The following is a 490572-nucleotide window of genomic DNA, read 5'->3' as shown; positions in this document are numbered from 1 at the left end:
AGACGTCCCTACAGCTGCGTGCTCTGCTCCCCATGCCTGCCTGCTTTGGCTCCTGGTGCCCATGACCTTCCCACCAGTAGGAGGCTCTGTTTTTAACCATTGCTCTGAAAGCTCTGGGCAGAAGCTGGGGCTCCTAGCCCCTGGGGACCCAGCTGACTTACCCTGCTGGAGCTGGCTGCCTGCACTCCTTGCTGCTTCGTGCAGAGACCCTCCTGCCCTGGGCAGCCCAGATTCCCCTGCCAGCCTTCTGGCTGGCTAGGAAGATGGCTGTATGGACCAACTGACCTGTTAGCAGAAAGTAACTGTAAGGGACCCCATGCTTATAGAAGCAGGGACCCAGTGCTTCCAGAAGCCAGAGGAAAGAAAGCCAATGGTAATGAAGGCAAGGATGACTGTAGCTGAGGTCTCTGCCCGCAGGTCATATACCTGCAAAGCACAACAGCAGGAGGGCACACGGTCACCAAGTGCTTACCCCGTGCCAGGTACCATTAGAAGCAGTGTCTACAGAAAATGCAACAGAGTCCTTGCTCTCAAATAACTGTTGGGACAGGTGTGGTTCACCTTCCTCCAGAGAGAGGGAAAACCAGACTCTCCCTCCCGGAGGCAGTGGGATGGAGCTTATGCAAGCTTCATTTAGGAGGGGCTGACCCACCTGGAAGCGGAGCAGTTGGGAACAGGCCCGGATAGCCTAGACTCCACCCTGGTAGTTGCCTCCGCAACCCACGCCTGATGCCCTCATCCCTGGCACCTTGACCTGCCCCATCTCCAACCTCAGCTACCCAGGTTACCTCAGTTAGCAAACACCCTCCAGAAGCCTAGTGGAGTGAGTCAGAGCCCTGGGTCCCTCACCAACCCTGGGTTCCCACACCCAGGTATTCAGGCCCAACATGCAGGTCTGGGTGCTTCAGGCAGGGAGTGAGGAAACAGACCAACCGGCCTCTCCACCAAGAGAGACAACCATAAGCCAGGCTTCTAGAAACTAAAGAGGCAGGTAACTGGGGGCCCCTGTAAGACCAAGGGACCTGCCTGTGCTCACAGTTCAGGCTGGGCAGGGCAGCTTGTTAGCCAAACACTCAAACCTCAACTCCTGGGAACTGACGTTCTCCTAGTCACCTGTCCCGCTTTTCCTCCCTTGAAGCTTTTCCGGTTTACCCCAGATCCTGCGAATGCCTCCTCTTCCCCAGCCCCCATCTCCAGCGAGGTGGGGAATAGTGCTGGGGCGGCCCTGGCTGCACTCCCAGGATGAGTCTGACAGAGCCGGGATGGGCCCCAGAGAAATGTGCTGCGTGTCCGAGCCTGTGCCAGGGTGCTGGGCTCCCCCACTTACCTCCCAGCATGGGGTTCCCCAGCAGCTCCTCCCCGAGTACGAAAGGAGAGTGCACCCATGCGGCCTGGACTTGGCCAGGTCCCGGGGGGGCTGATGCCGCAGCCTCTGACATCGCCCTTTTAAGATCCCTCCCCGGCCAGGCACTGTGGCCCACTCCTGTAATCCCTACATTTTGGGAGACCGAGGCAGGCAGATTGCCTGAGGTCAGGAGTAGGTCGAGACCATCCTGGCTAACGTGAGGAAACTGTTTCTATTAAAAATAAAAAAAAATTAGTGGAGCATAGTGGTGCCTGACTAATCCTACCTACTTGGGAGGCTGGGGCAGGAGAATCACTTGAACCCAGGAGCTGGAGATTGCAGTAAACCGAGATCATGCCATTGTACTCCAGTTTAGCCAACAAAAGAGAAATTCCGTCTCAAAAAAAAAAAAAAGCCCTCCCCATCGGGGCGGGCTGGGGGTGCACCCAGCAATGTGCAGCTAGCTGCCGGGAAAGAAGCCCTAAACTCCAGGTCTTGACCTCTCTGAAACCTTCAGGTGGAAGTAGGGTTTCCCAGCAACCTTCGAGAGAACCTCTTGTTCTGGAGGGCAGGTCCTCTCCTGCTGCTTTGACTGGCTGGTTCACAAGCCCTGCATTTGGGAGACTGGTCCCCGTCCCTCCATAGGACTTGGTTTCCTTCCCCAGCCTACACAAGCCTGCTGTCAAAATGGTCTGGGAGTTTATTTTCATTGAGGTGTAAATTGCTGTGTGACCTTCTGGGACAAGTGGTTTTTCAACCCTGAAGAAACTGAAGAATGAAGCTCCCATTTGGAATAGCCTTCATCCTTGCCTCCTTCCATCTTGTCTCAGAGAAAACCTTTTTTTTTTTTTACTTGTTCTCCAAACCAGGTCTTGTCTTCTGTCCCACTTGCCCTCAGTCCCAACCTGCTTACATATTCCCCATCTGAAAACAGCCCTCCTGCAGTCTTGCCGCTCCTGTCAAATTGCGATCCCATCTGGCTCCTCTCCCTCAAAGATTAATGAACAGTGGACACTTGCAGGCTCTGCTACCTCATTAACATTCCTGGCCCTCCTTCGCCCCACCCCCCTCAGAGGGAAGGTGGAATGTTCCAGAGGGGACAGGAAGAAGGCCTGAATGGCTGGAGCACAGAGTAAGGGTGATCCTGACTGGAGGCTGGAGACGTGGACAGGATCAGGAGCTGGTGCCTGACCCTAAATGCTGGCCTCCACCTACGCTTTCTCTGCTGCTCTGTGACCTCCACAGGCAGGGCTCTCAAATCCATCATCTCTCATCTAAGCATCTCCAGCCACCCCCAGCATACATGTTGAGCATCTCCTCTTAGTATTCAGGCACCCCAACACACAACTGAGACTCACCCTGGACAACTCCCCGCGCTTCATCCCCAGGGGCCAGTCTGTTTCGCAGCGCCATTGAGTCTTCATCACTCGGGTCTGCCCCCTTGACAGCCTGCTCCCTGGCCCTAGCACAGGCCCTCCTCCTGGACTATAACAGCCGCCTCCTTGCTGGTCTGCTGGACCTCAGCCCCTTCTTCCGGCGCAGCCTCCTCACTGTGCCAGAGTAGCCTGCCAGATGGCACAGCCACGATCATCATCCCTCCCCTGCCAAAACACTTCAGATGGTTCCCCTCAACTTATAAGGTCCAGACTTCTCAGCTGGAGTCTCAGCTCATCAAAATGTGGACCCAGTTCAGATTAGCGGCTCTCTGCTCCTGGTCCGCACTGCCCTCTCGGTTGCTTCCGTCCCGGCACTGACCATGCGTTGCACTTCTCCACACTTGCTCACACTGTACCCTCTGCCCCGATGCCTTTTCCTCTGCCTACTTGTGGAATTCTTCCTTCCTCTTCAAGACAGCCAAATGCCGCCTTCTTTAAAAAGCCGTCCCTAACACCTTCACCCCCACAAAAAATATTAGCGACTAGAGCTCTGTGACAGCTTTTGGTTCTATCCAAGGGACTGGCTGTTCCTTGAGGCTCTAGCTCATCTGTGCACCTCTCACACTTAGCCACCTATCCCCATGGCTGGAGCCTGGCTCGGGCCAGACAGGGCCTCCCTCCTCTGCCTGCTCTGACATCCTGAACAGCCATGTTATTCAGAGGGTACTTGGGGATTTGCCGCTCAGAGCTCAGCCCCGGGTTCCGTCTCTTCCCGTCCTGTCCTCAGAGGCTGAAAGTATGCTCGGCTGGATCGCAGATGGCTCTACATCCTTATGGAATGGTGGGCGTATTAAACCACCCTCGACAAATAACACTGACACTGTGGGTTAAACCTATCAGTAGGATAAGCCATCCAATATCACCTTTTAACAAGTCCCAAAGAAGGTCTATCTCACAGGGCTGGGACATCAAAACCTCTCCCCCTGGCTGCAGCAGGCATGGGGAATGCAGTTTTGTGGTTAAAGTGAATGAGTTCAGTGCTGCCCTTAAAACAGCCTAGAGACCCAGCTGGCCTACCAGATGGTGGCTCCAGGCATAAAGGGACACCTGGTCGCCCCTCTCTGCCGTCCACCCATCCATCCATCCATCCTCCATGTATGTATTCATTTTTTCTTTCTTTCTTTCTCTCTCTCTCTCTTTTTTTTTTTGAGATGGAGTCTTTCTCTGTCATCCAGTCTGGAGTCCAGTGGCATGATCTTGGCTCACTGCAACCTCCACCTCCTGGATTCAAGCGATTCTCATGTCTCAGTCCCCTGAGTAGCTGGAATTACAGGCACATACCAACACACCCAGCTAATTTTTTATTTTTTGTAGAGACAGAGTTTTGCCATGTTAGCCAGGTTAGTCTCAAACTCCTGACCTCAAGTGATCTGCCTGCCTTGGCCTCCCAAAGTGCTGGGATGCAGGCATGAGCCACTGCGCCCAGCCCATGTATTCATTTTTTGACCAATATTTTTCACGTGCCTACTGTGTGTGTCAGTCCTGAGCTAGGTGCTGGGTACTCAAGACATATGTGTTCTTGCTGGTCCTGGAGCTCAATGCCAGTGAGTAAGACAGATGTGAGCCAAGTAAATACTTCATGTAATTACAAGTTGTCATATATGCCAGGAAAGTGGGGGCATTTAAGACTGCCATGTTCAACAGCTGGAAGGGAGCCAGCATGTCCAGAACAGAGTGAAAGGGGAGGAGTGAGAAGAGGCTGGGCCACTCCACACTGGACTTTGTGGATAAATAGAGGGAAGTTGGATTTTATTCAAGGTATAGCAGAGGCCCAGGGCAGGGTTTTCAGAAGGAGAGTGATGTGCTCAGATCTAAGGCTATGCAATAGTACCCTGTCCTTTAATCAAATAAATCCAGAATGTGGTATTTCAACAAGAAAACTGACCTGGAATCTTCAGTCAATGTCACCAAAAAAGAAAGAAAGAGAGAGAGAGAGAGGGAGAGAGATTTAAAAAAATAAAGAAAACAAAAGTGACATATGACTGAATGTAATCCACAAACTTGAAGGCAGTAGCTGTCTAAGACCTTTGGGAAACAGTAAGGAATTTGGATGGGACTGCATATTAGATGATACCATGTATTCCCTTTCAGGTTCCTAGTTGAAGCAGCAGTCCTGTGGGTGTGCAAGAAAGGGAAGAAAGGGAGGCAATTGGAAAATATTAGTCAAAAAGGGAATACATGAAAGGAGGAAAGCTGGATGGATGGATGGATGGTTGGATAAATGGATGGATGGGTAGATGCAAGGATGGACAGATGGATAGATGGATGGATGGATGGATACATTCATAGATGGATGCATGGATGAGTAGATGAATGGATGGATGAGATAGATGGATGGAAGGCTGGCTGGCTGGCTGGCTGGCTGGATGGATGGATGGATGGATGGATGGATGGCAGAGAGGGCTGACCAGGTATCCCTTTATGCCTGGAGCCACCATCTGGCAGGTCAGCAGGATCTCTAGGCTACTCTAAGGGCAGCTCTAAATTCATTCACTTTTAACCAGAAAACTGCATTCCCTGACTCTCAGAAGCTGCCTGTGGAGGGGCCCACGGCTCAGGCACCTCATTTTCTTCTCATTCTTCAAAAATTGAGAGAGAGAAAGCAGAGTGTCAACAATTATTGAATCCAGATGCCAGACATAGTCGCTCACACATGTAATCCCACTTGAGACCAGGAGTTTGAGAACAGCCTACGCAACACAGTAAGTTCCTATCTCTAAGAAAATATAATAAGGCAGGGCACGGTGGCTCACACCTGTAATCCCAGGACTTTGGGAGGCCGAGGTGGGCAGATCAGCTGAGGTTGGGAGTTTGAGACCAGGCTGACCAACATGGAGAAACCTCACCTCTACTAAAAATACAAAAATTAGCCAGGCATGGTGGTGCATGCCTATGATCCCAGCTACTGGGGAGACAAAGGCAGGAGAATCACTTGAACCCAGGAGGCGGAGGTTGCCGTAAGCCAAGATCACACCATTGCACTCCAGCCTGGGCAACAAGAGCAAAAAACCATCTTAAAAAAAAAAAAAAGAAAGAAAGAAAAAAGATGGGCATGGTGGCCTGAGCCTGTAGTCCCAGCTAGCTACTCAGGAAGCTGAGGTGGGAGGACGGCCTGGGGCTGCTCTCAAGTGGTGGAGGCTGCAGTGAGCTATGATCACACCATTGCACTCCAGCCGGGGCGACAGAGTGAGACCCTGTCTGAAAAATAAAAATAAAATTGTTGAATCTAGCAGGTATTCATTATACCATTATACCATTCTTTCAATTTTTCTGAATGCTTGAAATTTTCCCAAATAAAAAACTTGGGGAGATTTTTAAAACTTAAGAACATGTTTATTAGTTTTTTTAAAAAATCACTTTGGCTGCTGCACAGAGACTGGTTTGGAGGGGAAGTGACCACATGAAGAATCCGTAAAACCCTGACTGGGTATCTGTGACAGACCTAAAGTGGGGGGCTGAGAAACAACAGAGCCCCCTAAAAGGAGTGCACCCTCCAGCCTTGAAGAAAGTGGGGGGGCAGTGGGCGGGAGATGGCAGGCAAGTGTGGACCAATGGATGCTGAGTCTTCTGGCCGCCCCCAACCTCCAAGTCTGCTGGCCCAGTGTCCAGGAGCCCCCCATGGCCAGGTTCTTTCTGGGCCCTTTCTTTCTTTCTTTTTTTTTTTTTTTCCTTTATTTTGAGAAGGAGTCTCGCTCTCTGAGACTCTCTGCCAGGCTGGAGTGTGGTGGCGCAATCTCAGCTTACTGCAACCTCCACAACCCAGGTTCAAATGATTCTGCTGCCTCAGCCTCCTGAGTGGCTGGGAGTACAGGCACGCCCCACAATGCCAGGCTGATTTTTTTTTTTTTTTTTTTTTTTTTTTTTTTTTTTAGTAGACATGGTGCTTCACTGTGTTAGCCAGGATGGTCTCAATCTCCTAACCTCATGATCTGCCCGCCTCGGCCTCCCAAAGTACTGGAATTACAGGCATGAGCCACTGCGCCTGGCCTTCTGTGCCCTTTCTAAAGGAGCATGGAGCCCAGAAATGAGATCAGGTGCCAGGACCTCTTCCTCATCCTCTCCTTCCAGAGAAGGTGCCCTGACCACCCACAGAAGGTCACCATGACCTTACCCATCAGCAGCCTCCCTCCCCACCCCTCCTTCCCTGCCGGCCATTGGCTTTAGAATTTCAGCCCACAAGAATCTGCCCAAGGCAGAGCTCACCTTGTTCTTCCCAATGTCGCCCCTGTCTGCCCCTCATCTGCTGGGCCACAGCAGAGCCACCCCAATCTCAGCTCCAGCCAAGCTGATGCTTGCATTTCATTCATTCCTTTCATTCATTCATAGTAAACTGCTTAAGAGTGTGGCTCTTGGGCCAGATTGCCTGGGTCCAAATCCTAGCTCTTCCCTTACTAGCTATATAATCATGGAGAAGATACTTAATTTGTAGGTTAAGTGACTTAACTGATGAATTCGTCTTCCAGGAATGCTGTTCCTGATTCTTCAAGATGCAGCCCAAGTCCCATCTCCTCCAGAAGGCCCTCAGAGATTTCCTCTACCCTCACTGCCCTCTCCTCTGAATTTCCTTTAGCCTTTTCTGTCTCGGTTGCTCCTGGAGCACTTCATCCATGCAACCCTGTTGAGTTGAGAGCCAGGACCATACTTTATCCAGGGGACCCTCAGGAAGCAGCCTGAGTGAGGAAATCCCATGAGAGCTAAAAGACAGCCCCAAAGCTAGCCAAGCAGCTCTCCTTCCTTCCCAGAGCCTCCACTGTGAAGCGGAAGGTTTGGACTAGAACAGTAAGTTCTCTTTTAATGGACCCAAAGCCCTTGCTGCCCTTTGAGAGCACCTAGAAGCTATGCAGAAGGGAGACCCTTACACGTAGGAGGGAGGTCCATAGGTTCTTTACAACTGGAAAACTCCATAAAGCAGGCAGCCCTTCCCTGGGGATCAGGGAGGCTGCCACCAGGGCAACCCCTCCCTCATTTGAGACTCCCAGTGATGCGTATGAAACTTGCAAGTTTCCCTCCTGCTTTTGGAAGCTGGAAGTATCTGAGGAAGTGATGGGGAGAGAGCTCTGTCCTGTGCCCCTGGAGGGAGGGCCGGGGAGGATTAAGGACTACTTGGCAAACATGCTCGGGGATGAAGGGAAGGGTTCCTTGGGTCCCCCAACCTATCTGCCCTTGGGTGGAGAGGCCACCCACCTGAAGGGGGCTCCTGTGCTCATGTTTTCCCTGGCAACCCCTGCCTGAGCTCGAGGCTCCAGAACCACATTCCGAGATCCAGAGCAGGGCTACTCTTCCCTCCCACCCAGAAAGCTTATTTTAGCAACAAAGGGAGAGAGATGAATGGAGAGCTGCAGCTTCTCCATGGGTTGGCTTGGGCCTTCACCAGAAATGAGAGTCTCATTACCCAATCCCAATTCAAAGGATAATTAACAGATGGTATAATTTCCAAGCATTCTCTGCACCACATGGCTATTAGGTGAAGAACAAAATGCCCACGCAGCCCCTAGATCCTCCCCAGCTCCAGAGGAGTCAGAGGAAGTCTAGAGAGGCAGAACCTGCGGAGCTGCCCTTGGCCTTGCTGGGAGGAAGCAAGCTCCTGTTTGGTCAATGGGAGGGCATTTCTCTGAGCCATAGGTCCTCCTCCTCCCTACTTCTCTCCATCCTGCCGGGAGCACAGTCTAACCCTAATCTTTCTTGCTGTAGCCAAGGCCCATCTCCTTTCCTGTTTCCCCAAGGAAAAAGAGAAAAGCTGATTTCTCATCCTTGGCCTCACTGTGTGGTCACACAGACACTCCTTGGGCCTGGTGCTGTGGGGTGCTCTGCTGTGACCCACTGAGAGTGGCACCACTGTGACCAGGGGGCAGTGTGAGACGGGAGCACCCGATCCAGTGTTTTTCAGATGGCCTCCTCCAGGCCCTCAAGTTCCGCAGAGCAGCCCACGGGTTTCTTGGTTGAGGGAGTGGTGGAGAGGGGCAAGGCCCCGACAGGCTGGAGTACAATGGCGTGATCTCAGCTCACTGCAACCTCCACCTCCCGGGTTCAAGCAATTCTCCTGCCTCAGCCTCTCAAGTAGCTGGATTACAGGCATGCGCCGCCACATCTGGCTAATTTTGTATTTTTAATAGAGATGGGGTTTCTCCATGTTGGTCAGGCTGGTCTCGAACTCCCGATCTTAGGTGATCTGCCCGCCTCAGCCTTCCCAAGTGTTGGGATTACAGGCATGAGTCACCGCACCCAGTCCACTTCAGATTTCTTTCAAAGAAAAGGATTCTACTGCTAAATAAACATTTGAGAATCATTCACCTTATTCAATCTCCTCATTTTACGAAAAGGGCCACTGAGGCACAGAATTTGAGCAAGGTCACACAGCTGTGGGGTTGAAGGCTGGGACCCAGGCCCAGGCCTCCCTTCAGGCCAGCTCTCTACCACCTCACTGGGCCCCTGGCTGCCCCAGGGTGTGGGGTAGCTTTTTCTGGGCCGCCTGCATGGTTCCTACCTGGCTCTCGTGGTCCAGCTTCGTGTCTGGACCTCTCCGAGGACCCCTGGAATCCCGCACAGCCTCTCAAGTGAAGCTGTGGTGAAGAGGGTCAGGAGCCCGTGTACGTGGCAGGTCTGCTCGTTGGACACAAAGCTGTGCTAGAAGAAGCGGGTAACTGCTGGACACCGACAGGGAGGCGGAACGGGGTGAGAGGCCACCTCTCTAGACAGGACCTCAGAGGACAGTGTAAGCCCCTTGTCTAGGACCCAGGAAGCCTGTGTTAAAGCTAGGCTCCACCGCAGCCAGCCTCCGAATGTGGCGATAGAGTGTTTACACCTGGTGGCTTCCACCTGCTCTGACCCTTCTAATTTACCTCCCTGGAAAAGCCCCAAATGGTGTTCAAGATGAGGCTGGGGTCATTCTTCCAGCAGGTGGACCCCAAGGGGCGTGCTGGTCAGACCACAGCCTCGGTTGGTGGGGATGGGGGGGTGGGGGCACGGTAGGGAGGGGGCGGGCTCCGTAGCTCATGGTTGGTGCTTCTGGGGGATTTTGGAGGCTTTGTAGTATTGCTCGGGGCCCTTTTAGCTCAGGCTGGCCCGGGACCTATGGGAGGGGACAGCAATGTGGGCTCTCAGGATTGGCAAGAAGTGGGAACTTGGCCTCTGAGAGCCCTTAAAATGTTTTGGAAACCTCTAGGCATACTTAGGGTACTGCCACCATGACTATCATTGGCTGTGTGGCTTCCGATCGCTAATTCTCACCGGGCATCTGGCGGGGCCGGCTTGGGAGAATCGGGACGGAGGGTCCTGCTGGCGGGAATCCTGGCGCGTTGGCGCGGAGTGCGCTGGGTGGGGCCCACCTCCTCCGGCGCGGCCGGCGTCGCCGCTTTAAGGCGGCCGCGGCGCGAGCAGGTCTATGGTAATGAGCCGCCGCCGCCGCCGCGCTGCAGAGCTCGGCCGCCCGCCGGGGAGGCGAGGGAGGGAGCGCGGGGCTGGGCCCGGGGCCGCGGCGACAGGCAGCAGCCGCGGCGGCGACGCGGGGCGCGAGCGGGCGGCGCGGGACCGTCCGGGGCGGCCGGGGCCGGGCCGGGGTCGGGGCGCGCGGCGACGCGGGCGCAGGTGGGCGATCCCAGCGGGGCGGAGGGGGCACCCCGGCTCCGGAACCCGGCAAGGCCAGGGGCGCCGCGGGGCCCGCGGGCGCAGGTGGTGAGTGCCCGGCGCGCAGGTGGAGGCGCGGCGGCGGCCCGCGGTGCTCAGGGTGACCCGGGAGCGGGTCCGGCTCCGGGGGCGGTGGGAGCCCGGGGGCGTCGGAGGGCGCGGCGCGGGGCCCCTCCGAGCCATCCAGGCGCAGGCCCCGCGGGGCGCGAGGGGGGCCCCCGGGGACTGGCGCCCAGGCCCGGGCATGAGGCCCGGCGGGGCCGGCAGGAGCCGGAGGAGGAGCCGCTGCCGCCGTTGACCCGGCCGGCCGGGAGCGGGGAGAGATGCGGAGCCCGGCCACCGGCGTCCCCCTCCCAACGCCGCCGCCGCCGCTGCTGCTGTTGCTGCTGCTGCTGCCACTGCCGCCGCTATTGGGAGACCAAGTGGGGCCCTGTCGTTCCTTGGGGTCCAGGGGTCGCGGCTCCTCGGGGGCCTGCGCCCCCATGGGCTGGCTCTGTCCAGGCTCAGCGTCGAACCTCTGGCTCTACACCAGCCGCTGCAGGGATGCGGGCACTGAGCTGACTGGCCACCTGGTACCCCACCACGATGGCCTGAGGGTTTGGTGTCCAGAATCCGGGGCCCATATTCCCCTGCCACCAGCCCCTGAAGACTGCCCCTGGAGCTGTCGCCTCCTGGGCATTGGAGGCCACCTTTCCCCACAAGGCAAGCTCACGCTGCCCCAGGAGCACCCGTGCTTAAAGGCCCCACGGCTCAGATGCCAGTCCTGCAAGCTGGCACAGGCCGCAGGGCTTATGGCAGGGGAAGGGTCCCCAGAAGAGTCCATGGGTGGGCGTCGGAAAAGGAATGTAAATACAGCTCCCCAGTTCCAGCCCCCCAGCTACCAGGCCACAGTGCCAGAGAACCAGCCAGCAGGCACCCCTGTTGCATCCCTGCGGGCCATCGACCCAGATGAGGGTGAGGCAGGTCGACTTGAGTACACCATGGATGCCCTCTTTGATAGCCGCTCCAACCAGTTCTTCTCCCTGGACCCAATCACTGGTGCAGTAACCACAGCCGAGGAGCTGGATCGTGAGACCAAGAGCACCCACGTCTTCAGGGTCACAGCACAGGACCACGGCATGCCCCGACGAAGTGCCCTAGCCACACTCACCATCTTGGTTACTGACACCAATGATCATGACCCTGTGTTCGAGCAGCAGGAGTATAAGGAGAGCCTCAGGGAGAACCTGGAGGTTGGCTATGAGGTGCTCACTGTCAGGGCCACGGATGGGGATGCCCCTCCCAATGCCAATATTCTGTACCGCCTGCTGGAGGGGCCTGGGGGAAGCCCCTCTGAAGTCTTTGAGATCGACCCTCGCTCTGGGGTGATCCGAACCCGTGGCCCTGTGGATCGGGAAGAGGTGGAATCTTACCAGCTGACGGTGGAGGCAAGTGACCAGGGTCGGGACCCGGGTCCTCGGAGTACCACAGCCGCTGTTTTCCTTTCTGTGGAGGATGACAATGACAATGCCCCCCAGTTTAGTGAGAAGCGCTATGTGGTCCAGGTGAGGGAGGATGTGACTCCCGGGGCCCCAGTACTCCGGGTCACAGCCTCAGATCGAGACAAGGGCAGCAATGCCCTGGTGCACTATAGCATCATGAGTGGCAACGCTCGGGGACAGTTTTATCTGGATGCCCAGACTGGAGCTCTGGATGTGGTGAGCCCTCTTGACTATGAGACGACCAAGGAGTACACCCTACGGGTGCGAGCACAGGATGGTGGCCGTCCCCCACTCTCTAATGTCTCTGGCTTGGTGACAGTGCAGGTCCTGGATATCAACGACAATGCCCCCATCTTCGTTAGCACCCCATTCCAAGCTACTGTCCTGGAGAGCGTCCCCTTAGGCTACCTGGTTCTCCACGTCCAGGCTATCGATGCTGATGCTGGTGACAATGCCCGCCTGGAATACCACCTTGCTGGGGTGGGACACGACTTCCCTTTCACCATCAACAACGGCACAGGCTGGATCTCTGTGGCTGCTGAACTGGACCGGGAGGAAGTTGATTTCTACAGCTTTGGGGTAGAAGCCCGAGACCATGGCACTCCAGCGCTCACTGCCTCAGCCAGTGTCAGCGTGACTGTCCTGGATGTCAATGACAATAATCCAACCTTTACCCAACCAGAGTACACAGTGCGGCTCAATGAGGATGCAGCTGTGGGCACCAGCGTGGTGACGGTGTCAGCTGTGGACCGTGATGCCCATAGTGTCATCACCTACCAGATCACCAGTGGCAATACCCGAAACCGCTTCTCCATCACCAGCCAAAGTGGTGGTGGGCTGGTATCCCTTGCCCTTCCACTGGACTACAAACTTGAGCGGCAGTATGTGTTGGCTGTTACTGCCTCCGATGGCACGAGGCAGGACACAGCACAGATTGTGGTGAATGTCACCGACGCCAACACCCACCGCCCCGTGTTTCAGAGCTCCCACTATACAGTGAATGTTAATGAGGACCGGCCCGCAGGCACCACGGTGGTGCTGATCAGTGCCACAGACGAGGACACAGGTGAGAATGCCCGCATCACCTACTTCATGGAGGACAGCATCCCCCAGTTCCGCATTGACGCAGACACAGGGGCTGTCACAACCCAGGCTGAGCTGGACTACGAAGACCAAGTATCTTACACCCTGGCCATTACCGCTCGGGACAATGGCATTCCCCAGAAGTCTGACACCACCTACCTGGAGATCCTGGTGAACGATGTGAATGACAATGCTCCTCAGTTCCTGCGTGACTCCTACCAGGGCAGTGTCTATGAGGATGTGCCACCCTTCACCAGTGTCCTGCAGATTTCAGCCACTGATCGTGATTCTGGCCTTAATGGCAGGGTATTTTACACCTTCCAAGGAGGTGATGATGGAGATGGTGACTTTATTGTTGAGTCCACGTCAGGCATCGTGCGAACACTACGGAGGCTGGATCGGGAGAATGTGGCCCAGTATGTCTTGCGGGCATATGCAGTGGACAAGGGGATGCCTCCAGCCCGCACACCCATGGAAGTGACAGTCACTGTGTTGGATGTGAATGACAATCCCCCTGTCTTTGAGCAGGATGAGTTCGATGTGTTTGTGGAAGAGAACAGCCCCATTGGGCTAGCCGTGGCCCGCGTCACAGCCACTGACCCCGATGAAGGCACTAATGCCCAGATCATGTACCAGATTGTGGAGGGCAACATCCCTGAGGTCTTCCAGCTGGACATCTTCTCTGGAGAGCTGACAGCCCTGGTAGACTTAGACTACGAGGACCGGCCTGAGTATGTCCTGGTCATCCAGGCCACGTCAGCTCCTCTGGTGAGCCGGGCTACAGTCCACGTCCGCCTCCTTGACCGCAATGACAACCCACCAGTGCTGGGCAACTTTGAGATCCTTTTCAACAACTATGTCACCAACCGCTCAAGCAGCTTCCCTGGGGGTGCCATTGGCCGAGTACCTGCCCATGATCCTGACATCTCAGATAGCCTGACTTACAGCTTTGAGCGGGGAAATGAACTCAGCCTGGTCCTGCTCAATGCCTCTACGGGTGAGCTGAGGCTGAGCCGTGCACTGGACAACAACCGGCCTTTGGAGGCCATCATGAGTGTGCTGGTGTCAGGTAAGGAAGGGCCCAGGTGGCACTAGGGGTAGCTTGTGGGGAGGGTCTGGGCAGCCACTGGAGGTAGGGCATGATCCAGGAAGCAGCTATGGACCCATGTCCCTGCCTGGTGCCTGGCAGAGAGAGGGAGGGGGCAAGAGCCAGCTTGGGAAGAAGCCCCAGGAATCCTGGCAGCTGGTGCAGGCCCCGCCTTCCGCCGGAGCTGGGCTGGGCTGCTTCGGTTGGCTGCCCCCACCGTCTACCAGCCTGTGACGTGGTCGGGGAAGTGTTGTGAGGCTGCCCCAGCTATGGCTGCCAAGAATTGTGAAAAAAGGCGCGTGGAAGCCTGGGGGACCAGGAGAGCTGGGGGAAGGGTAGAGAGGACTGTGGCCCAAGAGACGAGATGAGGCCAGGGCCCCCTCATCCCTATCGAGATATTCCTGCAGTCTCATACAGAGCTGAGGGCCATGGGCGCACAGGGCTGCCGCCACCCAGGGGTCAGGACCCTGCAGTCCTCTTCTGGCCCCTTCTGACTCCTGGCTGAGCTGCAGAATCGGCTGACACGGACTTTGTCTAGTGCATTCTTTTCCCTCCAGGCGGAAGGAGCCTGGCCTGGCTCCCCCTTCAGAGCTCCCGCAGGAAGTGAGGCCACAGCTCATTGTCTGTCCAAACAGACCCCACTTTCAGAGTCCTTGATTCGGGTCTGGCTTGGAGGAGGGGCTGCAATGAAGCTGGGGGGCAGACTGAGGCCTCCTGGGTCCCCTTACCACCCCACGGGCCGTTCTTAGGGTGCCAGGCCTTCCTTTGCTGCTGGCTGTGACCAGCGCGGCCTCCGGGAATGGGGTGTAGGGAGCAGGTCAGGCCAGGGGACTGATGGGCTTTGAGAGCAGAGACCCCAAGGTACCTGATCTGAGGAGAGAACAGAGTTCCAGGGCGTGGGAGCCTGGCGGGAACCTAGGCCGGGGCATTCCTGCTGCTTGGCCAAGCGCTCAGCCTACAGACTCCCTGGACAGCAGGGCTGGGGGAGGAGAGTTGCAGGGGGTTGGTGACAGTATTCTGTCTTTTTTTATCAGCTGTGGGGAGCCAGAGGTAGCAGCTGGGAGAGAACCATAGCCAAGTTGCTGGGTACCTCCCCCAAGCCTGGGAACGACTGAGACCCTCTTGAGGAGCTGCTGTTAGCTACACCCCAGGGGTGGGTCGGGTCACGCCCCCTTTCGGCAGCCTTCAGGCCCCTCTGGGAAGGGAGAAAAAGAAGAGGCTGGCAGGCCCCTACTCCCACCCCAGGAAGTCTGGCCCGAAGGAGAGGGAGGGGCATGCAAGAGTCAGGGTGTGGCCTCACTCAGGGTCCCTGCTGGACAGATGCCTCCCTGCCCCAACCCTCAAGGTGGTCACAGGAACCAGGAAGCAGGGGCTTTTCAGGGGCTGTGGCTGAGGTTCTGAGGCTCCTGAGGCTTCAGTTTCTCCTCCAGGGGAGGAAGTTGGAGGCTGGAGCTCCTGTGTCCTGATATGTGCCTGGGCACTCGAGACAGTGGGAAGGAGGGCCTCTGCCTCTGGTTTCCACACCCAGCCTGCCCTTCTTGAGCGTGGCCAGACACTGAGTGATGGGGGCAGAGACACGCCCCCACCCAGCCTTCAGTCTCCGACCTGGGCAGAGCCCCAGACCTTGGTTCCCTTGTCTAGAAGAGAGGGCAGGGGCGACACTCAGACGACCCCTCCTGGCCCGGCAGTGCTGGCCCCGCCTTCTCCCCGGCCCTGACCCTTGGAGGCAGTCACCACGGCAACCCCAAAGTTCAGGGAGGCCGGGGTGAGGGGGTTCGACTCCCACTGCCCCTTTGTTTTCCTCCTCTTGTTCTTTGTCTCTCCTTTCTTTCCCGCCCCTGCCCATGCGGGGCCTGCAGCACTGCCTCTCTCCCACACCCTCTCCCTGCTCTGCGGCTCTCTGCTCTCGCCCATTGCGGGCTGTTCTCCTGGGACTTTGTCTCCTCCTATTTGATCTCCGTGTTTCTGTCTCCCCTCTCTTCCCTGTGGCTCAGCCTACACTGGATGGCTTCCTGGAGTCTGTTCCCCTCACCTCTTTCTTCCTCTGCTCAGACACACAGCAGCTCCTGTCCGTGGTCTGGGCAGCTCCCAGAATAGCAGAGCCCTCCTGGCCTCCAGCCTCCACTGGCACATCTGCCAGGGGAAGAGAAGCTGGGAGGCTGACCAGGACCTGGTGCGTTTCCAGGTGTGTCTAGCTAAGCTGGAGGCACAGGTGGCATTTCCTGGGGTCAGAGGCCATCCCAGCTCTTTCTTTTCAGTCCAGGAAGACAGCTCAGGCAGTGCACCCCCCACCCCCGTTCCCAGTCTGCCTTTGCACCTGAGGGGTGACCTGGACCGAGGCAGGGGAGGGTGACATAGAAAGGAGAGAGCAATGGGTTGACTGTTGGGGACAGGGGACAATAGCAGAGGGGGCAGGTGGCCGCAGACGGTGGACCAGATGGGAAGCAACAGAGGCATGCTGGGAGGGGGCCTAGGCGGAGCCTAAGACGATGGTGGTGGGGAGCACAGGGAGGAGTTTGTTCCCAGGGCTGAGGAGTGGCAAAGTTTCTGCCCCTCCGTGGCCTTGGCTGCCTCCTGTCCTCTCTTGATCAGTTATGGGCACTGTGTGTGGAGTCTCGGGCTGCTTTCCGCCTGGAGGAAATATCCCGTCAAGGAATCATTAGGCAGATGCGCCAGGTACACAAGAGCCCTGTGCCAGCTGAGTTTGGGGAAGTCTGAAACAGAAAGGGAAGTAGAGCCTCATGCCATAAATCTGGGCAGACTTCCTGGAGCAGGTGAGATCAGGGCAGGTTAGAAGAGTCGGAGGACTGTGGGCTGGTGTCTGGGTGGGAAGGAACAGCCTGTGCAGCAGCTTTGAGATGAGAGCGGGAGGAACGGAAGTGGGTGATGACAAGCAGGCTTGCTGGTGAGAGCAGCTGAGAAGAAGCAAGGGAAGCGGCTGGAGGGTAGGTGGGCAGTGGGCTGGGGACACGGCTGAGATGAGGGTCTGCCTTCAGCCTTCCTGGCTTCAGCTGAGCCACGGCTGTCACAGTCCGCCCCCGCAAGTAGGTACAACACAGATGAGGAATCTGTTCCCATGCCCCTCGCCTACTCCCACCCCACCCCAGGAACATGGGTTCCTGCCCCATTACTGCTAGGGTAAGCATTCACTTTTTATATCTAGCTGGGCTCCACCTGCTTTTTTTTGTTTTTGTTTTTGTTTTTGAGATGGACTCTCTATCACCCAGGCTGGAGTACAATGGGATGATCTCGGCTCACTGCAACCTCCACCTCCCGGGTTCAAGCGATTCTTCTGCCTTAGTCTCCTGAGTAGCTCGGGTTACAGGTGCCCACCACCACGCCCGGCTAATTGTTGTATTTTCAGTAAAAACGGGGTTTCACCGTGTTGGTCAGGCTGGTCTCGAACTCCTGATCTCGTGATCTGCCCATCTCAGCCTCCCAAAGTGCTGGGATTACGGGTGTGAGCCACTGCGCCCCGCCTCCTGCTATGTTTTAAAGACCATTTTTTCTTTATGAAGACTGAATAGATTGTCATCCACGTTTTGGTGTTTACTGAACACCTACTATGTGTAAGGCATTGTAATAAATGAAAATATGGGTAACGTGGTAGCTCATGCCTGTAATCCTAGTGTCCTAGAAGGCTGAGATGGAGGATAACTTGAGGCCAGGGATTTGAGACCAGCCCGCACAACAAAGCAAGACCTCATCTCTACACACAAACAAAAATTAGCTGGGCATAGTTGTAAGCACCTGTGGTCTCAGCTATTTGGGAGGCTGAGCCCAGGAGTTGGAGGCCACAGTGAGCTATGATCATGCCACTGCACTCCAGCATAGGCGACAGAGTGAGAGCGTATCTCAAAAAAATAAAAAGACTAGGCCGGGCATGGTGGCTCACTCCTGTAATCCAAGCACTTTGGAGGCTAAGGCGGGTGGATCACCTGAGGTTGGGAGTTCAAGACCAGCCAGACCAACATGGTGAAACCCCATCTTTTAATAAAAAATAAATAAATAAATAAAAAGACTATCTCCCTTACAGCCGTGCAAAGCCATTTCCTCCTCCAAGCCCTCAGCTTTCATTTTTGAGCTAAATAAAAATCCATTCCCATGTGTATGTGCATTCAGGTGTGTGTGGTATTTCTGGGCTTAGGGTGTGTGGGTGGAGTGAGACACCAGCAAGTATGTGTTAGTACTTAGCTGTTTAGAAGTGAGTGTGTTGCCTGGAGGTATGGCAGGCATTTGGATGTAATGTGATAGCCAAGTGGGCATGAGTAGCTAGAGGCCCTAGGGCCAGAGAAGTGACTGGCCCAGTGGGGCTCTGGGGTCTCGGAGTGGAGAGCTGCCCAGGCCCTTCTATCTCTGACCCTCCGGTCCCCCACCCCCACTCACCCTGTCGCCGGCATGGGGCAGTGGGTGATGTTGTCACTGGTTAACGCGGCTCAGCTGTATTTACTGGGGTGAGGCTCCCCAGGCTACCCACAGCAGCCCAGGGAGTTGGGCGGGAATGCTTTGTGTTGGGTGTTGCCATGGGGATAGCAAGTCTGAGCCCAAGCAGCCACAGGGCTCAGTGGGAGGGGAACAAGGTGGCCCACTGACCCAGTTTACCCCCCTACTCTCCGCTGCAGTGGGGGAGTCTGGAACACAGCCGTGGTTGTGATTATTGTGGTGTTGAGGTGTAGAGGCTGAGGGGGCAGGGGGATGATTTTTGTGGATCTCGGGATACTCTGGACCCTGTAGAAAAGTATGAAAAAGACAACGTAGGGTCCCTGCGCGAGGCAGTGCAGAAGCTGGTGGAAGGGAGTAGGAGCGTGGCTTGGGCAGTGAAAGGTGCACGAACATCAAGAGGTGTGCCCTGCATCCACCACGGAAGGTTTTGGGAAAGGATGCAAAGAGAACTTCTGCAAATTTCACCCCGTGATCCCTGAAGGAGTGACCGGCCCACAGGTGACATACCTGGCTCAGCACCCTTATGCCAGTTGGAGAGGAGAGCCTTTCCTGGAGGGTGATGCAGAAATATGCAGGCTGACTTTCAGCCCCGGCTCCTGTGCAGGGCCTTCCCCACGCACCTGCACGGGTCTGTGACTTGGCCCCCCACCCCAGGCTGAGTCCTGACCCGGTGTCCCTCTCCACAGATGGCGTGCACAGCGTGACGGCCCAGTGCGCCCTGCGTGTGACCATCATCACGGATGAGATGCTCACCCACAGCATCACGCTGCGCCTGGAGGACATGTCACCCGAGCGCTTCCTGTCACCACTGCTGGGCCTCTTCATCCAGGCGGTGGCCGCCACGCTGGCCACACCACCAGACCACGTGGTGGTCTTCAACGTGCAGCGAGACACGGACGCCCCCGGCAGCCACATCCTCAACGTGAGCCTGTCGGTGGGCCAGCCTCCAGGGCCCGGGGGCGGGCCGCCCTTTGTGCCCTCCGAGGACCTGCAGGAGCGCCTGTACCTCAACCGCAGCCTGCTGACGGCCATCTCGGCGCAGCGCGTGCTGCCCTTCGACGACAACATCTGCCTGCGGGAGCCCTGCGAGAACTACATGCGCTGCGTGTCGGTGCTTCGCTTCGACTCCTCCGCGCCCTTCATCGCCTCCTCCTCCGTGCTCTTCCGGCCCATCCACCCCGTCGGGGGGCTGCGCTGCCGCTGCCCGCCCGGCTTCACGGGTGACTACTGCGAGACCGAGGTGGACCTCTGCTACTCGCGGCCCTGTGGCCCCCACGGGCGCTGCCGCAGCCGTGAGGGCGGCTACACCTGCCTCTGTCGTGATGGCTACACGGGTAAGCCAAGGGAGGGGACCCATGGGGCAGCCCCAGAAGGCTGACTCATTCCCTTCCCCAGTGAGGTGCAGTGACACTGGGCGATCATAAATCCCACCTACTCCCTGACCGCAGCCCACTGAGGAAGGCAGTGCAAGGTGTGCTTCTCCCTGCTGTATACAGGACGCACAGGCAGAGTCACTGCGGGCAGAGCTGTGTCCAGAGCCAGTCGGCCTGGCTTCAGGTCTCAGCTTTGCCACTATTAGTAGCTGTGTGACCTTGAACAAGTTACTTAACCTCTCTGGCCCTAAGTAATTTGAAATGGAGGTAATGAATGTACTTAGGTCATAAGTTAGTTGTGAGGATTAATGTAATTAGATACTTGGAAAGAGCTGGTGCATGGAAGGTGTTGGCTTTGATTTAAGGGAACACTGAGATTGGGTGATTTGCTCCTGGTCTCAAGTCACAGCTGGTTTCGAGGTGAGGCTGGGGCTAGAACCTGGCCTCCCCACCACTAAGCCAGTTCCCTTTCTGAGCTACAGCAAATACTTGTCTCCCCAGGCATTAAGGGGAAGACTTAGAAGGGCTGAGGGAACTAGAGGGGCTTGGGTTCTGAGATGGGGTGCTCCAGAAGATCACTACATCTGGGTGGGCCGGGCAGGATGGCTCCACCTCTGCCCAGGTGCGGGTAAAAGAGGGTCCTGGCTAGACGGCTTCCCTGTTGGCCTGTCAGCAGAAGTCTACACACCCTCCTCCCTGGGATGCTCACTGTCTCTGCTCTGTGCTCCTGACCCCTCCCTTCAGGCTCCTGCTGCTTCTCAGGACACGCCTTGCTCCTCTTCCCGTGGGCCTTCCTTCCTAGGTGCCGAAGCCCTGCTCCCTGTCCTCCAGGGCCATGCCCACTGGCTCTGCCAGTGGCCATAGGCAGGCCCCACTCCCTTCCCTGCTGCGTCTTCCTGCCCAGAACTTGCCAGACTTGACTTCTCTCTATGCCGCTGCTAGGGGTGGGGGGAAGGGGAGGGGCGGGCTTGGGGGAGGGGAGAGGAGTCTTTGTCCAGGAGGATGGTGGGGGGGTTGGGGGGGTTTAGAGTAGGCGAACAAGTTTCCATGGAAACAAGGGCCAGTCACTAGGCACAGGAGCTGAGAACCTATCTCTAGAATCTGGGAATGGGGAGGGAGAGAAAGGGGTGGTTCCCATCTGATGTTGGAGTTTTCAGCTGCATTGTTGAATCCTTGTCTGCTCCCAGGGCTCAGTTTCCCACTCTCAGCATCTCCCACATGCAGAGAGGCCCTCAGTCTGGACCCCAGGGCTCAAGGTGGGAGTCCTCTGTCCCATTCCTGGGGACTCCCCAGCTTCTCTTTCCTACTCCCCCATAACCCAGACACATCTAAGTGGAAGCCTGGTCCCATCCCCAGGGAGGAAAACTGATCTCAGTGCGGAAGAGGGACAAAAGCACCAGTGGGAGGGATGGAGGGAGGAAGGAGGGTGAAGGGAGGGAGGAGGGAGGGAGGAAGGAGGGAGGGAGGAGGGAGGAGGGTGGCTCCCAGCCCTCTCGCCGTCCTGCAGGCTCATGCATTTACCCTCTTGGGGGCCAGGACACCCCAGGCGTGCTTGGTGGGGTGACATCAAAGGCCCCCAGGATCCTGGCCTTGCAACTAGGGGCCCCAGCAGGCCTGTGCTTATGAAACCTAAATAGGTGTAGGGAAGGGGCTGGGAACTCCGAGGACCTTGCACGGGGGCCACGTGTGGAGCTGTGGTGGGAGTGGCTCAGTGAACCAAACAGGGTGCCCAGGAAGGGCTGGGGACTGTAGGTCCCAGAGAAGATGGCACCAAGAGGAAGTGGGGATGCCTGGGAAGTTTGGGGAGTATGACGAGGGTCATGGGAGGCCATGGGAGCTATCACTGGGTTCGGGGGTCTCAGTTCCCCTCCCGTCCTCAGGTCCTGGGTACTCACCTGCCTTTCCTCTTGTCCAGGTGAGCACTGTGAGGTGAGTGCTCGCTCAGGCCGTTGCACCCCAGGTGTCTGCAAGAATGGGGGCACCTGTGTCAATCTGCTGGTGGGCGGTTTCAAGTGCGATTGCCCATCTGGAGACTTCGAGAAGCCCTATTGCCAGGTGACCACGCGCAGCTTCCCCGCCCGTTCCTTCATCACCTTTCGTGGCCTGCGCCAGCGTTTCCACTTCACCCTGGCCCTCTCGTGAGTGGCTGGGCGCTGGAGGGTGGGGATCGGGCCTGGTGGGCGTCTGAGGAGCCTCCTATTCTGTGAGTGAAGTGAGAGGTCAGGCAGCCAAAGAGCGTGGAGCAGGCTGCCGGCAGAGCCAGGTCTGCTCTTAGAGTTGCCTGTGGTTCTGCCCACAGATCTCCTTCCCCTGTGCTGGTTAGGTGGCTGGGGTGCTGGCATCCAGGTGGGTGCCCCATTCCCTGCCCCCATCCCCGACTCCTGTTCAGGTTTGCCACAAAAGAGCGCGACGGGTTGCTGTTGTACAATGGGCGTTTCAACGAGAAGCATGACTTCGTGGCCCTTGAGGTGATTCAGGAGCAGGTCCAGCTCACCTTCTCTGCAGGTGATTGCAGTTGTCCCCCAGCCGTGCCCATCTTCCAGAGGCCCCAAGTCTCCCAGCCCTTGACCCCACGCCACATACTCTCTCAGCCAAAGCTGGGCCCAGCCTCAGCCATTGGCACCCCCAACGCCACCATTCCCAGTGCTCATCTAGCATCCGAACTCACCTAGTCCCTTCCCCAGGGGAGTCAACCACCACCGTGTCCCCATTCATACCTGGAGGAGTCAGTGACGGCCAGTGGCACACGGTGCAGCTGAAATACTACAATAAGGTAGGGCACAGAGGGTGGGGGGGTTCTATTTTTGGCTCAGGTGCTTACCCAGCCCTGAGTGGCACTGCCTCCAGGCTTGGGTGGGCTGGTCAGGGCATTTCTGGCTGAGAGGAAGGGAGTGGCTGGGAAGGTGCCACCTTGCTGGGCATTCCCACCCCAGCTCCTCAGGGAGCTCCATGCTCCCTGTTCCACTAGGCGGGTGCAGACTCAGACACTGAGGAGAGTAGTTACATGCATAAACCACTTGAACACACATGTGTGTATATGCATGTGTGTGCATGTGTCTGGGTGTGTGGGTGCGCAGAGGTGCCCGGTGTGTGCTGGCCGTGAACCTAGTGGGCCCCGTGCCCAGTGTCTCCCTTCTCTGCTCTTTTTGTCCACAGCCACTGTTGGGTCAGACAGGGCTCCCGCAGGGCCCATCTGAGCAGAAGGTGGCCGTGGTGACCGTGGATGGCTGTGACACAGGGGTGGCCCTGCGCTTTGGATCTGTGCTGGGCAACTACTCCTGTGCTGCCCAGGGCACCCAGGGTGGCAGCAAGAAGTGAGCAGGGGAAAGGGCCAGGGATGGGGTGAAGCAAGGGCAGGGCCACGCAGGGAGGGAAGGTGGAGAGGGTGGGCTTTTGGGGGCTCCCTCCCTTTACCTCCCTTAGCCCCTGTTCAGCCCTGGAGATAGGGGTCAAGATGGGGAAATCAGAGCAAGACCCTGTGGGGCAGTCTGGGGAGGGGCGAGGTGTTCAAGAGCAGTTCCAGGTGGGGGTGACCCCTTTCCTGAGCGCTGCGCTGCAGGGCCCCTTGGACACATGCTAGGCCCTTCCTGTCTCCCGCCTGGCGACAGGGTGAGTGGAGGACCGGAAGCTCCCAGCCCTCCCTTTTGCTGCCACTGTCTTTGCTCCCCCAGGTCTCTGGATCTGACGGGTCCTCTGCTGCTAGGTGGGGTGCCTGACCTGCCTGAGAGCTTCCCAGTCCGAATGCGGCACTTCGTGGGCTGCATGCGGAACCTACAGGTGGACAGCCGGCACATAGACATGGCTGACTTCATTGCCAACAATGGCACTGTGCCTGGTATGGGGGCCCAGGGTGGAGCCAGGCTGGGATCCCAGTGCAGAGAGGAGGGGCCATGCCTGGTGTGAGGATGCTGGAATGGAGGGTCTCAGAGGACTCTCTAGCCACTGCCACAGGCTTCCTCTTGAGAGCCCCATTCTCAAAAGCTTCCTCTTGAGAACCCCACAGGCTTCCTCTCGAGGTCCTCAGTTCGGGACCACTGAGCCACCTTCTTTCCATTCCAGGCTGCCCTGCCAAGAAGAACGTGTGTGACAGCAACACTTGCCACAATGGGGGCACCTGTGTGAACCAGTGGGATGCATTCAGCTGCGAGTGCCCCCTGGGCTTCGGGGGCAAGAGCTGCGCTCAGGGTAGGAGGGCTGGCTGGCAGAGGCCGAGGCCTGGGTGCCATCAACAGTCTGGGAACTGGCAGGGTGGGGGCAGGAACTGGGTAGGGCTCTGGTGAGCCCGGCTGTGGGTGGAAAAGCGTGTCTAGGCAGAGCCCTGAGAGGGCAGCAATGGAGACAAAGGGGCCAGTCAGAGGCAGGCTTGGGCACAGCGTGGGGCGGGCCCAGGGCAGGTACGCACTCTGGAGGGCGGGGCTGATGAGGGCAGTGGGTGCTGCCTCCATACAGTCACCACCACCGCTAACCATCACACCCCCAGGGCCCTCCGTGGCTCCGCCCATCACAGGCTGCCTTTTTCTGCCTCTCCAGAAATGGCCAATCCACAGCACTTCCTGGGCAGCAGCCTGGTGGCCTGGCATGGCCTCTCACTGCCCATCTCCCAGCCCTGGCACCTCAGCCTCATGTTCCGCACGCGCCAGGCCGACGGTGTCCTGCTGCAGGCCGTCACCAGGGGGCGCAGCACCATCACCCTACAGGTGATGCAGGGAGGGGCGGGCCGGCCCTGGCCTGGCTATAAGGCCCTGCTAGCCTCTGGGGGCTGGACAGAAATGGCTGGGCAGGTCCTGGGCAGGGGTGGGGATATACAGAGGCCGCTGGATTCGTTGGGTCAGTACTGCCACCTATTGGGCCTGACGGAAATAAATACGCTTTCCTCTCAACGGTCTCAGCCAGGCAGCAGGATGGGTTTGGTGGTCCAGAAAGGGGAACGGTGGGCTGGAGAAGAGTGATTACGGCCGTCTGCTGACCCTGCTTTCTTTCCTCCTGGTGTCAGCTGTGGGAGGGCCATGTGGTGCTGAGCGTGGAGGGCACAGGGCTCCAGGCCTCCTCTCTCCGTCTGGAGCCAGGCCGGGCCAATGACGGTGACTGGCACCATGCACAGCTGGCACTGGGAGCCAGTGGGGGACCCGGCCATGCCATTCTGTCCTTCGACTATGGGCAGCAGAGAGCAGAGGGCAACCTGGGCCCCCGGCTGCATGGTCTGCACCTGAGCAACATAACAGTGGGCGGAGTACCTGGGCCAGCCGGTGGTGTGGCCCGTGGCTTTCGGGGCTGTTTGCAGGTAAGTGTCCTGCCCTGCCCTCCCTGCCCCACACCCCCACTACCTGCAGCCCCACTCCACTGAGGGCAACGCTGCTTCTGTCCCTCCCAGGGTGTGCGGGTGAGCGACACACCGGAGGGGGTTAACAGCCTGGACCCCAGCCATGGGGAGAGCATCAACGTGGAGCAAGGCTGCAGCCTCCCTGACCCCTGTGACTCAAACCCGTGTCCTGCCAACAGCTATTGCAGCAACGACTGGGACAGCTTCTCCTGCAGCTGTGATCCAGGTGTGCTAAGGTTCCAAGGCAGTGGGCAGGTTATCGGGTGCCTGGGGCCACATGCTGGCTGCTGTGTGACCTGGGGCATCACATTGCCCCTCTGAGCCTTAGTCACTTACACAACAAAGCCATAGCCAGCCAATAGGATGCTCAGAGTGGGAAGAAACAGATGAAGGTGGGTGTGATGGAAGGTGGTGCCAGGGGAGGGTGGGGAATGAGCCTCTCTGGTCCTTCTGGTGCCAGGTTACTATGGTGACAACTGTACTAATGTGTGTGACCTGAACCCGTGTGAGCACCAGTCCGTGTGTACCCGCAAGCCCAGTGCCCCCCATGGCTATACCTGCGAGTGTCCCCCAAATTACCTTGGGCCATACTGTGAGACCAGGTAAGTGGACCAGGGCATGGGGCAGCAGGTCACAGTGTCTGCTCCTCGTCTCTGGTGTATCCCTCAGAGCCCTGAAAGCCTGGCTGACCCGCAGCCAGGGTCAGAAGGACCACACGGGGCTCACCTAGGTTGGGTGGGAGTGGCAGGGGGAGCTCATGCCTGCCTGGGTCCCTCTCTGCAGGATTGACCAGCCTTGTCCCCGTGGCTGGTGGGGACATCCCACGTGTGGCCCATGCAGCTGTGACGTCAGCAAAGGCTTTGACCCAGATTGCAACAAGACCAGCGGCGAGTGCCACTGCAAGGTGACAGCCCCAAGCGAGCCTCCACTGAGGCCACTTGGGCCTCTGTCCACATCTCTGGGCCCCTCGAGGGGAGGCTATAGAGATGGGTCTTCCTGCAGAGCTGAGCACCACGTGCCTTTGCTCTCAAGGGCAGGGTTGTTGGCTGCTTAAACCTTTATGTGTCAGAGACACAGGGGACCCTGGGCCGACGTGTAACCCGTGAGCTCTGGGCCTGGTGTGGTGGTGGTTTGCAGCCTATTCTGATTGTATGACATCTTGCCAATGGGCTCAACTCCAAGCACTGCCTGTGTTAATTATTTTGAATACTACTCCTGAGGGGACCTGAGGTTGGGACCCTCTCCAGAGGGGCCACAGCTGGGCATCCTGGGAAGAGAGCCCGGCCAGTGATGCCTTTCCTCCCTCTTTTCTCAGGAGAACCACTACCGGCCCCTGGGCAGCCCCACCTGCCTCTTGTGTGACTGCTACCCCACAGGCTCTTTGTCTCGAGTCTGTGACCCTGAGGACGGCCAGTGTCCATGCAAGCCAGGCGTCATCGGGCGTCAGTGTGACCGCTGTGACAACCCTTTTGCTGAGGTCACCACCAATGGCTGTGAAGGTGGGACTCCCAGGATGGGTGGGCAGCCCTCCTCACAGTGTGCCAGGCACCTGCACCCCAGGGAAGCCAGGAAGGGGCTGGTTGCAGACCTGAGGAGGCCGAGGGAGGGCTGGGGTGCCGGGGCAGGACAGCAGAAGGAGAGCTGCTCCTGGGTGACCATATGCTCTTCCCCGCAGTGAATTACAGCAGCTGCTCATGGGCGAGGGAGGGCTGGGGAGGCCAAGGGAGGGCTGGGGTGCCGGGGGCAGGACTGCAGAGGGAGGGCTGTCCTGGGTGACCGTGTGCTCTCCTCTGCAGTGAATTACGACAGCTGCCCACGGGCGATTGAGGCTGGGATCTGGTGGCCCCGTACCCGCTTCGGGCTGCCCGCTGCTGCTCCCTGCCCCAAAGGCTCCTTTGGTAGGTGTTGGAGGCCCCAGTGTGATATTGAGGACATGGTCTTTGCCAGCAGTGGGATGAGGGCAGGAAGCTCCTGGCTGAAGATCTGGGGACCCCACTTTCTGGCCTCCAGGTCCTGGGATTTCATTTCCCATCTTCCTTGGCTCACTGTCCCCTCCCCAATGTTGCCCAGGCGTGCCTACATCTTGGACTTTTTAAAAAAATTTTCAAACAAAGTCTCACACTGTCACTTGGGCTGGCGTGCAGTGGCACAATCTTGGCTCACTGCAACCTCTGCCTCCCAGGTTCAAGCAATTTTCCTGCCTCAGCCTTCTGAGTAGCTAGGATTACAGGCACCCACCACCACACCCAGCATTTTTTTTTTTTTTTTTTTTTGTATTTTTAGTAGAAACGGTTTCACTATGTTAGCCAGGCTGGTCCCAAACTCCTGACCTCACGATCGGCCCGCCTCAGCCTTCCAAAGTGCTGGGATTACAGGTGTGAGCCACTGCACCTGGCCACATCTTGGACTCTTAACAAAAATGCTGAAAAACCTGCACTGTGCTCAGCATAGGGCTGTGCTAGAGATTCCAAGATGAATCATGCAGGGTTCCTGTCGTCTGCTCACCACCGAGTCCTGGAGTTACGCCACCACAAAGGCAGACAGTCTGGGGAGTAGGGGTGTTGGCCGCTGATCCAGGAGACCCAGCCCAGGATGGGGGCTGGCACTGGTCCTGGACTGGCGTTGAGCAGGTTCATAGGCAGGACGTGGCCGAGAGCACAAAGTGGTGGCTGGAGACAGATGGGAGCTCAATGAGGTTGTATGCCCTGTTCCCCCAGAGCCCCCGTGTGGACCGATCTTGCGGAGGTTTTTTGGCCCTGGTGTTCTATGTACCTGTCTTCCTGTTTCGCCAGGGCCCTTGTTCGCTTGTCATTGTCCCTGGCCCATGAGGTGCTGGCCTCCAGCAGAACCTCTCAGCCATTCTCAGGGGCTTCCTGTGTGTCTCCCTGAGGCAGCCCTCTTGGCTTCCTTCCCCCAGGGACTGCTGTGCGCCACTGTGACGAGCACAGGGGGTGGCTCCCCCCAAACCTCTTCAACTGCACGTCCGTCACCTTCTCAGAGCTCAAGGGCTTCGTAAGTGAACCCTCTCATCGCCATCTTTTCCCTCTCCTTTGTCCTGAGTCTCACTTGCCCCCACTCCCATCTTTGAGAAAGGAGATTCTGGAATTCCAGCCCCTGTGTTCCTAGGCTCCCAGCTAGAGAGGCCATCTTTCCCCTCTCCTGAGATTCTTTTGCTCCAGAGTTCTGCCCTCACTCCTGCCCCTCTGCTCCCTCCCATCTAGGCTGAGCGGCTGCAGCGGAATGAGTCAGGCCTGGATTCGGGGCGCTCCCAGCGGCTGGCCCTGCTTCTGCGCAATGCCACGCAGCACACTGCTGGCTACTTTGGCAGCGACGTCAAGGTGGCCTACCAGCTGGCCACGCGACTTCTGGCTCACGAGAGCACCCAGCGAGGCTTCGGGCTGTCCGCCACGCAGGATGTGCACTTCACTGAGGTGGGGCTAGAGGATGCAGGGCTGGCTGGTTAGATGGGGTCATGGTAAGCGAGCCTGCTCCTGGCAACCTGGGGGCCAGAGGGGACCTCCCACCCACCTATGGGGAGCTAGCTGGCTGCTGGCAAGAGGCCTCCATGAAATCCTGTGAGCCCTGGCCCAGCCCTCTTCCCAGCCCTTCTCATTATATTGTGTGCGTCTGACCCAGAGCGGAGGCCAGTCTGTGGTACCACAGGCTGGGAGGAAGCAGTATCTCAGGACATCTGTGTGGGTCCAGGCACAGGGCTGCGAAGCTGTTATGTAGAGAATGAGGAGGAGGGCTTAGGGGCAGAGCATCCGGTGACCTGAGTGGGCAGTGCGATCCAGGAGCGTTTCCGGGGGAGGCAACGGCGAGCTCAGAGGGAGGGGCCTGGTGGAGAGCGGGGACTGGCCCAGGCACAGGCCGGGGCTCCCTGGTGGATGTCAGGTGTGGGCCATGAGCACACCCGCTGTGACCCTGCCCACCCCAGAATCTGCTGCGGGTGGGCAGCGCCCTCCTGGACGCAGCCAACAAGCGGCACTGGGAGCTGATCCAGCAGACGGAGGGTGGCACCGCCTGGCTGCTCCAGCACTATGAGGCGTACGCCAGCGCCCTGGCCCAGAACATGCGGCACACCTACCTAAGCCCCTTCACCATCGTCACACCCAACATTGGTGAGGCTGGTGCCTGGGTTGGGGAGGGGTGCATGGAGGGAGTCCCCCCCGACCGCAGCCATGCTGGGGGCCCGCCTGCCTCCCAGGTCCGATCTGTGACCATCCGCTTCCCTAGTCATCTCCGTAGTGCGCTTGGACAAGGGGAACTTCGCCGGGGCCAAGCTGCCCCGCTACGAGGCACTGCGTGGGGAGCGACCCCCGGACCTTGAGACAACGGTCATTCTGCCTGAGTCTGTCTTCAGAGGTCAGTGGTGACCACAGATTGGGTTGGGAGCTGGATCCTGGTGTCTGTGGAGACTCCACCGAGGGCAGGGCCCAGCTAAGTGTGACAGTGTCCCTTCTCAGAGACGCCCCCCGTGGTCAGGCCCGCAGGCCCTGGAGAGGCCCAGGAGTCGGAGGAGCTGGCACGGCGGCAGCGACGGCATCCGGAGTTGAGCCAGGGTGAGGCTGTGGCCAGCGTCATCATCTACCGCACCCTGGCCGGGCTACTGCCCCATAACTATGACCCCGACAAGCGCAGCCTGAGGTCAGCGACCAGGGGACAGGGGTGGGTTGGGGTGTGGGTCGGGCGGTGAGTGCTGAGGCAGGAGGGGGTCGGGGGTGTCCCCCCAGTCATGTGACTGCTGTGGTGACTGTGCACCTGCCCGCCCCACATCAGGGTCCCCAAACGCCCGATCATCAACACGCCCGTGGTGAGCATCAGCGTTCATGACGATGAGGAGCTTCTGCCCCGGGCCCTGGACAAGCCTGTGACGGTGCAGTTCCGCCTGCTGGAGACAGAGGAGCGGACCAAACCCATCTGTGTCTTCTGGAACCATTCGATCCTGTGAGCCTGTGCTGCCCTCATCCCCAAGGCCTTGGGCCAAAAGCCCAGGCCCCTGGATGCCCCACCCTCCTTGTCTCCCTGACCCTGCCTTCCTCACACAGGGTCAGTGGCACAGGTGGCTGGTCGGCCAGAGGCTGTGAAGTCGTCTTCCGCAATGAGAGCCATGTCAGCTGCCAGTGCAACCACATGACAAGCTTCGCCGTGCTCATGGACGTGTCCCGGCGGGAGGTCGGGCCCACAGGGGCAGCTGCAGACCTGTGGGTGGGCACCCAGGGCACAGGGCTGGGTGCTCAGGCCCTGTCCTTCCTAATTCCCTGGCCCCCTGCCACCCACTCTGCAGAATGGGGAGATCCTGCCACTGAAGACACTGACATATGTGGCTCTAGGTATCACCTTGGCCGCCCTTCTGCTCACCTTCTTCTTCCTCACTCTCCTGCGTGTCCTGCGCTCCAACCAACACGGCATCCGGCGGAACCTGACAGCTGCCCTGGGCCTGGCGCAGCTGGTCTTCCTCCTGGGAATCAATCAGGCCGACCTCCCTGTAAGATGCTCCTACTGCCCAGAGACTGTCCCTACCTTCTCAGGCGCCCTCCCCAGCCCCCACTGGCAATCCCTGCTCCTGGACCGTGAGCTCTGATAAGGTGCCTAGCGCAGTGCCTGGCCCAAGGTTTCCTCTTCTCCAGCTCCCCGGGGATCCCCCAGCATCCTACAGGCACCTGCCTTTGGCCCAGACTTCCCCCGAAGCAGTTCCCAATACCCAGGCCCTCCTCCCGGCCTGACCCGAAGCAGAGCTCGTGCTCTGGGTGGGCCCCGGTCACTGACCCGGCCTGGCCTGGTCCCTCAGTTTGCCTGCACAGTCATCGCCATCCTGCTGCACTTCCTGTACCTCTGCACCTTTTCCTGGGCTCTTCTGGAGGCCTTGCACCTGTACCGGGCGCTCACTGAGGTGCGCGACGTCAACGCAGGCCCCATGCGCTTCTACTACATGCTGGGCTGGGGCGTGCCCGCCTTCATCACAGGTACCCCCACCCATTCCCGGCCTTGGGGTCCACATCCCTAGGCCCCAGGTCCACCTTCGTTCCATGTTCTCCCCACCCACATACAGGCCCTGAGGCCCCAGCTACATGCCTCAGGCCAGCTTATTCACAGGTGTCCCTCTAGTTTAACCCAGACTCTGAGGCCGCCACCCAGGGGTCGCTCCCCTATCCTGGGGAGGACGGCAAGGACTGACAGTGGGCAGAACCCTTTTCCAGGCTTCATCCCTGGCCCTGTGAGCCCACCTGTCTGCAGCCCTACTTCCCAGGCCCCTCACCGCCCTTCGCCTCCTGCCATCTGTTTCCATGCTCCAGGGCTGGCCGTGGGCCTGGACCCCGAGGGCTATGGGAACCCTGACTTCTGCTGGCTCTCCATCTATGACACACTCATCTGGAGCTTTGCTGGCCCAGTGGCCTTTGCCGTCTCGGTGAGTGCTAGCAGATGGGTTGGGTGTCACCCGCGACCTTCCTTTGCTGTCCTCAGGACTCCCTTTAGGAACAGTTGAGGCTCTGGGGATCTGTGGGCTGGGTGGAAGCCGTCTGTCCCCACTGAGGACCTCTGTAGACCACCCTCTACCCCTGCCTAGATGAGTGTTTTCCTGTACATCCTGGCGGCCCGGGCCTCCTGTGCTGCCCAGCGGCAGGGCTTTGAGAAGAAAGGTCCTGTGTGAGTATTGGGTTGGGGTGCCTGGGCTCTGGGTGGGCACCAGCATGGGAGCCTCATGGCCGGACTCACGGCCTGTCCCTCACCCAGCTCGGGGCTGCAGCCCTCTTTCGCCGTCCTCTTGCTGCTGAGTGCCACGTGGCTGCTGGCACTGCTCTCTGTCAACAGCGACACCCTCCTCTTCCACTACCTCTTTGCTGCCTGCAATTGCATCCAGGTACCTGGCCCAGCCTGTGGAGAGGGGAGGCACCTGGGCTGTGGGGGTCGGAATACGCACAGACGTTGCCGCCTCTTGCCTGCCAGGGCCCCTTCATCTTCCTCTCCTACGTGGTGCTCAGCAAGGAGGTCCGGAAAGCACTGAAGCTTGCGTGCAGCCGCAAGCCCAGCCCTGACCCTGCTCTGACCACCAAGTCCACCCTGACCTCGGTGAGGGAGCCAGGGGTCCTCGGCGGGTGGCGAAGGGAGGAGGAGGTGGGAGGCCCCGCAAGCTGCACTTTTGGCCCCGCTCCCCTTTCCCTTTTCTCCATCCCTCTCTGAAAGGTGGACGGGGAGGTGAAATGGTGGGTTTGGCGTGGGGAGGAGATGCTGGAAAGGGTGTGTAGGATTTTGACTTGAGGGAGATGGATCAGGTAATGAGTACCTTGCCCCTAAGAATCTCTCGTGAACGTTAGTAAATTTTCTGTTTTCCAAGATGCTCTCAGGAGACAGTTTCTGGTCCCATCTTTTACAGAGCCATTATATAGTGAGTCTGGGGTCCCTGGGGGTGTGCAGGGGTGGCACAGCTGTATTAGAACTATGACCACTGCCAGGCCTCAATATGGGGGCAGCAGAGAAGTAGGCCCCCCTCTTTCAGCCCTGAGCATGAAACTTAGGCTAAGCTCCCTCCACCCTCCTACTTCCCGGGCTGGGGCCCCCCCATTCCACTCCCCCGCTTACTGACCTCTCTTTTCCCCGCCTAGTCCTACAACTGCCCCAGCCCCTATGCAGATGGACGGCTGTACCAGCCCTACGGAGACTCGGCCGGCTCTCTGCACAGCGCCAGCCGCTCAGGCAAGAGTCAGCCCAGCTACATCCCCTTCTTGCTGAGGTGAATCCCAGGAGATGGGAGGGTGGAGGAGGGGAGGAGGGACCCATGCATGCAGGACCCAGGCCAGCCAGCCATTGAGAGTTGCAGTGCACGTACCGTGGTTGACATGGGGGCCAGCTTGGATTAGAAGCTGTAAGGGACCCAAAGCAGGAACCAGGATTCCAGGAGAGAGGAGAGACTGGGACCCTGGGCAAGGGGCCAGACTGACCCTTGCGGCATTGTCTTGTCTTCCTAGGGAGGAGTCCACACTGAACCCTGGCCAAGGGCCCCCTGGCCTGGGGGATCCAGGCAGCCTGTTCCTGGAAGGTCAAGACCAGCAGCATGGTGAGGACTGAAGGCTCTGGCTGCCCACCAGGGCAGCTGGCTGGCTTTTACTGAAGGGAGGTGGAGGTGGCTGGACTGGCTGTGATCTCTCCCCGTCCTCCTAGATCCTGACACAGACTCCGATAGTGACCTGTCCTTAGAAGATGACCAGAGTGGCTCTTATGCCTCTACCCACTCATCAGACAGTGAGGAAGAAGAGGAGGAGGAAGAAGAGGCCGCCTTCCCTGGAGAGCAGGGCTGGGACAGCCTGCTGGGGCCGGGAGCCGAGAGATTGCCTCTGCACAGTACTCCCAAGGGTGGGCCAGCATGGGGCTGTGGCCTTTGGGGCCAGTGGGAGGAAGTGGGCCTGAGGTTCTTTTGAAGCAAGATTGGGGTGGTGGCCTCCTGGCTGTCTCCCCTCTGTGGGCCTCATCTACTTCCTTTCCCTACCAGATGGGGGACCAGGGGCTGGGAAGGCCCCCTGGCCAGGAGACTTTGGGACCACAGCAAAGGAGAGTAGTGGCAACGGAGCCCCTGAGGAGCGGCTGCGGGAGAATGGAGATGCCCTGTCTCGAGAGGGGTCCCTAGGCCCCCTTCCAGGCTCTTCCGCCCAGCCTCACAAAGGTGAGTGGGGCACCCCCAGCTGCCACGCTCCCCGCCGTCAGCAGCCTCACTCCTCACATTCCCCTGTGGCTGCACCTCACGGCCCTGCCCCGGCCCGCAGGCATCCTTAAGAAGAAATGTCTGCCCACCATCAGCGAGAAGAGCAGCCTCCTGCGGCTCCCGCTGGAGCAGTGCACAGGGTCTTCCCGGGGCTCCTCTGCCAGTGAGGGCAGCCGGGGTGGCCCCCCTCCCCGCCCACCGCCCCGGCAGAGCCTCCAGGAGCAGCTGAATGGGGTCATGCCCATCGCTATGAGCATCAAGGCAGGCACAGTGGATGAGGACTCGTCAGGCTCCGAGTGAGTGTGGCCGGGTGGGTGGGATGCGGTGCAGCCCCACCGAGGCCCCTGCTGGGCCCAGAGCTGCCTCCAGGCCTCACTGGGCGACTCTGGTTGGCATTCAGAGGACAAATGGGCAGAGCTGGCCCAGCTCCCTTACTATGCCGTGCCCACAAACCATGGTGCCTTGTGGGGTGGGCCACCCCTCGGGCTCTGCAGGGCTCAGCCTAGGGCAGAGTGCGGGAGGATGGGGAGCTGGGGATGCTTTCCTGTTTCCTTCGTCTGGTGAAACCTTTCACTCTCTCCTCTGTTCTAACTAACCCTCTGTCTGCCTTTTCTGCCACTTTCCTTTCCTGCCTCTCCAGATTTCTCTTCTTTAACTTCCTGCATTAACCCTGGGCCGTGGTTCCTACGCCCGAGGCTCCCTTCCCTTCCCCAGCCGCACTCATGCCCTGCTCCTGTCTTGTGCTTTATCCTGCCCCGCTCCCCATCGCCTGCCCGCAGCAGCGACGAAACGTCCATCTGAGGAGCCTGGGCCTTGCCAGGAGGGGTACCCACCCCACCTAAGGCCATCTAGTGCCAACTCCCCCCCCACCATTTCCCTCACTGCACTTTGGACCCCTGGGGCCAACATCTCCAAGACAAAGTTTTTCAGAAAAGAGGAAAAAAAGAATTTTAAAAAGGATCTCCACTCTTCATGACTTCAGGGATTCATTTTTTTTATACGCTGGAATTTGACTCCCCTTTCCCTTCCCAAAGAGGATAGGACCTCCCAGGATGCTTCCCGGCCTCTCCTCAGTTTCCCATCTGCTGTGCCTCTGGAAGGAGAGGGACTCTTGGGGGGCCTGCCCCTCATTCGCCATCACCAAAAGGAAAGGACAAAGCCACATGCACCCAGGGTGTCACACCCTTCGGGCTGCACCCGGGCAGGCCTCAGAGTGGCGAGGGGCCAGGGCAAAGGGCACGCCTTGCCCTGCCTGTGCCGCCTCTCCCAGGAACTGGAAAAGCCCTGTCTGGCGAGGGGGCAGAAGGACTCAGCGCCCCCGGACCCCCAAATGCTGCATGAACACATTTTGAGGGGAGCCTGTGCCCCCAGGCGGGGGTCAGGCCGCCCCAGCCCCTCTCCTTTTCCTGGACTCTGGCCGTGCGCGGCAGCCCAGGTGTTTGCTCAGTTGCTGACCCAAAAGTGCTTCATTTTTCCTGCCCGCCCCGCACCTGGGGCAGGCCAGTCACGTGTTAAGTTGCGCTTCTTTGCTGTGGTGTGGGTGGGGGCGGGATGAAGAGTGAACACCTCGCTGGCTCCGCCGCCCTGAGGGTGCTCACGCGCAGGTTTCAAGTCTGGGTTCTGGTGTCCACTCACCCACCCCCACCCCCCAAAATCAGACAAACACTACTTTGTCTGACCTGCTGTGGCCTCTGAGACATGTTCTATTTTTAACCCCTTCTTGGAATTGGCTCTCTTCTTCAAAGGACCACGTCCTGTTTCTCTTTCTCCTCGACTCCACCCCAGCTCCCTGTGAAGAGAGAGTTAATATATTTGTTTTATTTATTTTCTTTTTGTGTTGGGATCGGTTCGTGTCCAGTCCCGGGGGTCTGATGTGGCCATCACAGGCTGGGTGATCCCAGCAGCCCTTCCCCTTGCCCCAGGCCGTCATCTCCCCACCTCACCCCTCTCCTCCGTTTTGCTGACTGCTTTTCATCTGAGTCACCATTTACTCCAAGCATGTATTCCAGACTTGTCACTGACTTTCCTTCTGGAGCAGGTCGCTAGAAAGAGGCTGTGGGCAGGAAAGAGAGGCTCCTGTTTCTCATTTGTGAGGCCGGGCTCTGGCTTTTCTGCCCTGGATTCTCCCCCTGCCCTCTCCCCTCAGCAATTCCTGCAAAGGGTTAAAAATTTAACTGGTTTTTACTACTGATGACTTGACTTAAAAAAATACAAAGATGCTGGATGCTAACTTGATACTAACCATCCGATTGTACAGTTTGGTTGTTGCTGTAAATATGGTAGCGTTTTGTTGTTGTTTTTTCATGCCCCATACTACTGAATAAACTAGTTCTGTGCGGGTACAGCACTGTCACTGCCTGCTTCTGTGTGGCACCCTCTCCTCCCACAGGCAGGAAGGCCTGGTCTCTGGAAGGCAAAAGAGCTGGCAGGGCCCAGAAGGCCCCACCAGGTCAGGGGGACTCAGACCCACTGGCTGATAAGCCTGTTCCTTGACCTGTGTCCACGACATCACTCCCAAATGGCAGGTCATGAACAGAACACAGAGCCCATGGCCCGGCATTTCCAAGGAAGACATGGGTGGGCTGGAAAGCGTCCTTTTCACCAGGACGGAAAGGACTTCCGTGGCGGGAGAGGCTCCGCAGGGCAGGCGGGCTTCCAGCCCCGCCCCTCAGGGCTGAGTTCTAGACAGGGATGAGTTTTCTGGGGCAGAATTCAAGAAGCAGGGAGGGCTGAGTGGAGAGGCTGGTGGGAATTGAATGGTGCTAAGTGACTCTGCCTCCTAACTACACTGCTCGGGTTGTTTTTTGTTTTTCCCAATGGAAAAGGAAGCACCTACTCATAATGAAGCCAAGTATGTGCTTTGCAACTTACTTCTTGTCCTAAGTTTTGGTTTTGTATATATATGATATATATTTATAAGTATATATGCTTTTTAAATTTAATAGAGACAGGGGTCTCACTATGTTGATCAGGCTGGTCTTGACTTCCTAGGCTCAAGTGATTCTCCCACCTTGGCTTCCCAAAGTGCTGGGGTCACAGATGTGAGCTACCGCATCTGGTCTAGTTCCAAGTTTTGCGTTTGCCAAAGCTCCATTCAATAAGCTAGAAAGGCAGGTGGGCACGGTGGCTCACGCCTGTAATCCCAGCACTTTGGGAGGCCGAGAAGGGCAGATCACCTGAGCTCAGGAGTTTGAGACCCACCTGGCCAACATGGTGAAACTCTTGTCTCTACTAAAAATACAAAAAAAAAAAAAAGCCGAATATGGTGGCTTATGCCTATAGTCCCAGCTACTCCGGAGGCTGAGACAGGAGAATTGCTTGAACCTGGGAGGTAGAGGTTGCAGCAAGCCAAGATCGAGCCACTGTACTCCAGCCTGAGTGACAGAGCGAGACTCCATCTCAAAAAAAAAAAAAAAAAAAAAAAAAAAAAGGCCTAGAAAGGGAGTTAACCTGGGGACAATATAGGGCGATAATTAAGAACACAAACCCTGCTGGGCACAGTGGCTCATGCCTGTAATCCCAGCACTTTGGGAGGCCAAGGTGGGTAGATCACTTGAGGCCAAGGTGAAACCCCATCTTTACAAAAAAATACAAAAAAAAAGTTAGCTAGCTGTGGTGGTACGTGCCTGTAGTCCCAGCTATAAGGGAGGCTGAGGTGGGAGGATGTCGTGAGCCCAGATGGCAGAGGCTGCAGTGAGCCAAGATCAAACCACTGCACCCAGCCTCGGTAATACAGCCAGACCTGTCTCAAAACAAACAAACAAACAAACAAAAAAAAAACCCTGGAACCAGACTGAGTGACTTAATCTTTCTAAGCTTTAAGTTTCTCTGCCTGCAAAATAAAGATGATGATAAAAGCGTCCACTTTATTGAACTTTTATGCGGATTAAGTGAGTTAACACATGTAGTGCTTAGAACAGTTCATAGTACATAGCAAGAGGCCGGTAAACACTGGCTTTCGGTGTTGTTGCTACTGGGTGCGGTGGAAGAGTGCATAGAAAAAGTAGAAAGCCAGGCCCAAAGGGAAGTAGACAGGCAGGTGGCTGAACAAGAAGCGCAGCCGTGGCAGGAGGGGCTCCTCCCTGACTGGCACTGCCTACTGAAAGTGCTGCTGAAGCAGGTTTGGCATGGGAGGGAGTGGGGTAGGGACAAAACTCAAGGCTGACCAAGAGGGCAAACAGGACGCGCCTTGCCCTCTCCAGCCACCAGGTGGCAACAACACATGGTCTGCAGCTTGTTTTGCCTCTAACGACCCACCCAGGGTCACACATGGCTCACACCCAACGCACACAAACGTGTCACCTTCCAGCTTCGCCCAGGTGTGTACCTAAGCCTGCTGACCTTCCAGTGCTTCTACTGGGCCAGGAGCCACAAACAGGCCCTGCTCACTAGACACCACTGCAGGACACAGCTGGGAAGCACATCTGAAGTTCCTTGCCTTACACCAAATTCCTCCAGAGCCCAGTATTCCGTGTCTGTCTGCATACCCCTTCCCTCCCACCAATTCCTGGAATCCGGAGCTGCAGGCGTTGCTGCAGAGCTCAGGGAAAAGTGTCTAGGCACTGTCGCTCAAGTTGGCAAATGTGCTAGGTGAACTTTGGGATCAGCCACAAAAGGGAGAAAGCAGCGGCGGGCCCCTGGCTCCAGGGACAGGGCAAGGACACTTTGGTGCCTCAGCCAGGCATTTATGGCTATATAGGCATGGGTGGGGCACCAGCTGGCAGTCCTACTTCTCTTTGCCCACTTACCTTCTGCTTTTCTTGAGTCTTGGCCTGGCTTTCAAGGAGGGAGGAGGGAAGTTTCCTCAAAACTCAGAAGGAATTGAACTGGTTCTGATTACCAGAGTTAAAGGCTGCAAAAAAAGGGAAGCCCTACACCAAATGTGTTAAACACGTCTTTGTCATTCCTTCAGCAAACACTCACCGTCTTGCACTCAAATATTTTCTGAATAAATAAACCAAATGCTCTGTGAGCAGTGCTACACACAGGTCACAACACTAGAGCACAGCAGAGGCTTCCAGATCCTGATGCTCACCAGTCTAACGGGAGATGAGGAGAGCGCAGACAACCCCAGTGATGTAAGCTGGAGCATGACAAGGTGTTCCGGCTGCTCTGGCTGAGGTGACTGGGGGAGATGAACACCACTAAAGGGCCTTCATGTCTCACAGGGAGAGCAAATAAGAAGCTGGTGTGGGCCGGGCATGGTGGCTCACGTCTATGATCCCAGCACTTTGGGAGGCCAAAGTGGGTGGATCACCTGAGGTCAAGAGTCTGAGACCAGCCTGGCCAACATGGTGAAACCCTGTCTCTACTAAAAATACAAAAAGTAAGCCAGCGTGGTGGCATGCACCTGTGGTCCCAGCTACTCAGGAGGCTGAGGCAGGAGAATTGTTTGAACCTGGGAGGCGGAGGTTGCAGGAAGCTGAGATCGTGCCACTGAACTCCAGCCTTGGCAAAAGAGTGAGACTCTGCCTTGAAAAAAAAAAAAGAATAAAAAAAAGAAGCTGTTGGTTTCTAGGAGGCCCCATTCCTTTGCCAGTAAAGGACATTCAAGTTTAAATAAAGAATCTACCTAGCCTAGCTTAATAGCCTCACATACTGTGAATTAGCCACACTTAACTTTCATCTGGACCTTCCAATGATACAAGAGACCTGGGGAAAGGCAGCCTGTCCTTGTCTAATGCCAACAAGGGGAGTAGTCACAGCCTGATGAGCCAGAATCTCAAGGCCCTAGGGCCTATTCAGGCCCCTGTCTAGGAGGCCCATCCTGGCCCCCTCCCTGGAATTATGGAGATTTACTCCAAGCTTGTTAGAAATTGGAGCAGGGGCTGGGCGCAGTGGCTCACATCTGTAATCTCAGCACTCCAGAAGGTGGAGGTGGGTGGATCACCTGAGGTCAGGAGTTTGAGACCAGCCTGGCCAACATGGTGAAACCCTGTCTCTACTAAAGATACAAAAAATTAGCCAGGCGTGGTGGCGGGCGCCTGTAATCTCAGCTACTCAGGGGGCTGAGGCAGGAGAATTGCTTGAACCCAGGAGGTGGAGGTTGCAGTGAGCCAAGATTGCGCCACTGCATTTCAGCCTGGGTGACAAAGCGAGACTGTCTAAAAAAAGAAATCGGAGCATGATCGACTTCCAGATATACAGAGAATATAAAAATGCCTTCACTTTATTTTAGAAAAATGAAGACTGAGAGAGTAAGCTTATCACAAACTGGCCTATTAGGAGTCACGGAATTCACAGGAAACAATTTCTGAAGACCAGGTGCCTGTTGCCGCCTCTCCAAGCAGGCCGGAGTCCAGTAGAGTATGAGATTCAGGAAGACAGCTCCTCAGAGAGCAGGAAGGTTAGCTACAGAGACCACTCACATGGAAATGTCCAGTGAACCAATGCCCGGGAAGAAGATCAAATTCTCTGGGGCTGACCACAGAGTGGGGGTGGATAAAGACAAACCACTTGACTGTACCTCTCATTTCTGTTTGTTCATTTCACTGCTGGAAGGTGACCTCTTTTCCCCTAATCTTCTTTCAACCCAGAGAGTTTAAGTCTTCTCCAGCTCAATCCTAATCCACCCCATTTCCCATGGTCTCTATCCTGGGGGACCAGCCCTGGTGGCATCTCTTCCTCCTGTCCCTGTGCCAGAATCTGCTGGAGTCAGGGTCTGCTGGGTAGAGGCAAGTCCAGGAACTGATTGTAGTGGTTTGCTACTGAAGTCTTGCTTGCCGTCCTGACCTCTTTACCTAAAGAGATAGAAGGAAGAACTGCTTTAAAATGCCATCTTTCCTCAAGCCCATTTGTCACCCAGCAGAGTTCAAGCTCCTCAGGGTGGGAAGAAATGGGACCCCCCCCCTTCCCCTGCTCCCAGCTCCCCTCCTCTCTCAATCTTTCCACGCAAAATTCAGGGCTAATGTGCCTAACAGTTTAGAATCCCAGATGATGGCAGGGTAGGGAGACGGGACGGACAAGGAAGGACCAGACTGACCTGGTAAGTCCTGGGACTGCCACTTTCCTGGGGGGCTGCACATTGCTGCGAGTGGTACCCATGACAGGAAGATTTAGTCGCTGGGAAACAGGAACTTCATGGGAGTTAACAAAGGAAATGAGTTAGCAGCAAGTTTAACTGACCTCAAAAAGAAATACTGGATGCAGGGAGTGAGTGTGGGATTAGTGCTCTCCCCTCAGCCATGATGTATTTGGAAACTAAGACTTAGGCTCTGTCCAGCCCCATATCCTCTCTGCAACTCAGCCTCCCCATCTTCCAATTGAATTGCAATGAGGATGGCAAAAGTGGTCCCCGTTGTCAGCTCTGGGAGAGTGAGGACGTGCCGGGCAAGGGCAGGTATTCCTCCTTCTGATCTCTTACCCTTGTGTCCACTTTCCTTCACTCTGTGTCCTGCAGCGCTTGGTCTTGGAAGCCCTTTCCGAGTTGACAGAGAATCCGGAGGGAGGGCACCTCTGCCAGGTGGTACACTCCGGCTGGTGAGTGGCATTCGGCTGGCAGGCCTGGGGATGGCCGAGGGAAGGGGCAGCTGACTGGAAGATTTCGCAGCTGCTCCCTGTGGCCGGGGCAGGCGTTGAGAGTTACTGGTCGAAGGCTGTGGGGCCAGGACAGGTCTGATGGGGGTAGGTGGACCTGGTGGAGAGCAGTAGAGAAATTTCAGAGTCAGTGCCACAAACTCCCCACTCCCACTCACCCGCAACTTGGCTGCTCAGGTCTCCTCACTGGCTGCTGCTCTCCCACTGGGCCCAGCTTTCCCTCGGACTGGGGGCGTCGATCGGGTAAGAGGAGAAGATGCTGGGCTTTTGGATGCAGGGAACAGACTGCAAGTGGGTGACTCCTGAAACACAGAGAGGGAAAAAAGACTAGAGTGGAGAAAATATTCTGTGGCTTAAGGAATTAAGAACTAGAGGTGGAGCGTTGTTTAGATCCCAGTAAAGAAGGGTAGATGTTTGCTGCTAACATCCCCATCACCATCACTATTGCCAATACCATTTATGGAGTTTATTATAGACATTACAGAGCTTATACTCAGACACTATGGTAAGAGTTTTTGTTCTCTTTGTTTATGGTTCTCATTTAATTCCAACAATTCTAGATGAAGAAATACTATCCCCGTTTTACCAATAAGGAAACCACTCTCTGCCTGCATCATGGCATGCGCTCTGTCTGGGGCGCACTTCCAAATCGGTCCTCTCAACTCACCCTCTTCATGTTGGAGGGCCTCTTTCCAGGCGATGCCCGAAGAGTCCTGACTGACCCCTTCCTGTCACTGCTCCGGAGTCGGGGCGTCAGGCTGCTTGGGGAGGGGGTGCTCCGAGCCAAAGAGTTCACAGTAGGCAGCAGGTCTCGGACAGGACTGTCCTTGAGCACAAAGGTCTCTCGCCGAGGGCTGGGCTTCACTCGGTGAGGCCCCAGGCCCTCGCCCGTGCTCTCCCGCTCCTGCAGGGCACACCGCTCCAGCTGGGCGGCCAGCCGGTTGGCCTCATCGAGGATCTCCTCCAGCTTCTCCGGGCTGAGGGGGCCTAGGCTGAACCTCAGATCCTGGGGAGCAGGAGCCACTGCATTTGGGTCACTTCGGTGGGAGAGGCCCCGTCGAAGTGGTTTCTCTGGAGTCACCAACACTGTTATGTCTTCTTCCTCACGGCTGAGACAGGAAACAAACCAGGCATCATGCCCATGCAAAAGACAACAGAAGACTATGCAAGGGAGACTGGGCAAAAGCCCCACAATGGAGCCAGGGACACAACCCCAGGCCCTGATGATGTCTGCGCTGGCTGTGAGATGTGGCCTCTGGGTGATGAGATACCTGGTTCTATGGGGCCTAATAGGCCTTTAGCATTTACTGACATCAGAAATGATGCCAGGATGCAGATGCAGCAAATCCACTTACCCTTCTTCTTAACACCCAGCTTCCCGCTTCTCTCCCTACTACCAATAGTGTCATAGAGGCCCGAGTCAACCAGCCACCCAGCAGCCCCGAGTGCACCGAACCTTGCTAAATTACCAACCCAAGTCCCGGAGGCCAATAATTCAGCAGTAAGGGGTTCGAGACAAAGAGGTGCTATTAGAGGAAAGTACGTGGGATAAAGAGGCTGGTACCTGTCAGATGGCGACAGCCCCCCAAAGTCCAAGGTCTCATCCACAATAAATTTTACATCTGAAGGGGAAAGAAGAATGAAGGCCAGTCACGGGTCCCTGATGCAGCTCTCCATTGCTGGGTCTCATTCCTCCCTCCCTCCTTTCCTTACCTTCCTCCAAATTCTCCATGTCCAGCCAGCAGGAGCGAGAGTCCACCTAGACCTGAGCTGGAGAGAAAAACATACCTTTCCTGAGGTATCCATCCTGCCCAGGGATCGCAGCCATATTCAGGCCAGGGGCGCGGGTCATGCTGGAGGCAAAGCAAGCGCCCAGGAGTGGCACCTGCCGCGTTACTACCCCTGCTATCTCCGGGAAAAGTGCGGAGGGCTCCTCCCACCGCCAGACCGCCCTGGAGCCGCCCCTCATGCCGGTCTCTCCTCACTGGGGGGTTCTGAACGCCCCATCTTCCTCCCCGCCACTATCCTCAGGGCTCTTCACCCCCCAAGCCACGTTTCCACTTCCCTGACACCACACGCAAAGCACGCCTCCAGCCCACCCTGTTTCCACTTCCCGCGCCGCCTTGTCTTCCACGCAAGTCTTCCCCCGGCAACCTAGCCCCGGGAATCTGCTCCGAGGGGGCGGGGCTCCTTTCGAATCTCTCAGGCCCCACCCACTCAAGCCACACACGCACCGTGATTGGTGAATCTTCAGGGGGCGGGGCTGCGGAGCTGCCGGCAGGAAGTCCGCCGGTGGGGGCCGGAGGAGAACCGTTCCCGGAAGCCTCCAATCCGGGAGGCTGAGGCGGAGCCCAGCGTCGAGGCCGGGAGTGCGCGTGCTGGCGTGCCTGGAGACCCTCTTTGCCGCTGGCAGATGGGAGCGGACCGCGGCTGGCTGGGAGGGAAAAAACGGACCCCCGAGTGTGGCCCTCGCGCCCCGCCCTCCTCCTGCTGCTGGGCCACGGAGCCTGCAGTCTCCAGAGCGATTGTGCTGCTTAAACCGACGCCCCGCGGGAGGAAATTCGTTTTCTTGGGCGCAGTCAATATGCAGGCTCCGCGTTGGCCGGGGGTCCTCAGGTGTGGTTTTTTCCAAGTTAAGGAAGCACCTGAACACTTACATTGTAGGCATTTGAGGTTCTCTAAGAAGTACATCTTCCATTGCCTCTTTAAGAACCTGACGCAGGTGTAAAGAAGGCAAGGGGCGGCCGGGCGCGGTGGCTCAAGCCTGTAATCCCAGCACTTGGGGAGGCCGAGGCGGGTGGATCACAAGGTCAAGAGATCAAGACCCCATCTTGGTCAACAAGATGAAACCCCGTCTATACTAAAAATACAAAAATTAGCCGGGCTTGGTGGTGCATGCCTGTAGTCCCAGCTACTTGGGAGGCTGAGGCAGGAGAATTGCTTGAACCCAGGAGGCGGGGGTTGCGGTGAGCCAAGATCGTGCCATTGCACTTCCAGCCTGGGTAACAAGAGCGAAAACTCCGTCTAAAACAAACAAACAAACAAAAAGGCAAGGGGCTTTTCACCCAGGCAGGCTTGGGTTCAAATTCAACCCAAGTTTAACGGACCTCAAAACCCCAGTTTCGCTTTAGAGAGTCTGCCTTGAGTATATATCTGCCCTTTTCGTGAAAAGAGGATGGTGGTCCTCGCAGTTAATGATGTTAGGATGATCATGAAGGCGTTTTCTACTGTGTGCCCTTAGGGGATTTAGAGGGGGCGTTTGTAAGTAGCCCCCTCTGAAATAACAGCTGTGTTTGTAAAATGCTTAAGCCAACTTGTTAGGAGGGTTGTCTCTGTTGTTGCTAAAAGGGGCCTGTGCCACCAGTGAACGTGTCAGAGGCTTCGAACCAGAGCTACTCCATCTTGAATAGGGGCTGGGTAAAATAAGGCTGAGACCTACTGGGCTGCATTCCCAGGAGGTTAGGCATTCTCAGTCACAGGATAAGATAGGAGGTTGGCACAAGATACAGGTCACAAAGTCTCTGCTGATGAAACGGGTTGCAGTAAAGAAGCTGACTAAAACCCACCAAAACCAAGATGGCGATGAGAGTGACCTCTGGTCATTCTCACTGTTGCACTCCCACTGGCGCCATCACAGTTTACAAATGCCATGACAACGTCTGGATATTACCCTATAAAGTCTAAAAAAGAGAAGGCATGAATAAACCATCCCTTATTTAGCATATGATCAAGAAATAACCATAAAAATGGGCAACCAGCCGCCCTCGAAGCTTCTCTGCCTAGGGAGTAGATATTATTTTCTTTCTTAATAAACTTGCTTTCACTTGATGGACTTGCCCTGAATTATTTCTTGTGCAAGGGCCAAGAACCCTCTCTTGGGGTCTGGATCCTGACCCTTTCTGGTAACAGTGAGATAGCAGGTCCACACAAGATACAGGTCACAAAGACCCCTCTAATAAAACAGTGTGCAGTAAAGAAGCTGGCCAAAATCTGCCAGAAACCAAGATGGTAAAGCAAGTGAACCCTGCTCATCCTCACTACTTATGATACACTAGTTAAAATTCATTAGCATGCTAAAAGACACTCCTGCCAGGCGCCATGAAAGTTTACAAAAATGCTATGGCAACATCTACATGGTATAAAAGGAAGAGGAGCCTTCAGTTCCAGGAAATCATTCTCCTTGCCCAGAAAACCTATAAATAATCCACCCCTTGTTTAGCATATAATCAAGAAATAACCATAAAAACATCCTACCAGCAACCCTTAGGGCTGCTCATTCTTTAATTCCTTTATTTCCACCCCCCCCCCCCCACATACCTTTTTTTTTAGTCTTGCTCTGTTGCCCAGGCTGGAATGCAGTGGCACCATCTCTGCTCACTATAACCTTCACCTCCCAGGTTCTAGTGATTCTCCTGCCTCAGCCTCCTGAGTAGCTGAGATTACAGGCGTGTGCCACCACAACCGGCCAATTTTATATTTTTAGTAGAGACAGGTTCACCATGTTGGTCAGGCTGGTCCCCAACTCCTGACCTTGTGATCTGCCCGCCTCAGCCTCCCGAAGTGCTGGGATTACAGACATGAGCCACCGTTCCTGGCTTCCTTTACTTTCTCAATAAATTCACTTTCACTTTACTCTTTAGACCTGCCCTGAATCCTTTCTTGCAAGAGATTCAAGAATCCTCACTTGGGGTCTGAATGAATCAAAACCCCTTTCCGGTAACAAACTGAGCTTCCTAGAAAGGTTCTGAATATTTAAAGTGAAAAGGTCCTAAGAGAGTGGTTGAGGGGCTTGCCAGTAAACAGAGCCTGAGCTTTAGTCCCCAGGGTTCATGCCCATTATTTTGGCCATTTATAGGCTTTGTTGTTTACTTTTTAGTTTTTGGCTGAGATGTTGAGGTGGTGAGATCTGCTGGAGTGACATGTCACTGTGGTAAATACCACCAGAAGCCAAGGAGCTGGAAACCAAAAACAAAATTCTAAGCTCCTCAGCCAACTGAATGGATCCCTTCTCTCTGCCAACAGCATTCCAGATTTAACCTGGAAAACTAGTTTGGGCCATAATGGAGAATGGGGGTTGGACATGCCTCATTATACTCTCCTCACGCTGGGATTCAGGCACAGCTGACCAACATTAACATTAAAACAGAGACCTTGCCGGGCGGCTCACACCTGTAATCCCAGCACAGCACTTTGGGAGGCCAAGGCGGGCAGATCATCTGAGGTCAGGAGTTTGGACTAGCCTGGCCAACATGGCGAAACCCCATCTCTACTAAAAATACAAAAAAATTAGCTGGGCGTGGTGGCAGTCACCTGTAATACCAGCTACTTGGGAGGGTGAGATAGGAGAATTCCTTGAACCTGAGAGGTAGAGGTTGCAAGGTTGCAGTGAGCTGAGATCGTGCCACTGCACTCCAGCCTGGGCGTCAGAGCAAGACTCTGTCTTAAAAAAACAACAACAGAGACCTTAACTTCAGGAAACAGACTTTGTCGCCCCGCAGGCTGGAGTTCAGTGGTGCAATCCCAGCTCACTGCAACCTTGCAACCTCCACCTCCCGGGTTCAGGGGATCTCCTGCCTCAGCCTCTCCTCACTGCAACCTCTGCCTTCTGGGTTCAAGTGATTCTCCTGAATTCAAGTGATTCTCCTGTCTCAGCCTCCCGAGTAGCTGGGATTACAGGTGTGTGCCACCATGCCCAGCTGATTTTTGTATGTTTGGTAAAAATGGGGTTTCACCATGTTGGCTAGGCTGGTCTGGAAACCCTGACCTCAAGTGATCTGCCTGCCTTGGCCTCCTCCCAAAGTGCTGGGATTACAGGCATGAGCCACTGCGCCCAGCCAGAAACAGACTTTTTGTAGCAATAATGTTACTAGAAAGGGGTCCAAATCCAGACCCCAAAAGAGGGTTCTTGGATCTCACACAAGAAAGAACTCAAGGTGAGTCCATAAAATGAAAGTAAGTTTATTAAGAAAATAAAGAAAGAATGGCTATTCCCTAGGCAGAGCGGTCCTGAGGGCTGCTGGTTGCCCATTTTTATGGTTATTTCTTTATCATATGCTAAACAAGGGGTGGATTATTCATGCCTCCTCTTTTTAGACCAGATAGGGTAACTTCTGGATGTTGCCATGACTTTTGTAAACCGTGATGGCGCTAGTGGGAGCGCAGCAGTGAGAATGACCAGAGGTCACTCTCATCGCCATCTTGGTTTTGGTGGGTTTTGGCCAGCTTCTTTACGGCAACCTGTTTCATCAGCAGAATCTTTGTGACTTGTATCCTGTGCTGATCTCCTATGTCATCTTGTTATTTAGAATTCCTTTTTTTTTCTTGAGACAGAGTTTCACTCTTGTTACCCAGGTTGGAGTGCAATGGTGCGATCTCGGCTCACCGCAACCTCCATCTCCTGAGTTCAAGCAATTCTCCTGCCTCAGCCTCCCGAGTAGCTGGGACTATGGGACTACAGATGTGCGCCACCATGCCCAGCTGATTTTTGTATTTTTAGTAGAGACGGGGGTTTCACCTTGTTGACCAGGATGGTCTTGATCTCTTGACCTTGTGATCCACCTGCCTCGGCCTCCCAAAGTGCTGGGATTATAGACGTGAGCCACCATGCCCCGCCGTTACTTAGAATTCCTAACTGTCTGGGAATGCAGCCCAATAGGTCTCAGCCTTATTTCACCCAGCCCCTATTCCAGATGGAATTGCTCTGGTCCAAACGTCTCTGACAATAAGTCATCAAATTCCAGCACAACTCTAGTATAGTATCACATGACAGACAGCAGGCCCTGAAAGAAACTGAAGTATTTTACCCCAAAATATATTTCTTTCTTCTTTTTTTTTTTTTAGAAGCAAATGAAGCACAAAATTTATTTTAAAAGATGCTGCGAATTCGCTCATCTGCTCTAATTAACTCCTGTCCTTTGGGATCAGGTTATGGGCAATGTACACGAGCGTTTACCAGTGCAATATATATATTCTTCAATAGGTCTTTAAGGAACAGGTGGTATTTGGTTACATGAATAGGTTCTCCTGTGGTGATTTCTGAGATTTTGGTGCACCCATCACCCAAGCGGTGTACATTGCACCCAATATGTAGTCTTTTACCCATCACCCCACCCCACCCTATTCCCTGAGTCCTCAAAGTCCATTTTATCATTCTTAAGTCTTTGCGTCCTCATAACTAAGCTCTCACCAAAATATATTTCTTTGACATACTTTGAAATTGCTCTGCAGAGCTGTCTCTTATGGGGAAAATCTACATTCTGTAGAGAATCCCTGTTCCTTTCCAGGTCTTTTCCCTGATCCAGAAGAGAACTAGGAGTCTGACACCTTTTTAGGTCTGATAAGAGCTCTGCAGCCTGCTACCTGCAGGCTTCACCTTGGTCTCCATAACCTTTTATCTCAACCCAGACATTCCTTTCTATTGGTTCCAGGTCTTGGACAATAACTCTTTTTTTTTTTTTTTTTTTTTTTTGAGACGGAGTTTCGCTCTTGTTACCCAGGCTGGAGTGCAATGGCGCGATCTCGGCTCACCGCAACCTCCGCCTCCTGGGTTCAAGCAAGTCTCCTGCCTCAGCCTCCTGAGTAGCTGGGATCACAGGCACGTGCCACCATGCCCAGCTAATTTTTTGTATTTTTAGTAGAGATGGGGGTTTCACCATGTTGACCAGGACGGTCTCGATCTCTTGACCTCGTGATCCACCCGCCTCAGCCTCCCAAAGTGCTGGGATTACAGGCGTGAGCCACCGGGATAATAACTCTTTAACCAATTACCAATCAGAAAATTGTAAAGTCTCTTAGGCTGACTGATGGCACCATGGTAACCTCTGTGACCTGCAGGGACACTCCAGATGAGTTCCTGGAACTAGAAAGTCTGAAGTAACTGGAAAACCACAAAAAGGGGAAGAATGATCAACCACTGCTGGGTTAAGACATTATTCTATTGCTTCTTATTTCCACCTCAACTGATAAGGCAATTGGACTTTGTAACCAACCTTGATCAACCTCTTGATTCCAGACCCTACGACCCCCTCCCAGCTTGCAAAAACCTCCCCAAACTGTAACTTCTGTAACTGTCCACCACCTACGCCAAACCTATAAAACCAACTCTTATCCCGCGGCCCTCTGCCGACTCTCTTTTTGGACTCAGCCTGCCTGCAACTGGGAGAATAAACAGCCACGTTACTCACATAAAGCCTGTTTGGTGTGGGGGTGGGGGGAGGGTCTCTTCATTCAGAGTGCCCTTTTTTTTTTTTTTTTTTTTTTTTGAGACGGAGTTTCGCTCTTGTTACCCAGGCTGGAGTGCAATGGTGCGATCTCGGCTCACCGCAACCTCTGCTTCCTGGGTTCAGGCAATTCTCCTGCCTCAGCCTCCTGAGTAGTTGGGATTACAGGCACGCGCCACCATGCCCAGCTGATTTTTTGTATTTTTTTTTAGTAGAGACGGGGTTTCACCATGTTGACCAGGATGGTCTTGATCTCTTGACCTCGTGATCCACCCGCCTCAGCCTCCCAAAGTGCTGGGATTACAGGCTTGAGCCACCGCGCCCGGCTCAGAGTGCCCATTTTAACAAAAATCTTTCAATCTGCCTATGACCTGGAAGCTCCTCCACCCCTGCTTCAAGTTGCCTGGCGTTTTGGACTGAACCAATGTACATCTTACATGTATTGATTGATGTCTTATGTCTCCCTGAAATGTTTAAAACCGAGCTGTAGCTCAGCCACCTTGGGCACCTGTTGTCAGGATCTTCTGGGGCTGTGTCAGGGGACCTTGGTCACTTATATTTGGCTCAGAAGAAATCTCTTCAAATATTTTACAAAATTTAACTCTTTTCATTGACAGAACCTTAGAATTTAGGGTGGGAAGACACAGAACTTGCAAGTGTATGTGAGGAAGAGCAGAGAAGAGGATTGCCGCTCTCTGCTACTGAAGATGGAATGCCTGTTGCTTGCAGGGCTTAGGGGGCATGGAGTGTGGGAAGACCAGAGCCAGCAGGGCTTCCCTCTCTCTAGGAAAGTAGCAAAGTGGAGATCAGAGCGGAAGAAGCTGTTAATTAACTGCATTCCTTCTTCCCCCTAGGAGCAGCGGGAGTAGAGAAACTACACTTCATTCATCTTTAGATGAGCAGAGGGGGAAGTTTTAGCAAACTGGAAGGTAATTTCTCCTACAGAAACTCCAAATTATCATTCTGAAGGCTGTTGCAGTACCAGGAAAAAAAAAAAAAAAAAAAAAAAAAAGCAACAGAAATACTTTCACCTCCATTAGAAAGACAGCAAAGTTAGAAAGTTTAGTTTTCAGGCACAAAAATTCTTCGCCCAACCAGTAATCTGGGAAACATTTGATATTTGTTTTCCTCACCTCAACCCCAAAATGATGTGTAGGAACAGTGTTTAAGATTTTGGATAAATAATGAATTAATGGAGAAATTCCACATCTCCCAGCCACAGAGTAGGTCTGAACTCAGAAGTGCTCCTTAAGTGTCACACGCATAAATGAGAACAGTAAGGACTCCAGCGTGCTTCTCCTTCAACGCAGAATGTGGCTGAAGGTCTTGGGCAGTGTCATTTTATTTCTTCACCATGAAGGGTGGGAATATATCATCTTTAAGGGGTGGCCCGTGAGTCATCCGGGGAACAGCAGAGGCATGGGGCTGTGGTCTGAGGCCAAAGGTCTGACTTATTCTTAGGGCATCGTAACTGGGGGTGTTTCACCCCTTCCTGACCTAGGTCCTGCTTCCACTGGAGGGAGGCCTCTTTGCCATCGTGTTCATGGCTGGCTGGCACTGGACTCTGGTCCCTCCCATGACATTGTCAAGCAGGGGTACCCTGAAAATGACTTGCATGACTATTGCCTCAATTTTCAAAGGGATAGTATATAATTAGTAACATTCTAATTGCATAGAAATAATTTATGATTCAAAGAATGCTTTATGGCATGGAGGCTTAATTCTTGTGAAACTCTGGTTGAGGACTGGAATACTTTACCTCAACTGAAAATAGACCTTTGGTCTGAACAAAAAGGTCCTTCACATTCTGCTCAGCCAAATCACTTCCCCAACCTCCTCAAAACCTTTCCAAATATTTATTGCCTCCTGGAAATATTTTCTTTCTTAAATGCATGATTCCAACCCAGACCCTCTACAGGGGGACTTGCCGGATGAAAGAGATGAGAGAAGACAGAAAGCCTTGCAGTCAAACAGACCTGGATTAAATCCTAGCTCTGCTGCTTACCAGCTGCATGACTTGGGACAACTTATGAGCTTCAACTTCCTCATTTGTAAAATGAAGATTAAAAGAGATAAAGCACAGATAGTTCCATGCCTGTTGCATAGATGGCTGTTTCAGTAATCTATGAGTAACAAACCATTTCTTTTCTTTTCTTTTCTTTTTTTTTTTTTTTTGAGAAAGAGTCTCGCTCTGTTGCCAGGCGCCAGGCTGGAGTGCAGTGGCACAATCTCAGCTCACTGCAACCTCCGCCTCCTGGGTTCAAGCAATTCTCCTGCCTCAGCCTCCCAAGTAGCTGGGACTACAGGCACATGCCACCACACCCAGCTAATTTTTGTATTTTTAGTAGAGACAGGGTTTCACCATGTTGGCCAGGATGGTCTCCATCTCTTGACCTGGTGATCCGCCCGCCTCGGCCTCCCAAAGTGCTGGGATTACAGGCTTGAGCCACCACGCCCGGCTGAGTAACAAACCATTTCAAAATTTAGTGGCTTGATACAACAGCCCCTATTGATTTGCTCATGATTTTACAATTTGGACAGGGCTCTGCAGGGATGACTTGTCTCTACTCTACAAGGTGTTGATTGGGCTTAACTGGGGCTGTAGGGTCCAAGGTGGCCACATGTGTCCAGGGCCATGGTGTTGGCTCTCAGCTGGGATGCTTGGTTGTCCTCCAAGTGGCCTCTCATAATTTAGTAATCTAGCCTGAGATCCTTTAAATGGGAGCTAACTTCTTTTTTTTTTTTTTTTAAACGGAATCTCGCACTGTCGCCCAGTCTGTAGTTCAGTGGTGCGATCATGGTTCACTGCAATCTCTGCCCCCTGGGTTCAAGCAATTCTCCTGCTTCAGCCTCCCAAGTAGCTGGGATTACAGGCATGCGCCATCACGCCCAGCTAATTTTTTTTTGTATTTTTAGTAGAAACAGGGTTTCACCATGTTCGCCCAGATGGTCTTGATCTCCTGACCTCGTGATCCGCCCACCTCAGCCTCCCAAAGTGCTGATTACAAGCATGAGTCACTGTGCCGGCCGGGAGCTGTCTTCTAAGAGGAAAAGCAGAAACTCTGGTACCTCTTCAGGCCCCGGCTAGGACCAGCGCCACATCACTTCTGCTACATTCTTTGGTCAAAGCCAGTCACATGATTCAAGGGCAGGGGAAATAGTCTCTAACTCTTGATGAGAGGAGCACCGCGCTCATGCAAAATAGGAGGAACGGTTATCATCTTCTGCAGATTCTATTACAGAACACCTTCAACATCTTATTTGTCATCAGAACGAAAACAAAGCTAATCAAGGGAACCTCACCTTTATTCTTTCCCCAGGGCTTAATGTGGCTCTGCTCCAATTTCTTTTCGTTTCTTTTTTTTTTTTTTTTTTTTTTTTTTTTTTTGAGACAGAGTCTCATTATGTTGCCCAAGCTGGAGTGCAGAGGCATGATCTCGGCTCACTGTAACCTCTGCCTCCTGGGTTCAAGGGATTCTCCTGCCTCAGCCTCCCAAGTAGCTGGGATTACAAGCATCTGCCACCATGCTTGTTCACTTTTTTTGTATTTTTAATAGAGACAGGGTTTCACCATGTTGGCCAGGCTGGGTTTGAACTCTTGACCTCAAGTGATTTGCCCACCTTGGCCTCCCAAAGTGCTGGGATTACAAGTGTGAGCCACTGCGCCCAGCCTAATTTTTGTATTTTTTTTTTTTTTTTTTTTTTTTGAGAAGGAGTTTCGCTCTTGTTACCCAGGCTGGAGTGCAATGGCACGATCTCGGCTCACCGCAACCTCCGCCTCCTGGGTTCAGGCAATTCTCCTGCCTCAGCCTCCTGAGTAGCTGGGATTACAGGCACGCACCACCATGCCCAGCTAATTTTTTATATTTTTAGTAGAGACGGGGTTTCACCATGTTGACCAGGATGGTCTCGATCTCTCGACCTCGTGATCCACCCGCCTTGGCCTCCCAAAGTGCTGGGATTACAGGCTTGAGCCACCGCGCCCAGCTTAATTTTTGTATTTTTAGTAGACACAGGGTTTCACCACATTGGCCGGGCTGGTCTTGAACTCCTGACCTCAAGTGGTCTACTCACCTTAGCCTCCCAAAGTGCTGGGATTACAGGTGTGAGCCACAGTGCCCAGCCCTCCAATTTCTTGAGTATCAGTACGGCCCTCAGATCTTGGGGCTCTGTCTTTAGTTAGCTATATGCATATTAGTGTTCCGCTGTTTGCCTCTCTGCAGTGGATGTGCGTCCTGTCATCCCTACTTAAATTGGAAAGCCCATAGAGGCAGAGAGTAAGTCACCTTTGGCATCTCTTTCCAGCACTTGGTACTGTGGAGAGTTGAATTCGGTTCTGTCATAGATGTCTAGGGAAAAGGACAGCATTAGAAACTTCTGTGGAAGCGAATGTGGATGTGGGAAGAATAGATAGGGAAGCCTTAGGGTGGGGTTCTTTACAGCCTGGCTAAAGGACGGCAGCTTTCCAAATGTTTCATAGAAAGCGTGAAATACAGGAACACTTAGGCACTGGGGAGTCACACATTTATTTAGATGAATCCAAACCAGACAGGGCGCCGAAGCTCCTGGAGGGCAGAATCTCACCCCGGGCAGGCTTCCTGGAGGCACTGGAACGAGAGAGCACTTTGTAGCCATGACAGCAAATGGCCAGAGCACACCAGGCTGCTGAGGGCATCCTCCTCACGGTCCCTGGCTCCTGTGCCATGAATTCACTTCATTGCTGGGCACTGGCTGTGAGAGAGGGAAAGGGGCAACTAGCTTGAATACAAATAACATTAACACAGAGAGGGAGGTGAGGGAGGGAGAGCTGTCTCTGCAAGCGGACTGTGGGAGAGCGCTTTCCTGAGAAGTTTGTACTTGTAACGCATCCCTTAGGGCTTTCATCTGCTACATACCAGTGAGAGCCTTAAATAAATGTCTTCTGGGATCAAATTCATTTTCAATTTCCATCAGCCAGCAGCTACGAGTCAGAGGGGACACTGGGAGCTTGTTCTCTTTTGTTCTGTCTCAAGCTTCTTTTTCACCTTATGCCTCAGTTTGTACACAACATACCTACTGTGAATGATGGAACATCTAAAGGAGCTGTCAAGTTCTAAATGATGAGCTGAGTTGCCTTTTGCCAGTAATGTGCTGCTTGGGACCACACACCTAAAGGTTAAATTATAATTGACATAAATGAGAAGGAGGATTTTCTTCTCTTGGAAGGGAAGGAATCCACAAGCTTCAAAGTAAAAGACAAATGTATTAATCCGTTTTTTTTTTTTTTTTTTTTTTGAGACGGAGTGTCGCTCTTGTTACTCAGGCTGGAGTGCAATGGCGCGATCTCGGCTCACCGCAACCTCCGCCTCCTGGGTTCAGGCAATTCTGCCTCAGCCTCCTGAGTAGCTGGGATTACAGGCACCCGCCACCACGCCCAGCTAATTTTTTGTATTTTTAGTAGAGACGGGGTTTCACCATGTTGACCAGGATGGTCTCGATCTCTTGACCTTGTGATCCACCCGCCTCGGCCTCCCAAAGTGCTGGGATTACAGGCTTGAGCCACCGCGCCCGGCCTAATCCGTTTTTTACCATGCTTATGATCCTGAGGTGTTTACTCAATCCAGGAGCAGCTTCCTTGTCCTTACCCACCCACCCCACAGGCATATAGCGCTGTGACTCCTGTGGGTTCCTTGACATCTTTTCCTACAATACCTGCCCAGCTCCCTCCCACAGAACCTCCTTATGACTAGGTGGATGCTATCACTCTTCTTCAGAGGACCAATAGGTTTAATTCCTACCATCGACTTGAGGAGTGCAGACATAGAGAGGATATGACAAAAGCAGACTGCAGCTAGTATAAATTCTCTCCACAGGGATGATGGTATTCGCTTTTAAAAATGGTTACAACAGCTGGGCGTGGTGGCTCACACCTGTAATCCCAGTACTTTGGGAGGCCGAGGCAGGCAGATCACTTGAGGTCAGGAGTTTAAGACCAGCCTGGCCAACATGGTGAAACTCCATCACTACTAAAAATACAAAAATTAGCCGGGCATGGTGGTACGTGCCTGTAATCCCAGCTACTCGGGAGGCTGAGGCAGGAGAATTGCCTGAACCCAAGAGGTGGAGGTTGCAGTGAGCTGAGATGGCGCCATTGCACTCCAGCCTGGGTAACAGAGCAAGACTTCACCTCAAAAAAAAAAAAAAAAAAAAAAAAAAAAAAATGGTTACAACAAAAGTGGTCACCAGTGGATACGTGACTGAAAGGCTCAGGAATGCACCTCTGTCCCTGACTCAACAAAACTAGCCATAGCCGGGCGCGGTGGCTCACACCTGTAATCCCAGCACTTTGGGAGGCCGAGGTGGGCAGATCACGAGGTCAAGAGATCAAGACCATTCTGGTTGGGGGCCGGGCGCGGTGGCTCAAGCCTGTAATCCCAGCACTTTGGGAGGCCGAGGCGGGTGGATCACGAGGTCAAGAGATCGAGACCATGCTGGTCAACATGGTGAAACCCCGTCTCTACTAAAAATACAAAAAATTAGCTGGGCGCCGGGCGCGGTGGCTCAAGCCTGTAATCCCAGCACTTTGGGAGGCCGAGGCGGGTGGATCACAAGGTCGAGAGATCGAGACCATCCTGGTCAACATGGTGAAACCCCGTCTCTACTAAAAGTGCAAAAAATTAGCTGGGCATGGTGGCACGTGCCTGTAATCCCAGCTACTCAGGAGGCTGAGGCAGGAGAATTGCCTGAGCCCAGGAGGCGGAGGTTGCGGTGAGCTGAGATCGCGCCATTGCACTCCAGCCTGGGTAACAAGGGCGAAACTCCGTCTCAAAAAAAAAAAAAAAAAAAAATTAGCTGGGCATGGTGGCGCGTGCCTGTAATCCCAGCTACTCAGGAGGCTGAGGCAGGAGAATTGCCTGAACCCGGGAGGCGGAGGTTGCGGTGAGCCGAGATCGCGCCATTGTACCCCAGCCTGGGTGACAAGAGTGAAACTCCGTCTCAAAAAAAAAAAAAAAAAAAAGACCATTCTGGCAACATGGTGAAACCCCATTTCTACTAAAAATACAAAAAAAAAATTAGCCGGGCATGGTGGCGCATGCCTGTAGTCCCAGCTACTGGGAAGGCTGAGGCAGGAGAATTGCTTGAACCTGGGAGGTGGAGGTTGCAGTGAGCCGAGGTCACGCCACTGCACTCCAGCCTGGCACCTGGTGACGGAGTGAGACTCTGTCTCAAAAAAAAAAAAAAAAAAAAAAAAAAACTAGCCATAAACATGAACTAATCCATTGAGACACCTTGCCTCTCTTTACTTACCTTTACCAGAGTACCATATCCTCTTAGGTGTCCTCAATTAGGAACTGCAATAATTCAGACATTTCTCAGTGTTAACATCTCAGAAATCTGAGAAACCTTCTTTCAGAGCATTGGAAAAGAATATTTTATTTCAGGTTTTTGGGGTGTCAATGGTGCTAATTAAGTAGTTTATACATAGAGAATAACTGGACATGTAAGGGCTCATTCATTCTTGTTTCATGCAACAAACATTTAGAGTGCCCACTGTGTGTCAGAAAATGGGCTAGACACTGCAGGGACAAAGTCGATTAAGACACCGTCCCTGCTGGGCGCGGTGGCTCACGCCTGTAATCCCAGCACTTTGGGAGGCCTAGGCGGGTGGATCACGAGGTCAAGAGATCGAGACCATCCTGGTCAAAATGGTGAAACCCCGTCTCTACTAAAAATACAAAAAATTAGCTGGGCATGGTGGTGCGTGCCTGTAATCCCAGCTACTCAGGAGGCTGAGGCAGGAGAATTGCCTGAACCCAGGAGGCGGAGGTTGCGGTGAGCTGAGATCGCGCCATTGCACTCCAGCCTGGGCAACAAGAGCGAAACTCCGTCTCAAAAGAAAAAGAAAAAAGAAAAAAAAGGAAAAGAAAAAAAAGAAAAAGAAAAAAAAAAGAAAAAGAAAAAAAGAAAAAGCAGAAAAAGAAAAAGAAAAGAAAAAAAAAAAAAAAAAGACACCGTCCCTGCCATCGAAGTGCTTATAATTTAATAGGGAATCAGATCTATAAATAGATAATTATAAAACAATATGTTAAACACAATGATAGAGGTCTGAACAAGGTGACAGGTATAGATAAGTGACTAAATACTTTAAGGAAGTAGAGAGGATCTGCAATATTACCTTTAAACAAACCAAAGGGGAAAGTGGAATAAAGCCCGACAAACAGCTGCAGCTTTCCTAGGCTGAGTCAGAAGATTGCATGGCATAAAGAAAACCATCTGAGTGAGGACCGAGAGACCTGGGCTCTTTCCACCAGTGCCAGGTGGTCAATTAACTGACACTGGAACTCTTGGGCAAACCAGTTCCTTCCTTATACTTTTGTTTTCTCCTTTGCAAAATGGAAATAATAACTCTTCCTATATTATTAAATTATGATGGAGAGACATGAGATAGTAGATAATGAAAGTATCTCCTCCAGGCCAGGAGTGGTGGCTCACACCCGTAATCCCAGCACTTTGGGAGGCCGAGACAAGCGGATCACAAGGTCAAGAGTTCGAGGCCAGCCTCACCAACATGGTGAAACCCTGTCTCTACTAAAAATACAAAACTTAGCTGGGCGAGGCAGCATGTGCCTGTAATCCCAGATACTCAGGAGGCTGAGGCAGGAGAACCACTTGAACCTGGGAAGTGGAGGTTGCAGTGAGCCGAGAGTGCTCCACTGAACTCCAGCTTGGGTGACAGAGCGACATTCTATCTCAAAAAACAAAAAAATAAGCCGGGCATGGTGGCTCACGCCTATAATCCAGCACTTTGGGAGGTCGAAGCAGGTGGATCACGAGGTCAAGAGATCGAGACCATCCTGGTCAACAAGGTGAAACCCCGTCTGTACTAAAAATACAAAAATTAGCTGGGCATAGTGGCGCGTGCCTGTAGTCCCAGCTCCTCGGCAGGCTGAGGCAGAAGAATGGCTTGAACCCAGGAGGCGGAGGTTGCGGTGAGCCGAGATCGCGCCATTGCACTCCAGCCTGGGTAACAAGAGCGAAACTTCGTCTCAAAAAATAAATAAATAAAACTAATAAATAAATAAATAAAGTAAAATATCTCCTCCAATACATCCTAATGATGACAGTGATGAGAGTGTCCAGCAAGGAAATCCCTTCTCTACCTAGACTAGCATCTCTGGCCCTTGACTCTTCCACAGTGGAGAGAGGTGACCAGTAGCCTAAGGCGCTAATTCTCCTCTTGCCTTTACCTTTCACATCCACCCGACAGTCCACAGATGCCTCCCCTAAGGGGTTCACTGCCTTGCAGGTATAGATGCCTCCATCAAAGGGACCAGGCTTGCGGATCTCTAGGGAGCAGATCCCCAGGTGAGTCAGGGCTCTGTACTTAGGGTTGCCTTGGATATCCATCTTGTTCTTCAGCCAGATGATCTTGGGCTGGAAGACAAAGATGAGGGAGGCAGCAAGGAGGAGATGTTATCTCCATGTAGTCTGGCCCAGACTCAAAGAACCAATGGTCTTTCTGCGCTCAGTCTCTGGGACTCTGTCCATGTATAGATAATGGCTTTCTAGAGAGCTTCCTGTTCCTTACATTGTGGAGAGGGGTTCCCCTTCCTGTACCTCGCAGTCCCTTAAGCTCCTTCTCTTGGTTGAAAATGCACCAGAAACCTCACTTTCTTCCCCAATATTTCTGACTGGAAGAAAACTGCTAATTTCTGTTCCATGCTCTCAGGCAGCCCCTTCAGGGCTCAGAAGCACTGAGCATCGGGCTCTCCTCTTGTGAATCATTTGTATTCTATCCCCACTGCTCACTTATGAGTTGCCTCTGTCGCCTCTGGTCAGAGAATAGTTTCTAGAGTGGGCTATTGATATACCCCTTCTGAGATGTTATCTCCATATAGTCTGGCCCAGACTCAAAACTCAGAAGGTTCTTGGTACAGGTTGTTAATGGTGTTTAAGTCTGTGTGCGGAGCATGATGACTAGATTGTAAACAGAGAGGTCTTGCTCAGGGTTGTTGCCAAAGGCTGAACTCTAGGCAGTTTGCATGTGCACAGCCCTGATTGGATGAGGTACAGATAGGTAAGGAGAAAGCACCAGGACACCGTCACTCCCACCAGAGAAACAACTTGAAGCGCATGCCTAATTGCCAGCAGGTCAGTAAGCAACATCTTCATATATGAGGAACAAACACTCGAAAGGAAATGTCATTCTCATCAGTCCGTCTTGGACTCTAGCTACCCCAACTGTTCCTAAATACCGTGCTGTTGAAGAGGCAGATGGCGGTGATGGTAACAGATGTTATGTTACAATGCTCTGCAACTCAGCTTAGGTTAGGACAGGCAGGAACAGGAAGCAGCTCAGCACAGCACCCCCTAGAACCCCCACTCACCCGAGGAGAGGCACGGACACAGCAGAAGAGCTGGGTGTTATAGCCAGTGACTGTAGTGCAGTCGGCCAGAGGCTGGGTAAACTTTGGGGCTTCAGAAAAGTCTCGCTGGGCAAACCCCTTGGTCTTGTAAACAGTAGCTGAGGGCACCAAGAGGGGCCAGGATGTAGCTTCTGCGATCCCAGCCCTCGTCGACTCTTTACTCGTAAGTCTTTTTTTTTTTTTTTTTTTTTTTTTCTGAGATGGAGTCTCACTCTATTGCCCAGGCTGGAGTGCAGTGGTGTGATCTTGGCTCACTGCAACCTCCACCTCTCTAATTCAAGCAATTCTCCTGCCTCAGCCTCCTGAGGAGCTGGGATTACAGGCATGCACCATCATGCCTGGCTAATTTTTCTATTTTTAGTAGAGATGAGGTTTCACTATGTTGGCCAGGCTGCTCTTGAACTCCTGACCTCAGGTGATCCGCCCGCCTCAGCCTCCCAAAGTGCTGGGATTATCGTGAGCCACTGTGCCCGGCCTATCCTTAAGTCTTCCCAGCTCACAGTCCCCATGCCCTCCTTACCTGCTTTCTGGATGTGGGCGAGGTCAGTGGTGATGGGGGCTGTTTCACTGAGTCCGCACTGGTTTTCAGCAAAGACACGGAAGGCATAGGAGTTGCCGATGATGAGGTCAGAGACAATGCAGCTGGTGCGGTGATAGTGCTCCAGCACTGTGAACCACAGCTGCGGGGCCCCGACATGATGCCACAAATCAGCCACCCGACATGGAGCTGGCACAGGCCCTTTCCAGCATGCCCTCTTCCACCCTCCTTCCTTCCCAGCTGGCCTCACCCCAGATTTTGTGTCAGCCTTCTGCACCGTGTATCCCAGGAGTGCTGTGTTGCCTGTATCTTGGGGCGGTGTCCATTCCAGGGTAGCGTTGAAGCCCCAGACGTCCACTAGCTTAATACTCTGAGGAGGACCTGGCCTCTCTGAAAGGGCAAAGCTATGGCAGTGGGTGCGGAACAGCCCACATGCATTAAAGTCACCTCAGGAGTGCCCCGGCCCCTTTTCCTGCTAGCTACCCCTTCTGCACCAACCCTGTGTCCCAGATACAAGGTGGGGGCCTTGTCCCAGCTTCCCCAGCTCTCTCAGCTGGCTCCTCTTCAGCCTGGAGAGGGAGTTCCTGAGGACCGCCCCCCAATGTCCCACTCCCCTCACCGTACCAATCACCAGGATGTCAATGGTGGCTGTGGCCTCCAGCCCGCCTAGCTGGACACGGAGTTGGTAGCGACCTGAGTCAGCACGTTGGGCTTCTCGGATGAAGAGGATGGAGTCTCGCTCCCCATTCCGCACGCTCACTCGGCTGGTGTCCAAGGCACAGCCATTGTGTGTCCAGGTGGCTTGAGGTTTGGGCTTGCCCTGAGGAACGAGAGTAACGCTTTGAGCAGCCCCGAGAGGCTTCTTGACTTTCCCTGCTGCTGTAGGGGTCCCGTCCACCCCAGGTTCACAGGGAGGCTTGACTTGGAGCTGCACATTCCTTGAGTTAGAAGTTGGTGGACCCTCCTGGGGGCTTCCTCCTTTCAGCAACAGCCTAAGGATCTTGGGAAAGAGAGATGGTGTTGAGTCTCCCAACCTCTGAGAGCTTACATCATGGACACCCGAGGCAGCGGGGACCGACTCAACAGCTACTCAAACTCCTAAGAACTCTCCTAATCTCAAGCTCCCAGGCCTCTGCAGACTAAAGGGCATGGATTCACCTCACACCATCTCATGGGGCACACCTAGTCCTATGCAAACCCACCCTCTGGAGTGCAGAGGTCATTTGGCCTCAGACTTCTGGTGGCGTGACCCGTTCTATCCAAGGGTGGGAAGATTGCCCCTCTGCTAGTAGGACTCTTAGTATCTGTTTCCAAATCCAAAGCCTGGGCTGGCCTCAGACATAGACCGAGTGTGGGGCTGGCATGATCACCTGGAATGGGATTAGTAGGTTCACTGTGTCCCCAACCTTCCGGATGTAGGTCTGCCTCAGGGCCCGAGGTAGCCAGATCTTGGGGTGCTCTGAATGATGGAAAGAGAGAGAAAAGGAAATGTATACCCAGAGAAAGCAAATCCTGCATCCAGCTGCCTGCTGTGGGTGGGTGATCCAGGAGTCAGTCACCAAATTAAGCCCTTCTCAGAGGGAAAGGGAAGAGTGCTCCCATCATCCTGCTGGGATTTGGGGATGAGGGGTTGGCTTAAGGAACGACAGACACTTCTTTTAATTTGTAACTCACAAATGCTGACTTTCCATCATCTGGAGGCATTCCATCCTGATGGAGGCATTTTTATTTTTCTGCTTGTGTACAGACCAGCCTCGTCGGTGGGGTTCGCCTTTCCACCCCTTTTCTACACTTGCCCTTACCTTTCCTTTCGTCACGGCCACTTTTCATGTTAATCCTGACCTCCCAGTTAGGTAGGAGGCTTGGGAGAATGCGCTGCATTCTGCACGCAGAGTCAACACCCTGGCCTGCCCGGCCGCCCACAGAGACACCACTGACATCACTGCAGAGGGAGCGCGTCTAGGTCCCTCACCCTGCATGGCCACTCTGCTCCCGGGCACCTTTGCAGTCTTCTCTCAGTCTGCGGAGGATCACTCTGTACAAACAGATTCTGGCACAGACCAGGTCCACTGCCCATTTCGCCTCGATCTCACGGGCCTGTCCCGGTGAGAAGTGGAGCTCAGACGGCGTGCATGGGCTTCCAGGATGAAGACAGGAGATGCTGGAAAAGTGCTGAGTGTAGGTTTGGAGAATGACCAGGTGTCATTTCTTTCCTCTCGGGATGCCTCACACTGTCTTGGCTGCCAAAGCACAAATATTCCCTCTAGGTTCCCTGGGGGCCTGGCTGAGATGGACGCCATTTTCTAGCCTTTTCCTGACTGCTGCCTCCCGCTTTCTCAGGCAGAGGCAGCTGCCTGGCTGTTGTCTTCAGTAGAATGTGACAGTGCTTCAGTTCCCAACAACCCAGACTCCCTGTGACAGTTCATTCTTGGCAGCTGGAAGAACTTCACCCCTGGTACATTCCTGTGGCAAACAGCATGACTGCTTGATAGTGGATTCCAGACTCTTTGATAAGGCACACTTCTGTGAAAATACTTCCCTGAGCATTCACTACGACATATGTATGCTCACTTATGGATGAACCGTTTAAATATGTATATTACGTAACACATACACGTAAGCGATGCAACCGAAACAGAGGTTCTACCGTGTTCTTCCTCCAGCTCAATCGTCAGAGTGTTGTCCGGAGAACTTCACTCCCAGAATCTTCCCATGATAATCTCAAGGTCGCGAGACTTTTGCAGATGAAGATCAATAGCAATATACAGCGCACATAGTCCGTTTTATTTCTGCAGTTTCCTTTTCTGCTGTGTGGCTTACATTTTCGCCTGGGCTGTGCTTGTCTTAGACCGCACCTAGGAATACATGATGAGAGGCCTTGACAGGCCTGTGTGCCATCCTCTGTGCCCTGCTCGGGCCTTGACTGCCTCAGCACAGATACAGCAGCCCCAGGGAGCTGAGTGACCCTGCTGCGGCTGCCCCCGGTTGGGCTCTGGCGGCTTGGGAGGGGCGGGGCATAAGGAACAGAAGCAGCGTTTGTGTGATGGGCTCCTCTCCTGTGGCCATCTTGGCAAGCAACCAAGGAGTTGAAAACAGGCAGATATGACCTTAAGTCATAAGTGTTTTGAAAAAGAGGGCCGTGCTTGGAAAGGAGGGTCAAAACCTCATCTTGTTGGGCTTGGTTCCCCACTGCTGGGGGAGGAAAGAACCCTTCTTACATTTGCCAGGGAGAGGGCTGGAGAGAAGGTGGCTCTGCTGTCCCTTCGTTGCCTGCCTACAGAAAGTCGGCGTTGGGAAGGGCCTACAAGCACCAGAAGAAGGACGCTGGAGCAAGAGGGCTCTGAGAGAGAAGCCAGTGTTCTGGAGACCTCCCGGCTAGCAGCGACGATGTGCCTGGCACCTGAGACTCCTGCTTCCCCATTTAGGATTGTGTGTCTGAAGGACCCATTCTCAAAGCATGACCTGTGTCCTGCCTGCCAGCGTCCACCCAGCACTGAGCACCAAATCAGGGCTCAGACAGTGGCCTGCCCCCGGAGGGAGGAGGCTCAGAGGGAAGGCAGGGCTAGACATACCCAAGGACCGCAAAGGGTTGAGGTGGGGAGAGGAGCCCAGGCCTTCACGCCTGGCAGAGGTGCCCACTGAACCCTGCCCTGCCAAGACCTCAGGTAGGGAATGGGCTCTTATGGGTAGCTGTGAGCTGATGTATGTGTCTTCACCTAGCGTTTGTTTCTTAGAAAAACACCTTGGGGCTGGGTATGTAATCCCAGCACTTTGGGAGGCCGAGGCGGGCAGATCACTTGAGGTTGGGAGTTTGAGACCAGCCTGACCAACATAGTGAAACTCCGTCTCTACTAAAAATACAAAGTAGCTGGGCATGGTGGCGCATGCCTGTAATCCCAGCTACTCAGGAGGCCGAGGCAGGAGAATCGCTTGACTGGGTGGTGGAGGTTGCAGTGAGCCGAGATCGCATCATTGCACTCCAGCCTGGGCAACAAGAGCAAAAAACTCCATCTCAAAAAAAAAAAAAAAAAAAAAAAGAAAAGAAAAACACCTTGGAAAATGTTGGCATTCTTACACCTGAAATAAAGAGAAAAATGAAAGAAATGGGGTTATGTGGAACATAAGCTAAGGTGGGGGAGTTAGGGGAAGAGGAGCAGACTGGCCCTTGAGATCCAGAGGGGATCCTAGCTGGGCAGAGAGAGTGAGGAAAGAGGCTGCCGGCGGAGACGGCGGTCTCTCCCTCCCTGGACGGGTCCAATGCTGGTTCTCTGCTCATCAGTGGGTTTCCTGATGAGATGATGAAACTTAAGTCTCTAGAATGAGGCTGGGTGCAGTGGCTCACGCCTGTAATCCTAGCACTTTGGGAGGCCGAGGTGGGTGGATCACCTGAGGTCAAGAGTTCGAGACCAGCCTGGTCATCATGGTAAAACCCAATCTTTAAAAAAAAAAAAAAAAGTCTGGGCGCGGTGGCTCAAGCCTGTAATCCCAGCACTTTGGGAGGCCGAGGCGGGTGGATCACGAGGTCAAGAGATTGAGACCATCCTGGTCAACATGGTGAAACCCCGTCTCTACTAAAAATACAAAAAAAAAAAAAAATTAGCTGGGCATGGTGGCACATGCCTGTAATCCCAGCTACTCAGGAGGCTGAGGCAGGAGAATTGCCTGAACCCAGGAGGCGGAGGTTGCGGTGAGCTGAGATCGCGCCATTGCACTCCAGCCTGGGTAACAAGAGTGAAACTCCGTCTCAAAAAAACAAAAAACAAAAAAACAAAACAAAACAAAACAAAAGTCTCTAGAATGGACTTAGAGGATGAGTAGGTGAGCCCTCTGCTCCCAGCAGGCTCCTGGCTCCCTGTGGGAGGGCAGAGGATGGGCGTGAGGCTAACGAAGCTGACTATGTGCAGAGGTGGCAGGAGAGAGTGTGATAGCTTCAGATGCCCGGTCAGCAGGTCAGCAGCGCGCTCTCCAATCGCCTCCCAAACCAACCCAGGCGCAATCTGACTCTTTGCTAAGAAAGTTAATGCCGGGGGAGGCATCTCTTTTCACACATCCGCAGTCAAGTGAGGTGTAAATTGTCCTGACCTTGGGGAGGCATGGCTTCCCCTGATGCCCGAGGTCTTTCTCCTCCTTGGATGCCAGGAGGGATGTGAACCAAAGCCTAGAGCCTTTAAGAGCCTAGGTTTTCTAAGAGCAGGTCTGTCACAGTCACAGTTTGGTTTTCTTCCTTCATAGGGTCTTAGAGAAAAGGCATCTTGAAAAGTCCTTTGAGGGCCTTTGGTTGTGACCCGCCTGCTCCCAGCATGACATGTCTCTTAGACACACTGCTAATTCTTTCTCAAAAATTATCAGAGAAAACTACTTCAAGTCCAGTGATCTTGACTTCTGATTAGAAAATTCCTCCTAATACCTACCCTGCTTTTATCCTGCTAATGTTTACGCCCGTTTTCTTATTCTATAACTGTTCATATCCTTTCATAATTCCCATTTATGGGATCAGAGTCTTTCTCCAGAGGCTTACCTTCTCCATCGTTTGGACCGATGTTACTAGCTATGGCCTGGAGCGCCAAGAATCAAGATGGAAGCATTGGAGGAGTGGGGAGGGTGTGTGTGTGTGTGTGTGTGTGTGTGTGTGTATTTGTGTGTGAATGGTGTGTGTGTGTGTTTGAGTGTGTATGTATATGCATGTGTGTGTGTGTGTATGACTGTGTATGTGTATGTGTACATGTGTGTGTATGTATGTGTGTGTGAATGTGTTTACGTGTATGTGTGTGTGAATGGTGTATGTGTGTGTATGAGTGTGTGTGTATGTATATGCATGTGTGTGTGTGTGTGTGTGAACGTATGAATGTGTTTACATGTATATGTGTGAATGGTGTGTGTGTGTGTGTGAGAGAGAGTGAGTGCCTACGTGGGTGAAGGGTCACTAAAAGAGGGTAAATTCAGGAGGCTAGCTATAACTTTTAAACTATCTAGAGGTTTCCAGGAATCTAAGAAGTACCAGGATTTCTTAGAGAAACATTAGCAGACGCCGAGGATGTGGCCTTGGCCTACTCAGAAACCCGTCTGGAGGCGTGCAATGGCAAAGGAGTGGGGCGAGAGTGTCACTTTCTTGAAGACCATAAAACTAAGGTCAGAAAAAATAAAAGGACATAGGAACAGGAAACACTTCTCTGAGGAAGCGACTCTACTCCCCCTCCCTGCCTTACCGTCGTCCCCCTAGTGCTTGATGGTGTTAGCCCTGGCTCATCGCCTCTCCAACACTGCTACAGGCATAACTCCTGCTGGTGTCAACACCTATGTTTCCAGTCCCTATGGGGCACCTCACATCCAGCCCACCATTCCTCTAATAACTTTGTCCTCTCCTAATTCAGCCACTGGTCCTCGTGGTCATTCTCTAGACCAAGAGCTACAGTCCTTCTATGATCAGAATTATAAGCATCCCATTGTCTCATCACCACCTCTATAACAGAGATGGCTAACTGGTCACCAGAACATTCCGTAGTGTCACTACCTCTGAGACATGGCGGCCCAGCTGCCTTGCTGGATGTCCATGAGACTAGTTCTTGCCAATGACATGTGAGTGGCAATGGTGAGAATCACCTCTGGTCCCAGGCTCTGAAGAAGCTGCATTTTTATTTTCCTCTTCTGCTAGCCATACGCAGATGATCATGGGGCCCTAAGGAATGGCAGAGCCCAAGATGAAAGCGGCCTGGGTCCCTGAATTACCGCATGGAGGAGAACTATCTGTGCAATATAATTGTTTTTAGTTCTTATGCTAGTGAGAAATAGACATCTGTCATTCCCGAGACCTATTTGATTAAGAGCTACAATCCTTCTATGATCAGAATTACAAGCATCCCACTGTCTCATCACCACCTCTGTAACAGATGGCTAACTGGCCACCAAAATGTGACATCTGTCATTCCTGACATATATTTGAAGAAATGTAACTTCTGGGACCAGAAGTGAGTCTCACCATTGCCACTCATGTGTTGTTAGCAAGAACTAGTCTCATGGCCATCCGGCAAGCTGTCCAGGCAGCCACATCTCAGAGATAGCTACACTACAGAAGGGGTGACATACATTTTGGTGGCTAGCTAGCCACCTCTGTTCGAGGTGGTGATGAGATAGTGAGATGCTTGTAATTCTGGTCATAGAAGGATTGTAGCTCTTGGTCTAGAGAATGGCCACGAGGACCAGTGGCTGAACTAGGAGAGGACAAGTATCCATTAGTATACCTAGCTAATACAATCTTTATCCCTTTAGCTCACTTCCTCTCATGCTCCAACACCAGCAATTCTTTGGCATCACTGAGGTCTGTGATCATTATCCTACCACCCTCTCACTACCTAGCACCTTTTCATGTTAGCACTTTCTTCTTCACCACCCAACTTAGATTACACAGTCGTTATTATATCTCTCTCTTGCACTGACTCAAATCCCTTAATCTGCTTTGACTTCATTGCACTCTTCTGGCAATACCTAACCCTGGTTAAATAAACTTCCCACCCACTCAGTGCCTGTATCTGCACAGAATAGCAGGACTGGGAGGAAATACAAAATTCTGTGGACTTTAACTTGAGGGCCATTAATAGTGACTACCACCTCCAAGTGGACCCTGGCAGTTCTACTAGACTTCCTGAGTTCACTCAGTCTCTCATTCTCCTGGGTGGCCATTGCACTCCTTCCTCTTCCAAAACCTCCCTACCTTCTCCCTCATTCTCATTCCCAGTTGTTGATCTTGCTGTGTCTAAGGCCCGCCTACAGTCTATTCCAACACAGCCAGCTGGAAAAATCCTTAACATCTACACTTTGGGCTGAGCACAGTGGCTCATGCCTGTAGTCCCGGCACTTTGGGAGGCTGAGGTGGGCAGATGGCGATGTCAGGAGATTGAGACTATCCTGGCCAACATGGTGAAACCCCGCCTCCACTAAAAATACAAAAATTAGTTGGGCGTGGTGGCACGCCTCTAGTCCCAGCTGCTCAGGAGGCTGAGGCAGGATAATCACTTGAACCTGGGAGGTAGAGGTTGTAGTGAGCTGAGAGCGTGCCACTGCGCTCCAGCCTGGCAACACAGCGAGACTGCAACTTAAAAAAAAAAAAATAAATCTACACTTGGTCCTGTCAGTCCTTACTCCCAGTCCCTGCACTGGCTGGCCGTCCGTCTCATAGGCAACTACCTGCTACTTCTTGCCTTGCTACCTCTTGGACCAAAATACTGCCATTGTCTCCCTCTCTGTGCTACAGCCACAATGGCCCCAACCCATAAGGCACACTCTTGCCCCAGGGGCTTTGCGGTTATTCTCTCTGCGTGGAAGATTTTCCCCCAAATATCTGCATGCATTGCTCTCTCACTTCCTTTAAGCTGCTGCTCAAATATCTTATGAGTGAGGTGCTCACTGAATATTCTATTTGAAGCAAGAGGCTTGCATGCTTCCTCCCTGCAGCACGTGCCATCTCCTTCCTTGCTCTAGTTTGGCACAGCATTTCTCACCATCTGACATATTAGCTATTTTACCTATTTATTGGCTAGCTCCCTCTGCTAGAATCTAACTTCCATGAGGGCAGTTATTTTTACTTATTTTGTTCATTTCTGTAATGTTGGCACCTAGAAGGGCACCTGGCACATCACAGGCACAACCTACATATTTGCGGAAAGGAGGAGGAGGAAAGGAAGGTCACTCCTAGGCATGAGATTCAGCTTTTCATGCCTGAAAGACACAGAACAGTTCAGATTAAAAGAGAACACACAGTCAGTTGGAGCGACTATGCTGAAGTCAGGGAGAGATGGGCTCTCCCTCCTCCACCTCAGGGTCTTGGTCTCACCTTCTCCATGGGAGGGATGCAGCTTGTTCGCCAGCCTCTCCCTGTTTTGGAAGCTCTCCTCTAGCCCCTGCCAAGCTTTGTCTCCAGGACACAGTGCCTCAGTGTAGTGCTGAGGACAGACATCGAGCTGTTTACCAGTGCTGGCCACCTACTCCTGCTTATTTAGCCATGTAGCAGGCTTGCCAAACTAAAAGCTCATTGTTGGCCATTTGTAGTTTGTTTTGATCTTGCAAATTAATTTCTATTTCTGATGCCTGCTCTAGTTCCCATGTTTTCACATGCCCACTGCAATACTCCCTCAGTCCAGAGCTCTCTTAAGAAAGAGGAGTTAGGAGGAAGAAAGGCTTTGGAGCTCTCAGGGGGCTCAGGAGTCATCTTGTCCAGGCCATGGCACCCTGCAGGATCTTTGTAGGGGGTTTGGGGCTCTGTAGACTCTCTGAACTTTTTTTGTGTGTATTTTTCCCAGGTCAAGAGTCCATAGCTCTCATTAGATTTTCCTAGGGGTTCATATCCACCAAAAGGTTAAGACCCTGATTTAGTTAAAGTCCTCAATTTACAGATGAGAAAATGGGAGTGGACTGCCTTGCCTAGAGCCACAGAACAGAGCTAATATTTGAACTCATGACTTCTTTTTTCCAAGTAGTTAACAGATGCACATATATTTTGCAAAGTATTCAAAGGTGTTCTTACTGCCGGTGACATCTGGGATACCACTAGGTTGAGCCACTGGGGCTAGTGGCCCTGAGGCCTGCAGTGTCCAGAGCTGCCGCACACAAGGGGCTTTGGGCTGCATTTGTGGGACCGTGGCTGGGGGCTGTCGGGAGCTGGCTGCAGCCAGAGGGGAAAAGCATGAGGGAGATGAATGCCCTCCTTTAGGGTTTTGGGGAGACCAGTACAGGGAGTCAAGGCTTTAGCAGTCCTGGCTCTCATTCTCCTGCTGCCTGTCCCTTATTCTCTGGGCCTTTTGAGGGAAGAAACCGGTTTTCTGCCTCAGTCTCCTCAGCTTAATATATTCACACTAACGTCTGCTCCCTTCATCTTCAATAAGACAAACTTGGCCAGCTCTCTGCCCTTGACATTCAAACAGTTTCTGAAAACCCTCCTCTCTCATGGGATAAGAGGCAAAGAGCCTCCGCTGCACAACGTTATGGAAGTAGAACTCAGCCTTCACCCCTCACTTGGAAATATTTGATCACATATTTACATCTTAGTTTGGCCTCTTCCAAGGCACTTTGGATCATCTCAGCAATCCTTTCAACTACCCTGATAGGTAGAGGTTATTAATCACCATTTTACAGAGCGAAGATTGAAACTGATTAGTTCAGTGCCTTGTCCAAGGTCACAGGGCTGTTAGAGGCAGCACTAGGAACCGAGTCTAGAGCTTTGCCTCCAAGTCTAGTACATCTTTCCCCCTACTGCTTCCCACCCTGGGAGTCCATGTGTTTCTTGTTTGAGATTTTTTCACCCTCTTCACTTAAGATTCCAGGTGAGCGCCACGAAGTGGTTAGCTACAGAGGCCTCAGCCAGGGCATTCGGGGATGGGCAGCAGGAAGCCCAAGGCTGGAACGCGTGCCAACCACCTCCTCACTTGGGAACACCTCTTCGCTGAGAGGTACACAGAGACCATCACGAAGGGGAAACGGAATGCTTCTCTCAGGAGGGCTCCACTTCTGTGGAGCTCAGACTGTGAGGGGTCAGGCTCTCCCATGGGAGCAGTGGAGGTTGGAGGAGGTCCTGACCCCATGGCCCAGCCAAGCAGGAGACCAAGTGTCACTGTGCCGCACCACCGTTAGCCTCCCCGTTGCCACAGCTTTTGATTTCCCTGTTCCCTGCTGACAGCCACTCTCTCACCCCTCAGTCCCTTCCTGACTGGCCATTAGTATGTCAGGTCCTCCCAGTCCCTGCGAACAAGTTTTTAAAAGGCAGAAATATAAACAGATCATTTTTAGTGACTGTAAAGTGCCACCAACACCATCACTGACTTCTCAGCTAAAACACAAAAACCTAACAGGGACCTTTAAGCCACAAGTCAGACTCCATCAAGGACGGGGGATAGGGCTCCCACAAATTATCTCCATCCTAAGCACCAATCCCATAAAGTCTTTAGTTCTGCAAAAAACCTGAGGTACTGTAAGGAAGGTGGCGACATCCTCCCCAACCCCCACCACGCGGCCTCCCACCCTCCCCACACGCCATGGGTCACCTTCTATAGGGGGCAGGAGCTGGGGAGTGGGGCTGCCAACGCCCTGTCCAGGTGAAGCCTGGGGTCCTTCAGCATCCACTGGGCTGGCTTCTTTCACCTTCAGCTTGGATCCCGCAGCCACCTCCGGAGCTGTGGCTGCCTCCATGCTGGGCCTTCCCAGAGGCTGGGCTCCAGCTAAAGATTTTCACTGCTGGTGATGAGGGAGGGGCTGAGCACCTGCTCCCCAGGCTGGCCTCCCGGGTCCCAGCCACAGGGTTATGTAACTGGGCTGGCTTTCCCCAGTCAGCTACGCCCAGCAGAAGGGCTGAAGAAGGGGCTGGGGGAGAGAGGAGGATCAGAGAGCAGCCCAGAATAGCTCTAGGAGGAGGACTGAGGTGGCGCTGTTATCTTGGGAGAGAGATGACACCCCCGACAGCACCAGGGAGGGAGGGAGAGCTTGAACACAGACCATCCATCCAAAAGGGGCCTCTGATTTCTGTTGCGAGGGTTGAGTGACATCTCTGCTCCTGACCTCCAGTTCATCCCACAGGGCATTCACGTCCCAAAGAAGGGACCCAGGATTAGCTGACTCACAGCAAAGCCCGAACTGCTCTTTCTCCCTCTGCTCCCACATTCAATGAGTTGTAAAGTCTTATCAACCCGACCTTTACAGGGCCTGTGTCATCCTCCCCCACTCCCTGGGGGCAGCGGGCACAGCACAGTGGTAGGTGGAGACTGCACTCGCACTGACTGCGGTGCCACTTGGGCTCTGTCACCAGCTAGCCGTGTGGCTCACACCACATCACAGTCTCTCTTCAGTCTGTTTCCTCATCTGTAAAATGGAGATAATTATAACCATAGGGTCGTTGTGAGGATTAAAGAGGTAATCTCTGTAAAGTGCTTAGCAGAGTGTAGCCGACTAAGTGCTTGATAAATGTAAGCTATTTTTAGGTCAGGCCAGCACTTCTCCCTTTGAGAGCTGTCAATGGCTGCCTTGCCTATGAGGTGAAGTACAAATAAAAGGAGAGGCAGCAGTGGTGGAGGGAGGCGAGCTCAGAGGACCTGCGTGTGACTCCTGGCTGTACCACTCGCTCACCAGCTGGGACTCTGGGCAAATCTCTGACTCGGGCTCAGGTCCCGGTCTATGAAACAAGGGATGCCATCATCCCTTGTGTTGAGGATGAAATAAAAAGTATAGGAAAGCGGCCAGCTCACAGCAGGTGCTAGTCACATACTACAGGTCCTACATGATTTCCAGGCTTAGCAAACCATCTTTCTACACGCGTTGTACATGCTGCCGACACTGCTGCTTTCCCATCGTACTCCTTACCTTCTTCTTTTTTTTTTGAGACAGAGTTTTGCTCTCGTTACCCAGGCTGGAGTGCAATGGCACGATCTTGGCTCACTGCAACCTCCGCCTCCTGGGTTCAGGCAATTCTCCTGCCTCAGCCTCCTGAGTAGCTGGGATTACAGGCATGAGCCACCATGCCCAGCTAATTTTTTGTATTTTTAGTAGAGATGGGGTTTCACCATATTGACCGGGATGGTCTCGATCTCTTGACCTCGTGATCCACCCGCCTCGGCCTCCCAAAGTGCTGGGATTACAGGCGTGAGCCACCGCGCCCGGCTGACTTCTACCTTCTTATCTCCAGAAGCCACCATCCCTTCTGCATTGTAAAATGCTTGAATTTTAGAGCAGTTTTACAGTCACGTTAAAGTTAAGTGCAAAGCGCAGGGTTCCCATAGCTCCCTTTCCACATTGGTATTTTTATCATGGAAAACAAACAAACAAACAAAAAACCCCCAAAAACGGGTGCAATTGAAGGAATGGGCTTCTTACTCACTTTTGCCCCCTGAATTTTGCGGTAATTGATAAGATCCCAGGAGCCTGTGTTATCTTGGGGTCACAGCTCAGCCTCTTTGTAGCTGGTATAGGGGTTGAGGTTTAGGAGAATCTGTTTAATGGGGCCTTGGATGGCCTATGGGGCTAGTTTGATTGAAGACTGTTTTTACCATATCAGAACTGGTTTGAAGGTCTTTCTGAACTATTTCTCTTGCTTGACCTCAGCCAAGACCCCGTTAAGTGTGGACAGCTCCCTGGCCAGGAGACCCCAAATACACCCCCTTTTACACAACACTTGTAACCCATCTTTTGGAGAGAAAATTGGCTCAGGCTGAGTCTTAGCCCTTTGTTGAAACGAAGGTGTAAAGAATCAACTTTAAGATGCAGATTCCTAAGGTTTGCATTTCAGAAAGTCTAATTCCATAAGTCTGGGGTGGAATTCAGAAATGTGCATTTAAGAAAACCAATCCAGTGATTCTGGCACAGGACATCTTAAGAATACCATGTTAAATAGAATTCCTTCAAACAAAACAACCACCTTAGATAATGTCCTGGGTAGGAACTCTCCCATCAGATGGTGGCCTCAAGAACAAGGACTCTGCCCTGTCATCTTCAGACCAAGATGCCAGAGTGCTACATGGAATATTGCCCCAGGCTGGCAGGGTAGGATGGCTAAAGGCTCCAGACAGGTAGGCAGCAATGTCTCTTAAACGCTTTGCAAGAGAGGAAGGCTGCAACTCTCCAAAGGTCCTTAAATGAAATGGAGGAGATAGGGCCCATAAGAGCAGCAAGACAAACGTAAGAGGGGCAGATGGGAAATTACAAGGCTGAACTTCTTTCTCAGTGCGGCCAGGTGTCAAACCTGCTCAAAAGAACACAGAATTCAAGGAGTAATTATCTGTTGCTGTGTCCAGAAGGAACAGTATAGCAACTGAAACCTGTGAAGGTATGTCGGATGCGTACCTAGACATCCTAGGAGGCAGAACAAGAAAGCTAGTCGTACACACACGGAGAGGAGGAGGATGTGTACGAGTACAAAGAGCAAGAAAATGAAGAACGATAAAATTAGGTAATTTATGGGGAAAACAGCTCACAAAAATGTGAGCTATTCTCCTCATAGATGATCCAATACATTTCACGCTATGAATGTACAGTCTTGGCCTTTTTTTTTTTTTTTGAGACAGAGTTTCGCTCGTGTTACCCAGGCTGGAGTGCAATGGCGTGATCTCGGCTCACCGCAACCTCCATCTCCTGGGTTCAAGCAATTCTCCTGCGTAAGCCTCCCGAGTAGCTGGGACTACAGGCATGCGCCACCATGCCCAGCTAATTTTTGTATTTTGAGTAGAGACGGGGTTTCACCATGTTGACCAGGATGGTTTCGATCTCTTGACCTCGTGATCCACCTGTTTCGGCCTCCCAAAGTGCTGGGATTATAGGCGTGAGCCACCGCGCCCGGCCTAGTCCTGGCTCTTTAACTGGCCTATTCTCTGGTTGCTGGAGTCTGATTCTGAAGCTGGAAAACTGAAAAAAGTATATTAACAAACTGTAGCTTAGTCATTTCAGTAGGTCAGATAACAAAGTCCAGTCTGTTTTATTTTTAACCCAAATATTGCAAATATACAGAAAATTACCAGTACAAAGTTAAACACATTTGGATTTATTTACACAATGCTAAAGAAATTTGAGTTTTATTTCCATTTTGTGGAATTATGGGGTCTGGCTTTAATGTGTAACCGACGTGGATCACTGAAACTTGATTATCCCACCTCACATGCAATTTTCTGTCCCAAGGGAATAGAAAACTTGGGTTTTTAGGGCACATGCAGTAATGATCTTAATACTGCTTCACACTTTCGTAGGAAGGCAGCTGTCCCACAGCTTGGGGAAGGACCACATGCTCAGAAAGGGAACGAGAGAGGAGAGGGTTGAACAACAGGCACATGGGGACCCTGAGCATTTCTGTGCACGAAGATAAGGAGAGTATGACTAAAACCCTCCTCTCTAGAGGTCCAAACACAGGAGGTGGGCCAAATCAAGGAAGAGTCAGTCATCCGCTCGTGGCTGAGGGCATGCGGAGGATGAGAACTACATTAAGGATCTGGGGCATAGCAATAAATCATTACCATGTACACTATACAGTTTATACATGTATATATGTACACACACACATATATATAAAGGTACAGATTAGTTTATGTTATTCCTTATAAACAAGTACACTTAAGAATGTACTGGTGTGAAGAAATGCATACTGCAAGTTGTTTTGAATTAATGTTCTGACTTATTGTTATTATAATGCAACATAACCCAGAAATTAACATGCTCCTGCTATATCAATGATGCTTCGTGAGGGCAAGGCCTGGGCTCTGCTAGGGCAGGATGGTGCTCCTAGAGCTGCTACCCAAGCTGGACAAACCCATGGCAGATGGAACAGAAAGTCTGGCACCTGCTGACTCTGGCCCTCTCTGTCACTTCATCACACAGCAAATCTTAAAACTTTGGTTTTGTTCAAAGGACGTTTAAGTCCATGTTCATCTTCCTGCTTCAGGGAAGATGGCAGCAAAGCTGAAAGACGAATCCCTTCCTGTTTTAGCAGTTCCAAGTATCCTGGATGAATATGGGGGCACGGGGCTACACTGACAGTGAGCAGGATGCGCTCTAGGTCACTGTGGACAGGTGCGGGGCTCTTGAGAGTGCTGCTGAACGGAAACGGGGAACCTCTACCTGGATGGTTGGCCTGGAAACTAAATAATGACTAAACACCAGGCAAGCTCTTTACCATGGGGTGGGTGTGGATGGCCCCCTGGGCTCCTCTCCGTATCCTGGTATTGTGACAAAGGCCATGAGAGAACTAGCTCTGGTTTACAGACCTGACGCAGGAGCTGGAGGAGGCCAGCACATGACCAGCCTCTCAGGGATGAAAGGCCAGCTTGGGCATGAGAGGAAGTGAGAAGTCCATTCAAAGGCAGACGTAAATTCTAAGTTCCAGTTATACCTGATCTATGCACGCTTCTGAGCCTACCCCCAGAACTGCCGCAACTCTTTGAAGGCTTTTATTCTTCGAAATAGGTTCCCACTGAATTAACAGCCTACAGGAGAGATCAGCCTGGTCTCTGGTCTCACTAAAGTCCAATGCCCCCTTACGTCCAGAGCAAAAAGAAGAGTGAATTCCTCATCTGGATTTAAGAACTCAGACCACTTTGGACTGGTATGTCCAATCTCTCATTTTGTTTTGTTGTTTTTTCCCTGAGACAGAGTTTCACTCTGTTGCCCAAGCTGGAGTGCAGTGGCGCGATCACGGCTCACTGCAACATCTACCTTCCTGGTTCGAGTGATTCTCCTGCCTCAGCCTCCTGAGTAGCTGGGATTACAGGTGCCCACTAACACACCCAGCTAAGTTTTGTATTTTTAGTAGAGATGGGGTTTCTCTGTGTTGGCCAGGCTGGTCTTGAACTCCTGACCTCAGGTGATCCACCTGCCTCAGCCTCCCAAAGTGCTGGGATTACAGGTGTGAGACGCTGTCCAATCTCTCTTATAATGCTAAATTCCATTGCTGAAGCCTCCAGAAACGATCTCTTCTGCTACATCAAGCCTGGGGGTTTACACAATGATATACTATGTTTTACCTTCAAAGATAATGTTCCTAACATGAGTAGGACAAATTAGAAATCTATATTTTTAGAAGCTGTAACGGATTTGGGCTGTCTAACTCTCTGGCTGAGGGCATATATTTGTGAGTGAGCAGGTTGATAAAGAAAGCTAACTAGTCAATAATGAGAATGTGCCAAGCTGGCTGGCTGTCTTCAAACCAACGGAGCTAGCCAGTCTGGAGTGGAGACCAGGATGGGGAGGGAGACCCATCAGTGGAGAGTCCACTCCCGCACTCTTGAGCAGTGACTCTTAATGAGGGGAGGGGCGGTTTCTAAAAACATATTCAAAATTCCCATTACTTTTGTTTCAGCCATGAAAGACAGGAAAATAGAATCTTCTGTTCACCAAGGTGGCAAAAAGGTGCTAAATACTGCTCGGAAAGAAATGCCACTGATCCTTTCCTAAAGAACAGCAAGTCATCTACAAGAAGGCAGCCCTGCTCAAAGAGATCAGCACTCGCATGCGTATAAAGATTTCCAAGAGTTTTGAAGAGAGCCAGCCAGCACTGCTTATCACACACACACGGCGACCCTGAACAACTGACTCCATCCCAAGAACACTGTGAGGTTCAAATGACATTAAGTGAGTGAAGGTGCTCTGAAAATTTGCCAAGTTCCACAGAAATCCCAGATATCATTTAAAAGCAAAGAGCCCAAATTTTATATGGTTAGAGAATATTAAGTTTTCTACATCTACTCACAGTGAGTACATGCTGGGAGAAGGGTGAGTGGTGTAAACAGTTCTTTTCTGGGCACCAAATTTACTTTAGGCAGGAGGGAGGGTGGGACGGAGGCTGATGCTTTATCATTTGTGAGTTGGTGTATCTTTGGAATTATTTTTAATTTAAAACCATGCAATATGAATGAGCAAAACGACCAGTATACTCCAGCCCTAACCGTATTAATTAATTATCTTCACAAAATCTGCTTTAACTTTGTTTTCTAAGTGAAGCTCCCTGACTCATTTAATTCGGCTGCAGTTTCAACGTCTCTAAAATTCTCCATCCACTCTCTCCCCTACTTTCCACGCAGCTGTTAATCCATTCTGAGGAGGAGAGAACTTAGCCATCTGCTCACATTCTGACAAAAGTTAATTTGGCACTTAAAAAAAAAAACCACAAAAAACTGACTTTCTAGCTACAAAATAAACTAGCAGCAAATGGTATCTACCAAAGAATGTCCCAATCGTAATCGCTGGGAGAAACTATGACCCGCACAGTAGCTACATTAAGACCAAAAACTTTCCATACTATATTCCTATATAGCAAATATTCAAGCTGTATTAAAGCAAATTACTGCAACTTTCCATTAGTATATGGCCACTCCAAAATTCACCCAACCACATTCTATAATTTGTTTTAGAGAAATATCAAATGGACAACTTCTTTCAATCCAAAATAAGAACTTAATGTATCACACAAAGCATCATCTAGACTGGAAGTGTGTTTTCACAACTGGTTCCTCCAAAATTTTCATGCCAACAAATTACTTGGCAAAACCAGAAAAAAGGGGTGAGGAGGAGAGCCTGGTAATAAAATTCTAATTTTTTAAGATATAAATCTGAAAACATCTCTAGTCCTGGTTCCATGTACAACAGCAACCTAAGAAGTAGCAGATATGCAGCCACTGTCATGATTCAGTAATGAGCCACACGACAGGTGAAAAAGGAACACGGAAGACTGTGAGGTTCCATCTTGAGGGGGCCACACTGCGCACCCGACAATCAACTCTAGGGAAGAGATCATTCAGCCTGGGCAGACTTTCAGCCCAGTCTGTACCCTGTCCTTGGGTAAGTCCACTGGCACACACACAAAGCACAGCTTGAAAGATCTCAGAAGAAACGAGAGTTTCTCTTTTAATAGGTGCTAAATCTAGTCAATTCTCTGCTGTTCCCTTCTTCCGGTCCCAAGTTAAAAATATTGCCCTGTAAGTTTTCCTGATTTACTATGTGGGAATCACATGGTTAAGTTAGTTGCCAAAGGGCAATTAACAAGAGTATTGCCTAATTGAAAAGGGGAAAAGAAAAATCACTGTGGTCTGTGGTCTCCGGCAAAAAAAAAAAAGGAAGTGGGAGCTGTGTGAGGAGCTGGTGTGCAATGTTCTTGGAGTAGGGCTGTCCCCAGATGGAGAAAAGCCAGCCAGGCTGTGCCAGCCTCTGCAGCCTCTGTTTACATCTCTATAGCTGCTTCGTGTCACCAGCAGAGCCCAGGGATGGTACCAAGTACATTGTGAGAGCTGATGCCGGAGTTGGCAGATGCCCTGTGGCAGGCACCATGCAGAACACACAGAAGTGGGGTAAGTGAAAAGGTCCCTTCGAATTCCATTTCATTTCCCTTAAAAAACAATACAAAAGCCCATACTTCGCAAAGACACAGGACAGGAAACAAGAAGTTAAAGAATTTAAAATGTACCCCCTATTCTCAGAGCCAATTGTAAAAAAGTGCTCAGGGTTCCCCACCCCCACCCTGCATTTCTTTAATGTAGGTCCTTTTGGCTTTGATGGAAGCAGCAGAAACAGAGCTGGTTTCCTCGAAATGGGAAATTTATTTCCCCGAAGTTGGAGCCACAGGGAGTTTAAGAGGTACTGTGGTTCCACCATCCACGCTGGGTCCAGCTCCTCTGAAGAGCTATTCCAAGAGGTCCTGAAAAAGACATGCACCGTATTACCAACAGACCACAACACTCTTACTTCAAAAGCAATCATCTAGTTTCTGGGCTTGCCAAATCTTAGGGTTATTAAATTGCCTTGGCCCTGGCATATCTTGATCATGAATAGAAGACAGGTTTTTTTTTTCAGGTGTTGGGGAGTCGGGGGACTACCATTCAAGAAGAAATAGCCTCACCTCATCTGAGTCATCATGATAACCACTTTTATTAATTTGGGAGGCTGTGTCCAAAGCATCCACACCATCCATGCCATTGGCCTCTGCATGCTGCTGCAGCACAGAGTATCGATGCACCAGGAACCTGTGAACAGAAATCTCCTTAACACTTGTGTGCCCCACAGGGGTGTTTCTTACAGGACTGTGGACTTTCTCAGTTTTATACACTCAGGAATGCATCACAGACACAGAAAGCACAGTCCATGGTTGACAAATGAAAATGTAAGACATGAGAAGATTTGGGCCTGATTTTTCAGAAACAGTATTTGCAAGTACCTAGTTTTTGCCAAGAGCAGACTCAGCCATATGCTCTAGACTGGCTTTCTGGCTTGAACTCAGTACCTTGGATTGACTTCTGTGTTCCTTACCTTCCCCCACAGACATATTTCTTCACAATGAGCACTCCTGCTACAACTGTGACTAGCATCAATCCCACGATGGCCAGGATAATTGGAACAGAACTTGACTTGGAATTCTTGAGAAATTAAAACACAAACACAAAAGCTTTTAGGCATGCATATCCTAGGACTGAGGTCAAAGCAGCCACTCATTCCTCTCATCTCTTTATGAATGATCTGCAGTCCTGATGCAGTTAATGATGGCTTTTTTCCAACCCCCCAAGATGAACCATCTCAGTGTTACCAGAAGAATATTATAGCTGGCATAGAGTCTTCTGAATTCTACCTGCCTTGAACCTTCAAATTTGGTGGCTTAAATGTCAAACCTACACTGGAAGCCTTGGCAACTGCCTAGACCGGGTATGACTCCTCTGCAGTACCACTGTTCACAAGTCTTGGGACTTAAGGATGGAGCAGGAAAGGGAGACTACTATAACAGTGGGCTGAATGACTCTAGAACAGGGCCATTATCTGGGAAGAAGCTGTGTCAATGCTATACCAGGTAGGCCATTATATGACACCAAGATTTATTTTTTTACTTAATTTTTGTTATGTTATTACAAATAAGCCTTGTCATATCATTGTTTGCATGTGACCTACCTGCTGGAATATGTGTTTTCAATGTATGCCATTGGAGGCAGAGCTGGATTCTGGAACAAGCTGTGTCCCTGTGGGTGGGAGTCCTGTGCAATCCCACACACAAACATTCTGATGACAGACACCAGGAGCCCAAGACAGGGGTGCACGGAAGGAGGAATTCGCCCCCTTACAAATACGCACACCCACACGCTCCTCTCCCACCATCTCCTTAATCCCACCCCTTGTCAGTCCCTCATCCCTTAGGATGGCAGTGCGCAGGGGCTGCAGGTTGTCTAGCTGGACCTCTCCTGTTATGGATTAGGAAACGGGCCTGCTGTTTAGCATCTGAAGTCATGCTGCTGGCCTAGTGCTTCTTTATCAAGAGGTTTCTTCTTTACACATCTCCAAATCCACAGGTAGTTGGATTTGGATGCAGTCTCATAACTTTTTTTTTTTTTTAATTGACACAGGATCTCGGTCTGTCACCCAGGCTGGAGTGCAGTGGTAAGACCACAACCCACTGCAGCCTTGACCTCCCAGGCTCAGGTGACTCTCCTGCCTCAGCCTCCTGAGTAGCTGGGACTACAGGCATGCACCACCACATCCAGCTACTATTTTTTTTAAAGATGGGGTTTCTCCATGTTGCCCAGGCTGGTCTCAAACTACTGGCCTCAACTGATCTGCCCACCTCAGCCTCCCAAAGTGCTGGAACTATAGAGGTGTAAGCCACTGCGCCTGACAGGTAACTTGTTCTAAATCAAAACCAGCCCATCACCATAGCTCAATTTTTCACTTTGAAGATACTTAACATGACTTGGTCAAAGATCACCCTACCTATTGCCCAGTGCTCTTCTCTTCCACACATGCACACCTCCAGGTCATGGCCCTTCACAGTCTCTTTTTTTGGATATGGAATCTTGCTCTGTGGCCCAGGCTGGAGTGTAGTGGTGGGATCTTGACTCACTGCAACTCCCACCTCTTGGGTTCACATGATTCTCCTGCTTCAGCCTCCTGAGTGACTGGGATTACAGGTGTGCACCACTACAGCCAACTAATGTTTTTAAATTTAATTTTTGTATTTTTAGTAGAGACAGGGTTTTACTCTGTTGGCCAGGCTGGTCTCGAACTCCTGACCTCAGTAATCTGCCCACGTCAGACTCCCAAAGTGCTGGTATTACAGGTGTGAGCCACTGCACCTGGCCCACAGACAAACTTTTTGGGCTTTTCTAAATGACTTTCAGCCTCAGAATTTTACACAACTGTATGATTTTAAGAATTTTATAACTTTACAGAATTCCATCCCACCACCCTCAGTAAGAAAAGAACTTTCAGTAGGGTGAGCTTATCACTGGGTTACGTGACCCATCCTTCATGCTAACAGCCACCTATATATAGGGAAGCCTGACCACTTTGTATCATTAACAAAACTCTCAATGCTTTAACTTTGATTTTTCTTGGCAGAAGACAAAATCCTATTTGTACCTGAAAACTAGACCAACTTTAACATACCTGCTTTTCCGGACTCAAAAAGTTGCTTGTACATTTCTTTTTCAAGTCTTTTACTTCTCGAACTGGATTTACCCCACCCTGGCATTTGTCACCTGGAATTTTCCGGTACCTACCAGGCAGAGAAGATTTGATAACATAAGATAAGGATGTATTCCTGGGTCCCTATTTCTTGGAAACATGACTTGAAAAGCTGCCAGAAAACTTCCCATCCTTATGTCGTCTTTCAGGTCTAGGGGGATGTCCACATGGATGTTTTGGGCGATATTCTGTGTAGTCTCAGGCCTTGAGCAAACTAAGCATCTCTGTCCCCTGCTGCCAGGAACATGCCTGTTCTTTCTACCTAAGAGGCTGTGCCAAACAAATGTGACCCCAAGAAAGCTCGTTAACATTTGGCACAAAATGGGAGGGGAGCAGCTATCAGGGGAGGGAGGTAATGAGGCCCCTTTAGAGCAGCATGTTCAATATGATAGCTACTGAAACTAAAATTGATTAAAATGAAATTTTCACTTCCTCAGTTACAACAGTGACCACAGCCATGTGTGGCTAGTGACTACCACATTGGACACAGCAAATTACATACCACTTCCATCACCAAAGAAAGTCCTATCAGACAGAGCTCTCCCTGCCTGTGTCTAAACTGCCAGATGAGCAAGCACACCCAGGCAGGGGTGCAGGACCTGGCCAAGCTTGTTCTCCCGCCCTCTGCCTCATGGTGTTGGTGGGGCTGAGTCCTCCGACACCAAGCACCTGTGGCTTACCTCTTGTAGCTGCCCCTTGAGGGAGGCCTTCATATCCTGCTGCGCCCCCACCCCCCCCAACCCCTCCAAAAAGAGTGCTCTGAAGTAGGGCTTGGATCTCAGCAGTTTTCATTCTGAACAAGGATACCTCATCTGTCATGACAAGGGAGAAAAGGCCACCTCACCCATTTGTTGTTAGGTGTTCTTCTCTTCCGTACAGACAAAACTCCAGGTCGTGGCCCTTCAGTTCTGGCTGCTCCACACAATTGGAGTCATTTTCTGGACGGTAGTAGCCAAAATCACTGCAAGAGTCAGCAAATAAAGTACCTTTCAAAGCAGCTGGAAGACAGTAAGTGACTAGCAATGAAGGGTTATGTGGGGCAGTAGATGCTTAACATTCCAGTCTTGGGTTGTTAGAAAGTGGCTCAGGAAGGCCTGTGACATCTCTGAAGGAGGTTCACTTAGGAAAACAGACAAGGAAAGGGCTTCTTTTTTTGAGATGGAGTCTCGCTCTGTCGTCCAGGCTGGAGTACAGTGGTGCCATCTCGGCTCACTGCAACCTCCACCTCTGGGGTTCAAGTGACCTTGCCTCAGCCTCCCGAGTAGATGGGATTACAGGCACGTGCCACCACACCCAGCTAATTTTTTTATTTTTAGTAGAGACGGGGTTTCACCATGTCGGTCAGGCTGGTCTCAAACTCCTGAGTTTGTGATACGCCCATCTTGGCCTCCCAAAGTGCTGGGATTACAGACACAAGCCACCGTGCCCGGCTAGAGAGAGCTTTATTGGGAAAAGCAGCTTATGGGTCTGACCTGGTGGGTGTAGGACTATCTAGGGTCCCAAGGCTGTGCACTACAGGCAGCTCAGGCACAAGGCAGGGACAGTTGCAACCTGCAGTGGGGTGGGGACCCACACAGAAACCTCAGCATCAGCAGCAGCTCTCTATTCAGGGATAGTTGGCAATTCTTTTCTCTTTTTTTGTTTTGAGACAGGGTCTCGCTCTCTTGTCCAGGCTGGAGCATAGTGGCATGAACACTGTAGTCTCAATCACCTGGGCTCAAGTGATCTTCCCACTTCAGCCTCCTAAGTAGCTGGAACCACAGGCATGCACCACCATGCTAAGCTAATTTTTTGTAAAGATGAGGTCCTGCCATATTGCTCAGGCTGGTGCTGAACTACTGGGCTCAAGTGATCTGTCCACCTCAGACTCCCAAAGTGCTGGCATCACAGGCATGAACTACTGTGCTTGGCTAATTTTTGTATTTTTTGTAAAGACAGGGTTTCACCATATTGCTCGGCCTCATCTCAAACTCCTGAGCTCAAGGGATCCACCTGCCTCAGCCTCCCAATATTTTGGCATTACAGGCATGAGTCACTGTGCCCAGCCCGAAATTCTTTTTTTTTTTTTTTTTGAGATGGAGTTTTGCTCTTGTTTCCCAGGCTGGAGTGCAATGGCGCGATCTCGGCTCACCGCAACCTCCGCCTCCCGGGTTCAGGCAATTCTCCTGCCTCAGCCTCCTGAGTAGCTGGGATTACAGGCACGTGCCACCATGCCCAGCTAATTTTTTGTATTTTTAGTAGAGACGGGGTTTCACCACGTTGACCAGGATGGTCTCGATCTCTCGACCTCGTGATCCACCCGCCTCGGCCTCCCAAAGTGCTGGGATTACAGGCTTGAGCCACCGCGCCCAGCCCCGAAATTCTTTTCTTTACCTCCAAATGTCATTATGATGTTGCCCTTGTGGTACATCACAATTTTTTTATCTTCCCCCGACTTCTGTTCCTGTTAGCATTTTTTCTTTTTTTTTTTTTTTTTTTTTGAGACGGAGTTTCGTTTCGCCCTTGTTACCCAGGCTGGAGTGCAATGGCGCGATCTTGGCTCACCGCAACCTCCGCCTCCTGGGTTCAAGCAATTCTCCTGCCTCAGCCTCCCGAGTAGCTGGGACTACAGGCGTGCGCCACCATGCCCAGCTAATTTTTTGTATTTTTAGTAGAGACGGGGTTTCACCATGTTGACTGGGATGGTCTCGATCTCTTGACCTCGTAATCCACCTGCTTCAGCCTCCCAAAGTGCTGGGATTACAGGTGTGAGCCACCGTGCCCGGCCCTGTTAGCTTCTTATATAGTCTTTGCCTCCCATTCTACTCCATCTCTCCATAGTGCCATCCACTGCTCTCCTTTTCCTGCTTTCCCCAAAGAAACAATGTCTGCTGACAATCTCCAGGCTGACTTCCCATGAGCATCCTTGCTCCCACTCCTCCAGCCTGCCCTGGGGCCTTGCTTCCCTGAGTATGAGGGGAACAATCAATCTCTCCCACTCAGCTGACAGCTTCTCCTTAGCCTGTATATGTCTTGACCTTAGAAATTATTTCCTTAACCCACCCCTCCCTTACTACCTACATTTGTCAAAAGAGTATTTTTCTACTTGTCCTATTTTATGCATTTGTTTTTTCCTCCATGCATTTTGGCTTTGACTCCCTCTGCAACTTTGAAAATGAGTGTCTGGGCTGGGTGTTGTGGCTCACACCTATAATATTAGCACTTTGGGAGGCTGAGGCAGGCAGATTACCTGAGGTCAGGAGTTCAAGACCAGCCTGGCCAAGACAGTGAAACACCGTCTGTACTAAAAATACAAACAATTAGCCGGGTGCAGTGGCATGCGCCTGTAATCCCAGCTACTTGGGAGGCTGAGGCAGGAGAATCGCTTGGACATGGGAGGCGGAGGTTGCGGTGAGCCGAGATCACACCACTGTACTCCAGCCTGGGTGACAGAGCGAGACTTCATCTCCAAGAAAAAAAAAAAAAAAAGAAAAAGAAAAGAAAAAAGAAAATGAGTGTTTGCAATGCCCCCAAGGCTCAACAATCATCAAATTCAGTGGAGTTGTCTGTGGTCACATTCCCCCAGACGACCCATTCTGCAGCATTTGACACACCGCTGTGCCCCTGCCCACCTTGGCAATGGCAAAGCTGCACTCATCTGTTTTTCTGGCCACTGCATGCTCTTCTTTTTTCATAACCCATAAATGTAGTCTTTTGCCAGGAGGTGGGGGGGAGGTAGAATGCATTCTCTTGCTTTTTCTCTCTGTTCTCCCTTAGTGATCACAATGATTTTGGGGTTCCAACTAAAATTTCCAGGTTTTACCTCTCTCAAGTTCTAATCCTATATTTCAAATACATGCTGGATATCACCACCTAAATACGCTGACGAAACCTCAAAGAAACAAGACATTTCTCCTTTGTGCCAGACTCTTCTTATCCCTTCCGTATTTGCCCATGACACTACTTCCTTCCTTAGCCTGAGCATCCTCCTTTCGGACCCTTACTTCTTTATCATGGCTACTATGACTTCCCCAGTGGCCTATCTTCCAGAACACCTTTCCTTGATCATGCTGTTGGTGTCTCTGCTTACGGCAGTCCACTGGCGTTGATGACCTGCTTCTTCCCAGATGCTCATGTTTGAATCCTACCATTTGTCAATGCTCAGCTCATACCACCTCCTCAAGAAGGCCCTCTTTGACCCACTTCCTTTCAGCTCTAGATTAAATATTCTCTTCGTTTTCTAAATCCCCGTGGCACCTGCCACCTTCTGTTTTGCAACAAATTTTCCATTATCATTTTTTTCATTGCCTGTGCACATCGGGTATTCAATGAGTATTTGGGGAATATATAGATGCCGCTTGTATTTCAAGGTTTTCCTGTTAAGTATTTAGGAGAGTGGGTATAGAGAACAAAAGATGCTGAAGATATCACCCCTCCTATAACAGGAGGAAATTCAGGTGAGAGTTTTAGGTACTCAATCCAAAAATTCTGGATTTTTGTGAGTACCCTTCTCACTCATAAAGGACCTGATTTCTAAACATGTGGGGTCTGGAGGTGAGAGGCCACCTTCACATCCCAGCTCTTCCAATTCCCATGAGCAAGTCAGTCACGTCCTCTGTGTTGTGAGGTTAAATGTAAATTGCCTAGGATAGTGCCTAGCACAGAGTTAGTGCTCAATAAATGTTAGTTGCTATCATGCTTACTACATTATTATCAAATATAATATGCTCCCCAGAAATCTGGGGCTTAAAGGAAGCAAACCTATAAATAGTAATTAAAGGGCCAGGAGTGGTAGCTCACACCTCTAATCCCAGCACTTTGGGAGGTCAAGGTGGGTGGATCACCTGAGGTCGTGAATTCGAGACCAGCCTGACCAACATGGAGAACCCTATCACTACTTAAAATACAGAATTAGCCAGGTGTGGTGGTGCATGTCTGTAATTCCAGCTACTCGGGAGGCTGAGGGAGGAGAATCACTTGAACTCGGGAGGCAGAGACTGCAGTGAGCTGAGATTCAGCCTGGGCAACAAGAGTGAAACTCCATCTTTAAAAAAAAAAAGTAATTAAAATATAGTAAGTGCTGTAATAGAACTCTGGGGGTCTAGATGAAGGAAAGCCCATCTAGTGGTGATACCTGAGCTAAGTACGAAAGGCTAAGTGGGAAGTTGCCAGACTTGGGGGTAAAGCAGGGACTGTGGAGAGACTTTGGAGCATCATGTGCAACGGCATGGAGCTCTGAAGAACCATGGCATAGCTGGAGAAGAGCAGAAGCACAGGTGAAGAGCCTGGCATACATGGAGTCCAAGATGGGAGAGAATCCTTTAGAGTATTACAGGTTCATTGATGACCTCCAGCCCTACTGGAACACCAAAGGTGATCCTTATGGAAATAGAGAAGGGAAGACCGTTGAGCAAGCCACACACAGGTGTGAGCCATGCAGGAAGAATCACACTGTGTCAGACCTGCATTTTGGTTCAACCTGTATTCTATTGTCACCTGTGGTTTGAGAGAACATCATGCGCAGGGTCATGGCTACTGTCTGCCTGCCTTCTTTGTATAAATCCTTTAGGATCTACTTTTATTTTGTGTCAGTATTTTCGTAGGTAACAAGTTCCACAGATTATATCTGTGATGTGAAGCAGTTCCACTCATTTGCCTGAAAATTACCTCATTTAAGCTATACAGGGACTCCTTGCCCTTACATAATCAAGTAACCCTATGCCAGCCAAGTAACTAATCCTTAAGCCTGGATGGTCCTGAACTCTAGGGAGTCCAATTTGATGGTCTTTAAACCTTGATGGAACCATGACTGATGTCACCTCTAGTCTTAGGACCAACCACCATCTCTCTGTCTTTATCCTTGGAGAGGATGCAAAACCTAGTGTCCCACCTGCTGAGCTCATGCTGTCAGGCTGTTTTCTTTCCTTTTTGTTTGAGATGGGGTCTTGTCATATTGCTCAGGCTGGTCTCGAACTCCTGACCTCAGGTGATGCACCCACCTAGGGCTCCCAAAGTGCTGGGTTTACAGGCATGAGCCACCGTGCCAGGTCTCAGGCTGTTTTCTCAAGTCCAATTTCCTCTTTGCTCCTCTACCACTTTTTCTGGTGTTTTTGTCTTTTCATTTTCTACAGATTTTTGCTTGTATTATTCTCTTCTTTCTTATATCACTTCTCTCCTTCCTACCACTGTCAACTCAGGATTTCTGGGGTTTGTTGCTGGTTCTGCACAATAATGAACTGTCTAATGTGATTATATTATCTGTCCAATTATTAACAATTTTGGTTTCCTTTCTCTGTGCCTCAGTTTCCTTGATAAGAAGCAGCAGTTCTATACTCATGGGGAAAAGAGTTTCAATTTTTTTGAGACAACAGTCTTGGCTGGGTGCGGTGGCTCATGCCTGTAATCCCAGCACTTTGAAAGGCCAAAGTGAGGGGATCACAAGGTCAGAAGTTCGAGACCAGCCTGGCCAATATGGTGAAACCCTGTCTCTACCAAAAATATAAAAATTACCCAGGTGCGGTGGCAGGTGCCTGTAGTCCCAGCTACTTAGGAGGCTGAGGCAGGAGAATTCCTTGAACTCGGGAGGTGGAAGTAGCAGTGAGCCGAGATCACACCACTGCACTCTAGCCTAGGTGACAGAGCAAGACTCCATCTCACAAAAAAAAAAACACAAAAAGAGTCTTGCTCTGTTGCCCAGGCTAGAGTGCAGTAACACAATCTTGGCTTATTGCAATGTTTGCCTCCCAGGTTCAAGTGATTCTTGTGTCTTAGCCACCTGAGCAGCTAGGATTACAGGCATGCATCACCATGCCTGGCTAATTTTTTTCTTTTTTTTCTTTTTTCTTTTTTTTTTTTTTTTTGTAGGGATGGGGTTTCACCATGTTGGCCAGGCTGGTCTTGAACTCCTAGCCTCAAGTGATCCATCCACCTCGGCCTCCCAAAGTGCTGGGATTACAGGTGTGAGCCACTGCACCCGGCTGGATTTTAATATTTGTTAGCCATATAAAGAAACTGTCTTTCACCTCCTCCAACAGGGAAAGGGGGACAGAGCAATCTGAGGAATGCTGATACCAGAGGAAGTCCTCCAGGGAACAGAGGCAGATGGAGGGCTGCTTGGTCACAACATAGTCTCGACCATTCTGACACACGGATGACTTGCGTAGCCGCAAAAACTGTTCTTTATAGCCCAAAATGCAGCCATCTTCATAATCTTCAGGGTCTGTGGAGTGTGCTAGCCATATGGTATAGTCTTTCTCTTCACCTAAAGGAGAGACAGACTGTTCAGGAAAGTGCACAGCACAGAACCCACCCACGGGAGGCAGCTGCCAGGCTATAGGAAGAACAAGGAGAGGGAAAGTGGGAATGTCTGACTCAACCTATTGCTTCATTTTGGAATTGCAAACGAAAAGTTACATTAGTCTAGAGCCTACTAGCAATTGCATTTCCTCCTGCCCAAAGAGTATTCTTTCCATCTCAACATCCATCTGAGGACTAGGAAAAACCCTATTTGTTTTGAAGTGGGAAGATAGATAGAAAATCTCTGAAGTTTCTTCCAAACTAAGAGGCTGCTGTCTGTGTGTCTTGCACACCTACGTCCTCAGTCAGCAGGAGCTGTCATAGGTAAGCAACCAGATATTCTCCACTCAGGGCCAGAGAGCTCTTTGTTTGGGACAAGATACTAATTAGCCAAGAGCACAGGTTCAATTTCACCATGTGTTCATCGGGGCTTAAAGCAGAAGGGAAAACATCCTCTTCTTAGACTTCTAGCTCTAGTTGACCAGTTCTCAAATGCAGATTGTTGATAAACATGGTTTCTGGCTTAGTATAGCGTATCATCTACTGGATAAACGACTCAAAGCCTGTGACCTAAAGACAGTGGATTAGGTTTTTATCCTTTGGGATATGAAGACCAGCATAGAGCCTGATAAAAAGCAGGTGCTTAACAAATCTTTTAATGACGTTAAACTTTAGGGGTAACTGGAGAAGTGCCTGCTGAGGGGAGAACTCCTAAGCCAGCTTCTGTAAAGCCTACTGAATGGATTTAGATGACAGCGACCCTCAGGCATTAAATCGATTTGAACGTCTTATGAAAAAGTAAGGTTCAAACCAAGGGTCTGCTCCCTCAGAAGTCACTGAATCAACATGCTGAGGAAATGAGCCCAGGACACAGTCTCAAAGGACCAAATTGAACTGAAGTTGAATTTGGAACTTAATGTCTGCAAACGTTAAGTCTTTTATTGCATTATGCCAACTCACAACTACAGGACATCCTTTCTCCAGTGTTTTCCTTCATCCTACTTATTTCTTAGTATAATGCCAGCACCTTTGTTTGGCACTGTCAGGGTTTGCTTGTGACACTTCGGGAACACTGTGCAATGAACACTGTGAATCCTTTTCTGAAGCTATTTTCTGGGCCTTTAATATTGCTTAATGTTGAAATGATGATATTTTGGATATATTAAGCTTATTTTATTACTATCACCTTCCTTTTCACTTTTATAATGTAGCTGACAGAATAATTTTCAGTGACATATGTGGCCCTCATATTTCTCCTGGACAGTGTTGGCACCAAGGAGGAGGCTGTTCTTCTGATGCCATTCCATTACTTAATCGCCCACACAAAACATCTGTCAATCCTTTTTCATATGCATATGTATCTGCTGATTTCAGCCAAAATAAGTCAAACCACATTGATTCTTTAGGAAAATGGGCTTACAAGTTTTTGGTAGAAAAGGTCAAAGGAGATACTCACAGTTCCTTTCCAGGATATCTTTAAAATCAATGGTGTAGGAGACCCACTGGCTGCTCAGGAAAGATTCTGTGAAGCCCCATATGCTGATATTCATGGACCTAGCTCCAGGTTCTGAAGCTAGGCCAGTGAAATAGATAGGGTCCCTGGTGAATGTGTAGGTTTGCCAGCATTGACCTTCGTCTGTGGAGAACCTGAAACCACAATTAGAGAAAGATCGTGACAGAGGATCAACGTGTACTGGGAATTCAGGAAACCACTCTGGCTGTGTGATCCCAAACCAGACAAAACCCCTTATATTTAGGTGATGGCTTATTGGCTGACAACTATTTTAACTTTTTTTTTTTTTTGAGATGGAGTCTGCTCTGTCACTAGGCTGGAGTGTAGTGGCTGCAATCTCAGCTCACTGCAACCTCCACCTCCTGGGTTCAAGCGATTCTTGTGCCTCAGCCTCCTGAGTAGCTGGGATTACAGGCACATGCCACCATATCCAGCTAATTTTTGTATTTTTAGTAGAGACAGGGTTTCACCATGTTGGCCAGGATGGTCTTGATCTCCTGACCTCGTGATCCACCTGCCAATGGAATTACAGGTGTGAGCCACTGCTCCCGGCCAACTCTTTTAACTCTTAGTGTCTGTGGTTAACAGGCTAGGGAAAAGAGATTAATTCAGAGTATGAAAGTAAATACCTTTACAGAAATTATTTCAAAGGAAAGAGAGGAGAGTGACCCAGGTAAGAACTGGGTTTTAAATTAATAAATTCAAGGCTGGATGTGGTGCATGGCCTTGAAATAAATAATAATCAATTATTCCAATTAACATTGAAATAATATTAGAGACAAGGTCTTGCTATGTTGCCCAGGCTGGTCTTGAACTCCTGGGCTCAGGTAATCCTCCTGCTTTGGCCTCCCAAAGTGATGGAATTATAGGCACTGCACCCAACCCAGAAAGAATGTTTTTGAGAAGTGACAAATTTGTTAGCTAGAGGCAATCAGAGGAAAAAGCAATGCCATTTAATCTGTGCTGCCAACTAAAATCAATCCTTTCTAGAATCTTACCTACAGCTCTGTTGAATGCAAAAATTTGAATCATGATCTGTAACATCCCCCAAGTAAACTGAAGAACATTCCCCAAATTGCCCTCTATGCAGACAGTGTGTGTGAGATGAGCTCATGCATACTTAATCACATTGATAGGACGGCTGCTGTGCTCAATGGCCACAATGATGCCTCCAGAATCCAGGATGGTGTAATAGTGGGGTCCTTCCAGCATCTTTGTCCAGGAGTAACCCCCATCATCTGAGATGTACACATCTGGAACCATCACTGAGATAGCATCCCCCACGCTACCTGCAACATAATCCGCCATCTCATCAGCACAAATAGGCAATGAAACAGAGAGGATTTACTCATGAGAGAATAATTTTGAATGAATTTATTCTGATTATTTCCCATCAAGCCTCTTTTAGTAGGAAAGAAGGCTCCCCAAAACTTGGGAGAAATTGTGTTGCTCTTTCCGATGGGAGTTGATGAAAAACCCAAAGTATTGTTATAATGTAAGAAATTCTACCAAAGGAATGTAAAAACATCCACAGTGTTTTTCTCAGAGGGTCAGAGCCTGTGGCTAAGTTTCGGTGTGCTCAGCCACTGTTCCAGCTGGAGGTGGTGAGTGTGGGAGCTCCTTACCATGAGCAATGACAATGCCTACGGCATTCGGCTCTGAGAGCGGGGCCATTGGAACATTCAGTTTCTGGGAGATGCTGTATGAAGCATGAATATGAAGGCTGCACTGTGAAGAAACAAAAGCTTGGATTAAAACCAGAGACAATTTCTTTAATCATCTTACAGAGCCCTTCCAATAAAACTTTAAGTTAACTCAGACCTAGGTAAATGTACCATCTTAACTATTTATTTCATATTTAGGTATATAGTTCAGTAGTGTTAAGTATATTCACACTGTTGTACAACAAAATCTCTAAAACTTTTTTATCTTACAAAATTCAATCACCAATTAAGCAACAGTTCCCCACTTCTTCCTCCTGCCAGCTCCTGGAAACTACCATTTTACTTTGTGTTTCTATGAATTTGGCTACTCTAGGTACCTCATATAAGTAGAATAATACAATATTTATCATTTTGTGTCTGGCTTATTGCACTTGGCATAATGTGCTCAAGGCTCATCCATGTTGTATTAATAGCTATGTCAGAATTTCTTCCTTTTAAAGGCTAGGTATTATTTATTTGTGTATGTGTGTATCTGTATTCACATACACCCCACATTTTATTTACTCATTTATCTGTCAATAGACACAAGCTGCTTCTACCTTTGGGCTACTGTGAATAATGTTGCTATGTACATGGGTGTATAAATATCTTTTTGAGACCCTGCTTTCAATTATTTTGGGTATATACCCAGAAGTGGAATTGCTAGGTATGAAAATTCTATTTTTAATTTTTTAAGGAACGACTATACTTCTTTCTGTAGCAGCTGTGCCATTTTACATTTTCTCCAACAGTGCACCAGGGATCCAATTTCCCCATATCCTTGCCAACACTTTTTAAAATAGTAGCCACCCTAAAACCACTCATTGTGGTTTTGACTTGCATTTTACTAATGATTAGTGATGCTGAGACTCTTTTTATATGCTTGTTAGTCACTTCTATATCTTTTTTGGAGAAATGTCTGTTCAAGTTCTTTGCCTATTTTTTTATTCAGGCTATTTATTTGTTGTTGAGTTGTAGCTCAGTGGCATACTCTTGATTCTGAAATGTACTAGAATATTTGGAAGCAAATATACAATTATTTCCTTACGTGTAACCTGTCTCAGTTTATTTTGGCATTACTTCAAAGCCTCTGACAAATGTTTAAAGCATGACGCTACATAAATAAACCTGATAACCACCTGATATACCTCAGACACTGTACGAGATGTGGTGGTGGTTTGAAATATCTAGTCTTGTCTTTAAGAAACCGGTGTCTTAGGCTCCAGGCCTACTCTCACAGACCCAGGCTCTAAGCCTGCCCCCAAGGTGCCATGCCCCAGGGCCCAGCCAAGTGGACCCCTGCATCAGGCCGGCCCCTGTAGGCTCTGGGTAGGGCCCATCCCTGCACCAGGTTGGCTCCTGTATATCTACTGGTGTTCTACCTACAGATCCAGATGTTCCACCCGAAGATCCACTTAAAAGGTCCACCTAGTAGATCCTACTGCCAGGCCTACCTCAGTGGACCCAGCCTCCAAGCTACCCCCAAAGACCAAGGCACCAGGCCCACCTACCTGCAGAACCTGTCAGCTGCCCCCCAAGAATCTCTGAATGAGCTACCTGGTAAGGGCTTCCCCTGCTGAAGCCATCTGTAAAGGACTATGTGTGTAAGGGGGCACACAAGCTCAAAGTAGAGATCAAAAAAAGATATTGCATACAAATGGTAGCCAAAAGAGAGCAGTGGCTGTATTTGTATCAGACAAAATAGACTTTTTTTTTTTTGAGACAGAGTTTCGCTCTTGTTACCCAGGCTGGAGTGCAATGGTGCGATCTCGGCTCACTGCAACCTCCGCCTCCTGGGTTCTGGCAATTCTCCTGCCTCAGCCTCCTGAGTAGCTGGGACTACAGGCACGCGCCAGCATGCCCAGCTAATGTTTTGTATTTTTAGTAGAGATGGGGTTTCACCATATTGACCAGGATGGTCTCGATCTCTTGACCTCGTAATCCACCTGCCTCAGCCTCCCAAAGTGCTGGGATTACAGGCTTGAGCCACCGCGCCCGGCTCAAAATAGACTTTAAGTCAAAAACTATCATAAGACATAAAGTTACTACTCAATGATAAAGGTGTCAATTCATTAAGAGCATATAACAATGGTAAATATAAATGCACTCAACATTAGAGCACCTACATGTATAAATCAAACATTAACAGAACTGAAGGAAGAGGTAGACAACAATGCAATAATAGTAAGGGACTTCAATACTGTACTTTCAACAATGGATAAATCATCCAGACAGAAAACAAATAAGGAAAGAGCAAACGTGAACAACACCATACAAAGGGACCTAACAGACATACACAGAACATTCCATACAACAGCAGCAGAACATACATTCTTGTCAAGTGCACACAGAATATTCTCCAGGATATGTTAGGCCACAAAACAAGCCTTAATAAATAGAAGACTGAAATCACCTCAAGTATCTTTTCAACTACCACATTATGAAACTAGAAATCAAAAACAGGAGGAAAATTCACATGAATATGGAAATCGAACAACATATTCTTGAACAACCAATGGGTCAAAGAAAAGGGAAATCAAAAAAAATCTTGAGACAAATGAAAAGAGAAACACAACATACCAAAACTTAAGGGATGAAGCAAAAGCAGTTCTAAGAAGAAAGTTTACGGTGATGAATTAAGAAAAAAAACATTTCAAAAATCCTAACTTTATACCCCAAGGAACTAGAAAAAGAAGAACAAACTAAGCCCAAAGTTAAGAGAAGGCAGGAAATAATAACAGAACAGAAATAAGTGAAATAGAAGTTAGAAAAATAATAGGAAAGATCAATGAAATTTGTTTTTTTTTGACAAGATAAAAAAGTGACAAACTTAATTAGAATAAGAAAAAAGAGAAGACTCAACTAAAATCAGAAATGTGAGAAGAGACATTACAACTGATAATACAGAAAAACAAAGGATCACAAAAGTCTACTATGAACAATTATACATCAACAAATTGGATAATCTAGAATATGAATGACTTTCTAGACACATACAGCCTACCAAGACTGTATCATGAAGAAGAAATAGAAGATCTGAACATACTATTAAGAGTAAGGAGGCTCCATCAGTAATCAAAAATCTCCCAACAAGAAAAGCTTAGGACCTGATGGATTCAATGGTGAATTCTAGCAAACATTTTTCAAAGAAGAATTAATACCAATCCTTCTCAAACTCTTCTAAAAATTGAAGAGAATGGAAGACTTCCAAACTCATTTTATAGGGCTGGTATTACACTGCTATCCAAACCAGACAAGGACAGTAGAAGAAAACAAAGTTACAGGTCAATATTTCAATCAGGAACAAGACAAAGATGCCCACTCTCACCACTTCTGTTCATTATAGCAACAGAAGTCCTAGCCAGAGCAATTAGGCAAGAAAAAGAAATAAAAGACATCCAAACCAGAAAGGAAGAAGTAAAATTGTCTGTCTGCAGGCAAAATAAACTTATATATAAAAATTCTTAATCTTTAAAGACTCCACCAAAAATCTGTTAAAACTAATAAACAAATTCAAAAAGTTAGATTATAAAATCAGCATATAAAAATACAATATATACTAAAAACAAACTATCCAAAAAACAAATCAAGAAAATTCCATCTACAACAGCATAAGACAAAAACTTAAAAAAAAAAACAACTTGGCCGGGCGCAGTGGCTCACGTCTGTAATCCCAGCACTTTGGGAGGCCAAGACGGGTGGATCACGAGGTCAAGAAATTGAGACCATCCTGGTCAACAAGGTGAAACCCCGTCTCTACTAAAAATACAAAAAATTAGCTGGGCATGATGGCGCGTGCCTGTAATCCCAGCTACTCCGGAGGCTGAGGCAGGAGAATTGCCTGAACCCAGGGGGCGGAGGTTGTGGTGAGCTGGGATCGAGCCATTGCACTCCAGCCTGGGTAACAAGAGCGAAACTCCATCACACACACACACACACACACACACACACACACACACACACACACACAAAACCAAACAACTTAGGAATAAATTTAACCAAGGAGGTGAAAGATTTGTATACTAAAAACTATAAAACATTGATGAAAGAAACTGAAGATGACAAAAAAAAAAAAAAAAAAAAAAGGAAATACATCCTGTGTTCCTGGATTGGAATAATTAATATTGTTAAAATGTCCATACCACCCAAAGTGATCTACAGATTCGGTGCAATGCCTACTATTTTGACTGTCTTTTTCACTATTATTTGGTTATAAATAACCCTCTTTCTGTGACAACACAGAACAATACAAAAACATATTAATTAATCAATCAGATGTTTACTGAGTACCTACTATATTTCAGGCACTGTTTTAGGTACTTGAGGTACATTAAGAACAAAACAACCAGGTGTGGTGGCTCACATCTAATCCCAGCTGGGAGGCTAAGGTGAGAGGATCATTTGAGGCCAGGAGTTCGAGACCAGTTTGGGCAACACGGCAAAAACCCATCTCTACCAAAAAATACCAAAATTAGACAGGTGTGGTGGTACATGCCTGTAGTCCTAGCTACTCCAGAGGGTGAGATGGGAGGACTGAGTGAGCCCAGGGAATTTGAGGCTGCAGTAATCTATGATTATGCCACTGGACTCCAGCCTGGGTGACAGAGTAAGACCCTGCCTCTTAAAAAAAATTTCAATGGTATTTTTCACAGAAATAGGAAAAACAATCCTAAATCTTATATGGAACCACAAAAGACCCTGAATAATCAAAGCAATCGCGAGCAAAAAGAACAAAGCTGGAGACATCATGCTACCTAATTTCAAAATATACTATAGAGCAATAGTAATCAAAATAGCATGGTACTGGCATTAAAAACACATATAGACCAATGGAACAGAATAGAGAGCACAGAAATAAATCTATGTATTGTCAACTTATCTTTGACAAAGGTGCCAAGAACACACAATGTGAAAAAGACAGGCTCTTAAATAAATGGTGCTGGGAAAACGGAATATCTATATGTAGAAGAATGAATTTCAACCCTTATTTCCTGTCTTATGCAAAAATCAACTCAAAATGTATTAGAGACATAAATGTAAGACTTGAAACTGAAAAATACTAAAAGGAAACATAGGGAAAAAAGCTTTCTTGACATTAATCTGGGCAATGGCTTTTTGGATATGACCCTAAAAGCACAGGCATCAAAAAACAAAAACAGACAAATGAGATTGCATCAAACTAAAAAGCTTCTGCAAAGCAAAGGAAACCACCAAAAGAGAGAAGAGAGACAACATATGGAATGGGAGAAGATATCTGCAAACCAAACATTTTATAAGGGGTTAATATCCAAACAAATCAATAGCAAGAAAACAAATAATCCAACTAAAAAATGGGCAAAGGATCTGCATAGCCATTTCTCAAACAAAGACATACAAATATAGCCAACAGGTATATGAAAAAATGCCCAACGTCACTAATCATGAGGGAAATACAAATAAAAATCACAACGAGATGCCATCTAACCCGAGTTAGAATGGCTATTAGCAGAGAGATAAAAGGTAAGTATTGGCAAGGACATGGAAGGAAGGGAACCCTTCTTTCCCACTGTTGGTGGGAATGTAACCTGATATAGCTACTATACTATGTAATACAGTAAGAAATTTCCCTAAAAAATGAAGGACAACAGGGCAGGACACAGTCGCTCATGCCTGTAATCCCAGCACTTTGGGAGGTGAAGGCAGGCAGATCATGAGGTCAGGAGTTTTGAGACCAGCCTGGTCAATATGGTGAAACTTCATCTCTACTAAAGACACAAAAAATTAGCTGGGTGTGGTGATGCACACTTTTAATCCCAGCTACTCCGGAGGCTAAGGCAGGAGAATCACTTGAACCCGGGAGGCTGAGGTTTCAGTGGGCTGAGATCGCTACACTGCATTCCAGCCAGCCTGGGCGAAAGGGTGAGACTGCATCTCAAAAAAAAAAAAAAAAAAAGAAAGAAATAAAGAAAAGAAAATGAAGGACAGAACTAGCAGCAATCCCACGTCTGGGTGTATATTCAAGAGAAATGAAACTGGTATGTCCAAAAGATATCTGTGCTCCCATGTCCACTGCAGAATTGTTCATAGTAGCCGAGATACAGAATCAACCTAAGTGTCCATTGATGGATGAATGGATAAAGAAAATGGAATATTATTCAGCCTTAAAAAAGAAGGAAATCCTGCCGAGCATGGTGGCTCATGCCCGTAATCCCAGCACTTCGGGAGGCCGAGGTGGGCGGATCACCTGAAGTCAGAAGTTTGAGACCAGCCTGACCAACATGGTGAAACCTTGTCTCTACTAAAAATACAAAAATTAGCTGGGCGTGGTGGCACATGCCTGTAAATCCCAACTACTCAGGATGCTGAGGCAGGAGAATCGTTTGAACTGGGGAGGCGGAGGTTGCAGTGAGCCAAGATCGCTCCACTGTACTCCAGCCTCAGTGGCAGAGTGAGACTCTGTCTCAAAAAATGAGAAGGAAATCCTATCATCTGTAAAATCACGGTGAAACTGAGAGGCATTATGTTATGTTAAGTAAAATGAGCCCAGCATAGAAAGGCAAAGACTCCATGATCTCACTTAAAAGTGGAATGTAAAACTGTCAAACTCACAGAAGCAGGGAGAATTATGCCTTCCAGGAGCTTGGGGTAGGGGGAGATGAAGGCCAAAGGGTACATAGTTTCAGTTATGCAGGATGAATAAGCTTTAGAGAGGAAATATACATTGTGACTACAGTCTAGAATACTGTACTGTTACTTGAAATTTGCCATGAGATTAGATCTGAAATGTTCTCACCATACACACACCCACAATATAATTTCGAGGTGACGCATATGTTAATTAGCTTGACTGTGGTAATCATTTCACAATGTATACATATATCAAAACATCAGTGTACACTGTAAATATATGTACAATTTTTATTTGTTAATTATGTCTCCATAAAGCTGGGGAAAAAAGAAAATATGTCAGAAACGAGTTGAGGTATGCAGCCAAATGAAAGTTAGTGCTCTAAAAGAGGTTCAAAATAGCTAAAATGGTGGATATTATATTATGTATATTTTATTACAATTTTTTTTAAAAAGAACAGGTTCAAAACTATTAATGAAATAAACAGGAATGATTAGTTCTAACTGGATGGTCACTGAGGATGGTTAGGATTTCCATTAATCCAAGTCCACTGGGGTTGGGAAAGACAGGCACAACTTCCCCCAGGAATAGTGTGGGTGTTCAGGGAAAGGCAGTGGCTTACAAGGGGTGTGTCAGGGATAAGGTGGGCAATGGCAATGAAAAGGCGACGGACGGCCCACCAGGAGAGAACCTTCACTCACCAGGTCAGGGCCAGGGGCCATCCACAGGCCAAGGGAGCCACATTGAGTGCTGGGCAGGCAGGGGCGTGGGGAGCCTGCAGGCGGCAAGGCAAACACAGAGGCCATTGAAGCTGCCCAGGCTTAAGATGAGGAGGCGGCAGAGATGGGAAACGGGTCAGGGGTCAGAGGGTTGCGTAGACGCAATGGCGCTTGAGAGTGTAAAGGAGGAGAGTACGTTGGGGTGATGTAGGGACGCACACTTTCTCTCACCATCTGAGGCTCTTAAAACAAAACAGAAAACCCTGCCTAGAAGAGCAAAGTGTATGTCAGTGACAGGGATCCTGAGGAGAGCTCAGGAATTATCGGTATTTCCATTTCTGAAGGAAACTCCAGGTGTCCCCGCAAGCTCCTCTCACATTCTGTGAGAGCCAGATAAAAAGTTTGTTTTCCTCCCTTTTTTCCTTGCCTGCCAAGGCCCGTCACTCCTGGCTTTGGCTCTCCTGGAGTGACACCTCTGTAGTTCTGGCTCCCAATTTCTCGGCAAGGAGGCCTCCAGTGGCCATGGGAGCCTAGGCAGAGGGAAAGGAAGAGTGGATCCTCTTCCTCCTGCTTCTGATGAGTAAGGCTGTGCACTGCTTATGAAAGGTGGAGCTGTGGCTTCTTGCAGAATTTCTAAAGTCTTCCAACTGCTATAGTAACCCCTAACTAATCACCAGGCCCTCTGGCCATTGTTTTCACTCAGCAGTTTAGTGAATCACAAATTGTTAGCCCTCAGTTTTGTTTGTCTTTAAAAGACAGATAATCCATAGTTTTTTGACCTTTCCTCAGTTCTTACTTCCCAAATTCTAAGTTAATTTCATTACTCTCATCTCCAAACTTTCCATCTTATGCTGAGGACCCTAATCAAGCATGAAACTTCATCATCCAAAAGCCTGGCGCTGATCAGAGCACAAGGGAAAGACTGCTGTGCTCTGCACACACTCGAGTAAACAAACCTCATTCTTGTTTTTTGCTGTGGCATCACATTCACTGTTTTCAGGCTTCCTCAGGTGCTTCCACCTTCCTCCTTGGTCAAAAGTAATCATGGTCTGGATAGAATTATCTAAATGGGAAGAGAATGGCATTAAGTCTGATACATTGGAAGCACCTAGTTAGATTCAGTTTATCATTGCATAACTCCTGAGACTGTATAGCACCTGGAGTCCGACAAGCTTGTAACACCGAACAAAACTGCTCAGTGTTGGTGGGGAATGCTTTAAATATGGAGCAGCGCTTTAAATATGATATTTGAGGCTGGGTGCAGGGGCTCACGTCTATAATCCCAGCACTTTGGGAGGCCGAGGCAGGTGGATCACCTGAGGTCAGGAGTTTGAGACCAGCCTGGCCAACACGGTGAAACCCCAACTCTACCAAAAATACAAAAAATTAGCTGGGTGTGGTGGTGGGCTGTAACACCAGCAACTTGGGAGGCTAGGACAGGGGAATTGCTTGAACCTGCGAGGTGGAGGTTGCAGGGAGCCAAGATTGCTCCACTGTACTCCAGCCTGGGCGACAAGAGTGAAACTCTGCCTCAAAAAAAACCAAAAACCAAAAAAAAAAAAAAAACCCAAAAAGATATTTGAAGAAGATGTCCCACCTGAACAGGACCCAATTAATTTCACAAGTTATCTAGGACTGATACTCTTTGAAAAAGATACCTTTTAACTCCTTATCAACATGAGCAGGCTGATGTTCGTTCTCCTTCCTTGCTTGCTTGCCTGGGAAGCAAAATCTACCACAGGAAGGCATCCTAATCTTTATTCAGACAAGGCTATGACACTAGGCTTTTTTTAGGGACTCCTGAGATTGAATAAGTGTGCACAGTTCTGGATTAATAACTGAATTATTGTCTCTCTCCTACTCCATATCCTATCTTTCTTATACCCAGAGATATCCTTTGAGTTTTCTTTTATTTGTATTTATTTATTTATTTTTGAGATGGAGTTTTGTTCTTGTTGCCCAGGCTGGAGTGCAATGACACAATCTCGGCTCACTGTAATCTCTGCCTCCTGGGTTCAAGTGATTCTCCTGCCTCAGCCTCCTGAGCAGCTAGGATTATAGGCATGTGTCACCATGCCCGGCTAATGTTTTGTATTTTTAGTAGAGATGGGGTTTCACCATGTTGGTCAGGCTGGTCTTGAACTTCTGACCTCAGGTGATCTACCCATCTCAGCCTCCCAAAGTGCTAAGAGTACAGGTGTGAGCCACTGTGCCTGGCCTTGAGTTTTCTAAGAAAAAGCAAACAAGAAAGCAAATAAAGGAAAATTCACTTACTCAACAAACATTTACTGAGTGCCTACTATGTGAAAACTTTTTTTTTTTTTTGAGACAGTCTTGCTCTATCATCCAGGCTTGACTGCAGTGGCGCCATCTTGGCTCACTGCAACCTCCACCTCCCAAGTTCAAGAGATTTTCATGCCTCAGCCTCCTGAGTAGCTGGGACTACAGCTGCGTGCCACGAGGCCCGGCTAATTTGTATTTTTAGTAGAGACAGGGTTTCACTATGTTGGCCAGGCTGGTCTCAAACTCCTGACCTCAAGTGTTCTGCCCACTTCGACATCCCAAAGTGCTGGGATTACAGGCATGAGCCTCTGTGCCTGGTATGAAAACTTTTTGTAAGCCTTTGGGAATATATCAGTGAACAAAACAGACAAAAAAAAAATACTGTGAAAAATACATTCCAGTAGGGTGAGACAAGCACTAGACACAGTAAATAAGTAAATTATGTAGTATGGTAGAAAATAAGTACTATGGAAAAACTTGTGCAGCTAAAGGTGGATTGAGAGTGTATGCGTGAGAAGGGGAGGGCAAACTGGAATTTAAAATAGCATAGTCAGGGCGGGTGTCATTCAAAAAGTAATACATGAGCACAGACGTATCAGCCTTGCTGCTATCTGGAGAAGCAGAGGGAACTGTGGTGCAGATCTCTAACCCATGCACGTGCACGTGTACCTGGTGTGTTAAGAACTGGCAGGTAGACAGTGTGATGAGAGTAGGGCAGATGGAAAGAGAAGAGCTGGAGATGAGTCAGGGAGGAAACCAGGAGCCACATCTCCAGGACCTTGTAGGCCACTGCCAGAACTTTACAAAATAAAAACAGGCCCTACCTCCTGCCGAAAAATAAATATGTAAATAAAATGACACTTTAAGAGTCTTCGTACTGGATATTAATGTGTCTATTTGTATAAAGGGGCCTAAGGAAAGGTGAGCTCTGTATAGCCACTGAGTAGAACACAAGAACCACCTTGGCTGGCTATTGCTCTGCCCTTAACCAGAAGAACAGGAAGTGGGTCAAATTCAGGCTTATTCTCATAGGCCTACATCTCCCAATAACGAAGATTCATTTTATAACCTAAACAACATAGACTCAAACCATCTTTCTTTCTACTTGCTGTTGCTCTGCTCACTCCTAGTTCTATTTACCATAACTTATTTAAAATTGGGAGCCAGAATTTGCATGGGTTTGGTCTGTCCCTGCGGGACTCTCCTCCTAATCCCTTCTCCCCCAACATCACCAATATCTCACCACAACCACCAGCCCAAACCCTCTGTGGCTTTGATACTCTGCATGTGTAGTTCCTTCAGCTGAAAATGCCCTTCCCTCCCCAGTCCTGCCTATCATAGTTCAGGCTCAGTCTTAAATGTTTCTAGGGTGCGTTCATTGTCTGGTTTTGAGTGTAAGGCTGTTCAGCCGTTTATTCACAGACTCATTCAGCAAATATTACTGAGCATCTACTATGTGCCAAAATTGTCATAAGCACCAGAGAAGCATCAGTGAACACAAGTTTAAAAATCTCTTCTATCTACAGAACTTGAATGGAAGCTTCTTCAAAGAAGATATTCGCATGGCCAACGAGAACATAAAAAGTTGTTCAACAACATCAGTCATTACAGAAATGCAAATCAAAGCTATAAACGAGAGACTACTTTACTCCCATTAGGATAGCTGTTATAAAAATAACAGAATATAATGTGTTAGCAATGAAGTAGAGAAATTGGAATACTTTTGTATTGCATGTAAAATGGTACAATCATGTGAAAAACCCATTGGTATTTCCTGCAAAATGGAAACATGGAATTATCATGTGATCCTCCTACTTGACTCCTACATATATCCCGAAAGGAACTGAAAGCAACAACTTAAACAGTTACATGTATACCATGTTCATGGCAGCATTCGTTATTGGTAAGAGTAAAAAATGGAAACAGCCTAACTGTCCATCAATGGATGAATGAAAAATAGGCCAGGCACGGTGGCTCACATCTGTAATCCCAGCACTTTGGCAGGCCGAGGCAGACAGATCACCTGAAGTCAGGAATTCGAGACCAGCCTGGCCAGCATGGCGAAACCCCGTTTCTACTAAAAATACAAAAACTAGCCAGGTGTGGTGGGGCATACCTGTAATCCCAGCTATTTAGGAGGCTAAGGCAGGAGAATTGCCTGAACTCAGGAGACGGAGGTTGCAGTCAGCCAAGACTGTGCCACTGCACTCCAGCCTGGACAACAGAGAAAGACTCAATCTCCAAAAAAGAAAAAAAAAAAAAACAGTAAAAGGTACTATAGTCAAACAAAGGAATATATTCCATCCTTAAAAAGGAATAAGTGAAATTCTAAAACATGCTACAATATAGTTGAACTTTGAAACAATATGCAAAGTGAAAGAAGCCAGACATACAAAAACCAAGAGTGTCTGATTCTGCTTGCATTAGCCACCTATAATAGGCAAATTCATTGAGACAAAATAGAATGTTGGTTACCAGAGCTGTGGACTGGGTGGGCATGAGGAGTGGTTGTACACCTGGTGCAGTTTCTATTTGGGATGATGAAAAAGCTCTAGAAATAGAGGTGATGGTTGCACAACATTGTGACTGTGCTTAATGCTACTGAATTGTACCCTACACAATGTTAAAAACTGCAAATTTTGTTAGATATATTTTGCCACAACAAAAAAACAGAAACAGGCCAGGCACAATGGCTCATGCCTGTAGTCCCAGCACTTGGGAGGCCGAGGCAGGTGGATCACCTGAGGTCAGGAGTTTGAGACCAGCCTGACCAACAGGGCAAAACACTGCCTCTACTAAAAATACAAAAGCCAGGCATGGTGGTGCATACCTAGAATCCCAGCTATTTGGGAGAGGCTGAGGCAGGAGAATTGATTGAACCTAGGAGGTGGAGGTTGCAGTGAGCCAAGATTGCACCACTGCACTCCAGCCTGGGCAACAAGAGTGAAACTGTGCCTCAAAAAAAAAAAAAAAAAACACAAAAAAAAGACAAGTAAAAAATGTACACGGGTAGGCTTGGCTTGGTAAGCAACATTACGGGGGGACACGTTCCCCCAAAGCCTCAAATCCTACCACACGCAGCTGAAGGTGCAGTGCAGCACTGTGATGCCCAGACTCACCTTCAGAGAGCACGCTTGTTATGTAGACGCCTCGGAGGGAGGTCACGTTGGTAAAGTCCGTCTCTCCACCTGTCGTAGTATACAGATGTCGATCCAAAGACTTGGAATAGACAATGCCTCGATCATCTGAGGTAAAGATTGTGCCAAACCCAGTGTCTGAAATAAGCAAACAAACAAAAATAGTAAGTCTTGGGTGGAACCAAAGAGAAAAACAATAGTCTAACCACACACAATTGTCTGCCCGACCAAACACAGTAGCCAACTGTGTCTCTTCATTATGAAGACTCAGACCTGAGAATTAATCAAGGTTTGATACTCAAGATCTTTATGCCCATCTTTAATTCTAGTACCCAGCTTAGTGCCTGGAATATGCGAGATGTTGAGTTTGTTGAATAAATTAATCAGATGCTACAGAAAGCTCTTCCCAGATATATTTTGGTGGGAGAGTTTCTGTGTTTAGTTCACACATCTCTAAATCTTTACACTCTAGAACAATGCTTTTTAAACTATCTATAGAGAAGGATCAATTTGTAAGACTTCCAGCCAGTTCAGTGGCTCATGCCTGTAATCCCAGCACTTTGGGAGGCCAAGGCGGGAGGATCACAAGGTCAGGAGTTTGAGACCAGCCTGGCCAACATGGTGAAACCCTGTCTCTACTAAAGATATAAAAAATGAGCTAGGCGTGGTGGTGCACGCCTGTAATCCAAGCTACTCAGGAGGTTGAGGCAGGAGAATCACTTGAACCCAGGAGGCGGAGGTTGTAGTGAGCCGAGATCGCGCCAGATTTCCAATATGTCACAAACCGACGCTTTTGTAAAACATAGTAAAAAAGTAATCATTAGAAAATGAAAAGGCAGACAAAATACAGACCCCTGATTTTTTTATCATTAGATCCAACAGACATAAAATTGCTTTGTTGAAGGGCCAGAAGAGTTTCTAAACTCTTGCTCTGAATCTCTGTACTTATCTGGTAACAGAGAGTCTGCCCATCAGTACCAGTCTGCTGACCATTTTGAGCAGCTCTGCTTTAGAACACCTGAACATACACACAAGCTACCTTACAGGACCAAAACAAGCGCCATTTTTAAGAGGGGCCACAGATGATTTCTAGGACAATAATCAATATGACACTAATAAATTTCTAGGGGTAAGAGGAAACCTCAGCATGTAAAAAGGAAAGCTGCTCAAAGTTTACATCTCTATGCTTTCAAGGGTGAGCCACCAAAAAGCTCTTACCTCCAGGTTCATCTACATGCATGAATACCATGTCATCATTCGCTGCCAGAATAGAATAGAACTGTTCCTGTCCCACAGAGGGGAGTTGGGCCATACTCCACGTGTCCCCTTGATCTGTTGAAACGTGGATCCTTCTTGTTGTATCCTAGAACAGAGGCCAATATTTATCTTTCTAATTTTCTGCCAAGATGCCACGTGCAGGGACACGAACAAGAATGTTTTTCTTTCTTTGGAGACTGAGTCTCACTCGGTAGCCCAGGCTAGAGTGCAGCAGTGGCACAACCTTGGTTCACTGCAAATTCCATCTCCTGGGTCCCGGTTCCAGCAATTCTCCTGCCTCAGCCTCCCAAATAGCTGGAATTATATGCATGCGCCACCATGCCCAACTAACTTTTATATTTTTAGTAGAGACAGGGTTTCACCATGTTGACTAGGCTGGTCTCGAACTCCTGACCTTGTGATCTGCCTGTCCTGGCCTCCCAAAGTGCTGGAACAACAGGCATGAGCCACTGTGCAGGCCCAATAATATTTTAAATTACTATTATCAATTTCTCCACTGGGTACAACTGCTATAAATAAAAGGTCATAGTACCAATTACCAAAGCAATTTCTAGCCACGAGCAAAGTTTTAGGTAATGGAACAATCCATTCTATTCTAAGTAAGGCTATCTTGGCTCTCTCTTTGAATTCTTCACTCTGATCCAGCCCTGTAAGATACTATATGTCCTGATCTCTGATAGTCCATCTCCTTCAGCAGAGGTAAGGATGTGATGGGAACATTACTAGGCTGTCTTTACAGTCATTTGCATACACTCACTCCGATAATTCTTAAAATGATGACTGCTGCATAAAAGTTTGGTCCCTTTCAGACAGTCCTTGCATAATTTAAATCATTATGCAAGTCTAGAAAATAGAGATCAAACCCATGTTTGGGAGATCACAAGAAAAGTCAAGATGTAACACACCTCCTCTCTAAGGAAGTCTCTCAGAATGGCCAGGAGGAAGGGAATAGGCATGGGCTGGAAAGAGGCCACCTAACTCAATAGTCCTGATTTCCTTCTCCCTCCCAGTCTTCTTTGTTGGATTCTTCTCTTTCCAACCTTTCAGTTGTGGGTGCTTCAGGGATTGCTCAATCCTCCCACCGTTTTGCTACCTATTTACTCCTCCACAAGGTATCATCTAGTCACATGGCTTCAAATACCATAGCAGTTAGGGAGTTTCATATACCCAAATGCTCACTTAACATCTCCATTCAGATATCTAATACATGTCTCATATCCAGAACTGAATTGTTGTTGTTGTTGTTGTTTTTGAGACAAGTGTCACTCGGAGTGCAGTGGCATGATCTTGGCCACTGCAACCTCCTATTCCAGAGTTCAAGTGATTCTCATGTCTCAGCCTCCCAAGCAGCTGGGATTGTAGGCGCGTGCCACCATGCCCAGCTAATTTTTTGTATTTTTTTAGTAAAAACAGGGTTTCACCATGTTGGCAAGGCTGGTCTCAAACTCCTGACATCAAGTGATCTGCCTGCCTTGGCCTTCCAAAGAGCTGGGATTACAGGCCCAAAACTGAATTCCTGATTTTTCTCCCACAACCTGCTCCTTCTGCAGTCTTTGCCATCCCAAGAAATGGCACCACTATTCAGGGGCTCAGGATGAAGACTCTGAAGGTACCCTTGAATCTGCTGATTCTCTCACAACCGACATCAAATCCATCAGCAAGTCCTATTAGCAATATGCTCATAAATATATCCACAGTCTCGTCCACTGCCAAGGGCCTGGCCCAGCTATCACTTCCCTGACTTGGACTCCTGAGACAGCTCCTGGCACTCCTGCTGCTTCTGCGCGTGCCCATCAGGCTGTTCCGCGCACACCTATTCTTCAAAGAGAAGCCAAATCTCAGCATCCCCCTGCTCACAACCCTCCCACAGCTCCCAACACAGGAAGAGTAAGGCCCACATTCTAATTGTGACCTAGAAAGGCCATGTAGGGTCTGGCCAGGCCTGCTGCGGTCCCACTTTGGACTACCCTTCTCTGTGCTCTCCTCATACTACCCTTTTCCCCTTTGCTTAGATTGATTAAGCATGCTCCAGGCTGAGGGTCTCCGCATTGGTTGTGCCTTGTCCTACTCTCCTCCCAGATGGCTGCACGGTCATGCTCTCAGTACACTTAGGTCCCAGAGAGCCCATCCTAAACACCCTGTCTAAAAGAGCACTGACTCCTGACACTTTCTGTTTCCTTACTCTACTTTAGATTTCTTCACGGCTGTTGTATTTTCAGTAGAGATGGGGTTTCACCCCATTTTAATTACCAGACACACACACACACACACACACACACACACACACACACACACACTCTCTCTCTCTCTCTCTCTCTCTCTCTCTTATATTTTTTTATGAGAAAGGATCTTGTGCTGTCACCCAGGCGTGATCACAGCTCACTGCAGCCACTGCACTATAGTGCAGTAGCATGATCACAGCTCACTGTAGCCTCAACCTCCCAGGCTCAGGCGACCCCCCCCACCCACCTTCACCTCCCAAGTAGGTGAGACTATGGGCACATGCTACCATGTCTATTATGCCCAGCTTATTTTTCTATTTTTTGTAGAGATAGGGTTTTGTCATGTTGTCCAGGCTGGTCTTGAACTCCTGGGCTCAAGGGATCCACCTGTCTCAGCCTCTCAAAGTGCTGAGATTACAGGTGTGAGCCACCACCCCCAGCCTTCATATTTATTTTTTGAGTATTTATTTTCCCCCTTAAATATAAGTTCTGAGAACAAGAAATTTACCTGTTTTGTTCACTGCCACATTCCTGGGACATAGAATAGTACCTGGCATGTAGTAGGCACTCAGTTAATGTTATCGAATTGTATTTTTATTCTTGGATAATGAGCAAGAGTTTGCTTTCTACAGATGTCCATGTCTGAGTAATGCCCAAACACTGGATCAAAACATCCTGGCTAGATGTAGTGGCTCATGCCTATAATTCCAGCACTTTGGTAGGCGAGGCAAACAGATCACCTGAGGTCAGGAGTTCAAGACCAGCCCAGCCAACATGGTGAAACCTCATCTCTACTAAAAATACAAAAATTAGCAGGGTGTGGTAGTGCACACCTGTGGTAGTAGCTACCTGGGAGGGTGAGGCAGATGAATACCTTGAATCTGGGAAGTGGAAGCTGCAGTGAGACGAGATTGCATCACTGCACTCCAGCAACAGAGCAAGACACTGTCTCAAAAAAAAAAAAAAAAAAAAAAAATCCCAAAAAGGATACCAGAATTCACACGGTGGCAGGAGGCCAAAGGGCACAGTAGCCTATCAGAGTTAATCATCCTCTGCAAAAAGAATCAGCCCCAACACTTACAGTGGTATTAAATACAGCAAATAGACAAGAAACTCCGTCAGTGCCAAGTAATAAAGATAATCTACGTGAGAGATATTTGCAGAAATATCAGACCCCAAAGAGAAGAGGGAAATACCCACCTTATCAGCCATCACAGAGGCAAAAAGGAAACGTCCCCCAAGACCAAATGAGTAGATTTTCACGCCAATAGTTTTGAAGCTTTTTCCCAAGTCTGAAGTTCTCCATAATTCCAGAGCCCCAAGGTCAGCTTCTTAAACAAGACAAAATATTAATTAAAATTTCACTTACTGGTTAGCCTAGTTCAAAGCAATTGTTTTAGAATTAGTCTTAATTTTACAGCTAAGCATTTAAAATCCTATGCATGTTAATCAAGTGACAACATAAAATGTAATACAGTATCAGATATAGGAAATTCATATTTGGGATTGACTGATTGGTTGACTGACTGACTGAGACAGAGTTTCGTTTTTGCTGCCAGGCTGGAGTGCAACTGGGTGGTCTTAGCTCACTGCAACCTCCGCCTCCCAGGTTCAAGCAATTCTCCTGCCTCAACCTCCTGAGTAGCTGAGATTATGGGCATGCGCCACCATGCCCGGCTAATTTTGTATTTTTAGTAGAGATGGGGTTTCTCCATGTTGCTCAGGCTTGGCCTCCCAAAGTGCTGGGTTTACAGGCGTGGGCTATCGCGCCTGGCTTGGGTTTTATTTTATACGTTTGAGATTTTATGCTTGATGGAAAGGTAAGAGATTACTTAATTCCAATACAGTGTTTCATAAAAACATCAAAGTGACAGTATGCTGCTTTACTTTCTTCATGGCACAGTTTGGAATGATCTTATCCTATTTTAAATTGTCTTGAGTTTTCTTTTCTTTTCTTTTAAGAGCTGGGGGTCTTGCCACATTGCCCAAGCTGTCTTTGAATTTCTGGGCTCAAGCAATCCTGCCGTCTCAGCCTCCCAAGTAGCTGGGACTACAGGCATGCAACCATCATGCCCAGCTTGAGCTCTGGTTTTCTTGTTTATCATCCAACACCCCTACTTGAATTTACATTCCATGAGGGCAGGCCTTGGGTGTTTTGTTCTCTCCATCCTTAGAATAGTGTTTAGCATATGAGCAGGTGCTCAAATACCTGTTGAATGAGTAAATGAAAGATTTTGCTTTCTGCTTTGAAACTGAGGATCACAGGGCTGGGCGTGGTGGCTCACACCTGTAATTCCAGCACTTTGGGAGGCAGAGGTGGGTGGATCATGGGTCAGGCATTCAAGACCAGCCTGACTAACATAGCGAAACCCTGTCTCTACTAAAAATACAAAAATTAGCTGAGTGTGGTGGCAGGTGCCTGTAAACCCAGTTACTCAGGAGGCTGAAGCAGGAGAATCGCTTGAACCTGGGAGGTGGAGGTTGTGGTGAGTCAAGATCCTGCTACCGCACTCCACCCTGGGCAACAGTGCGAGCCTCCTTCACAAAAGAAAAAGAAAAGAAATTGTCTCATAGTTTGGGAAGCCAGTCGCTTCTGCCAACACAAACAACCCATGCTTTTCTGCAGAAATCACTATGCATTTCAATTTGCTATTGTCTGTAGCATGATATTTGCTTTATATAAATACAATGCTAAGATTAAATACTGCTTCTATGTAGAGCCTATATTTTTACTTGATTTGGGTAGTGCAGTAATTTGGTTTTACTTTCAAGATTTTAATAATCACTATCAGCTATCTTTAGCTATTACAATTTCAGGAGAATGGAAGGATCTTTTATGTTTCTACCTCGCACAACGCAGAAAATTTTACCACGAATGGACAACGGAACACTATTTCCTCGGACTAAAATATACTTACTGCAGGAGCCATTTGCATAGGTGGTAAAGAAGATGGTGCTGTCTGATCCCCTACAATGAGGCAAAAATGGGGAGAGGAAATGGTTTAAGACTGCTGAAGAACTCTGTCGACCTTACTCACCAACCTCCTAGCAGGTCTAACAAGCTTCATTCACAGGCACCAACAATCACCACTTCTCAGGTGCTGAGCCCTGGTCCTTCACAGCTGACCGTCAAGCTCCCCACTGCCCAGCCCACGTGTTCCCCGCAGACTACCGCTTCTTCACGTGAACTCTTTCAGCTAGTCATCCTGGTCTACTTACCCTCTCCACATCTGCCTCTGACATTTTTGATGGTCACAACTGGGGGGTAGGTGAATGGGGCAGTTGTTACTGGCATCTAGTGGGTAGAGGCCAGGGATGTTGCTACACCTTTTATGATGCACAGGACAGCCCTTCACGATAAAGAATTCTTTGACCCAAACTGTCCTTAGTGCTGAGGTTGAGAAACTCTGTTTTACAGCACTATACTGTCTGCACAGCCACTTGGCGTGCATTTGCCTCCTGTTTTTAAATTTTAATTGCACAGTATATGCCTTGCCTTTCCTACTATATAAATTAGCTTCTTCAGGGCAGGTACTATGCTTTGCTGTTACCTTTCAGAATCTAGTTCAATGCTTTGTATAAGCTAAATAATTTAGTTCTTCCATCTCAAACAGACAACTAGGTCAGAGGTTGAATTATTTAAAATGTAACCTGGAAAGGGAGTTTGCAGGGAACTAGATTTAGACCCTGCTGGGACTTATTAGATTACAACCAAAAAAAGGTGTTGGTTTTGAGTGTGTTCTTTCAGAACTTTAGGTTGTAAATTCCTAGAAACTAAAGATCTAAAAGCATGAGTAAACAGTTAGCAGCAGCCTGGTTATCCATACTTAGACACTAAACAAAGAAACATGTTACAGAAGTAAAATACTTGCATAGGATACAAAACAAAATACTGTTTTAAAAATCACTTTTTAATTTTAAAGATAAGTTTTTGTTTAAGAGATGGAGGCTTGCTCTGTCACCCAGGTTGGAGTGCAGTGGAGCAATCACAGCTCCCTGCAGCCTCAAACTCCCCAGCTCAAACAATCCTCCCACCTCATTTTCTTGAGTAGCGAGGACTACAGGTGTGCATCATCATGCTTTTCTTTTTTTTTCTTTTTATTAATTTTTTGTAGAGATGGGGTCTCACTATGTTGCTCTGGCTGGTTTTGAATTCGTGGTCTCAAGTGATCCTTCCATTTCAGCCTTTCAAAGTGTTTGGATTATGGGTATGAGCCACTGCACCTGGCTAAAGATGAGTTTTAATGATTAAAAATTAACAAAAATCAGCCAGGTGTATGCCTGTAGTCCCAACTACTGGAGAGACTGAAGTGGGAGGATCACTTGAGCCCAGGAGGCAGAAGCTGCAGTGATCAAAGATCGTGCCACCACATCTTAGCTTGGGTGACAGAGCCAGACCTTATCTCAAAAAAAAAAAAAAAAAAAAAAAAAAAAACCCAAAAAAAATTAAGTCTTACTTACACATGACCTACATGTTTTAGGACCATTAGGAGTGGAACAATTTAACTTAGTTATCTTAAAAATTACTTTCATCTAGTGTGGTTGCTTACAGCCTGTAATCCCAGCACTTTGGGAGGCAGAGGTGGGTAGATCACGAGGTCAGGAGTTCAAGACCAGCGTGGCCAACATGGTGAAACCCCATCTCTAGTAAAAATACAAAAATGAGTTGGGTGTGGTGGCTTGTGCTTGAAATCCCAGCTACTCAGGAGGCTGAGGCAGGAGAATCACTTGAACCTGGGAGGCGGAGATTGCAGTGAGCCAAGACCATGCCATTGCAGTACAGCCTGGGTGACAGAGCAACACTCTGTCTCAAAAAAAAAAAAAAAAAAAAAAAAAATTACTTCCTTCCTGATAAAATGGTGTAAGAAAGATACAAACACAATTCATTAAAATACATAAAATGAAAGCAAATGTGGCATGTGTACCAGAGTAGTGCTGTAAAAATCTCATAAAAAAACATTTCTGGGGCTAGGCATGGTGGTCCACACCTATAATCTCCATACTTTGGGAGGCTAGGAGGAAGGATTGCTTGAGCCCAAGAGTTTGAGACCAGCCTGGGCAACATAGTGACACCCCTCATCTCTAAAAAATAAAAATACAAAAATTAGCTAGACATGGTGACATGTGCTTATAGTTCTGGCTACTCTGGAGGCTGAGGCAGGAGGAGGACTGCTTAAGTTCAGGAGGTCAAGGCTGCAGTGAGCCATGACTGTGCCACTGTACTCTAGCCTGGACAAAAGAGCAATACTCTATCTCAAACACAAGAAACATTTCTAGAAAAGGCCCACTTTGTTTAAGCAACATATTTAATATTTTAATCAATCTTGGTAGACATATTCTACACTTTCCTGATTCCCAGAGTACAGGAAACTCTTGGGATTGTGGGTCATCATCATGAACATCAATTTTATCAAACTATAACACAGTGTTCCCATTAGAAGTTACTAACATAAGTGTACTTTCTTGATCTAGCACTAAATAATTTCATACTGTTATATTCTCAAAGTTTTTGTCTGCTCTTTCATAGTAATTCCATCTCCTTCCAGCTCTCAGGCTGCAATTCTAATGCTGCCACGTGCTTATTGCAGCAGCTACATATCCCACCTCTGGAACCAATCTGCTGTAAACTGGGATTCACAAATAAGCTGAAATTAGTCAAAGGGGAGGGAGAAAGAGGCTCTAAACAACATTCTGAGCCTAATCAGATTTTGGAGACATGAAGTCTCTCAATTCAATTCTTGCTTAGCCATCCCCATATTCTCCAAATAAATCTCTCTTCACAAAAGGAAAAAACTAAAGCCCAGAAAGGTTGAGCCCCTGAGTAGCAGCAGAGTGAGGATGGAACAAAGGTAATGAGACTCCCAAGTAAGAGCTCCCTCCACTCCATCCTGTTTTAAGCAGGCACCCAGAGAGGCAGGGCATCTCTCTGAGAGAAGTGAATGAGTTTTAGTGCGCAGCGTGAATTGGGAGTCTAGAAGCTCTTTCGCTTTCTTCCTGATTCCTTGTCATGTTCTACATGACTGAAATGGAACTCTAGACAACAGAGTGTAAATCTGGGCACAGAGAAGTATTTAAATCCCTGAATTAAAGCTATATTTTACTTATTCCAATTGATGTCACCATTCATAGATAATAAACCCTGGGCAGGCAGCAGCAACTCAGTCACATGCCTTGTTTTAACTTTATGTTCCAATGTTTAAGTGAGACTAAGTCTTCTATTGCAGCAGAATGAGAAGCTCCTCCAGGTCAAGGCCTGTGTCATACCCCTCTCTGATATCCCTTATGGCATCCTAAAGAGTACTTGGCACACAGTTAAGTGCTCAATATTCATTCATGTGATTTTTGGCAGCACTATCAGGAAGGGTTTAGGGCTCCGCACAGATGGAGTCTTCTGTTACTCACCATTTGGCCAAACATACTGCTTTGTGGATTTCTTCCCATTTTCCCCCAAAATTCTTGGACACCCACAGGCCATTCTGAAAGATTATAAATGACTTATCAAAATTCTAGCTTTATTCTGTGCAGTTGCTTGTATGACCTTTAATAATTCATATCCAATCATTCAGGACAGTAAAAACAAACACAGAAGCTCCATCAGAGCTGCCCAAGCTCCACAGATGCACACATGGCTTATCCGGACCCTTTTGGGGTCTTGCAAGTTCAGAATAACAAATGTGTATGAAGTGCCTACTATGTGCAAGGCACTGTACAGATGTTGCACTGTGGATACAAAGATGAATAAGACACTCCCTGCTCTCAAGGGGCTCAGAGTTTAACAAGGGGCATAGATAAGAAGAAAGTTCAACACTATGCAAAGTTATAAAATGTGGTCTAGTGTAGAAGTGGGGAGAGGAGGGAGGCTGCATCAGAGACAGTTTCCTGAAGAAGACAGCTGCACTGAGTTTTAAATGATGAGCAGTGGTACCAAAAGAAGGCAAACTGGGAGATGAGGTGTTGCTGCACAAATAGAGACTAGTATTAGCAAAGGCAAGGAGGTTACAAACCCTGCAGTGTGTGCAGGGAGCTAAAAGCCATCAGATGTTACTAGAGTGCAAATTCCAAAGTAAGCAAATGAGAAACTAATGCTAGGGAGAAAGGTGAGGCCAGCTCACAGAGAGCCTTCTTTCTGTGCCATGCTAAGGGCTCCCGGGTTTATTGCATATGAGGTGCTCTCAGGAGGAATGTGTGCTAAGCAGAGGATGATACAATCTGTTTCACTTTTTTAGGTGGAGTACTTGGATGAGAATGGGAAAGATGGATTTCAGAGGGTCCAGACTAGAGGCAGGAAAAGCAGTGAATGACTGCCGCATTAGTTCAGTAAAAGCTAATGAGGTTTGAACACTGGCCACGAGGAACAGGCTCTGTAAGAATTTAGAAGCAAGCATAGTAGAAATGGACGACTTTTCCTGCAGGGCAGGATAAAAGGTAGGGATGTGTGTGCGCACATGTGTGTGTAAGTTGGTCACTCTGGTTTTCTGGTTGGGGTATAGGATGTGTTGTGATATCATTAACTAGTATAAGGATTAAGGGAAGAAGATCATGTCTGAGAAGAGTAGGGAGGAAGCACAGTTTTAAATTGATTTAAGGTGCTTGTGGGACATCCAACCAGAGATATGCAGGGGGCAGCAAGATAGAAATATGATGCATTGGGGGAAAGCCAGGGCTAGAGATAAGGATTTGAAAATCTCAAAAATTATAGCTGGTGATAGTTAAATGGTAAGAGTGGAAGAGACTGCTCAATGAAATGAGCAGTAGGCATTTAAGGGTACGTTGAAAGGAGGTTAAGGAAATACTAAGAAGGAATAGCAAGAAGGGTAGAAGCACTAAAAGGAATGAAGGTCACAGAAGTCAAACAATTAGCATTCTCAAAAGGAGGGACTGGCCAATAGTTTGAAATGTTGCAGAAACCTGACAAAACGATGACTGACAACATGACACTGGCAATATGAGCTTACTGAGCTCGGCCTCAGTGGAGACGGGACAGAGATGTCCTAGTCTAACTGAAATTAAATGTAACTTATCTCGGCCTCAGTGGAGACGGGACAGAGATGTCCTAGTCTAGCTGAAATTAAATGTAACTTATTTAGGCACAATTTACCTTCGGTATTCCTGTACTCTCACCCACCACTCTCCTTTAACTTTTTCTCGCCTGGTAGTATTCACATCCCAGTATTTCTAATTTACCTAATTCTACTTATGGAGACAAGACAGAATCTGATACCATTGATCCGCACTTTAGTACAAATTGGTCCCTCTTCTCCACCCCAATTATATGTACTTCAGATGGACCCTTAAATAAAAGAGATTTCAGGAACAGAAGTGGACTGTACCTGTCTCTTCCTGAGGACATTGCTGTTTTAATAAACCTGAGACATTTGATAAAGGAGATGCCGTGGTCAAAGGGCACATCTATGGGTCTGTTCATTCCTAGGGAGGGCTTCTTACTCCCTTGTAGTGCTTTCAGCTTAAGCTGCTGGAGGCCAATATCCAGGAATTGTTGTTCTAACATCTGAAGCTTACTCCCCAGCAAGCTAGTTTCCTTCCTCTGGCCTCCACTGCTAAGCAAAACTCTGGCCCTTCTGGAGCACCCACCCATCTGTGCTCAAAAAATCTCCCTACGTGGTGGTGCGTGCCTGTAGTCCCAGCTACTCAGGAGGCTGAGGCAGAAGAATTGTCTGAACCCGGGAGGCAGAAGTTGCAGTGAGCCGAGGTGGTGCCAATGCACTTCAGCCTGGCGCCTGGTGATGGAGCGAGACTCTGTCTCAAAAAAAAAGAAAAGAAAAATCTCCCTACAGAAAGCCCCGAACCCCGACCTCTCTTCCAGTGCCCTTCATCCTCCCTATATCACCTTTGCTCAGCCTGACTAGTTCACAATGGATGATCTTGTTTCTGATCCCAAAGCAGTCAGCACAGCAATGACTCTCAAACTTTGGTGCTCAGGCTCGGCTGGGGAGCCTGTTAAAAATATTAGCCACCCCACAACAGAAGTCACTGATTTATCATATCTGGATTTGGGCAAAGGGATGTGCCTCTTGAACTCGTTCCTCAGGTGTTTCTACATGATGAGAAAAGGCTATAAAAATGTAAAGTATAATTCTGATTACAGTCTAGCAACTCAGACACTTTGGGCCCTTAACCACAGTAAAGGAGACTGGTCCTCCGGGAAAGGAGAAGCTGAATGTGTTCATCAGAGAACTTTCAGAAGAGAAGTGGGAGGGTCAGGGAGACACACTGGTTTCTGCGGAAAGTACAGGAATGTGGTGGGGAGTGCAGGGATTTAAGACTCTGGACATTTAATATATGAGTGTCAAAGACTGAAATCCGTATGTTTTATAAACTGAGAACCTAACAAAAAAGAAAAAAAAATTAGAAAGATGTTTTATCACAGGAAAGGAACAATGATAACATCAGAGGTTTGACAATTTATGCTTGTCCCTTGTAGCACGAGAATGATTAAACTGTTTTCTATTTCATTACTCCAATACCATATAGTTGCTTAAAAAAATTACAGTGATGACTAGGCATCATACTTACCTGGAATAGATAGCACATAGAAATCATGTCCTTTACCAAAAAGGAAAAAAATGTTAAAAAAATACATACTTCATGCCATAAGGAGATTCTAGAAAGAAGTCCAATATAAAAGCATTTCCTACAGAGTCCTTATAAGACAGTATATTTGAGACTATAAAATGCAAAAGGCAAGCCATGTTCCTCATCTGGACTTACTTCAGTGCTGAGAGCTAAAAGATAGTCAGAATTCTGAGGGCTATACATCATCTGAGTGAGAGGATGAAAAGGGAGATCTGTTTGCACAAAATTCTTCGCAAAATCTGATGATCTGAAGATTCTTCCTCCACGACTTCCTCCAGATACTTCTGCTGTTAATACCACCTGACAGGAAGAGGAAAGATCTGATTCAGGGTATGATACTCTTTATGTAAGCACAATCTATGCAAGCACAAAAGTTCTTACACCATTTTCACCAGACATTGGTTAAGAAATTTTAGCTCTAAAAGTAAGAAGAGTTATAAAAACAGATTAGTTGCTTCCATTCTACTCCTTTGGTCTTATTCTTATCAAAAAATAACATCCTGAACTGAGTGGGGCATCATATCTGTGAATTTAAGCCTAGGCTTGAGAGAGATTAGTTTTCCAAAAGATTAAAATGTTGTCACAGGGAATATATATTTTAATGTTAAGCAAGTGCTGCATAATTATTAAGAGTTTTGGTGTACCTTGGGCAGGGAACAAAAAAAGAAATCTGTGTGCTCGAGTTCCATTCGAATATGATCAGTATTAAATTGTGTTTAAGGCAGGCACAGTGGCTCATGCCTGTAATCCTAGCACTTTACAGGTTGAGATGGGTGGATCGCTTGAGCCCAGGAGTTCAAGACCAGCCTGGGCAACATGGCAAGACCCTGTCTCTACAAAAAAATACAAAAATTACCCAGGAGAGGTGGCAAGTGCCTGTAGTCCCAGCTACTCAAGTGACTGAGGTGGGAGGATCCCTTGAGCCTGGAAGATCAAGCTAAAGTGAGCTATGATGGTACTACTGTAGTCCAACCTGGGGGACAGAGTGAGACGCTGTCTTAAAAAAATTGTTTTGAATTTAAAAATATAAATATAGCAATACTAAACTAAAATACATTAGTGTTTTTCATTGGACCATGCCAATACTAACATCTGACAGCCCTGCATGTGGTATCAAGCACAAGCTTTATGTATCCAAGAATGAGTCTCACCTTTCCAGAGTTCTCAGGACCAATAGCCATGCCAAATTCAGTCCGAATAAAGGTGTTATTGATGAGATTTGTAATATCCTTAAAGTTCTTTCCATAATCCTCACTGAGAGGAAGAAAAAAAAGGGCAAATTTAGGGTGCAGTGGTCATGGATATTACTGAGTTCCTACCCAGCTTTTGTTCCCCTTTCCACCCACCATGCCAAGAGACTCAGCTCACCCTGAACAGTCACATTCTTAGCTCCAGAGGTACCCTGATGAGTCTGAAGAACATTCCACCCCCCTCACCGGTGATGGGGGTTCGGGAATCAGGGAGTAACTCAGGACGGACCAATGAAACAAAAGGGGGTTAATTTGGGGTCTGCCTCCCACTTATGATAGCCACCTGATGAAATGGTCTATATTCCTTCAGACCAGCAGTTCTCAATCAGGGTATTTTTGTCCCCCAAGAAATATTTGGCAATGTCTGAAGACCTTTTTTCTGAGACTATCACCCAGGCTGGAGTGCAGTAGTGCAATCTCAGCTCAGTGGTGCAATTCCCAGGCTCAAGCGATTCTCCAGCCTCAGCCTCCTGAGAATCTGGAATTACAGGTGTATGCCACCACACCTGGCTAATTTTTGTATTTTAAGTAGAGACAGGGTTTTACCACGTTGCTCAGGCTGGTCTTGAACTCCTGAGCTCAAAGTGATCTGCCTGCCTCAGCCTCCCAAAGTGCTGGGATTACAGGCATGAGCCACCACGCCCAATCCTGGAAACATTTTTGATTATCACAATGCAGGGCTGAGGTGCTATTGGCATTAAGTGAGTAGTGGCTGGTGATATTGCCAAACATCCTACAATGAACAGTACACTCCCACAACACCAAAGAATCACCTGGTCCCAAATGCCAAGAGTACTAAGGTTGAGAAACCCCAATGATGTAGTATGTTAACACGAAGTAAAAAAGATTCGCTATCATCATTCTGTCACAGTGAGAGCACAGAGAAGGTAATTCCAGAATTCCTGAGAAGCAGAGCCTATGAAACTGAATTAAATTGACCCTGAAGCCTGCCATTTCTCTGTACTTATTTACAGAATCAACCATTCCCTTATTATTCAAGTTAGTTAAGGTGGGATCTATGCAAAGTGTAGCCAAAGGCTTCCTAACTAATCTATTAATACACAGTATTTATGATAAAACTGTAAGTAGGTCTTGAAGCTATAACGTCTTAAAGTCTTTCCCCCTAGAAGCTACCATCCCTAGGCACAAGTCTCTAAGGCATTCAGTACACGAAATACTGCTAGGAAAAACAATCAAACTCAACTCTCAGGGTTTCAAAGCTTTTTCCAAAAGTTCATTCCAACATTATCTTTGAGAAGTATTTGAATCAATGTTTAGATTCTGGGAAATAAGAGCAAAAATTCCATAGCTGTCTAATCTTGACAAGTTTAATACTATGTATATCTCTCTTACACAACACACAATGCTAAATCTTAATGTTCATTAAAGTATCCATCAATGGAGACAACCGTGCACTGCAAATTTCTGCCCACAGATAAATGTAATCTGCAGTGGTGTTCAATGATAGAATACAGGCATGTGTTGCATGAAGATGCTTTGGGTCACCAACAGACTGTTTATATGATGGCGAGTCCAGAGGATTACAGTACTATATTGTTACCATGCCTTTTCTATGTTTAGATATACAAATAGCACTGTGTTACAGCTGCCTACAGTATTCACATTTGCTGTACGGGTTTGTAGCCTAGGAACAACAGGTTACATCACATATCTGCAGTGTGTAGTAGGCTATACCATTTAGGTGTAAGTAGGTACACTCTGATGCTTGCATGATAATGAAATCACCTAATGATGCGCTTCTCAGAATGTATCCCCAACAATAAATGAAGCTTTAATGTACATAATGTAAATGGATGTTGCAGGTTTTGGTAACGGCCTCAACAAATAAGGAATCGCAGAACCCTGAGTGATGTAAGGGACTGAAGTGAACATCTTATCCAACTCCCTCATTTCACAGATGAGGAGTTGCAAGGGAAGGTGATTTATCAAAAGTCAAATAGTTCATTAAAGGCAAAACTGAAACTATAGATCAAGTCTCTGAACTCTTAGCCCTAGACTAGAGACAACTCTTAATTATCTGTGAGGATTTTTTCCCTTACAAACTGGGGTCTTCCTCTATCTTGCTGGGGGCTTATGACCTGGCAGAAGAGATAAGCTAAAAGAAAGCTGAAGAGAGGAGGGAAGTATACATGCAGGTGTGTCGGGGTCCCTGATAATATGTTAAAGCAAACTACATATGTCTAAGTTGTCCGAATGACTCGATCTTTCCTTAAGTACATATATACACACAGAAAATTCCTAGATAAATGAAACAGGCATTGGACACTAACCAACAGAATCCTGTATTATTACCCTTCCTTTGGCTTTAGAGTAGAAGATCAGCTCTTATCTTCCTGATAGCTGGCTAAGAGATGTGCATAAACAAGTCCCAGCTCTAGAGTGCATATATCATCAACAGCCCCATAAACCTTCCAAAGGGGTTGAAGCAGCCTGATTATCACTAGTTTACAAATCTGTCCTCCTCCATGACATCCCCCAGGGATCTCTACAAACCTGTTGGCAAGCCTGGTTGCTCTTTAAGAACTTGGCACAACAAACACATCCCTGCCCTTCAGAAAAAGAAATCAGCATGAGCAAAAGAAAAAATCACCTGCTACAGCACTCTGGTACTTTAGTCGGTTAAACAAATAGAGAAAATGAACTAGTATCAACCTGCTGGGACTTAAGTAGGGTTCCAGCAAGGCCACTTTGGGGTCAAGCATATATTTTTAACATAATACTTTATTTAAATATAGGTTTATTTTCTATCAGCATACGTATCAGCATATAACATACATCATGAAGAGGAAATCAATGAAGCAACTTTAATAAATCTACTTTTCAAATTCCGTATGATAATATGAACAGCTGTCAAATGGTAAGTAAATGATTAAAACGCTGTGAAATCATCTGCTTTAGAAATAAGTCTTTTTGGCTAGGTGCAGTGGCTCATGCCTGTGATCCTAGCACTTTGGGAGGCTGAGGCGGGTGGATCACAAGGTCAGGAGCTCAAGGCCAGCCTGGCTAAGGTGGTGAAACCCCATCTCTACTAAAAATACAAAAGTTAGCCAAGCGTGGTGGCGTGTGCCCGTAATCCCAGCTATTCAGGAGGCTGAGGCAGAGAACTGCTTGAACTCGAAAGGTGGAGGTTGCAGTGAGCCAAGACTGTACCACTGCACTACAGCCTGGGTGACAGAGTGAGACTCTGTTTCAAAAAAAAAAAAAAAAAAGAAAGAAAAGAAAAAAACCAAGTCTTTTTAATAACAATTCTATGCATCAACACTAATATCCACTCTTTCTGGTTACCAAAAATAAATGATCACTTTTGCATGTATCCACGGTGTAAACATGCACATGTTTATAACTCAAGAAAATAATGCTAAAATACAAATGTATTTGGAACAGAGCTCATCTTAGCTTGGGCTGCTGTAAGAGAATATCCTAAACTGGGTGGCTTATAAACAGCAAACATTCATTTCTCACAGTTCTGGAGGTTGAGAAGTCCAAGATGAAGGTACCAGCAGATGTGCTGTCTAGTGAGGGTCTGCTTCCTGCTTCATAGATTGCCCTCTTGTCACTGTAACTGTACATGACAGAAGGGGCAAGGGAGCTCTTGGGGGCTCTCTCTTATATGGGGACTTATCCCACGGGTGAAGGTTCTTGCCCTTATGACTTAATCACTTCCCAAAGGTCCCACCTTTGCAATACCGTAGCACTGGGGGTTAAAATTTCAACATGAGTTCAGAGGGAACACATTCAGTATATGGCATCCTGACCCCTGCCCCTCCACTCCACTACTCCAAACTCATGTACTTTTCACATGTAAAATACATTCATTACATACCAACATCTCAAGTCTTTTTTTTTTTTTTTTTTTTTGAGACAGAGTTTTGCTCTTGTTGCCCAGGCTGGAGTGCAGTGGCACGATCTCAGCTCACTGCAACCTCTGCCTCCCAGGTTCAAGTGATTCTCCTGCCTCAGCCTTCTAAGTAGCTAGGATTACAGGCATGTGCCACCAAACCCAGCTAATTTTTGTATTTTTAGTAGGGACAGGGTTTCACCATGTTGGCCAGGCTGGTCTCAAACTCCTGACCTCAGGTGATCCACCCTCCTTAGCCTCACAAAGTGCTGGGATTACAAGCGTGAGCCACCGTGCCCAGCCTAAAAGTCTTAACTTGTTTCAGCATCAACTGTAAAGTCTAAAATCCAAAGTGTTATCTCAATGTCATTTACATCAGATAAAGGTGAGACTCAAGAAGGTATGATTCATCCTGAAGCAAACTGCTCTTCAGTTGTGTACCTGTAAAACCAACCTAGTTATGCACTTCCAAAATACAATGGTGGGACAGGCACAGTATAGACATTTCCATTCCAAAAAAGGGAAATGGGAAAAATGAAAAGGGATTTGACGTCTAAAATACAGGCAAACTTCATGAGATAATATTTATCTCAATACTTTTAAAGAGTAGTCTTAAGGCCGGGCATGGTGGCTCACTCCTGTAATCCTAGCACTTTGGGAGGCCAAGGTGGGAGGGCTGCTTGAGGCCAAGAGTTTCACACTAGCCTGGGCAACACGGCGAAATACCACCTCGACAAAATATACAAAAATTAGCCAGGATGGTGATTTCCAGCCTGTAGTCCCAGCCACTCAGGAGGCTGAGGCAGGAGGATCACTTAAGCCCAGGAAGTCGAGGCTACAGTGAGCAAAGATCATAAGCCACTGCATTCCAGCCTGGGCAATAGTGCGAGACCCTGTCTCAAAAATAAGTAAATAAAGAGTGGGTCTTGCTCTGCCACCCAGGCTGGGGTACAATGATGTGATCATAGCCCACTGTAGCCTAGAACTCCCAGCCTCAAGCAATTCTTCTGCCTTAGCCTCCCAAGCAGCTGGGACTACAGTCATGTGTCACCACACTCAATTTATTTTTTCTTTGGTAGAAATGGGTCTCACCTGTTGCCCAGGCTGGTCTCAAACTCCTGGCCTCAAGCAATACTCCCATCTCAGCCTCCCAAAGTGCTGGGATTGCAAGTGTGAGCCACTGCACCTGGCCTAGATATTAAAGCTTGAAAATAATTCTCTTTGGCTCTCTATGCTCTGTCTTACAGGTCCAATGTTGGGGAGGGGGGATCCCTCCTCTTCCCAGACACACTGGCAGCGTGGTCTTGCTCTGCAGCCTTGATGGATCCTTGCTCTGCAGCCAAGGATCTGGGTGGCCCGGCACCCATGGCTTTGGGTGATGGTCCCTTCTTTTGAAATTGAGGAGGCAGCCTTGGTGATCCCTGAATTGCCTTGTCTTAAAGAACAGCGCACATTCGCAACTGAATAGCTCTGTGGTCCTTGAAATCTGAAAGCTTTCCCTCACTGGGTTTAAACTGGCAGTTTTCCTGCTGGGGTAGCTGATTAAGTTCTCAGTTCACATTCATGCTAATCTCTTTAACAAATGGCCACATCCTAATTATTCTCAGTTTGTGCAATATAGACTGAGAATTTTCTAAATCTTTAAGTACTGCTTCCTTCTTGCTTAACAATTCTGTCTTTAAGTCATTTCTCTCTTCCCACATTTTACTATCAGCAGTCAGGAGGAACTGAGCTGCAACTTCGATACTTCACTTAGATACTGTTTCAGCTAAATATCCAATGCCCTTGCTTGCCAGTTCTACTTTCCACAAAACACTAGAACATAAATACAATTCAGCCGAGTTCTCTGCCATTTTATAACAAAGATTGTCTTTTCTGTGTTGTCCAATAACATGTTCCTCATTTCTGCCAGAAATCCCATCATAATGGCCTTTATGCTCAACATCATTACTAATATTCTACCATTGATTACTTAGGTATTCTCTAAGATGGAAGTTTTCTCCACAGCCCTCCTCTTTCCTTTCTGAGCCTTCACCAGAATCATCTTTAAGTCTCATTAACAGCTATGTAGGCTTTTTTAAGCATGCACCTCAAAATTCTTTCTGCTTCTATCCATTTTCTTTTGTGCACTTTGCCAAGATTAAGCCACTATAAATTATAACGTAAAAGAAACAAGGATGATGGCAAACTCTTAAAATACTGTTTTGCAGTTTTTACTAATTGAGAAAGTTTATACAATCTTCATTATTCATCATGGATTCTGTATTTGTACATCTGTCTACCTTCTTAAATTTATTTGTAACCCCCAAATCAATACTCATGCTGCCTTGCCAGTCATTTACAGACATTACAGAGCAGCAAAACTTTGACTCACCCAGTGTACATTCCCAGCTGAGGTCAAACAAGGTGATGCTTTGCCTTTGTGTTCAGGTCTAATACTATAAACCAGTGTCCTTTTCACAGTCTATTTAGTGCTGTCTTTTTGTATGTTTATGCTTTTTTTTGGGGTAGGTTTTCTGTTTAAATGGCCTCCAAGTGCAGGGTCAACATGCTGTTTAGTGTTCCTAAACACAAGAAGACTTTGATGTGCCTCATGGAGGAAATACGGGTATGTGAGACAAGCTTTGTTTGGGCAAGAGTTGTACTATTGTTGGCCATGAGTTCGGTGTTAAAGAATCAATAATACGTGGTAAATAAGGTATCTTTAAACAGAAACACTCATAAAGTTATGTATTGATTATCTGATGAAAACTGAGTGCTGTGACAAGAGGTTTGCAGAAACCTAACCCTGTATTTCCCCGTAGGAGCAATGGTTCACTATTAACTAATTCAGTATTCATGGCAACTTTACAGAACATAACTATCATTAATGACAACCCGCTGTACTGAGATTTCCAGTTAAAAGATCAATAGGGAGAATGTAGTTTATTAAAATGTATCAAAAGAATTATGGACTTGGAAATATGGCTGGGTAAAACTGGCAAGATTTGAATTCATAATACACTTAATTCCCAATATTTCCGTCTCTTTTTTCCCCACTGTCTGATGCTACCTTGTGTTTTTATTTAAATATTTTGTGTTTTATCATTATTGGGACAGGATACATGTTTTCTATAGAAATTTTGAAACTACAAGCGGGAAAATAAAGAGAGTAAGATATTGCAAATAAAACCACAGAACTTTTCATAGGAAGGAACATGAATATGCATTTGGGGGTCTTCATCTTACTCTGATTGACAACTTTACGTGTATAAAAGTGAAGCTGTATTAAAGGTAAAATGTAATCATATTTTAATACACTTTTTCTTCAAAAAAAAAAAGGAAGGAAAATCTATATTGTAAATGGAATTTATGCCAACTTGGGAATTGAAATATGCAGTCATTAATAATCTACTATAGTGAAAACTGAACTAAGCATATCATTAAAAAGGCTGCTACACAAGACGTCTTTAAGAAGCTGGTTTACTGCTCTAGCAGCACTCTACATTGTATACCTTTAAGTTGGCCTTTAAAAAAAAAAACTCAAGTAACATCCTGAAAAACTTACATTGACTATGTAATGCATTTTAATGTAAAACCTCTTATAGATTTCCTTATTAATTTCCAAAATTTGAGCAACTCTCAATAGGAAATAAAAACCAGAAATAAAATAGCCCAGCAGCCTTTGTGGTATTAATAATTATATATACAATACTGATATAGAATAATGCTTACATTTCCTTCACTAAGTAAATCATAGAAGGAAAAGGTGGATTCAAGACATCATAAAACAAAAAGATGAAAAATATCTTTTTGTTGCCAAAAATCAAATTATCATCTTAATTGTAGCTAGTTTATTTCTTTAGCTTCATATGTACATGGGAGAGACAAAATCCATTATGGAAACAAATATTCCTTATAAGAAAATCAAAATTTATACTATACAAACATGATTCCTTTAAATGGAAAATATGTATATACATGTGTGTGATATATATATATATACACACATACACACAGAAACATATGTATATATAAACATATGTATACACACACACACGCACACACACACACACACACACACACACACACAAAATCTCCCAAATCCTTCAGTAATTCTTTTTCACAGCCTAAGGACAGAAGTATACTCCTTCTAACTCCGTGTATCAACAGAGACAACTTCCTTCTATGCTTGTGAGACTTCATGCTGTAATACACAGAGCAGGTGGCATGTGATTTGCTGTTTTCTATTTGAAATCCAAATGAACCTTTAACCATATAAGATTTAGTACACAAAGATAGTCTAATGAATAATATAATCATCAATGCTGTGAAAAACAGACAAGTCTTCAGAGTGGGGTCAATGGGCTTTTATTTGTAATTGGGAAACTTCAGCATATTTAGAACCCATTTTGATCAAACTGCTTCTTCCCTTTCTCATTTCTGAAACAACATTTGCCTCTTGATTGACATGTTCAACATAAGTCACTTTAGGCCAGCCCAGCTGGAAAGGCAACAAGGCATATTTGCAGTTTCTGCCTGAACTCTGGAAGTGGGGACAGAGTCAGCTTCTACTTCATGACAGGGAAGAGATAATTAATATTGAAAGTCAATGTTGTTAAAAAAAAAAAAAAAAGGAAACGAAACACTGCTGGGCAACATGGAAAAAAAAAGTACCTTGGTAACATTACAGTGAATCAGAAATAAATAGAATTGCACTCTAGTAAAGTATATGTCAGGAAAGCAGGGTTTCTCACAAGAGTAGACAAAAATAGGCTGAAAAAAGGTTTGAGTCTGATGGTGGTGGTATTTAAATAGTGACATGGCAGTATTGGTTCTTGTTTTTGTTTTTAATGTCTTAAGTTGTTGAGGCATTAGGCATAGAAGATAATTCAACCTGGTGAAAGAGGCATTTAACAAATAGCCTTTAAAACATGTTGACATCCATCAGAGAGAGGTTTTCCTTTACTACTAAAAAATAAGCATCCCTTATGGCACAAATGTGTATATTTATCACAGTAGCATTAGTTACTGTGGAAAAAAATAGCTACAACCTAACTATCCAATTGAATGATGATTAAGTAAATTATGTCAACCTGTAAAAATGGGGAGTTACTAGCAGGGTGAAGGTATGAGTACTGACCGATCAGCATAGATGTAGGTCATAATGCCAAGTGTTAGTAACATTTGCATCTTGGCAGGGGCTAGGGGGTGCAGTGTGTATTTGTAGAAGTGGAGGCATCTGGGGGCAGACAATCACTTTTTAGCAACTAGTGTGGAAGGCTTCAAATTCATTTTAACAACTAGTACGGCAATGCCAGCAGCTAACAGCATCAAGTTTTTCCTCCATGCCAGGCACTGCAGAGCATACCTCACAACAGCTCTGAGGTAGGCATTATTATTGTCCTTTTACAGATGACAAAAGACTTAGGAGGTTGAATGACTTTCCCAAGTTCATTCTGTTTGCAATGACAGTGCTGCAATTCAATCCTAAACCTACTTGGCAACAAAGCTTGGCAACATTTTGCTATTCCACACTGCTTCCCAATACTCTACAGCTGTATCATACAGCATTAAAGGAGAAGGCCAGGATAATAAACTGCAAATAAATTAAGATTATACTTGGCTGTATGGTGAACTTATTTCTTTCCATTAAAATTTTCAAACGTCCTATATGATTATACTGCTTTTATAATGAAACTCAGGTTGGTAAGAAAACTATCATGAGAAGAGATTTTATTTTTTTGAGAAAGGATAGCGCTCTGTCACCCAGACTGGAGTGCAGTGATGTGATCATAGCTACTGCAGCCTCAACCTCCCAGACCCAAGAGATGCTCCTACCTCAACTTCCCATGTAGCTGGGACCACAGATGTGTGACACCTTGCCCTGCTACTTTTGTGAGGAGAGATTTTATAATAGCAAAGATTCTGCCGGGCGCGGTGGCTCAAGCCTGTAATCCCAGCACTTTGGGAGGCCGAGGCGGGTGGATCATGAGGTCAAGAGATCGAGACCATCCTGGTCAACATGATGAAACTCCGTCTCTACTAAAAATACAAAACATTAGCTGGACATGGTGGCGCGTGCCTGTAATTCCAGCTACTCAGGAGGCTGAGGCAGGAGAATTGCCTGAACCCAGGAAGCAGAGGTTGCAGTGAGCCGAGATCGCGCCATTGCACTCCAGCCTGGGTAACAAGAGTGAAACTCCATCTCAAAAAAAAAAAAAAAAAAGATTCTTAACACTGGAAAGAGTTACTAAAGTAAAGTTACACATTTCAAATGCATTTTTCTCTTCCCCAATAGGATGCTTTTCATCTGTCTAAAATGGTTCAACTACTGTTCTGATTGAATAAACAAAGTCACCTATTTTTTTTTCCCCCTGAGATGGGAGTCTTGCTCTGTTGCCCAGGCTGGAGTGCAGTGGCACAATCTCGGCTCACTGCAACCTCTGCCTCCCGGGTTCAAGCAATTCTCCTGCCTCAGCCTCTTGAGCAGCTGGGATTACAGGCATGTGCCACCATGCCTGGATTTTTTTTTTTTTTTTTGTATTTTTAGTAGAGACAGGGTTTTACCATGTTGGCCAGACTGGCCTCAAACTCCTGACCTTGTGATGTGCCCACCTCAGATTCCCAAAGTACTAGGATTACAGGTGTGAGCCACCATGTCCACCCCTAACTAGCTCTTTCTAGCACCAAGATTCTACAATATAGTCAATCCTATATCAATTTTTTTTTTAAATTATCCATCTAAAAATTATAGAGAAGCCAAGGCATTCATTCATTTATTCAATTATTGTTTACTGTCTACCTACTACGTGGCAGGCATTTGGCTAGATTCTGGAGAACCCAAAGTTAGTCAAAAACTTTGACTCCATGGACTTTACACTGTAGTTCTAAGATGGCAATCCCTTCTTGGCCTAAAGGTATCTGCTGCCTCTCTGGGGCCAACATCAATGTATTGAAGGGCAGAGAGTCTGGCTCCATGCCCAGGAGACACAGTCAAAGTTCATACCTCTTGGGGAAGAGAGGTTAGGCTAGTCCATTTCAGAGCTTGAACGTGGGTTCACTCCCACTTGAGCCAAGCATAACGGTCAAATAAAGAACCTTGAGAAAGTACCATGACTCCCAGGAGATACCCTGACACTGGGGTAGTTTCTATACCATCTGCTGGGATGTCATTATTTCTTTAGGTCCCTAGGGGGAAATGAGATAGACGTAAACGACTGAAAAGACACAATCACTCAGCAATCTCTAGGAGTTAGCTGTCTTGAATCTTACTGTTAAGGAAAGGAACCTACTTTTTAACCTAGTCACACCTTTGAGAAGACAACTCTAAAACTTTATCAATGTCCCAGTATACTTTATGGTTCTAGAACACCATGTTTCCATCATCATCACCAGTGTGAACACTACAAAGCATTTTGGGAGGTCTGACCTCAGAGCCTCCTTCTTACCTAAAAATAATCTGCTTAGGCCTCAAAATGCTATATAAATAATATTTTCTGGGAAAATACAATGAAGATTTTCATTTCAGAAATATAAAAAACCATTTTGTGCTCATACTAAATAGACTTTTTAAACTCCATACTACCTTCCCACAAATATCCGTTTAAATGAACATAACACACAGCACTATAGACTCTTTCTTCATCTTCCTTTATTGTTTTTTTTGAGCCTCCCTCCTCACCCTCTTCCATCTTCCTTTATTGTTCTGCCCCTCAGTCAGGTCGAACCAACCTCCTTAGAACCAGGTCCCTTTTCATATTTCTTTTAGTTGCTAATTAGATGTTAAGGCCAGGCATAGTGGCTCACACTTGTAATCCTAGCACTTTGGGAGGCTGAGGTGGGCAGACCACTTGAGCCCAGTAGCTCAGTACTAACCTGGGCAACATGGTGAAACCCTGTCTATCCAAAATACAAAAATTAGCCAGGCATGGAGGCGCATGCCTGTAATCCTAGCCACTGGGGAGGCTAAGGTGGGAGGATGGCTTGAGCCTGCGAGGGAGAGGCTGCAATGAGCTGTGTCTGCACCACTGCTCTCCAGCCTGAGTGACAGAGCCAGACCTTGTCTCAAAAAAAAAAAAAAAAAAAAAAGTTCATGTTAAAAAGTGTTCTCAGGGCCAGGTATTGTGGCTCACGCCTGTAATCCCAACACTTTTGGAGGCTGAGGCAGGTCGATCACTCAAGCCCAGGAGCTTGGTACAAGCCTGAGCAACAAAGGGAAACATCATCTCTACAAAAAATTAGCTGGGTGTGGTAGCATGTGCCTGTAGTTCCAGCAACTTGGGGGCTGAGGTGGGAGGATGGCTTGAGCCTGGGAAGCCGAGGTTGCAGTGAGCCACTGTACTCCAGCCTGGGTGACAGAGTGAGACCCTATCTCAAAAACAACAACAAAAATTGTGCTGAGTGGACAGTCTGGTGAAAACTTACGATGGCTGGATCTTTTAAATCAACTGTTACAGGCCACCATGTCTAGAAAAGTAAGAATCTACATTCTTAATGTGTTACTTAGTCAAATGTCCCAATGTGTGTTATTGATCTCACCTTCGATATAGCTTGGACTGTCCAAAAGTCATAATTACCAGTGGTACATGGAAGGTAGTCAAGACTAGAATGACCTGGAGAGAGAAAAAAGCATTCTGTAAATAAAAAAGATATTCCAATTAAGTGCTGATATGTGTTCAAAATTAAGCCAACACCAAAAAGACTTTTGATATTCCTGCTTTGTAGTATTCCCCAAAACCTAGAAGGATCTAGTTACTAGGGCTGAGAATGACGAAAAAGTCCTCAGCTCATTTTGTTGGTATGCTCCCCATCGCCTACAGTGAAGCAATGAGGCTGACTATTCAAATACACATTCAGATAAAAGAAGGCTTTGACTATTTTGTATCCGTATTATTGTAAGATATTCTCAGGCAAGAACTCTCTCCCTTTTCTCCTTACAGAGGCCAGAATAGCATGGATGTTCTCACAGAGGTCACTGTGTCATGTACGTCTGTCTTTTTCTTCACCTTTCTGTTAGTTCTTCATGAAATTAATTTTTTCAGTACTTTATCTACCAAAAACTGCATGAGGAAATGATTCTGGATGTATTACTGTAAGAGTCTAGGGAGTCTCAGAAAGCCACATGAGAAATCTTGGAGATGTCAGGGCACGGTGGTGCACGCCTGTGATCCCATCACTTTGGGAGGCCAAGATGGACGGATCACCTGAGATCAGGAGTTCGAGACCAGTCTGGCCAACATGGTGAAACCCCGTCTCTACTAAAAATACAAAAAATTAGCCGGGCACGGTGGCTCAAGCCTGTAATCCCAGCACTTTGGGAGGCCGAGGTGGGTGGATCACGAGGTCAAGAGATCGAGACCATCCCGGTCAACATAGTGAAACCCCGTCTCTACTAAAAATACAAAAAATTAGCTGGGCATGGTGGCACGTGCCTGTAATCCCAGCTACTCAGGAGGCTGAGGCAGGAGAATTGCCTGAACCCAGGAGGCAGAGGTTGCGGTGAGCCAAGATCGTGCCATTGCACTCCAGCCTGGGTAACAAGAGCGACACTCCGTCTCAAAAAAAAAAAAAAAAAAAAAAAAAGAAAAAAAAAATTAGCCAGGCATGGTGGTGGGTGCCTGTAATCCCAGCTACTTGGGAGGCCAAGGCAGGAGAATTGCTTGAACCCAGGAGGTGGAGTTTTCAGTAAGATCATGCCATTGCACTCCAGTCTGGGCAACAAGAGCAAAACTCAGTCTCAAAAAAAAAAAAAAAAAAAAAAAAGAAAGAGAAGATATTCCCAATTCTAAAGCAAAACCAATACAACTACAACTTACTGAAAGTCTGTCTTGCAAACATGCTTTTTCTGTAATTTAAGCTAAAGACAGTTTCAGGAAGAAATGATATTAGGTGCTTAAACCCCCCAAATCTATATCACGTTCTTGTTAGGCCGAAATAATAGACTCAAAATATGACTTACCCCAGTGCTATCTCCAACCCAGGACAAGGATACTGAGCCTCTGAGATCATCAAACACATGCTATAAGGGGGAAAAAATTAATTTAGAAATGACATCTATTCTCCTTCAATCTCTGGCTTCTTTAAATATTTGAACTTTATTACTGTTCAGAGTAATTAAGTTCACAATTATAAAGGGGATATGGATTCCCAGTACGAAATTTGGGAGAGATGGAATTTAACTACTTAATGTGAATCACAAATAACTTGGAAATTTAAATTCTCTCTCAAAGTAAGTCAAGCAGATGAGTTTTCTTTACTGCACCAGATGGGGAGATGGGATAATCTAACTGCTTTCTCCAACAGAACTAAATATAAAGTTATAGCAAAGTATTTTTAGGATGCTTTAAAACAAAAGATCACGGCCCACACTGGCAGGCACAATTGTAACCAAATCAGCATAATTTAAATGGTTCTGGGCATCCTTTACAGTATAGTTGAGTAGTTCGTAGCTGGATTCCTTTTACTTCTAGGCTAGCTCACTCGAAATGACAAGGAGCAGAAGCAGCAAATGCCTTTGTTTCACCTTTTTAATTTAATAACAACAGTAATAATGACAATAATAAAACAGCCTTAGTAGAGTTGCAGTGAGAGTATGAGGTAAAAAAGGAAAAGCTGGTCTATATAAATATAGTAAGCATGTTAAAATATAGTTATAATAACCATGGTAGGTGGTTTTGGGTTTTGTTTTACAACTACTTCCTTTTTCTACTTAAACAATTATATCTATCCATTAAAGAAGATGTAGACAATTATAACAATATATAACATAAAATCTAAGTCATTCATAATCCTACCACATAAAGATATTCAGGTTAATATTATGTGTACTAATACAACCTTCTGCTCTCTATCATTTTTGTAACTGATAAAAAAATAAAAATTCCAAAGAGGCAATACTGCACTTAGAAAATTCAAACTACATAGAAATTATATACCATATAGTCTATATAGCAAAAAGTGAAGATACTTCTCTTTTCCAGGCCACATGTTCACCACCTAAGCCCCATTTCTTAGACAGTTTAATAGTTCAGTACATATTTCTACTAAATGTTGATGATTATGTTTTTTTCTTAAGACGTATCTTATTAAGATTTAAAAATCTTAAATATGCTTTGCCCTCTCAAATATGAGAAGCTCCTTAGAAGCTGGGAAATGTAACTTTATACTTCTTGGTACTCCCTGTGCCTACCACAGGGATACTTTGCATACTCAATAAGCATTTGTTGAAAATGATTACACATCCTTCCCAAACCACAAACTCAACCTCAAAATAGAACATGTCTATAAATGGTTGGGATGCCAGCTACTTGGTCACTGAAGCCACCAATCCCAACACAGAAATCTAAAGAAACAGAACTCAAAACATGAACTGTTTTGCTTATCTTTAAATTTTCTTATAGTCCTCCTGAATGGGCCTCTGAATTCACCTATGCGATTTCCCCTCTGGACCTAAGTACCTTTGATGTCAAAAGAATCTCTTACACAATTTCTGTAAGTTAGTACAATCAAGGATTCAGGCAGGTCTTGCTCTTGAAATAATGGTTAACTCTTAAATGCTCAGCAGAGCGTCTCACAGCCTCTGGAGGACAGAAGGGCTATTCAGACATACAGGCTTGACAGGCATCTCAGAAAAAGCTGGGCTGCTACAGCTTCTGAAATTGGAAGCTTAAACACTGACACAGCAGTGTGTCTTATAAGACATTTCACACAGAGCAAGACCACAAGTTCTCTTGAGTGAGGACAGAGTGTCTGAAATGACATCAATGAGATCTTCAGGAAAAACAGGAACATTTAGAGCTACCACAAGACCAGGCAGATCATGTAAGGCTAACAGTCGTCTAAACATAGGTTATCTTTCCAAAGAAGGTCCTCATCATAACTAAGAGAAAAATAACGTCCATTAACTGTGGCAGTGGACTTCATGGTTTTATTCATCAGGCTGTAAGATATCACTCTTGAGCCAATCAGGACTGAAACTTTTACTTTTCAGGCAATGTTCTACGCAGCTGACCCAGTCAATGCAGACTGGCATTACCCACATTTTCCTATTGCTCAACTACAGAACGAGGAGGACTATCACATGTCACTGGCAACTCTCAGCTTCACTGAAACAACTGAAATGGTAATGGACCTCATTCACCATCCAAAGAAATGTTGGCCAGATTTACTAGCTAAAACTGTGGTTTTCTAATACCCTTAAGCTTTCCTCCCACCCCTCCAAATACCCGATGAAGATTTGCTTTTGAAAATGTTCACACTCACTGAAAAACTCATCTACCTATAGCAAATACAACTAATTTTTAAATATTTCAGTCTCTAACATTTTTATACTGGGTGAAAGTTAAAAAAGAAAAATGAAATGAGATGTTACAGCAGGTTCAAAGGTTAAGCAGAAAGAAAATGTCATACGGAAAAAAGATAAATCCAGGAGAGCTAGGGACCCAAGAGTACAGATTCAATACTGCCCCTTCAATGGGAAAAAGAATACGGATGTCCAGGAAAGGGCGGACAACCTGGTCATGAGTAGGAAACAGAATTCACAAGTTAGCACAAAGGCATCAATCCTAATCCAGAGTCATTTTTAATATTCAAGACAACGTACATGTCATTCTACAACTGCAGTGACAGCTTATCTTTCAAAATATGTATTATAGCACTTTTAAGTATAGCTGCAAGAATGTTGCTTGTTCTCCCCACTAGACCTGAGGCCCATCTGGTAAAGGAATCAAGCCTATACATTTCAGCAGCTAACACAGCACAGTGCATAGTGGGCATGCAATAAATACTGCAATAAATATTTCTTGAAGAACTGCTTATGAAGTTCTGAAAAAGAGGATGACAAAGTAAAAAGATAAGGCCAGACCTGCTTAATTTCCCCATGACAGACAAAAGAATTAAATGTAAAACTTCATTTCTTTCTTTCTTTTTTTTTTTTTTGGAGACAAAGTCCCATTCAGGTGCACAGGCTGGAGTGCAGTGGTGCAATATTGGCTCACTGCAACCTCCGCCTCCCAGGCTCAAGCTATTCTCCTGCCTTAGCCTCCTTAATAGCTGGGATTACAGGCTATTAAGGATTACAGGCGGCCGCTACCATGCCTGGCTAATTTTTATATTTTTAGTAGAGACAAGGTTACATGATGTTGGCCAGGATGGTCTCGAACTCTTGACCTCAACTCATCCACCTGCCTCTGTCTCCCAAAGTGCTGAGATTACAGGCGTGAGCCAACGCGCCCAGCAAAAGTTCATTTCTGAGTGGACTTCTGCTTCTGGTCAAGATAGGGTGACAGGTATCACATTTACCTTCCTACCAGAAACAACTAAAACAAAAAAAACCAACAACAACAGAATATATGAAATGACTGTTTCCAAGATACTGGACATCAGGCACAAAGGACGAAATTCCTGAAAGACAGGAACTGAACAAGGAGGGACCCAACCCTACAGTTTCCCTCACTTACCACCTGGAGAAAATTTCAGGCACAGTGCAGCGAAGGGGCACACAGGCAGAGCCCAGAGTTCTGTCTAAACTGAAGAGAGGAAGCTGGTAGTCTGGGGAGGCCACAGAGACCAGAGTTCACAGGGCAAAAGATCAGAGAAGAAAGACTTACACAGAAAAATAAATTCTGGAAATCTGAGGAGGTGGCCTCCCCAGTCACCCCACCAAGTCTACAGCTGAACACGATCAACACATGGATGTGAAGACACTACCTGAGGCCAGGGAAATAATTACCTGAAAGGATGGCAGAGAACAATATTCAGACCTCACACAGGACCAGGAATAATTCCTATTCCCGGAAACCACAATAGAAAACCTCGTTTTTCAAGGAAGTTGGGTAGGGTACTCAGAAACACTTATGCCTCTGTGGCAAAGAAAAATAACCCCAGACTAAATGTTGTGCTGGTCCTGCCGAAACAAGCTTAAAAGCAAGACCTAAAAGGATCAAACTGTTTCCAAGTAACCAGTGTTCCAGAACAAAGTTCAACGATATTTAGAAGAATATAAAAATTGCACCCAACAAGATAAAACTCACAATATCCAACTGAAAAATCATCAGGTGGCTAGGTGCTGTAGCTCATGTCTATAATCCCAGAGCTTTGGGAGGCTGAGGTGGGAGAATCACCTGAGACCAGGAATTCTAAGCCAGCTTGGGCAATGTAGCAAGACTCCCATTTCCACAAAAACAATTTTTTAAAAAAATCAGCTAGGCATGGTGGTATATGTTTGTAGCCCTAGCAACTTGGGAGGCTGAGGCAGGAGGATCGCTTGAGCTCAGGAGTTTGAGGCTACAGTGAGCTATGATCACACCACTGCACTCCAGCCTGAGCAACAGAGCAAGATCCTGTCTCTTAAAATAAATTTTTAAAAATCACCAGGTATGCAAAGAAGAAATCAGGACCCATAAGGAAGAGAAAAATCAAACTGACTCAGAAATAACAAAGATAAGTAGTAGATAAGGACATTGAAACAGTTATAACTGTACTCCACATGTTTAAGAAATTAGAGAATAGATTGAGGATGTTAAAGAAAAAAAAATTTTTTTAATACTTAAATCAGGCAGGACACGGTGGCTCACACCTGTAATTTCAGAATTTTGGGAGGCAAAGGAGGACAGATCACTTGAGGTCAGGAGTTTGAGACCAGCCTGGCCAACATGGTGAAATCCCATCTCTACAAAAATAGAAAAATTAGCTGGGTGTGGTGGCGGGCGCCTGTAATCCCAGCTACTCAGGAGGCTGAGGCAGGAGAATCACTTGAACCCAGGAGGCAGAAGTTGCAGTGAGCCAAGATCGTGCCATTGTACTCCAGCTTGGGTGACGAGAGTAAAACTCAGTCTCCAAAAAACAAACAAACAAACAAACAAACAAAAAATTCACTGGATAAGGCACTGTGGCTCATGCCTGTAATCCCAGCACTTTGGGAGGCTGAGGCAGGCAGATCACCTGAGGTGAGGCGTTCAAGACGAGCCTGGCCAACATGGTGAAACCGTCTCTACTAAAAATACAAAAATTAGGAGGCTGAGGCAGAATTGCCTGAACCTGGGAGGTGGAGGTTGTAGTGAGCCGAGATTGTTCCAGGCTGACAGAGTGAGACTCTATCTTCAAAAAAAAAAAAAAAAAAACACTGAATAGGTTGAACAGATTAGACATTGTAGAAGAGATGAGTGACTGTAAAACCATACCAACAGCAACTATCCAAAGTGAAACACAGAAATTAAAAAAAAAAAAAGACAAAAATTGAACAAAATCATCAATTCTACAGTTCTACAAATGTTCTTGAAGTTATTCTGCAGCTCAGTGATGGCTCTGTTCATTCTTTTTGAATTGGAACAACTTCAAGCAGCTAATTATATATGCAATCGGGGCATTTAGAGGAGGGTGGGCTGGGGACAGAAAAAAATTTAAGATATAATAGCCAAAATTTCCCCAAATTTGATGAAAAAGATAAACCTAGAGATCCAACAAGCTCAGAAATTCTAATCTCAAGAAACACGATGAAAACAACACCAAAGCACATCATATTCAAATGACCTAAAATCAGCAATAGAGACAAATCTTAAAAGCCTCCAGAAAACCAAATGACATTACATACGGATAAACAAAGAATGATAGCAGACTTTTCCTCAGAAACAACACAAGCCAGATAGTGAAGTAACATATTTAAAGTACAGGGGAAAAAAAGTGTCGAGCTGTAATTCTACAGCAAGTGAAACTATTTTTCAAAAATGCAGGTTTCACAATGAGATACCATCTCACACTAGGGAGAATGACTATTATTAAAAAAACAAACCAACAGATACTGGTGAGGCTGTGGAGTAAAGGGAATGTTTATACACTGTTGGAGGGAACATTCAGCTACTGTGAAAAGCAATTTGGAGATTTCTCAAAGAACTTAGAACTATGATCTAACCCACTGGTTATATATCCAGAAGAAAACAAATCATTCTACCAAAAAGACACATGTACTATGTTAATTATAGCTCTATTTACAATAGCAAAGACGTAGAATCAACCAAGGTGCCCATCAGTAGTGGACTGGATAAAGAAAATGTGGTCCATATGCACCATGGAATACTATGGAGCCATAAAAGGAATGACATATGTCTTTTGCAGCAACATGGATGCAGATGGAGGCCATTATCCTAAGTAAATTAACACAGAAACAGAAAACCAAATACCACATGCTCTCACTTATACTAGAAGGTAAACGCTGGGTACTCATGGACATAAAGATGGCAACAACAGAAATGGGATTATTAGAGGAGGGATAGAGGTAAATATTGAAAAACTAACTATTGGGTACACTATGCCCATGACCCGAGTGATGGGATCATTTGTACCCCAGCACCACACAATATACACAGGTAACAAACCTGCACATGTACCCGTAACTCTAAAAGTTGAAAAAAATGCACGTTTCAAAAAAGAAAAGTTCTGTGTTTCTGCACTTGACCATTGCTCCTCAACATTCTATGGCAGATGTTTCTTCTTGACAGCCACAGGGGACAGATTACACCAGTGCGAAAGATGTGAAAGACAGCTGAAGTCCCATCTTTCCCTGTAAAACCAACCATTCTGGTCTGCAATTATCACAGCTCAAAGTGATCTCCTCTTCCTAAGCATTATCCTCACAGCATGTATGGACACTCCTTGTACTATAACTATTTATATTTACATATAAATGTAAACTATACATGCAATGTAAACTATACATGTAGAACTATCTACATATTTGTCTACCTCTCAAATTATGCTATAAATTCTTCATGGCAGACACTATAATTTGGTATTACCCATCAGGCCCAGCACAAGGTCTTATACATATTAGATGCTCCACAAGCATCTCCATAAAAGTCTATTCACAAATTCCTGCTACTAACATTATTTCTTTTTTTCTTAGTATTTTTTTTTAACCCATGATAGCTGTTTGTCCTCAACTAACATTATTGATCTGTATATAATTTTCCTAACACAGTTTCTGTTGTCTTAGTAAATAATGGCTACAGAGGCTGGGTGCAGTGGCTTATGCTTGTAATCCCAGGACTTTGGGAGACCAAGGCAGGTGGATCACCAGGTTGAGAGATGGAGACCATCCTGGCCAACATGGTGAAACCCTGTCTCTACTAAAAACACAAAAATCAGCTGGGCGTGGTGGTGCATGCCTATAGTCCCAGCTGCTGAGGAGGCTGAGGTAGGAGAATCGCTAGAACCCAGGAGGCGGGGGTTGCAGTGAGCTGAGATCATGCCACTGCACTGCACTCCAGCCTGGCTGACAGAGTGAGAATCCATCTCAAAATAGTAATAACAATAATAATAATGGTAGAATAGAGTTTATTCCTACGCTCTTCTAGTCAGCCAAGATACTATTATAAACTGCTATGTGTTCTTAGCTGTTCACACACAATGGTGACCTTACTCCTCTCCTTCCTGTGGTAGTTACCATTAACTTCATGTAGCTAAACAAAGATGCCCCGAACACATTCAAGTGTTTAGAGGCACTGAGCAGGGGTAGTCTATATAGAAGAGAAATTCAAGTTTCAAGTGAAGAAATAAAGGTCTGCACACTGAGATTTAAGCAGAGTTTACAGAGTGGGGAGGCAGATATAAGCAAGAGTAAGGCAATGAGGGAAAGCAGCTATGCAGGTAGAACACACAGGAGGATATATACAAGTATCTTGAAAATTTTCAAAGAGCAACCCAAATAAAATCTATTAATATCACCAAGTAGTAAAATGCTGAGTATACAGTAAATGCTATTAAGACTTATTAAAATAAAAAAGGATTTCAGGCTGGGTAAAGTGGCTCATGCCTGTAATCCCAGCACATTGGGAGGCTAAGGTGGGAGGATCATTTAAGTCCACGTGTTCAAGATCAGCCTGGCAATATAGTGAGACCCCATCTCTACAAAAAATTAAAAAATTGGGCGGGCATGTTGGTGCACACCTGTAGTCCTAGCTACTCAGGAGACTGAGGCAGGAGAATCACTTGAGCCCAGGAATTCGAGCTACAGTAAGCTATGATCATGCCACTGCACTCCAGTCTGGACAACAGAGAGAGATCTATCTGTATTTAAAAAATAAAAATAAATTAAAAAAGAATCTCAAGATCAGAATAAAGTAAGTTCAGGTTGAAATAGAAGGAAAATAAAAATAGCGAAAAGGAAATATGTTTAAGAAGACACTTTAGAAATAGTACTTCTGCTCGAAAAGCCCAAAGAAAGCTGAGATAGGCTACTGGATCACTTAGGAACAGTGTCTGATGATACAAGAGCTGAACATAATGAACCAATAAGTTATGGCTCAATTGCTCTAATCAAGACAAAGTAAAAAGACTAAAAGAAATATAAACAGAGGATAAAGCTTTGTTGCTAGAAAGAACTGAAAGGCAGAACAATCCCTATAGGAAGTGAAACCCAAAACCTCTGACACAATATTACCAAAGAATGTTCTAATATTAAAATAATGAACCACAAGAAAACATCTAGTACTATGTTGGAGAGTCCAGCCAATAGAAGGCAGAGTGAATGTTATTTTAAAAAATATATATATATATGTTATGTGTTAGCTGTGTAAATGACAATTCAAATATGGGGAAAGTTGAAGCCTGTTTTGTTTCTGGTAAACAATAGCTGTGCTGCTCTAATGTAGCATGCCTAAGAGGCAGATTATTTAGCACAGGGGTGTCCAGTCTTTTGGCTTCCCTGGGCCACACTGGCAGAAGAACTGTCTTGGGCCACACATAAAATACACTAATGATAGCTGATGAGCTAAAAAAAAAACAAACTCATGTTTTAAGAAAGCTTACAAATTTGTATTGGGCCGTATTCAAAGCCGTCCTGGGCTGCATGCGGCCCACGGGTTGTGGGTTGGACAAGCTTCATTTGGCACAAAGAGAACATGATCTGGTCACTACATATTGCTAAGGAGTTAGCTAAATATATGATCTAGAAACAGGTCAAAATTAAGGAAAACTATGTAAATATGCTGTTTCTCTGCTTAACAGTCCAAAAGCCAGTACCCAGAGGAGCCAGAGCAAATACAGTAATTTGGATAACCCAATCATACCCTAGAATAAGAAACTCAGAAGCCAAGAATTTTGAATCGTTGGGTAAAATGTCAGCTTGATTCTGCTAGGAGCAGATGAGCATAAAATTACTGCCACTTTTGGAAAAATTTATTAATCCCATGGCAGAGTTACTAGTGCAGGAATAGACAAGACAAATCAATAGAGCGAAACAGATCCAGGAATGGATAAGGTTTCTTTTAGCACATGATAAAGCTAGCACTTCAAGTTAGTGGTATAAAAACAATGGAAAAACTGGCTATTTGGAAACAAAATAAAAAGCTGAATTCCTAACTCCTTTCTTAAAATGCCCAAATAAATTGCACATAGGGCAAAGATTTAATGTAAAAAAATTAAATTTAAAAAATACTAGAAATAGCCAGGCACAATGGCTCATGCCTATAATCCTAGCACTTTGGGAGGACAAGGTGGGTGGACTGCTTAAGTCCAGGAGTTTGAGACCAACCTGGGCAACATAGTGAGACCCTGTCTCTACCAAAAACAAATAAACGAAAATAGCCAGGTGTGGTGGCATGGCATGCGTTGGTGGTCCCAGCTACTCAGGAGATTGAGGTGTGGAGTTGCTTGAGCCTGGGAGTTCGAGGCTGTGGTGATCTGTGATGGCACCACTGTACTGCAGCCTGGGTGACAGAATGAGACCCTGTCTCAAAAAATGATACTAGAAGTATATGTGAATATTTTTATAACCTTGGAATGGAAGACCTTTACAAAAATGATACAAAAATCAGAATCCATATTTAAGGATTTACTTTGACTATCTGAAAAGTTCAAATTGCAAAATGCCAAAGAGAAAGCTGAATAAAATTGGGAAAAATTATTCGTGACATGACAAAGTTTTTGTTTTCTTTTGTTTTTGAGACGGAGTCTCGCTCTGTCGCACAGGCTGGAGTGCAGTGGCATGATCTCGGCTCACTGAAACCTCTGTCTTTCAGGTTCAAGCAATTCTCCTGCCTCAGCCTCCCAAGTAGCTGGTATTACAGGCGCATGCCACCATGCCCGGCTAATTTTTGTATTTTTAGTAGAGACGGGGTTTCACTGTGTTGGTCGGGATGGTCCTAACTCCTGACCTTGTGATCCACCTGCCTCGGCCTCCCAAAGTGTTTGGATTACAGGCATGAGCTACTGTGCTTGGCCTGTAACAAAGTATTAATATAGGAAGGGTTTGAATTTATATAAAAAATATTTGTAACATGACAAAGTATTAATATAGAAAGGGTTTTCAAATCAATAAGAAATAGGCCAAAACCTCAAATAGGCTTTTGGAAAATAGGGAAAGAACTAAGTACCCAATTGACAGAAGAACCAAGAAATGCCCAATAAACATGAAAAGCTTTTAATCTCTTAAAAAAAAAAAAAAAAAAAAATGGCCAGTGCAGTGGTTCACGCCGTAAGCCAAGGTGGGAGGACTTCTTGAGCCCAGGAGTTTGAGACCAGCCTGGGCAACATGGCGAAACCCTGTCTCCACAACAAATTTTTAAAAATTAGCCAGGTGTGGTAGTGGGCACCTGTAGTCCCAGCTACTGAGGAAGCTGAGATGGGAGGATGGCTTGAGCCCAGGAGGTAGAGGTTAGGGTAAACCAAAAAAGAAAAAAGTAGTATGACATTTTTGCTTTTCAGACTGTCAAAGATAAAAGACTTGACAAAATGTATCCAGTGAGGGCACAGAGACCAGAACACTTTTTTGATAGTGGGTGGGAGTACATAAATTGCTGCAACGTTTCTGGAGAGCTATTTGGTGATGCAAATAAAAACTGAGAACATCCATATGATGTGACCTAGCAAATCCTATTTTTAGGAATTCGTCATTAGGGTATAATCATACACCTTTATAAAAGATGTCATACATTGGGGTGATTACTGTAGCCAACAACTACTGAACATTCTCTACATGTCATCTTCTGTGTTAGGTATCTTATACACATTATTATTTAATCCACATAACAACCCTATGAGATATTACTATACCCATATATTATAAACAAAGAACTGGAGATTTGTTAAGTAAATTATGTTATGTCATAAAACAATATATCAGGTACTAGTAAAATGTTTCAGGAACAAGGAAAAAAGAAAAATTTAAAAAATTTAAAAAACCCAAAACAAAAATGTTTCAGGTATTTACTGACATTGAAAGATACTCATAGCATATTAGCTAAAAGCAGGCTACAAAACCGCATGTGACATCATATATGCATATTTATGGTTAAAATGGTATCTGGGGCCAGGCACAGTGGCTCACACCTGTAATCCTAGCACTCTGGGAGGCTGAGGCAGGATGACTGCTGGAGCTCAGGAGTTTGAGACCAGCCTGGGCAACATAGTGAGACTCTGCCTCAACAACAGAACAACAACAACAACAACAACAACAACTAGCCAGGCATGGCGGCAAGCACCTGTAGTGCCAGCTACATTGTCTGAGCCCAGGAGGTCAAGGCTATAGTGAGGCATGATTGTGCCACTGCACTCTCGCCTGGATGACAGAGCAAGAGTGCCTCTTAAAAAACAAAAAAATAGACATCTGAAATGATACCCTTCAAAATATCAATAGCGACTGTCTTTAAGTGGTATTACAGAATTGATAGAGCTGCACTTTTTTTTATAGTTTTTCTAGAGTCCACGAATCACTCTCATCCCACCTTCAATTGGCAGGAATAATTTTTTAATAAAACTATATAAGTAAGCTATTTTTAGCTTAAAAAGAAAGAAAGAAAAGAAAACGTATAAAGGAAAGGGTACTACAAAAAGTACACATAGACCATGTTAGTTTATTATTATTTTTTTGAGATAGAGTTCAAAAAAACATTTCTTTTTGAGACAGGTTCAAGCGATTCTTGTGCCTCAGCCTCCCCAGTGGCTAAAATTACAGGTGCACTCCCATGCCTGGCTAATTTTTGTAATTTTAGTAGAGACGGGGTTTCACCATGTTGGCCAGGCTGGTTTCAAACTCCTGAACTCAAGTGATCCCCTGCTACATTGAGGAAAAGGATCATAGGTGGTCTTGATTTAAGGTAGACCTCCTAATATCATTACTCACTGATATATTAAACTACCTTTTCAGAGTCACATTCAGAGCCTTTTGTCCATTACTTACTGAATAGTGATTTCTGGTGTCCCAGATGGTACCAACAGCCATCTACTGCCCTCAGTCGGGGAGGTCTGGGCAGCAAGAAGTCACTGGCTGGCATTTATAGTTGCCATCTGACTGTCAAATAGGTTTTCAGGAATTCATTATGTTAGAAAGCAGGGGACAGCTTGTACTACCTTCTCTAAAATGCATCTACCTTGAGAGCTGATGATACAAGATTCATCCAAGCATTTACTGCCTACCGTCTTAAAGCAGGAGGCCCCCATACTTTAGAGTTCATGAATTAGCACAATGTCCATTTCTATGATCATCTGAATATGCCCTAGGATCTGTTCAGAAATGAAGAAAGGCAACAAAACACAAGATTCTTCACAGAAACAATCATCTTCACATCTAATTAAACTAGAAGCTGAATTACAAGCTTAGAAAATTTAAAGTTGGTCCCAAGAGTCACTGTAGCTTGGAAAAAAATTCAGTCATGAGAAACTTCTGTCTATCTTTAGTTACACACATGATCAAAAATAAAACACTGAAAAAACTAACACTGGCACAACTGGGTGTAGGTCAGTTTTCCCAAGGCAAGGCCCAGCTAAAAAGCTACTTGCTGATTGCCTGACCACATCCCCATCAGGAGCAGCCTTTCTGACAAGCAAAGAAGGAAGTGAGTTCAATGATGGTAACCTTCATATACGTGCCCTCTTTCAACAATTGTCTGCATGCCTACCATGTTCTGTGATAATACTTGCTCTGAGCTACTGAAGATTATACTCTATCAACAGGCATCTTATGTACAGAAATCTAAACATGAAGGTCGAACATGCTAGACTTTCAATCTACAGATGTCAGCCTGTCATGATGAATATAAAACTGCAGAAAAATGTTAAGCCTAGTCCAGTAACTGATTGGGAAGGTAGGCACAAATCACCTTCTCTGTTGGGAATCCATTTCCTCAGGAGTAAAACCAAGAATTACAAAAGAAAGGCAATGGTGATCCCATAAAGACTGGGAATCTAGAGTTAGGCATCCAAACCCCAGTGAGGCCTAGAACACAACCCGAGTGATGCTCTTGCAGGCAGGAAGAAAATCCTAACAGAATATAGTTCTGTTAAATAAGGCACTGCTAGAATCATAAAACATGAGCCAGAAATAAGATCACAAATGTTCCAGCTCTCATGAAGTCTATTCTTAGAAATGACAAAAATTAACCACAAAATAATGTACAAGCTTTCAAATCTATTTAATTATTCAGAGTTTTCTGAGGCAGCATGATACAGAGGGGAGTACCAAGCTAATAATCAGTCAACCCAAATTTTATTTCCAGCTCTGCAAAAAAGCTGTGTGAAATTGGGCAGCCCAACCTAACATCATTACCAAAGTGAGGGGGCTGGAATGACCATCTTTCTAGTCCCTCTAAGCTTTAAAATTCTATGAGTCATCAATAATTTAGCTACTCAGTTTGCTTTTCCACTGCTATGTATCTGGGTTTTTGTTGTTTTAGAGATCAGCTCCCTGCTCTACAACCGGCCAGTGTTCAAAGGAGAGGGGCAACAGCAACCTCCATGATCTAAATACCTCAGAAACACAGATACTCACTGAAAAGAAGCAGGGAGACCCCTAATGCCACTATCATGCATTAAATATCTGTGCATTCAACCTCTGAAAGAAATTTGCAGACCATCACTCTAATTCAATTTATTAAACTGGTTAGAATTGTCTAATATCAGAAATCTGCTTTCTTAGCATAGAGAGGAAGCAAATCAGAGACAGGGACAACAGCAAGAGGAAGAGGATATTACAAAAGTAATTACAAAGGGAATACCATTTCTGCAGGAAAAAAGCAAACAGGAATACCATTTCTGCAGAAAACAAATACCACTGCCAGGCAGACAATGGCATTACCCTTATAATCTAGGACATTTGAAATGCGAGAAGATAGCCCCACATATCTCAATAGCCCCTGTGGGTATTAAATGTCATATCACATTAAAATACTGTGTTGTTGTCTTAGACCATTTTCAGTCGCTATAAGACAATATCCAAGACTGGGCAATTTATAAAGAAAAGATGCTTATTTAGCTCACAGTTCTGGAGGCTGTGACATCCAAGCGCATGGCACAAGCATCTGATGAGGATCATCCCATGGCAGAAAGCAGAAGCAAGCACAGGAGATACAGAAAATAAATAGGGCCAGGCACGGTGGCTCATGCCTGTAATCCTAGCACTCTGGGAGACCAAGATAAGTAGTTCACTTGAGGTCAGGAGTTTGAGACCAGCCTGACCAACATGGTGAAACCCCGTCTCTACTAAAAATACAAAAATTAGCTGGGCATGGTAGCACACACCTGTAATCCCAGCTACTTGGGAGGCAGAGGCACAAGAATCTCTTGAACCTGTAATCCCAGCTACTTGGGAGACAGAGGTTGCAGTGAGCTGAGATCGCAGCACAGTACTCCGGGCTGGGAAATAGAGTGAGACTGTCTCAAAGAAAAGGACAGAACTCTCCCCCTTCTATAATTAACCCACTCATGGAATAAAGGCCTGAATCCATTCATGAGTTGGTGCCCTCATGATATAGTTATCTCTTAAAGACCCACCACTTAATTCTGTTGCATTGATGATTAAGTTCCTAAAACACGAATTTGGGGGAGGCACATTCAAACCACAGTAGTCCTGGTATAGCGTGATTTATTCTCTTCTTAGTGACCTAGACTCATACTGTTGGCTAAGAAGTCAGAGAAGTATATTAGGAAGATTTCCATTAAAAAAGCGAGCAAACAAAACCTTTGGCACTTATAAAGGGTAGGCTTAGTTTTTGAAAAAGTCACTTCCATGCAACAATTCATTTCTCAATAAATGAGCTACATTTCAAAATTTTTTGCCTTTGTTATATCTTAGTTCATTTTAAAGAAAAGAAAGTGACAAAGAGATACGGTCCAGCTGCCAGCTGACTGAGCCGACGGAACCATAAAGGCTTGCTGCTTATCCCCTGGGTGTGGACGCTGACCCCTCCCCCCATTCCCTCTGTTACAACCACACTGGCCTTCTTCCAGGTCCTGGAGTATGCCAAGCTCTTTCTAGATCCAGGCCTTATGAACATGTTGTTCTCTCTGCCTGAGATACTGTTCCTGGCAAAATCCTATCCAACTATCAGTTTAAATAATTTCTCAACGAATCTTTCCTAATGCCCCAGACTAAAAAAGACCTCTGTCAATTATTCTCCTGTGGTTACTATTTTTCTTCTTGGTAGTTACCACATATATAATTACATATTGTTTAGTGCCATTTTCTCTATTGGTCCATAAAGCTCCATCAAAACAGAGGGCTCATCTGTTGTGTTCTATACCAGTTCCCAGGACCTGATGCGGTGCCTCATGTGTGTAGGTGCTCAATAAACAACTGCTGAATTAAAGAAAAACAATGATATGTAACTTTCACTGAACACTTACTATATTAGTATTATAGATACTAATGTACTCGCCGTTAATTTATAAAGAAAGCAGCAGGTTCAGAGAGGTTAAGTAATTTGCTCAAAGTCAAAAAGTTGGTAAGTGGCAGAACAAGGTTTCAAACTCATGTCTGTCTGACTCCAGACTACACATTTCATGACTACTCTTTCTTCAGCACCGTGGGAGGCAAAAGTGATGAAGGACTCATAGTACAAGCTGGGCCCTACCTTTAAGGAGTTTATCATTTAGGGAATAAACCGTTTATAAATGAAACTGAACACAAAACAGAACACTAAGTGTTATATTACATGGCATACTCAAAAGTTATAGGAGAGAACAGGAAAAACTAACCAGGGCTAGAAGGGCATTCAGACAGGAAGAACGCCATGAAAACAAAGACAGAGAAGAAACAGCACATGGGGAGCTGAAGGGACTGCTTAGAAGGTCACTTTAACTGGAACAGAGGGTTAACATAGGTCAGGAAGTGGTGAATTTGTAGGTTAAAGAAATATGCACATAGGCCGGGTGTGGTAGCTCACACCTGTAATCCTAGCACTTTGGGAGGCCCAGGCGGAAGGATCATTTTAGCCTAGGAATTCGAGACCAGCCTAGGCAGCATAGTAAGACCTCGTCTCTATTTTTAAATAATTGTTAAAAGTTTAAAAAAGCAATATGCACATAATAAAAAATAATTTCACCTACATTCTCTTCTGCTATTCTTTAAAGCAAAGTTTCTAAGAAGTACCAATCACATCTCACTAATATTTCTTGAAACTTCACAGAGGGCTGTAGAGTACAAAGCTAACAGTAGCTGCTCAGTTAAAGGGGTGAAATATGCAAGGCGCTATTTCAGAGCTATCAACTTAAACCATAGTCATTAACTCTAACAAATTAAAGCTTAATGAAAGGGAAGAAAAATTGTTATTAAATTATAGTCTTAAAAAAATAATTTGGCCAGGTGCAGTGGCTCATGCCTGTAATCCTAGCACTTTGGGAAGCTGAGGCAGGTGGATCATCTGAGTTCAGGAGTTCAACACCAGCTTGGACAACATGGTGAAACGCCATCCCTACTAAAAATACAAAAATTAGCCAGGTGTGGTGGTGCACACCTATAGTCCCAGCTACTTCTAAGGCTGAGGCAAGAGGATCACTTGAGCCCACGAGGCAGAAGTTGCAGTGAGCTGAGATCATGCCACTGGACTCCATCCAGTCTGGGCAACAGTGAGATTCTGTCTAAAATAATAATAATAATAATAATAATAATAATAAATAATGTTAAGTCATTTAAACCTATTTACTAGCCAGGCACAAGGAAATGTGCCTGTAGTCCTAGCTACTGCAGAGGCTGAGGCAGGAGGATCACTTGGGCCCAGGAATTCAAGTCCATGCTGACACAGTAAAGATCATGTCTCTTAATTTTTTTTTTTTTTTTTTTTTGAGACGGAGTTTCGCTCTTGTTACCCAGGCTGGAGTGCAATGGCGCGATCTCGGCTCACCGCAACCTCCGCCTCCTGGGTTCAGGCAATTCTCCTGCCTCAGCCTCCTGAGTAGCTGGGATTACAGGCACGTGCCACCATGCCCAGCTAATTTTTTGTATTTTTAGTAGAGACGGGGTTTCACCATGTTGACCAGGATGGTCTTGATCTCTCGACCTCGTGATCCACCCGCCTCGGCCTCCCAAAGTGCTGGGATTACAGGCTTGAGCCACCACGCCCGGCGCCTCTTAAATTTTTAAATTTTGTTTTAAAACAAAACAAAAACTATTTAACCATATATGCTTGAAGCTATTATAACCAGATGACCAGGTATCTGATTATTGTTTTCAGATTATTAATCTGATTATTTTCTTTTCCATCTCCCACAGCTTCAAGAAAGGCATTTTGAATAGATGATTTTCCCTAACCCTAGCTCCCACCCTCCTCTTTTTTTAATCTGAGTCCAGTTATGTAAATAGCACATTTTTTTACCTTTTAGATATGGGATCTCACTATGCTGCCCAGGCTGGCGTACGGTGGTTATTTACAGATACAATCATAGTGCCTTACGGCCTTGAACTCCTGGGCTCAAGCTATTCTCCTACCTCAGCCTTCCAAATAGCTGGAACTATAGGTGGGCACCACCACCTCCCCCTAAGACATATATATATATATTTTTTTGAAGACAGTATCTCGCTCTGTTTCCCAGGCTGGAATGCAGTGGTGCAATCATAGCTCACGACAGCCTCAAACTCCTGGGCTCAACTGATCCCCTCAACTCAGACTCCTGCATGGCTAGGGCTGCAGGTATAAGCTACCACACCAGGCTAACTAAAAAAATTTTTTTAATACAGATGAGGTCTCACTATGTTGTCCAGGAGGGTTTCAAACTCATGAGCTCAAATGATCCTCTCGCCTCAGACTCCAAAACTCTTGTGATTGTAGGTGTAAGCCACCCTGCTTAGCCAGGGCTGATATATCTTAATCCACATGCAGTTCTTGTGAGTACCTCTAATAATTCTCTAGAAATATTAGAGATATAAAAAATAAGCACATGTACAAATACTTAAGCATCTAACTGGTAATGTGTCAGAAGCTTTGTAGAGAAAATCATTACTCAACAAAAGAGTATACATTAAATTCCACACCATCTCTTAATCTTCACAATGACCCTAAGAGGAAGATATTAGTACTCCCATTTCACAGATGAAAAATCTAAGGTTCAGAGAGGTTAATTTGTCCACGGTCAGCACTGAAGTTTGAATCCAGGTCTAATACCTGAGATCCTGTTCTGCAAACCACTGCCTCAAACCACCATCAATCATATTAACAGAAGTCTGACATAATCGCAAAGGTTTAAAAAGGAAGAAAACCACTACATACACGTCTTACATTTCTGCCAATCTTGACTCACTTTCATTCTTGCCACCCCCACCCAAGCCTGCCATCCAACTCTGCCAAATGATAAACCAAATGCATTTATGCCTCATCCGCCTGCTTTAATACATGTGCTGCTGAGGGTTTGGCTGGGGGCTGAAGCTATCAGGATCACCTGGCTGACAGGCGGGCCCCATGGAGGCTGTGACACATCAACAGATTTGTTAAGGAATTATGCAGATCATACTCAGACACAAGGTTTCAAAACATTTTCACATGTATCTTCTCTTCAAAACTTCATGATAATCCTCCATTTTATGTGATGGGAAACTGAGGCTTAGAAAGGCTAGCTGAACTCTGTCGAGGGTACTATGATCTTGAGGAGCAGAGCAGAATTCACAACTATAATTACTTATAACTAGGGTCCCGTAACTGCCTTATCCGGAAGCAAATGCATTGATTTCAACACTCATATGAAATACTTCCAAATGCAACACCATGTTAGGACATCTGTGTTCTATTCCCAGCCCTTGGCCTGTAGGCAAGTCAGCCAACCGCATCAGCAAAAGGGCTCTGACCAGCTAATCAGCCCAATAATCCATGATTCAAATGGTTAACCACATTATCAGCAAGAGTTCAACCTTATCCTTGTTCACAAATGTTCAGAAAAATCTGTTCATAGGCAACACTGTCTTACAGCTCCTGGCTTCCTCATGCCTTGCCTCACATTTTTCTTCAACCAGGTCCAGAAGTTTAGCGGTGTCTTTTGGAAACATTAGCATTCCAAGTATAAAGGACAGTCTGCCCTGCCCTCTGTTCTGCTTTCCTCTGGAACCTACGCGTCCGAGGCCACAGCAATGGCCAGCCTCTGAAAGGGGAGCTCTTCTTGGCTCCCGATTTCTACCTCTGGTTCCTCCAGCTTTAGCCTCGTGTCTAGCACTATCTGTTAAAACTCTTTCACAAGTGAGTCCTTTTGCCAAACTCACCACGCACATCTCTTTTCTCTTTCCATCCCCCACAAAAGAGCTTTTTTTTTTTTTTTTTAAACTTCCTTATATGTTTTCCTGGAAACCTCAGTCATACTCCCTATCAATTACGTCACGCTAAAATAAAGCTTCTATTGACCATGCCCTGAGCATATCTTGGATTTTCCTACTTCCTTTGTGCCTTTACAGAGCTCCCTAAAAATCACCTCCACTTTGATTCTTCAGCCAGAAGGCCTTCCCGGAACACTGCACTGTACTGGTCAAGCCTTCTTCTAAACTCCTAGTGAGATATCTCTGAACACCTAACCTAAATCCTTAGGATAGCCCCAGTGCTTCGCTTTGTTTATACACAGGTGGGGACTCCACTCAGGATATGGCAGGCAGCTCAGTAAGTGCCTAAATGAATGACATCTATATAGCACTTTAACAAAACACATTGATTAAACTCATTTGATCCTCCAAACAATCCTAAGAGCTGCTGTTCTAGTTTTAAAAACAACTGTAAAGATCAGAGAAGTCAAGTGATTTTTCCATAATCACACAGCCATGAAGCAACAGAGCCAGGACCCAAATCTGGGTATTGAGACATCTCTTTGGAATTTTGTATACAACATATCTATGTTTTGTATCCTTTGTGACAAATAGCAAGTAAAAGATAAACATGATTTAAACTAACTTGTTTCTGGGAATTATTGAAGTTAATACAAATTTTCCTCCTCAGTTCAATTTCTCCTGGTCCTTTAGGGCAAGTGTATTGTGGAATGAGACTTGCAAACAGGCTTAAGTACATTATTAGAAAGTGTGTGTGTGTGTGTGTGTGTGTGTGTGTGTGTGTGTGGACATACATAAAGAACAAAACTCTTATCAAAAGCAAACATAAGAGAGAAGAGATAGTATTCATAGGCCAGAGAAGAAACATACATGTATTTTCTTCTGATGAAAACAAATCAAGCCAATTAATCCCATGTAAGTTTCTACAAGTGAACATATTTATGGGGGATCCGATCATCTCTTTTCAAACACACAGGCAGCCAGGATGAAGAAAAGCCCCAGTTTTGGCAGAGTATTATAGGAAAGGGAAAAAGAAAAAATGAATTTGTTGCTATCTATTGGGTTTGGACTATTCAAGCTAGTAGCTTTTATTACCATTAGATTTTTTTTAGCCAACAAGGAATAAACGATGAAGTATTACCCCAAAAATAAAAGAGACAGATGTCTTTCATAACTATATGAAAAAAAGTACTCCTGCTATCTTTAAGAACACTCATATTTCACTGAAGCGAGTTCTGGAGGTGGTAGTAAATCACCCCAGATGTGAAATCCATGCTATGTTCAAGTTTGACTGGGAGTCAAACAGCCACGGTTTGCTTCTAAATTTGGAATCAGGCAGTAAACATTTGTGATCCCAAACTCTGGCCTCTATTCTTCCCTATAAATCACAGAATTTTTAAAAGAAATTTTAAGGCTACCCCAAAACTTCTCATGTTGCAGATGAGGAATGGAGGGCCAGAGACTAAAACACAAAATAGAAAATAAATTACATTCACAGAAAACTTCCTTAGCAGAACACGAAAGGTTCTGAATGGAAGGATTTTGTTTTTACTGTGGTTTCCTGAAACTGGGTTTGGGGACAGAGAAGGAAAAATAAAAATAGCCTCAATCTTTCATCTAATAACCTTCATAGGTATGAGGAATCTGTCATGAAGATTCATTCAACCAAACTATCTCAAAACCACACATTACTAATCCCACTTTGACTATAGTCACCATTGAAACAAGAAGAAAGCTGCCGATAAATGACTGAAATTGATCAGCTTGTTCTTCAAGCCCCATTAATCCTCAAATCCACCTACATACAAATCACTGAGATCACACAGTGGGAAGAACAAGTTTTCACCAAGTTTCTAAAAACAGGAGTAAAAATGCAATAGAAACACTGATTACAAAAGGGGAGAAAGGGAACTGAAACTTGTAGAAATTTACAAATGCATTACTTAGTTCATAGTATTGTCAGAACCACTGCCATAGTTTTTTTTTCTAGAAAAGCTGTATTTTTAATTACATGTCAAATGTGATGGCTTTGTTTGTCTTAATATTAGCTCCTAATTATATAAAACATCTGAGCCTCATTTCTCCAGCCTCAAAACACAGTTCACTTTCTGTAAAAGAAATTAAGGGGTAGGATTAGGTAGGAAGGAGGGGGAAGAACAAATGTGACTCTCCTGTTCTGACCACTACAACTTGGTGCTAAGCACTGCCCACCATGTGATGGTCACACAAGGTAACAGGCCAACTGGGACAAAGTTGGGGAGCACAGACTCTGCCGTCACCCACTGAGAAGCCAATGCCTGTTGACAAGAGTTGATTGGAAACTGGCAGAGTGCAGAAGAAACTGTTAATAGTATCTGTAACCCTGACATGAAAGATCTGATCAAAACAGCAGGATGGAGAGACTATTACTGTTATTGATACCACAAAAAGAAAACAGCCATTATAAATTGACCAGAACATAAGCCTTCTTCCAAGTACTTCCACAAGCAGACATGAGACTCAGATTTCTAATTAAAAATCACTGTGCACAGAGCCAAATATTTGAGTCAGCAGTGAACTTACCTAATTGTTACACTGCATTCCCTTGGAGCCATCTGTCATACCTGGCTAGCTTTCTACTCTCATCCCAACCAAACTTCAGATGAAGATGAACCTTTTCCCAAATAAATTACACTTCATCAAATCTGCTGATACTTTTTATTGAAATCTCCAATGCATAAGTCAATATCGCTCTAGGGGCTAAAGGTCTGACTACACATTGCATGGGAGAGGACTGATTCTTCATGAGGGTTTCACTCACTCTGCTCGACCAGTACCAAGAAGGAGATCCTACAGAGTTCCTACTCCTTGATCCAAAAATGAATGGAAGAAACACAGTTCAAGAGATTATTAAATAAGTTAGATGGTTGGGGGTGCTGGAGAAGGTAGTATTAAGAGAGGCCAAGTATTGGAATAAATGAGGCAGTTAAGAAGTTCCGGGGCATTAAAGGACTGACCTTCAGACTTCCGGGTGTTACAAAGGTCTGGCAATCCACAACAACAGACAGAGGGCCTCAGCGGCAGCTCCCTAAAGCCTCTGACAGGCACACTCAGTCCTGTCAGCTTGGATTCAGCCCTGCCAATGCCAGCAAACAAACACATGCATTCTTCCCAGAGCTGATACCCCATACAACACGGCCTCTCTACAGGGCCTGTTTATTTAAGAAGCCAGATGCTTTGATGTTGGAGTAGAAGTTGGGAAGTTATGTTTAAAGAAGTAGTTAGTGACAGGAGCAGAGGGAGGACAGAAAATAAGCAACAGTTCCTGGCTTTATTCACCATAAGTTTAAAAAGTTTTAAGGAAATTGTCAAATGGGCTGTACAAAGGAATGAGAAGTAAGAAAATTATGTCAGTCACCACCACAACTCTGGCCAAGGCATTTCCTCAGTTCCTTTAAGACAGTTTCATGCCTCCCCTCAAAGGGGTGCTTACAGCAGAAATGTTTTGAAGCAACCCAGCTTAGCAACCAACATTAATAAAGTCTTCTGGGCCTGCTCAGTTTCACTCATGTACAAAGGTTATAAATGTCATGAATACTCCAAGCAGTTGAAGGAAAGAATCAGTTAAAAATGTGGCATGAAAGCAGTTTTCAGTTCAATGCAAAAGGAAGACTATTGAGTCTAAGAAAAGAGCATTTATAAATGATTCTTAATAATAGCTTAGTGAGTGCTAATAATGTGCCATTGTCCTAATGAGTTATTTCATAAGGTATGTATATATTATATAACACAATGTGATATGTTGTATTACATACTATAACTCATTACGGCATAATACAATGTAATGTAACATTACATTATATATGTATATATTAATATGTAATACAAATATGCATTATGTAATATAATATACGTATATGTATATATAATTTAACACACATGAATTTAATTCTATCACTCTATGAATTAAGTACTCTTATCTTCACTTTACAGATTAGGAACTGAGACACAGAAAGCTTAAGTAACTTACCCAAGATCACACAGTGATATGGCCAGGGTTTGAATGCAGGCAGTCCAGACAAGGCAGTGGTATACTGCCTTCCCATGATATGTCAAACCCTTAGCACAAAATTAGACAGAATAATTTCTGGAAAGGTATAACTATTTATCCTTCTCCTTTGTTTTCTTACCATCCCTTTTGCTTTTTTAATAATAACCAATATTTTTTTATTTCCACTTTTTATTTCCATGAGTCTATCACAGCTAATTTATAGTATTATAACCAGAAAGGAAAATGTTTTCCTCTCTGCCTCAACTCCTAAAATAGAGCACTTACTCATTAGAACTTCTATGTGGAAAATATATACTGCATGTAATAAACCCAATACACTTGAAATATACTTTAAATTAACAGATTGAAAAGAAATGATATGGGAGAAAAACCTTAGAGATAAAAAGGGAGGCTTGGGCAAAGAGAAAAACCTGTTAGATTTCATGGACAAAGAAGCCTTAGTGGTCTTCAGGACACCAGTCTCCTAAAACCATAATGTAAATGCGCTATCACATTTTAGCTTTACCACGCTTTCTTAAGAAGACAGGTTAAATGCTAATACAAACATAAGCCACAAAAACAGGCCTAGTAGTTTGCTACAACCTTCTGAGGCTTTTCATTCTCCAGTCTAAATGATCTTTTCTTTGCATCTTGGCACCCCCAGCATCTAGCACAGATCTAGGCATTTGGAGGGCATTCACATACATGGATGATATGAATTAATGTGGCTTGAAATGAACAGCACCAAGTTAAAAGAAATAAGAGAACCATGAACTTTTGATTTTTCTTGGGACACAAATCTTGTCATATTATATAGGAAAAATGATTCTAAGAGCACTTTCCTCCCCCAGTTGTACAAAGTATACAGTATCTCCGATAAAAAGTTGTTTTGTCATGCTGATACTTTTATTTCACAGTTTTATGAAGAGTCCCAAAATACTAGATCTCTTTAATACAGGTCAGGATTCTTTATGACTTCTAAAAACAAATAAATAAATAGAACAGGCTACTACATAACAATTCTTGGTTAAGGAAGTGGTACTTTACTTAACCATTTTTAAGGTTAAGGATATTAAACAAAGGCTCCACCTTTTTTCTTTTTTAAACCAGCTACAGAAAGGATGAGATCTCTGAAGAAGGGATCACAGACGATCAACAAGTGCAATTTTTTTTTTTTTTTTTTTTTCTGAGACAGAGTCTTGCTCTTTCACCCAGACTGGAGTGCAGTGTTGTGATCTAGGCTCACTGCAACCTCTGCCTCCTGGGTTCAAGTGATCCTCATGCCTCAGCCTCCAGAGTAGCTGGGATTACAGGTGCATGCCACTGAACCTGGCTAATTTTTGTATTTTTAGTAGAAACAGGGTTTCACCATGTTAGCCAGGCTAGTCTCGAACTCTTGACCTCAAGTGATCCACCTGCCTTGACCTCCCACAGTGCTGAGATTACAGATATGAGCCATGGTACCTGGCAAAAATAGCTATTTTAAATAAGGTGACTGAAAAATGACTGGGAGAGAAAAGCTAAAAAAAACAAAAACAAAAACATTAGAAACAGCTAAATGAAAGAAATAAAAGAAAATTTCTTAAAGAAGGAGTGGTTTTAGTTTGGCTCGTCCATAGATTTGGCCTTAGAACCCCTGAGCTAGTTTTCTTAACCTCTTGCTTTGGAATCAATATATTACAAATGACATATCAATTCAAACTAACCAGGAAGACTCTGACTCAAGGAATAAACCAAGGCAGGGCATAGTAGCTCAGGCCTCTAATCCCAGCTCTGTGGAAGGCTAAGGTGGGCGCACCACTTGAGCCCAGGAGTTCAAGACCAGCCTGGGCAACTGGGCAAAACCCTGTCTCTAAAAAAGAAAAAAAGAAAAAAGAAAAGAACAATTAGCTAGATGCATGTGCCTGTAGTCCCAGCTACTTGGGAGGCTGAGGTGGGAGGATCACTTGCACCCAGGAGGTCAGGGCTGCAGTGAGATGTGATCACACCAATGCATTCCAGCCTGGGCAAAACAGTGAGACCCCATCTCAAAAAAATAGTAATTAAACAAAAATTAGCTAGGCATAGTGGTGCACACCTGCAGTCCCAGCTACTCAGAAGGCTGAGGTAAGACCCTGAAAAAAAAAAAAAAAGGAGTAAATCTAAATCCAGGAGTAGCAGCAGACCTAAAGTTAGGTCAACCAGCAAGAGAAGAATTTCAAATATGGAATAAGAAAGTTGTGTCCAGCTGGCTCAAGGAAGTGGTCCAGCATAAATTAAGCATCAGTGTTGTAAAGCCTTTCTCAACCCCCCACTGTGAGAAGGCCGTCTATTCGATTATTTTTATTCTTTCTCATCAAGTAGGAAGACTTCCTAGTACTCATTCTACCCAATCTGTCCCACCCTTCAGCACTAGCTTGGCCTCCTTTATACAGCTGCTGCTCCAGCTGCACTAAGCACACTTATTCCTGAATACTTGTGTCTTGTGTCCCCAGATCAGAGAATTCTATCACAGGTAACAAGTATGGTCCAGATGACCAAGCAGTCCAAGGGGAAACTGAGGCTTAGCTGATATTGAAATGTGGTTACAGAAGGACAAGTGCAGACACAGAGCCTTGGCCACCCATCCCTGCCCCCAAGTGCAATTCATTCTCTTTGAAAGAGGAAAACAAGCCAGCAAAAAAAATATAGAATTGAAAATGCATTATGCAAATGTAGCTAGCAAGGATTAAATTGTTAATTACAGAGAAAAAGGAGAAAGATGCCCAAGTTGTGCAGAAGCAAGAAACCAGGACTTTTAAAATAACTGGTTTTGTCAATCCAGTAGTGTGCAAAGGTTGAGGTTGCTTGTCCCCAGGGACAGAAATACCACAATTCTGAAAGTCTTTTGACCGAGAACTGGTGCAAAGCAGAATGTATGCAATTCCTTTCTTAAGTATTGAAAATCTTATCACCACAGGATGTAGACATGCTAGTCAGGGTTCCGTACCACGACAGAAGGTCAAATCTGGAGTAAGAGAGATCACGTAAATAGTGCCACCTCATTTCCAAGCTAGTCCCCTTAACTATCAAAACACACACGGTGACCCGACCGCTGCTTCTGGCCTCCTGAACTCCCGCCTCTCCACCCCGAAAGTACTGATCCAGAGAGGACACACCTTTGCTTCTGCGCAGCCCAACTTCTGCAACCGCTCAGAGTTAATTACTCCTTCAGCTTCCTGGGGCCTAACAGCTTTACTGGGTCCTGATTATTTATACAGACGGAAAACAATGACGCTCAAGAGATTTTGACAACTTAAAAAAAAAAAAAAAAAAAAAAAAAAAAGAATGCGGTGGAAGTCTAAGATTGCCTCTCCTGTGACGAAACACAGCCCCGCCGGCCGCCCGGGCCCGACTCCGCCCGCCGGGCCGCCGCAGTTTCGGAGCTGCGGCCCGGGGGGCGCGAGCGCGGTGGGGCCGGGGTCTCCTTCGGGAGTCGCGGGGCGCGCGGGCCGGGAGGGGAGCGCGGGCGGCACCTCGAAACCGTGCGGCGCCCGGCCCTGGCGCCCGCTCACCTGGTGCGTGTTGTTGGCCAGCTTGGCGACGAAATCCCGGACCCGGCCGCATTCCTCGTCCTCGCCGGGCGCGCTGCGACGCCAACGGCCGCCGCGGGGAAACGCGCCCCCAGCCGCCGCCGCCGCCCGCAGCCCCCAGCTCACCCCGATGGGGCCGGACCAGCGCGGCAGCGGCGCAGCAGGCGGCGGCGGCGCGTCCAGCCGGTCCTGGCCGAAGGTCGCAGGCGGCAGCAGCTGCAGGAGGAGAAAGAGGCCGAGGCCGTGGGGCCGGCGCAGGAGGACGGCCGCAGCTCCTCGGGGTCGCTCCATCGCCGCCGAATGCCGACGCCGCCGACACCTGCCGCCCGGCGCGCCCGCCCACCCCCGCCGGCGCGCGCCACACCCCCGAGCCGAGCGCGGCGCTCCTTGGATACGCGCGGCCGGGCCTCTCCGCCCCATAGGCTGGCCGCCTGTCCCTCTTTCCCGGCCCACTCCTCATTGGCTCGCGTCGCCTCCGGCTTCGGGGGTCCTGGATTCGGATGCCAAGATGCGGGACTGATTGGCTGGAACGTGGCAGAGACTGCTGAGGTCAACCCCGCCTCGCCCAGCGTCTCCCGGCCCGGCCGGCGGAGTTCACGTAAGAGCTTTTCCCACCTTCCCGCCGAGCCCCGGGCTCCTGGCGCCGCGACCCCTCGTCGCACCTCTAGCGCCCTCAAGCTGGTGCTGTGTTACTTCCCTCCTGCTCCCCAGAGACACCCCTAAATTCCTTCGGTGAGGCAGAGCCTGGAAAATCTCCCCCAGGGAATCCCTGAGCTCGCTCAGCTGGAAAAAGGAGCTCCATCATGAACCGGGGCTTCAGGTTTTTATAAACCCCGCTCATTGGAGCGCCCATTGTCTGCTAAGCAGCCCCCTTCCTGCCAAGAAGGTGAATGCGAACTGATGTGGGTCACATCCTGCGGAGACAGACATCAGGACATCCGAGACTCCTGCAAGCCTGAAGAATATAATGGTCTTTCCACACGTTTGGCCTCTCGCCTTCCTCTTCTTCGGGGAGTAGGCCAAAGGCGGAATTACAGGTTTTCCAAGACTTCGAATGTAGCTTAGGCATTAGGGGAAGGTAGAAGGGGGCAAATGACCCAATGCCTACTGTTACATGATCATTTCCTAGATGCACATTTACTTTACCGGAATGCCTTAGCTCTGCAGTGAGAGCTTCGCACAAATTTGGTTCCAGTATGATGTCCTCTAAATTAACACCCTAATCCATCTCTAATGAATAAAATAAAACCCCTACGCTGTTCCCTTTACTGCAGAAGCTGCACACACAACTTCTACAACACGTAGTACAGGTAAAACCAGTTCCGAATCCTTAAACTGACTCCGTCCCTTTAGAAAGCTAGAAATTGTTGAGTAGAAGAAGTAGCAAATAGAAAACTACCAAATATGCAAATCGTTACTCTCAAAAAAGTAAAGATGACTTTTTAACTATACACTGGCCATAAACCCAAATGAGGGTAGTCATTGTATAGCAAAATGATACAATGCACCAACCCAATATTTACATTAAAATACTTCTAGTCACGTTAACTGTCAAACGAAAAGACTTAAGAATTTATAAATTTTTCCAAAACAACCATAGTAAGACGTGAGACGTGAAAAATGTTTTTGAATGCCGTCTGAGCAGGAGAGTAAAAACACAAGAATAGTCCTTTAAGTTATCAGTTACTGGACTGACAAGATAAAGCTGACGAAAACTGGTGAATAATTTGTTCCTTTCATAACTATCAGATTAATTTAAAAAATAAATTATTTAAAAATCTATGCGAACTATGGGAGTAGATCACAAGACAGTCAGTTGCAGTAGCATGTGATTAGGTGGGGGGAGGAAAGGGGATTATAAAGGAATATTTCTTTGTTTAGGTGACACAAAGATGAATGGTCTATTGTCTTACTGTCTGAAAAGACAAAAACAACTCAACAGTGCCATCTCCTGGAGAAATTACCAAATACACTTACGGTACTTACATATTTCCTTCCTCAAATTGTATCAGCTTCGGGGGACATGGTAACTTGCATATGGCACTGAGAAAATGTTTGAGTGAATACATTTAATATTTCACTTTTCTTTTTTAAAATCAGAAACCTTAGGAACTATATTTCATTTTTGTCTGAGACTGGCATTAAAGTCGCATTGTTAGTTTTCCTTTGTAAAAGGACTAAAATAGATAAATTTATCTTATTACTAAAAACCATACCTTTCAGGATACAATCTAATAGCAGAAAGATAACATAAAACAATTACACACCATGAAACCATTGCTTTTCCTAGTAAGATCACTTCTTTGACCTAAGAAAGCTTGTTTTAATATTCTACCAAAAAAAAAAAAAAAAAAATCAAAGTTCTACCTCTTTGAAGAATGCCAATTATAATTATAGAAGGTAAGAAATTTACTGTTTTACCAGGTAAAACACAAATACATTGCCTAGCCAGTGGGAAGGAAAACAATTTAAGGTGAGGCAAACAGAGAGAGGTTAAGAGCTGTTCCTTAGTATTTGGGCTTTTTTTTTTTCCCCCTGTGAAATACATGTGATTCAGAGACACAACTCACCTCTCCCAAAAGCAACAAGGGCTTTATCCATTTCTGCATTAACCTTGAGTTAAAAGGGAATATTGTTTGCTGTTTGGCACTCCCCACAAGAGGTTTCACAAGAGTACAGATTCTATCATTTTAACAGCTCTCTGCCTGACGTCTGATATACTTCTTGGCATATAGTAGGTAGATGCTCAATAAATTTGTTACATGAATAAATATAAACTGAGATAGGATTTTCAGTGGCATTTTCTATTAGGATTTAATAAAACAACGTGATCTTGAGAGAAACAAATGTCCCAATCAACATGCTATATTTAATAAGAGCATTAAAATCACTAGAAGTCTGTGGAACATTGAGTAGCAATATACTATAGTTCTCTACTTTCCTTATGTGTTATTCTAGGGCAAAATCCCTTTCTTCCAAATGTTTCCTGTCATTGCATTATTGAAATGTATATAAATACAAGTTGTTTTTTGCTGAATGAACTCAGCCTACTCAAATAGTCATAATTTATTAACATTATAAAGTACAACTTCCTACACATCAATACACCCAGAGCCCAGCAAATAATTATGGGGTCCCCATTAGTGAATTAAATCAATTCTGCGTGGATTAGCCATGTTATAGACAGTGCAAGTACTTTTCAAATCTCCAGATTTCCCTATTACTCAAGAGTTGGTGATCTGAAACAAGAAAATCTGAGCTGTTCGAGTCCCAACAGAACAGCTTCATTTTGTGTGTCCATGGGCACACAGCCTTAGATTTTTCATCTGTAAGTAGTGATACTGATACCATCTTCCCATGGTCATTTTTGAGGCTGAGATAGAATGATTCTTTAAACAATCTTAACCAATCATAAAATGGAAGCTCTAATGGGGGAAGTTCATAATTCATCCCAAAGTCTAATGTAAACTGCTTCTGAATTTTAAAATTCTCTTACTGATATGGCTGAGATTTGTAATTGATTGCCAGTGAGGCCAAGGTCATTAATTTATTTTTTAGGCCTTCACTTCATAAACAGGGAAATCTGTTTCCAAGTGTCTATCAAAACCCGAGAATTGGAACAACACTATTGATGGCTTATTCCAACCCATCAATGTTTTGAAAAGGACTTCAAAACATGTTGACGGTCAATTAGTAGCATCTCCTTATAAGAAAATCAGCAAAAATACATGTTTGCTCAAGAAATTACAGAACGAAATGGATTTACAATGCTGTTAACATCTATTAACCACTGGGAAGAACTGGACTAGTACATTTAACAACACTAAGGGATTAATGGATATAGTTTATTCTGTTATAGACCATCACTAAAAGTTTTAGAACAGATATCTTCATAGAACAGGGATATTAGTCCAGGTGTGGTGGCTCATGCCTGTAATCTCAGCACTTTGGGAGGCTGAGGTGAGTGGAACATGATATCAGGAGTATCAAGACCAGCCTGACCAATATGGTGAAACCACGTTTCTACTAAAAATACAAAAATTAGCTGGGTATGGTGGTGCAAGCATGTAGTCCCAGCTACCTGGGAGGCTGAGGCAGAATTGCTTGAACCAGGGAGGTGGAGGTTGCAGTGGGCCGAGATCGCACCACTGCACTCCAGCCTGGGTGACAGAGCTAGACTCTGTCTCACCAAAAAAAAAAAAAAAAAAAAAGAATAGGGATATTAATAACACTGTCCTTTTGGCCCACTAACATACGCATTTCAAACAAAAGACTGTATTACAATGGCTGGGAGCAATGGCTCACCCCTACAATCCCAGCACTTTAGGAGCTGGAGGCGGGAGGACCACTTGAGTCCAGGAGTTCAATACCAGCCTGGGCAATATAGTGAGACCTCATCTCTTTAAAAAGACTATTAGAAGAGAACAGACATGGCCGGGCGTGGTGGCTCACGCCTGTAATCCCAGCACTTTGGGAGGCCGAGGCGGGTGGATCACGAGGTCAAGAGATCGAGACCATCCTGGTCATCCTGGTGAAACCCCGTCTCTACTAAAAATACAAAAAGTTAGCTGGGCATGGTTGTGCGTGCCTGTAATCCCAGCTACTCAGGAGGCTGAGGCAGGAGAATTGCTTGAACCCAGGAGGCAGAGGTTGCGGTGAGCCGAGATCGCGCCATTGCACTCCAGCCTGGGTAACAAGAGCGAAACTCCGTCTCAAAAAAAAAAAAAAAAAAAAAAAAAAGAAGAGAACAGACAGTCTATAAACAAATATTTTTAAATTTTCTTTATTTCAGAACTGCCTTTATGTACAGACATCATTAAAAAAATGCACATACAATGGAAAATTTCCAAGGAACAGGAGCTGGAAATAAAATTTACGGACATTATTAGAACTGAAATTGTCCCAGAGAAGTTCTGAGGATCAGGCTTCCTTAAATGTCCTTGATAACCTCTTCAAGTTCTTCCTTTGTGAACATGTGGAAATTCTGGCCAGGCTGCACTGTGGCTAGCTGGAAAAAAAACAGAAGGTTTAATAAGCTGGGTTCATTTACCCTGCGGATGGTCCTACCATGGTCAGCAGAAGCTGTGTTGGTGATGCAGCTATTCATTAGGAACTAAGGGATCTGCTGTCCCAAGGATATCCTTTCCAGGCAGTAGGTCCCTAAAATAGCTCTCTGCCTCCAAAATAAAAATGCTTATTGACCAAATTTTCTATTTTAAGGTTAACTCACCACATCATACTTAACCAAATGCCTGGCATCACTGTCATTTATTGAAGCCACTTCAACACGGATCACAAAAGCAGCAACAAAGTGCATGAAGTCAGTACTTTTTTCTGTTAAAGACTCCTTTAGAAATATATTTAAAGTATATTTAAATACTTAAAAGTTGAGCTTGTGTGTGTGACCTCAGGTTACTCGGCCACTCTGTGCCTCTATTTCTTCATCTGCACAAATGGGGACAATAATAATAGCTAATTCATAGAGTAATTGTGAGGATTAAATGTTAACATATATATAAAGTACTTATAGCACTGTTTAGAACATAATGCACCAAATAATCCTTAACTATTATTGTTAGACATTTTCTCTAAAATTGTTCATGTGGCAAAACGTAACAAAAAAAAGTTTGTTTTGTTTTTTAAAAGGACTGACCAAGAAAAGATTTCATGAACACTGGCATAGGAAATTCATTGTGACTACTGAAGATACCAGTAATAACTGGAAGTCCAGATTATATTTACATTTATGCAACAAAAAAAACCTAGGGTCAGAAGATGGTTTTCCATTCTCTCTGCTGATCACATTCCACAGTTTTAGGCAATACTGAGCAATAGGTGCCACGTCACATTTGCCTCAAAAGATTTGTGTTTTACATGTCATATCCTCATAGTGTCTTTTTTTCCCCCTTCAATTTTAAAATGAAACATATGGCTGGAAATAGCAGCTCGTGCCTGTAACCCCAACACTTTGGGAGGCTGAGGCAGGAGGATCACCTGAGTCTGAGAGTCAAAAACCAGCCTGGACAACATGGGGAGATTCTGTGTCTACCAAACTCCCTCCCCCCGGCCCCTCGCAAAAAACTAGCAGGGGTGTAGCAAAAATCGGTGTCCCACGTACTCAAGAGGCTGAGGTGGGAGAACTGCTTGAGCCTGGGAGGTTGTGGCTGCAGTGGGTCGTGATCATGCCACTGCACTGCAACAGGGATGACAGAAGGAGGGCCTGTCTAAAACAATTAATAATAATTTAAAAACAATTAAATATACTAGCATTTCAAAGTAATTTTCAGTACTGATATTTAATATAACTTGAAGTTGCTAGACAGACTTAGCATAATCCAGTTATGTGATGTTTAGTTTTTTTTAGTTTTTTTTTTTTTTTGGTTTTTTTGAGACGGAGTTTCGCTCTTGTTACCCAGGCTGGAGTGCAATGGTGCAATCTCGGCTCACCACAACCTCCGCCTCCTGGGTTCAGGCAATTCTCCTGCCTCAGCCTCCTGAGTAGCTGGGATTACAGGCACGTGCCACCATGCCCAGCTAATTTTTTGTATTTTTAGTAGAGACGGGGTTTCACCATGTTGGCCAGCATGGTCTCAATCTCTTCACCTTGTGATCCACCCGCCTCGGCCTCCCAAAGTGCTGGGATTACAGGCTTGAGCCACCGCGCCCAGCCTTATGTGATGTTTAGTATCTTCTGCCTCATCTATAAGTAAAATTCAGAAAGACTGCTGCACATCTTAAGATATCTGATATCTGGGAACAGACTTAAAAAAAAAAATGTTCTCTTCTCAAAGCCTGTACTCTCCTTTAGATTCTCCCAAAAGATTTATCTCCAATTACATGAAAGGTCAGAAAAGTCCCAAATACATTTGCAAAATATATGTAAACAGTTAGTTTACCATATAGACCATGAGTTCCATTCTGAGGATATTTAAACATACAAATATTGTTATTACTGCCTCTTTTGGCCAGGCGTCGTAGCTCACGCCTATAATTCCGGCGCTTTGGAAGGCTGAAGCAGGAGGATCACTTGGGGCCAGGAGTTTGAGACTAGCCTGGCCAACATGGTGAAACCCCGTCTCTACTAAACATACAAAAACTAGCTGGGCATGGTGGCGCATGCCTGTAGTCCCTGCTGAGGCACAAGAAACACTTAAACCTGGGAAGTGGAGGTTGCAGTGAGCCGAGATTGCCCCACTGCACTCCAGCCCGGGCAACAAAGTGAGATCCTGTCTCAAATAAATAAATAAATAAAAATGTTACTACTGCTTCTCTTAACATATATCTTTACATGATGATCAATGACGTGAGGAAAGAGAAATACAAGGGCGATAATCTAAAGAGTGAGGGCCTAAAGAATTTCACTCATGACTCAGGCTAGCCTTCTCAAAACATTACAGGAGCCAAAAAACAGAAACTGGAAAAAACTGAGTAGAACAGTCCTACAGAAGAACTGGAATGCAAATAATACTATTAATAATACAGTTTGAGCCAAGGACTGCCTTCAGGAAGTTGCTCATCACTAGATAAGTAAAATAATCCCTTACTTTTGTGTAATATTAAAAATGTATTTGCATAATGAGAAAGTTTTCTATTTATTATCTCACTTTCAAAAAACATCTCCACGAGGCAGGTAGAACGGACATTTTCTTTCAATGTATTTCACCAATAATTAAATACTAAGCACCTGTGTATTAGTTACATGTACTTGTGACTAAGGATCCAAAGACGAAGAAAGTCTGTCTTATTTACTAAGCGCTACATGCCAAATGCATTCAATGTCAGGTAAGTGTTTATAATAGAGCTAAGCATATGTCTAAGAGTGATCTGGGGGAACCCAGGAAGGCTTCAAGGAGAAGCAACTTTTGAGTTGTATATTTAAGCATGGCAAGAATGGGTCAGACAGGAAAGCCAGACAATATGCAAATGCACAGAACCACAAAAGAACATGACGTATTTGCAAAATTGAAAGTAATTTTGGAGGGTCGCCAAGATGGCCAGGAGAAGACAACACCAGAATGCAGCTCCCAGCAAATGAGGTGCAGAGGGCCAGAGGACTTCCCGATTCCAAAAGACGTGCCGGGTTTGTTTCTGTGGGACTGATAGAGTACTGAAAATAGGCCCAGGGAAGGAGTCGCCGGTGCGAGAGCTGCCCAGGGGGCAAATCAAGATGGCGGGGGTGCGTCCCCACCTGAAACGTGCAGCTGGCTCAGAGGATCGGGGGACTTAACCCCCTCAGTGCTCCAATTTGGATCCTGCACTTACCTCATCCCTTCTGCAAGCCAGGGTCCACTAGAGCCCTGCCGGACGGTGGGGCGCCGTGGGTAGTCGATGCAAATCTGAGCGGTGGCTACCGTAGGGTGCGGCAAGTTATCGCTGGGACTTGGATGGGAGTTTGGATTAACGCCAGCGGGACAGGCTGTCCCACAGTGGGAGGCAGAGTTGAAAGCAAGGAAGCAGACCATAAGGCCCGCAGGTCCCACCTCCAAAGAACTGAAACTGAAGCTCTCACTAGAGAGCTTGTTAGCAAATACACAAGCTTGACCCCAACCAGGAAGGCATCCAGCTGGGGAAGCAGAGAGCGCCATTGGGAAGGCAGGGCCAATCTCACCTGCAAACAAACTCCAGGGAAGGACCACCCACCCAAAAACCTGACTGAACCTGAAAGAGCTCAGCAACGCCTTCTATAGGCCAAAAAAGATACAGCTCTAACTTCAACAGAAAAAACATCCACTTAGAGACTCCTGAAATCACCAACTTCAAAGATCAAAGGGAGATCAATCCACAATGATAGAAAAAAAAAAAAAAAAAAAAAAAACAGTGCAAAAAGGATGAAACCATCAAAGAACAGAACACCTCTTCGCCTCCCAGGGATCACAACTCCTCACCATCGAGGGAACAAAAAAAGAGAACGAATTTGATGAATTGACAGAAGCAGGCTTCAGAAGGTGGGTAATAACAAACTTCTCGACCTTGTTCTAACCCAATACAAAGATACTAAGAACCTTGAAAAAAGGTTAAACGAAATGCTAACTAGAATAACCAGCTTAGGGAAGAACATAAACCACTTGATGGAACTGAAAAACAGAGCAAGAGAACTTCGTGAGGCATACACAAGTTTCAACAGCCAAATCGATCAAGCAGAAGAAAGGTTATCAGAGATAGAAGACCAAATCAAATAAAACAAGAAGGCAAGATTAGAGAAAAAAGTGTGAAAAAAATGAACAAAGCCTCCAAGTACCATGGGATTATGTGAAAAGACCTAATCTATGCTTGATCGGCATACCTGAGTGTGATGGGGAGAATGAATCCAAGTTGGAAAATACTCTTCAAGATATTATCCAAGAGAACTTTCCCAACCTAACAAGGCAGGCCAACATTCAGATCCAAGAAATACAGAGAACACCATAAAGATATTCCTCAAGAAGAGCAACCCCAAGGCACATAATTGTCAGATTCACCAGGGTTGCAATGAAGGAAAAAATCCTAAAGGCAGTCAGAGAGAAAGGTCGAGTCACCCACAAAAGGAAGACCATCACACTCACAGTGGACCTCTCGGCAGAAACCCTGCAAGCTAGAAGGGAGTAGGGGCCAATATTCAACATCCTTAAAGAAAAGAACTTTCAACCCAGAATTTCTTATCTGGCCAAACTAAGCTTCATAAGTGAAGGAAAAATAAAATCCTTTATGGACAAGCAATTGCTGAGAGATTTCGTCACTACAAGACCTGCCTTAAAAGAGCTACTGAAGGACGTACTAAACCATGACAGGAACAACCAGTATCAGCCACTACAAAAACGTACCAAATGGTAAAGAACAACGACGCAATGAAGAAACATCAATTAACAGGCAAAACAACCAGCCAGTAACAAAATGGCAGGAACAAATTCAAACATAACAATATTAACATTGAATGTAAATGGCCTAAATGCCCCAATCAAAAGACAAAGACTGGCAAATTGGATAAAAAGTCAAGACCCATCAGTGTGTTGTATTCAGGAGACCCATCTCACATGCAAAGACTCACAAAGACTCAAAATAAAGGGATGGAAGAAGATTTACCATGCAAATGGAGAGCAAAAAAAAAAAGCAGGGGTAGCAATCCTAGTCTCTCATAAAACAGACTTTAAACCAACAAAGATCAAAAGAGACAAGGGCATTACATAATGGTAAAAGGATCAATGCAACAAGAAGAGCTAAGGATCCTAAATATATATGTGCCCAGTGCAGGAGCACCCAGATACATAAAGCAAGTTCTTAAAGACCTACAAAGAGACTTAGACTCCCGCACAATAATAGTGGGACACTTTTAACACTCCACTGATAATACTGGACAGATCAACAAGACAGAACGTCAACAAGGATATACAGGACTTGAATGCAGATTTGGACCAAGCAGACCTAATAGATATTTACAGGACACTCCACCCCAAATCCACAGAATACACATTCTTCTCAGCACCACATTGCACTTACTCCAAAATTGACCACATAATTGGAAGCAAATCACTCCTCAGCAAATGCAAAAGAACAGAAATCATAACAAACAGTCTCTCAGACCACAGTGCAATCAAATTAGAACTAAGATTGAGAAAAGAACTCAAAACCACACAATCATGTGGAAACTGAACAACTTACTCCTGAATGACGGATAGATAAACAATGAAATGAAGGCAGAAATAAAAATGTTCTTTGAAACTAATGAGAATGAAGACACAACATACCAGATCCTATGGGACACATTTAAAGCAGTGTCTAGAGGGAAATTTATAGCAATAAATGCCCACATGAGAAACAAGGAAAGATATAAAATTGACACCCTATTGTCAAAATTCAAAGAGCTAGAGGATCAAGATCAAAAAACCTCAAAAGCAAGCAAAAGACAAGATGGCCTGGATGGTCTTGAACTCCTGGCCTCAAGTGATCTACCTATCTTAGCTTCCCAAAGTGGTGGGATTATAAGCATTACACCATGTCTGGCCAGAAAATATTTTTTAAGTGAAGAACAATTAAGATTAGATATGGCTTAGAAAATCCACTGTAGTAGTACAATGAGGAAAAACTAGACTGAAATGGAGGAGGCAAAGACTAATTAGGAGATCTCTGAAAATATACAGGTAGGGGAAAAATGGGGACCTGAACAAAAGAAGGCATTGGAAGTAGGGATGAAGAAGGGACATTGATTTGGAAGTTATTTATAAGGAGGCAAAGAAATGATCAAGTAAAATGGAAGGGAAGTTTAAGTCTTCCAGGTTTCTAGTGTGAATGAGTGCACTGCCGGTGTCATCAACCAAGATTAGAAATATAGGAAGATGAAATGGTTTTTAGGAAAGATAATGATTTTAATTTTAGAACCATCAAATTTTAGGTGAATGCTTCAAAAAGGTCAAATGATAGTTCCAAAGAGTGCCATGAAATCTGACAAACAGGAGTCATCTTAGCAAGGAGGAGTCTCATGGACATAAAAGCTGAAACAAATAGTAATGATTGAGGAGTAAACGAGAGGTGAAGCAGTGGAGATAATACAGGTTCTGTTTGGAGGAGACTTGGCAAAAAGGTTAAAAAATAGGATGGATAAAATAGCACTCAGCAATAAAATATAACAGAATCGATACAACATGGGTGAAATTAAAAAAAAAAAACAGGTGAAATAATGTCAAGTATGTATGACTCCATGTATATGAAATTCTAGAACACAAAACAATCAATAGTGACGAAAAGTAGATCAATGGTGGGTGAAGAGACTACAAAGGGACATGAGGAAACTTTCTGTTAACATTTGCTGAATTGTAAACTTAAAATAGGTATATTTTACTATATGTAAATTATATCTCAAAAAAGCTTATTAAAAAAAGATAGGTAGGATACTAGATAGAATGAGGTATACATAAAGATTTTCTTAAAAAGAAAGATGTAACTTGGATATTTTCCTTTTCTTAGGGGAAGCAGTTCATGGAGGGAGGCTGGAGATCCAAGGAACAACTAAAGGCCTAAGAACGTAAAGCAGATGGGCTCTAGAGCAGTGGCTCCCAAATGTCAGTCCTTCTTACACTGACCTTTCATGGCAGCCTATGAAAGCTGGTTCTACAGGTGAGATATTCTCCAGTACTCTCTAATCTTACCGTGCTTAACTAGTCAATCCCCTACCACGGATCAATCCAACCATCCATTTTCTCATGAGTATAGTCAACAAATATCCTGGTAAGTACTGGTACTGATTGGTTTAATTACTGATTTATAACTGCAGCCTTGGTTGGCCTTTAAATTTTATTTATTAATTTTTTCGAGACAGAGTCTCATGCTGTTGCCCAGGCCAGCGTGCAGCTAGAGTACAATCTCAGCTCACTGCAACCTCTACCTCCCAGGTTCAAGCAATTCTTATGCCTCAGTCTCCCAAGTAGCTGAGATTACAGGCACACACCATGACACCCAGCTAATTTTTTGTATTTTTTTTTAGTAGAGACGGGGTTTCACTATGTTGACCAGGCTGATCTTGAACTTCTGGCCTCATGTGATCTTCCTGCACATGTTGTCTCCTCTTCCTGGAATAACTTTCTGCCTCCCAAAGTGCTGGGATTACAGGTATGAGCCACTTTGCCTGGCCTCAACATACACCCCACACCTCAGCAGTCAGAAAAAACCTCAAAAGTTTCCTTTTACCTACAATGTTATTTTTACATCTTGGAGCCTTTGCACATGCTGTCCCCTCTTCCTGGAATACCTTTCTGCTCCCTTTTCCAGACATCACCTCTTCCAAGAACCTTCCCTAGTGCTTTAGGCTTAAGTTACACGTACTCACAGGAATCTGTTCTCTATGTGTTCCCTGCACTACACAGTATAATACTTGAATAGGAATAGGATTTTCTATGTCTGTATCCCTGGCAACTAGCATAATGCCTGCTGTATAATGGGTACTCAATATAATGCTGAATGAATTTTACTTTTCAAAACCAACTCCTTCATTTGTACCATGCCTTACCTCTTCTATAACTTTTCCATCACTATTCTAATCTCTCCTTTTATTTCTTTCCACATTTTTCTTTTTCTTTCTTTCTTTTTTTTTTTTTGAGATGGAGTCTTGTTCTGTTGCCCAGGCTGGAGTGCAACGGTGCAATCTCAGCTCACTGCAACCTTCACCTCCTGGGTTCAAACAATTCTCATATCTCAGCTTCCCAAGTAGCTGGGATTACAGGTGTCCACCACCATGCCTGGCTAATTTTTGTATTTTTAGTAAAGATGGAGTTTCATTATGCTGGGTAGGCTGTTCTTGAACTCCTGGCCTCAAGTGACCCATCTGCCTCAGCCTCCCAAAGTGCTTGGATTATAAGCGTGAGCCACTGCACCTGGCTCTTTAAACATTTTTCTATATACTAGTTTCATCTCCGTTTATGTTTTCAAGACTTTTCCCTTAAAAAGACATACTCCTTTTCTTTAATGCTATCTTCTGCTGACACTAATCAAACTTCTTGAAAAGCAAGATACTCTTGTTTTCTCCACTCATCACCTCCCTTTCATTCTTTTTATTTTATCTTATTTTTGAGACAGAGTCTCATTTGATCACTCAGGTTGGAGTGTAGTAGCACAATCTCAGCTCACTGTAACCTCCAAATCCCAGGTTTGAGCAATTCTCATGCCTCAGCCTCCCAAGTAACTGGGACTACATGCACACACCACCACACCTGGCTAATTTTTGTATTTTTGGTAGAGATAGGGTTTTACCATGCTGGCCAGGCTGGTCTCCAACTCCTGGCCTCAAGTGATTTGTCTGCCTTGGCCTCTCAAAGTGCTGGATTACAGGGGTAAGCTACCTTGCCAGGCCTCATTCTTTAACTCACTGAATTCTGGCTTCTGCCAGCACCACTTTACTAAAGCTGCTTATTATTCAAAGACTATCAATAATTTCTTAAGAACTAAACATACAAGGATGTCATTTCTATGATCTATGTAGTCTTCGGCAATGCAAGCTATAATATCTGAACAAAAAAACAGTAAAACAGCCAGGTGTATTGGCTCTCACCTATAGTCCCAGCTACTCAGGAGGCTGAGGCGGGAGAACTGCTTGAGACCAGGAGTTTAAGACTAGTCTGGGAAACATAGCAAGACCCCATCTCTAAAAAATTAAAAAACATTAGCCCCACATGGTGTGTGTACTTGTGGTCCCAGTTACTTGAGGGGCTTGGGTGCAGCCTAGGCAATATAGCCAGACCTCATCTCTTAAACAACAAAACAACAACAATGACGAAACAGAAAAATACCTCAATGTTCGTTGCATTCAGCTTCTCCTCCATTACTTGTTTGAGGATGATGAGTGAAGACTTGATGGCTTCTTTCAGAGTCATAGACTTGAAACAAAGAAGGCAAGAAGATGCCTATTAATTATACACAATCCCTCCTTCCTTCAAAGATTTTCCCTTCATCTCACTGAAGAAATTATTTAATAAGTATGTCAAACATCTTACTTAGTATGGTGCATTACAAGTATCTCCAGAACTCAAGTAAATGGCAAATAAGTGGAATACTTTTTCAGGAAAACCCCCAAAACCTTATTGTGAGCCACAGTAAAGTCACCAACCTTCATATAGTAAGTAGTCTTTGAAGAAGGGGAAAGGGACATACTTCTCTTGCATACGTTTGAATTCCTCTTTAAATTTAGAATATAATATTATTGGTGATATCCTATGAATAATAATGCCCAAATGATCTAACAAGGTAGCCCAATGGTTTAGAAAATTTACTTTTTACCCCATTTTGTATCCAATTTCCTCCACATGTAAAATTAATACCATCAGCAGCTGATGTGAGCGGGCATCCCTGTATGAACCACCTGAATGATACAACAGCCTTCAATCACACCAATGAGTTACCCAAAAGCAAATCTTCCTATCTCACAAAGAAAATATCAAATGCCCACTTGCTTCAAGAGCCAATTATAAAGTGCTAAGATAGAGTTATAAACGTATTATGGTACCATGGTATACTACTTAGCCATCAAAATAAAATATTGGTACAAGATGAATGGATCTCAAAAACAGTCTGTTAAACAAGAGATAAAAACTGACAAATTCTTTAATTCCTTTTATAAAAAAGCGCAAGAACAGACAAAACTAATGGACAGTGGTAAACATGGTTGCAAGGGAGGGAAAAAGATTGACTGGAATGTGGATGAGCATTTTTATTTTTTTGGTGGTGGAAAGTGTTTTTATTTTGAGACGGAGTCTTGCCCTGTTGGAATCCAATGGCGTGATTTCGGCTTACTGCAACCTCCGCCTCCTGGGTTCAAGCAATTCTCTTGCCTTAGCCTCCCAAGCAGCTGGGACTACAGGCATGTGCCACCATGCCCAGCTAATTTTTGTATTTTTAGTAGAGACGAGGTTTCACCATGTTAGAACCAGGATGGTCTCAAACTCCTGATCTCATGATCCACCCGCCTTGGCCTCCCAAAGTGCTGGTATTACAGGGATTACAGGTGTGAGCCACTGTGCCCGGCTTCTTGTTTTGCAATTGTCAAAACTCATAGAACTGAACTCTTAAGGTCTGTACATTTTATTATATGTAAATTATACTGTGATTTTCAAAAAAATAGTACAAGTTGTGAGAATACTTAATTACCTTGTGGTAAACTTCTTGCAAGGAGCTCTGGGCACCCTCTGAAGCAGAGCCAATTGCTCGAGCATCACACTGTACAAAAGTCCCAGATGGGTCCATATGAAACCTGCAAAACCCCCAAAATGAGGACTAAAATGCTTAAGCGTGGTGGCACTTTATGTAACAAACATCTCACCAAAACAAAGTATAAATGCTTGGCCCTGCAGCCGGGAAACACCACTGAAATATTGAGGCACAGATATAAAAGATGTTCTATGTCTGGAGAAACCAGACATTTCAAAAAGTGTTTAAGAAAATTAGTAACTTCCTTAGGGATTTAGAATTATAGTATAGTATGTATAAATATGGTACTTGTTTATGCCTATCTTAGTAATATTTGAAGATGAGGATCAGATCAACATTCCAGAGCAAAGCTCTAAAACATACCCTGACTATAGTAACAAAGTTACATCTAATTCCTTCCAGAATGAACGCTGGTTCTAATAGGAGAATTCTTCACGGAATCCCCAAATTTGTGTAAACAGCATAGAATCACTAAACTTTAGTATTAGAAGCCACATGTGTGTAGCCCTTCTACAATAATTTTTTCTTTTTTTAATTTTAATTTTTTAACAAGACAGGGTTCTGCTATCCAAGCTGGAGTACAGTGGCACGATCACAGCTTACTACAGCCTCAAACTCCTGGGCTCAGGAGATCTTCCTGCCTTGGCCTTCAAGTAGCTGGGACTACAGGTGCATGCTAATACCTGGCTAATACTCTACAGTAATCTTCTCAGTCCCCATCCCAAATTAAAATAACTCCCTACAAAAGCATGAAGGAAAATTACAAAATGGTACTTACAGCTGGGGTCCTTTCTCATCAACTCCTCCAAACAACAATGCTACTCCAAAGGGACGAGACTAGAACCAAAAAGTAAGAGATATTAAGATAAACAGCTACAAAGTAAGGAGGTGAGAGGGGCTGGGAATGTTTATGTTCATAGGACAAATGTCCTAAGTCCCATATAACAACAGGAAAACTCGACACAAGCATCATGCTCACCATGGCACCTGGATCTGCATCTTCTTCTCCAAACTGGAGAGCTAGATTGGACACAGCTTGGGTCACACTCTCCACCGTCATCGTCTCATTGTAGGTGAACCAGTGGTTCTAGAAGAAGAGCAAAGCATGGAACAACCTTCTAATAAGGACATTAAAGCAGCCCACCATCTCACTACACACATTCCCTTGGGATTGGAAACTGAAGGCTCAAACGTGGTTTTCTTAATTAACATTAACTCTGAGTACTTGGGAGTACATGAGGGGAAGAGAAATAGCTCTGGAAATAAACATATCACAAGGACTCTAAGCAACGATGGACAAGAAAATTACTGCCTTGAAAAAAAGGGTTATGCCCTCAAAACACGAAGTTTACTCTTTTCAAAAACTAAAAGTGCCTCTTTCCGTCAGACTCTAGCTTATTCTTGATGTTTAAGTTAAATGACTTATTCTTACAGAAGTACAGACAGCAAACTTGCAAATAAGTGCAAAAAATTTTACCATGTGATATATTTTTCTTACTAGCCTATCTCCAAGCAGCAGCTACAAAGTTAAAACAAACAAAAAAACAGTATCCCTGACCAGTATTTGTCAGCTGCTACAAGTTATTACTCACCAAAGGAGGACTGTTACTTGCAAGCCTGGCAGCAAAGGCAGTTGAGGGGAGAATATCCTTTAACTATGTCCACCTCCTGCCGTGGTGCTCCCACAGAAAGTCAATTAGGAAACAATGCATTGCAATGCATGCTTTATATAAGCAAAGCCAAAAAAAGCAAGACACTGTCAGCACTACTGACTAGAGCTTCTTTAAAACTGCAATGGTTGGATGGCTAAACTCCAAGCCCCAGAAAGTTCTAACTGGAAATTCTACCCAAAATTACTCCCAAGAGCCATATCTAATATTGACACAGATATCTGCAGTATAGCTCAGGCAGCTGTGTAATAACTAAACAAGGAACTCAAGCATCCTGGTAAAAAGGAGATGATGCCAATTTTACCTGTGTCTCCACTCTGGCTTTATCAATTAAAGTCTTAGCATCAGCAATTAGCCCACTCATGGCACAACCTGCAATGTAAAATTGACAGTGACCCAGTGGCCAAATCCTTGTAGAAGTCTTTCATCCACTCAGGAAATCCTGAAATTCTGGAGTGGAACTATGGCAGCCATTCAGCTATCCCATAGTATTTTATACCCTAAAGATTAGATAGGAAATGATCTGCACTGAACCCAAGTATTGATGATAGAAACAAAAAAACCATCCACAATGACACAGAAGTCCAGGCAGTAAAAATAAGTCCAGAGAAAAACAGCTAACCAAACATCAATTTCCACATATTATATCCCTAGGCATCCCTTTAGCACTCTTTGTAGACCATAATACATTTTCAAACTAAGCAAACACTAATGCCCCAACCTGAGAAACAAGGAAAAGAAGATCACCTCACTATGAACTACAGTGGAGGACCCTCGAATAAATCAAAAGCCTTTTGCCTCTCTGTTCCAAACACAAAGCAACTAATTATATCCGAGAGAGTGTGCCTGACGGCCCAAGCCACCACGATTATAATTATAACTGTTATTATTTTTTTTTTCCCCAGACAGAATCTCACTCTGTCACCCAGGCTGGAGTGTAGTGGCTCAATCTCAGCTCACTGCAACCTCTGCCTCCCGGGTTCAAGTGATTCTTCTGCCTCAGCCTCCTGAGCAGCTGGGACTACAAGCAGGTACACGCCACTACGCCAGCTAATTTTTTTATTTTTTTTAAGAGATAGGGTTTCACCACACTGGCCAGGCTGGTCTGGATCTCCTGACCCTGTGATTCGCCTACCTCGGCCTCCCAAAGTGCTGGGATTACAGGCTTGAGCCACCATGCCCGGCTATAACTGTTATTTTACATGCCATAATTCAAATGTAAATCTCCAGCCTAAGTTTCTCTCCCAAGTTTCAGACATATAAAGCCAAATAACTTCCTTAATATATCTACTTGGATATATCACACACCCATTTCCTTTCTAGATCCCATCATCTTCTTTGGCCCTCATAACCAATCAGATCACGAGTTCTGTCAATCTCTACCTTCCTCTCCATTCTCTGGCTACTGTGTTGGTTAAAACCTTCATCATCTCTTTATTTGGACTATTACAAAAATTTCTTAACTGGCCTCCCTGCCTCCAGTCTCAGCCCTTTTTAGTCTACCTTTAATACCATTATCAGAATGGCCTTTCTAAAATTCTTAGCTTCTGGGCGGAGGCACTTTCAGGCTGCTTGGTGCCAGGGGGCTGTCTGACCTTTCTAAAATTCTAATGGAATCATATTACTTCATTGCGTAAAACCTTTCCCATCCATGCAAAAGGATTACATTGAAGCACTTTAGTGTGGTAAAAAAGGAATTCCACTCTCTGACCCCAGACTCATCTCTTGCTGTAGTTAATGTCACAGTCCTACGAAACTGCTTATGCCATGGTATTTTATATTTTACACTACAATGGCTTCAGTCATTTCTATTCCTTCTGACTAGAAAGCTCTCCCTTGCTAAACCCAGACACTTGTTTGCCTTGTGTACACTTCCTTATCTTTCAGAATTAAACTCAGCTCAAAATCACTTTCATGGAATCCTTTTCTGAAAGCCCCACTATCACTGACTGCAGGCAAAATGAATTATTTCCTCCTTTGTACCCCTTCTGAGAACACACTATTGTCTCTCTTAATACTTTTGTCACTTAATTGCATTTACTTATTTACCACCACAATTAGATTGTATGCTCCTAGAAAACAAGTCTTATTCCTTTCTACATCCTGGTATCTAGTATAATGTCTGGCACGCTGTAGGCTCTCAATTTGTAGAATGAAGTGACACTGAACTACCTTCAAAAGACAAGACTCGAGTTAAAGAAGACACAATGTTCCAATCTTAAAATATAAAATCTCAGTTTCTATGTATATATCTATGAAAGAGATAATATCAAGCTCCCAGAGTCACCACAGTATTTGGTTCTGATGCCTTTAAGCAATTAATTATTTTGCCAATGTTTCATTAATTAGCTGACTAACTAGGTTAAGAAAATTTGGAGAGCCAAATAAAATGCCATTCTATAAGTAAGTAGAACGACTTACCCTGTAATTAAAGCAGGGGAATTAAAGACCAAAAAAGGGGGTAGAGGGAACACGGAATACAAAGACAAATCTGAAAACAAAGGAGGAAGATTTATCTACTCAAGTCTATATTATTCTTATAATTCATAGTCACTCCAAAGATCTTTGAGAATTCCTCTTTTCTCAATGGACACTCCAGCTTCTCACACATAATCCTGTGCTCTGGTGGCCTCTTACTAGGGCAAATATTGTGCATCAGTAAAGATTCAACCATCATAAGGAGCTGGCCTATGATTCAACCTTTGCATATTTCAACAACCATCACATTTACCAAGTCTAAATTTGAGGGGAAAGGAACTTCTGGGAATAGGTTAAACATAAATGAGTCCTGCAAGAGCCTCCTACGCCTACATTTACACATTCTGGACTACTGCCTGGAAAATAATAGCTAACAAGGGGATAACGTGTTTATTTCATAAACCTCCCTTGGAACCTCATAGAGGACTAATTAACCTAAACCAGATCCTACAGAAGAGCTTTCCTCCACTCCTTACCTATATGAGCATCAATTTCTACAATTTTCTCAATGCTGCTGGGCTCCATCAGTGGGGAGGTAATTCTCTTCTCCACAGCTAGGCACACACCCTCTGATGTTTGGATCCCAATGGCTGTAGAACCAAGCTAAAAAGAAACATGTTATGATTACCATATACAGGTCACATACTCACCAGATAGCTCTCTGTAAATCTTCATGATAGAAACTTCAATTGACCACATCTTATAGGCAGAGAGAAGGAGCACCCTCATATACTGTAAATAATTAATATACTATTCTTTTTAATAGCAAGAACACTGATTTACAGAATTTTGTATTTCTAAAAAGTTCTTTTTTTCTCCATTAAATTCAAAAAAAAAATTTAATGTTTTTAAAATAATTTACCCAGGTAATTTCCAGAACCCCAAAAGAATAAGTTCAACAAAGTCTTGAACACATTGGAAAAATCCATTCTCTAATGCCAATATTTGGAGGAAGGAAGACTCAAAAGTTCTAAACATAGTGGGCAAGAAAGTAATAAAACTCTAATTTGGTCTTTTCTGGACCTGGTCTCTTTTCACCTCTGCCATCTATCTTGGTCTGTCCCAAGAGCTGATAGTCCCCAAACCTCCCCGACTTCCAGAAAAGTAATAAAGGAAGGTAGGGAGGGATGAAAAGAACCACCACCACCATCACCACCACCAACATAAAATGATTAATTATTTAAGGTGGCTAGAAGTCCACAATATACCTGGAACCTATCTTTTTATCTCTATGTAACACCCAGTCATCTACTTCTCTATGCCCATTTCTTGCAAAATTAGTATGACAATAATAATACCTACATCAAGAAGGGTAAATACATTATGTATTATAAAATGCTTAAAATGGTGCCTACCACATAGGAACAAATGTTATTCTTATTATATACATAGATTACTTCAATAGTCTCTCTCATCTTTAATCTCTCTCCCAATGTATCTCTCATGTTACAGCCTGACTGATCTAATAAAATGTTATTATCGTTATATTTCTTCTTCTCTCAAGAACTAACATTACCTTATACTGCTTATAACATAATATCCAAAATAAGCTTCCAGAGCCTTCTTATCCTGATGCCACTTTTCCCTTCCAACTTCATTACTCATTATTCTCCAACAAAATCCCTCAGGTACAGCCTAACCCACTTGCTCAAGCCACATTATGTCCTACCCTTGCACCCCTGCTCATGCTGTCTTCCCTGGAATACATTCTTCCTTCTCCCTACCCAAATTCCACTTATGAAAGCCTTCCGTGACTATGCTTTGTGCTTTGAATTCCCATTATATTTAATTACTTCTACAAAGTAATCACTGCCAAGTGTGAGCATTGCAAAGGGTTCCAAACAATTCCAAGAATTTTTATGTATAACTTGCCTGTAGACTGATTGTTTCACAGACAATATATTATTTTTCAAATGTGTTGTGACTTTATTTAGAAGTGTTATTAAATACACACCAGCTTTTTGTCATGTATTTTCTTAATCAGTAGACATATGCATAACTACAGAAGATGAACTGTCAAAAATTTTTATGTAAAAAAAAGAGTGCTTAAGTTGGGCATGGTGGCTCACGCCTGTAATCCCAGCACTTTGGGAGGCTGAGGCAGGCAGTCTGCATGAGTCCAGCAGTTTGAGCCCAACCCTGTTTCTATAAAAAATACAAAAAGTAGCCAGGCATGGTGGTGTATGCCTGTACTCCCAGCTACATGGGAGGCTGAAATGGGAGACTGCTTGAGACCGGGAGGCAGAGGTTGTAGTGAACTGAGATTGCACCACTGCACTCCAGCCTGGGCAACAGAGTGAGACCCCATCTCAAAAAATAAATAAATAAAAATGAGTGCTCATATTTCTAGTTAAAGGTACAGACTAAAGACATACATTAGCTCTACTACTTCCTTAAGTCTATCACTGTATGATTAAAGGACTTTTAAAAAGGCATAAATCCACTGTAACAGAGAGTGGGGGAAGACATAGTAACAAAACCTTGAAGCTAAAAAGAAGATGGGTTAGTGATACCTGGGTAATCCAAATCCTAAACCAGCAGTAAAGAAAGTAAAGAAACAACCAGATTTTATCACAGGACCTCAAAAAAGAAAATGGTGGTAACAAGGACCTCTGGAAATGGAAATGACCAAGGAGCTAATTCAATGTTTAAGAAACAGATTCTGGGCCGGGCGCGGTGGCTCAAGCCTGTAATCCCAGCACTTTGGGAGGCCGAGGCGGGTGGATCACGAGGTCGAACGATCGAGACCATCCTGGTCAACAGGGTGAAACCCCGTCTCTACTAAAAATACAAAACAACTAGCTGGGCATGGTGGCGCGTCCCTGTAATCCCAGCTACTTAGGAGGCTGAGGCAGGAGAATTGCCTGAGCCCAGGAGGCGGAGGTTGCGGTGAGCCGAGATCGCGCCATTGCACTCCAGCCTGGGTAACAAGAGCGAAACTCTGTCTCAAAAAAAAAAAAAAAAAAAAAAAAAAGAAACAGATTCTGTTGCCGGGCGCGATGGCTCAAGCCTGTAATCTCAGCACTTTGGGAGGCCAAGGCGGGTGGATCATGAGGTCAAGAGATCGAGACCATCCTGGTCAACATTGTGAAACCCCATCTCTACTAAAAATACAAAAAATTAGCTGGGCATGGTGGTGTGTGCCTGTAATCCCAGCTACTCAGGAGGCTGAGACAGGAGAATTGCCTGAACCCAGGAGGCGGAGGTTGCGGTGAGCCAAGATCGCGCCATTGCACTCCAGCCTGGGTAACAAGAGTGAAACTCCGCCTCAAAAAAAAAAAAAAAGAAAGAAACAGATTCTCAGATCCTCTCTCCTATGCTGTAGAGCTAAATGACTGCACCACTCCCTCTCCTGCAGAAGACTCCAGGCTTACTCTCTGGAGACCATAAAACAGAGGGTCTTTGTTTTGGGGACACTAAGCACAGTCTAAGGCCAGAATAATATACTGAAATGGGATAAATACATACAAATTTACAAACATAATGTTAAGAACCTCAGCCTTCTTTCCCTACTCAGCTCTCAGAAGCCAGTAGCCAGAAATACCCTCCCATAATGAAATCAGAAAAAGGCAGTTTTCGCCTGAGCAGTGGTTTTCAAACTTTTTGACCAAAAGCCACAGTAACGAATACCTTTTATTTTATTTTATCTTATTATTATTATTATTTTTTGAGACAGAGTCTCACTCTATTGCCCAGGCTAGAGTGCAATGGCACGATCTCGGCTCACTGCAACCTCCACCTCCTGGGTTCAAGCAATTCTCTTGCTTCAGCCTCCTATGTAGCTGGAATTACAGGCACACACCACCATGCCTGGCTAATAAGGAATACATTTGATTTCATAACTAAAACCCACAAATAAATACAAATACCTAACAAAAACAAAATTTCATGAAAAAAACCCCCTCACCACTACTATTGGCAAGGCATTCCGATATCTACTGCTCTGTCCCACTTAAAAAAAGAAATGTGAGCCAGGACTGGTGGCTCATGCCTATAATCCCAGCATTTTGGGAGGCTGATGCAGAAAGATCACTTGAGCCCAGGAGTTTGAGACCAGCCTGGGCAACATGGCAAAACTTCACCTCCACAAAAAATAAAAATTATCTGGGCGTGGTGGCATGTGCCGATAGTCCCAGCTACTCTGGGGCTGAGGTGGGAAGGTCACTTGAGCCTGGGAGGTTGTGGCTGCAATGAGTTGTGATCGTACCACTGCACTCCAGCCTAGGTGACTGAGTGACACCATCTAAAAAGAAATGCTCCTCATGACCACCAAATTTATTTTAGTATCTCCTAACAGGTCTAGCCCTGCAGTTTGAAAAACATAGCTCTGAAGAATATGACCAGTTCAAAATAGAAAAAAAAATTTTTTTAAACAGGGTCTCAATCTTGTCACCCAGGATGAAGTGCAGTGGCACAATCACGTCTTATGGAGCCCCAACCTCCCAGGCTCATGAGATCCTCCCACATAAGCCTCCAGAATAGCAAAGACTACAGGTGTACACTACCACACCAAGCTAATTTTTTCAATTTTTTGTGAAGACAAGGTCTCATTGTGTTGCTCAGACTGGTCTTGAACTCCTGGACTCAAGCAATCCTCCTGCCTTGGCCTCTGAAAGTGCTAGGATTACAGGTGTGAGCCTTGCCAGTCTAATGTTTTGATTTTTTTCTAGGCATGGGTTATGCTGCCCAGGCTAGTCTTGTGATCCTCCTAAGCTCAAGTGATCCTCCTGCCTCAGCCACCCAAAGTGCTAGGTTATAGGCATGAGCCACAATGTCCCATTGGGAAAAAAAAATTTAAAGAAAAATTGGAAAATTGTTGAAGAAAAGTTAAGATATTTTATCCATAAAACAGTAACAGGATGCTAATAAGAAAAAAGAAAAGAAACAAAAGAACTTGGAAATTAAAAATAGTTTCTGGCCAGGCACAGTGGCTCACGCCTATAATCCCAGCACTTTGGGAGGCCGAGGTGGGCAGATCACCTGTGGTCGGATCACCTGAGGCTGGGAGTTTGAGACCAGCCTGACCAACATGGAGAAATCCCATCTCTACTAAAAATACAAAATTCTGGGCGTGGTAGTGCATGCCTATAGTCCCAGCTACTCGGGAGGCTGAGGCAGGAGAAGCGCTTGACCCCAGAAAGCGGAGTTGTGGAGTGAACTCCATCTTAAAAAAACAAAAATAGTTTTTTGTTTTTTTTTTTTTGAGACGGAGTTTCGCTCTTGTTACCCAGGCTGGAGTGCAATGGCGTGATCTTGACTCACTGCAACCTCCGCCTCCCGGGTTCAGGCAATTCTCCTGCCTCAGCCTCCCAAATAGCTGGAATTACAGGCATGCACCACCATGCCCAGCTAATTTTTTGTATTTTCAGTAGAGACGGGGGTTTCACCATGTTGACCAGGATGGTCTCGATCTCTTGACCTTGTGATCCACTCGCCTCAGCATCCCAAAGTGCTGGGATTACAGGCTTCAGCCACCGCGCCCGGCCAAAAATAGTTTTTATGATACTACTGGAAAATGGGTTCTACCTAATTTAGCAAATAAATCAAAAAACGATGACATGGGGTCCAACACAAGAGGGAGTTAAAGGGAATGCCTAGAATGATGTGACAGAAAATGAAGTCCACAGCTATGCAGGAGGCACAGAGAATAACCAGTCCAGACTGGGGCAGGTCAGAAGACTCCAAGATTTCATTAAGAATCCTTAATGGGGTACAGTGGCTCATATCTGTAATCCTAGCACTTTGGGAGGCCTAGGTGGGCGTATTACTTGAGCTCAAGAGCTCAAGACCAGCCTGTGCAACATGGCGAAAGCCCGTCTCTACAAAAAATACAAAAGTTAGATGGGCATAGTGGTGCGTGCCTGCAGTCCCCACTACACTGGGGGCTGACGCTGGAGGATCACTTGAGCCTGGGAGCTTGAGGCTGCAGTGAGCTGAGATGGGCACGCATCTCAAGGCAAAAAAAAAAAAAAGGAATCCTGAATAGGACACTTAATTTGGCTGAATGTTTTGAGAGGATACATGTAACCTGCAGAGACTTTGGAATGCATTATTGATCATCCTAAATTAAGCAAATATTTTTAAAAAGAGAATTATTAACTCCAAGAAAAATATTGTGCAGAAACAGAAAAACAATTATAAAACACAAAATGGCTCAGCTGTGAAAAGCATTTACAGTCATACTAATGTAACTGTTGACTAATGGTCTAACAAAATGATGATATTCAAGATATATTTGGAAACGGTCATCCATCCCCACCTCAAAAGACAACTGTGTGTGATGGGGAGTAGGGATGTGGGGTCGGGGCAAAAATCTTCATCTTTCATAATAAAAAGTCCATGGATAATGCCTAACAAAAAAACCCACAAATCTGTGTTGTAGAGATATGGAGGTACATGCCTAGAACATTACCAGCTGAAAGAATTTAAAGGGTTGCCTCTGAAAAGCTAAACACAGATGATGCAGGGCTCAAGAGTTGCTGTTTTTTGTTACAAGGTTTATAGAACTACTTTGCCTTCTGACTCTGAAACTACATGCATGTATACCTTAAAAGTCAAACCAATATATAATCAGAAACCATTGCCAAAAAATGTCATTTAGCACTTAGTTGTTCTCTGATTGTTTTTACGTATAGTATACTGATCCTGAATCCCCAACTGAAGAGAGTAAGACAAAATTTATATATACTTTTAAATTTTATTTAGAAGAGTGACTCTCAATTGGGGGCCCTTTTGTCCCCACCAGACAGTTGGCAAAGTCTGGAGACATTTCTGGTTGCCACAACTGAAAGAGTAAGTGCTACTGGTATCTAATGGGTAGTATCCAGGAATATTTATAAACATCCCAAAATGCACAAGATGGCCCTCCACAACAAATAATTATCCAGGCCAGGCCATGTGTGGTGGTTGACACCTGTAAATCTCAACTGTTTGGGAGGCTGAGGCAGGAGGATTGCTTGAGCCCAAGAGTTTAAGGCCAACTTGGGCCACATCTCTATAATAAATAAATAAATAAATAAATAAATTAGCCAGGCATGGTGCACACATCTGTATCCTAGCTGCTAGGGAGATTAAGGTGGGAGGAAAGCTTAAGCCCAGGAGTTGGAAGCTGCTGTGAGTTAAGATAGCGTCACTGTACTCAACTGTGGGTGATAGAGTGAGACCCTGTCTCTAAAAAAACTAAAAAATATCTCTTATTTAGTCCCTTACGTGTCTTTACCAACAAATCAAAGGTGGTCAGAGTCATGATTTGCTCAAGAAAACAAAACATAAAAAATAAATACAGGTGCTAATTCTGGACTTCTGCATTCTTCTTTATAGCTAAGAGGATCTACAGCACAAATATGTCCCACCACCCCCACTGAGAAAAAGCTATTTAGGTAATTATGAAGCAGTTAACTGCTCAAAAAGTTTAAAAATAGATATTAGGACTAGGATTCAAACTGTTATAAAAATAGTTAATAGTGGTTGCTTAAAGGGATATAAGAAAATTTTCTAAAGGCATGGTTAAACCACATTTACTCCAAGGTAGGTTCTGCCAGCATGAAATTTCAGGAACTATGCTACTTGCTACTATACCTTGATAGCCTCAATGGCATATTCCACTTGAAATAATCTTCCTTCAGGAGAAAAAGTATTCACACCCCTATAATGTAAAAAAAATTATTAATTATTCTCATAAAAGCTAGTCACATAGACCTGAATTCAAGCTAAGATAGCTACAGAATATGCATGCTGTCATTCTCTATTTCGCCCACAACAATCTGTAGCTTTTTTTGTACATTAGTTTTTCAAGGGAATGGAACCTATATATAGAACACTTCTGCCCCACTCCCAGAAAGTCTTCTCAAACTGATGAAATGAGAGCAAGTGACTTTTCTGCCTCAATCCTGAATCAACCTGGATCAATGCTGCATCGACTTACCAATTCCCTTGGTAAGTTCATGCCCCAAAACTATCAGCCAATTTCCAAGAAAATGTGCATTTTTTCTTATCCTCTTCCCATAACATGTATGTGATGTTAATATTTGGGGTTATCACTCTTCCTTCCATTCTCAATGCCCTCATTACCTTTCACTTAACTATTATAATAGTCTCCTAATAGGTATTGTCTTTTGGAGCAGGTTGTGTTTTTCCCCTAATTCAAACAATCTCTATAAAACACAATTATTACTTTTTAGTAGAAGTCGGCCACAGGTACATTTCTCTACTTATTTGTGTGAATTACTATTATTATCTTAACAACAGACTGAGATAAATGTAGTTCCTATGTCTAACCTAGTTCATCACTCGATATTTATATAAATTACATGCCAGACTGCTTTTCTCTCTAAAACACTTCCCCTTAACACTTTCCACCTTTCCTTGCTCAAGTGTGCTGGAAATCCCTATGGAGAAGAGGCACCAATCATGGTCTCAGCTAGCTATAAAAGCTTTGAGCACACAATGGATACAAAAAAATGTGTGAATAAATGAATGAGATGGTTGCAATCCTTGCTTTATGGAGTCTGGATTTTGTAACAGGTAACATGACATGTAGCAGTGCTCTAGGCTGGCTGCAGTGGCTCACACCTGTAATCCCACCACTTTGGGAAGCTGAGGAGGACAGATCACCTGAGGTCAGGAATTCAAGACCAGGCTGGCCAATATGGTGAAACCCTGTCTCTACTAAAAATACAAAAATTAGCTGGGGTGTGGTGGCAGGTGCCTATAATCCCAGCTACTTGGGAGGCTGAGGCATGAGAATCACTTGAATCCAGGAGGCGGAGGTTGCTAGTGAGCCAAGATGGCACCACTGCACTCTAGCCTGGGCTACAGAGTGCTAAGCACCAGTTACTTCCAAATTTCTATTACCAGTTTTACCTCTTTCCTAACAATTTAAATGCTTGCTGAACATTTCCACTTGGATATTCCATTAGCACTTAACACGCAACATTTTCCAATTTGAAATACTATCTCTTTATATCCAGCCACCTTGCAAAACTGACTGCATCTCCTGCCATTCCTATTTCAGTTTTATTTTAAAATACCTCCAATCTTCCAGTTTTCTCAAGATAGGAATTTCTGAATGATCTGACTCATTCCTCCCCACCTTTTCCCATATCCAACTATATGCTAAGTCATACTAATTCATATCAATTCCTCCTCCACAGTAACACATCACTCTTCCTTCTCAATGCCCTCATTACCTTTCACCTACTATTGTAATAGCCTCCTAGCCTCCTAACAGGTATTGACTCACTTTCCCCTAATTCAGACAATTAATCTCTGTGAGACACAAGTATTATTTAACAGCAAGCAGCTGCCTACAGAAATAGGACCCAAACTCCTTAACCTCGTATTAAAACCATTCAATATCTAGCAGCATGTTGTTTTTCCCATTAACTCCCGCTGTTCCCATACATGTATCATATGTGCCAGTCAGACTGGACTTTTCCAAAACATGCATATTTTTCCATTGCCCCTCCTTCATTTATCCCATATTCTCCAACTCACAACTATTGATCTCACTGTCTTCATTAAATTCCTACTCTTTCAAGAGACCCAGTTCTTTTTTGTGTTTTTTTTTGTTTTTGTTTATTTTTTTTTTTGTTTGAGACGGAGTCTCGCTCTGTCAGAGGCTAGAGTGCAGTGACGCAATCTTGGCTGACTGCAACTTCTGCCTCCCGGGTTCAAGCGATTCTTCTGATCAGCGTTCCGAGTAGCTGGGACTACAGGTGCGCGCCATCGCGCCGTTAAAGACCCAGTTTAAATGTCAGCTCCTTTGTGAAGTTTTCCATGATCCTCTCATATTGAATGCAATCTCTCATCAAAACTTCCATGGTACTGATTTGAATTTCTCTAATGGCATTAATATATTTCTGACTCACACTACAGTTACTTCCGTAAATAATTCTGTTTTGTTTTTTTTGAGACAAGGTCAGCGCCACCATGCCCGGCTGATTTTTTAATGTTTAGTAGAGACAAGGTCTCGCTATGTTGCCCAGGCTGGTCTCCAACTCCTGAGCTCAGGCAATCCTACCTCGGCTTCCCAAAGTGCTGGGATTACAGGCATCAACCACTGTGCCTGTAAACAATTCTTTAAGAGAGTCTCCTATACGAGAGCAAGGAGCTTGATTTTGTCCATTGCTGTAGCACCAGCACCTAGAACAGTGCCCTGTTCACAGCAAGCACTCAAGCACATTAACTAAGAGAACAAAAAGGGATGTATTTTAGGCGGTCTTGGGAAGACAGAAAAATGAGTAACAAAGCAGTCAATACATATGTTAAATAAACGGCCACTAAATTTAATAAATGCTTTCTGATAAAAATAACAATTTCCATCATACACACCCTTACTCAAAATTATGTCACCCGAAGATGATTCTCTTCAATATTCTGGAAGTTAAATATCGACCAACAAAGTCACTTTATAGACAGTGGGAAAATATGTCAAAACATATGTCAATACACCTATGAGTCAGTAAAAAAGATGAAAAAGAGGTAACTGCAGGTGGTAAAACTTTGACAGGATCAGCATATACTTGACAAGAAATGCAGCTTCTCACGCTACTTAGTACAAAGAAAATGTCTGCCTTCCCTGGCTTTAAAAAAAAACTTAACAGCTATGTGAAAACTTAACTGATGAAAACGGAAACTGAAAGTAAAAATGTCTACAGCATAAATATGCACAACTTTATATTGTGAGCATTTCTAAGCCACAAGTTTTTTGCAACTTGCTTTAAACTTTTAAAAAGTCAGAAAAATTTAGGCCGATTGGAATCAACATGGTAAGAAATCTCTTGAAAACCATTCTAAATTCCAGTTCCTATAAAATCAGACTCTAGACAATATATCCGGCCAAAGCTACGACTGCCTTCGTGCTTCACACACCGCAGCATACACTACTACAAACCAGTTGCTTTTTCTTCCAGGAGGCACGTTTAACTTTCTTTTTTTTTTTAAGGTAGTCATACTAAGCACGAAAAGATGAATGAGGCAAGGGGTGACCCCTGGCCTTCTCCTGGTTCAAGTCAGGAGTTTCGGCTCCTAAAGCCTTCTTTATCAAGCACAAACCGAAGCTTCTCGCTTCCGCACCGAGTTAGGACCCAGGGGGAGACTCAGTGGCAGGACAAGTGCCGCCGATGTGCCCAAGTCCAGCTTGGGGAACCACGGCGGGCGCCTGGGTAGGGCAAGAAATCCCCAGGTCCGGCCAATCTCGGGTTCCTGGGACGCCCCATGACTGGGCAGAACCCAGGCCGCGCCGCCAGGTGCCCGGCCTGCCCACCATAATTCCGCCCCGACGTCCCCCCCACGCCGCACGGACCTGTCGTACTCAGACCGAGTGAGAAACATTGCGAGGGAAGGAGGAGGCAGAAGCTACGCGGGGATTCTGAGGACCAGCACGACTCCACCGGCACCCAAGTCACCCACACCGCCACAGCACCAAGGACCAACCGCGCGTGCGCCCGCGACCTCTTTAGCCCGCCCTCCTGTGCCTGCTCCTTATTGGCTGATAGTAGTTCCCGCAGAGGTGACTGGGCTAACGCGCTTCCTCGCCAGGGCGTGGTTGGTCGGGAGGAGGAGGAGGACCAGCGAGGTACTTCCGCTTTAAATCGCGGGTGGTTGCTAAGGAAGATCGGAACCCAAGGTGAGTGGTGAGTTCGCATTTTAGAGAAGGTGTGAGCCCGCCCCAAGACGGGCAATTGGAAGAGCTTGCACGCCGAGCTGAGTTGTCTGAACCCTGACTTGATACGTCCCTCGCCGGCTCCCGTAATCTCAGCTAGCGGATGTTGGTCCCGTTTCCTGCACGGCGTCCACCGGCCGGCTCTTCTCAGGATTCCTTCTTAGGGCTCTCGCGCGGTCTTCTACGTGCCGGGTCGAGGGCTCCAGGACTTTGGGCGGTAATGGGTCCGCTACTGTGGGTCTCAGCCAGTGCCGCGGGCGAGTCCCTTTAGCTTCAGCCAGTTTGGCTCGTTTATTGAGAAAAGCGGGGGGCGAGGGGTTAGTATGTAAGAAAGTCTTCAAGTTTCCATATGGTTAAGGTAATTTTACCAACTCTTTCTTGCATCCCTCCCCTTAGCACAGGTTTCAAAGCTAAATAGCCTAGAGTTCACGATCCCGACTTCAAAACATTCTCTACTTTTTCTGTTATTTGTGAAAAATAAGCTTTTGTGAGCCCAGATCGTGCTATTGCACTCCAGCCTGGGCAATAGCCAAACCCTATCCAAACAAAAACAAAAACAACAAAAAAAAAACGCTCTTTTTCGGCGCTACTTGCTTCCCTTCAATAAGGGTAGAGGAGCAACTTCACAGCTTTATAATAACAATGTAATTGAAGTATTTGTTCAAGAAAGGCAAGAAGTCTTGGCGCGGAGGTGGGGGACATAGGGAAATTGTTGGTCAAATTATACAAAGTTTCCGTTTGACAAGGTGAATGAGTTCTATAGTTAATCATGTATGGTGAACTTGAAATTGCGAAGAGGGTACACCTTAAATGTACTTACCACAGGAAAGTAAGTATGTGAGATGATGGATATGTTGATTAGTTTGATTTAATTATTTGCAGTGTGTTTGTATATATAAATGTATGTCAAAACGTCACGTTGTATACCATAAACATGACCAATTTATATTTGTCACTTATACCTTAATAAAGCTGGAAATAAGTCATTTGTCAGGCAGTATATGCCTGAAAGGGAAATGGCAGCATCTCATTTCCAGTTATTAACGTGATACTATTAGTCAAGTCCTTAACCTCGCAAGGCCTGTATCTCTCCAGTAAAGTTTATTCTTGGTCCTAGATTAGGTTTGTAAGTCACCCAGGCATTTCAAAAGTACAGGAAATGTAAACATATGCCTTTTGGGTATTAACCAACATCTGTTTTCCCACCTTTTATTTTCTGACTTCCTTCATGAATTCAGTAGGAACTTAGTTTGGTCATCCCTGGCCAATCAAGTGTTTAGCACTAATAAAACAGAGGAAAAATTCCAAGTAGCAATCCTCAGGCATCTGTTAGATTTCTGAGAAAAGAATCGTAATCTTTAGCTTTCTTGTCAGCTCCCTCCTCCTCCCTCCCCCCTCCCCCGCCCTCCCCCCTCCTCCGCCCCCTCCTCCGCCCCTCCCCCTCCTCCGCCCCTCCCCCCATCCTCCGCCCCTCCGCCGCCTGTCAGTTGCTTTTTATTGAAAAGTTTTGGTCATAAATTCACTACAGCTGCTCTTTAGAAGTTCTTTTACTACGTAGGTACTTGAGTATAATATTTCCTGAGCACCTAGGGATGCACGGTGCTCTGCAGCCCAATATCAGAGACAGTAATGAATGGCTTACAAAATGTTCCTGAATGTAGAATCTCCTCTGGGTAAATGTGTTTGTGCTATATATAATGTAAATGAAGGGGCGCCACAGGTAATTGTGGGCAGGAAGGAAAATCTTTTCTCCCAAGAGAGTGCATTGTTGTAAAAATCTAGCAGCGAGCTTAATGTCTCTTTGAAAGAAAGAAAATGAGAAATTAGCTATCTAAAAGTAATTGAAATTAAACAAAATGTGTATATATGCAAAGGAATATTGTTCACCCTTTAAAAAGGCAATTCTGATTCATGCTACACCTTTGATGAGACTTGAAGCCCTTATGCTAAGCGAAATCTCAGACACACAAATATTGTATGATTCTACTTATGTAAGGTACCTAGAATAGTCAAATTCACAGAGACAGAAAGTAGAATAGTTGTTATCTAGGGCTGGAGGAAGAAGGGAATGAGGAGTTAATGGGTTTAATGGGTACAGCATTTCAGTTTGAGATGATGAAGAAGTTCTGGAGATGGATTGTGGTGATGGTTACACAACAGTGTGAATGTACACACTTAAAAATGGTTAAATGTTAGCCAGGCACAGTGGCTTACTCCTGTAATCCCAGCACTTTGGAAGACCAAGGTGGGCGGATCACGAGGTCAGGAGTTTGAGACCAGCCTGGCCAATATGGTGAAACCCTGTCTCTACTAAAAATACAAAAATTAGCCGGGCATAGTGGTGGGCACCTGTGGGCCCAGCTACTCAGAAGGCTGAGGCAGGAGAATCACTTGAACCTGGGAGGTGGAGGTTGCAGTGAGCCAAGATTGCACCACTGCACTCTAGCTTGGGTGACAGAGCAAAACTCTGTCTCAAAAAAAAAAAAAAGTAAAAATGGTAACTTTTATGTCAGGATATTTTACCACAATAGAAATACTTTTTTAAGTTAAAGGGGAGAAAGGAAGATAATGGAAATGTAAATTCTTTGAGGGTCAGTACTCTGTCTTGTTTAGCCTAGCACCCGGTATACAGTAGATGTTCTAGATACATTTGTTTAGTAAATAAGTATTTATTTATTTAACTTTTATTTTAAGTTCAGGGTACATGTGCAGGATGTGCAGATTTATTACATAGCTAATTGTGTGCCATGAGGATCTGCTGTACAGACCATTTCATCACCCAGGTATCAGGCTTAGTATCCACCAGTCATTTCTCCTGATCCCCTCCCTTTTCCCATCCTCTGCCTTCCAGTAGACCCCAGTATTCATTGTTTCCCTACATGTGTCCATGTATTCTCATCATTCAGTTCCCAGTTATAAGTGAGAACATTTGGTATTTGGTTTTCTGTTTCTACATTAGTTTGTTAAGGATAATGACCTCCAGATAAGTATTTATTGCTGTAAATGTAGTAGTTCCATAGACATTAATATATGTGTGACTTGGAAAAGTAAAGTAAGTAGAAAATTCAGAATTTCAAATAGCCACTTTAAAATGTTTTTAAGTACTTTTTAAAAATTTTTAAAGAAAATAGAAGTTTGTTGGTCACACCTTTTTCGGTGAAATATTAATACTGAGAGATGAGAAGGACTGTTCCTCATTGGAGAAACATAAGTTATTTAGACATTAATAAAAGTTCTAGCCGGGCGCGGTGGCTCAAGCCTGTAATCCCAGCACTTTGGGAGGCTGAGGCGGGTGGATCACGAGGTCGAGAGATGGAGACCATCCTGGTCAACATGGTGAAACCCCGTCTCTACTAAAAATACAAAAAACTAACTGGGCGTGGTGGCGCATGCCTGTAATCCCAGCTACTTAGGAGGCTGAGGGAGGAGAATTGCCTGAGCCCAGGAGGCGGAGGTTGCAGTGAGCCGAGATTGCGCCATTGCACTCCAGCCTGGGTAACAAGAGCGAAACTCCGTCTCAAAAATAAAATAAAATAAAATAAAATAAAAGTTCTACATTCACCCATAGAGTGAGAGTTCTCAAATATTTTGGTACTATTCTGCACATTTTTTCCAAAGAAAGGAAAATGATCCCTTAATTGAAAGCTGCCATAATTATTTTACAGATGAAATAAATTATACTGCAATAAAGATTCTTCTTCAACTATAGATTAGAAGCTTTGTTATTCTACTGGAAGTAAATGAAGTAGTTTGGTAGAGTTGGTAGCCAACATTTATTTAGCAAATTTACCAATAAATGTTGAAAATATATTTGTTAGCAAACATCATGTATGAATACATTGTGTCAGACATTCCTGGGTAAGGGAGAAAATATGTGGAGAATTTAAAAAGTGATTCCAGGGGCCGGGCGCGGTGGCTCAAGCCTTTGGGAGGTTGAGGCGGGTGGATCACGAGGTCAAGAAATCGAGACCATCCTGGTAAACAAGGTGAAACCCCGTCTCTACTAAAAATACAAAACATTAGCTGGGCATGGTGGTGCATGCCTGTAGTCCCAGCTACTCGGGAGGCTGAGGCAGGAGAATTACCTGAACCCAGGAGGCAGAGGTTGCCGTGAGCCGAGATCGTTCCATTGCACTCCAGCCTGGGTAATAAGAGTAAAACTCCGTCTCAAAAAAAATAAAAAATAAAAAACATAAAAAGTGATTCCAAATAAATTTAGGATTCTTTGCTCTTTCTAAATATTATGTTCCCCAAATCCATTTATCCACATTTATCTCTAGTGACTACAATTTGTTTACATAATTGATTTGGCTGCTTCCCTGTGTATTATTTTTTACTTCAGTAATTTTGTAGAATATTTTTAAATAACAAAAGTTTTTGCCTCGAGGATATAGAGAGGTTTAGCTAGCTTTGATTCTTGCAAGACCTTGAAGAAGTAGAAATTGAAGAGTTCTGGCCAGTGACTGAGCATGGCAAGAGTACTAATGCAGGCCCATTGCTGCATAATTTGCGACTACTGTAATGGGAAACTTTGGCTTATAGACTACCCATCAGACTAGTTGAAACTTTCTTAGAACTGTGCTGCAGTCTGAGACCCTGCCTGTGCAATCCTTTCTTTTCTGTCTCCTTCATAGGTGCCAGACTTATATTACAGTCTGGAGCATCTCCCACCTCCTTCTGCTCTCATCCCTTTTATCCTTCATAGACGTTTCTTCCCATTAATTTCTTACATGTTGTCATGGGCTGAATTGTGTCTTCCCCCAAATTCAGTTGTTAAAGCCTTAACCCCCAGTATCTCAGAATGTGATTGTAGCTAGGACCTTTAAGGACGTGCTCAAGTTCAGTGAGACTGTTAGGGTGGGCCCTAATCCAGTCCTGACAGGTGGCATTATAAGAAGAGGAAATTTGGATACACAGAGAGACATTGGGCAGGTGCTCACAAGAGAAAAGGCCATGTGAAGACACAACAAGAAGGTGGCCATCTACAAACCAAGGAGAGAGACTTCAGAAGAAGCCAGACCTGCTGACACGTTGATCTTGGACTACTGGCCTCCAAAACTAAGAGGAAATAAATTTCTGTTGTTTAAGCCACTCAGTCTGTGGTATTTTGTTATGGCAGCCCTAGGAAACGAATACAAATGTCAAACCTCACTTTGGCTTTTGCTTCTCAGAGGACCCAAACTAGCACAGATGGCGCTAGGGGAGATCCAGGAAGACATAAGATGGTGTTTCAAGACCGACTCACTCGTTACTTGCTGGGCAAAGAAGATGCCATCCTGCACAGTATAGGAGCATGGTATAGGTAGTTCCTAGCACAAGGTGGTGACGCAGTTGCTAAAGATTTTCGTCAATGGTCACCTGGGAAAATATCCCAGTGAAGTTAAGTTAAAGACCCTGCTGATTCAATTTCAGGCATTTGAAATATATAGGGGAACAATGCCTACAAGGACAGTGAAGATGCCTGGATGCTGCTAAGTTATAGTGACACTCAGAAGAGGGATGAGAAAACAAAGGTTCCACTGGGTTAATAGCCAAATATGAAAGACAGAGGAGGATCTCTTTAGTAGCCTACAAAGAATCACTTATTTTCTGCAGTGGAAAAGCTAACACAGATGAGTGACAGACTTCAGACATGATAGAGTCACAGAGTTTCAGACACATTTAAATGTGCAGCCAAAGCAGGTCAGGATCCTTGTTTGGAAAGCCCAAGACTGAAAGAAGGATGGAACATCTGAATAGACATCCATATGGATGTTTGCTCTGCAGACCTCTGTGTACTTTCAAAACTTGCAGAGGTGGTCTGCTTCTCCATATTAAGAGGTACTACTTCCCCCAAACTGAAAGACACTGTAGAGCTACTCTCCCACAAAGAAAAACAGGAGTTGTCCCAACTTCCTCTCATATCGTCTCCAGGCCAATAGATAGAGGTAAATACTAGCATAACCCAGCTGGGAACATGCTGGGCCTGACAAAGGAGGAAAGACACTAAGAATTAATTAGCATATGCAGACAAGCCAGGGGAGTACTCAAGGATTGGATTTTGAGGTTGCTTGATCAAGGGGACTGAAATATAAAACAACAATCAAGATTTATGGACTTAGGGGCACTTCTTGAGAGACAGGATTTAACACCCTAGCAAAATGTCAGAAATGAAACAAAGTCACTTTTGAGGAATTCTTAGAAATCTGGAGCAAGTGATGGCCAATGCTGAGCAGAGTAAAAATGAGTTACCCTGGCATATGGTAGAATGAATTTAAAAATTCATTCTTCTACCAGATGGGCGAACTGAGTATTTACAATTGATGTATTATGTGAGAGCAGAAGACCCTTTAGAGGATTATGTTCCACAGGAGGGTCCAGAAGCACCATTCACCAAGGCCATCAAATGTGCTCAGTTAAGAGGAAAAATAGCATTACCAGAGTTTTCTGCAGTCCTGGGCTGGTAGTTGGAGAAGCTGTCACAGAATTGGGACTTATTAATAACTATGACAATTATATCACACCAGCTCCCGAGTAATGGAGGTCAGATGCTGGTGCTTAGTCATCAGAATCCAGACGGTTCAATTACCAGTAAGAGCAGCAAGATCTGGAAGAGTAGCAAAGTAGAAATGTCTGAATTTTTGTGATGGATTGTAGGGGCTATTCCCTACTTTAGTTATATATTTCAGTAGGCTCTATTGTATTGTAGCTGTCAGGCATGGAAAGATGCAGTCTGGAGTTTGTGATGATTAATTTTTTATCAACTCCACTATAGGGTACCCAGATATTTGATTGTGAGGGTGTTTCTGGATAAGGTTAACATTTGAGTTGGTAGACTGGGCAAAACAGATTGCCCTCCCAAATGTGAGTGAGCCTCAACTAATCAATTGAAGACCTGAATAGAATAAAAAAGCTAAGAAAGAGGGAACTCCTGCTACCTGACTACTTGAGCTGAGACATTGGTCTTTTCTGGCCTTTGGACTGGGACTGGAACATGAGCTCTTCTTGGATCTCAAGCCTACTAACTTTCAGACTTTAATTGGGCAGAAGTCAATGGTCTGGCCCTCTGATAGGGGGTCTGGAAGGCAAAGGACTGGAAAATCAAAGACAAGGAGGTCTGAGATAGAGTCATGTGAATGAATATGCAGAAGTAGGCATAAGGTGTGAAGTTTTTATAGCATGTATCTACAAGAGAAGAGGCATTAAACAAGTAGGCAAAATGAGTCAGTTGACATTACTAGGCTTAATCATTGGCCACCTTGAAACCAGCATGATGGGCACTGTTATGGGCTAAATTGCTGTATTACTGTGTTCACACACTGTTTATTAGACATACCTGAGACTGGGTAATTTATAAAGAAAAGAGGTTTAATGGACTCACAGTTCCACATGGCTGGGGAGGCCTCATAACCATGGTGGAAGGCAAAGGAGGAGCAAAAGCATGTCTTACATGGTGGCAGGCAAGAGAGTGTGTGCAGGGCAACTAAACCATCAGACCTTGTGAGACTTATTCACTGTCACAAGACTTACTATCATGGGAAAGACCCACCCCCATGAATCAATTATCTGCCACTGGGTGCCTTCCACAACACATGGGAATTATGGGAGCAAAATTCAAGATGAGATTTGGGTGGGTTCACAGCCAAACCATATCATTCTGCCCCAGCCCCTCCAAAATTTTATGTCCTCACATTTCAAAACCAATCATGCCTTCCCAGTAGTCCTCCAAAGTCTTAACTCATTTCAGCATTTACTCAGAAGTCCACTGTCCAAAGTCTCATCTGAGACAAGGCAAGTCCCTTCCACCTATAAGCCTGTAAAATCAAAAGCAAGTTAGTTACTTCCTAGATACAATGGGAGTAGAGGCATTGGGTAAATACACCAGTTCCAAGTGGGAGAAATTGGCCAAAACAAAGGGGCTACAGCCCCCATGCAAGTCAGAAATCCAGCAGGGCAGTCAAATCTTAAAACTCCAAAATGATCTCCTTTGGCTCCTTATCTCATATCCAGGGCATGATGATGCAAGAGGTAGGCTCCCACAGCCTTGGGCAGCTCTGCTCCTGGTGCTTTGCAGGGTACAGCCCTGCTCCTGGCTGTGTTCATGGGCTGACATTGAGTGTCTGTGACTTTTCCAGGCACACAGTGCAAGCTGTCAGTAGATCTACCATTCCAGGATCTGGAGGATGGTGGTCTTCTCACAACTCCACTAGGCAGTGCCCCCAGTGGAGACTCTGTGTGGGTGCTCTGACTCCACATTTCCCTTCTGCACTGCCCTAGCAGAGGTTCTCCATGAGGGCCCTGTCCCTGCAGCAGACTTCTGCCTAAATATCCAGGAGTTTCCATATATCTGAAATCTACGCAGATCAGGCTTAACACCATGTGGAAGCTGCCAAGGATTGGGGCTTGCACTCCCTGAAGCAATGGCCTGAGCTCTATGTTGGCCCCTTTTAGCCATGGCTGGGACACAAGATACAAAGTACCAAGACTGCACAAAGCAGCAAGAGCTTGGACCTGGCCCATGAAACCATTTTTTCCTCCTAGGCCTCCAGGCCTGTGATGAGAGGAACTGAGAGAAGACCTCTGATATTCTCTGGAGACATTTTCCTCATTGTCTTGGTGATTAACATTAGGCTCCTTGTTACTTACGCAGATTTCTGCAGCCAGATTGAATTTCTCCTCAGAAAATGCGTTTTTCTTTTCTATTGCATCATCAGGCTGTACATTTTCTGAACTTTCGTGTTCTGTTTCCTCTTGAAGACAGAGCATGAAAGTTCAGAAAATGTTAGAAATTTGTTCTGCCAGATACCTAGACCATCTCTCTCAAGTTCAAAGTTCCACAGCTCTCTGGGGCAGGGGCAAAATACTGTCAGTCTCTTTGCATAGCAAGAGTGACCTTTAATCCAGTTCCCAACAAGTTTTGCCATCTGAGACCACCTCATCCTGGACTTTATTGTCCATATCATTGTCAACATTTGGTTGATAATTCTACAAGTTTCTAGGAAGTTCCAAACTTTCCCACATCTTCCTGTCATCTGAGCCCTCCAAGTCTCTAGGAAGTTCCAAACTTTCCCACATTTTCCTGTATTCTAAGCCCTCCAAACTGTTCAACCCTCTGCCTGCTACCCAGTTCCAAAGTCAATTCCACATTTTTTAGTATCTACAGCAACACCCCACTCTACCAGTACCAATTTACTGTGTTAGTCTGTTCTCATGTTGCTAATAAAGACATACCATATGTCTTAGGTAATTTATAAAGGAAAGATTTAATAAGAAGTTTAATGGATTCACAGTTCCACATGGCTGGGGAAGCCTGCCAATTATGGCAAAAGGCAAAGGAGAAGCAAAATCATGTCTTACTTGGCAGCAGGCAGGAGGGCATATGCAGGGGAACTCCCCTTTATAAAACCATCAGACCTCATGAGACATTCACTATCACGGGAAAGACCCACCCCCATAATTCAATTACCTCCCATCAGGGCCTTCCCACCACACATGGGAATTATGGGAGCGACAATTCAAGATGAGATTTGGGTGGAGACACAACCAAATCATTATCAGTTTCCCCTACTCAATTCAGGCATTGAAGACCTAAACTCCAATAGCTCAGATTGACATTCAGAAACTGGATTGTTGCACATATAATTAATTAGTAAAGATGAGTTTGTACTGGAGGGGGTAGACCCCTAATTCACTCTGACTGGTGTTCTTATGAGCAGGTGGCCATGTGAAGACAGAGATACACAGTGTGGACACCACGTGAAAATGAAGGCAGAGCTGGCACGGTGGCTCACGCCTGTAATCCCAGCACTTTGGGAGGCTGAGGTGGGTGGATCACCTGAGGTCAGGAGTTTGAGACCACCCTGACCAACATGGAGAAACCCTGTCTTTACTAAAAATACAAAAATTAGCTGGGTGTGATGGTGCATGCCTGTAATCCCAGCTACTCGGGAAGCTGAGGAAGGAGAACTGCTTGTACCCAGGAGGCAGAGGTTGAGGTTAGCCAAGATCACACCACTGCACTCCAGCCTGAGCAATAACAGCGAAACTCCATCACAAACAAACAAACAAACAAACAAACAAACAAACGTGAAGACAGAGATCAGGGTGATGCAGCAGAATCTAAGAGGCATGGAACAGATTCTCCTTCATAACCCTCAGAGGGAACCAACCTTGCTGACACCATGATCTCAGACTTCTAGCCTCAGAACTATGAGACAATACATTTCTGTTGTTTAAGCCACCACATTTGTGGTACTTTGTTATGGCAGCTCTAGGTAACTAATACCATCACATAAATGGACTGGCCACAGTGGCAGGGATAGAGGCTCTCTATGGGCTCCAACTTTCCAAGGCTGATCTAGCTACTGATGATCTTTACTGTTAGCATCAAAGACTAATGCAGAGTCCCCAGTACGTCACTAATACTCAAGGAGATCAACTGGCTGCTTGGTGACAAGTTGACAACATTAGGTCTCTTCTACTTCTGAGGGGCTTAACAGTTCATTCTCACAGTGATGGATATCTAATCTGGGTATGGGTTTTCTTTTCCTTCCCACAGGTCCTCAGGCAGGGTTTAAAATATGGAGTTTAAAATACGGGTTTAAATTATGGATGTTTACAGAATGAATGCCTGATCCACAAGCATAAAATCTTACGTAACATAGCATCCAACAAGGCGACTTGCTTCATGGTAAAAGAGGAGTGAGAGTGGGCTTGTGGCCATGGCATCCCCGATCATAGCATACCATCCAGAAAAATCTGGTATTTTAAAGGGCTGGATGACCTTTTTTTTTTTTGAAGCAGGCTCACACTCACCCAGGCTGGAGTGCAGTGGTACAATCTCAGCTCACTGTAGCCTTGACCTCTCAGGCTCAAGCCATCTTCCCACTTCAGCCTCATGAGTAGCTGGGACTATGAGCATGTGCCACCACACCCAGCTAATTTTTTAAAAAATTTGTAGAGACAAGCCCTCACCACGTTGTGCAGGCTGGTCTTTACACTCAGGGGTTCAAATGATCCTCCTACCTCAGCCTCCCAAAATGCTGTGATTACGGGCATGAGCCATCGCACCCAGCCTGGAGTGACTTTTTAAAGGCACAGGTGACATTCCACTCAGAGGCAACACAGAATTGTATGCTATCATTCTGGATTTGTTATACATGTTAAATCAGAGGCCTTGTGATTCTGCCATAGTTTGTTTTCTGTTGCTGTAACAGAAAACCACAGACTAGGTAGTTCAAAAAGAAAAGAGCATGATTTCTTATAGTCTAGAGGTCAGGAAGTCAAAGAATATGGTGCTGCCATCTGGTGAGGGCCTTCTTGTTGTGTCATAACATGACGGAGAGCATCTCATGATGAGAGGGCAAGAGCATGTGTGTCAACTCGGGTCTCTACCTCTTCTTTTAAAGCCACCAGTCCCATTATGGGGGCTCCATCCTGTTAACTTTATCTAATTTTAATTACCTCCCCAAAGCCTCAGCTCCAGATGCCATCAACATATGGAATTTAGAAATTAAGTTTTTAATACATGAAATTTGGAGGACACATTCAAACCACAGCAGGTCCTAATAAGAAAAATACTTGGGTCCACTAGCCAAAGAGTAGATGTAGGAATAGCCCCACTTCTCTTTACTACCAATTACCCAGTAGAAGACTTTGTGCTTTCCATACTCACAAATGTGGGATCTGTAGGGCAGGAGGTCCTAGTCCCCAAGAGGTCCTAGTCCCCAAAGGGAGCACAGCAAGGGTCCCATTGAACTACAAGCTATAGCTGCTGCTGGGCATTTTGGACTCCTTATGTCCAGAGACTAGAAAGCAAAAAGAGGAGTCACCATCATAGAGTAATTGACCCTGATCAGTAAGAGGAAGCAGTGCTGCTTTTTACAGAGCCCATGTGATCCCACTTGAGCATCTTCTGATACTTCCTTGCTCTATGTAGCTGAATGAACACATGTAGCAAATCTGGCCTGAGAAGAGTATGGTTACTAGAAATCCAGACCACCATATAAGCCACCAAGATCTGCTAAGGTGATAATGGATGGTGAGGGGCATTTGGAGTAGATAGTGGAGGAGAGGATCAGGATCAACTGTGGCCCCCAAACAGGTTGCTGTAGTTTATCACATTAATCTTCCTCTTCAAGTTTTCCTTTAGCAAGAAAGGCCCATGGGAACCATAGAAAAGTTTCTTCCCAAACCTGTTTGAAAAAGATCTGTTTTCTCAAAAAGTGGGCTGTGGTGCTTGTGAAAGTGGGCCTCTCAGATTTCCTGCTATGGGAGAATAGTTAATTGATGACCCCTACTGCTGACCTTCTGGATCAACCAATGTGTTTGCTGCTAAGGCCATGCTTCTTAGGAACTGTTCTTAGCCAGTGACTAAGCATGGTGGGGCACTAATACAGGCTCATTGGGACTTCTCTGATGAGTCACTTTGGTTCAAAGCTCAGAGGGAAATTCAGAGAAACAGCAAATTTAATGCAAAGAAAACAAAGGAAAGGAAATAAAGATAATATCAGAAATCAATGAAATAGAATGCAGGTATCCAAGAGAGAAAATGAAGCCAAAACTTAATAATTTTCTAAAAGAATAATAAAAGTACATCAACTCCTAGCAAGATTAATCAAGAAGCACAAAGTCTTCTACTGGGTAACACATTACCAATATCAGCAATTAAAGGGGGACATCACTATAGGTCCTATAGATATTAACAAATACAGGAGGATAATATAAACAATCGTATACCATTAGAGTTGACAATTAAGATGAAATGGAAAATTGTAGTGAAAAACAAAACTTACGAAGACCAAAACCAGAATAAATAAAAAATTTTATATTTTAGAAGGATTGAATTCATAATTCAAACCTTTCTACAAAAAAAACTCCAGATGGTTTCACTAGTGAATTCTTTCCAAGATATATACTGCTTTTAGAAAGGCATAAAAGACATATTCATACTTTCTAATGCTTGTATATTACATACTCTATTTGTGGCTTCACTTCCCCCTGCTTCCATGCATCATTCATTGAGCACCTACTGTGTTTCAGGGTGTGATGGTAAGTGTTATAAATACGAAGATGATAAAGGATTTTTTGATTGGGAGAGGGACTTTTAGGTTGATGGAAGAAGTAGATATAATAATGTAAATGCAGCGAAATACATGCTAATGATGGTATGTATAAAGTGCTGTGAGAGATGGTGATGAATCCAGGGAAGGGGAGGCTTTCCAGGCATGAGGGGTGAAACAATATGGCATGTGGTATGGGCATAAAATAACTAGAAAATAAACAACATTCCTTCTCAGTCTTCCTTACTGAATCTTCTCTTGATACTCCCTTAATTTTTTTTTTTTTTTTTTTTGAGTCTTCAAGTCCTGTCCTTGGTTTCTGTTTTGACTTTCCCCAAGCAGTTTTATCTATTCTCACATTTGCCCCTTTCGTATACAAATTAATCATTCCAAAATCTATATCTCCAGCCCCCACCTCTCTACTGAGCTCCAGGCCCACATGTCCAAATGTCTGTAGAACTCACCTACTCAAGATTATTTTGCCCTCACACTATGCCATCTCCTGCATCACCAACTTCCCTCCCTTGAAAAATCCTTCCCTTGATTGCATCTGTCTCTCCAGCTACTACATCATTTCTCTGCTCCTCTTTGTGTAGTGAAACTTCTCACATTCTTTGTTTCTTTGTTAAAAGTGAGGCTTTTATCCCTATTACTTTTTTTTTTTTTTTTTGAGACGGAGTTTCGCTCTTGTTACCCAGGCTGGAGTGCAATGGCACGATCTCAGCTCACCACAACCTCCACCTCCTGGGTTCAGGCAATTCTCCTGCCTCAGCCTCCTGAATAGCTGGGATTACAGGAATGTGCCACCACGCCCAGCTAATTTTTTGTATTTTTAGTAGAGACGGGGTTTCACTATGTTGACCAGGATGGTCTCAATCTCTTGACCTCGTGATCCACCCGCCTCAGCCTCCCAAAGTGCTGGGATTACAGGTGTGAGTCACCGCGCCCGGCTTCCCTATTACTTTTCTGAGACTGTGCTTATCAAGGTCACCAATAATCTTCATGTTGCCTAATTCAGTTCTTAACCTACTTGACTAAACAGCAGCATTTGACAAGTTGATCATTTTCTCTTTCTTGAAGGACTGTCTCTCCCTGGCTTCCACCCTATACCAATTTTCTTCTCATCTCAGTGTCCACTCCCGAATCTCTTCATTGGATCCTCTTTCTTTTCTCAACCTTTAATTATTATGATTCTAGTGTTCCATCCCCAGACTTCTACCAAATTTTTTCTTATACTCATTTCTTAGAAAATCTTAACAAAGTCTTTCATTTTAAATATCATCTGTATGCTAGTGATTCCAAAAAAATGTGTATCTCCAACCTCTCCCCTGAAATCCAATACTCATATCTTCACTGGCTACTCCACTTGGATGTCTAATAGTATTCCAAACTAAATGTGTCCAAACCAAGCCTTTGATTCCTTGCTGCCCAAACCTTCAGTCTTCGCCATACCAGTAAATAGTTCTACCATCCACCCTGTTGCTCAGGCCAGAAATGTTGGGATCTTCATTGACTCCTCTCTGTTTCTAATACCTTCATTCGATTCACTAGCACATCCATCATCCTGCCTTCAAAATATATTCCAAATCTGATTGACTACTTCTTACTACCTTGATCACAACTACTCTCATCCAAACCACCACCATCTCTCACCTAGATCTCTTCCTCCTAACTGGCTATCCTACTTCCAGTCTTCCCCAACTATATTCTGCATGATTCTTTTACAGTGTAAGTTAGGATATGCCACTCGTCTGTTCAGAACTCTCCAGTGATTCATGTCACATTTAAAATACAATCTAAAATTCTTTCCACAATCTGCAAGGCCTTCATGATCTGGCCTCTTGCTACATTCTGACCTTATATCCTTCCTTTCTCCCCTCCCTTTTTTTGTACGTCAGCCATACTGGCTTCATTGATGTTTCTCAAACATATGCCAAGCACATTGCTGCCTCTGGACCTTAATACTTGTTTACTTTAAAAATACTGGTTCCACAGATACTCTTATGCCCCATTTCCTCACATCATTCAGGTCTCTGTTCAAATGTTACCTCCTCAGGGGGACCACCCTATCTAAAATAATTCTTTGATTTGCTGTGCTTTTACTCTATTTTTTCCCCAGCTTATAACTCAGCAGGAGTTATTTCAGGTATGCATCTGAATACCTCCCATATTAGAATGTAAGTTCCATAAAGGCAAGGAATTTATCCATTTTGTTCAGTTACCAAGTCCTGTCTATTCTGCTGCTTTAAAATATCTTCAAGCTGGATATGGTATTATCCCAACACTTTGGGAGGCTGAGGTGGAGGATCACTTGAGCCCAGGAGTTTGAGACCAGCCTGGGCACATAGTGAGACCCTGTCTCTACAAAAAAATGAAATTAAAAAAAATCTTCATTTCATCTTCTTTCCATTCCTACTACCTCTGTCTTAATTCCGTTGCCATCACCACTTGCTTGCACTATTAACGTATTCTTCTACTTGACTTTGTACCTTTGCTTTCTTCTATCCTGGCCATTCTCCCACACTGCTACAAATTTGATAGCACTATAGTTGATCTCTGTTCATGCCTCTACCCTACATAAAACCCTTTTAAGGGATACCCTCCTTGAATATTAAAGTCAGTCCTTTAACACAGCATCCAAGGCATTTCTAGCCACTTATTCTGCCACCTTCTAGCCTTTCCTCTCTAGCAGTCCAAAATGCTTACACCTCATGTGTTTCTTGCCTCTGTCTTTGTAACATGCTGGTTCTTTTGTATTTAAATGCCCTTTCCTGACTCTCACAAAGATAAATATACCTCCTTTGACCATCCTTCTATTGCATTTATTATACTGAGCTTGATTAAAAAAATACTTACATGAATGTCCCATATTACACTGTGAGCTTCTTAAAGGGAGATGATTGTGTCTTATTTAGGGCACAGCTCCTGTCACACAGTCAGGGACAGATGGAGATGGGAGTAAGGCACAGGAAGTGTTCAAAGTAGAAGGAACTGTATGTATCAACACTCTGAAGCATGAAGGAACTTGCTTCATCTTTAGGAAAGAGAGGAGGTGAGTGTGACTGGAGACCAGTGAATGAGGGGCAGAGTAACAGGAGAGCAAACTAGAAAGACTGTGGGAATTAGATCATGCAAGGCCTTTTTAGCCATGCTAAGGATCTTGAACATTATCCCAAGAGAAATGGGAAGCATTTGAAAGGTTTTAAGTAGAAGAATGACAAAATAAGATTTGCATTAAAAAGTCAAGATGGCTGCTCTGTAAAGAATGGATGGAAAGGATACAAGAATTAATTCAGAGACCAGATAGAGACTGTTGCAGTAGTCTAGGCAAAAGGTGATGGTGGGTTGAACTAGAGTGGTAGCATTGGGGATGGTGAGAAATAAATAGATTCAAAATGTATCTCAGAGGTAGTAGACTGAATAGGGCTTAGTCACAAAGTGAGGCGTGAAGGAGATAGATTTGCACAACTGAAAGCCTGGTGGAGTCATTTACTAAAATGCAAATATGTCAGAGTAAGGGTCAAAAGAGCATCAGTTAAGTTTTGAGAGGTTAAGTTTGAGACATCTGAGTGTGAGGCATGTAGAAGAATAACACAGTTGAATATACGACTGTAGATTTCAGAAGAGAGGTCTGGACTGGAAAAATAATTGGGAGCCATGAGCATACAGGTTTTATGTAAAGTCTTAAGAGTCAATGCCAGAACCTAGAGAGAGATTGTAGCAAAGAGGGCATGGCTTATGTGGAATTGAATATAAATTCATTGGATTAGAGGTAATGAGAACATGAAACTGAGAGGCCACAGGGACCTGGAAGTTGCCGAGGAAAATGTTAGAAGTTGAGGGTTAGTAAGGCTGTGAGCAAGGTACTTGCAGATTTTCAGAAAATGAGGGAAAATCACCAACAGTTTGGAAGATAATTGCATTGGGAGGGGAGAAAAGATGAATAGATAGATGACACAAACCAAAAAAACCCAAAAAAACAAACAAAAAAAAAACAACAACAGATTTTCCAAGATGTAGAAGGAGCAATGGGGAAAGACAACCTAAATTTCCCCCTTAAATATATTTTCTGTTTCAGATAACGAGGATCTTCAATAGTATCTTTGGATGTTGCAGTTTAAATAGATTGAAATAAATTCCATCTCTGCTGTTGCAGACCAAGCCAGTCCCTGGGTCTTAATCAAGGCAGAAAATCTGGTAGAGTGATGCCAAAACAGCAGGAACCTGGCACAGAAAAGAGTGAGAAATAACAAGCTATACCGAGTTCAAGTGAGAGGTAGTGAGGGATTGAACCAATGCGGGAGCAGAGGGAATAAACAGAGGGAGGTCTTGAGGAAATACCTCTGACATATCTGGAGACTGAGTTCAATTACATGGCTACTGATTCAATCATTCATTCCTACGTAAGGAAATCCCTGTAAAAACTCTGAACACCAAAGCTGAAAGGAGCTTCCTGGTTGGTGAACACATCAGGGTATTGGGAAAGTGATGCATCCTGTCACCATGGGGAGAGGGGAGGGACAATCTGAACTCAGGAGCTTCCGAGATTTTGCTTTATGTGTCTCTTCATTTGACTTGCTCTGTTTTGTATACTTCATAATAAAACTATAATCACAAGTATAGCACTTTCCTGAGTTCTGTGGATCATTTTTGGGAATTATTGAACCTGAGGGCATTGTGGGAATCTCCGATTTTAGTCAGTTGGTCAGTAGTTTGGGATCCCCGAACTGTGGCTGGCATCTCAAATAAGGCCAGTCTTTCTGGGGACTGTGCCCCTAAACCTGTGAAGTCTGACACTAACTCCAGGTGGTTAGCATCAGAATTGTATAGCAATTGGAGAGTTGGTTCTGAATAAAAGGTAACAGAAGGTCCTATTCAAACTGACTTTAAAAACTAAAGGGAATTTATTCGTGTATATTACTGAAAAATCCAAAGTATAAGACTTCAGGGAATGGCTTGATCTAGCAGCTCAAATAACATTACTAGGACCTGGTTTTTTTTTGTATCAGATTTTCTTCTTTGCTTCCTTGAAACTGGCTTCATTCTCAGCAAACTCTTCCCGTTGCAGGACCGCTTGTGGATTTACACCCAATTGAGAAGACAGGGAGGGAGAGAGACAGAAAACAAGAGGGGGGGGGGGAGGAAGAGAAGAGGGGGAGGGGGAGGGGAAAGGGGAGGGAGAATCTTGATGCCTTAAATGTCCAAGAATTGAGTATAGTTAGCCTAAATTGGGTCATGTGACCACGCTTGAAGAAACTACCATGCCCAGGTGTATTGCCATAAGCCATTCAGAGCCTACCCTAAAACCAGAAGTAGTGTCTCTAACCAAAATCATTTTGCCAAAAATGGCTTGCCTTAAGCAAAATCTGGGTACTGTTGTTAGGAAAATGGGGAAATGAATATTGGGGATTCAGTCAGTCATGCCCACTGCAGTGTTAAATTGATACTTATTTAATTGACTCTTCATTTAAAAAATTAACTGCATTTTGGAAAGAACCTCCGAATCCCTTTAGTTTTTAATTTTACACTTAAAAGAGTTTTGTATCTGAACTCTAGTTGGCTTAAGTATTTTGTGAGATTCTCTTTGCAATCTAGTGATTTGCTAGTGCAATTCAGTAAAAGAGAAATACTGGTTTCCAGACTATGGTAAAAACTCACCTTCTCTAGATATCATGTGTGTCTAATTTAATTATTCATAGACTAAAACCCTAAGAAATACCAACACAAAAAGTGACAGAGTCAGATGATTCTGCAAAAGAACATTTCTATGCCCTCAGCTCTGCAAGACCACTTGGAACTACCAAAACAGATACCACAAAGCTTATACAACAAAGCTCATGGACTTTATTCATGGGAAACATTCTCACATCTTCATTTAGAGCCAGTTTGCCATGATTCTAGATATAATTCTAACAGATTAAGTTATCCAGTATAGTGAACCTCTATTGTTCACTATTCTCTTTTTTGGGTAATAGTATTCTGATTTTTCCTTTGGGTTCACTAGCTCTCTCACTTTCAGTTTAATGGGTTTTATAGAGCTGATCCCACCCATAAGGTTGAGGAATTGTACAGGACCAAGATCCAGTAAGTCCCTTGTCCACAGTAGTTAATGCTGAAATGGGCAAGTGGCCCAATCTGGGCCACCTTGAGCCCTACCCAGAACTTTGCCTACAACTCTGGTGGGGTTGCTAGATTGTTAAGATGTAAGCCCAAATCCATATGGGATACCCTAAAGGAAGCGCCTGCTGGAAAATTATGCCAATGTAGAGAAAAGAAGAGCAGAAAGATAGATATAGAAATAGAGATTCAGCTGGGTGAGGTGGCTCATGCCTGTAATCTCAGCATTTTGGGAGGCCGAGGCAGGCAGATTGCTTGAACCCAGGAGTTCAAGACCAGCCTGTCTCTACACAAAAAATACAAAAATTAGCCAGGAGTAGTGGCTCATACCTATGGTTCCAGCTACTCGGGAGGCTGAGGTGGGAGGATCACCTGAGCCCAGGAGGTCAAGGCTGCAGTGAGCCATGATGGCCTGCTACCTCACTCTGGCCTGGATGACCAGAGTGAGACTCTGTTCTCAAAGTAGAATGTCAGAATTGGGTTCTCTCTTTCTCACTCTTTCTCTGCTCAGAGAAACAGAAAACTGAGCAGAGAAAGAGTGAGAAAGAGAGAACCCAATTCTGACGTTCTACTTTGAGCCCCTGGAACCAGCCACAACTAAAAAAAAATTGGACTTTTCAGTTATGGAACATTTTTGAATTGGGTATATGTGCTGAAATAATTTTAATGAATTCATCTGGTTTTCTGGCTCAAGCAGATTTGATGAGAAGTAATAACAAGAGGAGTTTTGCTTGAAGGCATGTAAATAAGCAGCAATTTCACTTTTGTGTGTGAGTGTGCCAATCTCTGTCTGTTGCCCAGGCTGGAGTGCAGTGGCTTAATCACAGCTCACAGCAGCCTTGACCTCCTGGGCTCAACTGATTCTCCTACCTCAGCCTTCTGAGCAGTGATTTTTAAAAATGTTATAAATCCTGAACACTTAATGAAATAAAATACAGTGTTTTGGTATCTGGTGCTGACACCAAAAGAAGGCAGAATAAAACTACAAAATCTCTCTCTTTTTCTTTCTATTTCATTAAACAGTTTGGGACCCTAATTATGACATCATATCTTATAGTTCATTATCTTACAATACAGGAAAATGATGGTCCTAATCTATTTTTATAATTGCCTTCACATACAAAACATTTTTTTTTTTTTTTTTTGAGACAGAGTCTTGCTCTGTCGCCCAGGCTGGAGTGCAGTGGTGGAATCTTGGCTTGCTGCAATCTCCGCCTCCCGGGTTCAAGCAGTTCACCTGCCTCGGCCTCCCGAGTAGCTGAGACTACAGGTGTGCACCACCACACCTGGCTAATTTTTGTATTTTTAGTAGAGATGGGATTTCACCATGTTAGTCAGGCTGGTCTTGAACTTCTGACCTCAGGCAATCTGCCTGCCTTGGCCTCTCAAAGTGTTGGGATTACAGGCATGAGCCATTGCACTCGGCCCATAAAACTGTTTTTGATTTCTCCTTCAGTAAGTAGTTACTATACTGAAGCAAAATTTATTATTAGTGTTTCTGCCTTATTTTTTGTTTTTGTTTTTTGTTTGTTTGTTTTTGAGACTCTGTCACCTAGGCTGGAGTGCAGTGGCGCAGTTTCAGCTCACTGCAACCTCTGCCTCCTGGGTTCAAGCGATTCTCCTGCCTCAGCCTCCCTAGTAGCTGGGACTATAGGTGTTTGCCACCACGCCCAGCTAATTTTTGTATTTTTAGTAGAGATGGGTTTTCACCATGTTGGCCAGGATGGTCTCAATCTCTTGACCTCATGATCATCCTGCTTCGGTCTCCCAAAAGCAAAGAGTTTAATTTAGACAGGATGCCAAAAGCATGATCTGTCAGAATAAAAATTGATAAAATAGAGTTCACCAAAACGACAGTGTTAGAAGAATTAATAGACACTATAGGAGGAAATATTTGCAAATCATATATCCAGCAATGGACTTGCATCCAGAATATATAAAGAATTCTCAAAATTCAATAGTAAGAAACAAACAATCCAAATTAAAAATAGGCTAAAGATTTGAACAGAGACTTCACCAAAGAAAATATATGAGTGAGAATTAGCTAGGTGTGGTAGCACATGCATGTAATCCCAGCTACTCAGGTGTCTGAGGCACGAGAATCCCCAGAACCTGTGAGGTGGAGGTTGCAGTGAGCCGAGATGGCGGCACTGCACTTCAGCCGGGACGACAGAGCAAGACTGTCTGTGTGTGTGTGTGTGTGTGTGCGTGCGTGCGTGCGTGTGTGTGTGTGTGAGAGAGAGAGAGAGAGAGAGAAGTACAGTAAAAGATGTTTAATATTATCAGCTACTGGGGAAATGCATATTAAAACCACAATGAGGTATCATAACATGCCTTTTAGAATGGCTAAAAACTAAACTAAACTAATAATACCAAGTTATGGGGAAGATGCAAAACAACTGGAGTACCTTATTGATGAAAAACAATGCAATGAAAAATGGTATGGCCACTCTGGAAAAATGTTTGGTAGTTTCATATAAAATTGAAATAAGTTATGTATAACTTACATAAAGTTAAACATATATGTACCTATAACCTAGAAATTGTTTCTGGGTATTTAACCTAGAAATTAGCAAAACACATCCACACAAAAACCTATATAAGAATGTTTATAGGCCGAGCACTGTGGTTCACACCTGTAATCCAGGACTTTGGGAGGCCAAGGTAGGCAGATCATGAGGTCAGGAGTTCGAGACCATCCTGACCAATGTGGTAAAACTCCCATCTCCAAAAAAATTTAAAAAAAGAAAAAAAGGAAAAAGAATGTTTATAGCAGTTGTACTCATAATGGCAAAAAAAAAAAAAAAAAAGGAAACAACTCAAATGTACTTCTGCTGGTGAATTGATAAACAAAATGTGATGGATATTTCCTGTGAGGGAGTACTACTCATCAACAAAAAGGAGCACAAGCAACAGTGTGGATGAATCTCAGAAATATTATGCTAGGTGAGAGAAACCAGACACAAAAGACTGCACACTGTATGATCTCATTTATCTGAAATTCTAGAAAAAACAAAACTGATTTATAATGACCAAAAGGAGATCAAGTGGTTGCCTACAAATGGATTGCGAAAGAGCAGGAAGGGGCTCTTGCAAATGGTTGGAATGTTCTATATCTTAATCGCAGTGGTGGTTATAGGGTGTATACATTTGTCAAAGCTCAAAGTTGAAAATGTATACATCTTATGACTGAGGTGGCTCACTTTTAGGTATAGAGCAATGTTTATCAAGCTGCTGGTAGAATCCTGCTATTAGTAAATCATCAAATTAATTAGAGAAGTATTTATCCTGAAACTAAGGAAGCTGAAGCTTCAGCCTCCCACTCTTAGAAAGTGTCTTCCAAGTCCTGGTTATTAATTTTATATTCAAAATTTTGTATTTTTTCTTTTTCTTATTTATTTATTTATTTATTTATTTTTGAGACAGAGTTTTGCTCTTGTTACCCAGGCTGGAGTGCAATGGCGCGATCCCGGCTCACCACAACCTCCGCCTCCTGGGTTCAGGCAATTCTCCTGCCTCAGCCTCCTGAGTAGCTGGGATTACAGGCACGCGCCATCATGCCCAGCTAATTTTTTGTATTTTTAGTAGAGACGGGGTTTCACCATGTTGACCAGGATGGTCTCGATCTCTCGACCTTGTGATCCACCCGCCTCGGCCTCCCAAAGTGCTGGGATTATAGGCTTGAGCCACTGTGCCCAGCCTTATTTATTTTTTTGACAGAGTCTCCCTCTGTCTCACAGGCCGAAGTGCAGTGGCACGGTCTCGGTTCACTGCAATCTCCACCTCCTGGGTTCAAGCAATTCTCCTGCCTCAGCCTCTCCAATAGCTGGGATTACGCCACCACGCCTGACTAATTTTTTAGATGGGGTTTCACCATGTTGGCCAGCATAGTCTCGAACTCCCGGCCTTAAGCAGTCCACCTGTCTTGGCCTCCCAAAGTGCTGGGATTATAAGCATGAGTCACCACATGTAGCCAAAATTTTGTACTCCTTCTAAAGGGGGCCCTCAAATTGTATTAACTTTAGGCTCCGTAAAACGTCTGCCTCTGGGTTACCAGAATTTTTTTTAAGGAAATTGAATAGAAAATGTGAGGGTGTTTTGCAAAACTGTTGTTCCAATTTATATAATGGGTCAGGTTGTAAAATTTTCTTACCAGTGTTTGTGGTTTAGCGTATGTGCTTGCGGGCGCGCGCGCGCACACACACACACACACACACACACACACACACACAGAGATACACAAAGTTTGAAATTCAGTGCTGTGTAGAAATCTGTGAAAATGTGCACAAGGAGATCTGTATACAGTCGGTGCAGCACTATTTGTAAGAGAGAATCTTTGGAAACAACCTAAATGCCCATTAATAAGAAAATAAATAGACTATATTTATTTTGCATATTCTGTATGCATATCGTTGAAGACATTAGCAATATGTATTAATTTGTGTTTGTATAGTGTGGCATTTACATACATCACACTGCTAAATCCTTATGACAGCCTCAAGAAGTGAGTGGAACATAAATTATTATCCCTATTCCACAGAACAGAAACCTAAGACGGCAGAACAATTTAAGAGGTGGACTGGGGACTGGGCTAAGCTGTTTCTTGCTTAGCCTAGATTTGCATGGAAATCCACTGGTAAAGTTTCCTTCAAATCCATTTGGCCTGATCCAGCAAGAGCTGCCTTCTTCACCTTCTCTCCCTTCAACCCCAAGGCTTTGGGAAGGCACTTACTCAATGGCAGAACGACTTGTATAGATAATAGCCAAAAGTTTGTTCAAAAAGCATTCATTCTGATGTGCAGGGCGGGGCAAGGGGTGGACCTGCAAGAATGACTTGGATGAGATGGATATGTGTGTGGAATATTCACGACTACTCACCTCTGCCAAATGCTTTTTGAAAGTTAGAGAGCGAGTTACAGTCATCAAAATGCAACGACGTTAACTTTTCTTTCTTTCCCTTCCTTCCTTCCTTCTTTCCTTCCTTTCTTTTCTTTCTTTTCCTTCCTTCCTTCCTTCCTTCCTTCCTTCCTTCCTTCCTTCCTTTCGTTGTTTGTTTTTGAGACGGAGTCTCTGTTGCCCAGGCTGGAGTGCAGTGGTGCGATCTCGCCTCACTGCAACCTCTGCGGCCCGAGTTCAGGCGATTCTCCCGCCTCAGCCTCCCGAGTAGCTAGGATTACAGGCGCCTGCCACCACACTTGGCTAATTTTTGTAGTTTTAGTAGAGATGGGAATTTTTGTAGTTTTAGTAGAGAAGGAATTTCACTATCTTGGCCAGGCTGGTCTTGAATTCCTGACTTCGTGATCCACTCGCCTCAGCCTCCCAAAGTCAGTCTCTCTCTCTCTCTCTCTCTTTCTCTCTCTCTCTCTCTCTCTCTCTCCCCCCAACCCACCCCTTTTTTTCTTTTTCTTTTTTGACGCAGCCTCTCGCTCTGTCGCCCAGGCTGGAGTGCAGTGGCGCGATCTCGGCTCACTGCAACCTCCGCCTCCCGGGTTCAAGTGATTTTCCGGCCTCAGCCTCCTGAGTAGCTGGGATTACAGGCGCGCCACCACGCCCGGATAATTTTTGTATTTTTAGTAGAGAGGGGGTTTCAGCATGTTGGCCAGGCTGGTCTCAAACGCCTGGCTTCCAGTGATACACCCGCCTCCGTCTCCCAAAGTGCTGGGATTAGAGGCTTGAGCCACCGCGCCTGGACAGACGTCAACTTTTCAGTACCTTTAAATACATTATTTGTGCCCCATTCCTCAAAGACCCTTTTTTCACTCTCATTTAAATGGTAATGACCATTTTAAAGGAGATACAGTTTATGCTTGTTAAAGATTAATAACTTTTAAATCACTAACATACAAATGTCTTTAAAAAAATAAAATAACTAACTAGACAGAGTGAAAAATCAGCTGCTTATATTCTATCGCGCTTTTGTCGGTACTGCGGTATATTAACCATGAGGCTTAGAACCTTGTTTCACAGCCCTAATCCTGCCTTATGAGAATCTTTTAGGTTCTGGGTATTCTGGTATGGAAGAGGAGAGAAACCGGCGCTGGGCAGCTCGCAATCCAGGAAAACAGGGAAAGACAACCTGGAGCCCGTGCGTCCCGGCGCGCCGGGCTAGCGTTTCCGACCGCCACGGTGTCTCGGTGGGGACCGGTCCCGGGGGCTTCGGCAAGGACCTGGAGTCCCCCACCCCGCCGCCCCGCGGCGGAGCTAACCACGGAGGCCGCAGGTCCCTTTAAGGTGTCCGGAGAGCTGAGAAGGGGAGCGGAGGGGGCGGGAGGAGGGTTTGGGAGCGCACGCCACGTGATTCGGCGGCCAAGTTCGCTGTGAGTTTGACAGAAGTTTGAATCCGACTCGGGGGCTTTCTGCTGCCGGCGGGGCACCGCGGCGGCCGCAGCCTCGGAGAGGGCGGACAGCAGTGCCCCCGCGACCCAGCCAGCCAGCCTGTACCCCGGCCCGCCGACGGCCGCTCTCGCTCCGGCCGCGCTCGCCTGCCCTGTCCGGGGCCCGCAGCTCCCCGCCTCCCCGCGGTGTTCGCCGCCTCCCGGCCAGGGAGCCCCCACGCCGCGCCCCGCGCCCACTGCGCCAGCATGTCCTCGACCGAGAGCACCGGCCGCACGGCGGACAAGTCGCCGCGCCAGCAGGTAGTCCCTGCGCGCCCCGGGCTCTCTCACCCGCCCCTCTCCACCGAGATGTCGGCTGGACCCTTATCCCACCCCCGGACCCCGTGTGAGTGGGGCAAGGGAACCAGCGACTTCCCGGAGCTCCCCATCGCCCTGACCCCCGGCCGGCTGTGTCTCCGCAGGTGGACCGCCTGCTCGTAGGGCTGCGCTGGCGGCGGCTGGAGGAGCCGCTGGGCTTCATCAAAGTTCTCCAGTGGGTGAGTCGCTGCCCTGGCCCTGGGCTATTTCGGGAGCCTGGACTGTGACGCTGACCCGAAGCAATGGAGCCAGGGTGGGGGCTGGGGAGGTGCTGCGACCGGGCCACGGCGGAAGGGTGGGGGGCGGCGACAGGTGGGCGGGGGAGGGGCGGGCTGGGGCTGCCTCTCCGGACTTGGTGGCAGGAGGGTGAAGAGCGAGGCATGCAGAGTCCCGGATTCGGTCCTTCTATGTGCAAGGAGCCTTTGCCCAGGGCGCTCACATTTCACTCGGGCGAGAGGACCCGGGTGTAACCTTTCCAGAATTCTGATCCTGCACATACCACTCCTTGGTGACGGGAGCGGGGGGAGAAGGACGAGGGGGACGAGGTCCGCTCTTCACCAAGAGAGAAGCCGCGGAGGGCAAAGAAGGGAAGGAAGCAGGTGATAGAAACCATCCTGTCCCCAAACCCACCAAGGCCTGGATGATCCTGCAGGTACTGGACTCAGGGGACAGGCTCTTGGCTCGCAGTTCCCTGTTACGGTAACCAGTAATCTGGGTTCCTGTAAATGAGTGAGGGAATGGATGGATGAATGAACGGAGCTTATGACTCTATGATTAAATAAAACAAAAAATTAAGACAATAAAAATCGCGGCATGGCTAAAATGTAGCATACAGAATAAGATGGAACACATCTGAGAAGCTGGGGCACTGGGATCCATACCTAGACCAGCCTTTTCCAGCTATGTCACCTTGGGCAACTCATTTCTCTGGACTTCAATTTCCAGCGCTACTCAGATGTTGATCAGAATCTTCCTAGGGTCTCCTTATGCTCTAAATATGTTGGTGTGTTAGACTTTCTTTGTGACCTTGAAAAAGTCACTTGCTCAGGTCCTCAGTTTCCCCTGCTATGATCTAGTGGAAATACTATCTTGCTTCACTAGGCTACTGCCCAAAGCCTCCTGGGTATAAATTAGGAATGCGGACAGGTGCGGTCACTTTCTCAAATCATAAAGACTTGTAGGGGGCATTTGGTGCACTATTGCGGAAGAGATTTTAAGTTAGACAATCCACATACCAAATGGTGTGTGAATAACTTAATTAATGTGCTCTCAGTACAGAATTCAGCTAGGGAATCAATTACCATTACTATTGAGGAGGATTGAGTTCTACAGGGCTTTGGAGACAAGAATTAGCATGGTGTCACCAATTCCTAAATCGTGGTTCGGATAAGAATAATCAAATCTGGAATCCAGGGACAATAATGCATTTGGATTGTCAGGCCAACCCAAGAGCTCCCAAGTGCAAACTTTGGGACCTGATGGGGACTTTCCACCTTTCTCACTGCCTCAAGAGTGGTTGGACCAATTGCTGATGGAACTCTTTTGCCTTTGGCCCCTTGCCTGTTCTGACCCACCACTCAAGTGCCAGAGGGAGCCATAAAAGAATGATATTAAGGCTCTGAGTGACTGGCATCCAGAACTGGAAGAGCCATTATGATCAATCCAGAGGAGCAGAACCTGAAATGTAAGAGACCAATTTTACCATTAAATTAGACATATGGATCCAACAGAATTTGAAACAGGCTGTTAAAGGATAAGGGAAACAATGAGGTATTAGACCATGGAACCATGGACTCCTCTCCCCTGGAGGGATTCTGAAAAGCTTCCTTCTTCAATCCTGCCACCCTTTCCTCCGCCCCTGCACCTCAAATACCCACAACATTTCTGAAAAGGCTGTAGAAAGCAATGCCCAGGGAAATGATCCAGTCTTGGGGTCAGCACTAAGGCTCTAGGAATTAAGATCTGATTGACTTTTATGATCTTCAAGTTCTTAGAAAGAGGGTTATGCAAAACAGAGACCTGTTTTTCTCAGAATGCTAAAGCCTGGGCCTGGGGCTAGACTCTGAATTCAGACTTCGTTCACAGGGTAGCATCACAAAGAAATGTGCTTTGCTTTTACTGCTATCCCAGGTAGCCTGAATTCAGGGTGCCACTTTCACTTGCTTTGAAGTTCTGCAGATGAGGTAACATAAAAAGTACACAGGCACCAGCACCAGAAAAGACAGTGGAAATGACATTTGAGTTTTTCACTCATTTCCTCTTTGGAGGAATCAAATGCTCCTGACTGGGAAAGGAAAAAGAAAATGCAACACTTGCAGTTATCATAATGGTAACTGAAAACCTTTGTTGTCATTATTACAAAAAGCAGAGGTTTTACTGGAATCTTTGTGAAAAGAAAATAATGTTATTCTTTTATTTGTCAGGAGCTTAGCTTAGAGTTTTTTTTTTTTTTTTTAATTGAGAAATCAACTAATCTCACCTCGATTCCAATTCTGGAGTCTCACTAAGTCTACACTAAGTTAGCAAAAATAACCTGGACATAGACCAATTATTGAAGAACTAGTTTTTTGTTGTGGTTTGTTTTGTTTTTGTTTTTATTTTTGTTTTCTGAGATGGAGTCTCGCTCTTATTGCCCAGGCTGGAGTGCAATGGCTCGATCTTGGCTCACTGCAATCTCTGCTTCCTGGGTTCAAGTGATTCTCCTGCCTCAGCCTCCTGAGTAGCTGGGATTACAGGCATGCACCACCACACTTGACTAATTTTGTATTTTTAGTAGAGACGGGGTTTCTTCATGTTGATCAGGCTGTTCTCAAACTTCTGACCTCAGGTGATCCGCCCACCTCAGCCTCCCAAAGTGCTGGGATTACAAGCATGGGCCACCGCACCCGGCCTGAAAACTAGTTTTTTTAAAAAAGAAAAAGACATCAAATTGTGGGAACTCAAGATAAAAAAGTATCTTAAAAATTTGTTTTAAAGAAAAAAACACACTTTGGGAGGCTGAGGTGGGAGGATTGCTTGAGCCCAGGAGTTTGACACAAGCCTGGGCAACAAGGGGCGATCTCATCTCTATAAAAAAAATAAAATTAGCTGGGTGTAATGGCACATGCTTGTGGTTCCAGCCCCTTGGGAGGCTGAGGCTGGAGAATTGCTTGAGTCCAGGAGGTCGAGGCTGCAGTGAGCAATGCACTGCAGCCTGAGTGATAGAACTAGACTTTGTCTCAAAAAAAGACAGAAAGAAAGGAAAGAAGGAAAGAAGGAAGGAAGAAAACAAAAGAAAAAGAAAGAGGTCGGGCCGGGCACGGTGGCTCATGCCTGTAATCCCAGCACTTTGGGAGGCCGAGGCGGGTGGATCACAGGGTCAAGAGATCGAGACCATCCTGGTCAACATAGTGAAACCCCGTATCTACTAAAAATACAAAAAATTAGCTGGGCATGGTGGCACGTGCCTGTAATCCCAGCTACTCAGGAGGCTGAGGCAGGAGAATTGCCTGAACCCAGGAGGCGGAGGTTGCCGTGAGCCAAGATCGTGCCATTGCACTCCAGCCTGGGTAACAAGAGCGAAACTCCGTCTCAAAAAAAAAAGAAAAAGAAAAAGAAAGAGGCAGATTTTTGAGGTCAGATAGGCTTTGGTTTAAATTGAGTCCCCTCTGCTTTCTTGCTTCTAGCTCTGAAACCTTGAGTAAGTAAATATCAATTTTTTTTTCTTTTTTTCTTTTTTTTTAGACAAGCTCTAAGACAGAGTCTAAGATAGAGACTGGCTCTATCACCGAGGCTGGAGTGCAGTGGTAGGAACACATCTCACTGCAGCCTCAACTTTCCAAGCTCAGGCAGTACCCCCACCTCAGCCTCTCGAGCATCTGGGACCAAAGGCACATGTGACCATACCTGAGTTGTAAGGAATTTTTGTAAAAATGCGGTCTTGCCATGCTGCGCAGTCTGGTTTCGAATTCCTGGGCTCAGGTGATATTCCCACCTCAGGCTCCAAAAGTGCTGAGATCACGAGCCTGAGCCACCTCACCCAGTGACAGAGTCTTTATGGGCCTGCTTTCTTATCTGTAAATGGAGGTAAGACTTATTTTATGGGCTCATTAGGAGGATTACAGGAGATAATATCTGTAAAGTGTAGAGCATTCTGGAAGCCTATGGTGAGCCTAGCACTCCAGGGGGCATTAAGTAAGTGTTGGTTCGCTCCCTATTCCTGAACTTCCCCTTTACCCCATCTATCCCCCATTCTGCAGACTATCTAGCTAGGCTAGTCCTTTGGTTGGATTATTCAAATGTCACTGTGAAATCCTCCATTTGATGATAAGGTACAAAAAAAATATCTGGGTGACTCAGTCACTGTTCCATTTGCTTACAAATAAGTCATATAACCTTTATCTGGGTATGCCCTGACCAACAATTCACATTTGGGGTACCAAAGGCACTTATTTGGATCTGAGGTCTCTGTAATAAAAGTAAGTTATTTCAATATATGTGGAGAATTTGAAAGAACACCATCGGAGTCCATAAAACCAATGAGATATGTAATCCCAGTATTTTGGGAGGCTGAAGCAGGTGGATTGCTTGAGCTCAGGAGTTTAAGACCAGCCTGGGCAACATGGTGAAACTCTGTCTTTATGAAAAAATAAAATAAATTATCTGGAAGTGGCGGTGCACGCCTGGAGTCTCAGCTACACAGGAGACTAAGGCAGGAGGATTGTTTGAGTCCAGAAGTTCCAGGTTGCTGTGATCGTGCCACTGCACTACAGCCTGGGTGAAGAGCAAGAGTCTGTGTCAAACAAACAAAAAACAGGTGAGATCAGTGTGGGAGTAGAAGCTGGGGAGAGAACTTGTCTTCCCTGTGCTGTGTACTAACTGGTCATGTTAGTGTCCTCTGGACCGACCAGCGAGTGTGTCAGCGCCAAAGGGGAGCCTCATCCTTAAACTGGAAAGGTTATTCTGACATTATTGTAAAAAAGATGCAGAAGCAGGAGGCGGCAGAGGGTAGAAAATGACCATCGCTGTCCCAGCAGTGCAGGTCCAGGAGGAGGAAGGCTGCTTGGCACCAGAATGCTAGAACTCTACCTTGTCTCAAGGCCTCTACCTCTGCTTGGCTGCTCTTCATTATAACCAGTTTGCTCATGACAGAGCCTTGTGCTTGGCGACGGGGTGGTTTCAGTTCTTTCTCTCTCTTCCTGTGTCTCGGTCATTTGGCACACTTAGGGAAGAAAGCAAATCTGGAGTGGAAAGATGGAGGATTAGGAGACATGGAGAGGGTTGGGAGGTGTATTTCTGAGCTTCTGCACCCCAAGGCACAGAGCTACTCCTAAGACACAGAGCTACTCCTTCTCTCCTTGTAACTCCTCAATGCACATGGTAGAGATCTATTCTTTAGGCTTAATAACTCTGTGATGCAGTTTGTTTTTATTTTTCGTTTGTTTGTTTTAATATGGCACTCCTTTCTTGTGGTGAATTCTTGAGAGCAAGAGCTGAGCCTTCTTCATCTTCATATCTCCAGTACCTGGCACAAGGTAGATGCTTAATCAGTGTTGAGTTCATGAGCAAATGAAATGGAAAGAGCACTGGACGGGGAATCAGGAGATGTGAATTCTAAGCCTGGCTCTCACGTCAGCTAAATGTGACTTCGGGAAAGTGACTTCATCTTTTGGGGCTTCAAATTCCACCTCTGTGAAATGAGATGATTGGGTCTGAGAATCTTTGAGATCCCTTTTGTTCTGCTGCTCTGTGAACCTGTGATTCCCCTCAGATGTCTCCATTTTGCTCTAGTACCATCCGACTGTATAGTCTTCAGTTTTAAACATATATTTTGGTAAATAAAAAAATCATTATGTAAGATTCCTGACTTGAAAAAAATCAGAATACAATAAATACTAAAGTGATTATGGGTATGTTTTGCCCTCTGAGGAATCCAAAAGCAGGATTCAGGATTGTCAGAACCTCAGGACCGTCATTTAGACATAGCAGAACTTTTGGTAATAATGGAAAAGTTTTAGAATCTGTGCTCTCTAAGGTAGTACCTGCTCCCCACATGAGGCTATCGGGCCCTTGAAATGTGCCTAGTGTGACTGAATCGATTTTTTTTTTTTTTAAGTAGAGACAGGATTTTGCCATGTTGGCCAGACTAGTCTTAAACTCCTGATCTCAAGTAATTCACTTGCCCGGCCTCCTAAAGTGCTGGGATTACAGGCATGAGCCACCGTGCTTGGCCTGAATTTCTTTGTTGTTGTTTGATACAGTCTCACTCTGTCACCCAGGCTGGAGTGCAATGATGTGATCATAGCTCATTGCAGCTTTGAAATCCTGGGCTCAAGTGATCCACCCACTTCAGCCTCACAAGCCCCTAGGACCACAGGCATGCACCACCATGCCTGGCTATTTTTTTTTTTTTTTTTTGGTAGAAATGGGGTCTTGTTATGTTACTCAGGCTGGCCTTGAGTGATCCTCCCACCTTACTTCCCAAAGTGTTGGGATTATAGGTGTGAGACACTGCACCCAGCTTGAATTTCTTATTTAATTTAATTTTAATTAACTTAAATGTAAATAATCAAGCTTGGCTAGTGGCTACGGTTTTAGATAGTGCAGCTCTAGAGTGATGCAGAGGCTTCTAGAGTATAAGCCCCATGAGGACAGAAATTTTCTCTTTTTTTTTTTTTGAGATAGGGTCTCGCTCTGTCACCTAGGCTGGAGTGCAGTGGTGCGATCATGTATCTTTGACCTCCTGGACTCAAGAGATCTTCCCACATCAGTCTCCAGAGTGGCTGGGACCACAGATGTGCACCACTACACCTGGCTAATTTTTCTTGGCTAAATAAAAAGTTGGCTAATCTTAAACTCCCGAGCTCAAGTGATCCTCTCACCTCAGCCTCCCAAAGTGCTGAGATTACAGGCATGAACCACCATGCTCAGCCTTTTTCCTCTTTTGCTCACTACTAGATAATGGTGCCTGTAACAGTGCATGGTAGGCACTGTACATGCTAGGCATAGCACACGCTCAATACATGTTGTCTTTCTGTAGATGCTCAGGCATGCCTTTCAAGAGAGTGCTGGTGAAAAGAAGGTTGCATAACTGACCATTCACTGCCCCTAAGTTTTGAGTACCTACTTTCTTTTTCTTTCCTTTTTGTTTGAGATGGGGTCTTGCTCTGTTGCCCAGCTTGGAGCGCAGTGGCATGATCATAGCTCACTGTAGCCTTGAACTCCTGGGCTCAAGTGATTCCTCCACATCAGCCTCCTGAGTAGCTGGGACTACTAGCAGGCACCACCATGCCCGACTAATCTTTTGTTTGTAGTTTCTCTAGAGACAGAGTCTTGCTATGTTACCCATATGTTGCTGGTCTCAAACTCCTGGGCTCAAGCCATTCTCCTGCCTTGGCCTCCCAAACTGCTGGGATTACAGGTGTGAGCCACCGTGCCTGGTCCCTGTTTTCTTAAGAAACCCATACGGAGCCATTCACTGACTAACTGCCAATGGGTAAAAATATTTCCAACTGTGCTCCCCTTCCTAGAATGTGATACCCTAATCATGTCCAGTCTGGACACCAGAAGCTAACAGGAATAAAGAAACTTCTAAGAGGAATCAGATGGCCACAGAACTGACAAAAGATTAGAGAATTCCTAAGAGGAAGAGCTAGAGAAGTTCCACTACTATACTGGTGAGGCCACTTTGAGTATGTACAGGGTAGTGATGCAGAGGCTTTGGGTGATTCCTCTCTACTTCTGTGAAAAAGGTGGGCAGACGGGGCTCTACTGCAGCCTCCATCATTTAATTCAGGAGAGGAAGTCATTTAGGCATTGAAGGGAGGTCTTACTGTCTTCTTTCCCAGATACCTTTAAATGTGGAGACAATTCTCATTTATCTGGAATAAACCTCCTGGAAACAGAGAGGTGCTCATTATGACCTTTGGAGAGAGGTCAATGGCTCCAGCATGGAGCTCTGCGAGGCCAGGCACTGCAAGCCAGGACAGTGGCACTGGACACCTCCCAGGGGCAGAGTACAGCTGTTGGCAAGCCCAGCCAAGAATACACCGACGGTGTTACTCTCAGAGAGTAAGAGAATTCCGGGACTAGAAAGGGCCTCTAGATTATCTACTCCAAACCCTCCATTTAAGATGAGGAAATAGACTGAGAGAGCAGAGTGACTTATCAGAGCTCACCGGCTAGTGACAGGACCAGGTCGGGACCTAGGTTTCCATACGCGTAGTTCAGGTGTCCTTTCGCTCCATAACGCTAACAAGCATTAGCAAAATAACGTGCATATAGCTTCTGTTCTAGACTCTGGATGCAGGGCTGAGATGTAGATCAGCTGTCTTTCAAGTCATTAATGTCCAAGACACTGAACCTCAGAGAAACATACAGAAGGTGAACAATTAAGAGAATAAGCTCATTGCTTAATAAGCATAATGACATTGTATACAAGTCAAAGGTAAGTGCACAGGAAACTCAGTCTGAACAGACGATGTGGAGAATAAGACATTTCCAGTTCTCACCTCCTTTCTTTTTTTTTCTTTTCTTTTTTCTTTTCTTTTCTTTTTTTTTTTTTTTTTTTTTTTTTGGTGGTGGGGACAGGGTCTCACTCAGTCACTGAGGCTGGAGTGCAGTGGCATGATCTCGGCTCACTGCACCCTCTGCCTCCCAGGTTCAATGATTCTCCTGCCTCAGTCTCCCAAGTAGCTGGGATTACAGGTGTGTGCCACTACCACCCGACTAATTTTTGTATTTTTAGTAGAGATTGTGTTTCACCATGTTGGCCAGGCTGGTCTTGAACTCCTGACCTCAAATGGTCCACCCGCCTTGGCCTCCCAAAGTGCTGGGATTACAGGCGTGAGCCACTGCACCTGGCTTCTCACCTCTTTTTCTAACCAAAATGTGTTTCCCAGAAAGAAATTTGAAAATCATAGGATGAGAAAATGTTATTTCACTTGAGAGAGAAGGTATAGTAAAATGTGAGAAAAGGTGGAGAAGAATACAGTTTGAATGACCAGGGACACTTCTGGATCTTAACACTGAGAAATGGCAGCATCAGCAGATGACAAAGGGAAACACCAGCAGGGAAACAGTGGAGACTGATAAGTCAAGTGGAGGGTACTTTTCCCTGGGCTTAGGCAAGATTGTCATGTTGGCCCAGCCAGCACTATTGCTGGAAGGCCATGTGCCTTTTGGGGAAGAGGAATTAGGCTGTCAGTACCCTGGAACAGCAGCATGGCCCCTCTGGGGAGGCCTGGTAGAAGCTGTCCCCTCCAGCTATACCTCCACTGAGGCAGGCAGCTACTGGAAGTTAGCAACCAGGAAACAAGGTTAGACCACTAGATCAAAGGAGAAATGAAAACCATTCTAGGCATGTCTAATCTAGGTTGGTGCAGGGGAATCTATTTCTGAGTGTGCCTCTCCCTTGGGAAGGAAATTCAAGTCTATCTGTAAGCTACAAGTTTCCTAAAGCCTGACTTGCAGAGGTTTTGTGTTCGTCATCTTAAGAAGGCTACCTATGGTCCCTAGTCATAACCAATGGAGAGAGCTCACAACTGTCCATTTCTTGTGTCTTCACGTCCCTCTCACACACCACTCAGTCAAGCTTATTCATCTGGGTATTTGGTCCAGCAGCCTGAGGCTGGAAGACAAATGGAAGCCCTGGGTTTCTCCCCAGAAGAAGTTGATTAAAGGGGGTCCTCACTCTCCCCAGCTCCCACATTTAATGTCTGCACCTGCGGGGAGTCATAGTTAGTTACTGACCTTGGCAAGTTGAGGCCTTCTGACTCTCAAAGAGGCTTCACTCTCTCTCAGCTCTTTGCTATTTTCGCCTTCGGGGCCTGCGGCTCCTACAGCGGGGAGACAGGAGCAATGGTTCGCTGCAACAACGAAGCCAAGGACGTGAGCTCCATCATCGTTGCATTCGGCTATCCCTTCAGGTGAGCAAGAATTGGTTCCATCCCAGCACAGCTTCTCTCACTGGATTGGCAGAACCTGCTTGGTCTCTTCCTCTTCCAGGAACCTAAAAACGATTTGTTGTGTGACACTCCAGATTCAAATAGAATGATGAGACTTGGATCCTTTCTGCTCTTTAGCAATTTCAGACACACTGACCAGAGCAAAACGTAAGGGAAACACAGATTAATCACTGGTAGAATAATGTTCCAGTCCATGGACAACCCAGGGCAGGTCACACCAGCTCATACAGAAAGAGCCCATGTAATTTGGGATGGAGGCTTACGGGAGCCTGAGCAAGTTGGACAGGTCTCTCCGATCCTCAGCAGCCTCCTCTCTGCCTTGAAGGTGGGGAAGCTTATTAGTAGTTATATCCTAAAGAGTTGATGCGGGGTCCTCAACTGGTACCACCTGAATACAAGTGAGCACACCTTGACAGGGAGGTAGAAGCAAACTCTTTTCTGGGTATTTGGGAGCTTAGGAAGTAGGGAGCCCAAGTGTTCAGAGGAGAAAGCGGATGATAGGGTTTACCTTTTCAGAAATTTCTAGTATCAGCACCCAAGTTATTTTAACTGTCTCTTGTATATAATAGGCTGTGTCTTTCTCTTTAATTTGTCCATTGTCTCATTGGAAAGCCCAATAAGGCCTGAGAGTGGGTGATTCCAACCTTAGCCACTCCGGGCCTGCACTTTCAGAAGCAGAATGCAGCTGATCTACCTAGTGGTTTGGCTACCAGAAACAGAAGAACTGCATATATTGCTGTTGTGAACTAAAGGGCCCTGGAGATACTTGGGAATACATGGTCCCCATGTCTGGGCAGGGTAGATGAGTGGTGTTGTGGGGGGCAGCTGAGGGGAAGGTAGTTTTACTGGAAATTTCAGGGAAGTTCCCGTCTTGACTGTAAGGTTCCCTCCAGAAACATTCCTCCCTACATGAGCCCTTTCTTGGCTCTGTAAGAGTCTCCTGCTGCGAACTAGCACAGGACTCCTTCTGGGCCAGGGAGAGAGAGGACTGCCTGAGCTCGGGATGGCCTCCCCTGCCACCTGCAGGTTGCACCGGATCCAGTATGAGATGCCCCTGTGTGACGAAGAGTCCACCTCCAAAACCATGCACCTCATGGGGGACTTCTCCGCACCCGCCGAGTTCTTCGTGACCCTTGGCATCTTTTCCTTCTTCTATACTATGGCTGCCCTAGTTCTCTACCTGCGCTTCCACAACCTCTACACAGAGAACAAACGCTTTCCGCTGGTGGTGAGTGAGCATAGGCCAGAAGGAATGGGGTGGAGAAACCGAGGAGATGTTTGCGAGGGGCCTGAGGTCAGACCTGGAGGAAAAGACAGACGTGGCGTCTTCCACCCCCACGGTGGAACCTCCACCTCCATCAACCTCCTGTCGCTTGCTCCTGTTCACAGGAGGCACAGTAATAGCAGCATACACAAGCAGGCTCTGGAGTTAGACGGCCTGGGTTCGAATCCCAGCATGGTCACATTGCTGTGTAATCTTGGACACACAGCAAATGTGTCCGATCTTGGACAAGTTAAATAACCTCTCTAAATCTCAGTTTCCTTAACTATAAAATGGGGATAAAATAATACCTGCCTCATAGTTGTGTGTGTGTGTGTGTGTGTGAGATAAAATGAGAATGCATGTAAGGTATCTTGTACGTAGTTAGTCTCAATAAACATTAGTGACTATTAATATTATTCCCCTTTACTCTCTTCCTGTGCCAGGCATGCAAGACCCCTGGGTGATTCCAACCTTCTCTTGGCCACTCTGGGCCTGCACTTTCCAGAGGCAGAGTGAAGCTGGCCTACCTAGTGGTTTGGCTACAAGAAATAGAAGAACTCTATATATTGCAGTCGTGACCTAAAGGGTCCTGGAGATACTTGGGAATACATGGTCCCCATGTCTGGGCAGGGTAGATGAGGGCTGGGGGGCAGCTGAGGGGAAGGTAGTTTTACTGGAAATTTTGGGGAAGTTCCCATCTCGACTGCAAGGTTCCCTCCAGAAACATTCCTCCCTACATGAGCCCTTTCTTGGCTTCGTGAGAGTGCAATCCTCCCTCTCCCTGGCCCAGAAGGAGTCCTGTGCTAGTTCTCAGCAGGAGACTCTTACAGAGCCAAGAAAGGGCTCATGTAGGGAGGAATGTTTCTGGAGGAAACCTTGCAGTCGAGATGGGAACTTCCCCAAAATTTCCAGTAAAACTACCTTCCCCTCAGCTGCCCCCCAGCCCTCATCTACCCTGCCCAGACATGGGGACCATGTATTCCCAAGTATCTCCAGGGCCCTTTAGGTCACAACTGCAATACATAGAGTTCTTCTATTTCTTGTAGCCAAACCACTAGGTAGGTCAGCTTCACTCTGCTTCTGGAAAGTGCAGGCCCAGAGTGGCCAAGAGAAGGTTGGAATCACCCAGGGGTGCCTTAAGGGACCCCATTTGCCTCCTGCAGTCTGCCACTTGTAGCTGAGCAATGGTGATAAATGGAAAAGCTGGGAGGGAAAAGTGGGGAGTTTAGGTTCCACTTGGGATGAGTGGGTTTGGGGTGAGGCTGACCAACAGATGCCTTGGTACATGCAGCCAGACCTTAGATCTGAGGGCATTAGTAGGGGCAGCCTGAGTGGCAGGACTCCTTTGGGGGCAGTGAACAGATGCCTCAGGACCACCTGGGCTTTAGGCATTGGGTAGGATGGGAAAAGACAGCTGTCCTGGCACCCTGGGATTGCCAGTATCATGGCAAGAGGAAAAGAAGCGAGGTAATTACTGGGCCTTTCTGAATGTGTTTCCCATCCCTCCGCTCTTCCCAGGACTTCTGTGTGACTGTCTCCTTCACCTTCTTCTGGCTGGTAGCTGCAGCTGCCTGGGGCAAGGGCCTGACCGATGTCAAGGGGGCCACACGGCCATCCAGCCTGACAGCAGCCATGTCTGTGTGCCATGGAGAGGAAGCAGTGTGCAGTGGCGGGGCCACGCCCTCCATGGGCCTGGCCAACATCTCTGTGGTGAGACCTGTGGCCACTGTGGGAGGCAGCACCATCCCTGCTGCCCAGGCCTGTCCCAGCTAGCAGGTCCTGAAAGGAAAGAGAGGGTGTCCCAGAGCTGGTGTCCCTGCACCTGGAGCTGGTGCCCTCGCTGTGCTTCTTGCTGGCTGCTGGCTCCTGGCTGACCCTGAGAAGACATTTTGGGATGAGGGGAACCCAAGGGCCACTTAGCCTTCTGTTCCTGCCTCCTTCTACACTCTGCCTCCAATTCCCTTCTCGTCTCCCCAGCTCTAGGCACACTCTCTGTGATACCTCCCTCCTCTTGGCTGTTTTACACAATGTGTGTGAGCATCTAAAGGGGAGCCTGGGGCTGTGGCTGAGCTTGAAGCTGGGAGCAGACCCAGCATGAGTGGGAAGGGGCTTAGACTCGCTCAGCCCTCCAGCCTGGAAAGGAGCTTTGGGCCAGTGGTGGGTCAGCTGAATATGTATAGATTTGGCCATTCCAGTTGTTAGAATGTTGGTATGTCCATATTCATTGGTAAAGAGCTGAAGTCTAGAGCTTCTCAAATGCTGCCCGTCATCCCAGCCACCTCAGCCCTGTTCTGAAAATGACTTGTTACCACAGCTGAAATGTTTAATGGCTGGCACACCAAGAACACCCTTCTGGAACTTGCTGGAACCCTGCTGATAGGTTTCTCCCCCCAAAATTTTATTGTAAAAATGTTCACACATATAACAAAGTTGAAAGAATTTTAACAACCACATACTCACCACCTAGACTGTGCCATTAACTTTTTACTAGGCTTGTTTTATCACGTACTTATTCACTTCATCCATCAATCCACGGATCAATCCAATCTTGTTTTTAATGCATTTCAAAGATAATTTGAGACATCAGTACACTCCCCTCTAAGTACTTCCTGCTGTGAGGTTTTTAAAATATTTTGAATAAATATTCGAATATAGCCCTGGCTGGGTGCCTCATCACTGGGAAGGAGCACCTTGGACAGCTCCTGCCACACCCACCGGGCAGAAGGTGCTTGGAACAGGGCCTCACGTGTGCTGCGGGAAGCGTCCTAGCTCTGACTTTTGGCTCCTGGCTGTGCTTTGCACGATGCTCAACTAAAGGGCCAGATTCTGCTAGTGGCCAAGCTACATCTTGGGTGCATGCTATGGTCAGAGTTAGACACTTTCACCTGGGTTCCCCAAACAGGTGAAGGCCCGGAGCCCTACCTCTATACCTCTATACTCATATATAACTTATATATATATATGAGTTCTCTGTCTTAATTTAGTCTTTCTAGCCCTCTGTGCTTCTTCCCTGCATAACCCCCCACCCCGACTGCAAGAGGAACTCCCCCTCACTGCTCCCACAATGACCCCCGACTATTCTCACAAATTCCCCTGTTGTCTTTTCAGCTCTTCGGCTTTATCAACTTCTTCCTATGGGCCGGGAACTGTTGGTTTGTGTTCAAGGAGACCCCGTGGCATGGACAGGGCCAGGGCCAGGACCAGGCCCAGGGTCCCAGCCAGGAGAGTGCAGCTGAGCAGGGAGCAGTGGAGAAGCAGTAAGCAGCCCCCTACCTGGCTACTCCCGAACTGGACAGCACCTCTTCAACCACCTCCGGCTTCCAGGACCTCCCTCTTCCTACTCCTCCAGGTCCCCTTCCCCATCATTCTGGTCTTTGAGCTTTGAGACGATGGGCAGGCATCTGCTGTTGGAAACCTGGGCAGCCCTCCCAGTGGCTTCCTGTCCTTCTTCTTGCTGGAGCCATGAATGGCAGGAGCTCAGTGCTTCTTGTCCAGTGCCTGGGCCCAGGGATCTTACTTGGGGTCTTACTTGTACTCTCACAGTCTCTGAGAATCAGCCTCTGCTGCAGGTGAGGGGCAGGAAATCAGTGCCCTGAGACTGGTTCCTAGCAGCCATCTTTCTGTCAACCTCCAGCTTCAACAGTAGTAGGGGAAAGGGAAATCAGCTAGTAGCCTTCCCTTCTGGTCCCTTGTGTGGAGGTCCCAACAGTGGTTTGGTGACCCCTCCTCATTGGCTGTCATCTAGTCCCTGTGTCTGATCTCCAGTCACCCCAGGACTCAGTGTGCCTCCCACTGTCTTCTTTGGCCTCTGCTCGCCCACAGAGTCCATCATGTGTGAACCAGAGAGGCCCACTAACCTAGAAAATAGCCCTGTGGAGGGTCCTGATGAGGCCTAGACTCAGCTGGGAGCAAGGTAAATTGCAACTGAGTTTCAGCTTCAAGAAAGTAAAGCCAGTAAAGGTGCTGGCATAATCAATTTCTTCTAACCCCTCAATCCTCCCACCCACCAGGCTGGGGCACTTTCCACCAACACTCTAAACTCTACTTTAGAAACTCCCTATCTTCCTCCCTGTCCTCCGTCTTGGTCTCACACTCGGGACTCAAAATATGGAGTCTAGGACCTGCCCCCAGTTCCTTTACTTCTCTGTTTATCTCCCTTCCCCAGCCTCTTGCATCCGAGGCATTTGAGATCCTTTTTGAAGTCTGTCCAGGCCTTTCTTTTATTCCTATGGGGCCAGAAAGGGGCTTAGGAAGGGCCAAAGGACTATCATGAGGCTAAATTGCCCCTGAGCCCCAGGATGGATGGGCCCATTTTTTCCTTATTCCTTGCTCAGTTTTTCCCCCTGCTCCTTCTCTAGTCCTTCCTTCATATTTCTCCTTCTCATCTTTTAAACAAGATGTTCCCCCTCCCCATTCCCCTCCATTCCTCTCCTGTGTCCTTATTTCTCCGTCTCTATCCCCTCCCCAGTCCATGGCAGGCCAATGCTATTGGTGCTTCTTCACTTTGGGACCCAGATCCATATTTGTCTTTAGTGTATATCCTCTTCCCGATACCTCCTTCAGTCCCTCTCTGGGCCCCAAGGCTGAGAGTCAGTTAACTGGGTGAGGACCATTTGCTTCCTGCCCAGCTCAATCTTCCCTGGCCATAGGGCTTCCCAGGGAAGGAAGAAGAGGGAAGAATCCAACCACTTTCCAATCCAGTGCCAATTGGCCCACTAAGCATCCCAAGGGTGAATGTGCTCTGTGCCAATTTCTCCTCAGAACTGAGTCAACCCCCTTCAACCTCCTCACCTCTTTAAACACCGTCCATAGAAACAGGTACATTACTGGGGTACCTAGGAGTCAGGACTTTTGACTTCAGGCCCGTCATTTCCTCTTGATGGGGAAAGGGTGAGATTTACGTCCCCAAATGCTCCAGAGTCCTTCAGTGAAAGAATCATTTTTGTTTGTTTGTTTAAGATTTGGGGGAAGATATTTGAGGAGGAAAGAAAGGAGATGATATGACAGGGTTTCTAAGTCTGAAACTCTCTCTGTCATGAGCTGTCCCCATGGTTACTCAAGGACAAGGGGGGACAGTTTTGCCTACAGCTCCAGAGACACAGAGAACAAAGGGTCGACCTTCATTTTTCTTCAAACCAGCCTCTGTGGGGGTCTGTGAGCAGCTTCTACTGGGTCTTGTTTGGATTCTGTGTCTGTATTTATAATTTATTTGAAATGTGCTGGATAGTGTTCTCATTTGGGGGCGCAAGTTAGCAACTGGCCCTTCAGCTACAGAAAGCGGTTGCAAGTGGGGGTGGGGAGGGAGATTATATTCACTCCTGCCAAGGACTCCCAGCCCAGAACTCTCTTTAAAGCAAGGAAGGCTTGTTCTCTTTCTTCTTAACAGGCTCTCTTGTTCTCTGTCAGGAGAGTCTTTTTTTTTTTTTTTTTTTTTTTTTTTTTTTTTTAATTCATGTGGAAATCCTATGGAGAGTCTTGATTTAGGCTATGGCCTCACTCTCCATGGCCACCCTAAGAGGAAAGGCTACTTCACCTCATTACCTCCAGAGGGCTCGGCGGGGCCAAGTACCTCATAGGACTTAACGTTCTTTCCAGCCAGGGCTGGCATTACTGCTTTGCCCAGTGGGGCCTGAGGTAGAAGAAGGTATCTGGTTTGGGCAAGACACTTGTCCTTTGTCCCACCAGACTAACTCAGCACCAGGGTGCCCACCTAGGACCTTTCCTGGACATGAGTTTCCTTCCCTGTTGTGGTCATGAGTCTCTTACTTCTAGGATTGCAGATCAGGGGTAGGGGGGAGAATGTTGCATGTTGTTTTCTGGTGCTTGTTATTAAACATTTGAATAAACAGTGCTGCAAGTACTTGCTATGAAGGATCTGCGACTGGAGTCCTTCTGGGGATTTGTTTTTCTTCCTTTCTCTTGTTTTTAGCTCTTGGACAAATATCAGGACTTTCTGATAAGTTAGACAGTTTATTGGGGTGCAGAGAGGAGAGCAGTTGTTCCTAGCAGGCTCTGGTCTAGTGACATCTCCTCTTTTGGTGGCACCCAATTAGACCAAAGTAACTGGGACTCATTAACAATTCTGGAGCAAATTCAAAAGGTGAGAGATAGTGGCTTCCACAAAGCTGTTTCCATGTGCTGTCCTACCATCTGTGACCCAAACGGGCTTCCTGTCAGGAGTTGAGGGCCATATGCTTCGGTTTCTTAACTATTAGCTTCCTGTTGAACAAACTTGCACCTCTATCCCCCTTCACACAGTCACCCACTACATTTACATCCCCTAGAAAAATACACTTGGGCACAATTGAACAATTCAATTTTTACCAGATTCCTGGACACCCTAGGGATCATCTGTGGGTCGCGGGTTGATTCCCTGCCCTCAGAGATTATTCTTGAAGTACTTACACCTTCCCTGCCTGAAAAGGAGAAGAAAATCTGAGGTCTTCCTCCCAAACTTGTTTTCCTCTTAACTAAAGGGTCAAGAGTGGGGGTTGGGGTGGGGATGAGGTGCGAGAGGTTGAGGAAAAAGGATTAGTATTTCTTTTCTAATGTGCTGGGGGGGGGGGAGAATGGAGGAGGCAGACTTTTGTCTCTTGATTGTGTGAGGGTGGGAAGAAATGTTATCAGCTGAGAAGAAGAAATGGATGATTAAGGTACTTTCCAGACCTTAGCAAGGAAGATGACAGCTCTGATGAGAAATCTCCCTATGCCGAGGCTTCAGAAGCAGCCCTTCCAGCAGAGAAAGTATTCATTAGAAAAAGAAGGCAAAGTGATGGATGAAGTCAGGGTCCAGCCAGGGTTTGGGAAGAGGCGGTACAGGGTATCGATCGCAGTTCTCAGGAGAAGAGAGACGGATCAGCATAGATGCTGCAAACACCAGCCGCCTCGGGGCCACCCCAGTTCCGGGGCTGGCTCTGGCTCGGAGACAGCCTTCTGTCATCGTGACAGGTGATCTTGGTCAGCTTAGCCAGGTCCTCTCAAACCCAGACAACGCCACTCCAACCCTCTGCTCTGCATCAGGGCAGCGTGGGCTTCCCACAGAGGAAGCACGACACGGGAGCCGAGGCCCTCCCCACCTCCAACCCCTGTGTCCTTCAGCACATCCTACAGACTCCCTCCCCTTGCCCTTCTGATTCACAGCGCCCACCTCCCTGCACCTACCCTATTCGATCTACAGGGGAGCGGAGTCGCTTCGTGGCCGCCAACCGGGGAAGGGGCGCCAGCCAGCTGGCGGACGCACGGCTTAGAGGGGCGTCTGGGCAAATAAAGGTTTTGGGCTGGAAGGGGTATAGTGAGCCTGGGAGAGTGGACTGGTAGCACAAAGAATGTGTGCGTAAGGGTTAGAAGAGGAGATCCTGGAGCTTTGGTCTTCTCTTTCCCCCCTGCAATTGTGCATTTCGGAGGGACTCTGGCGGCAAGCTCGGTAGGCAAATAGCATCCGCTCCACGACTACACTTCCCAGAAGGCTGTGCAGAAGGGAGGGGGCGGGGAGCAGGCAACCTGTGTTGCGCTTGCGCAAAGAGTGATCTGGAAAGGCAGGTTGGGGGGAAAGGGGAAGCGTGCCCGCGACGAGGGCGAGGGGGAGGGGGCCGAGCGGCGGCGGCGCCAGGGCGGGCGCGCGTCCGCGGCGGTGATGGCGGTGCGTGAACGCGCGGCGGCAGCAATGGCCGCTCTGGAGCGGCGGGTGCCGAGTCTCGATGACTTCGCGGGACAGAGCTGGAGCTCGTGGGTGGAGCGGGCCGACGTGCCCGCGGCTGACGGTGAGTGAAGCCACCCTAAAGTCCGGGGACCCCATCACTATCTCCCCTCCCCCCTTCCGGGCCCCCGCCAGCTGAGGGGAGCCGCCGACTGGAGCCGCCGTCCGGCTCCCCGGCCCCCCAAACAAAGGACCCGCCGGGTCCTAGTGCCCGCCCGCTCCGTCACCTTCGCGCCTCCGGGTCCTAGCGCCGGCTCACCGCTCACAGCCCACCCAGCCCACCTCTGCCTCTGCCAGTCCCCAATACCTGCCCCCACATAGGCTTGCCTTTATCTTTCTCCTTGCCTGCTGGTCCCCAACTCGCGCCTCTCCGGCACCTGCCTCTGGCTTTCCCTGTCCGCAACAGTCCTCTCCACGTGTTTCCCACGCACCCCACTTCTGTGCCCCCTTCCTCACCCCCCTTGTTCTTTCCCCTTTTGCCCCACACCTCCTGCTCCTTTTCGGCGTTTGCCTGCAGCTGCAGTGCTTTTAGACCCCCGCCCCCTCCACGTTAGTTCCTCCGTCCATCCATCTATCCTCCCTCTCTCCCTCCATCCTTCAGTCCATCCATCCATGCCTCCAACCCTCTGTCCTTTCCCAGGCCTCTTGCCCTGCCTCTTGGCTTTCTCCTCTGACTCCCACCTTCTCCAGGCCCCTGAGTGCCTTAGTGAGCGGGCCTGCAGCTTCTTCTTCTGATCTTTGTCTTCGGGGCCCCAGGGAGCACCTGGCCTCGTGGCCTTTCGGGGTGACAGCAGGCATCACGCCCCTGAAGAAGTTTACAAGTGAGAAGAGGTGGAGGAGGAGACGGCATGGAGGGGTCTCTAATGACACTTGTTCTCCTCTGAGACATCTGACTCTCAGTTTCGTTCTGTCCGTCATTCCCCGCACTTGCATTTCACGGACTTAGAAGGGGAGCTGCCCCTTGTCTCTTGCATGCCTAACCCACCACCCCTCATATCTGGATATTATATAAGATTGTCAACAATCTTCTCATCCTAGACGGGAGCATATCTGTTAATGGGCATCAGAGAGCAGACCTAAGTGGGAGCCTAGGCCACCCCGGGGCTGCCCCATGCTGGGTGGGCAAGGATGGGGCCATTGTCAGGGTCTGGGTGCATTGAGAACCGGAAATGGTGACTCAGAATTGATTTTTTTTTTTCCAAGGGACAGGGAGGGGGCGTAGAGGAGGGGGGGGAGCAGAGAGGTAGGGGGATGGGGGAAAAGCTGCTTTGCACAGCTAAGATGTTTTTGTCATTAACCCAGAAACTGAGGTACAAGGGCAACCCCTGCCCAAAGCCCCTCTAAGAAGGGGAGGGACTTGCATAGCTGACCAAGGAGACTTTGAAGATGCCCAAGGACCAAAGACAGCAGTTTCTCTGCTCTGTGACCATGCTATCAGTGCAGGACCTGAGAAGCTGGGTGTAACTTTGACAATGCTATGGTAACCCAGGTGGAGCAAAATGGAATTCATGGGGGTGGGGACCTGTGAGAGTATCTATTTGGGATGCCACAGAGTAGCAGAAGGGACCCATCTGAGAAATCTCAAGAAGAGACTCAAGGATTTATGGAAAAATTGGTTAAGGATTGTTTCCCCTTTAAATGGGGAAGCAGGCCCAGAAAAGAGATGATATTGACCACAATCACCCAACGAGTTAGCAGTGGAACCCTGAACTGCGCCTTGAAGTGAGGGGTCCCATAAGAAACGTGGATAGATTCTTCTTAGTGGGGCAATCTTGGTGCAGATGCAGCAGGTGAAGGAAGATGGGCATTTGAGAATGACCCTCTGAAAGGTTCATAGGTCCTAGCACCAGGAGCTTGTCACGGAGTGGGGGCTTCATACTGTTGTGTTGCAGGCCCTGATTGGGGCTTCTGGAAAGGGGACAACCTCTGGCTTGTCTTCTGGGAAGAACAGTCTCTGGTAAGGAGAGGCTGGAGAGTCCCTAAGACTGGCCCTGACCCTTCTGAGCTGTGTTTCTCCTCTAGGGGCTGAGCTGGAGGAGAGTAGCAAAAACACGAAGAAGTTGGATGCCATGACCCTCATTAAAGAAGGTGGGAGTCGACACACATTAGGGCTGGGACCCAGGGCAGACAGGACCACGCTCCACTTTTCCACCACACTACAGAAGGAGGTGGCTGCTTGAAGCAGCTGTCGGGGACCCTCATTTTGATAGGTCTGAGTCGGCCGGTTGCTCTGGCTCCTGTGACCTGTTGTTGGAGATCCTAATCATAGGTGATTGCCCACACACCTGAAAGCGCATACCCTTTGGGACTGCTTAGATTGAACTCTGGAAGCTGGGAGCATTCAGCATGGAGCCTGTCATGTCAGCGGGGAGGTGAAGTGCCCTCTGAGTGGTGGGGTGGGAGTGCTGTCTGATCGTTCAGGGAAACCCTGGGATCCTCAGCCCCAGTGACCTGGGCTTCTGTCATTGCAGACATGTCCATCTTCGGGCACTGCCCTGCCCATGACGACTTCTATTTGGTTGTGTGTAACCACTGCAGCCAAGTGGTGAAACCTCAAGCTTTCCAGAAGCACTGCGGTGAGGGGAGCCCTAGGGCAGAGATAGAGGGACAGGGGAAAGTAGAGCAGGGAACTCTGAGGACAGGGTCAGTGGGGAGGTCTCGTGGGGTAAGGGAGGGTGGTGTTGAGGATAGGAAGTTCCTGGGGGTGGCTTCAGAGCACTGTGGGGGTTGGATTATTGTAATTCTAGCATCCTGTGGAGTTAAGGCAGGTGTTAAGAGGTTCAGGAAGCTAGGTCTTGAATTTTGAGTCTTGAAGGCTCAGATTCAAATGGGAAGGAGGTATGTTTTCAATCTAATTTAAGGAAACTTAAAGATTCTCTCATGTGAGTCTATAGACAGGGTTAGGTTGGGGAAGGAAGCGGTGATACCACTCACCTTGATTATTCTTTCCACCTCCTGGTGACAGAAAGAAGACATGGGCCCCTCAGCAAGCTTTATGCCCGGGCCCCACCCCCACCTCCAGCCCCTGCCAGCTCTCAGAAATGCCATGTAGTGAATGGGCAGGGCCCAGCTTGTAGGGCCCCAGCTTCCACAAAAACCTCCTCCCGGGAGAAGGGCCATGGGTCCCGGAGCCGTGGCCACCAGCCTCCTGAGAAGACCCAGAAAGACAACCTCTGGTAAGGAGAGGCTGGAGATAATTTCTAAGACTGGCCCTGACCCTGACCCAGGGAGGGGTTGACACCAATAGAGGCAGCCCTGGTCGAGGCATACTCCTCACAGCAGGAGGCAGTGCCTGTCTGCAGCTTCCTTCCGTGTGCTCCAGGGAAGATGGGGTCCCTTCTCCCCACGTTTCATACCCCTCCTGGAGCCCACCCAAGTTCCAGGGCTGGGAAGGAGATGGCGCTGGGCTAGAGTCCAGGCCCCAGGCCTCCCCTCCCCTTCCCCAGCTAACCCCCTCTCTCCATGTGTAGCCTTTTCGTGCCTGTGGTGAACCTGGAGAAGATGTCCAGTCTCCCGAAGCCCGACGGACACGGAATCAGGGTGGCCCCACCCTCTGCTTTTCTCAGCCAGCCAGGGGGCCTCACCAAGGACTCCCCTGGAAAACCTCCCATGGCTCCCCCTTCTAAAGAACCTCCTGGCAGAGAGAGGATCGAGATCATCCCCAGCGAGGGGTCCAGTCACCGGGCTGAAGGCAGCCCTCCTGAAAAGGAGCCCAGTGGGGCCAGGCTGCCCCCCAAAACCCACCGGAAGATGGCTCGTGAGTAGTCGTGGTCTTGGGGGTGTGGAAGGTGGAGTGGGGACTCCTTTGGGCGGCTTTGTCCTTGGGCTGGATGGGGAGGAGGTCAGGTTTATGAGCCTGGCCGTCACAGGTTGTAGGGTACAGGAGCCCCTGTCACGTCTTGACTTGCTGGCTTCTTAGGAAGCTTCTCTCCAGCCTGTGTCTCCGGATGCAGCCCATGCCCAGGAGGTGAAGTTCTTTCTCACTCTTTCTCACCTAGATCCCGGGCGCCAGACACATGTCACAACTGGCTTCTCTGGCATCCCAAATGCCCACGGCTGCTTGTGTTTCTTGATATGCGTTGCCCTGCTTTGGGCTTGAAGTCCCAAAAGGAGCACCTGGCATCAGGATAGGGATGGTTCTCACACTCAGCAAAGAGGTGTTGATGTCTAGAAGTTTCTCTGGAAGGTACAGCCCCAGGCTGAGGGCTGTAGGTGCTTCTGCCGTAATCCCAGTTCTTCTCAGGCCCTTGGCAGGAAGCGGCCAGATCCTCTTGTAGAACTCCTGGAAATGGTCTTGAGCAGGCATCCCCAAACTATGGCCCGCGGGCCGCATGCGGCCCCCTGAGGCCATTTATCCGGCCCCCCACCACACTTCAGGAAGGGGCACCTCTTTCACTGGTGGTCAGTGAGAGGAGCACAGTATGTGGCGGCCCTGCAGCGGTCTGAGGGACCGGTGTAAAGTTTGGGGACGCCTGGTCTTGAGGTTCATTGAAACTGCTTTCCCCACAGGGAAGGAGTGCGACCTCAACAGGCAGTGTGGGGTAATAAATCCAGAGACCAAAAAGATCTGTACCCGCCTGCTGACCTGCAAGGTAACCCCCTTCCCACTGCGCAGTGAGAGGACAGCACAGGGCTTGCCTGCTCCTTCCCTGGCAAGGAGAGGAATGTTGATGTGACTAAAGATCCAGCTTCAGGGAGGGCGGTTAGGCCCACCTTAGGGAAGGGGAGATGGAGATGCCCCTCCTGAGCGGAAGATGGGAGCAGTGGGCAGGGGTGGTTTCCGGCTTCCCCCATCCTGAGGGAGGGTTTTGGCCCCACGGAGGAGGGAAACAAAGACATGTGAACACACCTGCAAATATGCCCCCCCTGCTGTCCCTCACCCCTGCCGAGTTCATACCTGCTCCCCGGCTCTCCACCCTGCTGTGTTCTAGATCCACTCAGTACACCAGCGTCGGGAAGTCCAGGGCCGAGCCAAGGACTTTGACGTGCTGGTGGCAGAGCTGAAGGCCAGCTCCCGCAAAGGGGAGTCTCCCAAGGAGAAGAGCCCAGGGCGCAAGGAGCAAGCTCTCGAGCGCCCCTCCCAGGAGCTCCCTTCCGCAGTCCAGGTTGTGGCAGCAGTGGCTGCTCCCAGCAGCACTTTCTCTGTCCGTGCCAAGCAGACCTACCCATACTGTGCACTGCCCAGGTATGTCTAGCATCCAACCCCTACCTCACCTGGGGGTTCTTGGCCCCTCAGCCAGCAGGGGCCCCTGGAAACAGGCTCATGGAGTGTCCTGGAAGATGCACTCACTCCACCCTGAGTGTGGGGGGACTCCTGGGGCTCCTGACAGTAGTGTGGAAGCAGGAGATGCCCCTGTTCCCAACCAAGCATACCACAGCACCCCAGCCTCTCAGCCGCATGCCAGATCCAACACTTGGGATACGAACATTTTCCCAGCGGCCTCCGACAGGCCGAATCTTGTCACTGGGGAGCCGAAAGGGTCACAGTCCTGGGCAAGGCAGCCCTACGTGTATTCACTCACTGGCTCCTTCGTGTGCAGAGGCTACGCCGGACCCCGGGGAGAGCCTGCCTTGCTGAAGGAGACACACGTGCATCTCTGCCTGTCACACAAGGGGCAGACACGAAACAGGTTCAGCTCACAGACAGGCTCACAGGAATATGTGATGCAAGAAGGGGGTTGAGCAAGTTGACTGGGCTGACCAGAGCTGGGTGCAGTTTAACTGTGAAGATTTTCTGGAGGAGGCGGATCTGGAGCAGATGATCCCCTGAGGAGGAAGGGGCTGGGAGGTGAAGGGGCTGGGGAGAGAACTCCTTGGGAGCGGTCTCTCTGTCTCTTACTCTGTGAGCTCTGTGGTTCCCTCCTGCCCTTCCCTTCCCTCTGCCCTCTTCTGATTGCCCTGCAGGGTGTCTGCCCCTGGGCCCTGCTCTCTGAGCTTGGCGGGTTCAAGGACGCCCCTACTCTGACCCCACAACAGTCACATTCCCCTCACATCCCCTTTGGCCCTTTCAGGTCCCGGGGCTCCTCTGAGAGTGAATTGGATGATGAAGGCCCCTGTGGTGGTGATGGGGACCCAGGCCTGTTCCCCTTCCCCATGCCCCGGGGTGGGGCCCAGGCCTCCAGCGAGGACAGTGAGGAGGAGGGGACATCTGACGACCTCCACCTCCCCCCTGACTGCCATTATGCAACCCGGCCCCCGAGGCCACAGGCGGTAAGGACCTGGGGCAGGGGCCTAGGGTGGGGGTGGCCCAGCAACAGCACTCCTGGCCCACAGTATGTGGAGGAGGTCCGATCCTGTGTGCAGATGCCCTCTGTGCACCTCAACCCTGCCAACCATGCACCTTCCTTCTGCCTTTAGTTCTGCACCTTTGGGAGCCGGCTGGTGAGCCCAGGATGCTATGTATTTAGTCGCCGGCTGGACCGGTTCTGCTCGGCACTCAGCTCCATGCTGGAACGCCACCTCAGCTCACACATGTGGAAGTAAGTCTCTTGGGCCCAGAATGGAAGTTCTAGAACGGACATTCCCAGGTTCCAGACATACCTGGGCTTCAGAAGCCCTGATCTTTCCTGTACACCCATAGGTGCACCTTGGCTGTTTGCCAGCAGGACCCCAGATAGGGAATGCCGTGAAAAGGGGATGGGAAAACTTGGCAGCCTAGGGCTTGCCTAAGGCAGGGCATGGAAGGGTGGTCTGGGGGTGAATCCAGACTCTCCTCCATCACTTCCAGTACCTTTTGGGTGACTGGAGATAGGGGATGCCCCAACTAAGATTTAAAATGAAGTTCCCAGTGGGTCTACCTCCTAATTCGTATATACGAGCTAATTCCTCTCCACAGGCACATCCCTGTGCCATCTTCCTAACCCTCAGTTCCAGCATCTCCCAGCAGATGGCAGCAACTCTGGGGCTCTGCTGGCCATTTCTAGGTGGGGCAGAGAGACTGGAGTGTGTCTTGTGTTGGGGGAAGCTCTCTTGTTTGCTTGGCAGTCACAGCGGGCTCTCTCTTCGCTGCAGGAAGATTCCACCGGCGACCGAACCTCCATCTCACCTTGTCAACTCCCCCTTATCTGCTCCCCTGAGCCCATCCTCTACGGGCAGCTGCCCCCGCCTTCCAGGTCCACCCCCCAGACCTGCCTGCCCAGCCTCCACACCCTCTACCAAGGACAGCCTTGTCCCCAGCTACCCTGCAGGCTCCCCCAGCGTGGCGGCCGCCTGTAGCCAGGCAGAGTGCATGGGCGGGAGCCAGGCTATCACCTCACCACTGCCTGCCAACACGCCGTCCCCGTCCTTCAGCAAGCTGCCGCCTTCCAAGGCCAGCAAGTCATCCAAAGGCAAGGACGGGGTGGAGATGGAGGCCCCTTCTCGAAAGCGGAAGTTATCCCCTGGCCCCACCACTTTTAAACGGACCTGCATCCTGGAGCCCACTGGAAAAGGCAAACCCTCTGGCTGCCGGGGCCTCTCGGCCAAGACTAAAACAGCCCTGACCGTGGGGCTTAATGGGACAATGGGGCCAAGAGTGAAGCGGGCAGGGCCCCTGGACTGTCGTGGCTCCCCTCATCAGCTCCCCACACCAGTCAAGGCTTCTCAGCTGGAGAACCGGGGAGCAGCCGGACACCCAGGCAAGGCCCTGTCAACCAACTGCCTCTCTGAGGAGGAGGTGGCCAAGAAGCGGAAAAACCTGGCCACTTACTGCCGGCCGGTGAAGGCCAAGCACTGTCAGGCCGGTGCCCCTGCTGATGTGGCCTGTTCTGTGCGCCGCAAGAAGCCAGGCCCGGCCCTGGCCTTTGAGGAGAAGTGCTCTACACTGAAGGTACCAGCCAGGCTCCCTGAAGATTGACGAGGGTGGGGTGCACAGTGGGTACCTGATACGGAGAAGATGCTACATTGGTGTTTGTGCCGGGAAAGGGAGGCAGGGGAAGTTGAGAGAGAGTTCCTGGACTGTTTTCTTTAGGAAGAGGTAGGTCAGCTCTTAGCAAAGTGACTCCAGCATTTGCCTGGTGAACCTTCCCCTATCCCTAACCCTTGTCCTCCGGCTAAGGAGATACTGCAGCCCTCCACCCCTGCTTTTGCCGTAACCAAAGGGCCAGTTGTGTCTGAATTGGCTGTGACCCTCATTCCAGGTACTGGAGCTACCTCTGTTCCCTGAAGGAAAGGGAGTTTGAGTCCTTGGGTCACAGCCTAACATGCCGAGCAGCAAGGTGGGTGGGCTGGTCTTGCTCACTGGTTTTTCCTCTGGGCATCAGGGCCTTGAAGTGCAGGCACACGACCCCATGGCCACTTCTGCACGTGTGCCCACCTTGCACATGTGCTCACCTCCAGCCGTGTGGGTGACAGACAGGTTCTCCAGGATCACTAGTAAAGCCTGTAGCCGGTTTTACTTGCCTGTTCTGGTGGGATCCCTGGCATAGCATGCCATGTGCTCTCTATATAATCTCTGCCAGGAGGGACTTACCGGAGGTGGGATGGGGTTGCTCTCCTGGGTTAGATGTGGGCCCATAAGCCCTGTGTGTCCTCCAACTTCACTACCCAAACTGGCTCTAGTGAGCTGACATTCATCTTCCCCCTTGCTCAGCTTTACTCCCCAGGCCAGCAGAAGGGAATCAAGATTTAGCCCCTGTAGTCCACACAGTTCACCGGGAAGGACCGCAGGCAGGCCCCCACCCTGACCCTTTCTCTTGCCTCTTGTCTTCCTGCAGTCAAAAGCCCATTAATGAGAAAGTGCCTGCCCACTGCAACGGAGCCGCCAGCACCTCCTCCCCTCCAGATCCGGGCCCCAGGCTGCTGCCGCTTTTTATAACTTTATATTATTTTTTTTAAGAAAAAAATCTCTTTAAAATACCTCAAGACTGTCTCCCTGTTCTGTTGCTGCTATGAAAATATAAAAACAGAAACGTAGAAAAGGAAGGGAAAAAAAAAAAAAAAAATGAGTGTCCTTACTGTCCCCAGCCCTACCCTGGGTGACTGAGATGATAGGCAGCCAGACTCCAGCTCCCATAGCTTGCCTGCAAAAATCTGTTATGCTCATTGTTCCTGTTGTCATCTTGTCGTTTTCAGTAGTGTGAAAATGCATGGAGTTTGTGTCAGTGGGAGAGTGTTCTTTCCAGACAGGATGATGAGGTGTGTGGCTCTGAATGGGCAAGGCTTCCTGAGTCTTGAGCCCAGAGATGACTATGGTCCCATTGGTAAGAGAAACTTGAGAGGGAGAGCTGCACCTCTGGCTCTTCGCTAGGATCCTTGCCCTGAGGGTCTGGGAATCGGCTTGTGGAATGGGCTGAGGTCCTCCAGCAACCCTGGGCGTCCATCCCTCCCTGAATTATTGCCTGTTTTTCTTCAGCTGTTCCTGCTTTTCCCACCTCTTACCAGCAGCCTCATTTTCTCAACCACTTAGGGAGCTTGAGCTGGGCTGGTCATTGCTGTTGGAAGTTCCTGCTTTCTGTTGGACAGCCTTTCTTCCCGGCCTGCGGGTTTGCCTTTAAGGAAGGGGTAGAACCTTTCCCAGGGAGGCCTCCTTGGGCTGAACCACACCTTTTTCGGAGGAAGGAAGGGAAAAGGCATCATCACTTGCAGAACTGGTGGTGTGGGAGGCCCTGGTCCCTCAGGATCACCTGGCTCCTCAGGGCTGAGCAGCTGCTGAGGAGGCGGCAGGGCTGGGAGTGCCCTAGTTATTCCATTTATCTCGCTGGGGACAACTGTGCAGAAAGGAGATGAGACTTGCATCTCCCTCCTTTGGTCAACCAGGTTCAAGGCACTATATTTTAGCCCCGTCCTTTCCTATTTGCCTTGCTTTTAGGCAGGGAGGAAGCTGGTTCCCTGAACAAAACAAAAGGAGGCGACAGGAGACAGTGCACAGCCAGGGAAATCCAGGACTACTAGAAATCGGCTCCAAACACTGGTTTCACACTCTTGGTTCAGCATACTAAGTGTGTGATTTGGGGTTTCACTGAAATCGTTTGCCACAAGTGTAATATCCACAGGCTGCTTGGGATTTAGGCCCTTGTAGACAGACACGCAGATACAAATGAAGGTGGGCCGGGAGCTGTCCGGTCCCCTTCTGCCTCCGGGCTCTCGCGGGAGCGGGCCTCTCCGGAGCACTCGCGCTTCCCCCCCGGCCCCCAGAGGGCGCTGTGGGCCGCTCCGCCGCACTGTCGGAGGCGTCCCCGGGGAGGAGCCTCTGCTGCAGCCGCCTCCGCCTCCGCGATCGCAAACCCGGAAGACGTGCTCGGGCAGCTGGAGTGTGCGGGCCCGCCGGGCACGGCCATGCAGCCCCTGGAGGTAGGTCTGGTTCCCGCTCCAGCTGGGGAGCCGAGACTGAGCCGCTGGCTGCGGCGAGGCAGTGGGATCTTGGCGCACCTGGTAGCTTTGGGCTTCACCATCTTTCTGACAGCGCTGTCCCGGCCAGGAACCAGTGAGTGTGCGGGGCGGGGCGGGGCGGGGCGGGGCGGGGCTGCGGAAGAGGGCGGAGCGGAGATGCTGGAGGGGCAGCGCTTGGGAGCGCCCAGAGTCTTGGAGGAGGGACCCCGGCTGTAAAGGGGAGACAGAGACAGTGGAGGGGTTTTGAGGGCCTGGTGGGGCGGGGGCGGGGGCGGGGGCGGGGCCCCAGGGGTCCTGGAAGAATGGGGCTTTGGGTGCTGTGGGGGAAGGAGACAATTGAACAGACCGAACATCGTCCTCAGAAACAGGTCCCTGATGGAGGATAGAAGTGAAGGAGGCCGGGCTCGGTGGGTCAAGCCTGAAATCCCAGCACTTTGGGAGGCCGACTCGGGTGGATCACTTGAGGTCAGGAGTTCGAGACCAGGCTGGCCAACATGGTGAAACCCGGCCTCTACTAAGAATACAGAAATTAGCCGGGTGTGGTGGCGCGCCTGTAGTCCCAGCTACTGTGGAGGCTGAGGCAGGCGAATCGCTGGAACCCGGGAGGTGAAGGTTGCAGTGAGCCAAAATCGTACCACTGCACTCCAGCCTGTGCGACAGAAGGAGACTCCGTCTCAAAAAAAAGACAGAGATCTATTCTCTATTCTAGGACTGAGCTGCCAGCTGAGAGGTGCTGAACCGGGAACCCAGACCAAACTGTTTGTGTGCATAGGGAGGCCCTCTTGGTTGCTTACCTTGGGGCCCCTTAGCTGCTCCACTTTGTCCTTAGTTCCTGTTCCCGATTAGGGTTGGGGATGCTACTTTTCTCCTGTGGCTGGATTCTTTGGGATCCTCCTAACTACAGGGGCCGGAACAATGGTATGGAGCCCTCAGCCCTCTTCTCTTTGATTCTTAGGTCTTTTCTCCTGGCACCCTGTATTTATGGCCTTGGCGGTGAGTTTGGGTTTCTATCTGATTTGTTTGGGTATGTCCCACCTCACTCCCAGGGAAGCACCCAGCCTTCAGAAAGCTCAGCCTTTCTAAGGCTAAGACGGGTGGAGGAAACATCTAGGGCTCATCTTTCCCTGCAGCCTATGGGATTTGGAAAGCGGAGGGCTGGGCCATAGGCAAATGTCAGGTGGTTCAAAAGGGTGGCAGGGCATGGAAGATACTTCTTTCTCCATTGGGGTCTGAAAGAGAAGGGGGGGTGAGGTGATATCCAGTCATCTCCCTACTTGTCCCCAAATTTCAGGAGGAAGTTTAACATTTGCTGTTCCACTGGTCAAGAAACGGGAGTCATTGTAGAGGTTGGGGTGGGGAGATGTCAACCTGAACGAGGAGACTTTATTGCCAGAAATATTGAGCTGTGAGGCTGGTAGGCCTGGTGGAACTTATTTAAACCCTATCCCCTGTCCTCTTTGTTAGGACGTATGAGAGGACCTTTTTTTTCTCAGGCCTCCAAGCCAGACATGAGGCTTACTGCTCTCTCCTATGTTCACAGTTCTGCCTCTGCATGGCCGAAGCCATCCTACTCTTCTCACCTGAACACTCCCCGTTCTTTTTCTGCTCCCGAAAAGCTCGGATCTGGCTCCACTGGGCAGGGCAGACCCTAGCCATCCTCTGTGCAGCTCTGGGCCTGGGCTTCATCATCTCCAGCAGGACCCGCAGTGAACTGCCTCATCTGGTGTCCTGGCACAGCTGGGTAGGAGCCCTGACACTGCTGGCCACTGGTGGCCAGGCACTGTGTGGGCTCTGCCTCCTCTGTCCTCGGGCAGCCAGGGTCTCAAGGGTGGCTCGCCTCAAGCTCTACCATCTGACATGTGGACTGGTGGTCTACCTGATGGCTACGGTAACGGTGCTTCTGGGCATGTACTCAGTATGGTTCCAGGCCCAGATCAAAGGGGCAGCATGGTACCTGTGCCTGGCACTGCCTGTGTATCCAGCCCTCGTGATCATGCACCAGATCTCCAGATCCTACTTACCAAGGAAGAAAATGGAAATGTGAGTTCCTGCAAACTCTGAATCTAGGTGGGACATTTGCCTTGGACTTCATGGTTCCTTTGGTCGTCTACAAGGGACCTGTTTAAGAAGTGGTCAGGGTTTTGCACTTCTTGGCTGGTCCAGGGACTGCAGAAACCAAAGCTGCTATTGCTGAGGAATAATTCAGTGGGCCAAAATGGGGAAATGTACTGGGTACGAGTGGAAGGTGATGGAGAGCCTGATCCTGAAGCCACTACTTGATGAGAGTCAGTTTTGGGTGGTGCTAGTGATGTGCTGGTGGTCATTTCTTGCTTGTGTGCCTGATGAAAAATTGTAAGTTATGAATGGCATCCATGGATATTTGGCTTACTTTTAAGAAAGCAGTGTGATGTAGTGGAGAGAGCCCGTGGGCCATGTTTATGGGATATGGTACTCTTAGGCTCTGTTGTACAACCTTAGGTACATTCCATACCTTAAGACCTCTGTTTCTTCATCTGTGAAATGTTTCTAAGCAGCCTCTAAGTCCCTTCCGTCTTAATATTCAACATCTGTCAGGTCCATGTCTCAGAACACCCTCCCGGCTGTGAACCATGTGGACCACTTAGCAGACTCGGGGTAGTTCTTTCCTCTACCTTTATTCCCCTGGAGGGACAGCTCTGCCCTTGAGGCCCTTCAGAAATTTGTGCTGATTTGGTCCCTGCACCAGGGCGTAGGGGGTCAGACACTGTGGAGAGAAGGGACTCAGATGAGGGTCTTCCGGACTCCAAGACAGTGAAGGCACTAAAGTCACTTTAAAGCTTTTGGCAGAGTAGGAGGGCATTGGCAACTTCCTTCAGCCCACCTTAGGATCTGGGCTTGAGGGCTGCAAGGCCTGTGTGTGCTCCCTCCCCTGAAATTGCTTCTCAGGGCAAAGGAGCCCTGGGCATCTCATGCTTTGCCCTTCTTAGGGCTCAGTTTCTTGCCTTAGCACATAGCTACTTGGAGCTTTGAAAGCTTTTCATAAGGGCCAAGGAAGTGGGGAAGGGCTTTTCTGATCCAAAGGAAACAAAGTGTTTCTGGTTCCCTCTCTTCCTTTTTTTGTTATCTAAGCTTTCCTCAGTTGTCATCTCTTGCCAGCTCTTTGGTCCAAGAGAGGACTGAGTTTGGTGCCAGCTGGCAAATGAGGGCTGGGCTCTCTTCCCCACAGAGAACCCCCTTCCTCGTTGCAGCTGAAAGTAGTTCCCCAGACTGCCCTTGGTGGTGAGGACTGGATGCCAGACTGCTTAGCTGCGGTCTGGCTCAGTCGGGAAGATGGGACCCCCTTAAATCATGGCAAGGACTGACAACAGCGAAGCCAGGAAAGTGCTGCTGAGGAAGGTACACGTAGCTCACAGGGAACTCTGGGAAGCCTGGGGCGTAGGCGCTGGAGCTCCAGTTCCTGGGAGCAGGGGCAGGTGTTCTTAGATGTTGATGTTGTGGATGACCCGGGTCTTCTGAAGATTCAGGTCCTCCTCTCCGTGTAGCTCAGAAGAAAGGAGGTTGGTGTGATTCGATAGTACAAGAATGGGGACAGCAAGGGCAGAAGTGTCCTCTCCGTGTACCTCATTATGCCTCTCCTGGGGGAGACTGCATCTTTCAGGACAAGCATCTAAAGGAGGCCCCTGCTGTGCAGAGGGGTGATTGTTCCTGTCTCTCTCATTGTCCTCCCTCCTCTCAAACTATCCAGTGTGGTGTGAACTCAGAAGAAACAGTTACTGGGGCTGCATGGAGAATCTCACCTGTGGTGATTTTGATCCAGGGACTGCATCTCCTCTTCCCTCATCACAGCCAATGCTGAGGGGCTCACCCTACCTACAGCAGGGTAGGAGGGCCAGGCAGAGTTCACCAGCTTGCTCTGAGAGCAAGCAGGCAATGCCGTAAAGCCTGAGCCTGCCTGAGGTGCTGCCTCCTCCCAGGTGGTGCGGGGGCTGATGGGCGGGCGGGCAGGCGTGCTGACAGCCGGCAGTTTGCGTGGGCTGTGCCATCTGATGTCTATTCCCAGCCCTGGGAGGAAGGGGGAGTCATTTATATTCTGCAGGAGGAAGGGGCCCCAGCTGTCGCCTTTCTGACCAGCGGGCCTGGAGGACAGGGGCACAGAGCAGAGAGGAGGGCACAGGTGGTCTCCTGCTTAGCCTGATCTGACTGCAGTATAGGGAACAGGTCACCAGGAGGAGCCCTTCATCCTGGCAGGCCGGATTGTGGAGTGACTTCCCTCCCCCGCTTTCCATTTCTCCATCACCACCTGCCCTCACATCCTGGGGCAGCAGCTGGACAGCCATTAGACCTCAGTGCCAGGGCACTCTTCCTCCAGCTGGCATCTCAGTGGCTCCCAGCTTCATGGCCTCCTGCTTGTGCGTTCCCTCCTCCTCCCTCCTCTGTTCTGAGCACCTCCCCTTTTCTCCTCATGTCTGGGGTATTCACTTGGCTCCTCGGCAAGGAAGCCAACGCCTTGGAGGAGAAGCGCATGGTTGCCCTTTTGTCCTTGCTCCCTGGCTAGGGAAAGCTGCTAGTGGTCAGCCTGTTTTGCCTTAAAAAAAAATAAAATTAAATTAAAAAGCCAGGGCAGGGTGCTTAGATTTTTAAAATTTGTGTGTCATTTGCACAAATTTTCATATCAAGCTAAGTCCTGATTCCATCTGATTATATTCCAAATTTGATCATATTCCAAGTTTGATTATATTCAGATTCAACCTCGAGGACATTAGAAATACAGATGGCTTCTGTATCCAAATCTGAACGGAAATGGGATTACCTTTCTGGGATCAGCCACCCCTCCCAAACCCCCATCTTTCCTGTAACTACCCCTCTTCTGACCCCCATCACGGCTGGAGGTGGTATGGAATGAGAGAAGCTCTGTGTCAGGGGAAGTCCTCCAGCCTCACCTTGGCTCTTAAGTGGTAGGCTGTTAGCATTTGCCAGGCTGGGCCTCCTCTTCCCCAACACTTTCACAAGGCAGACTGCCCTTCCCCACTCACTGGCCTGTCCTTTCTTTCTCATTATCCCACCTTTTTCCACCCCGGTGCATGGATGCTGTAGACATTTTTTTTTTTTTTTTTTTTTTTTTTTTTTTTTTTTGAGGTGGAGTCTCTCTCTGTCCCCAGGCTGGAGTGCAGTGGCACGATCTCGGCTCACTGCAACCTTTGCCTTTCAGGTTCAAACAATTCTCCTGCCTCAGCCTCCTGAGTAGCTGGGACTACAGGCACCTGCCCACCATATATTTGTATTTTTAGTAGAGACGGGGTTTCACCATGTTGGACAGGATGGTCTTGATCTCTTAACCTCGATCTGCCCGCCTCCGCCTCCCAAAGTGTTGGGATTACAGGCGTGAGCCACCACGCCTGGCCAGGTCTTGTTTTTAAAATCTCACCGTGGGAGATTCAGGCATTCTCCCTGAGCCAGCTGGCTGCTGTGCCAAGGCCTGTTCAGAGTTAATAATCATAATTAACTGAATGGTGCTGGGGCCTTTCAGCTTCAGATCTCTAAGCACTTGCAAGATGAGTCAGCCAGCCCTGACCTTAGCCCTCTTCCTGGGTTGCAGAGTGTCACAGAATGGGGAGGCACTGTGGGAAGGAAGTCAGGAATCTTGCTGCTAGCCACGCCTTGCAGTGTCTCTCTTCTGGGAGTGGGCAGAGAGTCCTCTCAGTAAACTTGCAAAAATAAGACTTGCACCTGACAAAGGTCAAGATATGTAGGGAACACAGTGTAGGCCAGTGGTGGTGGCAGGGGTGGCTGTTGAGCCTCAACTTCTAGTACTCCTGCCCTTCCTTCTGTTTACCTGTCTTGGCCTCCAGGGTGCACTCCTGGTCTCGATGCCTCAAGCCCAGCATTTCTGGGGCTCCTCTGCAAGCTTAAGAGCAGGGAGGCTTCTGTTAGTGCTCCTGATGCTCCTGTGTCTGGTGGGCACAAATCCTGCGTAACATGAAATGAAAGGTGCATCGGCCTGGGGGCTGGGAAATCTGCAGTATGAATTTACTCCGTTCCTATCACTGGTGTGGCCGTGGGCAAACCACTTAATGCTTGACCTACCTCACAGGGATGTTGTGAGGGTTAGATGAGAGAATGAATGTTAATAGGAATTGGAAAGTTCAAAGCATTAAACTAAACGCATGTAAACAGGTGGTATGATGTTCTTGTCTTTCTCTTTCACTGAGCCAGGCTTTGGGCTTTATGCTTCTTAGGCAATACAGTTATGGATAATGACAGGGGATCTAAGTCTCAGAGAGTTGTTTTTACCATCGTAAGAAAACATGGACACATTTCTTTCCTCCAGATGCAAGGCCAGCTCTTACTCCTGCCAGAAATGTCACCAAGGCCATGACTAGAGACATTTGCCTTAAGTGCTGCCTACCTGGTGTTCTCAAATCACAGGGCAGACTGCAGAGCTCGGAGTCAGCACAATTGCTCCCTAGATCCAGCCTGAACTTCCTGGAGCTGGTCTTCGTCGGGAGCTGCAGGTCACAAGTCTATCTAAATCTCTCCTAATTCTGCCCTTCTGAGGGAAAAGTGGGGCAGACAAGCTAGGAAGGGAGGAGCAACTGTAACAAACAGCAGTACCACTGACCCTCTGGTTTCCTGAAGCCGCAGAATAAGCAACACCTGCCTCAAGCATTGGTGATGCAGAGCTATGACCCCTGGCTTCCAGGGGTCCACAGCCTGGTTTTCCTTTTCCTATTTCAGGCTTTTGGAGTAGGATCAGTCCCCTCCTCCTCAAAGTGCTTTATTGGCATTCACACACACACACACACACACACACACACACACACACACACACTGAAAGCAGCATTCACTCACAGAGAGAGAGAGAGAGAGCGCAGTTCTGTTTAAATTTTAAATTGGGGAAGGATACTTTCCATTCCATTTGTCTGAGACCAGCCAGCAGTCTGCCTGGAGTGGATGCAAAGAAGCAGGAACAACAGCAGTGCAGAGGCTTGAATATTCGTTTTTTATCTTAATTGTTTTTTCTGTCCTGGGATCCAGGAATGACACACTAGTCCGGCATTGTGTGCAGAGCCTCAGCAGTTCTCGCCAGCACTGCACAGAGAAGACAAGCTGAAAGGCAGCACTGCCCTGGACGGTGGTTTGAGGTAGCCTGTCTCCAGCATGGGCTGGGCTTAATGTAGGCAGAAGTTACCTCCAGTGAGGAAACCTTCTCCCTACCCACCGGCTCAGGGGACTTGGCTAGTCACCAGATGTATAACAGAATAACAATCTCAGTTTTTAATCCGCCTCCTATTGTTAGAATTTCCCAGATGAGTTTTTAAACTCTGTTGGAAGCAGATTAAGGAGAGACTTCAGGCTACTCCGTGGTATCTGAGAAGCCAACTCTGTCTTACTGAGTATACATGAGTGGCCCCCTAGCATTCCTATCTTAAAAGCAGATTCCCAGTTATCTCACGGTACTTTCTAAGGATGCTCAGTTCTGCTCAGGACCCCCAAAAGCAAACTACCACCAAGTGAGGAAGCAGTAGGAGGTGAGAGAAAGCAAGCACGAAGTACAATCCAGCTCCAGTACTCCCCAACCCGTATGTGCACACAGGCAGCACACACACCGGCTTTGGGGGCTACGACTCCTGCCTAATGTATGCCAGTGCCAAAGGGCACCCAGAAGGCTCCACGTCCTGGCTCACTGCAGGTTAGTTCTCTCAGGCCATGGTTCCAACCAGGGAGAGTAAACAAGCTGACTAGATTGGAGGCCTCAGGGCAGGGCTAAGTGTCTTCACTTCACTTTTGCATTTTCCACCTGAGAGTGTAGAAGCTTGATGAAGGGGCTTGACTGGCAGCTGCTTTAGCCTGCCTTTCTCAAGCCTCAGGAGAGGAGGCATCCAGCACAGGCTTACTGTGGCTAGACCAGAAAAGCCAACCGTCCCACTGCAGGGCCTGAGCCTTTTCTGCTCTGTGGGTGGGGAAAGTGAAGCATCCCCACTGGTTTCCTGGGAGACACAAGATAAGTGGTGCAAGAAGTGCAAATACAGAAAGGGAAGGAGAGACTAGGGGGAAGACAGGCTAGGCTAGCCAATGCACTGAACTCTTTCATCTGTTCTAAAAGAAAACTGTCACGTTAGCCTCTTTCCTCCCCGCAACTGCTACCTAGGAGGAGCCAGGAGTGCTACAAGGCATGGCAGACAAAATTGCACACCTTGGTCAGAATCTAAGGAACTTCTTGTGTTATGGGGGAGATGGTGGGGATGTGATTGGTGGGGGGGGGGGGGCGATGTGTGTGGGAGAGAGGCAGCCATGGACTTCCCTGGGCCGGACACAGGCCAAAACAGGAGCCAACTCCAAGTCGTCTTCGTCAGACTTGCTCTCCTTATCAGCGTCATCCTGTCAGCCATAGCAAAAACTGCTTTGCAGATAAAACAACTGTATAAATGCAGAGTATGGGAGTGCTCTGACATCAACAGCTGTCATTTCACTGACTGCTACGGTTGACTTGTTTGATGTGGCTGATTGTGCAGTAGCTCCACCCCTCATTACCTTGGTTGTTACTGAAGTGAAAAACAACTTTCCAGATAGAGGAGGGCTGCCCTTCGGTCAAGACTTTAGGTATTCAAATTTGGTTTTTAATTTTTTTCCTTATATCATTTCCTCTCCCCCTTTGGAATCTGCCATGGCAATCCCCTTCCGGAATCACCAAGGGAGTAGCCAAAGAATCTGCATGGTTAGAGTTTAGAATCCAGTCCAATTTCTGGTAGGCCGAGTCTGCACCAAAAAGTAGAGACTGCATTTTTCCGTTCCATGCAATGCCTAGGACACACTAGACTGTCAAGGAAGATTAACCTGGCCATTAGATGAATGTACTTTTAGCCTAAGATGGCTACTATTTACAACATGAAAATACTAATTTAAAAAATTCTGTGAAAGCGAGCTGTTCCCTACCATTTTCTAAGACGCAATCCAAACATTTTTTCCATGGTATGGTCAGTAAGCTTGATCCAGACTTTTAAGAGAACTCTGCAGGGAGGCAACCCTCCACCCTAGGGTCCAGGAAGACTTCATTATCTACAAGCCTCAGCGCCAAGTCATGGCATTTCTAAACTCTAAAGCTTCAGTGACATTTCTTTTGAGAATCTTATCTCAGAGGTCAGCAAACTATGGTCTGTTGGTCAAACCAGCCCTTGCCTGGTTTTATGTGGTCTGTGAGCTAATAATAGTTTACATGTTTTTTAATGGTTGGAAAAACTCAAAAGCCATGATAAAATTATACGAAATTCAAATTTCAATGTCCATAAGTCAAATCTGATTTGGACCAGAGCCACAGTCATTCGTTTCTGTCCTGTCTGTGGCTACACTCAGGCTATAGCAGCACAGTTGAGTTGTTACAGAGACTGTATGGTCTGCAGAGCCTAAAGTCTTTACTGTCTGGCTCGTTAGAGAAAATGTTTGCTGACCCCTGGTCCATCTTAATGCCTAGATGTGTATTTTACCCATGTCCTTATAACAGCACTTAAAGATTTTCTTCCTAGATAGGCCACACCCTTCTGAGGTACAGCGAACCCCACCCACAGGCTGAAAATATAAATAAACCAGTCAGATTGTGCCAGAACAGAGACTCAAGCCAGGTTTAATGATCATTGTCTAGTTTTCAGAGCCCAGAGGCTCCAAGATTTGCCAGCCTAGGTATACACAAGTGGGAGGAATGGGGTCTTGGACACGGGAGGCCTGCTTGGTCAGCAGAGCTACAAGGAAGTACAGAGGTAAGAACACACAGAAAACTGGATCTGTCTGCTTTCCTCTCCGCAGTTGGGGTGTACCCTCTCTTGGCCCCTTCCCTGGGCTCCATAAATACAGACAAAAACAAAATAAAGATCACAAATAATTACACAGACAGATTGTAGAGCCCTGTCATACTGTCTCCAGGGACACCTGCTTCCTGGGAGACATGTCAGGTTTATGGGTGCAGGGTAGGGTGAAAGGAGGTGGTGATTTCTTGGCCTTTTCTTATACCCACACCTGGCAGTTTTCAATACAGGGTTCTAGTGAACTTGCATATGCTGATTACTCAATTCTCCAGTTAAAAAGCTGCCTTTGGGTTCTATCACCTGAAACCACAGGAATAAGCGAATCAGTTACATCTCTTGGTAGGGCAGCCAGGTACATCTACCAGGTGTCTCAAACTCAAGGCCAAACTAGTGGATATAATCGGGAGACTTAAGAACTGCAGGGCTTTTTCTCATTCCCTAAACTGGGAAGGAATTATGAAGAAAACGGCCCTCCTAGTCCTCAGGAGCTCCACCAGGATGCCCCAGAAGGCCTGCTTCATTTAACGCTCACTTTAAAGATCTTCAGAGCCCTAGATGGTGCCAAGCGGGGAAACTGCAGCATGGAGATGAGATTTTCCCAGATTTCCTGATGAGTCTGAGGAGGGAGTCCTGGTTCCTATAGCTCCAGTAACAAAATTCTCAGGAGTCTCTTGAATAAATCAAGACACTTTTCTCTCCTGAGTAGTTAACAGGCAGAGCAGCTCACAGCTGCTTAGCCCCTTGCCAGTTTCCTTCAGAGTCCTTCAATGACCTAGTTGTATCTTAATTGCTCATATATATAGTCTTTAAGGGAGGTTTTTGAGGAGTCTGAAGAACCAGGTAGCTCCTCACCACCCCTTCTCCCAAGGTTTTCAACCCATGGTTCTTCTACTCCAGCCTGGGCAGAAAAGTGATGCAGTGCCATGGAGATGTGGGTGAAGCTTCAGGGAGTTCAGAAATTAAAATACAGGAGTATTTGAAGAGCCTGGCATGGTCACTGTCTCTCCTAAAGGGGAATAAAATTGTGTGCATGAAGTTGTGCACATTGGTGGAGACCAGTCTGAGAGTGGCATTAGTGGGGACTACAGATTTACTGTCCTGGTGGAAGTCAAGGTGCTGGTGTGCATGCATACCTATATAAGCATGCATACCTATGAGCATGCAGGTACTTGAGGGAAATGCTGCACCTCTCTCTCAACAAAACTAGGTTACTAATAAAGGATGGACAGCAGTCTTGAGTTCCCAGGACCAGACAAGGGGAAGATGTTGAGTCCCCTTCCCCAATCTTAATAGGAAGTTTAAGAGTCCGGCCCTCCAAGCCCCTCACCCACAGGTAAATGACACCTCTTAGAATGTCAAAAGCAGGTCAGAAGTCTAGAGATCTGGATAACTTCCAATGAACCGGAAATGTGGGAGAGAAAAGACTCTAAGAAAAACCAACATCAGAGAACATTTTCAACTCCGCCCTGCTCATAAAGCTCAGAGCAGCCACTCCCAGGGCATGCAGTATAGTCAAAGGGAAAAGTTAAGGGATCAGTCATCTCCATACCCAAAGTATGCTGCAACCTTGGATGGAATGGAATGTTGAGCTCATTCTTAAGTTCCTCTGGCCTGACAACCACAATGGCAAAGACCTCTCGATGGAGGAATGGGGTGGCAGAACTTTCCTTCTGAAAGTTCAGTACTACTGATTATCTCTGCTACAGGATTGCCTGGAATCTGTGGAGAGGGCAGAACTCTAGGCCACACTCCAAATTGCCATTCTGGGGTAGAGACCACCCAATTCCAACCCTTCCAATGACAAAACCCCAAGTTTTGACTTTGCAGCAGAGAAGATATCTCAGAGAGGAGCAAGGCAACCTTGTCCACACAGAGGAGATATATACTGGACTTTCTCTATCTCCAAGCCTACACTAAGCCAGCTGGGGCCAGAGTTTCTTGGACTCCTCCCTTTACAGAGCAGCATATTAGGGAAAATTCAGAATCCCACCTGAGCTTGATAAGGAGACTGGATGAAGAGATGGCATACACTGAGAATCAGGTAGGTCCAGCTGGATGCTACATAATAGAGGCTGATTTACCTTCATCCTTATAGTGTAGAGTGGGCCCATGTACCACGTCTGTGGCAGGCATCCATAAAAGCTCTGCCTTTAGCAGCCCCCACTCTGGCCTGACACACAGATGCTGGGAATCAAATACTAACCAAGGGTTTCACCAACCAGGGAATTAGCTTATCTGGAGTTCACGCCCCATCTACAAGTCTTGTGCTGGCACCTATGCTGTGACATGGGACTCTTCAGTTCATGCTACACCCCTCTGTGCCACTGGTCCCAGGACAAGGCACAGATACCACATCCCACATTGCTGTCATAACTAACAGGCAGCAGGCCAGCCTCCTGTAAAGATCCATCCACTGAGGGCTCATCAGGAAAGAGGAAGGGTTTAATGGAAAGTCTTGCAACAGCTCTGGGGAAGTGTTACCAATTGAGGTCTCAGCCTTTTCCTGACTCATTTTCCAAAGGTTTCCAACTTCCCCAGGTGTGAAGTTTGACTTCCTAAGCCAAAGAGGATACTACAGCTTTTCCCTAATGTGGCTCCTGTGGAAGCTCCCCCAGCACACACAACATCACAGGTGTGGGTGGGTAGAGATAGAAAAAAAAAATTTTTTTTTTCCAAATGTTTTTCTCTTAAGGAGCTAGGGATGACCTCATGAAAGTTTAGGGAATCTGCTCTTCCCCTCACTCCTTCCTCATTCCCATCCAACTCAGACATGCCTCTTTTCCTCTACCACACTGAGAATTGGCAGGGCTTTGGGTAGGGGTGTAGCATTTGCCTGAGGATTAATATATCCACATTTGAAAATCGTGGTAGCCACACCCTGTTTGGGGTCTTGCTCTCTGTTGTACCTGGGACCAATTCCCTTGAGGTCAGGAGGAACCCATTCCCTTGGGCAGCCAGCCCTTCTTCCATCCCCTCATATCCTTCAGGGGTGCATTACCTCTCCTGGGGCAGAATCTCCCCACCAACCCATCCTGCTCACACCACAATGGGCGTATCAGAGAAGACTGAGCTGACTGATTCTGGATCGGACATCCTCCGTTGGCCCTTGCCTGTGGCCTCAGGCACCGGCAGGGTGTTGCCTGGCTTGAGTTTGCCGTTTTGACCCTGCCCAGGTCCAGCAGGTTCCAGGAAAGCCACCCGCCGGTCAAAACCATCATCTTTGTCCCCACCAGCCATAGGATCATGGTTGGGTGTGGTACTAAGCATGGAAGAGCTGAGGCTGTCTCCTTGATGGCTGGAAGGCTTCTCTACACCCCGGCACCAGCAGCGGCAAGGGGTGAGGTATAGGTATATGAGGACCAGGACCACACTAAGGATACAGCCCACTAAGGTGGTATAGGCTGTGTTGAGGGTGTCATGGTGTCCGTGCAAGGTGAAATTGTACACTTTCAACTCCACAGACAGTGTCTCATTGAAAGTCTCACCCATGGCATAGCAGGTATACACACCACCATCCTCGACCTGCACCTTCTTGAAATGAAGACTGCCATCCTCAGTCACTCTCACCGTGCCATTGGTCACCTCATCTAGCACCCGTTCATTACTTGGTGTCACCCACACCTTGGTCATCCCTTGATGCTTGGTGTCACACTTGATGACCAAGTTGTCACCCAGGTGGGCCTCCCAGGCACGCTCCTGGTACTCGCCACAGTTGAGGAAACTCAGGTTGAAGACGTTGTGCAGCCTCTTGGAGTTCATGCAGTACAGATCCTCTTGAAAGTCCATCACGGAGCTCAGCTGCCGATACTGCCAGTGTGAAAAAAGCTGGTAGAGCTCACAGTCGCAGTTCAGGGGGTTGTTATGTAGGTACAGCCCATTCTTGATCCAGGCTGGCAGCTTTTGCAGGTCAGGCAGTGGCAAGTTCTTCAGCTTGTTAGAGGAGAGATCGAGGAGCGTTAGTTTGGGTAGCTTGGCTCCTTCCTTGACCAGTTCCAGAGGGAAGCGAGAGATCTGGTTCTGGCTCAAGTAGAGTTTCTGCAGCTGGGCCATGTCGTCGAAGGCGCACCGGTCCACCGCCATGATGTGGTTATTGTAGAGCAGCAGTACCTCCAGGACTTGCAGGTCACTGAACAGGAACTCATCCAGTGTGCGCAGCTGGTTCGAGGAGAGGTCCAGGTAGCGCAGGTTGGGTACCGGGGAAAAGGCCTCAGAGGAGATGAAGTTCAGGTGGTTGTGGCTCAGCAGCAGGGAGTGCAGTTGGGTGAGGCGCGTGGGGGTCCACTCGGCCCGCAGGCGGCTCAGGTTGTTGTGGCTGAGGTCCAGCAGTGCTGTGTAACTGGGCAAGGAATGGGGCACATTGGGCAGCTGCTGCTTGGAGCAGCTGAGGATGTTGCTGGCGCACAAGCAGGCGGCAGGACAGCTAACCACGGCTCGGCCAGCTCTGGCCACCTCAAAAAGCAGCAGGGACAAGGACGGCAGCAGGAGCCAGAGGCCTCTCGGGTCACGGTGGGGGTGCATAGTGTCACTGGAGTGGGCGAGGAAGGCCACAAGGAAGATCTGGGAGGAAGTCACCCGGGCATGTTCTTGTGGGGTACGGAAGGGTCACTTGAGAGAAAGAGGATGGGTTTGTGGTCACCAAGGACTCCAGAGGGAAGGACACCCTCTCCCACTTCCCCTCCCACCCCTACCTCCACCCACTTTGGGCTAGGAAAGAGATGCTGGGTAGTTCCCAGGCACTGTGCAGGCAGTGGGCTGTAAATACCAGGCTGAAGAGGAGGTGGCCCGAGGGCCTACTGGGCTGAGGTCACAGGGGTGCAGGCTGCAGGTATGCACAGGATGGCAGGGACTGTTGGGAGTCACAGGGATGACACGGGCCGGGTTTGCAGATGGGGTCGGCGGGCCTTTTGGGAGGAGGAGCTGAGGGAAGGTCAACAGGGCACCGGGGTGGGTAGGACGCATCCTGTCGGGGTTGAGGGTCCCCGGGGCCTGTAGGGGCGGGCTCCCCCCGGGACGTCTGGTCACTGCACCTGCTCGGCGAGGACGCGTCTCAGCCCATGGCGGGTCCGGGAGCTCCGTCGCGGCCTCCCCCGGCGGCGCCTCACCGGCCGGCCTGTCACTGCGCCCGCCGTACGCGGGGGCCCGCGCCCGGCACCGTCGCCTCCCGGGGACTTGCGGGGCCCGGCTCCGCTCACCCGCGCCGCCGCCTCGACCGCTGAGCCCGCCGGAGCCCACCGACCACGGCCGCCGCCTCCAGGTCCGCAGGCCTGGCGTGGAGCGTTGCGGGGAGCCGGAGGCGCCGCGATCCAAGCCGAGGGAGCGGCGTGGGGGCAGCGAGCACCGCGCGCGCGCCCGTCGCCGCCGCCGGAGCCTCGGGGCGCGTGCGCGCGGCGGGGGCGGGGCGCACGTGCGTGTGTTTGTGTCGGAGCCGGCCGGGCGGACGCGCGCAGGGTCGTTCCCTCCGCGAGCGAGCTCGGGACGCCAAGCTGAAGACGAAAATCGTCAGGAAGTGCGGCACGGAGGCTCCGCGGTAACTTCCTGCATCCCCCATTCCCCCACACCCCCATCCCACAGCATCCTTCTCGCTACACAGACCCGCTCTCAGGAAAAGTCTGGCTAACTAAAGTGGATTCGCTGCACCTGACTCTAGCAAGAAGCGTCACATGCCTTTTAATTTCGCAAATTAAAGAAATCTGGCTCAGCTCCCGCCTGTCAATGTTGGCGGGAAATTCATTAGTCATATTCTGAGGCTCCCCCTCCTTTCTCTCTCTGGCTGTGAAGTCTCAAAAACTGGGGGAAGGTGTCCACCCTACCCCACCCCATCCCCATCTTGATGCTGCTAGTTCGTGACCCTTGAGGTACCACTGAAGGGCACAGCTCCTCAGCCTGCAAGCCAGCTTCGCAGGCGTGGTGGGGAAGGGGGTGTTTGGTGAGCCCAGGCCCCAGAATACCCTTTTACAGACACCTCATGCACCTCTCCTCACTCCACCTGCTACACACACACAGGGAGTGCATACAAGCCAGGGACAATTTTCATTCCTGGAAACTCTGAAACCCTTCCTAGCCCGAGGGAAATCATTCAGTCCTTACGTCTGGCCACTTGCCTTCTTTCTAAACCAGCGCCAGCTCCCCACTCCCTTCCTGGAGCAATTCCAACTTAGTTTCTCTGTTACCTAATCCTCGATATGAAGGCCAATGGTGGAGGTGGAGGGGTGTCTTATATAGGGTGATCCCTGCAACAAGAAGAAGCCATTATTAGTGTATGTTGTTTGGGCTTGGGGGTGAGGAAAGAGAGATGCAGGAAGAGCCTAGACCTTATCATTCAAGATGTTAGCTGTTCTTGAGACGGTGGACAGTAAGGGAGAAATTACCTTTTTATTCTTTCTAGTCTCTTACCACAGCAAAATCAAGACTGAAATTAATGTCTCAATAGATTAGCTTGCTAAGAGTTTTAAAAAGAAAGAATTTATATCTGTCACATATGTTTTACCATGAATTTCAGTGAATATATTATCTCTTCAAGGAGTATTAGCATGTTAACCTCATGCATAGTGTGAAAAGGTCTTTCTGCCAGGTGCAGTGGCTCACACCTGTAAACCCCAGCACTTTGGGAGGCTGAGGCAGGAGGATTGCTTGAGCCCAGGAGTTCAAGAACAGCCTGGGCAACAGAGTGAGATTCTGTCTCTAAAAAAAGAAATAGGTATGGTGGTAGGCACTTGTGCCAACTACTTGAGAGGCTGGGGTGAAAGGATCACTTGAGTCCTGGAGGTTGAGGCTGCAGTGAGTCATCTTTGTGTCACTGTATTCCAGCCCGAGTGACAGAGCAAGACACTGTCTCAAAAAAAAAAAAAAAAAAAAAAAAAAAGAGAGAGAGAGAGACAGGTCTTTCTGTTCATTTTAGGCATCACTGAAAAGATGAAGAGGGGATTCTTTTTGGAGGACCAGGAGTGAAGGATCTTGAAATCACATTGCATCAGTTCTCTATTGCTGCATAATCATGTTACCAGCAAAACTTAGCAGCTTCCTACAACAATATACATTTGTTGCCTTTCACAGTGTCTGTTGGTCAGAGATTCAAGGGCAGTTTGGTGGACAGTTCTGGCTTGGCAGTTTCTCATGCAGTTATACGTTAGATAGACAGTCATTAGAAGGCTTCACTTCCATGGAGGCTCGCTTAAATTCATTTGGCTGGCCATTGGCAGGAAACCTCGATTCCTCTCCATAAAGGTCTCTTCACAAGATGGCTCGAGTATCCTCACAATATGGCAGCTGACTTCCCTCAGAGCAGGAAATCCAAGAGACAGCAAGACAGAAGTCACAGTGATCTGGCTCTTTGAAGTTATGGGTAACACCTCTGCTTTGGTCACATATGCAATCCCTGATTCAATATGGAAGAACTACATACACAAGGACACAAATACCAGGAAGAGGGGATCATTGGGACCATCTTGGAGGCTGGCTATCACACACCATCTCTGAAGTTACGTCTATTTTTTAATTTTGAAAATTTTCAAACATACACAAAAGTAGAGAAAATAGTACAATGAACTCACATATACTCATCACCCATATTCAATGATTATGAATTATTATTATAAAGAAATGCCATTATTTTATTTTGTATAAATATTCCTGAGAAACACATGCTCCTCCCAGCCTACCCCTCATCTTCACATTGCATACTTTCTTTTGACCACAGTGTTCCAGGCTCTCTCCTCTCCCTCCCCCGACTCTTTTTTTTTTTGAGGCCGAGTTTTGCTGTTGTTGCCCAGGCTGGAGTGCAGTAGCATAATCTTGGCTCACTGCAACCTCTGCCTCCTGGGTTCAAGCGATTTTCCTGCCTCAGCTTCCTGAGTAGCTGGGATTACAGGCACCCACTACCATGCCCAGTTAATTTTTGTATTTTTAGCGGAGATGGGGTTTCACCATGTTGGCCAGGCTATTCTTGAACTCCTGACCTCAGGTGATCTGCCCGCCTCAGCCTCCCAAAGTGCTGGGATTACAGGCATGAGCCACTGTGCCTGGCCTCCCTTTCTTCTTTCTGCTGTGTTTAAGGGGTGGGACAGAGACAGATACAAAGAAAGAGAAAGGCCCCTGATGATGGATACCAGTTTCAAGAGTGAGTGTCTACAATTTGGAAGGGTCACCACAGATATGTTCCTCAATCAATCTGTATTTTCAGCAAATCCATATCCTTTTAAAAATAATCATTTCGGCCGGGTGCGGTGGCTGATGCCTGTAATCTCAGCACTTTGGGAGGCTGAGGCGGGCAGATCACATGAAGCAGGAGCTCAAGACCAGCCTGGCCAACAACGCAAAACTCATGTCTACTAAAAATCAAAAAATCAGCCAGGTGTGGTGGTACATGCCTGTAGTCCCAGCTACTTGGGTAACTGAGGCATGAGAATCACTTGAACCTGGGAGGCAGAGGTTGAAGTGAGCCAAGATCATGCCACTGCACTCCAGCCTGGGTGACAGAGTGAGACCCTGTCTCAGAAAAAAAAATAAAACCCAAAAAGTAACCATATCCTTTAAAAATTTTAATGTGCAGACAAATCAGCAGGGTATCTTATAATCATGGAGATTCTGAATCACCAGGGCTGGAATGTGGCCTGAGATTTTGCATTTCTAACAAGCTAACAAGATGATGCCAATTCTTCTTTGAGACCACACTTTAAGCAGCAAGGATCTAGGATCAGTTGTGCTGCCTAATTGGTAGCCAGCAACCATTTGTGGCCACTTAAATTGATTAAATATAAATCACTTCTCAGTTTCCCTCCCCGAATTTCAAATGCCTATGGCCATATGTGGCCAGCTCCCCTTGTTGAACAATGTATTGTCACAGAAAGTTTCATGATGACACTTGTTTAGGATGCATAACTTTTCCACAGCTGCTTTTTAGACCAGAATAACTATTCACAACAAAAGAAGACCTGAGCAATATAAATAGCAGCAAGTTGTTTAGTGAGTGTGTATTTCCATTCACTGGAATGGACCAACTCAGTATTCCTAAATCCAACTTGAAAGGCCGTTTGGTTAGCTTAGCACCTGAGCAAAAGCAGTTGGACATGTCTCCCAGTTTATGAGACTTGATCAATTCCTTTTCCCCACACTACAAGTATTTTTTGCTTTCTTTCTTTCTTTTTTTTTTTTTTGAGATGGAGTTTCGCTCTTGTTTCCCAGGCTGGAGTGCAATGGCGCAATCTCGGCTCACCGCAACCTCCGCCTCCTGGATTCAGGCGATTCTCCTGCCTCAGCCTCCTGAGTAGCTGGGATTACAGGCACGCACCACTGTGCCCAGCTAATTTTTTGTATCTTTAGTAGAGACGGGGTTTCACCATGTTGACCAGGATGGTCTCGATCTCTTGACCTTGTGATCCACCCGCCTCGGCCTCCCAAAGTGCTGGGATTACAGGCTCGAGCCACCGCGCCCGGCTTTTTTTGCTTTCTTAATAACTAATACTGGCCATTAGAATCAGAGTGGATTCCTAATATTTTTTGCTTTCTTAATAACTAATACTGGCCATGAGAATTGGAGAAGGCTGGACACGGTGGCTTATGCCTGTGATCCCAGCACTTTGTGAGGCCAAGGTGGGTGGATCACTTAAGCTCAGGAGTTTGAGACTAGCCTGGGAAACATGGAGAAACCCTGTCTCTATTTAAAATACCAAAATTGGTCAGGCATGGTGGTGTTTGTCTGTAGTCCCAACTACTTGGGAGGCTGAGGTGGGAAGATGGCTTGAGCTCGGGTGGAAATTGTAATGAGCCAAGATCAGGTCACTGCACTCCAGCCTGGGAAATAGAGCCTCTCCCAAAAAAGAAGAAAAAAAGAAAAGAAAAGAAAAAAGAATCAGAGCGGAGAATGCCAAGGAAAGACACCCTATTAAGAAGCTACCTTTTGGCGGGGTGCAGTAGCTCACGCCTGGAATCCCAGCACTTTGGGAGGCCAAGTAGGGCAGATTGCTTGAGGCCAGGAGTTCGAGACCAGCCTGGCCAACCTGATGAAACCCCATTTCTACTAAAAATGCAAAACTTAGCCGGGCATGGGGGCATGCCTGTAATCCCAGCTACTCGGGAGGCTGAGGCATGAGAATTGCTGGAACCTGGGAGACAGAGGTTTCAGTGAGCTGAGATCATGCCACCGTACTACTCCAGCCTGGGCAAAAGAGCAAGACTTTGTCTAAAAAAAAAAAAAAAAAAAAAAAAAAATTAAATATTTTAAGCATTCTTTTATTTTGTGGAATTCCCAATAGTGTTACTGGTATCAGCAACTTTGTATTTTTGGGGACGTCTCCAGAAAGAGGGGGCCTCTAAAATTAGGCTATTTTGGAAGTGAGTAGCAATAAAGCTGAGTCTGTTATGAATTGCTTAAATGACTAACATTTTAGCCCTCACCACTGGGTTGAGCCCTTTCTATATCTAGCAGTTCACTCACGGTTCCATGTTCAGTTTGTTCCTGAAAGTGCTCACTCTGGAGGATTCCTTTTGCCATCCTCCTGCCCCCACCTCCATAAACCATCAGTCATTTCACAGATCCTTTTAACTTTTTAACTTGCCCCTTAACATGCTCAAACATTGATTTACTTACTGTCCAGGAGGGAAACACTCTCTCTGTTTAGACAACCGGCATCGGAGTCCCTTTTTCCAGTCTTTTTTCTTTCCAGCCCAGCTGGGCACACTTCTTGGAAGCTCCACTGGATCTGCAGAAACCACAAGAATGTGCATACTGACTAGGGGCAGCTGGGGCCTCACCTGATGTAGGTGGAGTGACCTATCCATGTCCCAGGCTCTTCGGGTTTGTCAAACAAATCTGAAGGCATCTGTTTACTCTATAGCTTATGCACTCAGTAAGGACTATCCTGCCGCCAAAGTGGTGATCATTCTAGATGGCTAAGTCATGAACATTCTCTTGACTTTTAACACTTACATGTAGACATCTCAAAATAATTCTGCACTGGGTTATCAGATAGATGTGTCTTTGAAGTATGGCTGAACAATAAATTCATGGTTCAAAATGTTATTTTAGCCCTTAGGGATGGAATTCACCACCACAGTCCACCTGCAGCTGAACCAACATCCCAAAGGTGGAAGACTGTAGTTCCAAGGCCTTGTTACAAATAAGAGTACCTTGGAGCTCCTGCCATGGGGGCCCAGATAACCAGGAAGTCCTCCAAAAGGAATCTTATATTTTTTTCATTAAGAAGTTTTGTCGCCAGGCGCAGTGGCTCACGCCTGTAATCCCAGCACTTTGGGAGGCCGAGGCCGGTGGATCACGAGGTCAAGAGATCGAGACCATCTTGGTCAGCAAGGTGAAACCCCGTCTCTACTAAAAATACAAAAATTAGCCGGGCATGGTGTTGCGCATCTGTAATCCCAGCTACTCGGGAGGCTGAGGCAGGAGAATTGCCTGAACCCAGGAGGCGGAGGTTGCAGTGAGCCAAGATTGTGCCATTGCACTCCAGTCTGGGTAACAACAGTGAAACTCCGTCTCAAAAAAAAAAAAAAAAAGAAGAAGTTTTGTCATAAGTCTGAAAACATTTTCTTTTCCTGTACATGCAACCCTCTCTTTTGATTTCTTTTTTTTTTTTTTTGAGACGGAGTTTTGCTCTTGTTACCCAGGCTGGAGTGCAATGGCGCGATCTGGGCTCACCGCAACCTCCGCCTCCTGGGTTCAGGCAATTCTCCTGCCTCAGCCTCCTGAGTAGCTGGGATTACAGGCACGCGCCACCATGCCCAGCTAATTTTTTGTAGTTTTAGTAGAGACGGGGTTTCACCATGTTGACCAGGATGGTCTCGATCTCTTGACCTCGTGATCCACCCGCCTCGGCCTCCCAAAGTGCTGGGATTACAGGCGTGAGCCACCACGTCCGTCCTCTTTTGATTTCTAAAGGCTTTATATCTAAAATTAAATCCTCGCTAATGTTAAGACTTCTAAACTCATTTTCGTATGTGAATTTTTTTTTTTAGACGAAGTCTCACTCTGTCACACAGGTTGGAGTGTAGTGTTGTAATCACAGCTCACTGCAGCCTTGACCTCCTAGGCTTAGGTGATCCTCCCACTTCCACCTCCCAAAGAATTGGGACAACAGGCGTGTGCCACCATGCCCGGCTAATTTTTTTTTTTTTTTTTTTTTTTTTTTGTGGAGACAAAGTTTTCCTATGTTGCCCAGGCTGGTCTCAAACTCCTGGGCTCAAGTGATCCACCCACCTCGGCCTCCCAAAGTGCTGGGATTACAGGCCTGAGTCACTACACCCGGCCCATATATAAATCTTTGACTGGTTTGTCTTACATTTGGAAAGTTAATATTCCAGTTTAGGAATTCAGTGCTTTTGTGATTTGGGGAAGGATTATAGTTAAATTCAATGTTTAGCTTATAGTTAAAAGTTTCTTTCCATGATCTGCAACCATTTGATTACTATCTGAGTTTATATATTTATCTCCTCTAATCATGCTTTCTGAGCCTATATCTACACATTTGTCTTTGAAGTTTCTACTCTTCATACTGACAGTATTCTTAGAAAATTCTCAGAGTAATCATAGTATTAGCTTATCTAGCCCTTACCTATAATGAGAAAACTTTAGACTATCCACCTGTGCTGGAAGAGGCCATCGCAGTCAAGTTCACAAGCTGGTTCATGGCAGAACTGAGTTAGGAGCCTACGGAAAGACTGTAGCTTTGTGGTTAAGAGAATAATCTCTGGAGCTAGGCTCCTTGGGATCCTATCCTCGCTCTGCCATTCACTGTGTGACTTGGGCTAGTTACTTAACCTGCAAAATGGGAATAAGAATACCTGCCTCATGGGGATTTACTGAGTTCAGGCATCTAGCAGATTCTCTAACACCAAGTAGGCTTCCTATAAATGTGAGGATGTACGAGTTGGCTATCTCCTGCATCCTTGATCAAGGTTCTTTTCAATGTATCTTTTTTTTTTTTTTTTTTTTTTTTTGAGACGGAGTTTCGCTCTTGTTACCCAGGCTGGAGTGCAATGGCGCGATCTCGGCTCACCGCAACCTCCGCCTCCTGGGCTCAGGCAATTCTCCTGCCTCAGCTTCCTGAGTAGCTGGGATTACAGGCACGCGCCACCACGCCCAGCTAGTTTTTTTGTATTTTTAGTAGAGACAGGGTTTCACCATGTTGACCAGGATGGTCTCGATCTCTCGACCTCGTGATCCACCCGCCTCGGCCTCCCAAAGTGCTGGGATTACAGGCTTGAGCCACCGCGCCCGGCCTTTTTTCAATGTATCTTAACATTTTCAGGGATAATGCAAGGCAGAACAGAGGAACAGTTCTATCTGTAGTCTATGCTTTCCAGAGCCTGCCTTCTGGGGCTCCAGGCCAAGGTTAGGGTCAGAGCTAAGTACTAAGTGTTGACGAATGGGAAGCTAGGATTAAGAAGTCATTAGGAAGCCACAGTAGGGGCTGAAGGGGTGAGGAGGACCCAGGATCAGTAACGGAGCAGTCAGTTCCTGTGAGGGCACACGCCAGACCAGCAGGAAGGGCAAGGTCTGGCTCCCCAGAAGAGGCAGCAGTTCTTTTAAAACCACAGGCAAAGGTGCTCCAGCTGTACTTTGTTTGGGTCAGAGCATAATAGCTGGAGTATTAAATTCAGCTCTGGGCAGCTCATTTATAGTCTGGAGCACAGCCAGAGGTAGTTGATGGAGTGATACACAGTCTAGTAATCATTCATGTGCATTCACTCACACATGTCTGTTGAGCCCCTAGGGCAAAATATTGTGTTACATGCCTCAGGGTGAGGCTGGGTGAAGCAGGATGCAAATATGCTTTAGAAACAGTTTCTTCCTTCTAGGACTTACAAGGTAAGATATGTGGATTCTATACAGTTTAGCAAATGTCTGTCACTTGCTCGTTATGTTAAGGACTCTATGTAGGGTATGATCTTTGTGGCCAGTAGAAAGAGAACTGGACTGAGTGTCAAGAAAGCTGGATTCCAGTCTTACCCCTTGTATTAGGTCATTATTTCCTTGCTATAAAGAAATATCTGAGACTGGATAATTTATAAAGAAAATGTTCAATTGGCTCACAGTTCTGCAGGCTATACTGGAAGCACAGTGGCATCTGCTTCCAGGGAGGCCTCAGGGAGCTTTTACTCATGGAGCAGGCACTTCCCATGGTGAAAGCAGGAGCAAGGGGTTGGGGGAGGTGCCACACACTTTTAAATGACCAGATCTCAGGAGAAGTCATTATCACAAAGATAGTACCAAGCCGTGTGGGATCTGCCCCGATGATCCAACCTCCAGCATTGAGGATTACAATTCAACATGAGATTTGGGTAGGGACAAATATACAAACTATATGATCCCTATCATCATTTGGCTGTGTAACTGTGGAGAAGTTACAGTGGGCCTCAGTTTTCTCACATATAACATGGAAGTTATAATACCTGCCCTATTAAAAGTACAAATTCTAGAGCTCCTGACCCACTGAATTGGAATCTTCATGGAAGGATCCTGGGGAGCGTTTTGAGCATCAGGACACTTGGGAAACACCACCCCTCAGGGCCATGTTCTCCATATTTAGGCCTCAAACTGTCTACATCAGAATCTCTGAGGAACTTAAAAAGAGGATTCCAAAGCCCACTCCAGACTTGGAGACAGTGGCCTAAAACTCTGGAGACAGTGGCCTGAAAATCTGTATTCTTTATACCTCCAGCTTTAAGCAGCACTATTATAGAATTTTGGTGAGGATTAAATGAGAACAGATGTGAACGCTTTGATAGCTCACATATGAGAGATGACCGAGCAATGGGAGATTTTTACTTTGAGAGGAAGTCATCATAACCATTTCTGAAAGTTGAAGCATTGTGCATTGGTCTGAATCTTTGGAACTGCAAAGAAGAATGATACCTAACAGGATTTAGGAAGAAAGGTTTACTGCAGGACCCCACAGGGTAGTTGCTGGGTCACCTTACTAGCTGTAGTCACTGTGGTCCAAGTGCTTTCAAGACTTGGAGAAGTGAAATAGTGTTTTGAAATGGCAGAAAAACGCCCACAACCAAAAGTCACCACTGTTTTTTGTTTCCATCAGGATGTCTACTTCCTCAAAAAAGATGCTTTGAATTAGTCAAATTGCCACCATCTAATATTGAGCACTCTTTTGGGTCAGAATTCTTATCAAGCCCTTTCCCTTGCCTCCTCTGTCCCCCACCCATACATGGTTAATTTCAGTATGTAGACTAATCCCCATTCCATCATCTGTGGTAAGAGTAGCAGTTAGTTTTGCTCAAGATACATAACGCCTTGGGGATCTGTTTTCCTTAGAAAAGTAAGCAGGGAATATATTAAAAAGTAAGCATTTTGAGGCCTATTTGTCTAGTATAGATTTCCATGAAAAGAGGGAATAAACAAAGTATGGTTTTTTAAAATTTGGTAATATACATCTCTTTGTGAAACACACAGATTTCCTCCCAGAAGCACATGGGCAAAGCACATAGAATTTTATGCACATCTCCTGGGGGCATGGACTTCATAAAAACTCATCCATGGACACCTAGGTTGAGAATCTGTGCTCTTCTAGGCCTTTAAAGGGCAGAACTACACAACTGGGTGGAAGTGTCAGAGACACAGATTTCCATTTCACGTACAGAAACATCTTCTGACATTTCAATTGTCCAATAATGAATCTTTTCTATCTTGAGGTAGTGAACTCCCATCACACGAAGCATTCAAGTAGGAGCTGGATAACCACTTTGCACAGATGTCCATTCATATATTCATTATTATTATTATTATTGAGACAGAGTCTCACTCTATTGCCCAGGCTGGAGTGCAGTTTCCTATGTGTCTACCTTTGGGAGTTTTTTGTTTGTTTGTTTGCTTGAGACAGTCTCCCTGTCGCCCAGGCTGGAGTGCAGTGGCACAATCTCAGCTCACTGCAACCTCCACCACCTGGGTTCAAGCAATTCTCATGCCTCAGCATCATGTGGCAAACAAACCAACAAAATCCCCAAAGATGGACCCATAGGAAATTGTCTCTGTCCTCAAGTGCCGTGGGGTAGTAAAGGAAACCAAGACCCAGATGGCCACAATGCCTGGTGACAGGTGATATAAGAGTCCATGTGTAGAGAGCTTAGGAAGCCAGAGAAGAGAAGGGAACAAGCTTGTGAAGGAGTCCTGCAGAGGGCCGGGTTGACCAGATGACCGTTTCCAACTCTAGTACCGCATGCAGCAGCAGGACCAAGGGGTGGCTGGGAACATGAGGTGGGTTTTAGCCATGCCACTCCAAACAGATGTATGATACATGTTTTTAAAAGAATGTACTTAATACACAAACAAAGCTTCAGGAGGAGTCTTCCAGCTCCGCCCACTTCCTCCTGCCTTCTGCCTTTCGACCAAATGGCAGCTTCTTAGACTGTCCTATATGGACATTCTAGAACTGCTACTGATCTAACTTTTTGTTTTGTTTAGTTTTTAGAGACAGGGTCTCACTATGTTGCCCAGACCAGACTTGAACTCCTAGGCTCAAGCAATCCTCCCGCTTCAGTCTCCTAAGTAGCTGGGACTATATAGGCATGCTCTACCATGCTGGGCCTACAGGTCTGTATTTCAGGAAGTTCTCAAATAATTGGTCTGAGGCCTTCCCAGGCATTGTTATCTGAATGGGGCACCTTCAGTCTACTGGAAAACCAGTGTCTGCCGGTGAGAGATGTTGGTGAAGATCAGGAAGGGGACAGGCGGGAGTGCAGTTGAGCGTGGAGTGGCTGTCCCAAACCTGGAGTCATCTCCCCATGATTGTTCTAACAACTTTGAGAGTTGAAAGCATTTCCCTCCCTGCAGCTTTTCCTCATTTTCTTTGCCTGCTTCCACAGGCAGTACACCCGCCCTTTCTCCCTCCCACCAAGGTCACCACTCAGCAGGCTTTGATAAATGTCATCTTTTTTTGAAAGTCGCCTTGGAAAAAGACAATTTGACTGCAGTGAGGCAGAACAGGGAGCTGAATGCCAGCCGCCCTTTATTGACCACAGCTGAACCCCAAGAACAAAATGAAGAGGAGTGCAGCGCTGCCCTGAGCCCCAGGTGATCCACAACTGCCTCTCCCAAGGGATCTGTGCACGGTACAGAAGCCTACAGCACTGGGCCTTGGGGTCTGGGTCTCCTGCTCCCTCTCTGTCCCTCTTCGCAGCCCTTTGTCTTCTGCTACTTGTTTCCTGGCTGGTAACTAAAGGTCCCTGAGAACCCCCGTGGCTCTGGGGGCAGGAGCCCTCTCCGCTGCGCAAGCAGTGGGCTGCTGATTAGCACAGGGAATAAATAACAGCAAGCTAATTACCTCCCTGATTGCGGCTTGCCTCACTAACATGGCTAGGCTGGCGTGGTGATGCAGCAGTTGATACTATTCCAAGCATGCTTCTGGGTTCAGGGAAATTTCCATGCGTTTCCAGCCTGGAGACACTTTCCCTTCCCAGATGCTCTGGAGTTCTAAGTGGAGATATTCCCACTCCTGCTTCACCTTGGAATTGAGAGACTCACCCCAGACAGACTGTTTTGTGTCTGTCCCTAGAGGATAATGGGAGCTGGCTTCTCAGAGAAACAGGGAAAGGCTTTCAGAGATGACAGGGCATGGAGAGATGAATCCTCAGGGACCACATACTCCAGCACTTAGTTTCCTAATTACATCTGTTACTCTGACTCCTTGAACTGAGTGCTTCCCATCAGACCTGCAAGCAGGAGCAGAAAATACAAAGAGCACTGGAGAGCACGGGTCCAGGACTCTAGCCCTACCATGACCACCTCTGTGACTTTGGGCATAGTCCTTAGTCACTCAGGTCCTCTGTTCCCTCCTTATGAAATGAGAGTTAGGCATCATGACCTTGGAGCTTTGCCCAGCTCTAGAACCAGCTCTAGAGTCAGCTTTGTGACTCTAGCTCTGAAACTGGACTGTAGTGTTCTCTTGGAGTCCCAGGCTTGGAAGGCGTCTGATACCTCTTGTGGCCACATCTTCAGGTTTTCCTTTCCCCCATATTATTGCATTTTTTCCCATCTTTCCTCCCACTTTACCTGACTTTTCTACTCTCTTGGTCTTGATAACTTGTCTTGCCTGGAGTGAGAAGGGTGAAGGACATCCTCTTCAGGAAGATGTTAGTTTCCAGCAGCCTGGGCTGTGCTAAATTACTGAACAAGCAGTTATTCGCCTCTGAAAAGATAAGATGTGAAGGTGTCTTTTCCCGGAAGTAGTAACTGTTGCTGGTCTACCGAGTATAGAGGAAGAAATCTACTTGCCTCCTCAGCATTTTGGCCCATCCACAGACTATGGGCCCTGCCATCACCTGCATGTCAATTGCAGAGTCCACTTGTAGGAAATTGAAGAGCTATCTCCTTTTGCTGGTGAGACTCATCTCTACAGTGTGGGTAAGCCACCTGCTGCTGGAGGTCAGATGTTAGACCAACCAGATGTTCTCATCTGACAAAGATGAATCCATGAAAAAGCAAACCTTCATAGTTCCCTTAGGAAAGGGAAAGGGAGAAAATATAGGGCTAATATTATACGTGGGCTAAAGAGGAAAATATTGCTTGTGGAAAGATAGGGTGACAGCCTCCCAAAGAACTAAGTTCATGCTACCTGGTCTAATCTGATGCAAAGAATCAGAAGGGCACATTCAACATTATGCTTTATAGCTTCCAAGGGGTAATCTTGGGCAATTCATTGACTTTTTGCATTGGTTAGGGTAAGCTGACTAATGTGATGAATAACCCCCAAGTCTCTGACTTACATCAATGGAAGTTAACGTCTCCCTCATAAAACAGTTTAATGCAGGCGTTCACTTGATGGCCTCCCACCGGATGATTCAGAGGTCCAGAGCTATCCACCCTGTGGCTCTGGTCACTGTTACAGGTTTTGGAATCCTCTACTGGAGGATTCTGTATTCCTTGTTTCCAGTTAGCAGATGGGGTAGAGACAGGAAGCATGCAGGATTGTGGGGAAGGTTTTATGGACCAGCTCTGGAAGTGGCATTCATCATTTCTGCCATATTCCACTGGCCAGAACTCTGTCATATGACCACACCTGACTCCAAAAGAGGCTAGGAAATGTAGTCAGGCTATGCACCCAGGAGGTAAAAGGAAATGGTTTTATAAAAACCAATCAATCAGTCTGTGACACATATTATTTGAAGTTTTTGTTCCTAAACTTATCCACAGGGCAAAGGGCCTCTACTTAGTCATTCTAAGTTAGTGTGAATATGTCAGGAAAACAGATTTTGAGAGAGCTTAAAAAATTTATAATGAATACACACACACACACACACAACGTGTTTCTTAGATTAATCTAGAATTAAATTCATAAATACTGGCTCTCTTACTCTATTAGAAACACTAAATGTTTGGGAGGCCGAGGCGGGTGGATCACAAGGTCAAGAGATCGAGACCATCCTGGTCAACATGGTGAAACCCCGTCTCTACTAAAAATACAAAAAAAATTAGCTGGGCATGGTGGCGCATGCCTGTAATCCCAGCTACTCAGGAGGCTGAGGCAGGAGAATCACCTGAACCCAGGAAGCAGAGGTTGCAGTGAGCCGAGATCGCGCCATTGCACTCCAGCCTGGGAAACAAGAGCGAAACTCCGTCTCAAAAAAAGAAAAAAAAAAAGAAACACTAAATGTTCTGTTATTGAAACAAATGTTTGGGTTATATGACAAGTGTCTAAATGACAGTTGGAGTTGAATTCAGTGTGTGAATAAATACTCTGCAGTAAATTAAATCCTTAAAAAATTATATAATATGTCCTTTTTCTCCCCTTCCCTTTGATCTGGATTAAGGATTCAGCCAGCACAGATGGCGTGGTCAGTGAGTCTGGGGCCAGGATTTGGCTGGTTCAACCAGCATGTGTGGTGAGTCTGAGGCAGAGAGGGTGACCTGTGTGATTAGGAGATTGATTACAAACAGAGGAACTGAGCACATGCATAGTAGGTTGCGGATGATGGGAGCCATATTTCTCATGGTTAGCGACAGGAAAAGAGAATAAAGTTTTATCACTTGGCTAAGATAATGTCAGCTAAGTTTTTCCACTGTAAAGTCAATTAATAGTATTGTGTGGAAAGAGAATAAACCCTGTGGTATTCAATCAGAATTGGGGTAATTACTTTGAACTCATGTTTTTAATATATGTAAATGACATAACAGTGTGTGTAAGTGTGTGTGTGTGTGTGTGTGTGTGTGTGTGTGTGTGTGTGTGTATACATATCTATTTCTAGTCCTATGTATACAAATAAGGGAACTCATTCGTGTGCCCTCTCTGAAAGATGCTAGAAGCAATGATGCCCCACTGGCAGTGAGCACACCAAGTACCCAGATTTTGGCTTCTAAATGTGATTTTCCATTAAAAAAAAAATCTCCACCAATACTGATCAGCCTAGAAATTACTAGATGAGCCTGGAACATCTTGTGCTAGAAAGTAAGGACATGCTCAAATAATGACAGAAACACATGAAAAGTATGGGGAATCCAACTTGAAGGGGCATGCACAGGCCAAATCTGGGACAAGGTAGGCATCAAAATAAATAATTTTGGTATTAGGTTACAACCAAAATATGGTACAATAGGAATGGATGAATTAATATATACATAAATAAATAAATGGGGAGAGAGAAGGCTTTACCTTATGTTAGAATGCCAATGATGTATTTGGGAAAAAAAGCTGAATTTAGAAAATTGTCATTTGGCAACCATCTCAGTAATAAATGATGTAGGCAAGAGTCATGAGTGGATGTTATAATTAGTGGGTGAACTTCTGATGAGGAACATGACATTTACACAATCTCAGTGTCTCCTCACAAATACTTGATTGATGAGTACACAATACTATTAATTGACTTTACAGTGGAAAAACTTAGCTGACATTATCTTAGCCAAGTGATAAAAGTTAACATCTCCAGGTCAGGCACGATGGCTCACCTCTGTAATCCAGCACTTTGGGAGGCCAAGGTGGGCAGATCACCTGAGATCAGGAGTTCAAGACCAACCTGGCCAACATAGTGAAACCTTGTCTCTACTAAAAATACAAAAATTAGCCGGGCATGGTAGTATGCACCTATAGTCCCAGCTACTTGGGAGGTTGAGGAAGGAGAATTGCTTGAACCTGGGAGGCGGAAGTTGCAGGGAGCCGAGATGGTGCTACTGCACTCTAGCCTGAGACAGAGTGAGACTCCATCTCAAAAAAAAAAAAAAGTTAACATCTCCAGTAATAGGACAGGACAACTGGACATTGTGTAACTCTTGTTGAGATGAACTGAGAACATGGCCTCACTTCTGCAGTATTCCTGACCAAATGCATAACCAGAAACTGTTCATAAGGAACATCAGCCAAACCCCAATTGAGGGACATTCTACAAAGTTACAGGGCCAGATTCTTCAAAACTATTTAGTTCATGACAAGGAAAGATAGGAACTGTTCCAAACTGAGAAGACTAAAGAGACATGACAACTAAATAGAACACATGATCCTGGATTATTGTCTAGGCCTATAAACAATGTTATTAGAATAATCAGTGAGCCCAGCATGGTGGCTCATGCCTGTAATCTCAGCACTTTGGGAGGCCGAGGTGGGTGGATCACTTGAGGCCAGGAGTTTGAGACTGGCCTGAGTAACATAGTGAGATCTCATCTCTACAAAAAAAAAAAAAAAATTAAAAAAATTAAAAAAAACTAGCCAGGCCTGGTGGTGTGCACCTATAGTGACAGCTACTCAGGAGGTTGATTGATGTGGGAGGATCGCTTGAGCCCAGGAGGTCGAGGCTGTAGTGAGCCGTGATCATGTCACTGCACTCCAGCATGGGCAACAGAGTAAGACCCTGTCTCAAAAAAAGAAAAAAAAAGAAGAAGAAGAAGAAGGAGAATGAGTGAAATTTGAATGTTTGCATGGGGGTCTCTGGATTAGCCGGAAGTTCTGTGTCGGTGATACTTTTCTGATTGGGATGTCGTACTTTGGTATATAGGAGAATGTCCTTGTCTTTAGTAAATACACACTGAAGTGTTAAGGGATAATAGGGCATCATGTCTGTAATATACTCTCCAATGGATCAGAAATTACATATATAGGATGTGTATATATATATATATATATATATATATATATATATATGAGAAAGAGAGAGAGAGAACACATATAAAACAAATTGAGGGCCGGGCACCGTGGCCTACAACTGTAATCCAGCACTTTGGGAGGCTGAGGTGGGTGGATTGCTTGAGTCCAGGAGTTTGAGACCAGGCTGGGCAACATAACGAACCCCTATCTGTACAAAAAAAATACAAAAATTAGCCTGGCATGATGGCACATGCCTGTATTCCCAGCTCCTTGGGAGGCTGAGGCGGAAGGATTGCTTGATCCTGGGAGGTGGAGGTTGTAGTGAGCCCAGATCGCACCACCGCACTCCAGCCTGGGCAACAGAGTGAGAGCCCATCTCAAACAAAACAAAACAAAACAAAAAGTTGAGGAATTGGGTGGAAGGGATGCAGGAGTAGGGGTTCTTTGTATCCTTCTTGCAACTTTTTTGTCAATTTGAAATAATTTCAAAATAAAAAATGAAAGAAACCTCACAGCATACAAAACACCTGTGCCTTTGGACTCCTACAGGAAGACATTTGATAAGAGTTGGAAGTTAACAAGAGATCAGAAGCAGCAAAGGATCTTGTTACCTATTAGCTGAATGATCCTCAAGAAGCTGTTTCACCTCTCTGAGCCTGATGATAGTAATGATCTCACAAAAGTGCCTGTGGCTTAAATGATAATATATGTGGTGGTACTTTGTAAAAACATGATTGCAAACATAAACCATTAGTAGTATCTTCCTTCTCCCAGAAAACTACAACTAATGAATGTAAAACTGTCCCTTCAGTCCCCACATGTCTTTCAGTTCTTCATTCAGCCGCTGTCTGAGACAGATGTAAGAACTCGCTTACAGACTGAGAACAGAGAAGGCCGGCACCTAGGAAGAGGCGCAGTTGACGGCAAAGCCACCAGGGATGGCGACGGTGCATGCGTCTATGTCCGTGTGTGCTTGTGTGTGTGCACACATGCATCCTGGAAGCCTTGGTTTCAGGCGCCTTCTCTGTGAGCAGAGACCCTGTGGGGATGGATGCATGCTGTTATAGATTCATAAACATCTGCTCGTGTGGCCTGGGTAGTCCCTTCTAGAAGGAAAGCCCCTTTGCTTCTGTCACCCCTGACAAAAATACTTGTGTACACAGCGTTATGATACATACCATTCTCTAGCAATTCAGGAATCAGGGTCCTAACGCCACACACTGCAGATGAGCTGATAGGCAGCAGCGTGGGGTGATGAGAACCAGAGCTGCTTGTGCACTTTCCAAAGCCTTTCATCCACATTCCCTCATGTGAGCCTTAGAGCGACAACAGCCTGTAAGGCAAATATTGCTCTCAGTATTGCTCACAGATCAGGACTTGCCCCGCCCTCAGAGCTAACAAATGGCACCCACGCGACGTCAAGTCAGGACGCTCACGATGACCCTCCACCTCATGGACATTTTGACACACGATACGGCTTGTCGTGGCACCTGCCTCGCCTCCCTTTCTGGGCCCTTTGGGTCCTGTTTCCTGTGTCCTGGGCTCCACAGAACTCTCCTCTCCTATGTCAGCCACACTGATCTCCACCCCCAGATCTCCGGACCGTGAAGCACCCTATGCTAGGGTTGCCTCTGTAGACTGTTCAATAACTCCTTCCCCGACCCCCACATTCTAGCTGGAGCCACAAGGGTTCAGCATCTTACCACCTGTTTTGGAGCAAACAGAGAAGAAAACAAGAAAGAGGCTCCCCTGCCCATGGCCTCGGGAAGCTGGCCGTGGGAACTCACTTGAGCTCCCTCTCTGTTCCCAGTCCAGTTACCATGTCACCTAGCCCAAGCGCACGTTTCCTTTCCTCACACTGCCAGCAACAAGAGCAGTACTTGGTTTCTTCTAACTTACTCTACCCCTGTGAATCAGGCCGGAGGAACTTCCAGCAATGCCAAGTTATCATTAGGCTCCTTCTGCTCTAGGAAACTCTTGGATTCAGAGAGACGAATGGATCAACATAAGGCACCGCAGAGCCCAGGGGTCTCTGCTCCATCCTTTGGGTAACAGCTGCTCCTAAACTGACAGATTCACCTGAGAGGAGCCTCCTTCTAGCGGCAGAGATGTGACCCATGTGCACTGATGGCCCCAGCTGCTATCACTGAGAGTCCTGAGGAAGAGAGTGCACCCTGGGCCTGTGAGGAGTGTTTGTTGGGTTTGCTGAGCATGTTAAACAGGTCAGGAGTGATCCACTAGATCTTAATCCATGGCTTTCAGGACTTAGAGCTGAAGCCCTGTGGTATGGAACCAACGCTGACTATATGGGATTTCAGAAACCTGATCTGAAACCTGCCTCTAACCAGCTGGGTGTCCTTGAGCAAACCCTTCTCCCCCAGACACAGCTTCGTCATCTGCAACATGAGGAATACACTGTAAGGGCCCTTCTGCCCTCTGTACATCTCTGGTTGTATCAGTCTACCAGATCTTCAGGGCGGGACATGGGCCTGGGCTTAGAAGAAACTCACATCTGGAATTCAGGCCTTCCGATTTCTGTGTTCTATTCACTGCTGATTCTGGAAATGGAGGCCAAGGCAGGATGTCTGGGGAGCGGCAGGTGGTATGCATAGCCTGGCCTCTGTAGAGTGGGTAGGAAACTGCCCAGGAATCCAGCAGCTGGACCCAATAGGACTTCCAGTGATTGGTGCTGTTCCCATGGTGGTGCCGTGGGCTGGGGGTGCAGGGCTGGAGAGTGAAGGTAGGATGGAAGGGAGCCGAGCAGTCCCCCCACCTATCCTGGAGAGTGAAACCTCCAGCAGCAGCCTGAGGATGTGTGCCCAGAACACTTTGGAGCTGCACTAGAACTCAATGTGGGGCCAGGCACGGTGGCTCACACCTGTAATCCCAGCACTTTGGGAGGCTGAGGCGGGTGGATCGCATGAGGTCAGGAGTTCGAGACCAGCCTGGGCAACATGGCAAAACCCCATCTCTACTAAAAATATTAAAATTAGCAGGGAGTGGTGCCAGCTACTTGGGAGGCTGAGGCACAAGAATCGCTTAAACTCGGGAGGTGGAGATTGCAGTGAGCCATGATTGCGCCACTGTACTCCAGTCTGGGCAGCAGAACAAACAAACAACCACCCCCCAACCCCACCAAAAAAACCCTCAGTGTGGAACAAATGGGAGACACACAGAGAGAACGAAAATGAAGCACTTGATAGAATCATCCAGGCATAGTGGAGCTTAAGGCTTATTAGACAGCACTTGCCTTCTCCCTCTGTAAAACAAGTGTGGCTCGAGATATTTTGGAGGTCTCTTCTAGCCTTCACCCTTTATAACCCTGTCAGGAGGACGTCAGCTCATTAGGTACCACTGAACTCCCCTCCAACAGCAGGCCTCTCCACCGTCCTCCAGCTCAGGGCATGCGGACAGCCGCGCTGCTGCCTTGGGTGCTGCCCAGCTGAGCTTTGCTTGCCCAGGCCTGGGAGAGGGAGTGGGAGAAAGAGAACTATTGTCTCTTCCCTCCCTCCTTCCAGTACCCCCCATTCCCCAAGGGCCGAAGGATCCCCTGCCATCTCTCCACCCCACAGGAAACCAGACCGGGCAGAGCCCAGGGGCACAGAGAGGTGGGCCCAGGGCCAACAGAAACAGCTGCCTTAGGTGTCATCTTGCTGTTGGGGGTGGAGACGAGCTGCACTTTTGAGGTTCCCGCTGAGACCAGCTAGGTTATCTGAGCCTCTTTCCTGCCCTTCTTAATCCTCTGAGAGAAGGCTCCGAGGGTCCCCTCCAGCCAGGTCAGGGCCAGCCCAGAAGCCATGAGTCCATCTCTCCAGGCTCCAGGATGGAAGGAGTGGAGCTTTTGTGTGTGAACTCCAAGGAGCTCAGCTGTGAAGTAGCACTGGAGAGCAGCAAAGCCAGAGTGCCAGAGGAGGCAGCCACCGGGCTGCTTTCCCCCAGACAGACGGGGTATTGATCCTGCTCAAACGCCGCCTCTCTTCCCCCAGCACTCTCCACTTCATGGCGCAGCTAATGGCCTGGAAAAAACTGGCCAGCTGTTCCCCAGCTGTGACATAATGAGCTCAGGGACGATCAATGCCGTTCCGGTCTCTAATTAGGCCGGGGAGCTGGCTGGAGCAAGAGTGCGGCCTGTTTCCTGAGGGTACCACTTCTACTCCAGTCCCCAGCTGCTGTCTGCTGGCAGCCACCTGGGCCCAGGCATCTAGGTCCCTGCGGAGCAGGCAGGGCCCTCCAGCGGCCCTCGGGAGGGTCTTTTGATCCAGAGCTCCTTCTCCAGCGGCAGAAGTAGCGATTTTATACCCACGTTAGGTGGGGAGCCTAGCCTGTGCGTGAAGCTCAGGACTCCCCTAGTTTGCAGTGGGCCCCTCACTCTGCCTGGGTCTGTCACTCATACAGTGGCCTTCCACGGCAACCCTCGAACTCCCTACCCCTGAGGCCCTGCCCAGGACCCTTCCTACTCCTGATCCTGAATGCCCAAGCCCAGGGCTGCAAGGAAGAGGCTGGTAGCAAAATTGGCTTCTAGCTCAGCCTCCCTCTGCTATTTATACCCTCAGTCCAGGGAGAGAGATGGATCAGATACTCTGTGTACGCACTGCAGAGGAGGAAGTGAGGGTGGAGAGAGAGATGGGAAGGGAAGGGGCAAAGGTGTACACTGAGGCAAAGAAACAGAGAGGTCAGGGAGCAGAGGCCCATGGCCAAGAGGCTCCAGGACTTGGAGAGTTCTGAGAATAGGAGGCAGAGAGCAGAGGACAGATCAAAGAAGATAAGCCAAATAAGGGAGACAGGAAGAGTGAGAAAATGGGGCCATGAAGGAAGAAGGAGGAGGATGAGATGGAAGAACCAGGACACATCCTGCGCTTGTGGGGGTCAGGCCCCAGGTGCTGGATCAGATGCCTGCTCAGGGAAGCAGAGGTGCTGGACACACAATATCCGGGGTCTGGTGTGAAATTACAAGAGTCGGGAGAGAACGCCTGAGAGGCCCAGGAGCAGCCTCTGTAAGAAGAGGCTGGTCTGGAGGGACAGGGCTGGGCGAGGCAGGCTAGGGATAGGAAGGCCAGGCAAGGATCCCCTTCTAGGACTGTGGCTGTGGGCTCTGCTCTCTGCGGGCGGAGGCTCCATTCAGGCAAGGAGTTGGGAGCAGGTGTCAGCAACGTGGTGACTGTTGTGGGGATCTGGGAGTAAGGAGGCCCGGAACGGAGGAACGTCTAGGCCTTCTGCAACCTCTACTTCAGGGAAGCTCAACATAGCTCCAGGGCCTGGGATGGGACATTCTTCAGCCAGCCTCCAGCCATCCTGCCATTCCCACAGTCACACCAATCAGTCAGATGGAGCTCCTTAGAGGGGTCTTCCTGGGATCCAGCTGACCCTGCTCATCCCTCTGTCAGCCTTTTTCCCAGTCCTAGGACCGCACCTCTTCATGCCTGTGGTTTCCAGAAGAATGGCCTGGTTTGTAGAGATCAGAAATGCCTGCTGCTGGTTCCTGCGTCCCTTCGCCCACCCAGGGGCTTGGAGAGAGAAGCCACTCAAAGACAGCAGCTGCTGCCTCAGACGCTCCAATTCTAGGCTGGAAGAGGACCTTAGAGCACGCCTAGAATCCTGACCCAACCCCTCACTGGAAGCGGAGGCTCGGAAAAGCTTACTGCCCCCCTAACGCGGGTGCACGCCCACCGGGGCTCGGGCCTCCTGCGACACCAGTCTGCCCATCTCTGCCTCACAAGCTCTTAGGAGTAGGAGGGATTTTCTCTAAGGAGCCATGGCCCTCCCAGCCGACTGTGATGGTGTAAAAGGTTAGGGCCCACAGGACCACGGTCCCCGGGTGGGAGAAGGCCGGGAGGGAGCGGTCGGGCGGGGAGAAGCCTGTCACCAGGGACTGCGGGCGCCTCTTTGCAGCTCTGTGGTCAACACTGCCGCCCTGTGGCTGCTGGCTGTCAGGGCGGTCCAGGGCCGGAAATGGAGCGGCTTCAGTCCTTTCTCCCACCCAGAACTTCACTCGCTAGGAACCCCTGCCGTAGTGCGAGGCTGATTGACATCCTCCAGGGAGACCCCTTCAGGAGAGGCCGCCCAGGAGACTGAGCTTCCACATGCCATTCTGCAGTACGGTCTCCAGGCATGTGGGTGAGGGCTGACCACCTCCCCGGCCCCCACAAACCGAGGGGCCACTCACAAGCCATCTCTGCATCCCCAAGGAGTCCCTGAGACTACGTCTGGAAGTCTGACCCTCCCTTGTGACTCTTATGACCAATGGGCCTAAGAGTCGAAGGAGGGGGTGGTGCCTTTTTAGGTGGGGCAGGAATGCAGGCGGAGGACTTTGGAGGGAAGGAGAATGGCTGGGAATGAGGTCACAGGACCAGTATCATCATGCCCAGTGGTGTCCAGCCTGGACAGGGAAGAGTCAGGTTGCCTTAGGGCTCAGCAGGGGTTGGCTTGGCTGAGGTTGAGATTAGGGGCGATTGCCCCAGAGACAGAGCAGGGGCGCCCCCCAGAGTCAAAGACCAGGCACTGCAAGTGAGTGCTCCGTGGGTGCTTGGGAAACCCAGCCCAGCCCATTGTTTTCAGGCCAGGGCCAAAGAAGTAGGCCTTGAGCTGGGCGTTCCAGGCTGGAGGGACCAGCCGATAGTCCAGATGCCATGTCCCCTCAGGACAGGCTGGACAGCTTCTTATGACATCATGACTCTATAGGGAGAATTTCCAGGCACTCAAATTACCACTCCACCCTTTCCCCTTCTCTCCAAAGAATGGATACACAGGTCACTCATAAATACCTGAGCCAAAGCTCCTTCGAGCCCCACCTGGGAAACATGAGAGTCATTTGATCTCCATAGCACTTCATCTATGACCTCCCCTTTCTTCGGAGTGCATGTTGTCACGCATTCACATACACCATCTCCTTGATGGGCTACATGGATTTTCGTTTCTCCCTCTGGGCCTGAATGACAAGGAAAATCCCTCATCTCTGATTCAGCCGCTTGCTCTGGAACTTGTAGGTTCAGTAAACATTTATCAAAGGACCCACCAAAAGACAAGAGGATGGGCCTGGAATCCCAGCATTTTGGGAGTACAAGGTGGGAGGATTCCTCGAGCCCAGGAGTTCGAGACTAGCCTGGGCAACATGGCAAGACTCCCATCTCTATAAAAAATAAAAAATTATCTGGGTGTGGTGGCACACCTGCGGTCCCAGCTACTTGGGAGGCTGATGCAGTAGGATCACTTGGGCCTCGGAGGTCAAGACTGCAGTGAGCTATGTTTGCGCTACTACACACTCCAGCCCGGGTCACAGAAAGAGACTCTATCTCAAAAAAAAAAAAAGAGATGGACACATCTGTGGCCTTATGTTTCCATGCTCAAAACATTTTGCTATGTTGACTTCTCAGTCTGGCTTCTCAGCCTGGCTTGCAAGGGCCACAGTCCCGCAAATCTACCTTTCTATTCTCACTTCTTCCCTACATCCAGATTATTTTTTGGTCAAATTGGAGAACTCACAGTGCTCTAATATTTCCTAAACTTGCTGTTTCCATGTTTTTGGTAAGCCTTCATTTTCTATCTAGGCTACTGTCCTCCTCAACCGCCTTCAATTACTCCCGGTTAAAATCCTACTCCTCCTTTAAGACCCATGCCACTTCCTTCATGAAGTCTTCCTAGATTTTCTAAGGGAGTACGTTCACTTTTTCCTTTGAATCTCCCCAGCAGTTTCACCATCCCTTGACCCTTACAACCTGCATGTCCCCATCCTAGACATAAGTACCAAGAGGGCAAGTTTGTATTTGTTTCATCTTTGTATCCCTCTCCCTCACTTTCTATACAGAGCTTTGCATATAGTAGTTGCTCAACAAACATGTCTTGAATTGAGTGACAAAAAGCCTGCAGTTTGGGCAGCTAGGAGCTGAAGGAGGTGGGAATGGGTTGCTCCCAGGCTCCAGGAGACTATAGAAATGTGCTCAAAATGGGGGTGTCTGGGCCTTCTCAGAAACTTACTGGGGAGGAGGAGCTGAAGAAAACAGCTGGCAGGTTCTGGGGATATGGTGGGTTGAGGAAGGGTCCCAGGAACCCAACTGTGCTCTGCTAATGACAGGCTGAAAAAGGAGCAGGACTCTGGGGGCTCGGGTTCTGGTTGCACCTCCTTCACCTTCTAGCTGCGTAGCCTCGCCCTGGCAAGTCACCTCTCCTCTCTGGGCCTGTTCACTTGTAAATCAGGAGTTAGACACCTGACCTCCTGTGATTCTTTCAGCTCTGCGACTCTGGCTCCACGTTGAGCTTCTGAAGCAGGTCTGTGCTGAGCAGGGGGGATTTGTGTCTGCCTCCCTAGGCCTCAGCACCAGGGATGACCCCACCCACGTCCTGGACAGTGTTTCCCAGAGGAGGGGACAGAGCCCAAAGCCATGGGAAGGAGGCCTGTGGTCTGGGTAAGCTGTGTCCTGGCTTGGAGGAAGTTTAAGAAGTTCCAGGGGGAGATAACACCCCTCTAACTCAGAGCAACGAACATGCCAAGTTTTCAGGCCCCAGGGAGGGTTTCTGGGGACGCCCCTTTCCTTACCTGTGCTTCCCTGTCTTCTTCCTTGTCTCATCCCCATAGTATAGGCCTGGGGTTTGAACCCCAATTGTACAACTGTATGGCTCTGAGAAAGTCAGTTAACCTCTCTAAGCCCCAGTTTCCATATCCGTTAATGGAATCATTGAGACGAACACAAAAGACTGCGTAAGACTACTCACACGAGCGCAGGAGAATTGCCTGAACCCAGGAGGCGGAGGTTGCGGTGAGCCGAGATCGCGCCATTGCACTCCAGCCTGGGTAACAAGAGCGAAACTCCGTCTCAAAAAAAAAAAAAAAAAAAAAGACTACTCACACGAATATGCCTAGTGCTGTGTCTACGGCCAGAGCTTCCTTCCCATGTCTAGAAAAGGACTGTTTAGGACAGGTCGGTCCCCAGGCCACAGGGCAAATGACTAATGCTGCTTTGCCCAAGCACTGGGTGTGGGGCGGGGCCTGTGGAGGGACAGGCTGATGATGGGAAGAACATGCAGAGGGTATTACCCTGATTGCTAGTGAGGAAGGGCCACTCAGCCTGCGGACCTGTTTATTGTGTTATTAATAAATAGGAGACCCAGGAGCTCTCTGGGCCTTTTCTGTGGGGTTCCAGCATTGAGCCCCTGCTGATGGACAGGAGGTGGGCAGCATGGGAAGGCCCCTGGCCCATAGCAGGCCTGGCCTAAACATGCACTGTGGGTGTTCCTGCCGCTCTTTTGAGCCTGGTTCATCCGAGGCCCCCAGTTTCTAATCTGGTTGGGAAGGATTTATTTTTGGGTCCCTGTAACCTAGCAATGGGCTCACATGACCAGTGGCAGCTGCAGGCTGAATATACCGTTGGATCTCGGCTCCTGGCAGGGGGTGTGGGCCAGACTGTGGGGGAATAAAGAGAATGGAAAGGCTCTCACCTCTGCTTTCCTCTGCCTCCCTCCTTGGCCCCTCGGCCTGATCCCCAGATGGTGGGCAGGGTGAGGGGGGTGCCTGGGAAGCAGGCATGGCTGGTGCTGGCACAGGGGGGGCTCCAGACAGCCAGGACTGAGCTGCGGTGGGGAGGTCCCAGCTGTGAGCCTGCTGTCTGGGTGGGGGTGGGGGCTGGGTGCCCATGCAGATGGAGGTGGATGCCGAGAGGACACAATGCCAGCAGCTTGGCAGGGGAGGCCAGGCTAGGGAGTAGGCGGCTGACAGGCAGTCTATGTTTTGGGATCTCAGGGACATCCCTGGTCGATGCTGGAATCCCAACATTCTGCTTCTTCTCTTTGTTCCCTGTTAAATTGTTAATATTCCTGGGAGAGAAGACACATTAAGCTGCTATCAGTGCGAATGGATTTATCAACCTCTTTCCTGAGAGCAGAGTCTGACACAAGGCAGAGAAGGCAGAGGAGGGCAGTGGGTGCCACTGAACAGGCGAGGGGCTCTAGGGAGGGGGCGGTGGCAACATAAGAGGCCTTCAAGGTTTATTGAAGAAATGGATGGATGATTGAAAGATTGACTTGGTCGGCTTCCGGGTCTCATCCTGGGGCAGAGAAGGGTGCACGGGCAGACACGACTCTGTCATGAGGTGCTGGTGGGCCAGGGTTGCGTGAGACTGTACCAGGGAGCAAGTCTGGGATGGAAAAATCAGTCCTCAGCACCAAGGGCCCTGCAGCGATAGCCAAGGGAGGGGTGCCACTGTCGGCAGCAGGGCCTGGTCCCCGGCCTGCAGCAGGATTCCCTTCCTGGTGTGCGCACAGCACAGTGGGCCGTGGATCTCTGATTTGGTTTAGGAGCTCACACCCAGTTTCTCCATCTTGGTCTTCTTGCCCTCTCCATCGTGCTAAGCTTTACTAAAAGGAGGGTCTGGCAGGTGGGGTGGGGGTGCCCTGTCAGTAGCTACTTCACACCCTCACTGAGATCATTTAATGAGACACAGCATAAGAAGTGCCTCCCAGAGTGGGCTTTCAAGAACCAGTAGCATTATTATTATTGTTATTGTTATTGTTATTGTTATTTGAGACAGAATCTCCCTCCTGTCTCCCAGGCTGGAGTGCAATGACGCGATTTCAGCTCACTGTAACCTCCGCCTCCCGGGTTCAAGCAATTCTCCTGTCTCAACCTCCTGAGTAGCTGGGACTACAGGCAACCACACCTGGCTAATTTTTATATTTTTAGTAGAGACAGGGTTTTGCCATGTTAGCCAGGCTAGTCTCAAACTCCTGACCTCAGGTGATCCACCCACCTCGGCCTCCCAAAGTGCTGAGATTACAGGCTTGAGCTGCCGCAGCCGGCCAGCATGTTGATGATGATGATGATGATGATGATGATCATTATTATTATTTATTTACCCCCAGGCTAGGATAAGCAGATCCCCCACCCCCACCAGCCTGTGCCAAGATGGTCCAGCAGCTGGAATAGGCTGCCTCTTTGGTACTGCCTTTCCCAGTAGCTCTCTGTGAGGGGCCTCAGGACACAGGGGCCTTGTCTGCTGGCCACCACACGAGCTGTGATGACCTGTACTAGCTTCCTGGAGCTGGAGAGGCAGGCTGTGTCTGTACTGCAGTTTCCCCATCCCTATTAGATAAGCTTGGAAGTGAAGAATTTTGCCCATTTTACAGACAGAGAAACTAAAGCACAGAGCCTACTCACAGGTCAAGGTCTTACCACCAACCCATAGAGTGGCGCCAGACTGGACCAGGGTCTACTGACTACAGGCTAGCAGTCTTTCTACAATCCTGTTCCAATGAGCCCAGGTCTGAATGTGGGTGCTGAGCAGGGACAGGCTTGACCTAATCCCAGAGACTCTGCCTGATGCCAAATTAATCTTGCATAGGGCTTGGTAAAAATCACTTTGCTGTCTACAAGTTTTCACTTTGGTATTTCCATCTGATTTTCTTATACTCAGGTATGCCGCATTTTGGTGTCTGTTTTGGACTTTCTGGAAGGCGATGGCTACTTTTATGAAGATAGCTGTTAGGGCTGTAGCCCAGAGTCTTATGTCAGGCCACTGGAGAGGCCACGGAACCAAGGGAGAAGGAGGAAATACTTGGACTTCAAACAGATCTGAGTCCAAATATTGGCTCTGATACTTACGAGCTGTTTGATCTGGGGAAAGTCACTTTTCCTCTCTGGCACTGTTTCCTCACTTATAAAATAGGGCAAGTCATAGCTGCCTTGAAGATTGGTGTGAGGACTGAAGAAACTATGTAAAGGGCCTGGCACTCATAAGAGCTCAAAAAGGGGTGGCTGGTGACAGTGGCACTTGCTGCATTGGCTCTTGGTGGGTCAGTGGCCTCTTTATGGTTGACCTGGGGCCCCGGGCAGCCAACCTGTCCTAGTGAGGGCCTTGGTAACTCATTGTTCTTATGGCTCTCTGGGTAGGTCTGGTAAATAATTCCAGAATTCTTTTCCTTCTTAGAGGCAGAAGAAGTCCCTGGATAGGCAAGTCTCAGGAGAGAAGGCTCTGGAGTAGGGTATCATGCCTGAATTGCCTGTTTAGGCTCATGGCTCTGCCACGTGGAGCTGCGTGGCTTTGAGCAATCTCTTTATCTCTCTGGGTCTGGGAAACATGGATACCTTGGCCTGTAGGATGTCCTACAGCTCTGCTATGTTAGGATTCTATCCTTGGGTATCAGTCATCTACCAGGGAAGTGATCGTTTTCTTCATAGCTAAAGGGAGGCCATGCCCCTTCATTGTGTCTCCAAAGGCCCATCATGCCACAGATGGGCAATGCCCAGTGGCTGATGCTCCCCAGCTTTCCAGTCCTACGTATCCAGACCAGTGCGAGCATTCCTGAGTCCCTGGCTCCCACTCTGCCTCCTTCAGGGAGCAGGGCTGTGGTGGCCTCGGGGGATGTTAGATCCTCCCGCCCCCTCCCTGCCAATCTCCATCAGCCTTCACAGCGCCACTCCAATAAACATACAATCTAAGCAAATAATAATAACGTGCTTTTTGCGGGGCAAGGGCAGCGTTAAGACAAGGTCTTCAGCTGCCCTTCAAACCTGAGTGCTGCTCCCAAGCCTGTCCCTCATACACATTAGGCAGCCTCTAAAGGGGCCAAACCTTGGACCATCACCTGGGGCCTCAGCCCCTCCCTGGCTTAAGCCTTGGGGCCCCAGGTCTGCACCAGCTTGCCTGCATCAGCACCTTGGTTCTGATGTCACACAGAACCATGCATCTCTCCTGTCTTCTCTTTGAACTGCTAAGAAACCAAGGCCAGATGTAACTTGCCCGAGGTCACGCAGCTAGTAAGTGCCATAGCCAGGCCTTAAACCTGGATTTTCTGACTCCATGTACTTTTTTTTTTTTAACTTTATCAGGCTGATCAGGAGGGTCTCCCTGCCTATCATTACCTGGCCCCACGAAACTTTTGCAATGCAGTCCGGCAGCCTGAGAGAAGTGAGAGGAGTTGAGCTCACTGTTGGGCACCTCGCCTGGGACATTGGTGCCCATCTTTTTGCTCCAGAAGTGACTCCAAGGGGCTGGGTGGGAAGCAGGAGGCCATTAGGACCCAGAGGCTCTCGGAGCACTCTGCTTTGCCGGCTGCCTCTCACCGCTCACTGCAGTGCTTCAGGCTTCAGCAGCCTTGGAGAAGCATCAGCTGAGAGGAGCTATCACATGGGAGCCGGGACTGCTCAGCAAAGGTAGGAGTTGCCGACTAGGCCAGGAATGGGGGCCAGACCCAGGGCCTGGTGGTGAGTGCCGAGGTATTCCCACAGAAGGGTGGGTTTCCAAGGACCAGCCCTGCCTACCTTCTGGTGAGCAGTCTGATCAGGAGATGGGCTCTCAGGTATCCCAAAGGCAGTATTGGGGTGTGGGCATCTCTGAAGCCCAGAGCTTCATCTCCTGCCGGCAGGAGTACCCATATCCCGCAGACAAACAGCGTTCTCCGTCTGTTTTGCTCCATGTCATAGAGATGGGTCTCCCACATTCTAGGAAAGGGCCCTTCAGCATCCAGGCTGATGGGCAACTGTGGGCAACTCTGCTGAGGAGAGGTGTTGTGGCTCCCTGGAAATCTCCCCTCGCTTAAGGAGGGGCATGTGGTTGTCTGAAGGAAGGGCAGGCTCAGGTCTTTGGGATGAAGCTCTGTATCTGGGAAACAGGGGCATGTGAATCCCGACATCTCTGTGGCCTTGGGCTGGGCACTTATGTACATCTTGCACACTGTAACTTGATCATGCCCCTGCTAGAGGCCCAGACCTCAGGCCCTAGTGGAAAAGCCTTCTAGGGACTGAAGGTCCTGGAGGTAAGAGGGGTGCTGTTGGAAGGAAGTAGTGGAGAAAGGAAAGCATCTATTGGAGTAGGCATAACGATATGACCTGGGAGAGGAGTGAGGCTCCCTGGGTTTCGCCTATGAAACAGTTACACCACAGCCCTCCCCTCCATAACCCCAGTCTATCGGTGAGGGAATGCTAACTAGCCAGATACGCTGATCTGTCTGTTAAGAGGCAAATTGGAATCCTGGCACCTAGGATTTGTCGTGGAGATGCTGGCAAGCTTGAGGGGCTATGAAAAAGAGCAATGCCCAGTGCCTTCTTGCTCAGGGCTCCATCATGGCTGCATGGCATCCCTCCAGCTCCACGTGGAAACCATGTCTGCTTTCCCCAGTCGGGGATTCTTGATGTCCATCCGGACATGGTGGGCCTCTCCTCCTTCAGCCGTCAGGGAAGGTCTCTGACCCACATCACCTGGGTCTCACACATTGGCAGAAGGGATAGGTGAATTGCCGCATGGAGAGTAAGAGGGAAGGATGCTTCTCCTAGTATTTCTTTCAGGCATTTTTCCTGGCAGACTCTTATGAGAAGCTGATGTCTCACTTTTGTGCCCACTCTTCATCTTCTCTGCAGACCCCGAGTCTCTGTGGGCATCCTAACTGTGAAATGAGCCTTCTGTATCCCTAGAGAGAGGCATGTCTCTAGGCAGTCGCCCAAAGTTAGGGCTTCCTCAAGTCCGGGAGCCCCAGCAACCCTTTCCACCAGAGAGTCTTTTGGCTGGCGCACAGCTGGCTGACGGAGTGTTCTTGGAGTTTGTCCTGGGGGCAGGGATTCAACTATCAATTCGAGTTTGATTCAATTCACAAAATTGTATCGAGCACCTATTGCAGGCATAGCATGTTAGAAGTTGGATCGGTGTGAGGTTCATGGAAACACCGAAAACCAAATGTGACTGTAAGGCTCTAACGTGGAGGAGAGGGGGGCTCGTCTTGCCATGTGGTCCTCTTTATTGCAACCGTAGAAATGATGAGTTTTCTAATTGAGCAACTTCAGTGCCCCCCCCCCCCAACTTCTTGTTCTGTGACTGTAGTAACAGTCCAGAGCCAAGGGGGTTCTGGGTCAGGGTTCCTCCAAGGGTCAGCTCCAGGGACCAGAGATTTGGGGATCTGTGGAGCAGGAGGTTGGGAGCAGCTCCTTTCCCACAGGAGGGGCACAGTGGCCTTGAGGAATGCATGAGTGGGCGGAGAAGGGCAGCCTGAAACCAACCTCTGCCCTCTGTAGCCCAGGAACTCACAGAGTAATCCAATGTTATCCTGTATAGGAACCTCAGAGGCTGTCCAGTCCAACCCTCCCATTTCACAGATGAGAAAACTGTGTCCTTGTAACTTGTGACTTGCCTACAGAAAGGCCATCAGACTTGGCATGTCTGCGCTTTGCTTCAAATTTGCAGAACTCAGCACACTATCCTGAGGGAATCTGGACTGCAAGAATAGTATATGTAAATGAAAAAAAAATGGTTAATTACATCGGGCAACCTATTTCAATTATATGCAAACTCAACATGGATTATGAGACACAGAAAATAGATTTGGTCTGCCATTTGATCAGGAGAAATGAGGAACTGAAACCACAGGCTTCCTCCTCTCCAGCCTCTTCCAGTTTTCTTTTCTGCTCTGTGCTCACCCACTTCCACCATCACAGTCCACCACCCACCCTCACTCCTAGCCACCGTCCTACCCAGGCGCCTCCTCCCTGCTCTTTGTTCTGTGACTGTGGTACCAGTCCAGAATCAAGATGGCTTTGAGTCCAGGATCCTCTGCGGGTCAGCTCCAGTGACCAGAGGCTTGAGGATCTGGGGAGCGGGAGGTTGGGAGCAGCTCCTTCCCCATGGGAGGGGCACAGTGGCCTTGAAGAGTTCATGAATGGGTGGAGGAGGGCAGCTTTCAAGCGACTTCTGGTTTTGGGAACAGTGCAGGTTGGATGAGCTGGCTTCTCAATTTTCTTCCAGGTGGGACATGTTGTTTCCACTGCTCCTTCTCAACGTTCCCAGAGTGGCAGCTCTTTGTCCTGGGAGAAGTGATGTCAAAAGAGCCTAAAGCACAGCTCCCCTTTTCAGGTGATAGGAGTGCAGCAAGAGACATTTTTAGAGACAGCTGAAACTCAGCAACTATACTGGATGCCTATTACAGTCCAGCTGGCACAGAGGGCACCTTCACATATGGCATGGCACAGTGGGCAAGAGTACTGGCCGTGGGGCCAGACTGCCTGGGTAGGTGCCTAGCCCTTGCTGCTTACTAGCTGTGTGACCTTGGGTAAGTTACTTAACCTCTCTAGGCCTCAGTTTCATCCCTTGCAAAATGGAGATAAAAATCATGTCTACCTCACAGGGTGGTGTGAGGAATAAAATGAGTTAATATAGGCAGAGTGCTGAGAACAGGGCCTGGCATGTGGGAAACACTGTATCGACACCACTGCTTGTCAGTATTATTAACAGATCAGGCAGGATCCAGAAACACAGTTGTGAAGCACGTGTTCTTCCTTTCATTTTACAGATGGCTTTATGAGGAAACTGAAGTTCAGAAGATTCATAGAGTTAGTAATGCCCAGAACTGGGACTAGAAACTAAATGTTGTGCTCCTTCTACTCCCCAGCAGCTCCTGCCATTCTGAGGAGACAAGAAATCGGGAAATTTACATAAGCAACCCTAAAACGGAGGCACTATCCCAGAGACCAGCAGGACCCTGGGAAAGAGAGACAGAGGATTTAGAATCCCTGGCTACCAGTTCTGGAAAGGTTAGAAGGGTATGGAGAACAAGAACGGCAGAAAGGAGATGCGAAAGGAAGAGGTGAAGGCCATTCCGAAGGCGGAGTGCGGAGTGGGCCAGGCTCCCACACCTCTCACGTCTCCTGCTTCTTAGCAGTCACCAAGGAAGACCCTGGAGCTACCTCCGGCCAGAAAGGGATATGAGCTTCTGACACTTCAGCTGCCTGGCCTGGTGCTCTGTACACAGACAAGCCTGCCCAAGAGGCTCAGTAGGAGGTGCCCCCTACGAAATCGGGAAGCCTGAGCCTGGGCTCGCCATCCCAGGATCGCTGGACTAGGATGGGGGATGGGCCTGTGACAGGAGGTACCCTGGGTGTCCTCTTTCGGCCCCATGGAGTCCTCTTCCATTCCCCAGTCATCAGGGAACTCTTCCACTTTGGGGAGGGTTCCTCAAACCCCAGGTCCCTCTACTGCCAGTGGGGTCCCGGAGGTGGGGCTGCGGGACGTAGCTTCGGAATCCGTGGCCCTCTTCTTCATGCTCCTGCTGGACTTGACTGCTGTGGCTGGCAATGCCGCTGTGATGGCCGTGATCGCCAAGACGCCCGCCCTCCGAAAATTTGTCTTCGTCTTCCACCTCTGCCTGGTGGACCTGCTGGCTGCCCTGACCCTCATGCCCCTGGCCATGCTCTCCAGCTCCGCCCTCTTTGACCACGCCCTCTTCGGGGAGGTGGCCTGCCGCCTCTACTTGTTCCTGAGCGTGTGCTTTGTCAGCCTGGCCATCCTCTCGGTGTCGGCCATCAATGTGGAGCGCTACTATTACGTGGTCCACCCCATGCGCTACGAGGTGCGCATGACGCTGGGGCTGGTGGCCTCTGTGCTGGTGGGTGTGTGGGTGAAGGCCTTGGCCATGGCTTCTGTGCCAGTGTTGGGAAGGGTCTCCTGGGAGGAAGGAGCTCCCAGTGTCCCCCCAGGCTGTTCACTCCAGTGGAGCCACAGTGCCTACTGCCAGCTTTTTGTGGTGGTCTTTGCTGTCCTTTACTTCCTGCTGCCCCTGCTCCTCATCCTTGTGGTCTACTGCAGCATGTTTCGAGTGGCCCGCGTGGCTGCCATGCAGCACGGGCCACTGCCCACGTGGATGGAGACACCCCGGCAACGCTCCGAATCTCTCAGCAGCCGCTCCACGATGGTCACCAGCTCGGGGGCCCCCCAGACCACCCCACACCGGACGTTTGGGGGAGGGAAAGCAGCAGTGGTTCTCCTGGCTGTGGGGGGACAGTTCCTGCTCTGTTGGTTGCCCTACTTCTCTTTCCACCTCTATGTGGCCCTGAGTGCTCAGCCCATTTCACCTGGGCAGGTGGAGAGTGTGGTGACCTGGATCGGCTACTTTTGCTTCACTTCCAACCCTTTCTTCTATGGATGTCTCAACCGACAGATCCGGGGGGAGCTCAGCAAGCAGTTTGTCTGCTTCTTCAAGCCAGCTCCAGAGGAGGAGCTGAGGCTGCCTAGCCGGGAGGGCTCCATTGAGGAGAACTTCCTGCAGTTCCTTCAGGGGACTGGCTGTCCCTCTGAGTCCTGGGTTTCCCGGCCCCTACCCAGCCCCAAGCAGGAACCACCTGCTGTTGACTTTCGAATCCCAGGCCAGATAGCTGAGGAGACCTCTGAGTTCCTGGAGCAGCAACTCACCAGCGACATCATCATGTCAGACAGCTACCTCCGTCCTGCCCCCTCACCCCGGCTGGAGTCATGATGGGCCGCTGGACACTTGGAGGATATGGGGCTGGGACCAGTTATGATCGCAAGGACCACCTTGTGGGATCACCTTTTCCCAGCTGGCTAGGGCTGAGGCTGGGGTCTCTGCACATGGCGTTTGCTTAGTGTTTCCTGGGTCAGAAACAGAGCCAACAGGATGAACGTGTGCAAAAGTCTTGGACTTGGCTGTGATCTTGGACTGCCGGGGGAGGGAACCTGGGTATGGTGAGACGGTGATGAGAGAAAAGGGTCACAAAGGTGAGGTAAAGGCTCTCATCCAGTAAACTTTCCATGCCACCAGAGGCAGGGAAGTCTCTAAGGGTAGGAGTTGGAGGATACAAGGCAGCAGACCAGGTTTGGAGTTATTCTAGGGGCCATTTAGGATATTTTATTTTTCAGTGTGATTGTCCAGGGCAGTAATTGCACCCAAGCAAGGTAAGAAAATGACCCACGTTTTCTCATTTCCTTGCTAGGTTTAAAAAGAACTAAATTACAGCCAAGTGTTTCCATTTGAGTTAATAGATCTTTTTTTTCTGGCTTTATACCTGAGATTTCCTTAAAGCGAGAGGACCAGTAGGGTATATTCCTTCACTGAGTTTGGCCAGAAACAAGACAAAATAGCAATTAGGATACATGGAGTAGAAGACAGTAAAGTCTTTTCTCCCACTCTTCAGAAAAGCCTTTCTGTTCTATTTTTCTGTCTCTCTTCTGCACACAGGAGATCAAGGATGGAGCCTGATCTCAGCAGAGACAAGAATAAGGCAGGATGGCTTTTCCTCCCTTTTAGGAGGAAGTACTAGAATGACTGGGGGTCAGATGGGTGAGGGTGGGGGTTGGCATTTGAATTGGTAAAATGGCTAGATACAGAGAGGCCAGGTAATCAGCCTGATCAATAATACCTTGAATCTTTTCTTTCCAGGACTGGCCTCCCTGATCTCTCTCCTCATGGCAGTGACCCACCTCCAGCCCCCTGGACAATCGGGTGCAAGAGACTAAGGTTGGGCATGGGAAGGGTGGGGTTTCCATGATCCATTAAATGCCTCCCTACCCCCATTCATCGCTCTCAAAATTAGCTTCAGTGACAAAGACTTAAATCTCTCTCCTATCTGCAGCACTGGGTTGGAGAGAGGGCACAGGAATTGGTCTTGGCTGTTCACTGATTGAGACTGTAGGAACTGTGTTGGTTGGTATTGGTGGTGGTATTTTCAACAAAGAGGGAATAATTGCAAACTGGACAGGACACCCATCTGGGACCACCTGTCCATCCTACTTCCCTGAATTGAATCAGGTAACACTAAAGGGTCAAGGCAGGGCCAGAGGGTGGTGTGGTCTGTATTTGATCAAATTCCTGGCTCACTGAGGATCAAACGGGGAAATGGGCTGGTAGGAGTGGGATAGTCTCCCCTTTAAACAGCTAATAAATAATTTTTATGATAAAAGGTTATACTGATATCAACATTGACTCCTTTAGTTCAATTCAGTGCATAATAGTTGGATACCCACCAGTCCCTGGGAGCCGCACAGTGTGTGGTCACTGCTTTTAAGGAGTTCATAGTCTAATTTGATCAGATACCTTGTATTTTTACAGAGCACTTAGATCTGATAAAGCACTACAGAATGTGCCTGAGAAATATATTGGAGAATATATCCATGGCTCCGACTTCTGAGAGTTCAGTCCATGGCAGCAAGTTGCATACCTGCAAGCTTCCTGCAGACTGTAGAAAGCATGGGCAGTATAAATGAAACTCTCTAATGAAGCAAAAAAGTTAAATGAAACTGGGCAAACAGCTTTCCCCCTTGTGTTCTAGGAATATTTCTAGGATTTCTAGGTTTGTCTTCCTATCACTAGGCTATTATACCAGTCTAGTGCCTATTACATTGAGGAAATCCCCTAAAAACATAGTATATAGCGGGAGGAGAGTCCTTTGTGATTGAAAAACATGTTCACCTCTTCTCTCTATTAAAATAAATGCATACTGAGGAATCAATCATTCCTAGACAGGAAAAAAAACTTCTGGCAAACACCACTGATCAGCTAGTAGATCCAAAGCATTGCCAGCAGGTGGCAGTGTGAGGCCGATGGAAGGACGAAAGGCGATTGCATGTGGTGAAAGGGGGAAGAGGAGGGCATTAAACATTGCCTGGCAGCCATTTTGTTAATTTATTTTGCCTTTTCCTTTGACTTTGCCCTCCAACCCTTCCTTCACATACATCAAAGAAGAAAGTTTTAAGAGCAAGAGTATCTTTAATTCAGGCTGAAATTTCCTGACACTGTGATCTCACTGGTGTTTATTACAGAGTGTGACATACATGGGTTCATTTGCCATTTATTTTTCCCTGTAGGAGTGGATCATGAAGGAAATAAAAATTTCTCTCTTATTATGCTGAGAACTTTCCCAGCAATTTCTGCTGTGTTCACCTTCCAGGAGTTTTCTAGTCACCAGGATGCCTTGGTAAAGTTCAGTACGTAATCTTTGGCTCTGAAAGCTGTTCCTGGACAAAATCTGACCTCTCTAACTCACTGAAGAATCAACAGATTGAGGCAACCATCCGGTCAGTTACTTTTTCCTGCATCCTGCTGGTGTTGGGGTAACTCCCAATCCTAGATGAAAACCATAGGCTTTCTGTTGTCAGGTGTCTCCAGGCAATATCCTACAGGGGCATGATAGAAAGGGGCAACTCTGGAGTCAGACAGATCTACTTACTTACTGTGTGAAGTTGGGAAAGCTGCTTAATTTCTCTGAGCCTACTTCCTCACCTGTAAAAATGGGGATCATTATTACCTACCTCACAGGGTTGTTGTGAGGATTAAGAGATGGGATGTGGAAGCACCTTAGCCATACCTGGCAAATAGGTACTCAATAAATACTGGTTTTACTTCCCTTTCCTCTTGCCCTTTTTCCCCAAAAGTATTGATAAGGAAAAAGCAGTCCCTTTCACTCTAACAGTCATTTGGGAATGACTGGGGGACTTTTCGAACCTTGAAGAATTGGCATTGGTAAGAGTTATGGTGGATAAGGCTGTTTTAAGATGGCTCAAATCCTCTAATTAAATCCTTCTAATTAATGAATCATCACTATATATAGACCTCTCTGTTGGAACCTTACATTCTAAAGTTCAGATTCTGTTAGAGAAAGAAAGTAATTTACAATCACAGAGAAAGGTTTTAAAGACTGAGTTCCCTTCGGTAGACTGTATGGTAAATGTGGACTTATTTGGCTGAGAAGTTAATTTAGGACTACCTTCATGCAGTATCCAGGGTTACTAGTGAAAGAAGCTATCAGCCTGGCTTTCACAGTGGACTTAAGTGTCAGGTGATACTAGGGCTGAGAGGCAAATTTTATTAGAGCTTCTCCTTTTGTATGTTACCGCAACCGGAAATCTTAGTAGAAGATTCACAGGGATGCACTTGTTTGTTTTGGGGTGTGGAATTGAAGTTGACGTATCTTGGTTTTAGTTCTAATAAGACTCTAAGGTAGTAAGATCTGGCTTATACTGAAGAGAAGGGCAGCGGGGAAATTTTATGGAGGAACTACAGGCTTAACCCTTTGAAGTTACCGAGTATCTGCCAGCGATTTCAAGCGGCCTTTTGCCAGCATAGGAGTTAAGCAGATCTCAAGACCACAGAAATACGTCCATAATAGCATAAGGACCAGCGGACATTTTGAGAGGAGTTAGTGGGCCAGAGAGGGCAGAAAGGTCCTAGGCACAGTCGATGTTACAATCTCAGAGGTGAGATGTGAACGGGGCCCAGGCCAAGCAGTTTGTTCCCATTCCATTGATCTGACATAACCCCAACGGAGGCAGTGTCCCACATCTGGGTAGGGGTCCCGGGTCTCCACAGCCAGAGATCAAAGGGGTTTTCCGGCAGGCGAGAAATTCCCACGCGGGATGTAGGCTTAAATTCAGAAATCTCCGCCCCAAAACTGGCATTACGAGTTGGGAGGCCCCGCTTTTCCTCCATTTTACCAAATCAGGTAGCCGAAAGGTAAACGAGGCTTCAAGTTGGGCGGCGGGCAGCGAACTTCACAGAATCTCGAAGCTCCACTGATCCGCCGCCCAGCCCAGTCGCCCGATCCCCGTGACTTCCGCTTTCGGTCTCAATTTCTCTCCCAGAGGAGAGTGGCTTAAAGTGTAAAGGCCGCGGGGCGTCGCCGGAAATGTCGTAAACGCCGGATATCCGGTTCTTCTGGGCGCTAAGGGAGTTGACGGAGAGGGCCGCCGCCCAGCAGTAGACGCTGCCTCAGCCTGCCGAGTGGCAGTTCCCGCGGTGTGTGAGTGAGCCCGGGCCCGTGTCCCCTCTCCCGCCGCCGCCATGGGCTGCACGTTGAGCGCCGAAGACAAGGCGGCAGTGGAGCGAAGCAAGATGATCGACCGCAACTTACGGGAGGACGGGGAGAAAGCGGCCAAAGAAGTGAAGCTGCTGCTACTCGGTGAGGGGCTGGAGGCGGGCACGGAGTGGTAGTCGGGAGAGCCAAGGCGTTTTGGAAGGCCTCAACGGGGTCTGGTCGGGCCGACGGAAAGGACCTTAAAGGGATCTGGAGGGCGTGGCGGGTGTGGGGCGGGGTGTTGGGGTTCATAGCTGAGGCCCCAGAGGGTGTGATGAGGGGGGTGGGGTTTTGGGGTTGCAGGAATTCGGCTGTGGAGGGCGTGACTCCGGGCTGGAATTGCGTTTAGCTGAGAGAGCTTGGGAGTATGGGGCCGTAGGATATTGAGGCAGTAGGAATATGGTAGAAGTTCGTAAACGAAGAGTTGATGTTAGGGAAGGTTTTACATTGGGTTGCAGCGTGTCGGTAACGAGGACAGGATAGAGTATATTTTGGGCTCGTGTAATGGTTTGAAGCGTCGTCGTTCTTTGGCAGAATAAAGCTAGGAAGCTTGAATGGATGGTATAGAGGCTGGAACAGAATGGTCACATAAGGAGTCTCTTGATCTGTTAGAGGAACTTTGTATTATCCAGGAACATGAAGGTAGGTAGGTGAGTTAAACAGCAAGTTATCAGGTATAAAGGAAAAGAGCTTGGGTGCAGAGGCCATCGCTTACTTTTCCACCGTTTTCTGTCATTTTCATTTTAAAGGTTTTATAATTCCTTTCTGTGTTTTCATAAAAGGTTGGGAAATGGTGTGAGCTGAAGAAATTTAAAGAATGATTTATTAGAGGTTTGTAGCAGAAAATCTAGTGGATGGGATTACACGTTGGAAGGTGCTGAACAGTTGCTATAGTTATCTTGGACAGTTGGAATAGTTATCTTGGACATATTTACTGTAAAGAGTAGACCTCTGGTGGCTGTGTTATCCTTTTTGGCCTCTTCAAAGCAAAACCAGTGGCTTAAGGAATTACTGTTTATGTTACCTCGTAGTCGTTTTAAGTGGTTTTTTTGTACAGTCCGGATGTATTTTACTTAGCATGAGTTTTAAAATTTTTGAGAGGTTCAGTAAATCATACAAAGACTTTTGGCATTAGCTTACTAATAAATCACTATTATTATTTTCTAGGGTAGTATTTCTGTTAGAGAAGAATAAGTAGGAGTAGTGGTTTCTGTAAGCAATAAAACTTTACTTTTTAAAACAATTGATTTTCGAGAACAAGGAGTCACTTTAGGGGAAGTACTAAATTTTTGTGGTATAAAGCTCCAGAGGACAGAATGTGCCACTGTAACCCAAGACTTATTTTGTACTCCAGGACATTCTAAGTGCCCCTGCTAGTCTCTTCGTGTTAACGTATTTGGTTAGTAGTAGATTGCAGAAGCTCTGGTAATAGCTTTTTTGGATATACTATAAAGGGAAAGTTATGTATTGGAGCTTAAGCTTCTGGTTTGTATACTTGACCTTTCAGAAGATGCAAGTTCAGATTGTAGTTCTAGACTGCCACTGTCTGTATAGCAGGTGGATAAGCATGGTCCCTGGTGCATAATATGTACTCCTTAACTGTTTACTTTTAACCAGCCTGAGCCAGCTAATATTGAACATTGGTTCGTGGTGCCTTTGCGAAATTTGATATAAACTGTGACATTCAGGGTGTTAACAATTTATTTCTTGATTATGAAATTAAAGATGTATTCTCATTTTCTGCGAGTGATTTGATTTACATTGAACAATAGAGATACCCTCAGGACATCAGCCTATTGTAATGTACTTGGAAACTTTGAGACTTTCTTCCAAAAGGCAGGATTAGGCAGACAGAATTTGGACAGGCGTAACTTGTCCAAATGTCTAGAAGAATTTTTATTCAGGATTTTATACGTAGTGCATTTAGTTAGAAACAAAATTAAACACTTGATGACTTAGGAAACTTGAAAAGCAGTAAGTAAAAATCAAAGTACTGAACATACTTGCTTTTAATTTTTACCAACTTCATTCTTTTTTAAGAAAGATTTTAAAAAATATTCTTGAGCAAGTTTAATCCACAAATTCAAAAAGGTTGCAGAAACAGATGTTCTTGCTTGAGCCATATCATAACACACATAGAAAATTAAAATCTTCTCTTTCTATAAGCAAAATATACTCAAAACAGTATGCAATTTTTTTCCTGGATAATATCTCCTTTGCTGTAAATGCAAGTCATTTTTACTTCATCACTATGGAACTTAGTTTAAGCTGAGATCTATCTACTTATCCTTGTGTCTCCTGGCACATGATATGGGGGTGTAGTTTAACATGGTGATTAATGCATGGGTCCTGAAGTCAGAGTGCTTCAAATCCTAATTCCCGTTTACTAGTTATAACCTTGGGAAAGTTAATTTCTCTCGGCCTCAGTGTTCTTATCTTTAAAATGGAGAAAATAGAGCTACTTCTGGGATTGCTGTGAGGATTAAATATGCCAAAAATGTAAAGCAGAACACAGCTTGGCACATAGTGTAGTACTAGCTATGAAGATTAGCTATTATTATTAAGTCAAAATGAATGTTACAGATTATAGGTATTATGGAAATTATACCAAATTAAGAAGCTAGTATGGGCCAGATTATTAACAGAAACTTCAGTATTGTAATTCTTCCTTTGATAACCTTTAGTTTGAATTTCCTTTAGATGTTCTTGGAAAGGGCTGGGCTTGGTGGCTCATGCCAGTAATCCCAGCACTTTTTGAGGCTGAGGCTAGTGGATCACCTGAGATCAGGAGTTCAAGACCAGCCTGGCCAACATGGAGAAACTGCATCTCTGCTAAAAAATACAAAAATTAGCTGGGTATAGTGGAAGCTACTCAGGAGGCTGAGGCAGGAGAATCACTTGAACCTAGGAGGTGGAGGTTGGAATGAGCAGAGGCGGCACCACTGCACTCCAGCCTGGGTGACAAAGTGAGACTCTGTCTCAAAAAAAAAAGATGTTCCTAGAAAGATCTTGATATGTCAAATTAGTGTTTAATTATTATATTACATTGAAAAAATACACAGAGCTTCGCAACCAATGTTCAGTGTTTAGGATGGCTTATAGGTGTGCTGTTTACAATTTTTTTTTATAGCATTGAAGTTTTAAGTCATTTTTATAAATTCAGACTTTTACAACAGTTGAAATTACATTTGAACATCTTCGGTTTCCTTTAAAATTCCCGAATTTGGTAGCTTGGTTATTTATTATTTTTAAAAAGAGAGATGGGGTCTCATTATGTTTCCCAGGCTGGTCTCAAATGCTTGGCCTCATGTGATCCTCCTACCCCAGCCTCCCAAAGTGCTGGGATTACCAGTTCGAGCCACTGTGCATATCCTACCATCAATTTGGTAATTTGAAAAAATTTTATTTAGTATAAATACTAAATTTATACCAATTTAGTATTTAATATCATCTGTAATACTTTGTATTTTTTTCATGCCACAATTTCATAATATAGAGAAATTTCGTAGGTGTGCTTTTTTTTTTTTTTTATTCCTGGGGCAAGAAGAAACATTTTTTTTTTTCACCAAGCTCTTTCAGCTCACCGCAGTGAGCCTTATAAATATCTTTTTTTTTTTTTTTTTTTTTTTTTTTTGAGACAGAGTCTTGCTCTGTCACCAGGCTGGAGTGCAGTGGTGCGATCTGGGCTCATTGCAACCTCCACCTCCTGGGTTCAAGTGATTCTCCTGCCTCAGCCTCCTGAGTAGGTGGGACTACAGGCAAGTACCACCATATCCAGCTAATTTTTGTATTTTTAGTAGAGATGGGGGTTTCACCATGTTGGCCAGGATGGTCTCGAACTCCTGACCTCGTAATCCGCCCTCCTTGACCTCCCAAAGTGCTGGGATTACAGGCGTGAGCCACTGCTCCCAGCACACATATCATTTTTAATGTGTGATTAAGAGTGATATTTTATCATTTGACATCATGTGACAAAGGTTGGGAAGCACTGGTATAAAAGATAAGAGCACTGCTTTTGGATTCACACAAATTTAAGTTCCACCTCCATTTGTTAGCTCTGAGACCCAGAGCAAGTAACTTAACCATATGAATCATTTTTACATATGTAAAGCAAGGATGATGATATTTCATAATATGAAATGAGATAATGGATGTAAAATGCTTCACATTAGGGCCTAGCAAAAAAATTCAGTTCTATCAGTGATGATGATTGTGAGACTTACCATTTTAGCTACTTTTTTCAGAGGTTTTTCAGACAGCTATTTGATTGTTTTTTATATTAATATATTCTTTTCAAAGATCTTCAAAGAATTTTAATAAATATCCTTTTGTGGTGAAAGAAATTAAATGTTATTTCTTTTTTTTTTTTACTCACCACTATACTAATGAGGATTTATTATTTAGTTTTGTAAGTTATTGAATGGTGTACTCTCTGAATTTCCATTTCTTGATAGTTTCTTTTAGTAGGTTCTGAGAAAACATAAAAAAAATGAGATTAATACTTTATTCTTTGGGATTTGCTAGTGGAAGTATGGCAAAAGAGAACTGGAATCATCTAATTTACTTAAACTCTATGTTATACAATTGATTATATTTAAATCTCTGCACATTATTGGCTGAATATGTTTATTACTGAGAATAAGACTGTCCTTTGGTAGACATGCCATTACATTACATCCTCCTATAGGATTATATCCTTTGTAATGTTTGCCGTTTACTTGGGATAAGGTTCATAGCCAGTTACATTTCGTGTGAGGATGCATCTTGCATCTCAGGAAAAAAAAAAAAAAAAAAACAACTTTGTGTTTTATAAGCACTTACTATTCTTTGTGTCTTTTATTTAAATGAATGAGTCACTTCTCTTTTCAAATGTTTCAGTAATTTTGGGGGAACAGGTTGTTTTTGATTACATGAATAAGTTTAGTGGTGATTTCTGAGATTTTGGTGTACCCATCGCCTGAGCAGTGTATGCTCTACCCAGTGTGTAGTCTTTTATCCCTCACCCCGCTCCCACTCTTTCCCCTGAGTCCCCAAAGTCCATTGTATCATTTTTATGCCTTTGCATCCTCATGGCTTGGCTCCCGCTTATGAGTGCGAATATACAACGTTTGGTTTTCCATTCCTGAGTTAATTCAGTTAGAGGAATGGTCTCCAGTTCCATCCAGGTTGCTGCAAATGCCATTATTTCATTCCTTTTTATGGCTAAGTAGTATTCCGTGTGTGTGTGTGTGTGTGTGTGTGTGTGTGTGAGAGAGAGAGAGAGAGACAGAGAGAGAGATTTTCTTTATCTACTCATTGATTGATGGGCATTTGGGCTGGATCCATATTTTTTCAATTGTGAATTGTGCTGCTTATTATAAATGTGTGTGCAAGTATCTTTTTTGTATAATAGCTTCTTTCCTCAGGGTAGATACCCAGGAGTGGGATTGCTGCATCAAATGATAGGTATACTTTTAGTTCTTTAAGGAATCTCCACGCTGTTTTCCATAGTGGTCGTGCTAGTTTACATTCCCACCAACAGTGTGAAAGTGTTCCCTTTTCACCACATCCACGCCAACATCTATTATATTTTGATTTTTTGATTCTTGCAGAAGTAAGATGGTATCACATTGTGGTTTTGATTTGCATTTCCCTGATAATTAGTGATGTTGAGCATTTTTTCATACTTTGTTGGCCATTTGCATATCTTCTTGTGATAATTGTCTATTCATGTCCTTAGCCTACTTTTTGATGGGATTGTTCATTTTTTTTTCATGTTGATTTGAGTTCCTTGTAGATTCTGGATACTAGTCCTTTGTCAGATGCATAGATTGTGAAGATTTTCTCCCACTCTGTGGGTTGTCTGTACTCTACTGATTTCTTTTGTTGTTTAGAAGTTTTTTAGTTTAGCTAAGTCCCAGCTGTTTATCTTTATTTTTATCTTTGCATTTGCTTTTGGGTTCTTGGTTGTGAAGTCTTTGCCTAAGCCAGTGAATAGAAGGGTTTTTCCAATGGTGTCTTCTAGAATTTTTATGGTTTTGGGTCTTATTAAGTCAGTAGCCTTATACACCAACAGTGACCAAGCTGAGAATCAAATCAGGGACTCAACCCTTTTTACAATAGCTGCAAAAACAAATAAATAACCACCTTAGGAATATACTTGACCAAGAAGGTGAAAGACCTCTACGAGAAAAACTACAAAACACTGCTGAAAGAAATCATAGATGACACAAACAAATGGAAACACATCCCATGCTCATGGATGAGTTGAATCAGTATTGTGAAAATGACCATACTGCCAAAAGCAGTCTACAAATTCAATGCAATTCCCAATAAAGTACCACCATCATTCTTCACAGAACTAGAAAAAACAATTCTAAAATTCGTGTGGAACCAAAAAAGAGCCCACGTTGCCAAAGCAATACTAAGCAAAAAGAAGAAATCTGGAGGCATTATATTACCCAACTTCAAACTATGTATGTATACTGTAAGGCCGTAGTCACCAAAACAGCATGGTGCTGCTGGTATAAAAACATGCATATAGACCAGTGGAGCAGAATAGAGAACCCAGAAATAAAGCCAAATACTTCCAGTCAACTGATCTTTGACAAAGCAAACAAAAATATAAAGTGGGAAAGGATACCCTATTCAGCAAATGGTGCTGGGATAGTTGGCCAGCCACATGTAGAAGCATTAATCACTTTTGCAGTCTGAAAATATGGTCTTTTTCAGGAATTAAAATAATGTAATCTTCCCTGACTATGCTATTCCTGTAGTTACACTGATGGCCATAGGCTAGAGTGCTTAATACTAGATTTACGGAGCATGTAAGGTTCTAATAAGGGCTGCTACTACATTTCTTTCTTTCTTTCTTTCTTTTGAGACAGCGTTTCGCTCTTGTTACCCAGGCTGGAGTGCAGTGGTGCAATCTCGGCTCACTACAACCTCTGCCTCCTGGGTTCAGGCAATTCTCCTGCCTTAGCCTCCTGCGTAGCTGGGATTACAGGCACGCGCCACCATGCCCAGCTAATTTTTTGTATTTTTAGTAGAGACGGGGTTTCACCATGTTGACCAGGATGGTCTCGATCTCTTGACCTTGTGATCCACCCGCCTTGGCCTCCCAAAGTGCTGGGATTACAGGCGTGAGCCACCGCGCCTGGCTACATTTCTTTAAAAAATAATTTTAAGCATATTAAACTTACATGCACTATTACAAAAAAAGTTTTTAGGCAGTTGTCTCTGATAAAAGTGATTCCTGGTCTAGAGATCTTTTAGAGATGGTTAGTAAAACCTGAAGCACTATGCTATTCGTCCCCCATGGTGCTGAGCTTCTTCATCCTCTACCTTCTTGGGAAGGAAAAGGAAGATGTTTTGCCTCTGCAGATATTTCCTTTTTTCCAATCCTGTCTCTCTTCCTTTCCTGGTTTCTCCTACAGCATACTTTGGGGAAAGGAGAGAGAAAGAGAGAGTGCATGCAAAGTCTCTCTCTCTCTCTCTCTCTCTCTGTGTGTGTGTGTGTGTGTGTGTGTGTGTGTGTGTGTGTGTGTGTATGTGTGTGTGTGTTGTTTCATCAGGTTCTTCCACTAACTTCCATCCTTTTTTTTTTTTTTTGAGACAGAGTCTTGCCCTGTCACCCAGGCTGGAGTGCAGTCCTGGGCCCAAATGATCCTCCCATCTCGGCCTCTTGAGTAGCTTGGACTACAGGCTAATGTGACCACCCCTCACTAATTTTTTGCAGAGACTGGGTTTCGCTGTGTTGCTCAGGCTGGCCTTGAACTCCTGGGTTCAAGTGATTTGCCCACCTCAGCCTCTCAAAGTGTTGAGATTATAGGCTTGAGCCACTGTGCTCAGCCTCTAACTTCCGTTCTTAAAAGTCCCTCATCTGTAATCAGGAATAAACAATATTGGAGAGATAGATGCAGGAAAATCAACTGTGCAAAAATGGAATGTTCAAAACACGGAAGAAAAAACAGACATTATGAAGAGTGTTGGTTCCTTTTTTAGAGGACAATTTTTTACTTGGAATTTAAAAAAAATCTGTTTTCTCTGCTTGAGATGGCTTCTCTTTCTGCTCCTCCCACAGTGTATTAATGAAGTACATCCTGCTACTTACCTCAAGTCAGTTTATCCAGTACAGAACTTGCCTTCACTCTTCACCCCCAATCCACTTCTTGTGAACTTTCCTGTTTTAGTACCAGCATTCTCAACATCATGTAGGCTGAAAAGCGCACTTGTTTTTAACTCCTCTGTTACTCTAATCTCTTATAACCAGTCATTTGTGAAGTCTTATGACTCAGTCATTACTAGATTCCAGATTGTTTAATTTTATGGACCAGAAAAGTTTTTTTTTTTTTTTTTTTTTTTTTGAGACGGAGTTTCGCTCTTGTTACCCAGGCTGGAGTGCAATGGCGCGATCTCGGCTCACCGCAACCTCCGCCTCCTGGGTTCAGGCAATTCTCCTGCCTCAGCCTCCTGAGTAGCTGGGATTACAGGCACACGCCACCATGCCCAGCTGATTTTTTGTATTTTTAGTAGAGATGGGGTTTCACCATGTCGACCAGGATGGTCTCGAACTCTCGACCTTGTGATCCACCCACCTCGGCCTCCCAAAGTGCTGGGATTACAGGCTTGAGCCACCGTGCCCGGCAGAAAAGTTTTTTAAAAATTGTTTTTGGTAGACCAGGATTTTAATTTTTCTTAGTATAAATACATTTTAAAAGTCTCACACTACTGTCTATTATGATTACTTTTAGTTCTCTTTCCTCCATGATACTTTTGAGACAGTTTCACTCTGTTGCCCAGACTGGAGCGTAATGGCGCAATCTTGGATCACTGCAACCTTTGCCTCCCAGGTTCAAGCAGTTCTCATGCCTCAGCCTCCCGAGTAACTGAGATTACAGGTGTGCACCACCATGCCCAGGTAATTTTTGTATTTTCAGTAGAGATGGGGTGTCACCACGTTGGCTAGGCTGGTCTCGAACTTCTGGCCTAAAGTGATCACCCACCTTGACCTTCCAAAGTGCTGGGATTACAGGTGTGAGTCACCATGCCTGGCCATTGGTTAAACTTTGGGTGTTCTGAAATGGATATGATCTGACCCTCTCTTTTTGAAACCTGATAGTACTTTTTATGCCACTTACAGTCTGCCTTATATATGGTTATTTATATACTTAGCTGTATGGGCTTTTAGGGCAGGAGGACTAAGTATTTCTCATCATCGTATCTATTGCAGGACCTAATATATTGCTAAAGTGTTTTGCCCGTAAGGAATAGGAACACCACTGATACAAGTCACAAGTAAAAGAGGTTTATTGAAAGGACACAGTAGGCAACTTCATAGGTGTTAGACATTCGAGGATAGGTAAGAAATGAAATACAGGTAGGTTGCCTGTACATGGATTCTGATATCCCCTCCCCCCACCCTCTCCTCTATTTCTCCTAGAGCAGAATGGACACTTGCTCTTCTTTGCTGGTAAGTCACCTCTTTATATCAACTTTTTCTCTGCACCATTGTGACTTCTTTGCCTGCCTGCCTTCTGCCTCCCCCGAGTCTTCAACTTTGGCTTTTTCTGACATCTTCTGTGGCTCACACACTGTCTGACCTGGTAGTTCAAGTGCTTCATGTTCTCTGATGCAGGCTCTCAGGATCCCATTCCAGGTTCCTGGGAAAGACTTATCAGGTTGGCCCAGCCTTGTCAAGTGCCCACCAGAGTACAGTCATGTGTGGTTGGGGTATAGCAGGGTTGATGGGATAGCATGAGTTTTGTAAGGTGATCCTGTCAAGGACTGAAGTAGGTCAAATTCTCTGTTAAAGGCATGACCAGAGTTAATGTTTAATAAAGAGATGACAGTGCTTAACACCTAGCAGACACTCAGTAAATATATCTTGAACATAATGGAATAACATGGGAATATGGAGGAACTAAACATAACACTGCTTTACTTTCACATTAATGAGAACTTGCCTGTTCATTCTTAATATTATCATTTTGTAAAGTTGGGAGAGAGAATGTAAATTCAGATTTAAAATTAGGCTGGGCATGGTGGCTCATGTTTGTAATCCCAGCACTTAGGGAAGGCGAGGTGGGTGGATCACCTGAGGTCAGGAGTTTGAGACCAGCCTGGCTAACATGGTGAAACCCCATTTCTACTAAAAATACAAAAATTAGCCAGGAGTGGTGGCACACACCTGTAATCCCAGTTACTTGGGAAGCTGAGGCATGAGAATCACTTGAACCTGGGAAGCGGATGTTGCATGAGCTGAGATGGCACCAGTGTACTCCAGCCTGAGCAACTGAGTGAGACTGTCTCAAAAAACAAAAAACATAAAAACCAAATTTAGAATTACATTGAAGTAGTGTACTGGATTTTAAAGTCCCATTATCAACACATTCAACTCAGAATAGTTAATGTGACCTGAATTTAATTAATTTTAATTTAGGAATTTGTTTTTAATGCATATAACCAGCTCAGTCTGTGCTTCATCATTATCACCCCAGCTTTTTCTGTGCTAATTTTTCTTCTTACTACTTTTTTGAGTAGCAGAAAATTGTCCAAAGGTACAGGAAGAAATAAAACACCATTTTGCTCCTTATAAATAATTTTGCCTCTTAAGTTTTTGTTAGAGAGTAGGTACAAACATTTGACAAAGTAGATTGCTCATAGATTTTAGCTATTCGTGGTCTATCTTAACCTTTAGTTTTATGGTGGTGGCATAGGGCTTGTTGGAGGGAGTGGGGAAGGAGGAAGGGATGCAGGTCCCGTAATAAGAAATGTTGGCCGGGCACAGTGGCTTGTGCTGGGAGGCTCACGCAGGAGGATCATGAGGTCAGGAATTCGAGACCAGCCTGGCCAGCAGGTGAAACCCCATCTCTACTAAAAACACAAAAAATTAGCCAGACGTGGTGGCGTGCGCCTGTAATCCTAGCTACTCAGGAGGTTGAGGCAGGAGAATTGCTTGAACTTGGGAGGTGGAGGTTGCAGTGAACCGTGATTGTGCCACTGCACTCCAGCCTGGGTGACAGAGCAGGAATATTTTAGCAGGTTATAAAGAGAACTATCTTTGTGTTATGTCTCTTACTCTTGAGTTTGATTGAAATTAGTTTAACATCATAAAGCTGGTTAGGAAGATAGTTAAAAACTGAAGTTAAAAACCTGAAAAACATAAATTCATGAAGTACCCCAATGTAAATGTTCAAAAGAAAATACAAAGAAAAGAAATCACTCTAGTATTTGACTTCCCCTCCAATTTTAATTGTCTTTTGGTATAATTGTTTTTTGGTGTTTAGCAAGTTAAAGTTATCTTTAAGCCTTTGTCTATCCAGGTGATCCTGTTACCTGCTTAGTAATCAGCTGTATCATTTCTGTAATTCAAGCTGCTTGAACTGAATAACACGGTGTTAGGATCACTGTTTAATTGTTCTAGTTTTGATAGATACAATGCTTTATGTAAGTGAAATACCCTATTTTTCATGGCTTTCTGTTAAGTTGTAACAGAAATTCATATATCTGATGTGAGCTAAGTAAAGAAGAAAGATACCTGAAAGACCAAATTTGTTTGACTTGTACCTGAATAATGGTCTAGTGATCTTAGAAGCAAGTTTCAGGAAGAGCTAGTCTTCAGATCTGAAATTCCTTTGATTTCCAAATTAGACTTAGATACCTGAAAGTTTAAAGAAGATGGCTAAGGATTAGCTGAGATGTTATTGTGTTTGTTGATCCATTACTAATTGCTATGAGGGCCTCTTTTTGTTGCCAAGTCATGTTTTCAGATGGATAAATGTTTTTAATATTAATACAAAACATCTGTTTTTTGAATGATGTTAGTGTTTTACATCTCAAAGAATTCTTGTTGCTTAACTTGGAAGTAGGTAGTATTTTAAATAATAATTATTATTATTTTGCTGCTCAGTATAAGAGTCTGAATTTTTTTTTTTTTTTTTTTTTTTTTTGAGACGGAGTTTCGCCCTTGTTACCCAGGCTGGAGTGCAATGGCGCGATCTCGGCTCACCGCAACCTCCGCCTCCTGGGTTCAGGCAATTCTCCTGCCTCAGCCTCCTGAGTAGCTGGGATTATAGGCACGCGCCACCATGCCCAGCTAATTTTTTGTATTTTTAGTAGAGACGGGGTTTCACCATGTTGATCAGGTTGGTCTCGATCTCTCGACCTTGTGATCCACCCGCCTCGGCCTCCCAAAGTGCTGGGATTACAGGCTTGAGCCACCGCGCCCGGCCTAAGATTCTGAATTTTTTCTAGTTGTGGCAGCTGTTGACTGAGGCATGCCTTGCTGTGATCAAAACATACGCTCTCTTTGTATATTTAAATCGTACTGGCTGGGCATGGTGGCTCATGTCTGTAGTCCCAGGACTTTGGAAAGCTGAGACTGGAGGACTATCCTGGGCAGGATGGCAAGACCTTGTCTCTACAAAAAAATTTGACAGAGTAAGACCCTGTCTCTTTAAAAAAAAAAAAAAAAAAAGTCCTTTGAGAAACAGCAAAAGTCCTCTCTATTCAGTGCTGTTGTGATCCTCCTGCTTCAGCCTCCTGAGTAGCTGGGACTACAGGCATGCACCACTATGCTAGGCTAATTTTTTAAATTTTTGGTAGACATGGGGTTTCTCCACAGTGCTCAGGCTGGTCTTTAATTCCTGGGCTCAAGTGATCCTCTCAACTCAGCCACCAAAGTGGCGGGATTACAGGTGTGAGCCACGGCATCTGACCTGATTCACTGCTCTTGAAGAGCTGATGTGAAAGTGGGTTTTGCCCAAGACCTTGTAAGTTACTGAAGGGTTGTTTTAAAGTGACATATCTTTAACAGAACATTTTCCCCTGTGTTTCCGGAAGTTAGAACTTGGGAATCATTAACTTCAAAACAAGGCTTTGTTTGATACAGTGATAAAACTACTACCATGACTTAGGTAAGTAATGTAATTCTGAGGTATGTGATAGGATAGTGCAGTCTTAATTTTGGTTCATTCCAGGGTATTGAAAATAATTTGCTTCTTTTCTCCTTTTGCTTCTAAGAAGAAAAGAATATTTCTTTTTTTCTTAAAAAATATATATTTTTCTTTTTTTTTATAAGACGGGGTTTCACCATGATGGCCAGGCTGGTCTTGAACTCCTGACCTCAGGTGATCCACCCACCTTGGCCTTCCAAAGTGCTAGGATTACAGGCCTGAGCCACCGCGCCCGGCCGAAAAGTATATTTCTTACTCTGTTTTTACTGTGATTGTAATTTAAAATCCACATTTGTGTTCTCAGCAGAAGTTGAAATAGTTCCTTCAACTTTTTCTAGACTACTCAAATTTTTAAAAATAAACTTTTAGTTCGGGCATGGTGGCTCACACCTGTAATCCCAGCACTTTGGGAGGCCGAGGTGGGCGGATCACAAGGTCAGGAGATGGAGACCATCCTGGCCAACAGGGTGAAACCTTGTCTTCACTAAAAATACAAAAAAATTAGCTGGGCGTGGTGGTGCATGCCTGTAGTCCCAACTACTCGGAGGCTGAGGCTGGAGAATTGCTTGAACCCAGGAGGCAGAGATCGCAGTGAGCCAAGATCGCATCACTGCCCTACAGCCTGGACAACAGTGCAAGACTCTGTTTCAAAAAAAAAATTAAAAAATAAACTTTTAATTTTGGGATAATTTTAGATTTACAGAAGAGTTGCAGATAGTGCAGAGTCCCTATATACTTTACACCTGTTTTTCCTTAGTGTTGATACCTTGCATAGCTATGGTACATTTGTAAATACTCAGAGGTTAATATTGGTGCCTTAATGTTAGTTAAACTTCACATTTTATTTAGATTACAGCAGTTTTCCTGCTAATTGTCTGCTGTAGGATCCAATCCACGTTACACCATTGTATTTAGTTATGGCTACTTTTTACTGAGCTTTTTGGTTTTCAGTGTTGCACTGTTCAGTGGGAGGATTAACTTACTTATGGTTATAGATCTGATTGTCTTATATATGAGCAGGTACTTTTCTAGCCTGGAGATATAAATGAGAAATAGAACTCTTAAGCAGTTCAAGTAGGGGAGATGTGCAAGTAAACAATGGTAATAAAATGTGATTACAGAAGGAATAGCCAATTTTGTAAGGAGGAGGAGGAGGAGGAAGAGAGAAAGAGATTTATATCAGGGAAGTCCTCCCAGAGGAGGTAACATTTGAAATGGGCTTTGAAAATTAAATAGCAACTTTTTTTTTTCTTTCCTTAAAAATATTTTACCAAGCAAGCAGCAGAGATGAAAGTTAAATAGGAACTCTTAAGACAGAGGCTGGAGAGAAGCATATCCAGAAAAAGGGAAAAGTAAACACAAAGACTCAGAATGTGAGTGAGCAAATAGATTTGATTGGAATGAAGAGTTGGTACAAGAGGGATGTAGAAGGTGAGCCTGGGGCCGGGCACGGTGGCTCACGCCTGTAATCCCAACACTTTGGGAGGCCAAGGCGGGTGGATCACGAGGTCAAGAGATCCATCCTGGTCAACTTGGTGAAACCCCATCTCTACTAAAAATACAAAAAAATTAGCTGGGCATGGTGGCGCGTGCCTGTAATCCCAGCTACGCAGGAGGCTGAGGCAGGAGAATTGCCTGAACCCAGGAGGCGGAGGTTGCAGTGAGCTGAGATTGCACCATTGCACTCCAGCCTGGGTAACAAGAGTGGAACTCCGTCTCAAAAAAAAAAGAAGGTGAGCCTGAAAAGTTCTGCAGAGGATTTGGAGAGTGTTTATTTGAATTTTTTTTGGTAGCTGTATTTTAAGCCATATTACGTATATATGAATGTATGTGTGTATATATACATACAAATGTATGCACACATGGAGTGGGTCCTGCATCTGGATTTAACCAGTGCCATGCAAAAACGTTGGGAAAAATGTCAAAGATACAAAAGGTACAGTGTAACAACTATTTACATAGCATTTACATTTTATTAGGTATAAGTAATCTAGAGAGGATTTTAACTGTACAGCAGAATATGGGTAGGTTATATGCAAATACTACACTGTTTTTTGTAAGAGACTTGTGCATCGGTAGATTTTGGTATCCTGGTGGTGGCGGCCAGGGGTGGGGGTGCCGGGGGGTGGGGGTGGGTCCTGGAACCAATCCCCTGTGGATTCCAAGGGGGGTGTGTGTGTGTGTGTGTGTGTGTGTGTGTGTGTAAAATTTAGGGAAACTCATCCAGAGACTGTATTGTTCACTTTCTTATTTCCTGCCTTTTTTTGCCATTCCACCACTAATTCATGCTGTAACAAAAGGTTTTGTAACAAAAGTGAAGTAAATACATATGTGAAATCCAGACTGTTTTGGGTTTTGGCTTAACAGCTTTGGTGAGCATTTATTATAGTAAAGGAAATTGAAATTGTAGGCATCTTTATCTGGCAGCTCAATCTGTAGTGTTTGCCGTTGGTGAATTTTATGAGTGTAGTTTGATTTATATTTGGTTAAATATACCTGTAGAAAAATGCAGTATGCTGCTCTCAATGTTTGAGGACCCTAGTTAGGGAGGGATATGATTTCAACATTTTTGAATCCCAATATTGTAAAATTTGGGGATATAAGTGTTTTGATGAACGATTTAACATTGCAATTAACTTTGGAGGATATCTGCGGTATAATGAATAATTATTTGTATGGATTAAAATGAAATATTTGGATTATTGGCGCATTGTAGTTGCTTATGTCATTTGTTTCCTTTTACTCTAAATAAAAGATAGTTTTCAGTCATGTCTTACATAAATACTGTATAATTTAATATTAGCATCAAAATGGCTTTTTGCTGCCCTGCTTTCAAAGAAGTAAAGGGAAACTTAACCAAAGGCCGAAGTTAGAACACTGAGGCTGGGCACAGTGGCTCACGCCTGTAATCCCAGTACCTTGGGATCGCTTGAGCTCAGGAATTTGAGACTAGATGGGCAACATGGTGAAACCCCGTCTCTACTAAAAATACAAAATTAGCCGGTGTAGTGAGATGTGCCTGTGGTTCCACTTACTCCAGAGGCTTAGGTGGAAGGATCGCTTGAGGTTCTGCCCCCCCCGGGGGCGGGGCAGAGGTTGCAGTGAGCCAGTGTCATGCCACTGCTCTTCAGCCTGGGTGACAGAGGAAGACAGTGTCTCAAAAAACAAACAAAACCAGGCAGCCAGAGGATGATCCCTGTCCTTGCTCACAAATGACTGCTCCCTTAAGCGTTCAAAGGGAAGGAAGGAACTCGACTTACTTCTCCCCCTTTAAGTGATAACATTTTGAGGAGAGCTGCTAGCTGAGTGAGCTGCCTTTTAAAAAAAAAACAAAAAACAACAAAACTTCAAACCAATACTTCCTTAGATGATTGATGAATGTAAAATGCCTAATTAACTTTCTACTTTATGGTTTATGATGCTTGTAAAATGATAGGATTATGTCCATGTGTGTAATTGGTGAAGAATGTGAAACTCAGAACAAACCATATAGTGCAATGTAAGTTATGGACATATCTTGGTTGTGAGGGCTCTTAAAATATATCTCCCCCTCTGTCATTACATGGTTTACCCTCTAGAAATATTTAATGAAATAATAATTGATACTGGGAGGAACACATAGGTTGCTTCAGGTATAAGTGATGTTTCATTTTCATTTTTTATGCTGGACAATAGGTGCACAGATTTTGTTTTGTTATCCATATGCTATAAGTATTCCCTTTTATGTATCCAATATTTAATATAAAACTAAAGTTTTAAAGGCAAAAAAAAGGTAATTATCATGTCCTTAAAACCAATTCCGTTAAGTTTTTTTGTGGGGTTTTTTGGTGACAAGGAAGAGAAAACTCATTCAAACTAGCACCAAAAGTTGGTGGGTGGATAGGTTATTAACAGGATAGAAAGGCTTTTGTGGGAATACAGGAAGAGCTAGAGAATCAGGCCGCAGGAACTGAAGCAGCCCTGAGACTGGCCAGACTGTTGTCTCTTTTTTTTCTCTGTTTCTGCCTCTTGCTGGCTTCACTATTTCTGCCGTTTTAAATTTTATTTATTTATTTATTTTTGCTTTCTTACCTTTGCTTGTTCCACTCTGTCTCTTTCTCTCTCTTTTGTTGTTTCCTTGGTCTCATGCATCCATTCTTTTTTAAAAAAAAAAAAAAAAAAAAGCTAAGGAGACAACCTTTATTGTTAAACAAAGATGCCCTTCCCCCATTCATTCTTTGTTTCCTCGATTACTCTATGTCTCTTTTTTTTTTTGTAAGCTCTCTTCTTTAAGTCTCACTGCACATTTGTCTGTTCTTTTCCATCCAGACCAGGCTTCCTCTGAATCTTTTCCTTTGTGACCTTGTTGTGCCTGAAGCTCTATAATGATAGCCTAGGTTTTTTTTTCACTTGTATCTCCTAGTGTAGATTCCTCAGATAATTCAATTGGTCTTGCTCATCTTTTGGAGCTGGGTCATATAGGCCCCCAACAGCCTGTGACTGGGTGACTCCCATGTTAGGTATTTACTCTCGATTTGGTCACAGGAAAGGATGTGGCCTAGATTGTGTGGGCTATTCCCCACTAAGGAGAAGTAGGGATTTTTATAGAAGAGATTATGGGCAGGCAGGTGTTCTGAATCTAATATCGCAATTAAGTTTTATCAAAATTTTCTCATATACCCTTTAAGCCTTTTTGGTAATTGGTATATGATGGCTTCCTAGAAAGAATCTTTTTCAGAGAAAAAACCCATTAGCTCTTTTCCAGTTGCAGCTCACTGCTTTCTTTTATCCTTATGATATTCATTCATGGCCGGGTGTGTGGATCACAAGGTCAGGAGTTCAAGACCAGCCTGGCCAAGATGGTGAAACCCCATGTCTACAAAAACTACAAAAAATAAAAAAAAGCTGGGCGTGATGACAGGCATCTGTAATCCCAGCTACTTGGGAGGCAGGAGATTCCCTTGAACCTGGGCACAGAGGTTGCAGTGAGCTGAGATCACGCCACTGCCCTCCAGACTGGGCGACAGAGTGAGACTCTGTCTCAAAAAAAAAAAAAGATATTCATACACTCACTGAACAAATAATAAGTGAGCGCTCATTATGTTTTATATATTCTCCTAGGTGTTAGGGGTAGAATGAGATGGTAAGTGCAAGGGAGCTAGGACAAGGGTTTGAGAGTAAGCTTAGAAAGGAGTGAGGCTAGTGAGTCCAAATTTATTGTCAGTATAATCATGGGATGAGAGTTGAAGGACCAAGAGTGGGTGTGAGGCTGAATAAAGATAGCACAGGAATGGGAATCTGCTGTTTCTGTTAACTGCCCACATTGAAGATTCCATCCATTGCAGCTGGCATTGTGATTAATGTGATTAAGCAACCACTGAATATTATAAGAGACTCAAGCCATTCATCTCACAGATAGTTATTAAGTGCCTACTGTGTCCTAGATTTTGCTCTAGATTGGGTGGGGGGGCGGTGCACAAAAAGAAATCATGATTTTGTGCTTTCAAGGACTGTGCTTTGAGCTTAGGGCTAGTGGAGTCCTAAATAGGGACAAACCCAAATAATTACAATAATTTGACTAAGTACTAAGGTAAAAGTGTTTGATGTTACCCTGTAAAGCCAGGTTGAGCCTGGTCAGGGTGCCCTTGAGGGATAATTACATAGACATGGAAGGGTTTTCAGGTTGTGGCAGAAAGGGTTTCATTACTATTTTAATCAAAATCAAGCAGACCAATTAGCAGCTTGTGAGAAGCAAGGAGATTAGAAGCTAGGAAAATAGTCAAATAGTTTTTTTTTTTTTTTTAGTTGTGAGCATCTGTCTTTAGCCAGAGCTGGCTCTTAGAGATAAAATGAGGTGAGGTGGCTGGGAAGGACAGTTAGTTTGGGAGTTAGTTTTGGAAATGAACCTCTTGAACTGATGATCAAAGGGAATAATCTATGCCAGCCATGAGGGTGGAAGTGCTGTTGAGGAAGAATGAGGAGGGCTTAAGCAAGGAGTTGAAGTCTGAGTTGAATAGGGGTTTCACAGATGTTTATAATATATATAGAGGCTTGTCATGTTTAGAGGGATAGTGGGCTGGGTGAAAAAGTATTTTGATATTGTAGGCTAAGGGAACTTGATAATTTCACAAGAAAAATAGATCTCTTAACTTCTCTCACCAGACCATAAAGTCCATTAACTTATTTGTATTTGAAGTCACAATATCAAATACAAATAAGTTAATGGACTTTATGATCTGTATCACACATGTAGGAAACATGTTTGTTGAAAAACAATTCTTAAAATTTGCTTGGTGACATTTTTTCTGTTATTCTTTTAGCCATTTCTTTTATTGAACTAAGAAGCAACTGGTTTTTTAAATAAGGACCTCGAAAAGCAGTTTGAATGAAGTGTTATTTTCTGTTTGTTTGTTTGAGATGGAGTTTTGCTCTTGTTCCCAGGCTGGAATGCAATAGAGTGGTATTGGCTTACTGCAACCTCTGCCTCCCAGCCTCAAGCAGTTCTCCTGCCTCAGCCTCCTGGAGTAGCTGAGATTATAGGCACACATCACTGCACCCAGCTAATTTTTGTATTTTTGGTAGAGACAGGGTTTCACCATGTTGGCTAGGCTGGTCTTGAACTCTTGACCTCAGCTGATCCACCCACCTCAGCATCTCGAAGTGCTGGGATTATGGGCATGAGCCACTGCACCCAGCCTGAAATGTCATTTTTAACCTTACTTTGAATTTTTAGAGTTATATACTTATACCTGTTAATAGAAGGAATTAAGTGGGGTCAGTAGGTACTCCTACTGAAATAGCAAGGACTATTCTCCTGTGATGTTTAGTTACAGATACTCACAATTCTCTTTTCTGTTGTAAATAAAAGGTGAGAACAAGTTAGCAAAAAAATCAATTTTATTTGCTGATTATGCTTTAAGCCTGCCGTGAGAGAGGGACTGTCTGTGCCACTTCTAGTCTTGTGTTCCTATATATCTGATAATGGGGGCCCATAGAAGAGAGATCTTGGTCTAGCACTGACTCGAAGGTTATCTAAAAATAGTGCCATACTGAGACTTCAGACTTCTGGAAGAGGACTATGCTCTAGTTATAATCCTGTTATTAAAAATTTTGAGGTTTCTCTATAGAAACTTCCTCTATAAAAGTAAGAGGAAATGTTTCTGGTACCTCTAGAATAACCACTATCTCAGGTAGAGACCTGTGAGGAAGCTTTAAGGAAAAGCCATAGAGGTATAAATGGATGAAAAGTGTGGGAAAGGTGGTGGTAGACAGGAATATCTGGGCTGAAAATACATTTAAGGAAGAGTGTTTTTGTTCTTCAGGGTAGGATGAAGAAAATGACTAATACTTTGATATGTTATAGTTTGCTGTAACTTTTAAGTCATAAGTTGCTGTTCAAGTGTGTGAATCCAGATTCTATCTAGGATTTTATTGTTATGAAACTACTGCTAAATAGTTATACCATTTTTACTGGGATTTTGAACCAACATCAGTATCTAAGTTATTAAATGAAACTTTGCGGGACTTCACATTACTTGGTAATATTCTCAACATAGAAAATGGCATTCGTATGTAATAGTTAGCTAATATTGAACATTTACTATGTGTCAGGCACCGTTTTGAGCATTTTCTATTGACCCCCATTCAGATGAGGAAATTCACCGTGCTTGAAGGGACAGAAAAGGAAATTCACATGATATACTCATATACATTCTTTGAACTGGCTTTAGTCAGATGAAAGAGGAAAAAGAGAAGGCTTCAGGGGTCAGTGCTTTTGAGAATCAGCCATCTGTCAGGGTTAATTTTTAAAATCAGTCTATATGTCAGCTAAATGAGTTTGCTCATATATGATAATGGTTTATTTGTTTTAGCAGTTCCAAATTCCATTCACTTTGGGCCTTGTTTAAAAATTATCTTGCAAAGAAATTATCACCATCTCTCACTTTGCATACCCATCATGTAATATATGTTATTGAGAGGTGGAGAGCATATGCTATGGTGCCTGCTCAAAGACCTTTTTAAAAAATACAGTTAAGTACATATGGCTGGGTGCAGTGTCTCAACCCTGTAGTCCCAGCACTTTGAGAGGGAAGGCAGGAGGATTGCTTGAGCTCAGGACTTTGAGGCCAGCCTGGGCAACATAGTGAGACATCATCTGTACTAAAAATAAAATAATTGGCCGGTGTGATGGCTTACACCTATAATCCAGCACTTTGGGAGGCCAAGGCAGGTGGATCACGAGTCAAGAGATTGAGACCATCCTGGCCAACACAGTGAAACCCCATCTCTATTAAAAATACAAAAATTAGCTGGGTGTGGTGGTGCACGCCTGTAGTCCCAGCTACTTAGGAGGCCGAGGCGGGAGAATTGCTTGAACCCGGGAAGCGGAGGTTGCAGTGAGCTGAGATCATGCCACTGCACTAAGGCCTGGTGACAGAGCAAGACTCCATCTCAAATAAATAAATAAATAAATAAATTTAAAAAATTGGCCAGGTATAATGGTGTATACCTGTAGTCACAGCTACTTTCAGTTATTCAGGAGGCTGAGGCAGGAGGATTGCTTGAGCCCGGGAGATTGAGACCTCAGTGAGCTGTGATTGCACCACTGCACTCCAGCCTGGGTGACAGAGCAAGACCTTGTCTCAAAAAAAAAAAAAAGAAAAGAAAAGAAAAAGAAAAAAAGAAAGAAAAAGGAACACGTTTAGGTAAATGCAGTGATTCTACATTAGAGCACTTTACTGGTGATTTTTTTTTTTTTTTTTTTGGGAGGGGGTCTAACAGTTTGATGATTATGTATCCAAACTGTAAATAAACGCAGATGATTTTCTTTTTCTTTTTGTGGGAACAGGGTCTTGCTCTGTGCCCAGGTTGGAGTGCAGTAGCACAGTTGTAACTCACTGTAGCCTTGAACTGTGCTCAAGAGATTTTCCCAAGTAGCTGGGACCATAGATGTGTGCTACCAAGCCCAGCTAATTTTTTGTGTTACTCTTGTTTTCTTTCTTTCTTTCTTTCTTTCTTTTTTTTTTTTTTTTGGTAGAGACGATGTTTGCTGGTGTTGCCTAGGCTGGTCTTGAACTCCTGGCCTCAAGTGATCCTTCTGCCTTGGCCTCCCAGAGTGGTAGGATTATAGGTGTGAGCCAACTGTGCCGTGTCCCCAGATCATTTTCTAAATGCTGTCCCTTTATTCTCTGCAGATTGCCTTGCCTAGTTTATCGAGAATGAGACTAACATGGCTTCCTTCCTACTTTTATTCTCAGAAATCTCTGTGACTTTGCCTCTCATCCTTCTTTCCTACTTTATAGGATATTCTTTTAAGGATAAAGCGTCTATGTTGAATGGATCCTATTTCCTCCTATTTATGGGACCTTTCCAACTTTTTCTTCCCTGTGTATACTGCCCCACTGCCCAGTTCCATCTCTACTCTGTCTACAGAGTCCTCTTCAATTCCTCCCTTTCCCCCAAGCCATAGATACTGTCTTTGCAATATCCTTTGCATCTGTCCCATTCTTTGTATTTCAGCTATTACTTCCCTAGTGTATTGAAGATGGGCAAATGAATCTCCTCTTAAAGTTGTGATAAATTTTTGAAGATAGTTAGATAAAAGACACAGATAAAATTAGGAAGTTCCAAATGCCACATTGATTGTGGGGTAGGGAGATGGAATATAGGAAGCAGCTTGGGGAAAATGCATCAGTGAGATACCATGAAACAGGAGCTTACTGCTAGAACAATGGAGCACAGAGAATGAGGTAAAAGTGAAGAGCCCAGACCTATTAAGAAAGGATTATGGAAAGTGTTTCAGTAATTTGGAGAATTATTAGGTAAACTGATGGTTTTAAAAATAGTGCCACTTGGGGTGGATGCCTGTAATCCCAACCGCTTGGGAGGCTGAAGCAGGAGAATTGCTTGAACCTGGGAGGCAGAGGTTGCAGTGAGCTGAGATTGCACCCTTGTACTCCAGCCTGGGTGATGGAGTGGGAGACTCTCTCCCTTTTTAAATAAGTAAATAAATAGTGCCACTTGGAAGTGATGAGAAGGGAGAGGGACTTTGAGCTGGAGGCTTCAGAAAATTACAGCAGTAACATATAATAGGTGCAACATCAGACTTAGACATGCGAAGGATAGAGAGGATTAATTTGAGAAATGCGTAAGAAGAATTTTGTTACAGCTCGGTAAGGAGAGAAGAGAACTGAATGGTTTTCCGATGACTCTTAGATTTCATACTTGGAAGATGGATAAGATGGTGGCACCCTTCGTGGTGGTCTAGAAGCTGAGTGGGTCAAAGACTTTGTATAAAGAGATTCTTTATTTGTATAAAATGACTCCTGGAACAACCACTGAAACAAATCCGTATTCTGTGGGCAGTGAGAGGTACCTTTTTTTTTTTTTCTGAGATAGTGTCTCGATCTATTGCCCAGGCTGAAGTGCAGTGGCACGATCTCAGCTCACTGCAACCTCTGCCTCCTGGGTTCAAGTGGTTCTCATACCTCAGCTTCCCAAGTAGCTGTGATTACACGTGCCCACCACCGTATCTGGGTAATTTTTTGTATTTTTAGTAGAGACAGGGTTTCACCATGTTGGACAGGACTGGTCTCGGACACCTGACCTCAGGTAAAACACCAGCCTTGGCCTCCCAAAGTGCTGGGATTACAGGTGTGAGCCACTGCACCCTGCCAAGGCGCCTTTTCTTTAAAGAAACAACTGGAACCTCAGGAGACGATACTAGTGCAATAATAAAGGGAATGGCAAACTGGCATTTTCTCAAGGAGCCTTGGAAAAATGTGAGAGAGGTAGGATAACAGAGTGTTTTTTTAAAAAAAAAATCAGCACAGCCATAGGATAGGATTAATAAGATAGGTAGAAATTGATTCTGAGATTAATAGATTTATTATTTCATTCAAGATAATCTCACATGAATGTTGGAATGTGGTTTTCAATGTATAAAAGAATGGTACACATTAATTCATTAATCTCAACTTTTCTTAAATTAGCTCTAAGAAAATTGGGTAATATGAATATGTTAATATGGTTATTCTGTCTTTTAAACAATTTAAAATATAACTTGTATGCATTTGTATTGTCTTCCCCAGAATAGAATCATTATTTTTTTTAGATACGAATGGGAGGATTCACCTTTTTATAACAGCATCCTAAGAAAGTCACTGTGTGCTACTTGATATTAACTATTTAGTACTACCCCGATCATCGATTATGTAATGAGAACAAGGTCATATATAAATGTACCTTTTGAATAAGAATGTACTTGTCTAGAATTTTTATATTTGGATTTTAATTAACTCTTGGTTAGCAGAGTTGAGAAATATTTAGTAAAGAATCATGGTTATTAAATAATTAGTCATTTATTTTTCAGCAATATTTATTTGACTAGCTAATTTATGTCATGGCCAGTTTAAGTCCCTGGGAATGCAGGGATAAATAAGCCTTCATAGAGCTTATATTTAAGTGAGGAAGATAAGAAATGAGCCAGTCTGTCACATGAATAAGTGGTAAGTGCTATGAAAAAATATAACAGAATAATGGGAGAGAGTGTGATGGGGTTGGAGCTATCTAGATAGATTAGTCAGGAAAAGCTGTTCCTGTGAAGAAGAAAATCTTGCAAAACTCATTTCGGGTAATAGTAAACGCAAAGACAGGAAAGACAGAGTCAGGACCTAACTCAGTAAGAACCGGTTTGGTATGTTGGAGAAAAAGCAAGAATGCTGGTCTGACAAGAGCAGTGAAGACAAAGTGGAGAGTAACAAGAGATGAGGGTAAAGAGGTAGGCAGGGGCCAGAGTATATTGCACCATAATGCCCATGGATTTTTAGTATAATTGGAGATCATGTGACATGATCTAATTTACATTTTACAAAGTTTATTCCACCTACTTACTGACTGGCAAACTGACGGTAGAAAAGGCAAGGTCTGAAGCACTGGACTGTTTAGGAAGCTTGTGCAGTGATCTAGGCCTGTGGTTTCCAATGTGCGAGAGCAAATTGTTAAAACTATATTAACTATTTATCTAGTTTTATTTTTAAAAATTAAGCTTTACTAATATTTAATATACAGATTGGCACTGGCATCCTTGTCTGATCTGCATATTAGTCACATGCCACCTGACATTTTTGGCCTGAGCAACTGATTAATGTTGGTGTCATTTACTGGAATGAGAAGACTGAGGGAGGAACAGGATTTGTTTTGGTGTGAGAGTGAGTTGAGGAATCAGTAACTCAGTTTTGAGCATTTTAGGTTTGTGGTGCCTGCTAGAAATCTAATATTAGGTAGCTAGTTTAGATATATGAGTCTGGAGCCAAGGTTAGAAGCCAAGATTAGGCCAGGCGTGGTGGTTTACGCCTGTAATCCCAGCACTTTGGGAGGCCGAGGCAGGCAGATCATAGGTCAGGAGTTCGAGACCAGCCTGGCCAACATGGTGAAACTCTGTCTCTACTAAAGATACAAAAAATTAGCCAGGCCTGGTGGCATGCACCTGTGATCCCAGCTGCTCGGGAGACTGAGGCAGGAGAATCACTTGAATTCAGGAGGTGGAGGTTGCAGTGAGCTGAGATCGCACCATTGCACTCCAGCCTCGGCAACAGGGCGAGACTCCATCTCAAAAAAAAAAAACCAAGATTAGAGATCTAAATTTGGAAATTATTAGTATAGAGGTAGTATACACCAGCTTTGCAGCCAAACCTAATGAATGCAAATTTCAGTTCTGCCACTTACTGACTGTGTAATTATAGGCAAGTTACTTGACATCTCTATGCATCATTTATCTCATCTGTAAAGTGGGAATAATATCTACCTCATAGGGTTATTGTGAGGATTAAATTAGTTATTTAAAAAGTGCTTAGAACTGTGTGGCACAGGATACTCACTAGACATTAACTGTTATGATCAGTTTGTAAATAGTATTTTAAACCATGAGATTAGGGCCAGGTACCGTGACTCAATTCTGTAATTCCAGCACTTTGGGAGGCCGAGGAAGGTGAATTGCTTGAGCCCAGGAATTCGAGAGCAGCCTGGCGAACATGGTGAAACCCCATCTCTACTAAAAATACAAAAATTAGCCAGGTACGGTGGCGCATGCCTGTAGTCCCGGCTACTCAGGAGGCATGAGAATCACTTGAACCTGGAAGGCAGATGTTGCAAGGAGCCGAGATTGCGCCACTACACTCCAGCCTGGGTGACAGAGCAAGAGTCTGTCTCCAGAGAGAAAAAAAAAAGACCATGAGATTAAATAATTGAGACAATGAGCTTAGTTAGGGAAAAGGGCCTAGGAGGGAGCCCTGAAGCAATACAACCTTTAGAATTCAGAAACTGGGCCTGGCCTAGTGGCTCAGGCCTCTAATACTAGCTCTCTGGGAGGCTGAGGTGGGTGATCACCTGAGGTCTGGAGGAGTTCATGACTAGCCTGGCCAACATGGAGAAACCCTGTCTCTACTAAAAGTGCAAAAATTAGCCGGGTGTTGTGGCAGGTGCCTGTAATCCCAGCTACTCAGGAGGCTGAGACGGGAGACCCACCTGAACCCGGAAGCCGGAGATTGTGGTGAGCCAAGAATCATGCCCTTGCACTCTAGCCTGGGCTGCAGAGTAGGACTCCACCTTAAAAAAAAAAAAAAAAAAAAAAGGCAGAAACTGGAGAGAGGAGATTGAGGAGTGAAGTAGGAATCAAACCTGGAGGGTATGTTGGCTAGAAGAAGCCTGTCTAGTGAAGAAAATGTTTCAACTTAGACAAATTCTGCTTGAGAGGCTAAGTTAACCACCAAGAATTGACCAGCTGGGTTTGTCAAGATGGAAGTTTTTGGAGACCTTGAGAAGTGGTTTCAATAGAGTGGTGGGGGTGAAAGCCTGATTAGCATAGCTGAAGGAGATAATTGGATATGCAAAATTGGAGGCTTTAAGTGCAGATGACACATTAGAGGAATTTTGCTGTAAAGAGGGATAGAGAAAATGGAGTGGTAGCTAGAAGAAAATGTGTGGGGGTCAAGGAAAGTTAGAGTTGTGTATGTGTGTTGATTTAAAGATGGAAAATAATATAGTAAGTTTGTATGCTGATGAGAATGACCCAGTGGAAAGAGAAAAAATGATGATATTTGAGATGTGGGAAATATCGTGGAAAATTGCAGCAGTGATGACTTGGAGGGAAGTTGATCTTAAAACATTGGCAGAGATTTTTCACCTATTGATGAATGGAGAGAGATAGAGAGAGAGAGAGAAAGAGAAAGTGTGTGTGTGTGTGTGTGTGTGTGTGTGTACAGACAGAGACACAGAGTCTCACTCTGTCACCAGGCTCTAATGCTGTGGCGTGATCTTGGCTCACTGCAACTTAGGCCTCTCGGGTTCAAGCGATTCTCCTGCCTCATTCTCCCGAGTAGCTGGGATTACAGGCGCATGCCACCATGCCCAGCTAATTTTTGTATTTTTGTAGAGACGGGGTTTCATCGTGTTGGCCAGGGTGGTCTTGATCTCTTGACCTCATGATCCGCCTGCCTCAGCCTCCCAAAGTGCTGGGATTACAGGCACGAGCCACTGGCTGGTAGAGAATATTAATGGAAGTACAGATAGACTGGTAGATACGGTTGTGGGAAAATGAGGTAGTTTATTCTGATTGCTTCAAATTTTACAGAAAAGTAGGACAGGATCATCAGCTGAGAGTCAGAAGTGGGAAGGAGTTTATAAGATTTGAGAGAGAGGAGATGGTGTGATATAGGCATCTTGGAAGATTGGAAAATGAATTGAGTAGGGAAGATCTAGCAGGTAGATTTGTCAGGGAGTTCAGAAGGCCAGCTTGACATTTGTGGTCATTTGTTTAAAGTGATTCCAGCTGCCTAAGGAGGGAAGGGGGGGTCTTGAGATGGCATATGATGAGAAAGTGATAGGAACAATGCCTTTTCTGCTTCCATTTGAAATATCTTTAGTCCTATGACTGTTAGGATTGCTTTCAGATCATTCCTCTGGTATGGGCAGGCGACAACAGAGGAACTAATAAAAATGAATAGACCAAAAAATAATCATTTCATTTTTGTCGTGTTCAGTGTTTATGTTTTACGTAGTGAATGAGTTCCTCCAAAAGTTTATTTTGCTGTCTCTCCTTGGGTGTGCTTATTTTACACAAACGATATCAAGCAAGCCCTAGAACACTTTGAATAAATTATACTTGGTTGTTGAGTTATGTAAAGAAAGCAAAATCTGTAGTAGAGAAGCTCCATAGTTTTTTTTTGATAGACATGAAAGCCTCACCAAAATTTTCCCTCGGACCTGTGGTTTCCATCAGTGATAATCAGAGTTATCATTCATGTTGATATCATACTTTTATGTTAATGACAGATAAATTCAAAGTCTCCTTTTCTTTTCTTTCAGGTGCTGGAGAATCTGGTAAAAGCACCATTGTGAAACAGATGAAGTAAGTTGGAACATGGTGTTTTGTTAAGACCAAAATTTCTCCTAATGCATAAAAAGTCCATAGTATCTTTCATTTTAGGTCCACGGTATTGACTTGTGGTTTTCTTTGTTTTAAAGAATCATTCATGAGGATGGCTATTCAGAGGATGAATGTAAACAATATAAAGTAGTTGTCTACAGCAATACTATACAGTCCATCATTGCAATCATCAGAGCCATGGGACGGCTAAAGATTGACTTTGGGGAAGCTGCCAGGGCAGTAAGTGTTGCTCATTTCCTCTTCACTTGCTTTTATTCAGCAGACACAGTTAAGCAAAATTTTTGCTTCATGTTTTAGGGAAATGAGTTTAAGCAACAAGATAAAATGTAGCAAAGTACTCTGTGCTCACTTGAGAACTGTTAGCAATCTGCTTTAGAAGGTGTTAGCTATAACCACCCCAAGAGGAGTCTAGGAAATGGGATTCTGTGGATGTACGTAGGTTTCTGGGATGACTGTTCTGTTCAGTTGCTTTTATTATTATTATTTTTAAACAGCACTGTTGACTTTTATAGTCGTTGATAATGGTATATTAAAATAATCTAAGAGAAAGGTTGCCATGATCTGTAGCTGTGCTTTTTGAGGTTTACAAGATTAAAGGCCAAAATCAGTCTCCCAGAATAAATTCTGTAAGGACATGAACCCTAAGTCCACATTCTTGAATATCTAAGTCAGATACTGTATACCACATGGACCCTTAAGCTACAGAATTGGAGTATACCATGCCCTAGTACAATTCTTTAATGCCTTGCACATGTCAGCTGTTTAAGAAGTTGTATTATTTAATTATAATAATACTTAGTGGACCCCGAAGATCTAGTTTATAAAATTAGGGCATTTGTAATTAGGATTAGGATGTTTTGTGCCAGTGGAGAGGGGGCCAAAATGAAGGCAGGAGATCTTTGATATCAGCTAAATTCCAGAGAAGGCTGGGAAATTACAGAATTATTTCATACATCTGAGGGACTCACCACTTATGTTCAGAGTGTCATACTTACATGTCATGGAAAAATAAAAGAAAATGACTTGGGAAGTCTGCCTGGAAAGACAAAAGTGAAGTCACTTAGGAACTCTTAAAAGCTACTCCCAACTTATCAAATGCAAATTTATATTTGATCAAAAGAGGGGAAATACTGAAAGGTTGGTCACAGTTGGACAGTGTTAGACTAGAAAGTATCTTAGAAATGGCCTAAAGAAAGAGGAGCTAGATTAGGGATTGTAAAATGGGAGAGGAGTATCAAAAAATAAAATATGTGAATGTGACTTTTATATTTTTGTAAAATATATCACAGAGACTAATTTTTTTTATGCCTCTGTGCAGGGAAGTTTGGCAGTGTAATAAAAAATAAACAAAGCCTTTATCCTTACCTTACTCTTTTCTGTTCCTTCATTCACCTCCTCCTTTTCTTTCCTTCTTTTCCTCTTTTTCTTCATATCGGCTCTATTTGTGGTCTTATTTTCTTCCTCCCTTTTCTTATTTCTGCCTATCATCTAACTCTAGTTCTCTGTTTTATTCGTTGTATCTCATAACTGGTCAATAGTACTGTATTTATTCTCTTCCCTCTCTCTGTTGGCTTTTTCTCTGTCTCAGTCATTTATTCTTTTAGTTTGTCCCTTTTTTCTTTCCCTCTTTAATCTTATTCCCCACTGTCTGTCTTCCTTTATTTCTCTCCCTACCCTTTCATTTCTTTCCTTTATCAAATCAATTTTCATTAATCTTTGGGTCCTGACTCTCCTGTGTTACCAGATGCAGTTGACATTATTAATCCCTCTGAGGCCTCCTAAATCATCCAGCTTTCCAGTGTCCTCGCAACCTAATCTATAATCCTATATAATTTTTTTTTTTTTTTTTTTTTTTTGAGACAGAGTTTCGCTCTTGTTACCCAGGCTGGAGTGCAATGGCGCGATCTCGGCTCACTGCAACCTCCGCCTCCTGGGTTCAGGCAATTCTCCTGCCTCCGCCTCCTGAGTAGCTGGGATTACAGGCATGAGCCACCATGCCCAGCTAATTTTTTGTATTTTTAGTAGAGACAGGGTTTCACCATGTTGACCAGGATGGTCTCGATCTCTCGACCTCGTGATCCACCCGCCTCAGCCTCCCAAAGTGCTGGGATTACAGGCTTGAGCCACCGCGCCCGGCCAATCCTATATAATTTTTTAAAGTGTCTTTTTTTCTTCTTCTATGTGTAAGGATTTATATTTGTAGCTCCTCTCTTATTCTCCTTTAGTTTTTTAGGTTTTTTTTTCTTTTTGAGACAGTTTTACTCTTGTTGCCCAGGCTAGAGTACAATGGCATGATCTCAGCTCACTGCAACCTCCATCTCCTGGGTTCAAGCAATTCTCCTGTCTCAGCCTCTCAAGTAGCTGGGATTATAGGCATCTGCCAACATCCCTGCTAATTTTTGTATCTTTAGTAGAGACGGGGTTTTAACATGTTGGCCAAGCTGGTCTCGAACTCCTGACCTCAGGTGATCACCTGCCTTGGCCTCGCAAAGTTCTGGGATTACAGGTGTGAGCCATTGTGCCCGGCCTCTCCTCTAGTTTTTTATAGTTGGCTAGAGAGTGTGAATGGAAAAAAAAAAGAACTGGGTATGGAATAGGTTCCTTTTTCACATCTGCTTAAGTGTGGAGGTGTGAAGTTTATTGTAAAGAGGGGCTTCTTTATAGACCTTTAGAGAGGGTTTATTGTGAGGAAGCAAGAGTAAGTCAGTGAAAGAAGTTAAGTGATAAGAAAAAAGCATTTCCTCCTAAAAGAATATTTATAGTGTCAGGACAGCAAAAAAAAGTAGTAGTAATTCTCTCTCTTTTGAAGATTCTAAAATTAGAACAATGGTTTCTTTCTTTTTAAAGCCATGCTCAATGTTATTTGAATGCGTGCATTAGTATAGGTCAAATTTCAGAAGCAAGGGATTATAAAGTGTTCAAATGTTAAAGCACCATACATATATATGTAGAAGGGCATATATATATATATATGACATTCTCACTGTTGAGTATGTTTGCCAGTTTGTCTAATATTTCAGCTTTTCTCATTGTTTAAAATTTTATCTTTGAAAAGAAAGGGAGGACCATATAGATCTTAGCTAAGCTTTCATAGAGTTGAGCCTAGTCTACGGCCATACCTCCCTGAATGCACCTGATCTCAGAAGCTAAATGAGGGCTGAGCCTAAATATTACTAGAAAGAATACAGGAAAGGATCTTAAAGGAGGAAATATTACTAAGTAAAAACCATGAGAGCTGGAGACCCAGAGTTTGGCAGAAATAATTTGAGTGCACTGTGGGTGGTTTTGTTTTGCTAAGGTGGATGCACAAGTTCTGGTAATTCACAAGTCTTAGGAGTTTTTGGTTGTGAGTTCACCTATGGTCTGAAATGACTTGCTTGTTAGTTTGTTTTGTCCTGATGACTACTTAAGATACAAATGATTGCTTCCCTTTCTCCTTTACTTTTTCTTTGCATATTATATGCTTTTTAAATTCTTTTATAGTTATTTGGAATCTCTCAAGGTAGACAAATATTTGATGTGGTTGGGAAAATCATCCCATGAGACCTGTGTTTATTTTTAAACTGACAGGTAGGGATGGATAGAATAAAGCAAAACAGACTGGTTTCAAACTCCTGACCTCGTGGTCTGCCCACCTCAGCCTTCCAAAGTGCTGGGATTACAGGTGTGAGCCACCGCATCTAGCCAACCTGTCTCCACTAAAAGTACAAAAATTAGCTGGATGTGGTGCTGCTCGCCTATAATCCCAGCTACTTAGGAGGCTGAGGCAGGAGAATTCCTTAAACCTGGAAGACAGAGGTTGCAGTGAGCCAAGATCATACCACTGCACTCTAGCCTGGGAGACAGAGTGAGACTTCGTCTCAAAAAAAAGAATAAAGCAAAACCAAAAAAAAATCTTATAGTCCTTTTTTGTCGTCTCTCTCTCACATATTTTACATTTAAAAACTATAATCACCTAGAAAACTGTGGCTACGGCCAGGCCTGGTGGCTCATGCCTTTAATCCCAGCACTTTGGGAGGCCGAGGCAGGTGGATCACTTGAGGTCAGGAGTTCAAGACCAGCCTGGCCAGCATGGCGAAACTCCATCTCTACTAAAAATGCAAAAATCAGCTGAGGGTGCTGGCAGATGCCTGTAATCCCAACTACTTGGGAGGCTGAGGCAGGAGAAGAAAAGAAAAAAATAGAAAACTATGGCTATGACTCAGTGAAGTTAAGTTTTGTTTTGTTTGAGACGGAGTCTTGCTGTTTCACCCAGGCTGGAGTGCAGTGGCACTATCTCGGCTTACTGCAACCTCCACCTCCTGAGTACCTGGGACTACAGATGTGTGCCACCACACCCAGCTAATTTTGTATTTTTAATAGAGACAGGGTTTCACCATGTTGGCCAGGCTGGTCTTGAACTCCAGAACTTGTGATCTGCCTGTGTCAGCCTCCCAAAGTGCTGGGTACAGGTGTGAGCCACTGCGCCCAGCTGACTCATGAAGTTTTGATCACAGCTGTCTTGGTTACTTTCTTTTCCCCTGCTGCCTTTCTTTCCCTCTCTCAGAACATTATTATTATTGCTTTAGGGAAATCTAGGGACTGTTTGAATCTTTTCCTAAGGGATTTATTTCCCCCATTAGGCTTCTAGACTTTTTTTTTTTTTTTTTTTTTGAGACAGAGTTCGCTTTTGTTGCCCAGGCTGGAGTGCAGTGGCGCAATCTAGACTTCTTAAATGCCTCCATCCCCTCTTCTTGTTCTGCTGTCTGGGCTGAAGGTGAAGAAGAGAATACTTTTTTCTCAAACTTGATTAATGTTTTACTCCCTAAATGTTTAAACTTTACCTCTTATGTGCTAGTCTTTTTATTTCTATTTTTATTGTAGGCTTTCTTTAATAGAACGGGAATGTTTTACATAAGCCTGTCTCATAAACCAGTTTTTTTCTCTGAAAAATTATTAGCAATCTGGATGGAGATTTGTGGGCTTGCCAGAAGTGATCTTTTCTGGTGATGTGTGGAGGAGTGGTGGGGTAGTAAAACAATTCCTCACCTCAGTTCTGGACTTAAAACTGTAGTGGAATGAGGATGAGGAAAGACTTAATTATATAATCTGTCATGCTGGCCTGTTAGAAAAGGTCTCTGTAATAACACCTCTTTTAAAATAACATGTAATGTGTGTATGTTTTAAAGAGACTATCATCAAGTCTTAAAGAAATGGAGAGTCATCTGTCTCTTTCTTAACCGCTTTCTTCAGGATGATGCCCGGCAGTTATTTGTTTTAGCTGGCAGTGCTGAAGAAGGAGTCATGACTCCAGAACTAGCAGGAGTGATTAAACGGTTATGGCGAGATGGCGGGGTACAAGCTTGCTTCAGCAGATCCAGGGAGTATCAGCTCAATGATTCTGCTTCATAGTAAGTACTTTTCCTCTGTGAAATTGTAACAGAGAATAACTTGGTGACAACAGAGAAAGTTTAGTTCCCATCCTTAAGGAAATGTTTAAGTAATAAACACTCTTAGAAGTCTATACAGTGCTTTATAACAATTATCTAAATTTGGGATTATAGAGCCCTTGGTCATTTGTATGATTTGGGGGGGGAAATCCCTTTTGGAATGTAAATGGGAGACTTGGCACCACAGAATTTGTTCCACGGCATGTTTATAATAAGCAAGTGAAGGAGAGACATCATATTGTGGCTGGGTTCTGAATCTGTTCCAACTCATAAGTTCCCTCTGTGTAAGGACTTGGCACTGATAGCCAGCTAGAGAGGGAAATTAGAATTGTGGTATTCCTTTTTATGCAGCCAGCTCTCTGTGTCTGGGCTGCATTATGGATTTCTCTGGTACTAGTTACCACTAATAAATCTTTTGCCAGATCACAATAGGAGACTTTGTATAGAAAGAGATGATTGACTCATGGAATGAAGTTGAAATACATTTTTGTCAGGGGCATTATCTTGAGTGTTAACATAGTTTTAAGAGACTTTATAATGAATAATTTTATTAAGCTGTTATATGTTATCCTATTTTACCTCTTTACGCATACTTACTTATAAAACCTAAATTCAGAATGTAATTTTTTAAACGTACTTTTGTGGGGCCTGGTGAGCGTTTGTTATCTGTATCTTTAAAAGATGAGGGCACTTCTAAGCATTAAGGTATTTTCTCCAATATTATTATTTTTCTAGTTTTCACATTCTCATTCTAGCTTAAATTGTTACAAAAAGAAATTATATAGTCAGGTTGTACATAAGGACAGGGATACGTTCTGAAAAATGCATCATTAGGTGATTTGTCATCGTGCAAACATTGTAGAGTATATGTACATAGAATTAGATATAGCCTACCATCCATCTAAGCTAATATGGTGTAACCTGTTGCTCCTATGCTGTGAAGCTGTACAGCATGTTACTGTACTAAGTACTGTAGCAGTTGTAACACAATGGTATTTGTATATCTTAACATCTCTAAACATAAAAAGGTAATGCAAAGGCTATGATGTCACTAGGGGCTAGGAATGTTTCAGCTCCACTGTAATCTTACAGGATCACTGTCATACATTTACGCAGTCTGCTGTTGACCATAACATTGTTATGTGGCACATGACTGTATTTGAAAACTTGCTTATTCTTTCAGTGAGAACTTGGCTTTAGAAACATTTCAGGATTCTTGCCTATCTTTTAATAACATATTTTACTTGCAGGTATTAATAGCTTACATAATTCTCCCAGTGATCCTAAAAGATAGATTATAGTTGCTTTTTTTCATCATTCATTCAGAAAGCTCTGAATCCTCTAACTACATGTGCTTACATTATAGTGTTTTTCATAACTGTTGATCTAAGCTTGCGTCTTCATATTAGTGATAGTATTTTGTTTTATAGATAATAATGGTTCACTTATATTGGTGTGTTCTCCTCATCAGTGTTCTAGCCTGGAATCAGCAAAGAATATAGTTTTGAAGCAGTCTTTAATTATTTCCCTGAACAAATTAATTTTTTTGGAGGTATTTATAATTTATTTTTTGTTTAGATTAAAAAAACTGGAAACCTCCTTGACTCTTGTTTACCGAAGATATTAATTCTTAATTAATACTGAAAATATTAATTCTTACTGACTATAGTTCTCTTAACTTTAGTAAATCAAACACCATTTTCTAATGTCCTGTCAAATGGTTAAATACACAGTGACCTATTAAGTTTAATTGTCTGAGGACTTTTGGTATAGTTTCGTTTTGGTATTGTACAATGCAGTTAACTTAGTATTACATTTCAGGAATTTTTCTTTAATAAGAACATTTCCTGTTCTATTTTATGTTTTTTAATTGGCCTTCACAGTTTAATTCTGTAGAATTAAACTTACTTTTGTTAATATATATATAGACTGTATTTTAATTGTGCTATGGCGGATTCATGTTTTTTTCTTATTCTTTCTTTCTTTCTTTCTTTCTTTTTTCTTTTAATAAACAGGGATTTCTGTCATTCAGACTGGAGTACAGTGGCACAGGATTAGCTAGGACTACAGGCATGTGCCACCATGCTTAGCTAAATTTAAAAATATTTTGTAGAGACAGGGGTCTCTTTATGTTGCCCAGGCTGGTCTTGAACTCCTGGCCTCAAGCAATCCTCTTGACTTGGCCTCCGAAAGTGTTGGGATTACAAGCATTGAGCCACCGTGCCCGGCTTCTTAAAATTTCTGTGATACTGAAGATCTGATTCTGTTTTGCCACTTGAGTAACTAGTAACAGGTTTAGAATAGGAACTACTTTAGTCTGTTTTGCTATGCACATGGTTGGCTTCACCAAGTAAAAGTAAATGTGTGTCTTTATTTAGTTACCTAAATGATCTGGATAGAATATCTCAATCTAACTACATTCCAACTCAGCAAGATGTTCTTCGGACAAGAGTGAAGACCACAGGCATTGTAGAAACGCATTTCACCTTCAAAGACCTATACTTCAAGTAAGTCATTAGCCTTTTTGCTAGAGGTGCCAAATGCAAATATTTTTTGTTTTAGTTTACCCTCTCTTAATCAGGGTAAAATTTCTCTGGGCAATATTCCTTGGTTTAGAAACTTTTATCAGCATTATTTGAATATTTTAACAGAATGGGGGCCCAAACAGCTCTTCTTTCTCCAAGTAGCATCAAATATCTGTGTCCATTTAGAGGAATTTAAATTCAAAAATAAATGGTAACTTGCCTCCCAGTAGAATTTTTCCTGTGATAACTGATTTGTTTTTAAAAATATTCTTTTCAGCTGCTTTTCGTTAGACTCACCAAAACAGATAGTGAATATTTGTTTTATAGGATAACAATATTAAACTTATAGAAAACCAGTTTTTTTTTATAAGTTATATGGTTTGGTTATGCCATTTTGAATTTAAATAGAAATGCTTTTCTCACCAGTGTCACTTCTTTCTTATTGGTTTGAATTTCCCTTCAAGTTGATGGAATGGAGCAAGATTTTCATGGCTCTTGAAGTAATTTGTACATAGTATCATGCACAATTAAGTTCTTTTTTTTTTTTTTGAGACGGAGTTTCGCTCTTGTTACCCAGGCTGGAGTGCAATGGCGCGATCTCGGCTCACCACAACCTCCGCCTCCTGGGTTCAGGCAATTCTCCTGCCTCAGCCTCCTGAGTAGCTGGGATTACAAGCACGCACCACCATGCCCAGCTAATTTTTTGTATTTTTAGTAGAGACGGGGTTTCACCATGTTGACCAGGATGGTCTCGATCCCTCGACCTTGTGATCCACCCGCCTCGGCCTCCCAAAGTGCTGGGATTACAGGCTTGAGCCACCGCGCCCGGCCACAATTAAGTTCTTAATACAGTGCAGAATGGAAAATAGACTTAGGGTTAGAGGGATTTTTGGTTGATATGATGACATATAAACAGTGATTTTTTTCGTTTGTTTTTAAAATTTTATTTATTTTTTAGAGACAGGGTCTTTGTCACCCAAGCTGGAGTGCAGTGTTGTGATCACAGCTCACTGCAGCGTTGACCTCCTGGGCTCAACTGATCCTTCTGCCTCAGCCTCCCAGGTAGCTGGAACTATAGGCTCATGCCACTGTGCCTGGCTGATGTTTAAACAAAATTTTATGTAGGTACAGGGTCTCTCTTTATTGCCCAGGCTGGCCTCAAACTCCTGGGCCCCGGCAATTCTGCCGCCTCATGGTCTCAAAATACTGGGATTACAGGTGTGAGCCACTGTGCCCAGCCCAACTGTGATTATTTTAGAGAGAGAAAATTCTCATATTCTAATACAAAGAATTTTCGCATGATCATTAGTAATTCTAAAACAGGCCTCAGCTTGTCTCTGTGTTAACGGTCTTTTATAAATTTGAGAATTTTTTTTTTGATTCTTACTTTCTTCTTTTGTGACCTTTGAGATTAGGAGTAAACTTTTCCCCTTCAATATACCATGTGTTCCTTAGTTATCTCATTATGCTTATATGTAGAATGTGATGTTCAGCATTATTGCATACAAATATAACTCAGATCCTCTCAGTTTTTTCTCTGAAAACAACTGTTCCACAGGAGTTGTGAAATCCATATAGGGTTTGCATATTACTAGATACCAGTTGGGGGCTTAAAATCCTAATACACCAAACTGGATTTTTTTCTGGTGCAGGAAAATAGCATTTTAGCTATGAATGATTGTAGAATAGACTTGCTGCTAATCTTTAGTACTGATGAGTTTATTTAGCAAGAGCAGCAAAGACCGCATGGATTATTACTTGTGAGACCGTAAGAATGAGATTTATTTGTATAAGGTTTGCAATCTATTTATAATTAAAACTTGTGATCATTATTTAGTGTCAGAAACTTTCTTATTGGTGTTGTTAAATAGATCAGTCCTTAGTTAGGCAAATCCTAACTGTCCTGTCTTTTTATGCCAGGATCAGTAGCTAGATCTAATTAAGGTGCCACGCCTACTTTATTGTTGGCATGTAGATATCTTGTTATGAAGTACTATCATTTCTTCCTTTTCCTCTTCTCTCTAGGCAAAACTACTATCCATTTATTCAAACATTTATTGAGCATCTACCATATGCAAGGCATTGTGTAATTGCTTACTTGCCTCTCAGTTAATGAGGTAATGTTTATAAAATGTTGATCTCTTAGTGAATGATATTGTAAATGTTAATATGTGCTAAAAACCCACCTTGGAACTTCATAGTGTTGTGTAGACATTGTAGAAGAAAATGGGGGAGTAAACTGAAGTTATTGGTGTATCTCCCCTTGAGACTTCCATGGTGAAATATATGCTGTTAGCCTTCCTGAAACCTGTAATATGACCCTATATTAAAGCCAGCTTGTGATTATATCATTCCAGGTGTCGTGACCAAAGGTCAAAAAGAATTGTGCACAGTCAACCCAAAGGAAGAGTTGGGTCTTAAAGAGGGAATTTCTTTCAAGCATATGTTTAGAAATCACCAACTGTGTCTTATTTCTTTGAATTTCTGGGGGAAAAATGTCTCTGGAAATGTAGGCCCCTAGTCAGTATAGATCTTATACATTAAACCAGTTTGGCAGAGTTTAGCCTTTAAAAATTTTATCATTTTCATCAAAGACAGATCACAAGAGTTACACATGCATGCATATGTCATTAGAACTAAGTATCAGCTAAAACACAAAGCAGTGCAGATGTTCTTTTCACTATAGGAAGTAGTTGAGGATGCTGTTGATAGAAGTTCAGCAGTTGACCCAGAATACCAAGTAAGTTACTCGCAAGAGAGTAGCGGATTAAACTAATCTGGAGTGGAACATAAAGTTTGTGAACAGTTGAGGCTTTGTTTTTATTAATTAGGTTTAAGTAAGACTTGGAGTTTCAAAATATTGGTCAAGGCTGTTTTTTAGATATTGGGTTCATAGAATCCTGCCATAAAATATAATTTATTATTATTTTTTTACAATATCCAGATTTTCTTTTTTTAGAGTGAGGAAAACAAACTTGAATTAGTAGGGAGAAGTTATGGAAGCAGAGTGCAAATTGGGGGTTCAGAGGCAAACCATTTTGGGAGTCAGAACAAGGGTGCAGGAGTTAGAGTGCCTAGGTTTGGATCCCCAGTCCCTGTTTGTTAGTAGTGCACCTTTGAGCAAATCATTTAACATTGTATGTGCCTCGATTTCTCTATTTGTGTAATTGGGATAATACTACTACTTATAGGAGTGTTACAAGAGCAAAATGAGTTAAGATGTTTAGTAGTAGTGTCTGGCACCATGGTAAGCACTCAATAAATATGTCATTATTTTTGTTATTATCTCAAACTGTATTATGTAGCTCTTCGCTTTTCCTGTCTTTTCCCCTTTCCGTCCTTTAATCCATTCCAGTGCTTATTCTGCTGACTTTTCACACATCTGATACAAACTTTGATAGTGAGGAGGCTCAACTGTCTGTCTAAGATGAGAATTTAGATTATTCACAAATTTTATTTCCTCGTGTTGTTCTCTTGTACTTTTAGCCAGGATAATTATTTTGACTACATTTAATCTATTCCTTGTTTGTCTTCTATTATAAATGAAGTTTTGAATATGTAATAGTGGGAAGTTTACTAATCATTTCAGTTTAGGGAGAGGTGTATGTGTGAACTTGATGAATTTGTGCTTTCTTTCCCCTTGCGCAGGATGTTTGACGTAGGTGGCCAAAGATCAGAACGAAAAAAGTGGATTCACTGTTTTGAGGGAGTGACAGCAATTATCTTCTGTGTGGCCCTCAGTGATTATGACCTTGTTCTGGCTGAGGATGAGGAGATGGTATGTTGGAGCTTCTGGTAAACCTGTCTAATGTAGCCAGGAAATGGAAAATAACTATTAGGAAGATTGTGTGTGTTTATTTGCTCATTCAACCAAATCTTAGTATTTTTAATTTTTCTCCTGGTAAGTGAGATTAGACTTTCAAAATACTGGCCTGTGCCCTGTTACTCTAAAAGAGATGTGATAGCCACATGGAGTATATGGAAAGGGTTAAGTGCTATTGTTAGCCAACCTTTCCTCTCACCTCCTCACCCCTAAAAATTACAAAAATGAGGACTAACACTCAACTTTATCTTACTGATGTCTGACTTATTTCCATGAATGCCATTCAGTGCTGTAAAAGTTGTTGATTTGTCTTTTTCATTAAGTTAATCCACTTTTACTATTTGCTACTGACCTATCATCCTTTATTTCTTTTTCAGAACCGAATGCATGAAAGCATGAAACTGTTTGACAGCATTTGTAATAACAAATGGTTTACAGACACTTCAATCATTCTCTTCCTTAACAAGAAAGACCTTTTTGAGGAAAAAATAAAGAAGAGTCCATTAACTATCTGTTACCCAGAATACACAGGTAAAGGGTTATGAAAGATTTTATTGGAAATACACGTCTTACTTAGATCAACACTTTGGTGACATTTATGAAACTGCCTTTTGTTTTGAGTGATTGATGGAGAATATTCAGTGATAGTGGCATTGGCATTGAGCCTGTGATTAAAACTCCCTAAGTCAAGAGTACCATATCAGCCATAATTGAGTTTTCTGTGTTTATTTTAAATTTCTATCTTCATTTTTTGAGGAAAATAAAACAGAAAAAGTAAATTTGGGAGCTGGGCATGGTGGCTATAATTCTAGCTACTTGGAAAGGGGAGGCAGGAGGATCATTTGAGCCCAAGAGTTTAAGATCAGCCTAGGCAACATAGCAAGACCCTGTCTCACAAAAAATAAAGCAAAATTTGGTATATGTTGAAGAAAATACAAGGGTCAGTTGCAATCATTGTGCCCAAGAAACTGACATGTAGTTGCAGAGGGACATAAATAATTTTATTATAGTGTATACTTGCACATAAATAATTTTATTATAGTGTAAAATGTACATTAATAATTTTATCGTGTACAGTTGCACATAAATAATTTTATAGTGTAAAATGCATTAATAGAAGTGGAATAGAAGTGGTTACTAACTTCTGATGAGGTCAGTGTAGTTTTTTTCTACAGCTACTAAGAGGATGAATAGGAAATCATCAGGCAGGCGGGAATAAAAGCATTTTAGAAAAGGAATTACATATATGAAAATATGAAGGTAGAAAGATGGCATGGCTAGTAGTGAAACAAAGAAAGAATTTGGTATTAGTAGGGAAAAGCTGTTGGAGAGGTGGTCAGAGGTCAACTCATGGAGGGCCTTATATCTCATGCTGAGACAGTGACATCAGTTGAAGGATTTAATATCCTACCATGATCCATATCATGGGGTACATGATACAGTAGAAACTGTGCTTTAGAGAGATTATGCAATAAATGATAATAAAGATAGATAGTAGGGGATTTGAATAACTAAGGACTTAGGATAGAAGTAAAAACTTTGGATGGGGATTAAGGGATATATCACAGAACCCAAGGGCAAGAATGGACAGGTCTTAGAATGGAATTAGAACTAGGAAATAATGGTCGAGAACCCTGGAAGCACTCTTTATCCCCCATCTTTTTTCTCTCTTCTCTGTGTATCTTTTTTATATTTCTTTCTCTCCTTTCCAACTTTCTCTGCTATTCAGTTTATGTGATAACAGCCTAGTCACAGTTTCTGTATCTCTGTTAAAAAAGATCAGGCTAGACTGGGATTGCTTGGCCCTGGTTTCAAATTCCAAGGAGAGAATCTGGCCATGAAGCCAGGCAGAAGTCTGTAGGCCAGTCAGTTGAGGTCAGGGGCACAAATGTAACTGCCGGGGCTGGATCACTATGAAACTTACAGATGAGAGTCAGGTATTTCCAAGGAAGAGGAACTCTTGTTAGTGGAGACACTGTAAATTCTTTCTATAATAAAGTGAAAGGGTAAAGCAGGGTAAGGAATGGGAAGAGTCAGAGGTACTCTCAGGTTTCTGTCTTGGATGCTAGTGCTATAACCTGAATTCAAATTTGGGAATGTTGATTTTTTTTTTTTTGAGATGGAGTCTTGCTTTGTCGCGTAGGCTGGAGTGCAGTGGCTGAAATCTTGGCTCACTGCAACCTCTGCTTCCTGGGCTCAAGTGATTCTCCTGTCTCAGCCTCCTGAGTGGCTGGGATTACAGGCGTGCACCACCATGCCCAGTTAGTCGCTGTATTTTTAGTAGAGACAGGGCTTTACTGTGTTGGCCAGGATGGTCTTGAACTCCTGACATAGGTGAACCACCTGCCTCAGTCTCCCAAAGTGCTGGAATTACAGGCATGAGCCGCTGTGCCTGGCTGGAATGTTGATTTTTAATTATTTATGGAACATCAAAATAATGTCTCATGGGCAGTTATATTTGAGGTTGAAGAGAGGTTGGGGTTTGAGATAATCAGTAATGAAAACATGGAAATGGGTGAAATGACCTATGGAGATAATATTATAGAATGAAGAGAGTAAAGGACCACAGAATGAGAGAGAAGAGCAGCTTCTATTGGCAGGAAGAAAAGAAAGATACCATAAAAACCAAAAGAAACGCCGGGCGCGGTGGCTCAAGCCTGTAATCCCAGCACTTTGGGAGGCCGAGGCGGGTGGCTCACGAGGTCAAGAGATCGAGACCATCCTGGTCAACATGGTGAAACCCTGTCTCTACTAAAAAGACAAAAAATTAGCTGGGCATGGTGGCGCGTGCCTGTAATCCCAGCTATGCAGGAGGCTGAGGCAGGAGAATTGCCTGAACCCAGGAGGCGGAGGCTGCGGTGAGCCGAGATCGCGCCATTGCACTCCAGCCTGGGTAACAAGAGCGAAACTCCATCTCAAAAAAAAACAAAAAACCAAAAGAAGAGGTTAAAAAGTGAGTTGATTAAATATTTCAGTCAACAGTGTTATCTGCAGATAAGCAAGATACATACTGAAAAAGGACCTTTGGAGTTAACAGTTAGGAAGTTGTTGACCTGCTTTTGAGAGCAGTGGCAGTGGAAAGGTGAGTACAGTGAATCACAGAGTAGAAAGTGAAGAAAGAAGACAAGTGTAGACTACTCTTGAGCAATGTGGGTTTAAAGGGAAAGGAGAGATTTAAAAATGTTTGTAGGCTGAGGGCTAAGATCCTATAAACAAAAGAGGTATTTAAAAAACCGGATGTCATTGAAGGAGCAAGATTTGTAAGCAGGTGGGAAAAAAGGAATTAAGAGTCTAGATAGGACAGGACAGGCTTGGTGGATCACGCCTGTAATTCCAGCACTTTGGGAGGCTGAGGCTGGTGGATAATGAGGTCAGGAGATTGAGACCATCCTGGCCAACATAGTGAAATCCCATCTTTACTAAAAATACAAAAATTAGGCTGGGCACGGTGGCTCAAGCCTGTAATCCCAGCACTTTGGGAGGCTGAGGCGGGTGGATCACAAGATCAAGAGATTGAGACCATCCTGGTCAACATGGTGAAAACCCGTCTCTACTAAAAACACAAAAAATTAGCTGGGCATGGTGGTGCATGCCTGTAATCCCAGCTACTCGGTAGGCTGAGGCAGGAGAATTGCCTGAACCCAGGAGGCGGAGGTTGCGGTGAGCCGAGATCACGCCATTGCACTCCAGCCTGGGTAACAAGAGCGAAACTCCGTCTCAAAAAAAAAAAAAAAATTAGCTGGAGGTGGTAGCACATGCCTGTAATCCCAGCTACTCAGGAGGCTAAGGCAGTAGAATCGCTTGAACCTGGGAGTCAGAGGTTCCAGTGAGCCGAGTTCGTGCCACTGCACTCCATCCTGTCGTCAGAGTGAGACTGTCTCAATAAAGAGTCTAGGTAGGACAAATGGATAAACAAAATCATGTTATATACATACAATGAATATTATTTACCCATGAAAAGGAATAATAATAGATGCTACAACTTGGATGAAACTCAAAACACTGTGCTAAGTAAAAGAGGCCAATACTTTTTTATATGATATATCCAAAATAGGCAAATCCATAGACAGAAAGCTTATTAGTGGTTACCAGAATGGGGATAATGGGGAGTGATTACTTAATGGGAATAGGGTGGTGAAAAAGTTTTGATGCTATAGAGAGGTGGTGATTGCATAACATTGTGAATACACTTAAGTGCTACTGAATTGTACACTTCAAATGGTTAAATATCTGTTATGTTAATTTTCCTCAGTAATTTTTTAAAAAGAGTATAGGTAGAGCAATTGATTTTTGAGCAAGAAGTAAGACACCTTTAAGACCAGAATTACAAATAAGTGCAGATAGGTAACATTTTGAGTGAGGTGGTAGACCAAAAAGTTGAGATGTAGTTGAATCCTTGTGGCCTCTGTCTTCTCAGGGAAGTTGGAAATGTGGTTACCTGTTCAGAGTAAAGAACAGAAGAAGGTGAGAATTAGGTTAGTTTATAGAAAACAGCCAAGTTTTAGGATTGTGGGAGAGATATGTAAGATAAGTAAAAGAATTGACATTAATTTTGAAGACTCAGCTTAGAGTCTTTAACACCAAGCAAAGAGCCTTTAATATCATATCCATTTTTGTTGTTGTTGTGAACTTCCAGGCCTATCCTCCATTGTCTACATTCTACATAGATTCTTACAGTCCTTATTTGCCAGGTATTAGTATCTGTTCCTAGCAGACAAAAATTCACTTTTCACTGCTCTGCTTCCTTTAATTTATGGAGGTCATTCTCTAGATTTTAAGAACCTGCCGCAAGCACCTACAAAGCTGTTTTGCTTCAGTTCCTTGTATATTTTAATTAATATTCCTTTCTTCCTCCTCCACTAGTTTCCCCCCCTTTTTTTTGAGACACTATCTTGCTTTGTCTCTCAGACAGAAGTGCAGTGGCACAATCTTGGCTCACTGCAACCTCTGCCTCCCAGATTCAAGCGATTCTTTTACCTCAGCTTCCTGAGTAGCTGGGACTACAGGCACCCATCACCATGCCTGGCTAACCATTTTTTGTATTTTTAGTAGAGACAGGGTTTCACTATGTTGGCCAGGCTGGTCTTGGACTCCTGACCTCAAGTGATCCACCTGCCGTGGCCCCCAAAGTACAGGGATTACTGGTGTGAGCCATCATACCTGGCTCCTTGTCTTTCCCTTAAGCTCTGTTTTGTTACCTGGTCTTCGTATTTTTGTTATTGATATTTTTTGTTATGCATAATGTTACCGAAAATAGCCTCTGGTTTATTGGAATAATGGATTGTCTTTGTTGTGTTTCCCTGGCTTTACAGCCAGTTTCTTTTTTTTTTAGACGGAGTTTCGCTCTTGTTACCCAGACTGGAGTGCAATGGCGCGATCTCGGCTCACCACAACCTCCGCCTCCTGGGTTCAGGCAATTCTCCTGCCTCAGCCTCCTGAGTAGCTGGGATTATAGGCACGCGCCACCATGCCCAGCTAATTTTTTGTATTTTTAGTAGAGACGGGGTTTCACCATGTTGACCAGGATGGTCTCGATCTCTCGACCTCGTGATCCACCCGCCTCGGCCTCCCAAAGTGCTGGGATTACAGGCTTGAGCCACCGCGCCCGGCCTTTACAGCCAGTTTCTAAGGCTACTCTAAAAGCTCTGTAAGTAGACAAGATGGTGTAAAAAGCAAGTGATTTAAAGATATTAATTATAAATATTGTTGAGACAGGCTTTACTTTTGGTTCCTGCCACTTCTTTCTTTTTTAAAAAAATAAGAGCTTTGGCCGGGCACAGTGGCTCATGCCTGTAATCCCAGCACTTTGGGAGGCTGAGGCAGGCGGATCACCTGAGGTCAGGAGTTTGAGACCAGCCTGACCAACATGGAGAAACCCTGTGTCTACTAACAATACAAAATTATATACTCCAAGAATGTTAAGTAAAAAGGAAAAAAATTAGCCGGGCATAGTGGCGCATGCCTGTAATCCCAGCTACTTGGGAGGCTGAGGCAGCAGAATCACTTGAATGCGGGAGGCGGAGGTTGCCGTGAGCCTAGAGCATGTCATTGTACTCCAGCCTGAGCCACAAGAGCGAAACTCTGTCTCAATAGACAGACAGACAGATAGGTAGATAGATAGAGCTTTATTGACATAATTCAGAAACCCTAAAATTCACCCTTTTAAAGTGTATTACTTTTCCTTATTTAAATTACTACCTTAAGGCTTTGAAGCTAAACCTCCTTAAAACTGTGGAATGATTCTGAAAAGAACAATTTACACTATTGAATTCTTTATTCCAAAATCGCTCCAAGGAACACAGCCTCTCTTAGACCTTTTAAGCAATTGTGTTCCCTAGAAATGCACCTTCCAGGGCCAGGCGCAGTGGCTCACGCCTGTAATCCCAGCACTTTGGGAGGCTGAGGCGGGTGGATCATGAGGTCAAGAGATCGAGACCATCCTGGTCAACATGGCGAAACCCCGTCTCTACTAAAAATATAAAAAAAATTAGCTGGGCATGGTGGCACGTGCCTGTAATCCCAGCTACTCAGGAGGCTGAGGCAGGAGAATTGCCTGAACCCAGGAGGTGGAGGTTGCGGTGAGCCGAGATCGAGCCATTGCACTCCAGCCTGGGTAACAAGAGTGAAACTCTGTCTCAAAAAAAAAAAGAAGCCGGGCGCAGTGGCTCAAGCCTGTAATCCCAGCACTTTGGGAGGCCGAGGCGGGTGGATCGCGAGGTCAAGAGATCGAGACCATCCTGGTCAACACGGTGAAACCCCGTCTCTACTAAAAATACAAAAAAATTAGCTGGGCATCGTGGCGCATGCCTGTAATCCCAGCTACTCAGGGGGCTGAGGCAGGAGAATTGCCTGCGCCCAGGAGGCGGAGGTTGCGGTGAGCCAAGATCGCGCCATTGCACTCCAGCCTGGGTAACAAGAGCGAAACTCCGTCTCAAAAAAAGAAAAGAAAAGAAAAGAAAAGAAATGCACCTTCCTACTTTCCTTTTACACTTTCTAGATTTTTTTTTAGTTGAGAAGTCTAAATGAACGGGTAAAGACTCAATTTTTGTGTGTGATGATTTCATTTTGGTTACCATGAGAGTCTACTCTCACTAATAACCTAAATATAGAAACACCTTAGGCCGGGCGCGGTGGCTCAAGCCTGTAATCCCAGCACTTTGGGAGGCCGAGGCGGGTGGATCACGAGGTCCAGAGATCGAGACCATCCTGGTCAACATGGTGAAACCCCGTCTCTACTAAAAAGACAAAAAATTAGCTGGGCATGGTGGTGCATGCCTATAATCCCAGCTACTCAGGAGGCTGAGGCAGAATTGCCTGAACCCAGGAGGCGGAGGTTGCGGTGAGCCGAGATCGTGCCATTGCACTCCAGCCTGGGTAACAAGAGCGAAACTCTGTCTCAAAAAAAAAAAAAAAAAAAAATATATATATATATATATATATATATATATATATATATGAACACCTTGATAACAGAAATAGAGAATTCTATTCATATTTAATTGGGTTATATTCCCTCTCCATAAGTAAATCTTAGTGGTCTGATTTATTTGAGTTCAGGCAGCTGTTATGGTTTGAACTGAGAGTATTGGGTGTCTGTTTTAGGTTCCAACACATATGAAGAGGCAGCTGCCTATATTCAATGCCAGTTTGAAGATCTGAACAGAAGAAAAGATACCAAGGAGATCTATACTCACTTCACCTGTGCCACAGACACGAAGAATGTGCAGTTTGTTTTTGATGCTGTTACAGATGTCATCATTAAAAACAACTTAAAGGAATGTGGACTTTATTGACAAGCATGGATGTTAGTGAAAGGTAAAGCTTCCTACAATGTAGTTATAGTGCTACAGTGATGCCCCTTAGCTTTGTAAACTTTTTCTAATTAAGAATGTTCTTCTCTTCTAGTTACTGCAGTGTGGAGTGTTGAGACCAGACACCTTTTGCTGTCTCGTGAGGCAGCTACAAGCATGAACGGGACCAGGGAATGGCAGCAGCATGCAGAATCTTAGCACTCTTTAGCACAATCTGTATTAGGGAACTTTTAATTGACATGAGATGCTAAAGTCAGATATTGGAATTGGAAGAACTATAAAGTGTGATTCGATCATGAAGACATCACTTGGATTTCTTAATCTCAAATGCTTATGGCAGATGTGAAGTTGAGGTGCTGCATTCTGGAACTTAAAATATGTAGCTTACTCTTTTTTTTCCCCTTCTTAACAAACCACCAGTGGTTCATTTTTAAGGTTTTTTCGTCAAGAGAAGAATAACTTTACTAAATTTTATTTCTTTACTTGCAAAAGAATCTTTATTAAAACACAGTCTTAACTATGCACATGATGTGACAGATCATCTTGAAAATATTCCTCTTTAGTAGGAACTCTTGGTTTTTAACTCTTGGTATGGTCAGAATATAATACTTCCATAATTACTTATAATTCTTTCCAGTTACTGGGGATATAAATACAACTTTTTTGATGAAGTTTATGTTATTATCCTGCTCAGAGTACCATTATGGTTTCCAAATGGTAATTACATTCGAAAGTTCTGCAATAAGATTCTCATTCTCTCTTTTCTTTAAGCTTATGGTTGAAGGTTAACCTTGTTTATGCAGATTACCAAATTACTGCTGATGTGGTATAATGAAGTCTTCTTCTTGCATACAGACATACCCAGGGCAGCTGCCAATCAGAAATGCAAATTACTAAATTTCAGACAGAACCAGTGACTTTGCTGCTAGATATTTACGAAATTGACCACTTTGATTCTTGCTTGTTTGTCTCAGTTATGGGGAGTTTTGTACAGGTGCCTCTTGTTTTCCATCTTCATGGCCTTTTCTGTTGAGAGACATCTAAAGTGTATTAACAGTGCATGCTTTTACTTTGTAAATGTGGTGCCAAATCCTTGTTTGCCATCATTTTTACTGTAGCAATGTTAACTGTAGTATTCCTTAGTCAGTATGTTCTTTTGCTGAAACTGTTGCATTTTGGGACTTTTTTCCACTTTGTCATGTGTACATTTTTAATCTGTTATAGTTGGCGGCAATATTAAAATGGTGAGTAAAGAGTCCAGGTTTGCTCCTGTTTGTAACTAGTCTTTTCTGGAAATACTGTCTTCTGTTTTCTTTTGCCTCTGCAGAATGTGCTTTAGCCCTTGTCTGAGAATGGGTTTAGGTAGTAGGGTTTCCTAAAGGTCTAGCTAGACCTTTGGTGTAATAGTATTGTTGAACCTTAGGTTTTATGTTATATCTGCGTACGAGTGATACACGATCATCATTCATTTTGCAGGTATACATTTTGCTTGTGTGGAGAGTTGTATTCACTTCAACCTACAGACCCTTTTGTATAATGTACAGCAAATGTTATTAAATATCAAATGTCATTAAATATTGAATACTGTGTTAGGAGACAACAAATGAAGAGAATGCATTTTGAGCATTTCAAATTAGTAGCTTGAGCAGTGCCTTTTGGGGTCCAATCTTTTTAGATTGGATTCTATGTCATCTTTTAATGTAACCTTTCACTAGTTTACAAAAAAAGGTTGGTGGTCAACAAAAAAGCAAGCCACAGCAGTTCAGTGCCTTTGTTGGTGGTAGTTTTTCTTTTTTTCTTATTCTTTTTGGAAAATCATAGCTTACAGTTGGTATAACTGTATTATAGAATGAAATTTTCTTTAGGTGTGGGAAAACTTGAAAGAAAATTATCAGCTTCAGTTGGCGATTGACTCAATGCCCACAATGTAAACAGGGTTAATAGTTCTTATTCATTTTGAATATATCTTTTCCTTATTGTATTCTGTATTATGGGATCATCTGGAAATGAGAACTGGTAGAATATTATTTTCAACTGTAGTCTTTCTGTACTATGTACTAATGGAATGGTGATGTTGATCATCTAAAATAACCAATAATCCAAAAAAGTTTATTTTACTTTGAATTTGTATTTTCATTTGAATATCTGTCTGTTAATTTTTTAGCCCTTCTGTTAAAGAAAAATAGCAGGTCCTCATTTTTCTGCCTCTGTACCATTTACATTTATTCTCTGTTTACATGAAGATCGCTCTTATTTTACCATCCCAAGTAACTTACCTAGGTGCACATTGCATGAGGACACGGGGAGATAATTTAACTCAGTGGTCTTCAATATGACTTAAGTAAAAAACACTTGGCCCAACTAAGAGATTGACTTTTGGCTGGTGGGCTGGAAATCTATACTTTTTAAAAGGTGATTCTGACTACCAGCCAGGCTTGCAAATCACTAGTTTGTATTGAAACAAAAGATATTTTCTTGTAGCAGGGCTAAAATGTAGGAAGAAACATCAAATCTACTAGCCTGAAAAAAAGGTTTGGCATTTGTAATCAAAGAAGCTAAAAGTTGGCTTGTGTTTTTTTCTCTGGAGAATGCTGGAGGTTTGTGATAGATAATGTTTCAGAATTCAGGTGCCTATGCTTTGGACCATCTAAGAAGCCATTAGTTTCTATTTAAAGAAGAAATATTCTTAATGGACAGTCCCCCCTTATAAATTCAGCTTTGCAACAGATTTCACCTCCTAGCATGAAAATTCCAAAGACTTTAGTAATTATTCGTAAGTGGATTTTGAGATGACATTTTCCTTTTGGACAGTTTGAATTCTAAATCTCTAGTTCACAGTGAATCATTTTAAAAATTTTTACTGATGGATTGTTATTTTTCATAAGGTACATTCTTACAATGTAAGACTAGATGGACCGACCACCTTTTTTTTTTTTTTAAGTTTCTTGCCCTTTTTTTTTCTCTCTTTTTTTTTGGTTTTCATATGTATTCTATTTGTTGTATATACACATTAGAATATTAAAAAAAAAAACCAGAGCCGGGCGCGGTGGCTCAAGCCTGTAATCCCAGCACTTTGGGAGGCCGAGGCGGGTGGATCACGAGGTCGAGAGATCGAGACCATCCTGGTCAACATGGTGAAACCCCGTCTCTACTAAAAATACAAAAAACTAGCTGGGCGTGGTGGCGCGTGCCTGTAATCCCAGCTACTCAGGAGGCTGAGGCAGGAGAATTGCCTGAGCCCAGGAGGCGGAGGTTGCGGTGAGCCGAGATCGCGCCATTGCACTCCAGCCTGGGCAACAAGAGCGAAACTCCGTCTCAAAAAAAAAAAAAAAAAAAAAAAAACCAGCTGGTTTTTCTAATTCAGTCACCCTATATTCTTATATTCTGGTCATTATTCTATGCTTTATAGCTGTGACATTCTTTGGACGTTATGTGCCTGGCCTGATTAGTTATTTAATATATTTATTCATTTGCTTACTATGTGTGACATAGTTCTGGAGTTTCCTGTTGCAGAACTCCTTGCTGTATTGCAGTCATGTATATAAGATAAAGTTAGCCCCTCATTCCTATTAAAAACTTACTATTGATTTTTTTCCCTTTTTATGTGCTCAAAAAAAAAAAAGCAACAGCCCTCTACTCATTTATATACCTAAAATGTCACTGTTTTCCTTCAGTGTTATTACTTGTGGGATCTTTCTATGTGTAATATTGATTTTAAGAATAATAGTCTTAGTTTGCCAGTGCCAGGTAATTACTGTGTTCTACTTCAGCCTTCGTAGTACAAATTGGAGATCTGACCTGGATGAGCCGCAGCTCTTTACATCGCTTTATGACCATCATATTTTGTTATATTGCTACCAACAAGCACAAGAGAAAAAGGCTGGCTGCCTAGAGACTTCAAGTTGAAAGTTGATTTTGCTGACAACTAACGGAGTAAAAGAAAGGCTTTTTCAGGCACTGGCTACCAATGATGCTCAAGGTCTTTATTACTTTATCTTTTAGTTTTTAAGATCCCCTCTCTCCCTCCTTCCCCCTCCAGTTTTCTCAACAGTTATTATGAGTTCTGCTGAGAACAACATACTTCAGAACATATCAGGACAGGGCAATTTTTTCTTTTGTGTTCCTTTTGTTTTTTTGAGACAGTCTTGCTCTGTTGCCCGGACTGGAGTGCAGTGGCACCATCTCTGCTTATTGCAACCTTGCCTCACGGGTTCAAGCAGTTCTTGTGCCTCAGCCTCCCAAGTAGCTGTGATTACAGGTGTGTGCCACCACACCTGGCTAACTGTTGGAGTTTTAGTAGAGACATGTTTTACCATGTTGGCCAGGCTGGTCTTGAACTCCTCAGCCTCCCAAAGTGCTGGGATTGCATGTGTGAACCACTGCAGGCAGCCAGGGCAGTTTTTTTTCTGATACCAAATCAGGCCTAGGCCTGGCCTGAGTCATATCTTCTCAGGAATAAGAAGTAGTAAGGAATGTTAAACAGCAGTAGTTACCTGGGGTGCATGATTAGTTTGATTTAGCAGATTCTTTGGCTAAACCCTAGTAAATTAAAATGTCTGAGATAGGTCATAGGAATATACATATTTTTAATACATTCCTCAGTGATTTTGATCTAGCCAATCTGGGCCAATATTTGGGAATAACTGAGTAGGACCTAATGCAGGTTGAGTAGCCTTATTCAAATCTTTTGAGATCAGAAGTGTTTGAGAGTTCAGATTTTTGTCAGGTTTTGAAATATTTGCATTATGTACTTACTGGCTCAGCTTTCCAAATTCAAAAATCTGAAATTCAAAATGCTGCTGCGGATGCTTCCTTTTAGTGATATATTGTCACTCAAAAAGCTTACCATTTTGGAGCTTTTGATACAGATTTAAAAGAAATATAGATCTAAATGTTTAATATAGATTGAACATTTGAGATGTTCAATCTATATTAAAGATCAACACATCTGGGCACGGTGGCTCACGTCTATAATCCTAGCACTGTGGGAGGCCAAGGCAGGCAGATCATTTGAAGTCAGGAGTTTGAGACCAGCCTGGCCAACATGGTGAAACCCTGTCTCTAATAAAAATACAAAAATTAGCCAGGCATGGTGGTGGGCACCTGTAATCCCAGCTACTTGGGAGGCTGAGGCAGGAGAATCTCTTGAACCTGGGAGGTGGAGGTTGCAATGAGCATTTATTGCATTTATTTATGCAGTGAAAATAGAAAGATAGATCAAATTAAAGATAAAACCCTGTGACAGGTAACAGTATATGTAATATCAAGAATCTTTATTTGCAGTGGGTAAAGAAGGCAAAGCTAGCTAGCTCTAGACTACAAAGAAAGTTGTTTTGAAATGGCTTAGTAAGGGGTACATAAGAGGAATGATTGAGGCACATGTAAAAAGCCTGTGTATGCCCAGTGCTAGTGTTTTCCTTAAATCTAGTGGGACTCACAAGGTACCAGAAATAACCAAATACTAATAAATATTAATACACTGCTGGGATAGACTATCGCAATGTACTAGCATTCACTAAGCTGTAAAATCTTTGACAGCAGAAATATTAAATTATGAGCAACCTGGTTTATCCTCTATAATCTTTTACCTCTCCGTGCACATAAAATTCTCCTTGGGTTATCCAGACATTTTTACTAAGAGGCTTATTTATATGTAAGAAAAATTTCCAGTAGACATAACACAAGAAAATACTTGTTCTGTTTATTCTTGCTCATGTAGGATAAAGGTCCTGAGACCTCTCAGAATCTTACGAGGTTGGCGAGTTGTTTGGAATGTTGGGTTCTGGTCTTTTCTCTGCTTCCAACTAGCTATGGAATCTTGTGTATTCTTTCAGTCTTACATCACTCATCTGGCATCTAAAGATGGACTAAATTATTCCTTCCTGCCATAATATTCTATGGTTCTCATAAAATAGAAATAACATATTTGGAAGTGCTTTGTAAATGTTACAATACTCAGGATTACACTGCACAGAAAAAAAAAAAAATCCTAAGGCAGCACCAACAGAGGTAATTCATTGTACCTGATGGTCTTTTACAGCATTTCTTTGCCCATATTCATTTTGAAGACCTGAAATGAAGTTGAACTGTAAATTGCTCTAAAATGCGTGAAGCAGTGTGAAAAGGTCTTTGCTTTGTTTTACATTTAAATCCAGTTGTCTGTTTTCTGCTCATACTAGTGCTTGTTCATGGCAAAAAGGCAGAAAAGTTCCATTCTGCAATCTCCAGTGTCTTCTGATCTCACAGAAATGTCTTCATGCTTTTACCTAGCAGGACCACCAGAGGCTCTGTCACTCTTGCAGTCCCTGGCCCAACACCGAAGTCCTGCTGGAATCTGTGCTTCGGGGGCTGTGCCGGGTAGAGAGGGCAGTGGGAGGTAAGAGCTCTTCACCCTTCACCACCTTCTCCACCCAGCATGGCCGGCACACTTTGGTCTACAGCACATCTCCAAGTATAGAAGTGGGTTTTGAATGCTGTTATGTATCACTGTGGGGATGGGAAGGAATACTCAGATTTGGACTATTTGGGGTACATGTGAGTGGATTTTATCAGTATAGGAACTGTTTCAAGTTAATGTGTCTTTTTAGACAACTTTTGTGCTGCATTTATCCATTCTTCACAGAAATACAAATTTCTAATTATAGTGGGTTTTTTCCCTATTTTTAAAATTGTGGTAAAGCATATATAACATAAAATTTGCTATCTTAAGTACACAGTTCAGTGGCATTAAGCACATTCACACTGTTGCCCTACCATCACCACCATACATTTCCGGAACCTTTTTTCATTGTCCTGAACTGAAACTCTGTTCCTGTTAATAACTTCCCATGCCCCACCTTCTTTTAGCCCCTGGTAACCAGCATTCTCCTTTGTCTCTATGAATTTGACTATTTTAGATACCTCATATAAGTGGAATCATAGTATTTATCCTTTTGTGTCAATCATATTGTGTTTTTGTCTAAAAAAACTATCAGATGTATATGAAATGTAACAATTTATTTATTTGATTTATTGTTAGTAGTGTCTCTTTAATTGTGCTATGCTAGGGAAGTACATTATGATCTCCCTGTAAGAATATGAAGAGGAAGTTATACCTTCAACAAACAAGCAAACTTAGTTATGTTTTGTGATTTTAATGGTATTTTCATATTCCATTTTGAGATCTCTTTGTCTTAGATTGGAGATGGTTTTGTTAAATGTCCATAATTTAGAGATGGTATAATGAAAAAATAAAGAATTTGGTTGGGTATGGGAGGAGCTTAGAAGAACGAGAAATTGGCTTTGACTTTATAGTGTATGGTGTATTGGTAGCTGGGTGTCACCACAGGCTTTGGATTCAGAAGACCTGTTTGGGAGTTCCAGTTCTGCCTCTACCTAGCGCTGTGATCTTGATGAAGATACTCTCTCCGTGGGCTTCAGTTTCCTATCTGTAAATTGCTAGTGATGGGGCTGGAATATTTTTAAGTTTCTTCTAACTTTAGCAGTCTAAGAATTAAGTGCCAGAAAATAGGGTTAAATATTTGTTGTCTGATCTTGTTACAAAAAAGAACTTGATGGCTTAAAGTAAATAAAAATTCAACAGTACAATGCAAATTTAAAATGAGGCAAAAGAAGAAAGATAAAGACAGCAGAATATATTACTTAATTTTGGTTTTAATCTTTCTTACAGCTGTTTTACTTAAGAACTTTTCATGAATACAATCAAAATGTCCATGAGATAAAAAATATAAGCTAATTGTGCAGAAGTACAAATGCACTTTTTCTCTAGCTCTGACAATGTAAGATTCGGGAACAATTGTTGGGCCCAACAGAGTTAAACTAGGGTAAGGGTGAATGCCTTTTCTGGAAGCCTATCAAGAGCATTGAGGTGAAGTCCTGTTACCTTTACTTATGGGAGAGCCCAGTCTGGATCAAGAGTTTGAGAAAATTATTTTGACTTTGTTCTAAGGTAATAGGCAAATGGGTGCTCAAGGACTCCTGTTGCATTTCATGTAGACTTGCCAGAAGAGTTTTAGCTTGAGAACATAAGATGAATATAGGCAGATCCTAACCTCAGTAAAAAAAAAAAAAAACCAGCTATAACATGTTGCTTTAAGTGCTACTATTTCGTCCTCTGTTCTCCAAGATGCACCCCTTACAGTGTTTGTACAAGGTGGCTTGTGTGAGTTTGTTTATAAACCAGTTAAAAGTTGGGATATCTACCAGCTATCCCCAAAGAGGACTAAATACAACCCTGTTTTAGTCTGCTAGAAACTTTTGTTCTGACAGAAGACCTATCCCACTGGCTCTGCTTCTGTACTAATACTGGAAGGCAGGTTCTATGTGAACATTAATAAGCAAAGATCCTGTGTTACGACTTATAGTTTGGCTGATAGCCAATTTGTACCTAGATTGAAAGACCAAGGAAAAGTTAGTACAATAAGCAGCAATTTGGTACTATTTGAGGGGAAGTAGGACTATCCTATATGGAGATGGAATAAATGGTATAAATTATGTTTGGGTCCTGAATAGACAAGATCATAGCTGTATAGTAAGGGTTTTTCACCTGGGGCTTCAGAGTTCCAGAGCATCTACAGAGAGACTGTATTTGATATGTTTTCTTTTTAATTCTCTTAATTTTATATGTTTAAAAATATGATGAAAAGGGGTACATGGTTGGATCCATGATAAAAAAAGATTCAGAACTCCTGTATGTTGAGTTAAAGTGAACAGGTTAGTAATGGCTGGAGCATGATATTCAGAGTAGTTCCTGAACAGCTCTTGAATATGAGAAGTCTTTCTTGGGTTTTTATGTTTTTGTTTTTGTTCTGAAATGGAATCTCACTCTGTCGCCCAGGCTGGAAGTGCAGTGGTGCGATCTCAGCTCACTGCAACCTTCGCCTCCTGGGTTCAAGTAATTTTCCTGCCTCGGCCTCCCGATTACAGGCATGCATCACCACACCTGGCTAATTTTTGTATTTTTAGTAGAGCTGGGGTTTTTAGTAGTAGATGGGGTTTTAGTAGTAGTAGTAGATGGGGTTTCGCCATATTGGTCAGGCTGGTCTTGAACCCCTGACCTCAGGGGATCCACCAGCCTTGGCCTCCCAAAGTGCTAGGATTACAGGTGTGAGCCACCGTCAGGTTTGTTCTTTGGCTTACGTTTTTTCATCAGCAGTAGCCAGAGTAGTTTCTCTGATAATTCTCCCAAGTTGCTTTCTTTTCAGGGAATCAGAAAGACTATTAAATGAATCTAACTTTTATAGTTACAAATTTATTCAGTATATTTCAAGCTCATATGGCTCACTAGTATTAATATTGCTAGTAGCAGTCTAAGTGTGAGTGGGTGTTTCTGGCAAGGAGCAATTTCCAGTTGACGTTTTCTGGTTGCCAAGAGCTTTCCTCAGTGGTAGTTGGAAATGCTAAATCTATACGTGACTTCATCACCTCCTGTCAAGATAAATACGAACTTCATTTCCCCTTAAAGGAGTTCAAAGGAATAACTTGTTGGCTTGTTTGGGGAGATGTTGTCTTCATCCGCCATCACAAGGACCCAGCTGCAAAGATTTTTAGTGCCTAAAACAAGCTCACCTGTCTTGGTTCTTCTGAAACATGTAGCAGTTGAAATGAAAAGTTTAGAATTGTTCACTTGTTCCAAATTCTATGATAAAGAAGCGGCAGCAATACAATCATTAATACTCTAAATGAGAGTATTTGATGTCCTCTAAGTTTATTCAGGAAGTATGTTATATACCTAAGAAACATTTGTAGAGATAAGGGTCTGTTTGACAGCCTGAGGGCAGAAGGATAATCTGTGCTTAGTAATGTAAGTTTTGGGATGTGTGCCTTAGAAACTAACAAACTTGAATCTTCTATCCAGTGATCCAGATCTCTGAGCTAAGGCACATAGAGGTCTGTTAGTAAAAAGGGAATTGTGGGTTTATTGAGCTTTGGTTGATACTAGTTTTTTGCAGACTTAGGGAAGCCTTGCTATTTTGCTTGGAACAGTTTATTGCAATAGTATATTCTAAAAACCAGGTGTTGAATTAATAAATGGTGGCTCTTATATAGGATTTATTTCTGTGACCCTGAGCATAAGCAGGGTTTTTTTGTTGTTGTTGTTTTTGTTTTGAGACGAAGTCTAGTTTTGTCACCCAGGCTGGAGTACAGTGGCACAATCTCGGCTCACTGCAACCTCCGCCTCTCAGGTTCAGGTGATTCTCCTGCCTCAGCCTCCCAAGTAGCTGGGATTACAGGCATCTACCATGCCCCACTAATTTTTGTATTTTTAGTAGAGATGGGGTTTCACTGTGTTGGCCAGGCTGGTCTTGAACTCCTGACCTCGGGTGATCCGCCCACCTCAGCCTCCCAAAGTGCTGGGATTACAAGCATGAGCCACCGTGCCCAGCCTGCACAAGCAGTTTTTATGTGCCTTCCCTTCAGTTATGTTTGTGCTCCTCAGAATAATCCTGTGAGGTAGGTAGGGAAGTCATCTTCATTTTATAGTTGAAAGACTCAAGACTCAGAAATGAAGTACTCACATTGTTGTATTAAGTTGGAAAACCAGTACTGGAACCTGGGAGTGGGGAAGGGTCTTCTAACTACTGGCCTGTGCTCTTTAAGCTGCACTAGCTATCCCACATTGAAAAGAATATATAAAACACAGCTGCAGTCATGCATACTCCATCTCCAAAGAATGGATTCATTCTTCACGTCATGGTCTATTGACTATAATTTTCTGTTTGTAATCACCCAGATTCCAAGCCTGTTTATAGAACTTATACCTGAGGAATGGTGAGGATTAGAAGAGGCCACAGTCCTTGAGGTTTTCTTTGATAATAATATCTGTAACTGCATCAAACACAAATTTGACATTCTGTGTATCTGTAGCACAGGTCATGTGACTGTAGATTTCTTTGACATCTTTTCGCATATTGAGGTCAAGGAACTGGCTCTTGATGTAATTCCCCGCATCATCATAGGAGTTGTTACCTGGTTTTCCAGAAAAATAGTGAAATAGGATAAAGGAACCCTTGTTAGTTGCTTGCTCACTTTTAGGTGATTGACTTGATCCTTGAAATGCTGTTAGGCAACAGCAGTTGGGGGCCTAATTTTGGAGGGAAGATTCCCTTTTCTATTGCACTCCAGTGTTTCTCACTTGAAAGAAATTGAGGGGCGATGTCTCTCTGCCTTTGGCGTTTCAGTAGGTATCATTTGAAGTCATTGGCTCTCCTGCATCTAATGCCTGCTCTCTTCCAGAGAATCTGAATTTAAACCCTGTGACTGTGCCCAAGGTTCTCCCTTAAGTTCCTTTATGTCACCTTGGCCTAAGAGATGAGACAATTACCAGTCACTATTAAAAGGTATTATTTCCGGCCCCTGACACTTACCATCATACTCTGGAAAACAAATGCTGAGATGGACTTTCTTGATTTTTTCCTCAAAGAGGTCCTTCTTGTTGAGAAAGAGGACGATGGAAGTAGCCGCAAAGAACTTGTGGTTACATATGCTGTTGAACAGATGCAAAGACTCATGCATACGATTCTAGTAAGAGGAAACACCATTGGAAATATCAGATTTGGCTTACAGAATATCTATCTACTTCCTGCTCTTGTTCCCCTTGGAGAGACCAGTGCTTCAAATGTAAAAAGCAAGACAGGAAACAGCTATCTGTTTCATGTACTAAAGTAAAGCCAGAGAGATGTGGGATTATTCTAGTTCCCTGTCTTCTTAATAGCTGTGTGACTTGTAGAAAATTACTGAGCTTTTCTGAGTCTGTTTTCCTATCTTACAGGGTTACTAGTGAAAGCTAAATGAGATTGTATATGTAGCGTGTCCATGATAGTGGCTGGCATATAGGTGTATAATATGTGTTATGCAGATCTTTAGCAGCCAGGGTGCAACTGAGAACTTGACATTTCATAAGTAGTGCTGATAATGGGGTGAAACAGGCCCAAGTTAGCATGTACCCATACGCAGCTCCAGGATAATTTTGATAGTTGTCTTTTATGGGGTCCCAGATCTTGGTTTGGGCTACTTTGGTCCTGCTGCCACATGGTGAGGGTTAGAGAATTTTCCAGTACTATACTACAAGCATTTCTGCTCTCTCATTTCCTTCTCTGATTGCTACTTAGCAAGGAATGGTGCTGTGTATCTGCAGAGGTTGCCCAGTGTCCCAGCCCAAGCTTTCAGAGAGCAAGTCTTTAGGGTTTTGAAGTATGCTGTCAGCTGACTTGAGTTCAATCTATTCATCTAATAAAGCAAGAACAATCTAATTTGTGGCTTTTTTCCCATAATACTCCTGCACAACCATTTAAGGTCTCATGGCTTGTTTTATTAAGGTCTCATAGACTTTAATAAACCTCATAGACTCATAGACTTTAATCTTTAGGGTTAAAGATGGGAAGTCTCAGACTTTAATCTTAGAGTCCAAGATGGAAGGTGAACAGCTCTAAGACATTTTGGTTAGATGATATTCAGAGTGTTCTAATGTTAAGTTAAAACTACCAAGGGGAAGGGAAGAGAACAAGTTGCCCAGCAAGGGATAGGAGTATCTCTTTCATCAGCAAGCTGTGGACCTCCATTTGTAAGCAGATGCTTAGGTGAAATTAACGTTTTTCACACCTCTGACAGCCTTTCTCAAATTCAGAGAAGGTACATGGCTGGGCTCTAACACTTGTCCTGTAGAACTCCTGTCCTACAGAATTTTACAGGCTAAAGAGAACCACTCTTGGGTAGTCTTCCAGCTGCCAATTTAATTGGCATGAGAGAAAGCTGGTTTGCCAGTCTCCTTACTCCTATTCACAGTACATTTTTAGCCTCCTAAGTGGGGTTACTAGTTCAACCCTACTATTATGTTGCAATGAAGATTCACATAATATGTTATTTTCTCTGTTCTGTCATTTGCATCTCCTTCCTTAGGCAACTTGGGAGAGTACTAAGTGTAACTCCTTTGTTTTGCCTAGTTGATGGTCCCTCATCTCTTTACACTCAATTCCTCTTCTGAGGTTTGTGATGTCCAAGTGATACTTGGATGTCTAATTTGAGACCAAGCTCACTTTCAGTAAATTTGGAGCTCTAAAATGTTAATCTAGAACCTGCAGAAGACATTTTTCTAGCATTATTTGCATGAGACATTGATTGGTCTGCTAGAGGACTGCTAGACTGAAATTACCCAAGTTGGGGCAGTAGAATGACAGACACAAGGCTTAGAGAAAGGGTCATGGGGAGAACTTGTTCTACCAAAGCTGCTTGGTGCAAAGGCCACTCACCACTTCGTCATCTTCCACCAGCACCATATCATAGGCACTGAGGGCTGCACAGAAAATTATGCAGGTGACTCCCTCGAAGCAGTGGATCCACTTCTTTCTCTCTGATCTCTGCCCTCCCACATCAAACATCCTGAGGGAAGAAGCAGCTACTTTCATAGGTATGCCCAACATATGACCCATATGCCTTTGATGTTTACCCCGTGAAGTGGGAGAGGAAAAAGTGGGAGAAGCAGAACAGTAATTTAGATTAGGCTTCGGCAAAGGCCAAGAAGCATGCCCCGGCCCCTTTTCGGGATTCCACATGTGTATCTGAGATCCACATGGAACCATGCACTTACCTGAAATTCAAGTCTTTGACAGAAAACTTGGTCTCAATGATACCCGTGGTTTTGACTCTGGATCGGAGCACATCTTGCTCAGTAGGGAGGTACTCAGGGTCTGTAATTCGTTCTAATTGGTTCAGGTAGCTGGAGAAAAGTGATTAGCATCAATGACAAATTTTCCACAGCCAAGACTAAGAGACCTAAAAGGTATCTTACCACACAGCTAATTTGGTGGTAGAAATCAGGACTAGAAGACATAGTGTTAAATTTAGTATTCTTTCCTTCAAACCTTCAAATGTCCTTAACTACAGGAAACGGGGGATGGACAAGCCCATTTGAGGCTGGGGTTCCAGCGCATTTAGATCAAGTTACGTACGTTTTTCTTGGGTTTCTCCTGACTGCAAGCTTTTGTAGATCTTTGAATGAGATTTAGTGATTTCAATGGCTGTTAAAAGTTCCATCAAGAGGCAGTAAATTGAAAGAGACTTTAGAGACATGAACCAATGCTACACGTGGACTTTGTTTATCTCCTGAATCAAACTGGGGAGGAAACATTTGAGATAACTGGGGAAACCAATTTGGTGATATATGATGCTATTAAGGAAATGTTAAGTATTTAGGTGTGAATATTTTTCTTTCTTTTTTTTTTTTTTTTTAAGGGTCTATATTTTAGAGATCCGTAATGACATTTTTAGGATGAGATGATACCTGGAATTTGCTTCAAAATAATCCAGTAGGGAATGGAGGTAAAATGAAATAAGATTGGCCATGAGTTGCTAACTGTTGAAGGTAGGTGATTCATTTTATTATTCTACTTCTGTATATGTTTGAAAGTTACCATAAAAAAGAAAAAGTTATTAAAAAAAAAACCAACAAAAGGCAGGAGGAAGGCAGATGTGAACTGAGATGACGGAGAGGAGGGAAGCACAGGTAACACAAGTGCTTACTGTATGCCAGGCATTTTCATGTTCAGATTCTCATGCAAACTCCTAAGCCTTCAAGTTTCAGATTCCCATTTTACAGATGGAGAAATTCAGAAGAGTTAAATACTTGCCTCAGGTCAAGAGGCATTGTGGTGTATTATGAAAAATACGCAGCTGTGTAGTCAAGCGGCCCAATGCAAACGCAGTCTCTGCCATTTATCTATATGACCTTGGGCAAGTTAACTTCTCTGAACTTCAGTTTTTCGTCTGTAAAATGAGGCTAATTAGAAAAGTGTCTACCTTAAAGTCTTACTTCGTAGGTCGGTAAAAGGCCTTGAGATGGTATACGCAATACGCCTAGCAGTGATTACGCTTTGAGGGCTCAAGGAATAGTAAGTGATGGCATTATTACGAGATTAGGAGACAGATGGTTAGGTTAAGTAAACTCAGGTTTGACTTCGGAGCCCATGCTGGTCTATGATCCCTTACTGTCTAAAGTAGGATTGATAAATTATGTCCTGTATTTTTTTGGAAGCAGCTTTGCGACGATGGTTCTAATTCCTGACCACCTTCCTTTGGTTTGCCTTTGTAGTTTGTGTCCCCTGCCCTGGCATCCTGACATAAGACACTCTAGATATAGGAGACTCATTTCTGCTTAGTGGCCTAAGTAGATCCTAGATTGCCAGATAGAAAATTCTGCCCTGAAAGAGCCATCATGAATTACATTACTCCTGGGAGAGTGTATGACAGAACTGCAGGGCCATCTTAGGGTTCTGAAAGGGGAGGCTAAGTATACACCTCTCAATTAAGAGAATAGGGCTGAGGGCTGCTAGGCAGAGCACTTCTTTTGAATTTGCTTCTTCAGGCTTGTAGGCTGTAGTGAGCCATGTAAAGCAATATAAAATCATGACAACTGTGGCAGATCTCCCCATAGCATGAAATTCAAAACATAGTAAAACACTGCTGAAGCCTAACAAAACAGGTCCACAGGCTGAATTCAGTCTGGGTCTCCAGCTTTCAATGACTGAAAGTTTAGGCTGGGTGAGATTTTTCCCAACCAGAGAGAAGATTCCCTAAAAGACTGCTTAAGCATCAACCCACCCTCTCCCCAATCAGAGTCTTACTAAGATGCGGAGTCATTGAGCTGGTATTCTGCAGCTCTCTCAAAGCAGGCTTGCACCCCACCATCCTTCCACAACCTCCTAATGACCTCCACCAGCTCGGGTGGCATGGTTCCCTCCTCAATGGAGTCAGCCAGGTTGTTGAGCTGTCGCCCATCATCCTGTAATGCAGAAACCTGGTTAGGAACTTCACAGGAGTCATAGCTTTCCAGGAGGCTTCTGGGAATACTGCTGAATGGAAAACATTTTTACATTGCCACGAAGATCTAAGATAGAAGCAGTCTCCAGTGAAGATTCTATGTAAGAAAACATACTGAGGCCAGGCGCAGTGGCTCACACCTATAATCCCAGCACTTTGGGAGGCCAATGCGGGTGGATCACGAGGTCAGGAGATCGAGACCATCTGGCCAACATAGTGAAACTCTGTCTCTACTAGAAATACAAAAAATTAGCTGGGCATAGTGGCAGATGCCTGTAATCCCAACTACTCAAGAGGCTGAGGCAGGAGAATCACTTGAACCCAGGAGGCGGAGGTTGCAGTCAGCCGAGATCATGCCACCGCACTCCAGCCTGGCGGCAGAGCGAGACTCTGTCTTAAAAAAAAAGAAAAAAGGGGCCGGGCGCGGTGGCTCAAGCCTGTAATCCCAGCACTTTGGGAGGCCGAGACGGGTGGATCACGAGGTCAAGAGATCGAGACCATCCCGGTCAACATAGTGAAACCCCGTCTCTACTAAAAATACAAAAAATTAGGCCGGGCGCGGTGGCTCAAGCCTGTAATCCCAGCACTTTGGGAGGCCAAGGAGGGTGGATCACGAGGTCAAGAGATCGAGACCATCCTGGTCAACATGGTGAAACCCCGTCTCTACTAAAAATACAAAAAATTAGCTGGGCATGGTGGCACGTGCCTGTAATCCCAGCTACTCAGAAGGCTGAGGCAGGAGAATTGCCTGAACCCAGGAGGCGGAAGTTGCGGTGAGCCGAGATCGTGCCATTGCACTCCAGCCTGGGTAACGAGAGCGAAACTCCGTCTCAAAAAAACAAACAAACAAAAAAAAAAACAAAAAATTAGCTGGGCATGGTGGCACGTGCCTGTAATTCCAGCTACTCAGGAGGCTGAGGCAGGAGAATTGCCTGAACCCAGGAGGCGGAGGTTGCGGTGAGCCGAGATCGTGCCATTGCACTCCAGCCTGGGTAACGAGAGCGAAACTCTGTCTCAAAAAAAAAAAAAAAAAAAAAAAAAGAAAACGTACTGATTAACTTTGAATATGCTCCCAGATGCAGAGGGTGGCACTATATCCAGCCCTGCGCCCTGCGGTTCGTCTAAAGGAGAGCAGGGGCCCCAGGTGTTTCCTCTCTGGAGTTTCTGACTTTCATTCTTTTTTTTTTTTTTTTTTTTTTGAGACGGAGTTTCGCTCTCGTTACCCAGGCTGGAGTGCAATGGCGCCATCTCGGCTCACCGCAACCTCCGCCTCCTGGGTTCAGGCAATTCTCCTGCCTCAGCCTCCTGAGTAGCTGGGATTACAGGCACGTGCCACTGCCACCATGCCCAGCTAATTTTTTGTATTTTTAGTAGAGATGGGGTTTCACCATGTTGACGAGGATGGTCTCGATCTCCTGACCTTGTGATCCACCCACCTCGGCCTCCCAAAGTGCTGGGATTACAGGCTTGAGCCACCGCGCCCGGCCCCTGACTTTCATTCTTAGTCTGAAAGTTTACTGCCACAAAACGTGGGTCCTCTGCTGCGAGGGACTGCAAATGTAAAGGTCAGATTGACCATGAAACAGACAAGATAGAAGCCAGGGACCCACCACCTTTGTTCTTCAGCGATTTAAAGCTAAAAAAAGGCCAGTACTAGAAGTAGGGATTTCACTTACAAAAGTTCCATAGGCAGGAATCCAAGGGGAGCAATTTAAATGGTAAAATAAAGTAAAAAGGGCCGGGCGTGGTGGCTCACGCCTGTAATCCTAGCACTTTGGGAGGCCGAGGCGGGTGGATCACGAGGTCAAGAGATTGAGATCATCCTGGTCAACATGGTGAAACCCCATCTCTACTAAAAATACAAAAAATTAGCTGGACATGGTGGCGTGTGCCTGTAATCCCAGCTACTCAGGAGGCTGAGGCAGGAGAATTGCCTGAACCCAGGAGGCGGAGGTTGTGGTGAGCCGAGATTGCGCCATTGCACTCCAGCCTGGGTAACAAGAGCGAAACTCTGTCTAAAAAAACATAAAGTAAAAAAGCAGAGGAAGCTGTGAGCAGCTTTCTTTTATAAATATTTGTTATAAAGGTAGGGTTTGAAGCCAGGCACAGTGGCTCACACCTGTAATCCCAGCACTTTGGAAGTCTGAGGCAGGAAGATTGCTTAAGGCCAGGAGTTTGACACCAGTCTAGACAAGATGACAAGACCCCTTCTCTACAAAAAATTAAAAAAAAAAAAAAAAAAAAAAGCTGAGTGTGGTGGTGCACCCCTGTGGTCCCACTTACTGGGGCTGAGGTGGGTGAGTAACTTGAGCCTGGGAGGGTGAGGCTGCTGTGAGCCATGATCACACCACTGCACTCCAGCCTAGGCGAGAGAGCAAGACCCTGTCCCGATAAAAATAAGGGTCGGGTTGCTTACTTCTCCAGGACTGAATTAAGACATTTGAAGCTCAGCAGGTGGGATTATAGTTACGAAAAACTGTTTTTCTTACCCATCTTTCCATATAGTTTGTTGGCCTCTGGTATGTTTCTTCTCGCTAGCCTTTCTGCTTCCACCCTTAACCACATAATATTAATCACATACCGCACAGCTTGCTTCAACATAGTCGATGCCCAGTGTGGACATGGCCCGGATGATAGCCAGGATGGACTGCAGCACATTCCCATAGATGATAGCCTTGAACTCCAGGCATTCTTCAGGCGAATAGCCATCCTGGTGAATGATCCTGCAAGGGGCAGATACTGTCGTTAGCTGGACTTGAGTAGCCAGACCTAAGGGATTAGGAATCTGGGCTATTTAAAGGGTCATAAGAATCCTATCTGTTGCGGCCGGGCACGGTGGCTCACGCCTGTAATCCCAGCACTTTGGGAGGCCGAGGAGGGTGGATCACGAGGTCAAGAGATCGAGAACATCCTGGTCAACATGGTGAAACCCCGTCTCTACTAAAAATAGAAAAATTAGCTGGGCATGGTGGCGCATGCCTGTAGTCCCAGCTACTCGGGAGGCTGAGGCAGGAGAATTGCTTGAACCCAGGAGGCGGAGGTTGCGGTGAGCCGAGATGGCGCCATTGCACTCCAGCCTGGGTAACGAGCGAAACTCCGTCTCAAAAAAAAAAAAAAAAAAGAATCCTATCTGTTGCTACTGCTTTCTCAAAGCGGAGGGTGAGGGGCGTTGGAATCAGATTCTTTATACCTGGGCTCCTTGAGGCTATAGAGCCTTTCACTTTGAGTACCTCCACTGGCTCTACTGACCTTCACCCTATCCCAGTCCTTTGGGGCTTTGTTTCTACTCACTTCATCTGTTTGACGATGGTGCTCTTTCCTGACTCCCCAGCACCTGGAAGGAAAAATGCTTATGCTTTCGATTTCCACCAGTTCTCCCCAGCCTTCCAGGAGATGGCCTGGGAGAACTCAGAGCCATTGCTTGCTCGGGGGTCTCGTTAGGGGAGAACATAGGGATGACTGCTGCCCTCAGTTTCTGGCAGGCTTGAGTTCAGGCTATTTAACTAGGATTTAGAGCAGAGTTTCTTAAATTCAGTACTATTTACAATTTGGGCTGCCTCATGCATGGTAGGATGTTTAGCAGCATTCTTGGCCTCTACTCACTAGATGGTCAGTAGCACCCCCTAGTTATGACAACCCAAAGTGTCTCCAGACATTTCCAAATGACCACTGGGAGTCAAAATCTCCCTGTTGGAAACCACTAACAGATTCGGGGGAGTCCTTTAACATTTCTCCTCTCTGCGTATTTTTGACTCAGGAGAGTGATCTTGGGGTAGGATTGGAGAAAGCTGGATCATTTCACCTAAATACTATATTTTCATCACCTTGCTGGTTCCCTTTTTTTTGACAGGGTCTCACGCTTGTAGCCCAGGCTGAAGTGTAGCGGCACAATCTTGGCTTATTGCAGCCACGACTTCCTGGGCTCAAGTGATCCTCCCAGCTCAGTCTCCTGAGTAGTTGGGACTCCAGGCAGGCAACATCATGATCGGCTACATTTTTAAAAATTTTTCTTTTAGTAGGGACAGGGTTTCACCATGTTGTTCAGGTTGCTCTTGAACTCTTATGGTTAAGTGGGTTCCCTTTATTGACTAAAATATCCTAATGTCCTCATTCACACTCTGCTTTCCCCATTAAAAATTTATACCTTCAATACTGAGTCTACGCTACCCTAATGCCTCAACCTCCTCCCACGTTGCTTGTGCTTGCTCTAAGCGGCTTTTCCTGAACCTAGAAGAAATCTGCTTAGGCTTAAAAGATCTCTCAGTGGCCCCACCATCCCTGTTTCCCCCTGCGTAACCTCCTGGGCTCCTTAGAGTCTGGGTCCAGCTTACACAGATGTGCTCCTTTAGTGTGTCCTTACGACTATGCCACATACCAGCTGAGGGAAAAGAAGCCACCTTAACCTAGTGCATCAGCTCCCAGGTCCCTTATGGGGGCCTGGAAACCCAGCGCAGGCACCCAATCTTCTGCTACATAGACCCCCATCTGCCCCAGCTACCCTACTTCTGGTAGTACCAGTGGTTTGTTTTTCTAAGCCAGGTGTCTCAAATGTTCTTGTATTGGTTTTATTTACAGTCATGATCAATCTCCCTGACCGACTAATCGAGGTGCTTTTATTTTCTCAGCACAGACCAGTGATCTGCTTAGGAGCTCATCAAGTCGATGAACCTTCCATCTGGCAGGGGCTTTGCAGGCAGCTATTGAATAGAGAGCCAGGAAGGGAGTGCTGAACATAAAGACACCATTCCTTCTCACGGGGCTCCCTACTTCCAACATTTTTACTGAAAACAAGGAACCACTATACTTGGCAAAAACGAGTGTGACTATCTCTGGGATACTGGCACTGATTGTATACGGGGACTTGTGAGCCTGTTGGTGAGGGAAGACCCTGTTATCTTCTGATTTCTTGGCTTAGAGTTCTCTGACTGCAGATTGGGCGCAGGTCTGCAAGTCCAGGGTGCTTGGTATTTGCCAAGCCAAAAGGTTGTGTTAAGTTTGGTTAGATTTGGCGTTGGGCGGGTCCATCCTGTCCCTTGCACTATTCCTGGCTCAAGAGTAGAAAAACTCCGAAATAGCCTTGGTGTTCTGGATCCTGTTGGGGTGGCTATGTAGGTACCATATTAACTCCGCTCTAGAGCTCCTGATCCGCTAGCCTGAGACTGTAGCGGAGGGGATAAATGACCTGCCACCCTTCCTTCCCATGGGGTGAAGTAGAACCCACCGACCCTCAGGTAAGCAGGAGGGACCCTGCCTTCTCTGGCTCATCTTTCCATCTCACTCACCCAGCAGTAGCAGCTTGACTGTCTTGGCTTCCTTGTCAGCATCCTCCTGCAGCTTCTTTTCTAGCTCCTTGGACCTCTTGGCCAGCTCTTTGTCCTCAGCACTGGCTCCACTTCCCATGTTTGCCGTCTTCTCAACTTTCTCAAGCCCCTAAGGCTCTTTCGTAAGGTTTCCTGTATGAGAGATGGAAGAGAAGGAAAAAAGTTGGGGTTGAGTATTCCAACTTGGTTCCCCTAAAAGCTGCTCTGTACGAGGCCAGGGGAGAGAGCAGGCTGTAGGGTCTTGTACCCTGTGTACATTGGCTGAGACTCCCTACCCTGACTGGAGACCTACTTCTTAGTCTAGGGATTGTAGCCTTTATATCTAGCAATGTGATCGGTCAAGCCAATTAAGAGCTTTGTCAATACGGCAAGGGGTAAAGACTCAAACGTTTCTATAACTAGGGAAATGATCTGCTGGGCTCTGACACAGAGGGATAGGATGCAAAACCACTTCCATCCTTTGAGAGGCTCATCCCCTAAAATTCTATTGCTTCCTTGGATTTATTTCCCTCTTAGAGCTAGAGATTATGGGCACATATGTAAGAAGCATTCCCTATGTTGAACCTCCAGATTATAAGGTCTTGGTTTCAAGGGCTTCAGGGTAGCAAAGCATACTCGTTTACCATAGGCTGGTCTTTCAAGGAGTTTTTGTCTTGGGTGGTGCCCTTCCTTGGGAAGACTAGGAATGTTTCACTCAACTCCCCCGGCGGCTCCTGCTCCAGGAAGCTGTTCACATTGTTTCTTTGTATCGGCCCCTCTCTTTTGTAGTTCTGCTCTTAGCACTTAACACTTCATATTGTATGTTGTTCTACAAATCTCTTCCCTTGCTGTATTTCTGCCCCTGGAGCTCAAGGGATCAAATCTGACTCATCTTTGAACCTCTCAGAACTTGTAGTTTAGTTGTGGATCAAAATGTTTGGTGAATGAATAAATGTAGGCAAAGGATGTATGGTAAAGAGAGAGGGGTTGCTTCCCTTGGGCCCACTAAAGCCGCTGAGTCCAACTTCACTTCATAAGTGAACTTTGCTGGTGTTCAGTGTGGGGTTTGTGCTGCCTCACACAACAAATTCTGATTCTTTGGGAAATTGGACCCCAGACTCTGGCTTCTCAAAGGTTGGACAGCTCTCCCTCTGGCTCGCAGCCCAGCGGCCCTTTCCTGGGGGAGAAATGAGGGTGTGGTCTAGTGACTGCCTCACAGACATTTAGGACTCCACTGGTTGTACTTCTCTATGCCAGTTATTTCAGTTTACTTAAATGAGTCTTGCTGGTGGAGCCTCATCAGGTGGAGCTATTTTAGAATTTTGCTGCCCAAAATGTGGCAAAAGGGCCAGGAACATCATCAGATCACCCGGAAAGCTCATTAGACATGCGGAATCTCAGGCTTTAACCCAGAACTTCTGATTCAGAATCTGCATTTTAACGATCTCAGGTGACTCTAAGGCATTAAAGATTGGGAAGCACTGCCCTAGGGAACTGTTTTCCCCTAAACTTCCCGAATCCTAAGAATCACCTGGGTTGCTTGTTTCTGTGTTTCCTTGAGTCTTAGGTGCCACTGACAAGAAGATTGCCCTACTTTCCAAGATGTTAAAATAATGTATATGTTTTCAAAGGTATGTTAGAATCAAACTCCAGAGCCAGAGAAATTATTTTAAGCTAATACTGATAGTTATCACATCTGGCAAGTTTGAAAAATCCTTGCCTGAAACAGTTCTCAACTTTTAGTGTACAGTGGAATTTATCTGGAGAGTTTTTAAAAAAATACTGATTTAGGCCTGTAATCCTAGCACCCTGGGAGGCTGAGGCGGGCGGGTTACAAGGTCAAGAGATCGAGACCATCCTGGCCAACCTGGTGAAACCCCGTCTCTACTAAAAAGACAAAAATTAGCTGGCAGGGTGGCGCGCGCCTTAGTCCCAGTTACTTGGGAGGCTGAGGCGGGAGAATCGCTTGAACCCGGGAGATGGAGAATGCAGTGAGCTAAGATCACGCCACTGTACTCCAGCCTGGCAACAGAGCGAGACTCCGTCTCAACAAAACAAAACAAAAACCCAAACTGATGTAATTGGTCTGGAGTGCAATCCAGGTACAAGGATTCAAAAACATCCCCAGCTGGTTTTAGTGTACAGCCAAGGTGGAGAACTACTGAGCTTGAAGGGTATCATTTGCCCTTTCCTTTTAGAGCTGGACTTGTGTAGCAGTGGCCAGTTGGACTGGGAAGGTCAGGAGTAGAATCTAGGTCTCCCCACCTATCAGGTACCCTGAGCCATCGCTAATTATCTTCCTCCTTCGCACCACCTTTCAGTGACTATAGGGGCTGATGGAGAAATAGGCAGCTGCTTAGGTGCTTTCCATGCTGACCATGTTTTCCCAATCTGATTGGCAAGTGTTTATTGACTTAAGGGAAAACAAGAGAGTCTCTTTGAAATTGTGACTATCTTGGAATCTTGGCTATAAGGTTTCAGTAATTATACCCCATTGCTAGCCCTATTCACAATACTGGTAACTCACAGAGGCCAGAGCTATGCTGAAGGCCACACTGTTCAAAGCAAAGAGCTGTCAGGAACTATTAATAATTATTATGTTATAGTTATTACAACTAACAATTGCTGAACAATGTAAGCAGCTCATACCAGTTAATTCTCACACAATAATTGCTATCGTCCCCAGTTTACAGACTCAGTAACTGGGACTTCAATGAAGTAACTCGTTCAAAGTCAGGCTCATGCCTGTACGCCCAGCACTTTGGAGGCTGACATGGGCGGATCACCTGAGGTCAGAAGTTCCAGATCAGCCTAGCCAACATGGTGAAACCCGTCTCCACTAAAAATACAAAAATTAGGCCGGGCGTGGTGGCTCATGCCTGTACTCCCAGCACGGTGGGAGGCTGACATGGGTGGATCACCTGAGGTCAGAAGTTCCAGATCAGCCTGGCCAACATGATGAAACCCTGTCTCTACTAAAAACACAAAAATTAAGCCGAGCATGGTGGCTCAAGTCTGTAATCGCAACATTTTGTGAGGCTGAAACGGGCAGATCACCTGCAGTCAGGAGTTCAAGACCAGTTTGGCCAACATGGTGAAACCCCTTCTCTACTTAAAAAAATACAAAAATTAGCCAGGCGCGGCAGCTCACACCTGTAATCCCAGCACTTTGGGAGGCTGAGGCAGATGGATCATGAGGTCAGGAGATTGAGACCATCCTGGCCAACATGGTGAAATCCCATCTCTACTAAAATACAAAAAAAAAAAAAAAATTAGCTGGGTGTAGTGGCATGCACCTGTAGTCCCAGCTACTCAGGAGGCTGAGGCAGGGGAATCACTTGTACCTGGGAGGCGGAAGTTGCACTCAGATGAGATCGCACCACTGCATCCAGCCTGGTGACAGAGCAAGACTTAAAAAAAAAAAAAAAAATTACCTGGGCATGGTTGCAGGCGCCTGTAATTCCAGCTACTTGGGAGGCTGAGGCAGTAGAATCACTTGAACCTAGGAGGCACTGCGCTCCAGCCTGGGTGACAGAGTGAGACTCTGTCTCAAAAAAAGAGAGAAAAAAATTAGCCAGGCATGGTTGTATGCACCTGTCATACCAGCTGCTGGGGAGGCTGAGGCATGAGAATTGTTTAAACTAGGAGGTAGAGGGTGCAGTGAGCCTAGATTGTGCCACTGCACTCCAGCGACACAGTGAGACCCTGTCTCAAAAAAAAAAAAGAAGTTGTAGGGCCTGGTAAACAGATAAACCAGTGATCCTTCTTTCTGTTACTCCCACATAAGTAGCCAGAGAGAGAAAGCATGGGCAAATGCACGAACTCGGTAACAACAGCACTTGTCAAAGAACCCACTAACTTAGGTCACACACAGGGAAAGTGTTTGGGCTTGTTCCTTTTTCTACTACTACCTCTGCAAACTTCTGTGCTGCTTCTGCTTTGTTCCCTAGCTTACTGGGTGGACGTTCCCCATTCTCACTGCTAAACTGAGAGAGGGAACTGCTAGCCCTCACCTGGCCTCTGGGAACACAGATCCGTTACTGTGTATACATCATGCTGATGCCAGTGACCTCCTGCCTCTGTTGTCAGCTCCTGTGCCTTTCCTGTGGCTGTTCTACTTTATGATCACATTGAGGGACAGTTCCCTGATGAAGCAGGTAAGGTATGTAGTGCTATTTCCATTTTGAAGGTGAGTGAACTGAAGTGCAGAAAAGTGATCCTCACATTAATAAGCAAGTTGGCATGAGAGGCCAAGCCAGAGCTCAGGTGTTTTCATTCACAGCCATTTTTAACCATATCATTTTGAGCAAAAAGTCAATCACTGTTTCTCAGTGATTCGGGCATCTTTCCTGAGTTAAGGGGAGAGCTCAGGATCTGTCTGACATCCGTGGTCAGCCTTGTCTTAAGTGAATTGTGGGTAAAGGTGTGTCCCAGATGCAGTGGGAGGACACGAAGTATGAACAACTACCTTCAGGACCTTCCAGTTCATAGGTGGAGGTGGGGAAAATTAATAGAAAAACAAATTAGTTAAAGGGATACTGCAGTAGTGCTGGGGAATTCAGAGCTATTTAAGAAGTAGCATTCACCTGAGGTAGGAAAGGCAATTAAACATACATCTGACTGTCAGACTGACAAGTTCTATGGAAGACAAAAGAATAGGGTGATTGTGAAATGAACAGACTTTCTACAGAGAGGCAGAACAACAGTGGAAATGGGAGATAAGCATTTTGGGGAAAGGAAAGAGCATTAAAAAAGAGGTAGAGGTGGAAGGTACAAAGTGTGCTCAGAGAAGACTGGGGGCTTTGATGTGAGTGGACTGGAGTGAAAGGTGCATGCAGTGGAGGGCTAGGAGGTGAAGATGAGGGCAAGAGAGGGAAATCGGAGCCAGCCAGGGAAGGGCCTTCAATGGAAGGGGTTTGGCTAAAATCCACTGGAGTCGTATAGACAAGTACAGATGGAAACAGCTGTATGGTGCTATGAACACAATGCTGGGTGACTGAGGGGGCAGAGAGAGGGAGCTGGCCACTGGGAGCAGCTGAGAAATTAGAGCTGAACAGTTTGTTTCTAGAAGGGCCTAGGCACAAGGTATGGTTTGGGAAATCGCCCTGGCCAAGGACCTTTTTGGAGCTGCAGGTATTCTCTCCCAAGTTTATTATCTGTGAAGAGTGTTCTGGCCTAGGGAGGCTGACATCAAACTGACCTCAAATCCAGAAGCAAAGAAAAGCAGTTCTTCAGAGAAACAGGAGTGCACCATCCTTACAGAGCTGGGATTCTGAAAGGGCCGGTTAAGGAGCCCTGTGGGGAACAGGCTAGGAGGGGAGGAAGCTGTGTTCGGAGCTGGGGAAGATCCCAGGGGCTCAAAGGCAATGTTAGGGGCTCAGAGTGAAAAAAGCCCAGGCCATAGGATGACTCACTCCTTTATTTCCCAAGCTCTGTTCTGTGTAGACAATGAAACCTCACTGAGATTTTTCCTGGTATTGAGTGGGTGGAGGGACTGATGTTTAACTGTTATCAGGACTGACTTCCTACCAGCGACAATATACCAGATGACCTGGAAATAGGGGAGGGTTGTAGAGTGAAGGGTGTGTTGCACGTAGGACTAGCATGGAGCATAAAGGAACTGATGAACTGATTTGCCTGGGCTGGGTGGAGGGCGAGGATTGCCACCTATTGGCTGCTTACGTAGGTAGGTCTGCATTAAGCAGGACCCTCAAGAGGCCTGCCCCATGCAAGATACTATCTTTAAAACTATGTCTGCCTGGTGCAGTGGCTCACATCTGTAATCCCAGCACTTTGGGAGGCCGAGGAGGACGGATCACAAGGTCAGGAGTTTGAGTCTGGCCTGGCCAATATGGTGAAACCCCATTTCTACTAAAAAATACAAAAATTAGCCAGGCATGGTGGCATGCACCTGTAGTCTCAGCTACTCAGGAGGCTGAGGCAGAAGACTCTTGAACCCAGGAGGCAGAGTTTGCAGTGAGCCGAGATCATGCCACTGCACTCTAGCCTGGGAAAAAAAACAAACAAAAACTATGTCAACATTTGCATCTTATCAGAAGATACATAACATTCTATGTAGTTACATGGTGCTTGATTTTTGAGATTTATTTTACTCATTCTTGAGAGTCCAGCAGCCTCAAAATCCCTAAGGGCCCCAAGACCAATTCAGTGGGCCATAAATATAAATAGAATTGTTTAAGCCTGGGGTTAAGACCCAGGGAAGTCTGGGTTGGGGGGACTATGGAGGCAATTGCAGATTTTTACAGATTTTTGTTGATTTCTATCGCCTTAATTACAAAAGTTATGGGTATGTATTATAGATAATTTTTAAAATGCAAATAAATAGAAAATAAATATAACTCATAATTCCATAACTACAGATAATCATTTGTAAACTTGGTGTGTTTCTTTTCTACCCATGCATATCACATAAGTAGGACCATCCTACATACAGTGTTTTGCATCCATTCTTTTACCTAACTTTATATTGTAAATATTTCCACAGCATTAAACATTTCTCAAGAACAATTTTTAATGGCTGTATTTCATGGTGTGAATATTACATAAACATTCCCCTATTGTTGTCTTTAAATCGTCTAACTTTTCTATGCAATACACATGGTGGTGCTGAGCAACTTTTTGCATAGATATTTTTCTGGCAGCTCTGTTTAGAAAAACAAGTTCCAGAAAGTTGATTACTGAGTCAAATAATAAGAACCTTTTTGAAACTTTTGATTGTATATTACCAGATGGCTTTCAGATTCTATCCATGCTTAAGGCCACCAGTAATGTGTGTGTGCACATGTACGTGTGTGTCACCCATCTCACTAACTATACCCTTGCCACCTGCATAAGGGTTTGTTTTGTTTTTGTTTTGTTTTTTAGTCTTTGTTCTTTTGATAAGTAAACATGATATCTCTTTGTTCTCTTTTTAGTTTTATAGATTCTATGTGATGTGAAGAGGCCTAGGTTTTTAAGTTTATTCAGGGAACAGCAGTCAGGGATCAATGAAAGTGACATCAGATGCAGGTGGAGAACAGGGTTCAGGGTCCAGAATCCAGTGTGTGGAGAGAAGAGGGAGGCAGAGTATGAGAAGGAACTCTTCCAGTGGGGGTGGAGAGAACTGGGAGGAGCCAGACAAACAGCATTAGAACAACTGGGTACTGGGGGTTAAAGGCCTCCCACAAGAGGGAGAACAAGGGAGAGATTAATTGCTGTTAATGCATTTAATTGTATTCAGTAAAGTCTTAGGGACTTCCGTCCACAAGTTCCCTTTAAGTCGGATTCTCTACCCCTTGGCAGTGGGGATGCTTGTTGAACAGGATGTCTGCAGATCCCAAATCGGCTGCAAATGAATCATGCTGTGAGTGCCAGTAGAGAACCAAGATCAAGACTAAAGCAATAATACATGAATACTGAGTACTCACTGCAGGCCAGGCACAGGTCTAAGCAGTTATTTAACTCATTTAGCTTAACCACCACATAAAGCAGCTACTCTTACACTTATTTTACAGACGAAATAGCAGCACAGAGAAGTTAGGTAACTTGTCCAGTGTCAGTCAGGAAGTAGGTGGAGTATGGATTTGAACCTGCACATTCTGGCTAGAGTTAAAGCTCTTAACCACCAAATACGGAAATGTGGGAAGGGGAGCTAAAATTGCAGGACACATCCTGCCTACCTACGCCGGCCTGGAAGAAAACAGACGACCAGGTGAGATGGCAGGGGCAGGACTTCTGCTTAAAATGAATCCTGGGACAATAATAACACCTACCTTTCACTGGGCCCTGACTTCGTGCCAGACACTATGTAAAGGGACTTTACGTTTAATCTTCACAGTAACCCCTTTGAGTGAGGTACCGTCATTACTCCATCTTACTGATGAGGAAGCTGACGCACGGAACTGGCCCGAGACCCAGGGTCGACTCAGGCCAGCCCTACGGCGGTGTGGTGGCTGCCCACGTGGCGCCCAGGAAGAGAAAAAATGGCGGGGCGGGGTCGGCAGACGGGGGCGGGGCCAGACGGGGGCGGGGCCAGGCGAGGCGGGGCGGGGCCAAGGGCCGCAGAGCCTGGCGCGTAGCCGGCGAGATTTTGGTGGGGTCGCACCTGTTGCGTGACTCCCCCATAGTCCGGCCGCGGAAGTCCGACCCTGAATGCCCAGGGAGTGTTGAGAGAAACGTGGACGAGTTCCGGGTCCCGCTCTCTTGGGAGCACGTGGCCTACTCGCCTCTGGATTGCGGAGTTGGGTGGTCGCGACGCCGGGGTCGTCTTGAGGCCAGTCCGGCTGCCGAGGTCTGCGGGAGTCCGCCTCCGGCCAGCTGACAATTTTTAAAGACTACCTTACTTCCCCCATCTCAGTGCCCGGGCGAGGGTCCTTGGAACGACTTGGCCGGGGTCTGGGCTCCGACCCCCCTGCCCTCCCTCAGGACCCGGGCTTTCTGGTGTGCAGACCCTCGTGGGCAGCCTCCCCTCGGGACTCAGGCAGCATGGCCTCAGGTGAGTGTGTGTGCGGGTGTTGGAGGGAGGGTCTCTGGGACAGAGAAGTGCTGTGGCCAGGGTGACAAGAGAGTGGGAGTCCCAGCGCAGCCGGCAGGACCAAGGGAAGGCGGTCAGCTCCTCCTAGGAGGGCCTGGGGAGCAGTCAGAGTGTGCAGAGACAGAGGAGAAATCCGAAGAGGCTGGGGTCTCTGTCCCAGACCCCCAGATAAGGGGATCTCCTGGTCTTCCTAGGAGGTACCTTTTTGGCGACGGTGGAATTTTCCCAAGACAAGCCCCTCCCTCCTGGGCTGGAATTCTCTGTTCTTCCCCCTCCTCCCAGAGCTAGGCTACCCCTGGAGCTGAGGGTCAGATGGGGAAGGAAAAGGGGTGCTGGGTTTTCACGGAGTATGTAAGCCTGCCCTGCCCCGGTAGGACTGTGAGCTTGGGCTCGCTCGCGGCTGAATTCCTGTTTGTTATTCTCTTTTCTTCCAGGCTAGCTGGAAGGACCAGCTAGCTTGGACTTTGGCTTGTTTGCCCTGGAGCCCTGGCATGATGGGGTGAGGGCTCTTGGGGGGTTAGTGGAGAGCTGGGGGCTGGCCCTTCCCCGTCTTGTTTTCTGCCCACCCCCCTCCCCCGCCCCCCGCCAGGCCCAGACATCATCAGTCACGTCACTCCAGGGACTGAGGAGGGAGGGGAGGAATAAGGGGCAGAGATGGAGGCCCCACTTCCCGAGGTTGCCTAGACAACAGGAGAAATCGTGGCCAGGGCCTCTTCCGCCTGCGGAGCCGCTGCTTCCTGCATCAGTCACTCCCGCTGGGGGCGGGGCGGAGGAAGGGGTTGGATGTGGCAGAGCCAGGCCCCAGCCGGTGCCGCTCAGACTCCCCCGCTGTCGCCGCCGTGGTCCCAGCCATGGCATCCTATCCATCTGGCTCTGGCAAGCCCAAGGCCAAATACCCCTTTAAGAAGCGGGCCAGCCCGCAGGCCTCCACTGCAGCTCCAGGTGAGTGTGTGCTTCCTGGCCTCAGGATAGATGCTAGGCTCCGTCCCGCCACCTCTCGCCCAGGCGGCTGGTCCCTCAGAGGGGGCCACCTCCTCCCGCATCCTTCTGCCGTGGTGCCCCTCAACCTCAGTCCCAGGGATGGCAGGCTTGGAAGGTGGGGTAGGGGAGGCGGGGGTGGATCTGAGATGTCTGTGCCAGGGATGCCATCCTGTCACAGCAGTGGGCATGGTGTGGGTGCAGCAAGAGGTGTGTATGCACACGTGTCAGCGTGTACATGTGCTAAGACTGCGTGTGAAGCCTGTGTGAATGGAGTGGGGGGGGGTGTGGGACTGACTGCTTTGCGGACTGGCTGCTGTGACTGGCGCCTGTGCCTTTACCAGGCGGGCTCAGGCTGTTCTCCTGTGGCTAGCTCCTCTTTCCAGCACCCCACCTCTAGATCCCCTTCACTGGGGGTCTGACATCTGGGCACAACCATTGCTGGCTGGCATCCCACAGCTGGGGGCTTGACTGTATCTATTGTTTACTATTTGCTCATTCCTGGTCTATGTTGTGAGCCTCCTTAGGAGCATGGGGTGTCCTTGGTCAGGTCTGTGCAGGGTTCAGCCTGGGGCTGCTGCCCGCACTGCGTGTGCTCCTGCACCCTTTGGTTCGTCTCCCACTCTAGTAAGCATCTCTGCACCATTTGGAGCAGGCAACGTGGTGCAGCAGTGCTTGTCCCAATGAGGGCTTGGCTGCCTGGCTGTGTGTTTGCAGAGGGATGTCTGCCTGCCGTCTGCCCCCAGGCCTTGTGGCTAAGGAAGGACCCACCCTGACTCTGATGACCAGATAGTGCTGACTGCTCCCACCCCTGTAGCAATCTGTAGCTACAGCCCAATTATCAACATCCCCTATTGTTTCACTGAAGATGCCTGGTGCAAGGTCTGCACTGTCCCGAGGTCTGTGCCATCCAGAAAGGGTGTCCTCTGGGTGGGTCCCTCCCTGGCCCTGTTTGGGTCAGCAGTAGGGCAACCGGTACGGATCTAGCCAAGAACCAGAGACCCTTTGGTGGTGAGATGGTAAGAGCATCTGATACTTGTGGGTCAAAGCCGTGGACACCTCCGTGCCTACTGACGCAGTCCTGGCAGTGTGTGAGGGGCTCCTGGTTGGGAGGGGAGATGGGGTGCTCAGAATCTTGGAGTTGGTGGGAGTGACTGTGGAGCGGCCCCCTCTGGCTTTTGCTTGACTCCTCCGTGAGTGTGCAGTGCTGGCCCCTAGAGAAAGGACCAGTAGGGAGCTGAGTCTTCTAGGCCTGGCCTCTGAGAGCGTAGAGGTTACTACCCGTGTGTCACCTTCAGTGAGCCTGTAGCAGCCCTGGAGAGTGGCTTGGCAGCCTGGGGGGATGGCGCTGGCTGTTGGAATCTGTCCTGCTCACCCCAGGATTGCTGTGGAGTCCCAGACCCCCCTGCTAGGAGAGAGGCTTGAGATTTGGGCCTTTGACTCAACTCCTGGTGACCCAGTATGAACCAGCCCAGGGGGTCTGCGGTCTGCCTCCTCTAGATGAAGTTAGAAGTGGTCTGGGGCCATATGTAGGGAGGAGGTGTGTAGAATCAGGGTTCTTGGGCAAGAAAAGATCTTACACTCTGGGGGTGAGGCAAGTTCCGCTCTTTTCTTCCTCTTCCCATGTCCTTTTCCAGGTAAGAGACAGAGTCACCCCCATCTCCACCCCTGCCAAGCTCACTGCCCTTTACTGGCCTTCGCCTTCGTCCTGCACTGGGCCTTCCACCATTCTCAATGGGTGGGGCGACAAGTAGAAAGTATTTGAGGGTCCCAGGAGTTCATAACTGTAGGCCCTCGCCTCAACACAGCCTGGTGTTTTTGCAGAACACTTGCAGAGCCATTATCTGTGAGTCTTACGGCAGCTGTGGCTAGGCAGGAAGGGACCACATATTGTCTCACTTGCAGATGAGGACCCAAAGCCTCCCAGAGGTAGGTAGAGACCTGCCTGTCCGCAGGAACAGTATCAGACCCACGCCCTCCAAAGTCTAGCCCCCTTTCTCCCGAACTTATCCTGGACCATTTGTCCCGTCCCTGATGATGGCTTGGAACAGGCATTCCAGGTCCAGGAGCCCGCGAACCAGTTCCCTGAGCAGCTGGGTAGCGGGGAAGCCTCAGTGACTGGCCCCAATCTAGACTGGGCCATTTCCTCAGCTGCCAGCCAGCTCCTTCCCCAGCAGAGGCCCTGTCTCTCCTGAGGGACCCCATAGTCAGGGCCCAGAGGACAGTGATGAGCAAAAAGGCCACTGCCAGGGGAAGCCGACGTGGGGCTGTGGGTGTGGAGACAGCCGCTCCCCTCCTTTTTCTCCCCTCTTACCCTTTGGCAAGCCAGGCCCTGCCCACTGGCTGTCCCCTAGGGCAGTGGATTTTAAGGAGGCTTGGCTCCTCCCTGCTAGTCTGGCCTGCCCAAATCAGCCTACCCTGCTTCTCCCCCAGGAGCGTCACATCTGGCTGGGTCCTCCCTGGCACTGTAGAGGTGAAGGCCCTCTGGTTCTGGAGTTCATCTTCTAAGTCTGATGCGTCTTCCCTTGGTTTCTGGGCTCCCTTGAACTCCACTAGCTCCGTGCTCACAGCTATCTCAGGGTCTCCCCTGCTTGCAGCTGCACTTGGTACAGCCTGTGCCAGCCCCTGAGGGACTGGCTGCAGCTTCACTGGCAAACAGGCGGGCAAGGGGCACAGGGCTGCTGGCCGGAGCTGCCTGCACTCTGCAGGTAGGGTTCAGGCAGGGTCCAGGGGGTGCAGGGGATGGGGTCCTGGACCTGGGGCAGGCCCCTCCCTCTTCCCTTTGTCCAGCTTTGTGACCAGTCCTGGAGTATCGGGAAATAGGCACAGAGACTTTAAGGCTGTCTACCAAGGCAGATCCTGTAATCCTTCCCTAAGCTGGGGTAGAGGGTGCTGGAGGGGAGCACTCCTGACAGCGGCTGAGAGAGCCAGTTTGGTGTGGAAAGCTTCCCACTGGGGAACTGGGGCTGCTGAGCCCAGGGAGGGTCCTTTGGGGTAGGCTGGAAGCCTTGGCAGGCTCCAGAGACCCAATTCACAGCCCTCGGGTGCCAACCTCCTGGTGGTACAGATGAAGAGTCTGGTCCTTGGTGGAGGTAGACCCCTGGCTTCTGACACCCCCTTCCCCAGGGCCCTCCGTGGGGCCTCCAGCCCAGGTCCTGGGGCCTGAGTGGCATACACTGTGGCAGCTCCTTTTGGAGTCGCAGGCTAAGGCCAGGCCACATCTTGGCAGCCCTGGAGTCCTGGGGGAGAGGGCAGGCCTCCAGGGAGGAGGTAGGGTTCCCCTGCCAACCAGGCCCTCTGCTTCCTCTCCTCTTCCCTTGAGGGCTGGTGCCCAGGTCAGAGCTGAGCAGTGGCTGTGGCTTCTCTTGGGCTGCACGGGTCTAGGATGTCAGGCACAGGGTCCTGCCCCTTTGAGTGGAAAATCTGCTAGTCCAGGCTTGGGTCTGATCCTGGCTTGCCTGCTCTGGGAGCTGCAGGCTGGGGGTCCTTGGTGTGGCCGCCTGGTCCTTACTGAGTGCCTGGTGTGTGTCTCTGCGGGTGTCTGTGTGCGTATGTGCATGTGTGTGCACATGTACACAGGTGCACCTGCCTCTGGGAGGTAGTCACGTGGAGATTCTCATGGCCTGAGGGAGCAGGCTTTAGTCCCGGAGTCAGTTCTCATTCAGGGAGGTAATGAATCTACCCATTCTAGGGGCAGACTCAGAATCCCCACCCTGAGCCTGGATGGGCGAGGGGTCCCTGTGTGAGAGGTGAGGGTGAGCTCTTTGGGAGCTACATAACTGCTTTCCCGACCCTGGGCTCTCTCAGGAGCTGGCCTAGGCAGGGCAGGGGCCCAGGGCTTTCAGGGGCTGCCCCTCCACCATTTGACCCTGGCATCACTGTCTCTGCAGAGGCTCGGGGTGGTCTGGGGGCCCCTCCGCTGCAGTCTGCCCGATCCCTGCCGGGCCCCGCCCCCTGCCTCAAGCACTTCCCGCTCGACCTGCGCACGTCTATGGATGGCAAATGCAAGGAGATCGCCGAGGTATCGCCTGGCACCACCCGCACCCTCACCCCGTGTCTCCACGCCCTGCCTCTGCTCCCCACACCCCTCACCTCAGCTGTCCCCTCACCTCACGCTTGGCTATCTCCTGATCCTCAGCCTCTCCCAGGTACCCCTGGTCCTGCTGCCCTCACCCCATCCCCAGACTCTGTAGGAGAGGGCCCCAGGGCGGAGGGCCAGCCGCGCTGATCTTCCTTCCCTCCCCCCAGGAGCTGTTCAGCCGCTCGCTGGCTGAGAGCGAGCTCCGTAGCGCCCCGTATGAGTTCCCCGAGGAGAGCCCCATCGAGCAGCTGGAGGAGCGGCGGCAGCGGCTGGAGCGGCAGATCAGCCAGGATGTCAAGTGAGCCCGGCAGACAGCTGCCTAGCCTTGCTCCATCCCCGTCCAGACCCTTTCAGAGCCCCTTCTCTGCCCCTGTGCCTCCCACCCTCCCCTGGGGGTCTGCACAGGGAGCATAGAGCAGGGTTAGAGTCCAGCTGCTAGTTTCTGTTCTGTCTTCTAGCCGCTGGTGTGGCCGGGTCATGTGGCTTCACTTATGGGTCTGCCTTCTCATCTCTAAAGTGGGTGAGAACGGCTCAGGGTTCTGCAGCTCTGCCTTTGAGGATCACATGTGACAACCTGTGCGCACAGCACCTGGTGTGGTGCTGGGGCCTGGGAGCAAGGGCAGGCCCTCGCCATCTGCCTGACCTCTCACCCCTCCTGCCTCTAGGCTGGAGCCGGACATCCTGCTTCGGGCCAAGCAAGATTTCCTGAAGACGGACAGTGACTCGGACCTACAGTGAGGAGGGCAGAGGGGTGCGGGGCCTGTGGAGCTGCAGCCTGCCCCTTTGCCGGCTCTAACTCCCTCCCTTCAACACCCCCCTGCAGGCTCTACAAGGAACAGGGTGAGGGGCAGGGTGACAGGAGCCTTCGGGAGCGTGATGTGGTGCTGGAACGGGAGTTTCAGCGGGTCACCATCTCTGGGGAGGAGAAGTGTGGGGTGAGTGTGGGGCAGGGCCTTGAGGCTCCATCACCCGTGTCTTAGTGGGCTCCCCCAGCCTGGGGGTGGGGCTGGAGAGGGCGTTTCTCTTTCCAGCAGCTGGAGGGGCAGAGGGGCTGGCTAGAGCCACTTGATGTGCTGGACGAGGGTGACCTGAGTGTTCCTGGGGGTCAGGGCCTGCAGGAGTGGGGGATAGTTTGGGGTCTAGGGTACGGCCTCAGGGAGGAGGTCTCTGAATCCGAGCCTGAGTAGAGTGGTCATATGTCCTCATCTCCAGGTGCCATTCACAGACCTGCTGGATGCAGCCAAGAGTGTGGTGCGGGCGCTCTTCATCCGGGAGAAGTACATGGCCCTGTCCCTGCAGAGCTTCTGCCCCACCACCCGCCGCTACCTGCAGCAGCTGGCTGAAAAGCCTCTGGAGACCCGGACCTATGAGCAGGGCCCCGACACCCCTGTGTCTGCTGGTGGGACCCCCCATCTCTGCCCTACCCCACGTGCCCTAGCCTCCTGGGCTTCCTGAGCCTGGTGCCTGGGCACCTCTGCCCTGCCTGCCTCTCCCTACACCCAGGCTCCTTCCAGCCTCTTGGTGTGCAGGGCTGGAGGTTGGGCAGGAGCTGTCTGACCTAGTGGGTCTTCAGCATCTCTTGCTGTCTGTGGGGTTTGGGCTGGGCAGCGGGCGGCTTGGAAGAGCCCTGCTCTGATTTTACCCTCTGTACTCACCCTGCAGATGCCCCGGTGCACCCCCCGGCGCTGGAGCAGCACCCGTATGAGCACTGTGAGCCCAGCACCATGCCTGGGGACCTGGGCTTGGGTCTGCGTATGGTGCGGGGTGTGGTGCACGTCTACACCCGCAGGGAACCCGATGAGCAGTAAGAGGGGTGTGGTGTGTGTTGGGGGGATGCAGTGCAGGAGGCTGCATTGGCTGGGAGAGGCCAGAGGGCCGGGCTGGCTCTCCTCACCAAGCTCCCTTCCATGCCAGTTGCTCAGAGGTGGAGCTGCCATACCCTGACCTGCAGGAATTTGTGGCTGACGTCAATGTGCTGATGGCCCTGATTATCAATGGCCCCATGTGAGTCCCCTGCCACCCCAGACACTTAGCTCGCCTCCCAGCCCAGATTCTCCAGCCCCAGCTCCGCTCCAGACTCCTGTCACCTGGTGTCCTGCCCTTCCTAGTTGCTGAGCTCTAGACTTCCCCGCAGTCTACTGCCCTCTTGGCAGCCTCCCTCCTCACCCTCCCACCTGCTCCCTCCTCACCCTCCCACCTGCTCCCTCCTCACCCTCCCACCTGCTCCCTCTGCACTGTTACCTGGGCCCTCCCCAGGTGCCTCCCTTCAGGGCCTAAGTCCCTGCCTTGTTCTCCTCATGCCCAGAAAGTCATTCTGCTACCGCCGGCTGCAGTACCTGAGCTCCAAGTTCCAGATGCACGTGCTACTCAATGAGATGAAGGAGTTGGCCGCCCAGAAGAAAGTGCCACACCGAGATTTCTACAACATCCGCAAGGTGGGCCCTCAGCCCATGGTCTTCTCCATGTCCTGATCCCACACCCCTGCCCAGCCTCCTCGTCAAGGGCCAGGCCCCCCATGCAGCATCCAGGACAGAGGGTGCCTTCCCATCACACTGCCCTGGGCCCCAGACCTTCCCGGCCTCCGGTGGACCAGCAGCGTCCTGTTCCACCCCAGGTGGACACCCACATCCACGCCTCATCCTGCATGAACCAGAAGCACCTGCTGCGCTTCATCAAGCGGGCGATGAAGCGGCACCTGGAGGAGATCGTGCACGTGGAGCAGGGCCGGGAGCAGACGCTGCGGGAGGTCTTCGAGAGCATGAATCTCACAGCCTACGACCTGAGTGTGGACACGCTGGATGTGCATGCGGTCTGTGCCAGTGGCGTGGGCTGTGGGACTGAAGTCAGTCAGGGGACCAGGAGTCAGGGGTGACCTGAGCCTGCCCGTGTCTCCCAGGACAGGAACACTTTCCATCGCTTTGACAAGTTTAATGCCAAATACAACCCTATTGGGGAGTCCGTCCTCCGGGAGATCTTCATCAAGACGGACAACAGGGTATCTGGGAAGTACTTTGCTCACATCATCAAGGTAAGGAGGCAGCCCTCCCTGCCAAGCCTCGAGCCTGAGGATCTGGAGGCTTCTGTGGGGTGAGACTCTAGGAGGGTGGGCAGATGGCCCCTGAAGAGCTCTGACTCAGCTCACCTCATGTCTAGGAGGTGATGTCGGACCTGGAGGAGAGCAAATACCAGAATGCAGAGCTTCGGCTCTCCATTTATGGGCGCTCGAGGGACGAGTGGGACAAGCTGGCGCGCTGGGCCGTCATGCACCGTGTGCACTCCCCCAACGTGCGCTGGCTGGTGCAGGTGCCCCGCCTCTTGTGAGTGTCCCTTGGAGTGGGAGGAGAACCTGTGGGGCCATGTCCAAGGGGTCAGGGCCTGCCTCCTGCCCTCCTGGGATGACTAAGCCTCCCTTGTCCCTGCCAACCCCTCTGAGTATGAGGAAGGGCTTCCTGGTCCTACCCATGGTCTGTCCAGCCTGGCCCACCTGGGTATCCTTGCTTTTCCAGTGTGGTTCGGCCTCCGTGCTCTTGGGCTGAGTTCTGACCCTTACTGGCCTGCTGGGTTTCCTCCACTGGCCCTGACTTGCATATACCTGCGTGTTATGTCTTGCCTGCAGTGACGTGTACCGTACCAAGGGCCAGCTGGCCAACTTCCAGGAGATGCTGGAGAACATCTTCCTGCCGCTGTTCGAGGCCACCGTGCACCCTGCCAGCCACCCAGAATTACATCTGTTCCTGGAGCATGTGAGCAGGCAGCACAGGGCTGGGTACGGGGAGGACAGCCGGCCCCACGCCTAGCTGCAGTTCTGGGTCTGACCCCAGGGTCCTGTGCTAGGTGGATGGTTTTGACAGCGTGGATGATGAGTCTAAGCCTGAGAACCATGTCTTCAACCTGGAAAGCCCCCTGCCCGAGGCCTGGGTGGAGGAGGACAACCCACCCTACGCCTACTACCTGTACTACACCTTTGCCAACATGGCCATGCTGAACCACCTGCGCAGGTGCCTGCACCACCCAGTGTCTGCTTGCCACGCAGTCTCTTGCCCCACAAGCCTCACTCTTGGCACCCTGGGCAGGGGCCACCAGACCTCCGACCTGCCTGCTGCCTGGACAGGATGGTTCTTTCTCTGCCCCTGGAGCTACATCTCTCAGCCCTCACAGCCAGCCCTCATCCCGGGCATGCAGTTACTGGCTGGAGGACATATGTGTGCTGGGTTGGGGGGTCAGGAACCCCAGTGAGCCTAGGTGATCCCAGGCTCAGGAGCTGACACTGTCTTCATGTCCCCCAGGCAGAGGGGCTTCCACACGTTTGTGCTGAGGCCACACTGCGGGGAGGCTGGGCCCATCCACCACCTGGTGTCAGCCTTCATGCTGGCTGAGAACATTTCCCATGGGCTGCTTCTGCGCAAGGTCAGCGTCCGCACCCCCCAGCCTTCCCTCCCAATTGTACACCTTCCTCTGAACCATTCCGGCCCTTTGGCACCTGATCCTCCTTCCACCCAACCCTCAGTGGATTCTACCTTCCCCACCCCAACCTCCAGCCTGGAGCTGCAACTTCGATTTTTACTCTAATTCATTGCACATCAGGCCCAGCCTGGATTCCCCTCCCCCTGCCCTCTGGTGTGGCCTGGACCCCCAGAACCACTGTGCCCTTCCCAACCTCGAGACTACCTGACAGGCCCTCCCTCCCTGTTGCCTGCCCAGGCCCCAGTCCTGCAGTACCTGTACTACCTGGCCCAGATAGGCATCGCCATGTCCCCGCTCAGCAACAACAGCCTCTTCCTCAGCTACCACCGGAATCCGCTACCGGAGTACCTGTCCCGCGGCCTCATGGTCTCCTTGTCCACTGATGATCCCCTACAGTTCCATTTCACCAAGGTCAGAGCCGAGCAGGCAGCCAGGCGAGCGTCCGTGCGTCCGTCCCGGGACGCTGGGGTCTCCGGGTTGGTGCTGCCCCCTGCTGGTGGAGCATAGCAGGCCAATGGGCAAGTCCTGCGGAGGTGGGGGAGGCAGGCAGGGCCAGCGGGCCGGGACGCGCTCGGCTGAGGGAACCTGGCCCGTGCAGGAGCCGCTGATGGAGGAGTACAGCATCGCCACCCAGGTGTGGAAGCTCAGCTCGTGCGATATGTGTGAGCTGGCCCGCAACAGCGTGCTCATGAGCGGCTTCTCCCACAAGGTAGGACAGCGCCTGCCTGGCTCTTGGCATGACCGCTTTCCTCCCCTCCTCCGCATATGGGCTCCTGATCTGTCTCTGGGGTGGCTTGGGGTGGGGCACAGCCCCTCAGCGCAGGCTGCAGCCCTGTCCATTACCCCCGCGTCCTACAGGTAAAGAGCCACTGGCTGGGACCCAACTATACCAAGGAAGGTCCTGAGGGGAACGACATCCGCCGGACCAACGTGCCAGACATCCGCGTGGGCTACCGCTACGAGACCCTGTGCCAGGAGCTGGCGCTCATCACACAGGCAGTCCAGAGCGAGATGCTGGAGACCATCCCGGAGGAGGCGGCCGTGGCCACTAGCCCTGGGCCTCAGTGAGCCTGGCCCCTGCAGCGCCAACCACATCGCAGCACTTTGATCACGTTTTGTTCTCAGACCCCTCCCATGCTGTGTGGTCTCTGCATGTCTCCATTCTTTTCTGTCTCTGTCTGTTTCTTGCATGTCTCTGACCATGTCACTGTCCCTGGGCCACCTAGTGAAGGCAAAGCCTGGGAATCTGCTCATTGTTGTTTGGCCTCAGGTAGCACCTGACCGCCCAGGTACTGAGGGCTTCCCATGCTGGTGGCCCTGTCCTGGGATCCTCAGAAGCCTGACTGTCCTACGGGTTTCTCCAGTGTCCACGGGGGATTGGGATGGTTGTCGGGGGCCGGCCCCTCTAGCCTTTCATGTCCTGCCTGGACAAATCTAAGCTTTGGCCAGGGCTGAAGTTTAGGCCCCTGTTTTATGTAGCCAAGGGGCAGGCAGGGGACCTGTACACCTCTGCTGTGGGCCCAGGGCTGCTGAGGGTCTGTGGGGCTCCAGCAGCTTTGCACTGGGTAGAGCTGAGCTGAGAGCTCAGTCATAGCCCTGGGCTTCCTGGCCTGAGTGGGTAGACGGAGGCGGCAGAGGTGCTGGTCCACATCTCCGCCAAGTCACTGCCCGGCAGCTTTCTCTCCGTCCTGTCTCCAGCCCACGTGCTCCTTGGGTGTCAGCTTCCCGTGCCTCTGTGGGAGAGGGCAGCTGCCTTGTGTTCTGTCTGGGGCCACGGCCTCTGCAGGGTCCTGGGTCTGCCACTCAGCCCTGGGAGTGGTGTTCCTAGTGCGGTTCCCAGAGCTTTGACCAGATCCTGATCCCAGCTGGCCCCTGTGTTGTGTTCCAGACCGAGGCCTTTGCTGTGAACTTCAGTGTTCCGTATGATCCATCTTTCCTAGTGCATGAGAAATAAAGATTATTTAAGTAATGAGGCAGGTGGGGTTTCTGTCGGGAGAGGGAGAGCCCTGGTGGGAGGTGGCTGTGGATGGAGGTGCAGTGCATTCTGAGGGGAGGGACTAGGCTTGGGTGATGTGTGTGTTGTGCACGTGGAAACTGACAAAGCTGTGGGCAAGAGGAGACGCCGACCGACCCTCATCCAGCCTGTCCCCTGTGAGGGGGACACCTAGCCCCAGGTCTGCAGCACATCCCTGTCATGCCAGCTTGGGTGCTGGTGTCTGTTTCCCACCCTGTACCCTCCCCTCTTCCAGCTGTGGAGGGGAAGACTGGGAATATGCACCCACAGGCAGATCCGAGGCCGGGGGCTTCTGGGAGTCTTGTTTAGGTGGCCCTCTTCAGGGCCTAGTCTCAGAGATTCTGATTCAGTAAGTGGAAGGTGTGGCACCGTCTGCAAACTCTCGGGCAGATTCTATTGCAAGGGGTTGGAGCAAGCTGGTGCAGTCTGATTTCAGCCTCCCCCCACCGCCTCAGCTTCTGTCCCATGTTTAATACACAGTTTCTGGAGCACCTCCCTGGCACAGAGGTTGCTGGAGGCTGTTGCCTGGGTAAAGAAGGAGAGTGGAATGTGCTCTGCGCTGTGCAGGGTCCTGGGTGGGCGGAGAGAAGTCTGTCACTGTCCCTGCTGCTGGCTGGGGAGGCCTGTCCACCCCTGGCTGGCCGCCTCAGAAACGATTAGCCCTGGAACAGCATGAGCTTGTGTAATTGAGGGCCTGCCCAGAGCCAGAGCAGCGGGAGGGGGAGGCTGGGAGGCTGCTGGCTTCTCCTCCCTTCCCGTCAGCCGCTCTCCCCGACCCCTGCCTTGTTCAGCAAGCAGGTCTGCACCTGCGCGTCCCAGCGGGGGTCTGGGCAGAAGCTCTCATCCCTCCCCACTTCCCAGTGGCCAAGTCCCCTCCTGGTCAAGACCCAAGGCCCTTCAGTTCAGAGGACACCCCTTGCCAATTCATTCTGGCCACTTACATGTCACAGAATTGAACACTGGAGCCCTGTGAGGGGGGGAGGTGGAGAGTCCAGGGCCCCTCCACCCACACTGGGCTCAGCTGCCCAAGGATCCCCCTTTCCAAGGGTGAGGAGAACTCACTTTTCAGGTAGGTGAATAATTTAATAACACAAGTGAGCTGGGGCTTATTTTTGTTTTAACAAGGAAGCAGGATTAGAAGATCTTTTTTTTTTTTTTTTCCCTCCCAGATCCCTGTTCTTTATAGAAGATCTTTCTAGAAGGTTTTTCAGAGGCAAGAACTGCCTGTCCCATCTTCCAGCACTTAGGACTCCATATTTACTCGTGGAATTTGTCATTTAATATAATCCTTCAGTTTAGTTTCTTATCTCCTGTTTTTCTTAGTGTGTGCTGAAGCCTAGCCCTAAGAATATTACTAATTTAAAGTTCCTTAGCTGCCTCTCCATGGTTTATTTTTGAAATGAGGTCTTGCTCTGTCGTCCAGGCTGCAATGAACTCCTGGGTTCAGGCATCCGCATCCTCCCACCCCGGCCTCATGAGTAGCTGGGACTACAGGCACGTGCCACCTCTAGACAGGGTTTCACCATGTTGCACACAGGCTGGTCCTGAACTCCTGGGCTCAAGTGATCCCACAAAGTGCTGGGGTTACAGGCGTGAGCCACTGCACCCAACCCACAATTTATTTTTTAAACAACTTGCCTCTGGTTTCTTAGTTTCTCAGAAATTTCTCTTTCAAGTATTTATCAAGAGAAAATAATCTTAAAACAGTAAGGCTTTAATACTTTTTCCTATCTGAAAAGAAAATCATTTTCATTTAAAAATTTGGAAAATACAGAAAAATAGGAAGAAGTAGAAAGCCCACTCATAATCTACCAGTTTCACCAGATATTTGCTGCATGCCTGAGATATATGTAGATATTTTAATACGTATTTATGTATATGTATTCCTTTCTGTTCTTTTTAACATGGTATTTTTGAGTTGAGATCACATGTATAGTTTGGTTTTTCTTTTTTCTTTTTTTGAGACAGAGTCTTGCTCTGTTGCTCAGGCTGGAGTGCCATGGTGGTACGATCTCGATTCACTGCAACCTCCACCTCCCAGGTTCAAGCGATTCTCCTGCCTCAGCCTCCCAAATAGCTGGAATTACAGGCATGTGTCACCTCACCTGGCTGATTTTTGTATTTTTTTTTTTTTTTGAGACGGAGTTTTGCTCTTGTTACCCAGGCTGGAGTGCAGTGGCGCGATCTCGGCTCACTGCAACCTCCACCTCCTGGGTTCAGGCAATTCTCCTGCCTCAGCCTCCTGAGTAGCTGGGATTACAGGCACGCGCCACCATGCCCAGCTAATTTTTTGTATGTTTAGTAGAGACGGGGTTTCACTGTGTTGACCAGGATGGTCTCGATCTCTTGACCTCGTGATCCACCCGCCTCGGCCTCCCAAAGTGCTGGGATTACAGGCGTGAGCCACCGCGCCCGGCGACTGATTTTTGTATTTTTAATAGAGACAGGGTTTCACCATGTTGGCCAGGCTGGTCTCAAACTCCTGACCTTAGGTGATCTGCCCACCTCAGCCTCCCAAAGTGCTGGGATTACAGGTGTGTCAAGCTTTTTTTTTTTTTTTTTTTTTGAGACAGTGTCTCACTCTGTTGCCCAGGCTGGAGTGCAATGGTGCAATCTCAGCTCACTGTAACCTTTGCCTCTACCGCCCAGGTTCACCTATTCTGCGTCAGCCTGCCAAGCAGCTGGAATTACAGGAACATGACACCACCACGCCTGGCTAAATTTTTGTATTTTTAGTAGAGATGAGGTTTTACCATGTTGGCCAGGCTGGTCTCGAACTCCTGACCTCAGGTAATCCACCTGCCTCAGCCTCCCAAAGTGCTGGGATTACAGGAGTGAGCCACTGTGCCTGACCCTAGCCTGTTTTAAAAATTATTTTAACATAAGTCTTTCCACATGTCATTAAAATACTCTGCCAATATGAATGTGAACTATTGTGCACCACCCCCTGGTGAGCCTCCCATGGTTTATAATCACAGCTCTCCTCTGTTAAGAATAACCGTGGCCCTGATGTGACCAACAGTGTGCACTCTGGGTTTGACTTTTGGCTCCACCACTTTCAGGCTGTGTGACCTTACGAAAGTTACTTCCCCTCTCTGTGCCTCCAGGTTCTCACCCATTTCATGGGGATAACAATAGCACTTTCTCACAGGTTGATTTTGGATTCATTCAGCCACTAGATAGAAAGCACTAAGCAAGAACTCAGTAAATATTAGCTATTATTATCTTTGCATAAAGTTCTCCAGATTATTCTCTCAGTCTGGATGCCCAGCGTGAAATCACCAGGTCCAAGGTAGAATTTTTTTTACTGTTCTTGATAGAAATGAATCAAAGTATGTGAGCTGAGATAAAAAGTCATTTCCTTGCCCTCCACACTAACTGGCCACCTCTCTTCTTTTGGAACTCCGCCTCCCACCCCTCCTCTCAACCTACTCTGTGTGCCTTCGTGTGTGAAGGAGCTCATAGCTTCTTTCTAGTCAGGGGCCAGATCTTACATGGAATGGTGGGAGGGGGGAGGATGCTGGGTGGCAGAGGGAGTAACTGAAACAGGCAACCCAACCTGCCTCTTTCCAGTGTTTGGGACCTGTCCTGAGTGAGGTTGACACTGGGGACTGTCCCTCATCCGTCCCTAAAGCTTTCAGGCTGGGAAGTAAGAGGGCCGGGTGCCAGGTCACATCTCACATGCCCTGCACGGGGGCACCTCTCTGTGCCCACTCCTGGGGGAGCTATCTAGGCCCCCAGGCTGGGGTAGGGGAGGGGTAAAGGTGTTTGGCTAGGGTAACAGTAATCCTGATTTCTAAGCCCGACATCAGAACATTTATTCGGTCAAAGTATTGCCTCACTTATGAATGTCTTCATATGAGATTCCAAGAAAGGTTTAAGCATTAACTCACTTTGAATCCAATGTTTGACAAATCACTTTGTTTTCAAAATGAGACTGCCATTGCCCAAGTGAGGATGCCCTGGACAATCTGGGGTGGGTGGTCTCTGCAGCTGGACCTGAAGCAGGCAGCCTGCTAGAGATGGGGACATTCCAAGTGCCTTTTTTGTGCGCATACTTGTCTTCTCCTGACAGACCCTCAAAGCCCCCCTGGACAACATGGGAGCACTGAAAGAAAAACTTTGAGGCCTGCAAAATATGAAAAAAAAAAAATCAAAGTTGAAATTGACAAATGTTTAATGAAATGCCTTCAGAAAGTAGCATGCCAATTTTAATATTTGTTAAGTCACATGCCATTATATTTGGAAACAATTTGTAAGTTGGATTTTTGACATGAGTTCCAGAATATGCAACATGATTTAAGAGAAATTATAGCCATACTCATAGTCAAATAATCTCAAATGCAAATTTCTAAAAACCCCTTTAAAGCAAAGCAGAGTTATATTTAATGAGGAGGTGTGGGTGCATTTTAAGTGCAAGTGAGGGTGGGGCCTCCAAGAATCAGATGCAGGGTCTATAAAGGACTTGCTTAAAATGGCTCAGCCCCACAGTGCCGCTCTGGGCCGGAGGGGTCGGCTCAGTTCTTGGTCTTGCTGTCACCTTCCGCTCTCCTGGCTCCCTAAATAGACTAGGCAGATATGGAGCAGCTCCTACTGCCACTGGCACCTTCCCTGAATCTGTGCAATAGACACACACAACTGGAATTTCTGTCTCCCCTTTGTGGATGAGAGACTGACCTGGGTTTAAACCTGAGTGTTCTGTTTATTAGTTGGGCAAGTCAGCCCTCCTCCCTGACTTCCCAGGCTTGGAGGAGATATGCAAAGGGGAGTGACTGCCAATCCATTCCCAGCCTGGGTCCCAAGCTACGGCTGGGGTACGCTGGTGTGTCTACTATGTGTTTGCCATGGTGGTGGAAAATACCTACAAGCACCTGGCATTGGGTTGAGCTCTTTGTAAGTGTGAATGTACTTCCAGCTCCTAGAACTCTACATGATATCTATCATCAAACTCCCTCATGTCAACGGGGAGAATGAGGTTTGGGAGGTTATGTAATTTATCCAAGATGACTCAGCTAATGAGTGCCAGAGCTGGGATCTGACCCCAGAACCGTCAGGCTGCAAAATCTTTGTTCTTCCTACTCTATCTTGGTTCCTGGGGTACATGTCTGGTTGAGGGGGATTCCTCTAGGGGTGGGGTGCTCGAAGAAGGGACAGGGTCAGGCTCTGATGAGCAGACGGATCAGTGTGGGTGAATCTGGAGGCAGAAGGGTCATGCAGGAGGCTCCTGCCACATCTCGGGTGTGATTGACAAGGACTTGGCTGGTGGCAGTGTGTGGGGAGGGGAGCTTTTGCGGAGGGGGGGCTAAGACCGGTAGTTAAGACAGTGGTGGCAGAGGTGGCCACAGGATTGTGATTGGCTGGCGCCGTCTGATAATGCCCTGTGAATGCCCTGAGGGGGCCACTAGCCCGACTCCTCCCAGTTGCCTTCTACTCATCCCAGTCCACACACTGCCAGGCAGGTGCTGGGTTTGTGATCCCTGGATTCTATCCCATGGTACAGCTGTCATTTATTAGCCATGAGGTCCTGAACAAATTCTAGGAACTCTGAGCTTTACTTCTCTGATCTATCAAATGAAGATATCAAGGTCCACGTGTATTGGTTTGCTATGGAGATTAAATGCTATTTATAAAGCTGAGTTCAAGCACAGGGGACTTGAACAACTATGGACCTAGGTCAGAAACTCCACTGCGGGGCAGAGAAGGGTGGGCTAATTCCTTTTTGGAGAACATAGCAATAATACCACGCTGGCTTTGTGCTTTATAATTTTCCATATTTAATTTTTCCAACAGCCTTATGAGTTGGTCAAGAGTGTGATTATTCCTCCCAGCAGCCTGAAATCCTTTTGGAACCAGGTGTGAGCTAAACAAAAGTCATAAAATGTTACATATCCGTAACGGATAATGGTACCGGAGTCAGAGAGTCCCATACTTTGCCTGGTCACATGGCTAGGAGGTGGTGAGTGGAGTGAGCATCTGGTGCTGGACTCCTAGCCCAGTGCTCTTATCTTTGAGCTCCTCTTGGGACATGCTGGAGATTTGAGTCAGAGCCTGGCCAGAGGCCTGAAGTGGGGGTGGGAGGATGGCTCCAGGTGAAAGTGAAGCTGAGGTAGGGTTGGCGAGGGTGGAGCAGGGTGTGAGGTCTGGGCTTTGACTGGCTCATTAAGGCTTTCAAAGGCAAGTGCCCATGTGTCTCTCTTTAAAAAAATTTTTTTTTTAAGATTTTTTTTTTTTTTTTGAGACAGAGTCTCGCTCTTGTCGTCCAGGCTGGAGTGCAGTGGTGTGATCTTGGCTCATTGCAACATCTGCCTCCTGGGTTCAAGTGATTCTCTTACCTCAGCCTCCCAAGTAGCTGGGACTACAGGTGTCCACCACCATGCCTGGCTAATTTTTGTATTTTTAGTAGAGACGGGGTTTCACCAAGTTGGCCAGTCTGGAATTGAACCACCGACCTCAGGTGATTCACCTGCCTCAGCCTCCCAAAGTGCTGGCATTACAGGCATGAGCCACCGTGCCTGGCCCCATGTGTCTCTTTAACTCTGCTGAGCTCCCTCCTCTCTGTTCCTCCTCCCGCCTTGGGCCTGTGCGTCCTCTGGGAGAGCCTCTGCTGGCTCTGCAACCCAGTGCAGCTCCTGAGCAGCTGTGGAGGCTTGCCCCCATCCCAACCCTTATCTCAGCTCTTCACACCTGCTTCTGCTCTTCTGCTCCCAGCCCCATCAGCCAACTCCCATTTATCTCATTTCTTTCCTGAATAACTTTTCTTTTTTAACTCTCACAATAGCACCGTGCAGTATGTACTAGCGTCATCCGTATTTCACAGATGGTTATCCTAAGGCACAGAGAAATTAATCGGCTCTGGTCACTCAGCAGGCATGCGGTAGAGCCAGGAATTGGCCCCAGGCCTATCCGACTCCAGATTCCAAGCAGAGCCATTATGATGTACCGTTTCCAGAGGACTGGCAACCTCCAGAATCCCGAACGACCAGGCTGTCTCAGAGCATCTGAACCCCACATCAGCTGAGACACAGCGACACCCAGTCAGGATACGACTGAGATGAGTGACCTTCAGCTTCTGTCACAGGGTAGCAGGAGAAGCCGGGACAATACCCAGCGGCCCACCAACTGCTTCCTTGTGGGGAATATGTCTTGCCTCGTAGCGGGGGGCGAGCCTGCTCCCAGCAGCCTCCTGATGGCTTCCTCACCGCCTCCCTCTCTACCCACCTCTTCCTTTTCCCCAGCAGGCCAGGAGGCCAATACCTGCTGCTTGGCCCATGGCAGCTCTTTCCTCAGAGCCTGGAGTCAGGATGGAAGTTAGTTGGGAGAGAAACAGGTGCTAGGCATGGTGGAAGGAGGATGGGGGAGAACAGGAGAGGCTCCTCCATGTTCACTGAAGGGCCCGGGTAGACAGATGCGAGATGGACCAGCAGCTGGTGTTCAGGAGGCTACCGGGCAGGTACTCGCTCTGTCCCCTTATGCAAATGTGACTGCCCACAGGAGTGAACTGAACTCCCTCTAATCCAGCACACAGGAACTGATAAGCTACTTATCAGCTTACAATAGAGACTCAAAACAACAAGCACAAGATTTTCAAAAAAGTCAACCAGAAGCGCGCCGGAACCAGGGTTTCGAAGAGTCTGGGTCAGCCCTGGGCCTCCTTCTCCTCTGTACCCAAGTGCACCCGAGCAGAGCCCCCCTAGCCCAGAAAGTGCCTTTGTGTGTTTAGAAAAAGATATCCCTGGTCAGGCGTGGTGGCTCACACCTGTAATCCCAGAACCTCGGTTGGCTGAGGCGGCCAGATCATCCGAGGTCAGCAGTGGCTAACATGGTGAAACTCTGTTTCCACTAAAAATACAAAAAATTAGCCAGGCATGGTGGCGCACACCTGTAACCCCAGCTACTTGAGAGGCTGAGGAAGGAGAATCTCTTGAACCTGGGAGACGGAGGCTGCGGTGAGCCGAGATCACACCATTGCACCCTGGCTTGGGCAACAAGAGTGAAACTCCATCTCAAAAAAAAAAAAGAAGAAAGGAAGGAAGGAAGGAAGCAAAAGATGTCTCCTTCTTGGGTAGACACAGCCTCACTTTGGGGAGCACAGCTTGACCAGCAGAGAACAAGCTGGCTTGCAGTCCCTGATCAGCCAGAGGCTCTTGTGCAGCATGTAACCCACCTGACATCTGTGTCAGCCTGGCCAGGGGTCCCTGGAGCACCCACAGCCTGAGGGTGCACGTGCAGCTGCATTCTCACTGATGCCACTAGTTCCTGTGCCTACTCTTGGAGGATGTCACCTAACCAGATGTGAACGTTCCAGGCAGCATCCTACATGAGTCTGTAAATGAACTGAAGCTCCAGCAGCCCCAGCTCCATGCAAATTGTGTCCTGCAGTGGAATACGGCTCAGTGCCCACAGGGCTGCCTAGGCGCCTCGGGTTGCCATGGGCACGTGCATATTCATGCCTCTGTGTCCCCAAAGTAGTTGGCCTTGGGGACCAGAGCCCCCAGCCTCAAGAATCCCAGTGCATGGCTCTCTCCTTTCCTTCTGTCACAGCCTCTCTCTGTGTACCAGTTACCTTACTGGGCTGCTTGAGCCCCGGGGTCACGCACAAACCCAGAGCTGAAACACCCTCCGGCCACCTTTGTGTGAGTCCTTCTGGGCAGATATACCCCTGAAAGCTCAAAGAACAGAGGGCATCTTTTGGTAAACAAGAGTGTCTCTCTCTCCAGGTGGCTGCAGCTGTGCAGCGCGAGTTCTTGGGTGAGCTGAGTGTAGGCTGGGTTTCAGCTCCTGCTTCCCCGTGGCCGGTCGTCCCTATGCAGTACCCACCTGGTCCACAGGGTGGCAGTACCACCTGAGAACAGCTCCTCTTGCCTGAGGCTGGGTTCTGGGAATGGAAGGGCTGGGGCACCCTCTCCAGGCACCCATGCCCACTAACTAGGCAGTGGGCACACTTGGAGCCCAGCCCACCAGCCCGGTAGGCAGGCTGGCTCATGTATGACCTTTCCAGTGAGAGGTATAGCTTAGGCTCATGCCAGGATCCTTACTAGGAGAGCTGTCCCGTGGCTAGCTGAGGTGGACACCCTTTCTGCTTTAACTTCTCTGTGGATTAGGATAACCATCTGTGAAATATGGATAACGCTAGTACATACTGCACAGTGCTGCCATGAGAGTTAAAAAAGAAGTTATTCAGGAAAGAAATGAGATAAATGGGAGTTGGCTGATGGGGCCGGGAGCAGAAGAGCAGAAGCAGGTGTGAGGAGCTGAGACGAGGGGAGGGGGTGCCGAGCCCCACACTGGCTTTTTGGAGGTCCTGTACCAGGCCCCTACGCCACCCCATTATCTCGTGACCACATTTTTCCTTCAGATACATGGGCCACATGTGGTTAGGCCATATCTTCTTTCACATCAGCAAAACTTAATTGGGTTTCCAGGCTCTTCCTGCTCTTCATGTGGAATGCCTCTGGATTGCTAGATGATGTCTGCAGACGTGTTTTATTTTTCTTTTTTGAGGCACGGTCTTGCCCTATAGCCCTGGGTGGCACGATCTTGGCTCGCTAAAACCTCCACCGTTTGGCTTAAGCAATCTTCCCAGGTAGCTGGGACTACAGGTGCACACCACCACATCCAGCTAATTTGTGTGTGTGTGTGTGTGTGTGTGTTTTATAGAGATGAGGTCTTGACATATTGCCAGGCTTGTCTCGAACTCCTGGCCTCAAGCAATCCACACACCTTGGTCTCCCAAAGTGCTCAGATTACAGGCATGAGCCACTGTACCTGGCCTTTCTGCGGGTGTTCATTTCATCTCTGAGTGGCTTTTTCAATAACTCTCAGAGTTTTGAGGAAGGTCTAATTGTCATCCTCACAGGCTGGTCACACCCCAGTCCTCGTCAAGGGGATAAAGCTCCTTGCTAAGAGCCCTGGCAGGGGCTTACATGGGCTGTGGGCGGTCAGGGCAGGGAGGAAGCTCTAGGCCGGCCCGAGGGCTGCATGTGGCCCCCTGAGGCCATTTATCCGGCCCCCACCGCACTTCAGGAAGGGGCACCTCTTTCACTGGTGGTCAGTGAGAGGAGCACAGTATGTGGCGGCCCTCCAACGGTCTGAGGGACAGTGAACTGGCCCCCTGTGTAAAAAGTTTGGGGACGCCTGCTCTAGGGTCTGGGGCACGTGGATAACTCTCCAAGGAGGAGGTAGGCTTTGCTCAGACTGTAATGATAGAGAGAGCCTGCAAGGAGGAGGGGGAGGAAGGAAGGCATTTGAGGACTGTGTTGGGGGCATCTTCCCACCATGCTCTGGTGCGGGGTCAGTGCTCCAAAGGCCCACGGTGGAAGAAGACGGCACTGCCCTTCACCTTCAGGCCACTGCATCCCTGAGATGGAAACCAGAGGAGTCTCCTTGCCTCCCTCAGAGAGAGAGAGAGGCTAAGCTGGGACCGGAAGCTTGTCCCATGACACTTAGTCCAATATTTAGCTCCCTGTGGGTGCTTAGCCCTGGGAACCCTTCTGATCTTGGGTAAGGAAGTTCACGGACACAGGGCCATAGCAGAGCCCAGGAAGGACACTTGGGGTTCCAAGGTTAGGTTCTTGGTATTAAGGTGAGAGACAAAATGATGGCCCTCTGACGGAAGAGATTTGCCCTAAAGAGGATGACCAGGAGCTTGCCGTGTAGCAGGGGATGGAAAAGAAGATTTGCTGCCTCTTATGGAGTGAGGGTTGGGGCTGGCATGGGCTGCTGAAGGGGAGGCGGTAGGGCCAGTGAAGAGGGACAGACATGCAGAAAGCGCGTTTCTAACCAAACTATAGGCCTTGGGTTTCTCAGTCTCACCCACCCTATCCACATAAGTCTCAGTGCAACTTTACACCCACTAGGCTGACTACAACAGGACAAGAATGGAAAAGCAGTGTTGCAAGGATGCGGGGAAATTGGAGCTCTCATAACTGCTCGTAGAAACAGGCAGTGGTGCAGCCATTAGGAAAAACAGTTTGATGATTCCTCAAAAGGTTAGACATAGAATTACCACATGGCCCAACAACTCCCTCCTAGGTATATTCCCCAAAGAAGTGAAAATTGGCACTTCAAAAATATATGTATACTCTGGGCGTGGTGGCTCATGCCTGTAATCCCAGCACTTTGGGATGCTGAGGCAGGTGAATCACCTGAGGTCAGGAATTCAAGACCAGTCTGACCAACATGGTGAAACCCTGTCTTAACTAAACAAACAAACAAACAAGAAAACAAAATGAGCCAGATTACATGCTTGTAATCCCAGCTACTCAGGAGGCTGAGGCAGGAGAATTGCTTGATCCTGGGAAGTGGAGGTGTTGCAGGGAGCCGAGATTGTGCCATTGCTCTCCAGCCTGGGTGACAGAGTGAGACTCTGTCTCAAAAAAAAAAATAATAAAAAATGTGTATATATATATATTCACACACTCGTGTACAGCATATATATATAAATACACATACACACTCATGTGTACAGCAGTAATATTCACAATAGCTGAAAGGTGAAAATAGCCCAAATGTGCATCAACAAATAAATGGATAAACAATATGTGCTATGTCCATATAATGGAATATCATTCAGCCATAAAAGGAATAAAGTACTGATGCTTCCATTCAGTAGATGAACCTGGAAAACATTATGCTAACAGAAGCCAGACACAAAGATCACGTGTTGTATGACTGTATTTATATGAAATAGACAGAATAATAACATCTGTAGAGACGTCTACAGATCGGTGGTTTCCAGGGTCGGGGGAAGTGGGTGATGGGGAGCAACAGCTTATTGGGTATGGGGTGTCTTCTGGGGTGATGAAAATGTTTTGAAACTAGATAGAGGTAGTGGTTGCCCAACATTGTAAATGCGTTAATTGCCACGGAATTGTTCGCTTTAAAATGGTTCATTTTGTATTATGTGAATTTCACTTCAATGTAAAAAAAAAAAAAAAAAGAAAGAAAAAAGCCTCAGTTCTCTTACCAGTAAAAAGAGGCTAATAACACTACTTATTTCATGGAGAGGTGGTAAGGAATAAAATACTAGGCTCAAGTGGCAGCATTCAGCTATTGAATAAAGGGTAGCCAATGGTCTCTGAATGCTGCTTTGTGGGGTTGCACCAAGGGATGCCCCAAATCTCTTTCCTGGCCCCTGGGGAACGTGGCTTAAGTTCCGGCGCAAAGAATCGAAAGGCCCAAAGAGCTGTAGCTGCGAGGTGGAGCCTAACGCGCTGCCCCTCTGCTGCGGTCACAGCCTCGCTCCTTGCAGGGAACCCGCCGGTCTCTCCCTACCTGAGAGCTGCACGGTTGGCCACCAGGGCGCGCTGCTGGAGGCGCCTTTCCCAGAAATTGGGCAGAGATTTAGGCCTTACAGTTACTTAAACTTGTAACCCTCCCAGTAGCTGTGGAGTCTAGTAAACGTGGCTTCTGCCGGGTTCGCCGGTCAGCCCAGGCTGTTGAGGGGCAGGCATGGGGCCCGTGGGCCAGAGGAGACCTCCAGGCTTCTCTCCCACTCTTCTCTGGCCTGCACCCCCTCTTGGGTAGAGGCTGCACCTCCTGCTTGGGTTCGGCCACCTCCAAATACTGCATCGACGGCCCGTGTCTCTGCCTGCGGGGCTGGGCCAGCGCCAGAGACGCAGGCAAAGCGCCAGCCGCCCAGGGGCAGCAGCTGGCGAGTTGAGGTTGGTCTTTCGGCTGAGGGTTCGGGGAGCTGGGGATCCTGACCCGACACACTTTGCGTGTGCCACAAAACCACAGCCTTTCCTTCCCATCCAGCCTCGTCTGCATGAGAAAGCATCACCTTTGCTTTCGGTTTGATGCGGCAGTTCTCAGCCAGGCTGGAGGCAGCCTGGAATCCCAGATCTCCTACTGACACCTCAGGTCTCCCCCGCGGCTCCGGGGACGTCCCTAACCCCTGATGCTGCACCACAGGCAGACCTGCCAGAACCTCACCACCACCAAGATTGCTACCTGGAGATTCCTGCTTGCCCCAAACCCCAGGTGAGACCCCTGCATGCATCTTGGCCCAACTTCCGTGTTCTGGGGCCGTCTCTACAACCTGCTTTGCATTCCTGCCAGATCCAACTCATTGCCTCCCCCACTTGACCTCATTCTCTGTGCACTTTCTTTGGATTTAGGGAAACAGCAGCAGTAAACCCCAAAGACTCAACACGGGGAGCTTTTTAACAGCCAATGATGTTTGTGTGCCCCAGTGCACTGCTCTGAAGTTTTCCCACACACTGGGGTCCAGGTTTCTCTCTGGCACTTTGCTGCCTTGTTTACTCCCCCATTAACATGGGTTTATAGGAGCTACATTACACTGAAAGCTTCCAGCCTTGTGAAGTAGCATTTCTTGCTGATAATGAAAACAAAAGACACAAAGAATTCTAAGAAATGCCTACCGTGACCCTTGAGGGCCTCTTGCTTAGTGCCAAATTTGTCTGCTATCAGCCCCCATGGTGTCTGGAAAATCTTGGATTGGTGTTGACTCTCTGGGTCCTGTGATTTCACCCTGTGGCCCTTTGGAGGCATGTGGTGTCCTGGGTAGACCCAGGCCTTGGGGTTGATTGGACTGGTCAGATGCAACTAGATGATGTGCTAGCTGTGTGTCCTTGGGCAAGTTACTTCATTTTCCTGAGCCTCAGTTTTCTCATCCGTCAAATGAGGGAAGAAAGAAGTAATTAAAAAAGATGCTTTGAGAATTTGGTGAGGAGGTATATGTAGCAGACATGTCACAGACAGTAAGTATTGGCTGGGATTATTAGCAAAAGCAAATAAGCCCCTTCTTTAAAGGGAACATAACTTTTTCCTAAACACCACCATCATACTTAAATTGGTGATCAAGAAATTATGCCCCTCAAGACACCCAGGAGCAGAGGGCAGGGAGAAGCGTGGTCCAGGGTGCAGGGGCACCTGGACTGCCTCTTGCACTTAGGGGTGTCCGGCAGCTTCAGACAAACAGTAGGAAGAAAGACTCCTTTCCACCTCTGCTAGTTTGAGGTAGAGTTGAGCCCTCTGTCTGAGTAGAGTGAGTTGTCTGGCAGAGAGCTGGATACCCCTTCCAATGGCTGGCCAAATGTAGCAGAGGCAGGATTGTTTTCAAAGGAATTAGGTAAAAAGCCTGCAGCCAAGTATGAGATCAAATCTCAGAAAATATCAGTGCTGGGCTGGGCATGGTGGCTTACGCCTGTAATCCCAGCATTTTAGGAGGCCAAGGCAGGTTGATCACTTGAGGCTAGAAGCTCTAGGCCAGCCTGTGCAACGTGGCAAAACCTCATCTCAACCAAAAATACAAAAAGTAGCCAGGCATAGTGGTATATGCCTGTATTCCCAGCTACTTGTGAGGCTGAGATGGGAGGATTGCTTGAGTCTTGTTGCAGTGAGCCAAGATCGTGTCACAGCACTCTAGCCTGGGTAACAGAGCAAGACTCTGTCTTGAAAGAAAGAAAGAAAGAAAATATCAGAGCTGTGGGGGATCCTGGGTGAGAAGTCATAAAGCCAAATATCAACTGCAGAGGTCTAACAGCTATGAAGGGGCAGAGCCTGGCATAGACCAGAGATGGGGTACATTTATCAAGCACTTACTCTGTGCACAGTACTGACCAACTGGCTATCTGTGCAGCAAACAGCAGGACCCAGACTGAATCCCAGGTGTTTTGGTAACAAAATGAAGAGGTGCTATTCAAGAGGTATAAAGTTTCAGTTATACAAGATAAACATGTTCTAAAGATCTGCTGTACCACACTGTGCTCATAGTTAACAATACTGTGGCCGGGCGCGGTGGCTCAAGCCTGTAATCCCAGCACTTTGGGAGGCCGAGACGGGTGGATCATGAGGTCAAGAGATCGAGACCATCCTGGTCAACATGGTGAAACTCCGTCTCTACTAAAAATACAAAAAAATTAGCTGGGCATGGTGGCGCGTGCCTGTAATCCCAGCTACTCAGGAGGCTGAGGCAGGAGAATTGCCTGAACCCAGGAGGCGGAGGTTGCAGTGAGCCGAGATGGCGCCATTGCACTCCAGCCTGGGTAACAAGAGCGAAACTCCGTCTCAAAAATAAATAAATAAATAAATAAATAAACCAAAAAACAATACTGTGTACCCGTGTACTCAAAATTTTGTTAAGAAAGTATGAGGCAGGAGAATAGGGTCTGGGCAGGAATTCTAAGGCGGATTCACGCTGACTTCCTAAAACTAAATCGAAAGGAAAATCCTAACTTTCCCTACTTAAGTAACAAAAGGACCAGAGGCTACTCCCTTTGCAAACCCCCTGCTTTTCTGCTCTGCAGATGGAATATTGACAGTTGCAACCAATCAGATATTTGCGTAGGAGTGTAACTTTGTAGCTTCACTTCAGACTGATTGTAGTCCACTATTCATTTGCATGTGGCAAACACCTAGTGGCCAATGGGAAACTTCTAGCGGGTATTTGGACCCCAGAAGATTCTGTAACCAGGCTCTTGAACCCCTATGCTTGCCTGCTCCCACCCTGTGGAGTGTACTTTCATTTTCAATAAATCTCTGCTTTTGTTGCTTCATTCTCTCCTTGCTTTGTTTGTGCATTCTGTCCAATTTTTTGTTCAAAACGCCAAGAGTCTGAACACCCTCCACTGGTAACAAGTAGATCTTACTTTAAGTGTTTTTATTACAACTTAAAAAAGGCTTTAATTTGTTGCTGATTCATATACTTATATATCTGTGTATACCCAAATGCATACAAATAAAGGAATATTAATAGAGTATTATAATCTATTAGAAAATGATGTACTATAGGAGTAAAATTAGGATTTGGCCCTGCCATGTAAAATGACTCAGTTGTTTTACACCCAGATTACTAGAGGTTCTTTTTTTCACCAAATTATTCTGTTAACTCTCAGTGTTTTTCACATATTCTTAAAACATCTTCTTAGAAATTCCCTTGGATTGCCCTGATCTGATTTTATTTGTTCATATTTAAAAATGCTATCACATACCTAAATTTACCCTTAAAGTAGAGACCGCTCCAGAAATTAAATCAGCTCCAATGACTGAAATAATTGCCCTCAGGAGGCTGAGGCAGGAGAATTGCCTGAACCCAGGAGGCGGAGGTTGCGGTGAGCCGAGATCGCGCCATTGCACTCCAGCCTGGGTAACAAGAGCGAAACTCCGTCTCAAAAAAAAAAAAAAAAAAAAAAAAAAATTGCCCTCATCTGGGTATGTTGGCTGGTAAAATGAAAAAGAGTAAGCATATAAACTACTGGCAGATACACTTTTGGGGAGTCTGTGACTTTGAAATGCTTTGGAAATGAGTTTTCTAACCTCCACAAAACCCTCCAAAAAATGGACGACAGGTTAAAAATAAAACTGCCAGCTGCTTTGCTGTTACCTAAGGAAATAGCTGTAATAAAAGGAGACCACCATTCAATGCACAAAGACCTAGAATTTCTGGTAATACTTTAACTGATCGCTATGCTAACCCAAGAAGTATTCATCAAGATCAGTGCTCCTGCAATCACACAGAAAAGAGGGGTCTTGGAGGATTCAAAGAGGCCATTTGTAACTGTCAGAGACAAACCCTTGATTCCAAAAAGTAGAAAAGTGAAAAAATTTGGAAGTGGGAGAAGTTTGGATGTTCATGGCATAAAGAGATTATCTGATGCTCTCAGGATGGCTGACACATAATGCCAAATAACTTAAAGTGGAATTTCAGAAAACTGCTTTGTGATATTACTCATAATAGCAGGGATAATTTGTCAAAAATACTAAACCAACATTGGTGGGGGTAATTTTAGATATTTTTAAAACTTGTCCTACTGCCAACAGTGCAATCCTCATAAATGCAAATGTGGGATATGAACAAGAACCAGGATCTCGAAGGCCCTTCAGACCTCCAATTACTTTATACTAATGGCTCCTGCAATGGACTATAAATATGTTCTGATTATTTTCTGTTGGTTTTTTGTTGTTGTTGTTGTTGTTTCTTCAAGATGGATTAAAGCTTTTCCTTGCCGGGTTATGACTATTAACTGTGGCAAAAATTTCTGCTTCATTTTATTTTCCAATCTGGGAATTTCTACTTATTTCTCTAAGGAACTCTGTAAAGTTTGCCTTTTACCCAAAAACTTTACTGTTCTTAATACCCACATTCCTCAGGAAAAACAGAGAGAACTAATGAAATTTGAAAGCTAAGATGAACAAAACTCCCTTCAACTCCTATGGTCTAAGATCTTCTCTTTTCTGGCTGGAACCATGGAGAGCGCCAAAGAGAAGAAGAAGGTTCCTGCTGTGCCAGAAAACCTTCAGAAAATGAGAAGGAATTTCTCAGAGCTGAAGATCAAGCGCCTAAGAAGTAAGTTTGCCCCAAAGATGCTTCAAAGGGCAAGGAGGAAGCTTATCTGTGAAAAAGTGAACAGGCAGATGTACAGAACTGAAATCTGAATGGCGAGCATGGCAGGAAAAGCTGGCAACTTCTGTGTACGTGCAGAACCCACATTGATGTTTGTCATCAGGATCAGAGGTGTCAATGGTGTGAGCTGAAAACTCCGAAAGGTGTTGCAATTTTTCGCTTTTGTCAAATCTTCAGTGGAAGCTTTGTGAAGCTCAACAAGTCTTCAGTGAACATGCCGAGGATTGTAGAGCCATATATTGCATGGGGGTACCCACATCTGAAGTCAGTAAATGAACGACTCTACAAACCTGTTTATGGCAAAGTTAATAAGAGGTGAATTGCTTTGACAGGTAACTCTTTGATTGCTCGATCTCTTGGTAAATATGGCATCACCTGCATGGAGGATCTGATTCATGAGCTCTACACTGTTGGGAAATACTTCAAAGAAGCAAATAGGCCAGGTGTAATGGCTCACGCCTGTAATCCCAGCACTTTCGGAGGCCAAGGTGGGTGGATCACCTGAGGTCAGGAGTTCGAGACCAGCCTGGCTAACATGGTGAAACCCCGTCGTCTCTACTAAAAATGTAAAAATTAGCCGGGCATGGTGGTGTGTGCTGGTAATCCCAGCTACCTTAGAGGCTGAGATAGGAGAATTGTTTGAACCCAGGAGACAGATGTTGCAGTGAGCTAAGATTGCACCACCGCATTCCAGCCTGGGTGACAAAGTGAGACTCCATCTCAATTAAAGAAAAAAAAGAAGCAGCAGCAAGTAACTTCCTGTGGCCCTTCAAACTATCTTCTCCGCGAGGCAGAATGAAGAAAAGACCACCTATTTTGTAGAAGGTGGAGATTCTGGCAACAGGGAGGACCAGATCAATGGGCTTATTAGAAGACTGTCTTCCATGATTATTTTGCTAAGATGGTCAGTTAATAAACAGTACCTGCTCTCAAATTGAAAAAAAAAAAATCTTACCTCTAGCTTCAGTGTGTATAAGATCAACCCTTTCTGGGACCCACAGCTGACCTCCTTATGAATTAATACGAGGCCAAGCTGGGTGTGATGGCTTGTGTCTGTAGTCTTAGCTACTCAGGAGGCTGAGGTGGGAGATTGCTTGACGCCAAGAGTTTGAGGCTGTAGTGCACTGTGACTGCACCTGTGAATAGCTACTGCACTCCAGCCTAGGAACATCGAAACACCCTGTCTCTAAAAAAAGGAAAAAGAAAAACGGCCCATCGATGTATTTGAAAATTTCACCACCAATCTTAGATTTGGCTCTATTACAATTACAATGAAATATGATTAAGAATTGCCAGGGAGTCATAGAATACCTTCAGCTTTATCATCAACAGATACTGATCTACATTTCCAATCCACTCACCTCTGCTTCACAACAAGAGATTTAGTGTTCTGGGAAAAACCTGATATAAAAAGACTGGCCTTTGAGACTCGACGAAATGGACCTTATCAGATATTGCTAGTAATTGATTCAGCAGTAACATTCCAAAACATGGATCCTTAGGTTAATTATTTCCTAGCTTAAAAGAGATACAATACTTCCTCCTGACCAGTGGACACCCATGCCATTGGAAATGTTAGATTCTTAGGCATGCTCCAGAAGATGCTGACTTCAGAGGTGGATAGCTTTTGCCCAGCACTTTGGATAAAGATGAACATTCAACACCCTTTCCTGGCTATTATTCTACTTTGAAGCCATGTAAAATATTAATGTTAACTTCCGTATTTTCATCCTATTACTTTTTTTTTTTTTTTTCAAGAGCCAGGATCTCACTTTGTTCCCCAGGCTAGAGTGCAGTGGATTGTACCAAACGACTCACCTCTGATTCACAACAAGAGATTTAGTGTTCTGGATAAGAACTGAGATAAAAAAGACAGGCCTTTGAGACTCGATGAAACGGACCTTATCAGATATTGTTAGTAATTGACTCAGCAGTAATACTCCAAAATATGTATCCTTAGGTTAATTATTTCCTAGCTTAAAAGAGATACAATATTTCCCCCTGACTACTGGACACCCATGCCATTGGAAATGTTAAACTGAGGTTCTTAGGCATGCTCCAGAAGACGATGACTTCAGAGGTGGATAGGTTAGGTGATTGTACATAGCTCAATAGGTACATAGCTCAATCACCGTGATTGTACATAGCTCACTGCACCCTCAGACTCCTGGGATCTAGTGATCTTCCCACCCCAGCTTCCCGAGTAGCTGGGATTATAGGCACAAGCCACTGTACCTGGCCCTCATCCTATTACTTCTGACCTCTTATGTTCTCCATCTACCACTTAGTAGAAAACAAAATTTTCTTGTACTTTTTTTCCCCCAGATCATTGCTGCCACTCTGAATCTAACAACCCTGCTGACAAAATTTCATAGCTGTCCTTTGAAAAACTTTACAAGGTAACCTCCCTTTAACTGGCTCCTTATGGTAATTATGTTTCACTCATATCATTAATCCCAACCTTCAGTCTTTCAACAATTTCTCTCTGACTTCATGCCAGCAAATTGCTTCTTTTGAGGCCATTACAAGGCCAATCAATCAGGACTAATACTGGGGCTATTCTGGCTCCCATGTTTGTTTGCTTTCTTCAGAGACATCTGAGCCTGTTTTGCAGAAACCATTTAATTCCACTCAAGGAATCTGTCCATCTTGAGGAACACAAAAGTGACTCATTCCCATTGCAGTAGATGATACTTAATACCAGTGAGATTAGTGCTCCGCTAAAATGCTGTTTCTTACATGACATCAGGCTCATTCTGTCCACTGAACAGTAACTTACCTGTGATTCCAATGACTTTTTGAGATTGCCAGATATTTAAAACTACCATCCCACCAGGAAATCATGCTTTCTTTAAAAAGATATTCAGACACTTCTAAAATGAGGAAAGCAGAGATAATCTGGTAGACTGCCCAGGAAGCAGAACTGATTTCTCTGTCATACAGGATGCAATTCCCATAGTAGGAATAAAACAAGATATGTGCAGCAAAATTGGACAGAATTGAAGGGAGAAATAGAGAGTTCTACATGAACAATGGGTGGCTTCCAAACGCTTCTCTCAATTGTGGAAAGGCTGAGACAGAAGGTAAGTGAGGAAATACAGAATGTGAACAACACAGTGAACCAGTTAAATCTCACAGACACGCAGAAAACCACCTGACAATACAACAGCTGTACATTCTTCCCCAGGGCACCACTTCTGCGTCCCTCATTCCCACTGCTCCGGATCCCTGTCTACAGAGCCACTCCTCCCGCCGGTGTGATCCTGGAGCCCACGGTGGCCCCTGCTTTGAAGAGCCTGTTGGTCCAGTCCTTCCCGCCTTCTGCAGAGCTGTTCTCCTCCTTCTAAAGAAGTCACCTGGGCCCTGGGCCCCGTCTTCCTGGCTCCACAGAGTCCCTGTGGCTGCAGGCACTGCTTCTCTCTCCTGCACCCAATCCCTCTCCCACTCCACTGCCTCTGGGTGTGCAAAAACACTGATGTTTCCCATATTTTCAAAATCTCTCCCCTGTAGTTCCCACCTGACTTCTAATAGGTGGCCAAAGTACAGACATTAATGTATGTTAAGGCACATAATTAATGCATATTAAAAGTTAACAATAATGAATAAGTAATTATTATTATACATTAAAGTCTTAATGTATAATGAGAAGTATTAACTATTCAGAAGTCCAAGCACTTGTGTGTGTGTGTGCATGGTGCTATCGCCTTGCTGTGGGCAAACCTGCATTGGCACAGAGGCCACTTCCTGAGCCTGGACCCAGTCTCAGAGCTGGGGAACTGGCCCAGTGCAAAAGGGTCGGGAGCATCTGCAACAGAGCCTGAGCTCTGCCATCGTCATTGACACAGCCTCCATCCACCCTCCCCAACTCAACAGAGAGAGCGCTCCATCATACTTCTAAGACTTAGTAGGCCAAGAGGGGCTGAATTAAATTCTCTGAGACTTGTCTTTGGTCTGACTCTGGCAGCCTCAGTCTCCCAGAGCCCGTGGGAACTCGGCAGCCGGCAGGCGGAAGGCTGGGCGACGTCAGAAGAAGTAAAGGGGGAAGAACTTTACTCTTAGGATCTGGCTGGACTCTAAAGGGCACAGTCAAGTCCCTGGATACCGAGCACAGGGCTGAACGGGGCCCGGGGGCGGGGCGGGGCGGGGCGGAGGCAGGGGCGGGGCGGGGCGGGGCGGGGCAGAGGCAGGGGCGGGGCGCGGCGGGGCGGGGCTACGGAAGCTGGCGAGGCCGACCCCGGGGCTTCCTGACCTCGCTCCCGGAACCCTCTGAGGTGGCGGTGGATCTTACTCCTTCCCGCCAGGAGGATCCAGCGACGTGCTACGGGCGTCCCGCGCCTGCAGGTCTCTGGAGCCGGTTGGAAGTGACTACCTTGAAGATCGGCGGGAGCCGCGGGACCGAGGGGCGGGTCTGGCGCTAGGCCCTGCCCCTGCCCGAGCAGGAACCCTCGGAGTAGGTCGCAGTTCAGCCCAGCTGAGGCCTGTGTGCAGAATCCGCAGCAACCAGCACCATGTCCATGACACTGGGGTACTGGGACATCCGCGGGGTCAGTGAGGGTCCGCTGGACGGTGGGACCGGGGCTCGTGGCTGGGGAAGTGTCGAGCGGCTGGAAACAGCCTGTAGGAACGGTTCCTCTTCAGGGCTATCCCTCACAGGAGGGCCTGTGCATTCCTGGGGGGCGGGTGGCGTGGGAGGGGGGCAAGGGGGAGAAGGAGAGGGCAACGGGTGCGTGCAGTGTAGCCTGGGGGCTCCCCTGGTGCAGAGAAGGTCACCAAGTCAGGGACACTCCATCTCTGACCCGAGCGGCGGGCCATCTCTCCCAGCTGGCCCACGCCATCCGCCTGCTCCTGGAATACACAGACTCAAGCTACGAGGAAAAGAAATACACGATGGGGGACGGTAAGGGCGCCCTCTTGTCCCGGCCCTGCCCACTCACCCTGAGTTGGCGCCGAGCAACCCACGGTGGCCACCTGTGGCTGCCCCTGCAGGCCTCCCCTGCTGGAGCTGCAGCCTGCCCCTTCCCTGAGCCCGGGTGAGGGAGCCCTCTGACTTTGCAGGGCTGGATGCTAGGGTGGGATGCTGGGGCGGGAAGCCGGGCCCCCTGTCTGGGTAACTGGGTTGGGGGTCCCTCAGGGCTTGCCTACAGCCTGGAAGCCTTAGTCGTGTGGGGTCCAGAGCCCTCACCCGGATTCTTTCTTCCTGAACCCTGGGACGTGGGACTGAGTGGTCAGATTCTAGATCCACCTGTCTCAGGGGTCTTGCCACTGGCCCCTTGGGAGGGCCGCGGGGAAGGTGGGCTGGGCTCCGGGGAGGTTTGTTTTCACTTCATCTTCCCACCGCAGCTCCTGACTATGACAGAAGCCAGTGGCTGAAGGAAAAGTTCAAGCTGGGCCTGGACTTTCCCAATGTAGGTGCAGGGGAAGGGGCGGTTTTGGGGGAAAGTGCAGCGTGTCTCTGACTGCGTCTCCTCTCCCCAGCTTAGAGGTGTTAGGGTCAGGAGCCTTCTGCCCAGTTCCTCTCATTCCTGGCTGTCTGCACAGCCTTGCATGACGTTCTGTGTCCCAGCTCATTCGTCCATGTGACAGTATCTCGGCCTGCCATGAGCAGGCACAGTGAGTGCCCGGTCTCCTGTCTGCCCTTGCTTATGGGAAGGCGATGCTGGGGAGGCTGCTGGCCCAACTGAGCTTCCCTGGTTTCCCATCCCTCCAGCTGCCCTACTTGATTGATGGGGCTCACAGGATCACCCAGAGCAACGCCATCCTGCGCTACATTGCCCGCAAGCACAACCTGTGTGAGTGCGGGAGGCTGCAGGGTGTGGGGGGACGGTGGCCTCCTCCTGGGCTTGTCTGGGGTGAGATGCTGACAGCGAGTCTGTGTTTTGTGGGTGTCAGGTGGGGAGACAGAAGAGGAGAAGATTCGTGTGGACATTTTGGAGAACCAGGCTATGGACGTCTCCAATCAGCTGGCCAGAGTCTGCTACAGTCCTGACTTTGTGAGCCCCCTCCTCCTGATCTGGGCCAGGAGCCAGGCTTCTTGTATTTCCATCTACCCTGGTCCTGTTCACAATTTGAACTCCTGATTGCTATTGATCCTCTGGGGGTTCCCTGTACTGTACCAGTGACCATCATATCATTAAAATGTATCAAATAAAAAGTCGAAATCAGTCCCCACCAGTCTTAGGAAGTCCAAGCTAGAAATTCAGTTCTTAGACAATAAAGTTGTGCATTTAGAATTACCTTTATATTTGACCCCTGACCTCCACCACGGGCCATCTCACCCCACTGGTTCATGCCATCTGCCTGTTCAGGGAATAGGCAGACATACTATGTGGTAAAGAGGTACATGATGGGGATGTAAGAGAACTCTCCTCTGTGGAATTCTGGCCTGTTCTTTCCTAGTGCTTCTCCTTGACAGGCACGGGGATGAGTGCATTTTCCTAACAGGTGGCTCAGGGGCAGTCAGAGGGCCTTTGTTCCTCTGCCTCCTTCCACTCAGCCTCTCAAAATCTCCTCTCTCCAGAAACTACTCAATATCCATTGTATTCTTCTGCCGCTCCACTAGGAGGAATTTTTGACTTCTTTCCCTGAGCTCCTTTAGTTCTTTGCATCCTTGATTCTGCTTGTGTTTGGGTCCAGAGCTTGCCAGGTACTCAGGTGCTCCTGGGGCGGACCCAGAGGAGGGTGGTTGGGATGTCAGTGGGGACAGATTCAGGGACAGTGTTGCATTCCTTTCTGCCTTCCCATCACCTCAGAAAGCCTCCAGCCACCCACTTGGAATCTAATAAATGCTGATATGTCCAACTGAAGCCAGCTCCAGTTGTGGGGAAGATCACTGCTTGCCTGTGGCCAGCTGGGGCCATATACAGCCCTGTGGAGGCCACAGCTGTGCAGGGAGCTTGTATCTGAGAGTGGTGACAGCTGTGTTCTATATGCCTCAGGAAAAACTGAAGCCAGAATACTTGGAGGGAATTCCTACAATGATGCAGCACTTCTCACAGTTCCTGGGGAAGGGGCCATGGTTTGTTGGAGACAAGGTAATGGGGGCGTGTGATGGGGACACTACAGACTTGTCATTACATCCTATGTTATGGAGATTTCAGCCCACACATTTTTGGCCTTCTGCAGATCACCTTTGTGGATTTCCTTGCCTACGACGTCCTTGACCTCCATCGTATATTTGAGCCCACCTGCTTGAACGCCTTTCCAAACCTGAAGGACTTCATGTCCCGATTTGAGGTGATGCCCCTGTCCTCCTTTCTCTTTGGTGCCCCTTGTTGGAGATGCTTTCCCATTCCTGGAGCTACACAGAGAATAACTCGCATTTGTTGAGTGCTGGCTTCATGCCGCTAACTGTGACCAGCACATTATACCTATGGTGTCGAAGTTGAACTTTACAACATTCCTACAGGGTGACAGAATTATCTCACCCATTTTAGAGATAAAGAAACTGAGAGTGAGAGGGTCAGTCCTTTGCTCAGGATCCGAGAGCCAGGAGGCTGTTCTGGGCTCCCTGTGAGCCTCTGGATCTATGGGTGGCAGTCAGGGCTCTTCCTTCTGTGAGAAAAGAAAAAGCCTCAGGCCTCATCCAGCCTGGGTTTCACAGCCCAGGACACTCTGGAAGGGGCAGAGCTCTTCAGGAGCTTGGATGCAGCTGGCAATAGTAGGACTGACACACGGTAGCATCGATGTTGAGTACTAAACCCACAGACAGCATTCATAGCTACCCCCAGAAGCTTTGCACGAATTGACCCCCATGTGGGGAATCCTGAGAGCCAGGGCTGTGGCTGTAGCTGGGTGAGGTACATATGTGGGTGCCCCTGTTGAAGGAATTTATGTTGAAGTGCTCTGTGCTGGGGCGCTCTCCTTCCCTACCTCTTTTCCTCTCCTTTTTCCCTCCAGTGTTCCAAGTGTCCCCCTGTGAGATGGGGAGCACACTGATTTTAACTCCTATTCACTGACCTTCTCCTCTGCATGAGGCAGGGTGAGAGGCACAGTGGGAGAGGCATAGATGACTTCCCCATCCTGGAAGTGAGAGCAGTGAGAGGCCTGCAGGCAGAGCAGCCTGTGAGGTGTGTGTGGCACCACCTGAGTACAGGGGACCTGCTGCCCCTCACTCACGGGGAACCGTCTCTCACCCGTGCTGATCTGTTTGAGATCAGCAAATCCTACTTTAGTACAGATTTGGGAATTTGAGGCATTAGTCTAACAGGTTTTTCAGCCTAGAATCTGTTTTCTTTTCCTACTCGCCATCAGGAGATCCAGTTACTCAGCTAGTTCCCATCAGCTCTGGCTCTGGTCCAGGCTGAGTGGCTCTGGGGTTACATAAGAGGTGGTGGGAGGGGAGGAGAGCCAAGGGCTGCAGCATACGGTTCACCCAGGTTCACTTGGCCTTTTGGGAGCAGGCAGCCCTGGATCTCTTAGAATCCTTAGAAATTACATGGTCATTCAGTCTTGCGAAGATCGTGCAGAATACACCTGAGTGTCTTGCAGCCTGGCCCGTGGTAGTGGGGTTGAAGATGAGGTGGGTTGGGGCACAGTGGTATTTAGCTCAGGTATCAGGTGGGGAGGTTTGGACTTTCTGTTTTAAAAGGAATTATTAGAGGGCCGGGCTCGGTGGCTCACGCCTGTAATCCCAACACTTTGGGAGGCTGAGGCGGGTGGATCACGAGGTCAAGAGATCGAGACCATCCTGGTCAACATGGTGAAATCTCTTCTCTACTAAAAATATAAAAAATCAGCTGGGCTTGGTGGCGCGTGTCTGTAATCCCAGCTACTCAGGAGGCTGAGGCAGGAGAATTGCCTGAACCCAGGAGGCGTAGGTTGCAGTGAGCCAAGATCGCGCCATTGCACTCCAACCTGGGTAACAAGAGCGAAACTCCATCTCAAAAAAAAAAAAAAAAAAAAAAAAAAGGAATGATTAGAGCCTGCTCTGGCCTTTCTTTTGCTAGTCCAGGATACCTTCTCCACTTTCATCCCGCCTTTGCTGGCTCATTGGGTGAGATCTGGGCTCTCTTCCACGCTGCACACACATTTTCTGGCGGTCTTGCTGGAGGTTCCCTCTGTGTGTGCAAACCTAGGCAAGCCAGGAACCTCCCTGTGAAACAGGAGAATGTTGTGCAGACAGAGAGCAATAGGACCTCCTGAGGAATTTGGGGGTGGATGGGAATTTGGCAGAAGGAGGCCAGAACTGGAGAGAGACAGAACCAGGCTACACTGCAGCCCTGTCCCCTTACTAGCTATTTGAGTGCGGGGAAGTTGCTGAACTTCTGTTTCTCACAGGAGAAATGGTGATAATAGATTCGACCTTGCTGAGTAATTGAGTGGATTTTCTAAGCCTGTGTTGTAATTCGTCTTGGGTATAGAGCAGCCAGCACAGCGCAGAATCTTCATAAGTGGTAGTTGTTTTCATGGTATAACATTACTTAAAGGAAGTGGGAAGAGTTAACTTAGCAGATGTGGGGACCCTAAGAGCCTGTGTGATGCTCCAGCACTTGAGCCCACGTGGAAAGGCTGTGGCCAGGGCCCTGGCCTGCTGCGCCTGCAGTGGGGTTGCCCCAGCCCTCATGGGCAGCTGACCTTGAGCTCTGGCCTTATTTTTCCTCCTCTCAGGGCTTGGAGAAGATCTCTGCCTACATGAAGTCCAGCCGCTTCCTCCCAAGACCTGTGTACACAAGGGTGGCTGTCTGGGGCAACTAGTAGTGCCTGGAAGGCCAGGCGGTGGAGTGGGGAGCTCATATGCAGCCTACTGCCCAGGCTGTGTAGAGCACGTGGGCTCTGCACCTCAGCATCTGCCTCATCCTTTCTCCTGTTGATTCCCTTCTTTACCCTCAAGACTCTATTGGCCCTCTTCACTTCCCCTGAACCCCTGTCCCATGAAGGCCCTTTAAAGCCTCAGCTACCCACTTTCCTTCAGGAACACCCCCCTCCCAACTTATCTGTCCGTGCAATAAAGCCAGCCTGACCTTCCTTCCTGTTAGTCATTGTGTCTGCTTTGAGGGGCCTGCCTGGCTGTGGAGCTCAGCCCTGATCTGTCCCAGCGCTGCATGTAAGAGCAGCATTGACTCGTTTATAGGTCCTGCTCCTGCACCATGGCCCCTGCCTTAGGCCTACCTGATCCAAGTAAAGCCTCAACCACATTTGCTGTGGTCTTGTCTTATTTGTTCCCGTCTGCCAAGACTGCCTGTCGGTCACTCCTCCTGAAGGACTGACTGGTGACCCTGGCAGTGGCTGGATTCATAGAGATTATGGTGGGCTCAGTAAGGTGTTTCCAATTTTTTTTTTTTTTTTTTTGTAACAGAGTCTCCTGCTTCCCAAGGAGAAGGGCACTGGTCGGATCATAGCTTATTGCAGTATCCAGTCCTGGCCTCAAGCAGCCTTCCCACTTCAGCCTCCCAAATAGCTGAGACTACAGGTGTGCCACCACACCTGGCCACATTAAAATTTGTTTTGTAGAGGCAGTGTCTCACTATGTGGCCCAGGCTGCTCTGGAACTCCTGAGCTCAAGCGATCCTCTTACCTAGGCATCCCAAAATGCTCGGATTGCAGGTGTAAGCCACCACAGCTGACCCTGTTTCCATCTTCTTGATCTCTTTTCTGATAGCCTTAGAGCAGGAAGCCTCATAAAGTGCTCTGTAGAAAGGATGCCTCTTTCTGGGTCTAGATCTTCATTTATTCAGTATTACTCACTGCTTTCCATGGTTAGGCAGAGCTGGATCTCAGTGAGGAGGTCTTAGATGCCCAGAGGTAGTGGAATTCCCATCACAGAGAACCAGGATCCTTCTGTCTTCCATACTGTCTGACCCCCTTACAACTGCTAGCTCTCTAGGACCCAAGCTCTACTGTGAGCTGCTTCACCGGAAGTTTCTCCCAGCTCAGCAGTTCCCAAGCTGTGTTACCACAAATAGTTGTTGATTTTTTGGGTCAGGTATTCAGGTAAGGCTCAGTAGGGAGAACTTATTACAAATCAACAAAGATCTCTTCTCCAAAAACTATCCAGAAATACAACTCATTAAAAAATGAGCCAAAATTTCAACAAGCATTTCCCAAAAGTGAATATCCAAATGGCCAATACGCACATGAGAAGGTGCTCAACATCATTAGACAGCAAAAAGTTAAACCCCTACTCTTTAGATCCTATTGTATCCCCACCAGAATGACTGACATGGAAACTACTGACAATTGTTGGTGATTTATGGAGTAACTGGAACTGTCATGCATTGCTGGTGGGAAAGCCACTTTGGAATACTGGCAGTGTCAGCTAGAGCTAAACATGCATCTACCCAGGACCCAGAAATCCCAACCTACAGGAATGAGTCCTAATGGATTCCAAGAGTCAGATACAATGATGTCAAAAGCAGCTTATTTTAAATAGCCAATAACTGAAAACAATCCAAATTCCATGAATACAAAAATGAACGAATGAACTGCGGTTTATCAACATAATTCCATCATTTGTATAATAGGATACTTACTCTGCTGTAATGAAAATAAATGTGCTAATGCCACATTAGAAACATGAATGGACCTCACAGACACGTTGAATAAAAGGATCCAGACAGGAGAAAGGACACATGGTCTCATTCCACTTACACGAAAATCAGGAGAGGGAAATGAGTCCATGGTATCGGAGGGCCACTGATGGGTGTCCTTGGTGGGAACTGGAAGGTTGCCTGTTGAAGGGGCGTGGTGGAGTGCTGCAAGTTTCCTCTATCTTTATCTGGGAGGTGATTCCAGAAGAGCATACAAGCGGAAAATCCCAAAGAGTAGCATACTTAAGACCTGTCTGTATATTACACTTCAATGAAAAGTATACACATATGTCTTAGATTATTTGTGTGTTTGTGTTTGTTTACTTTCCCTCATAAGGTGTCAACATCTTGAGGGCATGTGTTTTTACCTCTTCTTATTCACTGATGTTACAGGTGTTTGGATATCATCCAGAACAGTCCCTGAGCATAGTAGGTGCTTACTGAATAGTTTAAGCAAATTATAGGCTCATTTTAGTGTGTCACTTCAAATTCTCTTTAGATTTGTACTCATGCCTACTTCTTTGGGTAGGTGAGATTGATGTGCACATATAATTTTAGATTCTGCATATTTTTTCTCTTAAACATTTTACTTAAGAATCTGTACATGTTGGGAGTCTATATGCATGCCTTTTTCTAACATTTAATGGCTATCTAACATGACTTCCTGTGGGTAACTTATAGTTTACCTAGTCATTATTACCCTATTGGGCATGTGGATTTTTTATTTATTTTTAGAACAGGGTGATCATGTTTAAACAAATTCCTTCCCTGGTTTTTGGTTACTTTGTTACCCTGAGTTGATCCCCAAAGGCAATTACTACAAGGCAAAGGGTGAGAATGGTGTTATGGCATTATCATAGATGAACTGACTGCTCTCTCCAGAGAAAAATAACTTTTTTTTTTTGACATGGAATCTTGCTGTATCACCCAGGCTGGAGTACCATGGTGTGATCTCAGCTCACTGTAGCCTCTTCCTCCTGGGTTCTAGTGATTCTCCTGCCTCAGCCTCCCAAGTAGCTGGGATGATAGGTGCCTGCCACCATGCCCGGCTAATTTTCTTATTTTTAGTAGAGACAGGGTTTCACTGCATTGGCCAGGCTGGTCTTGAACTCCTGACCTTGTGACCCACCCACCTTGGCCTCCCAGAGTTCTAGGATTACAGGTGTGAGCCACCTCGCTGGCCCAGAGAGAATAACTTATTCATGGTGCTCCCTGCAAGGAACATGGATCTTTGTGCACTACCTCAGGTACTTGAGGGATTGCAGTTTCTTCTTATGATATTTTGATAGGTTTATAAAAATGCCTTCAAATTTTCTACCTTCACCTTTTTTGTTTATTGGTTGTGCATGTTTCTGTCAATGAATCACAGTCTATGAATCTGTTTGTGAATCTCCTGTATCAAACTCTCTGTTAACCATTCTCTACCTGGCTCAGTCAGTTTCTGGAGAAGGGTTAAAGAATGATCTTGTGGCAGTCAAGACCTTGTCTCCAATAGCACAATGTAGTTAATTGTGATTCTGTTCTAGGTTTCCTACGGTCTACTGTGACGGTTAATTTTCTGCATCAGCTTGAGTGGGCTAAGGGATGCTCAGATGGTTGGTAAAATGATTGTGTTTGTGAGGGGGTTTCCAGAAGAGATTCACTTTTGAATCAGAAAATGGAGCAAAGATTTCCCTCAGAATGAAGGGGCATCCATCAAACTGTCAGGGCCCAGAGTGAAGAAAAAGACAGAGGAGGGGTGAATTTGCTCTTTCTGCCTGGGACATCTGTCTCCGCCTGTCCTGGACATTGGCATTCCTGGTTCTCTGGCCTTCAGACTTGATCAGGGACTAACACCATCGCCTCCCACCCCCAGCTTTCTTCTGAGGCCTTTAGACTCACACTGAATGATACTACCGGCTTTCCTGCTTCTCTGTCCTGCAGTCGGCCGATCGTGGGACTTCACTCCAAAATTGTGGGAGCTAATTCCCGTAAGAGATACATAAATTTGGCCCGGCGCGGTGGCTCATGCCTGTAATCCTAGCACTTTGGGAGGCCAAGGTGGGTGGATCACCTGCAGTCAGGAGTTCAAGACCAGCCTGGCCATCATGGTGAAACCCCATCTTAAAAAAAAAAAAAAAAAAAGAAAAAAGAAAAAAAAAAAAAGAGATACATAAATTTATAAATAGACAGATTTCCTATGGGCGTATCTCAGTGGTGTCACTTCAAATTTTGAAGAACCCTGACTAGTACACATAGCAAAACACACACACACACACACACACACACACACACACACACACAAATGGGTTCCCTGTCATCAATGAGTACTTTTAAATAACCAAACACAAGATAAAATGCTACAGCATATCTATTACCTGGGGGCTCTTTGTATATGGAAAGCACTGTCTGAGATGCCTTATAGTAAAACTCCAAGGAGATTTTGAGGGAAGATATCCTATTTTCTCCTGGTAAATCTCTGTGTTCATGGTCATTATTTTAAAGGCTCCAAAGATCAAAACATCTGTTTGCAAGTGTTGCCGATTCATTTTGGGTGAGGCTCTCTGGCAGGCTTGGAAGGGTGGGTGAACAGGGGGAAGGGGCTGTCTCTGTGGTGACTAGCATCACTCATATCCATGTCTGTGGCAGTCATCAGGTGCTTATTATATATTCGTCATTTGGCCACCCATATGGGGGTGTTAAATGCAGAAAGAGTCAAGTTATTGCAAATTGGCCGGACTTCTGGGACCTATCTACACACGATAGTTAGTCATGGTAGATACCTTCTTTTTAGAATTTTACTTTTATTAGTTTTTTGAGACAAGGTCTCACTCTGTGACACAGGCTGGAGTGCAGTGGTGTGATCACGGCTCATTGTCCCTCGACTTCTCAGGCTCCAATGATCCTCCCACCTTAACCTCTCAAATAGCTGGGGCCACAGGCAGGGGCCACCATGGCCAGCTAATTTTCATGTATTTGGTAGACAGGCTTTCACCATGTTTTCCAGGCTAGGTGGATACCTTTCAAAAATAAGTCCAGTTCATCCTGCTTAGCTTTGCCCCCTGCAGCTCTAGAGGAATTACCCTCATGGTGCTGGGCTAGGCTGCCTGGCTCTGGAACAATGTGCTCAGAGCTGCAGGGGAGGCCTGCTGTCTGACTGGCAGAGAGAGTCCCACCATTCCCTACCCTGTGTTCTGGAAGAGCAGGCTGCCCAGCCTGTCCACCTGGTAGACCTTTTCCTCACCCACTTCTTTTCCCATTCCTGTTGTGCACCTCGATGCCAGCAGGGACTGCCCTAGCTGAGAGAGTCTCTAGGTCCTCCCTTCTGCCAGCTGGTGTCCAGGGAAATGGGTCCTCTAGTCTCCTTCCTGCCAGTCAGAATTTCCAGGGCCTGTTTCTCCCACTGCGGCTTTTGACTCATTCCTGGGTTTCTTTTTCTTCTCTTTGTTTTTTTTCTTTGAGACAGAGTCTCACTCTGTTGCCCAGGCTGGAGTGCAGTGGTGCAATCTCAGCTCACTGCAACTCCTGCCTCAGCCTCTCAAGTAGCTAGGATTACAGGCGCATGCCACCACTCCTGGCGGCGAATGTTTCATATTTTTGGAAGAGTCGGGACTTCACCATGTCAGCCGGATTGTAGGCTAGGGTTTCTTAACCTCAGCAGTACGGTCATTTTGGGAGGCAGAATTCTTTGTTGTGGGGTACTGTCCTGAGCATTGCAGGGTGCTTAGCATCCTACCCAGCCTCTACCCACCAGATGCCATGGGTGCTCCCCAGTGGTCACAATTAACAAAGGCTCCAGACAGAGCTACGTGTCCCCTGAGGGGCAAAGTTAATTCCACTTGAAGACCAGTGGTGTACTGGATGGAGACTAGCATTAAAATAATAATAATGATAGAAATCATAGTTAACTCTTAAAGTTAAGGTAAGTCCTTTTTGATGGATCATTTATTTCAGTTAATAATATTTGCATATGTCTGCCTTGGTAGGTCTTTTTTAAAAAACTTTTTATTTTGATTTAATATCAGGGTTTGAGAAATTTGCAAAAGGAATGAATCCAAAGACCTCTGATTACCCCAGATTCTAACGTTTCCACATCGGCTTTCTCCTCCCTCCCTGTGAGCCTCCCAGCTCCTGCTCCCCACCTTTCTGTCTATCTCCCCACCCAGCAAGCTCCCTGGGAGTGCAGCACCACTTATGAGAAAAACAGCATTTTTTTTTTTTTTTTTTTTTTTTGAGACCGAGTGTCGCTCTTGTTACCCAGGCTGGAGTGCAGTGGTGCAATCTCGGCTCACCGCAACCTCCGCCTCCTGGGTTCAGGCAATTCTCCTGCCTCAGCCTCCTGAGTAGCTGGGACTACAGGCACGCGCCACCATGCCCAGCTAATTTTTTTGTATTTTTAGTAGAGACGGGGTTTCACCATGTTGACCAGGATGGTCTCGATCTCTCGACCTCGTGATCCACCCGCCTCGGCCTCCCAAAGTGCTGGGATTACAGGCGTGAGCCACGGCGCCCGGTCCCTGGTGGCATTCCTGACGTTTGGATTTAGGCTGGAAGTGACAGTGAGTTGTAATCATCCTTGCGCGTGTTGTCTTTCCCATGTTAGGTCTGTTACGCCACGTATGTCTGCAGTTCATGACAATCTAGGTCATACATGCCTTCTGAAAAGTTTTGAAAACCTACCCAGTGAGTCCCGGAGCACCAAATGTTCTTTTGCGTTATTTTTCTTGATTAGGCTGTTACGACTTTATTGAGAATCTCACTCTTTTTTTAGAGAGAGTCTTTGTTGCCTAAGCTAGAATGCAGTGGCGCGCCCATAGGTCAGGTCGACCTGAACCCCTGGGCCCAAAGGCTCAAACAGTTCTCCCCCGCCCTTGCTCCTGGAACCCACGTGGCTGGAGGTGGGAGGGGATCCTTCTCCTTCCAGCCCCGGGCGCCCTCTTCGGGCCTCCAGAACTGTGCGTTTCGGGGGCGCGGCGGGCCGAGTGACCGGGTCGCTGTAAGGCCCCTCCTCTCCCTCTCTTGGCCTCTAATTATAGAGTCTGAGCCCCGCCCGGCTGAGGCCCGCTGGCAGACTCCACAGCAACCAGCACCATGCCTATGATACTGGGATACTGGGACATCCGCGGGGTGAGGGAGGAGGGCCCGCTGGGCCGCGGGACGGAGGCGAGACGCGGGGGAGGGAGGTGCGGAGAGCTGCGGGACCGGCTCTAGGGACCGTTCCTCTTCAGGGCTGTCCCTCACGGGAAGGCCTGTGCTGGCGTTGTGTGTAGGGTGGGGGAGGGGGAAGGGACAGGGGCAGGGGCGTGGGGAAGGTGTGAGGCGCGAAGGAGAGGAGGCGACGGGTGCCTGCAGTGTAGCCTGGGGGCTCCCCTGGTGCAGAGAAAGTCACCAAGTCAGGGACACTCCATCTCTGACCCGAGCGGCGGGCCATCTCTCCCAGCTGGCCCACGCCATCCGCCTGCTCCTGGAATACACAGACTCAAGCTACGAGGAAAAGAAATACACGATGGGGGACGGTAAGGGCGCCCTCTTGTCCCGGCCCTGCCCACTCACCCTGAGTTGGCGCCGAGCAACCCACGGTGGCCACCTGTGGCTGCCCCTGCAGGCCTCCCCTGCTGGAGCTGCAGCCTGCCCCTTCCCTGAGCCCGGGTGAGGGAGCCCTCTGACTTTGCAGGGCTGGATGCTAGGGTGGGATGCTGGGGCGGGAAGCCGGGCCCCCTGTCTGGGTAACTGGGTTGGGGGTCCCTCAGGGCTTGCCTACAGCCTGGAAGCCTTAGTCGTGTGGGGTCCAGAGCCCTCACCCGGATTCTTTCTTCCTGAACCCTGGGACGTGGGACTGAGTGGTCAGATTCTAGATCCACCTGTCTCAGGGGTCTTGCCACTGGCCCCTTGGGAGGGCCGCGGGGAAGGTGGGCTGGGCTCCGGGGAGGTTTGTTTTCACTTCATCTTCCCGCCGCAGCTCCTGACTATGACAGAAGCCAGTGGCTGAAGGAAAAGTTCAAGCTGGGCCTGGACTTTCCCAATGTAGGTGCAGGGGAAGGGGCGGTTTTGGGGGAAAGTGCAGCGTGTCTCTGACTGCGTCTCCTCTCCCCAGCTTAGAGGTGTTAGGGTCAGGAGCCTTCTGCCCAGTTCCTCTCATTCCTGGCTGTCTGCACAGCCTTGCATGACGTTCTGTGTCCCAGCTCATTCGTCCATGTGACAGTATCTCGGCCTGCCATGAGCAGGCACAGTGAGTGCCCGGTCTCCTGTCTGCCCTTGCTTATGGGAAGGCGATGCTGGGGAGGCTGCTGGCCCAACTGAGCTTCCCTGGTTTCCCATCCCTCCAGCTGCCCTACTTGATTGATGGGGCTCACAGGATCACCCAGAGCAACGCCATCCTGCGCTACATTGCCCGCAAGCACAACCTGTGTGAGTGCGGGAGGCTGCAGGGTGTGGGGGGACGGTGGCCTCCTCCTGGGCTTGTCTGGGGTGAGATGCTGACAGCGAGTCTGTGTTTTGTGAGTGGCAGGTGGGGAGACAGAAAAGGAGAAGATTTGGGAAGACATTTTGGAGAACCAGCTTATGGACAACCGCATGCAGCTGGCCAGACTGTGCTACGATCCAGATTTTGTGAGCCCCCTACCCTGTCGCCCCTTTCCCTTCACAGTTTTGATCAGGAGCCAAGACTCTGGTACTGCCATCTACACTGTTCCTGTTTTCCATTTGAACTCCTTCCTGCTACTCATCCTCCAAGCTATTTCCTATACTGCCACCAGAGTGACTCTCAAACCCCAAAGTTGACTCAAATAAAACCTCTAAATCAATTCCCCACCAATGTACTTATAGAACCCAGACTCCCCAGGGTATGAATTCACTCTCTAGACAGTAATGGTTACTTCTCGAATCCCCTCCATCTCTGACTTATGACTTGTGCTTTGGGCCATCTCTCCCAAGTGGTTTATATCGTCCGCCTGCTTTGGCATACACAAAGTCCAACTAGGGGGAAAACAAGCGCAAAAGAAAGGAAAATGTAATGGCACCTGCAGACTTCGGTGTCTTCTGAGTACTCTCTTGACACACATTGAGATCAGCGCATTTTCCCAACAGGCAGTTTAGGGGCACAGCCAGAGGCTCTTTTTTTCCCCTCCTTTATTTCACTCAGCCTCTGAATATCTCCTCATCTTTCCAGAAACCACTCAATGTCCATTGTATTCTTCTGCCCCTCCACTAGGAGGAACTTTCTACTTCTTTCCCTGAGCTCCTAAAGTTCTTTGCATCCTAGATTCTGCTCATGTCTGGGTCAGAGACTGCCAGGTGCTGGGATGCTTTTGGGGCTGAATCAGAGGTTGTTGGGAGGTCAGTAGGGACAGATTCAGGGACAGTGTCACATTTCTTTCTGCCTTCCCATCACCTCAGAAAGACTCGAGCTACCCCATTAGAGTCTAATAAATACTGATGTATTCAACTGAAGCCTGGCACTGACCCAGTTCCAGTTGTGGGGAAGATGGCTGCTTGCCTGTGGCTGCCTGGGGCAATGCACAGCCCTGGTGAGGCTGCGTCTGTGCAGGGAGCTTGTGTCTGAGGGTGGTGACAGCTGTTTTCTGCCTCAGGAGAGACTAAAGCCAGAATACCTGGAGGGACTTCCTGAAATGCTGAAGCTCTACTCACAGTTTCTGGGGAAGCGGCCATGGTTTCTTGGGGACAAGGTAACTGGGGCGTGTGATGGGGACACTACAGGTTTGTCATACTTTCTATATTATGGAGGTTTCAGCCCACATATCCTTGACCTTATCCAGATCACCTTTGTGGATTTCATCGCTTATGATGTCCTTGAGAGAAACCAAGTATTTGAGCCCACCTGCTTGGACGCCTTCCCAAACCTGAAGGACTTCATCTCCCGATTTGAGGTGATGCCCCTATCCTCCTTTCTCTTTAATGCTCCTCATTTCTTTCCCTCCTTTGTGATGCTTTCCCAGTCCTGGAGCTATACAAAGAGTAACTTGCATTTTTGCCCGGGCTGGTGGCTCATACGTGTAATCGCAGCACTTTGGAGGCGGTGGGTAGATCACCTGTGGTCAGGATTTTGAGACTGGCCTGCCCAACATGGCAAAAACCTCATCTTTACTAAAAAAAAAAAAAAAAGAAAAATTAGCTGGGCATGGTGGCGCACACCTGTAATCCCAGCTACTTGGGAGGCTGAGGCAGAAGAATCACTTGAAGCCAGGAGGTGGAGGTTGCAGTGAGCCAAGATTGTGCCACTTCACTCCAGACTGAGCGACGGAGTGAGACGCCCTCTCAAGAAAAAAAAAGACGAAGAAGAACAAAAGAATAACTCGCATTTGTTGAGTGCTGGCTTCATGCCGCGAACCGTGACCAGCACATTATACCTATGGTGTCGAAGTTGAACTTTACAACATTCCTACAGGGTGACAGAATTATCTTGCCCGTTTTAGAGATAAAGAAACTGAGAGTGAGAGGGTCAGTCCTCTGCTCAGGATCTGAGAGCCAGGAGGCTGTGCTGGGCTCCCTGTGAGCCTCTGGATCCCTGGGCGGCAGTCAGGGCTCTCCCTTTTGCAACAAAAGAAGAAGCTTCAGGCCTCATCCAGCCTGGGTTTCACAGCCCAGGACACTCTGGAAGGGGCAGAGCTCTTCAGGAGCGTGGATGCAGCTGGCAATAGTAGGACTGGCACACGGTAGCATCGATGTTGAGTACTAAACCCACAGGCAGCATTCATAGCTACCCCCAGAAGCTTTGCACGAATTGACCCCCATGTGGAGAATCCTGAGAGCCAGGGCTGTGGCTGTAGCTGGATGAGGTACATATGTGGGTGCCCCTGTTGAAGTGCTCTGTGCTGGGGCACTCTCCTCTACCTCTCTTCCTCTCTCTCTCTCTTTTTTTTTTTTTTTTTGGAGACAGAGTCTTGCTCTGTTGCCCAGGCTGGAGTACGATGGTGCAATTGCGGCTCACTGAAACCTCCGCCTCCTGGATTCAAGCGATTCTGCTGCCTTAGCCTCCTGAGAGGCTGGAATTACAGGTGTGCACCACCGCATCTGGCTGATTTTTATATTTTAGTAGAGACGGGGTTTCGCCATGTTGGCCAGGCTGGTCCCAAACTCCTGATCTGCCTACCTCGGCCTCCCTAAGTGCTGGGATTACAGGTGTGAGCCACTGCTCCCGGCCTCTTCCTTTCTTTTTTCTCTTCAGTGTTCCAAGTGTCCCCCTGTGAGATGGGGAGCACACTGATTTTAACTCCTATTCACCGACCTTCTCCTCTGCATGAGGCAGGGTGAGAGGCACAGTGGGGGAGGCATAGATTGACTTCCCCATCCTGGAAGTGAGAGCAGTGAGAGGCCTGCAGGCAGAGCAGCCTGTGAGGTGTGTGTGGCACCCCTGGGTACCTGGCCCGAGGCCTGCCCCTCACTCACGGGGAACCATCCCTCACCCTTGTCAAACTTGTTTAAGAGCAGCAAATCCTACTTTAGTACAGATTTGGGAATTTGAGGCATTAATGCAACAGGTTTCTGAGGCTAGAATCTGTTTTCTTTTCCTACTCCCCATCAAGAGATCTGCTTGCTCAGCTAGTTTCCCATTAGCTCTGGTTCTGGTCCAGGCTCAGTGGCCTTGAGGTTATGTAAGAAGTGGTAGGAGGGAAGGGGTGGAGGAGCGCTGAGGGCTATGGCCTGCAACGTGCCAGGACCGAGCACTTTCAGAACAGGCAGTCCTGGATTTTTTTTTTTTTTTTTTTTTTTTTTTGAGTCACAGTCTCGCTCTGTTGCCCCAGCTGGAGTGCAGTGGTGTGATCTTGGCGCACTTCAATATCTGCCTCCTGGGTTCTAGCAATTCTCTGCCTCAGCCTCAAGTAGCTGGGATTTCAGGCTCCTGCCAGCATGCCCTGCTAATTTTAGTAGAGACAGGGTTTCACCATGTTGCCAGGCTGACCTCGAACTTCTGACCTCAGAAGTTCGACCCACCTCGGCCTCCCAAAATGCTGGGATTACAGGCATGAGCCACCATGCCTGGTCGGATCTTTTTGAATATCTTAGAAATTATCTGGGCATTGAATCCTGTTAAGATTGTGTACAGCACACCTGAGTGTCATGCAGCCTGGCCTGCAGTAGCAGGGCTGGAGATGCGATGGCTTAGGGCACAGTGAGATCTTGCTCAGGAACTAGATGGAAAACTTTGGACTTCCTGCTTTAAGGGGAATGATTAGAACCTGGTCTGGCCTTTCATTTTTTGGTGCACCATTGCCCCCCATTCCACTTTTATCCAGGTTTTACTGAGACCTTGGGTGTCTCCTGAGCTCCTTTGTTCTGCTGGAGGTCCCTTCTGTGAGTCTACGTCAAGGCAAGCCAGGAGCTCCCTGTGGAAAAGGAGACTGTTTGTGCAGTTAAGGAGTGACAGGACCTGGTGTTGGGGGTTAGTGCGACAGAGGAAGACGAGAATTTGGCAGAAAGGGGCCAGAGCTGGAGAGAGACAGAACCAGGCTACACTGCAGCCCAGTCCCCTTACTAGCTATTCGAGTGCGGGGAAGCTGCCGAATTTCGGTTTCTCACAGGAGAAATGGTGATAATAGATTCGACCTTGCCGAGTAGTTGAGTGGATTTTCTAAGCTTATGTTATAATTTCTTTTGGGTATAGGGCACCCAGTACAGTGTAGAATCTTCATAAGTGGTAGTTGTTTTCATGGTGTAACATTACTTAAAGGAAGTGGGAAGAGTTAACTTAGCAGATGTGGGGACCCTAAGAGCCTGTGTGATGCTCCAGCACTTGAGCCCACGTGGAAAGGCTGTGGCCAGGGCCCTGGCCTGCTGCGCCTGCAGTGGGGTTGCCCCAGCCCTCATGGGCAGCTGACCTTGAGCTCTGGCCTTATTTTTCCCCCTGTCAGGGCTTGGAGAAGATCTCTGCCTACATGAAGTCCAGCCGCTTCCTCCCAAGACCTGTGTTCACGAAGATGGCTGTCTGGGGCCACTAGTAGTGCCTGGAAGGCCAGGCGGTGGGCCTATGTGACCCCGGCCTTAGGCCTACCGGATCCAAGAAAAGCCTCAACCACATTTCCTGTGTGTCTTCTCTTAATTGCTCCCGGCTACCTACCCAGAGTGTCTGTCACTGCTTCTTCCAAGGGACTGGGTGGTAACCCTGACAGCTGCTGGGTTGGAAAGGATTCTGCTGGGCGTAGTAAGGCACTTGACAATTCTTGCTCTCATTTCTGACAGACTCAGTGAGGCACTATGGCAAGGGTGTCTATTTCTGGGCCTGAACGTAACATTCATTCATCCAGCCTTATTGAGTGCTTTCTGTAAGTATGCAGAGCTTGTGTTTCACTGAATAGGGATCTTAAGGGGGTGTAATCCCCATCAGAAAGAGCCAGGGTCCCTTTTGCCTTCTCCACTCTATGACTGCATCACTTCTGCTCGGTCTCCAGGACCCAGTCTCTATTGTTTTCTCAGATGGCTTCCAGGTACCCTCTCCAGGCTTGCTGCACAGCTGTCATCAGGACGTTCTCTCTGGGTTTACTTCCTCACTTTCCTGGGTACCTTCGAGAGAAATGTCTTCAGTCCTTGCATAACTGAAAGTGTCTTTACATGCTTACTTAATACTTTGGCTGGTGTTTTAGTCTGTTCTCATGCTGCTAATAAAGACATATCGGAGACCAGGTAATTTATAAATGAAAGAGGTTTAATAGACTCACAGTTCCACATGGTTGGGGAAGCCTCATAACCAGGCCAGAAGGTGAATGAGGAGAAAAGTCACTTCTTACATGGCAGCAGGCAGGAGGGCCTGTGCAGGGGAACTCCCACTTACGAAACCATCAAATCTCGTGAGACTTATTCACTACCATGTGAACAGTATGGAGCAGGCGTCCCCAAACTTTTTACGCAGGGGGCCAGTTCACTGTCCCTCAGACCGTTGGAGGGCCACCACATACTGTGCTCCTCTCACTGACCACCAATGAAAGAGGTGCCCCTTCCTGAAGTGCGGCGGGGGGCCGGATAAATGGCCTCAGGGGGCCGCATGTGGCCCACGGACCGTAGTTTGGGGATGCCTGGTATGGAGGAAACTGCTCTCACAATTCAGTTATCTCCACGTGGCTCCACCCTTGACATGTGAGGATTATTACAATTCAAGTAAGATTTGGGTGGGAAACAGTCAAACCATATCAGCTGGGGATAGAATTCTATGATGAAACCCTTCAGACCTCCAATAGATTTACTCACTCTTTTCTAGAATTAAGCTTTTTCTTTTTGTCATTCTGAGGTCTATGATTCCAAAGCCTGCATGGGGATCTGCAGGTTGATCTCTTCCTGATTCCCATCCTTTCAGGAACATTTTAAGCATAGGCTTCCTCCACCCTGACAGCAATCTCGTCTCTTCATCTGCATTGCATCTTCTTGAAGTAATTTAAAATCTCACTGGAGAGTGAGCTGCTTCAGAGGAAGATTCTCATAGCTCAGCAGTTCCTAAGCTGTGATACCAGAAATAGTTGTTGAGTCTGTGGGTTAGGCATTCATGCAAGGCTCAGTAGGGGGAACTTATTACGAATCAACAAAGGTCTCTTCTCCAAAAACTATATATCCAGAAATACAACTCATTAGAATTAGTCAAAACTTCAGCAGGCATTTCCCCAAAATGAATATCCAAATGGCCAATAAGCACAAGAAGGTGCTCAACATCATTAGACAGCAGAAAGTTAAACCCCTACTCTTTAGATCCTATTGTATCCCCACCAGAATGGCTGACATGGAAACTACTGACAATTGTTGGTGATTTATGGAGTAACTGGAACTGTCATGCATTGCTGGTGGGAAAGCCACTTTGGAATACTGGCAGTGTCAGCTAGAGCTAAACATGCATCTACCCAGGACCCAGAAATCCCAACCTACAGGAATGAGTCCTAGAGTCAGATACAATGATGTCAAAAGCAGCTTATTTTAAATAGCCAATAACTGAAAACAATCCAAATTCCATGAATACAAGAATGAACGAATGAACTGCGGTTTATCAACATAATTCCATCATTTGTATAATAGGATACTTACTCTGCTGTAATGAAAATAAATGTGCTAATGCCACATTAGAAACATGAATGGACCTCACAGACATGTTGAGTAAAAGGATCCAGACAGGAGAAAGGACACATGGTCTCATTCCACTTACACGAAAATCAGGAGAGGGAAATGAGTCCATGGTATCGGAGGGCCACTGATGGGTGTCCTTGGTGGGAACTGGAAGGTTGCCTGTTGAAGGGGCGTGGTGGAGTGCTGCAAGTTTCCTCTATCTTTATCTGGGAGGTGATTCCAGAAGAGCATACAAGCGGAAAATCCCAAAGAGTAGCACACTTAAGACCTGTCTGTATATTACATTTCAATGAAAAGTATACACATAATGTCTTAGATTATTTGTGTGTTTGTGTTTGTTTACTTTCCCTCATAGGATGTCAACATCTTAAGGACATGTGTTTTTACCTCTTCTTCTTCTTCTTTTTTTTTTTTGAGACGGAGTTTCGCTCTTGTTACCCAGGCTGGAGTGCAATGGCGCGATCTCGGCTCACCGCAACCTCCGCCTCCTGGGTTCAGGCAATTCTCCTGCCTCAGCCTCCTGAGTAGCTGGGATTACAGGCACGCGCCACCATGCCCGGCTAATTATTTGTATTTTTAGTAGAGACGGGGTTTCACCATGTTGACCAGGATGGTCTTGATCTCTTGACCTCGTGATCCACCCGCCTCGGCCTCCCAAAATGCTGGGATTACAGGCTTGAGCCACCGCACCCGGCCCTCGTTTTTACCTCTTCTTATTCATTGATGTTACAGGTGTTTGGGTATCACCCAGAACAGTCCCTGAGCATAGTAGGTGCTCACTGAATAGTTAAGCAAATTATAGGCTCATCTTAATGGTGTCATTTCAAATTCTCTTTAGATTTTTATTCATGCCTACCTCTTTGGATTGCTGAGGCTGGTGTGCGTGTATACTCAGATTCTGCAGTTTTTAACATTTTACTTTTTTTTTGAGACAGAGTCTCGCTCTGTTGCTCAGGCTGGAGCGAAGTGGCACAATCTCAGCTGACTGCAACCTCTGCCTCCTGGGTTCAAGCAATTCTCATGCCTCAGCCTCCTGAGTAACTGGGACTACAGGCATACACCACCACACCTGGCTAGTTTTTGTACTTTTAGTAGAGATGAAGTTTTGCCATGATGACCAGGCTGGTCTCGAACTCTGGGCTTCTTGTTGTTCACCCGCTCAACCTCTTAAAATGCTGGGATTTACAAGTGTGAGCCACCATGCCTGGCCTAACATTTTACTTAGAAATCTGTACATGTTGGCAGTCTGTATGCCTGGCAACTTCTAATGTTGACTGGCTGTCTAACATTAGGTCTATGGATAAACTATAGTTTGCCTAGTCATTCTTATGCTACTGGGCCTGTGGATTTTTCTACCTTATTTATTTTAGAGCAGGGTAATCATGTTTAGACTAATCCTTCCCCTGTTTTTGGTTACTTTGAATAGATCCCCAAAGGCAATTACTACAAGGTAAAGGGTGAGAATTGTTTAATGGTATAACATAATTTGATTGCTCTTCAGAGCGAATAGCTTAATTTATGATGCCACCAGCAAGGTACACGAACCTTTCTGCACTATTTTAAACACTTAGGGGATCGCAGTTTCATCTTATGTTTTTTCATATATATATACCTGAAACAATATTTTTTCATATTCATATATATATGAAAAAATATATATATTTTCATATTTATATATATATGAATATATATATATATGAATACCTTCAAGTGTTCTGGCTGGGCATGCTGGCTGATACCTGCAATCCCAGCACTTTGGGAGGCCGATGTGGGCAAATCACTTGAGGTCAGGAGTTTGAGACCAGCTTAGCCAATATGGTGAAATCCCATCTCTATTACAAATAAAAAATTAGCCAGGCTGAATTGCTTAAACCTGGGGTTCAGAGGTTGCAGTGTGTTGAGATCAGGTCACTGCACTCCAGCTTGGGCTGGAGTGAGACTCCATTTCAAAAAAAAACAAACAAACTTTCAAGTTTTCTACCTTTACCCCTTTTTTGTTTATTGGTTGTGCATGTTTCTGTCAATGGATCACAGTCTATGAATCTGTTCGTGAATCTCCTGTATCAAACTCTCTGTTTACCCATTCTCTACCGGTGGTTCAGTCAGTTTCTGGAGAAAGGTTAAAGAATAATCTTGTGGTGGTCAAGACCCTTTATCCGGCTGGGCGCGGTGGCTCATGCCTGTAATCCCAGCACTTTGGGAGGCTGAGACGGGTGGATCACGAGGTCAAGAGATCGAGACCATCCTGGTCAACATGGTGAAACCCCGTCTCTACTAAAAATACAAAAAAATCAGCTGGGCATGGTGGCACGTGCCTGTAATCCCAGCTACTCAGGAGGCTGAGGCAGGAGAATTGCCTGAACCCAGGAGGCGGAGGTTGCAGTGAGCCGAGATGGCGCCATTGCACTCCAGCCTGGGTAACAAGAGTGAAACTGTCTCAAAAAAAAAAAAACAAACAGACCCTTTATCCAATAGGCCACAATGTAATTAATTGTGTTTCCTATGACCCCTGTGATGGTTAATTTTCTGCATCAGCTTGAGTGGGCTAAGGGATGCTCAGATGGCTGGTAAAATGATTGTGTTTGTGAGGGGGTTTCCAGAAGAGATTCGCTTTTGAATCAGAAAACTGAGCAAAGATTTCCTTCAGAATGAGGGGGCATCCACCAAACTGTCAGGGCCCAGAGTGAAGAAAAAGACAGAGGAGGGGTGAATTTGCTCTTTCTGCCTGGGACATCCGTCTCCGCCTGTCCTGGACATTGGCATTCCTGGTTCTCTGGCCTTCAGACTTGATCAGGGACTAACACCATTGCCTCCCACCCCCAGCTTTCTTCTGAGGCCTTTAGACTCACACTGAATGATACTACCGGCTTTCCTGCTTCTCTGTCCTGCAGTCGGCCGATCGTGGGACTTCACTCCAAAATTGTGTGAGCTAATTCCTGTAAGAGATACATAAATTTATAAGTAAACAGACAGATTTCCTATGGACGTATCTCAGTGGTGTCACTTCAGATTTTGAAGAACCCTGACTAGTACACATAGCAAAAACAAACAAACACACACAAGTGGGTCACCATCATCAATAAGTTAAGTTAAAAAAAATCAAACACAGGCTGGGCATGGTGGTTCACGCCTGTAATCCTAGCACTTTAGGAGGCCAAGGTGGGTGGATCACCTGAGGTCAGGAGTTCAAGACCAGACTGGCCATCATGGTGAAACTGCATCTTAAAAAAAAAAAAGAAAAAAGAAAATCAAACACAAGATAAAATGCTACAGCATATCTATTACCTGGGGGCTCTTTCTATATAGAAAGCACTGTCTGAGATGCCTTATAGTAAAACTTCAAGGAGATTTTGAGGGAAGATACCCTATTTTCTCCTGGTAAATCTCTGTGTTCATGGTCATTATTTTAAAGGCTCCAAAGATCAAAACATCTGTTTGCACATGTTGCCGATTCATTTTGGGTGAGGCTCTCTGGCAGGCTTGGAAGGGTGGGTGAACAGGGGGAAGGGGCTGTCTCTGTGGTGACTAGCATCACTCATATCCATGTCTGTGGCAGTCATCAGGTGCTTATTATATATTCGGCATTTGGCCACCCCTATGGGAGTGGTCAATGCAGGGAGGGTCCACTCAAGCCCTTACAAGTTGGCAGTGACTTGTAGCAACTTTCTGCACACCCTTCTGAGTCAGTGTAGTTACCTTTTGAAAATAAGTTCAGTTCATCCTGCCTAGCCTTGTCCCTGCAGCTCTAGAAGAATTACCCTCATGGTGCTGGGCTCAGGCTGCCTGGCTCTGGAACAGTATGCTCAGAGCTGCAGGGGAGGCCTGCTGTCTGACTGGCAGAGAGAGTCCCACCACTTCCTCCCCTGTGCCCTGGAAGAGCAGGCTGCCCAGCCTGTCCACCTGGTAGACTGTTTCCTTGCCCAGTTCTCCTTCTCTCATTTCTGATCTGTAGCTTGATGCCTGCAGGGACTGCCCCAGCTCAGACAGTCTCTAGGGCCTCCCTTCTGCCAGCTGGTGTCCAGGGAAGTGGGTCCTGTGACCTCTTTCCTGCCAGCCAGAATTTCGACGACCTTGCTTCTCCCGCTGCAGCTTTTGACGAAGTGCTGGATTGCAGAGTGGCATTTCTTAACCTCAGCCATGCGGAGATTTGGAGGGCAGAATTCTTTGTTGTAGGGTGCTGTCCTGAGCATCGCAGGGTGCTCAGCATCCCACCCAGCCTTTACCCACCAGATGCCGTGGGCACCTTCCTAATGTTTACAATGAACAAAGTCTCCAGACAAAGCTACATGTCCCCTGAGGGGCGAAATCACCTTCACGTGAAGACTGGTGGTGCACTGGGTGGATACTACCATTAAAAAAAAAAAAGAATAAAAAAATTATAATGTAACTCATGCAGTGAAGGTTAAGTCCTTTTGGATGGAACATTCATTTAAGTCAATAAGTATTAATATTTATTAATGATGTGAGTTTATGTATATGTAATTTTTTTTTTTACCTTTTATTTTGATTTAGTGTCAGAGTTTGAGGAATTTGTAGAAAGAGTAGAAATGACTCTGATTATACCCCAGATACTAACATTTCCACATGGGCTTTCTGCCCCGAAGAGTCTCCTCTGCCCCTCCTTCTCCTGCCCCAGCCTTTCTGTCTCTTTCTCTCCCCTAGCAAGCTCTCTGTGAGCAGAACACCAATTATAAGAAAAACACCATTTTCTTTCCTCTGAGCTGGCATTCCTGACTTTTGGATTCAGGCTGGTAAGTGAGAGTGATTTATAATCATCCTTGCTTGTGTTGTCCCTCCCATGTTAGGTCATGTCTGTAGTTTAGGATAATCTGTGTCATCCATGACATCTTCAAAAGTTTAGAAAACATATCCAACCAAATCCTGAGGATCAAATGCCCTTTTGTATTATTTTTCTATATCACACTTGGATGACATCATTCAGAATCTTTATCTTTTAACATGTTTTGTTTGGCCTGTTTGTGTTTATTCCACTTGGTGGTAACGTTAATTAATGCATAGTTTAGAAAAAATGTTTCCCCAATTAAAAAAATTATTTGTACTACATCTTCTTTCTTAGTTCTGATTTGATTTGTATTAACTTGTCATTTTGTTTTTTGGTTTTGTTGTACTAATGCTCTGTTAATTAGCGCTACCTTTTTTTTTTTTTGAAATAAATTTTTTTTTCTTTTTTTTTTTTTTTAAGATGGGGTTTCACCATGATGGCCAGGCTGGTCTTGAACTCCTGACCTCAGGTGATCCACCCACCTCAGCCTCCCATAGTAATTAGCTAACTTTTAAGAGAATAGACTATTTCATATAACAAGCAAATTGGTTAAAGTTTTCTTAAGGTAAAATATTGAAGATACTGCTTCCACTTCTCCATCTCCAATTTTGTTCCTGTGCTACTTTCTTGAAATTCTAGTTTGTTTGCCTTATTCTTGGGTATACAGGCAAGTTGGACTGGCAGAGACAGTCCCACCACTACCTACCCTGTGCCCTGGAAGACCAGGCTGCCCATTTTTCTCAATTCAAATTTGGTAGCACCTTGCAAATGATGATTTTTATTTTCTTCTTTTCAGATTGAAGAACGGATTCTTTATATTTGGATTCCCTAAGTTTATCCAAACAGTATTTAAGAGAACTTTTAAAAAATTTCCACGAAGTAGGATGCATTTTATTTTGTCTGTATTCGTTTCTAATAGATTGGTTTTTTAAATTTTGACAATATTTTACGTAGAGTTTCTGTTAATTTGCCTTGAGAATGTAAGAATGTTGGCAGAAGAGACAAAAGGAATTATGAAATCCAGTCCAGAGGTCCCATTACAGGGCCTTGGTCAAATGGGACCCAGTGCATTTTGATTGTCTGGCACAGTGTTGTTTTAAGAATTAGAACTAGTCCACATTGGCAGTTCGGACAGCACATATAAACCCAGAAGACCTGGCCCTATTGGGACTGAGTTTCTGTGTGGTAACAACTTGCTACAGCCTCTCCCTTCAGAAGACTTCCAGCTTCTCTCATCCCCGCCACTCCCAATCCCGGTCCACAGACCCACTCCCTCTGCCGGTGTGGCCCCCGCTTTGGACAGCCTGCTGGTCCATCCTTCCCGCCTTCTGCAGAGCTGTTCTCCCCCTTCTGAAGGGCCTGAGCCCCGTCTTCCTGGTTCCTCAGGGTCCTTGCAACAGCAGGCACTGCTTTCCTCTGCTGCATTCAACCCCTCTCCCACTCCACCGCCTTTCAGTGTGCAAAAACGCAAAGATGTGACCCACATTTTCGAAATCTCTCCCTTGAAGTTCCCACCTGATATATAGCAAAGTACAGTGGGAGATGGGCAAAGTACAGTGTCCCTAGTTTTAGTCATAGTGCCTGAAATGTGGTAGGATCTCAACAACTGTTGTTTCAATAAAGAAATGACTAAATACCTGAATACTAATGTAACAGTACCAGCTCTACACCTTTCAGCATTATTATTCTCATGAGTGTTAGCTTTCTTAAAAAATCATTTTATTTTCTGGCTGGGTGCAGTGTCTCATGCCTATAATCCCAGCTCTTTGGGAGGCCGAAGCAGGTGGATCACCTGAGGTCAGGAGTTTGTGACCAGACTGACCAACATGGTGAAACTCTATCCCCACCTGCAAATTTTTTTTTTTTCAATTGGATCTAGACATTTTATCTTTCACAGCTCAAGATGGATAAACTCAGAATCATAAACTCTTTTTTTTTTGAGAAGGAGTTTCGCTCTTGTTACCCAGGCTGGAGTGCAATGGCACGATCTCGGCTCACTGCAACCTCTGTGCCCTGGGTTCAGGCAATTCTCCCGCCTCAGCCTCCTGAGTAGCTGGGATTACAGGCACGCGCCACCACGCCCAGCTAATTTTTTTGTATTTTTAGTAGAGACAGAGTTTCACCATGTTGACCAGGATGGTCTCAATCTCTTGACCTCGTGATCCACCCGCCTCGGCCTCCCAAAGTGTTGGGATTACAGGCGTGAGCCACCGCACCCAGCCAGAATCATAAACTCTTAATGTATAATGAGAAATATAATGATTCCCAGGGCCAGGCACTTGCATCTGTGCTGCTGCTACTGCCTCACTGCAGGAAAATCTACATAGGAATTCACTTTGAGGCCAAAACTGCTTTCTAAACATGGATACCTAGAGGTATCTGAGCTGGAAATACTGCCCAGGTCTGGATGGGTAGGGAGTGTTTGCAGCAAGGACTGTGCCTTCCCAGCCTCAGTGACACAGTGTCCAAGTGCCCCAACTTAGCAGACACCTGCTGACCACCTGACTTCTGTGGCCTCATAGGGATGTGGTGAAGTCTTCCTGTGCTCCTCAATCCCAATCCACACATTTTCTATGTGGTTTGAAACTTTTTTGGGTGTACTGGGTTCATCCTCTGCAGTCCTAACAATGTTTTAGCTAATTTCAAAAAAAAAAAAAAAAAAAAAATTACCTTTGCAATGCAATAACATTGTCCTTTACATTGTAAAATGATTTCTCCTTAAAGGTCTGCCATCTGTTTTCATATATCCATTATTATTTATAATATCCTTTAAACAAAGCAAAATCAACCCCAAGTCACTTCACTGCACAACTCTTGAAATAGTTTTCTTTCTACCTTGAAAGAAGAAAGTTGGCAGGTTGGACATTGTCCTTGTGGCGGTTGTACCATGGGTCACATATCACAGCGTGACTTCAAAGGCCACTGGAGCCACCCTCTCATACTGAAGAACGCACATGGGTCAGGAGCCAGGTCCAGGTCCAGAATGGTGGCTCTGGAGAGGGGAGGGTCCCCACCCTGCCTGTGGTCCTGTGGGGAGTCCTCAGGCTCCTCTCTGGCCACCATCCTGACCTCCCTCCTCAGCAGGACAGGGTTCTGCCCTCTCTGAGGACAGGTTCTATGGCAGGCTAGATCTCACGAACACAGGCTTTCATAACAACTGTTTCAGTACTGAGTGATTAAACATTAAAAGCTTAAAAAAAAAAAAAAAAAAAAAAAAAAAGCCAGGCCTTTATACAAAGGCTGGAATGTAACAAAGGTCACCAAGAGTTTGCCTAGGCCTTTTCTGGGCCTTAAAGCACGACAAAATAATGAAGAAATTATTGACACATTTAGGATTAAACAAATTTTATCGTGGGTTTGAAGAAACTCCCCAGGCCTCCACAAACAAGTTTATTGGGGTTCTGAAGGAACTCCCCAAACCTTTGTGATTTAGCAGGAGACAAGATAAAGTTAATCATCCCGGCACCTGGACCCACTTAGACTAAGTAAATAGAGGGAGGCTCCAGAGGAAGGTCTTCAGGACTCAGACCTTAGTGATAGATTAGAAGTTAACCACTTATGTCTTTAGATGTATGCACACTTACATGTAGACATATAGCTTAGAAGGTAGATAACTTTGTAATTCTGAGTTGGTCTGGTGGTAATTTCCAGGCCTTCTCCCTATAACCGGTTGCAGAAATAAAAACTCTTTCCCCCCAGCTCATCTGCATCTCGTTATTGGGCCGAGAGAAACAGCAGCTCGACCCTCAGTTTGGTCCTTCAGCCTCCCTCCTTCCTCCGTGGCCACTGCACTCACTGTTAGGCTGTGCGGTCTATGTGAGGCTCACCTAGACGGCTGGACATTTCTAGGGGGCACCTCGGATACCTCACTTCCTTGATGGGTCTGATCCTTGGATTCAGATTCATAAATTGTGCCAAAATACGAAATGGCGAATTTACACAGTACTTGTTCAGATGACCCAAGGACTCAGTACCCAAGGGCCCCTAAAAGCACACACAGACCACATTTCCTTTCCTCTGGCCCATTTCCTGGGGTGCTCTGACCTTGCTCCCGGGACCCTTGGGGCGGGCAGGCGGGAGGGGCCCTTACTGAGCCGGGGCCTGCAGCAGGGCGCGTTTGGGGGCGGGGCGGGCTGAGGGGCGGGGTCGCAGCAAGGCCCTTCCTCTCCTTTCTCCGGACTAAAGGTCTGACTCCGGCGCCGCTTGAGGCCTGTTTGCGGATCCCGCACAAACCAGCACCATGCCCATGACACTGGGGTACTGGGACCTCCGCGGGGTGAGCGAGGGTCCGCTGGGCGGCGGGACGAGGGCGCGGGGGAGGGAAGTGCGGAGAGCTGCGGGACCGGCTCTGGGGACAGTTCCTCCTCAGGCACTGCGCCCCTCAGAAGGGCCTGCGCCTGGCGCAGTGTGTGTGTTTGGGGGTGGTGGCGGGTAGAGGAGGCGGCGGGTGCGTGCAGTGTAGCCTGGGGGCTCCCCTGGTGCAGAGAAGGTCACCAAGTCAGGGACACTCCATCTCTGACCCGAGCGGCGGGCCATCTCTCCCAGCTGGCCCACGCCATCCGCCTGCTCCTGGAATACACAGACTCAAGCTACGAGGAAAAGAAATACACGATGGGGGACGGTAAGGGCGCCCTCTTGTCCCGGCCCTGCCCACTCACCCTGAGTTGGCGCCGAGCAACCCACGGTGGCCACCTGTGGCTGCCCCTGCAGGCCTCCCCTGCTGGAGCTGCAACCTGCCCCTTCCCTGAGCCCGGGTGAGGGAGCCCTCTGGCTTTGCAGGGCTGGATGCTAGGGTGGGATGCTGGGGCGGGAAGCCGGGCTCCCTGTCTGGGTAACTGGGTTGTGGGTCCCCGGGCCCCCTGTCTGGGTAACTGGGTTGGGGGTCCCTCAGGGCTTGCCTACAGCCTGGAAGCCTTAGTCGTGTGGGGTCCAGAGCCCTCACCCGGATTCTTTCTCCCTGAACCCTGGGACGTGGGACTGAGTGGTCAGATTCTAGATCCACCTGTCTCAGGGGTCTTGCCACTGGCCCCTTGGGAGGGCCGCGGGGAAGGTGGGCTGGGCTCCGGGGAGGTTTGTTTTCACTTCATCTTCCCGCCGCAGCTCCTGACTATGACAGAAGCCAGTGGCTGAAGGAAAAGTTCAAGCTGGGCCTGGACTTTCCCAATGTAGGTGCAGGGGAAGGGGCGGTTTTGGGGGAAAGTGCAGCGTGTCTCTGACTGCGTCTCCTCTCCCCAGCTTAGAGGTGTTAGGGTCAGGAGCCTTCTGCCCAGTTCCTCTCATTCCTGGCTGTCTGCACAGCCTTGCATGACGTTCTGTGTCCCAGCTCATTCGTCCATGTGACAGTATCTCGGCCTGCCATGAGCAGGCACAGTGAGTGCCCGGTCTCCTGTCTGCCCTTGCTTATGGGAAGGCGATGCTGGGCAGGCTGCTGGCCCAACTGAGCTTCCCTGGTTTCCCATCCCTCCAGCTGCCCTACTTGATTGATGGGGCTCACAGGATCACCCAGAGCAACGCCATCCTGCGCTACATTGCCCGCAAGCACAACCTGTGTGAGTGCGGGAGGCTGCAGGGTGTGGGGGGACGGTGGCCTCCTCCTGGGCTTGTCTGGGGTGAGATGCTGACAGCGAGTCTGTGTTTTGTGGGTGTCAGGTGGGGAGACAGAAGAGGAGAAGATTCGTGTGGACATTTTGGAGAACCAGGCTATGGACACCCGGATGCAGCTGGCCATGATCTGCTACAACCCAGAATTTGTGAGGATTGGGGCCAGGACTCCTGCATTCCTACACACACTGGTCTTTTCTTGTTTTAATTCCTTGAGTACCACTGATCCTCCAAGTGGTTTCCCGTACTATTAGCAGTTACTCTCACATGTCGCCAGACGCAGAGGCAATTCCCACCGATCTTAGGACACAATCCAGATACCCTAGGGTAGGAACTCAATTCCTAGATGGTAAAGTTTGTGTTCAGCATCTTCTTCATGGCCTCTGGCCTGTGTTATGGGTCATTTCTCTCAGCTGGTTCACATCACCTACCCGCTCCTAGAGTATGTAGAGTCAACTACAAGACAGGAATGTAATGGCACCCTCGAATTGCGTCTTCTCTGACACGCATGGGGATCTGCGCATTTTCACAACAGACAGCTCAGAGGTAGCCAGAGGGTCTTCATTCCTCTCCCTCCTTCCTTTCAACCTGAACTTTTCATGTCTCCGGAAACTATTCAATGTCCATTGTATTCTTCTGCCTCCCCATTAGGAGGAACTTTCTTCTTACCCTGAGCCCCTTTAGTCCTTTGCATCCTGGATACTGCAGGTATCTGGGTCCAGAGGCTGCCAGGTCCTCGGGGGCTCCTGAGGCTGCCCAGAGGCTATTTGTTGGGAGGTCAGTGAGGACAGATCCAAGGACTGTCACATTCGTCTCTGCCTTCCCCTCACTTCAGATAGGTTCTGGCACCCAATTGGAATCTAATAAATGCTGATGTATGCAACTGAAGCCTGGGCACTGACCCAGTTCCAGTTGTGGGGAAGATAGCTGCTTGCCTGTGGCCAACTGGGGCCACACACAGCCCTGGGGAGGCCATGTCTGTGCAGGGAACTTGTGTCTGAGGGTGGTGACAGCTGTTTTCTTCTTCAGGAGAAAGTGAAGCCAAAGTACTTGGAGGAACTTCCTGAAAAGTTAAAGCTCTACTCACAGTTTCTGGGGAAGCGGCCATGGTTTGCTGGAGACAAGGTACCTGAGGAGTGCAGTGGGGAGTGAGATTTCTTTTACTTCATGTGTTATGGAGGTTCCAGCACACACATTCTTGGCCTTCTGCAGATCACCTTTGTGGACTTCCTCGCCTATGACGTCCTTGACCAACAGCGTATATTTGAGCCTGGTTGCCTGGACGCCTTCCCAAACCTGAAGGACTTCATGTCCCGATTTGAGGTGATGCCCCTGTCCTCCTTTCTCTCTGATGCCCCTTGTTCCTTTCTCTCCTTTGAGATGCTTTCCTAGTCCTGGAGCTACACAGAGAATAACTCGCATTTGTTGAGTGCTGGGTTCATGCCACGAACCGTGACCAGCACATTATACCTATGGTGTCGAAGTTGAACTTTACACCATTCCTACAGGGTGACAGAATTATCTCACCCATTTTAGAGATAAAGAAACTGAGAGTGAGAGGGTCAGTCTTTTGCTCAGCGTTCCAGAGCCAGGAGGCTGTGCTGGGCTCCCTGTGCGCCTCTGGATCTGTGGGCGGCAGTCAGGGCTCTCCTTTTTGTGAGAAAAGAAAAAGCCTCAGGCCTCATCCAGCCTGGGTTTCACAGCCCAGGACACTCTGGAAGGGGCAGAGCTCTTCAGGAGCGTGGATGCAGCTGGCAATAATAGGACTGACACACGGTAGCATCGATGTTGAGTACTAAACCCACAGACAGCATTCATAGCTACCCCCAGAAGCTTTGCACGAATTGACCCCCATGTGGGGAATCCTGAGAGCCAGGGCTGTGGCTGTAGCTGGGTGAGGTACGTATGTGGGTGCCCCTGTTGAAGGAATTTATGTTGAAGTGCTCTGTGCTGGGGCGCTCTCCTTCCCTACCTCTCTTCCTCTCCTTTTTCCCTCCAGTGTTCCAAGTGTCCCCCTGTGAGATGGGGAGCACACTGATTTTAACTCCTATTCACTGACCTCCTCTGCATGAGGCAGGGTGAGAGGCACAGTGGGAGAGGCATAGATGACTTCCCCATCCTGGAAGTGAGAGCAGTGAGAGGCCTGCAGGCAGAGCAGCCTGTGAGGTGTGTGTGGCACCACCTGAGTACGGGGGGACCTGCTGCCCCTCACTCACGGGGAACCATCTCTCACCCGTGCTGATCTTGTTTGAGATCAGCAAATCCTACTTTAGTACAGATTTGGGAATTTGAGGCATTAGTCTAACGGGTTTTTCAGCCTAGAATCTGTTTTCTTTTCCCACTCGTCATCAAGAGATCCAGTTACTCAGCTAGTTCTCATCAGCTCTGGCTCTGGTCCAGGCTGAGTGGCTCTGGGGTTACATAAGAGGTGGTGGGAGGGGAGGAGAGCCAAGGGCTGCAGCATACGGTTCACCTGGGCTTAGCCTTTTGGGAACAGGCAGCCCTGGATCTCTTAGAATCCTTAGAAATTACATGGTCATTCAGTCTTGCGAAGATCATGCAGAATACACCTGAGTGTCTTGCAGCCTGGCCCGTGGTAGTGAGGTTGAAGATGAGGTGGGTTGGGGCACAGTGGTATTTAGCTCAGGTATCAGGTGGGGAGGTTTGGACTTTCTGCTTTAAAAGGAATGATTAGAGCCTGCTCTGGCCTCAAATTCCCAAATCTGTACTAAAGTAGGATATGCTGATCTCAAACAAGATCAGCACGGGTGAGAGATGGTTCCCCGCGAGTGAGGGGCAGGCCCCCCGTACTCAGGTGGTGCCACACACACCTCACAGGCTGCTCTGCCTGCAGGCCTCTCACTGCTCTCTCTTCCAGGATGGGGAAGTCATCTATGCCTCTCCCACTGTGCCTCTCATCCTGCCTCATGAGAGGAGAAGGTCGGTGAATAGGAGTTAAAATCAGTGTGCTCCCCATCTCACAGGGGGACACTTGGAACACTGGAGAGAAAAAGGAGAGGAAGAGAGGTAGGGAAGGAGAGCGCCCCAGCGCAGAGCACTTCAACATAAATTCCTTCAACAGGGGCACCCACATATGTACCTCATCCAGCTACAGCCACAGCCCTGGCTCTCAGGATTCCCTGCATGGGGTTCAGTTCGTGCAAAGCTTCTGGGGGTAGCTATGAATGCTGCCTGTGGGTTTAGTACTCAACATCGATGCTACTGTGTGTCAGTCCTACTATTGCCAGCTGCATCCACGCTCCTGAAGAGCTCTGCCCCTTCCAGAGTGTCCTGGGCTGTGAAACCCAGGCTGGATGAGGCCTGAGGGTTTTTCTTTTCTCACAGAAGGAAGAGCCGTGACTGCCACCCATAGATCCAGAGGCTTACAGAGAGCCCAGAACAGCCTCCTGGCTCTCGGACTCTGAGCAAAGGACTGACCCTTTCATTCTGGGTGTCTTTATTTCTAAAATAGGTACCCAGCCTGGGGCCTGCCCCTCCCTCTCAGGAACCATCCCTCACCCATGCCAAACTTGTTTGAGAGCAGCAAATTCTACTTTTAGTACAGATTTGGGAATTTGAGGCATTAGTCCAACGGGTTTCTGAGCCTAGAGTCTATTTCCCTTTCCCATTTCCGGTCAAGAGAACTGCTTGCTCAGCTAGTTCCCATCAGCTCTGGTTCTGGTCCAGACTGAGCAGCCTTGGGGTTATGTAAGGGGTGGTGGGAGGGCAAGGGTCAGGGACAGCCGAGGGCTGGGGCCTTGACCCGACAGGCCCAGGCCCTAGCCCTTTGGGAGGAGGGAGCCTTGGATCTTTTTGAATTATTTAGAAGTTACGTGGTCATTTAATCCTCATAAGATTGTGTGCAGCACACCTGAGTGTCATGCAGCCTGGCTTGCAGTAGCAGGTCTGGAGACAGGGACACAGGGAGATTTAGCTCAGGTACCAAGTGGAAAAGTTTGCACTATGCTTTAAGGGGAATGATTAGAGCCTGGTCTGGCCTTTCTTTTGCTGGTTTACCCTTGTCCTGTCTAGCTTCATTCAGGTTTTGCTAAGTCACTGGGTGAGATGTGCGCTCTCTTCCTGGCTGCACAGGTGTGTTCTGAGCCCCTTTGTTCTGCTGCAGGTACTTTCTGTGTGTGCGGTCTTGGGCAAGCCAAGAACCTCACTGTGAAAAAGGAGAATGTTTGTGCAGACAAGGAGTGACAGGATCTGGCGTGGGGTGTGCCCGGGTGGAAGAGGAGCAGAATTTGGCAAAAACATGTTAGAACTGAAGACAGAACCAGACTGTATTCCAGCCCCATCCCACTTATTTGAGTGTGAGGAAGTTGCTGAACTTCTGTTTCCCCCTTGAGAAATGGTGATAATAGAACTGACCTTGGAGAGTAGTTGTGGATGTTCTAAGCTTGTGTTGTAATTTCTCTTGGGTATAGAGCACCCAGAACAGTGTAGAACCTTCGTAAGTGGTAGGCGTTATTATGGTATGACATTAGTTTAAGGAGATTGGAAGAGTTAATTAGACGAGGTGGGGTCCCTAGGAGCCTGTGTGGTGCTCCAGCATTTGACTCACGTGGAAATGCTGTGGCTGGACCTGACCTGCTGTGCCTGCCACAGGGCTGCTCCGGCCCTCCTAGACAGCAGACCGCGCTCTGGCCCCTTCTTCCCGCTCTCAGGGTTTGAAGAAGATCTCTGCCTACATGAAGTCCAGCAGATTCGTCCCAGGTCTTTTGTTTGGAAAGGCAGCTACATGGAACAGCAAATAAGGCCCTGGGTTGCCAGAAGATGGGAGGGAAGAGCTCCTGCCGCCTGGGCAGAACGCTGGAGAACAGCCTGACTCCCAGGACCAGACTTCTTCCTTTTTCCTTCTTTCTACTGTCTTCTGTTCCCCAAGGTTTCACTGTCTTCCTTTCTTCTAACGTGAGCCCTCCCCGCATTGAGACTCTTTAAAGCTTCAGCTCCCCACTCTCCTCCACCAAAGTTCCCCTCCTAACATCTCCCTTTGCCTGCACTAACGCCAACCTGACTGCCTTTCCTATCAGTGCTTGTCTCTTCTTTGAGAAGCCAGACTGATCCCTGAGCTCCCCAGCACTGTCCTCAATGACCATCTACAGGCCCTGCTCCCTTTGCTGGGTCTCTGTACCCCAGCCCTGTGTGATGTCCAATAAAGCCTTAACCATGCCTGATTTGTCTTGTCTTATTCCCCGAGTCTCCCTGGACTCAGGACTGCGTTTGAATTGTGTGTGTTTTTTGTCTTCTGTTGTCCACAGCCAGAGCTTAGTGGATGGGTGTGTGTGCATGTGTGTGCGTGTGTTGGGGGTGATGGTCCCTCAGGTTTACAAGTTTCCTTGGTCATTTCTGCCCCCTAGCCACATCCTCACTGTAGGGATAACTACAGAAACATACTCCTCTGGGCTAAGTTCCTCACTCATTCAGCCTCCTGTAGGCCATCTAGAATTGGCATGGTTCGAGGAGGAGCCAGGCTGATGGGTAAGGGGGCTGAGCAGCTCCCAGGTGGACTGCCTTCTTTCACCCTGTCCTGATAGCCTTCCCTGATCTAGATAGCCTTCATCATGACACTTGTCAATAATAACAAATCCCACTGTATTGTAACTGTGGTACTTACTTTTCACCCAAACTGAGTCATACATTTATTGAAGAGAGAAGCTATATCTTATTTAACTTTTTACCTCTAGTAGTATCAATCACAGTTCCTGAAATATAGTAAATGTTTAATAAATGTGGAAATTTTCAATAATTCTCTCCAGGGAAGAGTCTGCCAACCTGTACAGATCATTATTGGGATTTAGGGCTTTGGATATAGTTGTCTTAACCAGAGAAAATACAGGATCACATTCAGAAGATTTTACATGTACAGGTCTTAGAGAATAAGCCAGTAGCTCTCCGTAACTTCAGCATTTAATAGCTGCTAGCTTTCCTTTGAATAGCTTGACCTGAGATGGGGAAGCCTGATTTTGGGGCCACATGGTAACAATGTGTGCGATCAGCAGGTGGTGTGAGTGTTTTATATTAAGTCATATGCAAAGGAGCAGGATTCATTGGATAACCATCTGATGAGCAGGTTCCTCAGTGGCTGGATAGTGGAGTTGGGCCTTAGTAAGGCCCAACCTTGAGACGTAGCCCAGACAGGGAGATTTTGAGGAGTCTTGTGGGGCTATTGTCCAGATCATCACTTCCTACAGTTAAAAAGGGAGCAGTAGGTGTAATGTTAAAGGTCATTAAGGAGTAAATGACTAATTTGCCAGGCACAGTGGCTCCCTCCTGTAATAAACCCTAGCACTTTGGGAAGCCCACACCGGTAGATTGCTTGAGTTCAGGAGTTTGAGACCAGCCTGGGCCATGTGGCAAAACCCCATCTCTACAAAAAAATACAAAAATTAGCTGGGTATGGTGGTGCTTGCCCAGTTACTCAGAAGGCTGAGGTGGGAGGATCCCTTGGCTCCAGGAGGTAAAGGCTGCTGTAAGCCAGGATCATACCACTGTGCTCCAGCCTGGGCAACAGTGAGATCCTGCCTCAAAAAAAATGTCCTGATGACATGTGCCCAAGGTGGTTGGGACACAGCTTGGTTTGTAAATATATGTAAAAGCTATGGCTTGCCAATATATGTAAAAACTGTATTGATTTCATCCAGAAAGGCTAGACAACTTGAAGCAGGTGGGTGGCTTCCAAGTCGCAGGTAGTTGAGAGACAAGTGGTGCATTTTTCTGAGTTTCTGATAAGTCTTTCTGAAGGAGGCAATCAGAATCGGCATCTATCTTAGTGAACAGAGGGATGACTGAGTAGAATGGGAGGCAGGTTTGCCCTGAGTAGTTTCCAATTTCAATTTTCTTTTTACCTTATTGATTTTGGGGACCCCAAAATATTTTCCTTTCACATTTTCCCCTTTAAAAAAATCTTTTGGAGAAAGCATTTTAGACTAAAATGAATCTCTGGTCTCAGGTTTCATCTGATCTCTCGTGGCTAGGGTGATTTATTCCTAGACGTGTAGGTCCTCAAAGTTCATTTTTAGCAGGTTGTGAGGTCTCACATCCTATGAAGAGAAAATAGTGAGGAAGAAGAGAGAAAAAACAACAATCAGAAGAAGAATCCTGGAAAAACCGATACAAACCACATTACTCTGAAGTCCATACATAAGTAAATGGCATGAAACTTGCTTATGTATTTAAATAGGTTGCTGTTATTTTTCTTCTGAAGTTTATTTTGTCTAGCTTTTGTTTGCAGAACTTTAGGAATGCACAGCTTAGTTTTCCATGATTCTACATTAGGAAAAATGGGAAAAAAAGAAAAAAAATTGAAAACATTATTTTGGAGACTTGTAGCCAAGAAAAATTAGAATTTGGTCCAAACTGTAGAAAATAATATAAATTGAAAAACATTAGGCAAGACTAAAATCTAACACTAGGTATACTATAGCTTTTGCAACACAATTTTTCTCTCTCCAATTTCCTATTTTTGTTAAAGACAAATCATGGTAGGACTAGTTGCTTTATTACTTGTTGGAAATAGATGTTGGAAATAGATACTCAGTGCTGCAAAGAAAAATTAGCACTGAGACAAAGGATCTTTCAGCAATGCAATTTTTACTTCCTGGGCTTCAGGAAGGGTACCCTCACTAGCCATCTTGCCACAAGAGTACAAAGAAAAAAGGAAAATGCCTAAGTTTATCCCTTATGCATTTGAGGTTGTCCTTACTGCTGTGTCTTATTTCTGTTGGCTGGAGCCAGACTTAAGAGTCTAAACTAACAACTTAAAACTTTTTTTAAACAGGTAAAAGCAATGGAGAGCTGGGACATGCCTGTGAGCACATCCAGCGCAGATATTTTGGTTAAAGTGCAAGGACATAGAATGTTCTACGTGCCTGTAAGCACAGCATCAGCTACATAGGATAGGGCTTAACAAAGTTATCAGCGCACTTACTCTTTAACAAGAAAGGAAACTTTAAAAATAAACTTTTCTACTTCCCACATTATACTTGGCCTAATTATTTGTAAACAGTACAGCAAGAATAATTATTGTTTACATAGGCTTTTTTTTTTTTTTTTGAGACAGAGTCTTGCTCTGTTGCCAGGCTGGAGTGCAGTGGCGCCATCTCACTGCAACCTCCGCCTCCTGGGTTCAAGCGATTCTCTTGCTTTAGCCTCCAGAGTAGCTGGGACTACAGGCGTGTGCCACCATGCCTAGCTAATTTTTGTATTTTTAGTAGAGGGGTTTCACAGTGTTGGCCAGGATGGTCTCGATGTTTTGACCTTGTGATCCCCTTGCCTTGGCCTCCCAAAGTGCTGGGATTATAGGCATGAGCCACTGCACCTGGCCTATAAAAGCTTTTAAATGTGCTTTTATGGAATGTTATTCCACAGGAGTGTGAAAGGAAAATATCTCGGGCCCCTAAAAATCACTAAGGAAACTTCAAGCTGGAAATTGCTTAGAGCAAACCTGCCTCCCAGTCTAATCAAAGTCACTCCTCTGCTTACTGAGATAGATTCGTCTTTGGAAAGGATAATCAGAAACTCAAAAGCATGTAACCATTTGTGTATCACCTATCTGTGTCCTTGGAGCTCCCTCCTGGCTTTGAGTCTTCTTGCTTTTGTTTCAAGTTGTCCTGCCTTTCCAGACTGAACCAATGTATTTCTTGTGGGGGATCAGTCAGAGTGGCAAGAGAAACTATAGGGAAAGGGCACAAATCTTCTGAAAGGTTGGAGGGTTTTTTCAGAACCCCAGGAGAATAGATAAAGGCAGCTGTTCTATGACCCTAAGGCAGAGGGTAAGGAGTGGATAGAAGGTAGTGTAGGGGAATTTATCTTTTTTTTTTTTTGAGATGGAGTTTCGCTCTTGTTACCCAGGCTGGAGTGCAATGGCGCGATCTCGGCTTACCGCAACCTCCGCCTCCTGGGTTCAGGCAATTCTCCTGCCTCAGCCTCCTGAGTAGCTGGGATTACAGGCACGTGCCACCATGCCCAGCTAATTTTTTGTATTTTTAGTAGAGACGGGGTTTCACCAGGTTGACCAGGATGGTCTCAATCTCTCAACCTCGTGATCCACCCGCCTCGGCCTCCCAAAGTGCTGGGATTACAGGCTTGAGCCACCGCGCCCGGCCGGGGAATTTATCTTAAACAGGCTTGTTAACTTGTATTAACCAGAAACTGATGACTTTTGATCATCCCAGTGGGTGACTTTCCCTGAAAGGGGAACAATAAATGTTAATTACCTACAGGTTGTGTTTGCGCCAGGTTTTTGGTATTGTGCCTGCACTGAATAAAAGCAAGCAGCTCCAACTTCCCTGGGCTGCTCTCTGGCCACTAGAGCCAGTCACCTAGCTGCTCTCACACTGCACACCTGTGTCTGAGTACTCATTTCATCCGTTGGCCAGGGCCTGTGGGACAGACCCAGCAACTTTTACGTATATTGATTGATGTTTCATGTCTCTCTAAAATGTATAAAACCAAGCTGTGCCCTGACCACCTGGGGCACATGCTGTCAGGATGTTCTGAGGCTCACGTCCTCAGGATGTTCACAGGCACACGTCCTCAACTTTGGCAAAATAAACTTTCTAAATTAACTGAGACCTGTCTGGGTATGGTGGCTCATGCCTGTAATCCCAGCACTTTGGGAGGCTGAGGAAGGTGGATCACCTGAGATCAGGAATTCAAGACTAGCCTGGCCAACATAGTGAAACCCTGTTTCTACTAAAAATACAAAAATTAGCTGGGCACGTTGGTGCACATCTGTAGTCCCAGGTACTTGGGAGGCTGAGGCAGGAAAATCACTTGAATCTGGGAGATGGAGGTTGCAGTGAGCCAAGATCATGCCATTGCACTCCAGCCTGGGTGACAGAGCAAGACTCCCTCTATCAATAAACAAACCAACCAACCAAACTGAGACCTGTCTCAGATTTTCTGGAACCTGTATCAGATTTTTGGGGTTCATAGGAGGAATCTTAGATAAGATTTTTTTTAAAGCTGAGCTCAGCCATGGATTTGTGCCGTCAAATACCTATGAGTTGGGTGATTCTCTCCTCTTGAGGTTCCAAGATAAACTTGGGGCTCTTGGACCTGTCAGAAAGTGATGTTCTTTACCTACCACAGGTCAAGAGCCCTGTACAGGGGCTGTGTGGACAAAGGTATAAGACCAGTTTCCCAAGGAAAACGAGTCCTTAAAGGAAAGCACACTATTCAAGTTAAAGCTTTGGTAAAATAACCAGTTCCTCCAGTTGTGTCCTGTTACAAATGAAAACGGATTCTTATTGTACTTAAGCAAATAATCATATTACCATAAGTTAAGAATACTCACAGATAGTTTTCAAATTGTGGAGAAATCAGGTAGACAGAAACAAATATGCTCCAAATTTTGCTCATAGGAATAAATTGTTAAAAGCTGTCAATAGCTCAAAAGAAAAATTTCAAGACTCTGAAAAACAAAACAAAGGATTAGTAATGTTTAAAGCAAAGTTTAAAAAGATTAGTCCTTTTTTTCTTCTTCTTTTTTTTTTTTTTTGAGAGGAAGTCTTACTCTGTCGCCCAAGTTAGAGTGCAGTGGTACGATATTGGCTCACTGCAACCTCCGCCTGCCTGGTTCAAGCGATTCTCCTGCCTCAGCCTCCCAAGTAGCTGGGATTACAGGTGTCCACCACCATGCCCAGCTAATTTTTGTATTTTTTAAGTAGAGATGGGGTTTTGCCATGTTGGCCAGGCTGGTCTTGAACTCCTGACCTCAGGTAATCTGCCCACCTCTGCCTCCCAAGGTGCTGGGATTACAGGCATGAGCCACCAGGCCTGGCCTACTTTAGTCTTCTATCAGTTCAGTTTATGCAGTTAATTCCTGTTCTGCCTAATATTAACAAACATTTTAGCTCTCCATGAGAGTCCTGAAAGGTTTTTTTCTCTATTCTGATATCATAATCTCCAAAGTTATCAGAAATCTCCATTTAAGAACACCTGTTAGCTGATTATAGAACCAGCATCTAAAAAGGACCAAAAAAAGACAATCGTCCATGGATGACAATAAGTTTTAGGGCAGTCAGAGTCAAAGACACAACTGACAAGGAAATTCGTTACCTCTGTAGCATACAATAATTTAACCTAACAATTATAACTGATAATGTACATGAAGTTACAGCAGAATTACAGGAGTGTCCAATAATTCTGGAACACAGGCTAATGCACTTTTTGGCCTTAGCCCACCTACACCCAGGTGAATAAACAGCCATGTTGCTCACACAAAGCCTGTCTGGGGAGTCTCTTCATTCAAAGCACATGTTTCTAACATTTGGTGCCGAAACCCGGGACAGGAGAACTATGAGAGACCAAATTCCGTCCCTGTTCTTGTGCTCCCTCCATGAACAGATCTATCTACCGACCTGGGGTCATCAGACCAGCCCCCAGACGTACACCACCAGCTATTTTGACACTTATGTCAGGCCTCCGTGTGCAAGCCCAGACTCAGAAAGTCTGAAGTCCTGCCTGCCTCAGCTAATCACCCCCTACCCCACCGCCTGTGATCGCCATTATCCCTGATCCCTGATTGCCCAGCAGAGCTTCCCTGACATCAACCCACCTGCCATCTTAACTGTTCTTATAATAATGTGAATATTTTTCACCCTACCCTGCCATCTTAACTGTTCTTATAATAATGCAAATACTCCTCACCCCACCCTGCCATCTTAACTATTCTTATGCCTTATCCCACCTGCCATTGTAACTGAACTTATGGTAATGTACACTCCTTGCCCCTACCCTCACTAGTGTAACTGATCTTACTCTATAACTTTCCACTGCCCACACCAAATCTATAAAACCAACTCCTATCCCACCACCCTTTGCTAACGCCCTTTTTGGCCTTAGCCCACCTGCACCCAGGTGAATAAACAGACACGTTGCTCACACACACACACACACACACACACACACATTTTGGAACACATACCAATAACTTATTTATCCAAATTTAGCCCAAAGAAAATAAAACACGATTTCATATTTGACAATGCTTCCCATATAATTTTTCTACCAAATAAGCCAAATTATGACTTTTTTTCAACTTTAGGGAGTCTAATATCTTAAAGGATTAATTAGGTCAGAAAAAGACAATTTATAATTTGATTTTGGAATGTTTGTCAAATATCAAAGGTTTAAAACGCTTGATATCACAAAATAGGATCACAGGTTATTGTAAAATAACCAGCGATAACTCAAGGATTAAAAAAAAAAGGTAAAACCTTTAACCTTTGAGAGAGGGGACCTAATTTTCCAAACAATAAGCTCTAATAAAAACAGCATGAAGCCAATTACATTTGTTTTTCAAAATTTAATAAACAATATATAAAATGTTAATCTTGACCATAAAATATAGCTTTCATAAGCCTTTTATAACCTTTATTAAGGTGTCAGTTAATGCTTTTAGAAAACCTTGTTAATCTGACACAGGGGCCCATATACTGGTCTTGTATCAGTGTGCCTTTAACATTAATGATTAATTTATAGAGAAACTGAACTTATTTTATCTTTCAAAATCAGCCCTTACATTCTCATGCACCTTACTCTTTGTCAACAATCCCTGTGCCTTGAGGAGGTGAATAGCTTTAATTTATGGCCCTGTGTCTTGCAGTTTATTTTGACTTGGCATCTTCTACCGGGCCTGACAATGAGCCTTTAATTGCTGCCAATATTTATGATTTAGCAGGTCTTGGTGTCCTTTCTAGACTCATGAGTCAAATCCCTGTAATGCAATGTCACAAGGACTTTAAAAGCACATACAGGAAGATACATGTATGCAATAAACTTAATTAAAAAATTTTTTTTATCTCAGTTTTTATTCCTAAGCAAACCAAAACTTTATAATAATATGACAAGTTGCCGGGCGCAGAGGCTCATGCCTGTAATCCCAGCACTTTGGGAGGCTAAGGTGGGCAGATCACCTGAGGTCAGGAGTTTGAGACCAGCCTGACCAATATGGTTAAACCCCCCCATCTTATATATAAAAAAAAAATGACAAGTTGATCACATAAGAGTTTTTGCTTTTTTTTTAAAAAAAATTCTCTTATTATGACTTATACCGACCGTTCATGACATGATTGGACTTTCTGTTTTGTCCTGAACCGCCCCCACTCCGCCCTACCTTTTTAAACAACTAACCATTTTATTTTAGGACTAAATTTACCATACAAGATTCTTTTTTCATATAAAATTGTTTCTTTTTAAGCTTCCTTGACCAAAAAAAACCCAAAGCAAACAAACAAACAAACAAACACAAAAACCCTCTTTTTGTAACGTTCTTTTTCTTTTACCTTGTTTTACACATAACCATTAAATAAACTTTGGCCTTATTTTTGAGACCGAGTCTCACTCTGTCATCCAGGGGCTGGAGTGCAGTGGGGCAATCTTGGTTCACTGCAACTACCACCTCCTGGGTTCAAGTGATTCTCCTGCATCAGCCTCCCAGGTAGCTGGGATTACAGGCATGAACCACCACACCTGGCTAATTTTTGTATTTTTAGTACAGATGGGGTTTCAGCATGCTGACGAGGCTGGTATCGAACTCCTGACCTCAGGTGATCTGCCTACCTTGCCCTCCAAAGTGCTAGGATTACAGGTATGCACCACCACACCTGGCCTAAACTTTGAATTAGATAAAATTTGTCCACCTTTCATAAAAAGGACACACTTTTTTTTTTTTTTTTTTTGGCAAGAATGTTTTTCTACAATATATATTTATTGGAAAATACCTAAATAATGAAATACGTATTCTTTAATTTAATATAACTTTAGATTCTAAATTATGACAAATTTGTTTACAAGTATTTATCCCATTACATTCACCTATTTTGTTTACCAATATTATTTATGAAAACTGCAATAGTTACCATTAAAATTATAAAACTGCCATTGCAAAATTAAATCTGAAACTGTAAAAATATATGACCTGACTCCATCTTGCTTCTAACCTCCAAGCTGTTATTGCTCATTCCTGGACTTTGGAAATAACTTAATTTATAGTGTGGCTTTGAAACAAAGATGATAAAGTCCTTTCCCCAAACAAACTTCCTTATGCTTGTGAACTAGACTGCCTAAAGCCACAGGATTAGAAGTTATGGTAATCTTACTAAATTCAAGATGGAGCTATTTTCATTAAACCAATATTAATGCCTTATGTATTAAAAATTACACAAGCAAAGATCATTCTGTTTTGGGGTGGGTTTATAGTTTTCTAACTCCAATGCCAAATTTTTACACCTTATAGTATTTGGTAGGGGTAAGAATGAAACTGCTTGATTAACAAATGCAAACAAAAATGTATCCTGGCAATTCTTAAGACATTTCTAATATCACTTTACCAATAATTTTAAAGCTAACTTATTTATTAAAGACTGTACTTAAGTTACGTAAACTTGAAAAAGCATTTGACTAGTCTTTTCTCATTTCCTTATAAAGTATTTGATTTAAATGCTTTTATTTTTCTTTAAGCCAATTAATTAGAGCCCTTTTATATATTTTCAGTAGTGAAACATTTTGAACACTACATATAAATACATAGAATGTATTAGGCATGCCCATAGAAGTATATCTCCTAGAGTCCTAAAGAAACCTTTTTTGCCCCCTATTTTAGATTTTCAGATCCTTGATAATGTTTCACAACCCTAGGCAATTGTCAGCTAAATAGCCTTAAATTTGTTTATTAAAGGAAACAACTCTAAATAGAAAACAAAACAAACAAAAAAACAACTCAGGTTGTTTAGGTAGCTAAATTTTAAACAACTCAGATTGTTTAGATAGCTAAAGTTACATCGTATGATATGAAGAGAATGTCTGGTGAGCTGAGGGAAATTAAAACGGATTTATTTGTCAACTGAACACAAATTACAGAAACTTATCATAAGATTGCATAAGGAGACCAATTTTGTTTAGATAGGGACTACCTATTTTTTTTTTTTAACTGCATCTCTAAGCTCTGAATCCTATGATTCCAAAAAGAGAGAATTATTATGAGGCTAGACCATGTGATGCTTTTACAGTGCACTTAATTTTTTTTTTTTTAAACAAACACAGGTCTAAGTGTCTAAATTATGTTCTTCCTTAACCCAAGAGTAGCAATAAATATTTTAGTCAAAAAATCAGGTGAAAGAATTCAGTCAACTCAGAAGAAAAAAAAAACATTTGCTCAAAAAAGACAAGGTTCTAGAAGAGAAAAACAAAAACAAAAAGGCCTTTTAAATACAAATACGCACCGGGCATGGTGGCTCACGCCTGTAATCCAAGCACTTTGGAGGCCAAGGCGGGCGGATCACCTGAGGTCGGAAGTTCAAGACCAGCCTGACCAACATGGTGAAACCCGGTCTTAAAATAAATAAATAAATACAAATACGTACTTAAGCACACATACACACACCTCTTCGATGATAGCTTTTAATTAAGCTGATATTTAACCACTGAGCTCCTTTTTAAAAAACGTTTTAAAATCTCATTACTGTATTTCAGCTAGGACAAATTGCTGCTGTTTCAGAAGTACCAAATATCAAACCAGCAAGGGCTTAATTTAGGAACTAGACCTGTCATGGCAGAAAAAAATTTGAAGGAAGACCCTTAGCTATCGAACTGCAGTGTGTCGGGACAGCCAATGCTTTCAGTTTGGGCTGGCTGGCAAAAAGGTGGCCTTGTTATGTAAAGTTCCTTTAGTAGTCAAAATAAGAAATCTTTTTTTTTTTTTTTTTTTTTATTTTATTTGTTTTGAGACAGAGTCTCGCTCTTTCACCAGGCATTTGGCTGGAGTGCAGTGGCCTATCTCGGCTCACTGCAACCTCCGCCTCCTGGGTTCGAGTAATTCTCCTGCCTCAGCCTCCCGAGCAGCTGGGATTACAGGCATGCCACCATGCCCACCTAATTTTTTTGTATTTTAGTAGAGACGGGGTTTCACTATGTTGGCCAGGATGGTCTCGATCTCTTGACCTCGTGATCCACCTGCCTCCGCCTCCCAAAGTGCTGGGATTACAGGCGTGAGCCACTGTGCCCAGCTAAGAAATCTTTCCTCTTTTTTTGTTTTCTTTTGCTGGCTGTTTTTCTCCCCTCAGCATACCACCTTTTTGTTATGGGGGTTTATTTTAGCCACTTCAGAGGCTTGTTCCCCATAATTAAGAGTTCCCCTTCAGATTTGACCAAGTCAGGATGTGCATTGGACCCAACATGTGCTGCATGCAGACCTGGCTTTTCAGGGCTGTTATCCTTGAATCAGTTCGGTCCACCTGTGTTGCAGCCACCTGGCACAGTGTGTCAGGGGCTCAAGATGCAGGAGAGGCCAGCTCCTTATATGCACCTGCTGCTGAGATAGCCCCTAACTATATTCTCCTGAGCGAGAAACCTCTTTAAAGCCAATGCAGGTCTTAGGGAGTGTTCCTCCCAGACACCCTTATGTGATTTTCAGTCACCTGAGAATGCCCCAAAAGGCTAAGGGGAGCAAGGTGCTCTTTTTCTGCAGGGTGGAATATTCCACACTCATGAACTAGAGGGTTTGGAATGGGTCACATTTGATAGGGACAGGACCAAAACACACAGGCAAAAAACCCAACAAGACAGAAACAACAAAATAGTTAAGCAAAACTAACAATGATCACGCACACTATATGATTTCTGAGTGCTCTAAGTGTAAGCAGAAATTAACATCTGCTGGTTGTTAATGCTAACCTTAGTCAGTTAAAAATAATTCGAGAGATAGAATCCCAAACCAGTTTCTTACCCAGTGATGGGTCTCAGGCTGTAGTTTCTTACCCAGTGATGGGTCTCAGGCTGTAAACTGCTCTCTACAATCCTAGAAGCAGAAAGACTCATCTTCCCTGTTGGAAGTGAGCTCAAACTCCGTTAGGGAGTTTCCTGCCTTCCATCATCATGGAAGCAGGAAAACTTGCCTTCCTTGTTGGAAGCAAGTAAAATTCCTTTTTTTTTTTTTGAGACGGAGTTTCGCTCTTGTTACCCAGGCTGGAGTGCAATGGCGCGATCTCGGCTCACCGCAACCTCCGCCTCCTGGGTTCAGGCAATTCTCCTGTCTCAGCCTCCTAAGTAACTGGGATTACAGGCACGCGCCACCATGCCCAGCTAGTTTTTTTGTATTTTTAGTAGAGACGGGGTTTCACCATGTTGACCAGGATGGTCTCGATCTCTCGACCTCGTGATCCACCCGCCTCGGCCTCCCAAAGTGCTGGGATTACAGGCTTGAGCCACCGCGCCCGGCGTAAAATTCCAAAATAAGAGGACTTGTACAGCAAAATAAACTTTAGGTCTCCACCAAATTTTCAGAAATCAGGGATTCTCTGGAAGGGGTGCTCTCAGACTTCAGCCAATTGTCCTGTTGGTTTGAACCATAAAGTTAGCCCATGCTGGTACCAAGCACCAATGGGAGATTAGCAAAGGTCAGGGGCATCTCCACCCAGAATCCCTTTGTGGTTACCAAAATGTAAACCCAGAAAATCTGAGACAGGTCTCAGTTAATTTAGAAAGTCTATTTTGCCAACGTTGAGGACATACTCCCGTGACACAGCCTCAGGAAGTCCTGTCAACATATGCCCAAGGTGGTCGGGAAACAGCTTGGTTTTATACATTTTAGGGAGACGGGAGACATTAATCCATATACATAAATTGTACATAGGTTCTGTCCAGAAAGACAGGGATAATGTAAGGAGGAGGGGGGTTGGGCTTCCAGGTCACAGGTAAGTGAGAGACAAATCACTGCATTCTTTTGAGTTTCTAAGAAGACTTTCCAAAGGAGGTAACCAGAATATGCATCTATTTCAATGAGCAGAGGGATGACTTTGAATAGGATGGGAGGAATGTTTACCCTGAGCAGTTTCCAGCTTGAATGTTCTTTTTAGCTTACTGATTTTGGGGGCCCAAGAAATTTCCCTTTCACAAACTCATATAATCTACCCTTCAGCCTCAGTGCCTTGCTGATCCTCTGAGACCTCCCTGAACATGAACTTCAGTTCTGACTCCAAGCACTTCTACCTGAACTGTCTCTGTTTTAAGAACAGGAAGTCAGGTGCGGTGGCTCAGGCCTGTAATCCCGGCACTGAGGGAGGCCGAGCTGGGCGGATCATGAGGTCAAGAGATTAAGACCATCCTGGCCAACATTATGGAACCCTGTCTCTACTAAAAATACAAAAACTGGCTGGGCGTGGTGGTACACGGCTGTAGTCCCAGCTACTCGAGAGGCTGAGGCAGAAGAATCACTTGAACCCAGTTGGCAGAGGTTGCAGTGAGCTGAGATCGTGTCACCGCACTCCAGCCTGGTGGCAGAGTGAGTCTCTTGTTTCAAAAAACAAAACAAACAAACAAACAAAAAAAAAAACAGGACATCTGTTTTTCTGTGTTCTGTCTCTTGGTCAGAACGAAGAGGAAAATTTTAAAGCTGCTTGAGGACATTAGGCACTTACATATCAGGCGAACTCTTTTTTTTTCTTCCAGTTATCAGTAAATGATAGGAATCAGTGCATAGTTGTGAGTGCCTACTTTGTGTCAGGCTCTGTGCAAGAAAATGTAAACTTTTGCGTTAAGACATTGTCTCTGCTCTCAGGCAACTTACAGTTTAGCAGCAGAGACTAACATCTAAATGAGCAGCTGGAGTTTAGTTTTAAGTCCTGATCAAAGAAAGCATTGTATCCTGTGGGAACAAAAATTTAAAATAAGTGCATTAATTAATTTATTTATTTGTATTTCTTTCTTTTTTTTTTTTTTTTTTTTTTTGAGACGGAGTTTCGCTCTTGTTACCCAGGCTGGAGTGCAATGGCGTGATCTCGGCTCACCGCACCCTCTGCCTCCTGGGTTCAAGCAATTCTCCTGCCTTAGCCTCCTGAGTAGCTGGGACTACAGGCATGCGCCACCATTTGTATTTGTATTTCTTTGAGACAGAGTCTCACTCTGTCAGCCAGGCTGGAGTGCAGTGGCGCGATCTTGGCTCAGTGCAAACTCCGCCTCCCTGGTTCAAGCAATTCTCCTACCTCAGTCTCACGAGTAGCTGGGATCACAGGCACCTGTCACTATGCCCAGTCAATTTTTGTATTTTTAGCAGAGACGGGGTCTCACAATATTGGCCAAGCTGGTCTAAACTCCTGACCTCAAATGATCCACCCCCTCTGCCTCTCAAAGTGCTGGGATTACAGGCATCTGCCACCACCCCTGGCCGAAATAACTGCATTTAAATTAGTCTGTGGGAGGCAGAGAAATGTGTCAGGATAAACCAAATCTCCGTGGCTTAAAACACGCTTATTTCTTACTTACCCTTCATGTCCGATGTGATCAACAGGAGCCCTGTTCTTCGTAGTCTGTCAGAGGCCTAGGCTGATGGAGGCTTTAACTTGGTGCCTGCTCTGAGTCTACACAGCTGATCTTGGTTCACAGCCATCTCCGTCTCGCAGATTCAAGCGATTATCATGCCTCAGCCTCCTGAGTAGCTGGGATTACAGGTGTGCATCACCACACCTGGCTAATTTTTGTATTTTTAGTAGAGATGGGGTTTTGTCATGTTGACCAGGCTGGTCTTGAACCCCTGACCTAAAGTGATCTGCCCACCTCGGCCTCCCAAAGTGCTGGGATTATAGACGTGAGCCACTGTGCCCAGCCCAAGTGCTCTAGAAATATTGACTTAATTCTCATAACAAGCTTGTGAGAGAGGATTCATTTGTCAAAGAAGATACTGAGCACAGGAGGCCACCATTTACCAGGGGCAAAACCAGGATCTGAACCCAGATGGCCCGGCTCTGGAGTCTATGCTCCTGAGGCCACATAGCGCTGCTCCCTTGGAAATTCAGAAAGGCTGGACCCAGTGCTCTAGGGCAGCAGGGGTTGGGGAGGGCACAGGCCGAAGATGTAGCTGGAAAGGGAGCAGAGGCCAGTTTGTGAAATAAGCCTGAGTGAGGAAGGAAATCCTTAATACCGTTAATCCTCTTAAGCATCTAAGACCACTTCCCCCTAGACTTTTGCATTGCATTTCAATAGGAGAGGTACAACCTAGGGGGCTGGGCGCCACCTTTAATCACAACCGTATAGATAGCAGGCCTGGTATGGAGGAATCTTTCCAGAAGGCATATGTTTTTTTTTTTTTTTTTTTTTTTTGAGACGGAGTTTCGCTCTTGTTACCCAGGCTGGAGTGCAATGGCGCGATCTCGGCTCACCGCAACCTCCGCCTCCTGGGTTCAGGCAATTCTCCTGCCTCAGCCTCCTGAGTAGCTGGGATTACAGGCACGCGCCACCACGCCCAGCTAATTTTTAGTATTTTTAGTAGAGACGGGGTTTCACCATGTTGACCAGGATGGTCTCGATCTCTCGACCTCGTGATCCACCCGCCTCGGCCTCCCAAAGTGCTGGGATTACAGGCTTGAGCCACCGCGCCCGGCCAGAAGGCATATGTTTTTGCTTAAACAGGATCAGACCCCCACCTAAGTCACGTACCCAGTGCCTACTTCACGAATCAAGACCTTTTCACATGTAATTTCTAAGATTGTAAGCCTTTAAAAGGGCAAGGATTTTCTTTGTCTGTTAAGGTATTTTCACCTGCTACTGCTCCCCACCACTTCCTTCCCAGTTCCGTGTTCGCTAGGTTTGTTTGGGACCTTTCCTGCTTCATGAGAATACAGTTTTTTTTTTTTTTTTTTTTTTTCCTGAGGTCTTAGAAGCCACTAAACGTCTTTAAGCAGGGGAGTGACACGAACACATTTACACATTAGAAAAATCACCCACTTAGCCGGGCGCGGTGGCTCAAGCCTGTAATCCCAGCACTTTGGGAGGCCGAGGCGGGTGGATCACGAGGTCGAGAGATCGAGACCATCCTGGTCAACATGGTGAAACCCCGTCTCTACTAAAAATACAAAAAACTAGCTGGGCGTGGTGGCGCGTGCCTGTAATCCCAGCTACTCAGGAGGCTGAGGCAGGAGAATTGCCTGAGCCCAGGAGGTGGAGATTGCGGTGAGCCGAGATCGCGCCATTGCACTCCAGCCTGGGTAACAAGAGCGAAACTCCGTCTCAAAAAAAAAAAAAAGAAAGAAAAAAGAAAAATCACCCACTGAATTTCATTACCTTCCCTTCTCCCACTGTCCATTTGAACTCCTTAAGTCCTCTTTTTCCGTGCTGCTCATTTGCTCCACCTGTCCTGCAGCTGAAGGATAAGGAATATGCAGTTTCTATACACAGTCCAAGTGTTTCCATAAGCACTTCTTAAACTGGCTTTAAAGGCAGATTTGTGTCCATGCCTAGCCCTGTCCCTCTCTCCTTTCCCTAGTAACAGTGAAACAACTCTATAACACACTTTCCTTTAATCACATAAACTATTTCTTTCTGAACTAGAAATGCGCGGTTGCTCAGCCTTCAACAATGAATACAAATGAGTTTCCCTAACACTTTTGGGGAACTACGCCACCAAATCTAATGCACCTGTTTCAAATTTTCTTTTTTCTTTTTTTGAAAGGTAGTCTTGCTCTGTCGTCCAGGCTTAAGAGAAAAACTTGAGGCAGGGCATGGTGGCTCACAAAATCCACAAAACTTTGAGGTCACAAACATGTATTGTTTTAGGCTGCTAAATTTGTGGGAATAGTGTAGTAGTCTTCCTTTGTCCCTGCAGTATGGCAAGGCTCGGGCTCTTGTTCCATGACCAAGAAAAATTAGACATGTGGATATGGAAAGTGAGTAGGGCAGAGTAGAATTTATTGAGGAAAAGGAAAGCTCTCAGCAAAGACAGGGGTTTTGAAAGCAGGTTGCCAGTAAGGCATCTGTGTTCTGTGTCTTTTATGTCACAGAAGCCAGGAGGTCTGTGGGTTTTGCCCAGATGGGAGAGAGAAAATTTTCTCTTTGGGGTACTACATCTGCACATGCCTAAGGTTTGCCAAAGTGACTCCATCTTGGTTATTACCCATGATCGCCTAAGAAAAACCCATGGGGGTGCTAAAACCACAATGCTAATGTCATGATAATGACATTATAATGAGCTGGGTTAAGTTAGGGACATTTAGGTTGATTTATTGTGCCTGCACCAAAGTTGGGACAGTCCATTCTGGGCAACATTCTAGTTTACGGGTAAGTTCTTAACCACATTTTCCCTGTTAACTGCAGAGTGGTATAGGCGCTGTCCTGCGGTTGTTTCTGTGAGCATCATTCCTTTCTATCTTTTCTCCCAAGACCCTCCCTATGTGCCTATCCAGCCCCTAACTACCTCCTCTCTCAACAGTGTTACACAGCAGTAAATAATGCATTCCCTTTTTGATTTCTGGTCATATCATCAATCCAGCCCCAGAGGCATCCTCAATTTCTCTGGCCTCCCTTAAATCTGCAAGGCCTTTCCTCAGAGCATGCCACCTTCCTCACACTATGGAAATCCATGTCAATAGTTATCAGACTGAAGAGAAACTTCTCAGTTTCATACCTCTTCTGGCCAAAGGCTCCCCATACCCAAGATAGTGGCCTGAACACCTAATCTCTGCTCACAGCGGGAGGCAAAACATGGCAGTTGAACTGTCTGCTTAGCACCCTCTGTGTGTACTATCCCTCCTGACATCACCGGGTCTCCCTGTTGTCTGGGGCTTCTGTCCACAGAAAATGACAATCTGGCCCGCAGGCCTGTCTCAGACTGAAGACTATTCAGACTCTGCCCTGTGAACTGAGAGCGGTACCAAGTCATCTCCACAGGAGTCAGTGTTGAAGTTTGCTTTCTTTTCTTAAAACTAGTTTCTACTACACAAACAATGCGTGAGTACATTCTCTTACTTAGAAAAGCAAGCCTTACCCTTAACTTGGAAAATGCCCTTTAACTTCTACCATGGAGTGTGTGCTCTTTCTCTCATTTGCCTGCAGTAAGCCTGGTATGGGTTTGGTGTTTCCCTCCAGACTCTTCTCTATGCCTGGAGATCTTTTTTCTTTTCTTTTTTTTCCAGAGACAGTCACCAGGTTGGAGTGCAGTGGCAAGAACAGAGCTCACTGCAGCTTCAGACTCCTGGGCTCAAGTGATCCTCCCACCTTAGCCTCCTGAGTAGCTGGGAATAGGCATGAGCCACTGTGCCCAGATAATTAAAAAAAAATCCTTTTTTTGGAGACATGGGTTTCACTATGCTGCCCAGGCTGGTCTTAAATTCCTGGTCTTAAGTGATCCTCCCACCTCAGCCTCTGAAAATGCTGTTATTACAGATGTGAGCAACCGCACCTGGCCTGTGTTGGGGATCTTTGAATGTTAGTTCACACAGTTCAGTCTCGTTCTTCCATTGCCACGTGGTAGTCCATAGTATTGACAGGTATTTACATGGTTTCCACTTATTTTTCATTACAAACAATGCTCCTGTGAATATCTTACATACCTCTTTGTATGCACGGATGAGTTTTTATAGCATGGAATTGCTGGGTCATAGGATATAATTTAAATTTTAAAAGATGTTGCTAAACTGTCCTCCAAAGTAGCTACACTAATTTACCAGTTGACCAGCAGGAAACGCTTATCACTTTCCCAAACCTTGCTAACATTTTAGAAACTTTTTATTCATCTGATAGAAGGAAATATGGCTTCTTACTATTGTAATTTTTAGTTCCTCGCATTGTAAACATCTTTTAAATGTTTTTGGCTATATTTCTATTTCATAAGTTGTTCACTGATTTTGTCCATTTTTGAAAACTCAAGTTGTCTTAAAGATTTATAGGTCTGTATAATCTTTTTTTTTTTTTGAGATGGAGTTTCACTCTTGTTACCCAGGCTGGAGTGCAATGGCGCAATCTCGGCTCACTGCAACCTCCGCCTCCTGGGTTCAGGCAATTCTCCTGCCTCAGCCTCCTGAGTAGCTGGGATTACAGGCAAGCGCCACCATGCCCAGCTAATTTTTTGTATTTTTAGTAGAGACGGGGTTTCACCGTGTTGACCAGGATGGTCTCGATCTCTTGACCTCATGATCCACCCGCCTCAGCCTCCCAAAGTGCTGGGATTACAGGCTTGAGCCACCGCGCCCGGCCTAGGTCTGTGTAATCTTTATACTGGTGCTTTTCTTGTCTCACTTGTCATTTAAGCTTGTGTGTGCCTTAGGAAAAGTTGTAGAATTTGATCAATTGGTAAATCTTTCACGATTTTGTTGTTTAAGAAAGTAAAGGAAGAATAAAGAATCACTACTCCACAGGCAGAGCAGCCTATGGTTTTTTTTTTTTTATGACTTTATGGTTTTTTTATGACTTTAAAGAAACTTCTGGCCAAGTGCGGTGGCTCACACCTGTAATCCCAGCACTTTTGGAGGCCGAGGTGGGCAGATCACGAAGTCAAGAGATTAAGACCATCCTGGCCAAAATGGTGAAACCCCGTCTCTTAAAAAAAAAAAAAAAAAAAAAAAAGAATAAAAAACTTCTACCCCGTGGTCATAAAAACTCTTACATTTCCATCAGTACTTTAACAGCTTTGTGTTTAATGTTGGGCCTTAAATTCCAGATTAATATTAGTGAATAGCATCAAGCGGGCTCTATTATTTTTAATGAGTAAGCAACTGTCCCCACTTACTGGCTAGCCCACCAGTCTGAAATACTGCCTTTATCATGCTACACTCCCATGTGTACACAGGACGGTTTCTGAACTCCAGTTAAGTCCATCAGTACCAGTTGTACCTGTGTTATTTTCACCCAGGCTTCACAGGGACTCCAGTCCCAATTAGCACACCTGTTCTCTCCAACTGTGCAATCTCGTTTTTTCTAGTACCCATTCTCAAGGCTTGGGCATGAACCTACAGTCCTTGAACTCAGTTGTGGAGTAGGGGGATGCCAGTGTTGCAGTGATTCAATTCATATCTTGATGGTCCTCCACATATTCTTTCTCTCTTTTAGCCTTTACACCCAAGAGAAATTCAGCTGGACACAAGTAACTTAAATGCTATTTATTGAAAAGAGCAAAGAAAAAGTGCTGACCCCTTAGGGACAGGATGAGACAAAAGCAGCTCTGCAAGTCTGCCTCCTGCTCAGCATATAGCCTTGTTGCCCCATTGGGCCATCTTGTTGTTGATGGGCATCTTGAAGAAGTTATCAGACTGTATGTAGGCAGCGATTTTCTCCAAAGCCTGAAGGAAAAATACACCAAATCTTACAAAGACCCCAACCCAGTCCAACAGAAGCATTCACCCTGAAGGCACTGTCTACTAAAAAATGGAGGAAGATGATCACCACTATTCTAATTGTTACAACTGTTGCCTGTGTCTACCTCCTCCTTTTTTTTTTTTTTTTTTGTAGACAGTACCTTCAGGGTGTAGAAGCCAGGCTCTTCCCAAGACTTAAGGGTCTAGAGGTGTCCAATCATTGATCCCTTTAGGCAAAAGCTGGGCAAGAATCCACCACAACGGGATCCTGCGGGGTCCAGGGGAGCCTATGTTTTTTATAAGAGAAAGGTGCAGGAAACATCACCTCAAAACGGCACATGAAAGCCTTCAGGTTTGGGAACTCATCCAGGCACTTGGGCTCAAATATACGGTTCTGATCCAAGATATCATAGGTGAGAAAGTCCACATAGGTGAGCTAGAACAAAGGAAGATACTTAGGTCTGAGGAGCAGTGGTCTGCAGAGACAGACAGGTATCCTCTTTCCCTTCTTCCTACCTTTTCCCCTGCAAACCATGAGAATTTCCCCAAAAACATGGAGAATTGTTTCAGTTGTCCAGGTAGCTGTTCCAAGTACTGAGGCTTCAGTTTTTCCTGAGAGAGGAAAAAACAGAATGAGAATAGTGGTGATCATTTTCACAGCTAATCAGGGCACAGGCCAGTGATGGACATTTCGTAGCCCCTTCTCTAGGTGCCTTCTCATTACCTTCACTTGAGGATGGCAGGGTGGGAAGGAGGAGTTTGGAAAGAAGAGGCACCAGCACCAGAATTACAGAGCAAACCAAACCAAAAAATGTACGTTTTGTTTCTTATTCTAACAATCTGGGTTGGTGCAGCAGCAGAATGGAACAGAGATAACCCTTGGGTTCCTAAATGCCCCTTTTCTGATACTCCATTCAGCAGATGTGTGCTAAGGAATCTCACGTGGTCAGAGCTGTAACAGAGCTTTATCAGCTGTATGCGGAAATCCATTACTTGGTTCTCTACGATGTCCACCCGAATCTTTTCTTCTTCAGTCTCACCACCTGTAGGCCAATGGACAACGCATCACCCTTGGCATCACCCACTCCCAGGCAAACGAGCCCTACCCCACTCACACATGTTGTGCTTGCGAGCGATGTAGCGCAAGATGGCATTGCTCTGGGTGATCTTGTTCTTCCCGTCCAGGAGGTAGGGCAGCTGAAGGAAAAGGACAAGCCAAATGAACAACCTACCTTTCTCCCAGGGAAAAGAACACGTGCAGAGCAGTGAACAAGAGAGAAATGATGCTGTGTGACAAAAAAGAAAATAACTAGAAGGTAGCAACCGGGTTCACAAGATTCTAGCCAGGGTTTCTTAAATCAGTGTGTGTATGTGTAGGTGTATGTGCAGGCCACGGACCTTTTCTCAGAATAAAGTTGTCAAGTGCATGAAGCAAAATAGAGAATTTATACAATCAAAAAGTATTTTAAAAATTCAAACAGAGTAACATGTGCCTATTAACGCATTAAAGAGCAAGCAGATGTAATGACTAACATCTCAAATAACATGATATATCTATATTTCTTTATATGTATATAAATATCACTTAAAATATCTGCAATGAATTTAATGGAGTATGAAACTACTTGATTTCAGGCTGGGCACAGTGGCTCACGCCTGTAATCCCAACAGTTTGGAAGGCGGAGGTGGGAGGATTGTTTGAGCCCAGGAGTTCAGGATCGGCCTGGGTAACATGGCAAAACCCTGTCTCTACCAAAAATACAAAAATTAGCTGGGTGTGGTGGCGTGTGCCTGTAGTCCCAGGCAAAGATGAATATACTTGAAGGCTTTCCCTTCTGCCTGTCCCCTCTCCTAAAGCCACTTACATTAGGAAAGTCCAAGTCTAGCTTGAATTTCACATCCAGCCATTGGCTTCGATCATAGTCAGGAGCTGTAAGAGACAGAATTAAGGGGGACCCAACCTCCTTAATATCCCACCTGACAAGAATGAAGGAACTAAAGAAATAACTTGGACCCGATACCTCAAATTCCCAGGCCCCCAAAAGCATAACTACTGAGCTTCCGAGCCCTATTTCATTTTCACAGCTAATCAGGGCACAGGCCAGTGATGGACTTTTTGTAGCCCCTTTTCTAGGTGCCTTCTCATTACCTTCACTTGAGGATGGCAGGGTGGGAAGCATTAAGACGGGGTTGGGCTATGGTAAAGGCAGAATCCGCAGTTCCAGGTAAAGGATACGTCTCTACCCACCCAGATTGGGGCAGACGTCCCACCCGGCCTTGTCGGGATGCCAGCACCCTCTGGGCCTAAGAAGACCTGGGCAGGTGGAGGGCCAGCTTGGCTGCACCGGCACGCAGAGCGGCATTACCTTCCCCGCACGTGTAACGTTTCTCCTCGTAGGAGGTATCCGTGAACTCCAGGAGCAGGCGGATGGCGTGCGCCAGCTGGGGGAAACAGCCGGTCAGCGCCTGCGCAGCTCCCACCCGCCCCCAACCCCCGCCCTCTAACGTCCCCCGGCCCGGGGCTGCCGAGGCCCAGCATCTCGCCGGGAAGATCGTTAAGCGGCCCCGAAGCCCGGCCCCAGCGAGCGGTTCCTCCGCCCATCCCCACAGGGCCCGCGATCCCAGAGGCTGGGCAGGGGTCGGCGTCCGTGGCTCGGCAGCTCGAAAAGGCTCCAGCGTAGAGCTGCTCCTCCTGGAGATGGCGGACCCAGAGCCCCGCCGTCTCCGCGTCCGTCTCTCTGACCGAGAGGCTCTACCGTTGAGACGGCACTCACCCCGCGAATATCCCAGTACCCCAGAACCATAGACGACTCGCACGACATGACGCTAGCTGGCTAGCCTCCGAGGACTGGGGAAACCGTGAGCGGGAGGCGCTTTATACCCGACGTGAGGGGGCGGGGCCCACGCGGGCGTTCTGACTCCGCCCCCGCCCCGTTCTCCGACCCCTCCCTCCGCGGCTCCACGGGGACGTGCGCTGGCGCGACTTCTGCTAGAGTAGAGGTTCGGGGGCGCTGCAGGCGAGCAAGAGGACCCGAGGTTGAGGCTCCTCCCTTCCCCACGGGTGGGAGCCGCACTTTACTCATTAATAGTGCCAGTGAAGACGCGGAAATCGCCACTAGCCAGGCAGTTACTCAGGAAAAGCTAGATTCGCGCAGTGTTTACCGAGTCAGCCAGGGCTGGAATGAATGAGGGATAGGGAGACTGGGGCAAGGCCGGAGAGTCGGACCAACCTCTGACCACACAGAGCAGAGGATTCCCGACAGACCAAGCTCCCCTTTCTGTCGGTCAAGAACCTCTGCAACCTGACCCCAACATGCTTTTCCAGCCCTATCTCTCCCTCAGCCTGTCACAACCTCACAAACCAGGCCAGCCCAACAATGCTTGCTGTTCTTTCTACACACGCTCGCATTTCCCGCCTCGCAGTGTTTGCTCTGTGATCCTCCTGCCTGCACCCCAATATCCGAGGCCTATCCTTCCTCAGCAGCCTTGCTCATTTGTCTGCCTTCTCCTCGAAGCCTTCTCAGAACCGCCCTCTATCCTGACCAGTAGAGGTCTCTTATCTTGGATGCTTCCTACCTTTGTTTATGGGTTTAAGTAATTTATGGGTTCCCTATTATCATTTCCTCCTTCGCCAACCCCTCCCGCTTCCTAATGCTCACGCATCCAGGGAAACTAATCTTGCCTCTTTGTGTACGTTGGACTGGAGGAGGAAAGGTACCACTATTTTTCATTCACTCATCCGTCCAACAATGTTCATTTAACATGCCTGTTATGGGCAGGCACTGTTTTAGGTGCTGGGGATACAGAATTGAACTCAACAGACAAAATCCCTGCCCTCAGAAGTTTACATTCTAATGGGGCAGACATAAACTAATATATTGTAAATATTTAATAAGTCAGATGGTGATACACATTCTATGGAGAGAAAACTGAGAAGAGAGATAGGGGGTCTCAGGGTGGGAATTGGCGGAATCCCAGTAGGAAGGAGTTTTGTGTTTTCAAAGGATGTGTTCGTAGAAGACCTCATAGAGAAGTTAATCTTTAAACAAAGACCTGAAGGAGGTGAGAGATCTAGCCACTTTGCTGTGGGGGCCACCACAGGCTGATATAAAATGGAATAATTGCTGTTCCTTTTACAAACGTGTTTGCCCTGCTCCTGCCTACACCCTAACATTCATGGCCTATCCTTCCTCAAGTAGCCTTGCTCAAATGCTCACCTCTTTCTTGAAGCCTTCTCAGAATCACCCTCTATCCTGGCCAGAAGACATCTCTCCCTCTCTTATCTTGAATCACTTCCTGTCTGCAAGAGGCAGGGAGAACTCCAGGAAAAGGGAAAGGCAAGAACAGGGAATGATCACTCTGTAGATTGCATTAAAAACAGGAGACCAGATGAGATCACTACGGGAGCGAGAGTAGCAGAGGTGAGGTCTAAGGGTTTGGGGTTCTCTGGCACATCAACACATAAAGATTAGGGAAAAATGAAAGTGAACCAGCAAAGTAGTCTGAAAAGAAGTGGGCAGGGAGGTAGGAGAAAAACAAAGGGTCCTAGAAACCAAGTGAAGATAGATGTTTAAAGGGAGAAGTGGTCAACTATATCAAATGTGGCTGATCAAGTAAGATGGAGATGGAGAATCAATGGTTGAATTTAGAGGTTTTGACCTTGGCAGAGCAAGAGATCTGCAGGAGGCCCCTATGGCCATGGGAAGAACTAAGCTTCTGAATTTCAGCAGGGCCCATGAAAATGAAAAAGGAGCATAGATTTGCAACAATGTCAGCTCCGGAGAGACAGTATTCTAGTTGACTGTGGAGGAGTGACCGAGGAAGGAGTCCAGAGCTGCTCTGGGGGTTTTGGCTAGGCCTCCGCAGCACAGCCTCCTAGATCCCCCTGTCCTTGGTGTGGGAAATCACATTTGCCCATCAGTTCAGCTGAAGCAAGGCTGGGGCTTTTTTTTTTTTTTTTTGAGACGGAGTTTCACTTTTGTTACCCAGGCTGGAGTGCAATGGCGAGATCTTGGCTCACCGCAACCTCTGCCTCCTGGGTTCAGGCAATTCTCCTGCCTCAGCCTCCTGAGTAGCTGGGATTACAGGCATGTGCCACCATGCCCAGCTAATTTTTTGTATTTTTAGTAGAGATGGGGTTTCACCGTGTTGCCCAGGATGGTCTCGATCTCTTGACCTCGTGATCCACCCGCCTCGGCCTCCTAAAGTGCTGGGATTACAGGCTTGAGCCACCGCGCCCGGCCTAAGGCTGGGACTTTTAAGAAGGGCATTTTGCTAAACAGAAGAAAGGAAAAGAGTACAAACCACAGGGACAGGTGAAATTTATATCACTTGTGTCTGTCTTCCCAAGAAAGCAAAAGGCCAGTCACAAATTCACCTGAGGTATAAGATGAGCATTTATTGAGTACCTATCATATGCCAGGGAACATCTAGGTGTTTACATACGGTAACTAATTCATTCCAATTTAAGCTTCACAACAACTTTAGCAGGCAGGTGTTATGCCCATTTTCTAGAAGAAGAAACCAGCCTGGAGCGGTTAGGGGAGGTGCTCTTAAGGTCCCAGAGATGGTCTGGGATTCAAACCTAGATCTGTCTAATATCACAGTTGGGGCTAGTTTCTCTGCACTTGGCCATCTGGACAGCTCTTCGCCACATGACAGTCTTCTTTGGAAGTCTGGGAAACACCAGATGAAAACACTTTTTTTCTGGTCCTGGAGAGTTTCCCTGCTTCTAGGCCTCCTTTAGCTCGGGGAGACCACAGAGAGCGATGGGTTAATGTCTCTCCCCCATACCAAGAAATTAACTTGTCTGGGTAACTTTTGCCCTTGATATCCAAAGGGTCTCACCTTTTCTCTCTTTTGTGAGGGAAAATTGTTGCTTTCCTATTCTGTTAACAGCTGTGAGAGATGATTTTCTGAGGCCAGGAACTCGAGGGGATGACATAGGAAGTCTAAAAATAGGGCAGTTTGGGGCCCAGACAATGTTAGCGTCATGGACAAATTCAGCTAAGAAGAGATTTAAGGGATCATCTTATGAACCGTTGAATCCATATACATTGGGCCTTATCTGTTGACTAAATCAATAAAAGTATAGCTACTGGTATGTAGAGAGGGGACTGCATTGAGATTAAAGAAAGCCACTTTTACTAAAAAATATAAGAAGCTATGGACAGTCCAGTAGAAAACAGGAACCCAAAGAGTGAAATGACTTGCTAGAGTTCACCCAGCCAGCTGGTGAAACTGATCAAAGCCTACAGCTGTCAGTCCTGGCGCTCTTTGCTACTGTGAAGTGGTGTGCCTCCAGCTGTGCTGGGTGCATGGAAATATACTGGGAGACATGTATGCATGAAAAACATGGTGAGCATAGCCTTATTTTGGGGTTTGTTTAGAAAGAGCGTCAGGAGAGCTTGGGCCATAATTCTTAAATTCTTATTCCAGCTCGAGGTTGCAGTGCGAATGTCCACTCACATTCAAACAATCTGGCTCAGTGATGGATATAGGCTTGCTGCTGTTTCGTGCCCAGTGTCCCAGCCCTTCCCACCTCCCTGTCTTTGGTCTCCCTCAGGCCCAGAAGAAACTGCAAGGGAGGCACAGAACAAGCTTGAAGATGCTTTTACTGAGAAGGAGAGGGACTGGACAGATTCCTGACAAGCCTAGGCATAGATGTTCCAGGTTTGGGAAAGAGAGAAAATAAATAGGTGGTTACTGGGGAGGCTCCAGCACAGCCGGAATGGGCACTGGGCACTGTTTGCTTCAGCCTCCGGGCCTGGCCATTGTTTTTGCTGTGTGAGCTGGGGTGTGGGGTTTGCTGCAAACTGGGATCCGGAAGAGGTATTCTTGGGGCTCTAATGGGTATCAGATCTGCTGTCTTGCATCAGCGGGGCCTGGTTCTTGGAGGGGTCCAGTCTAGTGACTCAGGGCTTATCTGAGGGAAGAAAAAGATTCAGATAAGCCTGGTAGCAGGTGAGGGATATGTGGAGCTTGTGCCACTGGTAGGCTCGGAGCCTCAAGGTAAGCCTGAATTCAGGAAGCTAAACCCCTGGGTGAATATCCTGTGCCCAGCACCTGATACACTCAGTTCTGCCCCAGGGCTGTGCCTGCAGGCTTGTCCTCCTGGTACTCTCTCTCACCCAGGAGTACCAGACACTCTCAATGGGAGTCAGGACCCCAGGGTCCTCACCCCCAGCAACCTTCTGACAGCCTCCAGCCGGGACAGGATTCGTGGGGCCTCCTGTGGACATAGCATCTGTAGCTCCCCAGGTCTCATGCGAAGTAGCTGGCCCCCCGTCAGGGACCCAAGGGTCTTCACCGTGCTATGAACAAAACAGCAAAAGCCATCAGTGGTGGGATGGAAGGACCCCAGGCCTGAGCATTTGAGTAGAGAAGGGGCTCTTTGGGCTTCGAAGTTGGGGTTACAGAAAAATTTATGGAGCAGGATGTCTGAGAGTGAAGGAGGAAAGTTGGCATTTGGCTCCAGCCAATTTCAGAACTTCCAGGTTTGAAAGACGTGCTCTGGGAGAGAATCTCCTGGCTGGGGAGGGGTGGTTGAGCTGGCAGCTGGGGTTCTTCCCGAGTCCACTCCCCGATCCTTGCTGCCTTTGCCGCGTCAGGACTCACCACTTACTCCCTAATCTAGGCTTGGACAAGCCTCCGCTCTGTCCTCTTTAACTTAGCAGAGACAGTGCTGGAATGGGTGTGTTCCAGGTCTCTGGGTTTCCTTGGTTAGCCCTTTACACAGTTTCTCCCTCCATATCCTGAAGGGCCAGGCACTCACAAATTGGAGAAGTTCTCTGTCTGCAGCCAGGCTGTGACCTCTTCAGGCTTCGAGCTAAGTCGAAGCATTGGAACCTAGAATCAGGGGAACCAGGGTCAGAGTTCATTTCATCTCACAGCCAACCACAGGCTCTAACATCTGGGCCCCTTCTTCAGGCTCTCATCAAATCACTTCCTTACTCTGGCAGGGAGCTGGCCTTGTTCTGTGCTCTGGCCCCATGGTAAAGTTGGCACACACTGAGAGTGCAATAGTATGGTCTAAGTCAAACCAGGACTATCTCCTCTACTTGTCATTGAATCCTCCCACTCCCATCTCCAATGCAGGACTTAGGGCTCTGGATAGTCCAGGCTGGGTAGTACCTGAGAGGATGACTGGCCCTGGGTCCCAGGGATCCCCGACTGTAGGGGCTCCAGGATGTTGCTGGGAATGTAGCCGCTCTGTCCCGCCTTGTTCTTCACCAGCCACCACCGCTTGCTGTGGTCCAGAACCTGCCAAGAGTTACCACCTCAGTCCCCTGAGCCTCTGTCCAGCCAGCCTTCCCTCCCCACACAAGGCTTTTTCCTTCTGTCCCTTTCCCACCCTCCTTCTCCCTCTCTAGGCCACCCACCCTGGCAGTCCCATCCCCGGACCACCCACCCCTGGCTGCCTGCAGCTTCCACCAACCACCACCTCCTTTTCTAGCCTCTGGCCCAAGCCTCACCTCCAGCTCCTCTCCCTGGACCACAGTCAGTTCCCGTGGGTTCCTAGCTTCAAACTCGTACAAGACTTGCATTTTCAGGGCTGGCTGGACAGGTGTAGGGCTGGTGGGCTGGGAGTTGGGGTCCCCAGGCTGAGGATCGTGGTTGTGTGTCTTCTCCTGAGCAAAATGTGAGGTGCTCCCTAACCTATGACTTCCCCTCCTAAGAAACAGAGTCAGGATGGCTGGTAGCAGGTACCCCCCAGGTATCTCCTGCCTGCAGTCTGATGGTAACTCTTGGGTTTCTATAGAGTCTGCTGGCAAGTCAGTGTTAGGTGGGGCTTGGAGTGGGGCTTGGAGTGTGGCTTTTTGCAGGCCGGGGGGGTCTGAAATGTCACTGATTTCTGAAGACATTTCTGGGAGTGGAATTTTCTATATCCGAGCTCTGCTCTAAGCACTTTATACTTGAGTTTGGGAAATCGGAGTCATGCGTGGGTAGTATCATGAGAAGAAGGGATGAGAGCCTAGGAGGGTAGAACACTGTTTTTCACCTAAGGTAGGAGAGGGATGTGCTTGTATATGTTTGTCTGGCTAAAGAGACCCTCTTGGCTCTCTTGAGATGTAGAGAGCCAGAGATCCAAAGGAACAGCTCTGTCTGTCCCTCCCCAGGACCATGAAGTCCCTACTAAGCCCAGTGCATACCGAAGGGAAGCAGAGTCCTGGGATCCTAAGAGTGCCTGTAAAGGACAGAACAGAAAGTGAGTAAGAGCAGGAGGCAGCCAGCATGGTGGGAGGGAGCTGGGGTATCTGACCACAGGCATCAGCAGCTCACACACAGCTGCCCCCATCCCCTCTCCTGCCTCCCCCAGTATACAGATATAGATACCCAGGTGAACCCACCCACCACTTGGTGATGGGGCCTCAGAAATTGAGCCTATGTCCCTGCCCTGAGAGTCCCCCCAAATGTCTCCTGTTCGCAGTCTGGCGGTGACTTCTGGGTTTCCATAGAATTTGCTGGCATGCCAGTGTTAGGTCACGCTAGTTGTGTGACCACGGTTTGGATGGGGAAGGCAGAAACTAGCCAGGGACTAGGGCTGTGGGTAGGGCTCTGCGCCAAGCTCCCCTTACTTGGCTGGAGGGCTCAGGAGGTTGCCAGCCATCAGAGAATGTGGGTTGGTAGGGCAGGGGCTCATCGCCTGTCCAGTCGGCCCTGAAGATGGAAGCAAAGCTGAGTTCACATCCTCTCTGTGCCAGGCAGTGGGATGTGGAGAGGGAGGGGATGACGGGGCCTAGCCTCAGGAATCTTCTGGCTAATAAGTGACATGGTCCATGTGCACAGATGAAAGGCCCCAGGACACCCACAGAGGAGCAAACAGTTAAGCCTGGACATATCCCACGGTGCAGGTGTCTGCGGGCCAGCCTCACTTCAGCCCGTGAGGTAAAGATACGCCACCCCCGCAAGAACACGATGGGCACTTCATTGCCCTGATTGGGCGTTTGAATTGAAGTAGTAGAACTACAAGAGCTGTTGGGCTGGCTAACACCCTGGGGATCTCATGCAGTATTTTTCTAGGCTGTTTTCAGTTTCGCGGCAGCAGATCCCTTTCTCTCTAGCTAAATAGTCTGTGGATTTCCACCTTGTGAAGTAGACTGCAACCGAGCTGCTCCAGTTGACTCTGGGATTGGCTGGTCCTTGCCTGTCAGCCTCCCCGTTGCCCATTGCACAGGGCCCAGGAGGACCGTGCTGTTTGTGGCCTTCAGGCTTGCCCTGCTTGGAATAGTTTCCACTTGTCTGCCCAGGGAATGCCCATTCATTTCTTTGAAGAAGTTCCCCTCCTTTCTTCACTGGGGCAGAAGTAAATATTTTGCTGAACTTGGCACATCCCTGGATTATTGCTCATCACACTGCATTGCTTATGATTCTTATCTTTTTGTTTCTTACTATGTATAGATCTCCTTGGGGGCTGTTCCCTAGAACAGTGGCTGATACATAGAAGGCAGCTATTAAGTGTTTATTCAATGGGAACAAAGGAACGATTTCCTCTTCCGAATCTTCTTAATTGGTTCCTTCTGTGCCTTAGAAACATGCTTGGGTCTTGACTCTACTACTACTCTTTATAGGCTGTCATTCTATTACTTTCTTCTCACCAAGTTTCTTGAGAATGTGCCTTTATCCTCTGCCTATATATTCTTGTCTCTGTTTATTTCACTATTCATGCCACCTGGTTTCTATCTCTGCCATTACTTTATTGAAACTAGTCTATTTAAAATCCTGATTGCAAATTCAACGGCCTTGTATGGTCTCTGCCCTGGATGACCACAACATTTAGTGTTACTTATAGCTTTGGGTCAATTTGCTTAAAATCAAGTCATCTAAATATAATTTGCCTGAAATTCAACTCTTTTTTGAGGGTTTTTACATTTCTTTAGGTATTCTATCTTCTGTGTTTCTGTCTTTCATTTATTTCTGGTTATGTTAAGAAATCAGAAAACATCTAAAGGCACATCTGACTTAGTATTACATTTAAAAGTATTTATCAAATGTACATCATTTTATGAATACTGAAGTTGTTTGCATCTTCGTGGGCATTTAAAAAATTATATGTGCTCATCTGTTTTTCTAAGGACTCAAATTGTTGAAGAAAGGCTGGGTTTTGAAACACAATATGGTGTATTCAACATGGTTCTTCAATGTTAAAGTGGCTGAATGAAAGAATCTGAGGCCTTCTTGTTTGAGTCTATTGCAGAAACTCTGTTTTCCTCTCCTGCTGGTGCTAAACAGATACCAGAGCTATTCCCACCGATGGTGGGAGCCCGGCACAGCCCTAAGAACTGTGAGACTGGCTTATGCAGGTACTCTTAGTCCCGGTGTTCTGGACAACTGAACACTGGTACGTGATTGGAGGTCCAGAATTGACAAGTGATTTTATTTAGCGACCGCACTCAGAGTGCATAAAAATAAATGGTGGGCCAGGCACGGTGGCTCATGCCTGTAATGCCAGCCCTTTGGGAGGCCGAGTAGGGTGGATCACAAGGTCAGGCATTTGAGACCAGCCTGGCCAACATAGTGAAACCCCGTCTCTACTAGAAATACAAAAAAAATTAGCCGAGTGTGGTGGTGGGTGCCTGTAATCCCAGCTACTTGGGAGGCTGAGGCATGAGAATCGTTTGAACCCAGGGGGTGAGGTTGCAGTGAGCTGAGATTGCGTCCTGCACTCCAGCCTGGACAATACAGCAAGACTCTGTCTCAAAAAAAAAAAAAAAAAAAACACCAAAAACAAAAAAACAGGTGGGGTGTCATGGTTCATGCCTGCAATCCCAGTACTTTGGGAGGCTGAGGCAGGTGGATTATGAGGTCAGGAGTTCAAGACCAGCCTGGCCAAGATGGTGAAACCCCACCTCTACTAAAATTACAAAAAAATTAGCCAGGCATGGTGGTGGGCACCTGTAATCCCAGCTACTTAGGAGGCTGAGGCAAGAGAATCGCTTGAACCCGAGGGGTGGAGGTCGCAGTGAGCCGAGATCATGCCATTGCACTTTAGCCTGGGCAACAACACAGTGAGACTGTCTCAAAAAAAAAAAAAAAAAAAAAAAGATTGTTATGGGTGGAAACAACCCATGTGTCCATCAACAGATGAATGGATAAACAAAATGTATCACATCCGTACCAATGGGATATTATCCAGCTATGAAAAGGAAGGTCATTCTGATAGATACTACAATATGGATGAATTGTGAAGACATTAAGTGAAACAAGCCACATAGGATGGGACAAATATTGTGTGATTTCACTTATATGAGGTTCCTAGAAGAGGCAACGTATTTCTCAGGGAGACAGAAAATAGAGTAGAGGTTTCCAAGGGTTGAGGAGTAGCTAGTGGGGAATTATTGTTTAATAGGTACAGAATTTCTGTTTGGGATGATGAAAAAGTTCTCGAAATACTGTAGACAATGGTGTTGGTTGCACACATTGTTAATAAACATAATGCCACCGAACGTAATACACTTAAAATGGTTAAAATGAGAAAAATGGAAATTTCATGCTATGTATATTCTACCATAAGAAAAAATGGATTGTTTTGAACTATAATTCATGTCTTAAGACAAACTGGACAAACGATATTGCAAATGGGGCTGAACTGAAAAGAACTGATCATGCGGGGTGCAGTGGCTCACGCCTGTAATCTCAGCACTTTGGGAAGCTGAGGTGAGCGATCCCTTGAGCTCAGCAGTTCAAGACCAATCTGGGCAACATGGTGAAACCCTGTCTCTACAAAAAATAGAAAAAATAGCTAGGCATGGTGGTGCACACCTGTGCACCAGCTCTTTGAGAAGCTGAGGTAGGAGGATCACTTGGAGCCAGAAGGTGAAAGTTGCAGTGAGCTGAGATCATCACGGCACTGCACTCCAGCCTGAGTGACAGCGTGAGACCTTGTCTCAAACAAAACAAAAGTGGTTACTAAGCAAATAACTCCAAGGAAAAACTCATTTCCTTGCTGGCTTTTCTGTTTTTCAAAAAAGCCGCCTTCTCTGTTGGTTTTTATCCCTCTGCTCTTTGGGTTCTCCTTAGCTCTCTGGAATTATTCTCTGCCTTCTTTTTTTTTTTTTTTTTTTTGAGACGGAGTTTCGCTCTTGTTACCCAGGCTGGAGTGCAATGGCACGATCTCGGCTCACCGCAACCTCCACCTCCTGGGTTCAGGCAATTCTCCTGCCTCAGCCTCCCGAGTAGCTGGGACTACAGGCACGCGCCACCATGCCCAGCTAATTTTTTGTATTTTTAGTAGAGACGGGGTTTCACCATGTTGACCGGGATGGTCTCAATCTCTTGACCTCGTGATCCACCTGCCTCGGCCTCCCAAAGTGCTGGGATTACCGGCTTGAGCCACCGAGCCTGGCCTATTCCATGCCTTCTTAACCCTTTTTGCATTTGCCGTGTAGAAGTTGCCAAGGCACTTGCCTCGTCTCTCATGGAATGGAGCAAACTGTGCTTATCAAGATATATTCAGGGGCTCCCTCTGGAGGGCTCCCTAGTAGCTGTGCCTCCAGCCATCACTTCTGTGTACCCCCTCTCAGCTGCCTGGCCACCAGGCCTCTGCAGAATGTTCCAAGGATGACTCAGCTCAGCGTGCCCAATTTGGTCCCTCCCACTCCCCTGGCTCTCATCTGTTTGGCTTTTTGTTTTGTTTTGTTTTGATTTTTTTTTTTTTTTGAGACGGAGTTTCGCTCTTGTTACCCAGGCTGGAGTGCAATGGCGCGATCTCGGCTCACCGCAACCTCCGCCTCCTGGGTTCAGGCAATTCTCCTGCCTCAGCCTCCTGAGTAGCTGGGATTACAGGCACGTGCCACCGTGCCCAGCTAATTTTTTGTATTTTTAGTAGAGACGGGGTTTCACCATGTTGACCAGGATGGTCTCGATCTCTTGACCTCGTGATCCACCCGTCTCGGCCTCCCAAAGTGCTGGGATTACAGGCTTGAGCCACCGAGCCCAGCCTTGTTTTGATTTTTGAGACAGAGTTTGGCTCCTGTCACCTAGGCTGGAGTGCAGTGGCATGATCTCGGCTCATTGCAACCTCTGCCACCCAGGTTTAAGCAATTCGCTTGCCTCAGCCTCCCAAGTAGCTGGGATTATAGGCATGCACCACTATACTCAGTTAATTTTGTCTCTTTAGTAGAGATGGGGTTTCTCCATGTTGGTCAGGATGGTCTCCAACTCCTGACCTCAGGTGATCTGCGCACCTCGGTCTTCCAGAGTGCTTGGATTACAGGCATGAGCCATTGTGCCGGCCCTGTTTGACCTTTTTGTCCAGCTGCCTGTCTCACAGTTGCCCCTGCAGGGAGTATCTCTTTCTCTCTTCACTCCTGGCTCATTGGTTGCCAAGTCTTACTGACATTACATTTGCAGCATCTCTTACGTCAGTAATTCTTAAATTTTGGTCTGGATTGAGACAAAGTTTTCAGTTTGTCCTTGACAAAAATGAGAAAATATTTCATGAGAAGTTTACCATCTCTCTTTACTTGGGAAAAACTGTTCTTTCTTCTGAGATAAGATATTTCAGTGTGGGTGATGGCAAGTGTGTGCTTTTCTTGTTTTAAAAAACCGTTTGTACTTAGCCAAATAAAAAGTTGGGAACTCTATGTAGAGTCCCCTGAGTTGCTCTGAGATCTTTCTGGTTTGTGACAGTATAGACCCACAATACAGAGCCACCTCTGATGCCTCCATTCACCTCACTCCCGATTCAGTTCAGGCGTTATCTTCACTCACCTACTAGTTGTCCATGCCAGGCCCAACCCCATCCAGAGGTTACTCTCAGGTGGGCTTAGACAGGACTGCAGCAGGTCGATGGCTTTAGAGGTGAGGAGGGGTGAGATCACTTGGGCTGCTAGGCCAGACTCAGGGCACCTGGCCAGGATCTAGGGAAGAGATGGAAGGTGTCAGGAAGCCTAGGCTCCCACAGGGCCCAGTGAGGGTGGGAAAGGGCCCAGAGTCCCTGGCTTCCCACTTTTGCAATGCGACGCTGTTACCTCCTGCAAGCGGCCCCATCTGCCTCGGGCTTGCTGCTCCTTCCTGTCTCCCTCGGAGCATTGGTATCCTTGGCTCTGGCCCCAGCTCATCTGGTTCCACCTTGGCCCCTACACCCCATCCCCGTCCACCAGCCTCCTTTCCTCCCTCCGCTCCTTCTTGACTTCAGCCTGTCCCTCTTCACCACCCTGTCCTCTCCTGACTCACAAAGTTCAGAGATTTGAAGAGGATGTGCACGAGCTCGGGGGCACTTGTCTCCTGCAGCCAGGCGGCCAGGCTTCCCTGGGGACACAGGAAAGCCTGTCACCACGCCTCACCCCACCCCACCCCACCTTCACCAGGACCCCAGGGCACCATAATTGTTTTATGCCTTGGCTGGGAGTCTGGGTCTCCCCAAAAGTCCCAAGAGGGGAGGGGAAGTTCTAGGGGGAGTAGATGGAGAAGAAAAAAGCTTGGAATGGTTGAGTCCAAACAGCAGAGGGTTACTGGGGAGGACGAGGAAGAGGGGAGGCCTAGCGAACTTGTGGGGAGCCACATACCAGGAGGTTGAAGCTGTACTTAATCTTCTGGAAGCAGTCAGTGTACTGTGCCCGTGTGAGGCCTGGGAGAAGGGGCCAAGGCGGTGGGCCACAGATCATCCTGAAACACCCCCGCTCCTCTCCCCTAGCCCTCCAAACTCACCTCCCTGATTCTTCTTTTTTTTCCCAAATTTCTTCTTCCTGCTGGTCTTTGCCTGGGCCTCTTCCAGCTTTCCAATGAATAGCTCAATGTCCCTTAGGACATGGTTCAGTACTTCCTGGGCCCCAAACAACCCACAGCTTTGAATGGGCAGTTGGACCCACTCTAGAAATCCCAACGCTGCCTCCCACACCCCTCCCACCACAAGCCCCAGCCTCAGGCCCAGCCTGGAGTATGAACAAGCCTCTCTGGCCTCCTGGCCCAGGCCCTGGCCATCCTGGGACCCTGGCCTCCCGGGACAAGAGGGAGGGTTGGTGTCCTTCCTTCGCCCAGACCCAGAACGCCTCAGCAAGCCCAAGAGTGTCCGCAGTTACCTCGTCCCTCTCTGGGTCCTCGGGGGAAAGTGACCGCCTCGGAGGAGGCAGAGTGAAGGGACTTGGTTCCTGGGCACTGGGGTGGTGTGGCAGGGGCCTTGGGGATGGCGGGAGGCCTGCGAAGTAAGGAGACCGTGAAACTAGATCTTAGATCTTTGACTTTTAATCAAAACCTCTCTTCCACCTGCCCCCATGTCCCAAACTTACTATGCTCTGGGGTCTTCTGGTGGGGCTGTTCTGGAAGGGGCCCCCACTCTGGATAGGGTGCCTGCTCCATAGGGAGTGGCCTTTCCACAGGAGGCCCCCTCCGTCTGTCCTGGTCTGGGCGAAGTCCACCAAATCGGGGTCTGCTGAGGACATGATAGAGCCCACTTCTTTGACAAGGTTCTTGGGAGAGAGGCCCTGCCCACACTTCCGCTCCAGGACTCGGGGGCACTACCACCTCTCTCCAGGAGCTCCACCTCCTGCTCCCTGGTCTCCTTCTGGACCCACCCCTGACTCCACCCTACCTCATCTGCCTACCCTCTGGACCCTCTCAGTTCCCATTGCAGTCTCTGGACAGTCCCTAGTGCCTCCTGGGCCCAGCCCCTTCCCTGTGCCCACCTCTGTCCTGGCTCCTCCTCAGTCCAGGCCCAGGTTGGTTGGGCCACAAGCTCCTTGGTTCCCCAAGATATGGGATCAGGGTCTGGCCCCTGAGGCTAAGCTGGGAGGCCCCACAGGTGGGCTGGGCAGAGGCTGCCTACCTCTGCTCCAGCTCTTCCTCCAGAGCCTTCTGCAGGCCGGTCCTCAGTCGCTCTGCCTGGGAAGCAGCGGTCAGGCAGGCTAAGTGTGTGGGAGGGGGAAGGGGGATTATGGGGCGGTGACGGTCGTTGAACCCCACCCCTGACCACTCACCCCTACTTCTTGGCACTGGAAGAGCAGAGTGCTTGTGCCTGGCAGGCCCGACTCCTGCACGGTGATGGACAGGATGGAGTTGTAGGAACATGTGTTGAGCGCCACATTCATGGTCTGGATGCTGTTCAGGCGGTAAGAGTCCAGCTCCTCCTGGGCCAGGTGGAGAGGTCAACTGTGAGGCCACCAAGAGCCAGGTGTGGCTTCCAAGAGCTCCTAACCAGCTCATCTTAGCCCTTTGGTGGCCTGGGCTGTGGTGTCATCTACCTGACTCTTGTGCCTCTGTCCCCAGCCTCTGTCCCCTGTCTCTTCCTAGGCCTGGGTGTGTGTTGTATATGGGGAGGGTGACTGCCCTTTGGGGCCTGGAGAGTAGAGTTCAAGAACTGGTGCTTGCTTCCCCACGGCCCAGGCTGGCTATAGCTGGTTCTGGTGGGAGGGCTGACCTTGGTCTCAATGTCCAGCAGCTGCAGCCAGCCGTCCCTGACCTGCAGGATCAAGTCTTGGCTCCACACCCGGCCCTGAGCATCCATCTCCAGCAGCTTCTGCAAGGCATCCTTGGGCTCCTGGACTCTCTGACTCCCCAGCTTACATGTCATCAAGTGCTGCAGGGAGAAGGGGAGTTCCAGGATTGGGAGAAAGCTCAGAGAGGGGGACCACAGGTGTGCTGGGTACAGGAAAGGCAGAGAGGAAGGAGACATGTCCTTGACCCCCTTGAGGTGGGAGGTTCCGGGCTTCAGATAAAGCAACTTTCCAGGGCCATTGTGAGGGCTAGTGTCAAAGCACTGGGGCCAGGAATGGGGGCTCCAAGTCTGGGTCTGAGGGGCTGCAGGAGGGGTTTGAGGACTCTGGAGGAAGGACAGGCATGGCCTTTACTAGTCCAGGCCAAGTGAGGCAGCTGGGTGGTGGCAGATGTGGGCTCTAGCCACCCAACAAGTAACTTCTCTGGGTGGGATACAGGACCCTCAGATTCTGTCCCTGGCTGCCTTTGCTCCCTTTGGGAACTCAGTCCCAGCCCAGTCTTCTTCCTCATTCGCCCAGCATTCCTGTCTCCGTCTCCCTGGTTCATGCCTGGAGGTACCATCGTGACCTCAGCTCCGCTCAAGGCCTTGCCTACTGCCAGGCTGACCATTGACGAGCATTTTGCGGTTATTTACTCTCCTTAGGGAGACCCCTCCCTTCTCCCAGCCAAATGCTACCTTCACAAGTCCCTTTCCACCCAGGTTTCTTGTCGGAAGGAGATGCAGCCTGCCTCCTGCCCCTTGATCCCACCCCACCCCACCCCTGCCCAGGGCCCAGCTTCTCTCCCTGTTTCGGCACTGCCAGCACGTTCAGGAACCCTGGCAGCATGAGCGAACTCCATCCTCCTGAACATATCTCCTCTTACTCTGCCTGCTGGGCCTAAAAGAAGCCTGTTCCCAGAAGCTGAGTCCTCCTGGCCTCTCCTCGGCCGGCTGGGGGAGCCCTGCCTCCGCTGCCCTGTGGGACCTGCAGACCACCGCCCCAGCTCCCTCCATGCCTGCCCCCCACTGGAGCCCTAACAAGTGGTGCCCAGGACAGGAGGGCTTCTACCCCAGAGCTCCAGCCTGCCCCTGTGCCTGCTCTCCCCCACCCTCGTGGCCTGCGCTTTGCCTTCACCTCGGTGTCAACGGTCCTTCAGGCACTTAAATCTTGCAGTGCCCAGAGACTCCATTCTAGCCTTGGTGCAGCCTTGGAGCTGCTCACCCTCACCCTGGAGGCTCAGGCCCAAGCGCCTCCCCTCTCCAACCATGGCCCTCTCAATCCCCCACAGGGCCAAAGACCCCACACACTCCTGCGTGCAGCCATGCAAGGTCCTGGGCAAGGAGCATCGCCCCGGGGACTGGTGCAGCAGGGCATGGGAGACAGGTGGGGGTAGGTGGGTGGGTGGTTGCAGGTGCCTCCTAGCCCCTCCCACTGTTACTACTTCCTGTCTGGGGACAGGACACCCACCCACCTGACCTCCAGCCAGGCCCTCTCTGCTCACTCGGACCGCCCCTCCTCCTCCGGACGCGGAGCAGATGCTCAGTCAGGCTTGCTGACTCCGAGTCCGCGGGACCTGGCTGGGTCAGGCTGTTGGCTTCCAGGGCAGGGACTTGTGTGAGGTGTCCACGTTCTGGCAGGGCGGTGGGCACACGGGAACACTTGGGTTGGGGTGGACAACGGCCCGGGGCTGCAGAGGTACTCACCTCTACCCTGTGCTGCAGGAGGGTGGGCTCCGAGGTGAGGTTCTGGGAGTACTCCTTCCGGTGCACTGCAGGGTCACAGAGCAAGGGGCGGGAGGCGGGCAGAGAGTGAGGCGAGACTCAGGCCACGGCTGGGGGTAGTTGGTGTGAGGAGTGGGGAGTGGAGGACAGGACGTTCAGGGGGCTCAGCGGGAGGGCAGGGGAGAGGGGCCTGCCAGGAACTTACAGTAAATGGCTCTGCTGCTGGGCCTTGACATGCTGATGCTGCGGAAGATGGCTCCCTAGAACCCAAAGTGAACCAGAGGCAGCCATGAGAGCTGGGGAGAAGGGTACCAGGCACAGCAGGGCAGGACAGTTGCTATGGCTCTGACCTGGGGCCTCTAGGACCAGACCCAAAGCCCCTGGCTCCAGGGGCCCTTGCCAGAGCCGTCTGCAGCCAGTGTCCTCCACCGAGGAGCCCTGCATCTTGGCTGGGCCTGGAGGCCCCAGGGGGAGGGAAGAGAGGGCAAGGGAGGCCACAGCATGGCTGGACCCCAGGGCAGGCTCCAGGCCTTCCGTCGTTTGGCCAATAAAGCTCATGCCAAGGAGTCCAGGAAACCTGGATGGACAGGAACCTGCGATCAGATCCTATCCTGGGCCTGGGTGTGAAAGCCAGTGGAAGAGCAGAGGGTTCTGCAGCTGACCCCGCCAGAGGAGGCCTTCTTGTTCAAGCCTGTTTCAATTCTGCAAACTGGGAGGACGCTGATGCTGGCTCTTCAGCTGCAGACCCTCTGGGAAGACTGCATGCATGCGTGTGCAAACTCACGATGGTACTGCAGGGCTCACCAGGGAGCTGACCTCCCCGGGCGTCTCCCCAGGCCTCCTGGCTCTTTGCTTTTTGTCCTCTCCCCACCCCAACCTTTTAAATTCCAGCTCAAGGATCACCCTCTTGGTGAAGCCCTCTGGGACCATCCAACCCCACCCTGTCCAGGGTACCCTCTTAATGCTGCACTGGACCTTGTACATTTCTCTCCAGCAACAATAGTCACAGCAGCCACCACGGGGCTGAGAGCCGGATGTGGAGCCCCTTACCCACATCTTAGCAGTTCCTTCCCACTGAGTCCACTTGTACTTACTTGGTGCCATCACTGTTCTAAGGGCTGTACCGTCAGCCACTCTAATCCTCAAAACAACCTCACAGGGCAGGTACTGGTACTGCCCCCATTTACCACAGAGGACTCTGAGGCTCAAAGAAGGTAGCAGGCCTGAGGTCACAAATGAGTGTTTAACAGAGAGCAAACCAGACCTGTCCAACGGCAAACCTCACGTTTTAATGGTTTACAAACATGCCTCTGCCCCTGGGCTGTGTGCTGTCACAAACATGCTGAAATGGAGTGGAATTAAATGTGGTGTGTGTGTGTGTGCTGGGTGGGGATGGGGTTGGTCTGAGTGGGTCAAAGGTGCGTGCTATTTTAATGAGGTTTGTGGGTATCCACATGTCTACATGGTGCACCTGAGTTGTGTAGAAATACTGGGATACCCTGGGTACGTGCAGGACAGCAGCCCACACCCTTGTTTATTAGTACTGTTATGAAAATGACAGAGGATCTGATAAGATGACTCAGTGTGGACGGAAACAAACTGCCAGTGAACCATTAAGGGAACATGAAGGGACGGCCGGATCTCTGGCTTCCTCGTTTGGGAGAACCCTTTTTCTCTTCAGGGGTAAGGGGGGTCTAGAAGCCTGCTCCCCTCCCCCAGCCTCCCTAACCCCCGTTGTGACGCTTCCTGCTTCTCCATGCTCTCCATGTGGAAGAGGAAGTGAGGTCTGCCCCTGGTCAGTCCCATTCTCCGTTCCCCACTCCCCACTCCCCATGCCCTACTTCCCCAGTACCAGGGGGGGCCCTGTGGGTCCCTGTGGGGCCCTGTGGGTAGCCCAAGGTGAGAAAACAGTTGCTGCCAAAGATCCCTACCCCAGGAAGGGAAGAGGGAGCTGGTTTGGCCTGCCTTGTCCCTTAAAGCTGGGGGATCTGTGACAGCCCAGTTTTCCCCTTTAAGCCCTAGATGTAGGAGTTTGGAGCAGGGAAGGCCATCAGCTCACAGACTCCGGGGCAGGCATCCCAGAAGTCCTTCCAAAGGCTGGACCTTGCTTTGCTTTCCAGTTCTCCAGCCAGCTGCTGAGTCCCAAGTCCCTCTTTGGGCTTGATCCCCTGGGTAGCAGCTGGGAACAGGTGGGAGACCTGGTCTGGGAAGCCACTGAGCTGCCCCCACCTGCCCTGGGATCCCCTGTGACTGAGCTGGGCCCCGATCTTGCCTGGGGACCAGGCTCTTACCTGTGTACCAGTGCAGCCGGGTGGCTAGTCCTCCGAGGGGGCTCGTCTTGGAGCAGGGGGTCCGGGGCTGGTGGCAGAAGGACAGCAGCTTCTCTGCTAGTGGCCACAGGCAGAGCCTGCCTCTGATGAGCTTTCAGAGGCAGCCACGCCTTTGCTCTTTGGACTCTGGTGGGTGGGGAGGTCTCCTGGCCACTAACTGCTCAACATCCACCTGGACCTGCTGCAGTGTCTTGCTGACAGGTGTCCCCAGCTTAGCTAGAGACCCCTGCTTCCCTGTTTCTCCCTCTGCTAGCCTTGGTGTGTGGTCCCCTCTTCCTTCTGCCTTTTGGGTGTCTACTTTGGGGAACCAGGTCAGCATTGGGCATGGGGCTGGACCAGAAGGAGAGAGCACACATGGCGCAGAGAGGGTGGGCTCTGTGGTCAGGGCACAGGTCGGCCGGAGGTGGACTCCAGGCTTGCGGGAAGCTGCGGGCTGGCATGTCTGCCGTGTGTGTGCATGTGTGGTACCCATAGGTGTGTGATTCTGTGTGCCTGGGTGTTGCCTGTGAGCAGGACATGGATCTCGTCAGAGAAGATGGGGACTGAGGCGCAGAACCACACGGGGCATTACGTGAAGGGCTGAGATTTCCTCCGGCAGGGTCCCGCATCCCGTCCCTTCCCACCCAGTGGGAGCCCCTTTACCCGCCTATTCTTGCTCTTGCA

The 490572-nt window shown here is 46.8% G+C and overlaps 18 protein-coding genes and 1 long non-coding RNA gene across 46 annotated transcripts; 11 read left to right on the top strand and 8 right to left on the bottom strand.

Moving 5' to 3' along the window:
• Positions 1–10192: 10192 nt before the first annotated feature.
• CELSR2 (cadherin EGF LAG seven-pass G-type receptor 2) lies at positions 10193–36231 on the top strand. Of its 3 annotated transcripts, none has more exons than XM_039460869.2 (34): positions 10193–14037; positions 19185–19832; positions 21787–22009; positions 22261–22376; positions 22556–22644; positions 23028–23185; positions 23543–23706; positions 23931–24056; positions 24402–24568; positions 24865–25152; positions 25243–25417; positions 25652–25793; positions 25975–26095; positions 26507–26690; positions 26988–27089; positions 28109–28203; positions 28413–28622; positions 29129–29312; positions 29428–29556; positions 29658–29838; positions 29971–30138; positions 30240–30366; positions 30479–30679; positions 30983–31157; positions 31488–31600; positions 31760–31839; positions 31927–32053; positions 32140–32262; positions 32796–32923; positions 33159–33247; positions 33352–33543; positions 33680–33850; positions 33951–34185; positions 34530–36231. In XM_039460869.2, exons 1-34 carry the CDS (start codon positions 10728–10730, stop codon positions 34555–34557), a joined length of 8769 nt encoding a protein of 2922 aa, XP_039316803.1. In that variant the 5' UTR covers positions 10193–10727; the 3' UTR covers positions 34558–36231. The 3 variants fall into 3 exon arrangements, with proteins under 3 accessions (XP_039316803.1, XP_010342290.2, XP_010342289.2); XM_010343988.3 differs by having other exon boundaries at positions 10219–14037; positions 34924–36231; XM_010343987.3 differs by having other exon boundaries at positions 10219–14037; positions 34669–36231.
• Positions 36232–37729: 1498 nt separating this feature from the next.
• Positions 37730–43596, bottom strand: PSRC1 (proline and serine rich coiled-coil 1). Of its 2 annotated transcripts, XM_010343990.3 has the most exons (8): positions 43525–43596; positions 43139–43195; positions 42990–43047; positions 42093–42534; positions 41613–41727; positions 41253–41522; positions 40872–40965; positions 37730–40629 (listed from the first exon to the last, which is right to left on the bottom strand). In XM_010343990.3, exons 2-8 carry the CDS (start codon positions 43155–43157, stop codon positions 40626–40628), a joined length of 1002 nt encoding a protein of 333 aa, XP_010342292.1. In that variant the 5' UTR covers positions 43158–43195; positions 43525–43596; the 3' UTR covers positions 37730–40625. The 2 variants fall into 2 exon arrangements, with proteins under 2 accessions (XP_010342292.1, XP_010342291.1); XM_010343989.3 differs by having other exon boundaries at positions 43139–43596.
• Positions 43597–54154: 10558 nt separating this feature from the next.
• MYBPHL (myosin binding protein H like) lies at positions 54155–75266 on the bottom strand. Of its 5 annotated transcripts, none has more exons than XM_039460881.2 (9): positions 71619–75266; positions 61959–62047; positions 61213–61408; positions 60839–60978; positions 60571–60730; positions 60012–60148; positions 58872–59058; positions 56932–56975; positions 54155–54792 (listed from the first exon to the last, which is right to left on the bottom strand). In XM_039460881.2, the coding sequence occupies exons 1-8, from the start codon at positions 71761–71763 to the stop codon at positions 56965–56967; spliced, it is 1065 nt and encodes a 354-aa protein (XP_039316815.1). In that variant the 5' UTR covers positions 71764–75266; the 3' UTR covers positions 54155–54792; positions 56932–56964. The 5 variants fall into 5 exon arrangements, with proteins under 5 accessions (XP_039316815.1, XP_039316814.1, XP_074237403.1 ...); XM_039460880.2 differs by having other exon boundaries at positions 54155–54375; XM_074381302.1 differs by lacking the exon at positions 56932–56975 and having other exon boundaries at positions 54155–54375.
• Positions 75267–78921: 3655 nt separating this feature from the next.
• SORT1 (sortilin 1) lies at positions 78922–161392 on the bottom strand. 3 transcript variants are annotated; one of them, XM_039460835.2, is made up of 20 exons: positions 161022–161392; positions 133917–133976; positions 132497–132570; positions 120019–120121; positions 119003–119167; positions 115676–115749; positions 112192–112241; positions 110474–110601; positions 106992–107136; positions 105756–105911; positions 101310–101416; positions 92950–93052; positions 92445–92613; positions 91268–91458; positions 89587–89776; positions 83381–83497; positions 82459–82567; positions 80341–80447; positions 79934–80057; positions 78922–79732 (listed from the first exon to the last, which is right to left on the bottom strand). In XM_039460835.2, exons 1-20 carry the CDS (start codon positions 161328–161330, stop codon positions 79718–79720), a joined length of 2496 nt encoding a protein of 831 aa, XP_039316769.2. In that variant the 5' UTR covers positions 161331–161392; the 3' UTR covers positions 78922–79717. The 3 variants fall into 3 exon arrangements, with proteins under 3 accessions (XP_039316769.2, XP_039316768.2, XP_074237400.1); XM_039460834.2 differs by having other exon boundaries at positions 110474–110604; positions 161022–161391; XM_074381299.1 differs by lacking the exon at positions 161022–161392 and adding an exon at positions 137416–137434 and having other exon boundaries at positions 110474–110604.
• A 4414-nt stretch (positions 161393–165806) lies between these two features.
• Positions 165807–192309, bottom strand: PSMA5 (proteasome 20S subunit alpha 5). The gene is made up of 9 exons (XM_003933402.4): positions 192159–192309; positions 188432–188498; positions 181330–181456; positions 178680–178747; positions 177685–177792; positions 177484–177542; positions 176646–176748; positions 175292–175378; positions 165807–166047 (listed from the first exon to the last, which is right to left on the bottom strand). Exons 1-9 carry the CDS (start codon positions 192185–192187, stop codon positions 165970–165972), a joined length of 726 nt encoding a protein of 241 aa, XP_003933451.1. The 5' UTR covers positions 192188–192309; the 3' UTR covers positions 165807–165969.
• A 25651-nt stretch (positions 192310–217960) lies between these two features.
• SYPL2 (synaptophysin like 2) lies at positions 217961–234992 on the top strand. Its single transcript, XM_003933403.4, has 6 exons — positions 217961–218310; positions 218472–218546; positions 228148–228272; positions 229338–229539; positions 231094–231285; positions 232684–234992. The coding sequence occupies exons 1-6, from the start codon at positions 218257–218259 to the stop codon at positions 232834–232836; spliced, it is 801 nt and encodes a 266-aa protein (XP_003933452.1). The 5' UTR covers positions 217961–218256; the 3' UTR covers positions 232837–234992.
• A 2074-nt stretch (positions 234993–237066) lies between these two features.
• On the top strand, positions 237067–246112 carry ATXN7L2 (ataxin 7 like 2). 7 transcript variants are annotated; one of them, XM_039460927.2, is made up of 13 exons: positions 237067–237335; positions 239294–239359; positions 239743–239847; positions 240237–240447; positions 240742–241028; positions 241781–241863; positions 242203–242456; positions 242812–242901; positions 243283–243481; positions 243629–243750; positions 244283–245078; positions 245389–245466; positions 245965–246112. In XM_039460927.2, exons 1-12 carry the CDS (start codon positions 237209–237211, stop codon positions 245428–245430), a joined length of 2382 nt encoding a protein of 793 aa, XP_039316861.2. In that variant the 5' UTR covers positions 237067–237208; the 3' UTR covers positions 245431–245466; positions 245965–246112. The 7 variants fall into 7 exon arrangements, with proteins under 7 accessions (XP_039316861.2, XP_039316862.2, XP_010342402.3 ...); XM_039460928.2 differs by lacking the exon at positions 242812–242901; XM_010344100.3 differs by lacking the exon at positions 245389–245466.
• Positions 246113–246204: 92 nt separating this feature from the next.
• On the top strand, positions 246205–253729 carry CYB561D1 (cytochrome b561 family member D1). Of its 3 annotated transcripts, none has more exons than XM_074381296.1 (3): positions 246205–247540; positions 248535–248572; positions 249120–253729. In XM_074381296.1, exons 2-3 carry the CDS (start codon positions 248561–248563, stop codon positions 249621–249623), a joined length of 516 nt encoding a protein of 171 aa, XP_074237397.1. In that variant the 5' UTR covers positions 246205–247540; positions 248535–248560; the 3' UTR covers positions 249624–253729. The 3 variants fall into 3 exon arrangements, with proteins under 3 accessions (XP_074237397.1, XP_003933453.1, XP_074237398.1); XM_003933404.4 differs by having other exon boundaries at positions 246205–247673; XM_074381297.1 differs by lacking the exon at positions 246205–247540 and adding an exon at positions 247720–247986.
• Positions 253730–257148: 3419 nt separating this feature from the next.
• Positions 257149–288319, bottom strand: AMIGO1 (adhesion molecule with Ig like domain 1). 2 transcript variants are annotated; one of them, XM_074381292.1, is made up of 6 exons: positions 288227–288319; positions 280565–280719; positions 267941–268052; positions 263526–264749; positions 262383–262838; positions 257149–261960 (listed from the first exon to the last, which is right to left on the bottom strand). In XM_074381292.1, the coding sequence occupies exon 6, from the start codon at positions 261871–261873 to the stop codon at positions 260392–260394; it is 1482 nt and encodes a 493-aa protein (XP_074237393.1). In that variant the 5' UTR covers positions 261874–261960; positions 262383–262838; positions 263526–264749; positions 267941–268052; positions 280565–280719; positions 288227–288319; the 3' UTR covers positions 257149–260391. The 2 variants fall into 2 exon arrangements, with proteins under 2 accessions (XP_074237393.1, XP_003933455.1); XM_003933406.4 differs by having other exon boundaries at positions 263526–263585.
• A 7644-nt stretch (positions 288320–295963) lies between these two features.
• GPR61 (G protein-coupled receptor 61) lies at positions 295964–301656 on the top strand. The gene is made up of 2 exons (XM_003933407.4): positions 295964–297865; positions 298527–301656. The coding sequence occupies exon 1, from the start codon at positions 296250–296252 to the stop codon at positions 297603–297605; it is 1356 nt and encodes a 451-aa protein (XP_003933456.1). The 5' UTR covers positions 295964–296249; the 3' UTR covers positions 297606–297865; positions 298527–301656.
• A 178-nt stretch (positions 301657–301834) lies between these two features.
• GNAI3 (G protein subunit alpha i3) lies at positions 301835–351140 on the top strand. The gene is made up of 9 exons (XM_003933409.4): positions 301835–302040; positions 330213–330255; positions 330372–330513; positions 335527–335684; positions 338102–338230; positions 341897–342026; positions 342449–342602; positions 349674–349886; positions 349977–351140. The coding sequence occupies exons 1-8, from the start codon at positions 301923–301925 to the stop codon at positions 349862–349864; spliced, it is 1065 nt and encodes a 354-aa protein (XP_003933458.1). The 5' UTR covers positions 301835–301922; the 3' UTR covers positions 349865–349886; positions 349977–351140.
• Positions 351141–360363: 9223 nt separating this feature from the next.
• On the bottom strand, positions 360364–371144 carry GNAT2 (G protein subunit alpha transducin 2). Its single transcript, XM_010343997.3, has 8 exons — positions 370978–371144; positions 368987–369029; positions 368277–368418; positions 365500–365657; positions 363468–363596; positions 363130–363259; positions 361249–361402; positions 360364–360850 (listed from the first exon to the last, which is right to left on the bottom strand). The coding sequence occupies exons 1-8, from the start codon at positions 371093–371095 to the stop codon at positions 360660–360662; spliced, it is 1065 nt and encodes a 354-aa protein (XP_010342299.1). The 5' UTR covers positions 371096–371144; the 3' UTR covers positions 360364–360659.
• Positions 371145–379045: 7901 nt separating this feature from the next.
• AMPD2 (adenosine monophosphate deaminase 2) lies at positions 379046–391020 on the top strand. 5 transcript variants are annotated; one of them, XM_003933411.4, is made up of 18 exons: positions 379046–379489; positions 384397–384527; positions 384755–384885; positions 385253–385321; positions 385411–385522; positions 385800–385986; positions 386250–386391; positions 386502–386591; positions 386893–387022; positions 387202–387396; positions 387484–387615; positions 387741–387904; positions 388204–388330; positions 388422–388585; positions 388874–388994; positions 389289–389462; positions 389650–389760; positions 389910–391020. In XM_003933411.4, the coding sequence occupies exons 1-18, from the start codon at positions 379480–379482 to the stop codon at positions 390117–390119; spliced, it is 2400 nt and encodes a 799-aa protein (XP_003933460.1). In that variant the 5' UTR covers positions 379046–379479; the 3' UTR covers positions 390120–391020. The 5 variants fall into 5 exon arrangements, with proteins under 5 accessions (XP_003933460.1, XP_074237392.1, XP_003933459.1 ...); XM_010343998.3 differs by lacking the exon at positions 379046–379489 and adding an exon at positions 380167–380470; XM_003933412.4 differs by lacking the exon at positions 379046–379489 and adding an exon at positions 380478–383214.
• A 12391-nt stretch (positions 391021–403411) lies between these two features.
• Positions 403412–412036, top strand: LOC101040273 (uncharacterized). Of its 2 annotated transcripts, XR_005576993.2 has the most exons (3): positions 403412–403727; positions 403822–404046; positions 411618–412036. It is a non-coding gene; the product is annotated as an uncharacterized LOC101040273 (long non-coding RNA). The 2 variants fall into 2 exon arrangements; XR_012512542.1 differs by having other exon boundaries at positions 403412–404046.
• A 598-nt stretch (positions 412037–412634) lies between these two features.
• LOC120360516 (glutathione S-transferase Mu 1) lies at positions 412635–418393 on the top strand. The gene is made up of 8 exons (XM_039460819.2): positions 412635–412974; positions 413252–413327; positions 413771–413835; positions 414138–414219; positions 414320–414420; positions 415366–415461; positions 415553–415663; positions 418037–418393. The coding sequence occupies exons 1-8, from the start codon at positions 412939–412941 to the stop codon at positions 418121–418123; spliced, it is 654 nt and encodes a 217-aa protein (XP_039316753.1). The 5' UTR covers positions 412635–412938; the 3' UTR covers positions 418124–418393.
• Positions 418394–424365: 5972 nt separating this feature from the next.
• Positions 424366–430968, top strand: LOC101034438 (glutathione S-transferase Mu 2). 4 transcript variants are annotated; one of them, XM_074381289.1, is made up of 8 exons: positions 424366–424493; positions 425375–425450; positions 425894–425958; positions 426261–426342; positions 426437–426543; positions 427524–427619; positions 427710–427820; positions 430803–430968. In XM_074381289.1, the coding sequence occupies exons 2-8, from the start codon at positions 425441–425443 to the stop codon at positions 430887–430889; spliced, it is 558 nt and encodes a 185-aa protein (XP_074237390.1). In that variant the 5' UTR covers positions 424366–424493; positions 425375–425440; the 3' UTR covers positions 430890–430968. The 4 variants fall into 4 exon arrangements, with proteins under 4 accessions (XP_074237390.1, XP_039316755.1, XP_074237391.1 ...); XM_039460821.2 differs by having other exon boundaries at positions 424372–424493; positions 426443–426543; XM_074381290.1 differs by lacking the exon at positions 424366–424493 and adding an exon at positions 424941–425061.
• A 10965-nt stretch (positions 430969–441933) lies between these two features.
• Positions 441934–448557, top strand: LOC101034128 (glutathione S-transferase Mu 5). The gene is made up of 8 exons (XM_003933416.2): positions 441934–442052; positions 442322–442397; positions 442877–442941; positions 443244–443325; positions 443426–443526; positions 444407–444502; positions 444590–444700; positions 448048–448557. The coding sequence occupies exons 1-8, from the start codon at positions 442017–442019 to the stop codon at positions 448135–448137; spliced, it is 657 nt and encodes a 218-aa protein (XP_003933465.1). The 5' UTR covers positions 441934–442016; the 3' UTR covers positions 448138–448557.
• A 19677-nt stretch (positions 448558–468234) lies between these two features.
• Positions 468235–471322, bottom strand: GSTM3 (glutathione S-transferase mu 3). Its single transcript, XM_010344002.3, has 8 exons — positions 471219–471322; positions 470811–470886; positions 470310–470374; positions 469560–469641; positions 469387–469487; positions 468961–469056; positions 468770–468880; positions 468235–468429 (listed from the first exon to the last, which is right to left on the bottom strand). The coding sequence occupies exons 1-8, from the start codon at positions 471264–471266 to the stop codon at positions 468331–468333; spliced, it is 678 nt and encodes a 225-aa protein (XP_010342304.1). The 5' UTR covers positions 471267–471322; the 3' UTR covers positions 468235–468330.
• Positions 471323–475040: 3718 nt separating this feature from the next.
• On the bottom strand, positions 475041–489981 carry EPS8L3 (EPS8 signaling adaptor L3). 2 transcript variants are annotated; one of them, XM_010344003.3, is made up of 19 exons: positions 489871–489981; positions 487785–487839; positions 487562–487626; positions 485801–485959; positions 485361–485510; positions 485210–485265; positions 484674–484816; positions 484467–484582; positions 484096–484210; positions 483954–484015; positions 483622–483696; positions 483157–483305; positions 478023–478104; positions 477597–477631; positions 476919–477117; positions 476578–476706; positions 476219–476292; positions 475625–475757; positions 475041–475369 (listed from the first exon to the last, which is right to left on the bottom strand). In XM_010344003.3, exons 2-19 carry the CDS (start codon positions 487813–487815, stop codon positions 475319–475321), a joined length of 1824 nt encoding a protein of 607 aa, XP_010342305.1. In that variant the 5' UTR covers positions 487816–487839; positions 489871–489981; the 3' UTR covers positions 475041–475318. The 2 variants fall into 2 exon arrangements, with proteins under 2 accessions (XP_010342305.1, XP_010342306.1); XM_010344004.3 differs by having other exon boundaries at positions 484674–484813.
• Between the last annotated feature and the right edge of the window lie 591 nt (positions 489982–490572).

Source organism: Saimiri boliviensis, chromosome 11 (assembly GCF_048565385.1).
Source record: "Saimiri boliviensis isolate mSaiBol1 chromosome 11, mSaiBol1.pri, whole genome shotgun sequence".
Taxonomy (NCBI): Eukaryota; Metazoa; Chordata; class Mammalia; order Primates; family Cebidae; genus Saimiri; species Saimiri boliviensis.
The sequence above is the reverse complement of the archived record's forward strand: the minus strand, read 5'-3'. Positions and strand labels throughout refer to the sequence as shown.

Bases quoted from the DNA above. Each gene is read 5' to 3' on its own strand.
- SORT1 (XM_039460834.2), bottom strand. From the start codon at position 161,330: ATGGAGCGACCCCGAGGAGCTGCGGCCGTCCTCCTGCGCCGGCCCCAC. The intron at 119,168-120,018 runs GTGAGACTCATT...TCTTCCTGTCAG, and splicing joins GTCCTGAGAACTCTGGAAAG to GTGGTATTAACAGCAGAAGT. The intron at 89,777-91,267 runs GTGAGTATCTCC...TCTCTCCTTTAG, and splicing joins AGATATCCTGGAAAGGAACT to GTGAAGAGAAAGACTATACC.
- GPR61 (XM_003933407.4), top strand. From the start codon at position 296,250: ATGGAGTCCTCTTCCATTCCCCAGTCATCAGGGAACTCTTCCACTTTG.
- ATXN7L2 (XM_039460927.2), top strand. From the start codon at position 237,209: ATGGCGGTGCGTGAACGCGCGGCGGCAGCAATGGCCGCTCTGGAGCGG. The intron at 239,360-239,742 runs GTGGGAGTCGAC...CTGTCATTGCAG, and splicing joins CATGACCCTCATTAAAGAAG to ACATGTCCATCTTCGGGCAC. The intron at 242,902-243,282 runs GTTCAGCTCACA...TGGCCCTTTCAG, and splicing joins AAGGGGCAGACACGAAACAG to GTCCCGGGGCTCCTCTGAGA.
- LOC120360516 (XM_039460819.2), top strand. From the start codon at position 412,939: ATGTCCATGACACTGGGGTACTGGGACATCCGCGGG. The intron at 414,421-415,365 runs GTGAGCCCCCTC...TATATGCCTCAG, and splicing joins TCTGCTACAGTCCTGACTTT to GAAAAACTGAAGCCAGAATA. The intron at 415,664-418,036 runs GTGATGCCCCTG...TCCTCCTCTCAG, and splicing joins ACTTCATGTCCCGATTTGAG to GGCTTGGAGAAGATCTCTGC.
- CELSR2 (XM_039460869.2), top strand. From the start codon at position 10,728: ATGCGGAGCCCGGCCACCGGCGTCCCCCTCCCAACGCCGCCGCCGCCG. The intron at 27,090-28,108 runs GTAGGTGTTGGA...TCCTTCCCCCAG, and splicing joins CTGCCCCAAAGGCTCCTTTG to GGACTGCTGTGCGCCACTGT. The intron at 30,139-30,239 runs GTGAGCCTGTGC...TTCCTCACACAG, and splicing joins TTCTGGAACCATTCGATCCT to GGTCAGTGGCACAGGTGGCT.
- LOC101034438 (XM_074381290.1), top strand. From the start codon at position 425,026: ATGCCTATGATACTGGGATACTGGGACATCCGCGGG. The intron at 426,343-426,436 runs GTGAGTGCGGGA...GTGTTTTGTGAG, and splicing joins TGCCCGCAAGCACAACCTGT to TGGCAGGTGGGGAGACAGAA. The intron at 427,821-430,802 runs GTGATGCCCCTA...TCCCCCTGTCAG, and splicing joins ACTTCATCTCCCGATTTGAG to GGCTTGGAGAAGATCTCTGC.
- LOC101034128 (XM_003933416.2), top strand. From the start codon at position 442,017: ATGCCCATGACACTGGGGTACTGGGACCTCCGCGGG. The intron at 442,398-442,876 runs GTAAGGGCGCCC...TTCCCGCCGCAG, and splicing joins GAAATACACGATGGGGGACG to CTCCTGACTATGACAGAAGC. The intron at 444,503-444,589 runs GTACCTGAGGAG...GGCCTTCTGCAG, and splicing joins CATGGTTTGCTGGAGACAAG to ATCACCTTTGTGGACTTCCT.
- PSMA5 (XM_003933402.4), bottom strand. From the start codon at position 192,187: ATGTTTCTCACTCGGTCTGAGTACGACAG. The intron at 177,793-178,679 runs GTAAAATTGGCA...CTCTTCTTCTAG, and splicing joins AAGCCAGAGTGGAGACACAG to AACCACTGGTTCACCTACAA. The intron at 175,379-176,645 runs GTAATTAAGTAT...CTTTGTTTCAAG, and splicing joins TGCAAGAAGTTTACCACAAG to TCTATGACTCTGAAAGAAGC.
- GNAI3 (XM_003933409.4), top strand. From the start codon at position 301,923: ATGGGCTGCACGTTGAGCGCCGAAGACAAGGCGGCAGTGGAGCGAAGC. The intron at 302,041-330,212 runs GTGAGGGGCTGG...CTTTTCTTTCAG, and splicing joins AGTGAAGCTGCTGCTACTCG to GTGCTGGAGAATCTGGTAAA. The intron at 342,027-342,448 runs GTATGTTGGAGC...TTTCTTTTTCAG, and splicing joins TGGCTGAGGATGAGGAGATG to AACCGAATGCATGAAAGCAT.
- AMPD2 (XM_010343998.3), top strand. From the start codon at position 380,380: ATGGCATCCTATCCATCTGGCTCTGGCAAGCCCAAGGCCAAATACCCC. The intron at 385,523-385,799 runs GTGAGTGTGGGG...CCTCATCTCCAG, and splicing joins CTGGGGAGGAGAAGTGTGGG to GTGCCATTCACAGACCTGCT. The intron at 389,463-389,649 runs GTCAGAGCCGAG...TGGCCCGTGCAG, and splicing joins TACAGTTCCATTTCACCAAG to GAGCCGCTGATGGAGGAGTA.
- GSTM3 (XM_010344002.3), bottom strand. From the start codon at position 471,266: ATGTCGTGCGAGTCGTCTATGGTTCTGGGGTACTGGGATATTCGCGGG. The intron at 468,881-468,960 runs GTAGGAAGAAGG...CCTTTGTTCTAG, and splicing joins CATGGTTTGCAGGGGAAAAG to CTCACCTATGTGGACTTTCT. The intron at 468,430-468,769 runs GTGATGTTTCCT...TTTTTCCTTCAG, and splicing joins CTTTCATGTGCCGTTTTGAG to GCTTTGGAGAAAATCGCTGC.
- EPS8L3 (XM_010344003.3), bottom strand. From the start codon at position 487,815: ATGTCAAGGCCCAGCAGCAGAGCCATTTACT. The intron at 485,960-487,561 runs GTGAGTACCTCT...TTCTCCCTGCAG, and splicing joins TCCTGCAGCACAGGGTAGAG to CACTTGATGACATGTAAGCT. The intron at 484,583-484,673 runs GTAAGTTTGGGA...CTTACTTCGCAG, and splicing joins CCAGAAGACCCCAGAGCATA to GCCTCCCGCCATCCCCAAGG.
- GNAT2 (XM_010343997.3), bottom strand. From the start codon at position 371,095: ATGGGAAGTGGAGCCAGTGCTGAGGACAAAGAGCTGGCCAAGAGGTCC. The intron at 363,597-365,499 runs GTAAGACTCTGA...ACTTTTCTCCAG, and splicing joins CTCAATGACTCCGCATCTTA to CTACCTGAACCAATTAGAAC. The intron at 361,403-363,129 runs GTGAGTGGCCTT...TCCTCTTACTAG, and splicing joins TGGTGGAAGATGACGAAGTG to AATCGTATGCATGAGTCTTT.
- SYPL2 (XM_003933403.4), top strand. From the start codon at position 218,257: ATGTCCTCGACCGAGAGCACCGGCCGCACGGCGGACAAGTCGCCGCGC. The intron at 218,547-228,147 runs GTGAGTCGCTGC...ACTCTCTCTCAG, and splicing joins TCATCAAAGTTCTCCAGTGG to CTCTTTGCTATTTTCGCCTT. The intron at 231,286-232,683 runs GTGAGACCTGTG...TTGTCTTTTCAG, and splicing joins GCCTGGCCAACATCTCTGTG to CTCTTCGGCTTTATCAACTT.
- AMIGO1 (XM_074381292.1), bottom strand. From the start codon at position 261,873: ATGCACCCCCACCGTGACCCGAGAGGCCTCTGGCTCCTGCTGCCGTCC.
- CYB561D1 (XM_003933404.4), top strand. From the start codon at position 247,526: ATGCAGCCCCTGGAGGTAGGTCTGGTTCCCGCTCCAGCTGGGGAGCCG. The intron at 247,674-248,534 runs GTGAGTGTGCGG...TTTGATTCTTAG, and splicing joins GCTGTCCCGGCCAGGAACCA to GTCTTTTCTCCTGGCACCCT. The intron at 248,573-249,119 runs GTGAGTTTGGGT...CTATGTTCACAG, and splicing joins CTGTATTTATGGCCTTGGCG to TTCTGCCTCTGCATGGCCGA.
- PSRC1 (XM_010343989.3), bottom strand. The intron at 42,535-42,989 runs GTACCAGCCTCT...TTCCTGTCTCAG, and splicing joins GGGCTGTCGCCATCTGACAG to CCGTGAGGAAGAAGACATAA. The intron at 41,523-41,612 runs GTGAGGAGACCT...GCTCTCCACCAG, and splicing joins CAGTGGGAGAGCAGCAGCCA to GTCCACCTACCCCCATCAGA.
- MYBPHL (XM_074381300.1), bottom strand. From the start codon at position 71,763: ATGGAGGCAGCCACAGCTCCGGAGGTGGCTGCGGGATCCAAGCTGAAG. The intron at 62,048-71,618 runs GTGACCCATGGC...TCCATCATTCAG, and splicing joins GCTCCTGCCCCCTATAGAAG to AGCACCCCAAGATCTGGCTA. The intron at 59,059-60,011 runs GTGAGTGGGGGT...TTTGTCTTCCAG, and splicing joins GTGTCCGTGCCTCTCCTCGG to CCCAAGATCATCTGGCTGAA.